The 519,073-nt window shown below is 41.3% G+C and overlaps 3 protein-coding genes across 9 annotated transcripts; all 3 read right to left on the bottom strand.

Moving 5' to 3' along the window:
- Nucleotides 1–9,007: 9,007 nt before the first annotated feature.
- LOC119660138 lies at nt 9,008–10,043 on the bottom strand. The gene is made up of 4 exons (XM_038068541.1): nt 9,883–10,043; nt 9,714–9,818; nt 9,577–9,659; nt 9,008–9,520 (listed from the first exon to the last, which is right to left on the bottom strand). Exons 1-4 carry the CDS (start codon nt 9,889–9,891, stop codon nt 9,433–9,435), a joined length of 285 nt encoding a protein of 94 aa, XP_037924469.1. The 5' UTR covers nt 9,892–10,043; the 3' UTR covers nt 9,008–9,432.
- A 9,517-nt stretch (nt 10,044–19,560) lies between these two features.
- LOC119660128 (protein lethal(2)essential for life) lies at nt 19,561–20,638 on the bottom strand. Its single transcript, XM_038068530.1, has 5 exons — nt 20,515–20,638; nt 20,341–20,441; nt 19,988–20,274; nt 19,777–19,928; nt 19,561–19,717 (listed from the first exon to the last, which is right to left on the bottom strand). The coding sequence occupies exons 2-5, from the start codon at nt 20,439–20,441 to the stop codon at nt 19,703–19,705; spliced, it is 555 nt and encodes a 184-aa protein (XP_037924458.1). The 5' UTR covers nt 20,515–20,638; the 3' UTR covers nt 19,561–19,702.
- Nucleotides 20,639–32,811: 12,173 nt separating this feature from the next.
- On the bottom strand, nt 32,812–518,451 carry LOC119652275 (high affinity cAMP-specific and IBMX-insensitive 3',5'-cyclic phosphodiesterase 8). Of its 7 annotated transcripts, XM_038056299.1 has the most exons (20): nt 517,696–518,451; nt 420,150–420,209; nt 328,488–329,013; nt 264,759–264,855; nt 120,355–120,449; nt 60,932–60,988; nt 60,654–60,853; nt 60,529–60,588; nt 43,811–43,868; nt 43,524–43,733; nt 43,231–43,388; nt 39,938–40,148; nt 39,709–39,876; nt 39,467–39,568; nt 39,162–39,410; nt 34,721–34,940; nt 34,339–34,496; nt 34,153–34,268; nt 33,797–33,951; nt 32,812–33,733 (listed from the first exon to the last, which is right to left on the bottom strand). In XM_038056299.1, the coding sequence occupies exons 3-20, from the start codon at nt 328,692–328,694 to the stop codon at nt 33,588–33,590; spliced, it is 2,667 nt and encodes an 888-aa protein (XP_037912227.1). In that variant the 5' UTR covers nt 328,695–329,013; nt 420,150–420,209; nt 517,696–518,451; the 3' UTR covers nt 32,812–33,587. The 7 variants fall into 7 exon arrangements, with proteins under 7 accessions (XP_037912227.1, XP_037912235.1, XP_037912246.1 ...); XM_038056307.1 differs by lacking the exons at nt 264,759–264,855; nt 328,488–329,013; nt 420,150–420,209; nt 517,696–518,451 and adding exons at nt 204,196–205,121; nt 245,695–246,081; XM_038056318.1 differs by lacking the exons at nt 264,759–264,855; nt 328,488–329,013; nt 420,150–420,209; nt 517,696–518,451 and adding an exon at nt 130,776–130,824.
- Nucleotides 518,452–519,073: the final 622 nt, after the last annotated feature.

Below are 519,073 nucleotides of genomic sequence, written 5' to 3'. Positions count from 1 at the left end.
TTTAGTTAAATATGGAGGCGACCAGTTACCCCAAGTGGTTCATTAGCTTGTGCTCAAGGAATGGAACAGCGAATCAATGCCTGACGATTGGCAAAGAGGCATTATCTGTCTCATACATAAAAAGGGAGATATCACACAGTGCAGCAATTATAGAGGTATCACGTTGCTGAGTACCATCTATAAGATATTCTCCACTATCTTGCTAGGCCGGATAGCCCCATATGCCCAGAACATCATTGGCCCATACCAAAGATGCTTCACTCCAGGCAAATCAGCAGCAGATCAGATTTTCTCTCTACGGCAAGCGATGGAAAAACTGTTGGAATATGGACAACAGTTGCATAGCTAGGATAAAACTGTACACGGCCATGAGAAAATTCGGTATCCCGACGAAATTAATAAGACTTACTAGGCTGACCCTGGCCAATGTGCGAGACCAGATAGAAATAGCAGGATCACTCTCAAGACCATTCGACATCAACAACGGTCTACGACAAGGGGATGCCCTATCATGCGTCCTCTTTAACCTGGCCCTCGAGAAAGTGATTCGTGATGCTGAGGTAAATGCAAGAGGTACGATCCTCTTCAAGTCCACCCAACTACTGGCCTATGCAGACGATATCGACATCATGGGAAGAACCACCCGAGACGTACAAACTGCCTTCATCTAGATCGAGCAGGCGGCACTATGGCGAGATCTTGGGCTGCACATCAATGAAGGCAAGATAAAATATATGGTGGCAACGTCAGCACCGAAGACGAATCAACCAACAACATCAAACCGCACTGGTCAAACACGAAGAAGAATAAGGATAGGAGAATACAACTTACAACAACGGTTGTTGATAGCCAACAGAGCCTATTTCAGCTTACAAAGACTGTTCCGCTCGAAACGTCCCACCATAGGGTCAAAGCTCTTACTGTACAAGACTATGATCTTGCCAGTCCTCATGTATTCCTCGGAAACTTGGGTTCTTAGCAAGAAAAATTGCGAACTCTTGGCCGCGTTCGAGAGAAGAATCCTCCGAAGAATTTTTGGCCCCCTACATGAGGATGGACGATTCTGTAGCCTACACAATGACGAAATCTATAAGCGATACCATCACCGTCCGGTTGTGGACAAAATCCGGCTCAATAGGTTACGGTGGGCGGGTCACTTAATCCGTATGGATGAGGATGATCCCACCCGGAAAGTCTATAAGGGCAATATCTATGGTAGAAAAAGAAGATGAGGCAGACCCTGCCTAAGATGGAGCGATGGCGTAGGTCAGGACGCCAGACAGCTTTTAGGGATATCGAATTGGTGGACCTCGGCGCAAAACCGGGATGTTTGGAGTTCAGGAGGGGGCAGGCCTAGACCAGATACCGGTTGTTGCGCCGTTGATGATGATGAGTACAATGGGTCTGACAAAAGCCTGAGTGCTCGGAGCTACGCCTTCCCTCACTAAACTAAACTAAATTTCTAAAAGAAACCAACTATTACTTTTCATCCATTTGTCTATGAAGATTTGGTGAAGCGAGTCAAGCTTTATGAGAACAAATTCGCTAATCAGTATTTATTACGTTTAGTGGTGAAAGAGAAGAGTGGGGTGGAAAATTTCATTTCATTGGACCCATCATCAAGTTGCAGGTTCCTTCCGAGCTCTATTGTGATGGTCCCTAATTTTCCTAGCGTCGTTGGCAGTTCACGTAGACCGGTCCAGAGGGGAGAAGAAACGGGGTGGATCTTATAAAACCCGTTTTTTTCTGGCAGCCCAAAATGGAGAGCTTTTAACACGCGAAATTTTTAAAGTGATGGTAGTGGACACCAGAGGTAAACTGTCATGAAGTTAATCGACGCCAATAGCAGGCTGTTTCTACGCTTTCTAAATTGGAAGATGCAGTCTCTAGACTGAAATACTTGGCGAAGATACATATTGCCGTGAAGTTGAGGCTTAGCATGCACTGCGTCGTTATCGTTTCACATTTGGACTTTCTGGATCTAAAAGTCGAAGCAGACTGTTTCGACCCGAACATCCAAAAGCCGCTCATTTCCCTCTACCCGCGGGATTTGTAAACTCAGCCTCCTCATTTCTTTTCAAAGTTTATCCTGGATTACTGCGATTATGGCAAGCTACCATTCTCCGGACAAAATTTTCCGGTGATAGCACTTCACCTAGAGTTTCCTCTAGGTTCCTCCTTCCACGAACTTAGGATATTAGAAGAATACGTGCGCTGGGTCTTCTGGGACCCCGTCGCCGTTTGGACAATTAGGCGAAGTGTCCAATTTAAGCCTTGACGGTATCCTCCATGGCCGGTGAGAAACTGAGTGAGATTATAATTGATCTCCCCATGCTTTCTCTCCAACGGCCCTTTTCTGACTGGTCCAACGCTGTTGTCATCTGCTTATGGATCTTTCCCTTTCGCCTTTTTCTTCTGAGATAAGGGAGAGATGTACCTGGTGCTATAAGTGCTCATCGTTTCGGTTGCCAGGATGTCAATCGGCATCATTCCCGAAATGACGAACGCTGCTGCATCACTGAGACGGTTCTGAAGGCAGAACACACCCTTAAGGTTGTTCTTCAGTACACCGTACTCAGTTTATGTGCATTACATACAGCATCGGACGTGTCGAGCATACGACGAAACCACCTCAAATTCCCTTTGACAATTAGGTGAGAGTGAACATTAAACTTATACACAATAAAGCCCTTCCTAGCACTTATAAGGGGAAATAAATGCCGTAATAATCGCAGCTATCAGATGTGTGAGATGAAGAACTGACTAGTGATCTTCACAACTAATTAAAGAACATTATCATTGATACGGCCATAAACATATTTGGCATCAGTCGCAAAAAACGTCAGAAGGGCCGTTTCGAAGATGATTCTAGGTTAGCAACAAAATCGCAAAGTGATTTTTGATATTCAGAGTCGTTCTGTAATTCCAGTGCTAAACAGGTACAATGTCACAAGGCAGGTTTATGTCGATCGCCTGAATAAAGCGCGTATTTATCGGCCCAAACGACATTGGAATGTCCACACGTTAAAATGCAGTTTGCATTTTTTCTTTAAAATGATCACCGCGTCATCTAGCGTGGCAGCAGTGGTTGTATAAGTTGCTCTGTATTTCAATAATGGATTGTGCTACCGGGGTGGAAAAATTACTACGGATGCCCAAGATATTAATAAATCTATGGTATTTGCACCTTTATCCGGTTCTTCACAAAAATTTTTTTAAAAAAGCGAAAAAATGGCCTTCGCACGGGATGACCTCCTTAAGCGGAGAATGGAGTTTATAGACAGAAAATGTAAATCTGGGAGAAGCAACAGTCTGTAAACTCGAGAAATAAGGGGTAAACATCACCGGGCGCGAAAGTTTTGGATGGAGTCGTATAGTATACATCTCGATTATCATCAGAACAATCTATGGTATTTACTTTTTAAAATCTAAATGACCAATCCTGATGGTCCAATTTTGAACTATGCATTTGGAATAGCACTCGATATATCACGAATACCGCGAGTCATGGTGACTTCCAAAGCGTCGATTGTAACTAGGTCACTCAAGACTAGAGGCTTCACTTAACCTGGAAAAATGGCCCAAAAGAGTAACGTCACACGATCTATATTGCCAATTTACCGATCCAAAACATTTTTTAAGAAATGTGGATCGATGATTCCAGTGGCCCGCGAACCGTGTCAAACTGTTGTTTTCTGTGTAGAAGCACTCTTCGCTACTTTGCACCATGCCCGCTTGGCTATTGCATTTCCCAGACATTTGGAGGTGGTGAAGTGTTTAATGAAGAATTTTCTGCCAGTGATGTAGGTGGTCAGTGTTTTATGAACAAAAGAAGACGGCATCTTATTGATTTTATAGATGAGGCCATGATACCACACCTTATCGAACGCTTGCGCAATATTTAGAAAAAGCGCAGAGCTTTGCCTTCGAAAGATTTCTGAGATTATCCGGTGCGCCTGTTCAATTATTCCATGCCTTCGTCTGAAACCAAACTGAGGGGGTGGTCTTATTCTGTTTGGGTGGGCCACAAAGTGGACAGCAGAAGCTTCTTAAGTAATTTTGAGATCACCGATTGATGCATAATTCTAATATGATTAAGCTGGACACGCTTAATAATAGACAATTCTTGCAACATTTACTATGTCGTTTTCTGGGTCTTTTTTCGTGTTGAGTTCATCTCGCGTTATCATTACGTGCCCAGGTGTCGTAGGACAATCGTATCGGAGATTCACGTTGTATCAAGTATTTCGTTTCTTCCCAAAGTGCTTGCTGAATTTGGTGTTATTTTACTGAGGTAGCGTTTAAGACCTTGAAGTTTTCGTGTTGAAGCGTCCTATATAGCTCTTTCTTCACTGCAGTCAGTAGCTTTTTTATATTCGGAGAGCGAGTTTCTTGATAGTTACGTCTCCGTCTCCTTTTCTTGCTCAGCAGATTATTGACTAATTTCGAAGATGAGGCTGCTGAAGTTATATACGCCTTTTGGGTAGGTGTTGCATAGTAAGCTTCCGCTTTGATGAAGTCGATAAATGTCCTGGCGGTATTATTTATGTGGCACACTGTTGTTTATAGGAGCACTTATATATAACGCCTGCTGAACCAACACCAACGGCTCTACTACCAAACCACCTCCATGTAGTGATCGCTGGGACCTCGTTCTTCATGAAAAACTGCAGATGGAGAAGGATGAAGGCGAGTCTCCTGCGCCTAAAAGCGGGACAAAATGTACCAACTGGTCCTCTAGGTTGGGGGTTGGGTACGGCTGACAACCATACACAGACCAAAGTAACCAAAGTTACAAAGCCAAGGAAGGAGTTTCGGACAGGATGGATTTCGAAACGACGAACCCGGTAACGACAACGGAGTAACGATTTGCGCATTTTCTTATGGAACGTGCGCTCCCTGTACATACCGAATGCTGCTGACCAGCTAGCCGATACCCCACCCCAATATGAGGCTGATGGAGCAGCGTTGCAAGAGATGCGCTGGACAGGGGCCGGTTTCCTGGAGAAGAGCCACTACACCATATATTATAGCGGCCATCCAGTAAACCATCTGCTCGGAGCAGGTTTCTTAGTCAGCCAAAAAATGAAACCTGCTGTTATCGGCTCTGGAAATATAAACGGAAGGCTATGCACTCTGCGTTTGAGAGGCAAATTTAGAAATATAAGCCCCATAAACTTTCACACCCCTACAGAGGAGACTGCAGGGTCGGAGAAGGATATCTTCAATGAGGCCGTTTTTTGGAACCTCGAAGCCTGTTCCAAGTATGATATCAAAATCTAGCTAGGTTTAGTGTCGATGGGGCAATGACTCGTTTAACAATGCTAGCAAACGTTTCTTTCTTGGGTAGCAGGGGGTGTTGCTGCGTATTCAGTATGCTGGAATGTAAATTGTTGCAATTAGTTACGGCCTAAGTGGCCCAAAGAGGTGCCGCCGGATATCTGTATAAACGGGACAACTCCTATAATGTTCTGTGTGGTTGTTTCCAGGGTTACTGCATTTCTTCACATTTTGGTCTTTTTTATTTGCTTGACATACTTTGGTCTAAATACCAAATACGTTTAAGTCTGATTAAATTTTTGGCAACTGTGACATAGTATCGGGCCTTTTCGTATATGCGGCTCTTCAGCGGTAGCTCTTCGATGTAGTAGAAGTTGCAGCTCGTACATTGTGTGGATTTCGTTCTGCCTTATTTTTTGAATGATGGTTCTAGCTTAACACGAAATATAGGTTGTGGTATTTTTTTCGGTTGATAATGTTAAGCACCGATTTGACTTTAAATCATAATTCCGACAAGGATTCCGCTATATCTTTGAAGTGTGTTAGAGCACTTCATTCAAGACCGAAACGGTACACTACAGTATACTTTAGGAGGCAATGTGGTCAGCATTACGCTCGCCCGAGATTATTACCTCATTCACAGCTGAGTCGACTGGTATCCGACATCAAATCACGATACAAATACCACTGCCACCAGTGAGATTTGAACCGCGACCTTCCGTACGATAGCCTTGTGCCCTAACTACTCAGCTCCTTTGATTACCTCAATCAATCCTTTGCTGCTTTTCAACTGGTAAGTGCAGTAGCGCTTTTTTCCATCATCAAGATGGTGGTTTTCAATCGACACGACGAAAAACTTATTTTTCCCTACTGCAGTGGTAAGCCATTTTATAACAGCGTTTCTGCTGCTCTCGGCAGGTAGATTGAGGCGGCTTTGTAATATTTTCAAATGGCGGTTGCACTACAGTTTCATTACCTTTCTTGGCGAGGATTTGGAGGAGATTCTCCGATGTACCATCGTTATTTGCTGTTTTGGTATATTTGGTGCCACTTTTTATGGAGGGTGAGCTTGGACAATATCTATGGTAGAAAAAGAAGACGTGGCAGACCGTGCCTCAGATGGAGCAGTGGAGTAGGCTACCATGCCAGGGAGCCTTTATGGATATCGAATTAGCGAGCCTTGGCACAAAACCGGGATGTCTGAAGTTCCTTACTAAGGCAGGCCTAGACCGGATACCGGTTGTTACGCCGTTGATGATGATCAAATAATCAAAAGGGATACTTTGTTTCAAAGATGATCTGTGAGTGCAGCTGTTAAGATTCTTTGAAGAAACTTAAATATATATGTTAGGTATATGCAAAACTGACAATCAGCATCGCGGAGGTTTACATAGGTGTTGATTTTTCAGTCCGTTATTTCAAAGCTGAGGATTCGAGATGAATTTTTCATCCAGGGTAGAAAATCTGAATGAGGTGAACGAATTAAATGCAATAATGATGATGATGAAATATGAAAGTAGTACTGACAATGAGGTGAATCATACTCGGTTACCAGTTAGTTGGTGAGGTGGGATAGAAAAGCTGTGCCAATTCACATACGGAGTAGTATATATATTTTTTTTTATTGGTGGAGGTGGAAATCTTAGAAAGACGCTGCTGCGCCAGGTTGTAGCAGTGTGTGGGATTCACACCCACTAACACCACCCCCACTCTTCTGCCCCTCCCCGCGGGACCACCGTGAAGTATTACTTCGCGGGGGAGGCTCTGGTTCGTTATACCAGCTCGTCCATGTCATGTCCGTCGCGCCGCCTTCCGAGCTCGATCCAACTCCAGGAGTTTTGTCTACACCACGGCTACTGCCTCATTTACCGCCATCCAGTTTTCCTCCGACTTCAACATCTCTTCCACCAGGTTGGAGGGCTCGATGTCCGCCCCTAAGATGCTGTTCAACCTCCTTTTCTACTGCAGAAATCTGGGACAATGGAACATAACGTGCTCCGGGTCCTCGAGTGTAGCACCGCATTCAGGACAGTTGGGAGACTCATCCAACTCGAAGCGATGCAAGTACTTCCTATAACCACCGTGTCCCGTAAGGAACTGTGTCAGGTGGTAATTCAATTCTCCGTGCTTTCGATTGACCCATTTCTCGATACACGGGATCAATGTATGGGTCCACCTGCCCTTGTCGGAGTTATCTCATCATTGTTGCCACTTGCCACACAACTCTCTCCTGATGGCTTTCCGGAAATCCGCATTCACGCGTATAGCAGGATCGACCTCACCACTCCCGCGATGAGTAGCCTGCGACTATACTTCGGCCCTCCCACGTTAGGCATCATCCTTGCAAGGGATGAGCTGGCATTTGCTGCCTTCTCTCGCGCATAATCCAAGTGTCCCTTGAAGCTCAGCTTGGCATCGATCCTCACGCCCAGGTATTTGACAACTGATTTTGAGATAATGAGGACCGCCTCCGTCTTTTCGTCCGCCAGGCCCAGCTTGGCCATTCGTCACCATGACTTGATGGTATGAATGGCTTCATTTGCATAAAGCTCCACGTCCTCGGGATGCTTTGCAATTGCAACTACCGCCAAGTCGTCCGCAAAACCAATCAGCGTTGTTTCCTCCGGTACGCGAAGGCCAAGCACTCCGTCGTACATTATGTTCCACAGCAGCGGTCCCAATACAGAACCTTGAGGCACACCTGCTGTCACAATGTACTCCTTCGGCCCGTCGTCCGTCTCGTACCAGAGAAGTCTGTCCGAAAAGTAACTCTCGATGAGCCGAGCCAAGTAGTTAGGAACACCCAGTTTGGCCAAAGCGCCCTTAATCCAGCCCCAGTTGGCTGAGTTAAAAGCATTTTTGACGTCCAGCGTCACCAGAGCACAGCATTTGCCCATGGCCATTGCATTTCGAGCCAATTCCACGACCTTTGCTACTGCATCGCCGAAACCCATATTGCCGCCGGAGCACCAGGAGCGTGAGGAGGAATACAGGGATCTGCGAAGCAACCTTAAGAAGACCATTCGGAGAAGCAAGCGGGAATGCTACCAGAAGCTCTGCATGGAGGCTAATACGAATCCGTGGGGTACAGTCTACCAAGTTGTAATGAAGAAGATTCGCGGGCGAAAATCACCTCAGGTGACATGCCTACGGCTCTTGTTCCAAATAATTACAACTCTTTTCCCGCAGCAGGAGCAGGACGAAAGAGAACCCCAACTCGCAGCTCAGCAGGACGTTTTCTCGATCCCTGATGTTACCGAAGAGGAACTTTGGGAAATCTGCAGACGTATTGGGGACAGCAAGGCTCCGGGATTGGACGGAATTCCGAACAGGGCTCTGAAGGTGGCGGTCGAGGCCAGACCAAGGTGGTTCGCAAGCACATTCGAATCGTGCATGGTGGAAGGAGTGTTTCCCGCCCAGTGGAAGAGGCAGAAGCTGGTCTTGCTACCGAAGCCCCGAAAACCACCAGGCGTGCCCTCTTCATATCGCCCTATTTGCCTCTTAGACACCATGGGGAAGATGTTGGAGAGGGTGATATACAACAGGCTGCTCCCATTCATCGAGCTTGCGGGTGGTCTTTCAGAACGGGGTAGTATATTTGAACCACAGTAAAATTCAGTGGATATATTGCTGTGGCGGTTGAAAGGTATCTTTAAAATTAATATATATATAATGCATTGTAAATCAATTCAAATATCGAGCATGAAGCATGAATAACTCCAAAATTAAGTCAAAAGTTGATGGAAAATATATTCAAATATATTTTTGACTATACTATCTAAGATACATTCTGTACTCCTACATTTACAATTCATTAAAACGCCAAGAACGTGTCCGCACTGCGCACATTTCAACATTATTGATTTTTCTCAAAATGGAAGTATCAACCAGACGTTGATTTGAAAATGTGAAGATAGAAGAATTCAACAATTTCCTATGCTAATTACCGCAAAGTCTGCCCTTCCACTGCACTAACATTTCTGTTAAAAGCTAATTTTTAAGTAGAAAAGGTTTAAAATGGAGTCTGTATTTATAGCGAGAGTAAAATTTCTTAAAACGGCATCATAGTGCCGGTTTCATGAGCGGGCCTTTCGGTAAGGACATCACGTACTTCTAAGGGTGCTTGTTGCTTTTGCCACCCACTTTTATTACTCAGGGTCCCCAGTCCCAAGTAGGTTGTGTCCAAATGTATCCGGTGTTTGTCATTGAACAGTAGGCGTTGTAATATCGACCAGGTGATCTGAAATTTCAGAATTTTGTGTAGAAAGTTTTAAATTTGTCAATTCGTGGACAAACCTGCAATATGACCATTGAGGACATTTGCAACGGAACATTTGCTGAAACTCTTCCTTGCACACTTCATTCCACCAACAAGTTCTCTAAGGACGAAACAACGTCAAAATAGACACAGTTTTGAGAAATTTTCAATCTACTTCTGTTAAGTAACCGCGAACACTTTGATCCGAATAGCTACGTTTCACAACTCTCGAATTGGAAGATTCCAGCATGAGGGTGCACATCATGAGGGTTGCAAGGAGCTGGAAAGGAAAGAACTGGATTTATCTGATTGCTTTCAATTGCATTTGAGTACCAACTACTTACTGATTTCATTCCTTCTGGCAGTTATGGGGGTATACTGAATAGTGCAATCGGAACGACTCGTTCAGGACGTGGTATTGTTTACAAGTGTCCTTCTTACGTGTTGATAGAGTACATATGACGTACTGAATTGACACTGTTAAAAACCTTCATCCCAGTTGGTAAAATGAGGATTCAATCGTCCTTGCAGGTAGAAATTAATAAATCATGGATATATGATATCAACAATTTTGTATTTTCTTTGGGAGTAAAATGGTATGCCCTATTCGCGCCTCTTTTACTTCAATATTGATGACTTATTATCTCACCTCTATTTCGTCTGATGTCCTTTGAAAAAGTAAAGCAGTATAAATTTCTAGGACAATCAAGTAATACGTGAACTTCACTGACGTATGTTCTGTAGCATACAACAAGTTATTAGAATCACGATTTGCCAAATATGACCTCTGATAATCTCATCTCATTTGTCAGGAACTTACCAATAGGGTAGTAATTCAGGTGAAAAGACGTTAATACATTCCTTTCCCTAAGAATCTGTTCCAATTCGTAAGCGTTCGTTGTGTAAAATGATTAAGTGATGCTTGAATTAATTGCTGGGATCAAGGAAGGAGATAAATAAGGCTTAAGTGGGTTAACTTTATAATGCTGAATCCTATTTGATTTTTTTATGATGACAGGTCCTATAATAGACTGAACAGTAATACGTATTTAAAGTTGGTAGATGGCGAGAATAATTCAAACAGATTTTAACTGAAGAATTTGCACATCCTCTACTTCCACAATCATTGCCGACATTTGGAGTAGTTCCACTGTTAGCGCAACTGAAGGAGGAGTCCAATAAGACCAATGAAATCAGGGAAAATCACGAGGCTTGACGACATTGCATCTGAACTCTGGAAAGCGAAGAGCTGGGACCCAACACTTTGGCTCAGTGAATTCTATATCGGTTTATTCAGGAAAGTAGAACACCATTCGACTGGTAAGAAAGTACCACAGTTTCAAGATGGGAAAAGAAAGGTAATCCAGCAGAATGTTCAAATTACCGTCCGATCCGGTTATTTTCCCACACCATGAAGATTTTTGAACGCATTCTTGACAATCGTATTTGCGAAATCGTTGAAATAACCGTGAATCAAGCCTGATTTGTCAAAAACTGCGGAGTATCAAAACCGCTTCGTGTCTCTGTTGGTATTCATCAAGGAAGCGTCCTCTCACTACTCATCATTGTTCTTGTTATGGACACCGTCACACGGGACATCCAACGTTCAGCGCTCTATACAATGTTTTATGCAGATGATGTTTTCCTAGCATCTAATAGCAAAAATGATCTCGAAAAACTTGTCCAAAAATCCAAAATCCATGAAACAGGCACACTGATGTCAGTGGGAGTGATCTGCTCAGAACTGAGCGATTTAAATACCTCGGGTCAACGCTATCGGCGAATGGAGAACTGCATTATGAAATTGCTTCACGCACTAACGCAACCTGGATGAAGTGGCGTTCCACAACTGGTGTTCTTTGTGATCGTATATCAATGAACGTTTCAAATCTAAAATTTATCGCTATGTCGTTCGTCCGGTCGCCCTCTATGGTCCTGAGTGTTGATTGGTCATAAAGGGAAATCGACGGCGTCTTGCGGTAATGGAGATGTTGTGACACATTTTGATCACATCCGAAATGAGGGTATCCGCGATCGATATGGGGTTACACCTATCGTAGAAAAATTGCGAGAGAGGTGTCTTCGATGGTATGATCACGCAATTCGTGCTAACGAGAATTCACTTTCCAAGATTGTTTGGAAACATCGAAACAGCGTCTGGAACATCGAAGTTAACAGTAAGCGACGAAAAGGCAGGCCGAAACCACGGTGGCTTGATACGTTGAATGGGGATTTAAAAGCCTCGATATTGCATCCAGATTAGGCATTTGATGGAGCCAAATCGCTTGTGAACGGGACAAAGGCTGAAGAAAAAGAAGAATCAATGGGAATAATCCAATTCAGCATGCTTCGGAACAACCTTTGGCATTCATATTGCCGGATGGGCTCAGTCTTTCCGAGATATGAGTGAAGGTTTTTGGCGTAACAAGGAAATTTGGGCGTAAGTAAAATAGTATAAACTATGATATGGTGGTCAATGCTTCTTAAATGGAGTATATGGTGTCCACTATTATTACATTTTGAGATTTTAGACGAAACAGTGAATGCGAAAGCCATCAGGCTTGTTGTCACCGTTAGTTGAAACAGCGCTGCCAAGAAAAACAACCAAAACAAAGTTATCGGCGGCCTCCATGTTCTGCCCATTAATGCAGATAGGAAGGATGCGATCAATAGTGAAATTGAGAACCTCGGGTTTGTTGGATTTTTAATCCAATCTTTTCAAATCTAGACCTATTTGGTCAAGGGTCATGACTCGGTGAGAGAGTAAACAGATAAAGCAAATATCACCAGCGTATTCAAAGTTTTGGGGAAAGATGTCATGGTGCATTGGAGTCCTGCGAGTCCGCCGGACAAGACAACATAGAGAAACTCACTGATGACAAGAAGGAACAGTATCGATAACAGAATGCAGTTCAAATGCAAAACCACTATATTCATCATCATCATCAACGGCGCAACAACCGGTATCCGGTCTAGGCCTGCCTTAATAAGGAACTCCAGACATCCCGGTTTTGCGCCGAGGTCCACCAATTCGATATCCCTAAAAGCTGTCTGGCGTCCTGGCCCACGCCATCGCTCCATCTTAGGCAGGGTCTGCCTCGTCTTCTTTTCCTACCATAGATATTGCCCTTATAGACTTTCCGGGTGGGATCATCTTCATCCATACGGATTAAGTGACCCGCCCACCGTAACCTATTGAGCCGGATTTTATCCACAACCGGACGGTCATGGTATCGCTCATAGATTTCGTCATTGTGTAGGCTACGGAATCGTCCATCCTCATGTAGGGGGCCAAAAATTCTTCGGAGGATTCTTCTCTCGAACGCGGCCAAGAGTTCGCAATTTTTCTTGCTAAGAACCCAAGTTTCCGAGGAATACATGAGGACTGGCAAGATCATAGTCTTGTACAGTAAGAGCTTTGACCCTATGGTGAGACGTTTCGAGCGGAACAGTCTTTGTAAGCTGAAGTAGGCTCTGTTGGCTGACAACAACCGTGCGCGGATTTCATCATCGTAGTTGTTATCGGTTGTGATTTTCGACCCTAGATAGGAGAAATTGTCAACGGTCTCAAAGTTGTATTCCCCTATCCTTATTCTTGTTCGTGTTTGTGTTTGACCAGCGCGGTTTGATGTTGTTGGTTGATTCGTCTTCGGTGCTGACGTTGCCACCATGTATTTTGTCTTGCCTTCATTGATGTGCAGCCCAAGATCTGGCGCCGCCTGCTCGATCTGGATGAAGGCAGTTTGAACGTCTCGGGTGGTTCTTCCCATGATGTCGATATCGTCAGCATAGGCCAGTAGTTGGGTGGACTTGAAGAGAATCGTACCTCTTGCATTCACCTCAGCATCACGGATCACTTTCTCGAGGGCCAGGTTAAAGAGGACGCATGATAGCGCATCCCCTTGTCGTTGCCGGGTCCGTCGTTTTAACATCCGTCCTATCCGAGGCTCCTGTTGTGGCTTCGTAACAGGTTGTTTTCCGTGTAGGGTTGTCAGCCCTACCCAACCCCCAACCTGGAGGACCAGTTGGTAAAACCACTATATTACCAAGTGTGAAATTCGGCAACTCTTTTCAGACACAGGTTGTAAACTTTTAGCGTCGATCGTAGATCCAACAACAATACTGGTTTGCGCGAAAACTCTCCATATCCCAGTAAATTTCGCTACTCAATAAACAAAAGATTTTCAAAATGGAACAAGAAATTGCACATGCAGACGATGCTTAGGCTAATATAATATATTTGAAATAATTAAGACTTGCTATTTCCTCTGCTAACAAGGACTTGTTAGCACTGATGAAGGGAACAAGTGGTTCCCGAAATATCCGTTTTTGCAACCATAATAAATATCACTAGCGTACGGAAAAAAGCAAGTTTTAATTATTTCAAATAATTTGATCGGTAGAAACACCGCGAAGTTACGATAAGATAATATAATATAACCCCTCAATGCAATAGTGAAAATCTTAATCGACACAGCCCCGAATAAAACTTACATTCAACCAATATTCATAAAAAAACCCAATCTTATTCCTCTTGGTATTCTTCAGTTTTTGTACCGTTCAGAAGTGATGGAGTCAAGAGGCTCCCAAATCACCATCACCATCACCAAATCATCTAATGCAACTTTTTCGTCTCCATTAGCGCGAAACTCAGTTCATTGTCTTATATAGTCGGTCACCACCCAGAACCAGAGGAGACGACCGGGCGAATGACACTACGGTAAGTTTTAAGCTTAAGCTTAATTCACGGTTATTTGAACGATGCCGCGAATACGGTTGTCAAGAATGCGTTAAAAAATCTTCTTAGTATGGTACAGTAACCGTATCGTATGGTAATTTGAACACTCTACTGGATTACCTTTTTTCTTCTATTTTGGAATGGTGGAAGATAGCGGAAAACTAAACGAACCGAGCCTCTTGAGGAGCAAGATATGATCAACGAAGTCGAAATTGATCTTCATTACTATATTCTAATAAAAATCAAATATAAACCAAAAACCAAATGATAAATTTTAACAAAAAAATAAGTATTAAAAAGAAAAAAATATGGAGAAGTTGAGTAAAACTAAAATATAAATAAAAATAAAACTCCGCTGTAGCCTGTCCTCTGGTTGTGAAAGGAGGAGGGATGAATAGCTTCAGTTTTCGGGGTAGGTGAGGAAAGTGCAGATTACTCACTGAAGATGCTATCACCACACCTGGCAGTTAGGTATACTCGTAAAATGCACAACCAAAAATGAGTAGAAGTGGGATACCGGACCTTGAAGGTCCGGTGGGAGTCGTCTGACTTGTTGATTGGGTCAGCCTCCCGTAATCGACAGCACAATGTTGAAACCGCTAATCGTGGGGCGGCTCGACATCTAGGCGCCACGAAGACCAGGAGCATGGCTCCGCTTGCTGCAGCTGTTTTGCCTCAATCTGTGGCGAGTATATGAATTTCTTTATCATCCGTTCTAAGGGATAACAACGGCGGGGCAGATACAAAACCTTACCATTCCCTGTTGCATCAGCGATTTGTCGAGTTTTCCCGCAATACGCATACGTGACTGGGCAGTGAGTCGCAGACCAGAACCGCTTCATTAATCGCAGCGATACAATTCTAGCTGTCGTTAGGGAGCGTGTTCATCTTGAGGTCATCGCGAAAACTGGACCAAAAGTCGATGAAGGCAGGTGCGCGGTATCAACAACACCACCACGCACTGCAGGCAACAGTTTCAGTACGCAACTTCCACAATTCTATCTTAAATCAATGATGCATCTCGCTGTGTGCTGATATATCGCTGCTGCAACTACAATTACTTGTGTATTGTAGTGGAGGTGCGGCTGTCAGATTGCACGGTCAGAAGAATCGCTTTCGCGTTATTGGTTTCAGTGACCGAAGATATCCACCATGAAAAATTCGTTTGGAACATCGGCGGACTCATTACGGCAAGGCTGATTCAAATTAGCACTGGCAATGGCAACAGACGGGTGAAAAATAAAGTGTTGAGGGTTTACCGGAACTATGGCATCCTCGATGAGACACCCGTAGTTGAAATTTTAGACACACTAAATCATAAACTTTCTTTCGTATGTAGTCGGTTGCGAGGGTATTGCAAAGTCAGTTCAGATCTGTTCACAATGCAACGTACGCGAGGAACCAGCGGAGTTTTTTCAAATTTCTCAACGAATTCCAACAGAGCGTCCAAACAGTATAGCTTTTGGTAACGGAAGCGAAAGAATATTGGGGTGGAATTTAGGGAGCTGTCCGTTCTGCATGCTGAGTGGATTACCGCCGAAGACGCCCGCCAAGCCACTATGCCTGGCATGAATTTTGTGGATGTTACCGAAGAGGAGTTTCGACGAGCTGTAAACAGCTCGAACAACTGGAAGGGTCTGGTTGGGATCGGGTGCAAAATTTGTGGTATAAAAAATTTATCAGTATACACAGTCGATTGGCACATAGCATAAATCAGGTCATTAGTTGGCCTGAGAGAATTTCTACCTTTCACCACTGCGGGACCTTGCCCTTAAAAAAAAATACGGTGCGGGACCATACAGACACAAAACTGATTACTTGCTTACCAACCCCATATCAATTCATAACGTCTGTTATTAGTGGAAGAGTCAATGCGCACCACGAGACAATAACATTCTGTTCGAGGAGTAGAAGCTTTGCCGAGTTGGATCAAGAAATTTGCAAAGAGCAACTCATTATCGACCCGGTAGTTGTAGCACAGACAACTAGAAGCCAATCTCTTTAGTTGCCATATCGATTAAGCCAAGGCTTTTGACAACGTCCCGCACACCTAGCTAATCGACGTCCTACGTCTGTATCGCATTGATTCGAAACTAATAAAGTTTTTGGTGACAGTCATGGAAGAATGGCATACCACCTTATCAGTGCCAACACCTCAGAGTCCATCCGTATATGGAGAAGCACCTTCCAGTGGAATTCGTTGAATCCCCTTTGATTTTGCATGGCACTAAACACCCTGTCATGGCTACTGAATAATGATAAAGGGCATGGTTTCGCGATAAAGTGTGGACTAGTTGCTAAGTAAGGGCTGACACACTTGATGCACTTATATGACATTAAGCTGTATGCTAGTGCTGATGACCACCTTAGAAGTTTGTTGCGATTAGTAGATATGTTTAGTCGTGATATTCGGACAAAGTTCATCACGAGCTGCATGCCAGACAAAGCATTGGTGACCTGCATATTGAAGCTATGACCGAGACAGTCTTCTACAAGTACCTATGAATTCTGCAAGAAACCCATGCTAGGTCAGGCCTGTTGTGATGGTGAAGCTGGTATTGAAATCGCATCTCTGGGGGAAGAAATAAAATAAGCGCGTTGAATATATTCGCTACCCCTTCACTGGTATATGCATTCGGAATATTGGCGGGGACGAAAACCGATCTGGAAAACGTACAGCGACGGATACTGACTACTATTTCCAAATTCGGAATGCATCATGTAAACTCTGTCGTGGAGCGGATGAACCTGCCTCGTGACATCGGAGGCTGAGCCGTGGTTGACGTGGAAATCTGGAAAATGCCGTGGTTGACGTGGTGGCACAATATCACCACCAAATAAACTCACTACGCGATTATTTTTACAGCAAAGAATAGGAGAGTCCCTTGAAGGATCGGTCTTTCAATTTTCTGAATGGGGTGAAGTAGACCTAGAGCGGATTGATGAATGGAAGTCGAAGGCAATGCACGGTAAGGCAGTCATTCGCCGATTTGCATTTGTCGAACAGAAAACCGTGTGCTAGGGAGCTCTTTGCTGCGATGGAGGGATTTATGTGTTCCATTCAGGACGGCGCGGTCTCTACCCGAAATTATAAAAAGCTCATAATGAAAGAGGGGATGGATAACGACCAGAATATGTGGCTCGGCGTTAGAGATGTTGGACCATCTCACTACCTCAAAATCTTGCGTACAAGCATGGGTTGATCACGGGAATATATCCGGTTTACCGATATGAACCGCAAGCAGTACTTTATAGTTCTGCTTACGGCTTGTCATGGGATTAGCAAGTTCTTACTGATCGCCACATACCGCGCAACGAGGTTGAGTCTGAGTCTGGAGAGGATGGCTGCAGTTCCCATAATGTTGTCAGTTATAGGTATTTCACCTAAATCCCTCACGCCTTCCCTTGATGTCCTGGGAAGTACACTATGCTGCATACGTGTTCAATGTTCCGGGGAGTTCTCGATGAATTCTCCCATCTCCCCGCCACCACCAGATCCCATTTATCTTTTAAGTAGGTAGGATCGTTCGTGCCTAAATGCTTGGCACTTAGTGATGTTCCTCCACGATCCCCACTGACCCAACCAAGAAACACCTTCTGTTTTTGTTAACTTTTGATTGTTTTCTATGCTTCCTTTTATTTACGCAGCTAGTTCACTTTTGTTTATGCATTTCGTCTAATTCCACTAATTATCCACTATTGAGGAATTACTTTTGATACCCAATTTATCCCACATTTGTTGGAATTTTTGCTCAATCTTCGCCTTCCCTTGCTGCTGCGTACTCCAGCTCTACAACCAAACAAAGACCAGCTTCTTTCCTTAGAACAACGAAAAAGCTGCAGCAGTGCTTTTCACGAGCAGGCCTTTGCGCCCACCCGCAACCATCCTCCACTCAACATCAGCTGCTCGCAGCAATACTTCCATGTATAGAGTCGCAAAGGCAAAAAAAACGTTAAAAAATGCATTTACTAATCCAAAACATGGCGGGCATACGACCGGGCCATACCATGCATAGAGAAACCAACAAGGAAAAAGGTTAATGATCATTTGTGGATATTCCAAAATTTCTGCATTATAATTGAAAAATATATGAGTTTTAGGATTTCAGGAAATTTAAAAGGTCTGCGGTTTTTGTGATTTTAATTTCAAAGGATAATTCAAGTGACCATTTATAAATTAATATCTTAAATATGCTAGTGTTTCCGTTCAATATGAAGGCGGAGAGGATGGTGGTGGTGTTAAAGGATGGAATGGGAAATACTGCTTACAGGCGAATAGATCTCTATTTAGTTAGTTGTACGGCAAACGAAATGATACGAATGCTATAATACCGCAGATAGTACCATATAGGACAGTTGGGTTTCCACGACCTATTCGAGGAAGGAAAGTTAAAGACCAAAATTGTTTGATTTTTGTTATCAATTATTCATCTTTTATAAATTCACTTTTAGAAGCAGACCTATATTATACTCATCCACTTCTGCATCCTTACCTACTCAACACACCTGATGACCGAATTGAAGACATATATATATATAGAAACAGAAATATAGGTGTAACTAAGTAAGAGGTGTTACTAGTTCGAAATGAAAGGGACAAAATAATTTTCTGAGGTAGTAAAGTTCTTTGGAGAATTAGGATTTCGTCGGCCACAAATCGAAAATTTCAAACGTCAAGGAAACGATCTGGACTTTTAGTTCCTTTGGTCAAGTGAATCAAAATTCAGATCACACATTCAAGATTGAATCGAAGCATTGTGAATATTTAGTATTCCTTCCCCAATATGGGTTTATAATGTAATTAATCTTTTTGAATAACAGTACAGGGCGCTCTCGACTGTGTACTGGTTTCAGATTATCTTTTGGGTGTGCATTTCCTGCATATTACAAATGAATACAACCATTGCATATCTTGTTAGTATAAGATTGGAATGCATCAAAATTGAATCGAATAAAAAAATAAAGGAAACAAAATGAATTTTCTAAATGTTTCCTCGATATAAATAAAAAGGAAGCCTCCCATCTAATTATTTATCTCTTTCCCGGTTGCAAAATGTTATTTCTCACGTTCTAAAAATAGCCTTTCATCGAGAAAAGATCAACATTATTACGAAGTCTTCCAGATTGCAAGCAGCACCAATAAATTAATTCTCGGCCAATTTACATGCATCACAAAGATCGGCGTGAAGATGCTGTGTTCAAACTTTCTCCATTAAAATTTCCATTAAATTGGCCGATGTCTTACTTCGCACTATCATGCGTCCCAAGGCAAGGATCGAAACACTTTTTTCTTAGCCGAACAGTATAAAAAGTACCATTTTATTATTGGTAGAATTATAAATAAAATAAATTAAAAAATATAGAGATACACATTACCGAATCACATACAAGGTATATGCGTTACAAACAGAATTTCGCGCGATTTCTCAAGGTAGCCCCATCTGTAACACAAAACCATTACAAACATTTTTCGAAACGATTTGATATTTTAATTTTCAACTTTTGGTGCAGATTCTTCTTTGGCCGATCCAGTTTGCGTGATTGGAACAATACGTTCAGTAGTTGGTGGTGGGAGGGGTTTCCTTGGGGCTGTGATAGTTAAAACTCCGTCGGAAGAAAGGGTGGATGTGACGTCATTTGGATTGATACCAACTAAGGAATGCACAAAATCAACTCTCATATAACAGATAGTTGGAAAAAGAGCTCATTACCTGGCAAGACGTAACGCCTTGTGAATTGGCGAGCTACAAAACCGTGCTCGTCCTGTTTCTCTTCGTGCTTTCCTTCAACTATGATGAACTTGTCGGTGGTCTTGACAGTGATTTCGTTCGGCGTAAATTGTTGAACATCGAGGATGACAGTGAATTTATCCTTATCGACATTCAAGGTGGAACCGGAGTCTTGTTTCTGCAAGGCGGTATTCCTCCAGGGGCGGATGTATCCACTGCGGAGGATGGATGGTGTCGAATTCCAGAAAGATGAGGCAAGATCATCTCGTCTGTAACGAAAATCACAAGTTTCACTAATTGCGTTCTTTTGAAACGTAAAAATTCACCGGTCTCACCTTAGTCCGGTACCGAAGTGCTGGTCCAGGAGTCTTGAAGTACGAATGGGCATGTCGAAATCATCCCACCAATCACGGAACAACAATGGAACAACAGACATCTGGAAATAAACGCGTTCAGCAATTTTTCAATGGAAAACTCCAAGATTTCACTTTGAATTTTTTTACACTCACTTTGGAATATTTTTTAACTTTTACTGGTTTTCACACAATCGCACGCCAAGCTTCAATCACGCTCTGAGTTGGGAGTTGTTGGGTCCATCAGTTTATATAATGCGAGATAGGTTTTCGTCTAAAAATATGAAAGATCCTTCTAAAATTAGAACCATGCATATGGGAATGTATGGACGACTCATCATCCCGTGTATCATCTTGGCCAGAGGTGCGAAAATTTGAGGAAAATTTGTTTACTTAAGTTTATGATGGGGGCCCAAGAATTTCTAAGCTTTTCGTAGCTTCGATCCAATAAATTTTATTCTCAAGTTAAGGCGAAGATATGCAACCAAAGGTCTATTATGCAGGTGGTATCTAAAGAGATGTTATACTTAAAAATGCATCTAAGATTTATGGAGAGTGTAGAGGATCCACGCCAAATGAAATAAACGGGGATGATTTGGCATTAGGGGGTGGGTGATTCTGGTAGATGTGCTTATAGCTCTGCGAACTTAAATTCCGGAGGATATTGCAAGCTAACTAAATGACCTCATTTATTGCAATAGTGGATCAAAAATATCTACACATTTTATTAACCGCCAATGCCATCAAGAATCAAATAATTCACATTTGGGCTCGAAAGCATTCCGTTTTGAATATCTGGTTATTCGTTGCTAGGCCAAATTGATTCAAAGTTAAATTATGTGTGTATATTGTTAAGAGGAAATTGCGAAAAAAAGATCGAAAGTCATTTAAGGACCGATTTGGAATTATGCACGGGCCCAGGTGACATACGTGGGATTAGATAGATCATCGAAAAAGAACGAGCGAATTTTCACTCGGCGCGTCTAGAATTGTCTGGACTAACGTGGATGACGTGTCAGCGTGAATGAAAATAGGAATCACCTCCCGAGATATGTTTGTTGTGATTGTTTACTAGCGGTTGATGCCATTTTATTATTTTAATTTGGAATTTAGCGTAATACTGTTTGGTATGCGTTTCTGAGTGTGGTAATTTTCCTTGTGAAAGGTGAGACCACCAAGTTCTAGAAGAAATGGCATTCCTTTAAAGAATGAGAGAGTAGATTCTGCAGAGATCAATGTTTTTAAATATCAAATTTATGCAGTAATTTGAGATTGAGACGATAAAAAGTTAAAATTAAAAATATCTTCATTCAACCTTTTATGGCTTGCATTGCATCACATGGCTCATGAATAAACAACGGACTTCCCAACTATGTAGAAGCTCTTCATAGACAGTCATAGAATATTAGAATGGAAATGATGGTTAATAGTCGAAGTAAAAATAGAAGTGATATATTTTTGTTCAGTAAGCTAGTACTATATGCATATCTTTAAATTTTTATAAGTCTTCAAGACCTGACCTTATTCACTAGTTGCGGATTTCTTCCGGCCATTATATTTTCGTCAGCAACCTAGACCGTGTACGTTTGTAGGTAGGTCGTTTAGGGGTTGAGGAGTCCTAAGTCCGTATCCACTTGATGCCGGGCTGGGCCAAATGGAGAGCAACTTACTCCCACTCTTGTCGGTCCACGAATTCCTCTTTTCGGGCTAAATACCCAAAGTTCATAACTGTCTAGCTCCGGCTAAGTTTTGGTCTGAAATGAGGTCGAATTTACGTTGGATATAATTCGCACTAATGTTGTATCTTGCGAATTATAAGAAGGAGCATATAACACCTACGAACCGCTTCGGTCACGCTGCATCCAAGGCAGAGGTGTGGCAGGGCGTGATGAGTTGCCTCTGCCCTGGTACGAAACCGCAAGCCGTCTTCGTCCCTCTTTTAATTTGTGGGCAATGAATGAAAATGTACTTTGGATTCTCCCCAAGAGGGGAGTGCTATCCCAAAACCTAAGAAAAGGATATTTGGAAATATTGACCATGTGGATAAGCACGCAAATAGTGAAGCTCCATTGAATCCTCCATGCTAGCGAGGCTCGGGAATGTGGGAGTTTTTTTGAACACTTTGATCCCTCACGTGTGATTTAAAAAAAAATTCGCGTGTTCTTAGCCGACGAGTGGGTTTGGAAGTTGTAAATCAAACAAACTCGAGAAATCGCGCTAACTCAGCGGAAGATCAACATGCGAGCTAAAACCAGAAAATGAAAAAAAAAGAAAAGGCTCGACCGCCCGTGTGGAGCCTTACAATTCCGGATCCGAGTGTCGTGATCGAGAAGGAAGATCCATGACGGATTCTCTACCAATACTTCTGCTGCCCCAGATGTGCATTGAGGCGCGGCCTCTGGGGTTCCTTCTCTACCTTGGCATCCATAAGCCGTTATATCGAAGGATGCTCCTTTATTAATATGAGTTTTGTGGGGTTAGAGAGGGGAAGAGGTAGAAGAGAAGAAAAGATTTGATCTGAAATTCACGACTTTATAATTCATTCTTAAAAAGAAAATAAACAAATCAAAACAAGTCGGGAAACCGGAAGCTGGACGCTTCAGGTATGAAAGGTTTTGCGTATTTCTTATATAAAGAGATTTAAGTGTGGATTTGTCCCATTAGTACTAGCACGTAATATATACCTATATTATGTGAGAGTATCCACTTTCGGGTAATATTGACATTCATAGTCTTGAATTTGCACAGAAGCGACAAATTTGAGCTATTATAACTTTGTTAGTAATAGTGAGATTTCCACGAAACTTGGTAGGATCATGCTCTATGTTATAGCCTACATTGCTGCAAAATTTATGGTTCTAGGATGCACTTAATGGGGGTTTTCCAGCCAATTACTAAAAGTTATGGTAATATACTATTATTATAATAACTTTATTTGGTATTTGATTTGGCTTTTTGAGCTGGTTAATTTTTCAATAGTGTTGTGCTTTTTGTGTTTTTTTCGGGAAATTAACCTAAGAATAGCTCTTTGCAAGGTTTGTAAGGTGTTGATTTTATTTGGCATATACATCTCAACCTGGCCCTGGAGAAAGTAATTTGCGATGCAGATGTGAATACGAGAGACACCAGGAGGACAGAGCTATTTTAGCTTACAAAAATTGTTCCACTCGAAACGTCTCATCATAGGGTCAAAGCTCTTACTGTACAAGATTATGATCTTGCCAGTCCTTATGTATTCCTCGGAGACCTGGGTTCTTAGCAAAAAAATTGCCAACTCTTGGCCACGTTCGAGAGAAGAGTCCTTCGAATAATTTTTGGACCCCAACATGAGAATGGACGATTCCGTAGCCTACATAACGGCGAAATCTATGAGCGATACCATGACCGTTTGGTTGCGATAAAATCCGGCTTAACAGGTTGCGGTGAGCGGGTTACTTAATCGGTATGGATGAGGATGATCCAGCCTGGAAAGTCTATAAGGGCAATATCTATGGTAGAAAAAGAAGACGAGGCAGACCCTGCCTGAGATGGAGTGATGGCGTAGGTCAGGACGCCAGACAGCTTTTGAGGATATCGAATTGGGGGACCTTGGCGCAAAACCTGGATGTCTGGAGTCCCTTATTAAGGCAGGCCTAGACGGAATACCGGTTGTTGCGCCGTTGACGATGATGATGATCTAATGTGGTTAAGGGGGGAAGTCAAAACTCATTCTTATGCTTAGTTTAGATTTGCACCGCCAAGGCGGGGTGCTAAAAGTGTCTGAATGAAGTGGCATGCCTAGACCGGATACCGGCTGTTGCGCCGTTGATGATGATGATGATGATATACATCTCAGTTTTCTAATAACAAAAAATTAACATGAGGCAGGTAAAAAGACGATATAAAGACTTTGAAAGAGGGAAGGCCAGGCTATGAAGCTTTTTAGAGTAATCGGCAAAACTGCAAAGGAAAACGGAAGGCTAATGGAAGACCGACTAATTTTGCGAAAGTCCCAAGGGTTTTGAACTGCAATCTCCCAGGATATTTGGATGACATGAGACACGCTGGAATTTAAATATCCAAATAAATAACGGTACGCAAAACGGGTTGAAATATAGGAGGCCGGCTAGAAGCCGGAATTTCACAGAAGCGATGCGGCGACGGTGATTGATATACGTTTGCTGGCATGAAGATTACAATTTGAGCTATTGGAGAAAGTTAAATTGGTTAAAATATTTTTTTTCGAATTTCAAATGTTGCCTCTTTTTAATTTTTTGTAGATGATTTTTAATGGCGAATATCGTCTAGAGGCGATGGCTGAGGTGGTAAATTATGTTCGGATAAGAAAGGGTGCACACTTGTCCTCTACCTGTATGGTTAAAAATATTAAATATCCTCCAGCAGTAATGATGTGTAGTTGCATTCCTGAAGAAGGACCTGATCCAATACAGTTTTTGAAGATTTAATGCGGTCTGGGCAGTACATTAACTTAATCCAAAGTGTCGATGTGCCATATATCGACAATCTGCAGGTTCTGCGTACAAAATATGCCTTCATGCAGGGTTGTGCACGATGCTATATATCCAGCATGAATTATGTAAATTCACTAGATCTTTATCTACCGTCTTGGCCGGGCAATTTTCCGGACTTAAATTCGTTAGAGAATTGTTGGTCTTATCAGAAATGCAAGGTATATCAACGCAGAAACACTATGCTTACAAATTTTAAAGAATACATTAAGGATATATGGTGTAATGACGCTAATTTAAAACCAATTATTAGAAATTGTATTTGTAGTATACATGATCGCATGAGAGATGCAATTAGAAATGGGGGCGGGGTTACAGAATTAAGTGTAAAGAGACGTTGGGCTTCAACAATGTTACAGGCATATGTCACTTGAATAATAAAGACACGTTTTCCTGGGTATGATGATGGCAAGATGATTGAATAAAAGGCAATTCCTTCTGACCAGGACGAAGCTTCGGAAACCACTCGAAACTTTCCTTTGTTTTCCCAGAGCGGTTCTAAATGGTCGTTTTATTTTCTTAATGTCATTGGAAGAGTCGAATATTTTTCGCAAACGAAGGACGCCATGGATTGCTTGGATCTTTATAAGAATAATTGCAAATACGAATAAAATTATCAGAATACCATTAAAATACCCGGTCGCTGATTAATTTCTTAAGAAGCAGAGAGGTAACACGTAATCAACACATCTGCTATCTTAATTTAATCCTTTAAGTCCAGAGACTCTTCGCCAAGTCAGCTGCATTACTATCGAGAATATGCATATTTTCGGCTCAATATCGATGTGTTTGAAGAAATTGTTTCACATAGTTTTAATCTCTGGGTAAACCAACATATTCATCCATGTTGAACGTTTTTACAAATTTAAAAGACACTTTCTTTTCTTTATGAAATTGGATTAAGTACCTGTTCGTGGACAATGGAGTACTCTAGTTGGTAAGTCCAAAATAAAGTAGCAGTGTGGGCCAGGATTGAAGTCAGCCACTTTATCACACATCGAGCAGATCACTTTACCCGATAATCAGCACAATCAAAGATAACTTAAAACACACAGCACTAAATTTGAGTTATCATAGGCAGAGAATATATCACAATATATGCCACTAACATCGGGAGCTACTCACCGGGAGGTGCAAAACCCTCATCAGCTGTTACCCTCAAACGGGTTTCCCTGGACAGCGGTCTGACTAGATCTTCCTTAAGCATACACAATATTTTGTTTTGCCAAACCGGCCCAGGTCCCGCAAATTTTTACTTTCCCTGACCTCGACTTTGATCTTTATATTGTCTTATTGTGAAAACAAATTTTTATTCGGCCTAGCTAGCAACAACAAACGTCAGGTTTACATGCAACAATATGCAGCCTTAGGTGTGAACAAAAAGGTCAGCGATCATGAAAATGCAATATTATGAAATTGCCATCGTAAAATTTGAATTATTTAATTGAAAATGGGTTTTCAAGTTTTGGGGAAAGGTATAAGGGGTTAGGGTTTTCTAAACAAAATTATAAATTTTCATATAAGGAGTGCATTAGCGCAGTTAAGGGGGTAATCCCGTGTGAGGCGCGTTTTTTTTTCGCTTTTTTAGAAATTTTTTGTGAAGAACTGGATAAAGGTACAAATACGAGTTTTTCACCATATATTTACTAATATGTTGTGCATGCGTAGTAATTTTTCTAGCCCGATAGTATAGTGAGGAGGTAAATGCAAGAGGTACGATCCTCTTTAAGTCCACCCAACTACTGACCTATGTTGATAATATCGACATCATGGGAAGAACCACCCTAGACGTACAAACTGCCTTCATCCAGATCGAGCAGGCGGCGCGAGATCTTGGGCTGCACATCAACAAAGGCAAGACAAAATATATGGTGGCAACGTCAGTACCGAAGACCAACCAACCAACAACATCAAACCGCACTACTCAAACAGGAAGAATAAGGATAGGAGAATACAACTTTGAGACCGTTGACAATTTCTCCTATCTAGGGTCGAAAATCACAACCGATAAGGGCTATGATGATGAAATCCGCACACGGTCGTTGTCAGCCAACAGAGCTTATTTCAGCTTACAAAACTGTTCCGCTCGAAACGTATCAACATAGGGTCAAAGCTCTTACTGTACAAGACTATGATCTTGCCAGTCCTCATGTATTCCTCGGAGACTTGGGTTCTTAGCAAGAAAAATTGGGGACTCTTGGCCGCGTTCGAGAGAAGAATTCTCCGATGAAATTTTTGGCCCCCTACATGGGGATGGATGATTCCGTAGTCTACATAACGATGAAATCTATGAGCGATACCATGACCGTTAAGCTGTAGATAAAATCCGGCTCGAAAGGTTACGGTGGGCGTGTCACTTAATCCGTATGGATGAGGATGATCCCACCCGGAAAGTCTATAAGAGCAATATCTATAGTAGAAACAGAAGACGAGGCAGACCCTGCCTAAGATGGAGCAATGGCGTAGGTCAGGACGCTAGACAGCTTTTAGGGATATCGAATTGGTGGACCTCGGCGCAAAACCGGGATATCTGGAGTTCCTTATTAAGGCAGGCCTAGACCGGATACCGGTTGTTGCGCCGTTGATGATGATGATAGTATAGTTCAACTTATACACGCTACACGCGCTGCCACGCTAGAAGGTGCTGTAATCATCTTAAAGAAAAAATGTAAACGGCATTTTAACGTGCGGACTTAACAACAGCCCGCAAATTAGGATTATTAAAAAATATTGAAAGCTAAATTTTTGGTTCCTTGTTAAACTTTTTTTTTGTAAATTTTGGTGTCTTTTCAAGAGTTTTTTAATGAATAAAAAAAAACTACTGAATGAATCGCAATTATCCTAGTTTGTGGACCGAAGAAATATATTCTGAATAAGTCCTGAAAATTTCAAAGAATTTTGTTGGACAGATTTTGGATTATGGTGTCAGCAGATTTTCAACATTTAGTTTCTTGAAAAACGCATTTAAAAAGTAGAATGCGGTTTTTAACCGTAAAATGTTAACTGATCATTAATGTGCTATACCCAGTCCATAAATCTTGGGTTTTTTGAAGAAACACATGTAAAGCCTTGGGTTCAATCCTTACGATTTTAACCAAGTCATCCGAACATCATTCGGACCGATAAATACGTGCTTTATTAAGGCGATCGGCGTAAACCTGACATGTGACATTTTACTTGTTTAACACTGGAATTTCCGAACGACTTCGAATATCCAAAAATCACTTTGCCCATATATCTACACTATATCTAAATACAATTGAAGTAAAAAGAATCGATTCCTCGGATCCGACACACGGGATGACCCCTTTAAGGGGTGCTGCATATTAGCAAGTGCACCCTCTGATCAGTTTGTCACCGGAAAAGACAAAATAAATGTTGTACATATGGCAAAGCGGTGTATACTACAATACCTCTGGATATCGATGTATATAAAAGCCTTTTGCACAAGGAGTACTGCGAAAGACGTAAATGGAAGCTGAATAAATTGATAAACTGAGAGAAACAATGAAGGTGCACTAATCCACCGATGTTGCTCGATCAAGAACTGCTTTATCTCAAATTTTCTTCCTATCCTTCCTATATAGTTGTCATAAATCGCCATGTGGAGCATAGCATGCCAATCACACTTACTGTTCATTTTTCTGCAACATATCTAAAAATTTGCAACCAAGATTTGCAGCAAATATTTGATTGTTATCTTGCTATTTAGTTTTTTCAGGTTCCTGAGTACTTACGTTATTAGGCGGCATTTTCGATTCACCCGATTAAAATCAGTCTTTGTATTCAGACTTAATATAATCATGTCATATTAAGCAAATCTACTCTGAACTGCGATTTTCATTTCGATTTTTCGGTTTGTGTACTGAAACATTGTATTTGTGCATAGCGTTGGACTATTGAGATGCATTCACATTTTGCAAGCAGTTTCCTCTGAAGCCGGTTCTAAGGTCATCAAAAAGGACCTTGCAGGTTCCGTATTAATTTGACATAAAAGTTGCATAAATCCCACGTTGATTTCGTATGTCGTACGAAAAATAGTGTTTCCCACAATCTTGGTTCGTCTAAACTCCTTGGAATTTGGGTAAATAAACATTTTGATTTTTTCTACCATAGATATCGCCTCCATAGACTTTTCCGGGCTGAATCATTTTCAGCTAGGGATTTTATTCACAACCAAATGTTCACGGTGTCGGTCATAGATTCAATTCAATACAGCGTGTCCCAGTTTTGATGGTAACAATTTTAATGGTAGATAGTATCACTTGTTTGGGGGAAATTGTTCCATGGAACGAACGGGCACTCTATATTTTACCGTTACAGAGTTATAGCGTTTTTCCTGAATAGTGTGAAAAAGTTTGTCTTTCTCTAAAAAAATACAATTTCCCTCCTCCTAAATCATTTAATCTCAGATTTGATACCGATTTGGTAAACTACATAAAATTTTTTATAAATGGATATTTTTTCAATTGCAAAGCTCGTCATCACTTCGCAGATATAACTGTCTTTTACAGTAGGACCTTCGAAGTTTCGAACGAAACAGTTTTGAAAGTTAAGTTTTCGACCTTAGTTAGCAGAAATTATCAACGGTTTCAAAGTTGCATTCACTTATCTTTATTGATAAGATAAGCAAATTTTCACATGGCGATCACTTCATCCGTTTATGAGCATTTCAACTCGAGCCGTACTATACACCTTAAGCCATGCAGTGACTGTTGAACAAAGTCATCCTTGTTCATGTCTGGGGAGAAGTTTTTCGTATATTGAAAGAAAAAGAAAGTGCTGTTTTATTAAGACAATGCACCGTGTCACAAATCAATGAGTACTATGGCAAAATTGCATGAATTGCTTTGAATTGCTTCCGCATCCAGCGTATTGGCCAGATCTGGCCCTCAGCGACTTTTTCCTGTTCTCAGACCACAAGAGAATGCTCCCTAGAAAGAAATTGAGCGCCGATAAAGAGGTGAACGCCGAAACTGAGGCCTATTTGTTATATGTGAAATCGTACTATAAAAATTGTATGATCTCTATAAACATTGTATCGCCTTCAATTCCGCCATGCTATTAACATAGTATGCTGGTCCCAAGACCAGGTAAAGGATGAGGGTTTGAGGCAAGGTATTTTGTACTACTCTTAGTAAAACAAAAACAAAGTGCTGAGATCAGGGAAAGAGATAAATAGAGTATAGTTGGGGTTATTCCACTATATCCTACCTGATTTCTCTTGGTGGGAGGTCCCGCGACAAGCCGACCAAGAAAATGCATACAATGTCGTTAGAAACAAGATGATCGGATTGAGTCACAAGCCTCGGAGAAATGCTAGGCCGTCCACCTCAGTCGATGCGGCAAGACGGGCTCCGGTCTTGTCGAGAAATGGGCAAGGGTTCTTGACGCATGGACGGCGTCAGGACGTAAGCAAGTTAGTCCGAACAAAACGAACAAAACAAATACGTATCTGCACGCAACATGTTGGTAACCTAACTGGAAAAGATGAAAAGACTTGTCACGTGCCTGTTGACGACTATATCATCAATGCCGGCGACCTTAATGGTCATGTGGGTGAAAAAGGCAGACGGTAACAGGTGCCATGGGACAAGGGGATCGGAGCGCACAATAAGGGTGGCGAGCGCATAATCGATTTTGCGGACACCCATGACCTTGTACTTATGAATACATGATTCGTCACACGATTGTCTCATCTTCCTATATTTTATAGTGGGAACAGTAAAACGTAAATCGACTATAGTCTCATAAGACGCCATCATTTTACCACCGTCACTGATCGGAAAGTCATTCCCTATGAGACCATCGCACCTCAACATTGGCCGTTGATTGCCGTCCTGCAAATTAAGCCACTGATAAAACAGCGTGAGAAACGCACTGACCCGTGGTCCATTAAATGGTGGCGATTTCATGAGAAGAAAGAAGAAATGATCTCACTTATCCGATTACCAACCATTACGAATGTGGAAGAATCGTGAAACCAAATGAAAGACACGATCGACAAAGCGGCCTTTGCAACCCCCGGCGTCACCAAGCCGGGTAAGCGGTACATAAACCGAGATACTTGGCTTTGGAATGATGATGTTGAAATGAAGGTCCGTGAAAAGAAACGCCTTTACCACAAATTTCTCGACGATAAAACGCCTGCTAATTGGCAAATTTATAAGAATGCCAACCGGGAAACAAAGATAGCGGTCGCTGTCACCCGGGCGAATCATTACAAAAATCTTTACGATAAACCGGATACTCGGGATGGCGAGAGAGATCTGTATCGACTTGCTAAAATCCGTAACGAACGTACATAGGATATCGAACACTTCCGTTGCGTTAATGACAAGGACCGTACTTTGCTAGGGATAGATGACGAGAATACTTCGAGCAGATTTCAACTGAAGAATTTGCTCATCCTCCACTTCCACAATCATTGCCGACATTTGGAGCAGTTCCATCTGTCAGTGCAACTGAAGTCGAGGAAGGAATAAAACGAATGAAATCGGGCAAACCCACAGGACTTGACGATATCGCATCTGAGCTCTGGAAAGCGAAGAGCTGGCACCCAACACTGTGGCTCAGTGAATTCTTTAATCGGGTTATTCAGGAAGGAAGAACACCATCTGACTGACAAGAAAGTACCACTGTTCCAATATGGAGAAAGAAAGGTAATCCAGCAGAATGTTCAAATTACTGTCCGATCCGGTTACTTTCCCATACCATGGCGATTTTTGAACGCATACTCGACAACCGTATTCGCGAAATCCTTGAAATAACCATGAATCAAGCCGGATTTGTCAAAAACTGCGAAACTATGGACGCAATACATGCTGCGCGGTTAATCATGGATACACCGTGATAAGTATCACCCTCTCTACATTGCATGCGTTTGGCCGTGTGCCACACGAACTCATGTGATATGCTTTACGACAACACTTAGTGCCAGAAGAACTCGTGCGCTGGGTTTAATTGCTCTACCACGATCCGAAAAGTAAAGTTCAAAATATGGCGGGTATATCGAAACCGTTTCGTGTCTCTGTTGGTCTTCATCAAGGAAGCGCCCTCTCACCACTCCTCTTTGTTCTTGTTATGGACACCGTCACACAGATATCCAACGTCCGGCGCCCTACACACTTCTTTATGCAGATGATGTTTTCCTAGCATCTAATAGCAAAAATGATCTCGAGCAACATGTCCCAAAATGGAATGATCGCCTCATGCGACACGGTTTCAGATTGAATCTTAACAAAACTGAACTTTTGACGACCGATCCTTATGAAACAGGCACAATCAATGCCAGCGGCAGTCATCTACCCAGAACTGACCGATTTAAATACCTCGGGTCAGCGCTATTAGCCGATGGAGAACTGCATTATGAAATTGCTTTACGCAACCTGGATGAAGTGGCGTTTCACAACTGGTATCCTTTGTGATCAACGAAACTACGAACGTTTCAAATCTGAAATTTACCGCAATGCCGTCCGTCCTGCCGCCCTCTATGGTTCTGAGTGCTGGCCGACTATAAAATACAATGAACGGCGCCTTGCGGTAATGGAGACGATGTTACGTTGGACCAGTGGCGTGACACGTTTTGATCACATCTGAAATGAGGATATCCGCGACCGTTATGGCTGATGAAAAAGAAGAAGAATTATTGTATCGCCCTCGAAATCAATTGAATAATAAAATCAAATTTTATCAAAAAAAAAAAAAATGTTAGCCTAAGTGCTTTTCAGCCCACCCATATTCACATCCATATTTCTCTCCATGAATACTACTCTACCCAAATGTATGCAGTTTGAAAACTAACATTCTGCAGTTTTATTTTATAGCTATAAAGAAAATCGGGATGTCTGGAGTTCCTTATTAAGGCAGGCTTAGACTGGATACCGGTTGTTGCGCCGTTGATGATAATGATGATGATAAAGAAAATTCAAAAATGTTCATATACATGAATGTGGCAAACAATCCATGTGCTTTCCACACAAAAGTTTATTAGAGGAGATTTTATAAGTATACATTTCATTCTCATTATCTGTATTATCCTTTTCACTTTTCTCATATAAACTATTACACTACATGATATGTGATAAATATATCGTATTTACATAACATCTATTAAATAATATACATATAATTAAGTTATTCCTTTTTTTATCATTTCTTAAATCGAATATAGTTGTAAATTGTTTCTAAATTTTCTTTTTCAAATGGTATGTCCAGCATAGCCATGTTTTTGTAACTATAAAGTTAAGTTAAATCAAGAAAATTACCTATGAACCAAAACAGTTTAAATTAGTTAAGATTAGTCCTAAATTTGTTTCAGTTTCAGCTTTCTATGTTATGTAGTTTGAAACCTCTTCACAATATCCAACAATTCATACACATTTGATTACTCTTTATTAGTACGGAGTCCTTGGCGAGCCTGTTCCACAATTCATTTAGCACTGCAGCAGATTTTAGCTTTGTTATCTCTATTACGTTGTTTCAGGAAGGAAACGAAGGTAGTTAGTTCAAGTGCACAATTACGTGGATATACATCAATTTTTTTTTATTTTTATTTTTTTATTTATTTCATTTTGCGGTTTTTGAGGATTCTCTCATTTGGGCTATAAAGGGTCTGGTCCTTGGCAAGCGCTTGTACATATAACCGTTCAATGGAGATGGTTTCCGGTAAGGTTTATGGCATCAAAAGATCCTGAGTAGTAGTTTTGTGAAGGCTATTTGTTATTTTGCTATGGATTTTTTGGCATTCAGAGTAGTTTGCTTATTCTTAATATCGGCCAGCGTGTGAATTCCCTGTTCTTCGTACTTTTTCCATTGCGAATAGTTGTACTGCATGTGGTGAATTAGTTGGGGCATGTCTATGAAACCTGGAAGAGAGAGAGAAGAGGGTCTGAGCGTTCCTAAAAGCATTTTGACTGTTCGGTACTCACTGTCCCAAGCATGCATCATGTCCTGGATTATATACTCAATGAATCCTATCTGACTCTTTGATATACTGCACGTGGCGCGGTCGAACATTGGCATCACAATTGGGAGACTTCTCGCCTTTTCCTCGTCAGTCTGAGTGAAATACTCCTCAGCGATCCTGTAAATTCAAGGTACAATAATATAAAAACGTAAAGTCATCATGATTCATCTTGGAAACTTTTTTCAGTTTTAGGTCTTAAATTGGGACAAAACAATTTGGTGATCCATGTTCCACTTCATTAGGCGTGCAGTCTTCAGAGACGTAGTCGTCTCTAATTTTCTTTAATTAGCACCGACTACTGTTGACATTTTCATTTACCTGCGAGCCCATTCGACACAGTATGGAAGCGGTCTGGCTGGATTGCTAACATCAGCACATTTGATGAGCATGCGTCTGATCAGAATTTGATTATCGTCCTCACTCTGAGCGAGCTGCTGCAATGGTACCATTGGAATTTTCATTAGCACATCAGCGCTAAGAAATGATCTGAACAACGTAACTTACATCTCTTGGTTCATCGGTGCCAAATACGCTAACGAATTTAGCTAAATGTTCGAAGTGTCGAGTCATTTCAGTTGCCAAAATCATATCGATTATAACACTTCTGGCCACTTTGTATGTTTCCCTATCTAAATTTTTAAATATGTTGATTTTGTCATCGCCTGAAAAATTGATGGAAAGTTTTTTTTTAGGTTTTTATTTATTTTAATTGGTGACATTTGTGTGCTTTGTTAATTCTTTGATTTTAGATAGATTCAAATTAATAAATTCAAACATTTTATGAGCTACGACAAGTTTTAATATTACTTGTTCACTTAGTTAGAAGTCAGTACTTTAGAAGCATAAAAGTGTTTTTGATTTATTTATTTTCGTATAAACAACTCACCTAAAGTTAATTTGAACGTTGTTGCTGCATGATGGGATTCAAGCACGCATAGATCATTATAAAGAATAGCCAACGGACTATCAGAATTGCATAGGAATGCCGAGGAGCGGCCAGGGTGGTCAATGTCATGGGTTGCTGCTGCTATTAAGGCCGTTGCTTCGTCCATTCGGTCCATCGCTAAATTCTTTTCAGCTAATTGATGTAGAAAAACTCCAGTTGCCTAGAATATGGGTAAATAAATGTTATACTTTTGAAGTGGATTCAAATGGAAACCGAATAATATGATATATTAAAATTGAAAGTGTTGACACAAAATAGCTCACATAAATAAGTATTAAACCGGAAAAGAGTGCGTCAGGTATGATATATCATATATGCAGGCAGAAATAAATTACATACTATTATTAGCTGGCCACATCATGCACTTTCAAGTGATATATTCATTTTTGAATGTATTACGGCGCAAGAAATTTTAATAATAGTTCCCTTTCTTGTCTTTATTTTCGATACTCAGGGGGATTAAGTCGGATTGCACCAATGTCAGTAGTTTTTTTGGAAAGACAAACAACGTATCTATCTATCTAGGTCCCAGGGCGAAACGAGTATTGGTACCCAAGATGGAGCATAAAATCTGGGAAACGCCTGCTGAACCAACACCAACAGTTCTACTACCAAAGCCTCTCTCCACGTGGTAATCGCTGGGAGTTCTTTCTTTATGAAAAACTGCAGACGGAGAAGGATGACGGCGAGTCTCCCGTGCCTAAAAACGGGACAAAATCTACCAACTGGTCCGTCAGGTTGGGGGTTGGGTAGGGTTGACAACCCTACACGGAAAACCGATGTGACGAAGCCACGAAAGGAGCCTCGAATAGGATGGATCCCACAACGACGAACCCGGCAACGACAACGGATTAACGATTTGCGCATTTCCTCATGGAACGTGCGCTCCCTGTAACCGAATGTTGCTGAGCAGCTAGTCGATACCCTGTCCCAATATAAGGCTGATGTAACAGCGTTGCAAAAGATGCGATGGACAGGGACCGGTTTCCTGGAGAAGAGTTGCTACACCATATATTATAGCGGCCATCCAGTAACTCATGTGCTCGGAGTAGGTTTCTTAGTCAGCCAAAAAATGAAACCTGCTATTATCGGCTTTGAAAATATAAGCAAAAGGCTACGCATTCTGCGTTTGCGAGGCAAATTTAGAAATATAAGCCTCATAAACGTTCACGCCCCTACAGAAGAGACTGCAGAGTCGGGGAAGAATACCTTCTACGAGGCAGTTGAGCGGACCTTCGAAGCCTGTCCCAAGTATGATATCAAAATCATACTTGGAGATCAAGTAGGGACGGAGCCAGTATTCAGGCGATACGTCGGCTTCCATAGCTTACATAGAGATACCAATGATAACGGATTGCGCATCATCCAGTTAGCAGTATCACACGAAATGGTTGTTGGAAGTACCTGGTTTGCGTGGAAAGCGGTTCACAAACATACGTGGGCTTCTCCAGACGGAACCACTTTCAATCAAATTGACCACGTGCTGATTGAACGCCGCCGCACCTCAGTCTTGATGAATGTCAGAACATATAGGGGGGATAATATAGACTCGGGCCACTATCTCGTTGGCATGGTGCTCCGAGATCGAATTACGACGCCACATACAATCCCCTCCGACAATCAGGTGAGAATGAATACTGAAGCCATCCACAACACAGCCCTCCACGACACCTATAGGAGGGAAATGGATGCCGCAATAACTGCAGTCAACAGAGACCTTGGAGATGAAGCATTAACAAATGATCTTCACAACCACCTGAAGAACGTTATCATTGATACGGCCACAAAGATACTTGGCCTCAGTCGCAGTCGGAACGGCTGGTTTGACGATGAATGTAAGCTAGCAACCGAACGGAAGAATGCTGCATACCGTTTTACCAACAAGTCAGGATGAAACCTTATACACCTCGATGCTCATCCTGCCGAGAAAAAGAAGGACATCTGATTTCCGTGAGAATGGGCATATTGGAGCGATGGGTTGAGTACTTTGATGAGCTACTGAACAACCAGAACATCGGCGAGTTGGAGGTCCCGCCAACTGAAGACGATGGACAAATACTGTCACGACCAAGTGTAGAAGAAACAGTCCGTGCAATTTATCGGCTAAAAAATCATAAGTCGCCAGGAGCCAATGGAATTACAGCCGATTTAGTTAAATATGGAGGCGACCAGTTACCCCAAGTGGTTCATCAGCTTGTGCTCAAGGAATGGAACAGCGAATCAATGCCTGACGATTGGCAACGAGGCATTATCTGCCTCATACATAAAAAGGGAGATATCACACAGTGCACCAATTATACAGGTATCACGTTGCTGAGTACCATCTATAAGATATTCTCCGCTATCTTGCTAGGCCGGATAGTCCCATACGCCCAGAACATCATTGGCCCATACCAAAGAGGCTTCACTCCAGGCAAATCAGCAACAGAACAGATTTTCTCTCTGCATTGTCTGCGGCAAGCGATGGAAAAACTGTTGGAATGTGGACAACAGTTGCACCATCTGTTCATCGACTTTAAAGCCGCCTATGATAGCATAGCCAGGGTAAAACTGTAGACGGCCATGAGAGAATTCGGTATCCCGACGAAATTAATAAGACTGATTACGCTGACCCTGACCAATGTGCGAGGCCAGATAAAAACAGCAGGATCACTCTCAAGACCATTCGACGTCAACAACAGTTTACGACAAGGGGATGCTCTATCATGCCTCCTCTTTAACCTGGCTCTCGAGAAAGTGATCCGTGATGCTGAGGTAAATGCAAGAGGTACGATCCTCTTTAAGTCCATCCAACTACTGCCCTATGCTGACGATATCGACATCATGGGAAGAACCACCCGAGACGTACAAATTGCCTTCATCCAGATCGAGCAGGCGGCTATCGGCGCGAGATCTTGGGCTGCATATCAATGAAGGCAAGACAAAGTATATGGCGGGAACGTCAGCATCGAAAACCAACCAACCAACAACATCAAACCGCACTGGTCAAACGGGAAGAATAAAGATAGGAGACTACATGTTTGAGACCGTTGATAATTTCTATTATCTAGGGTCGAAAATCACAAAAGCTACGATGATGAAATCCACGCATGTTTGTTGCCATCCAACAGACCCTATTTCAGCTTACAAAAATTGTTCCGCTCGAAACGTCTAACCATAGAGTCAAAGTTCTTATTGTACAAGACAATGATCTTGCCAGTCCTCATGTATTTCTCGGAAACTGGGGTTCTTAGCAAGAAAAATTGCGAATTCTTGGCCGCGTTCGAGAGAAGAATCCTCCGAAGATTTTTGGCCCCCTACATGGGGATGGCCGATTCCGTAGCTTACATAACGACGAAATCTATGAGCGATGCCATGACCGTCAAGGTGTGGATAAAATCTGGCTCACTAGGTTACGGTGGGCGGGTCACTTAATCCGTATGGATGAGGATGATCCAGCCCGAAAGTCTATAAGGGCAATATCTATGGTACGAAAAGAAGATGAGGCAGACCCTGCTTAAGATGGATTGATGGCGTAGGTCAGGACGCCAGACAGCTTTTAGGGATATCGAATTGGTGGACCTCGGCGCAAAACCGGGATGTCTGCAGTTCCTTATTAAGGCTGGTCTAGACCGGTTGTAGTGCCGTGGATGATGACGATGATACATTGCTGAATCGATTTTTCCCGAAGTTCAAGTGGCGAATTTCTCCTGGCGAAAAATTGACAACAATAAATACAGATCATCATAGATTGCCAGATAGGCCTCATATGCTATGCATTTGGCTTGGCTGCTTTGGTTGGATTGACGAGGGCTATGATTGAATACCGAAATAGGACTTGCGGTTTAGATAGGCTACGGTTATGACAGTCACGTTGCAGAATCCACATTCTTTATAGACTGTGATCTTAACCTTTGTTTTGGGATGCATTTAGCCTCCTACTGACATCCGTTGGATGTCTTCTGAAGGTTGACGTCACTTTTTAGGCGTAAAATCTAAAAGAATTGTATCCTTGGGAGCGAGAAAAGTTAAATGGGTCTTGACAATCATTACCATAATTGCCAACTTACTGCCATGCCATTGTGTATGACATCTCTCAAGTCTTCCTTACATGTTCACGTAGCTACAAATGTGAAATCGGAACAGACTGATACCGAATTGAAGGCCGTTGAAGCATGAGCCGTTTATGATTACTTTTTCTATCCTTTTGAAGCGTGTGCTTACGTTTGTTAGCTATTCGAAATTACGAAATTACGGTTACGTTAGTATCTCAACCCATTGAAGTGCGGCTTCTTGGTTTAGACACGGTAACCGTTACAAAGTGCTATTTCTTAACAGTTTTCTTTTATGAAGTTTATAATTGTATATTCACATTTAAAAATAATATCAAAAGTTAACTCACCTGCATTACATCGGCTGCATGGGTACTATTGTGATACGAATTTTGGGCAAAGTAGTGAGCTTCCATAACGGCCAACCAGGTTTTGAATGTATTCTCATCCGTGTTGAAGGTGGCAAAGACATCGAAACGTCGAAACATTTCCATGCCAAGATAGAGTAAGGGTCGTTTTTCAGTGATTTCTTCTAATTTTAATATGTCAAAGTCCCAGTCTAGAGATTCTTCAAGCATTGCCATAATTTGAGAATTGGCCTGCAATTTTCGCAACCATCTTAATTTTTTGAAGGACTTTGCCTATTGATACTTACCTTCATTTTAGCTGGTAATATTCCAGAAGCTCGGCTGGTTGATACTCGCATAATTGAATCATTTGAACTACGTCTAGAGGAGTATAAATTTGTCGGCCCCTGCTGTTGAGAATGGTTAAATACTCTTCAATGTTTTTTTTTGTTTATTTTAAGATAACTATTTGTTTTCTTAGGATGAAGAAGTTACTGGCCGAACATTTATTTTGCTTCTCTCTCATACATCGGTAAAGATCCAAACTCACCGTTAGTAAAGCACCAATCAAATCAGTCGCTATAGGATCCTCAGTTTTAATCTCCTTCATTTGCGGGCTATACAATCCTTCTCGTTTTAAGAATTCTAAAACTTTATCTATCAGTCTAGCCTCTTCCTGTGAGCAGTTCTCTTGTACTTGTGAGAGAAGATTGACTACCTACAATAAGATAAAACAAAATCAATAATCATTGGGAACTATTTAAATCTTTGATCTGTACTTTTGTTATCGGAGCTTCTAATGGTAAAGATGTTAGTTTGGCGAGACTTGTTCTCCGAAGTCCATCTGACGCTACTGATCGAACATCGAAGCTGCCTCTTCGTATTGAATGTAATGAACCTCGAGGAGCTTCTTTAGGTTGCGGGAGAGATGCAATGAAATCGGCCTGTCCACCAGGAACATCGAAATTCAGTACATAGTGTGTTGGTGCTCTGGAAAGAATAAGAAATAAATGAATAAAAGATATTAATTAAACTAAAAGGGAAGGCAATCTGAAAATGTTATTGATAAATATAATGGAGGGAGTATAGAACCAAAATAAAATTCAGTGAGGTTGGAATAGGGACACGATCGTTCTGGAGCTGTGTATCGCGATCACATTCGTCCGTAGCGATCAAGAGAGCTCTCAGCACTTTATGTTCATCAGTTAGCTAGGTCTTATGACGTCCTTTAGGAACGTGGCCGGCAATTTCATCCGGATCAGTCTGTTTTGTTTGCCCCCCGTGCTCATTAATATTCTTTCCTGGACGACAGCTGGATCGCGGAAACGGTTCGTAATGAATATGGAGGGGGGGGGGTCCTATTTACTTATGAGTAGATGACTGTCCCTTTCAAGGCCGATGTCAGGATCCTAAATCTACTAAATGCTGAATCTACTGCTGATCGATTTGGTTAGATATTCGTTGCTGGCCAGTCATAAAGCAACTGCTCTTGCGGCAGGTCTTGTGTTTGAACAGTTTGCTGACGAGTATGAGGGGGTGAAAGTTGTAGAAATCTAAAACCTTTCAAATGAAGAGTCTACCTTGACATTCCGATCACCATCACAATGTCATCTATCCTGCATTGCATATAGCTGCCTTTTTCTTCTCTGGGGGGAATATCCGTTAGTACGTAGCACTGCACAATATTCATGCTAATTAATTTGGACCGGTCAGAAACCGGCTCGTGAATTATGAGAGCATGTTTTGTGGTAGCGGTCTGAAAAAATCTGCTACTACTTTACAAGAGTGGGATGATTGGTTTCCAGAGTCCCATCTTTCCGCATATAAATCTTCGAGTCAAGATGACATAATTCCAGTCATACTATAGAAGCATCAAAAAAAGGGTTGTACTGTGCTTTGTCGGGATTTATCGGAACTGCATCTCTTTGGGATACGTACAACACTTTTGGACACACGAGCACGTGGTTTCCATACACAAAGGACTTTTGACCAATCAGCCTTATCTCTTTCGCAGAGTGCGTTCTGGACATCCACTTAAGGACGCTTATGGAGGGAACACCCTTCTCCAAGTCTCAGCACTCCACGAGATAATTAGTACGGTTGACGCTACCGTACAAGCATTATACCCTAGCTGCCATCCTGAATATTCTGTTAGGGGAAAGTCGAGCCGCGTCCTTAAAAAAATCTTGTGCCTGGATATAGAGGGAGCATTCAACAACTTTAATACCGATGCCTTCAAGGAAGCCTTAACCAGTATAGAAGTGGAGGGATAGCTTCCGCAATAAATAATATCCATGTTAAAAACTAAGGCACTCCACTCTGATCTAGGAGGAAGTCAATCAACCAGCGTTGTGAACACAGGTGTGCTCTACGATGGTGTGTGGTGGCGTATGGCGACTACTTGGTGATATTGGTGTCAGGGATATTTCACTCCGCTATGAGTGAAATCATTGAAAGAGCGTTGGGAAAGATGAACTGGTATCCGACATCCAGTCATGATACTAACTATTCTGGAACCAGTGAGATTTGAACTGCGACCTTCTGATAGCCTAGCGCTCTAACCACAAGGCCATTCGGACATTTAGAGACACTTAGTTTGATTTTATTCCAGGTCTGAATGTCAAGTGTGACCATTGATATACCCTTGTTTTCGTACATCTTCTTCTTCAGCTTTTGTTGCGTTCAGAAACTGTAACATCTGGATGAAACGTCGTGTTGATTTTCTATATAGAATAACCTTCTGAGGTAGCAGCAAAATCGTTAGCCTTTCAAGCTGAAGTGAGAATTGTTGCGTACAGTATGGTGACTGGGAGCCTCTTTCCTAACAACTTAAGGAGAAGTTCGTTATATAGCTAATCTTGTAGGAACGTCTGAATAATAACGCTACACCTGAGTATACTTGGATTAGACAAGTTTTGTTGGTTTTTATTACGGACTGAAGAACAAAAAAGCAAATCAGACTATGTGATATTGTTCAAAAGAAGTTGACGTCGGCCTCGGAAAAACCATCATTTGTTGGCTTCAGACTTTCACTTGCATCTTGTGTTGGGTGGCTCTGCGCCCCACATATTGATCAAGCAACAGTTACAAACATTTGCTCCCAGTCCATTGTTGAAAAAACGTTTTTATATAGAACGGATTTTCTTTTGATGCTACGCAATCCATGGAAATAGTGTGTGCAATTCGTATGAGCATGAAGAATGTGAAGATTGCGGTTACGGAGGTCTCGAAGTTTCGCGTAAAGGTGTCTTTGGATCGACATCCAAGTCCACATACGAGTACACGTAACAATTACGCAATGATTAGGCTTGACGAGAGGGGGTGGAAAGGAGGTGATTCCAACTGGGCCCGGGGTTTTCTTGGGGTGTGTGAAAGAAATTTCAATGAAAAAAAGAGATAATAGGGGGTCCGCATAATTTTCACTTCATCCTTGTATACTTTGTACTCCGGGCCCTCGTACGATAGGTGACAACGCTCGGATTTCGTAAGTTCCACAACTGGTGTTCTTTGTGATCCACGTATAAACGGATCTGTCAAATCAAAGATTAACTTCAGCGGCGTTCCCGTTTTTGTCCTCTATGGTTGGAGTGCTGGCCGACTAGTAAAGACAATGAGCACCACCTCGCAGTAATGAAAACAAAGATGTTGCGTTGGACCAGTGACGGTGCAAGGCATGATCACATCCGAAATGAGAACATCCGTAATCGATTGAGGTTGTATTGATTGTGGAAAAAATGCGAGACAGGCAAAACGATCAAAAGGCCGACCGAAACAACGATGGCTGGATAGGAAGGGAAGAAGCGGAAATAAGTAATAAAAAATGATACAGAGATCGTAAGAAAGAAATCCGAAATACAACAATATTTGATAAGCTCCGGAGTTGATCAAGCCTTTAAAATGTCAGAAAACTTCAGGAGAAATATGTGCTTTCTGGAAGTTTTGACAAGGGTCGAAGCGTATTCATTTTCTTATATTGAAATAGCTTCTACAATAGTAACGTTCTTGTACTGTATTGCAGTTTGAATTTAATTGATTTAAATATGTGTGAACTGTTAAAAAAGCAAAGACTTACCGACCAATACAGGCTACAGGTACACCTCGAACATGCATGGCAATGCCATCATGTCCTTTTCGTTTCACCGTCAAAATTCCATCAAAGTCTCTCCGGTTTTTGAGTGAAGATAAATCCGATAAAAATATATCTGATAGCGGTCGACTAATTACTTCGTCCTAGGAGAATAAAAGAGATTTATTAATGAGTAAGAGATATCAATCAATCAGTTTTCACATTCTTAATTTTATTAATAGCTTTAAGGATGTTGGTCTCATGTTTACGATATTTTAAAAAAGTCCTCTGAGTCTTACCAGTCTCATATTCAGCAGACGTTCCGCTGACTTATTTGCATACTGTATTCTTAACAAATCATCGGTAATTATCAGCACTTCCTTGAGACGATGCAGTGCGGTGTAAAGAGCCTGTTGTGTCGACATGACATGCTGAGGCCGTACAATTGAATGTAGAACTTGTTTCAGTTCCGTACTACATACTGAAATATTTTGCGTTTCGACTATACACTGAAAGGACAGACAATTTCTTATATTAATATATAAAATTGATAGCGAAAATTAGACGTTCATCTTAAATAACTTACTCGATTGACGCCAGCGTCAAGTAATGCATTGAGGGAAGCTTCATCTTTTTCGAAAAAACTGGAAAGTACAAATTGAAATATTTGTATATTTGTCTTTAATAATATGAAAAAATAGCGAATAATTCTACAATATCTAACAACTTAGTGCGAGGATTAAGAAGTAGTTCTATTCAGTTCTACTCATACAGTTTTTTTGCCTTTGCTGGTCGGAGGTGTTTGTGAATGTAAGGGCGTCTCCTGACTGCAAAACTGCAAATAACGTGCAAATTCTTTATTAATGAAAGCCCTGCCAAAGTTTTTTCATCTAAAATCTAAGGAAGCCGAAAAAAGCAACATCATGCCCCTTCTTCGTACTGTGATTTGATAGCCGAATTTACTACCCGGATTTTGTTATGGGATATCTGGAGTACTTTATTAAGGTAGGGCTAGACCGGGCGCTGGTTATTGCGCCGTTGATGATGATAATGATATTTTGAAGAGCAATGCCGCGGCGAAACCCAAAAAGGAGAGTTGGTGCATCTAAAAAGTGGGACGTTTCTCTCCAAAAGATCCGTAATTTTTTTTGGTCTTATGATTTTTTGTAAAGATTTGCACTTGATATCAGGAATTCAAGTAATTCCGTTAGTGAATTTTTGTAACCTTATCCTTCAAAAAAAGTCTCCACATTGCAAAACCAGAGCCTCGACTATTCGTTTAACTTTTCGGTAGAATCACTGACTGGTCCTTAGTGAGGGGTGGTTTATCATTACAAACTTAAAGGCTATCGAGTTTTACAAATTATATGGTGGAGATAGCTAGATAGGGATAACTAAGAACATCTCGGCGCTAGGACAACCAGATATCAAGGTTGCTCTCCGTGCTATTTTTATTGTGGCGTACCTATTTTGGCCTAATGTGGTTGTAATTAGTCCCTTCAGGTTTCAATGTTGGGTGCCAAGTTGCCCTAGTATTATTTTTTAAAAGGGTTGTCAGTTGTCAAAAGTTCAGCCGTCTGAATATTCAGTAAGCTTTGCCATTTCATGATGAATCGTTTCACGGTTGCCGCATATGTCGAAAACAAGTCGGGAACCGAAAACTCAGCGCTTCAGGTATGAACAGTTTTGTTGATTTTTTTGTACAAATATATTTGGCGACACGATGTTTCCATTTGGATATGGCTCGTAGTGTATGTCCGTTGAATATACCGGATATTCAATTCGATGTTGTACTAACATTTTATCTTTTAAAGAGTAAAACTTTGACAGAAAGGAGGCAGCTTTGTCCTATTTTAACTTTCTTAATAATAGTAGGATTTTCACCAAACATTCTAGTATACTGTTTCAGATTAAAGCCGGATGTTGCAAGTTTAATGGATTTGCAATGAATTTAAGGGGGCTTGCAGGAAATTTTCAAAATATATTAATATATTGGATGTATAACTTAATTCGTGCCGTTTTTTTTCAAAATTTGAACGTTCATTTAAAGAAGATATGTACCATAGTATTATTGAAGGTATTTTCCATCTGAATCTATGACTTTTTCCCATCTCTCTGGCAATTTGTGGATTCCATCCCAAAAGAACTGCACCCGCTTGGCGACCAAGAATGAATTAAGCCAATTTTTGATATCCTGTTCTGATGTGAACCGTATTCCAGTGAGGGCGTTCTGCATCGATCGAAATAAATGGTAATCGGACGGGACAAAGTCTGGGCTATAGGCTGCTCTTTTCCAAATAGTATTTGACCGGTGTTGCCACATGAGGCGGAGCGTTGTCATGACGGCAAATTATGGACTCATGTCTGGTCGCATATTTCGGGCGTTTTTCGGCTATTGCTCTTTTCAAACGGATTAATTGTGTCCGGTAGCGCTTTCCATTGATTGTTTCCCCCTGGTTTTAGGAGCTCATAATACGGCACACCCTTCAGATCCCACCAAATACAGAGCATTACCTTCGCACCATGGATATTCGGCTTGGTTGGTCGGCTGGTTGACTGAGTTTTACATATGGTTTTGTGCGTGAATCCATTTTTCATCACCAGTAACAATCCGTTTCAAAAATAACTTTCTTTTGTGGCGTTCCAGCACCATTTCGGACATGCAAGATCGCCTTTCAACGTCTCTCGGCTTCAGTTCATGTTGCACCCAATTTCCTTGCTTGTGAATGTATCCGGCTGCTTTTAAACATTTTGAAATGGCTGCTTGAGTAACTCCCAAAGATCCTACGACCTCTTTTTGTGTTTGGCAACAAACTTCATCGAGTAATGTTTCCAATTCTTCATCTTCAAACTTTTTTGGGTGCCCAGGACGTTCTTCGTCTTCCAAGCCAAAATCGCCACTTTTAAATCGGCACGTTCGCTCAGTTAGAGTATGCTCACCATAAACTTCCACCAAAATACGATGACTTTCGGCAGCAGTTTTTTTATATTTAAGGTAATGAAGAAGAACTCCGCGCAAAAACATTTTTCCAGGCACAAAGTTCGACATATTTGAGTAAAACTAAATGCTGTTTACACTTCACACACTTTGAGGCCTAGATACTATGTGCATGGACCACCATAATGAAACAAACAGGAAGACAATTGCACGCCCATACCTTGCATAAGTACGCTGCGGACATCGTACGTCTACAGTGCAACATCTGACGAAGCAGCATATGTGATAGCAGGCATGGTCTCGATCGTCACCTCGGCGAACGAGGGTCGACACATATATAATCCAACATACGCAATCGGCGAATCCTATACCTATCGTCGACACTTGGTCCGAACTGGAGCAATATTGGAGAAGAGATAGGACGATTCCCTTAAAGGACGTTGGACTTATTAATTATCCCAAATGTCGCAAAGTGGATTAAAAGGCTCCATGGAGAGGTTAACTAGGACCAAATCCGATTCTTAAGTGGACACGAAGGGTATCACTTAAATCTTTACCGCTAGACATGTGATATGATTCAGGATGTGGAACACGTTGTTTTTAACTGTCCAAGATTTTCCGCACAAAGCGCGAGGGTGGAAATTGTCGCCGAAGTGCAGTTGTCACACGAGGATATCGTCGACCACATGGCATTACTGTGCAGGCAATTCGTCGAACCTTGGAAAAGTCGAAACTTGAGTACATTATTTCGACCTTAAGCCACCATACCGATACGAAGGAAGGCAAGCACGGGTGCTTCAGCATGCACTATCGAAGCAAACCCAGAAATGTAGATTCAGAGCCAAACAGTTAAAATGGGTACTATTTCCTAGAAAATTATGCGGGCGCAAAATTGAAGCCGGACGACCATAGATAACGCCGTGAGTTCGCTAACTGGGAACTGGAAATGTTGGCTTGGCACAAAAAATCATCTTCTCGGACGAGGTTTATTTTGTCTCATTGCCGACATTTGGAGCAGTTCCACCTGTCAACGCAACTGAAGTCGAGGAAGTAATAAAACGAATATAGTCGGGGAAAGCAACAGTACCTGGCGACATCGTATCCGAACTCTGAAAAGCGAAAAGCAGAGAAAAATAATGTGGCTCAGTGAATTCTTTAATCTGGTTATTGAGGAAGGTAGAACACCATCTGACTGGCAAGAAAGTATCACAGTTGCAATAGCGGAAAAAGGGAATCCAGCAGAATGTTCAAATTAACGTCCGATCACGTATTCGCAAAATCGTTGAAATAACCGTGAATCAAGCCAGATTTGTCAAGTACTGCGGAACTACTGACGCTATACACGCTGCGCGATTACTCATGGAGAAACGCAGTGAAAAGTTCGCCCTCATTACATTGCATTTCTGTATCTAGAGAAAGCGTTTGATCGTGTGCCACACGGACTCATCTGGTATGTTCTACGACAACACTTAGTACCGGAAAAGCTCGCGCGCTGGGTTCAATTGGTTTATCACGATCCGAAAAGTATAGTTCGAAGTGTGGAGGGTGCATCAAAACCGCTTCGTGTTTCTTTTGGTGTTCATCAATGAAGCGTCCTCTTATCACTCCTCTTTGTTCTTGTTATGGACACTTTCACACGGGCGCTTTATGCAGATAATGTTTTCCTATCGACTAACATCAAAAATTATCCCGAGCAACTTGTCCAAAAATGGACTGATCGCCGCATGCAACACGGTCTAAAATTTAATCTAAATTAAACTGAATTGATTCCCATTAAAAAGGCCCAATCACTGGCAGCCAAATATCTCGGGTCAATGCTATCAGCCAATGCAGAACTGCGTTATTCGTGTTTAACGAAGCATCAATATATCTACAAAGATTGACAGTTTGGTACGGTTTAAGGTATGGCGGACCTTATTTCTTTCGAAATATTGAAGTGTTCGAGGCCAACATTCGAGACGCTTTGGTTCGAGTCATCAAAAAGCAAACTGTTCGCTTGATTCACTGACTGTGGTGGCCATTATTCCATAATTTCAATAAAAAGCAGAATTAATTTGATATCTGACACCGTTGTTGTTTTATTTAAAAAAAGTCGATCGTTCTTCTTTGATCACCATTTACATGCAAGTACTCTGATGAATTCGTCAATAATATTAGTTTTGAAGCATTGTGTACAATTGAATTAAGCATGTAAGAAAGTGACAAAACCTTTAATACCTGAAGCGAGGAGTTCTCCGTTTCTGATTTGTTTATATTCCAACTTCTTAACATTATTTCATCTGTGGCCTTTGCCGCAAAACCTCACTGCAAGTTATTTGAAACTATGAGAATCGGGATGGTCTTCCGGTATAAGCACACTGAAAATCGCCCTTAAAATTCCCATTGGAACCGAGGATAATCATAAAAAAAAAGTTTGTGTTTTTTAGCAAAATATGGTAGTAGATTAAAGAAAACTCCAATCGTTGTCACTTGTTAATAGTGGAGAAGTGGGATAGTACTACGGGGAAGGATAAAGGAGAGTGGCAGAATTGAGGTTGGTCGGGTATGGTAAGGAATACCTTGATCGTGGAATGCATTTTGAGTGGGAATTGCGGTCGGTGCAGACACGGTTATCACTACTGTAATTCGTAACTCTGTAATTCGAAATATACCGATAGTCACTGATCTTTTTGCTATTTTATTGTTGTGATGCTCATGTTAATTCTGTTTGAACGATTGGAAGCTTTTGTCCACGTCAGGACGGCTCAAACTAATGGAAAGTATGTATTAAATATTTTTGTGGACTGCGGAATTACAGTTGCACCTGGTACCTAAGCTGCCTTGTCTAAAATCTGGAAGTGTAGTTATCTCACTACCAAAGTCAAGTAAAGATTGTTCTGTGCTAGTGAAACAATAAAGCTTACAATTTTGAAGTCGTTGAAAATTTCTCCTATCTAGGGTCGAACATCACAACCGATAACACCTATTACGCACGGTTGTTGGCTGCCAACAGAGCCTATTTCAGCTTACAAAAACTGTTTCGCTCGAAGCGGCTCACCATAGGATCAAAGCTCTTACTGTACAAGACTATGATCTTGCCAGTCCTTACGTATTCTTCGGAAACCTGGGTTCTTAACAAAAAAAAATTGCGAACTCTTGACCGCGTTCGAGAGAAGAATCTTCCGAAGAATTTTTGCCCCCTACATGAGAATGGATGATTCCGTGGCCTACATAACGATGAAATCTATAAGCGATACCACGACCGTCTGGTTATGGATAAAATTCGGCTCAATAGGTTGCGGTGGGCGGGTCACTTAATCCGTATGAATGAGGATGTTCTAGTCCGGAAAGTCTATGAGGGCAATATCTATGGTAGAAAAAAAAAGACAAGGCAGACCCTGTCTGAGATGGAGCGATGGCGTAGGTCAGGACGCCAAACAGCTTTTGGGGATATCGAATTGATGGACGTCGGGGCAAAACCGGAGTATCTGGAGTTCCTTATTAAGGCAGGCCTAGATCGGATACCGGTTGTAGCAGCTCATGAAAAGTGACCACCACTGTCATTTGAAAGCTCGAAGCCTTCGTGAACACCTGTTTGCGTCGTATTATCGGAGTAAGCTCACCTGTTACTATTTCAAACAAAGAACTTGGTCGGCGCACAGGCTCACCCGTGGGTGATGTTATCGGCAGGCGGAAATGGCAGGGGATTGGTCATTCATTAAGGCGAGGCGATAATTGCATTGCTGGTTACACTATGCAGTGGAAACTACTCTCTCAAGATGGCCAACGAATGGGTCATGATACAGAACAGTAGAGGAGGAATGCATGCGTCTTGGGAAGTCCTGGGGAGAGTTGAAGCGCCTTTCAACGAACTGCGAACGATGGCGCGTAGGTATAGTTGACGCGCTATACCCCACAGGGGGTGAATAGCAATCATATATATTACCTCATGAGATGTTATGCTGCCTTTTCTTGACTTTGGCATAGGTACGACGCAGCAGGGGTCTAAAATCGAGCGGAGCAAAATTTCGTTATCAACGAGAAAGAGTTGTTAGCCATGTGTTGGGTCTTACATTCTCTAAAAAATTTCCTTTATGGCTTGCAAAATATCTTCACCGACTAAAAGTCCTTAACTTATTTTCTAAGTAATAAGGATAGCAACTTATTCCATATTGAAAGAGCATAACTTTGAATTAAAATACAAGCCTGGAAAAACTAATAGGCTAGGACACGCACTATCTAGACTGCCAGAAAAAGTGATGTTAACCGCTAGCACTACTAGTGATGACAGTTTCTCTTATACTCTTAACTAAGCGCGGAATTTTCTATAAATGCTTTCCAACAAATTCGGGACTAAACAAGATACCGATTACAAAACCATTTTCCAACTACATAGAGCACATGCTCATCGAGCCTGAGCATAACTCAGAAAAACTATTCTTAACTTAAAGATTGCTTAAACTCGCTGTCATAAATTGTATTAAAGCTACTGAACTAGTTATCGGTACTATCCAAGAATTGTGTAAGCAGTACTATAGAAATTACAAACATTCCAGAAATGAAGTTGCGGCTGGAGAAAAGGCTGTAACTGTTGGTGTTATTATTATACATACTATACGCCAAGCCATGAAGCGTATTTGGAGTTCAAACCGTTTTTAAGTGTGAGAGGTCGTGATTCTTCAGTTGAGTGATGTTGGTCCACGTCAAAGGATGGCATATGGTGGTGAACCCATTAGGAACTGCGACGGTAGATGAATATGCTATAAGCTGTGAGATATTCGGATGGGGTGCTGGTAGCTATGTCGGACTTAAGGTAGTTCAGCTGTGGGGAATTTGTTGGAATCATGTCTTGAAGTGCTTTTGGCGAGCCTTGTTACTGTTTGGGTCTGATGGCTTAGGATGATAAGGTTGGTTTCATATAAAAACACTATATGCAGATTGCGCTCATCTAGAAACAGTTCAAGTTCATATTTGCGAGTTAACTGTTCGACCCGTTGGCAGTTTTTGCTTGCTTATCTTTCCATTTGACAGGACGCCGTTATCGGTTTTGCCTGAAAAGGCATGACATTGGATGGCTACAGGAAATAATTAGATAATTTGAGTTTCACTACAGTGTTCCTGCGATACATAAAAGCTTATTTAGTTATTCTCTGTGACTATCCCATTGATTGCGAGCTATTTTGATATTCTCATCTTTGATTAGGACTTTGGAAGGTTTTTACAGAAAAGTTGAGATGACTCCTTTCTGGCAATGATGGAATGGCACCCAACCAAATTGGTGAGTAATATCCCACAAACCATATTTTAGTTGCGATGGATTTTGCATAATTCAAGTTGAATGATTAATTTCAATATTCCTCAACTCCTAGTGCTTGTGGAGTTTCAGTCAACCAACCACTATCTCTCTTCGTGGAATTGAATGATATTCATCATCATGTTCCAAAAATCGCTATTATCTCAGTTCATGTTTCATGCTAATGATTTCCTCGCATAAATTTGTATTAGATACACATCCTAATTAATGGAAATGGCTGTTATATTCTATTTCAAGATCTTGATAATAAATTACGGAAAATTGTTTAGTAAATTTACAGTAGAGCTTTGAAGGTCTTTAGGACCCTACTCAACAAAAAACGTCCCACTCTTTATCTCTGAATTCTCGTCCCTCTTTCTGAGGGTATTATTTCAAACCGAATTAATGTGAAGTTCTTTAAAATAAATTTCCATTATTTATTCTAGTCCATAAAGATGGTCTCGTATTCTTAGTCGCGTTTATGAAATCATTTTTGTTTTAGAAATAAGAATCTATGTGCGACCCGTGCAAATTTTTAAAGTGGGGATAAAATAGATGAAGCTCAGAGAGTGCTAACTCTAACAGTTTAGGGATTTCTTCAGAGATTAAAATTCTAAGGGTTTGTTTGTGCAAATCATTTCCGCTTTTATATTAGGTGTTAAGGTTAATTTCATGCTTTAAGGATTTTTTTTCGTAGCACGATGAGGAGTTATATTGAATTCATTTGGAATTAGGGCTGGGGATGGACATACATAATTGAAGAATGAAAATTGATCACAGAGATGAAAATAAACTACTATAAATAGGTATATTTATTATACCAGCTCCTTCCTATGTTAAAACTTTCTGCAAGATACAAATGCAGTTTTGATTATGCCTTTAAAAAAATAATAGCAACTTATTTTAGTTAATGAAAACTTTTCGAGACGTTTCACCATAGGGTCAAAGCTGCCAGTGTATATGACAATGATTTTGCCAGTCCTCATTTGTTCTTCAGACACTTGGGTTCTTAACAATAAAAATTGCCAATTATGATAAGCAGATTTGCCAAAACTAGGGACAGTAAAGGCAGTGCTAACTAGCCATAGTAGGGACCCTTGAATATACAGGGTGCGGCAGCATAACTTCCTTTTTTCAAAACTCAATAAAAACTATTGTATGCATCGGAAAATATTTATTTATTTTTTATAATGTAGGTACATGTCTAAAGTTTTTATTTACATTGTTTTGAAGATCAAATCTGTTAGGTGACGCCCCCATTCTCCATACATTGCGTAAACCGATTTCTGGCGTTTGTCATGACTCTTGTTAGCATAGCAGGTGTTATGTTGGCAATTTCTTCTTGGACGTTGGTCTTCAAATTTTGTAGGCTTCTTGGACGGTTCACATAAACACGGGATTTCAAAAAACCCCATAGAAAAAAATCACAAGGGGACAGATCGGGAGAGCGTGCCGGCCATTCCAAATCGCCTCTAATTGAGATAAGTCGCTCTGGAAAGTGAGTTGAGGGAACTCAAAACGGCCATCGATGCTCTTGAAGTGTGTGCTGTTGCACCGTCTTGTTGGAATCAAGTGTCTCCCAATCCAAATTTTCTAGCCGTGGGAAAAAAAATTCTGTAGCATGTTTACATACCGGTCCGAATTCACTGTCACTGTAACCTCATTTTCCTCAAAAAACCAGGGACCAATAATTCCAGCTGAGGAAATTGCACACCACACTGTGACTTTGGGTGAATGCAAAGGCTTTTGATGCAATTCTCGAGGGTTGGTTTCAGCCCAATAGCGCATGTTTTGTTTGTTAACCAACCCACACAAATGAAAATGGGCTTCATCGCTAAAAAAAACAATAGTACCCTCGGGAACGACATCAAGAAGAAGCTCACATGCGTTCATTCGAGAATTGAAATTGAAAGTTGCTGCACTATCGCCATCTTATAGGGATGAAAATGAAGATCATCATGAAGAATTCTTCTCACAGAACGATCGGATAGTCCAAGGGCAGATGCGTGTTAGCGCGCAGAACGCCGTGGCGATCGCAACATTGACGCTCTCACTGCTTCAATGTTCTCAGGTGATCTTACGGGCCGAGGGACTCCAGTTCTTCCTTTTGTCGCACTTGCAGTTTGTCTGAATGTAGCGACCCATGTAACAATTGATTTGCGGTCTGGGACGGGAGCCAACGGGGCTAAATTAAAGCGATTCCGAAATGCACGCTGTGTTGCAATATCCGAACATCCGCTTGAAAAGTAAACCTCAACGATAAAGGCACGCTCCACACTATTTCAACGCATGATGGCGACTGAACCATGCCGGGACAAAACTTTACCGTATCCCCTCTTGAACGAGACCACTAGCGCTCCGCTATGACATCAACTAACTGAGTGGCGCGCATTTTAAAAAAGGAAGTTATGCTGCCGCACCCTGTATATCGCCCATACTATTTATTCCATGCTTTCGTATTGGACCCGCTGGAGAGTGTGCAGGGCAGGCTAGGTCCAGGGTGGTTGTCGAGTATATTCTGGGCGGCAAAGGGAAACAGAGGGAATATATCCCTCGGTTTAGTTCCTCCCAGGTGATCCGCGTGTATCCTGTATTAGAATGTGAGCATCAGTTATCCAGGGACTTTCTTGGTGTGACGCTTGAGGCCGTGAAGGCCAAGATTGACCCATACACCGAGATGTATAGAAGATCGGTTGCTCGCACGTGGTTGCTGTCTTCATGGATGGGACAAGCTCGTCCAATCCACCTTCAAGAAACGAGAATGTCCGTGAGTGACTGGGTGGGGGTCGGAGAGGAGGAATCCCAGGCGAACAGTCAATTATTCCTACTGTACATACGTAAATGGAAGCAACCGGAAAGGAGACTACAAAGTACGCTTCGGAGTAAGAAAAGCAAAAGAGAAAGTGTTCCGTTCCGTGAAATCTGCCGTCGACAAGGACTGAGTCGACCCCACCAACGTGTTTTTGGAGGAAATGAAAACCGGTCTGAGAGGAACCGACGATTCCGCTATGTTAGCAGACTATGCTATTAGCCAACGGAGAACTGCATTATAAAATTGCTTCATATATCAGCGCAACTTGGATGAAGGGGCGTTTTAGAACTTTCGTTTTTTGTGAGCGATGTATATATGCGTCTCAAATCTAAAATTTCCTGCAATGCCGCCCACCCTGTGTCCCTCTGTGGCTCTGAATGTTGACCGACTATAAAAAGCAATGAACGGCGCTTCGCGGTATTGGATCGCGCCAAGATCACATACGATCGTGAAAAACTATGCTGGAAAGAAGTCACTTGCAAATATTGGCCTGAACATCGAAGTCGGTGGAAAATGACCAAAAGGTCGACCAAACCAATATTGGCTTGCCACGCTTAATGGTGATTAGGAAGCGTCGCGACTCCATCCAGGTCAGGCCTTTGACCGAGCAAAGTGGCGCAACTGATCAAGATGCAACAATCTATATTGGATCAGGGCCTTGAGTACACTCGCCCGAGATCATTACTCTGATTTGAGTCAGGTTTCAGACGTTTACCATAACAGCGAGGAACGCTAACCTGTTGATAAGCTGTGATGCGAATGCGAAGCACACACTTTGGGACAACTCAAGGAAAGTGGTGGGTCTCTTCGACTTTACTATTAGCATAAACCTATCAGTGTGCTACGGAGGTATTACACCAACCTATCGCTCCCGCAGCTCGAGGAATTTTGATACTGTGCACTGCTTGATATTTATCTCACTAATTGGTAAGGGAACTTTTAGGGTGGAGAATTATGCAGTGTCTTATCAAAAATCCTTCTTGGATATCGCTCGCTTATTTTTGCGGTCCTTTTGGCGAATAAATTGTTGTAAATAAAGTAAGGCGTGTAAATATGTAAATAATATTAATCACTGTAGAGGCTTCTTACACTTTCACCCCTTCAGATCCCGGAAAAATTAAATCGAAGTTTTCAAGACCAAACTCGCAAGTGCAGACAACGAGAAAATTGGCGTGGCAAACGACCTGGAGTTCAAGGTTGGGTCTCTGGAGAAGGCATTCATAATCGGCTTTAGAGTCTCATATCCTGCAAAATACAGCAAAAAGACATTGTTACTGTGGTCCAAAGAAGATCTTTTTAATCTCAGGAAGCTGACCAGGGTGGTCTCTAACATCTGCTACAGCTTTAAGTTCTGGAAGTCATACAAGGAGTGCCTGACGGTGCCGACTGAATTACTGCAATAACATCGAAAGCATCAGTGAGGGCTCTTTCCCGGTCGCGAAGGGAGTTGCGAGTACTCAATCGGTAATGGCCCAAGATAAAATGAACTGGGCAGCTTCTCTGTATATAAATCTTCGTACCAAGACGGCATACTGTCAGGCATGCCCCAAAAATAGCAGAAAAGGGTTATTCCGTTCCTTGTAGACACTAATAGGGGCTGTACTTTGCCCGCAACCTTTGGGACGTATGTATGGTTTTCATATCGAATGCGGGCATGAGTCAGCGAAGAAGTTCTGTTCAATCAGTCTCACTTGGCTCGCGTTGAACATTCGAGGCCGCGTCCTGCAAATCCACTCGGGTCTAGTGGATAAAATTTTATGGATATTAGACGGGAGCGAGTTGAAGGTAATGGGATATGCTGACAATTTAGTGATATTTATGATGGTTGTGTGTGGGTCAAATCTAACCAAAATGGAATTGATGCTTTTTATCATCGAGGCAAGGGTTCCCGAATTCCACCTTCCGCGAACGGGCAAAGATTGAAACTTTCCAGCAATGTAATTTACGTGTGATCCTAAATCACAGTTAAATAGGAGGCGGAACGTAATAGGATATTTGTAAAGAAATGGAGGTCTTCGGGCGAGGATGTACACAGCCATAGTTCGTCCCATCCTAATATACAGTTCTATTGGGCAGGTGCTAGTGGGGAAGATGCCTTCATTGTACTTCTGAACTTTGTCCCCTAGACCTTCACATTAAATACGCCCGTAGACCGTGACTTGGGATATTGGACAACGAAACTCTATGGTCACAGTAATATGCTAGGCGAACAGCCTTAGGGACTATAGCCAGAGTTCCTCAATGGATTACGCCACACGTAAGCCGAGCTTTAAGAGGAATTGTCTTGGCAAATGCGTACTGGAATGCTGCATACCCTACGTTGCGGAGAAGCGGGAAAAGCTCGCAGGCACTTCCTTTGCAATTGTCTAGGGCTACCTAGAGTTGGGCTGCGGAGACTAGGTAAACAATCCCTTGTGCTATCCTTGCCCTTCTCACAGAAGCCATAATCTTGGGCGTTTGCGGTATTAAAACGGGGCATCACTGCGTCAAAGGTAGTAGTAGGTGGTCAAAGAGTAGTATAGGTCGTAGGGCGGAACGTGGATTGGTACCCACGATGGAACATAAAACCTGGGAAATGCCTGCTGAACCAACAACAACAGCTCTACTACCAAACCCTATCTCCACCTCCACGTGGTGACCGCTGGGAGCTCTTTCTTAACGAAAAGCTGCAGACGGAGAAGGATGAAAGCGAGTCTTCCGCGCCTAAAAACGGGACAAACTGTACCAACTGGTCCGTCAGTTTAGGGGTTGGGTAGGGCTGACAACCCTACACGGAAAACCGATGTTACGGAGCCACGAAAGGAGCCTCGGACAGGATGGACTTTACAACGACGGACCCGGCAACGACAACGGATTAACGAATTGTGCATTTTCTCATGGAACGTGCGCTCACTGTACAGAGATAAACCTGATGAGCAGCTAGCCGACATCCTGTCCCAATATAGGGCTGATATAACAGCGTTACAAGAGATGCGATGGACAGGGACCGGTTTCCTGGAGAAGAGCCGCTACACCATATATTATAGAGGTCATCCAGTAAACCATGTGCTCGGAGTAGGTTTCTTAGTCAGCCAAAAAATGAAACTTGCTGTTATCGGGATTGAAAACATAAGCGAACGGATATGCACTCTGCGTTTGCGAGGCAAGTTTAGAAATATAAGCCTCATTAACGTTCACGCTCGATACGTTGGCTCCCATAGCTTACACGAAGAAACAAATGATAACGGACTGCGGATTATTCAATTAGGGTCACACGAAGTGGTTGTTGGAAGTACCTGGTTTGCGCGGAAAGCGGTCCACAAACATACGTGGGCCTCTCCAGATGGGACCACTTTCAACCAAATTGATCAAGTGTTGATCGAACGCCGCCACCTCTCAGCCTTGATGAATTTCTGAACATATGGGGGGGTCAATATAGACTCGGATCACTATCTCGTTGGCATGGTGCTCCGAGCTCGAATAACAATACCACCTAGAATCCCCTCTGACAATGAGGTGATAATGAACACTGAAGCCATCCACAACACAGTCCTCCGCGACACCTATAAGAGGGAAATGGATGCCGCAATAACCGCAGTCAACAGAGGACCTGGAGATGAAGCATCAACAAATGATCACCACAATCACCTGAAGAACGTTATCATGGATACGGCCACAAACATACTTGGCTCCAGCCCCAAAAGAAGTCGGAACGGCTGGTTTGACGATGAATGTAAGCTAGCAACGGAACGGAAGAATGCCGCATACCGAGTAATGTTGCATTCTCAAAGAACGCGGGCACGCGCAGAGACTTATCACAAACTCCGTCGAGCGGAGAAGCGACTTCACAGACGGAAAAAGGAAGCCTGGGAGTACCAACAAGTCTGTGAACTCGGAAAGTACAGGGAGCAACCGCACCAGGCGCGGAAGTTTTACCAACAAGTCAGCAGGATGAAACCTTATACACCTGGATGCTCATCCTGCAGAGACAAAGAGGGAAATCTGATTTCCGACAGAATGGACATATATGAGCGATGGGTTGAGTACTTTGATGAACTATTGAACAATCAGAACATCAGCGAGTTGGAGGTCCCGCCAACTGAAGACGGCGGACAAATACTGCCACCGCCAACTATAGGGTAAACAGTCCGTGCAATTCATCGGCTAAAAATCATAAGTCGGCAGGAGCCGATGGAGTTACAGCCGATTTGGATAAATATGGAGGCGATCAGTTACACGAAGTGGTTCAACAACTTGTGCTCAAGGTATGGGACAGCGAATCAATGCCTGACGATTGTCAACGAGGTATTATCTGTCTCATACATAGAAAGGGAGATATTACACAGTGCAGCAATTATAGGGGTATCACGTTGCTGAGTACCATCTATAAGATATTCTTCGCTATCTTGCTAGGCCGGATAGCCCCATACGCCCAGAACATCATTGGCCCATATCAAAGAGGCTTCACTCCAGACAAATCAGCAACAGATCAGATTTTCTCTCTGCGGCAAGCGATGGAAAAACTGTTGGAATATAGACAACAGTTGCACCATCTGTTCATCGACTTTAAAGCCGCCATGAGAGAATTCGGTATCCCGACGAATGTGCGAGGCCAGATAAAAGCAGCAGGATCACTCTCAAGACCATTCGACATCAACAACGGTCTACGACAAGGGGATGCCCTATCATGCGTCCTCTTTAACCTGACCCTCCAGAAAGTGATCCGTGATGCTCCTATCTAGGGTCGAAAATCACAACCGATAACAGCTACGATTATGAAATCCCCGCACGGTTGTTGGCAGCCCACAGAGCCTATTTCAGCTTACAAAAACTGTTCCGCTCGAAACGTATCACCATAGGGTCAAAGCTCTTACTGTACAAGACTATGATCTTGCCAGTCCTCATGTATTCCTCGGAAACTTGGGTTCTTAGCAAGAAAAATTGCGAACTCTTGGCAGCGTTCGAGAGAAGAATCCTCCGAAGAATTTTTGGCCCCCTACATGAGGATGGACGATTCTGTAGCCTACACAATGACGAAATCTATAAGCGATACCATGACCGTTCGCTTGTGGATAAAATCCGGCTCAATAGGTTACGGTGGGCGGGTCACTTAATCCGTTTGGATGAGGGTGATCCCACCCGGAAAGTTTAGAAGGGCAATATCTATGGTAGAAAAAGAAGACGGGGCAGACCCTGCCTAACATGGAGCGATGGCGTAGGTCAGGACACCAGACAACTTTTAGGGATATCGAATTGGAGGACCTCGGCGCAAAACCGGGATGTCTGGAGTTCCTTATTAAGGCAGGCCTAGACCGGATACCGGTTGTTGTGCCGTTGACGATGATGATCACCGCGCCAATTGGGCTCCTCGGAGCGGCCACTGGTACTTACTCTACCCCCATCATGAATCTTAAGAGTAAAAGTGAGAAAACTGTTGAGAAATTGGGGTCTGCTAATGAATATACTCGTCGTAATGGAGAGATAACGTAAAAACTTTGCCCCGTTAATAATTCTATAATCACCACCTAATGAGTAAATGTTATTGTCATATCGACCTATAGCTTAACAGTTAGAGAATAGATAACCATAAAAAAGGTAATAAAGGAGGGGCTGATTGTTCAAGAATAGTTTTTAATGGCCAGTAGAGAAAGTGTGTATTCCAAAATAGGTTAAGAATGACAAATTCTGTATAAGAAATTTCAAGTCCGGTTGATTTCACTGATTTGAATTGTGTATTTTGATATGGTATACCAAATATATTTTTCCGATGAAATGGCATCTCGTTTTGCTGAAAATTCTGCGCTTCAAATTAGTAACCAGTAATTTTCCGTGATGCTGAAGTTGAACCATACACAATATGATTTCTGATTGTTCATATTCGTATCTAATTAGGCTCGCCAAAAATAGCCATTCCATTTTCATTTTGACCATTGAGTTTGTTAAGGCGCTTGCTTGCCCATTAAATGCTACTACTATGAAAACTTCATAAGAAAAGAGGTTCATGGTGATTAAAGGTCCTTCGTGAGGTTACATCCGTATAAAAGCGAGGCTGAAAAGGTTTCTCCTCTTTTGTCCCCGTTCTTGTTAGAGAATTATCTTCACATTCATTTTTAATTAATGATAATGTGATAATAAAGAATGAAAGAAATATACCTTTCGGCCCCAAATTCTCAGGAAGAACCGAAGATAAAGGCGTTCATTATTTTAATAAGTGTTTGGTCATTTTGGTAATTTGTCCTTTTTCGTGTTGATATTCCTACCCGTGACATGGCACGCACAAGAGGTGGATGAACGTTTGCTTACCTTTTCTTAACGATTCCAATAATAGTTGTGAAATGGCACCCAGGCGTATGCCTCACCGATCTGGAAGATTGAGGTGATTAATGATAGCGGTTGAAACGGGCTTTTCCTAATCATCCAGTACTCACCTGGCAATATATTCAGCATCGAGATATTTCGGATATCTTGCATCAATAATTATCAAATGATGTGAACCGGCCGTGTTATTCTGAAATGCCTCCAAGGCGGTCTCCTTGGTTTTGACTAGTGTAACTTCCAACTGATGTCTATGGCACGCATTGTTAAATGTTTCACAAACACTATCCGCTTTATGGAAGATAAGTAAAGCCTGAAAATTAATCAAGCATACAATTTTGTATTCAACGAGGATTTATTTTAAACATAAACAATCTGAATTGATATTTACCTTAAGTTGAGGATTGGGTGGTAATACCGTTGGATGCTTTAAATCCATAAGAGGTTTCTGGAATAGAAAGAAAGGACACGAATAAATCAAAGTGGACTGAGAGAAAATCAGCGGAAGAATAAAATCTTGACTTGGTATCTTATTAAATTGCATCAATAGGGATCAAGGGATCTATCTATGTTCGCGAAATTCCTTGCCTTTGCCGGGGATACAAAACCTATTACAGTCTTTTGTTAAGGAATATCAGATGAATTTCGTCTTAAGCGGATTTGTAAGTTAACGTGGAGTTGAGAAGGGGTTGAAGCTAATATTAAAAGGGACAAATTGTTATGGGGACTCAAGGAAAGGATATTATGCGGAAAATCGAATTTACTAGACCAAGTTTATTGTGCAGGAGTTGTAAGTTGTTCATGAAAAAATAACGTGGTTGATGGGATTGTAGTATTCCCTTGAGAATAAAGAATCCAGAAGAACGTTAACTTTTCTTTGGTTGTATGAATAATAGATATTGCTGAATTAATCCACAATGATGCTTTCTTCTCAAAGGAACTTTAACGGTTCTTCCGTTTCTCCTAACTTTAAAGTTTTCTTATATAGTTTTCTTATGCAACCGATTACGGGATTACTTTGCTTCTTGTGCATTGTGGACTTGTGAAGTGGAGCTTCAGAGCTCTGCTAATTGAAAGAAACTTGGGAAAGTTAAGGATTCCATATTGAATTTCAAATTATTCCATTAGGATCGAAAGTAGTTTCGCTTTACGTAAACGATTTCGAAGTTGATTCCCATTTTTTCTACAATTTACTGTATTTGTGACATAATGCATCGATTGCGAAAATAGAATTTACAGCGTTTGTACAGGATGCAGTTTAGGGTAGTAAAAAACTATTTCAAATTAGGATGCACTCCAAACGGTGCCGTATACTTGCTCTTATGTTTTAAGGTTGCAAATTTGATCTTATGAGGGATTGCCAAAGGGGAGGTTGCAAGGACTGGCTACATTCTGGTGACGCACAGTATTTTTCCTAAACAAAATATTTTGCGTGATTTCATATTTAAAGCATGATGAGAGGAAGGCGTAACATTTTTTTTCGGGACTCAGAATATGGAAATTAGATAGCCATTTTGGTAATATACTCCTATTCTCCCTAGGCCCGGATTTTTTCTATAGTCTTGCTCAGGTATGATTACTTGAAAAGGCACGCAAAGGATATTGATCGCAATTTATGTGCAAAGGTTTACATAATTACTGCCAGCACTAAATGCATTAGGTGTTGAATGGAATGGAAATATATAAAAATTTTGACGTTAACTTTTGATTGCTGCTCAGAATATGCATTGACAGGACCCTGTCCAAGTGAACCCTAATTGTTTCAGTGACGTATTAATCAAGGATTCGACCCTTGAAATCACATGTATGTATGAGGAATGTGCAAGCAGTCCAAGGAAGCTTAGTTCGTTGTTGGGTTTTGCACTGTTTGACATAATACAAGCCAAAGAAAATGATACGAATAACTATGGAAAAAGTGGAAATTGTTAAGCTCTGGGACTGACTATTATTAGCTCTGCATAGGGACATAATATATCTTAGCAATTCGATAAGGATTACATTGAGTCCACTAAGCAATTTTGTTCCATCTAATGAGGGAGCCTGTAAGAAATTCAGACGGCTTAAAGTGGGTAAACCGTCATGCTGTTCAGCAAAATCAATGCGCCGGTAAACTTTTGTAGAGATGCAGTTAAATTAAGTACTCGCACAGAGAGAGAGTTTGCTACAGAATGAAATATGTTTCAGGGTTAAGATGATTCTACAAGAAGATCTAACTATTGGTGGAATAGTGGACCAACCGGGACAACGGCAAGTATGGTTGATGATTAACAAAAGAACAATCCTTAAAGGAACCATAACGAAACTTTTAGTTAGTTGTGTAGCGAAGAGAGAGACACTTGAAAGCAGTCTACCCAGGTACATAAGTATATGATCCCTCTGTAAAGGATTGTGCTTGGTTCATTCAAAAGCCGTATTCACTCAGGGGTTTTCCCTTATCATAGAAGTAATTGTAACTGGTAAAAGATGCTTAAGAAATAATAGTAGTAACGCAATAATTAGAAAAGGATGCCGGGACTTTCCAGCAGAATATGGGTAAACAAGCTTCGGTTCCAGTACGTAAACCTAATAAGGCCGCCAAACTCGCAATAACACATGATCGAACACGGTTGCTAAGTTGTGTGGAACATGCAGGGCCGAGAAGACCTTCCAGCTTTATGGCAGTGGTAGAAACTCGTGTTGCCACCTAAAGCTGGTAAGTCTTCAGGTGAGTCATCTTTTAAGTAAAAGGGGAGACGAATCCTGAAGTAGGTGTGTTCGTAGTCGTGGGGAAGCCTCTGAGAACTCAGACCGTGGTGGCCTATTGAACTCGACTCCCCCGACTAACGGAATATCCCGGATTCGTTTATGTATCGCAGGATTTCCGTTAGTGGATATGAAGCTATCCTTTGCAATTGATCTCTGATGAGTGCATAGGGGGAGGATTCACGTAGAAAATGCTCTACCCTTCGGCGATAGATATGGATTTGCATCGATCGTGGAAAAACTGCGAGAAAGGCGTCTTCGATGGTATGGTCATGTAATTCGAGCTAACGAGAATTCAATCGATAACACTGATCTGAACATCCAAGTCGATGATAAGCGAATAATAGGCTGGTTGAAACAACGATGCTTGATACCCTGGATGGAAATTTAAAAGCTTTGCGATTGCATCCCGATGAGGGTTTTGATAAAACAAAATGGCGGAACTGATCAAGACGAGTCGACCGCCCTTGTAAACGGGACAAGGGCTAAAGAGGAAGAAGAAGAATGGACGTTCCTTCGCCATGGGTTTTAACTAGACTGCTGTTTAAGAAAGGAAATACTTTTCTTCGCCCAACGATATAGAATGCCTTTGAAGACCTTCTTCCATTCTTTCCTCATGAATAGCTTTTGTAAATGCAAAACATGTAGATACTTTTATGCACGAAAAAATTAGATATCAATAAGTCGGAAACCTAAAGCTCGGCGGTTCAAGTATGAAAGACTTTGAGGAATCTATGTAATAATGCTTGCATACAAGATATTTCCAATTGTACATAGCTTCTAGATTAAATGCATTTCATAGAACAATGTCATTCACTGCATGTATCAGTATGTATAACTGTTTCTTAGAAAAATGCGTGTGATAGACAGACAGAGAATCGATTTTAATAAGTTAAGTTTAGCTTCCCACGAACCCTTGAAAATGAATGGGGTAGTGACTTAAAAACGGATTGGATTTCATATCGTTACTTTTTCAGAAATGATCAATCCCAGAGGGAATAGCAACTGAACTTGTCATAAGTCGCAATGGGTTTTGTACATCTCAACAAAGATTCATTATCTACACATTTATCTATGGCCGATTTAAAACCAACCCCTTCTATTTATACCTTATTAGCTGTATTTTAATAGATAGGTCCTCGAAAAGTTTCAAAGGTAATTAACATGGCTAAACCGCAGCCATCTTGTAGAATATAGCAGCCGCATTGACTAACTTTTCTCCTCTCGCCTAGATTGAGGAGAGACGCTTCGGATTTCATTACCTAGTAAAGGTAGTTTTTGCAAGTTGGCCTGATTTGCGTGATGCCCTGCTAGCCAGAGCCGTATTTATCCCTATTTTCGCCTGCTATGTTATTGAAATATCAGCAAATTGAATAAAATTCTAGCAAATTGAATAAAATTCAAACGAATTTGACGAAAACAAAATAAATAAATGAACCTTCCAAACAGGAGAACCAGTGATCATAATATCAACATAAAATTTTGTTGACTCGAATTTTGAATGCACCCTCGTTGCGGGTAGTGAAGTCAAAAACTGATGACATAAAGATAGCGTTGGACACGCGGTTTTCTTGGATGATTCGGAATTGGAACCGCCAGTAATCTGAAGAAATTTTAGGTTTTTGAAATGGGGTTCAGCCTTCAAGCACAACTATTTTTGTTGACAGTTTGGTATGTCGAATGACGGTTTCTGAGATGATTTTCGAACAAAGACTTACATGGAAAAGTTGCCGATAGTGAAGCAAAACTCAATCAACTAGCTTCCTCATTAGTTTATTCAGTTTATTGATGACTGAAAGACTAGAGTTTATGCATGACTTGATAACTCCATTAAATCTCACAAGAACCGCTTTCGGGAAACTATAGTTTGTAATTTTAATTTACACTTCCTTTAGAACGGTAAGCTGACACTCTTCAGATCGCTCTTAGGTGTTAACACAACTGGTTCTGTTCCAGATGACTCCCTAATTAACACACGAACATTGAACTAGCGCTGGGAACTATAACCTGACCCGTTTGTATGCTACAGATTCCAGATTGGGCACATTTAACTCAAGGCCAGACTGAAAGCAGGAGCAGATTAAAACAATTGTTATACAAATGGTAGAAGTTTTATTCAAAAAAATGTGGTGGACTTCTAGCCTACTTCAGTAAAGGATTAAATACTGACTGTTTTCGTGTTTTCTATAGGCAAGAAAAAAATAGAGTTAGGTGGTGGGGGTAAAATGGGTGGTCATAACCGTTGGTAATATCTGGTACTTATTAACCAAGAGTCGCAATCCTAAAGGGTTTTGTGTACGACCCCTCCGTGGTGCTAACAACCATTTGGAAAGCTTTCGGCAAACTCACTTGAAGTGAAAATAATACCAATCTCCAAAAAAAGGAGGATCTAGGTGGTTTCAATAACTTGCGTTCCATTTCTCATTTGAATGTCTTCACTAAGCTGATCAATGTCATGATGATAGTCCCACTTGACAGTTAGATCAATGGAGTACGAAAAGCTGTTCCTGGTCCGGTTCTTATCAACATATGCACAGAATCCTTATGCTCCAAAATTTTGGCCAAGGTTGATATCTTCTAGTGTGACGACGATTTTCTCAACGTGGTAACTGGTGATTCGAAGACAGAATATTTAATCTGTCAAGCAAGCCACCATCCATCTTTGGGGAGGGTAATGACAGAATACATATAATGAAAATTCGGCTAAAATAATGAACTTTGTCTCGGGGCTAGTTGGGCCTGCACTTTTGGGACGCTTTTGGATTCAGATCGATCCTTGATTAGATTTCGTTCTCCACGATAGACGCTCCCAAATACCTTGACAAGAAAATTGACAGTCGCATTTTTTAGATCTCTGGGAATCACTAGATCTACCTTTCTTCAAGTCGGTTTTCCTGTGGCAAATAACCGTCTTCCCCTTTCAGAAAAACATTCTCCCCAACAAGGGAAACCATCAGATATGGAGTCCGTTTCTTACTCATTAGTTGTAATCCTTACACGAACAATGGTCTTGCCGTTGCTTTCAGGAAGTTCGGCTTTATTTTCGAAAGAATGAGAGTGAATAAGGCTGCATACGTCTATACCACCAACTTCAATTTATTTAACTGCTACGGGAACTCAGACTTCAGTCTCAGATCTGCTCCAGCATAGGGGAGGTTCCAAGCCTGAGCAATGACGGCTACCTAGTTGTAGTCGCAGATGCTTCGGTATGCCATGTGTATGAAAAGAAAACAGGGAGAGGAGCCCATCAATAATTGAAAACCAATGCCGCCAGCATGTGTTTAGCGTTGGCATTATTTCGTTCGGAAGTCATTCTGAGCCATATAAGTGCTACACTATTAGCTTGCCGTGGCAAATAAATACATACTCACTCCAATTACACTTCATTTAAAACTATGGAAAGGTTTATCAAATACAAGTCGAAATGATTTTCTTCAAATTTCCTGATCGGTTTTATTGGGTGGGTTAGTTAGATACGATAGTAGTTTACTCACTAGTAGTAATGAAACCATAAGCGAGAAAGGAGTCGAATCAATTATAATTAATTTAATACCGTTCATGTTAAAAATAAATTTTTCGGCCAAAGAAAGTGCGTAAATAATTACGGTGTTATAGACACAGTTTGGGGATAATATCCTGTGGAGAACGTGTGCCACTGCAAGGCGTGGCGGCTTTTTTATTGGAGGTAATGGATTGTGAGTGAGGGTCACAATTTCCGACAAGGGTCTCAAATGGTTCGAAATCTCATGAAAATTGTTGACAAATTGAACATTGTGGCATTGCACTTGGGATAATACAATTCCTCGTTAGATAAATTTTACGCCAGTTGTCGGCCAGAATGAAGCGGCGGATTGAAGGTTTCTTTGTTGTGAGATTGTCACTTTTGAGGCAAAGGGAAGTGTCACTTTTAAAAACTATCAGTTTTCTGCATGCCAGCGCTAGACCTCATTCAGCGGACGTTACAAATTAGAATGTAGAAGAAGATAACTATTTTAAGAATGTAGAATGTTGTAATGGGCCCCCCGACCCATCACCTTGTTATCTTCATCTTTTTAGAGCTTACTAAGAGGCGTGGGGGCCAGTGGCTCGTTTAGGCTTTACTGCCAGTGTTTAGGAGCGTGCCAGAGTTTTTACAAGAAAGGGATTAAAACGCTCCCAATTCTCTAGAAAAAGCTCTAAGGTCTCCCGCCCATTATGTAGAAAAATAATACATTTCGGTAGCAAAAGTCAATAAATCTATAATAAAAAAAATTGAGTCCTATTTATCTTTGATACACTGTCTTATTTTGAAGTATGTAATCGACTGTCGATAGCTGGCTGCTGGTGTACTGAACAAGTTTTTAGTTGAATTAGACATTATTATCAAAAGTATGCGGTATAAGCTTGTCTGTTTCAAGTGGTTTGGGATTTAGGGTAGATTAGCATACGGTGTGGCACATTATCGAAAAGGTAAAATATGTACATATAAGGTTCAGAAAACGATATAGAAGTGGAAGCTTCTCTTTTAAATAACCACACGAGTAACTTCGGTGCATGTGTACCATATCGCACCTGGAGTCGGGGGTCTGGGATTCAATTTGATTCAAGTTAGTGCAGGTTTTTTGGGGTGTTTTGTGTTTACCACCTAAGAGTATAATGAATTAAGGTGGCGAAATGCAGTAAGAAACTTCTACACCTCTTATACGTTACCCTAACTTTTAGTTAGCATGTTCAATATATTTTTGCATTCTCTTGGAACTTGACTGGATATAAAAAGCCCAAGGTGTGTTGTAAGTCGAAAGAATAGTGAAGAGTGGGAGTAAAAAAAAATTAGGCAGAACTCTCAGAAGAGATTTTGTGTAACATAACTTGGCATATATCTGATTTCGAAGAAATTCGAATTGCTTTTTCATTTGAATTATAAAAGCGAGTACTTTCAATTATAAGGTCCTTCACCGAGTCTAAATGCGATGAATTTAATAAACTTTATCGTGAAAAACTCAAAATTAGTCATAATTCATCGGATAAAGAAATCGACGAACAGATTAATTGGATTACAGACGTCATCAACACTGCTGCCTGGAACCGTCGGGCATTGGATACCGGTTACAGAAACAGAGGTGTTGAGGAAACTCCGTGTTGTCCGCTGATTCATGTGCATCAAAACCATTTCCTTTTTTTGCCAAAGGGAGCCCGTCGAAATTGCAACAAGTCTAGCACCCATACATCCACCCCTAGTAAGTATAGTAAGTTATGTGCGGTAAAGAAATACTTCGTCGTATATTTACCGAAAATTTACCGCTAAATGTTTGATGGAACCGTTCCTCTTTGTTTTTAATTATCGGTCGTCTCTATTCCTTCAGGCGAAGATTCCCACCCGCAAGAACAACACTTTCGGGTTGTCTTTGTTGCTTGTTGCAAATTTATAAACAAGGTATGTCTATTGCCTACCCCGATCCGTTAGGAGAAGAATCCATTAATTCACATGCTGCAATGGGCATCTACATAGCTTTGTGGTGCTAACTATAAGAAAAAAGGGCTAACCATCATTTTTGGTTTGAATCTATATAATTATATGATTTTTGAGCAGAAAATTTCAAGGTTGGCAGATTATGGGTAACCTAATGTTTCAGGAAACACACTTGAGAAAAATAGAGACGTTCTCGAGGAAAGGCAACAGAAGACCAAAATATTGATTTCAGCTTTTAGTCTTTCGGCTTGGGTGACACCCATATTACGACCATCCGCATCCTTCATTTGCTTAATAAGTTTATTACTGCCGACATCTATGACGCGTATTGTAAAGATTGGTACGTCCTGAGCCTACCCCCCCAGGACGGAAAACTGTCAATGACAGCGTTGAACCTTCTCGCTAGTGTGTCTTCAACTGATGTTGGTTAACCTGCTCAATACTTTTGAAGGTACAAAAAAGTCCCGCCTGAGTTCGTATTTTTGCATAAAGACAGCATCAAAATACAAATTTTGAGTAAATGACGAAATAAGGAGCAACAAAATCGATTCCGTCCCTGACGAAAGCTGATTCTGTTGAGTGACCAGTCCCGTCGGATGTATTATGTTCGGTACGTAATCTCCCTCATTTGTAATGACAATTGTTAATTATCATATTTCTTCCCCAAACTCGAAAGTCAAACAACTTATAGTTGCTTGTATCAATCAGGTCACATATTCTCTCATCTAAGACTGTGACCCATAAGGTAGGATATCATAGCTGCGTCAGATAGTGAGAACAGCGGAGTAGTAGAGAGGACGATTGCGCAATATTCGCCGGCAATGTTGATGCAGATGAACAACGCTTCGATTTCCTCTTCGTCATTTGTGCTACCCGGCTAGTTGGTGTTGTTACAGTATCATGAGCAACGGTCTCAAAACCGTCAGTTTCCTTGTAGATATAGGTTTAGGGATCCAATGTGTATTTGTCACGGCTAGAGTGTTGAGCCTAACTTTCGGCGACACTGTACATTGTCGTAATGTCCTCCCAGTAAAGTGCGTCTGAAAAAGAAGAAACTTGACGACGATGAAGGGCTTTGGAATTCAATATTTTGGATATTGGGGCTTGTGCACGTTTGGTAGTCCGCAGCCTTAACAGAAGACTCGAGTTCACCCAAAAAGTCAAATGTCCAATCAGCCCGAATATCCAGCAGACCAAATCAACCCTAAACACTTGATTCTCAAACTTAAGATTTATTGAGATGCCTTGCATTCTCACAAGAAAAACTAAGCGATTGGTCAGAATGCCTACTAGAGTTTCAACTTGCATAGCTCTCGGAACGCCTTTGCTGGAAAGTAAAGAATTTGCCTCTGGGCGATGAGTCTCTGCTTATGGCATAGTAATTCGCCAACCAGTCTTTGGTTAAGGAGTTTTCCAGCCGATTGGCCAGTAAATTCAGCTTTATGGTAGCAACCGAAATTTTCGCAGTTAAAGGATATATTAATCTTCCAACTGATCGCTAAAATTCTAATTGAAGAGCCCCATGAAAAATGAGTGTCGGTCCATTCAATATTGACGGGAAGGAGAATATAAAAATAATAATTAATGTAAAGCTACGAAAACATAAAGAAAACGATGATATGGGCTGTCATTAAAAAAATGTATTAAAAGCAGAAATTGATGGAAAGATATAAAAATAAATCTTAAATAATTTAAGTAATCCAAATGATCATAAGAACGAAAAAATAAAGCAGCTATTCTCAGATGAAACTTCAGGACTTCGTTTTTTCTACTTAACACATCTTCTTGCACACAGGGCATTGTTAACGGAAGAAGTATTAGAAGAGTTACACCCAGCCATAGAGTATAAGATAAACAAATTAAACAACAGGTTAGGGCGAGAATCTAATCCTCTTCGTTGGGAATCACAGAGCAGGGTAAGGAGGGAAGAACAAAATATGAAACATAAGCCAACTGTCTATTTCCTTAAAACTGCTGCGGCAGGTTAACTTCTATACCATTCACTGGATCGCCATGAAAATCGGTAAATCTCAAATTTTCAGCCCTATCCTCGTAGTGGAGGGGAGAAAGGCGGCCCTTCTTCCACCCTGTTGAAAGTTCCTGACGGTCACCTCCCTAAAAAGTTAAAGCCTCCCAAAACGGGTTTTTGCTATGTCGTCATGGTAATATTTTAATTTCCAAACCTACTGCGTTAAGGAGGAAGGATGAAGGGGTATGTAAGAGGAAGGAAAAATGCCGTTGAAAAATTGCAACGGCCATTCTCGCTCATTCTCAGAAATATTGGCGCCTCCAATTGGGGTTATTTTATGTCAAAACGGCTTAACTTTGAACCCCATCCCCCCGGAAATAAGGAGAAGATGAATGAAGAAGTCGGGGGTATTTTGATATTATCATGGTAAAGTTTGATTTGTCGGCGCCACCTCGGAAAAGAAAGGGATAAAGAGGGTACGTGGTACGAAGAAGAAGGTCCCCCTTACTGACATCGGTGAGGAATTGTGGCGGCCATCGCCCATTGAAAAATTATGGTGCCCTGAAAAGGGGCTATTTTCGTAACCTCAATAAGCTAATTGATAAGGCAATCTTAGTCCCAATGTGCGAGGGAGGTTACAGAGGGATCCCCCTGTGCCTCGCCATCCCTTCCTCTTACTTGCGTGAGTGCGGAAGTGGATAGAGGAGGAAGAGGCAGCGCATCTATGATTGTCCTATCAATAAGATTATTAATGTTACGAAAATAACCTCATTTCATGGCGTCATAACTTTTTAAGAAGAAATGACTGTTATGGGTTTTCAGCACGGGATAGAAAAATTATGACATCAAAATATTCCCCACTTGCGGCGCCTTTCCAAAGGGGGTAATCGCTGCGATTTTTCATTGAGTTTGACCAGGAGAGCCTTTCCCTATAAAGTTTTCACTTCCTCCAGGAATGGGGCTGAATTTCCTAAACTTTTTGAAAATATCACCTAAAAAAATCGAACATTGGAAGATCAACTGGACCTGTATGGTAACGGTCCGCCACTATAGCTGCTGCAATTTCGGAAGAATAAAATTCGTGACTACAAACATAACGAATCAGAGCCTCTACTTTGCTAAAACACAAGAAAAATTAGATGCATGATTTAACAATCTGCAAGTTTGGGTTTCCACAACATGAGCTGCGTTTCGTATGACGTCCGCGAGCCCTGGGAAGTGCACGGCGACGAGCGTTGGTGAATTTTGAGGAGAGGAAATACTTTATGTAATTGTATGTAACATATTGTATGCATTGTGATTTACTCTTAATATTCTCTTTGTTCCTCGGCTGATTTGATATTTCGCCGCAATGTTTTTAAGTCACAATGCGAAGGCGATTGAAAATTCACAGAAGGATTTCGGTTAGACGCAAATTTCAAACGGAACACTTCGGGAGTTTCGCGAGCGTTGTGAACATCAAACGGACTGCAGCTATGGAATGGCGAAAGGCATTCAAAGTGAAAAGACAAGTGTATCATCAGATCAGTGAACCATACTTTTTCAAGTACCTGAAGAACATTCGCAGTTTTTGCAAATACACACAGGCAGAAGTCTGTCGGGTTCAGTTAGCATGTATATAAAAGTTTTCAAGTTATAGAACGAAAAGATTGTTATTTCATGTAAGGGTAAGGAAAGACCCTTCAGAATCTCGGATGAAAATACCATTGAGCTCAGAGCCGCAAAGCCCCGTAAATTCATTATGAGACTTCTGAAAGGTAATCACCGTCGACATAGGACGGGGGGATGGGAATGAGGCTTAGGATTTGGGAACATACGTGTAATCTAAATTTTAGAAGGCGCAGTTAAATGAACTTGAAGTCTAGCCTAAAACAAACTTGACATTTGAAGTTGGGAGCCTGAAAAGAGTATCTTCCTCAGTTAAATCAGTTGAACTCTAAAGAGTTTTTGGGCCCCACGTTGGGCGCCGTTCGCAATGTCGCTCTTATTTGTTTTCCATCAATTCAATTAGGCGAGATGCATATAATATTTGCTAAAATTGTGGAATTAATACTTAATCCATTCGTTAATTACTATAAGTGTAATATTCTACTTTTCATTGCTCTGGCGCTCTGGTATATATAAGTTGCGTATTTGTTTTATGGTTTAAATTTCCGTTGTTTCGTTTAAAAATTAGAATCTTCTTCTTTTTCTTCAGCCTTTGTTCCGTTCACAAGCCGGGTCCGCTCGTTGTGATCGGTTTCGCCATTTGGCTCTATCGAATGCCTGATCTGGGTGCAATCTCGAGGCTTTTAAATCCCCATCCAGCGTATCAAGCCCCCTTTGTTTAGGCCTGCCTTTTAGTCGTTTACCACCGACTTCGATGTTCAGACCAATCTTGGCAAGTGAATTCTGGTTAGCACGAATTGCGTGACCATACCATCGAAGACGTCTCTCTCGCAACTTTTCCACGATTGGTGCAACCCCATATCGATCGCGGATATCCCCATTTCGAATGTGATCAAAATGTGTCACGCCACTAGTCAAACGTAACATCTTCGTTTCCATCACCGCAAGACGCTGTTCATTGTCTTTTATAGTTGGCCAACACTCAGACCCATAGAGAGCGACAGAACGGACGACATTGCGGTAAATTTTAGATTTGAGACGCTCGTTGATACGTCGATCACAAAGAACACCAGTTGCGGAACGCCACTTCATCCAGCTTGCGTTAATGCGTGAAGCAATTTCATAACGTAGTTCTCCATTGGCTCATAGCGTTGACCCGAGGTATTTAAATCGCTCAGTTCTGGGCAGATCACTGCCGCTGACAGTGATTGTGCCTGTTTCATGGGGATCGGTCGTCAAAAATTCAGTTTTGTTAAGATTCAAATTGAAACCGTGTTGCATGAGGCGATCATTCCATTTTTGGACAAGTTACTCGAGATCATTTTTTAGAATCGAATCCCCATAAAAAATATTGTTGATATCGTATTTATTACAGAGTTTCTTAGATGTGATACTGCCGTTAAGAACACTTTCTTACTTAAAAGGCGATCACTGAACGGAAGCCTTGAATTAGTTGCACTAACTAAAATCGAACTAGATAGTGATATGTGTATAATTTTGCACCTTAAAATTATTTCCAAGTAAAATATAGATATGTAACTGTGATTTGAATCCAATATTCTGGGGCGAGCTTCTACTCCGGTTGCGTAAACTTGACTGCTTTCATTGAAAAATATGCACTATGTATTGATTCTCAATGGTTTTTCACAGATAACAGAAGAATGTAACGAACTAGGAGTATCTGAAATTCTTACGATTCATGAAAGTTTTCTAGTTGTTTTGCGTGTGCGTTTCTCGTAGGTAAGATTGCTCTATAGCAAATATGAAACATATGTTACATGTAATCTTGATAAAGCGATATCAATTATAAATGTGCGCGATCTTTGCTATCTCCAGGACTCAAGTAGGCACAGAAAGTAACACCAACCCCATTACGTTGAATTTTTAACGTATAATAAGATAACGATATAAAGGCAATACGTTCAGTTTTCTTTGATAACATCTCTGACTGTGATCGGTGAATATCACTCGGTGATGTGACGTTGTTTGTAAAACATGTGCTACAAAGTACATGTAATATATTAAGGAGCAGCGTTTGCTCGTTGCTGAGCAGTCTATTGTTAACTTACTTTAATTTTTAAAATTTTGAAATGATTACCCCAACCGGGAGTTTATGAGAAACTTTTCACATATCACATCTGATTATACCATCTTCGGAACTCGAAGGCGACGCGGCTAACAACGTATTCGTACTCGTATGTTCCACTTCACTTTTTCACACTATCGACAAACATAATCAGATTTTACACCGAAAAGAAAGAAAAACCCACACTTTCTCGGTACGCGCTTTGTATTCAAAACAGTTGAGCACCTGAAGCATTACTACCTTATTACACCTATGAGAATTCACTTCTGTAAATAGTTCCGACGTCAATTGAAACTGATAAGTAAATATACTCGTATGAAAACGTTGCTCTGTGGTGAAGTGATAAGGCAAAGCAGAAGGTGAGTATAATTTTGCGTCATAGTGTTGATAATCTCGTTACAATACGGAAACATTTAGATAAATACAATAAAAGGTTCATAGGCGAGTGGCACGGAGCCAAGGTGGTAAGTTGTCTACGGAGGAAGGGTTTGGTTTGCGGTGCTTTTGCAGGGGGATGCTGATGGTTCCTGTTAGGCGATAAGGTTTGGGAACCATAGTCAGTTGAAGAGAGAAAGTGTATAACTCTCGATAAGGTAGTTTCGGAACACTGTGGGGTACTTTAGTGTTGGAAGTTATAAACTTGTTATTAACGCCAATTTGAAATCTGGATGGGGTAATTCCTTTGGAATCCATTGAAACTTCAGTATTTTGAACGGGATGGGAGTATCGATTGAACTCGTTATAGATGCAAAGCTGGCTACATAAAACTTTACATTACCCGTTGCACAGAAAATTTTACCTGGAAGTAGTTGGATTGTTGCCGGTGAAGCAACGGCCGGACAGACAGAAGGCCTACTGGAAGACTAAGGCGTGGACGTTCTGCCAAACTTGTTAGATTTTTGTAAAAAAAACTGAATTCTTCCACGATTGATGTTCTACATAGGTATCCAGCAAAGACCCACAAATACCGAACAAATATTGTCAGACGGCTAGGTGGAAGATAAAGGGCTGTCAGAAGGCTTAAGGTTTCAAAAGAAACGTAGAATTTGCATAGAAGTGCTAGTGACAACTCATATTTATATCTCTAACGGATTGAACTATCTGCAATATGACAGACGGCAAATCTGAATAGCTCGATTTTCGGTAGTGGGAAGTGTCGAAAGCCAAAGTGAAAGTATTACGAAAATTCGAGGGTCCAGTGACCTGCTCAGAATCGAGCGATTTAAATGTCTCGGGTCAATGCTATCAGCTAATGGAGAACTGCATTATGAAATTGTTTGATCTAGTAGCGCAACGTGGATGAATTGGCGTTCCACAAATGGCGTTCTTCGACGTATTAACGAATGTCTAAAATCTAAAATTTATCGCAATATCGTCCGTACTGTCGTGCTTTATGGTTCTCAGTGTTAATAATAATAATCGTTGGCGCAACAATCCATGTTGGATCAGGGTCTTGAAGTGTGTTAGAGCACTTCATTCAAGACCGTAACGGTACACTAGGAGGCAATGTGGTCAGCATTGCGTTCGCCCGAGATTATTACCCTGATTTCACTCAGGTACTCATTCACAGCTGAGTCGACTGGTATCCGACGTCAAATCACGATACAAATTCCACTGTTACCAGTGAGTTTTGAACCGCGACCTTCCGTGCGACAGCCTTGCGTTCTAACCACTCAGCTATCCGGTTCTGAGTGTTGGTCGATTAAAAAGGATAATGAACAGCGTCTTGCGGCAACGAAGATGAAGATGTTGTGTTGGAATAGTCGCATGTAACGCCACGCCTTGACCACATCCGTGACGTGAAATCGTGAGATAATCCGTCCACGAAACGTGCATCGAGGAACTGCCATTGAATCATTAACGGTGTGGGATGTAGCGCTATCCTACTGGAAGCAAACATCTTTTAAACGGATTTTTCGTCTTCTCAGTTCTGGTTTCAAAAACATTTCAACCATATAGACTAACGACTGATTATAAGCTCACTAGCATGACTAGCTGACCGTCCTGGGCTGACTACTGCTTCTCTTACTCTTGCAACATTTTCTGAAGTAGTTACACTGTGCCTCGGGCCTGTATGCTTATGCATTATGTTACCTGTTGATCTGGTGTGTTTCACCCATTTGAGAATAGTGTTATGACTGGGAGCAACTTCCTGCCAACTGACATTGAGCTTTAAACGAAACAATCGCTGGGTAGTTATAATAGACAGTTTTAATGAAACTGTCATATACAAACAAACGACGTTGCAAGTTCCGCTGCTCCATTGCAACTGAATTGAAAGAAATGTCCCCACCAGGCTCATCTCTCACCATTACGCTCTCAGTACAATGCTGTCCAAAACCGTCCATCTCCCGTGTGTCACCCTGTATGTAATGCGATAAAAAAAGGCTCCTGAATTGAAAATTAACTTTCGTTCGTGGCTACAGTCAACTTTCAAATTGCAAAAATTGATAATTATGTCCAGTAATTTGAAATAATAATGTGTCTGGATAGCTGAGTGGTTAGAGCACAAGGCTGTCGTACGGAAGGTCGCGGTTCAAACCTCGCTGGTGGCAGTGGGATTTGTATCGTGATTTGACGTCGGATACCAGTTGACTCAGCTGTGAATGAGTACCTGAGTCAAATCAGGGTAATGATCTCGAGCGAGCGCAATGCTAACCACATTATCTCCTACAGTGTACGGTAGTGTACCGTTACGGTCTTGAATGAAGTGCTCTAACACACTTGAAGGCCCTGCTCCAATATGGATTGCTGTGTCAACGCTTATTATTATTATATTTGAAATAATTAAGAATTGCTTTTTCTTTTCGCTGGTAACATTTTTATTAACTTTGCAAATATAGATGGTTCGGGAGCCACTTTTTGCCTTCATCAGCGCTACAAGTCTTAGAAAGAAAAGGCAAGTGTCTATTATTTCAAATAATTTAATTACTAGAAACACCGCGAGATTACACTTAGATATGTCCAGTTGATATCCAGATACTTTGGACTTAAATTCAAATGTTATGTTATTTCCCAAATGGCAAAAAATTTATTATTTTTTTAATTTGTCCCATAAATTACTTCCTTAAATTTAAATGTCGCACTAGTATTATCCTTATAGCTCAGTGGTTAGAGCACTAGGCTTTCGCAGTTCATCCCACTGGTGGCAGTGAGGTTTGCATCGTGAGTCAACGTCGGAAACCAGGCGATCCAGTTTTGAGTGAGTACCTGAGTCAGATCAGGGTAATCTCGGGCGAGCGTATTGCTGAAAAAATTGCTTCCTACAAGGTACTGTAACCCTACAGTGTATCGTTTCGATCTTGAATGAAGTGCCCTAACAAACTTCAAGGCTCTGAACTGATTGGAATGTCGCACTAACGATTATTATTATTATTGTCATTAGGAAAGCGTCCAACTTTTGCTTTCCCCACTTGTTCAATAATATCACTGTTTACAATGACGGTTGATTCAGAGTGTTCTGCGCACGAAAGTAGTCTCATTGTCGTGGTTCCTTTCACCTGATCCGATTATGTGCAACTGTAGCTTTCTGTGTTCAAGGTAAACCACTGAGTTTTCCATAGGGGGAGACATCCTAGCCGGGAACCAGGCAGTCAATATCTCTTGTGCCTTTTCAAGAAATTGAGTCTCTAATTGGTATGAATCACGGTCTTGGGTCCGGTGCGCCGGTTAGTGAAGTTCTTATTTTGAAATCGTTGGAGAGCACATCATCAAACACCGAAGTAAATGGAAAAGAACCTAAAGGCCGATCGAAAGGGCGATAGTGTACTACGTTAGACAGCGATTTGAAAAATTCTCTCCTCCAGTGGATAAGCGCAGAGAGGTAGAAAAGCCGATTGAGGCGAGCCAACTTCACTACCAACGCTGAACGAGGGGAATTGTTAGTTCCAAAGGAATTACTCCACCGTTTTTTCATTTCCTGCTCAGTTAGATTTTTTGACCTTGAGCACTTCTTTTGACTTTATTTACTCATCCCTGCTTTGAATTTTGTTAATCGGTTCTAGCTACGGAAATCCACTGTTCATTACCACCTGATGTCTATTTTTCTTCCGGACTGCTGACTATCCTTAGGATCATTTGTTCGAAGGCATAGGGAAGGGTAAGTAAGCTTCTATGTCCAGTTGGAAATTAGCGAGTGTTTGGAATTGGAAATATAATAGATGAAGATGATACTCAGAAAACTTGGTTGTTCAGCCTCCTTCATGAGATAAGCTCTATATGGGTAATGTTAGCCTATTTAGATCCTCATTCATTTTTTTGCACCCTTTGTCGCCCAGGCTTACCATTGCTGATAATACCCAGATCTGTACCCTAGCTCCAACTACTAGTGTTCCTCAAGTTACTACTATTCCGAACTAGTGTTTTATCTATGTTTGAATAAAAAAGTCTTATGGTACGGGGATTATAGGTGAAATTGTCTGTTTTCTTAAGAAAGAGTAAGTCATCTTAATACACTCCACGAGGACCTCAAACGTGAATCATTGTTAAACAACATCGTTAAACGTAAGCAAAAAGCTAACCAAGTATGCTTTTTTTGTCTTCTATAATTCAGTTACATGCGCGACTTTTCACCTGGGTGCTTCCAAAGTTGTAAATATTATAGGTCTCCATTCCTATCGCCAACACCCTGCTACAGGATTTCACCGAAAAAGTTACATATATTTCGAGATACGAGTATCTTTAATGTAAGCTTAATTCGGGTCATACTTTTATTTGTCAAAATAACGGTTAAATTTTCTTTGCCTTTATGTTTAAGGATTTAAGTTATCTACTTATATCGGGGAAGTGATTTATATGATCTAACCTTTGAGAGTACATTTAGAGGAGCCAACCTTTGTTTATCATCCTATTGGAGTAATGGTTAGAGTTCGAACTTTTCACACTAAGAAGCTCGTGGTTGAAATCTCATTGGCGGCAGAAGGATTTTTACCATAGGCCGGATGTCGGGTATTAATCGACTCAGTTGTGAATGAGTGGCTTAGTCAAATTGAAGTAATAATCCTGGGCAAGTATAATACAGACCAAATTGCCTCCAAGAGTATTGCTGGCGGTGCTGAAACGGGGATTGCGGTGGAAAAGTGAAGTTAATGAAATTATTAAATTTAACTTATCTCTTGAATAGTCGCTCAGTATTTGCATTTATAGACCGCTTCCAAAGTAAACCGTATAGAAACCTTCTTAATAATTTTATGATAATCATAGATTGGATTGAGATGCGCAGCTGCGCTGACTAGAAACCGTAAATCATATAAGGCATTTAACCGGAAACAGAAGGATGTGGTTGCGGGCGTGGGATTCCTCCACCACCAAATGCGGCAATTTTCATGCTGCATGTTGGTCCTAAGCCTAGGTATAGGGGGAAAGTTTGAGGCAACGTACCTTGCACTATCCTCAGCAGAACAAAAATAAAGAGCTGAGATTACGGAAGGAGATAAACAAAGTATAATCGGAGTTATTCTAATATGCTAAATCCTACCTGACCTCTATTGGTGACGGGTCTCGCGACACGCCGATCAAGGAAATGCATTCGATATCGTTAAAAACAAAGTGATTTTGCTGAGTCATAACCCTTTTAGTTCGACGTGATACTAGCCAACGGAGATAATGTAAATATTTGTCAGACAATGGGTTTCGCTGAATTGTGTGTGTGGCTCCGCCTATAATGACTATAAGGCTCCAACCGAATCAGGTGTCTCCAAATACTTTGTGAGTATGGTTATATAATATCTTCAGGAAAGGTGGATGCCTTTTAGGGAGCCTTCGCCCTGGGGTTTTTCTTGAAGATTTTAGCAAATAACGGCGCTTTAGATTCCTAAAGGTGGGATTCTGTCGTACCACAAAGAAACGGGGGTGGTTAGCTTGGTTTGACTCTACGTAACCCATGTGACTTTGCTTTAGAAATAAATCTCAAGTCCATTACGGAATCATCAGATGTAGTAATATGTATGAAGGTAGGCACGGATATCACAGAGATGTCAACTAGGACCTGCTTTGGCCATGAGGGCTCACCATACTCATCGAAATGCAAAATTGTTTCTGAGCGAGGTGAACCATACTGCTCCTGAATGTTCAAATTTGTCGTGCATAGGGCGGGATTGGAAACTGTGTACAGAGTATAGTCATCGCCAACGAATACTATGGAACATACACGTACTTCAGAATTATCAAATGTAGTCCCTTAGGGAAGAGAAGGGCGATGACGATTTTATGGGTAGGGGTAGGTATCACCGATTTTATGGGTAAGAGTCTAAAATAAACTTTTCACCAAAGGAAGATGTAGATTTTGAACCTTTTCGCCCAACAAAAGAAACAAAAAAACAAGTCGGAATACCGGAAGCTCGTGCTTCGGGTATAAAGGTTTTGTGTTCATCTTATCTAAGAAATTTCAACGCACATTTTTCTACCCCTATACAGCTACAAAACTACGAGATATACGTACATATTACAGCCGTAGATGTTACGCTCACCCTAAACAAACAAACTGCCTATTTTCGAATACTGTGCACATATAGGCACGTATATAAATTGATCGTACCCATATTTCCGATTTACTTCTTATATCTATCTGAATTAGGCTCTACCCGCAAAGTTTATTAGCACGCATATACTATATACCTACATACACACATGTCTCGTTGGAATAATTGATATTTATATACAAATGATTAAAGAACTAAAACAAAATAATTTTTTTCCACCCAATTTATACGAACTTACTTCGTGTGGTATGGACGAATTGATATGTGATGATGACGTCATGCAGGTCGTAGAGTGCACGAAATTCACAAAAAATTGTAAAGTTTTACCCTCTATAACTTTGTTAATAATAGTAGGATTTTCTTCAAACTTCACCAAATTGTGCATTATGTTCTTCATTATATGCATGCCAAATTTTGTACTTCTGGGATGAACGTAAGGGGGGTGCCGGGTAAATTTCTAAAATGTGGAAATATACTATTATTAACTTTGTTTGTGCAGATATCGGAACCGGATATATTTTGAGGCCTAGATTTCGTAGAGATGCACTACTGGGATTTTTTTCAGATTTTTCGGTTGGATAGGTTCTGAGAACGAGACCTGTTACACTTTTTGGGGGTCATATTTTGAGCCCTCACTCCCCTATGTTTCACCCAATATCAAATATTGAACCAGTTTCGAAAAGTACTAATTGAGACCGTCCATTTGATACCCCACATGGCCACATTTTATGAAAAAAAATTTTGCACCCTCCTTTTACATGTATGGGGAGCCCCCCTGAAACTTAACGCAAAATGGCGTCAGTTGCTGCATGTAAAGGGAACGGCAGATCACATACTCCTACTAATTTTCGTGAGAATCGGTTCAGCCGTTTCCGAATAAATCGGGTGTGACAGACAGACAGACAGACAGACGGACAGACAGACATCGAATCGATTCTAATAAGGTTTAAACCTTAAAAATGAAAATAAAGGGAAAAGCAGACCATAAACCAAATTTAATAAGAATCTGTTTTACATAAAACTTTCAAGAAGCAAATGGCTATGACAAGTATAGGTCAAATTGTAAGAAAACCTCCCATTTTATGTTATCGATCATCTGACAAAGATCTTCAACTCCATGATTTGGCTACATGGTGAATGTGTGGAAAACGTCGCAGATAATTACGGTCACAAAAGCGGAAACAGATCTAATATAAGTAGCTTTATATCGCTTGATAAGTTTACTTCCTATCTTATCGAAAGTTTTTGAAGAATTGCTGGCGTCAAAGATTCTGTCACTCTCATTTAATTGCAAGATAATCCCGACCATTAATTTGATTTCCAGGAAAAGCGTGACGCACCAGGGCAAGGTCATCGTATCGTCCAATATTACTCAGCAACCTTATTCAATATTGTTCTACATTCAACAGTGTCGTATGACGAGTTATTGTTCATATGAGATTAGAAAATCTAAGCCGGTAGATCTGTAGAACAGCTTGCTTACAACAACTTACTTTAAAGATAGATCGTTACGAATAAAACATACAAGATAAACGTCGTAAGATAATCGTCCTACCCAGTAGGAACTTTGACCCTATGGTGACAAATAACCTGAAATAGACTCTGCTGGCTAACAAAAACCGTGACCGCACCTCGCTGTTATAGGTGCTATCGGTGTGATTTGGACCTTAGATAGGAGCGATTTCAAAATTGTAGTTTCAGATTAATCGGTATTACTAATGAAATGAATATCTGCATTATAATACTTATATTTAAAACTATCAACCATCTATTAATCATTTTTCTTCAGTTGCTTAGGCCCTTTTCCTTAATCTATTTATCCTCAGCCTACTATAAAATTCTGTTTGCACTTGGTACTTTTCTCTTGTTTCGCCATTGCTGGCATTGTGGTCAACTGGATGAACGGTTCAAGAATTAAGTGGACTCAACCTACGATTGTGATACTAGTAGTGATGTGTTCTTGATTAGAACGGTGAATCGAGTTTTATACATGATCACTCTGTGAAGCTGGCTGACAGCAGTTGATCGATGAGGAAAAAACTCTCTTGTGAGCTTAGATTATTGTTTATTTGGGTCTAGTACCGCATAAATATTTTTGGTATAGATAAATTACATTCATGTGTGCCGAACTAAGTTAGCAATTTATAGATGTATCGGATAATTTGGATAGGCGGATGAAGTGAGTTAAAACTGATGGTTCCCATGTTGACACCACAATGCGGGCCACATGAACCATCATTTAAATGGTCAGCCATCACGAAGTAATGACGATTTGTGATCTGGATTGCATTATACAGCACACGTGTCCCCAAAAAGATCTATTCACTTTAACACCATAGTAGAGTATAGATTCGGTGGCAATAAATAGCGACAGACTTTCGAGCAGCTATCGCACCTTTAGCCACTATGCGGCTTAAGTAGTCAGACAAGTTGGATCTTGGGTTACAGGTTTACAACAGGAGTACAACCCCACCCGCTTGTTCAAATGGAAAGCCTCGTTCCGAAATATAGTTGCCCTTCAAAGGAAATAAATGGCTTTCAAACACAAAATGTGGGTGCAATTGAAATTGGAACTTGCATTCAGACTAGCTTGCTCAATCATTTAAAAAAATTGCTTGCTCTTTAACAACGGCATCATTCCCAGAATGCTTGCTTTCTCCAATTGAAGCGAAAACTCCAACGTTATAAGGTTGATATTCTAGTGGGGGTTTCTTCTGACGACTACCGTAAGACGTGCTCACTTCACCTGGGAGCCGGAATTTCATAGAATTCTGACTGCAGGATCCCGGCCCAGGTTAAAGAGCATCATCATTGTACAGTGCTATGCACCAACGGAGATTTCCGATTTAGTGAAGAAGGATACTTTCTTCGAGCAATAATACGCAGTTCTTGAGAAGCTCCCTAAAGGTAACATTGTGATCGTGATGGGTGATCTGAATGCCAAAGTGGACTCTGACAACATTTTGCTCGGGCCTGTGATGGGGACATACGGTTTGGGCGACCGTAACGATTATGGTGGAAGGTTGGTCAATTGCTGCAGCTTGCACTGCTCGTTGACATTGATCTCGAAAGGGATCCCAATGCCTCCGCTTCGATCGCATGCTGCGTCTGTCACTTCTCATAGGTTTTGAGAGTTATGACCCTCCAATTTCAACATCGACCGTTCATATCATCCAGCTGTCGCTCGACAGTAGGACGGCTATATTACTGATCGGACGACAGATACACTGAATAATCCGGCTAAATATGGATGAGCATTGGATCGCCGTTAAAAATTGATGCTATGCAAATCGTCGCCACGTCCCTTACCGGCATCACAAGACTGCCGAATCATGGAAGCGGATCGAGAAACATAAGGGATTGAACGCTCTATTGATCACCATGAGTGATAGCGAGCGTAACGGGCTCGAACTCCTATATCGTGCGAAGTCTCGGGAAGTTCAACGCACGCCATGAGAGAGTGGAATTTGTTATTGCGATGATCAATGGAGTGGAATCTGTTGTTCTTTTCAGAATTGTATGTCGCATCACGAAAAAACTTGCATGTGGTCGCAGAAATTTCAATGGTCCTGTTACGTTAACGGTCGACTCCTCATTGATGATGGCGAGCAATTGAAAAGATGGAAGGAACACTTCACCACGGTTCCCAATCGTATCACATCCGGTGAAGTTCCTTTCTTTGTGGGTGAAATGGCTAGTCATCATAAAATGCGGATACGAACTTATCCCTCAAATAGAAGAGAAGTTATCTTGGTCATCAATACACTCAAACAGGGTAAAGTCGGTGCAGTTACTGCAGATTTGCTACTTTCATTCGTACGACAATGCTGAGAATCCGTAATGTTGCCCAGTGAGTGGAAAAAGGAAAAGATCATTGAGATGCCAAAAAAGGAATTCCCCGAGTGTAAAAATTGAAGGGGTGCGTGCTCCCTGCTGTCGTAGAGATAACAGCTAAAATAATCCTGTACCGCATCAAGAAACACCTCAAAAATTTCATCGGCAGAGAGTGCGCTGGTTTCCGCTCCAAATCCTCCTAAATTGAACACATTAACACTATACGGATCATTTTGGAACAGTATGCGGAGTTTAGATCTCCGATTCACCTGCAAGAAGCCTTTCGCTAGCGTGAACAGGGATGAATTTGGCGTACTCTACGCAGCAGGAGCATTCAGGAGAAATTAAGCAAATTGTCACGTGCTGCACGGCGTTGAAATCTCAGCTGAATTTATGGTTCAAAGTGTCATCTTGTCACCGATATTATTTCACCCCGTTATTGGTGACGTTCCTCATGCTGCCTTGTCTGGAGGACGTAGAGGAGTTTAATTTACCATAACATCTTTCCTCAAACATGCCGAATACGCTACATCTTGGTCAAACGGCTCTGCATCAGGAAAGAGAAGTAAGTAGAGTTAAACTGAAGATAAACACCAACAAAAGAGCACCTACGGCGTTGATAAATTTGTATATCCACGAAGCGTGGTGATGCATTAACAATGCTAGATCCGCCTTCGCTGCCTTGCCTAAAATCTGAAAACGCAATTATCTCAATACTAAGATCAAGTTGAAACTGTTCTGTGCTAACGTTCTTTTTGTGATGCTTTATGGGAGTAATACATAGAAAAGGGCATCCACTGTCACTCGAAAGCTCTAAGCCTTCATGGGCACCTGTCTGCGCCTTATTTTAGGGGTATGTTGTCCTGATTCTACTTAAAACGAAGAACCTGGTCTGCACACAGGCCTGTCACCCGTACTCGATGTGATTCGAAGGCGGTAGTGGCAATGGATAAGTGACACATTAGGAGGTGCGTCAATTCCATTGTCGGCAACGTTGTGCAGTGCCCTGCCTGAGCGCTATTCCCGACTAAGGAATGGGTGGTAACCATATATACACGAAAGTACATAACTGGGAAATCGGGTTCAAAATGACATTTTAGGGATTATATTGGGGGAAATTTAGATTTTGGTGATGATCGAGATAGTTGCGTGTCAGAATCTCGATCTCGTTGCCTTGGGATCGAATCCCGGTCGTCTTGCATAGTTATGTTCGTATTCGTGCTGTCCAGCTATTGTAGGCTTATCATCTGTACAGTATTAACTATGATGATAATGAAACTGTAGCGCAGTTATATACTCCACAAAAGGAGTCAACAGGAGGAATACAAATGACAATCAAGAGAAAATGAAACTACCAAGATAAGATTTTTAAAATTATAGTTCAGGGAATTATAGATATCAAAGTCGTATCTTTCATTTCTACCCAATGATATTTAACACATCTATATTTGTATATAAATCTATTGATATCAAATATAGTAATAAGACTGAGGCTTTTATGGATACCCATAAAATATTGTACATATCCTGGAATTCACATCTTAAGGGAGTCATTTTACTTAAGCAAATGAACAGAAAACAAGAGAGTCAGGAGTTGTGAGGACCATTATGTCCAATAATTTACGTTAGGGACCAGATTTATAGATTTCAACAAAGGAATGTAAGTAAATGTTAAACGCATGAAGACAGGTTGCTCAACATATTTGGGTATATCAAATTGAAATTTGAGAAAATGTATTATGTGAGTGAAAGCAGTGGGTCTTTTGCCGACCTTTACATTACACCCTCGGGGATATCCAATGTAATGTTAGGTTGCCTTGTAAAATCGACTTTGGCTCGCTGAGAATGTAGGATTAGATGTCCTTCTTTGAATATGTGTACTTTTCGTTTTAGCTTCTTTGAAGTGGAATTCAGCATATTTGAGAATGATTTACGTCTACGTAGTTGTCGAAAAGGAAAGAATCTGCGGTGGCTAGATCCCAGTGTCATCTTGTCTTCTTTGAAAATGAATTGGGTGTGGGAGGAAATTCATCCATGCACGACGGGTAGCTAATAAATATCAATTACAGGTCATTTTCAGAGCAGGATACGAATTCAGGTTTCCAATAATATCGAATTATCTAATTAAAGTGATCCTATTTCTAGTCTACAGATATAAAGGAGGTTAGCATAAAAGCCAAATTTATCTCATGCATGACCTGCTTTTTTTCTTAGGATAATATCATACATAATGCCAACTAGGAGTTTCTTATGAAAAACTGTGTTTATGTAATTAGGGTCTTATTTCTGCTCTCATGTCGAACAACAACGGTCTTTTCGAAGCAAAACAACTACTTAATTATGTAAAAATTGAGCTTGAAATAGAGATATTACCCGTTGTAAAACCGAAGACTTGATAAATGTTTTCAGTCCAGTCTTTCGAATTGGACAATCGATTTTCACAAAACTCATTACATGAAAACTACATTAATTTCCCATTTACAATTCTGTCTCAAAATTAATGATATTTATCAAATATCTGACAGATACTCTTGTACACGGTAAATTAAGGGGTCATTATTAAATGTAATTTGATCGGGTGGTCTTAATTGAAATAATGCTTTCTACGGTACTGAAACAAATTCCGCACATTTCTTGTAATGGATACTACAAAAAACATGATTTTATAAAATTGAGTCATGTTTTATTCATTAGAATTAAGAGAGATATTATCATTAATGCAATTTGACGTTTATTGCTCTGTTGAGGCTAATAAGGTTGTAATCAAAATGGACATAAATGTTTTATTGCCAGGAAAATAAAAGCTCTCACTTTGATACGTGCCCATAATGTTCAGAAATCTTTCAAGTAGCTGAATTTAAAAAAGTCCTAGGAGTGCCTTTGTTTGAATGGGCTAATGAGTCATTGTAACCATTTGCGTACATGTATGATACGTAAATGTAAACCAAAAAGGATTAAAGGTTAACTCCACTTGTTGCGCAAAAAATTGGTCTTTTTTACGAATTTTTTCTTTAAGAAAACTTCGAAAGTTTTTTGAACGTTCATTATATTATCTGTAATAATTTAATTTTTTTATTGAAAAAAAAAGAAATGCAAAAATGCAATTCAAATAAAAATCAATTATTTTTCAAAGTTGTAAGTGGGGTTAACTCCTTAACTTCTCAGACTAGAGATACAAAATTCTCATAAGAAGCTAATCTCTCTTGGTTACAGTAATTTTTCCCTTGACTTCCGTGTGAGGAAAGAAGGTGGTGTGGTTATGCATGCCATTTTTCTTTCGTCTGTTTCAGTATTTTGCCTATGTTGTTCTGAGATGAGGGTTTCCCGCTTTCGAAAAATCGCACTCTCTATCTTTTTCCCCCAACGAAAGGAAAGGAAAGGAAACGTACATTTTTGCCACCTTACTCACGGAGATACTTGTAGAAAAAGGTACTTTACACTATCTTGAATCAAACCAAATATGGTGCACGAGAAAGCTAGTTTTTTTACTTGCAAGGCTTCGGAAACCAAGTTTTTGAGAGTGGGCAAGCGGGTACCCGCCGTCGATATCCAGCGAACGCAGTACCTCATTAGTGGGAACTTGGCTACTTCCACATCTAAGAGATCTTAGTGGTGTGGAAATGAGATCTACACCGGATCCTTTTCGCAAAAGCTCAAAACTTGGGAGGTCACCACTGAGGACAACATTGCTCCTAGGAATGTTCACCAAAATATCCGGGCTCTGATACGTGATATTAATTTTTTCTATATTAGGGTGGTGGAGAAGAAAAGCGTCATATGGCAAAGTAACGCGGGACACGCAGGTGTCACCTCCTCAACGTAAGGTAGGTGGGAACGCGGGCAAACGGAGTAGCGATAGGATAAGTGAATCCCTTGGTGTCCAACAAGCGGCCAAGAAGAAAGAAGCCTCTTCGTCGAAGAAAGCTGAGTCAGCGAAAGTTCCAGGTAGTTCTTCGATTACGCCCCCAACTTTATTAAAAGGGGAAGAACCTATAGCTTGTAAACCCAAACAATGGACAAAGGTGGGCGGCAAAAAGCGGCAGAAGGAGAAAAAAACGATTCGTCCGGAAATAATCATTAAGTCCAAAATTCTACGCCGATATCCTTTGGAAAGCCAATGCAGATAGTAATCGAGTGCAAAGACCTAGACGAGGTCGCATCACGAGAGGATATCTGTGCTGCGCTAAGGGAACAATTCAACCTTAACGGAATAGAAGAAAGTGCGATCAAAAGGATGAAGAAGGCGTATGGAGGTACACAGACCCCTATTATTAACTTAACGGTGGAATCAGGGATTAAACAGATTATTGCGGGCAAGGCGAGAATAGGTTGTGTCGTGTGCCAACTTAGGGAGTAAGTATCTCTCGAGAGATGCTTCAGATGACTCGATTTCGGTCACTTTGCTGTACTAGTGAGCATGATAGGATGAGAAGGTACAGGAAGTGTGGAGAAGAGGGCCACATTATCAAAGACTGCAAGGGAGATCCACGATGTATGTTGTGCAAACCGAAAAAAGGAAGGGGACGACCGGCACGTTGCAGGTGGTGGCAGATGCCCGGCATATAGGAAGGAGCGGAATCGTAGGGCTACATGAGATTAATACAAATAAACGCAAATCATTCGAGAGTCGAATGTCAACCTGGCGGTGATATGTGAACCTTACCGAAATTATTTTAGTGCTACGTGGGAGAAAGATTTATCGCGACACGCGGTAATATCGTCATGTGGACGGTAAGCCATTCAAGAAACAATCGCATTTCCAGGAGCCGGCTTTGTAAGGCCAAAAGTCAATGACGTTCATATCTACAGGTGTTATGCTCCTCCTAGTGCAACATCAGCGCAATATGAGGAGATGCTTGATGGCTTGGTGTTGGACGCTAGAGACCATAGCCCCAAAATCATTGCCGGCGATTTTAATGCGTGGGCCTTAGACTGGGAAAGTCGAGTGACGAACACCAGGGTAAAATTCAGCTTGCTACCTTCGCGGAGCTGGACATCTTACTAGCCAATGTTGGATGCATGTCCACCTTCCGAGGGAGAGGGCTAGGCTAAATTGTCTATCAGACTTACCTCAGTACCTCGTTGGCGAGAGGGATACCACCAGGTCACTTTTCTCGACATCAGAAACGGGGGAGGCGGCAGTCCAGTGAGCAACAAAAGCGGAAAAACCAGGAAAGCTGGGTGGTACACTGCAGAGGAAGAGACATGCCTAGCGGCTTTAGAAGGACTTTACCACCCGAAGGGAATGGCGCTGGAAAAAGTTCGAAGTTATGTAGGGAATGAACGAGGGAGGTTAAACGACGCCCTCAATTTAGTTATCGGATCCCTTAATTTCATGGAATAGATGCTGAGGTACGCAACAAATTGGAGTGGATAAACGCAAGAGTTACTGCGATTTAGGAAAAGCTGCGTCTTTTCAAGATTTCTACCTCCACCCATGAGAAAAAAGAAAAAAAATCTATGTTAAGGAATCAAGTGAAAACAGGGGAATCTTCTCGAGGAACTGCATTCCGCGGAGGTTACGGCGAGAAGCAGGAGTCGTGCAGTGGGTGGTTCACGTGTTCGCTGTGCGACCACAGTGGTACACGTCTAATTCTTTCTACTTCTTGTCAATATTGCGTAGTGAACAGGTTTCTACATAGTATTTCGCATTGAGAGAACATGTGTGAGATAGGAGTATACGTAGTCGATTGCAAATAATAAACACATTATCACAAGAATATCAACAATATTATTTATGCTTTTTGTAGGTATGTACAAGGTATTACATTATCAAGGCTTTAACCAAAGGTGGAGCTGAATATGGCGCGTTACTCGTGGCGCACGCATAAAGGAACAACTAGCGTTTCTCGTAAAGTTATTAGTACATATATGGTTGTCATTCACCCTTTGGAGAGGTATAGTGTGTCAACCACACCAATGTGCGATTGCCTGAAAGGCCCTTCAGCACCCCCACGACTTCTCGAGATGTTCGCACTCCTTCTCTACCGTCCTGTGCCAAGTCTCCCACAGATGAGGAGAGCGCGACGACTCGTTAGAATGAGAACCTTGATTTTGTTGGTGGTTCAAATCCAGAGCCGTTTGGCCAAGGTTAGGGAGCAAACAGGTGTCATCAGCATAGTGGAGGTGTTTGAGGAAAAATTAAATTCACCCACGTCCTCCGAACAAGGCAGCTGGAAGAGTGTCACCGATAACAAAAAGAAATAATATCGGTGACAGGAGCAGCGTCCTTAGAGTCCTTCAGGATGAAATTTAGATGATCACTATTAACATGAGAGCAAGGTTCGAGAAAAGGTGCCCTCTGTGTTTTCGATTTGGCAAAGCGAGGGTGAAAACTAAGGATACTCTCAATCGAGCTTTGAGGAATAAGTCAACTCAGGACTAGATTCGTTACAAAGAGGCTCAGAAAACTCTTAGGAGGAGAAGAAAAGATGTCGATATTCTTCTGAAGAAAGGTAAACCCGATTGAGACTATACTGAAATTAAAACGAGAGGGAGGAGATACACTAAAAGTGGTTAGGAAACAGCAGTTTAAAGTGCATTCCGCGGGTCGTATCCTAAACTCGTAACTCGCAGCTTACAAAGCTTACAAAGACTGTTCCGCTCGAAACGTCTCACCATAGGGTCAAAGCTCTTACTGTACAAGACTATGATCTTGCCAGTCCTCATGTATTCCTCGGAAACTTGGGTTCTTAGCAAGAAAAATTGTTTGGCCGCGTTCGAGAGAAGAATCCTCCGAAGAATTTTTGGCCCCCTACATGAGGATGGACGATTCCGTAGCCTACACAATGACGAAATCTATGAGCGATACCATGACCGTCCGGTTGTGGATAAAATCCGGCTCAATAGGTTACGGTGGGCGGGTCACTTAATCCGTATGGATGAAGATGATCCCACCCGGAAAGTCTATAAAGGCAATATCTATGGTAGGAAAAGAAGACGAGGCAGACCCTGCCTAAGATGGAGCGATGGCGTGGGCCAGGACGCCAGACAGCTTTTAGGGATATCGAATTGGTGGACCTCGGCGCAAAACCGGGATGTCTGGAGTTCCTTATTAAGGCAGGCCTAGACCGGATACCGGTTGTTGCGCCGTTGATGATGATGATGATGATGAAGTGTCGTTTGACCAGGTTGAGGCATTTTGGTAGTACAATAAATGGTCTTCCCAGTCTCGCTATGGCGGAGGTGTTTGTGCAAATATTAGCGCTTAATTCAATTTTTGTAACTTTAAAACACAGTATGTGATCGCATGAATGTAATTCTGCAAGTGTTGGTGGTGCCAAGAGGACTGATGATGAATTCCAGGGAAATCGTGGTTGTTTAGAATGTTAGGTGATTCGCAACCCATTTAGTTCAAATAGTCAAATATCCAGGACTCTATTGCAAAAAAGATAAGTAAATACCACATTTAAAGGAGCGCACATGACAAATTACCTCTGGGAACGGCACGACATGATACGACAGATTGGCTAACGTCCACTGGGAACGACACGACCGGTTGTTATTATTATTAATTTATATCTGGCTTAGGCAAATGTCTCCGCCTGCCTCCTGGCAGCAGATACACAAATGTCTGCGCCTGTTTCGGACGTCAGACAGACAAACGCCTGTGCAGACAAATGTCTGTAATGGATAAATATCTGTTTTAGACAAAGCTCTGTGCCAGATAAATATCTGTGCTTGTGCTAGGCAAATGTCTGTGTCTATCCCGCACATCAGACAGCAATCAGGCAGACAAATGTCTGTGCTTGCTTCAGCCAAATGTATGCGGCAACTAAATGACAATGTCGATTTCTGTATTAGACAAATGCCTGTGTCTGCCTCACACATTAGACAGACAGCTCTAGAGAACAAATCTAAAATGGAGTGTTCACTGTGTATGATGATATTTCGAAGTGTATATCCAAAATGATGGAAAATGATGCTTTTTTAAGAATAATGTTTTGATTGATGAACCGGAATGATCAATGAACCTGACTATAGGCGGAAGGGGCAGGGTGGTTTAAAACCCTTGAAAACCAATGGGTGGATTCACATTGTCTCAATAGCTGAATTGACTGGGCTGGAATCCACAGAGAGAACCAAGGAAGTGGAAAGGTTTCCCTGCATGGACATGAGCTTCTGTCCGTGGTTGTGGTCGATTTTTGTTTCTAGGGCAACTTCTGCCTCCAATTTCGGAAAAGGCCCATGAGAGAAAGGACTAGACATGGGCTAACGCGACATATGCTGACTTTGCTGGGAGTTTGACTGAAGAAGAAAGATTTCATCTGAGCGAATATTAGCTCCATTGTCAGAGTTCTCATTAGTCTTTCCCCCATGGTCGAAGTTGCAGGCATTTTATCATATTTTTGATCATCCAATGATTCTGTAGATTCTAGTGGTCGATTAGGGGTCTGTTCCTATAGATCCAAAATACTCATAATCGATTCTAAAGTTGTTCTTTAAGAAAAGTTTTGAACTATACTTAGTTGTCCTCTTATACAGCTTTATGGTGCTTTCAATTCCATTCATTAGTGTTTTCAACTAGAGACTATCATGCGTCAAGTGGACCTTCCATGAGCCATATGGTATGGTGGAATGGTAACTTCTGAGCCATTACGTGAGGTCATTTTTCAGCAATATCTCCACTAAAAGATTTAATCTGTACATAATATGGGCTTTCACAAATGAAATGGCCGGAATATTGGGCGATGCATACCCAGATGCGGTTTCTGACACTTTTCTGTAAATGAGCCTCCATAACATACCGTCCGTGCTTGGGTAAAATCAGTCTTATGAAAACTCAGTTTCCCATCGTTGTCATGGGATATGCTCCTGTATTAGAGTATATTGTTGAATGAGAGTATTTCGTATAGTGGGCACGAAGGCAGTTTCAGTTTTCCGTCGCACTCGTTTCCGCTAAATGATCCTTTCTTCTTCATGCAATGTCAAGTGAACGAATATTTTTGAGTGAGCGAATATTGTGGATGGGGACTATGTTGCAGAATGAGGGAGAAAAATTAAATAATATAAGAATAATAGATAAAAATTAACAGAAATCAGAAAAGCTTCAAAGGTATTAGCTTATTCTATCTCAATTTTTTATTTGACTAGCAAGAATCGGCTCCTCTTCATCTCCAAGTGCAACTGTGTGAACAAGATAACCTTTAGAATGTCTCTGAATATCAGTAAGTAGGGGAGCTATATAACCCGCAAAACGATGGACAGACCAGGCAATATCCTAAATTTCGACAAAAAATTTGAGACACGAATGAACTATGCAATAGACTAAAAGTCCGGAAAAGACCTACTGGTTAAACCAGCAATCAATATTTTGGTGTTCTGATAGGTCTTTATGGCAGAGGAACCAGATGCAGAAGTGTTTGGTCCGAGGAAAAAATACTTTAAAAAATGGGTGGGCATAGCAGAATATTTTAGGCGGACCATTTTGAATAACCTGGCTTCGGGCCCATGTTGGGATAGAGAGCAATAATGTAATCGAAGAGTTAGCAAAGAATAGAAAAGAAACTCTCCTTTGGAATTCGGAATGATTTCGAGGTCATGACGATCGGGAAAGAGGAGAAAGAGTCATGGGAGCTATATACATTAGGTGAATAATGCGAGTGCAAAACCATTTATACATTGTTAATCACAATCACAACCAGGCTAGACTTCCATCAAGCGAAATTAGGCATATTATTTTAAGATTTTGTGAGGTAGGACGCAGTTTGGATGACGTGACGTTCCCAAATCCATAATCTATTGCCGGGCTCTTGGCCCTGTTGCCATCTATGGTTCTGAGTGTTGGTCTACTACCATTGGCAGTGAACGTCACTTTGCGAGATTCGAAATGAAGATGTTGCCTTGAATCAGCAGGGTAACGCGATATTACCACATCCGGAATGAGGACTTTTGTGGTGGATATGGGGAAATTGTCTTCAACAGAAAAGTCATAATTTGCGCTGTCGAAATCTCATTAGCCAAAATGAGGCTGAATAACGAAGTCGACGAAAGGAGACCAAAAGCTCGACCAGAAGAGCGATGGCGTTATAACATACGCTAGGTGCTGATTTGAGAGTCTATCGTATTCTTCCGAACCTGATTAAGACGGGCCGGAAACAGAACATCATTGCCGTGAGGGATAAATGATGAGGATATCAATTCTACTGATCCGGATAATTTGCTATGACGTTTGCTGGCAACAGTAACCCTTTTCACAAACTGCTTCATGAAGAAAATCTAAAATTGATTTCATTCACTTTATTGAGATGTTTTCTCATGTGTTTGCGAACGGGAGGGGGAGGCGGTTATAGGAAATTACTTTTGACAGAAAATAAATAAAGCCATTTAACATAGACTGACAACATCCCAAACGGTCATCATTCTATTCAAATGTTCTCCCAATTTAATTAGCTTGATTCAATACGGACTTGATGGACTGAATCACTCAGCAGGTTCAGGCAATTTTCAACTATCAGCCACTTTCAATCAACAATTATCGGTAAATTGTTTAAAAGTTTCGTTACACTCGATAAAACCAGGAATTGACACTAAGTTGATTAAAATCAGGACAAAACGCACAAACATATTGCCTGTCTGCCGATATGGGGAAACGCTTGAAAGTCATACGTTTCACGTTGAGAAAGGCAAAGGTTGTATTTAGTGAGTTGTGTGTGAAGCTTGGTTAAGTGAATGAAATGTATACATTGAAAGTAAACATAAATATCCCCTTTGAGCAGAATATTGCTTAATTTAATATCGTCCTCCATGTAGGATGCTATGGACAAGGACACATCGCTGTTAGTTGTTGTTTCTGAGTTGTATGGATTGGGAGTTCTTGCGATGCTTACAGTGATGACCGCACTGTGAGCGGGTCGAATTGATATCAGGCGACTTACCTCTTTCTTTTTTCGATGTCCGTTCCCGAGGTCTGTTTTCCCGCCTATATACAAGCTGAGCCTTTCACCAGTCGGCACCCGCCTTTCAAATAAGCTGGTCCCTGCTGGCCTTGATTTTGTGATGGGGTTGACACCGTCACTTGATTTATTGTTACAATGAATATCCAACCCCTGTACCGATATTCCTACCGTCTGTGTATCCCAACCTTCCACACCACCTCCAGTGTTTGCTTTATCATCCGATATCAGTTGGTTGATTCGCAGAGCGTCCGGATCTAAGGTTCGAATCAATTCGGCGATATCAGGCCGAATGGGGATAGGTGTACCGCTTGCACTTCCATATGTTCGCATTTGTCGAGGTCTACGCAGGGGCGGGACTGAATCGTTCATTTCGTCCGCAAAGTCCTTATCAGATCTCGAAATTGAGACGCGCTTCCTGAGCAAGACCTCCTCGCTGCTATCATAGTCATCGTCACGAATTTCAATATTTTTCTCCTTTTCACCTCCCACAGTTTTGGTATTGCAGACATTATAAATTATCGGAATATTTCCATAGGGTGTGGGTGGGATGATAGTCGTCCCTCTTGTGGCATTATTGATTGCTTTATCACTTCTACTTGCCTTATCGCCTGTATCACCTGTTGCTGTCACGCCTGATAAGAGCTTTGTATCGTCGCTATCAGCGCTGTCGTTGCGTCTGTTTGTCGATTGTGAGAAAACAATGTTATCGAGAATATCCGCTTTCGTATGAGGGCCCGTAGCCTCGGTCGCACTTCCCTCTATCATTCGCGCTTCGAGCTGTTTTTTTAGGTCGATCAGGGACGATTCACTTTTACTATTATTTTTCGAGATTGAATTCTTCCTATCAGTTATTATATTATTCGTGCCACGATTCCTCTTGTAGCCGCGCTTTTTAGTGCTCGGCGATGAGGCATCAACTGTGGATGTATTATTTATGGACACCTTTGAGGTGTGACGAAAGAACATTGCAAATTTTCCCATGCAACCAATTGACGCCGACTCGTCGCGATCGTCCTCCATTTTACGACGCACCCAAACGAGCGCACATAGATAGACTGTACCGGCACTTGTTGACTTGATCGAAATTCCTTTCCACTAATGCACTGTTAATTAATCTCTACCGGCACTTCGAAACTCGACTAATATTAGACCAACTCCATGGACCACTTTATCTATTCAATCTCGCACGATATCGGCTAGGACACCAATTTCGCTTTCACTCCCCTCTGGACATTAATCGGTTGTAACTGGAAAGGACTCGGATTATATTCGCTCCGACAACAGCATAAATTTGGGTGCCATTTGAAACCAAGACTTGGGTATCTTTCCTAATTTTTATAGATAATCGATTCTCATGCTTGAAAATATCTTGCGGAGGCGATTTATGGGGAAATCAGTCTCTGGGCCGTTGGGCTAACCAACCCCTTTTACGCAGTTTTTGGCTCTGGAATTAGACACCGAATAAAGCTGTTCGCTACCTTTTCACGACGGCACTCAGTCCACGGTCAGACACGAAAACTGAAGTTTCATATAAAATATATGTCCCCGGTCTTTTTAATACAATTTAAAAAAAGTGAAGCAATGATAAGAAAAGTGTTTGCTATCTAAAGACTTCCACTCAATAAAAATTGATTAGATGCCACTACCTACTTCTCACTGAACCGTGTGGCGGGAGGAGTGAGAAGTGCTAATAACGAACAGTAGGAGGTGAAAGAAATTGGTTGTCCTGTGGTGTAATGATTTCAACTAGAGGGAACGGACAACAAGATATTTGGGACAGTGCTTGTCAGATTGTTGTTAGCGAGCGCAATTTTGACTGAGGGGTAGTTTCGTCACAAAGATTTTACTTTATGGGTACTCGTAGTTTGCTCCAACTGAGTCAATATGTACCGCTTCTCAACAATGAGGGGATTTACTGAAAAGTGCTATGAAGATATAAATTTGATAAAATGTCTACGCTTTTATCTCACTGATTAATAGCGGTGCTATCTTATTTGGTAATTACTCAGGTCTAAAGATTATATGTAATCAGATGCTGCAGTTCCCAGACACTCGAAATTTTCAGTGCATAGCAGGGAGGATATAAAGAAGGAAAAGTAACTGAGGGGGGTATATCTTTCGCAAGTTCTAATCAGAGTGTTGGGTGTATGTAGTGGGTGGGTAGAGATATTCAGCTATACATATATCAAATCAACTTCATAGCTCATTTTCCTTGTTGCATCATAAATGCACCACTGAACTACTAGACTAGGATGACTGAAGAAAGAATTAATGCCTAAGCGCAACAGGCTACAAGAACGTCCGTTTTTCTGCCAATTTTTCATGTACAGCACCTACTGAGCTTCATTCCTCCACTTATCACGGTATAATTATGACCACATCTTGGAAATCGAAAACTTTGGAGATGTTAATTGAGTTCCCCCATCTTTCCCCTCGGCTTACCTTTAGTCAGTTTTCTTGAGTTCAGCCTTGAAGCACTCGTTTGAAGGTTTGATCTTCCTACAATAGCTCTACACAATCGCAAGAATTTCAACAAAGTAGATGATGAAAGTGACGTCATTATATCAAGTCAGTTTCTGGCAATATGCTTTAGCTAACCCTACGATTTTCCGAGAAGCTTAGACTCTTCTACGCCACGTAGTTCTAAGAGAACCCACTGGCCGACCATCTTGAGGATAGTGCGTTTCATTGCAAGGCATGGAGTTATCACACTATCTTAGAGTGTAACCTATCTATTGCCACTTCCTCTTTCCAATAAATCTAGCGATACCTGGGTTGAATGCTGGCGTAGTTCTCCGTTCGAGGCTATGGCGGACAGGAGTAAAGTACTCCTGTGATATGGTGTAGATAGGCGTTAAAGAAGGGAATGAGTTTTCAAGTAACAGCTGCTGTCATTTTTCTTGCGCCGCATCCATATAGCATCAAAGAGACCACAATCTTAATGTGATGCTATTGTTGAAAATCTAGCGTCATTAATGCGTCGAGTACCATTGAGTTCGGAACCACTATCCGCAAAAACAACGTTTCCAAGATACACAAACAACATTCCTCTGAGATATTACCTCGATGTAGCATATGATTTGGTGTACCATTATATGCCGCTCCGATAATAGCTATTACTTAATTTCTAATGCCGTACTGCCCCTCCTGCGTAGAGCGCTCTAGGTACACTTTCTGTTGGCGTTGTTGAAAGCTTTCTCAACATCGATGAAGCGATGATTTACAAGGCATTGATGTGGTCAGTGTGTGAAATCGGCCTACCACTACCGATCAAGCTTTCGAGATGATCTCTGATGCAAAAACATCTTTGCGTCGGCAGGGAGTTTGCAAATATCCCTCCAATTATGGTATTCAAGACGGAAGCATTTTTTTGGAATATGGCGAAGATATCAGATTCCCAGGATTTACGAATAGCAGCTCCACAGAAATCCCAGGGGTTGGACGGAGCAATTCCACGGCGAAGTCGTCCATTCCAACTGTTTTGTACCGCTAGTAGAGATGATATCACTTCTATCTGGAGGAGTAGTCCGTATCTGTATGTTACGATGACTAGCCACTTTATCCACGAACTCGTCAAGCTCTGTACGGTTGACAACCGTAGAGAAGTGCTCTTCTACCTATGAAGTTGTTGCTTGCCATCATAAGTGAGGAGCCGACGGTTAACGTCTTTTGCTGGATCATTGGAAGACTTGCAACCATATGGGCGTAGTCACTACGATCCGAAGAGCCGAGTAACGCCTAAGCTGTGGAAAATCTCAGCCGGGCTAATAAGATTTACTGTTCGGCCGGAAAGTTGATGCCCCGCTAAGGTAGTGGCTTCTTTGCTAGTTGGGGTTAAGAATTCAAGCAAAATACATATTTTCTGTTGTCGTAGATGGCGAATAAAGAGATGAAATTGGTGAGCTACACACCCCCTCCTCCTTCTTTATGCTTCGGGAAAAACCACGATGAATCGGAGGCGAACTTATTCTTCGATTACGGCATTTCCTTTTCGTCAAGGGGTTATAAATAGATTCTGGAATATGCGAATGTTTCTCAATAAAAATACTGAGGTCTTCAGAATGTTCACTTGCTCCAACTTTAGTGCAAATTCTTATCGGATAGGCCGCATATTCGACGGTTGAACAAAATGAGATGGTGGGATTTTGGGAAACACTCCTTTCCCTCTAGTGGCACTGTGATTGAATTGAATTCCGCAAAGTATGCGTGTATTCTGTTTCCGATTAGCGGTTACTGCCTCTTAAGTCCTAAAATACCTTTATGTCCGAGGAAGCTATATTGGACAGAATATCGAGTACGGGATTCCAGTTCAGAATGAGGAACATTTCAATAGTACAGTGTTAGATACCAACGGAAACTTCCGAAACAGAGGAGAAGGAGGCTTCCTATGTATGTGCAAACAAATTCAGTCAGTCTAGTTGTGAATACTAAGATGGACTTTGATAACACCGTGCTCGGACATAGGACAAGAGGTTTATGGCTTTCAGTAGTTTCCAACCTCTCGTCGATGGTGGTACATTCTTCCAGAAAGCCTGCTATAAAGTTAGTTGGATTTTATTTTCTAAATATTCCCTGTTCGCTTGTGGAGTATAGTTCATCCATACATCTCTTTGTTGTTATTGCCATTTCTTCCATTTTCAGTGAGAATCTACTTCAATTTCACTATCATCATAGTTAATGCTATATCCTCTCGCAGCAGTGAGACAAGCACAAAGATAAACACATCCATGATGACCGACGAGATTGAAAGGTTGGCACTCTACTCTCTCACTATCGGCCGTCAGTTCTAAGCGAAAAATAATGATTGGGTGAGTCGACTGTCAGGCGGCAAAGGGTTTGGAATATTTTTTGACTGGGGTGGTGTTTTGTACATTGACTTCTTGTATGAATTTTACAGAAAATATAATACAGTTTAGAATGAAATGAAGCTTGACTTTCATTCAACCATTTGAGACGCTCTTCCTTTCTACGCCAATGCTCGGGCTGATACTGCAAGTTTAACTTACACAAAATTAGTGGAAATTAGATGGGTTCGACTTGATCGTCCTCCCAATAGTTCCAATTTATCGCCTGTGATTTCTATTTTTGTGGGTTTCTTAAGTACTACGAAGAAAATGACTCCGAGCTGACGTGACGATGGAGGCCTTTGTGTGCCTTTGGCTCCCTTCCTTTTATGATTCCGGAATCATATATGTCTCAATTCGTGAAGGAAACGTATTTCTATGATCAAAACTGATATGGTCGTCCCTAGCTAGTAAAGCACCTACTTGCTCGAGATCATATTCGCTCAAACAAAATTTAGTTTTCGACTCCTTGATCGGAAGTCGTACTTCACTTACTGCTGATTCTGACTTTCGCAACAATATCATTTGCACTTGATTGGGCCATAGTATCCATCTATTGTAGATTTCATGGGAGAAAATTGGGCTAAAGAGCAGCAGTGCGGATCTAAGCTACCTTGCTTGGTAGCCCCTGATGAATATATTCCGGCTTTCTTTTAGCTAGGTTGCTCATAATTTTGCCATCCCCGCAGTTATTTAATGCTAGAATCGATTCAATGTTGGTCTGTCTGTCTGTGATACGGCATTTACTCCGAAACAGCAGAAGCTATTGATATGAAATTTGGTGGGAATATGTGATCTGCGATTTTCTCTACATCCAACGTCCAATCATCATGCATACATGTGAAAGGGTGGTGTCACTCTTTTTTCACAGAATATGATCAATGCAAAAAAAAAAATTGATTCATACTTTCCGAAACTGATTTTACTTTTGATCATCCTCATCATCAATCTGATCAGCCGAGGTCCACCAATTCGATATCCCTAAAAGCTGTCTAGAGTCCTGGCCTACGCCATCGCTCCATCTTAGGCAGGGTCTGCCTCGTCTTCTTTCTCTACCATAGATATTGCCCTTATAGACTTTCCGGGTGGGATCATCCTCATCCATACGGATTAAGTCACCCGCCCACCCTAAACTATTGAGCCGGATTTTATCCACAACCGGACGGTCATGGTATCGCTCATAGATTTCGTCATTGTGTAGGCTACGGAATCGTCCATCCTCATGTAGGGGGCCAAAAATTCTTTGGAGGATTCTTCTCTCGAACGCGAACGCGGCCAAGAGTTCGCAATTTTTCTTGCTAAGAACCCACGTTTCCGAGGAATACATGAGGACTGGCAAGATCATAGTCTTGTACAGTAAGAGCTTTGACCCTATGGTGAGACGTTTCGAGCGGGATAGGTTTTGTAAGCTGAAATAGACTCTGTTGGCTGACAACAACCGTCCGCGGATTTCATCATCGTAGCTGTTATCGGTTGTGATTTTCGACCCTATATGGGAGAAATTGTCAACGATCTCAAAGTTGTATTCTCCAATCCTTATTCTTCCTGTTTGACCAGTGCGGTTTGATGTTGCTGGTTAGTTCGTCTTCGGTGCTGACGTTGTCACTATATATTTTGTCTTGCCTTCATTGATGTGCAGCGCAAGATCTCGTCTCAATCGCCGCCTGCTCGATCTGGACGAAGACAGTTTGTACGTCTTGGGTCGTTCTTCCCATGATGTCGATATCGTTAGCATAGGCCAGTATTTGGGTGGATCTATAGAGGATCGTACCTCTAGCATTTACCTCAGCATCACGGATCACTTTCTCGAGGGCCAGATTAAAGAAGACGCATGATAGGGCATCCCCTTGTCGTTGACCGTGGTTGATGTCGAATGGTCTTGAGAGTGATCCTGCTGCTTTTATCTGGCTTTATCTCCCTTTTTATGTATGAGACAGATAATGCCTCGTTGCCAATCGTCAGGCATTGAGTCGCTGTTCCATACCTTGAGCACAAGTTGATGAACCACTTGGTGTAACTGGTCGCCTCCATATTTAACCAATTCGGCTGTAACTCCATCGGCTCCTGGCGACTTGTGATTTTTTAGCCGATGAATTGCACGGACTGTTTCTCTTAAACTTGGTGGTGGCAGTATTGGTCCGTCGTCTTCAGTTGGCGGGACCTCCAACTCGCCGACGTTCTGGTTGTTAAGTAGCTCAACAAAGCACTCAACCCATCGCTCCAATATGCCCGTTCTGTCTAAAATCAGATTCCCTCTTTGTCTCGGCATGATGAGCATCGAGGTGTATAAGGTTTCATCCTGCTGACTTGTTGGTAGAACTTCCGCGCCTGGTGCGGTTGCTCCCTGTACTTTTCTAGTTCACAGACTTGTTGGTGCTTCCAGGCTTCCTTTTTCAGTCTGTGAAGTCGCTTCTCCGCTCGACGGGGTTCATGATAAGTCTCTGCGCGTGCCCGCGTTCTTTGAGAATGCAACATTTTATTTCTGATACTGAATAAAATATGGGGGAGTGGGGGCTCAAAAGGTGTGCTTGTAACAGAAAAGTGGGGTGTATCCACTGAAAGGTCTCAATTATTACTTTACACCTCGGTAACAATTAGTTTTCAAAAAGGCAAAAAAGTTGACTGACGGTTTCGTTCAGGGCAGAGGCAACTCATCAGACGCTCTGGGAGCAGCGTGACCGAAGCGGCCCGCAGGTGTTGTACGTTCCCTTTTATAATTCGTAAAGCACAGCAAGATTATGAATTATATTCAGTGTAAATCCAGTAGCAATAACTTCTTTATCAGATTAGTTTCTCAAAAGAAGTTTCCACTGCAAGAACAATTCCACGACGAGCTTGTGAACGGTACAAATGCTGAAGAAAAAGAAGAACAACAACAATTCCGCAGCACCAGCGGTCCACAGCATGTGCAATTTTTCGCTTCGTGAAATAAATGCTAAAAATGCATTTCCAATATATAGCATAATCAAGCTTATGATCGGGCCATGTAATGCACTATGCACTATGAAGTAACAACAAAAATATGTTAATGATCATTTTGGGATAAGAGAATTTCTTTATTAAACATTTAAAATATTTAAATGGTGTTGAGGGTTTTGGCTGAAGTTAAAAGGTGAAAGTGATTTGTGCATAAAAAAGAAAATAAAAAAAAACATTCTGAAAATATTTTTTTTTAAATAAGTGAATGTCGGGATGGTAAATTGGAAATTGGAAGGAGTATATTAAAAAAGCTAAGGGGTGCTAAAACGTGAAAAGAAAAATGTTGCATATTGGTAAGTAAATTTTCTCGTTAGCTAGTCACCGGACAAACCGGACGAAATCTTCAACATATCACGAACCGCAAACTCTACAAAATCTTGGTCTTTCTAAAGAGGATAACAATAATCTTCCCTGGATTAAAAAGGTGCGATTTTGATGCGAGATGAAATAAGAGGCGAGCTTTTAACGTGAACCCCATTCAAAATATTTTGTCTAGGTCAAAGTAGAATCTCCTCAGAGACCCTAGTTCTAAAAATGAGATCGGATGCATACAAGATGAGTAGGGCGCAAAAGAGCCTAAGGCATATATATGAAACTTGGAGAAAATGAATCGCAGAATGTGTTTAATGTGTTCATGTTAATCACATATCTAATATGAGTTTTTGTTACGAAAATTACAATAAATAATTTCTCTTTACATTCACTAACTACACATCTTATTGGAATTGATTCGCTGTCCATTTGTCATACATATGTACACCGATCCAAACGAAATTTGCCGGACATATGGAAACTGTGAAATCCCCCCAATCACATAAATTTACATCAAATTTTTTTTCGCCGAATGTAGTCACGTGGGGTACTCGATCAGCGCTTTCCGAAACTGATATTAGTTTTGACGTAGATTGTAAAATGCGCGAAAATCTACTTCTCCCCAGCCCTTTTGAGGGGTTTGTGTAAAACAAAACTTTATTAAAATCGGGTTACTGTCTTCCCGTTTGTCTATCTGTCTATCACACGCATTTTTCTCGAAAACGGCTATAGTGATTGACAGCAAATTTGGTTGAAAAGTGGGAACTGTAAACGCTCACTCATACAGTGAGTAACATCATTCTACATCGAATTTAAGGGGAGGGGATATGCAAAAGGAGGGTGTAATTTTTTTATCAAATAAAGTCACGTGGGATATCAAAAGAAAGGTCTCGGCTAGTACGGTCAGAAGTCGTTCTTATATCGACATTTATTGATCATTTTTTTCACAGATCCATTCTCAAAAACTACCCAACCGAAGAATTTGAAAACAATTAAGAAATTGCGACTTATGGTGCCTATGCTCCGAAATACCCTCCATACCGATATGTTTTCAAATAAAGTTAATAATAGTATATTATTATATTTTTTGGTAATTGACTTGAGTTCATTCTAGAAACATACGACAATATAGGCAATAATATATAGCATGATCCTACCAAGTTTAGTGGAAATCGCAATATTATTATTATAATAGGTCAAAGTTGTCGCTTCTGTGCAAAATTAAGTCTTTGAAGTGGTATTCTCACATAATATATGCATACATATTATGTGCTATACATAATGGGACAAAGTTCTTATAAAAGAAATACAGAAAAGCTTCCGGTTTTCCGACTTGTTTGTATCTGTTGTAGGGTAACTTCTTCAGATTAAATAATGTTGAACTGCTAGTGTGAAGCATATGGAGGTGACTATTGTCAATAGAGTGATTTCCAAGTCAAATTATTTGTGTAAATCGCTTTTTAAAAAATTGAGTGCAGTTGAGTTTGCGGAACTGTCATGCACTCGCCTTACATAGCGAGATACAAAACCTACCTGAGGCGCCTAGCTTTCGGTTTCCAACTTGTTTTGCTGTTCATGGCAATTACCTAAGGCAATCGTTAGTCCTTAGAAATTCAAATTCAACTTGGACGACGTTTGCCCCATTTCGGCTTTGTTTTGTAGTTATCACATTTGTCATCAGTAATCTGTTGGAACACAAAAACCCCGCAATTGAAGCCAATGACAAGATGCTTAAAAAAGCTCCTACCCCCAAGCTAATTCGAGGAAATCATTAAGAAAATTTGGAATGACTTTTGATACCAGGAAAGGCAATGAAAGTTGAAACCGAAAATGAAATGAATTTTGTGAGTGGAGTTGCTATGAACGTCCTATGTGACATCAAATTGTCTTTGTAAGAGCTTCGTCAAGGCTGTAAGTGGTCAAAGAAAAGAAGTTCATGTGCGCTGAAATTTGAATAAATAAAGCAAGACATTGTTTAGAGCACGCTAGCCGCATAGATTGTTGTATACTTCCATTTTGGTACTTTTCTTGGACAGAACATAGGTGACGAGGGCAGCAAATTTAAAATATGAAAATAATAAAACAGAAAAGTTTGTGGATTTTTCCACCCCGTGCGAATGTTATGCAATAGAATCCATTATCTGTAAATGGCCATCTGTCGATTGATACGAAATTTGGTGGAAAGGCGGGAACTGTGAAACCCCTCCCATATGCAGTAAATTACATTGCTGCGCGTTGAATTTATGACATCTGAGTTCGGGACAGCGCCCGATTTCGGATTCAGGCCTAAGGTCCCGTGGTTTGGTGTGAAATTGATGTTTAGGAACAACGTTTTTCAACATCTATCTAGGATCTAAGATTGCTCACCTTCGACCATCAAAGAGCTGATAGAGACAGTTCTTTTTATGGCAGGACCTGACGATATCCTGTCAGGGTACACAAGCTGGTGTTTTACCATTAGCCAAACTTATCGCTCAACGCAGTTAATTCATGCGCGAAGAAGGATATTTTTCTTTGCCACTTAAGGTGGCAACGCTTTCGTTTATCAGCGAAGATAAAGGAGGGTTGAGATTCTGTTTACCTACCGACCACTGTGTCTGCTTAACACGTCCCGGAAGCCCATCAAGGGTAGACTTGCCCCAGCGATACTTGCTGCCGTAGATTTATCCCCAAGTTCGATTTTAGGGTAGAAAGATGCACAGTCGATACTCTCATGGAGGTCATGGATGCGGTTCACCAAGCTGAGACGCATAGCCGTCGATCACGATGGAGAGTGTTTCTTATATTGCTCGAAATTAGAAATGTTTTCAATGCAGTAAAATGGGCATATATGCTAAACACAATATATATTCCTATCCAAGTGTGGGACTACCTTTTCCGGATATTGAGTGATTATCTAACAAATCACCTCCGGTGGAGGTCGGTGGTATCACAGCGGTTCATCCTAGGAACGAATCTCTGGAATGTTTCCTATGATAGTCTGCTAAGGCTTGACATGCTAAAAGAGTCGCGAGATGATTTTGCGGTATTTTTTGACGGACGCACTGACCAATAGGAGGATATTATGTAGATACGATGGCTAAGCGGATAGATGACTGTCCATGTTTTCAGGGTTGCACTAGAAAAAACCGACGTAATGACTAAAAAGAGATCCCGAACCTGAATCCAGTCGCGATAGTCAAGACGATTATAGAATCAAAGCTAACGGTTAAGTACCTTGGATTGACATCGACACGGAGATAAGCTTTTTCGAAGAAATCAAAATAAGGTCGCGGTTCAAATCTCACTGGTAGCAGTAGGATTTGTATCGTGATTTGACGTCGGATACCAGTTGACTCAGCTGTGAATGAGTACCTGAGTCAAATCAAGGTAATAATCTCGGGCGAGCGCAATGCTGACCACATCGCCTCGCATAGGGTACTATAATCCTGTAGTGTATCGTTACGGCCTTGAATGAAGTGCTCTAACACACATCAAGGCGCTGAAATAATGTGGATTATTAATGGGCCAACGCGCCAACGATTATTAATGGGCTAAGTGGGAGACGGTGCTGGGTAAGCTAACTGAAATCAAAGCTCTAAAGCAGGAGGCAGCTGTGAAATGCAACGATCTAGAAAAGATCACCTTCCAAGAAGATAGCCCGTTGCATTGGAAGAGTATTTTGCTCTTATTAGTTTTGAGCAAAGCATCATATAGGGTGAGTAGATGAAGGAACACAGATAGCTGTTATCAACTTGCTGGCGGAATCTGCATTTAGACTCAATACAGCCAGAATGTGAAAGTAAGTTCGTTAGTGTCCAAGCTCAAAGAGTAATATCACTGTAGAAGTGTTCGAGATGGCTTGAATCCAGCTTTGTAGCAGTATAAATAGACCATTAAGGCAGATCGGCAGATGGGTGGATCACTTAATCCGTATGGATGAGGATGATCCCACCCGGAAAATCTACAAGGGCAATATCTATGGTAGCAAAAGAAGACGAGGCAGACCCTGCCTAAGATGGAGCAATGGCGTAGGCCAGGACGCCAGACAGATTTTAGGGATATATAATTGGTGGACCTCGGCGCAAAACCGGGATGGGTGGAGTTCCTTATTAAGGCAGGCCTAGACCGGATACCGATTGTTGCGCCGTTGATGATGATGATTAAGGCAGATCAAAAAGGTCCAAAAAATGTATGAAAGAGGACAGCTCATTAAGGACAGCATCCGATATCCATTGCGTATATTACGTAAAAGGCAAACAGGTTCGAATGATGTTACAGAAAAAGCTAAGCAGTCAGTATATAGAGTACTCTTCTATATATTGACGGTTTAGCTGTTATAAATCTGTTTCAAGCATTGCGAGTTCTAGTTCATCCTCGACCGAACCTACGTTCGCAACCGAAATATGACTGAATTGTTTGAGTGAGGCATACATGGGACAATGTGAGATGCAATCGCACGCATCCACAAAAAATACCTTCCAAGAAATTATAACTTTAGCGGGAGCTGGTTTTGTAAGAGAAAATATCAACGGAAGCTACCCAGCAAGGTAGACGGTTGAATAATATTATGCTTCTCGATGTTTTTTGAAGCTAGACAAAGTATTGGCCAACATCAGAAATGGGACCACTTTTCAAAAGAAGTTAGGACTGATTATTAATCCATGTATACCAATGCCTTCTATGATATATGATGAGGATGGTCTAGTGGGTGAGTGAATACTACAAACATAGTGGTCACCATGCTATCACTCTCGAATCGACGACGGAGGGGATTCCTGAAATAAGACAGCCGAAGTGCTTGCCTATTGCAGCGGGGCTTGTGAAGATGATATGTTTCTAGTGGCTTTGGAAGGGGGTGAAGGCCTGAAAGGAACGTCAATGGTCTAAGGTCAAATAGAGATATTGCGGTTACCTTCGCTCCAAGCAAGAGGATTCTTGCATAGATTAAGAACGAGTCCGGATCATTAGAAACTGGAGAAGAATATTGAGATTTTTGAAAAGCCTGAAGCGACCTATACGTAGGAGTGGGTGCAAACGTTACAGAAAACTATGCCTTCAGGATTCTACTGGTCATTATTTTTACTTTTTTGATTGGCTTGAGACCAAGACAAACTAGAGGCAAAGGATATTGTAGAAAAGGGAGAATTTGGTGAATTTGGGATAGAAGCAGAGAGTATTTTAGATATCAAGACTCCTGAGTCCAATTTCAACAAAACTTTAGTGCATGTGGAAGGCGCATTTCAGCATAATGGCAAAAATAGAAGTTGCTTTTACTAAAGAAAGTTGAAAAATAACCCAAATGTCTTCGTCACACCAATTGTTGGTATTTTAACCGTGAGTAGGGGGAAGATGCAAGGATGGTGGAGATGATTTCGGCGAAGATGTTCTATGGGACCTGGCTTATGCTCTGAAGAAGGCAGCCAGGGCTAGCTAGTGACGAGCAAGAATAATGGCTAACATCGGGTAGTTATAGGCTATGTCTATTAAGTACTCAATGCACCGTTACACTTGAGGACCCAGGGCAGGTAATGTTCCGATGAACGAATTCGCCAATCATGGAAGCATCTTAGACACCTGGCATACAATTGTTGCAATTTCAGAAACACTCAGATATCGACGACCTTCAAGAAGTTTGTGAATTTTATAATCAAATGAGCTCCCTTTGCCACGGCATTCTACAACCGACCGGCCGTCCTCTTCAAATTCTTATGATCAAAAACAAAATTATGTTTTATATTTAACCCTTTGTTATTATACATTAACTTCTACGCTGAAAAGGACCATTTAACTTGGTGTTTAGAAGATGGAATGCAATGATATCTCGTGAAATTCCAAGGATACAAATTTCGCCATTTTCAATTCCAAGATCCCATTGAAAATATTCGCAACCACTGCTCCAAAAATTTCGTGAGTCCATTCGAAAATGATGTCATGCTTCACTTAATTCTAATAAAGCTCCCGAAGACTGACTACAGCCACGTAGGGTGGAATTAATTACAACGATTTGATGGTTGAACGACGCACTGTCTTTTTTTAGCAGCAGAATGGTGGCAAAGGACTAGAGCCGCACTTTGTAAGCATTTTACACTAATTAGGCCACGAGTATGTATGTCGTACATTAGACGTGCGTATTTGCGAGCGTCAACAAAGGACTGCAGGGCATTGGGGTTGGGAGGTGCCACGACTTAATTCTCGGTAATGTGAATTAGTTGTGGATTCCCCTTCCGGTCATCTGGTCAATGAGGTGTGGAAATTTTCCTCAGGGATAATTTTTCAGGCTATCTCATTGATTTTCAGATTTATTTTAATTGGGAGTTGATTTGCTAATTGACTGCCCTTTTAATTTTGCATTTGTCCTAATTTGGGTGGATCGTTAAGATGCTTTGTGTAATTAACTTCTTTTTTTTTGCATGGACCGTGTTAGAAGCTGATTTATAGTGAGATTTGAAATAGAAAAGGAACTGTCCCAGCAGTTTTGCTGTATACTGTATCTGAAAAGGTTAATTGAACAATAAAAAGTATCTTGATCAAATTAAGGTATATTATTCTTAAGGTGATAAGATAAATAACTTTCAACTGCACATAAAATAAATTGATACGAAGAATTCTCGATCTAAGGTGAATGGCGTCAATTTAGAATTTTGAAGAAATCGTTCGTTCACCACCGTTACTTAATAAACGTGAATGAAAATATGAATTCTCTAATAAATTTCCATTGGACTGAGGTGTTTCTAATTTGTTATTTATCAATTACTGAAAAACAAGTACGGCTCGAACGTCACAGTTCTAAATTTGTCTGCTTAGCAGTCAAGAAACTGCCCCGAACAGGAGTGGATTTTGCTTCCTTATCTTATCGTGGCCAATTTGTTGAGAATGGACGTCATAAAAAGTAGCTTATCTGCTAGTCGAAATCATGGTTTCCTTCTTGATTATTCTCATGTCTTATTGTTGTTTATCCAGAACAATTGTAAGTCGGCAACCTAGGCTGTGACGTCACAATGATCAGATTCACGCATATCCAGTCATTGTGTCGCACGAAATCACCTTCCCGTGAAAATGGAAAATATGAACATAACTTTTCGCGTGAAGTGCTAATGCCAGTATTTTGGCTAAAATATGGCGGAATTAATACGTGTCAGCCGTGATGAATAATGTTGACTTTTCATAAGATTCTGGCGTAACCAAGACGGCAACAGTTTTGTCATATCGGAAGCAATTCGGCCATTCATATTAATTTTTGTAATTGATGTATCCGGTCCGTGAAGAATTAACGCGTGATTTGTCGATGGCGTGAGTAATATTAATGTATGCACTTTGAACGAGGGGAAATAGGGTCATAAACGAGAACCTTCCTTTCTTACGTATCTATGCACATCCGAATTTGTAATATACTTCCAAGAAGTTTTAGGAAATATTTTTGAAAACAAAATAAGCATGAATTCTACAAAAGGGGATCTGCCTTAGGTGACCAAATTACGATTTTGGCGTCTACATATTGAAGTATTGTCAGTAAACACGATGAGCTAATCTCTTGAAAATGAAGATTTTTTAAACATCTATTGACTTATATTTTCGTAACTATCTCCTGGCAAAAGATAATCCGGTGCGGATTCTTCCCTTTTAGCCAAAAACGTTGCACATGACATGAACACTAATTAGAACTGTCATGAAGCTACTACTGCAATTATTGCCCAATTTTCAGCTATTGGGCTGCAAAAGGAACTTTGTGGAGCTTTCAAATGTCATCTCGCTCGGAGGACAAGAACATGCAACCTGAAACTGACTGTAGAAAGGATACTCAGAAAACAAAACAAATATGGGGGGAAGAAAAAAAACCCAGTATCATTGGCTTTTAGAGTAGACAACCCGGACCCCCGACTGTCAATATCCGGCGACCGTAGTGCTTCAGTATTGGAAACTTGGCTACTATGCCATCTAATACGGTAAGAGTTAGATCCTTTTATTTTAGGAAAGCTCCAAACTTGAAAGATTACCACCACTGGCAACGATGCCCTTAGGCGGTCGAGATTCATCGGGGAACTCGGAAAGTCCCTGGATCGCAACAATTATGAGGGTAGAGGGGAAGAAATTAGAAACTGTAACAGCATTTTAAATCGATTCCATATCTGTCTGTCCGCCTGTCTGTTTGTCTGTCATACTCGTTTTATTCAGAAACGGCTGTGTCACAAAATTTGATGAGAGTGTGTGGTTTATGAATCCCTTTACACACAGCCAGTGGCGCTATTTAGTGTTAATTTAAAAGAGGGGCTCCCCATCCATGCGAAGGGGGTGTGTAATTTTTTATCAGAATATGCTCATGTGGGGTATCAAATGAAAGGGCTTGATTAGTTGGTTTCGATACTGATCTTATATTTGATATTGGTCCCGTTCCAGAGCCAATCCAATCGAAAAATTCGAAGGTGATAGTAAAACTGAAGGACAATCTGTGTGTGTGGATGACCTATACTCCATCAAGGACTGAACAGGAAATACTAAGGCATATACGACGTCTTCATCATATAAAGTGAACTCATATGAACAATGGAGTTGGATATATCAAGGGATATTTTGAATTTGTAGCTATGTATGAATGGAAAAGTGCATAGGAAATTTTCCACACAAACCTTTATACCCGAAGCGCCCAGCTTCCGGTGTTCCCAATTGGGGATATGTTCTACACAGATTTCGTTTGAAAAGGTAAAAGTGTACCGCCACAGGGAACCGCAGAAAGGGGTTCTGGTGCTGTAATTAAATAGCTTCGGGGAGAAGTCATCGGACAGCTTCTGCGGCAAGGTATTGCACCGGAGACCCACAATGCATATTGTGCAAGAAGAAAGGGGTGTAAAGAACTGGTACAGTTTTTTGCCGGACGCTAGAGATTGCAGCATTAAAATATTTACTGGTGCGTTTAAGGTGTTCGCCTTAGAATGGGTAAGAAGAGTGACGAATATCAAGGGTTAAACCCAATTCCTAAACCCTGGTGAGCTAGACATTGTACTAGCCGATGTTAGATGTGTGCTTTCCTTGTGTATGAAAGTTGCGGTTTGACAGCTGAGTAAGCACTACACCTACCACTACCAGACCATCTTTCATGATATGAAACCCGAGCAGGCAACAACCGCGAATAGATTCCGCAAGTGCGTCAAAAATTGTTATATTGCCTATCCACGAAAAGGTGAGAAGTTGGCATGCGGAAATTACAGAGGAATCTCCCCATTCGGTACGTCCTATAAAATTTTCACGAAAATGTTCATTATAAGCGAGCCATGGATGCGAGTCTGCGCTCAGTGGGTTGTGTTTTAGATTGAGTGCATTCTTTCTTCTTCATTCCTTTCTTGTTTGTCAGAAAAGGCGACTGAATGGAATAGAAATTTGTCAGTTGGTAACAACGGCTCGGATAGGGACTCATCTCACAGCCTTAACTAACTAGCTATCGAAATTTTGATTGTAAGATTCCGGTCCAGGATAAAGATCATCATAATTACACAATGCTGCGTATCAACGGAGGTTTACGATATAGTGAAAGGCGATGCTTTCTATGAGCAATTACGTGCATTTCATGAGAGGCTTTCTGAAGGGTCCCCTTCCTTGTGATCGAGATGGGTGATCTGAATGCCAAGGTGACCTCTGGCAATATCTTGCTTTGAAATGTGATGGGGAAACACTGTCTTGGCGACCATAACAATAATGGTGGTAGGTTTGTGCATTTCTGCAACTTCCACCGCCTCCTCATCAGTGGCACATTGTTCGAGCAGAGAGCTTGCCATAACATTAGTTGAGTATGAGGAATCACTTTGATCATTTTACTTTTCGGTGATTTCGGTGTTGTCTTCTGGATGTAACGTAACAACGAAGGCGTTGACACCGGCCTAGAAAGGAAACACGATCTGATGATCGCTTACCTTCGCTTTCATATTCCCTCCGCCGTTTTATGTAGGGGTAGAGAGTTGCGACCGCTAATATGATCCAGTTCCCGCTCGACAAATTGAAGGCTATCCTGCTGATCGGAGGGCAGGTACCCTGCGTTACCAGCTTATTAAATGCCATTAAAAATACTCTTTCTTCAAGCACTGCACACATCCCGAAGGGCGTTACAAGATCTGACTGATTGCAGAATCATTGAAGCGGATCAATGAACGGAAGGCGCTATTGACTAATACGATTAAAGGTGACCGTAGCGCGCTCGAATTCCGATATAGTGTAAAATCGCGGGAAGTTAAACGTAGTGTGCACCATGACAAAAAGGAATTTGTTGTTGCGTTGGTTGGGAAGCAGAATCTGCCACAGAACGTAATGATTTCAGAAGTATACACCGCATCAGGGGAATTTGAGATCCAAAGTGGAGTCTGACAGGTTTGAATAATGTCACTGATATCACCTCTTTTCGTTATGGGTGACGTTCACCGTGCTGCCTTGTCTGGAGGAGCAAAAGGAAGATTATTCTAAAGAGCTCAGGGTCAGTGTAACGTTCCGTTCCTCCTTAGACCTCATTGGCTGAACCCATACGAAGTCTATCTCATATATTTTGGAAAAAAATACACGAATGAATAGATTCAATCTTAATCTCATAATAGCCAGGACAGCTTGAAAGTTTTTTCATTCCGCCGCGATGCTCCATTCTGATTTTATTGGTATTTTATTGGTGGAAGGAGGCTGCGGGACCTTCTGCACCCATTACTGCTGTGGTGGTAAGAGTGCCATTGTTCTGGCGGCGAAACCCGGAGGCTTGAATGGATGAATGCCACGAATGCTATGCGTTTGGCATCAACCTCACGAAATGCACGGTCGGATAGTCGTGCGCCACGGTCCGCATCGATATCCGGTATGTGCTAGTATTATCGCATATTTGCAGAAAAAGCTACTAAATGTACCATTCCATGCACGCTTAACTCCCAATCAAAAAAGTAGGTTCGCTGGGACACGCTGCTTAACAGGCATAATTTTCTAGTGAATATCGGCGCAGAAGACTCCACCAAAAATAACACAACATTACTCCCAATATAATATTTCGCAGGGAGTTAAGCATGGTGCTCAGCACCACACCGATACTACGGGCTCCCCAATCTTCTCGAAGGTGCGCCCTTTACCGCCCCACAAGCTAGCTGTTGCATAGAAAGAGACAAATGGTGACTTTGTGGAGATTATAAACGCCTGAATACTCTGAAGATTCCGGATCGGTACCCCATGCCTCTCATCCAAGACTTCGGGCAATACTTAGCAAACTGTCATGTTTTTTCGACCTTGGATTTCGCCAATACATACCACTAAATCCCTATAGCTAAGGAGAAATTTGCGCACATTTCGGACTCTTCGATTTCACACGCCTGTGGAATGCGGCGGAAACCTTTCCGGTGGACTTCTGTTTCGTCTTCTTGGATGATGACCTGGTTTTTTCTTCTACCGAGTCCGTTCATTTTGCACATCTCGAGTGCATTTTTCAACGCTTCCTTGATCATAGTCTTTTTCCAAACATGGAAAAATGCAAATTCCTCCATCCGCAGGTGAAATTTCCAGGTCATTTCATTACTTCTGACGCATAACCTGACCCAAACAAGCGATCGCGAACTTTCCGCTTCCTAAGGCGGTAAAAGACCCGAGAAGGTTTTTGAGCATAGTAAACTGCTAATTTCATTTTTTGTTCAAAACCGCTCACCATCAGTCCCTCTTTAACGCCTTTCTGTTTGTGCATAAAACCAACTATTTGCGGGAGGTTGTATAGTCTCCAGAACCGTCTAAGGATTTGAAACCACCACACAGCAGCTGATAGAATCTGTACTTTCGGCTCAACAGGATGCACCCCTAGCCTTGTTTGTCGATGCCTCAGACAATGCAGTAGGTACTTAATCAGAAGATGAACTAAAGCTGGCAGCCGTTGGGTTTCTTCGTGAAGCAGTTGAATCACTCTCAACGGAACTATAGTACTAAACGATCATAAGCTAGTCGCGTGTCTGAGCATCAAATACTTCCGTTTTTCCCTTGAAGTTGGGCCGGCCGTTCACCTCGCTGACGGACTATAAGCCTCTAACATTTGATTTACGACAAAACCTACTTCGGCACCTAACCTACATACCCCATTTTACATCGCACATTTAACATGCGCCCTGTCAAAACATTTTAGTTGCCGACGCTATGTACCGGGTCTTACAGATCTACATCCTGGTCACAGTTGAATTTTCGGCAATCGTTACTGCTCAGAAGTATGGCGCAATTCTTCAGAGTCTGCAGTTGGGCTCCAAGTATACATACATTCAGGGAGTTCCCCATTTTCGGTGCACCGTTAACAAATATTTCCGGCCTTCCATGGAAAATGTTAATTCTTGGACCAGAGAATGAATCACACGACAGAAGAGTAAGGTGAGTAGGCATGTTAAGAAGAAAGCAGATGTATTTTCTAGGTCCAGAAAGCGCTTCCACAACACAGTCTGTCGGCATTGTAGGCCTTTTGCAAGACTTGTACGGCTACAAGTATTGCTTCACGATAATTGATCGGTTTATGCGGTGGCTGGACTCAACACTTCTAATGAACATTACATCTCAGTCATGTGCTGAGACTGTCTGTCGAGAGTGGATTCTGCACGTTGATGTTCCAACAAGAGACTGCTATGGGAGGTCGTCGCGAAACTGAATCCGAATCCGCCATCTCGTCACGCAAGCCAATGGTCAACACCCCTGGGCAGGTAGAAGTTTTCACCTTCGTCCTAATTAGGACTGATGTCATCCAGGGCCCACTGCAGCCAGTTGAAGGCCCCTATAAGACTCTCGAGCGTGGAGAACACTGGACGTTGAGGGCAAGCCTAAGACGGTCTCCTTAGACAGTTTTCTTTCACAAGGCAGAGGGCCCAGGGAGGAAGATTGAATGCCGCGTCCATTTTAACATTCATTAGTCAGCCTCCGCGGAAGAGTAACACATGGGTTTTCTTGCCCAAAGTCCGCGAGTCTAAGAAAAGCCTATGGCGGTACTCAAATGGTCACAATGTGACGATCAGTGGAGGCAGCGAATTCGATGGGGTGCTTGCAGTTTAAGAGGACATTAAAGAGAGCTTCAGATGCCTTATGTTTGGACATTAGGTCAAGGCATGCTCTACGCCCGATCGATGCCCAAGCTAAGGTGAGAAAGGACATATTGCCAAGGAGTGTAATAGGGACTCCAAGTGCACTTTATGCCGAGGAAAGAACGGACAGGATAACCGGCATATTGTCGGAAGTGGTAAATACCTGCAATTTAGTAAGGCGTTAACTAGAATGAAAAAAATGATATTTATTCAACAAAACCTCAAATAGTGCAAGGTCGTACAGGATTTCTTTGCTGCAGCTACTTACGGATCCGAGGGGGTCAAAATAACCGGTGTACAACTGCTACGCTGTAACAAGCCTCATATTATCTGAATTCGAAGACTTGTTAGACAGTTTTCTTTTTGACGTAAGGGGACGAAGTTCAAAGGTGATTGCTGGTACCTTTAATGGATGGGCCCTCTTGTAGGAAACCAAAAAGATTAATGCAAGGGGGCTAGTTGGATGTACTACTCGCCAATGAAGGGTATGTATACGCCGTTCGAAAAGCGGGGTCTGATTCAATTTTAGATCTGACTTTGGTCAGTCCTGTGTTGGCGGTTAATATGTCATAGCAAGTTAGCGAGGACTTCAGGTACAGCCACACGACAGGAGACTCGTACACCGAAAGCCGAAATCGAAGAGAACATCAGGATGGCCTCCAAAAGTGATGGATGGAGAACAGTCATGGAGTTGCGGATAGACGAGCCCAACAGAGCAAGTTTTTCCGCGGAAAGAGCTCTACATATAACGTAATGCATCGAGAAATCATGTGACGCACCGATGCTACGGAGAACGTCTATCTCCTTGTAGGCAACCCAACTGGTGGAGTAGTGAATTGATCAGCTTTGGGTTGAATTGCCACTGAGCCAGATGAACGGCTCAGAGAATCGTAGGTAGGATCGATCAGGGGCAAAAGGTGCATTCTTATATGGAAGTCCATAAGAACCGCATGCTAGCCATCTAGCGGAGGAAGTCGGACTGTTTTAAGTAATTTTGTCCGGCAAATTCGCTGAGTTGCAGGAAGCGTGCATGTCCGAGGGGGTCTTCTCTGCTGCATCATGGAGGCGGCAGAAGCTGGTACTGCTGCCTAAGGTCAGTAAACGCCGAGGTGAGCCATCTTCGTATAAACTCTTTTAGACACTATGGGGAAAGTGTTGGAGTAGATAATTTACAATAGATTACTACTGGTTGTTGAGAGCCAAGGAGGCCTTTCAGATCGGCTGGACTGACACTTGTTGAGGGAAAAACGGAAGTGGTCCTCATCGGCAAGCACTTCAAATTAAATATTTGGGAGTGATGATAGATGAGAAACTCAATTTCAAGCAGCACATACAGTATACTGCTCATAGCCAGGGGGTGAGTTCCATTTTGATGTATACAATCCTAGTTTGGGGAACAGCACTCCAAGTTTTTTGAAGATTTCCACTTGCTTCAAAAAGATTGAACTTTGTCTATACAGGTCTCAGAGGGTAACGCGGATATATATTGTTGTCTTTAGGCCAATGTTAGTCTATGTCTCCTTAGTGCGATGGTTAAAGTGAGACAAAAGCGTCTGTATTGGTTTCAGTTGGGGGTGGAGTCCTGTGGTAAAAGAAGAGATGAACATTTAACCTGTCATTGCAAAAGCAGTCATTTTTGTTTTAATATTTTGTCGAATTTTATAATCATCATCATAAATTTTATAAATCATATCTTATAGAATTTGGGTATGTAAAAAAGGTTTTAAATAAAATAATGAAAAGTAGTGCATAAACTCTAAACCTAGAAATATGTTATAAAATGAAAAGGATCAGGGAAAATATGTATATGTAGGTACATTCTTTCTTCTGGTAATTTAAAAACGGTAAAACGCGGATAAGATTTAATGGATAAATTTAACAGGTGGTTGATCCATTCCAATTGATATCATTGTAATAACTCATAAGGATAGTCATGCAGTGATAAGTCCTTTAAGTGCAATATATAATTTTTCATTATGTTGAAACACCAGCTATACTTGCAACAAGTTTTAATATAATAGAGCGCTATTGGGATACATTGGCGAGGAACGCGATTAAACAGATCGTGATGGAGTAATTGATATCGATAAAATCTTGATATCAACCTAATGAAAAATTTAAAGCTTGATTAGTAAGACATGCGCTTCTAGACGCGATTAAAATTTCCATTTCACATATTACTGACCACTTCAATGTGTGTGCAATTGCAATTGGAAAAACATGTCCCCTGGATACCTTTCTAAAAATATAAAATCAATTGAGATCGTACCAATTGATAACTCATGTTTAGATTTATCGAAATGTGTTAAGTGTTTTGCAATCAAAAAAATTCCAATCGATTCGATTAATGCGCTCAACATTTGGCATGAAATTCATGGTAGCAATTATTTGAAAGGCAGCCAGTTTGTACCATATTACAAATAAAAATGCAAATCATTCGTAAATATTGCGCAACAGTGCATATCCAGGTAATTCCAGCTACTCGTAAATTCCTTGCTCGAATAGTTCTATTCGCGACAATTCTAAAGATAAAAATGCAATCGGAATACCTTTCCAATCCAGATATGAACCGGAGAGTGATGCAAGGTGGAAAATGTAAGAAAAAGTCACACCACGAACATTTGGTTCCCTAATAGGTACAGCAAGTTGGAATTACATGCATTCTTGAAATTTTATGCCATTGAATTTATGGACTCGATATTTGAACTCGCCGACTGCACCAAGATACTACAGGCTAAGGGGATATTTATGGCGGATTGGGAACTTTCGAAGGATGATAATAAATGACGCTGGTTCAAAAGCATGGCAGTAATATGAAAGCTAGTTTCAAGCGCTGATTAATTGATGCACATATATCCCTTAATAGCTTATCGTACATATCTGGAATAGTTTGGGTCTCATAAATTTAATTGTTTGTGACATCTAATTTCTTACAAGGAGGGCTAAAAAGATAATATATGATTTTCTTCTCCAAAAAGGGGAAAATTCATTGTTTTCTTTACTATGGAAAGTCGTCACGAAGTAAGCATCCTTGTGATTTTCTTGAGTAAGTTTGAACATAAAGTGCAGTTTCGACGAATTCTACCTTTCCCAGTACGTTAAAGTCAACAGTTGTTTGAAAATTGCCAACTGCCCATAACCGTACCCTCCAAAAGGCCACATGTGTGCAAATATGATTTTCTTTTACAGAACCTGTCATAAATAAGATACACTTTTTACATTTAGATACCGAATCTAACAATTTAATACTCTTGTCGGACCTCAGTGGTCGCGAGTCTGATAGGAAATCAATACAAATTTAACGATAATATTTATTAATTAATTACAACGATGTGGTTTGGTTTGAAAATGGCAACTTGTACAAATGCATATCGAATTGCCTTTTCCAGTCGACACATGATGTCGTTAAAATTCCAAAAGAAGTCTGTTTCGATGTTGCGTAACATTTTACTTTGGTGGTGTTTTTTCTTACTAATTTTAGTTGGTTAAGTTGACACCACTTTTGCCTAGTCTATCTTCCCTTTATGGGCAAGTGGACTCCGCCTCTGACATGAGGCAATTAGTGATAATTGAGACTTACCAATATGTGCGAAGTATCAATAGATTCATCTTCGGGTGTAAGCGCCAAAGATGATTTCCTATGTCCCAATCGTCCTGATGAGCTCGAGGTGCCACCTGGAAGAAAACAAATAAGAAAAATCATTAGTTTTTGCTTGGATCTGGTTTACAAGGATTTTTAAAGTTGATATTGTTGTTAACCTGAATGAATAATGATTTAATCGAAAAAGCATTTCACAATGCTATTCTGAGTTTTCTACCCAAGATGGACATTCAGAAGATTTTAATAGCTTAATCAGAGCGGCCTATAGCAGTTCGAAGAGATAGAAAGGTAAAATTTGAATGTAACAACAGCGAATAGTCCTATTTCCCTATGGAAAAGCAGCTATCTCGGTATGCTAATGATCTCTCATAGAAATTGATCCTTACTCGAAAGCTGTACGAATTCGTTAGAATCTGCCTGCGGCACCTTATAGGCGTATCCTGGTGCGGGACAAATACCAGTGCATGTGCGTTTGAATAGGGCATACATTAGGAAGCAGTGATAGATTAATTACCAAATTCGTTGTGCAGCAGAATTCACTACCTCAGAATGGGCGACGAGTACCCTGCCACAGAGCTACTTTTAAAGATCAATATCCCATTAGTTTGCCATCAGTGGATCGATATGCGACCTTACAGCAACCTTAGAAAATGATCCTGAAGTCAGTCAAATTGATTACGTAAAAGATATGGCTGATGAACTTAGGGATCAGGTGGATGAAATTTATTTAAATTTTCAAATAAAATCTGTCTGGTGTAACGCGGTTGATTGAAGATGGATTGAGCCTGATGGGAGACTGATCATGTACGGCCGTAATTACAACATCAGTCCAGACTCACGTCAGTCATCATCCAGGACCTGACGCGAGTTATTACACGAGCGTTTCATACTTCACAGGAGCGGAGGAAAGCGAAATTGATTGTGTAAGGTTCCTCGTCGAAAAGCGTAGGGTGCAACTATGAAGAAGGCATGCAAGTTCTTTAGGAAGTTCCGGAGGGATCTGAAATACATTACGAGGAACTGATCACATACTACATATAGGAGTCCATGGAAACCACATAAATATTCATTTTTTCTTTTAAATGATTTTTCAGTATTCCTACGAGTCATGGTAGATTCGACGATGATATCGAGGCGAAACGGTCAAAGGAAAATGAAAATATAACAAAAAAATTTACGGAAAAAGTTGTCATGATCGGTTCTACTCGACTTTCTTGGGGTAATCAATCTTCCGTTATATCTCAATGCTTAACCAGGCTTGATGACTACCCATCGGGATAGTGATAACATTTAGGAACTTCTTTGGTTTTAAGGTTAACACAAAACCTGTTCTTGGGAGCGGCTGAACCTATGAAGGCCAAATTCAGTGGGCCTACATACACTTTAAGAGGGTCATCCCGTGTGAAGGCCGTTTTGTCAGCTTTTTTAAAAATTTTTTGTGAAGAACTGGATAAAGATACAAATACGAATTTTTCACCATAGATTCATTAATATCTTGAACGTTCATAGTAGTTAGTTCCAGCCCGATTGGGTAGTTCATTATTGAAATACAGAGCAATTTATGTACCCATCTCCAAAAAAAGGTGTTTTTTGCTGCCACGCGCTGTGATTATCTTAATGAAAAAAAGTGAGCGGCATTTTTGGTACCGTGTTAACCTTTTTTTGGGAATTTTGGTGTTTTTTCACGGCTTCTACAATGAATAAAAAAAAACTACTGAATGGATCGCAATTATCCTAGTTTGCGGACCGTTCTGAATAGGTCGTGAAAATTTCAAAGAATTTCGTTGGATAGATTTTGGGCTATGGTGGCAGCTGATTTTCAATATGCAGTTTTGAGAAAAATGCATTTAAAAAGTAGAATGCGATTTTTAGCCATAAAACCTAACTGACCATTAATCTGCTATGCCTAATCCATAAACCTTAGGTTTTTTGAAGAAACACATACATAGCCATGGCTTCAATTCTTGTCCTTTTAGCGTAGTCGTTCGAACGTCATTCGGACCGATAAATACGCGCTTTTTTACGCCGATCGACATAAATCCGGCATGTGACTTATCACGGATTTAACACTATAATTTCCGAACGACTTCGAATATCAAAAGATCGCTTTGCCAATATATTTATTCTACACTATATCTAGATACAGTTGATGCCAAAAAAAAAAATTCGATCGCTCGGATCCGACACACGGGATGACCCTCTTAAGATCTCACGCATACAATAAGTGAGATTATTTTGTGTAGAGTTTAGGGGAGGAGGGTCACCACACAACCGAAGAGGGTGTAACAAAATGTTGTTGCTTTCAACAAAGACATGTGAGGTATTAAATAAAAGATCTCAAGTAGTATTTTGAAATCTTATACTTACATTGGATGCAAAGTAGAATAGCAAGTGTTCAAAAATGCCTTGCCCTAGAAAAAAAAACCGAAGCAGCCATTTTGACCAGAAAAAGAATCTCGACCCTGCGTCTCATAACTATCGGCGAGTTGACTATACAGTCAAAATCAGCTGTTAAATACCTTGGCTTAATACTCAACTCGAAGATGAGCTTCTTCAAGCAAATCAGTGATGGATAGGGCTGCAGCTGGAGTCTCGTCCTTGAGTCGGCTAATGGCGAATGTTGGAGCCCTATATCTACTAGGAGACGTTTTCTTATGGGAGTTACGCAGTCAGTTCTGCTCTATGGCGCGGAAATATGGGCCCTTGATAAGGAGGTGCATCGTAAGCTCCTTGCTCAAATGCAGAGACCGGGAGTTTGCGAGTGACGTCTGCTTATCGCACTGTGTCAGAACCAACCATGATGGTGATCACGGGAGTGATCCCCGTTGCCCTTTTTGCTAAGGAGTATAACGCTATTAACAGCCGCAAGGCCGAAGATTTAGGAGAAGTAATTGGCAGTGAAGAATGTTAACGCACACTTGCCGAGTGGCAACTATCTTGGCAAAATGAGCCAGGAGGCAAATGGACTACGCGGCTCATTGATAATTTAGATCTATCGCAGAACTGAACGCATGGTGAGATTGATTATTTTCTTACTCAACTTACGAGTGGGCATGGAGGTTTCTAGTCTTATTTGCACAAGTTTGGGAAGGCACGGTCTACTGATTGGGTGCTTTGCAATGGAGTGGCGGACGGCTTTCTCTTGTGAAAGGTAGGGCGGCTTCCGCTTTATGCAGACACAGGAGAGCTTTTTCCAGGCAACATTGCCAGAGAGATGCTGAGGAGCGCCAGAATTGAGTCGTGTTGCGCATTATGTTCGAGCTTTTCTTCTTGCTTAGAAAATTGAGTTCGACCGGCGGAGGGATCGTATGGCACAGGGTTCTCTGAACTAACAACTCCCTTCCTCCCCCCTCTCATTGGTGAAAGGAATTGGAGGCTCCCAAACCTAGTAGATCGGGAGGGTTAGCCAAAAGAAATGTGTCAAACGGTTTCAGGCTAGTTCTTTAATGCCAGTCAGGCGTTTAGTTGGTAGTCCTACGGCGTATTGTTGCGGGAGTATAACGCACAGAGTAAACGCATTCACCTACCTTACTCCCCAAAAAAGGGTTCAAAAAGTGCAAACGGCCGTAGGACTCATTCTTACCAGTCTACCCAACTGAAAAAAGATATACATACACAAATAAAGCTCCGAAATTAATAATATATGTATAATATATCACTATAAAATACAGCAGATGGATGAGGGTGAGTTTTCCGCGCGTTAAAACGAAAAAAATCTATCTCGACCGGCCTTTCAGGTAGGGCGATTAATGAATGAATCTGCTGCATAACTGATTTCAAACGGATCAATGAACGAATCTGCTTAATCCGCTTCAAGATGGAGTTTCTCAATGTGTGGTATATCAATTGCCATGTACCAATGGAGGACAAAGATGATGTCATTAAAGACGAATTCTACACCCGACTGGACAGAATTTTTGACAGGTTGTCTTACAATGATATCAAAGTATAATTGGGAGACTTCAATATTCAAATTGACAACGAATTGTTGCATAGAGGCATAACAGGAGGGCAGAGCCAAGAAAGGAAAATGTCAAAGACTCCTCGATATCGCTAGCAGCAAAAATCTAGTCGTAAGCTCCGCTTACTTCCCTCATAAGAATAGTACATATTCATATACATTCAATCAAATCGACCACGTTCTCGTCGAAAAAAGAGCGGCCTCAGACATATGGGACGTGAGAACGCTACGAGGTGTTAACTGTAACTCGAACCATTTCCTGGTAAGAAGGAAATATCGCTGCTGAATAGCCAAAAACAGCCACGTGCACAGGAACTGGACTCCTGAAATCAATGTGGGAAGGTTGAAGGACGACACGGTCAAAGTGGCTTACATTTCCACAATCAAGGCATATTTCGACGCACTACCTCATGCTGATCCTGAGGAAAGTCGTGACGAAATGTGGTGAAAAATGAGGGATGGTATAAAGAGTGCAGCCAAAAACACCTTCGGTCATGTAGAACAGAGGAACCATAATGAATGGTTCAATGATGCCTGCCTGGACAAGCTTACCGACTACTAATCGAAAGACGAACCTGAGCCAGAGAAGACAAGTATCACGAACTAAGGCCAAACGCTAAGAAGATCTGCAGGCGACAACAATAACAGTTCAGTAGCAACAAAATTTTAACACTTGACGTCAGTTTGAAGAAGATCGAAGTACGAGTAGCACTTAGCATAGTGAAACAGAAGAGGATAGGTTTTGAACCGAGTACCACCCGCCGTAGAGATCAGAATGGCAATATCATCAGCGACGTGACTCAAATAAAAGCAAGATGGGTACAGTGTTTTTTAGACGACATTTCCATCCCTTTATCATTCCGGATGATCCAAACCAAGAACATGTGCCCACATTTCCAAGTTTGTACAAAGTAGAGGAGTTTTTTAAAAATTTAGATCACATAAAGCTCCCGGAATCAATAGCATTCCAGCGGGGCTCTTAAAAGAACGTACAAGTTAATCAGTAGGATAACCAACACATACCTGACAACTGGAGGAAAACTGTAATTTATTAGTGTACAAAAAGGGTGATCGTCTGCCTTGTGAAAACTACAGGGGGATTTAATGGCCTTGCACCTGTTACAAGGTGCTGACGAATAAAGTATAATCGATCGACGGCTGAGAGAGTATACAGTATCCAGTACAGTATCATCGGGGTAATATCAAATAGCTGGGTGTGATGATTGCAGTGGTGGTAAAATCCATACTGTTATCCGCGGGTTCTGTCAGGACAATGCTGTGAATTAAAATAGTGTGAGCTATAGTGATAGTGATAGTGGAATGCTTGGAAGCTCCATCTGGTGCAATTTGCCAGGATGCATCCTTCTTATACCCCATTTGCACCGACTGTTACTGCGGTTCCGGTATTATTCAGTTCTGAGATTTACTCGCCTAAGACTGTGGCATCCTCTTAAGGTCGGATATTATGACTAGGCCGGCTAGTGAAAATAGCGAATTAGTAGAGACGATGATTGGACATTATTCGAAGCGAATGTTGACTCAGGCGATTTATGCGTCATCACCTCTGCTATCCCGAAGATGCGTTCTTGTGCGGGATGAAGTCTTACGTAAAGTGATCTCAGAACCAAATGCTTTGAAATTATCGGTGGTTATGTTCGCGTAGGAGAGAAGCTGGTTAGAATGCGAGCATGAAAGATGCCTTTCTAAATCTTCGCCATGTTGCACTAACTTGCACAGCTTGTGAGCCATAATAGCCGGGAAGTAGAAAAGTTGACTATGTGCGTTAGTTCACAGCCCATAAAGTAACAGATAACTCTACCAATTTTACATCCGTTCAGTAAATTTTTGGCCGATCGTCCAGCATTAGCAGAGCGTTAAGGGGGCTGTTGGTGGGTAGGAATGTATACCAAAAATTAACTCATAGTACATACGAATTGCCCGATTCATCAAGTTCGTCAAAGTGAGAAACATTACGTCGCTCAATAAGTTGAACGACTCTGGCTGGAAGTTGTTTTGGTTTCTGATGGACCGAGTGTGTAGTCGAGCCTATAGCCTAAAGCGCAAATAATTTCGTTCCAATTAATTCCTCAACTGCAGAAGCAATGGGATCGTCTGTCACCCTTAAATCCTACGTGGAAGGGCCAACCCATCATACAGGATCTTCTCTTGGCCTCGTGCCACCGTCAATCAATACGGTGCACCGAAGAGTCAAATTTAGAAGAGCCTGCGTGACTCAGCCAGGAAACAGAAAGAAGGCAACATCGGTTGGATGACAAATGATTTCGTTGACACGATATTGGTCAGTTACGCAGAATGAAGTAATTAAAAATCACTAAAAACGCAAAGGCAAAATAATAAAAGACAAATCCAAAAAGGTGCAAAAAAGATATAATTTGGGTAAATGACCAGTGTTTAAAATGACTCCAATCTAAACAAGTGAGTGAAACATATGAACTGCTAAATTTCTAAAATTTCTCAAGGCTCCAACCAGTACTTTCTATTTTACCAAAACTCCATCTCCAACATTCGATCAAGAAGAAAGAATACAGAAGTCAGTGTCATCGAGAAATGAGATTGCCATTTCCCGTAAAGGCGGCATCATTTATTTGTTTACTTAAAGAAAATACACAGAAAAGTAAATTCCTAGTTAAATATTATCCTCAGAGGGAGAAGCAAGTAAATGGCTTAACTTACGCTTAAAGTTGAGGAAGGGCCGAACTTGTAGGGCGTTGTAAGATCGGGGAGTGAAAGTAAATATCGAGCTCCGCGAACCGTACTTTGAAAATGCCTGCTCTACGTATACTACGAAATGCGACGCAGAAAATAATGTCGGAGTTGACAGAGCAGTCCATCAGGCAATTACAGAGTTTGAAAAGGGTACACATATCAAGAAAGGCGGAGCAGCGGTGACGGATCGTCCAGCCGGGGAAGGCTCTTTTTGAAGAAGAAGGTCCGGCTGAATTTACGTTGTACAGCTTCAAGAGCGCGATAGCCACGGTTGTGGAAGGGCGAGCAGATTAAACAGCAATATTCAAGGATGTTTCATACGAAGGAAGTTGAAAAGTGTTAAGGAGGGCTGAATTGAGGTAAAGTCGCAGGAGGAACGCATGAACGATTGATGATGTTAATGAAAAGGGAACTGAAACGAAATGAGTTCAGTAATAAAAGGAGTTGTCCGCCAAAAGATTAGGGAAAGAATGTTGGGAGCGTTCTAGTGAATAGCATATTCAGTGGCTTTTGCTGACATTCAGATTCAGCTTGTTAACTGATCACTTATCAAGGTTGGACTTAGGTCCTTAAGGGTTTTACGTGAGCACCTGTCTGGAAGAGTTAATCCCACGGTCTTCTTAGGACACGGATTGATTTTGTCACCACAATCAAAGCCCCGCTGCGGCAAGCAACAACGGTACCAGTCTATACGAAATGCATGGCTTAACATTCATACTGGTGCATGCAAGACATACCTAAATCTCTACCGAACTAAGGAGCACGGCACCCGTGTTGAAACGCAACACCACGCCGAGGCCCGAAGGTCTATCCTCCCCTCTAAACTCCCACTAGGGGGCCAACCGCAAACAACCGAGCTGTACTCACATACAACGGGAGTTCACTCGAAGTATGAGAGTCCAGTGGCTATCCCGGTTCTCATGGTACCAGTATACCACTGGTAAGGTTTCGTGACCAAATTGCCACTTCAGATGAGTCCCCGTGCAGACTCGGGTCTGATCGCCCTGATTAGGCCTTTGGAGCATTCGCCTACTGCATCACGGCCGGCAAACCAGCGCCTCCCGTTGACACCACTATGGAGGTTCTCCTCGGCCACTTGGTTTTGGTTTGGCCGACAGAGTTGCCGCCCCGTCTTCCCCACCGCCACCTCTGAGCACCATCAAGGTTGGACTGCAAGAGAGCACAGTCTAGCGGAGACGAAACAGAGGCAAATAATTTAAGCTTAAGCAAACATGGATCGGCGAGAATGGAGGGGAGGCCATTTTCAAAAAACAGAAATAATAGGGGGCCAATTAAGGAACCTTGGGAAACAATAGAGGTGGGAGAGAAGGAACGGTATGAATGTCTATCACAGGAAACTCTGAAACGTTATGAAAGTCTTTGCTGAAATCAGTATAAATAGCGTGTACCACCTATAGTGAATTAAGGCATTTACTAACGAAGTTGGTAAATACCAAGAGGTTTGAAGCAGTAGGTTGGTATTTCAGGAAACCATGGAGCTGCGCAGTCAGTTGTAGGTGTATCTCCTGAGGACTTTGGAGCAAGACGAAAGACAGGAGAGGGCGGAAGTGAAGGACTTCCGCCTTGGAGGATAGGGACGATAATAGCCCCTTTCAAAGCTGAGAAAGGTTGCATTCTTCTAAACTTTTGTTGAAGATAATGCACAGAGGGAGAGAAATATGCTGTTTACTTAACAAGGACGAGGTTAGGTTGCCTATCGGGACCAGATCCGACATAGGTGCTGATACCAAGGAAGGGCATGAAGAGAAGAATGGCGAGAGATTCGTAGCAAACACGGAAGAGAAGTAAGAACAAAGAAGGTCGCAGGATTGTTGTGGGAATTTGGCAATGGAATCAGCAAAGGTGATGGAAGAAGGGAAAGATTTTGATTATAGTCGCAAAGTTCGGAAATTCAGAGACCACCTCCACCGAGACGATAAGCTCCAAGACGAACATAATGATGATGAATGATAAATTCTTAACGTATGTACCACAGGAGAAGATAGGAAGCTCTATTTTGCAGGGTGGGACAGGGATGAGGATTAGGGTCATCTGCTCTTCTTTAGAAGAGGTATCAGATGAGAATGTGATCCGTTATAGATCTTTATTTTCCTATTGCGAGCCTAACTAGCAAAGAAGTAAGCAAGCTCGCTATTGCTATTTTTCTTTGGTTTTCCAGAATAGTTTTGCCTTCATGATTGGCAATTACCAATCCGGATGGTCATTCTGGCCGTTTTCCAAATCGCGTGTCTTCACCCATTGGGATGGAGCTGTACCGGCGATGGCAGCATCGATGGGATGGTTTCGAAAGGGCTTGCTGACCCCATACCTGAACACTATTGATAAAATGATGGAGTGAATTGACACGGAGAATTTAATTACCAACTGACACAGTTCTTTAGGGGACACATTGGTTACAGAAAGTATTTGCATTACTTTGTATTTGACGAGTCGCCCGACTGTTTCGAATTCGCCGTAACATTCGAGGATTCAGAACATATCATGTTCGACGGTCCGAGATTCGTGGATGAAAGAGGGAGATTGAGCGACGTTCTCTACGTAAATATCGGACTCTATGACCTCGTAGAGGGAACGCCGAATTAGAGGCGAACTGAAATACAATAAACGATACAATAGTCATAATTAAAAAAAAGATCTGGGAGCGTGTTCTGCGCCTGGCAAGTTCGTTGCACCTTTTCCTGAACGTGCTGGACCGCAGCACTTCGCGCAAAGGAATACTTTAAGATGGTCCTTCAGGGATATAAACGGAGGTGGTTTTAGTGAGTGTGAATACGACATATTGATGCAACCTGGTAGGACAGCCTTTTTTGAGATCCATAAAAAAGTTAACCATGATATTGTGTATTTCAGATCGTTGGCAGTGGGAAGGAAGGTTGTTTATGAACATGGCTGAAGATTAACAATCAAAATTTCTATTAGTGTTATAACTGCCTGCACCATTGCACGGATCAAAACTGATTCGTTTATGCGCAGCGGCATCCTGGCAACAATCGGAGCTTAAGTTGAATAAAGATAAATAAACAAAGAGGAAGTACACTTTGATCGAACTATCGAGATGAACTTGAGGAAAAGCAGGAATTGCGTATGTGGAATAATTTCCTTGGATCCGGTATAAATGATTGGGTAATAAATAGCATTCTGGCTACAACCACCTTCACACATGCAAAAGCATCTTCGGGTTTGTTCTGAATCCTGATTGATTAACAAAACGAATTGTTATGTAATTATTCTTCATTTAACAACTTTTGTAATAAGCGTAAAAGTTCTGAATCCTGAAGGATTTGTTATAACGCACACGCATACATTTATATCACAAGCTAAGTCCAATTTCTAGGGCAACTCGTCATTATTCACCATTATATAACCAGCGTAATTATGTTTGTTAGTTCGAGCGTAGCCTTATTTACATAATGTTTATTTATTGATGTAAATCCGCTCTAATCCCATAAATACGCCGGTTAAGGCGACAATATCGTTGGTGATTTTGTTATATATGAAAAGAAGATAAACATTTTACTGAGACGCTGATCAGCTCCAGTTCATGGAGTTAAGTTGAACAAAATCTGGCCAAGAGACTTCAGTAAAATTAGTTTAATTTCGTTAAATTTCACTTCCGCTGCGTGGATGCATTGTTTTATTTCAATGCTATGATGGAAGCGGCTAAGGGATGATGACTCAAACTAAAATTTACCCCGAAAGGTCCACAAATCACTTTTTTTCACCATCTCAAGATCACAATTTTTCCGTTGATAAAATCACGACTGTCTACAAAGTTGTTCAAATGTTGACTACATTTAAGCGCCCGAACGCAACGCATTCCAGCCAATATTTGACACTCTTGTTAGAATGTTATTAATTTTTTGTGAAGAACATTGTCGCGATCATTATTTAACAGGAAATTCAACTTATTTTGAACAATTTGCAGTTCTTACAATGGCGCTTGCCGACTGGTGGAAATTGTCCCAATTGTTCATTTGGGTAGAAAGTGCTGCTTTGCTCCCACATTGATTCGAATCTCCTAATAATTGTGCTCATGAAGACAATTTCCCATAGTGCCCGGTCGAAGGAACGTTCCAAGCAGAATCTGGAAGACGTTGGGCTACCCCGAAGTTGCTGATGTTATCGATTATATTGGATTCCCTTTAATGAATCATTTTGCTCCTCGACTACAAATTACTGCGATAATTCGCCAACATCGCCGTGAATGTAAAATCATGATGCCATTCAATTATCATCCCGGTGGACCCGGCCAGGGCGTTGATTCATTCGCCCTCCCTCCGTTGGTGATATTAAATTTATTGGCGCCAAATCGCTTTAGGAGTTTAGATTAGAACATGCTGCAGAGTGGCTGCGAGATTATGGTGGCAGCCTAATTGTGTTTAAGCAAAGGCACATCATGGAAATGTTTAACGACTTAATTAACACCAGAATTGAGCCTCCAATTTAGCGGGGCTCTGATAATAGGAAAGGTAAAGCTCAAAGCTGCAAAAATAGAACCTGGGGTTATTATCTTTTGACGTCATCTACTGCAAACCATCCCTTTTGTGAAAAACTTTATTCCCATTCGATGGGCCATTATAGCAGTGGTGATGGTGATTAGACAGCCAGAGCTTTTGCGACGCAATTAAGGCTAATGTCGAAGATAACGCGGAACTAGACCAATGGAGTATTGAGGTGAGGACGAAATATTGATGGGTTTTGGGGTTTACGACCATTTGCATAATTCCATAGAATGTTGTGTTGTGATGATAATGGATAATTGAATATTTGGACACTCCTTTTGTTTGTTGAAATTTTTCAGCGATAATTAAAATATTCAAGAGTTGATTGAAATGTGCTCATGGGTATTCTCTCACCAAATACAAGGAACTTAAGCTAGTTTCATATTCGAAACCATACCCCATTAACCAGAGAAACGGGAAGATTCCCACAGTTAAGTATTTAATATTTCAGCGAATTGCAGAGAGTTGCGGACAAAAGCAATCAGTTTTTCATTTTTAAATTGAACCAAGTTGAAAACAGCAAGCGCGGTGCTTTAGATATGAAAAGTTTTGTGGATTTTCTATATAAGAAAATTTGGGTACATAATGGTTTCATTTGCATTGAATATGCCTAAATATTTACTTCAATATGATACTGACACTTTATATTCTTAATTCCACTTGACAACTTTGACCTTTTACACCTTTGTTAATGGTGTTCCAGTACGACCCATATGGCCAACAACCGGTCTAGCCCTGCCATAATAAGGAACTCCAGACATCCCGGTTTTGCGCCGAGGTCCACCAATTCGATATCCCTAAAAGCTGTCTGGCGTCCTGACCTACGCCATCGCTCCATCTCAGGCAGGGTCTGCCTCGTCTTCTTTTTCTACCACAGATATTGCCTTTATAGACTTTCCGGGCTGGATCATTCTCATCCATACGGATTAAGTGACCCGCCCACCGCTACCTATTGAGCCGGATTTTAACCACAACCTGACGGTTACCATGACCGCTTATAGATTTCGTAGTTATGTAGGCAACGGAATCGTCCACCCTCATGTAAGGGGCCAAAAATTCTTCGGAGGATTCTTCTCTCCAATGCGGACTAGAGTTCTCAATACTTCTTGCTAGGAACCCAAGTCTCCGAGGAATACATGAGATCATTGTCTTGTACAGTAAGAGCTTTGACCCTATGGTGAGACGTTTCGAGCCGAACAGTTTCTATAAATTGAAATAGGCTCTGTTGGCTTCTAACAACCGAGCGCGGATTTCATTATCGTAGCTGTTATCGGTTGTGATTTTCGACCCCAGATTGGAGAAATTGTCAACGGTCTCAAAGTTGTAGTCTCCTATCTTTATTCTCCCCGTTTGACCAGTGCGGTTTGATGTTGTTGGTTGGTTGGTTTTTGGTGCTGACGTTGTCACCCTATATTTTGTCTTACCTTCATTGATGTGCAGCCAAAGATCTCGCACCACCTCCTCGATCTGGATGAAGGCAGTTTGTACGTCTCGGGCAGTTCTTCCCATGATGTCGATATCGTCAGCATAGGCCAGAAGTTGGGTGGATTTAAAGAGGATCGCACGTTTTCCATTTACCTCAGCATCACGGATCACTCTCTCGACGGCCAGGTTAAAGAGGACGCATGATAGGGCATCCCCTTCTTGTAGACCGTCGTTGATGTCGAATGGTCTTGGGTGTGATCCTGCTACTTTTATCTGGCCTCGAACATTGGTCAGGGTCAGCCTAGTCAGTCTTATCTATTTCGTCGGGATACCGAAGTCTCTCATGGCCATGTACAGTTTTACCCTGGCTGTGCTATCATAGGTGGCTTTAAAGTCGATAAATAGATGGTGCAACTGGTGTCCATATTCCAACAGTTTTTCCATCGCTTGCCGCAGAGAGAAAATCTGATCTGTTGCTGATTTGCCTGGAATGAAGCCTCTTTGGTATGGGCCAATGATGTTCTGGGCGTATAACGTATCCGGCCTAGTAAGATAGTGGAGAATATCTTATAGATGGTACTCAGCAACATGATACCTCTATAATTGGTGCACTGTGTGATATCTCCCTTTTTATGTATGAGACAAATAATACTTCGTTTCCAATCGTCAGGCATTGATTTGCTGTCCCACACTTTGAGCACAAGTTGATGAACCACTTGGTGTAACTGGTCGCCTCCATATTTCACTAATTCGGTTGTAATTTAATCGGCTCCTGCAACTTATGATTTTTAAGCCGATGAATTGCACTGATTGTTTCTCCTATACTTGGTGGTGGCAGTATTTGTCCGTCGTCTTCAGTTGGCGGGACCTCCAACTCGCCGATGTTCTCGTTGTTCAGTTGTTCATCAAATCATTAACCCATTCTCTCGGAAATCAGATTTCCATCTTTGTCTCGGCAGGATGAGCATCGTGATGTATAAGGCTTCATCCTGCTGACTTGTTGGTAAAACTTCCGCGCCTGGTGCGGTTGCTCCCTGTAATTTTCTAGTTCACAAACTTGTTGGTTCTCCCAGGCTTCCTTTTTCCGTCTGTGAAGTCGCTTCTCCACTTGACGGAGTTTGTGATAAGTCTCTGCGCGTGCCCGCGTGCTTTGAGAATGCAACATTACTCGGTATGCGGCATTCTTCCGTTCCGTTGCTAGCTTACATTAATCGTCAAATCAGCCATTCCGACTTTTTTTGCGGCTGGGGCCAAGTATCTTTGTGGCCGTATCTATGATACCGTTCTTCAGGTGGTTGTGAAGATCATTTGTTCATGCTCCATCTCCAGGACCTCTGTTGAATGCAGTTTTGCGGCATCTATTTCGCACTTATAGGTGTTGCGCAGGGCTGTGTTGTGGATGGCTTCAGTATTCACTCTCACCTGATTGTCAGAGGGGATTGTAGGTGGTGTAGTAATTCGAGCTCGAAGCAGTATGCCAACGAAATAGTGGTCCGAGTCTATATGTTCTGACATTCATCAAGGCGGAGAGGTAGCGGCGTTCAATCAGCACGTGGTCAGTTTGGTTGAAAGTGGTCCCGTCTGGAGAGGCCCATGTATGTTTGTGAACCGTTTTCCGCGTAAACCAGGTACTTCCAACAATCACTTCGTGTGATACTGCTAACTGGATAATGCGCAATCCGTTATCATTGGTATCCCTATGTAAGCTATGGGAGCCGACGTATCGCCTGAATACGGGCTCCGTCCCTACTTGATTGTTGAAATCTCCAAGTATGATTTTGATATCATACTTGGAACAGGGTTCCAGGGTCCGCTCAAGTACCTCGTAGAAGGTATCCTTCTGCGACTCTGCAGTTTCCTCTGTAGGGGCGTGAACGTTTATGAGATTTATATTTCTAAACTTGCCTCGCAAACGCAGAGTGCATAGCTTTTCGCTTATATTTTCAAATCCGATAGCAGCAGGTTTCATTTTTTGGCTGACTAAGAAACCTACTTCGAGCACATGGTTTACTGGATGGCCACTATAATATATGGTGTAGCGGTTCTTCTCCAGGAAACCGGTCCCTGTCTATCGCATCTCTTGTAACGCTGTTACATCAGCCTTATATTGAGACAGGGTATCGGCTGGCTGCTTAGCAGCATTCGGTCTGTATAAAGAGCGCACGTTCCATGAAAAAATGCGCAAATCGTTGATCCGTTGTCGTTGCCGGCTTCGTCGTTGTAAGGTCCATCCTGTCCGAGGCTCTTTTCGTGGCTTCGTAACATCGCTTTTCCGTGTAGGGTTGTCAGCCCTACCCAACCCCCAACCTGGAGGACCAGTTGGTACATTTTGTCCCGTTTTTAGGCGTGAGAGACCCGCCTTCATCCTTCTCCATTCGCAGTTTTTCATAAAGAAAAAACTCCAGTCATCATGCAGCCAGATGAAAGAATGAAGGGAGTTTTGAATCTTTTGGCTGATGCACGTTGACCTCCAGGAGTACTGACACATTGCAATTTATCGAAAACTACTTGTGGTGGTCCGGATAGCTGAGTGGTTAGAGCACAAGGCTGTCATACGGAAGATCGTGGCTCAAATTTCATTGGTGGTAGTGGGATTTGTATCGTAATTTGACGTCGGATACCAGTCGACTCAGAGTTAAATCAGGGTAATAATCTCGGGCGAGCGCAATGCTGATCATATTGCCTCTTATAGGGTACTATAATCTTGTAGTGTACCGTTACGATCTTGAATGACGTTCTTAAACACACTTCAAGGCCCTGATCCAATATGGATTTTTGTGCCAACGATTATTATTATTACTATTTATGGTGGACGGGATCTGGTTGACTTTTAATGTCGCAAGACCGCTAACTAAAATGTCACCTGCTATTACTCCCTCCGCTACAGCTTACTTAGATAAAGCAGAGAAATTTTAGTTGAAGTTAACGCAAGCAGCGCATTTTATTCATGAACTTCCAACAGATACTTCCAAGAACTATCAATTTCTACTAAGCATCCTAAATGTATTCGCTATCCCTTCACTGGGGTGTGTATTCAAAGAATTAGCATAATAGAAAGCCATTCAGGGAACAGGGGCTACTATGTCTAAATTCCTAATGCATCATTTAAACTCTGCCTCGTGGCAGGAGTGCAGTTTGCATTTTGGCACAACGCCAAATCGACTGGCTACTCATTTTTTACAACAAAGAGCAGATGAGTCCGTGCGGCTGTTTGTAAAACAGTTTGAGGGCTGACTCCACTTAATTTGGAACATCGACCTTTAAATCCTTTGAGGAGTGGATCGGTGAATCGAAGTTGAAAGCTATGCGCGATAAACACGTGGGTTGTCTCTGGCAACGTTTTGTTGATCTCCCTTTGTGGAATAAATCGCTGTGTCCTGGGGAGCTCTTTAGTGAGGAGGAATTTATTTGTGCCAATCAGGATAGCGTGGTTTCCACCCGAGCTTATAAAGGTGACAATGAAAGAACGCGTGGACAACAGCCAGTGCAGAATGTCTGATTCAGCGTTAGAAACGTTGAACAATCTCATTGCGGGCAGCACTGTTTTGACGCCGGTGCAATACATGCACAGCCATAATGGTGTATGTAAGGTGATTCATGACAATTCTTGCATACAAGCATGGATTGATCACGGAAATCCGGTTTGTGTTGGGACCAGCAATTTTTAACTAATCGTCATATACCGCACACCAAGCCTGCCGTGCTGTTAATTGACAAGACGGATCGCTTCGCGTATATTTTGATTTTGCTGAGATATAACCAGTTTCTTCAGTAGTCACCTGTCACCTAACGCTAATCCTGGTTAGGTTTAAACTATCCTACGACCACTTGTGTTTTCACATGTTCGCCCGCGACGGGAGATGCGCGTGAAAATTCCGTGCGTAAGGGTGTTAGTGCCGTGCAAGTGAAGCGGTACATTGGTGTGTGCCCACGTGGTTCCGAGCACATTGCTACGAGTTACTGCGAGCATGTGGCAGTATCTGTCATAACAGCAGACATTGCATTGCTGTTTATGGCTTCGCACATCTCAGCGGGAACTAAAGGTAGAGTTTTCTTAAAGATTCATTTCGGATTAATGGTAATGGATTTTAATGGAATCACTAACCGAATGATGTTTCAATATTCCTCTATGGGAAGCTTGGTTGAAGCAAACAGACCCAATATTCTAGACAAAAGATCTATGTTTGCTCTCCTAGGAAGTGAGGAGCAAATAAATAGATGCATCCAAGATTAATCTTTTGGATGCATCCGTTTCTTGCTAGGATAAGATGTATGCGTTTCACAAGAAAATCATCTAGGCATCGACACACCGACACATCAATACACTTACCTTCCCCGTCCCTACCCGAAAGGTGCACGGTGGGATCCCGTGCCCCTTTGCCGTTGAAGTTGCCCAAGAAGACGTCTTCGGCGCGATTTACAGCTATTCGCATTGCTGATCGAATGAATAGACACTATCATAACACTATGCCAATAAAAATGTTATTGTCTTTCTTACGCTCTCATTCCAGAAATGAGGTCTGGTGACCAGCCTTTGCCCTAGGGTGAATTGCACCCCAAAGTGTTGACTAGGTATAAGATAAAGTAGTTTTTTGTATATGGTTGTCATTCACCCCTTAGTAGGGCATAGCGCGTCTACTACCCCTATACGCATTGTATACGGCCCGCTGAAATGCGCTTCGACTCCTCCCAGGACTATCTTAGCTTTCTGACCATTTCATCGTGTCGATAAAACAAGGGCAAAGTTAATTTCATGTCCGATTTGCCAAAGATTCGGTTGGGTAACATAAAAAAACAAATTAATTTGCCCGCGATTTCGCTCTTTCCCTCCTCTCCCTCCATTTGGGTGTTCTCTTCCGGGTGTGCGTAATTAGAACGGTGGTGGTATTTGACGTTGGCGCAATGTTCAATCAAGGAGCTTCCAGCTGCAAAACACACATTTGCGAAGAAAACTTTTCACTGCTCTTGTAAATAACACCCTGTTATTGCTTGATTGATTTTTACATTGTATCTATCTTATTAGAAAAGTTCTCCTTTTTGTTGGAAAATTACTAAATGAATTTTAATTAAAATACCGTGACAAAAGATTCAACAGCTCCGCTGGCTGATTAAGGGAAATTATACTAATTGATGGTTGTCAGACAATCACGTGTCGGTGACTATCGAAATACCAACTTTGAACCAGGGGCGCTTTTGATGAATTTTAATTAGCGTTCACTACTCTTATATGCTGTTCAATAAAATTCCCTGTAACGGACTTTCAATTATAATTTTTTCATTACCCTTTGGCAAGCATTGTCAATTTTAATTATTATGATGTGGGGTTGAGAATTATTTTGATTATCTCTCGATTTTTTACACGTTTATACTCCACAAGTCTGAATTTAATTGAAATGTCATTTTGAAAGCTTCTGCTCAACAGGATTAAGGACGTCGTGTGAATTGAATTCGAATTTAAACCAAATTGGTGACAGTCTTCAGTGGTTATTCAACTTAGGTAGTGTACATATGTACGGCTACGTCTAAGTAGAAGCGTTAACTGTACACAGAACAGACAAATATAATGCGGGACCTCCCACAGTGCCCAGTAAGGACTATTGCAAACAAATTGGAAAGTTGGAAAATTCGTTTCGCGGGGCCATCAGAGCATTCAACAACTCGGAAAGTTTTAGATTTTCGGATGGTTGCTATTGGTGCCAACTTATTTTCATGATTTTCTGAGCAGTTCCGAAATGGGATTAATTCATTGAATGGATATGTAGGGATATATGTATATTCGACTGGATACGAATCTACCAGTCTACTCAATTTTATTGGAGGTTGGAAAATACATTTTGTCACTTTTTTTTAATTTGAAAACGAACTGCTTCCAATTAGGTGTATATTCTGAATTGTTTAATCTTACTCTGAAGCACTTAATGACGATTAAGCTTCAAAACAAGCTCAAGAAGCAGGAGAACTGTCTGCTTTCTGGAAAGACATGCCATGATTGCCTTAAATAAGAGGGGGTTTAGTGATTCGCATGGAGATAACAATATTGGAAAATAGTTAGTAGTTCTTAGTATATTTCAAGATTCTTTAAATGCTATCCTGGAGTACAACGGACGAACAACAAATCTACAAGGAAGTCCAAAAAAATTAATACACGAATAAGTCAGAAATCTTCTCTTGAAGATTATGCAGGGTTTACACCCGTACGATGGCAGGAGTGGCGATTATTTCCAGACTCCGCGGTTGCAAAGGAAAATTTATAGGAAAATGTGTGACAACCTTATATGTACTAGCTTTTCAATCTAGGGGACATCCGTTGACTATTGTTGTTTGAATTAGGCTTATTGTTCTTGTATAAAAGGCGTTTGCTAGATGGGTAGCCTGTGACTGTCACAGGTTACTGTTGGTAGCTGAAACTAACAAACTAATCTCTAACAGATTCCTTCTCATTGTTGTTCACTTTGATCAATTGAAATTTATTAATGAGATTCTTTCTTTTTGTCTGTTGTCAGAAAGGTTGGTACTGGGAGCCTATTACATAGATATTACATATACACTAGGAGCTTTGTACAAATGGAACCAGTGGGCACCAAAATACTCTTATATGAAAAATCTGCAAAACCTTTCATACGCATGGTTTCAACTTGTTTAGCCTTTGTTATGTTAGCTAACTCTTGGCTTCTCTTGATTGAGTTCGTAACTTCCCTCGCCTCAGTTTAGGGTCGAGAGATTTGCAAATTTTTATCTGGCGTGCCAAGCAATCGCTCATTTTGGATCCTTTTTTAATGGATGTGGATATTCTGGTTGATATTGACTAATTTTGAATGCGGATGGTATGACCGTATATTGACAACGCTTTCTCTCAACTCATCCCTTATAGTTAGATAGAACGACTATCCTTGTTGAGAACATGATTCTAGTGAATTATGCCGCTGATGCAGAGCAACATCTTCACTTCCATAATCATGAGGGAGCGTTTTGAACTACAGATGGTGGAACCTCTCTGACAGAAAGGAGGAGTGTTTTCAATAATAATGTCCTTAATGTTGTTATATCGTCGAGGTAGCAATAATTCTGGTTGAAAAATATCTGGAAGATATTGATTTACATTCGTACTAAACAGCCATAAAAGATTTAGATTCTTGACTGTCTCCGGCGGATGATAAAACAAAAGTGACGTTACAAGCACCTCAAAAATGGACAGACTACACTTTAAGTAGCATCTTCAATATTCAGCAGGGGGATGCGCACCGATCTCTGCTCTATGCAGCGCCAGGAGCTGCTCCATATATCTCATAAGGTGGCCCAAAAATTAGATGTATTCTAAGACCGGGTTTTGTTTTCAGCATCGTTCAGTCAACTCGACACTCTGACCAAGACAAGAAGCCACCACGCAAAAATAATGGAAATAAGAAATCTCTAAGAAGGTGCTAATAGCAATGGGAACGATCGGAGGAAACTCGTTTTACCGACAGACTGTTTTTAAAAACTAAAGACTCGCTCAGTTCCATTGAGATGCTGCAGAAACTTCTAACTCAGGAAGCGTTTCTAGAAAGCCACTTTAAAGGTTTTGAAATAAAAAAGCCAGCCAGATGAAATGGATAAAACCGGGGTGGCTGATAATTGGCGCACTTGGTGGTAATTTTGAGTAATGTGAAAAGGGATTCCACTCATGTAACATTAGCAACAGCAAGTGACCATTATAGAGCCAGTCTTACGCCCGGCTAAGTCCATACGGCATAAAAGGGTATTAAAGTGTTTACCAACCAGGGAAAACCAGTGAAACAACTGATATCAACACAAAGGCAGCTATCATGGTCCTAATGGATATTGCTGAAGCTTCCGTAGTTAGCTCAAGCACATGAGATAAAAGGAAATCATGCATGCCATTATGCGCAAGTGATGTCCACGGAGAGGAAAGTTTTTCCACGACTGCTGTTGGAGCTCATATTAGGCAAATTAACGGTTTGACTTTCCGTACGACAGCTTTGTGCTCTAACCACTCAGCTATCCGGACACAAAGTTTAGTATGGTGGGGCCAAAAGTGTAAATTCGCAGAGGGCTCCAAAGGCTTGCATGCCTCTGTCTTATAGGTACACCTACCTTTGTCTTAGAAGTGTTGTTACAGCTGCCACCTTTGGAAGTTATAATGGAGAGGGCTGCAGCATACAGACATAAGCTAAGTGGCATGTGAGCACGGTAGATGGACACAGAAACCGTCTAGAGAAAAGTATAGTTCGGCTCTTTTTCAGTCAGCGGGTAAGTTTTTTTACATGGTGTGCAATATGCCTGAACCATCATCGACATCATCAACGGTGCAAAAACCGGTATCCGGTCTAGGCTTACTTTAGTAAGGAATTCCAGACGTTCCGGTTTTGTGCCGAGATCCACCAATTTGATATCTTTAAAAGTTGTCTAGCGTCCTGACCTACGACATTGCTTCATCTGAGGAAGGGTCTGCCCCGTCTTGTGGCCGAATTGTATCAGACTGTAAGCCACTTTTTCATATCGAAGCATGGATCAGAAGGAGTGGAGAGCAGGAGAGGAGAGGAGAAGAGGAAAAGAGGAGAAGAGAAGAAGAAGAGGACGATGTGTTTGACAGATGTGAGAAACATTCAAATCACCTGCATTAACTCCTAAATGCCTTTCGGTAGACTAGGCTGCACATTAAGGGGTAGAGGTTGGCCTTTAGAAAATTGCAACTTTCAAGTCACGGATCTGTTATATCGAAGGATGGTTTCCAATTCAGCCTGATTAAGAGAATCAAGAATTTTGCACTGCAACTACTATAAACTAATGAGCTACTCGTAAACGAAAAAAATCTTTGAGCTTTGGAAGAGGTTATCGCCAAAGAAGGATGGACCAACTACTAGACACCGCTCCAGAGGTGTTTTGAAGATAAGACTTGGGGCTTTTCTTTGAAAAGCCTGCACGATAGCAAACTGCTACTGCCGAATTGGTAGCTAATACCATATCCAGATGACGGCAGTAATTTCTCCAACTCCAATTGCATGCCAACTACAACGACGGCCTTCAACCCGACTAAACTGTTTGAGGCATTATGCACCTCGATGCTGATCATCTTAGAGGCATTCACCGCTATCTAAGTTGAAGCTGGCGACGAACATCCGCTGGAGCTTATAGATTCCTGACGTATGGAAAGATTTCGGTCTGGGTGCGTGTTTGCGATGTCCATTAAGACTAGAATATAGGTAGGAATAACATAGCATCCCTGGGAATATTCAGAAAACCAGGGAAGCCCTCCGTGTCCTTATCGACCTCACCAAAATGCCACTAATAGTCTGATCCTCATAGCCTTAGTCTGCTGAGCCAACACCAAATGACCGAAGGAGACGGAGAAGAAACAAATGGTGGCACCGGAAAACGTTGCATTCACATTGACTTTCTGGTCGTGCATGCAGTAGACGAATGCTCTGAGGCTTCATCTGAAGTGGTTCTTGTTACAAAGACTTACCTGAGGTTTAATGGTACCCTTTCATATCCCAGAAAAATGCCTGGCGAATGTGTTCTCCGCCCATTTATTTACGATTGGCTTCCTTTTGGGGGCTGGTTGTGTTTGCGCCCATATTACGGGAAGAGTTCCTTGTAGGCTCAAGCGTGGAGTTGCGTTGAACAGATCGAGCACTGTACTTCGTACCTGCAGTAGAAATGTTAGGTAGGCCTCGCATCGGCTAATAAGAATGCCGAGCCTGAACTCAATCTAAACCAGTACCACTGTATCAATCACGCCGGAGCTTTGATTGTGGTTTCCGATCCAATCCGACGAGAACTTATGGGGTTATGCTTGAAAAAGTACTCACGTTCATCAGAACTCAACTGATCCTCCTCGCCATTTTGTATTGACGGCTCGTGGCATTGCCTCTCATCAGCGATCAAACAGTCACAGTTGTCAAGGACACTGGGACCGCTACTTTGGCACCCCTATCTGCATCATATCGGATAGAAGGACGTAGTTTGACACAGAGCTTTTCATAATGTTCGACAAACTCATTGGCATACAAGACATGTTACCAGGTCAACAACTTGATGATATCAAAGAGCTTTTCCATTACACATCAAAGTTGCCCTTCACTATTACCATCAGTCGCGGATTGATTGTTTGCCCACTACACTGTTGGGTTTCTTTAAAACAAAGCCATGAACCTTCATTTGTAGAGATTCTCTACGGAACAATTCGCAGGCCTGGAGAATCAAATTTTGTCCGGAGGGACTCTTCGGAGTCATTAAGGCCATATCGGCATCTAGTGATACAATCTCAAAACCCGGTTCTCATATACCATTCATTTGCGACGCAACAGACATATTAAATTTCCAGCATAGCCCGCATTGGACACTACCGAGGGGTGAATGTCCTGGGTCCACCTTGCACTTCGAAGATTGGAAGACTAGCTGAAGACATGGTTGTTAGAATGAAGGTTTTGTTAATTGTTGCAAAACGAAGTGCGATTTCTTGTTGATTGGATAACGTAAATACAGACTTCGCCCGTTCGATTATTTTCATCAAAATTTTAATTTAGGTAGAAAAAAGAGAATTCAGGGAACGTTCCATTTGAAATAATTTTCAATTTCATATGACAGTCGAAAGTAGCAATTGTCGTCGCTGGAAGTGTGGGCAATTCGTATCGCGCTTACACCACTATTCTTAGAGGATCCCGGTCCCTCCTTTGGTTTAATCTTTTGTCATCTTGAAAGCACATTTAGTTGTTCTCATTTTCACCTTTTCTATTGTATTTTTGGATTCGCTTTATCTCAAATTCCTAGTTTTGACCGTTTTTTAACATTTATTAAAATTCAGTTTACTGCTCCTTTTATATAATCGATTAATCCTCAGTGCCCCATAAAATTATTTGTTAGCTTTCCATTTTTCTTCGTTATTGTTGCTGGACTATTGCCTCAGTTGTGGAGAATTATGAGCGTCTTTTAAAATGCCAGAACGCGGAAACCTGCAGGAAAATAACGAGTTATTTGGATCCTATAATATCAGTACCAAAGAAGCGCCCTTTATATATTATTTAAAAAGGACTGCTATAAAATATTATGAAGTTACGTACAGCGCTGTAATAAAAAGGCGAAAACACAGCGAACACAAATTGGGCTTTTTCGTTACCGATGTTCTTTATAGAACTTGGAACTAGTAAATCAGTTACGAGTAGCATACATAAAACAGATCGAAAAAAACAACTTTTCCCTGTTATAGTAAAGGAAGGTGAACAAGGATTCTAAAATACAATGAGGAACCTTGAAAATTGTCAATTTCTGGTGCTTGGGGAACAATTTACGCATATGGGATTTATTTCCTCTCATCCACTAAAATCACATACATAAGATTCTACAATCTATGGAATCGGGTGATGTGTGATCCAATTTAATCCGTTCGCGAGATATGCAACCAGAAACCTAATTTAAGACTTATCGGAATCAAAGAAAATATTATAAATAACGACATTACGTGTTCAAATGCTGGTGGTCATACACAGTGGAAAAACCCTACTTCGAATGCAGAATTGGCGGAGAGAACATACGAGATACAATTATCGGCGGTAAAATGGTGTTAAGAGCCTTTAAACAAATACGATTAATGAGAAAGCTGCATCGGTTGTGTAATTGAAGTTTGTAGGCTCGGGAAATGTAAGCAGTCGGGGTAATAAAAGGAGAGAACCGTTGCCAAGAGGAAAGCAAGGTCATATATGAATACATCAGGCTAACTTGCATTTGGACATTTTTAAACATTTACAGTGAATTGAGCTTACTTTCAAAGTTTTGGACATTTACAAGAAGCTAAAAGTTAAAAGAACAAGCGGTGTTGAGAGTGTAAGCTTTCTCCTAGACTTATCTTTTTGCATCTCCATCCATATTACCGCCATATATCTTTTCATGAGCGTGCAAGTACGTATCTATTCATTCAACTTACGAACGTGTACCTCTTATACACCACCATCATTCCCAGTACTTTATACAACAACCAACTTTCACAAAATTCCTAGAGACGTCTAAGCCAAAATAATCCCAAGTAAAATATCTTTTCGACATAGTTTTGAACTTAAAGAATAGTCCAGAAACCCACATCCGCAAAGCTGCGGTAGTACTATGCTTGTCATTCCCCTGCCGCTCTGTCTGTCTTCGGAAAACCAAGGGAAGAATTTGAAGTTGTGCGTTCTTGTGAATATATTAGCATGTGATATAACATTAGGGCGGCGTCTTGGATGTAACCATAATCCTCGGATAGGATTTCGCTCATCGCCAAGATACCGTCGGCTCCACACATAACATATGGTGGAAATTTGTAGAATGAATATATGCATGCATATTACGGTAACGTACTCAAAGTGGTTATGCAAAAGCGCTCACTTGAAAATAAACTTTTGGCTAATGAAATATCAGTTATCAGACCGAAAAATTGTCTTTTGAAGCAGATGCATATGTGCACAGTTTTAAGGAAGACTATCTATAGATAATTTGGATCCTTGAATGGATTTCGGTGTCAAGGTCACTATGATTATGTTACTCATTGCAAATATGCATTTTTTAAAGATGTGGTGGCTCCTTTGTTGTCTGGTCGACTCCAAAGAAGCAACTGTAATAAAGGTGTGTCTTCCACGGCATAAATGTCCAAGATTACAGTTTATTAGAAGAGGTCATCAAATCGGTGCATAGGAATAACTATTCATCGCCTGATTTCCAATCCTGATGACATCGGGTATTAACTCTTTGCTTCATTGCAGGCTTTACGGGAACAAAATTCCACGGGTTTATTGCTAAACTTTAGACTGCAATATCGGACAATAAATCGGCCCGAGTGCGTTTTTGGACATACTTTGCAGGGAGCTATGAAGCAATGAGCTTTCAATATACTAAAATAGAGGAGGACCGCTCAACATTAGCAAGGACGCTTCCAAATATAGGCGGCATGAAAAACAGGCGACGATTATTTTTATCGCGAGTGTCCAGGTCTGTTCTTTTGTCTCGGCACCAACATCAACAACAAAATCGCAGCAGAGGTGAGGTCATTGGTTGAGTAACAAAGAGCGGTTGACAAAACAGGCCCATCCCGAATATAATATAATATGGCCTATGCGAAACTGGTTCAATTTGAATGAATTGCTTGATTGCCCTCCGGCTAAGTATTACCGAAAGATGCAGAAAATACGTATATTTTTACCTGTCTAAGCAATGCGTGAAACACGATAGTTGCAATGATGTACCGGCAACTAAAGCAAGCGGAACCGTGGCATAGGCAGAAAGCTATCCCAATTAACACCGCCCAAAGCAGTGGCAGATAATTCATCTAGGATGACTGAAAAACCCCGCGAAGCGGTAGTAAAACGTTAGTTCCGCGGAGAGAGTGTGGCCTAGATATGCGAATTGATCGCGCCTTTTCATGTTCTGCCCGAAGCAGAAAGGGAGAGTGCGATCGCCCGTCAGACTGAGAACCTTGGTGTTTATTTTCAGACCAGCTCTACTTGACTCTCGTTCCGAATCCAAGCCCGTTTAGTTTTTGGCTAATGTGAAAGAAAGTAATCTGGATATGCCTATGTTACTGCATATCATGGTTCTAAGATAAATTTAAGGGTGGTTTGCAGTCAATTTCCCAAAAATATTGGAGTGTACTATTGTTAACCTAATTTAAACAGGTATCAGCCGCACCCCATCCATGGCCGCCGGTCATCTGCGGATTATTCAGTCATAGGGGGCGAACTGATCGTGGATGGCACCCTTTAAAGACGAGCAATCATTCCGCTAGGCAAAATGCATTTTATTGTACATCAGTATGGCCATGTAATATATTTCAATGGTAATTTTTATATTTCAAAGTTAAGGTAATTGAATAATGGTTAACTTGGTCTTTTGACACTAAACTCGTCGAAATACCACTTCCAGGGAAAATATCGCCACTTCCGCGACTGCGATATTTCTTAATAAAAGATTTTCTAGTTTTCAAATTTATCATTAAATGCTCATTTGTAAACCGTTTACTTGTTGAGGCTAAAGTTTTGTAATCGTAGGTAATGCGAGGAATGGATCTCGCTGAAACCCTGAAACAAATGAAAACCATATCCACATACTTCAAACGGCGATACACAAGTACGCCATTCTATTGATAGCAACAAAATAATCAATCTTATCTGTTCACTTACTATATAAGTAGTCCCATTTTTCAAAAAGTTGCCCATCTTTCAAAATCTAATCTAAAAAGTGAAATTGCTTCCAAATTTTCCCCGGCTATGCAAAAAAAAAGTCGGGAAACCGGAAGGTTAACGCTTCAGGTAAAAAAGGTTTTGTGTATTTCTTTTATAAAGCATATATTATGTGAGAATATCCACTTTCGCGAGATTACATTCAAAGTTTTAAATTTGCACAGAAACGACAATTTGGACCTGTTATAACTTTGTTAGTAATAGTGCGATTTCTACCAAACTTGTGGTCCATACTATAGCCTAGATTGCTGCAAAATTTCGTGATTTTAGGATCCACTTAAGGGAGTTTCGCAGCCAATTACTAAAAATTATAGTAATATACTATTATTAACTTTAGTTGAACAAGTATCGGTATGGAAGGTATTTCGGAGCCTAGATTCCATATAGTTGGACAGTTTCTGATCACTTTCGACCCCCCTCACTCCCCACTTTTGCAACAAATGTCATGTCAAATGCCCTTAAATTCGATGTAGAAGGATGTAACTTACTGTTTGCGCGTGCGTTCACAGTTTCCATCTTTCCACCAAATTTGGTGTTAATTGCTATAACCATCTCCGAGAAAAATGCGTGTGACGAACAGACATGAAGCAGCTTACCCAAAGAAGCAGCTTGCAGCTTGCGTGATAGCAGGAATGGTCCCGATTGATATTCTGGCGAAAGAAATACAACGACGTTACGATCGAACGTGTCTCACTGGAGAATCTGCTGCCCGTCGGCGACAGTTCGCACGAACTGAAACTGTCGCGAAATGGCAAGAGAAGTGGGGTCAAAAAAAGGCCGCTGGACTCACAAAATCATATGGGATATCCGGGAATGAATCGAGCGACTCCACGGCGAAGTAGGGTTCGACCTAACTCAATTCTTGAGCGGACACGGAGGCTATCGATCATATCTGTATCCATTTGGGAGTGATGATTCGCCATGTTGCCTGCGGTGACTTTTGAAGCTCTCCACCTTCCATCGGCAAAAAAAAGGCAGACAGACAGACAGTAAACCGATTTTAATAAAGACAGTAAACTGATTTTAAAAAGAAATTGGTGTGGAAGATTTTCGATTTGACAATGTTTGTAAGAAGATATTATTTCTATTAAATTTCTTTGTTCATCGATCATTTCGAGGTGCCTTGAGGTTTATGAACAGACAGGCGAAAGAAATATTCTACGTAATGTTCATATATGTTCCGTGATATAGGACGGAAACCATCCTATTTTTTGTCAATGAACTTTCAAGATGTTTTATGACTATAATATTTATGGTGGCTGAAAGAAAATGGATCCATTTGAAAAATTGATAGACCAGTAGCTTACTCCAAACTACAACACAAATTCCGGTAATTGCCCCTCAAAATTAATAAGACTCGCCGCGGTAATTAACAGATAATTAGGTTAATAATTTAATGTTGCTTTTTTTTTAAAGTAATTTAGGTAATTACTGTTTTTAGTGTAAATAGAACCGTATAATCGCAATTGCTACTGCTACTGGCTACTGGTCTATCAATTTTAGACTTAACTACAAATAGAAGACAACATCTAACCCATTTGAAAAAGTTCCGTATAATTTAAGGACGTATTTAGTAGAGAAGCTGAAAATTGAGGAGCTATACAAAATAATTTTAACAGACAGATGGTCAAACCAGCCCAAATGGTTTCATTTTCCTGAATATTTACATGTTCCATTGACCTCTTCCTTACATCTGGTTATCCTAGCCCCCTTCTTCAAAGACCCTCTTACCCAAAATTTTTAGTTCCGCCATAAATGCATTTGAATCGTTATTTAGTTAAGTTTACATTTATAGCTTTTTCTTTTTAGACACTCTCACTTGAAAACATATTTTTTGAATTTTAATTCTTTGGCGTTCCTGTCCAGTATTATTGCCAGTATTATTGTGAACTGGATGTCTGGCGAATGGTTTTGCAAGTCAAATTTTGCATTTTCTCAATTCAGAATTTTTCAATTCAATTGCAGAACTTAACAAGTTTACTCCAAAAATTATCCAACGAAGTTTCAGAATTTTTCATTTCCATTTCAAATTCAGAGTTTCTTCGGTTTAAGAATTTGTTCAAAATTTTATTGTAAAGGACGAACCTGAGATTCTTTGAAAAAGTTAGAGCAGCCCATTAAAAAAAGATAAAGGAAAAAACTTTGAGGCAACGTACTTTGTACTAGCTTCAGTAAGACAAAAATAAAATGCTGATATCAGGGAAACAGATAAGTAAAGTACAGTTGGAGTTAATTCACTATGCAATCCTACCTGATATCTCTTGGTGGCAGCTATCGTGAAAAGCAGAACTGATCGTGTTGAGATATCCAAAGCCTCGGAGAAATGCTAAGATGTTCACTTCAGTCGACGCGGCAGGACGGCTTCGGTCGGGGATAAATATAGCTATAAACTCCTTTATTTTGGTAGCCACACACTCAATGTGGTGTCGGCATTGTCATCTCACATCAAAAAAGTTGAACGATTTGATGACCGGCTGATGGAGCTCACTATTATATCAGCTGATGGCATTATTCACTTCTTCATCGGAAACGGATCACAGGCCAGGAAGATCCGATCCCGGGAAAGATGCATTCTGACAACTTCTCGCTATAAAGACCTGGCGAGCGACCTTAATGGTCATGTGGATGAAAAGGCAGACGGCAGCAGTTGCGTTGGAGAAAAAGAATTTCAAGGACGCAATGAGGGTGGGAGCATATAATGGAGTTTGCCGAGAGTCACGATCTTGTGCTTTACAGGACAGGGTTCATCAAGCGATTGTCTCATCTTCTTATATTTTACAATATAAACAGTAAAACACCAATCGACCATATCTTCATAAGATGCCGACATGTTATCACCCAGACTGACTGCAAAGCTGTTCCCTATGAGACCCTTGCACCTTAACATTGGCCATTGATTGCCGTCTTCCGAATTAAGCTACCGATAAAACGATCGACAAGATCCGCAAAGCAAAAGGAAGGTTCTTGAAAAGAAACATCTCTACCATAAGCTTCTCGACGATAAAACGGCCAATTGGCAAATTTATAAGAAGGCCAATTGAGAAGCAAAGAAAGCCATCGCTGTTATCCGATGGTACTTACCGATTGGCGAGCCGCGTTGGATAGATGACGAAAATTTTCGAGCAGATTTCAAAGGAAGAATTTGTTTGTTCTCCACTTCTGTGAGCACTGTCGCTATTTGAAGCAATTCCATCTATCGGCGTCACTGTATTCGAGGAAGCAATATAACGAATGAAATCGGGGAAAGTAATAGGACCTGACGACATCACATCTGAGCTCTGGAAAGCGATTAGTTGGGACTCAGTGGGTTCTTCAATCGGGTTATTGAGGAAGATAGAACACCATCAGACTGGCAAGAAAGTACCATAGTTTCAATATGGAAAAGAAATATAGTTCAACAGAATGCCCAAATTACCGTCCGATGCGGTTACTGGGCCATGCCTTGCACATTCTTGATAACCAAATTCGCGAAATCATTCAAATAACCGTGAATCAAGCGGGGTTTCCCGGGTCTACCACGATATGAGAAATAAATTTTGAAGTGTGGCAGGCACATCAAAACCGCTTCGTGTTTCTGCCGGTTCATCAAGAGAGCACCTTTCCACCACTCGTCTTTCTTGTTGTTGTTGTTGCACTGCCACACGGGACATCCAATGTCCAGTGCCCTATACACTGCTTTATGCAGATGATGTTCTCCCAGCGCCTCACAACGAGGCTGAGCTTGAGCAACTTGGCCAAAAATGGAATGATCGCCTCATGGAACACGGTCTCAGACTGAATCTGAATAAAACTGACCCTACCCACTATCACTGTCAGTGGTAGTGACCTCCCCAGAACTAAGCCATTTAAATATCTCGGAGCTATACTGAGACTGAGAGTCTACTACCACTTGTAAATCTTCAAGGATCAATTGTCCATGGAATGTGAGCTTGTAGGTTATTGTTGGATTGCAGGGTTGAGTTTTTCCTACTGTTGTTCTGTTTCGCATAAACAACAAGGAATGAAGAAGTGAAGAGTGAAACGTTGAAAAAATACGACAAGAAATCAACGAAGTTCTTGCAGTGAATTATTTGAAATAATTAGACGGTTTTTTTGCTTTTTCGCAAGTATTTTTATTCGCATATACCGATATTTCGGGAACCACTTGTTCCCTTCATCAGTGTTACATTTGTTAAAATTGAAATACTGGTGGAGAAGCAAAAACCGATGAAATTTCAGAAGAAGGGCTCAGTTAGAGCTTCTGCCAGTCGCTTTTGACTGACGATTTGCAAATGAGATGAGTTTCCGATAAAATTTGTTCCACACCTTCTCAATCAGGATAAAAAACAGGCGGTTTACTTTGAGCCAGGATTTGAAAGCAGACATTCAAGATGATTCAAACTTTTAATCCAAAGTCATTACAGGTGATGAAATTTGCTGTCAGGTTATGACCTGGAAATCAAGTGAGTGTCAAGACAGTGAAAGATTCTCAACTCTGCAGACCAAAAAGGCAAGACAACTGAGGTCAAATGTGAAGATGATGGTCGTTAGTATTTTTGATGTTCGTGCAATTGTGCATCAAGAATTTGTTTCTCCTGCCTGGACTGTTAAACAGTACCTTAATTTTAAAATTTAAGATGCCTGTGGAAGGATATGCGGAGAAAACGCCCGGAGTTTCGGTGAACAGGTGATCGGATGTACACATGGCGTCGCGAGTGACTGGCTACTCTTCATTGATCTGCTGCCCCAACCCATTGCATTCGGCTAGTTTTGTGCGTTTCTGAGAAGGAATAAAAGTCTAAAAGGGGTACATTTAAAGTTGTCCATTAAAAACCGCACTTTGAAGGTGAAATTTTGTAAAAAGGATAATAAATCAATTTTTTATAACAAAAATCCGATTGCTTTTTTGTTCCTCTCGTATTACTAGTGTGTTTCCCTTTCAGTTTATCATCACATTCATATCAAGAAGTGAAAATAGCAGGGTCACATAGCAAGAAATGTCTTTACTTTGAAATCGTAGCTCTTACACTTTCCAAGTCATGCTGGTAAGTAGATTACTTAACGTCTATTAACAGACAACAGTTTAAAGAAAAATATGATCCTGGCGAAACGTGTGCAGTGTTAGGAGCGGTGAAACGATTGTAGATAAATGCGGGCAAAATATATGTATGTACATAAATCAGATTGGTCAAAAGCTTGTAGAATCATTTCAATTCTGACAATTCGTGTATTATGATTGATCGTTTTAATTAATTTTTGTTTATATAACCCATTCCTACTTGATTAGAAGATATTACTAACTGAATATGGTAAAGATACTTCTAGTGTGAGTCGAATGAATATGTTGCATAGTAAATTCGTCTCACTGCACACAATGTAGCTTCTAATTTGAATATCTTGACTATGCAGTATCAAAAAGGAAAGCGCAAGTCAACCCTCTACCTTAGTGATGTCAATTAACAAATACCTGTTAATTGTTCAAAGATTTTGAAGTCACCTAGTTTTCAAGCTCCGCAGCCTCTATTTTAATCCAATTATGCAAATTTCCTAAGCCGCAATTAGAAATATGCTGAATTGAATTTGCATATTCATTCCGATAAATTATGTTCTATGCAAATTGATAGGGAAATGAAGGAATAGTTTTAAGTGCAGTTGATATACGTAGGTTGATACTGGCTCTTATGAAGGCAGTGTATACTTTGTATTCTTACACGTTTGACAGTCAATCTTTTTCATTACAGTTTTAGTGAATGCCAAAAATTTAAATTTCTACTTTTGGGCCAGGCATTTTGAAATGAATACCAAAATTATTTAGTTTAGTGTAATAACATTAGCTGGTTGGGGCTATTTCACAATATGGGGTTAAAATTAGATGAAAGTATAGAATAAAAGATTTCCAAATGAGCGATCGATTTCGCGCACCGGGTTCGATCCCCATTCGGCTTTAAGCCTGTCCTGCTGTTGTATCATTAATTAGCCGGTAGCGTGATGAAGATGAAATTGAAGGGTGTGAAGAAAAACAAGGATACGGAAGAATAGATAATGTTGTAGTGAGTTAAAGAGGAAGAAATGGTTTTTCAAAATAGGATGGTCCCTTATATTAGTCTTAGGTTAGCTGTGGGGAGCCGCGTGCCGTTCCGAGTACTTAAGCCATTGCGTTGCAATATCCGTTATATTGTTATGGGTGCCTTTCTTTTAAATCTTAACGATCATCCTCTTCCCCCATTCTCTGTGACACGTTTCGTATTCCCTGGTTACCTGTATAAGTAGAATTAGCAGATAACAGTAATTGTAGGTGCAGTGGTAAATAATTTTTCGGGAAAATCGTCGAGCCAAGCGGTTCCCTTCTTCAGTAACAACAAAAATGCTATTCTAGAAACTTCGAGCTTTTCACAAAGATTTCTGTCTGTCGGAGTAGCTTAACAGTGGATGGCCTAACGCCAAGCTGGTCGAGCTAGATCCTAGGCGGCCTAGCTTCTCATTAACGTGATGTTTGAACGGTGTAGTTCCCAAGTCAAGTACGTTTTTTTCATGCGGCAAGTTTCAGCAACATTAGTTTGAAGTCAAGATACGCTCGGAGATTTTTGTCTGTCTGTATTAGCTGCATTTCCATCAACAATGATGACTGTGCAGTTGCTGTTTTTAACATTTCATGTGAATGTAACTGATCCAGTCTGGGTTTGTGGGCCTATTAATGGAAATCATCTATAGATGAGATGCATCTCTTGCGGTTTGCAAATTTGCAAATAATAACTACGGGTGGAAAGCCCGGTCTTAAAAGATGATCATTTGTATTCGCTTGTAGTCGTTTGACAAACTTTAAAGTTGTGTTCAGTTGTCCGAAGATTTTAAATTGCCGATGTTTGGATAAATAATTGCTAGTTATGACGATTTGACTCAGGTACTCAGTCACAGCTGACTGAGTGGTATCCGACATTCATTCACCAGTGAGATTTATGATACTCACCTCCAACTTTCTATATATGCATATTAATGAAATGATAGCTCTACGAGAAATAACTGCAAAACAAGATTTAAAAAAGATGCAAGATTTTTTGATGACAATGTTTCGTGGAGGCCTCTTGATTGAACAAATCCAGTGGTCATAACGGTAGGGATCAGTCTAAAAAGGAGATTAAATATCCAATAATTGATACAGTGTTTGCCAAACAAAATAGACCGTAGATTACTGAAAAACAGAGGAATGTATAGAGAGGTGTAACTCAAATTCATATTTACCCCCCTTGAGTTCAAATTTCCCCCCCCCGAGCCTCGGCCTTCTGCAAATAGCTCAGTTAGAGGGTGACTTTCGAAATTTCCAGAGTGCAAGCAGTAGTAGTAGCCGCACCATAGCATCAAACTTCTGATCTGCACCTTAGGAACGTCAAAGCGGAGTAAAGGTCAAAAGCAGGCAGTGCAGATTGATATCCACGATGGCGCACAAAAACGTCTGGATAACAAATATCAAAAGCTTTGCTATCAAATTCTATTTCCATCTTCTTATGATGATCGTTGAAAGTTCTTTCTTAAGGAAAAACTGCAGACTACACCGCCTAAAAATGGGACAAATTGTATCTGTATCTGAAAAAGGCTACAACTTTGAAATCTTCGGGTCCAAATCGATAACAGTTATGATGGCGAAATCCGTCCACGGTTGTGGGTTGGTAGGTGGGCAGGAGATTTGTATTTGACTTGACTCAAGCAAAACTGCAAGAGGGAAACTTCCTTGGCACTGGAAGTTTGGGAGCTCTTAACGAAAAGCTGCAGACGGAGAAGGATGAAGGCGAGTTTCCAGCTAGCCAATACCCTGTCCCAATATCGGGCTGATGAAACAGCGTTACAGGAGATGCGCTGGACAGGGAACGGTTTCTTGGAGAAGTCCTTCCTAGTCAATCAAAAGATGAAAGCTGATCTTATTGTTTTTGAAAACATAAGCGAACAGCGATGGACTCTGCGCAAACGGGGAAAATTTTGAAACATAACCAACGTTAAAGTTCACGTCTCTATAGAGGAGACTGCAGAGGAGAAGGATACCTTCTACGAGGCGGTAGAACGAATCCTCGAAGCCTGTTTCTAATATGATATAGAAATGATACTTGGAGATTTTAACAGTCAAGTAGGGATGGACGCGATACGTTGGCTCCCATAGTTTACATAGGGATACCAATGATAAGGTACTGCGGATTATTCAATTAGCAGTGTCACACGAAATGGTTGTTGGAAGTACCTGGTTTGGGTGGAAAGCGGTTCACAAACAAACGCAGGCTTCTCCCGATGGGACCACTTTCAACCAAATTGATCAGGTGTTAATTGAACGCTGCCACTTTTCAGCCTTGATGAATCTTAGAACATAGAAGGGGGCTAATATATACTTGGATCCTTATCCCGTTGGCATGGTACTCCGGGATCGAATAACAACACCACTTGGAATCCATTCTGACAATCAGGTGAGAGTTAACACTGACGCCATCCACACCACAGCCTTCCATAACACCTGTAAGGGGGAAATGAATGCCGCAAAAACCGCAGACCGATGTCCTGGAGATGAAGCATCAACGATCTTTAGAATCACTTGAATGTTATCATTGATGCGGCCACAAATATACTCGATCCCAGTCACGAAAAAGTTGGAACGGCTGGTTCGACGATGAATGTAAGCTAGCAATCGGACCGAAAAATGCTGAATACTGAGTAATGTTGCATCCTCAAAGAACGCGGGCACGCGCGAAGACTTATCACGAACTCCGGCGAGCGAAGAAGCGACTTCACAAACGGAAAAAGAAAGCCTGCGAGAAAGAACAGCTCTGTGAACTCGAAAAGTACAGGGAGCAACCGCACCAGGCGCGGCAGTTTTATCAACAAGTTAGCAGCATGAAGTTTTGTACACCTCGATGCTCATCCTGTCGAGATAAAGAGGGAAATCTGATTTCCGACATAATGGGCATATTGGAGTGATGGGTTGAATATTTCGATGAACTGGTCAACAATCAGAACATCGACAAGTTGGAGGTCCCGCCAATTGAAGACGACGGACAAATATTCACAAAGTATAGAAGAAACCGTCCATGCAGTTCATAGGCTCAAAAATCATAAGTCGCCATAACCCGATGGAATTACAGCCGAAATGGTTAAATCCGGAGGTAACCAGTTACAGCAAGTGGTTCATCAACTTATGCCCAAGGTGACAAGGTGACAGCGAATCAATGCCTGACGGCTGGCAACGAGGCATTATCTGTTCTATAGATAAAAAGGGTCATATTACATTGTGCAGGAGTTATACTGCTGAGTGCGATGTATAAAATATTCTCTGCGAGGCCAGATAAAAGCAGCAGAAGCACTCTGGAGACAATTCAACATCATCAACGGTCTAAGACAAGAGGATGCCCCATCATTCGTCCTCTTTAACTTGGATAGAGTGAGAGGCTATGCAGATGTTAATGCAAGACGTACAATCCTCTTCAGGTCCGTTCAACGATTGGTCTTTGCTGACCATATTGATATTACGGGAAGATCAACGAGATGTACAGTCTACCTTCATCCAAATCGAGCAGGCGGCACACGATTGCGCGGAGATGGCGTAGGCCAGGACGCCAAACAGGATATCGAATTGATGGACCTCGGTGCAAACCCTTTATCTTTGCTCGCCGATATACTTCAGTAGTTCCAATTGTAGAAAAAATCGGTATAGTGACATAAGATTCGACGTTAGAACACCTCACCTAGGGGCTCCGTAACAAATAATGGCCCCTATGGGGGCTTTGTAAATAGTGAACTTTGTTCTGGTGCATGGACCTACTCTTTTGCGAAAAATAGAGTAGTGAACAAAGATGTGGATTAAATATTAGGAATTTATGGAATTTAATTCCTAAGGACTTCACTGCTCGTGAACTGCTCACTGTTGTGCCCTGGTGTTAAGTTTCGGGGGTTTAGCTTTTTTGTGAATAGATCTAGAGATAGATTGCCTCCGAAAAGTACAGATTTGTGTTTTGATTTCAATGAATTTTATATCCCGGTTATGATAGTATTTACCAAAAACTGTAGTTTTCAATCGCTTTGGCTGCTTTGTCGGGGCGAAAGTTTGAAGAGGAGAAAGTGTGTCATCAACAAATTGAACCTCTACATCTCTGTAGCTCTCGGGGTCGGAACGTCAGCCGTGAAAATATTGTGAAGTGGTGCTCCTGAAGTGGACCCCTGCGGTATTCCCGAAGTTATCGGTAAGAGGTGAGAATATTCATTTCCCATGCTGACATCAAAAAAGTCTATTTTCGGAGAAGTTCATAGCAAGTCTAATAATCGGGATGGGGAATTCATTGTCAATTAATTTATATACGAGTCCCTTTACCCATACGCTACGTTCAGTTCACAATTGTGATGATAGCCGGGTTGCTACGTGGCAAAGGAGTGTTGAGCTGTGGCTCGAAAGATTCCGTTAGTACTTGGACTTTTCTTGCGTTACTGCAGGTAGGTTGCCTGTTCTTTGTAATAACGAAATTGCATCGGGTAGAAGCAGCGGATGCTAGTAGTGGATTTATTTGAACAGGATTACCCCATTTAGATTATCAACCGTATCGTCCTAAGAGGTGTGCCTTGAGTTGAAGTCAACCGGAGATCGGCCACGAGGTTCAGGTCATGTCCCAGTTGTTCAGTTGGGGAGTTGTATTTCACCAGTAGGCAGAGACTATCAATGTCTGTCTATTATCGGTATTTTCAACTAGTACTGCTGCAGCGGAAGGGGTTCGGTGGTTTCGGTGACGACTTCCTCAAATTCATAGTCTTTTCTGACTAATAGGGCAGCACCGGTGTTGGTGTCATTCCGGATAATGTTACAGTCGGTGAAATTCCTATTATGCCTACTCTTTAGGTGTGTCTCCGAAACGTAACAGAAGTCTGCTTTCAAAGAAACGACCAACACTTGGGTTATAGCACGTTAAACATATGAGATCAGACATGACGAGTTGAATGTTCCGAAATTTAACTCCATAAATTCATGATAAGCCTAATGTCATAAAATTGCCGCTGCTTATTAGTTTTAGTTGAAGCAAGGGCTTGAACTACCTGTTTGAAAGGTGTAGGAGTAGGAGTTGGAATAAGGATAGGGTGGGTTGATCAAGCTTTGATAAGCTTAAGCTTGTGTAAACTATGCGACACTTTGCTTGATCCGAGAAAGTTCTTATGTTTTGCTGGTTTTAGCAACTTCCTTCACACGGTACGTCTGTAGTGAGCCTTCGGCATTCTCCACGTGCACTTTACACATCTATTGAGCAATTTTGGGTAATTTGCCTCAAGTTTTGTCAGTTTTAACACTGTACTTCTTCATAATTCCTGATTTATTGAAGGTTACTTTTTGGTTAAGAAAGTATATCACTTTCATAAATTAATTTCTGGGGAGAGTTTGATTGACTTGCTTGGAAGCGTAAGGTTGTCCCTGTGAAAAGCCTTATCCTTCCTGTTCACAAAGGTTGCAATCGAACGTAGTTTTAATTGCAGGTGCTTCTCGGTTAGTTAAGTCATGATATCTTCAAGGTTCATCCAAAATAAAATCATGAATATTTGGATAATAGTTTAAAAAAGATAAAGTAGAGATTGGCTGGGTCAATTTGATCAAGCCGCTACTGATTCACTCAATCATCATCAATCAATCATAAGGAATTCAGTTTTATTCTCCCTTCTGATCTACAAATGGCAGGTTAAGATGCAACTTTAATTGGCACAATGAGTGTGTTATATTCGAACCGATAAGTGCTTTTAGCACGAATCATGGGAATTCACAAGTGCAACGTGTCAGCTGCATGTGCGAAATGTAGATACCACTAATGGAATTTCATGATGTTATGGTAGGACTAACTTCCTTTTCTAGCACTGCCGGACAGTTCAAATAGTTTCTTGTCACTTAAATTCGTCGAAAATATATTCAAAGTATCAATGGCATCAATGAGACATGGAATCTCCCTAGAAACAATGTCGTTCTATGTTATAAAATTCAACTTCTATTCAGAATACACTACTCGACTGTGTTTGGCTGCATAGAGAATTCTAAGTGACTCCTAAAACGTATGAGCATTTAAATCGATTCACGTGTAATTGTCATAATGCAGGAATGAATAATGACCACATTAGATTAGATTGCGCACTCAAGATAGATGGGGAAATTCTAGAATTTGTCCGAGGCTCTTTAATCTCGCTCCGTCTGGTGCTGTTGACGAAGAGTCTGAGCTGCAAAACGTCATAAAAAAGCAGCATTAATTACATGATTTTCATCAAAACTTATCAGGCAATTATTGCTGTACTGACCGATCAGCCTTGGCCGCGATTGTTCGCCATTTGCCTAATGACTAATAATATATAAGAGTAATTCAACATTATGACATCAAAAGTATCAACAATTTACTTGAAATGAGCCTTTGGAGAGTGCATGGTCGCGGGTAAAAGCGCTCACTTGTGCTGCTTCATTAAGCATACTCGTATGTGGCCCCTAAATACACTTATGTATGTAATAACGCTTGTTTCCAACACACACGGCTATGACGTCAACAAGAGTTATGATGGCCTGATTAGAATGTGATATTAGACGGTGCGACGGGCGAAGGTACGTGCATTTATTTGATTTCTTCTGCAAACATTTATCTTGCCACCATATAGTATCCTCGTACTAATTGAACTTTATCAGTCCTGTTGCACGGTCGATAGTCGATAAAAAACATAAACCACAGAACGAGCATATCTCCAGATAAAAATGGGCACATCATCGATAAAAAATAATTACAATATGTTTATATATCGTGTATTTTGTGCTTTTTTCGTGTCGTAGTTGATATTCGCTGGGAATGTAAACCACTTAGGAGAACATAGTGGCGGTTAGAAGGAAAAAAGTTGTACTGACGACACTGCATATCTTGGCGATTGGAATCCATGATTAGAATTGCGAAGAAGCTTATGGTCTTTGCCTTACAGTAAGCGGTCGATTACAAATTAGTTGTGATCGATACTTTCAAGCCAAACTCGTGACAAGACAATATGAGAGGGTGGGGCTGTAACGTATCCTGTACGCGATTGATTATAGATGTAATGTGCGGTTGATATAAACTGGATTCAAAATGGTATTTACTTACACTCAGTAGTGTCAAGATTCCATATTTTACAATAAAAATGCCATTGTTACAACGAATTTAATCATTTCCATGAAAAAGGAATTCCTTAAATAAACATCCTGGGCCTTTGAAATGTTCAATTGAACACTCTCATTTATGTCAGCATTTAGATTAATAAATCTCAGGACAAAATCGACATATGGAACTCCCTATTTCCGCTAATATTTCAAAATTTGAAGCGAAATATTTGACAGTATGGATTTAAACTATTTGCCACATCGCTCATTCATTTTACTTCAAAATAGTTTTACCACCTAAAATAGTTGATAAGTCCAACGGAGAATGGAAATAATAGAAGTTAATAGGGGCGCTAATCAATGATTGAGGGTTTTTCATTCGATAGTCGAATAAGCTGCAGGACTAGGTTTTAAAGGAACCGAATCGTAGCTCATGTCAATTCTCTGAAGAAAGCCTCTTCATCATTTTGCTAAATGTTTAACTTATTTCCTACTACATATTACAAAAAAAAAAAATCTAAATCTTATCAGCAACAAGCTGATTGGAGAAGATTGGAACAAGGAACAAGGGAAACTAGAAGTTGGACGCATCAGATATGAAAGGTATTTTGTATTTCTTATATCAAACAATTTGAGTGGACATTCCCCACAATCCCATCAGTACCGAACACGTAATATAGATGCACATGTTATGTTAGAGTGTCCACTTTCGCGTGCTACTGACAGACAGGCTTGTAATTTGCACTGAAGTGGAAACTTTAACCAATTATAACTTTGTTAGTAATAGTGCGATTTCTATCATTTTTAGAATCATGCTTTACATATTATAGCCTCTACTACTGTAAAATTAACTGATTCAAGGATGAACTTAAAGGGGGTTCTGCTGTCAATTACTAAAAATTATGGTAATAATAGTATATTAACTGTATTCGAAAGGATATCAATATGGAGGGTATTTCGTAGCCTAGGTACTGTATAGTGGCAGATTCGTAACATTTTTCTGAGAATGGATCAGTGAAAGATATGAGCACTTTTCAGCCAACGCCCAGTCCCCCCTTGTGCTACTTGCCGCTTGACTAATTTCTGTGAAAACAATGTCGCACCTCCCTTTTGAATATATAGGAGCCCCTATTAAACTAAGTGCAAAATTATGTCACTCGTTATGTGTAAAGGGATTCACAAATCACACGTTCTCATCAAATTTTGTGATAATAGCTTCAACGATTTCCGTGTAAATCGGGTGTGGCAGATAGACAGATATATATAAAATCGATTCTAATATGATTTTGCTGATTTGATTTTTTACACAAAATCTTAAAAAGTAAAGTTACCTACGGTAACATTCTGCGTAAGGTAAAAACAGACACCTCGTTGGCAGAGCTGAGTGGAAGTGTGACCCGCATTAGGAGAACACAGATGGGCAATTTATTGCCAAAATTTAAACCGGCGAAAACCAAGTCATGGTGAACTGCTCAACAACGAAAATATCGACGAGTTAGAGGTTCCGCCAACTGAAGACCACGGACAAATGCTGCCACCACCAAGCATAGAAGAAACAGTCCGCGCAATCCACCGGTTTAAAAACTATAAGTCGCTAGGAGCCGATGGAATTATAGTCAAATTGGTTAAATATGGAGGTGACCAATTACACAAAGCGGTTCATCAACTGATGCTCAAAGTATTGGACAGCGAATCAACACCTGACGAATGACAACGTACCATTATCAGTCCCACACAAAAAAGGGGGATATTACGCAGTGTAGCAATTGTTGAGCAGCATCTATAAGATATTCTCCGTTATCTTGCTAGGCCGAATAGCCCCATACGCTCAGAACATCGATGGCATATGCCAAAGAGGCTTTACTCCAGGCAAATCAGCAACAGATCAGATTTCCTCCGGGCAGCAAGGCATGGAACAACTGTTGTTTTTTCATCGACTTTAAAGCCGCCTATGACAGCATAGCCAGGGTAAAAGTGTGCATGGCCATGAGAGAATTCGGTATTCAGACGAAATTGAGAGGACTGACTAGGCTGACCCTGGCCAATGCGCGAGGCGAAATAAAAGCAGCAGGATCACTCTCGAGACCATCCGACCTCAACAACGGTTTACGACAAGGGGATGCCCTATCATCCGTTCTCTTCCACCTGGCCCTGGAGAAAATGATTCGCCATGTAGACGTAAATGCGAGAGGCACCATGCTTTTCAAGTCTACCTAACCACTGGCCTACGCTGACGATACTGACATCATGGAAAGAATAACCCGAGATATACAGTCTACCTTCATCTAGATCGAACAGGCGAGATCTTGGGCTGCACATTAATGAAGGCAAGACAAAGTACAAGGTGGCAATGCGCCAAAAAAACGAAAGAACGAACAACATCGAAACGAACGAACGTCAAACGAAAACAATGGAGATAGGAGACTACAACTTTGACACCGTTGAAAATTTCTCCTATCTAGGGTCGAAAATCACAACCGATAATAGCTATGATGAACTTCGCGCACGGTTGTTGGCAGAGCCTATTTCAGCTTACAAAAACTGTTTCGCTCGAAACGTCTCACCATAGGGTCAAAGCCGTTATTGTACAAGACAATGATCATGTCAGTCCTTATGTATTCCTCAGAGACCTGGGTTCTTAGTAAAAAAAAACAGCGAGCTCATGGCCGCGTCCAAGAGAACAATCACCGAAGAATTTTTGACACCCTACATGAGGATGGAATTTTCCGTTGCCTACGTAACGACGAAATCTATGGGGGATGCCACGACTGTCTGGTTGTGGATAAAATACGGCTCAACAGGTTGCGGTGAGCGGGTTGCCTAATTGGTATGGATGAGAATGATGCAGCCCAGAAAATCTATGAAAGCAATATCTATGGTAGAAAAAGAAGACGAGGCAGACCCTGCCTGAGATGGAGCGATGGCGTAGGTCAGGATACCGGACCGCTTTTAGGGATATCGAATTGATGGACTTCGACGCAAAACCGGGGTGTCTGGAGTTCCGGCCTAGACCGAATACCGGTTATTGTGCCGTTGATGATGAAAAACAAGTCAAAAGACCTGTAGAAAAGAATGAGTCTTTGCTGGGAGAGGCAGCAGAAATAAAGCTAAGTGAAAATCGTGTAGTTATTGAGTGTAAGGACTTGGACGAGATTACTATGGAGGAGGAAATTTGCAAAGCCTTACGATCTCAGCTAGGAATACAGTCGGTGGCGGGATACAAACTGCGTCTATAAGCGGCTAAAAAGAGCTATCGCTGCCAGCAACGTCTGGATTGGTTGGGTCGCTTGCTTACTGTGAGAGCAGATAACTCTAAAAAGATGTTTCAAGTGCTTGGAATTTCGAGATATATTAAAAATTGTACTAGTGTACACGATAGGTCTGAAGTGTGCTAGAAATATGGAAAAAAGGCCATATTGCAAAAAAAGGCGGATAAATAGCCAATTGTCTATTCTGCAGGCAAACAAGTGAATACAAATGGAAAAGTGGCGGTATGGACATGCGGAAATCTGCCGTAGAGTTCCAATCTATAGTGGAGAGGCTAACTAATCTAAGGTAATACCCAGTGATTTCAACACATAGGCTGAAGAATGTGGCAAGAGGACGTATACTACACGAAGCCCTTTCTCGTCTGAATCTCGTATGCAAACAAGGAATGCATCAACTCTTTCGAAAGAGAAATCGTATTCGTGATGCCCCATTTGTTAGCGATATTTTAGCTGAGTGGTACATAAACGAACAATATACATACAGTGACCACCATCGCCATCATTTTTGAAACAATACAGCCCACAAAAATAAGTTGGCTGCGGAAGATAACTGAGAGATGGGTAGGCAATAAGTCTGACGAGAAGATCTTCAAAGAAGTTTTAGACACAGCGCTCGAAAGAAACGCAGACGATAAAGCCTTATAGAATAGTGAAAAGTTACAGTGAGCATTTGTCGTGTCCATGACGAGGTGTATTGTATTCTACATGCGAGGTCTGAACTGGGCACGGCCTGCCTTAGAGCCAGAAGGCGCAGTCAGCGAAACAGAGACCGGTCTGGATATGAGCAGCAACATCAAGAATATAAACAGGCTCGGAAGAAATTAGATGTAGCTATCATATCAAAAGAAAGAGTGAACACTTTAAGCGACAGTGTAAGCAAGCTGACACGGCGGGGGTGGCGCCTACAGAAAAATAATGTCGAAAGTCAAAGGCAAACGTAGCAGTCAAAGTAGCGCCAAATGTGTTTGCCGAGGCATTTACCACATGTCTTAAAGAAGGAGAATTTCCAAAACAATGAAGGACAAACTGTTTGGTGAAGCTTCATCCTACGGGCCGATATACCTTCTAGATAATACTTGCAAACTATTGGAAAGAATAATTTACAACAGATTACTTCCAATTGTTGTAAAGGAATGCGGTCTCACTGAGAATCAGCTCGGTTTTCGAAAGAGGAGACACAGATAAACCCGCACTTGACGAGGATAAATGCTGTGCAGTGATTACACTCGATGTGAAAAATGTTTTCAATTCCGCGAGATGGAGAAAAATATTTGATTTACTGATCAATTTAGGCGGGCCGAAGTACCTGGTGCATACCGTTGCCATATCAAATGACATGCGCAGTCCCACAAGGGTTCGTCCTAGGTACACCCTTCTGGCTTATTATGTAAGATGGAGTACTGAGGCTTCCGACTGTTGTGGCCTCCTTTGGTTTCGCGGAAAACATTGGACGGTTGTAAGCACGCCTCCTCGAGGAAGTCGAGCTTTATGTGAATGAAGCAGGATATGACATTAAGTCCTGGTTAGAGAATAATAACCAAAGAATCAATCTTGGAGGATGTGAGGAAGATTGTCGAAAATAAAGCAATAAATAAAAACTTGAGCCGCAGTTCGTAATTGATCCTGCCCCCGTAATAATGAAATGGCAGCCCCGTGGAGAAAGCGAATGAGAGCTTCGAAAAAAAAAACAGACTAAACAACTGAAGGGCGCATATGGCGCCACATTGCGTGATTTTTAGCTGAATACTGCGACTGCGAATACTCGCAGGTAGAACTCCGGATTTCCGGTAATATTTCAAAGTTTGAAGCGAAGTATACTTATGACAATATGGACTTGAACTATTTCTCATATCTTATTCACTTCTCTGAAGTGTATGTAGTAACAAATGGAAGGAAGAAATTACAATCCCATATAAAACGCTTGAGACACTGATTAGATTTATTCCATTTGACCGCCAAATTCGACTTAACTGAATCCAAGCTCTAATGTAGGCTTCGCCACTTACTTTCTACGCAATTCTATTGAAGGGGATGGAAGGGCGTGTAACCTACACAGCATATACGAAAAATCAGTTAAGAAAGGGATGTCTCCTCCACTCCCCAAACAAAAGACAAAATTTGGAGCAGGAACAAATTCTTGATAAGCGTAGTTAAAAGTTTCCCATTTGGGGATCCCACATTGGGCGCTACTTGTTATAAACTGGAGGTTGGGAATGCCAAGAGCTATCCGAAGTGAGAAAAAAAGTAGAGGTTGTTACGTCCTGGCTGGAGGTTCGGAGCGATGGATTTATAAGCCTCTGAAAGAAATCATGGTCCATGGTATCTAGGTCTCGAAATGCTCCTCATTACGATAATTGCTCAAAAAAAGTTAATAATAGAATATTATTATATTTTGAAAATTTCCTCTCAACCCCTCTTAACCTGATCCTAGATCCGTAAAATGCAGTAAAATAGATTTAGATAGGATGATAGGATAGATAGATAGATAGATAATAATAATAATAATAATCGTTGGCGCAACAATCCATATTGGATCAGGGCCTTGAAGTGTGTTAGAGCACTTCATTCAAGACCGTAACGGTACACTACAGAGCACTGTAGGAGGCAATGTGGCCAGCATTGCGCTCGCCCGAGATTATTACCCTGATTTGACTCAGGTACTCATTCACAGCTGAGTCGACTGGTATCCGATGTCAAGTCACGATGCAAATCCTACTGCCACCAGCGAGATTTGAACCGCGGCCTTCCGTATAACAACCCAGTGCTCTAACCACTGAGCTATCCGGACACTGGAAAGTTTGGTAAAAATCCTACTATTATTAACAAAGTTTTCAAAGGTCAAAGTTGCCCCTTTTGCATCAAATTAGTACTACTCACTACGAGTTATATATAAGTGAAACCATCGTGTAGCCAAATATTGTTACACAAAAAATCAACAAAACCTTTCACACTTGAAGCAAAGTTTTCCACTTTTATTCGTAAAGGGTGTAAATGGTGCAAGTGATTCATACGATCTACCCGAAATCCTAGGTTGATAACGACACTATCAATCAGTAATCAATTTTCAAGATACTTTTAAATTAATCAGGAAGTAAAGAAGCACTCAAAGGTTTCAAATCTCCACTAACTAACTCTCGTTAAATGGCGGGTATGCTACTACCACCAGAGTTGCCCAACGTTTTGGACTACAACTTGAGGAGAGCTTATTCATCCCTACTTGAAAAGAGCAACTTAGCTAGACCGTGTATGAATTCATATGGGCAATACTTGAGTCATAGGACATCAAAACATTTGCGGTGATACCCATAAGCAACTTGAACCGTTAAGAGAAATGTGAGGTAATCATTGAAACTACTAATTTAGGCGCCAGTTATATTTTGCCATTTATTCAAATTCATCCTTCATTTGTCAAATCTTATCGTAAACAAAATAATAAGTTAACCAAAATATTTTCTGTGCACCTCCGAGATTTTATTACATCCTTATACATCCTTATAAATCACAATCCTTAAGAACTCTTAAGGGAAAAGAGCTTTTATTCGATACCTGAAATTATTGTTGATCACCATCTTTTTTTATTTCTTGTCTCTTTTTATTAATATCGATTCTTTGTGGCATTTTTTAAAAAACGACTACACCGATTCAAACGAAATTTCGTTTATATATAGGAGAGTTTAAAGAGGGGCTTCCCATACATGGAAATGGGGATGTAAAAATGTTTTTACCTAATACAGAATTTCACGTAAATTATAAAATGAGTGAGTGAGGGGTAAAAATGTGCAAACTTAAATTGAGACAATACTCATTTTCGGAAACTACCTAACCCAAAAATCTGAAAAAATTCGTGACAATGCGGTTATATGAAATCTAGGGCTCAAAATATGTCCTAGGCCGATATCTGCTCATATAAACTTATTAATAGTATATTACCCACTCTTGGAAATTGAGCGGAAAACCCCCCTTAAATTCGTCTTAGGTTTACCAAATGTTGCAGCAGCCTAGAGGACAGTATCGCTCAAAAAACTGTTTCATGAGAATCTGACTATTAGTATCAAAGTTGTATCAGTTTAAAGTTATCAAATTCACAAAGAATTTAGTACATCTTAAGCCATGCAAATAAGGTGCAGACATCATAATTAACGAGAATAATTGACATTCGAGTGAAATATTAAAGTGCCATATAAGGAGCTGCTACTTCTCCCCAGCTTTCTTGCGCTTGGCACTATTAGGTGAGCCCTCTTTAAGGTTTTGTGTAAAACGCAAGAATAATACGTTATGTTTTTTTTCTACCTCGCGTTAGGTAAGTGCGATATCCCGACATTTGTTAATTTTTCAGGTTTCGGTGCGGACTCATTGGGGACATCCCCCTCTCTAACTTCCCAACCCTGGCTACCAAAGAAGCAAGCCTTCGGTGGAGCTTCAATATTTGCGGGTAGACTTTCACGGTCAATTTTGCCAAGTTTTTAGGTTTTTGGGATATCTCTCCCCTCTTGGACGTCTCCGGCCACTTTGAATTATCTTTTGATAATCGGCAATCGAATATGCCATCACAATGAAAGAAAGTACGGAAAATTATGTTTGAAGATATATGCATTTTTGCCAATTGACAAATGCGCAGATTAGAGGAAGGACGGGACCCCTCTATCTTCATAAATATTGTCTATTAAAAAAAAACTAGAAGAGAATTAATTTGTTTTTTTATTGGCTTTTAGTAAGGTACCTGTCATATTACATTTTTTGGGCTTTATTTCAATGGGTCAAATTTGGATTAAGGTCACATTGTGAAGGACCGACCTTTCTTTAGGTGTCCACTTATCTTTTCAGTTGGGACCTAAGACACCGCAACTGTACGCTTGAACCCACAATAAGCGCTGTCCGCATTATGGGCACAATCACCATGAAACTCGCACAAGGAGACTAACCTCAAATAACTGGGCCGAAAGCACATCCTCCATCCTTCCGTCCTTCTCTTGGAACATATGCCAGATAACCCTTGGTGAGAATTCGTGGCAAGGGTCATTTTAGATGAGTCCCTGGCAGACATGGGAACGGCATTCCTCAACTGGTAGGGGTCTGGTAGACTGGAGTCAGCCTGGGATAAGTATATATAGTATATAATTATATTAATAGACAGTATGCATTGTTTTCATTCCCAGGTCTATTCTAGCAAAATTCTGAATGACTTTTTGCAAATGCTCACTAAAATGAGTGCTCATTACTTTACAGTAGGTGCTGAGGAAGCCCATGTACTTCTGGACATATTTAATGACTTGGTAGTCAACAAAAAACTGCTTAAACCATACTAGTCATTTTCGAATGTATTCGTAGAGAAAGCCTTCTTAGAACCGTTTACCCTTCCATTTTCAGCTTTGCTTCTTCAATCCAGCTATGCCTTTATAATTCGTCCAATCTCATTGCTTTGTGCTAAGTTGGTAGTTGGCAGGTGAAAATGGATTATAATTAAATCCGCTTCACTCTTGACGAATAAATTATGTACGTATGCACCTACATTTATAGGTCATAGTAATGGATTGGGAATTTGCGCATTTACCGGTTGGGATCATAAATCGCTTCCTATTAATCTCAAGCTGCGAATGTTTGTTTGTTTTGTCAGTGTATGAATCTCCCAATGAATTTGTTTGTTTTGACAGTGTATGAGTTCTCATACAAATTTGGGATGCTTTCGTACATTTCCAATCAGCCAAGCGAGTGCACTCTATTAAAAGTTTACAAATATTTATGCCGGAACGGAAATGACCTATTTGAACGTAGCTAAACTAAGTGCAGACAATTAGGGGTGAATTGGTGCTTGATTCATGGATTTGACATTAAATTAGGGATGAATTCAGAGGAGCAGTTGTTCGAATTTTAGATTCCATGTGATTGGAAAAGCGTATTGTGTATTGTATGGATTACGTAGAGAATTTATTTAGAAATCTACATGAAATCAAGGATATATGGAAAACTTATCATGGAGGGTTTAATGCTTAGTTCATCGATTAGATCTCCGCGAGCATGCAGGATTGAACAAATTGCTTTCCCAAATATTTTCTCCTTCTTTCGTCACATTCCTCCAAATACTTCCGTGCCTTCTAGGTTTCTAGGTTGCATAACTTTTTTCCTTTTCTTCCTGTTTTACGATGTGGCGACATCACCAGTTGACGTGGTTTGCTGCCTCTATACTAGCGTGCTAAACGTCTATACCAATTTAGTTAAATTCGCGGAATAGCACCTTCCCTATAAGTTGAGGGTGAAGCTGGAGAAAAATAAGTGCGTCTGAGCTTCGTTGACACGATTGGATTACCATTTGATTGGATGTTGAGGTTCACGATTCACGAGAATTGGGAAATTTCAATAAAAATGATCTCAGTTATGCGTCATGTGGTACTTTAGGTACATGCTAATTTGAAGAATCCAATTCATTTGAAATATCGTTCAATTGATTCGGCTTCCCACAGTCGAATTCAATCCCACACGGATTCTCCAAATATCTTCAAAAGATTTAACTTTTCTGATTTGCAACGATGAGAAAGAATTTGAATCCACTTTGTAATATTTCGTGGAATTATTTCTTTTTTGTTAGCTTTATTATTTCCTGATAATTCCTTGAAGTCATTTTCTTCAAGTTAATATATCATATATTCTTGGGTGGGAGCTTCCATCAACATTTTACGAGGAGCTTCCATTCTTTTACTATATTCTGTTTTATGTAATTTTAGACCCATTCCTAACCCGGCAGTCAAAGGGTAGGATAGATCGCAGGACGAAACGTGGATTGGTGCCCATGATGGAGAATAATTCACACACAGAAAAAGGAAGGAAGCAAGCCTGGGAGAACAAACAAGTCTGTGAACTCAAAAATTATAGAGAGTAAGAGCATCAGGTGCGGAAGTTTTACCAACGAGTCAGTAGGATGAAGCCTTATACACCTCGATGCCCATCCTGTTAACACAAAGAAAGAAATCTGATTGCCGAAAGAATGGCTTCCCCATACTAGGCGCAGACTTCCTGTGTCACTATGGATTGCTGGTGGACTTGCAAAACAAGTCTCTTATAGATTCCACGACCAACCTTAATACGTCGGGACATATGGTATCTCACCCAGGCAATAATCTTTCCGTTCTTTTAGAAGACATTACCGACTCTCGTGTTCGGGCACTTCTCCAAAAGTTCAGCCAGATTACTACCAACTGTAGTCTCTCCAAACCAGTGAAGCACAATGTGCAGCACCACATTATCACTACTGGTTCCCCGATCTTCTCGAAGGTGCGTCCTCTACCATCTCAGAAACTGGCAATTGCACGGAAAGAGTTTGAACAACTCGTTCAACAGGGTATCTGCAGGCCCTCAAACAGCTGTTGGTCTTCCCCACTGCATATGGTCCCTAAGCCAAACGGCGAATGGCGCCCATGTGGGGATTACAGAAGGCTAAATGCACAGACTGTTCCTGACCGATATCCAATTCCACTCATCCACGACTTTGCGCATCACCTCGCGAATTGCCGCATCTTTTCGACCTTGGACTTAACCAAGGCTTATCACCAAATTCCAGTAGCTCCTGAAGACATTCCAAAGACGGCAATATGCACACCCTTTGGACTCTTCGAGTTCACCCGGATGACTTTCGGATTGTGCAACGCGGCGCAAACCTTTCAAAGGTTCATTCACTCAGTCCTGCGAAACCTCGAATTCTGTTTCGTATATTTGGATGATGTTTTGGTCGCTTCTTCCACTGAGTCTGAGCACTTAGCCCATCTCGAGTGCATTTTTCAACGTCTCCTTGAGGCCGGTTTAGTCCTAAACGTTGAGAAATGCAAATTCCTTCAACAACAGGTGAGATTCCTCGGCCATTTCATTTCCCCTGAAGGAATACAGCCCGACCCAGACAAGGTGCAAGCAATCACAAGCTTCCCGCGTCCAAAGACAGTGAGGGAGTTGAGGAGGTTCTTGGGCATGCTAAACTTCTACCGTCGTTTCCTGCCCAAGGCCGCCCATCTCCAGTCCATTTTGAACGCGTACTTGTCTGGCCCCAAAACTAAGGACACACGAGAAATCGTGTGGTCTGAAGAGGCTATCTGCGCGTTTGACAAATCTCGTCAACAACTGGCTGACGCTACACTCTTGGCATTCCCTCTGCAAGATGCACCCCTAGCCGTTTTTGTTGATGCCTCTGACATCGCAGTAGGTGCTGCCCTTCACCAAAAGGTGGACCAAGTTTGGCAGCCGTTGAGCTTCTTCTCGAAGCAGTTGAATCCCGCTCAACGGAACTACAGCACCTACGATCGCGAACTGCTCGCCGCATACCTGTCCATCAAATACTTCCGTTTCTCCCTAGAAGGCAGGCCGTTCACAGTGTTCACGGACCATAAGCCTCTCACGTTCGCTTTGAAACAGAAGCCCGACAAAGCGTCCCCTCGTCAGCTTCGACACCTGAGCTTCATAAGCCAGTTTACGTCGGACATTCAGCACGTGTCCGGGAAGGACAACATTGTTGCTGACGCTTTGTCTCGTGTCTCCGAAGTTAACATCCCCGCCTCACTCGATTTCTCGGCTATTGCCAAGGCGCAAGTGGATGACGCAGCACTTCAGAGCCTCAAGTCCAACCCCAAATACAAATTTCGGGAGTTGCCCATCTTCGGCTCAAACCTCTCGCTCTGCTGCGAAGACTCGGAAAAGGGACCTCGGCCATACATTCCGGCCACATTTCGCAAGGAAGTGTTCCACGCAGTTCACGACTTGGCGCACCCCGGCATCAGGACAACAAACCGGTTAGTCACCGGAAAATACTTCTGGCCCTCCATGAACAAGGATATTAATTCCTGGGCCAGAGAGTGCATCGCATGCCAAAAATGTAAGGTCTCCAGGCATGTTAGGAAAGAAGTGGGCTCATTCCCCCGCACTACCAAGCGTTTCCACACCATACACCTCGACATTATAGGACCTTTGCGAGACTCGCATGGTTATAAGTATTGCCTCACAATCATCGACAGGTTCACGCGGTGGCCTGAGGCAATACCTCTGAAAGACATCACGGCGCAATCATGTGCTGAAGCCCTCTGTCGAGAGTGGATACCTCGCTTTGGCGTCCCTGCAGTGGTCATCACTGACCAGGGAATGCAATTTGAGTCCACCCTTTTCTCCGAGTTAGGCAAACTCCTTGGTTTTAAACGCCAGCGGACTACGGCATACCACCCACAATCCAATGGGATGTTGGAACGTTGGCACCGGACGCTGAAAGCCGCCATTATGGCACGCGACGACCCGTCCTGGACGCAAGTATTGCCTCTCGTCCTACTCGGCCTTCGTACAACCCGCCGAGAGGAATTTGCTGCCAGCCCCGCGGAGCTGGTTTACGGGGAGAACCCAAGACTCCCAAGCGATCCGGTCTTCGACAAGAGATCGGGTCTCACGGAGTCGGGGTTGGTGCGTCTGCTGAGGGACAATCTCCGGCGCATCAAGGCGACACCACCCACTCGACACTCGTCCATACCTGCTTGTTCGCCCAAGGAACTGGACACATGCACGCATGTGCTGATCAGGACGGATGCCGTCCGGAAGCCGCTGCAGCCTCCATATGAGGGCCCGTACCGCGTTCTCGAGCGGGGAGAACATTTCTTCCAGCTCGAGATCGGTGGTCACAAAAAGGCGGTCTCTTTGTCCAGGCTGAAACCCGCGTGCGCCCCGAAGCAACGTCGTGTCCGCTTTGTGGATTAACGGCGAACGAAGTTCGGGGATCAGTCGCTGAAACCCCCTAGGTTTCATCTGGGGGCGGAGTGATGTGGCGCGGCAGGATTCGCAGCATTCGAAATTTATTTCGAATGTTGCGAGCGAATAGATGGCGCGGATCTATCCACTTTGCGTGGCACACCAAGGGAGTGGAAGATCGCAGTAATTATGTTTTTCAGACCTGTCACTGAATTTAATTATTAAGTTGAAAATTGCTAAAGAATATGGAAGTCCTTTTTGAAAATAGAATTTGAGTTGAGTTTACTGTATAGAATTCGCGTTGAGTTTGCTGTATAAAATTCGCATTGAGTTCGCTTAAATATTTCAATAAAAATAATAAGTAATCATAATTACTTAATGGGATTACTTAAATGGGTTGAGCATTTCGATGAACTACAGAACAACCAAAATATCGGTGAGTTGGAGGTCCCGCCAACTGAAGACGACAGACAAATATTGCCACCACCCATGCAAGAAACGGTCCATGCAATTCATTGGCTTAAAAACCATAAGTCGCCAGGAGCCGATGGAATTACAGCAGAATTGGTTAAATATGGAGGCGACCAACTGCACCAGGCTGTGGGAAATCCAATCAATGCCTGACGACTAGAAATGAGGCAGTATCTGTCGCATACATAAAAATGGGGATATCACGCAATGCAGCAATTGGTGAGTACTGTCTATAAAATATTCTCCGCTATCTTGCTAGACCAGATAGCCCCACATGCCTAGAACACCATCGGCCCCATACCACATTGGCTTCACTCCAGACAAATCAGCAACAGATCAGATTTTCTCGCTGCGGCAAGCAATGAAGAATTCGGTATCCGGACTAAATTAATAAGACTGACTAGGCTGATCTTGACCAATGTGTGAGGCCAGATAAAAGCATTCGACATCAACAACGGTCTAAGAAAAGGGGATGCCCTATCATACGTCCTCTTTAACCAAGCTCTTGAAAAAGTGATTCGCGATGCAGATGTGGGTGCAAGAGGCACCATCCTCTTTAAGTCCACCCAACTACTGGCCTATGTTGATGATATCGACATCATGGGAAGAACCACCCGAGACGTACAAACTGCCTTCATCAAGATCGAGCTGGCGGTGCGAGATCTTGGACTGCACGTCAATGACGACCGGACGAAATATATAGTGGCAACATGAGCACCAAAAGCGAAAGAACAAATAACATCACATAGCACTGGTCAAACGAGAATAATCCTTATTATTATATTAGGAGACTACTACTTTGAGGTCATTGAAAATTTCTTTTATCTAGGGCCGAAAATCACAATCGATTATAGTTATGACGATGAAATCCACACACGGTTGCTGGTTGCCAAAAGAGACTATTCCAGCTTACAAAAACTGTTTCCTCGAAACCTCTCACCATAGGGTCAAAACTCTTACTGTACAAGACTATGATCTTGCCCGCCCTCATGTATTCCTCGTGGACCTGGGTCTTTGGTACCTTACATGAGTATGGACGATTCCGCTCCTTCTATAACGATGAAATCGATGATACCACGACCGTCTGGTTGTGGATAAAATCTGGCTTAACAGATTGCCGTGGGCGGGTCACCTAATCCCGAACATCTTCAAGGGCAATATCTATGGTAGAAAAAGAAGACGAAGCAGACCCTGCCTGAGATGGAGCGATGGCGTAGGTCAGGACGCCAGACAACTTTTAGGGATATTGAACTGGTGGACTTCGGCGCAAAATCGCGATGTTTGGAGTTCCTTGCTAAAGCAAGGCTAGACCGGATATCGGCTTGCTGCGCCGTTGATGATTCCCAACCCATCTTGGGATAATGGATTCTATTGCGGGTCCCTGTCTCCTATCAATTGTCGATTTATCATCAACAAATTAACGTCTGACTCGCACAACAATAAAATTGTTTTTTTGATATTGGTTCAGGTCAGACTACCCCCATGATAGAAATCAAGTGATAAAAGTTTGGACCTTTCCATGTGGTTCCGTCACGCAGAAGTACTTGAAGAAAATTGACGGTGAACACTCTCGATTTGACCATGGTTAAAACAGTGAAGGCGGATCTAGTACTGCTAACGCACCCAGCGCTGCCGGTAGAAACAATGGTAGCTAGGTATGCAAACCGACTGATAGCCAAGATCTTCTGTCCATTATCATGTCCATTTTTTCCTGGGATTGAAAATTAGAATTCAATCGTATCAGGAAACTACAAAGCATCATTTTTAAGGTTTCGTGGAAAACAAAACCTTATTAGAATCGGTTCACTTGCCTGTCTGATACACGCATTTTTCTCAGAAACTGTTATACATTTTGACACGAAATTCGGTGGGAAGGCTAGAACTTTGGATCAACACACATATAATAAATAGCATCGTTTTAATTGAGCTTGAGGAGAAGTCCCCATATATACAAAAGGGAGCGTAATTGCTTTTCACCCAATATAGGCATGGATTCAATTTTTACTTTCCGGATCAGGTCTCAATTTTGAAAGTGGTTCCAAGTGTATCTTTTCTCGTAAATTTATTGCATTTTAATTCATTATATGTATAATATATAGAATGACCACATTAAAATGAATAGTCTGACATACCAACATACATATACATATATACAACGAACTTAGTATAAATATAAGCATTGAACATTCAAATATCCTACATGCCAAATTTACAAAATCGTTCACATCTGAAACGAAGCACTTCCGGTTTCCAACTTCTAAAGGAAAGGTAGGTCCGCCAACACTATGTGGGATCAGATCTTTGCTGACCTCTTGTAAATAATGATGTGGGCACTGCCGCCTGACCAGACGCGGTCATTTTCAGAGAAATCCATTGTAAGGAAACCGAGTCTTTAGCGGGAGGGTGTGAGAGATACTATCTTGATAATGCTGCAGGACTGGCGTTATAAAATGTGCCTAACAAAATTAGTGGTATTGGAGAAAGAGGTTAATCAAGGCTGATAGAAACAATTATAGTAAGACGGTTCTGTTCCCGGGACATATATGGTTGCCAATCACGCTTTGGTGGTGTCTAGCGCGTCAACCACACTTACGCGCCATACTCACGGCTATCTCACATGCGCTCCAGCTCTCCTCACGATTTCCTCAGATCCCTGCACTCCTTCTTTACTATTCTGCGCTAAGTACCCTTGGGACGGACCCACCCGTCGCCCATTTTGGGATGTGGACTCTACTACATGACGTAGCTAGCAGTGCAATTGTCCCCCTCCCTAATGTGTGACCTATTCACTGTCACTTTCGCCTTTCGATCATAGCGCGTACGAGTGGCAGGCCTATGCGCTGACCAAGTTCTTTGTTTGAGATTGTATCGGGCCAGCGTACTTCGAAGGTTTGGGTCTTTTGAGTAACAGTGTTGTTCACTTTTCATGTATTACTCCCATCTAGCAGCACAGAAAGAACACTAGCACAGAACAGCCTCAAATTGATCTTGATACTGAGATAACTGCATTCCCAGACTTTAGATAACTTTCAATCATATCCAACATCTATTGTTTAAAATAATTAATTTTACTTATTTTCTAAAAAAATCTAACAGTTGGTCGCTTTCCCCGAAACCTAGAAATCCATTTTAATTTTTGCAATTCAAATTTGTATTTATTAATAATTTTCAAATAGTGCAAGCGAAAATTGATCGGACAAATCGTTCGTTGAACTTTCTGCTTAGTGCTAGGTAAGGTGTTTTGATTGATTATTGATTATCTTATGTTTATGATTGAAAATATGTTTTAAAATACAGTCCAGCTAATTTCTTTGATTTGGGGACTCCTTTCTCCGTTCTCTTCTTTGGCTTCGCAAAACTCTCTTGTATAGGGGCATCCACCAAAAGAACTCATGCCAAGATGCGAGGGATCTGAGGCAGAAGAAGCATCGATTGAGGGTGCGTTTCGTCGTGGATCTTCCCTCTTGATCGTGGCACTCGGGTCTAAAGTTTTATGGCACCATATGCGTGGTCGAGCCAATAATTTTTTGCTATTCCATCTTTCCGTTTTAGCTCTCGTATTGATTGTCAGTGGGCTCACGCGAATACCCCTGTTTGTTGAATTTTCAGGATTCGGTGTGGACCCACGCATCGGTAAAGGACACGTGAATTTTTGTATGAATGTTCAATGGGCACCCCCACATTGACAAGCCTGGCTAGCACAGATGCATGTAAGCACATGTCGAGGGAATAATTCGGTAGAGCTTCAATATTTGCTGGCAGAACGTTACGGCCACTTTCACCATTTTCTTAGGTTTTTGGGATAGGTCTCCCATTTGGGCTTGTCTTGCAACTCGGGATGGTCTTTTGATGTGCATCAGGCACATCTTGAATGTCTTAAAAGGTTCCGAGACTGAAGCCAGTAATCAGAGAATTAGTGGCATTGACAAATGTTGCTATCAAAAACTAGGAACGGGTCTCCCATAAGAAGATGCAAAAGTTATGTGTTTGAAGGAGGAAAGAGGATATGCAGATGTGGGCATTCTCACGTGCCATAAATACAGAATAGAAGGATATGTTAAGATCGTCGGTTTGCTTCTAAAGCCGAAAGTACATTATCAATCAAAATGTGTTGATATTCGAGGAGGCTTCCCTGGATTAAACATGTCCGAGTCAAGGAATAAATGGAATAGATCCAATGAACGCAGGCTCAAAACGGAATGCCAACATTATTCACTGTAGACTGAAATGGAGGATTAAATCGAGCGAAGGGTGAGTCCGAACTTTGGTTTTATAAATATCTTACGATCGATATATGATTCTATTTCAGAGTTTGCCTACAGTTACGATTGTAGTGGTCTGTCTGCTGTTAAAGCAACCGCAACCAATCAATCCGCATTGGACCAGAGAATTTTCTTTTAGTAAAAGTTTAAAAACCATTCTCCTTCCTTGATATGTTAATGCTATTCGTTGGTATTGGTAATTTCTATCAAACTTTAAGTTTTACTGCATTTATCCCGTAAATGAGTTCATTGGTCTGATTTCAGTTCTAATCGATGGTATTATAATGATCCCCAATTTCATAATTTTGATTTCAGGTGCCTCCTGATTTTAAGCAGATCGAGAAATGATGGCTTTTATAAGTTGCTTCTTGGCGGACAGAAATTTGAGCGCACTCGATAATGTTTTCACGAGGTGAGTAAGTTTTAAAGGAAAAATTAGCAGATTCTGATCGATATTCTGAAAGATATAGTCTTTCCTATTCAACTTTCATATGAAGTAGGAGTTAGGGTATCTTAAATAGGCAAGTTTGTAGAGAGGTGGACTGCAACATAGTCATATTAACCATTGAAAACTAATAACTAAAGCGTTATTTTAGCACTTTCAAATCTATTTTTTAGCTGTCGATATTTTTCACCTGTGTGTAGTGTATGCAGATAATATATATTTCGAAAGTTAATATCACATAAGCCCATAAATTGTACTTTTAGATATCATAAGCCCCACGCTTGTTCCTCGACTCATTGATAATTTGGTGTTAGCAATCGCAATACTTAAGACAATGAGTTGCTTGAAGAATTAGTATAGAATCCACATTTTCGCTGATAACGCTTTGAAAGTCTATTCAGGGGATTACTCCTATTAAAGTATACTTTTGCACGAACTACGGCAATGAATCTATTTTTGGACGAATGTTTACATATCTAATTGTAAGATTAACAGCTCACCTCTCACTTGATTCAGTGATGAAAGTCGTTGAAGCATTTCCGCTGATTAGCAATCAGATCTTGATCATATGCGCTGGTAGTAAGTCTGTGATAAGATGGATAATTGTCTGTAGACGTTTCAGGTAGAGTAATGAGAATCTACACAAAATGTATGCTCTTAAGTATACTATTATATTTAGGCTGTACATATTTGTTGTTTCTTTTCTATTTTGTTTTGTAACCCAAATTTTTGTTTCGTGTTAGATAGAAAAATTCTCTTTATAAATGCCACAAGGACAGTGATCTGAAAAAGGCCAATTTGACCGGGAGAGGGAAAGTTTGATTTTAGCTTAATCAGAATAAACTCCAACTATTTCACTGCAACCATTCAAGTTATTAATATTTATCTAACTATTTTATTTAGTAAATATCTTGTTGGCAATTGGTCGAGACTGTTATGTTTCTTTCCAAGCTTGTTTACCAAAAAATTCTCCAATTTAGTGAGTGCCATGAAGCAATAAAACAATGTTGCAAATAGGAAAAACTCCTTCATATTAGGCTATAATTTATATCAGTTAAATGAAAATAATTAGAGGATTTTTCCGTTCCGTTTATTTTAATAACAAGCGCCGTCCATCGTACACTATCTTCTAATTGTTTTCATTTAAAAATTGGCTAAGAAACACACCCTCGACTCATGATTATATCAACTCTTTGAAAAAGTACAATAACAATAATAAATGAGCTCATAATAAATGGCGTTCTTAATTAGAGAAAAATGTTTATTGCATTCATCTTTTCATAGATAATTACAGCAAATTAAAAACAAGTCGGAAACCGGAAGCTTGGCGCTTCAGATATGAACGGTTTTGTTGGTTTTTTATGTAAATACATTTGAGTGCAGAACTATCCCCTTTGTATTCAGTCCGTAATGTATGTATATTACCATGTCAAACTACTCACTTTAGTGTCATATTGATATTTAGTCTTTAGCGTTACAGTAAATTTTCATGGAAAAGACAAATTGGAGATATTGTAACTTTATCAATAATGGCACGATTTTATCAAACTTAGGGATATCATGCTTCATACTATAGTCTATATTACTAAACATTTTTATAATTCTAGGATACATTTAAGGCGTGTTTCTAATCGCTTTCCCCAAAAAATGATATATAATTAACTTAATTTGAATAGATATCGACTTGGGGAGTATTTTGAGACCTGGACAACGTCTAGAGGCAGCTGCATGAGTTTTTCAGATTTTTCAGTAGGGTAGTCTTTGAGAATAATAATAATAATAGTTGGCGCAACAATCCATATTGGATTAGAGTCTTGAAGTCTGTTAGAGCACTATTGAAAACCGTAACGGTGCACTACAGTGTTACAGTACCCTGTAGGAGGCAATGTGGTCAGCATTGCGCTCGTCCGAGAATATTATCCTGATTTGACTAAGGTACTCATTCATAGATGTTTCCCAGTTTCTGAGAATAGGTCCGTTAAAGGAATCATCAATTTTGACCCTCACACTCCTTGCCTTTCCTGCAAATGTCAAAACTAGGACTGGCTTAGAAAAATACCTTTCATTTAATAGCCAACATGATATTCATGATATTCAGTAAATAAAAAAATTACACCTCCCTTTTGCATGTATGAAAACTTCCCTTAAACTCAACACAACACACACACTGCCTGTGTAGGCGTTCATATTTCCCACCTTGTCATCAAATTTCATGTCAATCGGCACAGCCGTTTCTGATAGAAGTGCGCGAGACAGATAGGCAGATGGACAGTTTGTTGCCGTTAACCGCCAAAATTTATTTAACCTCTACAATAGTGACTTCTACAAAACGCTTACATTCCATTTCCTCAGTTACAACCAAAAGCAAATGGATCATAATTCCTGCGCTAGTAATAAATGGAATGGATCGAGCTAGGCATGTTCACTAGGAACATAAGGTGGGGCAGATGCACACTCCCCATCTTATCATAGGTAGAAATCATGCTGGTACAAACAGTCAAGTATCTAAATAGTCCCCTAATCCTAAGGGTTCATCGCAACTGGAGGTTAAACTGGAAGCCTCCTAACCAGGAACAATATTAGAAATCCTGCAGATTGCTCTGGTGCTGTAAGATTGTGATAGGCAAGACTTCGGGATTTTCACCACAACCAATTTATTGGATGAATACACCCATAATAAAGACCATTTTGTAATATGCATACATAGTCTGGTGGACGAGGCTAAACTTTGCTCACAGCAGAAAGCTGCAGATTGCACCGACTGCGGCATTCGAACTTATCAGAAATCATTTAAACATGAAACGAAAGCATCTAACGACGCATAAAAGCTTGGTAGTGGCACGTGAGAAAAAGACATCATGTCAATGCATCCATCTGGAAATCACTTCACAGACATCAGATGGCTCTTATGCTTCTCGATCATACATAATAATTTCCAGACTAGACTTTGAGAAGACATACACTACTATGATTACCAAAAGAAAAAATGGTCGGGATCATAAAATTAATAACCCGTTTACTGTGGTATTATCACAAGTTGCCGCTGAAAGTTGGCTGACTGACCGAAACATTACTGATATGGATGCCAGGGCACTGGAACGTCCCTCGTAATGAGGAGACTTACAGATTGGCTCGCCAAGTGTCTGGCTTCACAATGGTGAGATCATCAGGCAATCTAGGGTTATGTCTCTTGTGCAGTTACGCAACAGTTTCAGCAGCCGAACGGAGAAGTTCGAATCTATGCCGGCAGGTGAAAATCTTTGTGAAATAATGGCATGTTTATGAAATGAAATTAAAATTCTGGTTGGATACGGCCCTGTACTTTATATGCAACTACCTGTCCGCTAGGTCTAAAAAACGACCGTTCTGCGCCAAGTATTCCTGGGGCAACCCACTCGTCGGTCACCATGCGAGAGTTAGTTCCACTGCATGGCGTAGCCAACAATGCAATTGTCGCTGCTCCTTAATGTGTGACCGTTCCACTGCCACTTACGCCTTTCAACCACAAGCGTATGGGTGACAGACCTTTGCGTCGACCGAGTTCTTCGTTTGTAATAATATCAGGCCAGCTTACTCCTACGATAGGAAGGCTTGGAGCTTTTGAGTGACAGTGGTGGTCACTTTTCAGGCGCTACTTGCACATGAAAACCAGAAAGAACACTAGAACTGAAAAGTCTCAATTTGATCTTCATCATCATTATCAACGGTGCAACAACCAGTATCCGGTGATGATGATTAATGTTGATAGGGAGAGTGCGATGACCCGTCAAATTTTGTTCGCTTGGTGTTTATCTTCGGTTCGACTCTGGTTGCTTCTCTTTTTAAATCCAGAGTTGTTTGTCCATTTGCACATTTGGGGAAAAATGTTGTAGGCCTTCAAACTCCTGCACGTCCTCCGGACAACGCAGCATGAAAAACGTCACCGATAACAAAACAAGACGGAACCTTGGCGGACTCCGCTTGAAACCCAAATTCCTCTGAGATTTTGTTAGTTTCTCCGGAATGCCTTTCCTGTGTGGAGCATACTTCACGAAAGATCTACAGATCTAAACTCTGTGCATTATTCTAAAATCATCTGTAGGGTTTTCATATGGTTAATGTAGAAGCATCCACAGTGGAAACCAGCTTTTGAAATGTCGTTTGATCCGTTCTAGGATTATTTTAGCTCCTATCTTTGTGGGAGAAAGTAGTATGCGGATACCCCTTCAATTATCGCACTCAATACATGTGCCCTTTTTAGCAATCTTAGCGGCCATCCCTTTCCTTCCCTCTCTGGGAAAGATTTCACATTCCAAGGATTACCGTACATAAAAAAGAAACCTACAGAAACCATCAACCCCAGCGACTTTACTCCGTTTGAGTGCATTGTTGGCTGAGATAATTTCTCTTCTGTTGGAAGGAATCATCCTCGCATGTTACGGTGACGCAGCACAAGAGCAGGGATTCCATCGCCATCACTATCCGTGATGAACAGAGCGTTTATATGGTTTCATTTGTCGTCCGATCTGCAAGATAGCTCCCCACTATCGAGCGACAGCTGGATCATATAATTGACGAGCTTGTGGAGACGCAGCATTTCAACTCTGTGAGAAGTGGCGGACACGTAAGCGAAGGTAAGCGATCATCAGATGGAGAAGAAGCTGTAGAAATCTATAAACTATACAGGACATCTTTTTCCATTATATCGGACATCTTCGTTGGTGCATAGCGTTGAAAAATTATGAAGGTCGTTAACCAAGACCGGAATCTTGTAGTCCTATCGGAAATCAGCTACCAGGCCAAGAGAGCGTGCTTTGGGCTAGTTGTCAGAAGCAACCTAACACCGGATTCACGTCTGCTACCACTTCACTCCTCAGAGTACAAAATCGCATTGCCGTAATAGAGAGGGAGAGGAGTATTATCCAGAATCCCATAATCTTACTTCGTTAATGTCGTTGGACTTCGACTCGAGGGAGAACACTCGCTTCTTTCAACTCGAGTTGGGCCCTCGACATCGTTTTCGCATTCCAGAGACCAATCATAATCGGTTTACGATTACCAAACGTCTTCATCGCGAGGTAGGTCTCTATCAGAGGCGTTGTCGATTTTTTGGTGGCAGCAATATAGTATTTCGAAATTTGCAGGTTGCTAGCCCAATGATTGCTATCCCTTTTAGTTGTCTTTTGTGACACGCAGCCAATTCTCGTGGACAAAATGGTATAGTAATTATTATGTTTCGAGAGCCACTTCTACCGTTCTATTAAAAGTTGAGATCTCTATGAGAATAGAATTCAACCTCTGCTTTCGTTCTTTTATCTAGAGAACCAAAATTAATCAGAAAAACGATTTAGGGAAAACTTTGTTGTGTATTATTTCACTTTCATCGACTTTTCCTTGTGTGCAAGCCATGCTGAATGCGGTGCTTGATGAGTTTTAGTGGCCACAACTCGGTGAGTATCGAGTCAAATTCACGATGGATGTTTTTGCTAGATAAGTAGCTTAAAACAGCTCAAAATGGTTGTTGTAGTTCGCATTTTCAGTATGGAAAAAGTCATGACCCTGGATAATAATAATGAAATTAATTGTAAGAAAAACGAGAAGGTATTTACCACAAGTGTTAGATCATTATCCCTTTCGGTGCTAGTGGAGCAAATCAAGTTGCTTCATGAAGTCGATTAATAGTAAAATGTTGAACCAGCTACAGTGGAAATGGATGGCATTTAGCTGGAACTGAAGTGCTTGCTTAGAGTCTTCCCGAGTCGAAACACGACACTGCTATATGGGGGATAAACACAGACTCATTTCCGTCTCTAAAAAGGTGACTATCTAGTAGTTCGTTAATTTTAAGGGTGAATGCCATTCAATGGATATTGGGGCAACTGCTAGGATTTTTCCTGTCCTTTTAATAATTAAATTTCGGGTAAATTGGAGCAAATACGAAGGAAAGATTTCCGATATTTATCCACACATTTGAAGAAAAATATGAACCAAAAAAAAATCGTCGAGGAATTATAACCAGAAAAACATTCGATTTGACAGCGTAAGGCATTCTTGATAAATAAATTGGTGAAGCCGCAACTAAAAATTTTCAAGAGTCCCTGAAGCTTAGTCTCTAGCTTTAGTCTCATTAACAGAGACGAGGTTCTGCATGCACATTTTTGGGGTGTGGCTATGCCAGTGTCTTTACCTCTCGAATGGGTCAGTGGATTTGGAACACTTAAGTTCTGTAGACTAATCAATCAACTGAAGGTCCATGAAGAGCAAATTACGTAAGAAAGTTTTCTTCAGTACATTATATTCTCAGATGTGAGAGAGCACGTGTGTATGCTTATATCAAATAGATGCCAGTTTAATATTCACTATGTCTCACAAATTTAATTAGGTTGGAAAAGTTACATCCGAAATTTGTGAATTGATTGTTTTTCCGAAGGTGACACACATATGAGTTAAGACTATTTACTTCTTTCTGATTTCTTGTTTTGTTTTTCCTTTTGGCATTTTGTAGACTATTCTCTAGTTTAAGGTCCGGCTAAACTGTCCAATCATGCACAAGAGCCTAACACTATATTGAGACTGAGAAATTAGTAAGCCACTCCTACACCATTAAGGATGAGAGAATCTTCCCTCACCACTTTAGCTTTAGCTGACGATGTAGCAACCGAAAGCAGAGATTCAGTCCAGGTTACGCTAATTCGAAGCTCGAGGCTCTCCATCTTGTGGTCACGGGCTAATGATTGAATGAACCTAAGCCTCTTTCGTATCTGCCTCGAAGATACCACCAAAGTCTCCATACTAAAAACGCTTCAGCATCAGCGGATTCGCTAGCAGAAATCCAGGAAAGAGGACGACATTCAGTGCTTCAACTGCTAAGAATTTGACTGCGTATCTGCGACTGCGGAGCCACACGATAGGGATTCGGCGATGCCCTTCAAATCTCTCTGTCTCATTCAGTCACACACCCTGGTACACCCTGCCTCCACTGACCCATACTTACGCTATAGATTTCAGAGAGCATCCTTTGGGCCCTAATCGACCCTCTGTACTGCCTAGGTAGCACAGTCCGCCGCTTCTCTTCCGTCCTCTCCGAATTTAGGGAAATAGCAGCAACGCTTCCATCCTTGGAGGGGACCTCAACGTCAGGCATATAACTAGAGCCGATTCAGTTAACAACAACAATGGAAAATTTCCCTCCGAGTGGTTTAATTTAGACCTATTGTTCAGCGCGGATATTATTAGTGCGGGGGTTCCAATCTATCCTCGGTGGTCATCCTTCCTAGACGGATTTATAAACCCGGCCAACCTCTTACTTTGTGTCACTAGCTTTTCCATAGTGGAAATTGGAAATAGTGGAATTCTCACCATCATGCCCTCAGTCCCTCAATTTATTTACAGCAAATCCTCCCATTTCCTGCGGACGTACAAATGCAAACCCTGTAAGCTAATAAGCTGCGATGCTTTCCCATGTGACACTATCCAGTGCGCGGGGGCTTCCCCTTAGCACTTATGTCAGTAAATTCATCTCAGCTTTGATGTCACAATCCGCAAACATACTTCCGAAAAAGATTAACGCTACTGCAAATCCTTTTCTGCTCAACCCTCCTTTTAGTCCACAATAGAAAGAGGGTTTTGCAATGAATAAAACGATTATTTCACCAATAACTCTCTCTTCTCTCATATCATTAAAAACCTGTCCCGCAAAATTAATAGCGCTATTAGATTTGAATTTAATGTCTTTTACAATAAATTTCCTATGTCCCTTGAACTGGACTCTCAACCTTTTCAATCTCTGGAAGAAAAAAATCTACTCTCAATTACTCGAAAAAATAGACAGAAAAAAATAACTGCCTGTTCAGCCTATCTCAGCGACTTATTCAGAGCCAGGTCATCGGTAGACCCCATTAGGTATTTAGAATTCGTCATGCTGTCAACGAAAAGGGGCATGCCCTTTTCCCTATTGTCCGCCGGTAGACCTTGTCAGAATCGTTCCGTTGGCTCCTTTCTTTACCTCCTAAGAAGAAGTTGCAATTGTCCAGTCTAACAATTGGAAGGCATTGGGCCCAGACTTCATCAGCGAACGTCTTCTCATTCTTTTCAACGACTGCCTGAATAACGGAACTTCTCTGTAACCTGGAAATCAGCTCTCCTTAAGCCTATTCAAGAGAAGGGTTGTTTCGGCGACCTCAAAGATATGAAGCCCATCTCTCTTCTATCCAATATTGGAAAAATCTTCTAAAGCATTTTAATAATCCACCTTGATAGGCACTACTCCTCGCCCATTCCACTTAAGATCCAACGAACGGGCAATACTTAATTTGTAAGATCGCATCTTCAATCATCTGAAGAGTAGACAATGCTCTGTGGCTTGCGCCTTAGAGTTCGAAAAGGCACTCGATTCAGCCTGGAAAGAGAGCCTGCTGATTATGCTAATCAGGATGAATTACCCTGCTACTTGTAGATTTCCTCTCCAATAGAATCTGTCACGTGCACTTCAACGAAATTCGTTTCTCTGACTTTCCTGCAGACTTAGGATTCCCCAGAGACCCCATTCTTGGTTCTAAATTTTTCAACATCTTCTTCCACGACATACCCTTGCCTTTCACAAATTTCTCCCCACGCTCACCCTTCAGTTCTACTCTCGATGACAATCGCGTTGTCGCATCCGGAGAGTTCATTTTCGCAGACAACACCATCCTATACGACCCAAGCCCTCCTTCGCTCTCTGACCAATAGGGTGATAGCCAATTCCAGATGGTGGGACCTCACCATAAATCCTCCACCGCCCATATTTCCCTCAGTATAGCACCCGTCATCATCAACGGCGCTGGTATTCGGTCTGGGACTGCTTAATTGAGGAACTCCAGACTCCTGGTTTTGCCGCACAGAGAAAATCTGATTTGTTGCCGTTTTGTCTGGAACGAAGTCTTTTTGGTAGGCGTATGGGGCTCTCCATCCTAGCAAGGTACCGGAAAGAATCTTGTAGATGGTACTCAGCAACGTGATACCTCTACCATTGCTGTACTAATGATATCTAACTTTCTATGTATGAGACAGATTATGACTCGTTGCAGTCATCAGGTATTCGCACTCATTGACCAGTTGAGGAACCGTGTAGTTGGTCGCCCCCATACTTGGCTAGTGCGGCTCTAATGCCATAAGCTGTTGGTGACACATGATTCTTAACCCAATGAATTGCACGGACAGTTTCTTCAATGCTAGACGGGTGGAAATATTTGCCCGTCATAGCATTGGGTAGCCATCAAAAGAGCTGTCTTTTCGGGTGCAACGCAAGTTTTCGACCACGTTCCGAAGGGGCGTCATAGGATCTAGCTGACACTAGGGTCGGATCGATGAATGGAAGGATTGAAGGCTCTATTGACCGCTGCGAGTGATGGCGAATGAGACACCCTGGCGCTGCAATAGCGTACGAATTCCCGGGGTTTCACAATGGTATAAGAGTTGGGGAGTTGAGGTTTGGGGAAACCGGCGAAAAGTCTCAAGTTTTGTGTTGAAATGAGTGCTTAACCTATTGAAAAATAGGCAGTGAAATGCGAAATTCATGCAGCAGGCTACAAATCGAAAGTTGTGTAAGAATTGAAAGACGTAATAGTTATTGAACAATTTTCGACGTACGATTTTTTGTCGGGTCAACATTTGCAGATATTCTATTTTTTATACTGGTCAAATTGAATTGAATTAACGACTCTTCTCAACTGCCATTCATCAACATATAGTTGTTTTTGGTAAATATGCGGTATTAAAGTTTGTCCTCTCCCATTGTACCTTGAAATTTATGATCAAGGCGTTGAACTTTCAGTTTAATCAAACCATTTTATCCATTCAAATCAATCCTCTTAATATTAATACATATTCGCTAGCTCAAAGAACTTACTCGTATTTTATATAATTACAAAGGATTCTTCAGAGCCTATAAGAAATGTTGTCGCATAAATATCAGTTTTAATATGGATGCAAATATGATAATTTCTCTTGTGTTGGCCACAATATATTCATCGAGAGCATAATAGCTTAAAAATGGAGACCGCAAATCCGATTAGACGTCTGCAAAATATTTTGTTTATTTTTGAATGAATATGGAATACGAAAGCAGACTTGGTCAGAATAATGGCAATTTTAATTAATTCACCTTTTTTTTCAGTTGTTGATGTTTTCGAGCTTTGATATCACATTTGCCTGCCCTAATTCATCTGATACGCATTTTCGCATTTACTGCTTAGTCTATTTATTACTGAATTGAAAAGGACCGCAAATGTTGATTGAAAGATAATTTAAAGTAGACGTGGGTATCCTAGCGTGGGCGGTATAAGTAGGTCAAAAGCTGATCTGGTCTGTCGGGCCATTAAAGAACAAGAAGAATAAGTTAAGAAACAAGTCGGCAAACCGGAAGCTGGACGCTTCAGGTATGAAAGGTTTTGTGTATTTCCTTTATAAAGAGATTTGGGTGTGCATTTGTCCCATTAGCATGTAGCACGTAAAATACGCATATATTATGTGAAAATAGCCACTTTCAAGTGATATTGACATTCATAGTCTCGAATTTGCAGAGAAGCGACAGCTTTGACCTAGTATTACTTTGTTAGTAATAGTGCGATTTTCAACAAATTTGGCAGGATCATGCTCTATGCTGTAGCCTATATTGTTGCAAAATTTTGTGATTCTAGGTGAACTTAAGGTGCGTTTTCCTGTCAATTACTTAAAATTATAGTAATGTACTATTATTAACTTTATTCGAACAGGTATCGGTATGAAGGGTATTTCGGAGCCTAGGCACCATATAGTGACAGCCCCTGATTTTTTTCAGATTTTTCGGTTAAGTAGTTTCTGAGAATGGGTTCGTTAAAAAAATGACCACTTTCAACCCTCCGCACCCCCCACCTCTTCAACAAATGTCAAAACTAGGACTGGCTTCGAAAAGTACTAATCGAGACCTTTAATTTGATACCCCACATGACTATATTTGATGAAAAAAAATTTACACCCTCCCTTTGCATGTATGGGGACCCCCCCTTAAATTCGTCGTAAAAGGATGTAACTCACTATATGCGTGAGCGTTCACAGTTCCCATCTTTCTACCAAATTTAGTGCCAATCGCTACAACCATCTCCGAGAAAAATGCGTGTGACGGACAGACAGACAGACAGACAGACAGACAGACAGACAGTAAACCGATTTTAATAAGGTTTTGTTTTACAAACAAAACCTTAAAAAGAGAGGGAGAATAACTTGAAACGAATTCCAAAATATGATCTTCACTTTTCTGCTTCACATAGTTGTGGGGAGGCCCGTTTGTGTGCCATTCAGGAAAGGTATATCCAAACCTGTAGGGGCATCGCATATACGGTAATTGAATCGTTGAATTGTCGCTGGCTGGCCTATCCACTTCCGTTTAATTTTCTAGTCAACACTTTCGCTGCCATTTGACTAGTATAATATATCTGCAAAGTAGTTCTTGGTCCTTCACCAATTCGAGGGATGAGGTCCATGTTTGAGTGAGAAGCTATTTGTAGAAAAATATCATATTATAGTCCATTAAATTTGGGGGCATTTTCCAACCTAGACAGCATGAAGAATAATTCCGACCAGTAGAAGTAATATTATTGATGCATGATGAAATGCAGCTTTAACAAACTTAGTTTTAAATACCAAGTTCTTTCCGGGTTTTACCTAAATGTACTTAACATTTTTGCTGTTGTATTTTGTTGAATGACTTCTCCATCCCATACCTCTCCCTCCAAGTTATCGCCCTGAAGGCAAGTGTCTTCCGTCCATTTCCACTCCCTACGGAGACTAGTAAATTGCAAGAGTTTTAAAATAAATGGAAGTTATACCCCTGCAGAAATTGCAGGAATTGCAGGGAACAATTTCACGAAAAGGTTATAAAGTCCTGGGGTTTTAGCATGCTTGGCAGCCTTTAGGTCAGAGTTGATTTCACTTGTATCATGATGTTAACAATTTCACCGACGAACTTAGATTTTTTATGAGTCGAGAAATGTTCTTTTCACCTCATACGCTCGTCGTCATTTTAGATGTGGAGTGTAGTGTCTGCAGCTTTGCCACATGTGTAGTACTTAATTCGCCTTTTCCAGAGACAATCTAAAAAGGGAATGCATGTAATAATATTTAACATTCCCCCCTTTTCTTCAGTTTTTAACACCCCAACTTTTCCCAATATACTCCTCCCAATTTTTTATTTCCCACCCCCTCCGACATCCACTTACATTAACCATATAATATTTTCAAATTTATAATTTCATCTCTATTTGCCCAAAGCTTACCAACTGGTGCTTTTTTTCCTAAAATTTCTAAAACCCATTTACATTTTAAATATTTGTCAGTTTGTACATAATAATAATTCTTGAATATTGCATGACCGATCAAAAGGCAACATTGACCTTGCACTTAAACTGGATCAGGTCCTATATTATGGAATCTAGGGCCAACGTTTGTTTCTGGTTGAGGCGACTGAAAATGTACTGTTGCATTGAGGATTAGCGGGACCGCAACCGACTGATCGACAGACCGCAGTATAGCTGGAGTGAAGAGTTGATGGTGTTGACATTTCCACTTTGGACGAGAAGATTAGTGGCGAGTGCTTCTGCGACGTAATTTATTGTGGAAAGTGTACATTTTAACGTGTCTTTAAAAATCATTTAGAGTATTGTATGCCTGTGATATAACACGGAAGCAAACATATAATTCAGTTTTCCCTTCGTAAACAGAGAAAGCGAGGAAAAAGGAAATTGCAATATAAGACAGAACACCCTTTCGAAAAAGGCGTGCGAAAATGTGATAAATTAGAGAGAAATATCCAGGCAGGGTACCAGTCATCGAAGGAAAGGTTCCGAAAGCGAGAATTGGTGAGTTAGATAAGAAAAGGTATTTGGTGCCCTCTGATTTGACTGTAGAACAGTTGTGTTTTCTTAATGCGTAACCTTCGTAAATGGTGTCATTCCTCCGAGATCAGCGATATTGGGATCATTTTACCAGGAACACCGAACCTGACGAAAACTTCAGTATTTGGAGTGGCACCAGATTGGAGAAGTCCAGAAAGTGTTGAACGGACAACGCAGTATAATCAATCGTAATCATTTTCTTCACAAATTGGAGTTTTAGGGGTGACCAACATTCTCGTCAAATCGAAAACTGTTTAGGAGATCGATGAAGTCATCCAAATTTGGTGTTTACTGCATCACTAATTTCCGAATCACCTCTCACTCAACATTTGCGTCGATCGGTAGGGCTCCAGCTGCCGACCGCCACTTTGTTTGGCCCAGGACATCTTAATAGTATTCTAACGTTCACGATGTTGTTCGGCTTTGCTGCCTGAACGACTAACTATATTTTGTTCCGAACACGTGAGTCAATCTCCAGAGTTTTGATTGTGCTTTGTTTGTATGTTTTACTGGCTAACCTAACTACAATGAATAGGTGGCATTTTTCGCGATCCCTACCCGATCGTATATTTACAAATGAACGTTGTGCAACTCAACTGTGGTCTTTTGCTCTTTTTAGTGGCAAAGGAGGACGTGCAAAACACGACAAACAGGAATTAAGCGCCATTCGTAATCACTCTAGTCAAGCCAGGATCATATTTTGCAAAGTCGAAATTTAGAACGCGTCCATCCTTCACTTGCTGTTAAATCGGTCGTGCACGACAGCACACCGGCAACCTGTCTCCATCTGTCCACTCCAGACAGACACCAAACAAATTAATTGGGTTAATTTGACCAACGGGGGGAGTCAGATCGTTTTCTCTGGGAGAGTAAAGACCAAATTAGATTTTGAGGAAGTTCGTTTGGTAACCTAGAAAGAGGAATTCCTTGTTGGCTGTTGCAGGGTGAAGATTTATAGAATTTAAGAAAACTGCGAAATCTCGATGTCGGTTGCAGCTTCGAGTATTCCAGAACTGCGAATCAACCGAATGTTCGATTCCAATTAGTGTTTTCAAAGCGGAGCGTTCATCAAGCCGTCGTCCTTGGTTTCCTGATCATCCGACTGACATGAAGGTATCGATGGAAATATGCCGAAACATTGTTGTTCGCGGGGTAAACTCCTACAAAGTGATAGACAGTTTTATTTTTGTTTCAAACCAGGCACAATGGCGTTTTATATAAATTGTCCTTGTATACCTGACCCCTAGCGCTCTAGAGGGATAGGGTCTTTTTATTTTCCATGCACATTCTATAACTGTGTGTTTTTTTTAATGTGTAATTTGAGGATTTTAATTTTATTTATTCTCACGTTTATCATCACTTTTTGTTTGCCATAAAGAACTATTGTGCCCATTAAAGTAGTTGCCTTTCATATTTTTTTAGCTTTTTTTATTACTATTTGTGCTTTTTGCTTCTTATCCTTTCATTTTTTTTATTATCCTTTTAAATTCATGGAATGAACTCCATGAAATTATAGTATAATATTTTATCAGAAATTTCAGTTAAATCTTCTTAATTTGCAGACTTTCCTTTCTCCGACTCCTCCTCGGTAACCATGCAAAACTCGTGTTCAGAAGGGGCATTCTCTAGTATGGTGGTCAAAAGGTAGTATAGGTACCAGGGCAAAACGTGGATTACGGTGGAGCATAAAACCTGGGAATCGCCTGCTGAACCAACATCAACTACTACCAAACCTCATTTCCACCTCCAAGTGGTGATTGTTGATAGCTCTTTCTTAACAAAAAGCTGCAGACGCAGAAGGATGAAAGCGAGTCTCCTGCGTCTAAGAACGGGACAAATTGTATCAACAGGTCCAGGTGGTGGTTTGGTAAGACTGACAACCGTACACGGAAAACCGAAGTTACGAAGCACAACAGAGGCCTCAGACTGGACTATCGGCGAATCCGGCAACAAAAACGGAATAACAATTTGCGCATTTTCTCATGGAGAAGAGACACTACACCATATATTATAGTGACCATCCAGTAAATCATGTGCTCGGAGTAGGTTTCTTAGTCAGCCAAAAATGAAACCTCTGTTATCGACTTTGAAAACATAAGCGGACGGCCATGCACCCAGTGTTTGCGAGGCAAATTTAGAAATGTAAGCCTCAAAATTCACGTTCCTACAGAGGAGACTGCAGGATCGGAGAACGATACCTTTTACGAGGCAGTAGAATGATCTCTTCAAGCCTCAAATCAAAATCATACTTCGGGATTTAAACAATCAAGTAGGAACGGAGCCTTGATGAATGTTAGAACATATAAGGGGGGGGGGTAGTATATACTCGAGACGGGTCACTTAATTCGTATACATGAGGATGATCCAACCCGAAAAGTATACAAGGGCAATATCTATGGCTAGACTAGGCAGACTCTGTCTGAAATGGAGCGATGGCGTAGGCCAGGACGCCAGACCGCATTTTGGGATACCGAATTGGACCTCGGCGCAAAATAGGGATGTCTGGACTTCCTTGTTAAGGCAGGCCTAGACCGGATGCCGGTTGTTGCGTGGCTAATAATAATGATTCTCCCATATAAAGGTCCGAGGATGCCAAGGCAGGGAGGGAACTTGGAAGGCCGTGCCTGATAATACATCTTACGCGGGGGACACGTCCATCGAGGATGTGATCCGTCTTGAATCCTCCCTTTCGATCACAATATTTGGGTCCGGCGTTTAACGGTGCCACGCGCGGTTGAGCGCTTGTTTTTTATTATTTTTAAATTTCCCGTTTAGCTCGCGTGATGACATTTCTATAGGTTGCGCGAATCCCCCCGTTTGTTTATTTTTTAGGATCTGGTGTGCACCTACGGATCGGAAAGGACACGTCAATTCGGATTGATCGAAGTGCTTAAAGGACGCCCTCATATTCCCGAACCCAGTCAGCATAGAGGCGTGCAAGCACGTTTCAACGGAGCATATCACGGTCAATTTCGCCACCTTTTTAGGTTTGAGGACAGCTCTCCTTTCTTGGACGCATTTGGCCACCCAGGATGGTCGTCGAACCACTACCAATCTCCTAAGTCATTACAGGAGCTTACCATTAACATCCTTGGCCAGCTGCATATTTTTTCTTGGTGTGATATACGGTACAGACTTCATTATTATGTGTTCTTTTGCCGCAGGACATTTATTTATTCATTTAATTTGTCCTCATTAAATAAATAAATTAAATTATAAATATCCTGCGGCACAAGAACAAACAGTAATGACGTCTGTAAATACAAAACAAATTCCTTATTATATATTGTCCTCAGAGGGAGTAGCAAGTGAATGGCTTACTTTACGCTTAAAACTAGAGATGGGAATAGAGTCAAAGGACGGAAGCTATAGAGCGTTGTAGGACCGGCATAGTCTCGGGATCAGAAAGTGGAAGTAAATCTCGAGCTCCGCGAAGAGTACATCAAAAATGTTCGCAGTACGAGGCAATACGGAAAGTAACATCCGAGTTGGCAGAGTAGTCCATCATGCAATTACAGAGTTTGAAAAGACTACACATATCAACGGAGTGTTGCTGCAAGGAGGGGGGATTGAGGGTACGGAGTCGTGAGGAATAGTTAACCCGTGGAAGGTTCTTTTTATAATAGAGGATCCGGGTGAATTTGCATTGTACAACTTCAAGAGCGCGGCCGTCACGAATGCGGAAGGGGGACCAGAATACACAGCAATATTCAAGGATATTTCTGATAAGGGAATTGAAGAGTGTTAAGGAGGGCTGAATTGAGGTAAAGCCGGAGGAGGAACGTAGGATAAAATCAGACATTTTGGAAGCTTTATCGATGACGACGAAGTGGAAATTGAAATGAAGTTTGTCATCGAATATTATACCCAGGTCTTAGAAGGAGGTCACTAGTGTAAGAGGTTGTCCACTAAGAGAATAGGAAAAGGATGGTGGGGAGGGTTTAAGCGATTGGCATATCCAGTGGCATTTGCTGACATTCAGTGTTAGCTTGTTGACCGAACAGGAACGGACTAAATTATCAAGGTTGGACTGTAAGAGAGCACAGTCCAGTGGATACGAAAGAGAGGCAAATATTATAATTTAAGGTCGTCTGCGTAAAGCAAATATGGACAGGTGAGGATGGAAGCGAGGTCATTGATAAAAAACTGGAAGAGTAGTGGGCCAAGCCTAGAGTCTTGACGAACACCAGAGGAAGGAGAGAAGAAACGAGATGTACGCAGGAACGGTATGAGAGATAGGAGGAAAGCCATCAGATGACTGAGGGAGGGAAGTCGAGTAATGAGAGTCTAGAGAGGAGAATATTAAGAATATTATATTATGCTTCGCTAAACTTACTAAGGTCTATCATGGGGTCGAAGCTCAAAATCGTCCTGTTCCCTCCTCCTCAGTTCCTTACCCTCGTAAATTCGCTTCCATCCATAGCATCATAGTGCTTACCAATTTTCAGTAGCACACTGCTTAAAATATGGTAGCATCATTTCTGAAGGACAACTCCACTACGAATTAGGCCAGTGTTGAACGTCGTTTCCTATCAAACCACAACTCTCGGGTTGTATCAAGGTTAATGGAACCCTTCTAGGTATCTGCGCCAAAGAGTATTTCAATGCACCTGCAGTTTTCTGATGAATTCAACTCATCAATCTCATTGGCAGCAATGAGGGTTAGGCTGGCGACACTGTGTAATCAAAGCTATTGAAGCCGATGCCAGGGATGATTTTATGGCGACAGCAATTTACTTGCTAATGATAGTGACCTGTGGAAAAGCCTAAGCAATTATTGCCGACGACAACATGACCGAAAAACCCAGGCAGTACTGCTTCTTCCTCAACGATATGTGGGAGGGTGTGGGCAATTAACTTTGGAAAAGTTAGTGACCTTCTAGCTACTGAACTGTAATCTTCCAGTAAGTGCATGTTTCGGTTTCTATATGAGAAGCGTGCTGCGGTTGGGATTCTGCAGGTGTAGGATGCTCCAATGATTTTCAATAGCTTTTATAGGGGTGGGTTCAACTATTAGCTGGTGATGAAGTTGAAGTTATTTGGATCAAGAGAGTTGCCTGGAAGAGGGCGGTTACTGTTTTCGTCGGTAATGAATCCGATGTGATTTTAGGGACAATTGGCAATTTAAAAGAAGTATTTGCTTCAAAGCATTTTAGCAAATTTACATTCAAGAATTAAATTTGGTCACATTACGAAGGGAGGAGGTAATGATAACTTCCTTTCCTTTGGAACTAATGTTAGGAGGAGGGCTCGCATTTCATATATAGTTGTTCAGTTTCTGCAGCCTTAAAACAAAATTACCTCCGAAATGTCTTCTACAACGAGGAACGCACACACGCACTCCCTCTTTAGGAGACGTTCTTAAATTTGAGAAAACCTTTTAGTAATGAAGCATGCTAGCGTCTGAATAGATACATTAAAAGATAGTCCAGTAGGCTTAGTGCTTAGACCTACAATTCTTCCCTACTTCTTCAACCTATACACCTAATTCAAAATGTACTCATTATGGACCGAAACTTCCAATTTAGGGGCCATAACCGTAGACGCATTTTTCCTTTTTATCTTTAGTACATTTGAATGAAGAATTCCAGTCATTATTTCCCCTTCTAAATGCCCTCCCTTGTGGATAATACGTGCCGTATTAAAATGAAAATTGTACATTCCTTATATGTATTGAGATAGTAGACATACCCATGAGCAAGGTGCAATAAAAGGTGTATAGAAATAATAGATTTAATTGTAACGGCGAAAATATTGCTCAATAATCTCGCGTTATCACATTTGCCAGGTTGAGTTTCGCTATCTGAAATTGGCATTTCTAATCCAAATAGGAGAGCATTCTTGCTAATATAACGCATAATAAAAAGTTTCATTTGATTCCTGCTCCTATTTTCGCAGAATCATTTTCTTCCCAATTCTCATTATTATACAATAATTAGCCCAGCTGTCTTACATTTATTCAATTACAGAAAGCTCCTGTGTGGTACTAAACTAACTGAGAAAGGAGATAAAAGCAGGCTTGAATGTGGTCTGACTAACGTGATAGTAAACCAGTTTAAAATATGTATGTAATTCCGACTGAAAGCCCCTGGAGGGGATGTAATGCAATCACTACATACATGCGCATTTTAGTATCCTTGCGGCAATATGAGGTAGAAGTTGAGAATATGCTTCCTCGTAACAGCAAGCCCTAATCAGGTTTTGAGCCTTATTTCTGTCAACGAAACAATTTACTTTCTTCTCGTGGAAAAGCAAATTACCCAGTATAAACGTGATCAAAGGAGAGTTCTATGAAACAGCGAAAGTTGTTTGGATAAATGAAAATATCAAGGAGCGGAAAGTTCCCGGGCGAGACACGAGTATATGTAGGCCTTGGATTCAGGAATATTTCTATACTCAAGGGTGATAGCATTGAGCATTCAATTTCAGACGGCAACAAATATGCTCATGGTAAGCAGCAGATTTTATTCCATAAAAACTCGATAATGGGCATTCTTTAGGATAGAATATACAAAGGCAGACAGAGCCCCAAGAATTTCTTAAGAGCAGCATTTAACATCCAGAAAAGCTCTGGTGAATATTAGGAACAATCTCAAGCAGACAGGGGAGGCAGTGTTTATGAAGTGTTTTGCTTGGGGATGGGGAGCATGGCATGTCACTTCTAAAATGAAACCCAGCCAGAAATGTCTTCAAACCATCTTCTCTTTAGGAGAGCAACTGACAAACTAACAAGTCGAGAAACCAGAAGCTGGACGCTTCAGGTATAAACGGTTTCGTGTATTCCTTATATCAATATATTTAAGGGAACATTTTTTGCATCAGTACCGAGTACTTAATGTATTATTTGCCAGTTACTCACATTCAAAGTATAAGAATTTGCACTGAAGCAACAAATTTTTCCTATTATAACTTTGTTAGACATATTGCGATTTCCACCAAACTTGATAAGATCATGCTTTATATTATAGCTTTATATAATTACATCATGATTCTAAGATGACCTTAAGGGGGGCAATTTCTAAAAATTATAGTAATAACGTATATACTATGATATTATTAACTTTATTTGAAAAGATATCGGTATGAAGAGGTATTTCGTAGCTTAGGCAGCTTCGTGAACATTTCCAGTCGTACCCACCCCCATTGTGTAATAAATATCAGGACTTTCAAAAATACTAACCGAATCCTTTCATTTAATACTCCACATGACTATATTCGGTGAAAAAATGTATGGAGACTCCCCGTGAATGATGTCGGCGTTCGCAGCTTTTTTCTAAAAAAAAGTACATGTGACAGACAGTCAAACAGATAGATAGACAGACAGACAGTAAATCGATTTTAGTAAGGTTTCGTTTTACATAAAATCTTAAAAAGGGTTGTGAATTTGCTTGCAAGTAAATTTGGGAATTAAAACTGGAGGACGTGGTCTTATGACAAGCATTGATTGCAGTCTGACAAAACACAATACTAGCTGTAGTGTCATGAAGAAAAGGAGGTTTCTGAATACCACACACCAAGTGCAGATTACCGCACATCGATGTTTTCTTTGAAGAACGGATCCCATGGAAAGCAACGGCCACTGTTACTCGAAAGCTTTTATCAACAGTTGAGTACGTTGCGTCATTGGACTACCGTAGCCTGACGCAATTTCAAATGGAGAACAGATCCAATATACATGAATGTGTTGATTAGAAGTAGATTAGAAGTAGCAGTATATGCATAAATATACTTATAAGAGATAACAAATTCTAATGTTGGGCGGGAGAATTACTTATTATAGGCCACCTTAGCAGCAAGGCTGACGAAAAAAATATAATCTCTAGCGAAATGTTGGCGTTTGACGCCTTCTCTCAGTCGTAATCCAGATGCACCTTGAAATTGAGCTTCACGACGATCATTACCCAGGTGCTCAAAATTTCACTCAAGACTTTATGGCGCTGATTTTTGTACGACTGTACCCAAAGTCCTCTACAAAATCAATTATTGCAGCCTCCTTTGGTACGGGAAAGATGTTCCAGGGTAGAGGGAATGCAAACGGAGGGTCTACTAACCTTCACCTCTCTCTGCGTCTGTTTAGCGAAAGTGCTCGTGAAAGACAAATGATGGACAGACAGGTAGATACCACATATCATTAGTCGGTCGCTTAGTGGGATTGCCTGAGTGAAAAGAAACGGGGCATCCAACCTGGCAAAAGAAAATATTTTAAGCAGCTTGCTTCGGAGGCTGACGTAAACCGGAGGGAGAGTGCCTATCGAATCGTTGTGGTGAGATTTGGTCATCTCTATTGATCACGTGCCTCATCCTCTTGTTGAAAGTCAATTCGGGGGTTATCTGCATCCATTTGGCTTTTGTGATAACTGCATTGGCGCTCAACATGTCCAGAGACATTAGTGAGGACTAGACCCTTCACTGACCACCAGGGCAGGAAACCCTCACATTCAACGCCAAAGTCGAAAAGGACATCAGATTGGTCTGCAAAAGCATTGGATGGGCAAATATACATAAAGGTTCAACTTCCCAGAGAGACTTCTCCATATAACCCAATGACCATCGCCATCAACGGTGCAACAGCTTGTATCGTGTATCTTAGTAAGGAATTCCAATCAACTCGTTTTGCACCGAAGCCCACCAATTCGATAGCTGCCTGTCGTCGTGGCCTACGCCATCGTTCCATTTCAGGCAGGATCTGTCACGTTTTCTTTTGTTTACCATAGATATTGCCCTTATAGACGTGTTGGATCATCCTCATCCATACTGATTAAGTGACCCGCCCGTCCGATCATCATCCTCCCACTGGTGTGGAATATCATGTGTATAGCGATTTCAGAGGAGGCGACGATGGTGGGTTACGTCTACCAGATAGCACTGATTGTAGTCGCAAAACATGTCAAGGATGCTGAGTAATATTCAAGCGAAGCAAAGCATGATGAATAGCGCGAAGTCTACCTATTTTTTGTCGTATACGATTTTAATGGGATAGCGGGGAGACCAATATAAAAGAACAGATATTATTGGAAACATTCTCACGCCTAAATGTAGTCCGTGCAGACGCTAGCGGAATAAACTTTTTTCGGTTGGGTTGCATGTGGTTGTAGACCTTCCCTTTGTCAGTGATTCGTTGGGCAAGGACCAACAGTGATATGGGCCCACACACAGTTTTGAAGAAAGAAACGCCTTGAAAGGAATTCTCTAGCCATATGGCATCCCGAATATCGCTCTGAAAGTGGTAGTCACCAGGTATGGATGCCCATGTTGTTACGGCGGGTTTTAAACAAGGAGAATTTCCCGAGCAATGGATGCTACAAAAACCGATACTCATTCTCAAATCAAGCAATTCATCTCTCGTGCAGACCGATTTATCTGGCCCCGCCCCTCTACCATTGGCAAACTATTCGGAGAGATAAATTGCAATAGACTGTATACTAAAGTGGAAGTAGAAGGGGGGCTGCTTTCTGATAAATAGTTCGGATTTGGTGACTGTTCTGGTCAAGACTGTATTAGAGGAACGTAAATGCTGCACATTAGTAAACCTAGATATAAAGAATGTCTTTAGTTTTGGAAAATAGAACCAAATCTCCGAAATGTTAGTCAAAACACAGACTCCAAAATACACTAGACGCACTGCTGACCAATTTATCCTGGAGAGATGACTGTATTACGATTCAGACAATGGGCTAAAAATATTTTCGATGACTTACAGTGTGCCACAAGCTTCTCTTCTAGGTCCTCCCCTGTAAATAATTATTTACGAAGAATTATGGACACTATATCTCCTTAACAACGTGTTAACCGTTGATTTCGCGGGTAATGTAGGGATAGCAATGATAACATTGAACGCTGAGCAGAAAACAAAAGGGATAGTGATCAGCAAGAGCAGAAAGGAGACAACAATAAAAATTAAAGTTGCCGTACAAACAATTCACTGGCAACCAAATTTATTTTACTGAATTTATTTCTTAAGATTAAGTTTTCTGTCTTCGGTTTTGGTAACTAAATGAAACTAAGAATGACGTATTAGGTAAGTGCAGTCCGGGGATGCAAAGTTTACTGGGTAATATTAAAAGAAGCCGCATACATGTTAGTAGGGCTAGTCCTCATAGACATACCGGTAATCGCAGGTTGGAGTCTTTCCGATAAAATGTAACAACCGCAGAGTCTGGTGCATTTTGATGTTAGCTGATCATATGGAAATTTATCGCAGAATGACAAAGGAAATGGGACGAACTATAAACTAGTCGCTGGACATACTCTCTCAATATGGATCATGTTGTATTTGATTGTCCAAGGTTTACTGCGTACCGATCAAGACGGCTGCTACAAAGAGACGTTTAGTATCTGAAAATATTATGCAGTTTGTGGGGATTGTTGGGGGGCGTCCATTAGTAGCTAAGGCATGAAGAGCTGAGAAAAAACAAACAAGTCGGGAAACCGGAAGCTGGAGGCTTCAGGTATAAAAGGTTTTGTGTTTCCCTGCGTGAGAAGCATTACGCAGTTCTCTATTGGCTGACAGCATTGACTCGAGATATTTAAATTGCTCTGTGCTGTCAGCTTCAACAACCTACCCAGCACTGAGCGAACTAAATTTCTCGGGTCAATGTTATCAGCCAATGGAGAATTGCGTTTTGAAATTGCTTCAAGCATTAATGCAACCTAGATGAAGTGGCGCTCTCTATAGTTCTGAGTGTTGGCCGACTATAAAAGACAATGAAAAGCGTCTTGCGGTAGAGGAGACGAACATGTTGCATTGCACTGGTGGCGTGGCACGTTTTGATTACATCTGGGAAGAGGATATCCGCGATCGATATGGAGTTGCACCGATCGTGGATCGTTTTCGATGGTATGGTCACGTAATTCGCGCTAACGAGAATTCACAGCCAATTTTGGTCTGAACATCGAAGTCAACGGTAACCGACCAAAAGGTCAGCCGAAAGATCCGTGGCTTGATATGCTGGATGAAGCCCCGCGATTACATCCAGATGAGGCGTTTGATAAAATAAAATGACCCCGCTTGTGAATGGGACAAAGGCTGAAGAAAAAAATATGAGGGGCAACGAATGCATTCCATTGCCCTCTAGTTTTTAGAAAGCGATTTAAATAAATCATTTAATGGAAAGCACAGTATTGATAATAGTCAACTCCATATGTTTCAGACCCTGACTTTAATATTATTAGCAAATGCGAAGAATTTTAACCTACAACAGATATAAAAAAAGGCTGGGGAGAAAAGTAGATTCTTCATGAATCAAATTTGAAAATTTCATTCGAATTTCAATTATTCCCATTAATTATGACGTCAGCATCTTATTTGCATGGCTTTGGAAGCAGTTATTTCGCGCGAAATTTGAACTGCTACAACTTTGGCGCTAATGGCCTGATTTTCATGATTCATGAGTCCATATTGCCCTCTATGTTGGTACGGAACTTGGAAGTCCTAGGATGAATTTATGGGGGTTTTTCAGTAAATTTCTAAAAGTTGGTAATAAACTATTAATAAGTTTATTTGACCAGATATCGAAATGGGACATATTTTGAGGTCTAGATTTCATCGAAGCGCACCATCCTGATTTTTAGGTTGGGTAGTTTCCAAAAATGAGCCCTGTCTCACTTGTGCGTACATTTTGACTCCTCACTCGCACACTTTGCAATTCACGATAAAACTAATATCAGTTGCTGAAATTACTAATCGAGACCTTTCATTTGATACTCTACATGACTATATCCGGTAAAAAATTTTTTTGAAATCCTCCTTTGCATGTATGGGGAGCCCCCTTTTAAACTATATCTAAATTTATACCACTCACTCTATGCGTGGGATTTCATCTGTTCACCAAATTTCGTTCGAATCGGTGTACCCGTTTTGGATAAAAGTGCGTGTGACAGACAGACAGACAGTGAATCGATTTTAATAAGGTTTTGTTTTACACAAAACCTTAACAGGACAGATGCTGAATCGATTTTGGTGGTAAGCGGTTTTACACAAAACTTTAGAAAACCAAGAGACAGTAAACCGATTTTAGTAAGGGTCCGTTTTTACATGAAACCTTAAAAAGGATTAAGGTCAAAACTACTCAGCAAATCAAATTCCGGAAACAGAATATGTTAATATCCAGAGTTTTACTTTCCTAAAATTTAAATAGCAAAAAGGACCCACGTTGGGCGCTAATTGTAATAAGACATGTTATGAGTCCATGTTGACAACTATGAGGGTAATTGAATGAACTGAATAAAGGAGGAATTTTGATCATTCAGTTTTGAAGTGTTCATCGACACAATGTCCCATTACACATACGTAAATTAAGTTTGCTCCACTTATTACTTGAGTGTGACGAGGATAGGTATGGTATTACTCCTCGCCAATTGAAAGGGAGATGCCTTTGTTGACTTCTTATGCGACATTCGAACAAAAAGTTTGCAGAAATTCCTTGTGGGTACCATAAAAGCATCGAACTCTAAAAACTGCAAATAAAATCAGATCATAACCATTTTGATAAGGCGTTTCGCTTATAGAGAAGGCCAGATATGAGTGGTAGATCCTGCAAATACCAAGTAGATTGGACCAAATGAGCATTTCCGAATTTATACGTAGACCTTTAGCAATTTAATATGTCCTTCATATAACACCGACTACACAATTGAATTGGAGTCACGGGCTGAAATGACTCCGTCAATTTGAAGGAGTTTAAGCTCAATATCAGAAGGAAAATGTTCCCATGTTATGTGGCCTTTTTCACGTCAAATCTGAAAGAGCGGTTGCAATATTCACTTGCACACTTGATAACACTATCACTAGTTTCTGTGGTAATTATTGGAAAAGAGATAAAGATTCAAAGATTAAAGAAATCAACAAATACCAGTTAAATCCTGCTCTGAAGTGGAGTTTATTTCCCGCGCAGATACCTGCTGATGTTGGATTTGATTGGCGGCATCGCTCGAAGTGGGGGCGGGTTCTCCCGATCCCGAGACAATAATCATTATTCCAATAGTGACGCAGTTCCAGCTTACAACTTTCGATCTCTATTGCCACCATGAAAGTAACACTCGCGAGTAGATTTTTCCGCGTACGTTGCGTTCCCGACAAACAACAAGTGCAAAGCGATACGAAAACACCAACAATAAATAACAACAATTTAATAATAACAACAACGCCGAAGACACAAATTTCAATCGACTTTGCGCTGGTACCGATAAAACCACGCTGGACACTTTTAGCACATAATTATAGCATAAGTGACGAATGCGACCGTGATCGCGGTTGGAATCGAAGATCACTCTTGACCCCGTCCCGGCGGAGCGGCACCAATTTGCAAAACGCTGCGTCTTTCGCACTATCTCGCATCGACTTTTCACTGCTTTTCTGATTTACAACTTGCTCGCACTAAGTGGACAGGTAAATTGAGGTGATGGCGACGCTATGGCCACATTGAGTGGTGACGGTGGCGGTAGCTACGACGACTATCTGGAAATGAACTGATTCGATTCAATCAGCAGCGACGACAACGGCGTCCAACGTTCTGCACAGCGCCGAGCTTCTCACCTGCCTCTTAAGTATGTCTTCATAACACTTGGCGGAAAGATGAAACCACCTGGAGACCCGCCAAGGCTCGTCGGGCACCAGTTGACGATGATGTGTGGAAATTGAGTGGCGCAGCCTGGCCACCTGTGAACCGCATTCACTCAAGTGAACGGATTACCCCCCGGAAGGTAGCGTCGGGGAAGCGAGCCCACCACCGTTCGGTTGCGTTCCTCGCCGCTGGTAAACTTTGATTAAGTTTCTCTCCTACGTAATATGCAAACAAATTGATTTTGTGATGAAAGGGAAAATAATTTTGCAGGACATGTAAAAAGGAAAATTCAGGATGTTCTCATACGTTCAGTGTCAGCACGTGTTAACCAGCTTTGATGGAAAAGGACACGAGGTAACTTATAACTCCACCTGGATTAAATGTGCTTAGCGGCGCTTAGCATTTAGACTTCATTTAATTTGTGGACTCGAGGACTCTTTCATCCCCTCTGCATCACATTCCAATTTAAGATTTAATCCATTTGGCTTGACTTTCAATTTCAGTAAAAACTTTTACATACCCTAAATGGAGCCTTGCCTGAATTACACACCCCACATGAGGGTATTTAAAAAGGATGAAAAATCATCACACGTATGCATGCCGAATAAGCCTACAGATAACATTCGGGGCTGTAATTGGTCGCCGCGGGAAATTCATTTGCAGAAAGCATTAAGGTATTCGTGGTCGGGAAACACTTAAAATGCCTCTCTGATTTGTGTCAGACAAAATCCATCTCCAGAACATGAGTCTGAATTATTACATTAAAATAAACTGCCATCCACCCTTTGCAAAAAGCTCCTGGATTAAATTGGTATTAAATGCGTATAGAAAGCAGATCCGATGGTTGCCTAGAATAATTCAACTCCTCATCGTTTCTCCATTTGCTAAGGGGCGGATAATGCTCCCGGAAGTAGCTATCCCGGCCAGGCTTGAGTCAGGCTCCCTTTTGTTTATGGTGACGCCGAAAATAGAGTGACAACATTGAAAATTTGAGCCATTTAACTTTATCCGGAGCAAATCAGGTCTGTAGGGAGCATGGCTCTATCCTTTTTATTTTGGGGATTTGATTTAGGGTAAGGAACGATGTCCATGCTTTCACGCAACAATGGGAGAATATTTTCGGGATGAATCGATAAAGTTGTAAAGGATTATTCAGTTTTTTTTCCAGGATTAATCAATAATGTTGTTTATGATGACGAGGGAAACGTGCTCCATGATTGTGAAGGGAAATCTTTTTAGAGAGAACTTCAATAAACTAAAATTAGACGCCTTGAATTTCTTTATTTCTACAGTTCACTCCTTTCAACCTTTTCTAATGCAATGGAAAGGTCTGAGCTGAACTAATTCCACATTCATCTAGCGGCTAGGATTTGCTATAATCACAGAGGGTGAACAAGTTTCATAAATTCAAAGAAAATTTAAGTGCAAGTAATAAAGAATCAGAAACATATTAAAAATGATTAACGTCGATTTCTTCGGTTTTATTGATAGATCGATGACCTAAAAGCCATCTGACAGTATAGGCATTATATATGTGAATATATGGTAAGCGCCAAATCGGGAAAACTTTAGGGCAGGAAGCCGACATAAGAGCTAGCAGGCCGGAGATCACTATAATCTGTAAAGATATAGATGAAATCACGACGAAGGAGGAGGTTCGCGAAGCGTTGGAGAAACAGTTCGATCTTGCCGGACTACAAGAGTCAGTGGTGAAAACGCTAAGGAAAGCCTATGGGGGAACACAAACCGCCATCATCAGCCTACCAGTGGAGAACGCACTCAAACTGTTAGCAGCAGGGGGAGTGAGAATAGGCTGGGTTATGTGTCGCCTTAGGGAACAGGTGGCGTTAAAACGGTGCTTTAGATGCCTTGGCTTTGGTCACATTGCGAAGTCATCCACTAACCCAAATGACAGGTCAAAGCAATGCAGGAGATGCGGAGTGGAAGGCCACATCAGTAAGGACTGTGGAGTTGACCAAATTGTCTACTGTGCAAAGGAAAGGAGGGTGTGGACCATCGGCACATTGCAGGCAGCAGCAGGTGCCCGGAATACAGGAGAGCCCTTAGCACAAATCGCAGATGAGGTTGATACAAATCAACCTCAACCACTGCGAGGCGGCGCAGGATCTACTCGCGCAAACCATCCGCGAGAAAAACATCGATGTGGCCATACTAAGTGAACCATACCGAAACCGCGGTGGTAGCGTTTGGGTCAAAGACCAAACGGGCTAAGCAGCGCTGTGGAGTTGTGGAGAACAGGCCTTCCAGGAAATAATGGAGCACCCGGAGGAGGGCTTTATCAGAGCGAAGGTGAAGGGCATCCACATCTACAGCTGCTATGCTCCACCCAGCGCTACACTCGTCGAGTATGAGCGGATGCTTGCCGCTCTTGTTTTGGATGCAAGAGGACGTTGGCCGATTATAATAGGAGGCGATTTCAATGCGTGGGCTCTTGAATGGAGCAGCCGGATAACTAATGTCAGGGGACGTGTTCTCCTCGAAGTATTCGCGGAGCTGGACGTGGTACTGGCGAATGTTGGGTCTTCGTACACTTTCCGGAGAAGGGGCCTGGGGTCTATAGTGGACCTGACATACGTGAGTGCCACTTTAGCCAGTAGAATCGCTTGGCATGTCAGTGAGGACTATACTCACAGCGACCACCAGGCAATCTGCATAGAGATCGAGGGCGGATCGAGCTCGAAAAAGAGTTTTCGCAAAATGTCGGGTGGTATGCTTGGCTGGACAGTGAAAGCGTTCGAGGGGGACACGTTTTCCGCGGTGCTCAAATCCGACATATCCCTGTATGGTACGGCTGGAGAGAAAGCCACCCAGATCACTCGATGGGTGACGGAAGCATGCGATGCTACTATGCCCAGAAGGCGATTGCTCCCCAGTAGGCAACCCAACTACTGGTGGAACAACGAAATCGCAAGTTTGCGAGCCGCATGTTTTCGGGCAAGGAGGTTTTTCCAGAGGCTCAGGGGAAAACCCGGTGGCGACGGTCGAGAGGGGGCACACAAGCAATTGCGTGGCCGCCTAAAAGAAGCCATTCGGAGGAGCAAAAAGAACTGCTTCAAACAGCTGTGCGGCCATGCTGACATAAACCCTTGGGGCGAGGCTTACAGAGTGGTGATGAAAAGGCTGCGGAAATCACCCCAGGTGACCTGTCCGCGCCTCCTGAAACAGATTGTTACCACTCTGTTCCCTCACCACGAAAATAGGGGAAGGCAAATTTTTGTCCAGCCAAATGTCGGCATAATACCGCCTGTAACTGTGGAGGAGCTGCGGGAAATATGTGGTAGGTTCGGTGACAACAAGGCCCCAGGTTTGGATGGCATCCCCAACCGAGCTTTGAAACTGGCAGTGAAGACTAGGCCCGACCTTTTCGTCAACACCTTCGAGGCGTGCCTAAAAGAAAGAATATTCCCTGCCCAGTGGAAAAAGCAAAAGTTGGTGTTGCTTCCGAAGCCTGGCAAGCAACCTGGAAACCCAACGTCGTATCGTCCTATCTGCCTGTTGGATACAATGGGGAAGATGATGGAGAGAGTCATCTACAACAGACTCCTGCCCATCGTCGAAGCCAGCAATGGTTTGTCGGAACGCCAGTTTGGTTTCCGACGCGCCCACTCTACGGTGGACGCAATTGGCATGGTGGTAAACCTGACAAAAGGTGCACTGATTTCTGGCGGCTGCTGTGCCGTGGTGGCGTTGGATGTCAAAAACGCATTCAACTCGGCCAACTGGAATAGAATTAAAGGGGCGTTGGCTGACATAGGTGCCTCCGGATAGTTAGCGAATTTGGTGGAAAACTACCTCTCAGAGAGGACTCTCTGGTACGGGACGGATGATGGCCCCAAAGAGTACATTGTCACAGCCGGGGTACCACAGGGATCGGTACTTGGTCCCCTGTTGTGGAATATCATGTATAATGGGGTGCTTGCTCTTCCCGTCCCAGAGGGGACTACGATTGTCGGCTTTGCTGATGACCTAGCTGTGGTTGTTGCAGCAAAACACCCAGAAGGTGTGGAGGTTTACGCAACAGAAACAGTGAGAGCGGTAAAGTCCTGGCTAGAAAAGGCCGGGCTGACCTTGGCGGACGCAAAAACGGAAGCGGTCTTAATAATGAAACGCAGGAAAAATAACACTGTAAAAGTGGAGGTCGGTGGACATACGGTCGTATCAAAGCCGGCTATCAAATACCTGGGGGTAATAATTGACACCAAATTGAGTTTTAGGGAGCACCTAGAGTATGCATGCCAAAAGGCAGCCAGTGCCACCACGGCACTTGCAAAAATGTTGTCAAATATTGGTGGACCGAAACATTGCCGGAGGTTGGTGCTAGCCGGAGTGGTGCGCTCCATCCTGCTCTACTCGTCGCCTGTGTGGGCAGAGGCGCTTGCAAACTCTCAGAGACGGAAGCAGGTGAACTCGGTTTACCGGCGGATGGCTTTGAGGGGTTGTAGTGCTTTTAGAACCACATCAGATGAGGCAGTATTGGTGGTGGCAGGCATGATCCCGGTTGACATTCTGGCCAAAGAAATGAGTGTCCTATACAATGCAAGACATATGGAGGGGCATGCACAGCGTAGAAATGCGGCAAGGTCAGAGTCGCTTGATCTCTGGCAACGCAGATGGGACGAGTCTGCGAAAGGTCGGTGGACGCACAGGCTCATTCCCAACATTAGGGTGTGGTTTGAGCGAAAATATGGGGATACCAACTACCACATTACCCAGTTCCTCACGGGACACGGTGGTTGCTACAGGCAGTATCTGCACCGCTTTGGGTTGGATGATTTCCCGAACTGTCCCAGATGCGATGGCATACCGGAGGATCCAGAGCATGTGATGTTTCACTGCCCACGATTTGCGATGTAAAGAAGGAGCTTAAACCATTTGCTGAGCAGGAGCGGGACTCCGGAAAGCTTGGTTACTGAGATGCTGGAGTCCGAGGAGAAGTGGCTTGCGGTTGGCTCCGCAATCATCCAAATGCAGGAGGGGTTGCAGAAGGAACAAAGAAGGAGGAAAGCTGCAAATAGGAGAAGGATGAGTGCCTAAGAGCAAACCTACCCCGCGAAGTAATACCTCAATGGTGGTCCCGCGGGGCTGGGGCTGGAGAGACCGGGGGTGGTTTTTAGTGGGTGTGAATCCCACACGCGCTGCTCCGTGTACGCACAAAAAAAAAAAATGGTAAGCGCAGTACTTTCCTTTTTGGGTATGGAGGTGAAAAAATCGTAGGAGGCTACTTACGCTAGCTCGATCACCTACGAATGTGTCCTGGCCGAGATAGCCGCAAATAGTATTCCAATTCCACTAAAAAATCCCGCCTGTCTGACCCTGTCCCTACCGGATCACTATTTGATTATAAGTTTATAGACTGAGCTTGTCTCTAGGTCCTTAAGATCGCTGTTCGTTTCTTTATTAGCTCGTTCGGGATTTTTTTAATTTGAAGATAACTGAAAATCAGTTTTGGTGCTTCAACTTTTCCACGACTTTCCGCGAAGCTTGTTCATTTCTTCCAGGGTGTCCGGCTAGTAGCCTATCCTGGTATAGTGGTTTCCACTGCGTGGCATAACGCGCAACTGCCATTTCTAGTCAATGTATAGTCTATTCACTGCCATTTCCGCCCCGATGACACGATGCAGACAAGAGTTGTTGAAAGCATCGAACTTTACGAGTAACGATAGTGGTCACTTTTTATGTGATACTGGATAAGAAGGAATGGCAGCTATAGAAAATATAATTATACAGGGAAAGAATTGTTATACCCTAATCGGTTTTTCATAAAAATGACGCAAATCTTATTTCTTAATTGAAACCACGATAGACGAAAGCGCAATTCGTCTTCTATTAGAGATTGGGTATCGGGTATTAGTCCTAGACAGAGTGATCTGTGTATAACAAACAGCAGGAGGAATTTGCCCGCCCTCACCCTCTCTACGTTCGACTCGCCATGAAGCAGATGGAGATCTCAGGACTCCCTGAATTTCGACTCATAAATTAAGTCTGCTAGGTCGGGCTGGGCCTAAACTTATTAGAAGCATTTTCGTTCAATATAATTAGGACCCATGGCGTGTTTGCGAATTTATTAAAAAGGAACGAATAACACTAAGTAACCATTGCGGTCCCTCTGCTTCCAGGGCAAAAGTGAGCGTCTGATAATTTTCCACTGCCCTGGGCAAAACGGCAAGTTGTCTATTTTTAAAAATTTGGAGCCAGCTCAAGATAAAGGGATCCGTGGACCACATACAGTGGCAGTAAGTTCCACCCCTATTGGCCCGGTACAAAGTGCTTCCCAAAAAAAAAACTGGAATCAACTCGGAATTGTTTCTTACACCATTTATATGTTAATCCTGAGAATGATAAACTTTTCCCAATGAGTGGTCGTTAAAATTCCAAAGAGGGATGCCCACGTTGGGTGAGAAAACCGTAAAAGTATTTGCGAGCATTCTGCCGTCGCGAAGATAATAGTCAAAATTATGCTGAAACGCATCAAAGAATAAGAAGTCAAAAGCGAAGTTCAACAGATCTAAATTTCACCACCGACACCTACCGTGCGCCACACAAACTCATCTCATGTACTTTCTCGTAATATTTAGTGCCAGAAGAATTCATACCCTAGGCTGAATTGCTCTACCGCTTGTTTTTATTATGGACACTGTCACACGGGACACCCAAAGTCCAATGCCATAAACACTGCTCTATGCAGATAAAGTGTGATGCGTCTCATAAAAAAGCTGATCTGGAGTAACTTGTGCAAAAGTAGAATGATTGTATCGATTGAATCCTTGTGATGAATGCATGAACGAGCATCTCAAACCAAAAATTTATTGTAGTGCCGGCCTGTCAAAACAATGAGTGGCGCCTCACAGTAAAAATGATAAAGATGTTGTGATGGGCGAGTGGCGCAGCACGTCATGATCACACCGACGAGGACATCTATGATCAATAGGGGCTCGCAGCGGTCGCGGGAAAATTGCGAGAGAGATGTCTTTTTAATATGGGCATGCAATTCACGTTGAGACGCATATGCTAAAATTGGTCTAAAAAGAGAAGTTAATGAGAAACGACAAAAAAAAAGAAATATCAGCGACGTCCTTCATGCTGCCTTGCCTGGAGGTCATGGAGAACTTCAATGGACCTTGACATCTGTCTTCAAATATCGCGACTATGCTGATGACACTGGCTTGCTTCAATGCAGAGTCATGGATTTTGACGAAATAGTTTTTCATTTGAAGAAGGAGGTAAGTAGGGTCGGGATCGCACTCCTCTAATTTGAATTAATGAGCACAATGTCGGTCAGTTTATCCATCTTGATAGAGTTGTTTCTGACGAAGATTTTGTTTGATGCGTTAACAGTGGTAGATTTTCCTTTATTGTTTTTTTTAACGTCTGGAAATGAAAATGCATCAACACAGTGGAAGCACCAGCCTTCTCCCTATACTTATCTCCGCTGTGACAATAAGGTATTCTGACGTCCGACGAAGAACTATATTAGCGTATGGATCACGCGCTGGTAGTTGTTAATTAGAACTAGAATTAGTAAGTCAAATTTTAGGAAAGGACGACAACTCTATTAATTGCTGTGACATGCAATGCAATCGACTGTTCCTGGATGCTCTAGGAGTGTACGAATGTACTTTACATTGCGCCTAACCTTAGGTCATATCGTCTTTTAATATTTTGCGTGGGTGTGTAGGCGTAAGGTTTTTTGGTTTCTATTTTTGAAACTTTAGAAAAATTGTTTTCCCAGCTTCAGTCGAATGCATCGTTTTTTTCGTGATCTATTTCATACTACCAATGGTCAGATGATAAAAAAATTCCCTTTTTATAAGATTCAGATTACTTGAATGAGAAGAAAGCAGTAAGTGTACATCAGTACAGCAGTAAGTGAACGTCTTTCCTAAAAAATCCTATCAAATGACTGTTCTAGGAGCGGAATAAGTAAAAATTTGAATGACAAGGGCACAAGAGTACGGGGTTGGACCAAATGCTGCCTACCAAACCTCGCATTTTTTCCTTGAGTAAGTTCAGCAGTGATCAAGAGTTATCATGGTAAAGTATGACGTTAACTATACTCATGAGGGATGGATGTTTTGTCAACTCTGATTGGCTCTAGTTGGGTATATTATGCTTCCGTTGTAAGGATTTGTTTGAGTGGTGACAATTCGCCAAGAATAATCACTCATATATCCCGCCAAATACAAAATATTTCAATTTCTGAAAAATGTAATAATAATCCGCCGTAGCCGGTCCCAAGTCCGATTGTGAAAGGAGGAGGGATGGATAGCTTCAGTCTGAATGGCTTTACGCCACCGCAGTGGAGTAGGTGAGGAAAGCTCAGGAACTTTGCAGTCTTGCCCATTACTCACTGAGGAAGCTATCCCCACACCTGGCAGTTAGCTATAAAATGCAAATCAGTCTATGAGAAGAAGAAAAAATTTAAGGTCCGGTACGGATAACCGGCGGGAGTCGTTTGACTTGGTGACTGGGTCGGGCTCCCGTAATGGACAGCACGGCTTCGAAATCGCTAGTCGTGGGGCGGTTCGACGTCTAGGCGCCACGACGACTAGGAGCATTGCTCCGCATGCTGCAGCTATTTCGCCACAATCTGTGGCGACCACTTCAGCAAGTTCGCGTAGGCAGCGGACGAAGTGGACTGAAGAAATGCACCTCTTCATCATCCGCTCCTACTACGAAATAACGGCGGGGCGGGTACACCTTCTTATCGCCCCTAGTTGCACCAGAGATTCGTCGAACGGTTCCCGCAATTCGCGCATGTGACTGTGCCACGAGTCGCAGACCAGTACCGCTTTATAACTCGCAGCGATACAATCCCGGTCATCATCAGGGAGCGTGTTCGTTTTGAAGTCACCGCGAAACTGGTGACCGAGAGTCGATGGGGGCAAAGGCGGCGGCATCAACAACACCACGTCGCACTGCAGGCAACAGTTTCAGTACTCGCCGAAGCACTCTTCCTCAACGTCCAGCTGAGGTTTCCGTTGAGGTTCGGGACGAGTTCCAAAGAGCGTATATAGAATTCCCGGATATGGATCCATTGCATAGATCAGATATTCCCAGGCTCTATGCATCTCCAGCAACTCCGGGAATTCTATCTCAAATCAATGATGAGATTGCATCTCGGCTGTGTGCTGATATGTCGCTGCTGCAACTACAATCACTTGTGTATTGTGGTGCAGTTGCGGCTATCAGATTGCACTGTCAGAAGATTCGCTTTCGTGTTATTGGTTTGAGTGACCAAAGAGATCCACCATGAAAAATTCTTCTCGAACGTCGGCGGGACTCACTAAGGCAGGACATTGCTAGACTGATTCAGATCAGCACTGGCAACGCCAGCAGACGGGTGAGAAATAAAGTGCAGAGGGTTTACCAGAACTATGCCATCCCCAGTGAGACACCCGTAGTTGAAGTTCTGGACACACTAAAGGAGAAACTTTCTGTCATGTGCAGTTACTCAAGAGGAAGTTTGACGAGCCATAAACAGCTCGAAGAACTGTAAGGGACCAGGTCTGGATCGGGTGCAGAATTTCTGGTATAAGAAATTTACCAGCGTATACTGTCGGTTGGCACACAGCCCTCACTACGGGGATTACCTACCTTATCCTTAAGAGGGAGACGGTGCAGGACCCCGCAGACACAAGACCAATTCCTTGCTTACCAATCCTCTACAAATTCATTACGTCCATTATTAGTGGAAGAGCGGCAGGGCTGCCGACTTGGGTCAAGGGGTTGCAAAGAGCAACTCACTATCGACTCGGTAATTGTAAGGCAAGGAACTAGAGGCCAGAGAAGTCTCCTTAGTTGCTATATCGATTATGCGAAGGCTTATCGATGTTCTATATCCGTATCGCATTGATCCGAAACTAATAAAGTTTTTGGCGACAGTCATGGATAGGTGGCATACCATCTTATCAGTGCGTACATCGGAGGGTGCAGATACCTCAGAGCCTATCCATATAAGAAGGGGCATCTTCCAGGGGGATTCGTTGCATCCCCTTTGGTTTTGCATGGCACTGAACCCCCTTTTCATGGCTACTGTATGATGCTAGGGGGCATGGTTTTGTAATAAAATTGCGAACTGACACACGTGATGTACTTAGATGACATCAAGTTGTATCCTGGTACTAACGATCACCATGATGCGAAGCATCGAGGACCGTTCCGCCATTGTGGATGCACTACGAGCTCCTTGGGGCTTATTCTTCCGAAAGTACAATCTGCTGTTTTTTTGAAACTTTTCTAGTGTAGTCAACAATTTGGCCCGCATCGGAGGCAGATCCACTTTTGATCACGAAGCGGTGCTCTCTAGGTTTTCTGCAACAAGAGAATCCCTTCAATGTTGAATGATAGAAAAGTCGAAAAATAAGTTACTAGCACACCAATGCAATATGAGTCTGATCGTTTTTTACCTTTCGATTTTTACATTTTGAGGCTACGCAGGGGTATTCCAACAGGAAAGGTCCAATTCTAAGGAGTTCAAAGTTAATCTTGGAAACCATTTGATGAATAAGGACGTATCTCCTCATCAATCTAACATCAAATTGGAATTCTCTACTCAACCAGAAGGAGTAAGCATCTTCGATGTGGAATGCCCATTCTATCTCGAAAATCTATTTAATTCAGTTGTCGGATTTTGCCATCAAACTCCTCTCCCACCTCGCGCAGAAGGTAGGGATTCATGGAAGCCTGTGGGTGCAAATTCGTCGCTTTGGTCTTATCATAGAGAAGTGATTACATGTCTGACTCAACACGAGAGATTTGATGAAGCTGTCCAATAATCTCATTCTCAAAGTAAGTATCAAATCCGTCAACCGTCTATCACGGCAACTTGAAGCTGCAAATTATCGTCTCCCTCGATTTCTCCCCAGGCAAATTGCATGGTACTTATCCATACAATCTTCCATAAAATAGCTGCAGCTAAATTATTAAGTAAAGACTGAAATTAACACACAAAGCGAAAACAGCAACGATAATGGTTGTCGATTACGTAATTTACAGGGAACAATGCACAGATTAGTTCCATTCCTTTTAATCTCCGGTAAACAGAGGCGGTAAATAGAGTACGACCAGCGTCGCGTTACGAATATGTGCTAGGCGCCCTCAAAGAGGTGATAATGGAAAAGGTGTTCAAGTACGAAGTCGAATACAATTTTCAATTAAAGTTGTCAATATTTGCCGGTGCGCGTCAGCAAGCCTTAATGAAATGCTTTGCTTTCGGGTGGCGCTCAACTAGTCAAGTGAGAGGAGCTAATTGCACCCCGTGTAATTATACAGAAGGTAAACGAGGACTCGGTCGGATGCTCAGCAACTCAGAAGAGTATAAAATCATCTCCAAGATTTCGAGATGGTTGAAAGGAATGTCACGGGGTCTTAAACAAGATAATTAGTTGCTGGAAAATGTATGGTACTCATTAGCTTGGGTTCACGACTATTACGTGATGGAGGGTTAACTAAAGGAAATTTGTCGGTAATCTGAGTTGTAAGTGTAAGCTCCAAGCAGTCGCTCAAGGGAACTAAATCCTGCAATCATAGACACCCACTGGAAAGTTGAAGTTTCCTCCGGGTGAGTAACCAAATATTTGATTCTTACAAACACTGCAGAGAGCCCTTTTTCACATTCTATAAAAATATATGATTATTATTTATTTACGATATCTACCCAAAATTTCGTTATATATTGTATTTTCCTGGTTATCGAGGGAATCGCCTGTAAAAAAGTCATCATTACATGTTTGTGTAGACCACGGGAAACCAAATATAAATATTTTTCTCCTGTACAAAATGCCAAAGGTAAATGATATTATCTTATCTAAATTGGTTCTCCTAGTTTCGGATAGTTATCGTGTACATAAAATACCTTCTCTTTTGGACTTTTCACATCGAAAAATCTTCGTTTGGTGGCTGATAAATGTTCCATTAGAGTTAGGTTGGAGAGGGTAAGTAGATAACACAGGTGCTGACTAGATTACTCTAATGGGGTTTATGGCTCTTGGCGAGGGGGTGAGAAGCTTTGGCCTTGGCTGCGAATAATTTCTCTGGGTTAGATATATGTATTGTGTAAAGGACAATGCGAATTTGTAGGAAGGAATGGATCTTTCGGAGTTTTTGTGGGAAATTTTGTTTATCTTTTCCATAGCATTTATGATATTTGTAGTCGGATTGTGAGTGCATTTGGAGAGAATTTTTTATTGACTTTCGCTAGCCCACATTTGCATGCTATGTAGATGGTGAGTAGAGAATAACCTCGCCTGTTTATCTGAAAAGGTTCTCTTGGGTAAATTGGGTGTCTGAATTGAAGGACCCAATCGTTTTTCAAGAAGGCGGAGTACCTCGTTCAGTATAGTTTATTATATTTGGTAGAATGAAGGATCTGGAAAGGAACTGTCAACTAAGGATACGTCATTTAGTGCTTCTTTTGGAATTCTTTAAATTTGAATTGATCGCTTCAAAAATCCCATTTGAAAGAGAATGGTGAAAATATTTAGTTGTTAAGGCTATATAGTTGACATACAATGACGGGTGCCTAAGAGTATATATAAGGAATGAGATATTTGAAAACATAACGTCTAAGTTATGCACTCACTCCTCTATGAGGAAAAGTGCTTCGATCACACGCGAGTGTGAGTTTTAACTATACAGGCGGCCGGTGATCGACTGAAAAACGATTCCGCCATCGGGCTGCTTGAAAAGGAGACTAGGCAAACCGGTACATCCACAAGTTAAGAAGTCAGATCAATCGTCACCGAACAGACCGTCTAGGTAATGCGTGTTCTGTTATCAATGCTAACATTTAAAAATATCCCAACTTTACGTTTGTATGCCTTTCACGGCTAGAATTTCCGTGCCGGTGCAGGTATGATGTTTTCAGTCCGGATGAACTGCAGACTGTCCAGGCAAAACTGATAGGCCTGCCAAATCGTGCATGCTAGGCTTTGCAATTGTCGCCCTTTCTTAAGGTTCGATCTACCCATTGCCACTTCCTAGCCTCTTTAAAGGTTTTGTTGCTTCGAGATTGTTTCGGGCCCGAAACTTCGACGGCGGCTCGCAAACGAGCCTTAATACGGGCTTAGAGATTTCAGCCTGAATTTGGGGTTATTTTGCAGTTCAAGAAAAATAGTGAAGGCAGATTTAGCGCTTTTTTTATATAAGTGGTATCGGGTGATATTGAGTTCTCATCTTACAATAGAAGCAAGCCGACTGGTCCTCTCGCTGGAGAGCCCGCTGTGCAATAGGCCACTAAATTGTCTTTAGACTAATCAACAAAAGAACTGGACCACTGCGAATGAAAACTAAATTTTTCAGTATTTGGGTAGTAAACAACTCCAAAGGCAGAGAAAGGAAACTCACTAAAAGAAGAATTATATAGTTGCCCTTAATTAGTATTCGCTACTCGGAAAATTCCTGGTCTCACAAGAACTAAACGAAGCAAGTAAGTAAAATTGAGAGGTACCATTGACTATATCGGGAGAAAGAATAAACGATACTAGTTTGCCGAAAAGAATGCACTCGGATTTTAGCTCAGGACTGTATATATTTTGCAGGGACGTAGCGATGGATTTAATTGGGGACATGGAATGGATAAAAAATTGATGACCGAATATTTCGAGGCCCCTTTCAATGACACAACCCAATTTCTACGCAAGGCCGCGCGGGCTCCTGTCCCACAATTTAGAGTCGAAGAAGACAAGGATACACTAAAAACGCTGGGAAGCAACAAAACACTGGATGTGGATGAAGTTCCTGCGGAGCTACTAAAGATAAGGTAAGTATGGGGTGGCAACCAACTTTCACGAGCTCATAAACGCTATTTTGCTTCACGAAATTATGGCGAAAAATTTGCACAAAAGACATATTTATAAAAAGGTGACAGACTTTGCTATATAATTATAGACGGGACCCTAGTATATTTGGTCGCGTATCTTATTTTTTTAGGAGCCAGTACTTACAATCTGTTTCTGTAAAACCGATTAGACTCATCAGAATGACAATGGGAAAGTGCTCAAGTGAAGATACAAACGCAGGTAACAAGACATATCGGTTTAGACTCCGGATAAAATCAAGACGATGAATGACAATATTGGTCTGGAGTATATATTCTGAAAGATGCCTGTGGATCTAAATGGCACGTTACTATACAAACTATCTCAGATAGTGGCCTATGCGAATGATATAAAAATCCTGAAACAGTCGAAGGAGAGCGCGAAGGAGACCTTGGTAGACCTTGATGAAATAGCAAAGGAAGTTGGCGTATTACTGGTTTGAAAAAGTCGACAGTTTTATGCATGTTTTACATAAAACTTTAAAAATGTATACAGGAAAACCAATTTATATATATTCGGTCGGTCCTGCATTATGGTAGTGATGGACGATGAATCAGGCCGGAAAACATAAAATCAATACCTCCTATAATAACTTCGAATTAGGAGAATCGTAGCTCCACTTAGGGTGGATGGTGGATGACAGATGAGTTGTACCTACTATACGGTGAACCAGAAGCTCCCTTCCATACTAAGATTCTAAAGTTACAATTGGCAAGTCATATAGAGCGCGTTTAAAACAAATGAATTCCCGGGTACCAAATCAAAGGCAAAGTGTCCGGATATTTGAGTGATTAGAGCACAAGGCTGTTTTACAGAAGGTCGTGGTACGTGACTGGATGTCAGATACCAGTCGACTCAGCTGAGTCAAGTCAGGCTAATAATCTCGGGTGAGCGCAATGCTGACCGAATTGCCTCCAACAGTATACTGTAGTGTACCGTTACGGTCTTGAATGAAGTGCTCTAACACACTTCAAGGCACTGATCCAATATGGATTGTTGCGCCAACGATTATTTGTATTATAAATCAAAGGCAAGGTGGAAGGTAAATGACCACCGCCAACCTAAGGAACAAATGAGAGGTCTCAGTTTACAACACAAAATACACGCTGTTGCTCGGTTTCTGAAATTGGAGGACGCGCTCGATCGAAAAGAGTGGGCTTGAAGACTTTGGGAGGCTGAGAAACGACATCGTTATTCCCGTCGGTATTTTTCCTTCTGTACAAAAATTGAATTTTCTAAGGCCGTTCTAACTGATCACAGGGTAGTCATTTATCTACAGTAATGTGCCTTCGATAACAAAGCGTTAAACTTTTCCGAAATCTAAAAAGCTTGCACCGTAGTTGGTATAGTCTCCAAACTTCTATTTCGCCATAAAATCAGAACTAAACCTTGAGATTTGAATCCGTTGCCGGAAAACCCTTCTTAGAAAACTCTCTTTTCCTGCATATCGGAAGCTACTTAGTTGGGACCCATACTATGTACATTGGTATATCATTGTGAAAACTACAGTTGAAACGACCCGAGCATATTGGGAAGTACGTTGAATTGCTTGAAGCTAGATAACCTCTTACATATTGTAAAAGACTCGTCTTTAAGTCTACCATCAAACGGGCACTGATAGGAACTAAATATTGATGCGCATAAAACCTTGTTCATTTCAATAATCGCCGTTCAAAGGTGCTAATAAATTACCTTCAGTCAAGGTCATGGTATTCATACCTTTTGAAGGTTTTTAAAAAAAGCTTCTTGTAGTGAACAACTCCAGTTTATTCATAAACCATAATTTTACAATCATAAATTGCGGTTTAAAACTTTTTTGTTTTCTACTAGAAGTTTTCAAGTATTTATTTGTAATCAATCAAAGCATCGTATAAGCTCACGAATCATCTACTATGATAAGCATATCTGGATTGCCTTATTGTCAAACATATGAATACACACATGCTGCATGTTATGGAAATTAATCTGGTCTCATTGTTTTTTCAACTTCATAATTTATTGCCCATTTGGATACATTGATAGCTCATAAAAGTCATTAGGAAAAGTGATAAGATCTAATCGGTATTCTCTATCTCGGGGGCATTTTGTATGGGATTAATTCATAGAAAATAGAAGCCCAAACTGATTTTCAAAATTAAACTTTAGATATTCATCTGATTTTAGTGATTTAGTTTTTTTTTTGTTTAAAGATATCTTCTTAAGGCAACCAAAATATTTCAATCAAGGTTTACTATTCATTTAAAACTTAAGTCTGATATGTCTACTATTTACACCCTTGTGTACATAAGGCGCGTAGTTGCTTGCTTCTCAATGTTATTAAGGTTTTGTTTAAAAGCGTCCGTCTTTTTTGTAAGGAGATAGAAATCTTCAAAAGACATGGCCTTGATATGCCAGATTGTGGAATTTTTATGCACTACAACCACCCCGACTTCCCCCCTGCCTGGCGGAACCAACGCATAAAGTATTCCCTCACGAGGCGGAGTTAGCTTACTCTAGCTATTTCTCCTATCTTCGTTGCGCGACGTTCGTAACCGCGCTTTCCGCACCTCTTTTGCTTTTCGTAGTTTGCCCTGAATTGATGCGATCATTGAGTTAATTGTATTCCAATCCGGACACTTTGTTAAACTTAATTTCGTATCTATCATCACTGCCATATTTGTTCAGGCGTAATATCCCTTCCGTCGCTTTGTAATGAGAGCACTGATTGCTTCGCAAGAGTTAGCTCAGCATCCTTTAGATGCTTTGCGACTACAACCAATGCTACATCATTGGCGTAACCCGTCACCGTGGCCTCCTCCGAACCCAGAAGATTAAGTACATCATTGTACATCATGTTCCACAGTAATGGGCCCAATATGGAGCCCTGTGGGCCACCTAGGGAGGCAGCGTACTCCTTCCTTCAATTGCATTTTCGGCCAAGCCAGTAACCATATTGATGGCACCTCGACGATCAGGAGTAATCTGTCTAGAAGATTGGATCTACAGGAGGATGTTTCCAGCTTCTGCTCCTTCCATGCTATATATAAATATAAATATATACCCTCGAACATGCAGGCTTCGAACAATTCGGCGAACATGTCCAGACTGGATTTTGAAGCGAGCTTAAGGCCAGGTGCCGAACCTTTGTTGTCACCTATTCTGCTACAACAGCTCGTCCGTGATTACTGCAGGAATTGCCGTCACATTCACAGGCCTCTGAAATATTCAGTGCTCCTCTCTTGCTGGGGAAGTAACCCCTGTATGATTTTCAACAAGAGCCTAGGGCACGTGATCTGTGGGAATCACCGGCCTCCCAACCGTCCGATCACCATTCTATAGGCACAGAGGTCTGTCCGTGGGACCGCCTGCTTTAGGAGGTTGGCCTAGCTTCTAAGAAGCTTTCCTCGTCCAATGTTTTTGAAGGTCAGCCCGATGCCCTTTTCGGATTTAAGTATCCTGTTTCCCTGGCCTATGGCTCCCTCTTTAGTTCGTGTAGTCCTCGCAAATGTACCAGGACATACCATGTGCTGGTGCTGCCAAGGGTGAGGTCTATGATTAAGGAAGACCCCCCCCCTCTCTCTGCGAAAGGTGATTGTATCACCCTCATTAGCTAGCACTAAATCCAACTGGGCAAAAGTCTCCAATAGACTCCGTCTCCTTGCGCTACTTTATTTGCTTCCCCTCGCGAGACTTCAAGCGTCCCCTTGCATCGAGAACGAGGCTATCTAACATGTCTGCAAATTCAGACAATGTGAGACTGGGTGGGACATGCAAACTATATACGTACATACACACCGCTTATTTTCCCAAACACGAAACCATTGGCTGACTGACTCATGGAGCATTGTATAGCTTAGTGACCGCACGTCCATTTCGTGGCTCCACCAGTCGAGTCTGTGATCCATACACTACCATCACAGTTGCTGTAGGGTTCACTAATAATCGCAATTTCCATCTGAGATTCACAAATGGTTTACTCAAGTAAATCCTGAGCGCAATGATTGAGGTTTATTTGGATAAACTTAATTTTTTCATTGAAGTCAACGCCTTCCTGAATTCTGGGTATTTAATACATCTGGGAAAATGCTGTTTATCCCTCCCTTTCTTTCGTTCGCATAATAGGCATTTGGGGTCCCTATGGGACTCCTTGGCAATATGCCCTTTCTTCCCACACTTTCTGTATCGGTCGGATCGATCAGTGCCACTGGTGCATACATACCTCGGCGAAGTGCCCAAAAATGAGGCACTTGAAAAACCTTTTTGATGAAACCTGCTCTCGCAAGCGGCAGACAACTCATCCAGTTCGAACCTTTTCGGCCGACAATCATTTTTACGCTGCCTAAACTGCTAGTCGCATTGTCGCGGTTTGAGTATTAACATAGGCTTTTTTTCCAATTCCTCCAACTTACAATATCCTTTCAACGCAGTGCATATTTCTTCTGTGGATGTTACTTCGTCAAGATCATCACACTGCATGTAGATCGCACGCTTTTGGCCCAGAACTACGACACTTCCCTCAAGTGAGTTCTTCACTAGTATGTGAAATCCTTCGGTTTTGCGCAAGCTGGATTTTTTCAGCTGAAAAATGAGATCGCCTTTCTGGGTCCTTCGGATCTTGCTGGCATTCACCCAGATCTTTTAGGTCAGGGTCACCTTTTTATAGAATCTTTGCATACGACAAATTGCCTTTTCTGGAGATAACAATTGCCTCTGGGTTTTGCTTTCTTCTTCGCCTTTTTATTAACGATCTTTGTCCATCCACCATTTTCATTACCCTTAGGTTTCTCTTCGATTGTTGACGCTTACAATTGGGGCATAGGCTTTTACCGTGCTTACCTTGCATGCTTCTTCGGAACTGCTACTACACTTTTTTCCCACGCCTGCTGATTACCTAGAAGATCACTGTCTTTCTCCCGCACTCTTTTCTTTGCTGGCAGGTCGCTAACACTACGGTCCGGTATCGCCTGTGAGACTGTTGGAATGACAGGTTTCGACTTTTCCTTTGGACCTCTTTCCTCCTTCTGCGACCTATTATAGAGGATCCTAATGGCTCTCCTCATGTTTTAATAGCTTGGGTTTGGGTGCGTTTCGTGAGATTACCTCCACCCTGCGATTGAAACTGACTAGCCATAGAATTTTTTTTTGCGGGTAGTGTTCCGACTAGATGGATATATAGTTACATACCAGCGGTATTCCACTTGGTGCTGCTACTTTGGTGCATGCAGTAAAGTGGAAATTTTCAGATGCGTCCTATCAATTTAGGTGTACACATCAGTATGCGGTGATAGACAAGGTTTGCTTAGGATGAGCATTATATTCATGTATTTTTTATGTACATATGTATATTTGAATGTTTGGAAATATATGAAGGAATATTTTGAATTTGTATCTGCGAAACGTCAAACATGTATAGAAAGTTCTTCACACAAGATGAACACAAATGCCTTATACGTGAAGCGAATACTTATTTTTAACGTAGTTCGGTTCCACAAGACTCGGCTTCAGTGTCAATACCATCATTAATAGACCATTAGCTTAATCCCAACTACAATTTTATTTTATTATGTATATATATATTTCGGGAGCTAAAGCTAACTTTGTACTGATGAAGGGAGTAAATTGCTCCCGAAATATATATATACATAATAAAATAAAATTGTAGTTGGGATTAAGCTAATGGTCTATTAATTTTAGACTTAACTACAAACAGAAGGCGATATCTAACATTTTATGTCACTACCATCGCTCTTGATGCTATATATGTTATAAGCCTGCAGTAACACAGAAGAACGATCTTTTCCTCATAAATCTTTTGTTGGTAATTTTGCTAAAGCATTGGAGGAATTCTGAATCCAAAATCCCCTTGATAACAAACTGGACTAATGGAAGAGAAACTTTGTCCCACTTATTTTTTTCTGTGGGATCCCCTTTTTGGGCTAACCACCTAATTTTGAAAAAGCAGACAACTTGTGGTATTATCCAGGCGAGAGGCAACTCATCAACATCGCCTTACCACCGCCCTGGAAGCAGCATGACACTAATATATAGAACCACTAACATGATGTGGGTATGAATCATATTGAAACGAAAAACCTCCTAGTTCAGGTCGGGCGAAGTAGATTTAATTTTATTTTCGGATTGAAGAAATACTGAGTCCACCATCCATTTGATAGCAGACCGGATCACGATCATGCTGCTCTCAGGGTAAAGGTGAGGCGGCGTCTGATGAGTTGCACCTCATCAGATGCACTTTTAATATAATGAGGTCATTACCTATTTGTATTTGTATAAGATGTTTGATTTTACTTTTTAAGGTTTTGTTATAGCAACCTTATTAAAATCGATTCAATGTCTGTCTGTCTGTCTGTATGTCTGTCTGTCTGTCACACGCACTTTTCTCCAAAACGGCTGAACCGATCCGAACGAAATTTGGTGGACAGATGGGAGCTATGAAATCCCACGCATACAGCGAGTGGCATAAATTTAAGTGGAGCCTAAAGGGGGGCTCCCCATACATGCAAAGGGGGGATTCAAAAATTTTTTTCACCGGATATGTACGTGTAGGGTATCAAATGAAAGGTCTCGATTTGTACTGTACGAAGCTGACATTAGTTTTCGCTTGAATTGCAAAGTACGTAAATAAGGAGTTAAAATGTACGCACTTGAAGTGAGACAGGACTCATTTTCGGGATCTGCCCAACCTAAAAATCCGAAAGAAATCAGGGTGGTGCGCCTAGATGGAATCTAGGCCTCAAAATATGTCCCATTCCGATATCTGCTCAAATAAACTTACTAATAGTATAATACCAACTTTTAGAAATTTATTGAAAAACCACCCTTAAATTCATCCTAGGACTTCCGAATTTCATACCCACATAGAGGACAATATTTCGTATATATGTTTAAATCGCTCAGTTCTGGCAGTGGCAGTAACCTGCCCAGAACTGAGCGATTTCAATATCTAGGGTCAATGCTATAAGCCAATGGAGAACTACGTTATGCTCCTCACATAGGGAAACGCAAAACCTTTTATACCAGCGTCAAGCTTCCGGTTTCCCTACTTGTTTATATCATAAAATAAATTCAGATGATTCTTTAGTGTAAATTTCGAACATGATTCCTTGTTTTGTTTTCCTCCCATACCCCATGTAGGAACTCAGTTCTAGTAATGGCATGAGTTAGGGCTCGAAATGCCAACGTACGGTAGGCGCCCCAAGGAGACCTTGCTTCAAAGTCATCTAAGATTAGATGGACGATTTGGAAGGTATTGATTCGTGCTGGATTTCCCATTGCTCGTTCACTGCCGGGGCCAGTCCTTCGCCCTGCCAGCGATCGAGCCGTTATTTTTTTTGTTTTCAATTTGATATTCCGTCTGCGATTTCTCCTCTCAGTGAGCGAAGTTTTTTTTGCAACTACACAAGAGGAGGTGAAATATGCAGAGGGCTATCCCACATTCCCGAGCTTGACTGCCTGCAACCGCATATTGATGGGCAATTTCAGTTGAGCTGCACTTAAGAACTGGTGAAACTGTATGTCAATTTCTGTGTTTGCCATCGCTCTGTCTTATGGCTACCTCTATCAGCCCAGATGGACTTAGAACCAAGATATCAAACTGTGCATTCACCAAAGTTCCTGAAAGTGAATTTTAATAAGGTTGTAAAGGTACTTTCACAGTTTTCTCTAAGGTAATCCTAAGTTTAGTTTGCTTCAATTTCCGTGAATTTTAAAACGTAAATATTAGCATATCGCTCCTCTGAAGTCCGCCACATTCATAATGGAATTTACTCCACAATCGGGGATCATTCTCATTCACCAAAATGCAAGTCAGTATATCACACTCTGAATTTTTCATTAACATCGTCGCCAACTAAATCCTCAGAAGATACACCAAATACGACACCCAACCGAGATTACAATTTTCTGTTAGCCTTTTCCATCTGAAACGATTTTCTCATGCAAATCAAATTTGCACATTTTGGAATTTATTAGCACTCGTACGAGTGATTCTTTCCTCAACTTATTGTCACCGTTGGGGTCGTATATCGATCAATTCTTCCCATCTTTCATCCTGAATGCTTAATAATTCAGCATTAAAGTGTTTCGTCTTTTGCCATAAACGTAACACAAACGACATAGAATTTACACAATAACATGTGGGGGCAACTATGTATGTAGACAAGAACTTCATGAGCATTGTACGGCGGAGAACGGCCCCGGACGTTTTACTCTTAATGGCGAGAACTCCGGGGAGTAATTTATGAAAATGATCTAATAGATTTCATTTGATTAATACGATATTAGTCTTTGTATAGCAACGTTGTAATTTTCTGTCTCGGGAGACGGAAAAGATTTAAATGTTCCCAGATTTGTACACGCGAAAACCAGTGGATATCCAACACAGCAAAATTTATGAGTGGCAAATGCGTTAGTTCTGCATTACGGCGAGGGAGATTGGGGGGATCAATAGCAAGGGAGGATTGTGGAAACTGTTTTATTGATATTTTCCGATTTCAGAGATTATACTATATTTATAGGCTAATGTTGATTTGCGATAGCAATTAATGTGGGGAGTATGGGACGAAGTATGAATGTAAATATAGATTCTGCGGAGGCTGGAAATATCTCCAACAAATTGAATAATTCTTGTTTTATTAATAAATTTACCTGAACAGCAATAAATATAATGGCAGAGCATACGTAATCATAAATATGCAAATTTCTATGAAGCTTTTTGTTATAAATAAATTTGAAATCACGAAAGATCAATAGAAGTTTCCTTTTTTGGCTTGAAAGTTTGGAAGACACCTCTATTATTTGGAAATTCCACCAGACATTATGTAATTTCAGAGACTGTCCAAAAATAACCCTCACGTGCAGACTCTTACATTTAATCGCTGCTTGTCTGATTGTCCATTTTGCCTACAGTTTTGGTGGTAGAATCATTCAACCTAAAAAGGAGAATTCTATTTTCATCTTCAGTCCTATAAGTTGAATAAATTTAGACAAGTTGAAACTCGGAAACTTGGCGTCTCAAGTACGAATGGTTTTCACTAAGAAACAGTAGAGAACGGAAGCCGCTTTTCTTTATCTAATTTATGATATTTTTATTTAGATGAGTGAAGTTCTAAAGTGGTTGTTCAGTACCTTAGAGTTTGATCTTGTAGTAAACATCGGACTTTAATATTTCACATTATTCAATTACCCTTCTCTTCCGCAACCAATATTAAAAGAAACTTAGCCGCTAATAAAGACTTTTGAATACATTCTCCTCACTATGGATGGGTATTTGTTGTGTGTAATATTACAGGACTGATATTACCTTGGAGTGTAATATCACATTACCATCAATGAGCGCGATCCAAACGTTACAACATCACCTAATATCACTGCATTACCGAATATCACAATATTACCAAACATTACTGCATTGCAAAAGTGATGTTTTAATATAATATCATATTTTCAAACAACACCTAACATTAGCGCACTTCGCAGTACAAGTCGCGATGGTGATGCCAATTCCGAGTATTGGGTTGGCTTGTTTGGGCTGGTTTCGGCCTGGACAGACTTTGGGTTAGAAAATGATTTTGGATGCATGCAAATATGGGCGTACAGATTCGTAGCTTTAAGTAATTGATTAGTAATGTTACGGATCGGAATGAATGTTGGGTCATTTTTGATGTATGTGACGTTGGTCTACGCAATATTTCCTCGTGCAACCGGCTGAGGCGACTATCGAATGCTGATGCCAACTAATGGTTGCAAATTTGTTCTCTCGGCTGGTAGTGATGTGAAAAGATGATTTCGATTTTGTATATGATAGACAAACTTTTAATTATGCCAAGTCAAGACTACTGTTCGTTCTTTGGATTTGAAAATATTGCACTATCTACTATCTTATATTCTTATGGGGATCTTTCGTTTTTTTCTTCCCTTGCATGAAAGATTCATTCATTCATCAATAATACGTATTTCATATACTTTGAATGTAATAAATGCAGGGTAAATCATTCTAGTAATAAAGAATTCGGCACCCCTCATTAATATGTATTGTATGGAAGCACTCCTCAGCTCAATACATCTACGAGCCAGCACGTAGGACTGGAAACTATGTTGCACATAAGTGCCGATTGACACTCTCTAGCAGGCACTGTACTAACTGAGTAAAAATCATCTTGTCTTTCGTAGCTAAACGATAAACGATGATCACATGAAACCATGCAGCCGAGTACAGTGAAATCGAAGATTGGACTAGATGACCGCCGATGACGACCGAGAAACACCATAGCTGTTATCAACTTACAGTTAAGAGGGAGGCGCTATTTATTTTATTCTACTGAAGTCCCTTTGTCTGCTTGCCATAAAAGGTAAGGTAAGCAGGGTAAATATTTTTTTCTCCCAGATGACTGCAAATTTGAACATTTGGTTATCATTAGTGAAGTTCAGAGTCTTGTGAGTCGCCCATAGGAGGATCTGTTCTGCCATTTGCCAAAACTTCTGAAAGCCAGAGCATGTATGATAAGAAGGACAAGTTCGCTTCCGCAATCTGCAAAATTTTGTCCAAATTGGAAAACTTTCCAATAGTACCGACATTTACATACATATGTACATGCAGCAATTGTTGAACCGAGATGGGTTATTGGTAATGTGGGCTGCATTTTCAGTATACGAATGTACATCTTGCAATGGTATTATCAGAAGAGAAGGCCCTCTAAAACTCATCAATGTTATGTCATTATGGTTTACAATAGGTTCCCACAACTATGAATATAACAGGAGAGAGCGCAAAATTAGGGTCTTTCCAATTACAGAGGATTCCCTGGCTGTCCATAATATACTATTTGTGATGCTTCATAATATAGTTAGGAGTTCTGAAAGCCAAGATGGACTGTGACAATACATTGCAAGAGCATGTAATAGGGAGGCATCGTCTTTTCGACCGTAACAAGAGCGGTAAAAAGTTTTTTGAAATTTCCACAATTTTCGCTGCCTTGCCATCGGCGGCACACTGTCGGAAGACAAGGCTTTGCAGGTGGGGATGTACATATCGGTCTCGAAAGGGACCGATTACCCAATGGTCGCTTGCAGGACAATAAAGTAGTGGGCACCGAAATGGGTTATAGGCCACCTTCTCGATTTCTTTGTCGTCCACCAGTGAGAAAGTGGAGCGTAAATGACGCAAATTCTAAATAACCCGTCTGAGAATATTGGTAAATATTGGGCTGGCATCAAAAGTGCTTTTATCTCTGCAGGTGAAGTCGTCGATGACGTCCCAAAGAGTTGCCCCAAGAACTAGTCGATTGGAAATGCGACGAAATGCGTAGATGTTGGAACGATGCGCTTTGTTACCGTGGGAAAATATGAGAAACCAGTGTCGAGAATTTGCACTATTAGGTCGGTCAGGGAAGCAGAAGCTGACACAAATGGAAACAATTTCCCACCCATATACTGCGCCACGAAAGGCTTTATAATGGCAGCGTTTGCGGTAAACTTCCCATCTGCTATCTAGATTGCGGGAGTTGGTTAAAGGAGTTGAAAATCTAGGAAGGGAGGAGCCCTCAAGGTCTTTTCTTTTTTTTTTTTGATTGACTATAGTTTTTCTCGGCCCTTCTGATTTTTGAGCCTCTAGTTTATTTCCTTTTTTTGAGCGCTACGATCCCTCACATTATACAAAATTCACGTGTCTTTACCAGTGCGTATACGCACAAACATGGGGAGTCGCGAAAGCCTAACAAGTTAAATTAAAACGTGAGCTGAAACCTGAAAATAAATATAAAAAAACGGCGGTTCGACCGCGTGCGTGGAGCCGCAAATCTCTGAACCCGAGTGCCGCGATCAAGAGGGAATATCCACGAGGTATTACAGTATCGATCTTTGTTTCTTCTACCTCAGATGGATACTGAGGCGCGACCCTTGAGGTTTCCTGCCTTCCTTGCCATTATTTAAAGGATGTCCCTAAATTGTAAATTCCTTTTCTCGAGTCTCATAAAACTCTCGAATGGCCAAAATGCCATCCCAACCTCAAAAAGTGTTTCACCTGTATGCAGAAAAACTTCCGCCCACGGTGCTTGTTAACGAGGAAACAACAATCGAGTTGTTCCCCGTCGCAGAGAACTAGATAATAAAATAAGCAAAATAAATGAGAATTCAATCTTCTTCGTTTGAAATCAGAGAGAAAAGTGAGAATGAATTATTGTGGACGGAACGGCACAGCTTGTAGCCGACTACCTCCGTAATCCAATAACGAAAGATAGGATGAGCAAACTACCATACCCTTACTTAGGTACATCCTCCAAATAATGACTTCAGCATGTCAAGGAAGGGAGGGAATCTCAGGGGCCGCGCCTTAATAACCATCTGAGTTAGGAGAAGCAAGGATCGAGATTGTGATCCGCTGTGGATCTTCTTCCTCGATCGCGGCACTCGGGTCCGGAGATTTACGGCTCCACGTCGTTTTTTTTATTTTCATTTCCAGGTTTAGCTCGCATTTTGGTTTATTCCTTAGGCTTCCACGAAATCTCAATGTTTGTGTAGATATTTTCAAGACCCAGTGCCGACCCACGCACGACTTAGAGCTACGGTTCCTCTAGCTCTTAGCGCACGCGGGCTACCTAACACCAGAGAGTAGAGTGTATTTTAGCGTTTCGAATCTGATGGGGTAGATAGACATCAGGCCCCTTCGAGAAGCCAATTAACGCTGTGGTGCGCCGCTTTGATTTCAGCATGACTGCTATGGTAAGAGCAGGCGGAGCAGGGTCCAGTCGGCTTGCTCTTCAAAGCCTCCCACCCAACAACTAGAGATCTCCTTGGGGTCCTCAAAGAATAATTTAACCAGTATTCGCAACCTAGCTCTAGCTAGAAGAAGGATATCTCAACTTCAACAATGCATATATAAAAAACTAAGTAACAGTGCCGGGAGTCGAGTAGCTACAAAGGAAATAGTTCCTGCGATGTTACTTCCATGAACGTGTAGAGAAACAATCCTTATTCACTGCTAAAAAAATACTATTGGAAGAGAACCATTCAAAGCTAGATATAAAATAAGCAAGTAGCTACGCATGTGCAATTAGAGAAATCTTCCCAATCAATTTTCAACTTCGCACACATTTTCTCCGTGGAATTCAATAATGATCAAAATGTCTTCTCAATCCCAAAATGGACTGTGAAGTGGAATATTTCCGCGCATATTGCTTTAATGAAGAAGGACCTTTGATAAGTTGTTTCCCATCCTCGAGTATAAGATAACCAAAATCAAACAAAGGGAATCACGAGAATCCTTGTTGACACTAATGGTTGAAGCATATTATGTGCCATTCTATTTGCTATGCTGATGATGCTAGGGTGAACTTAAGGGAGGTTTTTTGGTCAATTTAAAAAGGGTAATATACAGTGAAAACTCTCATGGGCGGTCACCGACCGTCGAGTAATTTTCGTCCGCTTAAGGGGGGTGTCCATAAGGAGGAATAATACAATTTTTTGAAAAAATTATGTCGATGGAGGTCACCTTTGTAAGCAAATGAATACACTTTCTAAAAATATGACAAAATCTTTACATCATTTTTTACCAAGCAAAGCTTAAACTAAAGATTTATTCAATTTTTATTTACTTTAAATTTTTCAAAAAGCTCGGAAATTGTGGACTGAAGTAAAATTTGCTGTTTTTCTTCCAAGAACAGTGTTTTAATACGTCCCTCTAAATTTGTGAAGTGCTCGAAAGCAATATAGTCGTCTTTACAAAAAAACTTTAAGGTTTAAATTGTTTTCAAAGCAGCCTGATTAACAGCACATGCTTTTATGAAAGGCACAGCCTCCAAGACATTAATTGGTTTCTTCGCCGAAGAAGTGTCTAACGGCTGATGTCGTGTAATTGTATTTTTTCCTTTTTTTGCCTAATTTTTCGGTCGGATTCCATTAGCCAATGAATCATTAACTCGCGTGTCATCCACGCCTTTGTATTAAAATGCCAAATTATTGGCAATCGCTTGATGTCCATGGAGGTAAATGCTCTGGAACGTGCAGCTTTCCCAATCACGAGTGTTTTTCATTTTCTCCTGCTAAATTAGCGCTCAGTAAAATTGTTAACCTTTCTTCGGACAATTTTCCACCGTGACACTTATCCGATTTGAGAGCAAGCATTTTGTTGGATTAGCACCAGAGGCTTCACCAGACACACATCGAAATGCTATGTTGTGTTTACTGCGAAATCTTTGCAGCCAACTGATAGATGCAGCGAAATCTTTAACTCCAAGGTTGTTTCCTTGGCTTTGGAAAACCAGTCATAAACCATAGCATCACTATTTTTTCCTTTTGAATTAATAAAGTTTCCTTTACTGTTGATATTTTCGCCTGCAAACCATCTGGCCCTTAATACCTCTTTGTTACGCACAATAGGAGAAGCCTGCTCCTTTCCTATGTAAAATCTGCTTGAGACAGACCAAATTAATTTATCAATATTGAAACTGTTTTAGATTATTTTTTACCCTTCGACTAGCACACGCATATTTTTATTTTCATATGGGTTGAGAATATCAATTTTCTCTTTCAAAGAAAGTACTTTCCTCTCTGACATTATTAATTATTTTACTTTTTAGACTTTCCACTTGAACTTGCTGCGATTAAATGAGACAATGTTGCGCTCATAAACGAAATTAGTATCAGGGGAATCCTCAAATTAATTTGTGGACTTTTACATTTGAATTCCTAGGGATAATTTTGTGCGGCCTGTACGCTTTTGAAAAATCATAATCAGAGAAAAATTGTCCGCCCAAGAGGGTTATTTTTTATGGCCTAGCTTGCATAGCGTATCACCTTGAATATTTTGTGATTTTTAGGTTGGGTAGTTTCCCAAAATGAGTCCTGTTTCACTTTAAGTGTGTACATTTTGACTCCTCACTCATCCATCTTTCAATTTACGCAAAAAACTAAAATCTGCTTGAGACTAATTGAGACATTTTATTTGATAATCCACATATAAAAACAATGTACAGCACCCCCGTTGCATGTATGGGGTGTCCCCCCTCTACGCAGACCAGAGAAAAGTGCATGTGGCAGACAGACACTAAACTGCCTTTAGTAAGCTTTTGTTTTACACGAAACGTCAAAAAGACTCGTGAAGCCTACCTGGGAATAAAATTGAACAAGTCGGGAAACCGGAAGCTGGACGCTTCAGGTACGAAAGGTTTTGTGTATTTCTTAGTACGTAGCACGTAATATATCCATATATTATGTGAGAGGATCCACTTTTGGGTGATATTGACATTCATAGTCTTCAATTTTCAAAGAAACAACAAATTTTCCACCAAACTATATCATGGTAATATCATGCTCTATATTATAGCCTATATCACTGCAAAATTTTATGGTACTAGGATGAACTTAAGGGGGGTTTCTAACCAATTACAAAAAATTGTAGTAATATACTATTATTAACTTTATTTAAACAGATATCGGCATGGAAGGTATTTCGGAGCCCAGGCACCATATAGTGGCAGCCTCCTGATTTTTTTCAGATTTTTAGGTTTTGTAGTTTCTGAGAATGGCCCCCTTAAAGAAGTGATCACTTTCAACCCCCCGCACTCCCCACCCTTCCAACGAACGTCAAAACTAAGATCGGCTTTGGAAAGTACTAACTGAGATCTTTAATTTGATACTCCACATGACTATATTTGATGAAAAAAAATTTTACACCCCCCTTAAATTCGACGTAAAAGGATGTAATTCCGTCACAGTTCCCACCTTTCTACCAAATTTGGTGTCAATCGCTATAACCGTCTCCGAGAAAAATGCGTGTGACGGACAGACAGACAGACAGTAAACCGATTTTAATAAGGTTTTGTGTTTACACAAAACCTTAAAAATCGTTCTTTCTTTAGTTGATACACTAAAACAAATTTGGGAGTGGGAATTGACTATCTTCCATGGGTTTAGTTCCTTGGAATCAAACAAATGTGGGGCCTTGAATCTAACGAATGTCTGGTCCCACGTTGGGCGCCATTTGTAATAACTGTGGGACCGTGAACGAGAAAACTCAGGTAGAATGTCTTCAGTCTTAGGATGTCAAGGAAAGGTGGGGACGCCTCCTAAAGATCTAAAATATTGATTAACGATGTAAATTGTCGTGGACCTTCCACGCGATCCAGTATTTTTTTTATTTCTCATTTCCATATCGCTGTTCATATTTCAGGTTTGAGTGCGGTCTCAACGCGCCGGATCAACACCACACAACATTTTATTAATGACTTAAAGGGGACCGAAGTGTCCAAAAAGAAGCTGCGAGAAAAGCAGTTGAGGTATTAACGCTTGAAATAATTGCGAGTGGGGAGGATCGCAAAAGTAGAGGAATAGCTAAAATTAGTGCTTTGCGTACCATTACTTCTTGATGTTTCTGATTTCTCACATCTTCTACCAGATTTGCAGATAATCTAATAGTCCTGGCAGTGCTGAAGTTGAAATTAAGAAAACGAGCGAAGGTAACATAAAGGGTTGGTAGGTTACATGGGCGGAAGTGGAGAACTCCAGCAAAGAGAAGATAAATAATTTTCTATATTTTTCTATGTGGTTGATTTTTAAGATTCCCCTGCATGGTACTTTTCCTCCAGTTTATTGCGCCTTTGAGCTGTGCAAATAAAAACATTTTAATTATCATTGTGTATCTAAGAGATACATTCTTTTGTCAGTTTTTCCATTTCACTATCTTAAATCGAATGAAACATTCGCGTACAATAACAATTAGTCCACAATATCCGGGCAATTCTACGTAATAAAATCTTTTAATTGCTTATTAAAGTCATGTTCATAGCTTGAAGTTATTTTCGTTTTACCACCCAATCCGGGCCTACATTTCGAAGCCACACATACCATGAGTACCTTTATCTTTGATACGAGACTTTGTTTTGATCTTGTTTTGATTTCGCTGACAATTACGTCGATAAATTAATTGGTAGTTCAAAGAAAAGGGTACTGGAACAAGAGGCAGCCGATCAGCTAAAGGCAGCTGGATGTACCGCAAGAGGCTGTGCAATCTTGATTAAAGGTTCGTTTAGTGAAGGTCGGAGTTTAGATGCAACGTATGCAAAGTGGGCGAGTGGGTAGTTGGCTGTCGTAATTATTGCTAGGTATTTGGATATTGTCTTGTCGTGCTATTATGTATTCCAACGGAGTCCACTGGTTAGCTGGTGCTAACAAAGTTAACATTGAGTTATGGTCAGTGTGCTGGTGGATTAATTTTGTAGCTACAGTCAAGCCAACATGCGGGTGAAAACACAATTAGTGCTGAATGTCGTTTTGTTGATTATATTGAAATGCATTTTGCATTTTAATATTAAATTCTAAAAGACAATCACTACCTTTTATATAAAGTTTATCTGATGTAGTTGGCAGTCCAAACTCGTATGTACATATATCTTCTAACTACCTAGACCAAGTCTTTGAATATTACAGCTTTCATTGATTTATTGCCAGAGACTTTGGATCAGTTTAACTCGCATTCAGCTTACCAAAAACCTGTTTATTTTGTTGGGTATCTTAAGATCCTCTTGCAACTGCTTCGTCGACGACCTCACGTGATTGGCTGCTTAAAAGGTTGTCAGTATGCATAATATTAGCTGTCTCTATAGTTGTCAGTAAAAATCTATTTATTCCACACCATGGTACTTATGCTATCGTTTTGATCGCGATTTAATGAAGTACGCCACTTTATATCGATCGACAACTGATCGAATATAAGACGAAAACTGCGATACTATCAGATTCGTAGCAAATGGGTGCCAAAACTTGACGTCTGTCACCACGGGTTAGCTTCAGCTTCGGCGCCCTTAATTTCTACTCAACCGAAATAAGATAATGCGTATCCACATCTTGTTTCGAATAATGTATACAAACTTATAGACGTATGTGTATATCTATAGTATATGCTCGTATAAAAAAGGTGTATTCATTTGAACTGTCCCGAGTATCAACTTAATTATTGGGCACTCATAAGTAATCGTAGTAGTCAAGCCTAAGGTCATTTGTTATAAGTAAAATATGAGTAGATTTAGATAGAAAGTAAAAAGTCATTACTTTGAAAGACAAGATAAAATATGCTTTGGGTGGCAGTAACATTATTGCGATAGAAGTTTGTACCGCCTTCTGTTTTAATTTACAACAACAAGAGTTTCAATTTTGATCGGATTTTCCATCATAACCTATCAAAGCTTATAATCCCTTTTAAATCAACCAGCACACGGGATGGATGTGTTTCGTCCTGAACTACTGCAATAGCCAAAAAGGATAGATTACAGCATATACTACCCAGATCAAGGATGCGATTAGAGGAATGGAAAAGGCGAACGTATTTTTATTTTGTCAACGCCTATGATGTTTCTCCTTTCAATAATTAATGAATGAATAGGCGGATCCAGCTGTCAGTGTTATACAGCAACAGCAACAAATTGTTGTGATATTACCAGACAATCACTATCATTGTCTTGGAAGCCCACCTGCGGACTTTTGTTATTGCCAACTGTATTCTTCTGAGTGATTTTGATCCTGGATTAGCGTATAGCGCGAAGACATTCAGCTTCTTTGTTTGACGATGCTGTTCTAACCTCCAGGGCAATTCCCCGAATTCTATGGCAACCACCTCGTCAAGTCGATAATTAGCTGTAATTCCTGGATGACGAGCGACACTTGATGACAGGAGGTATCCATGATGATTAGGTTAAGTTAAGAAGAAGAAGTTAAGGAGAACCGATGTTCACAGGCTTCCCCAAGGGCAGAGAGTACACAGAGTCCTCAATGTACTAAACTATTCCGAGGTGTCTCCGTCGGGAGTTTGAGAATGCCGGGTAGCTGTGTGTGAAAGGAAAGGAAAGGTTGCCGGAATAATCACTCCGATTTTCTTACTTGGCGGTTGAATGTCTTAAATGCTTAGGTTCTGCGGGATAGGGTGAATGCAACTTCAACTCCTTCCAGTGGATATACTAGTGTTAATTACATAACTTGCTCTCCTTGTCATGGTGGGAGAGCTCAGTAAGGAAGATCCTATAGAAAACGAGAGGTGATACCGCAGCATCGTGAACGGTGAACTCTGGGTACTAGGCGACCGCCAGTTTCGTCTAACCTTGTCTTGGTAAAAAGAGGCTCGATCGATTTACTTTTCTCGGTAAAATGAAGGCCATAACAGCCAATTATAAAAACAACAAGACAAAACTATAAAAAACAAAACCTAGAACTAAATCTCATTCGTAACGATCCAACCCTGAGCCAAGGGGCCACCCCAAGCTCATCGGTGGAGAGCCCGAGACTCAGATTCTCCTTTTATTTAAGTAATAACCAATCCAATTGACACCCAGTCCTTAATGGACGAGCTGAAGCAGCTTCTATTGCAATACTCCTGACGCCCGGGCTCGAACCGGCGGAGGCCAAAATCTTGCCCACAGGTAAGAATTTATCCTAAGACAGCCCCCAGCCTTCGGGCAAATCGCCCTAAGGCAAACCGCTTTGATCAAAGCGCTTTCGGGCAAACCGCCTCCGAGCAAACCACTTTCAGGCAAACCGCCTTCGGGAAAACCACCTCCTGGCAAATCTCAACCCATGGGCTGTGCGAAAGTTGAGGGGAAGGATCATCCGGATTACCTTTGGCTAAGGGTAAACCGAAGCAGCAGCGGTGCTCGGGCGATCCCAATTCTTCGACATAGGCCTTCATTTGTAGCCAAGGCTATCGAAGTCGATGGATGGGTCTTGTATGATGACACCTATCCGTCCGTTTATGACACTGAGCAATGCTTAGGGGGAAACTCCTCCAAGCTGTAAGGACTGCATCCTCGCATGGCAATAGGTTTCGCTTTGTATCGATAGGTGTATGCCTTAAAATGTTACGGTTAAACTTTGCCGACAAAGTACGAATGAGTGGCTAAGGTGGTAGTTCCTGTCCCTCAGCGATGTATTTGAGGGTGGGTGACTGTCCGTGAAAATGGTGGTCTAAGCTGTCATCATCCGAAAAGTTCTTTCTTTGGCTTTCAGAAGATGAGCGTAATGGTGCTGAGATTTTGGAATAACTTGGTGTCCAGAACAACCTCAACACCTCGACTTGGATGCCGCTAGGCAGCAAAGCAGGAGAGAAAGCCGATTGGCCGGAACTTCTTTTACTATCGACAACTAATCGTCGAATCAATAGCTGCAAGGCGCTTATAGACCTCATACAAAAACCATGGGTATTTGGCGTGGTAGTCAGGCGCATAAACTTCTGATATAATGTTGTATGCCAATGGAAGTTATAGAACTCGTTTCTGCGTGGTAGTCTCGAAAGACCTTCAGGTTAACTTGGTTACTGACCTTTGTGATCGTGATACTACATATACTACAGCCATAATAAAAAATCAATAGGGAGATAAAGAGATTCTGCATATTTCCCCTTTGACGCAGAAGATGGTCCCAGTGAAATATTCACCAGAGCTATCTAATATGTCAAAGGTAAAGGCACGGGAATAACAGCACGACATAATTTTAATACCCACCGCATATGCTGGGGAAGTTCTAACATCGGCACTAGAAGATCGAGACTAATAAAATCTTGCGATCAGCCAAGAGGTCATCGACATCACGGTGGCATTCCCAGACATTGCGGCTCTTGTTGAACAGTGGAGAACATCAGCAGAACAACAACAACAATAGGCATGAATGGAGTTGAGAGAACAACCCAGATGATCATAACTAGCAAGTTCTTTCAAGCTTTCAAAGAGATCTGTTTACTGAAGATGCTAAAGAAGAGTAAAACACCATGCTGGGATTTCGGATTTGCCGAAGCAGACGAGAACGCCAACCGTGCTCTGAGTCTGATTCGCCACTGGATTATTATGGAGACGCTTTTTCGAGGAGACTAACTCTCTTGAGGCAACCTTAAAGCTGAAGCGGATCCTTGCCAAAGAACGTAGCCAGAAGCTGGGGAAGGGTACACAGAAAGCGATGAAGAAAAGGCAAACCATTTGTTTGAAGTGCATTTCCTAGGCAGTATCTAAAATCTCGACTCGTGCCGAACAGATGCGTACAGCCCTGAACCGAGAGACAGGAATCTCACATGTAGAGTAGCATCACTGAAGCGACTAAAATGAGTATTTAACTAACTCCAAAGAAAGATAAGTCTGCAGGTGCGGATGGCATCATTCCTGTGCTAATAATAGAGGGGCCTATTCAAAATATACGTGAAGGTGATATTTATTCGTAAACCAGGGAAACATACCTACATGAACCCAAAAAGTTTTCGAACTGTCAGTCGAATGTCCTTTCCATTAATAGGACTGGAAACTCAAGTAGTAAGTGGCAACTTCAGTATAGGCAACACCCCTACCAGAAAGACAAATCTGCAGAGCCAGCATTCCATGGGCTCACAGTAAAATTTGGAAAGATGATATCCCAAAGAAATACGTATTATGTGCATTCATGGACATCGAATGTGCATTTGCATTGAATGTGCATTTGCATCGAATGTGCATCATTAACGGCGCAACAACCGGTATCCGGTCTAGGCCTGCCTTAATAAGGAACTCCAGACATCCCGGTTTTGCGCCGAGGTCCACCAATTCGATATCCCAAAAAGCTGGCTGGTGTCCTGGCCTACCCCATTGCTCCATCTGAGGCAGGGTTTGCCTCTTCTTTTTCTGCCATAGAGTCGTCCATCCTCATGTAGAGGGCCAAAAATTCATCTGAGGATTCTTCTCTCGAACGTGGCCAAGAGTTCGTAATTCTTCTTGCTAAGAAGCCAAGTTTCCGAGGAATACATGAGGACTGGCAAGATCATAGTCTTGCACAGTAAGAGCTTTGACCCTATGTGTGAGACGTTTCGGGCGGAACAGTTCTTGTAAGCTGAAATAGGCTCTGTTGGCTGACAACAACCGTGCGCGGATTTCCTCATCGTAGCTGCTATCGGTTGTGATTTTCGACCCTAGATAGGAGAAATGTGATTACAAACCGAAAATCTGACTTAGACAAATCACGGCGCGTAAGCAATTTTAGAGTTGGACTTTTGAGTATCCATGGAGATCGAAGTAGGGCGCATTGTCCAAGGATTCCATGGCTTTTTATCATCCTTGTTTTGACCAGAGAAGCTGAGACAGTGCCAAGCCCATCAATTCGGAAGAACGTTCGAATTGGGAAAACTAAAGCCGTCTTGTAACACTGAGCCGATGGAGGCGGACGTACGTGGTAAAAGTCGTCTCGTCAAGAGCCGGTTCAAGCTTCCTGAATAGCATCAACCAACGTGAAGCCGCACCCCGCTATTAGCGTGGGTGCCATTGGTTACAAGGACGGTATTGGATTGACAGCTATCTTATGCCTCCTTAAAAAGGCCAAACAAAGTATGATAATATGTAAACTTCGCTCATTTTTGGAAATGCTGGTTTACCACACCTTTTATATGTATGGTATGCAGTCCTAATTTAAGCCGATTGAAGGGAAAAAAAGGAAGAAAAGTAGGATATTCTGGTGAAAGAAGGGTATCTTCATGTTCGAGCGTTTGATTACTGAAAATCCTCTGCTCCTCCGTGACAGTAAGGACAGAGTAAAACTATCGCCGAATAGTAGGAGAGGTGACATGCATAAAAAAGTGCCACTAGATCGATTGCAATTTTTGCAAACTATCGGGTATGAAAGCTCACCATATTGCATACGTGCACGAAGAACCTTGCAGAGGGCGACTAGCTACGACTGGGGTGCACTGAACGTCGTAAAACGTGCAGGAGTATATAGTATAATGAAGTTGAAGGTATTAATAGTAAGCACGGAACGCTTTGGTAGGAAAGAATCAGTCAGTAAAAGGAAGAAGAGACGGACACAGACCTAAACACGAATACCTGATAAATGCTGATCAAGTCCGGGGGGTAATACTATATAACTGTTCCATGCTGATAATGGAAAAAGAAGGATGTGGTTTTAATAGGTAAGAGTCTCATATAGCTGCTTGGAAAGAAGCAGTGGTAGTTATTGAAATTTTCCAGGTCTTATGAAAGAAAACAGACAGACAAACAAATTGACTTTCTGAACCAACAGATGTACATATTTGCTCATTTATATTCACTTGAGCGATAGCCTCGGGAAATTTTGGGTATAATTAAACATGGAATTCTTGGGAGTACGCCTTTCCTCTTGCGGCATTTATACTCTGGAAATCCTACTTGCTAACAGTTACCATTAAGCGCGCCCTCAATGCTGGCCGTTTCTGATAGGACTTCGACTGGAAGATTCTGGACCAGATCAAGGAGCGACGGTACGCAGTTTAGGATCCGCCTCCTAAAAAAGAGATGGTGATTATGATGACTGGTCTGAACGCCAAGGTGAGCTATGACGAGACCTTGATCAGTCATCTGCTAATGCAGAGCCATGGTGACCATAGCAACTGATTCCCGCATCTCTCGTTATCTCGTTATTGGCGACACACTGTTCGAGCATGAGGCCTGGCATAAGATCATACATAAGCTATCGTAACATGTGGATATGAACTAGTCCTATAAACAGAAGTGAAATCATCTGTGCGTGTTCAACCGGAGTAAAGCTGGAGGACTTGAAGGTGTCTTCGTGTACCTGTCTTTTAGAACTTCTGCAGCCTCTGCGCAATTGCTAAATCCACTCATTCGTTAATCCCGGAAATATGTCGTTTTTCCCATTCGGAAAAGGCAAGAATAATAAAAACAAGTCAGGAAACCGGAAGCTGGACTCTTCAGGTACAAAAGGGATTATTTTTTATATAAAGACATTTTTCAATGTACAATTTGTCCCATTAGTACACACATAATACAATATATGCATATTTCCACTTTCAGATGATGTTGACACTCATAGTTTAGAATTTGCGCAGAAGCGACAATTTTGACATGTTATAACTTTGTTAGTAATAGTGCGATTTCTACCGGTAGGATCATACTTTATATTATAGCCTACATCTCTGCAAGATTTCGTGGTGCTAAGATGAACTTAAGGTGTGTTTTGCAGCTAATTACTAAAAATTATAGTGATATACTATTATTAACTTTATTTGAACAGATATTGACATGGAAGGTTTTTCGGAGCCTAGGAACCATATAGTGGTAATCTCTTGATTTTTTTTCAGATTTTTCGGTTGGGTAGTTTCTGAGAATGGGTCCGTTAAAGAAATGATCACTTTCAATTCCCCGCATTCCTCACCTTTCCAACAAATGTCAAAACTAAGACCGGTTACCTCACATGACTATATTTGGTGAAAAAAAAAATTCACCCCCGTTAAATTCAACCTGAATGGATGTAACTTGCTGTAGGCGTGAGCGTTCACAGTTCCCACCTTTTCATCAAATATGGTGTCAATCGCTACAACAGTCTCCGAGAAAAATGCGTGCGACGGACAGACAGTAAACCGATTTAAATAAGGTTTTGTTTTATGCAAATTAAGTGTGACGACTTAAGGTATTCGCGTGTTTCCTGCAATCGCGAAGGTAATAGCTAAAATAATCATGCAATGTATTAAAGAACGCCTCAAAAGCTTGATGGATAGGGAGTAGATTTGTTTTTGGTCTGGATTTATCTGTGTCGACCACATTAATACCCACACAGTTGCCTCAACACCAACAGCAAACTGACATTCTTTTGCACTAGTGCTCCCTCTGTGCTGTTATTTGCGAGTAGTTAGTAGAAAGTGGTCAGCACTGTTAATCGAAAGATCCTGGTTCTCATCAACTGGGTTGTGTTGTTGGAATACTCTAGCCAGGGAAAATAATTAACGAAGAACTTCGCTTGCGTGCGGTTCTGGTACCCATTGACTTATTGATGAGAAGGCGGAAGTTTGGTAAGTTGCGCATTAAAAAAGAACGACAGCTGTACTGTACTGTATATTACTATCCCAGCATAGCAGCACTCATCCTTCGTTGTTCTTAGGAAGAGCGAGAAAGCTGTAGCTGAAGTATATTACCAGGAACCAATAGAGTTGACAGGGGGTTCAGACCAACCATAAATATATCTCTGTCGATTAAAAACTCAGGTTCGAATTAATTAGTAGTCTAGCAGCGGATCCCATTATCAGTAATGCCACAAACTAGCTCATTCAGTTTGCGAGTAGAAGCAACATATTTCTGTCGACAATAATCGGCTTTATCGGCTGTAATTGCCATTAACTGCCCTTAATTCGCCCCCAAAGGAATGTCCAGGTTGTTTTTTTAGATATTTTTATCAACGACAAATGAAGGGATCTCCTTCCCCCATGTATTGGCAAAATCTACTAAACACTGCGATGTCATTGGTATCACTGTGGAGACTTCGCTTTCGATCAGCTTTGTTGTGAATTCCTTGATGGCCTTCGAAGTATTTTGATATCTTTTGGATATAATGTATCGAAGGCTCTCCGGGGGGAGTGATAGTGTTATTCCCCAAGAACTTCTACCTTCTAGTCTGGTTCAACGGTGTAAAGTTTACTTACTTTACACCGTTGTACCAGACGGGCAACACATTGATGTTGATACGATGACATCCTAGACCATGAATGCTTATACGTCAGAATAAGGTCTTTGGTAGCGAGTCTAAAGATAAACAACCAAAGCGGCAGGAGTATTTCACAAACGCGGACACCCGATTTATATTGTAACTGTTTCCAGGCCTGACGAGAGGGGGTGGAAAAGGGGGTTTCTTCAGGTTCGGAGTTTTCTGCGGGACCTCGAATAAATATTTCAGGGATAAAAGGCGCTCGTATAATTTTCACTCAAGATTCAGATTTTCACCCCTGGCCCGATTTTTCCGCGTAATTTTCACTCCGGACTTGGATTTTCTCTCTACGGCTCTGATTGTATCAATGGGGTTGTTTGAAGGATTCATTTAAGGTCGCTATACCCAAAGGACCAAGTCTAACTTTGAACACTTCCACAATTGATAAACATATGCTGCTTTGCGTTTTAGTTTACCTTGCTTTCTTCATCTGCCCAGCCGTGGTCACATTACTCGTTTTGTATGTAGATTTTAAGTAGACAAGAAAAATAACTTAATATATACCGTGGTGCCTTCCGAAACTGGTATTTGGTTTATTTTTATCTTAATTTATTGCAAGATTCTTGAACATGTTTAGATGGTCGAATTTATATATTTTGTGCACGTTTATGGAAACTACATAAAACTTAAATATGGCAAAATTGGAACGCAGTATCATAAACTTATCATTGGAGGAGTTTATCGTTCTCTGGAATTAATACGAGCTTACATCGATTATGTGGATGCAACAGTGCAGTAGTCAGTAGAATAATTGCACGTGTGAGTAGCGACATATCCAGGAAGTTATTACACAACTATTCTGTTAACAAGGATGCCACTGAGGTAGGAAGTAAAATGATAACAGTTACATTATATAGAAGTTAAAAGTGGCTCAGGGGGAGAAATCTGGTATTCCGAATCACAATTTTTTTCTGCATAGGCAGATTACCTTGTGGAATTCCATGCAAACATATACACACTCATCTATCTCTGGTTATGTAAATATGTTGTGTTTTTGATGAGCCGATTTTGCAACCGTATCCTGTTACGGGTCCTGCAGGCTCAACAGGTGTCTAAGACAAAATAATATAATACAAAACAACGGATCCGGTTCACCTGATGCCACTATGATGCTGCACCTATTGCGCACCCAACTGAGAAGCTAATACGCACTGAGATTTGATAATGGAGCAGCGTCATCAACGCTCGTTACAAATATGTGGTTTACAACATCGGATAGTGCTGTAAATCACATGTTCTATCGCTAAATAGCGCTGCTCTTCTGGAAGTTACAACCGAAGCTGTGTTCAACGTTATCATGTTTATAGAAGTTCCCATTTGCATTCAGATGTTGGCGCTAAGCATGTTACAAACTTCACTTACGACGACGTTGCTAACGAATCGTGCTGGGACACAACTTAGTGTTTCTAGGTCAATTGTGTGACACTGAACGATTGAGTGACCTCCCAGGGTAGTACCCATGTTTGGGGCTCAGATTATTTTGGGAGCATACCTTCCTGTTGCTGGCGGTCCATATGCTGGACAGTACTAGAGTCGAAGTATCACTTTGCGCTGCACATGTAACTGGTTCACGTTTGTGGCTAATTTAATTTTTACTAGATTCAGTCCAAGCCATTCTTGGCACCCACAATGAATCGGAATTAAATGCCACTAATCCACTGATAACGAACGAAACCTGTTTGCGGAGTTCGTAGAGATGATCACGATAAAGGTTAAGATGGAAAACACGTTCGAATTTCTCAGATGTTTCGCGCAGTAGTTAACGATAGTAATAGGACGCCGACGAGCGAAGGTAGCGTACAGGGGCCGTCCGTTCAATTTGAGCCGCGAAATAAAATTGAAAGTAAAAATAATCCGAGCGCTAAACGAGTGTTGCATTGGGTCGCTGCCGCCGTCGTTAGCACACGCGATTTTCTGGCTCCACAATTCACAATCAGAGTTTGCAGAGAGTACAGGGTGATCCAGTGCCCAGTGAGGCAGGCTGGAGGTTGGAGCTTAGATGAGACATGTAACCCAATACTAGACCTGGACGAAGATTAGATTATGGTTTCCAAGCCGGTACCAGACTTACCGGTTGATAGTAGTGAGAGCAATATGAATGGAGTTATTCGAGAGCTGGCTACAGATAAGGTGGTAAATAAGAATGTTCAGCGGGTCTTTCCTTAAAAGCGATATGAATGCTGGTAGATGGATATAGGAACTTTATTTATATCATCTCGACTTTCGCATCGGGAGATAGTGCTTGCAACTTTGTTGTTATGTGTTCATTCAACGCATGCCATTCGTGACGCATTTTGATATTCATATGAGCAACACACTTGGATGGAACGTATTCGATGGTGAGGGTTCAACATTGTTAGTTAAATAATTGCAACATAGGATCTAACCCGAGAAATGGTTTAAATAATGGGAGACTGTAAGGGTATATTCATATATATATAAGAATAGGTACAGACTCTATTCCTGGAATATTATACTGCATACAAGAAGGTTGTGGAGGTCGTAAGGTGAATCATTTTATCTGCAATTTAGAATGGTTTTACGAAAAAAAAAAACATTTTGAAATTCGATATTTTTCATTATTAAAATTTTTGGAGAACTTCCTGCACCGTGCTGTGTGGTTTGACCACGTGCAGAAATTAAATGGAATTCAAAAATCAGCTAACTAGTTCATATCGTTGCCTCATAAAACAAGTATGAATATCCTGCGAAATCGAATGCACCTTCCTAACAGTAATCTCGAATTTTAGGATTTTATTTCTGTCAAAGACGTTTTAACTAGATGTTAATTCCGGGTTACAATTTTCTCCGTGGAAAAGGGGCACTTTTTGGAATAGAAATAGACAAAATGACTCGAATAAAAACCTTAGAATTGCCGACTATCTCAATTCATGTGCACCTCCACTGAAGTCATCTACGCTACCGAGGCTCGCAAATGTGGAGGTTGGTACCGTGAACGCACTGCGAAAATTGGACTATTCGCTCTGAGTCGAATAGTTGGTAATCTGATTCGGAGGGAGAGTCCCCCATCCTCCACCGATATGACTCTTGCCTTAGGTGTCAATGAAGCGCAGCATATTGGGTCCCTTCCCTACCTTGGCATTTCCTGCCCATAAGACATGAAAATGCTGTTTTTACTATTTTTAGGTTTTGTGTGAAACACAATACTCAGCGGTAGCTAGTGTTCCCGTCCCAATTGCCATACTAGTCCAGGTTAAGGAGCACTATAATTGTACAATGCTGCCAATCAACAGTGACTTCTGATATAGCGGAAAGGAATGCTTTCTACGAGCAATTAAACGTAGTTGAGGGAAGGCTTTCTAAAGGTGATATTGGTGTCGTGAAGGGTGGTCTGACTGCAAAGTTAGAATCTGACAACATTTTGCCGAGACATGTGATGTGGAAACACGTCTTGACACCCGCAACGGCAATGGTGGGATGTTTGTGGATTTCTGCAATGTCTCCCGCCTCGCCATTGGTGGCACATTATTCAAACACAGAGCCTGCTATCAGGTCTGTTGGGATTAAACTGACCGACACCGTACGAACAATCAAACCGACCACTTCGCGATTAGCAGTAGGTTTAGGAGTTGTCTTCTGGATGCGTGCAACAAGAGAGGCGCGGCCATCGGCGTCGAAAGGGATAACTATCGGATGGTTGCTTACGTTCGCTTGTGTGTCGCGTCCACCACTTCTAGCAAGTTTGGGAAGCTGAGACTCCCCAAGTTCTACAACGATCGCTTATGCGTAGCAACAGTCGTTCAACAGTGGGGCTCTACCTTGCTGATCATACGACGGATACACTGAGTAGCCCGGCTGAGAATATCGATGAGCATTCAGCCGTCATCAAAAGTGCTCTTTTCTCGACTGCTACACAAGTCGTCGGCCACGCTACGCCATAAGATCTGGCTGACTACGGAATCTTGGAAGCGGATCGATGAACGGAAGGGGTTCAAGACTTTGCTGATCGCTTCCAGTGATAGCGGGTATTACGCGCTCGAATTCCGGTACCTAGCGAAATCGCGAGAAGTTCAGCGCAGTATACGCCATGACAAGGGAGAATTTGCTATTGTGCTGATCAGTAAAGCGGAAGATGCCGAAGATCGCAATGATTTCAGAACTGTATGCCACATACCGAATGAACTAAGATCTGGTCGATGGCCCTGTGAAGGACGACTTCTCATCAATGATGATGAATAACTGAAGAAGTGGAAAGGACATTTCCCCATGGGTCGTAACTGTCGTACATCCGGTGAAGTTCCTCCTCTTATGAATAACATGGTTAGTCACCGTAATATGCGGAGACGGACTCATCTTCCAAGTAGAATAGATTCACGTCGGCCATCAATGAACTCAAACAGAGTAAAACCACTAGGCTTGACGATCTCTCTGCAGAGTTGTTTATCGCTGCACCTGCAGTTATTGCAGATTTGCTGCTTCCTCTTCCTCGAAGAAGAATAGAAGTCACTTCGGCCATCAATGCATTCAAACGGAATAAAACTATTTAGTTTGACGGTCTCCCGCTGCACCTGCAGTTACTGCTTCCATTCATACGGAAATCTTGGGAATGAAAGACCTTTCCCAGAGAGTGGAAGAAGGAGATGATAGTTTAGGACCCGAAGAAGGGGACACGTTTTGAGTGTGCCAATTTAAGGGGTATATGCGTGCCCTCCGCCATCGCAAAGATAATAGCTAAAATAATCCTGCAACAATCAACAAACATCTCGAAAGCTTGATTGATAGAGAGCACATCAACAACCTACAGATCATTTTGTAACAGTTGGCGGAGTTTAGATTTTCGGTACACCTGCTCTTCATCGAATTCAAGAAAACTTTCGATAGCGTGAACAAGGAGTGTATTTGGAGTACTTTAAGTAGGGAGGATTCCGAAGAAACTAATTGCTATTATCGGGGTGATATACGATAGCGCAAAATGTCACATGCCGCAACGAGGTGAAATCTCGGTGGATTTTGAGGTCGAAAGCAGGGTCCGCCTGGATGTCATCCTGTCACCGATATTATTTCTTCTTGTTATCGGTGCCAGTCTTCATGGTACCTTGTCTCGAGGACGTGGAGGAATTCATAGATTACGGCATTTTTCCTCAAACTCTTCAACCACCCTGATGACATTTGTCTGCTCTCGCCATTCTCACCGGGTCATTGACCTTGGCCTGGTTGGATTTAGAATGAACATAAACAGAACTAAGGTCCTCAGTCTGATGGGTCATCGTACTTTCCCTATCTGATTTCTGGCGACGGTGGCATCGAACTGGATGTTACCCGACGCATTAACGCCACGCTCTCGCTGCTTTGTTTAAAATCTAAAAATGTAGTTGTCTCAACACCAAGATGAAGTTGGAACTAATCTGTGCTAGTATTCTTTCTGTGTTGCTCTATGAGAGTAGCACATAAAAACTGAACTTCACTGTTACCCAAAAGCTCCTAACGTTCGTCAATATCTATCTGCGTCGTATCATCGGATTAAGGAGTGGCCGTGGCAATAACAGCGACATTGGGTCATCTCAGTCTGTTGCAAACGCTCAAAGCGCACTGCGCACTGATAATTGGTAGATCTGATACTGTTCAGGTCACTGGCCCTTCTATCTGGACTAATTTTCACCAGGAAAGTACCCTTTTTTCAAACATTGATTTCTTCGTGGTGAATCTGATGATCTTCAGAAAATGCACCGTCATTCTCTTAGCATTTGCAGCACCACCCCCCGGTTCGCCGGGGGGCAAATCCTTCGAGCAGAAAATATTGCACTTTTTCTCCTTTTGGAATGTATCTGTAATAACTTCCCTCGACTCAATCCAGGACTACTCGTGCGCGATGATAATCATCGATATTCTCGCACTTCATTTGGGTCTTCTCTGCCCCAATCCTTTCTACTGCGAATGACGGCATTCGTAGCAAGCACTGTTACTCTGCGGCTCCTTCCGATGACGTTGCCAACGTTGATCCTATCGCCGCTGGTGATGAAATAGCCGTTTTGATTACTCCGGGCATGGCGGTGGCTGCTAAGGAGCCTGCCGTCAAATTACTTATTTGCTCCATTAGAGCCTGATTTTACTTCATCAGGTCGTCAAATTTCGATTTCAGAGAATCCTATTGCTCTTTCTAGCTTCGCTTTTAAGTGTGCGGTCAGAACCGGTTTCATTCTGCGTTACTCGAGGGTAGTCCTCCCGCTGCTTTTTAAGGTGTTTGTCTAAAACAAAACCGTATTCAAATCGTCTGTCTGTCTGTTTGTTCGTCCGTCTGTTTGTCTGCCTGTCTATCTTTCACACCTTATATCTCAGAAACGGTTACTCCTATTGATTCGAAATTTGGTAGAAAAGTACGATATGTGAATCCCATTGAGTGAATATCATAGTTCGACGTTGAGTTTAAAGGGGGTCCCCATGAATGCATAAGAAGGGTGTGCAATTTTTTTCCCCGGTTATAGTCGTGTGTGGTTTAAAATGAAAGTTTATGATTAGTACTATTCGAAACCGATATTAGTTTTGACATCGGCTGCAAAGGGGAAAAGTGCGGGGATCCGAAAACGGTCAGTTATTTCAAGGACCCGTTCCCGGAAACTACCTAGCCCAAATATCTGAAAAAAATGTAGTGGTCCATATGCATGGTATCTAATCTTTAAAATACTCTCCATACCGATACTTGTTTAAATAAGGTTAATTATAGTATATTACTATAATAATAATAATCGTTGGCGCAACAATCCATATTAGATCAGGGCCTTGAAGTGTATTAGGGAACTTCATTCAAAACCGAAACGGTACACTACAGTATTCTGTAGGAGGCAATGTGGTCAGCATTGCGCTCGCCCGAGATTATTACCCTGTTTTTGACTCAGGTACTCATTCACAGCTGAGTCGACTGGTACCCGACGTCAAATCATGATACAAATCCCACTGTCACTAGTGAGATTTGAACCGCGATTTTCCGTACGATAGCCTTGTGCTCTAACCACTCAGCTATCCGGACACATTACTATATTTATTATAAATATATCCTCTACAAATTGACTGGGAATCTCCCTTAAGTTTAGCCTAGAATCATGCAGTAATATCGGCTATACTATAGAGCAAGAAACCATCAAGTTAGAGAGAGTTAATAGAGTTGTAATAGTTCAAAGTTGTCACTTTTGTGCAAATTTCTTGTATTCTAAGACTTTGAATATCAGTGCTATACTAAAGTGGATGGTCTCACAAACTAAATCCATAAACATTACGAGCTAGGTATTAATGGGGCTAATGGCAACTCAAATATTCTTATATAAGAAATATACAAAACCTTTCACATCTGAGACGTTTAGCTGCCGGTTTTCCGACTTATTATACCTTCAATTTCGGGAAGCCTCGTCGCCGAAGGCAAAGAAACTTTACTTCTGGCACTTCCTTACTCACTTCTTTCGTATTTGTCACGGCACTTTTCAGATTAGTATCTCTAAATATGTTTCTTTGTGACAACCGCACTTGACAGACAGACCCTTTGATTCGTCGTAGGTGATGTTCACTCTACGAAAGTTATGAACCGAATATAACGACTTGATATTTTCAGTATACCATGTGTGGTGTCAATTCTCATCTTTCACCTATGATCCTTTTTGTAGCGAAAAGTATCGACTTGCCTTTATTAATTACACACTCAAGATATTCATTCTAATTAACTACGTATCCAGGATTACTTGCAGATATTTGGCCTTATTTGATAACTGAGGCTGTCCATCAATAAGGTATGGGACTTTGAGTTCATCCAGCTTTCTCAGCTTGGTGAGTGCAATGCTAGTAATCTCCTCAGGATCAGGTGAGTTTCTTCCGTTCGCACCACTCTCCTACCAGATTCAGAGCTTGTTGTATCCAGTCGGAGGTCTTGCAAGCTTCTAGTTTATAGTTGGAGTTTCCTCATTACTCCCCATTTAAGAGTCTGGCAAATTGTGGAAACTCCAATGAATGTAAAGAGCAATTCATTTGGTAAAACAAGTTACTTTCATGTGTAAATCAGGGTATTTTCAGCTGAAATGCTTTATTTCATTTTGACTGTAGTATTCCACAGATAACAGATGACGACTCGTAATTTGATTTCAGAAATGTGTGAATAATATTAAAACTTTTTGTGGAGAAACTGAGGCAGAGCGCATCGCGGCTGAAAATTCCAATTTGACTTTTTGATATTTCCATGGATGCTAGGTGTGCAAATGTGAATGAAAGACTTCATGCCGATATGTGCGCAATAAATCCCAACGGAGACAATCGTATAGAATGAATACGAAAGAGTTGAAATTTCCATGAAAACGCTATGCTTACGTCAATATATGGGGAATACGTGCATCAGATGTGATTTCTGATGGATATATATTTTTTCTCTTGAACAGGGAAGGGTCATTTTTGCAACAAAGGACGATACAATCCACTATTATTGCTTTTCCATCCTATCTGAATCCTTTGTTCAGATATCATTTTCATGATTGATATTTCATCTCACGGAAACCATTTCTGATTTACGTGGGCTGCGAGAGTTTTATTAGACTGACAAGCTTATCAGGAATGAAAACATACAAAGCATTGATAAAAAGGGAGCTTATGTTCACGACGGTGATGAAGGTTGGGTAGAATTTTCGAGAAATCCTTGTTAGTTCGACAGTTTTGAGGGATGATTGATTTTTTGTTTTAGAGAAAAATGGGCTCTCATCAAGTTGTGGATTTTTAATGAAAGGTTGATGAGTGAAGAGTTCCTTTGAGAGCATCCATTACGACGAACTTGTAAGGCTTTCTAGGAAAAAATTCCATACTCGTCGGTCTGCTTATCTGTGGCATTCAGTCTATTCCAAAATTAAACACATGGAACTTAATGTGTTACTGAAGACCTATACATATTAGGAAGCAAATGAATTTGGGCCTATTGTTCCATTCAACACCGCCGGGAAATTTCCCATATGCAACCATTGCAACTCCTAGATGAGCTTACAGCAGAAGACTAGTTTAATTTTATCAAAACATTTTATTTATTTTACAACTTATATTTACAATTAATATTTTAGTTTTAGATAAAATACAAATGAAGTCGACCAGTCCGGTCGATGGTTAACATCTTACCAAATCATATTCAATTATTTTTTACAATCTTTTGAATCAGATGTCAAGGCCTACTATGCCACGGTGAACATCTGTCAATCGAATTAACAACATTCGCAATAAATTTCGAATGTTGCCAACCCTGCTCCGCCACGTCACTCCGTCCCAAATGAAACCTAGGGGTTTCAGCGACTGAACCCGGACGTGCGTTGCCATTATTCGGCGAAGCGAACGCAACGTAGAAGACGAGGCAGACCCTGCCTAAGATGGAGCGATGGCGTACGCCAGGACGCCAGACAGCTTTTAGGGATATCGAATTGGTGGACCTCAGCGCAAAACCGGGATGTCAGGAGTTCCTTATTAAGGCAGGCTTAGACCGATGATGATGATGAACGCAACGTTGATTTGGGGCGCAAACGGGCTTCAGCCTGAACAAGGCGACAGCTTTCCTGTGTCCTCCGATCTCGAGCTGGAAGAAATGTTCTACCCGCTCGAGAACACGGTACGGGCCTTCGTATGGAGGCTGCAGCGGCGTCCGGACAGCATCTGTCATGATCAGGACGTGCGTCCAGTTCCTTGGGAACGCAAGCAGGTGCGGATGTGTGTCGGTTGAGTGGTGTAGGTTTAAGGCGGTGGAGGTTGTTTCTCAGCAGACGCAGCAATCCAGAGTCTGTGAAACCTGATCTCCTGTCGAAGACCGGGTCACTTGAGAGCCCTCGGTTCTCCTCGTATAGCAGCTCAGCGGGGCTGGCAGAAAATTTCTCTCGGCGGATTGTTCGGAGGCCAAGTAGAACGAGAGGCAAGACTTGAGTCCAGGACGGATCGCCGCCGACCATAATGGTGGATTTCAGCGTCCAGTGCCAACGCTCTAGCATCCCATTGGAATGCGGATGGTATGCAGTAGTCCACTGGCGTTTGGATCCCAAGAATTTGTCTAAAAATTGCATTCCTTGGTCAGTGATAATCACTGCAGAGCGAGGGATCTACTCTCGGCTTCGGCACAAGATTGCGCTGTAATGTCCTTCAGAGGTGCCTCAGGCCACCGGGTAAACCTGTCGATGATTGTGAGGCAATACTTGAAACCGTGCGAGTCTCGCAAAGTGCCTACGATATCGGGGTGTATTATGTGGAATCGCTTGGTAGTGCGTGGGAATGAGCCCACTTCTTTTCTTATATGCCTGGTGACCTTAAACTTCTGGCATGCGATACACTCTCTGGCCCAGGAATTGACGTCCTTATTCATGGAGGATCAGAAGTATTTTTCGGTGACTTGCTTATTTGTCGTGCTGCATCCAGGCATCACCTGGATGCGTTATGTCGTGAACAGCGTGGAACACTTCCTCGCGGAAGGTGCCCGGAATGTATGGCCGGGGTCCCTTTTCCGAGTATTCGCGGCAGAGAGAGAGATTTGAGCCGAAGATGGGCAACTCCATAAATTTGTATTTGGGGTTGGATTTGAGGCTCTGAAGTACTGCCTCATCCTCCTGCGCCTTGGCGATAGCCGAGAAGTCGAGTGAGGCGGGGATGTTTACCTTGGAAACATGTGATAAGGCGTCAAAGCAGATCTAGCGCTGTTAATGCGTCGGGCAACATTCAGTTTGCGTTCCTATCAGACTGAGATCCTTGGTTTTGTTTGTGTTCGTCATCTCAACCCATCTCCCTCTCTTTCTAAATCCAGACCCATTTGGCCAAGGTGAAAACAGAGGTCATCACCATAGTCGAGGCTTTGGAGGAAAGATGTCTTAATTCATTGAAGTTCTTCAGACAAAGAAAATCACCGATAACAAGAAGAAATAATATCGGTGATAGAATACAACTCTGGCGGACTCCGCTTTGGGCCTCGAAATTCCCTAAGGTTTGGCCTTGGAGCAGCATGTGACATTTCGCGCCATCACCCTGTTTCTAGCTATTAGTTTCTTCGGAATGTCCCTCCTGAGTAGAGCACTCTAGATACACTCCCCTTTCATCCTATCGAAACTTACTTAAAATTGATGAAGATCGGGTGCAGTCAAAATCTAAACTCTGCGCATTGTTTCGCAGGGAGTTGATGTAGTCAATGCAGGAAACCAGCCTGTTCTCTGTCGATCAAACCCCCCGAGATGTTTTTAAGTTCCAGGATTATTTTAACTAGCTAGTAATTGCCACATTCGAAACGGGTGCTCTTCTTTGGAATCTTAATAATCATCTACTCCTTCCACTCTTTGGGAAAGGTGGCGGAATCCCAAGATTTCCGTACGAATGGAAATAGCAGATCGGCAGTACCAGTAGCAATAACTAACTCTGCGAGGAGACCGTTAAGCCCAGTGGATTTACTCCGTGATCAGTGAGTTAATTGATGGCCGAAATGGGTTCTCTTTTGCTTGGTAGAATAGTTCGGATCCGCAAATTACGGTGACTAGCCATTTCATCTACAAGAGAACCTCGTCGGATGTGATACGATTCTATCCACCTTTTAGTTGTTTTTCATCGTGGATGAGAAGTCGACCATGCAAGCTCTTTAGTGAGGCGGTATACATTTCTGAAATCATTGCGTTCTGCAGTATCTTCCACATGCTTAACCACCGCAATGGAAAATTCTCTTTTATCACGGCGTACGCAGTCAGCCAGATTTTAAGATGTCCCTTCTGGACGTGGCCGAACGTAAGCGATCATCAGATAGTGATCCCTTTCGAAGCTTATGTCAGCGCCTCTCTTGTTACGCACATATAGAAGACAACTCTTAAATCTACTGCTGATCGGCAAGTGGTCGATCTGATTGCTCGTATGGCGTCAGTTAGTTTAAACCCAACTTGAATAATGTGCCACCAATGACGGGACGCGGAAGACACAGGAATCCACGAATCGCTCACTCTCACCATTGTGGTTGCAAAGACCGTGTTTCCTCATCACATATTCGAGCAAGGTGCTGTCAGATGCCACCTTCGCATTCAGATCATCCATTACAAACACAATGTTATTTTTAGAAAACCTCCCTTGAACTGCGTTTAATTGCTCGTATTCTTCTCTGCTATATCAGAAGTCTCCATTGGTGTGTAGCATTGTTCCATTGTAATGCTCTTTAACGTTGACTCGAATCTTATAGATAAAAGTCGGTCAGAAATCGGCTCCCACCTCAATAGAGCCCGCCTTGCGGTACCCGTCAGAAACAACCCGACACTGGATTCGCCTCCGTTACCGCATGGCTTTCCAGAGTACAAAAGCACATTGCCACTAGTGATGAAAGAAAAAGAGGAGTGCTCTCCAGAATCCCCCCATCTTACTTTGCTTAGGGGAATGCGGATATGGTAAACTGAAAGATCATGTGTTTATTTACAGTATATTTTCATCAATATCTACTCCACTTTCACCTCCTCTTACCACCTATAGTAGATGAATTTACCACTCCTTGTAACATGACTTCCTTATCAATTTCTAGCAACATCATGGGTTGCTATCAACCTGTAATGCTTCGGAAATATTGTCATGTCATTAGTGATTATGAAGTCACCATTCAGTCATCTAACTTGCGTATATATCTAACATATACGCACATTTATTAACCAATAATTAAATTGAAACCTCAGTCCGGGTCGCTCAGTGTTTAGACCGTTATACTGTCGGACTAGAAGGTCGCAGTTCAGATTTCACTGGTGGTAGAAGATTTTTACCGTGACTGGATGTCGGGGCACCGGTTGTTGCGTCGTTGATAACTGTCAGGAGAATTAAATGACACGCCCCGGTGAGTGCATTATGAGTCCGGTTTTGGATTTCACATTTGACATTTTTGCGAAATAAAGGAGTAATTCGTTAAAAAGTTCAAACTTACAGTAAGACAACTGAACAATTCGAAAAGCTTATGAAATCTAGGCTTTAAAATATGTTCCAATCGGACATCTGCTCAAATAACTTTCATACTTAAATTTATCACAAAATTTTGTGATGATTAAAAACCTAATATGGAACGCGATCCTGGAAAGTTTGGTGTAAACTCTGTTATTATTAATCAAGCAACAATGCATCAAAATTGTCTCTTCTAGTTTGCTGTACCTCAAGGCATCATGAATTGTCAGTGTCGAATTACGCATATATAAATACTAACTATATAACTATCATATATAAATTAAATTGATCCGCGGGCACCGCTTATTTCCTTATCTGAGATATTAATCTCTAATTTTATCAAAAAGGGAGATTGTAAAAGAAAAATTATTCAAATTACGTTTACCATATTTTGTCAATCAAATTCAAGTCGAGCACTTTAAGACTGTGAAAGTTGAAGAGCACCAACAAGAGTTTGTCGTTTGATATGTGGAGAACATTTTAACGCTCAATAAATGGTGGAAATTGAATTATTAATTTCTTGGGAACATGACAATTTGGAGTTCCATGCAGTGTTCACATATTACAAGCTTATTTATAACGACGTTTAAAAAGTTTTGAAGAACTTTTTAACTTCTCTTTATGAATGTAAATCATTTCGGGATTTATAACTTTATTCTCTTGGTAGGTTAAGAATTCACCTTTTGTGATAATAGTAACTTCGGGGTATTTTAAAGAAATAATGAATTTAGCTACCAGTGATACCGTGGTTATTAGAATAATAGTGGTCTATTGTGGAAGGTGTTTTTATACGGTATGTGATCGATAGACCTCGAAACTATTCCCCCGATCGACATGAAAATTGGGGTAATGATTGAGTATTCAACCCAAATCCCGTAGGGTGTGAGGATTTTATGCAGAAGGGGAGTGGCGGTTCTGTCTTCAATTCTGATGAAAGCTTATCGCCGCCACCCCCCTTAAAAAGTTATGGCCCTCCAAAGTGGATTTTTCTCATGTTGTCATAGCAAAGCTTTAATTTTCAACCCTACCGTGGTGTATGCAAGACGAAGAGGCACGTGCCCCTCTCAGAGCCCGTTAAAAATTACGACTTTTAAAAAGTTATGGTGGCCCAAATCGGGACTATTTGCACGTCAAACTGGTAGGGTTTAACTCTGAGCCCCATCTCCCGGGGGAAAACAGAGTATGATTCAGGAAGATTGCCTCTCTCAAAGCGCGTTGAAAAATCGTAGCGTTCACCTCTGTTACCTTCTAAACGCTTCAAATGGGGGGTATTATGATATCATTGTGGCGCGGCAGGATTCGCAGCATTCGAAATTTATTTCGAATGTTGCGAGTGCGAGCGAATAGATGGCGCGGATCTATCCACTTTGCGTAGCACGCCACGGGAGTGGAAGATCGGAGAAAAGTGTGCCATGAGTTCGAGAACGAATTCAATAATTCCTCATGCCAATTCAATTTTGTAATTAGAGAGTTTGAAAATAGAATGAATTCAATAATTCATTTGTTATTAATAAATAATAAGTATTCAATAAATATTTTAAATAAAGAATGTTAAATACTTAATTGGTGACCCCGAAGAGCACCGCAGCCCCAGACACCATCCAATTCCGACAGCGTCAGAGGTCGTCTTTTTGTAACCGGCACAACGGCCCGGGCGAAGAACAGCAGCAGCGCAAATAACACATATTGGTGACGCCGGAGCACGCACCATAATTGCGTGAACAACCGCAGCCGCAGTCGTTTCCAGGGGTCGAAGCCGCCCCCGTCACTGCAGCCCCGCTGTCCCCGTCGCCACAGACGCCGCAACCACCACCGCTGCCATCACAGACGCAGCAGCGGACACCGGTGCTGCCACAGACGCAGCAGCTGCCACCGCTGTCGCTACAGACGCCATCAACGCAGCCCCAGCCACCATCATTGCCGCAGCCACTTCCGCCGCCGGAATCGTCTCCACCATCGCCGCAGAGGTCGAAGCCGCCGCCGTCACTGCAGCCCTCGCCGTCAAGATCAGCGCAGCTGACCGACACCAGCATCACTGCCACAGCCACCGCTATCAGGCAGAAACCGAAGACTCCGCCACCATCGCTGCAGCAGAAGCCGCCGCCACCGCCGCCGCCTTCACATCGACGCCGTCTTCACCAAAGAGGCCGCAGCAGCGAATCATTATTGCAATTTATTTTAAGTGAAATTATTGTTCAATACATTAAAAGTTAAAAAAAAAATAGTAATAAAAGATTGAAATCGCTGCAAGAGACGGCGAGGAGGTGTTTAGCATCGCGAGTTCTCCATTTTCATTGGTGGTATTTTTGGTCTGCGCTGGAGAGCGTCCGCTTCGCTCGTCGTTTTTTTCTCGTTTCGTGCGTGCATTTGTGGGTGCGACCTGCCGTGTCGGTGTAAAGTTCACCGCGTTTCAGTATAAACTCACCGCGTTTACATCTCAATCTCGTACTTCTCTGTAAGAAAAATGTCTTTTGACAATAAAGACGCGGCAGGCCCATCGGACCCGCAAGTGACCGCCCTCGCCGTACGCGTTCCTCCGTTTTGGCGGCGGAACCTCGAGCTGTGGTTCGTGCATTTGGAAGCACAATTCCAAATGTCCGGCATCACATCGGACGCGACCCGCTTCAACTACGCGGTGGTCGGCCTGGACGAAGAGTCCATACTTCTGGTGTCCGACGTGGTGAAGTCGACATCGTACGTGCAGCTCAAGAGCGAGTTGATCAGGCGCCTGTCGGCAAGCGAGTCGGCAAAATTAGACCACTTGCTGGCGGGTTTAAGGTTGGGTGATCGAACTCCCAGCCAATTGCTTCGTGAAATGAGGCAATTGGGTGGGAGCAAGATCGGCGACGACCTCATCAAGTCGCTCTGGCTGCGTCGGCTCCCGGAGGGCACCCAGGCGATCCTCGCTTGCGTCTCCGGTTCCTTGGAGGAACTGGCAGCGACGGCCGACCAGGTCCAGGAGGTGTACGTACGCCCAACCTTGGCGGCCGTTCAACCACCGTCGGATGAGGTGGGTGAATTGAGGCGCGAGATTGCTGCTTTAACAGCCAGTATGGCCGAGATGCGGGCGACGTTGGACGCTCAGCGTTCGGGCGCCAGATCGCGAGCACGCTCGCGGTCTGCCACCCGAAAAGGGCGATCAGGTAGCAGGTCGTCAAGACAGTCCACGGACCAAGGGATTTGCTGGTACCACCGCAGATTCGGGGATAAAGCGACAAGATGTACGCTACCGTGTAGATTCTCTCCTACCGCAAAAAACTAGGTCCGCGGGGGGTCTTGGCGGCGGCCACCCAGAACGCAGCGCCACGTCGCCTAACTATTTTCGACCCCCTCAGCGGGCGCAGCTACCTCATAGATACTGGTGCGGAGGTTTCGGTTCTTCCCGTACCTCGGCAACATCAACTTTTCCCACAACCGCTCAAACTTGCGGCAGCAAATTCCTCCCGCATAAACACGTACGGGTATAGGCAAGTGGACGTGAGTCTTGTCTTGCGTAGGACGTTTTCGTGGCGTTTCATCCTGGCGGATGTCAGCTTCCCCATACTAGGCGCAGACTTCCTGTGTCACTATGGATTGCTGGTGGACTTGCAAAACAAGTCTCTTATAGATTCCACGACCAACCTTAATTCGTCGGGACATATGGTATCTCACCCAGGCAATAATCTTTCCGTTCTTTTAGAAGACATTACCGACTCTCGTGTTCGGGCACTTCTCCAAAAGTTCAGCCAGATTACTACCAACTGTAGTCTCTCCAAACCAGTGAAGCACAATGTGCAGCACCACATTATCACTACTGGTTCCCCGATCTTCTCGAAGGTGCGTCCTCTTCCATCTCAGAAACTGGCAATTGCACGGAAAGAGTTTGAACAACTCGTTCAACAGGGTATCTGCAGGCCCTCAAACAGCTGTTGGTCTTCCCCACTGCATATGGTCCCTAAGCCAAACGGCGAATGGCGCCCATGTGGGGATTACAGAAGGCTAAATGCACAGACTGTTCCTGACCGATATCCAATTCCACTCATCCACGACTTTGCGCATCACCTCGCGAATTGCCGCATCTTTTCAACCTTGGACTTAACCAAGGCTTATCACCAAATTCCAGTAGCTCCTGAAGACATTCCAAAGACGGCAATATCCACACCCTTTGGACTCTTCGAGTTCACCCGGATGACTTTCGGATTGTGCAATGCGGCGCAAACCTTTCAAAGGTTCATTCACTCAGTCCTGCGAAACCTCGATTTCTGTTTCGTCTATTTGGATGATGTTTTGGTCGCTTCTTCTACTGAGTCTGAGCACTTAGCCCATCTCGAGTGCATTTTTCAACGTCTCCTTGAGGCCGGTTTAGTCTTAAACGTTGAGAAGTGCAAGTTCCTTCAAAAACAGGTGAGATTCCTCGGCCACTTCATTTCCTCTGAAGGAATACAGCCCGACCCAGACAAGGTGCAAGCAATCACAAGCTTCCCGCGTCCAAAAACAGTGAGGGAGTTGAGGAGGTTCTTGGGCAGGCTAAACTTCTACCGTCGTTTCCTGCCCAAGGCCGCCCATCACCAGTCCGTTTTGAACGCGTACTTGTCTGGCCCCAAAACAAAAGACACACGAGAGATCGTGTGGTCTGAAGAGGCTGTCTGCTCGTTCAATAAATCCAGACAGCAACTGGCTGATGCTACACTTTTGGCATTTCCTCATCAAGATGCACCCCTAGCCGTTTTTGTTGATGCCTCTGACATCGCAGTAGGTGCTGCCCTTCACCAAAAGGTGGACCAAGTTTGGCAGCCGTTGAGCTTCTTCTCGAAGCAGTTGAATCCCGCTCAACGGAACTACAGCACCTACGATCGCGAACTGCTCGCCGCATACCTGTCCATCAAATACTTCCGTTTCTCCCTAGAAGGCAGGCCGTTCACAGTGTTCACGGACCATAAGCCTCTCACGTTCGCTTTGAAACAGAAGCCCGACAAAGCGTCCCCTCGTCAGCTTCGACACCTGAGCTTCATAAGCCAGTTCACGTCAGACATCCAGCACGTGTCCGGGAAGGACAACATTGTTGCTGACGCTTTGTCTCGTGTCTCCGAAGTTAACATCCCCGCCTCACTCGATTTCTCGGCTATTGCCAAGGCGCAAGTGGATGACGCAGCACTTCAGAGCCTCATGTCCAACCCCAAATACAAATTTCGGGAGTTGCCCATCTTCGGCTCAAACCTCTCGCTCTGCTGCGAAGACTCGGAAAAGGGACCTCGGCCATACATTCCGGCCACATTTCGCAAGGAAGTGTTCCACGCAGTTCACGACTTGGCGCACCCCGGCATCAGGACAACAAACCGGTTAGTCACCGGAAAATACTTCTGACCCTCCATGAACAAGAATATCAATTCCTGGGCCAGAGAGTGCATCGCATGCCAAAAGTGTAAAGTCTCCAGGCATGTAAGGAAAGAAGTGGGCTCATTCCCCCGCACTACCAAGCGTTTCCACACCATACACCTCGACATAATAGGGCCTTTGCGAGACTCGCACGGTTATAAGTATTGCCTCACAATCATCGACAGGTTCACGCGGTGGCCTGAGGCAATACCTCTGAAAGACATTACGGCGCATTCATGTGCTGAAGCCCTCTGTCGAGAGTGGATACCTCGCTTTGGCGTCCCTGCAGTGATCATCACTGACCAGGGAATGCAATTTGAGTCCACCCTTTTCTCCGAGTTAGGCAAACTCCTTGGTTTTAAACGCCAGCGGACTACTGCATACCACCCGCAATCCAATGGAATGCTAGAACGTTGGCACCGGACGCTGAAAGAAAGACATTTTTTTACCGAATATAGTCATTCGGGGTATTAAAGGAAGGGTCTCGATTAGTACTTTTCGAAGCAGGTTAGGTTTGATGTTGATTGCAAGAGGGACTAGGGTGAGGGTCCGAAAAGTGTCAATTGCTTCAAGGACCCATTCTCAGAGACTACCCAACCAAAAAACCTGAAAAAATTATTGTGATCCACAGAAAAGGTATCTAGACCTCAAAATACCCTTCGTTACGATGTTTGCTCAGGTAACAGGTACATTATAATATTTTGAAAATTAACTGCGAGCCTCCCTTCATTCGTTCTACATCCCCAAAATGTTTATTGCAAAATCCTACTATTACTAACGAAGTTATTGGAGATTAAAGTGACCTTTTTCGCCTCAAATGAAATACGTCAGTATCACATCGAATTGATTATCGGTTATATTCAACGTATATAGACTACGGACTATATAGAAATGGAGCCATCCTGTACCCAAATATCCTTACATAAAGAAACCACGAAACCTTTCATTCCTGAAGCGCCGAGCTTCCGGTGTCCGATTGTTGTTATTGTTTCCCCTATTTTCAATAAGATCCAGACTATCATCACAATGAATGTTGTGTAAGCGACAGACAGAGGGGCAGCATAAAGTTCAACATCCATGATGAACCGGGATATACAATTTTTTAGGTGACTATAGTTAATAGGTTTCTAGCTCTTTACTGGCTTTCAATACTGGATTTCGAATTCGTTTGCATAATTTATGATGTTTTTAAAAGGTATCGAAGGTCCACCGAATGCTTTCATTTTAAACCTGCTCCGAAGCAATGACTGGACCTTAAAGAACATCCCGTTGGAGCACTCTAATGCTTTATTCAATCAGATTTTTCACAAATGGATATGAATTTGATGTTGGGTTCACACTTACAATATCAATAAGGCATAAACAAGGAATTGGCTTCAGACTGGATTTTTGTTGCAAAATAGCGGTGAAGACTAAGAAGCACTGCTGTATCATAGCGCCACGCAGCCATGATAATTTGTGACACACAATAGGAGAAGGCTTTCAATGATATCCTGCTCGAGCATGTGATGGAGAAATTTGATTTTAGTGGCTACAACAAGGATTGGTAAACTTTGACAACTTTAATTGTTCCGTCGTTAGAAATCCTATCTACGAATGCAAGTGGGTCATGAGATCCGTTGCAACAGATGTCCATGATGACATAGTGAAAATCGCTTTATAAGCTCAGTCTAACTCTTTTTAGCGATCAGTCTGCCAACTGTGGGCAAATCATCTTTTTAAGGGGCAACACCAATCTTACAAAATATAATACAGCACATATCATCATTGGGCCTTGATGACCGTAACAACAACGGTTTAAGTTTTCTAGATAGTTAAAAGTAATATGAGCGAAATTTTTCACCCATTGAGCCTCTGGTGTGGGATGACTACAATGTAGCTGATTTATCAAATAACTTGAGGTCAAACTTGAAGGCTTTATCCAGCTCTTTTAAAGGCTAATTGGTTCTCATTGGTACTGTTATTTTAAAAGGATCTTAATAAATACTAACTGCCGCAAGTTTACACAAAAAAAAAAATATCAAATAAGATACATATAATTTCGAAAATAAGAAAAGGCGAAATTGGTTTTTCTCGGGAAAACATAACATTTTCATATTAACAGAATACTCGTTGGCTTTAAATTTTTTAACCCTGATGAAATATCTAATGAGTAACTTCACAAATAAGAGAATTTAGGTATATGTGAACCAAGATGCTTCTATGTATTTTATGTCTCATAATTTATGAAATCTTGTAATTCAATTTAACTCCCAGACAACATTTTTATCGTGATAAATACATGCAAAGAATTACTAAATTACTTACTTCCTGTTGCCCTGCGGACCACAGAATGTACCGCATTTAGTGTACCCGTATTTGTATATCCCGTAACTGTGACAATTGAATCCTTCTTCGTGAACCCCTGAAAAAAAACATGACTTCAATCAATATAAATCATGGTAAGAATGGTAAAAAATTGAAAAGGTTTAAATGCATTTAGTCAAACTTGTTTAGCGTGTAAATTGATAATTTCCCAACCTAAACAATTTCATGAATGAAAGTATTTATTAAGGGTTTATTAGCGTGGGGACATCCATACATCGAAATTTTCGGATCTTCTTCTTCTTTATCCTTTGTCCCGATCAGAAGCGGGATAGGCTCATTTCTATCGACTGCATCAATATATTTGTCCAGCGTGGAAGATCCACTAAAGCGCGGAAACCTGAAACTTTTCTGGTCCCACATTTGCAACTCTCGCTGCCCTGCCCAGTTATCCCCTCCGTCCATTAAATTCTTTGGCTCCTTAGCTAACTCCCGCCAACTATCTTGTGATTTACTGTGCCGCTACTTTTCGTCAGTCTATGTTCCCCCTCCTTCCTCCGAATCCCTCCCGATAGTGGATGTAGCCTGCCCTGCATCGCCTACCATTCCCCTTCTTACTCCTATCCTTGTCGAGTACCTCATTGGCAAATTTGGTGCTAATGTCGGGCCTGGCTACGATGGTCTTCCAAACCTCTTTTTGCTCGAAACTGGTAAGTCTATCTCCCTTCCCCTATCTCTTATTTTCAACAAAAGTCTTGAAGAGAATCATTTTCTCGGCTTGTGAAAAGAGGCTCTCATCATCCCCATTCACAAAAGTGGCGATCCTTCGCTTGCCGAGAATTACCGCCCCATTTCCCCCCTCTCCTCCGGTTCCAAAATCCTGAAAAGATTATGTTAGCGACTGGTTGTCCGCCCACTGGCCAAGAGATAGTGAAAGAGCAACACGGCTTCGTTAAACGTAGGTCCACTGCTCCAACCTGCTTGACTTTACCAACTTTGTCGCCAAATGTCTAAATTCACGGCAAGAAGTGCATACCATTTACACTAACTTCGCTAAAGCCATCGACACCGTAAATCACAAGATACTTCTATCCAAACTTTCGTCCCTAAACGTCCCCATACCACTTGTTTTATAGCTTGCCTTTTACCAACCGATCTTGCTGCGTCTCTTTTGATGGCTTTCCCGGCTCCTTCTCCCCCTCTTCTGGCATCCCACAGGGATCGATTCTGGGTCCTGTTAATTTTTTCTTTTATTAACCACCTTCCTCCCCTCCTTACTTGCCCCTGTTTGCTCTATGTAGACGACCTGAAGCTGTTTTCCGCTATATCGTCGCCTATGCACTGACTGTCCCTTCAATCTAACCTGGACACTCTGGTTCGTTGGAGTTCGACTAATGGTTTAGCGCTAAACGTCAGAAAGTGTCACTTTATGTGCTAGTCCCTAAAATCGTCACCCACTTCTTTCTCCTACTCTCTTAACGGACATTCCTTATCCTGCTTACATTCCCCTCAAGACCTCGGAGTCACTTTCGGCAATAAGCTCCGCTTTGACACTCATTGCCTCGATGTCATCAATCGAGGCTATACACTTCGCTCCTCCTCTGGTTTTGACTCCATCCAACCCTCCTTATCTCCCTTCAATTCCCTCATGAGGAATACCCTCGAGTATTGCTCCATGATCTGGTCACTCTCCCGCAACTGTGATTGTCTTGCCCTTGAAAATGTGCAACGTAAATTCACCCGTTCCTTCTTCTTTAAGAAAAGCTTCCTTTTGTGGACTACCCCTCTTGCCACCGCTTCCTGAACCTCCCCTTCCTACAACAGCGTAGATCCTATCTAGATTTATGCACATTTGTTAAACTTTTCTCGGGTCTGATGGACTGCTCCGCTGCTGACGAGATCACCTACCGCCCTGCGTCTGATAACACACGTAGCGCAGACATTTTCAACGTGCTCTTCGCAGAGCTCGAAGTCTACTTTCGTTCGCCGATTCCTAGGTTTTTCCGAAATTACAACGCAGAACAGCTTGGTCCTTTTAACTTCTCTACTTTAAGTAGATTTAAACGTAGGATAAGTTTTTTGCTTTCTCCTCCACCTGAGGACAATAATTAATTTGAATTTACCCTGTTTGTTGTCCGTTAAATTAAATAAATAAATCGGTCATAGGCCTGACCTGGATAAAGTGCAGAAACTCTTAAATGGTGTTTGCGGTTTTGTATTGCGAAATTACAGTGCTTTATATTTAAAATTGCCTCCTGCGTTACAGTAAATTTGGTTGTTCGTGTACGACTTTCAATTCTTTACATGCAGGAGTTTTGCCGACCTCAAAATACTCTTCACCCCGATATTTACTCTGAAGTTAGTAATAGTACGTGGTATGTTATTTATATAGCATGTTGGTCCCAAGCCCAGGTAAAGCAGGAGCGTACTTTGCACTATCTTCAGTAAAACAAAATATAGGTGGGGTTATTCGACTATGTTAAATCCTACCTGATCTCTCTTGGTGACAGGCCCCAGGACAGGCCAACCAAGAAAATGCATCCAAAAAAAAACAAACAAAATGATCGTGTTGAGTGTCATACGCTTCGGAAAGAAGTTAGGGTGTTCAGCTCAGTCGACGCAGCAGGACGAGCCCCGGTCCTCGAAAGACAGAGCAACTGGTAGAAGCCCTTCGGAAAAGGCGCACCTACAAAAAACCCAATGATCTGGTGCCAAAACTGCGACATCAGCTGATTGCGCTATTCACTTCTTCATCGCATACACAGCACAAACAGGCCTGATGCCGAGAAAGATTCCTTTTGGCAATTTCTGGATGCAACAGCTTGCCGACTATATCATCGTTGTAGGCAACCTTAATGGTCATGTAGGTGAAGAGACAGGCGGAAATAGGTACCATGGGGAGAAGGGCTTGAAGGACGATATGAGGGTGGCGAGCGTATAGTGGATTTTGCGGACACCCATGACCTTATAATTATGAATACATGGTTGATCAAACGATTGTCTCATCTTCCTACATTTTAAAGGGGGAACAGTAAACCGCAAATCGACTATAGTCTCATAAGTGCCGACATTCTGCCACCGTCACTGATTGCAAAGCCGTGCCCTATGAGACTATGGTACTTCAATATCGGCCGTAGATTGCCGTCTTGCGAATTGAGACACCGATAAAACAGCATGGGGAACGAACTGCGCACGGCCGCCGCGCATTAAATGTGGCGATTTCGTGAGAAGAAAGTAGAAACGGTCTCACTTACGCAATTACCAACTATTGCGCATGTGGAAGAACCATGGAACCGAGTTAACGACACGATGCACAAAGCGGCGTTCATCGATTCTTAGCCTTAAAATCATAATGTTGAAATGAAGGCCCGTGAAAAGAAATGCCGTAATCATAGGTTTTTCGACAATACAACGCTCGCAATTGGAAAATTTTATAAGAATACGAACCAGGCATCAAAGAAAGCGATCGCTGTTACTTGGTCAGTCGATTACAAAGATCTGTACGAAACTTTACCAGGGGTATACTGGCACCATGGAACCGGGGATAGCTCCCGAGTTCAAATACTTCGGGACAATTCCTGTTGTATGTGCGTTCAGCTCGGTTGTTGCGGTTCCCCTATTGGGAGTTTCATGGGGGTTCGACGTGGTGTTGCGTTTCAACACGGGTGCCGTACTCCTTAGTTCGGTAGATATTTAGGTACGTCTTGCATCCACCAATATGGATACTTAGCCATGCACTCAGTTTAGACTGATACCGTTGTTGCTTGTCTCAACGGGGCTCTAATTGTGGTCACAAAATCAGTCCGTGTCTTAAGAAGATCGTAGGATTACGTCCCTGAGGCTGGTACCCACGCTAAACCATAGAGACATAACTGTCAGCGCTGTTAAAGTCGAGGAAACAATGAACAAATGAAAAGCAACAGGACCTGACTATGTCGACTCTGGAAAGCGAAGAGCTGAGACCCAACACTGTGGTTCAGTGAATTCTTCAATTGGGTTATTGAGGAAGGTAGAACAGTTCTACCTGTGGCAAGAAAGTGCCACAGTTTCAATAGCAGAATGTTTAAATTACCGTCCGATACGGTTGCTATGCATTAAGATTTTTTTAATGAATTCATGACAACGGCATTTGTAAAATCATTCAAATAGCCTAGATTCAAGACGGATTGGTCAAGATTTGCGGAACTACTGACGCAATCCACGCTGCGCGGTGGTGAAATACCGTGAGAACATCGCCCTCTTTACATCGCATTTCTAAATTCGGAGAAAGCATTTGACTGTATGCCACCCGAAATCATCTGGTATGCTCAACGACAACGAGCTGGGTTGAACTCATCTACTATGATCTGAAAAGTAAAGTTCGAAGTCCGGCGGTTGTATCAAAACCGCTTCTTGTCTCTGACGGTGTTCATCAAGGAACGTCGCTCTCTCACCATTTCTATTTGTTCCCATCCAGCGCCCTATACCTTACTTTATGCAGATTATGTTTTCTAAGCGTCTACCAGCAACTTGTTCAAAAATGGAATGATCGTCTCATGCACCACGATCTCAGATTGAAACACAGAATTTTTGACGACCGATCTTCACGAAAGTAGTAGTACCATCACTGTCAGTGGCAGTGATCTGCCCATAACTGGGCGATTTAAATATTTCGGGTCAATGCTATTAGCCAATGGAGATCTGCGCACTGAAATTTCTTCACGCATTGGCGCAACCTGGATGAAGCGACGTTCCACAGCTGGTGTTCTTTGTGATCGAGTATTAATGAACTTGTCAAATCTAAAATTTACCGCAATGTCGTCAGCTCTGTAGAAGGCGACCGAGTGCTGAGTATTGGCCGACTATAAAAGATAATGAACGATGTCTTGCAATAATGGAGACGAAGATGTTGCGTTGGACTAGTGGCATGAAACCTTTTGATCACATCCGAAGTGAGAATATTTACGGTTGATATGGGGTTGCACCGATCGAGGAAAAATTACGGGAGAGGCATCTTCGATGGTATGCTCACGCAATTCGCGATAATGAGAATTCATTTGCCAAAATTTGTCTGAACGTTGAAGACGATGGGAAACGACCAAAAGGCCGGCAGAAACAACCATAGTCACTCATTCTGACTCATTACAAAATCTCAGATGAGTTGTTGCGCGTCTAGAGCCATTTTAAAGTTGACGAATTTTACCAAACAAAATCGTGCTGCAGGAGAATTACATGAACAATAGTGCGGCTGTCACTGACTTAGGTTGAGTGAGTTTCGCTTTCCACTATTTCCTTTTGTATGCAGCGCTCCGAAGCCCTAACGCAACTGACATCAATGTAGGACATTATAATCGTCTATTCGAAACCAACGACTGGAAAGTAATGACATCGAAAAACACAGGCAGGTAATTCTAAAGTGAAGGTGAGAGCGGTAAGCGTACAAAAATATGGTAGAGGATTACCACCAAGTATTAACATTACCAGTCTTTCAAATTCTTGTGGTAACAGTATATAATCGTTAATACCACATTAATACAGTAATTCAACCCGTCCAAGTATAATAATTTGGCTTGATGGTATTACTTAATTCCTGATGTTATTAATTCTGACAGTAATTACTTACCACCAAATGAAGTAATTAAATTTTGCGTTGGCGGCTTAACACAAAGCCACATTAAATATTCCTTTGACACCAAGGATACGCAAAAGCGTGTCAAACGCTTACAAAGAGAAACAACTTCAATTACTTTTGTGTATATCACGTTACCAGGTGTGAAAGGTATTAGCCTTGGCACACGTTTTCGTACAGCCAAAACCTTGATCCTCACATACAAATTCAACGCGAAAGTACATCAGATGGTTTACATACATTGGCCTTAGGTTGCAAGAGCCGAAAGGATGAAGATAAAACCTTTGAATACTGAGAGAATAACTGACAGATTTGATTGAAAGCCAATGGTAAAATTTTAAATTTTTCGTGTATCTTTGCATTAGAATTCAAACTGAGGACTTTAAGGATTTCGGTTCCAAAGCTCAGTCGAGGTCGATTCTTGCTTTCGGTTGTTTATTTTCATGTTATTTGGTATAAATTTCGAGTTTCTGCTTTGGAACATGCCATTGAGTTGTTTGAGACGAAGAAAGTCAATTGTGTTCACCTCACTTGCTGGCTTTGCTGAGCTGGAACGCGTTGCCGAGAGGCTTCCACTTTATCTTTCCCGGGAATAAGGATTGATGCTGCCAGTTACGTGTTTTTTCTTACGACGTGATCTGTATTGGAATTATTTGAATATGTTATTCACATTTACAAGGAGAACTTCGGGTCGTATTACGTTACTATTGATTTCTTAACTTTTTGGTTTCTACCTCGAAATACTCAATTTGACATTTTGCAAATAAATGTTTGTTTGTCAAACGGATAATAGGTGGTTCAATATTATTGGTGCAATTGCTAATAAATTAATTAGTAATCTTGAAAAATTTGACAGCCTTCGAGCTCTCACTAAAGACCGATCCCATCATTTGCGTTTAAGGGGGGAAACCAAACTAGGAGGTCTTCAGAATCGAATCGCATAGATCGTTAGCTGTGTGTCGCTCCAAATGTTATTTCATTTTTACAAACAAAACCTTATTAAAATCGGTTCAATGTCTGTCCGTCTGTCTGTCTGTCACAGGCACTTTTCTCAGAAAAGGCTATACCGATTGACACGAACTTTGGTGAGAAGATGGAAACTGTGGACCCCCAGACATGCAGTGCGTGACATCCTCCTACGTTGAGATTTAGGGGGGGTCCCCATACATGTAAAAGGGGAGTGTAAATTTTTTTTCACCAAATATAGTCATGTGGGAAAGGTCTCGATTAGTACTTTTCGAAGCCCGTCTTAATTTTGAGATTTGTTAAAAAGGCGGGGGGTGGGAGGGCTTTAAAGTGATGATTTATTTAACGGACCCATTCTCAGAAACTACCAAACTGAAAAATCTGAAAAAAATCATGAAGCTGCCTCTATATGGTGGCCAGGCCTCAAAATACTCTGCATAACGATATCTGTTCAAATTAAGTGAATAATAGTATATTATCATATTTTTGGGAAAATTGAATAAAACCCCCCTCAAGTTTATCTCAGAGTTATAAAAGTTGGTAGTAGTATAAAATATAATATGAACCATATTATCTCCAAGTTTGATCAAAATCATACCGTTAGTAACAAAGTTACAATAGCTCAAAGTTGTCTTTACCGTGTAAATTTACAACCCGAAGTACTAAATCTGACATGCTAAATCCATATTCATAATGGGCTACGTACAAATGGGATAGTTCTACACTCAAATATACTCAAACAAGAAGCAAACAAAACCTTTCATACCTGAAGCGCTCAGCTTCCGGTTTCCCGGCTTGTTTTTATCAAGAATTGTTTAGTTCATTGTTTTGAAATTTGAACATGCTCTCAATGGAATCTTAAACTATACAAAAAAAGAATTATTTTACTCAATTTTGCATTTATTTGTTTTTTACTCCCAAGACTTCTTAAAAAAAAAATGATGTCACTCGACACGCAGACTACTATGGGGTTTCAATTCAAAAGGATGAATTTTCTTCTATTCTGTAGATTTGTCTCCATAATTTATAAATATTTTTAATAGTAATTAAAAGACGAATTTGTATTTTTTTTCATCGTAGTTTTTTTGTGTTAAATAGTTAAAGGAAATATTTGTTACAATAAAATTTAATATTTTGCAGGTTGCGCCTATCGTCAAGAGTGTAAAGAATATTGGTTTCAAATTTGACAGTATGTATTTTTACATAATGCGCAGCCCTTGATCAGCTGACTATAACAATCGAGGATTTTATATAAAAGAGACGACTGTCGACTTATTTTGATTTTTACACTTATTACGGCGCGCCCCATTCTTTACGCTATAGCTTTAGAAATATTTTAAATTTAAAATTTATTAGAATCGATTCGATGACTATCTTGTATGTCGGTTACATACGATTTTCTCGGAAACGGCTTAACCCATTTAGCACGAAATTTGGTGAGAACGTGTGATCTGTGAATCGTTTTATATACAACGGGTGCCATCATTTTGCAACGGATTTAAAGGGGCTCCCCATACATGCGAAAGGGGAGTGCAATTTCTTTTTTTCACAGAATATATAGCTGATGATATTTTTGATGTCGGGTGAAACGTGTAAATAGGGGAGTGAGGGCTAATAATGTGTGCCCCAAAAAGTGTAACAGGTCTCGTTCTATGAATCTGTCCAACCAAAAAATCTGAACAAAATTACAATGGTGCATCCACACGAAATCTAGATCTCGAAACACTTTCCATTCCAATATTTGCTTCAATCGCGTTTATAATAGTATATTTTAGAAATTTACCCGAAAACCTCACTTAATTTCACCCTAGAAGTAAGTGCGGTTATAAGTAATAATATATCGCATAGTTTTGGAAAATTTGATAAAAATTTAACTATTATTAGCAAAGTTATAGAAAGTTAAAATTATGTATTTCACTTAAATTTATCACACTATAAGATATGTATGATGTCATCATCATATAAAGTGAACTTATAAGAACGGCGGAGTTGCAGTTTCGATATACATATCTAGGAATATTTTGAATTAGAGGTATACTCGAATGGGAAAATGTGAATGTGAATGAATGTCTCACACAAGAAGAGCACAAAACCTTTATACCCGAAGCTTCTAGCTTCCTGTATTCGACTTTTTAAGGTTTTGTGTGAAACAAAACCTTATTAGAATCGAGACGGTGTCTGTCTGTCCGTCTGTCTGTCTGTCTGTCTGTCTGTCTGTCTGTCACACCCGATTTATTCGGAAACGGCTAGACCGATTGTCATGAAAATGGTGAGAGTATGTAATCTGGTGTTCCCTTTACATGCAGCAAGTGGCGCCATTTTGTGTTCAGTTTAAGGGGGGCTCCCCATACATATGAATGGAGGGTGTACATTTTTTTTTCACAGAATGTAGCCATGTGGGGTATCAAATGAAAGGTCCCAATTAGTACTTTTCGAAGCTGGTTCAATATTTGATATTGGGTGTAACATAGGGAAATCAGGGCTCAAAATATGACCCACAAAAAGTGTAACAGGTCTCGTTCTCAGAACCTATCCAACCGAAAAATCTGAAAAAAAATCACGGTGGTGCATCTCTACAAAATCTAGGCCTCAAAATATACCGGTTCCGATATCTGCACAAATAAGGTTAATAATAGTATATTTCCACATTTTAGAAATTTACCTGGCACCTCCCTTATGTTCATCCTAGAAATACAAAATTGGCATGCGTGTAATGAAGACCATAATGCACAAGTTGGTCAAGTTTGAAGAAAATTCAATTATTATTAACAAAGTTAAAGGGGATAAAACTTTACCATTTTTTGTGAATTTCGTGCACTCTATAACCTGCATGACGTCATCATCACATGTCAATTCGTCAATATCACGACGAAATGAGTTTTTATGAATGGGGTCGGAAAGAATTACTTTGTTTTAGTTTTTTAGGCCATTTGTATATGAATATCAATTACTCCAACCAGACATGTGCGTATGTATTATAGATATATAGTATATGCGTGCTAATGAACTTTGCGGATAGTGCCTAATTCAGATAGATACTCGTATAAGAAATCGGAAATGTGGGTACGATCAATTGACATACGTCCATATATGTGTACAGTATTCGGAAATAGGCAGTTTGTTGTTTAGGGTGCGCGTAATATCTATGGCTGTAAAATATACGTATGTCTCGTTGTTTGGGAAAAATATGAAGGAATATGTTTGATTTGTAGCTATATACGGATAGAAAAATGTGCGTTGAAATTTCTTACATAAGATGAACACAAAACCTTTATAACCGAAGCGCGAGCTTCCGGTATTCCGACTTGTTTCAACTGTCAAACTGTAGTACATACTACCTTGTGGAGAACCACAATGAAAGACTCTTTGTCACATATGTTTTTCGGATTTTTTTAGTGGGAAAAATTAATTGGAGGTATTGACTTTATGTCCTTGTGTAATTTCGTAACGCTATGTAAAAAGCATATTTATAAATACTTGCCGTGAGTCCCTTTCACGAGTGCACTTATGTTTATTGTCTCTGAATTTGTTTGTAATTAAGAATGATAAATGTGTTCATACTCGAAAGCAAACTTTTCAAATAATTTTTTTCAAAGGCGGTTTCTCTAGTTGATTTTTCATAACTTTTGGCGGAATTCAAACTCAAAAAGTAATAAACCAATCAGTATGAAATATGGATTTTAATCTTTTACAAAAGTATGGCGAATATCAACCCACATTTGGAATATCATAGCTTTAATGGTATTTTGTTTAGTAATTAGTTAAAGTTAAAAACCATATTCGTTATATGTCTCACAGTTGGAGAACTCTAGTTACGACCACCAGCGGTCTAATGCCGCAAGACTGTGTTATTTGTTATTAATTATTTCCACTAAAAAGGACGTAAGAATAATATTTCTAATGTGGTTTCGCCCCATTAAAAGATATTCACACCAATGAAATAGTTTCAACTATTCCGTAATAACTTTAAATTTAGTTGAGTAGTATAATCTAGATATTGCTTTTTCCACTAATCATGCCATATCAGTAACCCTAGTCCAAGATGAGTTGTTTTCAACATAAGTGGTGGTAATGGTTTCATATCTCCTTGAGAATCCAGTGCACGTAGTTTCTTTCCCTTGGCAATAACTAAAATTTTTCAGACTTTCCGATCTTTGAACAATTATGCCACGCAAGAGTGCTTTTATTATGCGAAGATTTATCTTATTAGACGTTTACTTCTGTCATTACAGCAGCGTGACCGTAAGTCACTTTTTAGGTCACGCTTGATAAGTTGCCTCGGAACAAAATCGTAGTCTAGATTTTGAAAAATTAGGATATTTTCTTCAAAGGGGGGTACTTTCGTCCTAATTGAACTGGTCCATAATCAAGCGGAGGCCGACCCAAGGCTCAATCAAACAAGGATCAGATTCAAATTGCCAACATTCAGTCGAACCCAAACAGCAGAACGACTACCTAGTTAAGAAATTGTGAGACACCAAATCGTCCTAAAATATCTCCTCTCATTCCAGTCAGAACCACTTTCGATTTCTTTACCTACTTTCTCCTTACTGCCCTTATAAATATTTTGATCTAAACAACCTCTCCAAATGAGATCTTTTCGTGGGCAGCACTCGGGCCACATGATGGTATTTGATTTTAAAAAAGAATTAAATGCTAAACACCTTTCGTGGTTGGTCACCTAGAACAATAATAGCGGCTGTCAACTACATCTTACTACACATGGTATTTTTCATTCTATCCAGGTACTCACTACCTATAATGTAAAGACATTCATACCTGGCTCATTACTAATAAGCAGCAACGGGAATGTAAATCCGAAACACTAAGTTTGAGGACGCGGTGGTTCATAATTGAATCTCTCAAATCTAGATTGTTCCGACTTCTTTTCCATAAAACCAAAGAGTATGAACCAATACAATAGACCGCGCGGTCTGTCAATACCCTGAAGTAGTTCAGGAGGTTTGTGATCAATTCGTGCCGATACCCAGCTTCCGTAGAGCATGTCCTTCCCGGACGACACCTTTCAAGACAGTCATAATAAGAAACCACTATTTTGAAATAGATACTCACCGCAGTACTTCTTCGTAAAGAGAAATACGTCAATCGCTTCCGTAACCACCTTTCCAATATTCAGGTAAACTCAAACGCGTGCAGGAGCTCAGACAAATATTCTTAGTTTTGGTAAGGTTGCCGGTCGTGATGACCTTCTTCGACAAAATGTATCCCTCCCTCCACCTTGCCTTCAAACAACAAATTTCAACGGGGCTTGTTAACTTTCCGTCCGTAATACGAGTACTTAAGAAATGCTCTATGTCAATCAGTCCGTGCGCTTACCGTGCAATTGCTGCTTACTGAACGCCCACTTTTTCAGTTGCTAGAAATGTTTCTGCGTCATGCCGGACTGACTTTCCTTGAAAATTAACCCAAGGACTCCCAGCAACAGTCGATTCTAATCGCGAAATAAGATATAGGAGGAGTGCGTCAAATTTTGATCCTGTCCACATCCAACGATTCATGAAATTCCTTCGATTTGGCCCTGAAGAGTGGTGTGGTAGTTCTGCTACTCCGTGTATGCATTTTCTTTAAAAATGTTTGCGTAGCCAAGAATACCTCGATCTTTCATATTGATTGGATGCTAGTACGACTGGATTTGCTTAAATTTATACCACTTTGTATAGTTACAATGGCTGGAACAGATTCCTCAAGTGCTTGGCATGCTCTTGAAGCGACTGCTGTTAAGGAAAATTTGTAAAGACCGAATGGTGTTGTGCTTTCGTTTCCGCTATGTCTTCTTTACCTAGAGGGTCGGGTAAAGCGCTTCTATCAGGTTTATTGTTGAGAAGACAATTTTCTGTAGAGCGCTTCGCCAAATTATGTACTTAACGACTCAGATCGGACGGTTGAGTGTGCGATTATTTCTACCTGATCTCCCCTGCATATTATTTTCAGGGACCATATGCAACGGGGCAGCTCGAGGATTGTTTGATGGACGCACTAATTCCCACTGGATCATGGCACCAAAATCTTTTTTTCCCGACTTTAATTTTCTCCAGAGCTAACTGCCTGGGTTTTTAAGCAATTGGTGCCCCCGGAATTTTGGGTGTATGATGCTTAGCTCGGTAGCATCCTTCCAGCTTTATCCGGCCGAATTATTCTCGGAAACTCTAACAGAATGTCATGTTACCAGGTTCCTCAACAATTATTACATTCTGTTATCTCTCCTTGGTAGGTAGAAACGACGGCTGTTATAAATCTCCAAGTGATAGGCTGGGGTTAGTGATTTCGGTAATTGGTGCCCCGTAGCTTCTTAAATCTCAAACGGAGTTTTTACACGGTTCTTTGATTTGGAATACGGGTAAACGCATATGTCGCATGCCCAATGAGGAACTGGATCTTCCTGTTTTTGTTGGACAAAAGCAAGTGAAGACTTCGGACCTAGATTCTGAACGAGATCGAAACCGAAAATGCCGATTTTCACATCCAGAACATTGCACTAATTTAGCCTCGTGCTTGACCGTATACAGCTCCGTTTGTGGTTTTGTACGTTGGCCTGACAATGTTGAACTAGCTGCATTTAGGCTGTTTCTATATGTTGGTATGTTTGACGTTGTTGCCGCGATGTTTACACCGGAAAAAGTGAGGATTCGGATGCGGTCATTTAATTTGCTTCATTTTATAGTCACTGATCATATCCAATATAATGCTGGCATAATTGCCGAAGAGCAGAAGAGAGATCTTACCATAGATTTCGCACCCGCGATTTTGAATTGCGGTGCCCTATGATCCTTGAAAGTGTTCTCCATCCGCGGCTGTATGAGCTATAAGAGTCACTAAAGGCTGAAAATCGATGCGACCTCCGAATTCTTCAGTCAAGATCGATTGACATGAAATTTGGGTTGGGGTAGGTAGGTAGCATAATAAACACAAGTTATATAGGCCCGCATCCCAGAGGGGTGTGGCACCCACCCTCCGGGTGAAAATTTCTTTTTTTCGAAATAACCACAGAATCGATTAAATGGTGAATCTTAAGCACACATGTTTAGTAAAATTTTTCGAGCTATTCATGATTCAAACATGTCGCTTTTTTTCGAAAAAATGCATGTTTTCAACGGTTTTTTGCAAATAACTCGAAAACCAGGCATTTTATGTAGAAATTAATGAATAAATCTTTTTATTTTTGCAGTTGCAATATGGACTGAATTATAGTTCCTCAAACGTAAATTCTTAATGCCTATAAAACTTAATACTTTCAAGGTCAGATAACACAAAACCAATAACTTCTAGTGGGAAATTGATTTAAAACTCTTTAACATGCTTAAGAAGACCTTTAAAATGACGTTTGATAGAAGTCAATGGGGTGAATTATAAAGAAGATATATTACCTGGTAATTACTTGAATTTTCGATATAAAAAGCAATAAAAATAAAATCTGGTTTTCTCATATAAATACAAAGTAAACCTCTGGAGGATCTACTGCATTTAATCCTTCGCAATAAATTTTAGATACTTGGTGGATATGAAATGAAAAAAAATTATTTTCCCAAAAAAAAACCGTTATATCGAAAAATAAAAATGACAGTGAAAAACTGCTGACTGAAAGGGCCACATTTTTGTACTTTAATAGTTTATTTTTTGAGATATTCAAAAAGAAAGAGATTTTTTTCGTTGTGAATGCGTGGGTGAATGGGTTCAGTTACACAAGGTAAAGTTCCTGATCGCCTTTAACTCGACAAAGGTCTGTGATGATCCTTGTTCATGTCTGGATCAAGTTGACTCATACCTCCCAGTGGTAGTGCTAGATAACCATTAGACAACCGTCGTGTGATCAACAAACGTGACCAGCGTCCAAGAGCACACTCCAATACAGAGACCGCTGAACAAGGCAAGATGTATAAATTGCACCCACTAATATGCAATGGAACAAAACAATGGAGTATATACCCCAAGTGGCCGACCAGTTCTATCGGAAAATCCACTCGCCCAGGAGGTCGGTCCTACGAATTCTCGGGAGGACCTTTTATTGCATTTGATCGACCCTTTTAGTAGGAGTTCAAGGGTTACAAGATAACCACCATCAATCAAAAACGTAACTCAACTACCAAAAAAATTATCACTAACGGCAAAGAAAGGGAAACGTAAAACTATAGAACCAACTAATAATGTAGCGAAAACACCTCAGGAAATGGACAATGAAAAACTGCCCGAAAAGGTCAACAAACTAGAAAAGGCTACATTTCAGTTTGACTCCTCGTCCTCTGAACCAAAAAGATACCACACAGATGAAGAAGAGTTGGCCAGATAAACTAACTGCAAACAAGAAGAGCGTCTAAAAAAAGAAAGGCAGACTAGTCATCGGAATCATTAGACAGAGTCCCGTAGAATGCGATAAAGCGAAAAATCTAACGAAATTGAAAGTGAAACTTCCTCTGTCGATTAATATTAGCGGGATCGATAAACACCAAAAAGGAGGAGGCGTTTAACCTCCTATCTGCAGTCATGAATAAACTCCCACTGTTCACAATAGTAAATAGTAAACACGTAACAAAATTCACTACTTGAGAGCTATCCTTTATATGAAGGTCAAAATAGAAGCATTGAGAAAATTCAACAATCTAATACCCCAGTGCAAACAGTGCCAGGGTTTCAATCACACTCAAAGGTATTGTAATCGAAATCTAAGCTGTGTGAAATGTGCTGGTGACCACGATCTCAAAAATGTCCAAACAACAAAGCTTGCCCAGTAAAATGTGTAAATTCTAAGGGCCAACACCCATCCAATTACAGAGGCTGTCAACTAAATATAGGAGCTAAGGCATATAAAGCACCGCTCTTGTCAAAGTTGGCTGCTCCCGAAAAACGACAACTGAGCGACGCAAAACCAACCCAACGTTGTGGTTACATCCGAGAAAATAGAATACTCACAGGTGGTAAGGCAAGGTGCGCTAACCAAAAAAAAAATGACGATGGCTATCGAATACTGAAAACTACTTTAGATATAGATATAGATATAGAAATTTTTGACTAAATTAAGTAGTATAACGTAAAAAATATAATAGGAACACCAAATGACAATTGTCCTGAGAGTCATAATGTGGAATGTTAATGGATTGCAACAGCACCGACAAGAGCTAAAAATCTTTCTTAATACTGAAAAGATAGACATATGCCTTATCTCAGAAAGCCACCTCACGGGGCTTACGAATGTTAAAATCCGTGGCTTTTGCTCATATCATGCAATACTTCTCAGTCGACAAGCCAGAGGGCGAACTACATCTTTGTTAAAGAGTTTATCAGACACAACGAAGAACATTGGTGTACAACTATTTAACAAACTTGTGAAGATCTCCTCAATATACTGTCCGCTCCGTTCCGGTGTTAAAAAAGAAGATTTCGCTCGGCTCTTCTAGTTCATCGGAAGCTTCTTCATTTTAGGAGGTGATTTTAACACAACAAATATGATTCTGGGGATCTAAGTTAACAACACCCAAAGGTAGACCATTATTTGAAGCAGGAAGGGCACAAAAGTGCAATTTTCCATTCCAGCGGTAAGCCTAGATACTGGCGGAAAAACGTAACAAAAACACCCGATGTCATTGATTTCTTCGCAACTAAAGGGATTTCTGATGAATACGAGTCCTTCAGCAGATATGCCTCAAATCGTACTGCACAAAAAGACACAGGCTTTTCTCTGTGAAGGGCCGCGAAAGATCTAAAACGACCCATATAACCAATTCCACCTATTAAACAAGGAAACGGGCAATGGGTTCGTTCTGAACATTTAACACCGGGTTTTACCCGAAAAGCATTCCAGAATCCAACAAGTGCACAGGAGTACGAATCCGAAAGAAAATTGGAAAAAAGCAGGTGTGTTCAGCCATTTTTCTTGATGTCGTCCAGGCGTTTGATAAGGTCTGGCATCAAAGTCTGTTGCAGAAATTTCATAGGGACCTTTCAGAAGAATTTTCCGATATCTTAAAATCATATCTATTAGAACGCCGAGTGAAATACAAGGAAACTTACTCTGAACTGAAAAAAATTGCAGCTGGTGGACTACACGGCAGTGTCTTTGCCAATACTGTTTCTCCTCTATAACAATTATATACATTGCTCTGAAGAAGTCAAAATAGCGACATTTGCAGATGACACTGCCATCCTTGCCACGGGTAAAACTACGGAAGAGGCAAAAATAAAACAGCTTTTGACAACATTTTAGAATGGACCAAGAAATGGAAGATCAAATTAAACGAAAGTAAATCAACATTCATTAACTTCACAAAAAAGAAGATAATCCAGCTAAAGTCATCACAACGGGGAAAAAGTGGCACAGGCGAGTGAGGTCGAATATTTATATATGACACTCGATGCTAAGTTCAGCTGGAAAAGACACATCTTAGAAAGAAGAACGAGCTAAATGCCAGATATAGACAGATGTACTGACTATTGGAATGAAATTCCCAGCTGACCATCGACAACTAGCTAATTATAAGCAGATATTAAGCCTGTGCGGAGTTGCCAAATCTCCCATCAGGCGCGTCCCTTCGTGCGGATAAAGGCGAATGTGTCATGGGCATGCATATGCACGCATCCGGAGATGTGCGTGTATGGGCATGCTTATGCGCAGGCCGGGTAGGTGGGAAGTCAACGCCCACCCGTGGATAAAAATTGCTATGGAAGGACACCCAGAATTAAACCAAATAGGAAGAGGAGGAAAAGTAGTTTTTTACGGTGCAGGGCTTCGGAACCCAGTGCGGCGGTTTTTGGGAGTGATCAAGCGGGCTCCCGGCCGTCGATATCCAACGACCGCAGTGCCTCAGTAGTGGGAAACTTGGCTACTGTGGCATCTAATGCTACAAGAGATAACGGTGGATTGGAAATTAGGTCCACACCGGATCCCTTTAGGAGGAGTTTCGAAGCTTGGGAGATCACCACCGAGAACAATGGTTCTTTTGGTAGTCGAGATTCGTCGCGGGACTCTGAAAGAAATACGAATAGTCCCTTAATCGAGATCATTCCTTGTGGCGCAAGGCGCGAAAGCAAACGAGAACATACCGGAATGGCGTTCGTTACACTTGGGGAACGAATAAATGAAACTGTGTGAGTTCATCAAGGAGAGGCGGAATATCCATCAAAATATTCGAGCCTTGATAAGAGGCATTAAATTGTCTTATATCAGGGCACTCGAAGAAAAGAATTCCCAAACGTCAGTTGGCAAGGTCACAAGGAAACGCAGGTGACGCCTCCTCGTGATAAAGCAGGCGGGAAGACAGGAAAACGGGCTAGAGACGGTACCAGCGAGCCTCTTGGACCACAGCAAGCCCCGAAGAAGAAAAAAGCCTCTTCACCAAAGAAGGCGGAGTCGGCGAGAGTACCCGCGAAAGTCGGTTAATCTCACGATTGCAGCCACAACACCTACAAAAGTGGAAGAAACCAACGCCCGGAGGCCCGAACAATGGACTAAGGTGAGCAACAAGAGGAAAAAGGACAAAAAGAAGCTCCGCCCGGAAATAATAATTATTTCCAAGAAGGGAAATATGTCCTATGCCGACATCCTGCGAAAGGTGAAGTCAGACCCGGAATTGAAGGATTTGGGGGATAATGTGAGCCGTATTAGGCGAACACAGAAAGGGGATCTGATGCTGGAGTTAAGTAAATCCGCCGACAAGTCGGCCGATAACTTCCGCGGGAAGGTGGAAAAGTGTACTTGGAGAGGAAGCTGAGGTAAGAGCTCGGAAACAGGAGATAGTGGTTGAGTGCAAGGACCTAGATGAAGTCACCTCACGGGAGGACATCTGTGCTGCGCTAAAGCAGCAGTTCAACCTTGGCGATATAGACCAGAGTGCCATAAAAAGGATGAAGAAGGCATATGGTGGCACACACACCGCTATTATTAGTTTGCCGGCGGAATCAGCTATTAAGTTGATTACCGCGGGCAAGGTAAGAGTAGGTTGGGTCGTGTGCAGGCTCAGGGAACAAATCTCTCTAAAGAGATGCTTCAGATGCCTCGATTTCGGCCATTTTGCGGCGGCATGCACTAACCAGCATGATAGGTCGAGGAGTTGCAGGAAGTGTGGGGAAGAGGGCCACCCTCATCAAAGATTGCACCGGAGATCCACGGTGTATGTTATGCAGTGGGAAAGAGGGCGTGGACGGCCGGCATATTGCGGGAAGCAGCAGATGTCCGGTATATAGGAGGGAGCTGAACCGCACAGGAAAATGAGATTGATACAAATCAATCTCAATCACTGTGAGGCAGCTCAGGACCCTGCTCTCGCAAACCATTCGAGAGTCGAATGTCGATGTCGCGGTTATTTGCGAGCCATACAGAAACTACGGCGGTGCGACTTGGGCGGTGGATGCGTCTGGCAACGCCGCAATCTGGGCGTGCGGAAGACAGGCCATTCAGGAAGTCATGGCCCCCCCGGCAGCCGGTTTTATAAGGACGAAGGTCAACGGTGTCCATATTTACAGCTGCTACGCTCCTCCTAGTGCAACCTTAGCACAATATGAGGAGATGTTAGACAGTCTGGTGTTGGATGCTAGAGACCGCAGCCCTAAAATCATTGCGGGCGATTTCAACGCGTGGGCCCTGGACTGGGGAAGCCGATCGACGAACACCAGAGGTCAAATTCTGTTGGAGTCATTTGCGGAGCTGGACATCGTGCTGGCCAACGTTGGATGCGTGCCCACCTTTCGAGGAAGAGGGTCGGGTTCGATCGTTGACCTGACATTTGTTAGCACTTCACTGTGAGGGGGATGGCTTGGCAAGTGAGTGAGCCACTACACCCACAGTGACCACCAGGCCATCTTCCTCCACATTGGGAACCGGGGAAGCAGTCAACGACGCTCTGGAGGTGGAAAGGCTAAGGCGGTTGGCTGGTCTATCGGAGCTTTCGACGAGGAGATATTCCTGGCCGCATTGGAGGGAGCCCATGATCCGGATGGAACAGCGGCAAAGGGTAGCAGGACGAAAGAGAACCCCAACTGGCAGCTCAGCAGGACGTCTTCTCGATCCCTGATGTTACCGAAGAGGAACTTTGGGAAATCTGCAGACGTATTGGGGACAGCAAGGCTCCGGGATTGGACGGAATTCCGACCAGGGCTCTGAAGGTGGCGGTCAAGGCCAGACCAAGGTGGTTCGCAAGCACATTCGAATCGTGCATGGCGGAAGGAGTGTTTCCCGCCTAGTGGAAGAGGCAGAAACTGGTCTTGCTACCGAAGCCTCGAAAACCACCCGGCGTGCCCTCTTCATATCGCCCTATTTGTCTCTTAGACACCATGGGGAAGATGTTGGAGAGGGTGATATACAACAGGCTGCTCCCGTTCATCGAGCTTGCGGGTGGTCTTTCAGAGCGGCAATATGGGTTTCGGCGAGCCCGTTCTACGGTCGATGCAGTAGCAAAAGTCGTGGAATTGGCTCGAAATGCGATGGCCATGGGCAAATGCTGTGCTCTGGTGACGCTGGACGTCAAAAATGCTTTTAACTCAGCCAACTGGGGCTGGATTAGGGCGTTTTGGCCAAACTGGTGTTCCTAGCTACTTGGCTCGGCTCATCGAGAGTTACTTTTCGGATAGACTTCTCTGGTACGAGACGGACGACGGGCCGAAGGAGTACATTGTGACAGCAGGTGTGCCTCAAGGTTCTGTATTGGGACCGCGGCTGTTGAACATAATGTACGACGGAGTGCTTGGCCTTCGCGTGCCGGAGGAGACAACGCTGATTGGTTTTGCGGACGACTTGGCGGTAATTGCAATTGCAAAGCATCCCGAGGACGTGGAGCTTTATGCAAATGAAGCCATTCATACCATCAAGTCATGGCTACGAATGGCCAAGCTGGACCTGGCGGACGAAAAGACGGAGGCGGTCCTCATTACCAACCGTAGGAAGAACAACACGGTTACCATCCGGGTTGGTAATCGTGAGGTCGTCTCAAAATCGGTTGTCAAATACCTGGGGGTGATGATCGATGCCAAGCTGAGTTTCAAGGCACACTTGGATTATGCGCGAGAAAAGGCAGCAAATGCCAGCTCATCCCTTGCAAGGATGATTGCCTAACGTGGGAGGGCCCGAAGTATAGTCGCAGGCTACTCATCGCGGGAGAGTGTGTGTTATCGCATTAATGATCCCTATAGATCTTCTAGCGAGCGAGGCACACTGGCTCTACGAAAAACGGAAGGCAAATCCAGCCGAGGTGAATGCGGATTTCCGAAAAGCCATCAGGAGAGAGTTGTGTGGCAAGTGGCAACAACGATGGGATAACTCCGACAAGGGCAGGTGGACCCATACATTGATCCCGTGCATCGAGAAATGGGTCAACCGAAAGCACGGAGAATTGAATTACCACCTGACACAGTTCCTGACGGGACACGGTGGCTATAGGAAGTACTTGCATCGCTTCGAGTTGGACGAGTCTCCCAACTGTCCTGAATGCGGTGCTACACTCGAGGATCCGGAGCACGTTATGTTCTATTGTCCCAGATTTCTACAGCAGAAAAGGAGGTTGAACAACATCTTAGGGGCGGACATCGAGCCCTCCAACCTGGTGGAAGAGATGTTGAAGTCGGAGGAAAACTGGATGGCGGTAAATGAGGCAGTAGCCGTGGTGCAGGCAAAACTCCTGGAGTTGGATCGAGCTCGGAAGGCGGCGCGACGGAGACGTGACATGGACGAGCTGGTATAGCGAACCAGAGCCTCCCCCGCGAAGTAATACTTCACGGTGGTCCCGCGGGGAGGGGCGGAAGAGTGGGGGTGGTTTTAGTGGGTGTGAATCCCACACACTGCTGCAACCTGGCGCAGCAGCGTCTTTCTAAGATTTCCACCTCCATCCATAAAAAAAAAAAAAAAAAAAAAAAAAAAAGCAGATATTAAGGCCCATATGCACGTATAGTATTCAGCTCTGGGGCTGTGCCAAAGAATCAAACTCGGAGGTCATACAAACGTTCCAAAATAGAGTGCTTAGAAGCATAGTAGACGCTCCCTGGTTCACTCGTAATGAAGATCTGTATAGGGACCTAAAAGTACAGTTGCTTAGTGAAGTCATCAAAGAAGAAGCAATTAAGCTAGTCGCTGACTACGATCACATGATAATAACGAAGTTTAAAAATTAACTGATATCGCTGATACAGTGAGACGACTAAAAAGAGTAAAGCCAAACGACTTGCTGAAAGGATGTCTAAAGATATAAGTCACGGAGAAACAGCCAGTTCTATCTAGTGTACCACAAAAATAAAAATAATAATATAATAATCGTTGGTGCAACAATCCATATTGGATCAGGGCCTTGAAGTGTGTTAGAGCACTTCATTCAAGACCGTAACGGTACACTACAGAACACTGTAGGAGGCAATGTGGTCAGCATTGCGCTCGCCCGAGATTATTACCCTGATTTGACTCAGGTACTCATTCACAGCTGAGTCGACTGGTGTCCGACGTCAAATCACCGATGCAAATTCCACTGCCACCAGTGAGATTTGAACCGCGACCTTCCGTATGATAGCCTAGTGCTCTAACCACTGAGCTAAAAATAAAAATATCATCTTTAAAAATAAATAAATATGCTTCCATTTGACCATTTATCCGATTTCTGTGATTAATTCATGTCAACCGGTCTTGACTGAAAGAATTCGGAGGTCGCACCCGATTTTCAGCTTTTAATGACTCGACTAATATTGCGGCTTTCGTTGATATACCATATTCGCAGTACTGTGATGACTTCCCTACATTGCTGTTGTGGATATATTAGGTTATGCCCAGATTAAGAGGCTATGCCTGAAGAAAAAGCAACTGCTTTGCAATTGAACTCGCATATTTAGAATTGACAATGGTAGGAACCATATATATCCATGATCGAATTCGCCGTGAAATTATTTGAAAATTCTCGATCACACTCTAACCCTTTAGTTGTTGAGTGTGTGGTAAATTGTAATTAGCGAAAAAAACCCTACGCTAGAACTAATTCAAGTAAATCTATCACACTTTGCAATAGGGATAACTGTCTGGTTGACAAAACAGGCAGATTAGTCCTCTGTACCGATTGGCAACTCTGTCCATGTGAAATTACCCATGCTGTTCCTAACCCCAATTCCTTCAGGTGCTCTTCTAACTCCACTGACGCATACTCCAAAGCAACAACTGCGATTGGGGGTTGTTTAGCAATCCTTCAAATTCCTTCAAATGCCAGCTTGTATAAAATTCTTTTAGTTTAGGCTTAGGTCAAGTTAGCTCTTAAGGCTCTTGTTAGGGTAAGTTTCAAGCATTTATTTATAAATAAAATATTTTTTTTTGAAAAAGGCTAGCCGATAAAATAATGTCGACCTTTTGAAATGATACTAATATTCTATTACCCAGAAGATGTTTCTCCTTTGAAATCAATTCCACCGTCCATGTTATTGTACAAAGAAGTCCTTATTTTACCATCTGTCACTATATCTCGAGGCTCTTGTTTCACTCAACTACAATCCACCTTCTTGCCTTCCGACACTTCACTTTTAGATGCATGTTAATTCCCTGGGAGGACTGTACCATTATATGTTTTGAATGCACTACGTAAGTCTTATCCTTGTGTGCACTACTTTATCCAATAGAAGCAGATACCTCAGCTTATTACTTAGATGTTAAGCAAGAACTGGCAAGCTGCAATGGATAAGGACGTGACTCAAACTTTGTGGTGCAATAGTTCTGTCTTTCTTGCAAGGATACGGATCTGCATCAAAACACACGGAAGCGCTGGAATAATCACATCAACTAGGGAGTGAATTATCTGGTTCAATTTCAATCAGGAACTTGTATGCGTCTAGGCATGAAGGTCATGTATGTGCATATATCGGTCTGTTGATTTAGCTATTCTTGTTAGCTTGTGCCTAGAATCTGATTTGACATTTTAATTGTAATTGTTTCATTTTGCTCCAGAAAACCTTAAAAACTTCTTATAAACATAAAGAAATCGTTGGCGTTTAATTGTCCACAAAATGCGAAAAATATGTTCTTCCTTCCATACTTCCAGATATACTCGAACATAAATATGCCTCTAGAAAATACCTAGATTTCTTGTATTTTCATTTCCTTCATTCTCCCTTCATTTCAACGCTTGTTCTTGAAATATTTTTCTGAAACTACATTTCTTGCAGGTTTCATATTTCCCTAAGATTTTCCTCAAATATTTTTGTTTTTTGTTGTTCATAACGTCTATCAGGAATACAAGCACGCCCTTCGTCACAATTAAATGAACCGGGATGTCTTTAGTGGGGCAGTTTTTATGCTTCCAAGGATATTATTTCCTGCCTACTATATATGTACATTTCTCTCGTTTCTTCAGGAGCAGAAAGGGAAAATATGAAACCAAAACAATCAAATTTTAATTGAAAATTTACAAGAAAGTTGGCAAGGTATTGGCATGAGGCACCCTTTTCGTAGGGATTAATGAGAACAGTATAGTATGAAAACAAATATCTAAAAGTATAAAGGTATTACATTATTTTGTGTTGTTGGAATTACAATGAATAAAAATGTCCATCATATTTTTTTTTAAGTAACCGAAATGGAGGATTTTCCAGCAACTTCAAGATAATTGGATGGAGGGGAACTCTATTTATTTGGGCTTTCCATAGCTATTCGGTCCTCCAATTTATGTTTTCGAAGTTTCCGGAGAAATTTTAGTGAGAGCTGAAGGCGATGTTACATGAGTACTTATATTACCAACCACTAAAAAATTTAGACTTTCATCATATAGTCCATATCAAGGTCCGTAATATTTATTGTTGTTGTTGTTTCTGTTTGCTCCTGGGACCCGGCAAGCTAACAGTCCAAACAGGACCTGATACTACCCACGAAGTACACCAACCTGGGATCTGCCACACTTGCCTCCCGAATCATACGACAGAATAACCTTCATCTTATTAGAGGTTGCGGAAATAACATTGGGAATTACCGTGTTAAACAAACTGCGGAACGACTTATAGATCGAGGAGAGACCCTTTTCAGCATCCGGGTTGTGAACCACCAAATGATAGGGTCTGGAATTTCTTGCCTTTAATTTCAGAAGTTCTTTGGCTGCCAGAAGGGGCCTTCTGAAACGGAGAGGCCGCTCGTTGGCCAAACCAAAAATATGGTGTAATGGGGTGGTTCTGGTCAGCCCCAAGCATCTTCTCAGGATATAAGCAGATATTGATTTCAAAATATTTCCCTCGTTATCTCCCTACCCTAGGTAATGGATTAGACATAGGCAAGGGTGAGATTATTAATTTTAATGAGCATATTACCCTGCTTCTCTTGAAGGATATAGATTTTGATTTGATTATGTTGATTGGTAGGTTCAATCTTCACAGCTCATTAACAAACGCATTTACTTACTTTTGCAAACATTTGGAAGTCGACAACCAATCGTCTCCAGTGACCAAAATGAGGAAATCGTCCGTATATTGGAAGATTTCAATGTTTTTCAGAGCATTTATTATGCAGGGGTATTGTATTGGAATGTGCGCTCCCTGTACAGAGATGGAGTTCCCAAGCAGCTGGCCGATACCCTGTCTCAATACGGGGTTGATGCAACAGCTTTGCGGGAGATGCGTTGGACAGAGACCAGTTTCCTGGAGAAGAATCACTACACTAGTGGCCACCCAGTAAACCATGTGCTCGGAGTTGGTTTCGTAGTCAGCCAAAAAATAAAACCTGCTGTTATCGGCTTCGAAAGCATAAGCGAAACACTATGCACTCTGCGTTTGCGAGACAAATTTAGAAATATAAGCCTCTACGGAGGAGACTGCAGAGTCGCAGAAGGATTCTAGGGGGCAGTAGAATGAACCCCTGAAGCCCGTCTCAGGTATGACATCAAAATCACACTTGGGGAATCTCAAGCGATATGTTGGCTCCCATAGCTTACACAGAAATAGAAATGATAATGGACTGCGGATTATTCAATTGGCAGTGTCACACGAAATGGTTGTTGGAATTATCTGGTTTGCGCAGAAAGCGGTCCACAAACATACATGGGCCTCTCCAGACGGGACCACTTCTCAACCTTGATGAATATGAAAATATATAGGGTGGTCAATATAGACTCGGATGTCTATCTCGTTGGCATGGTGCTCCGAGCTCGAATAACAACACTGCTCAGAATAGCAGTCAATGGAGATCCTGGAGATTAACAAATGATCTTCACAATCATCTGAAGAACGTTATCATATACACGGCCACCAAGAAACTTGGCACTAGCGGCAAAAAAAATGGAGACGGTTGGTTTAACGATGAATGTAAGCTAGCTGCGGAAAGGAAGAATGCTGCACACCAACTAATGCTGCATTCTCAAAGGGCGCGAGCACGCGTGGCGGCGTATCACAAACTCCGTCGAGCGGAAAAAGCGACCTCATAGACGGAAAAAGGAAACCGGGGAGAACCAGCAAGTCTGTGAACTCGGAAAGTACAGTGAGCAACCGCACTAAGCACGGAAGTTTTACCAACAAGTCAGCAGGATGAAGCCTTATAAACCTCGATTTTCATCGTGCGAGACAAAGAGCGAATTCTGATTTCCGATAGAGTGGACATATTGAAGCGATGGGTTGAGTACTTTCATGAGCTGCTCAACAACCAGAACATCTGTGAGCTGGGGGTGGTGCCAACTGAATACGATGGACAAATACTGCCACCACCAAGTACAGAAGAAACAGTCCATGCAATTCATCGGCTTAAAATCATAAGTCGCCAGGAGGCAATGAAACTACAGTTGAATTGGTTAAATATGAAGACGGCCAATTACATGATGCGGCTCATCAACTTATGCTCAAGGTGTGGGACAGCGAATCAATGCCCGACGACCGACAACGAGGCATTGCTGTACCATACATTAAAAGGGAGATACCATGCAGTGCAGCAATTATAGAGGTATCACGTTGCTGAGTATCATCTATAAGATATTCTCCGTTATCTTGCTAGGTCGGATAGCCCGATACGCCCAGAACATCATTGGCCCATACCAAAAAGGCTTCACTCCAGGCAAATCAGAAACAGATCAAATTTTCTCTTTGCGGCAAGCGATGGAAAAATTGTGGGAATATGGACATCAGTTGCACCATTTTTTCATCGAATTTAAAACCATCTATGACGGCATAACTAGGGTAAAACTGTACACGGCCTTGAGAGAATTCGGTATCCCGACGAAATTAATAAGACTGACTAGGCTGACCCTGACCAATGTATGAGGCCAGATAAAAGCAATGGAATCACTCTCAACACCATTCGACATCAACAACGGTCTAAGACAAGGGCATTGGAAAAAGTGATCCACGATGCTAAGGTAAATTCGAAGAGTACGATCCCCTTTAAGTCCACACCACTACTGGTCTATGCTGACTATATCGATATCATGGGAAGAACAACCCGAGACGTACAAACTGCCTTCATCCAGATCGAGCAGGCGGCGTGAAATCTTGGGCTGCACATGAATGAAGGCAAAATATATGGTGACAACGTCAGCACCGAAAACCAACCAACAACATTAAACCGCACTGATCAAACCGGAAGAATAAAGAATAAAGATTTGAGACCGTTAATAATTTCTCCTAGAGTCGAAAATCACAACCGATAACAGCTTCGACGATGAAATCCGTGCACGGTCATTGACAACCAACAGGGCCTATTTCAACTTACAGTTCTTAGCAAGAAAAATTGCGAACTCTTAGTCGCGTTCGAGAGAAGAATCCTCCGAAGAATTTTGGCCCCCTACATGAGGATGGACGATTCCTCAGCTTATATAACGACGAAATCTATGAGCGATACCACCATCTGGTCGTAGATTAATACTGGCTCAACAGGCTGCGGTGGACGGGTCACTTAATCCGTATGGATGAGGACGATCCAGACCGAAAAGTCTATAAGGGCAATATCTATCGTAGAAAAAGAAGACGAGGCAGAGGTATGTCTGAGATGGAACGAAGGCGGAGGCCAGGATTCCAGACAGCTTTTAGGAATATCGAATTTTTGGACCCCGGCGCAAAACCGGGGTGTCTAGAGTTCCTTATTTTGGCAGGCCTAGAGCGGATACCAGTTGTTGCGCCGTTGATGATGATGATAGTATTGTGTAGATATTAAACAACATTGAACTTAAAACGCATCCTTGGGGAATTCCATTTCCAACTTTAAAGCTGTTCAGCCCCAGTTGCAGGCGACGATTGGACATTATCCATGACACCCATAAAACAATTTCAGCAGGAAAGTGGAAATATGACTTTACGTCGCTAAGGATAACCAAATCAACCTTCTCATAGGCGTTCATCACATTTAGCGCCACAGCCAACACCTGGTGACCTTTACCTTTTGCTATCGAAATATCTGAAATGATATCATTGATGCAAGCAGGAGTAGATTTGCTTGTCGAATATGCATGACAGCTAGCAGGAAGGACTTTGTTTTCATCAATGAAATTATTGATATGAACCTTGATCATAGAGTTAGGCAGTTCACCAAACACATTAATGAGAGCAATAGGGTGGTAGCTGGTCAAAAGTTCTAGGTTCGTAATGTGTTTGGGATGGGTAACATCCGAATAATAGATCAGTCAGGACCCAACTTGCATCAGATGAGGTTAAGCCTCTGTAGCAGCGCAAAGAATGTTTCCGATGCTAATCAGCGTTGATGCTGATAAGTGATATTATCGGTATCAAGGGCGGAGGCACGCTTGTGCCTTCGCAATGCAGCAGTCTGCTTGTCTAGAGAGAAGGACTAAGTAAAAGTGGAATTTCTAAGGATATCCGGAAAAGAGGGGGAAGGGGGGCTGCAATGCCCAGCCAAAAATTCAGCTAATTCAAGGTTTTCTTTAGGATCCTAGCATTGGGATGTTGTAGCTGAGGTAACCACGAAAACCCCTTATGCAATTCCAGAACGACGTGACAAAAGTCAGACCAAATTTCATGCCAACGCTGCCGCTTCCCGTCAGCAATAACCATTTTTCACAAACATTTTGCCTCCTCAAATAGGAGAGAATAAAGCTGGATCTAGCCCTGGACCACGATTTATTTCCTTTAGAGTACAAGCTAAGTTGCTGATCTGAGCCTTTAGCCTATTTGAATCAATCTTAAATTTGGAGGAAACATTTAGCACCTGCGTAGAGATGCAAATAGGAGTGGAGTGACTACTAGATATGTTATTCATACTTGAATTCCACTGCGTAGCAGACGCAACAGACCGGTAGCGTTGACTCCCGAGCTGATGTCGAGAACAGGGTTACGAGAGAGTCTCAGATGCTCCCCGTATACCAGCTTCACAGGACTTACAGCAAATTCTTCGCGATTGGCTGACCGGAAGCCAAATAGAACGAGTGGCAGGACCTGCGACCACGGAGGGTGGTCTTGGGCCATTACAGCGGCCTTCAGCATCCTTTGTTACCTTTCGAGAATCCCATTGGACTGCGGGTCGTAGATGGTGGGGTTTAAAGCCGAGGAGTTTGTCCAACTATGAGAAAAGGCAGGACCTAAATTGAATTCCCAGGTCGGTGAATTTAATTGTCAGCACACCAAAGCGTGAAATCCATTCTTGATAGAGAACCTCTGCACAAGATTGTGCAGTAATGTCTTTCAGAAGTATTGCCTCAGGCCACCGCATGAATCTATCGGTGATTGTGAAGCAATTCTTGAAACCATGCGAGTCTCGCGAAGGGCCAATGATGTCGAGATGGTGGACCGAGGAAACACTCCTACTTCCTTCCTCAAATGCTTTGTTATTTTGCACTTCTGGCATGTGATTCACTGTCTGGTCCAATAATTAATATCCTTCTTCATGGCCCAATAATTAATATCCTTCTTCGTATCCTTCTGCATTATCAAAATTTCTAATAACACAAAACAGCTGCCGTAGACACAAACTACACGCTGCAGAATAAATTAAAATATAATAGTTCAACGCACGATGAAGCCAGGCAAGACCAGCGCATTCGCACTGATATCGGGGAAACTTTCTTGACAAAATGTATGTCGAAGTAAAGTTGAACCGCACCCTGTTCACTGCAATCTGAGAAGCTGCAAGATTGCACAGAATGGGTTCGCTATTTATCAGTTGATGAATGAGGAATCATATTACTGATGGAAGGATGTCTATTGAAGCAGGGGCTATCCACAGGAATGGTTTTATTGCAGACTATTTGGAGTTATACCCTCTCCCCCATATAGTGTTCTTAACTAGCTAATCTATTGAAGATCGTTTAATTATCGAACCATTAGAAGAAACAGTCCTCAAAAATTTATTCAGATTAGCTCCTCTGCTAGAAAATTTGGTGAACCCACTGATAGCGATAAACGGCACTGTAGTCCACTTCGATTATGAATAATCAGATATTGCAGTCCAAAAACAGCCGGAGGGTCGGGCATAGCGTATCGAACTACTACTCTTAGTACTGCTGTGTCGAACCTGATGGCATACACGGGACAATCCCAAGTGCGAAAACTTTCATCTTTCTTCCTGGATCTACTCGATCCCATCCAATAGACCGCGTAGGGTTTCAACGCCCTCTTTTACTCGACAGTCTGGCAGCCCGAGGCCTCCGGCCCCACATGCACCCTCTATTGAAACCATACTACATAGATGTCCGACAGTTTGGATTTTAGAATCGCTAACTAGTGGCTTATAAACTAATCCCTAAAAGTCAGACTGTCCCAGCTCCATTGCATGTAATTGACCGTATGATCCGTCTTTATGCTGAAGCAATTCAGGAAATATGTGACGAATTCGTGGCAACACTTTTCCTCAGCTTCAGTAGCCTCATCTCTCTCCCGGCTAATATCCTACAAGATATCCGTTAAAGCTAAGACTACGACGGAGACTATTTCTTTTCAAAAGAACGAGGTCTGTGATTTCAATATTTCAGTTCGCGAAAGGAACTCCGCCATGCTATTAACATAATATGCTGGTCCCAAGCCCAACATTCCACCACTGTCACTGATTGCAAAGTCGTTCCTTATGAGACCATCGCATCTCAACATCGGCCGTTGATTGCCGTCCTGCTAATTAAGCCACCGATAAAAAAGCGTGAGGAATGCACTGGCCCGCGATGCATTAAATGGTGGCGATTTGGTGAGAAGAAAGAAGAAACGATCTCACTCATGCGATTGCCGACCATTACGAATGTGGAAGAATCATGGAACCAAATGAAAGACACAATCCACAAAGCGGTTTCTGCAACCCTCGGGGTCACCAAGCCGGGTAAGCGGTACATTAACTGAGATACTTGGCTTTGAGATGATGATTTGAAATGAAGGTCTGTGAAAAGAAACGTCTCTATCACAAATTTCTCGACGATAAAATGCCTGCTACTTGGCAAATTTATAAGAATGCCAACCGTGAAGCAAAGAAAGCGGTCGCTGTCACCCGAGCGAACCGTTACAAAAATTTTTACGATAAACTGAACACTCGGGATGGCGGGAGAGATCTGTACCGACTTGCCAAAAGCCGTAACGAACGCACACAGGATATCGAACACTTCTGTTGCGTTAATAACATGCGTCGAGCCGCAACTGATAGATGGTGAGAATACTTCGAGCAGATTTCAACTGAAGAATTTGCTCATCCTCCACTTCCACAATCATTGCCGACGTTTGGAGCAGTTCCACCTGTCAGCCCCTGGACTCACATACTTCGGGTGAACTCCTGTTGTATGTGAGGCCAGCTCGGTTATTTGCGGTTGGCCCCCCTAGTGGGAGTTTCATGGTGGTTGTGGTTGTGCTCAAGCGAGAAGACACCTTCGGGCCTCGACGTGGTGTTGCGTATCAAGACGGATGCCGTACTCCATAGTTCGGTAGAGATTTAGGTAATTCTTGCATCCACCAGTATGAATGCTAAGCCATGCACTTGGTATAGACTGGTACCGTTGTTGCTTGTCTCAGCGGGGCTCTAATTGTAGTCACAAAATCAATCCGTGTCTGGAGGGGACCGTAGGATTAAGTCTCACGACAGGTGCCTACGTAAAACACCATGGGCTTCACTGTCAGCGCGACTGAAGTCGAGGAGGCAATAAAACAAATGAAATCGGGGAAAGCTACAGGACCTGACTACATCGCATCTGAGCTCTGGAAAGCGAAGAGCTGGGACCCAACACTCTGGCTCAGTGAATTCTTTAATCGGGTTATTCAGGAAGGAAGAACACCATCTGACTGGCAAGAAAGTACCACTGTTCCAATATGGAAAAAGAAAGGTACTCCAGCAGAATGCTCAAATTACCGTCCGATCCGGTTACTTTCCCATACCATGAAGACTTTTGAACGTATTCTTGAAAACCGTATTCGCAAAATCGTTGAAATAACCATGAATCAAGCCGGATTTGTCAAGAACTGCGGAACTACTAACGCAATACACGCTGCGCGGTTACTCATGGAGAAACACCGTGAGAAGCATTGCCCTCTTAACATTGCCTTACTGGATCTAGAGAAAGCGCATGACCGTGTACCACACGAACTTATCTGGTATGCTTTACGACAACAAATCGTGCCAGAAGAACTCGTGCGCTGGGTTCAATTGCTATACTACGATCCGAAAAGTAAAGTACGAAGTATGGCGGGTGTATCAAAACTCGCGTCTCTGTTGGTGTACATCAAAGAAGCGCCCTCTCACCACTCCTCTTTGTTCTTGTTATGGACACCGTCACACGGGGCATCCAACGTCCAGCGCCCTACACACTGCTTTATGCAGATGATGTTTTGCTAGCATCTGATAGCAAAAATGATCTCGAGCAACTTGTCCAAAAATGGAATGATCGCTTCATACAACACGATCTCAGATTGAATTTAAACAAAACTGAATTTTTGACGACCGATCCCCATGAAACAGGCACAATCACTATCAGCGACAGTGATCTTTCCAGAACTGAGCGATTTAAATACCTCGGGTCAAGCTATCAGCCAATGGAGAACTGCGTTATGAAGTGGCGGTACACAACTGGTGTTCTTTGTGATCGACGTATCAATGACCGATTCAAATCTAAAATTTACCACAATGTTGTCTGTCCTATCGCTCTCTATGGTGCTGAGTGTTGGTCGACTATAAAAGACAATGAACGGCGTTTTGCGGGAATGAAGACGAAGATGTTACGTTTGACTAGTGGCGTGATACGTTGTGATCACATCCACCACGTTGTGATCACACCAAAAGGCAGACCTAAACAACGGTGGCTTGATACGCTGGATAGCGACTTGAAAGCCTCGAGATTGCAGCACCCAGATCACGCATTCGATAGAGCCAAATGACGAAACCGATTACGACGAGCCGACCCCGCTTGTGAACGGGACAAAGGCTGAAGAAAAAGAGGAAGAAGAGTCCGCGAAAGGATCTTGGTCCTGTATACTAATTTCCTTCATAACGGCTTCAATATTAAGCTAAACTCAAACATATGCCTGAAGCTCAGGTAAATATCCTGCGATTTGACAAAACTTCTAGCTGGAATGACATCCTTCTACAAAAGATAGCGCCTGCTGGAAAGGCAAAAGTCCTTGGGAACCATTTCATGAAAGGCCATCACTCCACCCTCCAAATACTTGACGAAAGCTTCGAAATCAAAGAATCAGGTAACTCTTTTCGATTTTTACTGTAATATGTTCAAACAATCAGCTAGAGTGGACTGTCCCAAACAGACACGCTGGTTCAATCCCGCCATTTAACTTTTTCGAGCCAAAGATGGTCGTAATGACCATCAAACAGAGCAAAAGCAAAAAGTTGAAATCGCTTCCACAATCCTTACAAAATGCCTCATATCCACCAGTCCTTTCCTGTCAATATTGTTCAAACAGTGCTTGCTGAACGCCCATTCCCCTTTGAGCTAGAAGTGTTTAAGTTGTTTCTCTAACTTTTCTTCAAAACTCTCAATTTAACCTGTATGTTACTTCTTCACAAACGAACTGTTCTGAAATCCAAGGAAGAGAGATTATCACTGATACATTTATTCAGCAGCGGTTTAAAATAATTAAATCGAAAAAGGATGAAACGCCCTTCAATACTGAGCCCATGGTGCGCTCGCCGATGGCTGGGGCAGAACCGTACAAACGTAGATGTTTGTCTAGAAGCGAATAAGCCAATATCCAATTCGGACGAAAATAAACACTTTAAACGTCTTTTTAAGGTTTTGTGTAAAACAAAAAAATCGATTCAATGTCTGTCTGTTTGTCTGTCTGTCACACGCATTTTTCTCCAAAACGGCTAAACCGATCCGAACGAAATTTGGTGGACAGATGGGAGCTATGAAATCCCACGCATACAGCGAGTGGCATAAATTTAGGTGGTGTTTAAAGGGGGCTCCCCATACATGCAAAGGGGGGATTCAAAAATTGTTTTCATCGGATATAGTTGTGTAAGGTATCAAATGAAAGGTCTCGATTTGTACTTTCCGAAACTAACATTAGTTTTGGCATAAATTGCAAAGCGCGTGAGTAAGGAGTCAAAATGTACGCACTTGAAGTGAGACAGGACTCATTTTCGGAAACTACCCAACCTAAAAATCCAAAAAAAATCAGGGTGGTGCGCCTACATGAAAGCTAGGCCTCAAAATATGTCCCATTCCTATATCTGTTCAAATAAACTTACTAACTTACTTTTTAGAAATTTACTAAAAAAAACCCCCCTTAAGTTCATCCTAGGACTTCCAAATTTTGTACCAGCATAGAAAATCTGGTAATTTACGCCAAAGTTATAGCAGTTCAAACTTAGCAATTTCGCGCGAATTTACTGCTTCCAAAGCCATGCAAATCAGATGCTCACGTCATAATTACCCGGAATAATTGACATTCGCGTGAAATATTTAAGTCGCATTTATGAAGAATCTATTTATCTGCAGCCCTTTTTAAGGTTTTGTGTAAAACACTTATGTGAAATCCAATCTTCGCGAGATGTCCCATTCCGGTATCTGCTCAAATAAATTTACTAATAGTATATTATCAACTTTTAGAAATTGATTAAAAAACTCCCCTTAAGTTACTCCTAAGTGTACTAAATTTTGCACCGACATAGAGGACAGCCTCGTGCATACATATGCCATGTTTCATGAAAATCCAACTATTAGTAGGAAAGTTATAGCAGTTCAAACTTATCAATTTCGTGCTAATTAACAGCATCCTAAGCCATACAAATAACATGCTGACGTCATAATTAACGAGAATAATTGAAATTCGAGTGAAATATTAAAATTCCATTCAAGAAGAATCTAATTGTCCCTAGCCCTTTTTAAGGTTTTGTGTGAAACAAAACCTTATTAGAATCGAGACGGTGTCTGTCTGTCCGTCTGTCTGTCTGTCACACCTGATTTATTCAGAAACGGCTGGACCGATTGTCACGAAAATTGATGGGAGTATGTAATCTGGTGTTCCCTTTACATGCGGCAAGTAGCGCCATCTTACGTTAAGTTTAAGGTGGGGCTCCCCATACATATAAATGGAGGGTGTAAATTTTTTTTTCACAGAATGTAGCCATGTGGGGCATCAAATGAAAGGTTTCAATTAGTACTTTTCGAAACTGGTTCAATATTTGATGTTGGGTGAAACATAGGGGAGTGAGGGCTCAAAATATGACCCACAAAAAGTGTAACAGGTCTCGTTCTCCGAACCTATCCAACCGAAAAATCTGAAAAAAATCACAGTGGTGCATCTCTACGAAATCTAGGCCTCAAAATATATCCGGTTCCGATATCTGCACAAATAAAGTTAATAATAGTATATTTCCACATTTTAGAAATTTACCCGGCACCCCCCTTATGTTCCTCCCAGAAGTACAAAATTTGCCATGCGTGTAATGACGAATATAATGCACAGTTTGGTCAAGTTTGAAGAAAATCCAACTGTTATTCACAAAGTTATAGGGGGTGAAACTTCACATTTTTTTGCGAATTTCCTGCACTCTACAACCTGCATGACGTCATCACCACATATCAATTCGTCAATACAACAACGAAATGAGTTCTTGTGAATTGGGTCGCAGAGAATTATTTTGTTTTAGTTTTTTAGTTATCTGTCAACCAGACATGTATGTATGTAGGTATATAATATATGCGTGCTAATGAACTTTGCGGGTAGTGCCTAATTCAAATAGATATAAGAAGTAAATCGGAAATTTGGGGGCGATCCATTTATATACGTGCATATATGTGTACAGTATTCGGAAATAGACAGTTTGTTTATTTAGGGTGAGCGGAATATCTATGGCTGTAATATGTACGTATGTCTCGTAGTTTGGAAAAATATGAAAGATTATGTTGAATTTGAATACATAAGATGAACACAAAACCCCGAAGCACGAGCTTCCGGTATTCCGACTTGTTTATATTTGATGTTGGTTAAATTGTTATCATTTGCTAATAATATTAAACTGAGAGTATGAAGCGTATGGGGTTGACCATTATCAACACAGGGCTTTCCATCATATGATTTATTTAAATCGCTTTGTACAAAATAGAGGGCAATGGAATTTTTAGCTATATTACACGGAGCTGTCGTGCACTCGTTGCTCCTCACATCTTTTTCTTTTTCTTCAGCCTTCAGTTCACAGGCGGGGTCGGCTCGTGGTGATCGGTTTCCTAGTTTTACTTTATCAAATGCCTGATCAGGATGTAATCTCGAGACCTTTAAATCCCCATCCAGCGTATCAAGCCACCATTGTTTTGGGCGGCTTTTTGGTTGCTTACCATTGCTTTCGATGTCCTGACCAATACTGGTTGTTGAATTCTCGTTAGCGTGAATTACGTGACCACAACATCAAAAACGCCTCTCTTGCAGTTTTTCCACGATCGGTGCAAACCCATATCGAACGCGGATATTCTCATTTCAGACGTAATCAAAACGTGTCACGCCACTATAGACAGCGGCAGATGGACGACATTGCAGTAAATTTTAGATTTGGGACGTGTGCTGATACGTCGATCACAAAGAACATCAGTTGGGGAATGCTACTTCATCCAGGTTGCATTAATGCGTGAAACAATTTCATTACACAGTTCTCCATTGGCTCATAGCATTGACTCGAGATATTTAAATCGCTGAGTTCTGGCAATGACAGTAACCTCCCTTCGAGATATTTAAATTGCTATTTCGGAGATAAAGTGAAGTGTGTCCCGTTGGATCGGTTTGAAAAGAACTACGTGCACGTCGCACGACGGTTGGAGCAAGAGAGGCCGGCGGCAGAAGAACGATTTCTCTCCATGTGGCTCTTTCTGCCCCCAACCAACGGCACATTCTCACCGCTAGCTGTACACTCCCGTGGCGAGTTCTAAAAGGTGGATAATTCCGCGCCATCTATTTGTTCGCATTCGCAACATACGAACATTTCGAATGTTGCGAATCCTGCCGCGCCACAGTGTCACCCACACCCATCCCAAGACGAAGTACGAAGTACATATCCAAGCAGATCCTTTACGAAACCTCCAAAACACCACATCGATCGCAGTGGAATTTTTCGAAAGGTATCTGCCGCAACCTAATTCACTTATTGCCGAGTGTCTGCAGATTGAAATCCGGGAGTAAAACCTCTTCCGCTCCAAAGGAATCCCACAAATTTTTCTTTCCCGTAAATTTGGAAATTGTCTTTCCGTCAGGGAAGATAGAGTACTCCTCTAAACCGGTCTCCACTCAAAGGTCCAATATGCTCTTCCTACCAACCAAAACGACTCACTCCCGATTCTCTTTTTTAGAACATCAACAATAACGATTGAACGTTTTTGTTAATTTTCCTCTATTTCCTCAACAATCAACAATTTTATGAAATATTATTAGATGAGTTTTCATAGTTTCATCCTTAAATCAAGTTAGCTGCGATGTCTATATTTATTTAAAAAAAAATGTTTTAAAAAAGAAAATTTGGTAAACATACAAACGAGGGCAAATAACCATTATCCTCCGTTCGCCTGAATCCGTACGTTTCGAACTTTTGCGGGAAACCGAGCAAATGAAAATCCTCAATGGGAATTTTAAAACACACGCGGTACAGCTTTTTGTCAATTTTGCCAGGACTCAATCTCAAAGCCACTCAAAAAATTACTCTAGCCAATTTCATAATCGTCCTGAAATCGTATTGTCTTAAAGTCACATTTAATTTCTCTTCTCGTTGGCAGCAGTGAAACTGAATTAGCGTCAGAACGTGCATTTCTAAAAAATCGCATTTTCATGCAATTACTTCTCAAATGGTTTTGCATTTTAATTAGTTGGATAATTAGTGCGTCTATGGAAGCAGGATAACCGTTTCACAGGTTTCCATGAGTCCCATCATAATTAAGTGTATAACTTAATGGCGGGAATAAAATGAGAAAGCACATCTGAACGCCGGCTGGCTCCGTATATTTTTTCCATTTTTACTGGAAGAAATGCAGGACTCAGTTCCGCGAAGGCTACTTTGATGATCGCATAGCGCCGTGCGAAGGAATAACCTTTAATTGGGTTGAAATTGGCTGGTATTATTCAGAGTATTCCGACACGCTTCATCCCATGGAATTTTCACAAGAAAGGAAATTTTCTTGTGTCATATATTGTGGGGTGGCATTTTTCATGAATATATGATTCAAGTTGTTCAATATCTAGAATGGTAGAGAATTTATTTGATGGGCACCTTTAGGCACTGCAAATCTGCGGAAAATAAATTAAATTTCATAGCTTTGTGAGGAAATTCCTAATTCGGGGTCTTTTAATCCAAACATTTTTCATGTCTAATTCCCCAAAAAGAGGATTTAATATAATTGAAGATTTGGTCGGAGCTCGATAAGTTGTCTATATTCCTGGAAGTCCCACAAATCCGAAATGCCCCATTTCAATCCGTAAAATTGACAGTAGCGGTATAATTACCATTATAAATTCATTTCATATTACGTTGACAAACTTATCCCCGATTTCAATTTCGTCGGCGTCACTGTCATTTGATCTTAAAGCTAAAAATTCAAAGCTTCTCAGGATGCTTGGATGATTACCAGTGTAAATATTATTGTCACACGTTTCGTTAATTGCGGGATCCTTAGAAAGAGCCCGCTTCACGGATGCTACAATCATTTGCAGAAAAATTCATCTAAAAGGAAGCAACAGCCTCATTACTCTTGAAAAGACGGCGAAGTGAAAATTCCCTGAAAAATATGTTGAGAATTCAACGCAAAACAGGAAAATAAAGATTTATGTCCCGGCATTAAGGAAGGTTGCGTTTGCTGTAATGAAAACGAATGGAATTTTTGAGGAAAACACTGAAAATTTAGGGAAGGAGCCCTGGCACGATGGTTCAAAAGGAACGCGAATGTTTATCTAGGACGGCATTCGGGGCAGTTATGACTTTGAAGAAAAATGAAAACTAAATTGCACAAGGTAGATGACCAGCTTGCGTTGTTAAGTGAGAAGTTGTATTATGCCACCCATTTTCGCGGAACACAACATTCACTGAGCACATAATAGTTTTCCGTTGCAAATGTGAACAAATCCTTCGATTTCAGTGAATTTTGCAAGTTCGTTTAAAGATTATTTGTTATGAACCACCTGCAAAAGTGGTATAAAACAGATATACTAAGAGAAGGTTTCTGCCGATGGTGCACCAAAGTTTATGCCACCCGAATGATTAGAATAATAATAATCGTTGGCGCAACAATCCATATTGGATCAGGGCCTTGAAGTGTGTTAGAGCACTTCATTTAAGACTGTCACGATACACTGTAGGATCGCAGTACCCCATAGGAGGCAATGTGGTCAGCATTGCGCTCGCCCGAGATTATTACCCTGATTTGACTCAGGTGCTCATTCGCAGCTGAGTCGATTGGCATCCGACGTTAAATGACGATACAAGTCCCACTGCCACCTGTAAGATTTGAACCGCGACCTTCCGTACGGCAGCCTTGTACTCTAATTACTCAGCTATCCGGCCCGAAGGATTAACAGCGGACAAAATAACGATTCAATCGTTATTTTGTCCAGAGTTTGGTAATACAACGATAGTACGTTTCATAACTATTGGTTTCCTCTAATTTCGTTACTGTAACGTCTGGCTGTAACTGGGGATAAATAATTTAATTTGTTCTTGAAGAAGGAAATTCTAAGATCTTTGTTGACAATGTAATATAAATTTTTATCTATAAAATAAGGAGAAAATGATATACATAAAAAAATCGACCACTCAGCCATTTTCTCTAATAATTGAAGGAACGAGAGAGGTGAGTAATTATTTGATTTTATTGTTAATCGGTTATTGTTGTCGGTCTGTAACAAGGGCAGTACGCCAAGCTTCTATTTCTCCACTTCAGGAGGTTCTTCATAGCATCCTACTAACCAACAAGGGCATCCTTAGGGCGGTGAATTGGAGAATGTATGACCAGAGATGCTTCTCAGATCATAGTTGATAGTTTTCAGTCTAGATATCGCTGAGAGGTCTCCAAACCCTTCAGAGACCCTAGGAGGATCAACTGGAGGAAGTTTGGTCAAGTTTTTAAGAACAAACTCTCCGGTGCCCAAATTGGCAAGATTGGCACGACAGACGAACTGGTGTCAAAGGTCAGGACTCTGGAAAAGACCACTTTTAAAGCCTCGTGCCCTGCTAAGTACAGGAAAAAGATATTGCCGCCGTGGTGGCTGGAGAGATCAGCCTCGGGAAGCTGACTAGAGAAATCTGCTACAGGCATAAATATTGGCAGTCATACAGAAACTGCCTGAAGCAGTATAAATCGGCCATCAAGACCGCCAAGAGGCGATCTTGGTTAGACTATTTTCAGAATATCGAAAGCACCAGCGAATCCGTAGGGCTCAGTAAGATTCCGTCCAAGTAACATAGGAGCCAATCCTTTCTTCAGAAATTCTGGTGAAAACTTGAGTTGATGATGAGCTTCTCCACATGTAAATCCCCGGGGCCAGATGGCATAATGCCAATCATCCTACAGAAGCAAAGGCTTGCGCCGTGACTTATTGAGATTTACTGGAGCTGTATCTCTTTAGGATACGTACCACAGCCTTGGAGAGGCGCACGAGTGATTTTTATACCGAAAGCGGGAGAAGGGCTTTCGACCAACCACTCTAACCTCTTTCGTGTTGAAGACACTAGAGCACGTCCTGGGCATCCACTTAAAGGCGATTATGGAGAGAATGGTGCTTCGAGCTCGAATAACACCACCCAGAATCTCCTCTGAAAATCAGGTGAGAGTTAACAAGTCATCCACAACATAGCCCTCCGCAACACCTATAAGAGGGAAATGGCGCAATAACCGCAGTCAACAGAGATCCTGGAGGTGAAGCATCAACAAATGATCTTCACAGATGAAGAACGTTATCATCGTTATCATCCGCAAAAAGAGTCGGAACGGCTGGTTTGACGATGAATGTAAGCTAGCAACGGAAGAGAAGAATACCACATACCGAGTAATGCTGCATTCTCAAAGGACGCCGGCAAGCGCGAAGACTAATCACGAACTCCATCGAGCGAAGGAGCGACTTGACAGACGGTAAAAGGAAGCCTGGGAGAACCAACAAGTTTATCACCTCGAAAAGTACAGTGAGCAACCGCACCAAGCGCCAACAAGTACGCAGGATGACGCCTTATAAACCTCGATGTACATCCTGACGAGACAAAGAGGGAAATCTGATTTCCGACAGAATGGGCATATTGGAGCGACGGGTTGAGTACTTTGATGAACTACTGAACAACCAAAACATCGGCGAGTTGAAGGTCCCGCCAACTCAAAATGACGAACAAATACTGCCACCACCAAGTATAGAAGAAACAGTCCCTGCAATTCGTCGGCTTAAAAATCATAAGTCGCCAGGAGCCGATGGAATTACAGCCGAATTGGTTAAATATGGAGGCGACCAACTACACCAAGTGGTACCTCAACTTGTGCTCAAGGTATGGGACAGCGAATCAATGCCTGACGACTTGCAAAGAGGCATTATCTGTCTCATACATAAAAAGGGAGATATCACACAGTGCAGCAATTATAGAGGTATCACGTTGCTGAGCACCATCTATAAGATATTCTCTGCTATGTTGCTGGGCCGGATAGCCCCATATGCCCAGAACATCATTGGCCCATACCAAAGAGGCTTCACTCCAGGCAAATCAGCAACAGATCAGATTTTGTCTTTACGACAAGCGATGGAAAAACTGTTAGAATATGGCCATCAGCATCTTTCCATCGGCTTTAAAGCCGCCTATGACAGCATAGCCAGGGTAAAACTGTATACGGCCATGAGAGAATTCGGTATCCTAACGAAATTGATGAAGACTGACTAGGTTGACCCTGACCAATGTGCGACCGATGATAATTTCTCCTATCTAGCGTCGGAAATCACAACCGATAACAGCTACGATGATGAAATCCGCGCACAGTTGCTGGCAGCCAACAGAGCCTATTTCAGCTTACAAAAACTGTTCCGCTCGAAACGTCTCACGATAGGGTCAAAGCTCTTACTGTATAAGACAATGATCTTGCCAGTTCTCATGCATTCCTGGGAGACTTTCGTTCTTAACAAGAAGAATTGCGAACTCTTGACCGCGTTTGAAAGAAGAATTCTCCGAAGAATTGTTGGCCTCCTACATGAGGACGGACAATTCCGTAGCCTACATTACGACGAAATTTATAAGCCGTACCATGACCGCCAGGTTGTGGATAAAATCCGGCTCAATAGGTTACGGTGGGTGGGTCACTTAATCGGTATAGCTGAGGATGATCCAGCCCGGGAGTCTATAAAGGCAATATCTATGGTAGAAAAAGAAGACGATGCAGACCCTGCCTGAGATGGAGCGATGGCGTAGGTCAAGACGCTAGACAGCTTTTACGGATATCGAATTGGTGGACCTCGGCGCAAAACTGGCATGTCTGGAGTTCCTTATTAATGCAGGTCTAGACCGGATACCGGTTGTTGCGCCGTTGATGATGATGATGATGATGATGATAGAGCAAGATCCCTTTTTGACAACATCGGAGATTGCAAATCGGAAGCTAGGATATAAATATTTCAGATGGGTACCTCATGAGTTAAGTGGTACAAAAATGAACTTTTCTTTGACCGAACTGGTGACGAAAAATGGATTACATACGAAAATATCATGAGGAAGAGAGGATATTGAAAGTCCAGAGAGCGTACCTCCTCTACTTCTAAGCCGAGCTTGACCCTGAAGAGGAGAAAGCTGTGTATATGGTGGGACATCCAAGGACCAATACATTATGAGCTTTTGAAACCTGGTGAAAAGCTAAATTTGGAGAGATACTGTAAGAAAATTGATGATTTAAGTGAAGCAATTAGAGAAAAGGGGCCGACGATGTTCAATAGCAAGCACGTTATACTGCATCATAGTAATGCCAGACCGCATACTGCTTTGGCTACCTGTCAGAAAATCGTAGAGCTAGGCTCGGAAATTCTGTCGTATTCACCATACTCCCCAGACCTACCACCTTCAGATTATCAATTGTTTCTCTCATTGCAAAACTTTTGACAGGAAAAATAGTATATTCTACAATAAATTTTATTAAATGTATGAAAATTATGTTATTTTCTTTCAATTCAAAAACGGACCGAACTTTCCGATGGACCTTATATTAGTCCAGTCATTGAAGCTTTCAACCTCCGAATTCTTTCAGTCAGGACGGATTTACATGAAATTTGGGGCGGGAGTAGCGGCTGGCATAAAAACCAAAAGTGCCGATGTGCGCTTCCCCCTGAAGGGGTGTGACACCCCCTCCCCAGGGTGGAATTTTTTTCGAAATAATTGCACTAGCTTTTTATTTTTTGAGATTTTTTAAAAAAGTGTTTTTGTTTAAAAATAATTAACTTAATTAATAATACTTTTTTCCGAAACAATGCACTCTATATCCCCAAATTTTCAGGATTCAGGGCTTATTTTCATTTTATGTGAGAAAAACCGGCTTTTAAGCTAATTAGCTAATCAGCTTTGTACTGATGAAGGGAGTAAGTTGCTCCCGAAATATATATATACATAATAAAATAAAATTGTAGGTTGGAGTAAGCTACTGGTCTATCAATTTCATATTTCATTGTAAAGACCTTCTTAAGGACTATGAAAGAGCTCCAGATCAATTTCTACTATAAATTAATGGTTTTGCGTTGTTTGACCTTGAATATATTATTTTTGTTTAGACGTTACAAATTTGCGTTTGACGAGCTATACTAAACCTACAACAAAATAAAAATATTCGTTCTTTTTACTGTTAAATATGCTTTGTTCCTGCAAATATCATTTCTACATAAAATGCATGGTTTTCGAGTTATTTGCGAAAAACTATTTAAAAACATGCATTTTTTCGATGAAAAAGCCACTTGTTTGAAGATGTACAACTCATAAACTACTACGAATAATTTTCATCAGACATTTTTAAGGTTTTGTGAAAACACAAAACGTTATTAAAATCGGTTTACTGTCTGTCTGTCTGTCTGTTTTTTTTTTTTTTGAGGAGGTGGACACTTTCAAAAGACACTGGCCTGAATACGCCAGCGTGTGGAATTCTTACGCTCTAAAACCATCCCCGACTCCCCCCCCAAACACCGTGGAACCACCGTACGGTATTACATCGCGGTGTAGGTAATCGTGCTTTTCTAGTCTCCTCTACCTTTAGCAGTTTGCTCTCGATAGATACGACCATGGAATTGATCGCATCCCAGCCTTCCTGACATGCTAACATTCTTCTTCACAAACCTTGGACAGTGGAAGAATACATGGTCTGGGAGTCCATCGCAGTTTGGACAATCGGGTGAGGTATCTAGTTTAAACCTGAACAGGTACCGGCGATATCCTCCATGCTCCGTGAGAAACTGAGTAACATTATAATTAATCTCACCATGCCGTCTCCCCAACCACTCCTTGATGGTAGGGATGAGCCTGTGTGTCCACCAAATCTTTCCCGAGCGTCCCCAACGCTCTTGCCATCTACTTAGAGATCTTTCCCTTTCAGCGTTCTTCGTCTGCGATAAAGGAGAGATATGTATATTCGTCATCTCATCTGCCAAGATGTCAATGGGCATCATTCCAGAGATGAAGAATGCTGCATCTTCTGAGACAGTCCTAAATGCCGAGCACACTCTTAGGGCTGTTCTTCTGTAGACTAAACTCAGCGTTAAATGAACCTGCAATGCCTTCCCCCAAACTGGAGCTGAATAGAGCAGGATCGAACTCACTACCCTAGCTATCAGCAACCTGGAAGCATGCCGTGGCCCTCCCACGTTCGGCATCATCCTCGCCAGGGCTACACTTGCAGTGGACGCTTTATCATATACATACTGCACGTGTTGCTTATAGTTAAGCTTCCCGTCTATCATCACTCCTAAGTATTTGATGGCAGGCTTAGAAGTGATGATATGATTCACAATTTGAATACGGGCAAAATTTCTTTTACGGCGCTTGGTGATGAGGACCGCTTCTATTTTTTCCTCCGCAAATGTCAGAACTCTCTAGCCAACCCTTAACAGCACTGATCGCTTCGCATGAGTATAACTCAGCATCTTCGAGGTGCTTTGCGACCACAGCCAGCGCTATATCGTCGGCCTAGCCCACCACCGTGGCTTCCTCCAGAAGAGGAAGATTAAGTACATCGTTGTACACGATGTCCCACAGCAGTGGGCCTACCTGTCTGTCTGTCTGTCCGTCACACACATTTTTCTCGGAGACGGTTATAGCGATTGACACCAAATTCGGTACAAAGGTGGGAACTGCTCACACATACAGTGAGTTACATCCTTTTACGTTGAATTTAAGGGGGGTGTAAAATTTTTTTTCATCAAATATAGTGTGGGGTATCAAATGAAAGGTCTCGATTAGTACTTTTCAAAGCCGGTCTTAGTTTTGACATTTGTTAGAAAGGTGGGAAGTGCGGGGTGTTGAAAGTGATCATTTCTTTAAGGGGTCACTATATGGTGCCTGGGGATACCTGTTCAAATAAAGTTAATAATAGTATTTTACTATAATTTTTTGTAATTAGCTTATGTTCATCCCAGCACCTCGAAATTTTACAGTGATATAGGCTATATCATGGAACATGATCCTGCCTTTAGTGAAAACCGCACTATTACCAACAAAGTTATAGTAGGTCTAATCTGTCGCTTCTGTAAAAATTCAAGACTTTGAATGTCAATATCACCGGAAAGTGGATATTTTCATATAATATATGAATATATTACGTGCTACATACTAACGGGACAAATGCACACTCAAATCTCTTTATAAAAGAAATACACAAAACCTTTCATACCTGAAGCGTGTAGCTTCCGATTTCCCGACTTGTTTGATTAGAATTGAGCATTTAATCAATTTCTACCGTTATCCACCCCGGAGAGAGGTACAACGCCTCCTGGGGGGAGACGCACAACTTTTGTTTCTTATGCCACCTTTTACTACCACCCAAAATGTCATTTCAATCGGTTTTGACTGAAAGAATTCAGAGGTCGCACCCGATTTTCAGCTTTAATGACTGGACTAGTATCACGATATTCACTTACCCAAAGGTACGACTTTTTCAATCACCATCAAAACATGAAGAAATCATGTCAACTAAGTCAGGATAATTATTTGGGTTAGTCATGGCAATAAAAAGTGGGTCACACAAACTGATTGGAAGGATAATTCCTAACTTTCAGTGTCAATTAGGGTAAATGAGGAAAGTGATAATCCTTTATTTTTGGAAGTTAATCAAATGGAATACAAAGTGATAGTTTTTTCTGTTTGATATAAGGTGTATAGATGGGTTGCAAACATCCGAATTCAAAACAAGGAACAGGGCTGAAGAAAAATATGATAGTAGCCTGGCTTCAGTTAGTGCGGGGTTGGGAATTCTTACTATCCCATCCGGGGTTGACGTTTTTGCTATCCACAAATGAACAATTTTGTTTCAATAAACATAGACAAATGTGGCATATTAAGTGCGGTATTTGCTAAATCGCTTTTTGAAAGTCCAAAGATTTTATAATCTGTTTTCAGAATTAAGTTATAGGACGAATACCATTGCTTAAAATATTCTGACAATGCACCTTCAAGGAGGATGTCTTGAAGCAATGATATGTAAAATACTCTTCCTGGGAGCACAAAATGTAATGGCTGCCATTTGAATCTTGTTGTCAAGTACAACAATCAAATCTCACTCGATCGTGATTCAAATGTGCTCTCGAAAAAGTGTCCATGACAAGACCAAGCTCAATGTTTATTTTAATCAACACTGCACCCGCTGTTAATGTTTCATTTACAAGTCCACTTTGTTCATTGTTATTCCGAAGGCAGAGTATCTGAATGGCAGTATCTTTGGACGAGCTGTTGTGACATGTATTCAATTATTTCGTTATTGTGCCAAAGACACGCCGTGTTAGTCCGCAATGCAATTATGCCAATGAATCTCATGTCGTTTCCATGCCACGTCGATAAGGCGTTTTCGTGGACCTCATTTTAAATTTCGATTGACTTGCGCGTGTACTTGAAATTTAGTAATTTCAAAATTTATGAAGACGCTCGCCGTTTCGGTTCAAAGGGGCACGAGCCTTCAGGCCAGCATTGAATCGATACGACCTTTATAAAATTTCAGCTCCAGAATATTGAATGATAGGGAATTGGAAATGGTGTCAAAAATTTAATACCCAAATGTAATATAAATTTTATAGGTGCTCAGTTTCGAAATGGGATGTGACAGCCGATCAGAATGTGGGCCTCGTTGATTCAAATGTCTCCTAGATGCGTCCGGTGGTTCCGCAGATTGCACTGAATGAAATGTATTTTGTAGAGTAGAACTCGGTTAGTAGCCCTGATTTTCAAACGTTTTTCAGCCATAAAACTTAAATTTATGACATTTGAATTCGCTTTATTAGCTTGGATTTTACGATTATTGAGTGGATGTACATTTTGCATAATACGACGCCATTAGTAGTGATTTACTGAGCAGTAACGCATTTATTACTTGGCAAGCTTCAAATAGCTTTTGCGTTCCGGTAAATGTTTATGCATGTGATGCTTTGATAAAAACATTTTCTGACACGCTTCTGGTGTAGAGGCTTTCTTCTCAACTATAATTTATGTAAACGTATTATCAAGAAACACGACCTAATTGGTTCTTTTATTAAGTCGGATGACTTCACTCTATCACGGCTTCTAAGCAACTATGTACATACTCTGTTATGAAGTGGAAGAACTAGAGAAGCGTCAACATGTTCGTTTTTGCACAGGAAAAATGAGGAAAAAGTAGGAATTTAAAAAAAAATTGCGACCCATCCAATTAATAACTTTAAATGGTGGATTTCAAGAAATGAACTAGCATAAATTGTTAACTGGCTCTACTAAAAGTTAAGGTACTGATGATTTTATCAAATACTAAGATTGAAATTTCAGCCTAACGAAACCCGTTAAAAATTGTAGTACTCCCTGTTTGTTGGTCCGAAGTTGTCTTTCCTCGAGTAGGTCTCGGAAACTTTGACAGCATGGATTTTTTTCTTTATTCATTCACTGGTGCCGCCCGGGCGAAGAAATTAATTTAATTTAAGGTGACATTCCTCTTTTTATTATAATCATCATTCTGTCCCTAATTTCCTACTCTATAATATTGAAAATTATGGTCTGTATTCCATACATTTCAAATGACCTCCTCCTCCTCCTTCAAATCTCTTGAACCCATGGATCCTATTAATCAATTATATAATTATTTTAAATAAGAAAGTATAATTTACCTCCCTTTGTTGTAGTTAGCATTACAGTGCAACTTGCCTAACGGATTGATACTAGAAAAGGAAAAATTTTTAGAAATGTAATATTATGATGATGGTGAGAAATGGTTTTCTTGTTTTTCATTTTTTTAGGTCAAACGACCTGTTTGTTGGAGGATGATCAGAAATCCGGGAGATTCGTTTGGGGGTCATTGTGGACGAAGGAGGAGCTGAAAATAACGCAGGGGGAAAGCGGACCTACAGAGAGAGGACCAAGTGCCCAGGGTGTGTGGCCCAATTTATGAAGAACAGTATTTAATATACTTGCTATGTTAACGAGATATTCAATTTGAGATTGCAAATCATTATTTCCTACTATTTCATTCCGTTTTTGCGAGTGAAGTGTGAGTGTTTGCTCTCCCACTCAGACTTCTCTGTGGCGGCTCGTGGGAAGGGACTATCTTCTTGCGTGATGTTGTTTGAGTGAGGAGGAAAATCGAGGTTGCGATATGGAAAACTGGATTCATTTCTGAGATGACACTGTTAAAATATGACACGGTATGTATTAAACTTTTATCCAAAAATGAAATTTTTAAATTACAACTTCTACTTGTCCATAATACTCTAGTTATAAAGAAAACCACTTCACTTTGGTTTATTATTATTAAGTATGAGCATGAATTAACTTAATTAATTCTTTAATTTAAGGAGCTCTATTCCTTTTTTGCCATATTCATTGTGAACCTACACGCAAGATAAGGGGCATCTTCAATTAGTATGGTTGGAAGATGCCGGGATAGGCAAGAGATTCTAAAGGCCGGACTCAATGACGGCTGAAACAGGATAAACATCGGTCGAAGATGTGATCCATTATGAATCTTCTCTCTCAATCAAGGCACTGGGGTTATGAACTTTTCGGAGGAAAGTCTGATACACCCTTTTTTGAATAACGAATAGCATCTTACTTTCGACATATCTTACACCCAGGACAAAATGGCAGAACTTCAATATTTGATTCTTCCCCATACTTATAGTTCGGGCACTCTCCTTCCACCTGTAAATCATGTACTGTCTGTATCTATAAAACTGGATATAATACGTTGTCTCACAAACACAAGTAGTGCAAAAGTGCGCCCGTATATTACCAGCTGCAGCTTGTAAGCTGTCATGCGAGCAGTTCGTGCAAGCAGCGACAAGAAGCAGATTTTTTAAAAAGCAGGCGTTCAAAGTGTAGTATAGGCCCCAGGGCGAAACGTGGATTGGTACAGACGATGGAGCATAAATCCTGGGAAACGCCGGCCGAACCAACACCAACAGCTCTACTACCTAATCCTATCACCACCTCCACGTGGTAATCACTAGGAGTTCTTTCTTAATGAAAATCTGCAGACGAAGAAGGATAAAAGCGAGTCTCCCGCGCCTAAAACGGTGAAGACTGTACCAACTGGTCCTCCAGGTTGGGGGTTGGCAAGGATTGAGAACCCTACACAGAAAACCGATGTTGCGAAGTCACAGAACGAGCCTCGGACAGGATGGACTTTAAAACGACGAACCCAGCAACGACAACAGAATAACGACTTGCGCATTTTCTCATGGAACGTGCGCTCTCTGTACAGACTGAATGCTGATCAGCAGCTAGCTTACACCCTGTCCACATATTAGGCTGATGTAACAGCGATGCAGGAAGCGGGACCACTTTTAACCAAATTGACTACCTGCTGATCCAACGCCGCCAGGCAATGTAGACTCGGATCACAATTGCGTTAGAATATTGCTCCGAGGTCGAATTACAACACCACCTACAATCTCCTCCGCCAATCAGGTCAGAGTGAATGCTGAAACCATTCCCAACACAGCCCTCCGTAATACCTATAACGGGAATAACAGCAGTTAACAGATGTCCTGGAGGTGAAGCATCGACAAATGATCTTCATAAACACCAGATGAACGTAATCATTGATACGACCACAAGCATACTTAGCCCCGTCGCAAGAAAAGTCGGAACGCTGGTTCGACGATGAATGTAAGCTAGCAACGGAACGGAAGAATGCTGCATACCGAGTAATGTTGGATTCTCAAAGAACGCAGGCACGCGTAGAGACTAATCACGAATTCCTTAAGCGGAGAAACGAATTCCCAGACGGAAAAAGGAAGTCTGGGAGAACCAACATGTCTGTGAACTCGAATAGTACAGGGAGGAACCGCACCAGGCGCGGAAGTTTTACCAACAAGTCAGCAGGATGAAGCCTTATACACCTCGATGCTCATATTGCCGAGACAAAGAGGGCAATCTGATTTCCGACAGAATGGGCGTATTGGAGCGATGGATTGAGTATTTTGATGAATTGCGCAACAACCAAAATATCGGCGAGTTGGAGGCCCCGCCAACTGAAACGATGCACAAATACCACCAAGGACCGGCTTAAAAACCATAAGTCACCAGGATTCGATGGAATTAAAGTCGAATTGGTTAAATATGCGGACGACCAATTACACCAAGCGCTTCATCAACTTATGCTCAAGGAGCGAATCACTGACTGACGACTGGCAACGAGTGCATTATCTGTCCCATACATAAAAAGGGAGATATCATGCAGACCAACAATTATAAAGGTATCACGTTGTTGAGTACCATTTATAAGATATTCTCCGTTATCTTGCTAGGCCGGATAGTCTTATACGCCCAGAACACCATTGGCCCATACCAAAGAGGCTTCACTCCAGGGAAATTAGCAACAGATCAGATTTTCTCTCTGCGGCAAGCCACGGAAAAACTGTTGGAATATGGCCGTCAGTTGCACCATTTTTTCGTCGACGTTAAAGCCGCCTATGGCTGGAGTAAAACTGTACACGGCCATTACAGAATTCGATATCTCGCTGAAATTGACAACACCGACTAGGGAGACCCAGACCAATGTGTGACACTAGATAAAAGCAGCAGGATCACCCTCGAGACCATTCAACATAAACAACTGTCTAACACGAGGGGATGCCATATCATGCGTCCTCTTTAACCTCGCTCTAGAGAACGATGCAGACGTAAATGCGAGAGGCACCATTCTCTTCAAGTCCACCAAACTACTGGTCTTCGGAGACCTGGATTTTTAGTGCGAAAAATTGCGAACTCTTGGCCGCGTTCGAGAAAAGAATCCTCCAAAGAATTGTTGGCCCTCTAAATGAGGATGGACGATTCCGTAGCCTACATAACGAGGAAATCTATCAGCGTCAGGTCATGATATGACCGTCTCATTGTGGATAAAATCCGGCTCAATGAGTAGCGGTGGGCGGGTAACTTAATCCGTATAGATGAGGATGATCTAGCTCGGAAAGTCTATAAGGGCAATATCAATGGTAGAAAAAACAGACGAGACAGACCCTGTCCAAAATGAGTCAGGATGCCAGACAGCTTTTAGGGATAACTGCATAATTCCTATCCTGACCTTCCTTTCGTACAATATTTACTGCTAACAATACGTAATTTGAATTACTTTTTTTAAAAAAAAAAACCTAACAACTAGTCGCTCTCCCTTAAATTAAAATTAAAAGTGCCAATTCATCTGAACAAATTTCAAATTGACTTAACTAACAATTCTTGATTGCAACGAATAATAACCGCACTACTTAAATTTATTTCCACTACCTATATATTCTTATTGCTTTTATCATCCTATTTTATTATTATTAGGGTGTTGCACATGAAATAGCCGATTTGGTGAAGTGGTAAGTGAAGTTAGTTGCGATTTTGCTGTATCAAACCACCGCCAGTTGGCGCTGTTGGTGTCGGATAATGAAGTACAAATACATTTAATCATTTGCATTTAATCAAGGAGTCATTTCAGTTTTGACCATCGTTGTGATAACAGTGAATAGGAAGGAAAAAAGATGGAAAGAACCAAGAACGTATACTTTCTCTTTATGAGTTCAAACTCGGTCATAAAGCGGTAAGCGAACGAACCACACGGTGGTGGTTCGAAAAATTCCGGTCAGGCGACGTAAACCTTCAAAGTGAGCCACGTAGACATCTAGGACCATCGATTGACAACGACGAGCTGCGTTTGCTAGTCGAATCCGACCCACGTCACTCTGTGAGAGACATTGCAGACAAACTGAGCGTACACTATTCGACAGTTTCCGGGCACTGGCAACAGCTTGGAATGGTGAAAAAGCTGGACAAATGGGTTCCGCGCCCTTACGGAGTAAAATATGGCGCTTCGAATGGAAATTTGCAGTTCCTTACTCACCCGCAACAGAAGCGATCCTTTTCTGCATAGAATAGTGACATGTGATGAAAAGTGGATATTATACGACAATCGTCACCCATCAGCACAATAGCTAGATGCTGATGAGCCACCGAAGCATGTGCCGAAATCGAGCCTCCGTCCGAAGAGGTAATGGTGATTGTTTTGTGGTCTACAGCTGGAGTTATCCACTATTCTTTTTTGACACCTGGAGAAACGATAAATGCACAGAAATACTGTACCGAACTCGAGGAAATGCACCAAAAGTTTAGTATTCAACGGCCGAGATTGGTTAACTGAGGTGGTGTAATACTCCTTCACGACAATGCGCGACCTCATCTATCCAGAACAACGGTTCAAAAGTTGAACGAATTGCAGTATGAGACTCTACCTCATCCATCATATTCACCGGACAATTCGCCAACCGACTACCACTTTTTTAAGCATTTGGATAATTTTTTGGCGGAGAAACATAATTTTTTTATATGAGTATTCTTTTTCCCTCCTTTCCCTCCGCAATCGGAGAATGCGCATATTCCAATAGAATTGGTTACGATGTCAAAGCAGAATAGAGCCTCGAAGGCCGCATCTTACCGTACATCTGCGGGAGGAGGAACATTGAGCGTGGATGCGATCCGTCGTAGATTATCCCTTTCAATCGCGGCACTCGGGACCGGAGTTTTACGGCTCTACGCGCGCGGTCTAGCCGTTATTTTTTTATTTGAATTTTCAAGTTTAGCTCGCGTATTGGTCATTGGATAGATTGGTGTGAAACCCGTGTGTTTTTGTTATTCAAGAACGTCCAGATTCCCCGGCGGACGTGGGGAGCTCGCACTGCAATATCGATCGAAATCACGAGATGTTAAACATAGTGTGCACCATGACAAAAGCGAATCTGTTAATGCTCTGGTCAGTGAACCGGAAAATGCTGCAGATAGCAATGATTTCAGAACTGTATACCGCATCACGAAAAAAATTATATGTGGTCGCAAATCCTTCGATGGTCCTGTGAAGGATTTTATGGTCGACTTCTCTTCGACGATGAAAAGTTGGAAAGCACATTCGGTGAACTTCCACCTTCGGTGGATCAAATCATTAGTCACCGTTACGTACAGATACGTACTGTTTCTCCAAACAGAAGGGAAATCATTTTGGTTATCTGTGTACTCAAATGGAGTAAAGCGGACTTGACACTAAATCTGCCTTTGCCCAGTACACAGAAAGTGACTGCCACTATCACTCAATGGTTCCAAGTCTTCGTGGACCCTTGTCTGCGACGTATTATCGGAGTACGGTGGTTTGATACTAACAAAGAACTTGGCCGGCGTACATGGATAGGTCACCCATTAAGGAAGAGCGACAATTGCACTGCTGCAGTAAAGGAAAAGTGCAAGCGTCTCGGGAAGTCCTGTGAGGAGTTGAGTTGAACAGGGAGTGATAGCGAGTAGTTGTGGATACAGCACTAGACGCAAACAGCAATCCTATATATTTATCGTTGTGATGCTCCAAAAGATCGTTATAAAACTCTTCTGGAGACGAAGACGTAGAGTGGGATGGATTAGGCAGGAAGGTACTTAAATGATGTATGATAAATCTAGTATCGCTGCATTGAGGTAATATGTGAGAGTAATTTGCAGTATATTCTGTAATATCTCTATATGGTGGAGATTGTTCATAATTCCTTATATTTTGTGTGTATATCACGGGGAAATTTGGTAGATATCTTCAAATACGTCGACTAGACGGATGACATGCACTGAATCATGCGTTTTGATCATGTGGACCTCAAACTGACCGGTCAAACATTAGAAAAGGGAAAACATTGGTCGGTTGACTGTGGCATGCTGTTAGAAGGCATATTTCTAGGGAAACCCGAATAGAGCAAATGACGGATCCAAAATTAAAAAATTGAATGTAAATCAGAATATTCTATCCACATTAAATAAAAGACAGTTGCCAAAGCAACATGGAAAGGTAAGTAGAGTTCGTAGCTTTAGGCTCCTATAAGGACTATAGACAATTATTTGAAAATACAAGTACAACAGGTTCGAAAAAATTCCTCTAAATTTGATAAACAGATGATTGCCCTTGCGATAAATAGCCTGCTTCTGGAATAAAGATGTAAGTATTCACAAATGTAGAAATTCAATTTCTACCTTAGCCCACATAGGTATGTATGGATGTATATAAATATTGTATGCAGTTGACATCTTCCCTCGTATATCCAATTTTCTTATGAAACACTCAATTCAATTGACTCTCGAAAAACTCTCTTAGGCCTGAAAGCTAATGAAACAGAAAATCTCTCTCTACTTGACATATCAAACACATTTCTTCAGAAAACAAATCCCAACAACTTTTATATCAAAACAACAAAATTAATTCTTTTCCCTTAATTCGTTTCAGTGAAAGCAACATTAAGTATGGGATTTTGTTCGACAGAAAGGAAGGATTTTCTTTGATATTAGGCTATGCTGACTGTCGATATAATGTTTGAACCATGTTTCTGAATCGAACATTCCACAAAAACTCCTTGGGATTAGCAATCAGTTAAAGGAAGTACAATCTTAGCCAACAAATACTCGTACAACGGGGAAAATATATATAAATGCGTGTATATCGTATGCTTGTACTATAATACTACGTTGAGAAGGAACAATGACGAATGATTAAGTTTCATCCCTTCTTGAAATTTGTATTTTGGGGTTCCATATGGTGTTTTCCAGTTGGATTGATGTTGATATGTAGGCTAGCATTAAAGTCTTACTTATTGTTTTTCGTGTGAGTAACATTGTCTTTAGGTTGCGGATGGGTTAAATTACGCGAAAAAAAGAGAATGAATTGGCAGCAAAGCAATTTCTTCACGCTTTCATTTTTTTTATTTGTTCCATCAAAATCTGCCGCGACCAAGTTGATGGTGCGAGCCCAATTAATACATTCTTTTGACATTGGCTAGTACCATTAAAAGTAATAATAATCGTTGGCGCAACAATCCATATTGGATCAGGGCTTTGAAGTGTGTTAGAGTACTTCATCCAAGATCGTAACGGTACACTACAGTAGTACACTGTAGGAGGCAATGTGGTCAGCATTGCGCTCGCCCGAGATTATTACCCTGATTTGACTCAGGTACTCATTCACAGCTGAGTCGACTGGTGTCCGACGTTAAATCACGATACAAATCCCACTACTACCAGTGAGATTTGAACCGTGACCTTCCGTACGAGAGCCTTGTGCTCTAACCACTTAGCTATCCGGACACGGGTAGTACCATTGCGGAGAATAAATGTTCATAACAACCTTTCTACTGGAAATTAGTCGGAAAATTCTACCCGTCCAGCATGGCCTGCTAAGAACCGAAATCTCTAAGGAATACATGAGGACTGGCAAGATCATTGTCTTGTACAGTAAGAGCTTTAATCCAATGGGGAGACGTTTTGAACGTAATAGTTGTTATAAGCTTGAAACAGGCTCTGTTAACTGCCAACAACAGTGCGCGAATTCGACCCTACATTTCAATTATCATCATTCTTAAAGTTGTAGTCTCTTATCTTTGTTGTTTTCTTTTGACCAGTTCTGTTGATGTTGTTGGTTCTTTCGTTTCTGATGCTGACGTTGCCTGCGGTCTAGGCCTGCCTTAATAAGGAACTCCAGACATCCCGGTTTAGTGCCAAGGTCCACCAATTCGATATCCCTAAAAGCTGGCCTACGCCGTCGTTCCATCTCAGGCAGGGTCTGCTTCGTCTTCTTTTTCTACCATAGATATTGCGCTTATAAACTTTTCGGGCTGGATAATTCTGATCCATCCGGATTAAGTAACCATCGCAACCTGTTGAGCCGAATCCACAACCAGACGGTCGTGGAATCGCTGATAGATTTCGTTGTTATGCATACGGAGGATTCTTCTCTCGAACGCGGCTAAGAGTTGGCAATTTTTTTTGTTAAGAACCTAGATTTGCGGGAAATACATGAGGACTGGCAAGATCATAGTCTTGTACATTAAGAGCTTTGACTCTATGGGGAGACGCTCCGAGAGAAACAGTTTTTGTAAGCTAAAATAAGCTCCCTTGGCAGCCAACAACCATTTGCAGATTTTATCGTCATAGTTGCTATCGGTTGTGATTTTCTCTTAGACAGAAAATTTGATCTGTTACTGATTTGCCTGGAGTGAAGCCTCTTGGGTATGGGCCAATGATGTTCAAGGCTTATGGACTATCCGGTAAGATAGCGGAGAATATCTTATAGATGGTACTCAGCAACGTGATATCTCTATAATTGCTGCACTGCGTGAATTCCCCCTTATATGTATAGGACAGATAATGCACCGTTGTCAGTCGTCAGGCAGTGATTCGCTGTCCCACACCTTACGCATAAGTTAATGAATCATTTGGTGTAATTGGTCGCCTCCATATTCAACCAATTTGGCTGTAATTCTATCGGCTCCTGGCGAGTTATCGTTTTTAAGTCGGTGGATTGCATGGACTGTTTCTTCAATGCTTGGTGGTGGCAGCATTTGTCCATCGTCTTCAATTAGCGGGACCTCCAACTAGCTGATATTTTGATTATTGAGAAGTTCATCAAAATACTCTACTCATCGCTCCAATATGCCAATTCTGTCGGAAATCGGATTTCCCTGGTTTGTCTCGGCAGGATGAGCATCGAGAAGTATGAGGCTTGATACTGCTGACTTGTTGTACTTCGTCTTGCTTTCATTAATGTACAGCCAAATATCTCGCGCCGATCATTGGCTATTCGATCCGGATGATGGTAGACTGCACATCTGGCGTTCTTCCTCCCATAATGTCAATATCGTCAGTATAGGGCAGTAGTTGGGTGGACCTGAAAGGATTGTGCTTCTCGCGTTTACATCACCATCGCTCACCACTTTTTCCAGGACCAAATTAAAGAGAATGCATGACAGGGCACCTTATTGTGTTAGACCGTTGTTGATGTTGAATAGTCCAGAGAGTCATCCTGCTGCGTTGATCTTGTGTCGCATATTGGTCAGCCTAGTCCGTCTAATCAATTTCATTGGGATACCGACCTTTTTCATAGTCGTGTAAAGTTTCACGGTAAATATGCTATCATAGGCGGCGTTGAGGTCGATGAAGAGATGGTACAGATGATGTCCAAATTCCAACGGTTTCCCCCATCGCCTGCTCCACAGAATACATCTGATCTATTGCGGATTTGGCTGGAGTGTTTCATTGATATGGGGGCTGACTGGTCTAGCAAGATAGCGGAAAACATCTTATAGATTGCGCTCTGCAACGTGATGTCTCTATAATTGCTACACTGCGTGATATACGACAAGTATCGAATCGCTGTCCGATACGTTGAGCATCAGTTGGAGAAAGAAGAAAATTGCGGTATAAAGTTTTGGAGACCTAGTACCGGCAATTTTTGGAAGTAAGAGAGCAGGCGTGAAGAGCGAAATCCGCGAAATATTTCCTATATGAGTACTCCGCTAGAAACGGATTAGATATACGATTTTTGGTGCTGATGTACTTCAGCTGCTGCTGATAGCACCACCTCTATTAAACAAAAATCTTGTTGCACATAAATGAATACGGGTTATTCCGTTAGGCATTAGCGTGGAGTACAATGGACCACTCGGCAGAGACACAGAGACTACGCTTCTCCTCCACCTCACACAGACATAAACAAGCGGGCCCCCTGCCATCGATATCCAACCCCCCTAGTAGCGGAAATTTTAGCTAAGCGTTAAATGTTACAAATACACCTAATTGCCGTAAGACGCAGTAACCAATCAGGAGCAGCTTTTACTGCGCTAAATAACATCCACTGGATTATAGCGGCCATGATAAGGAAAATTAGTTTAGCGCACATCAAGCAGAAAAAGGGATAAGAGCGTCGACCAGAAAAATGAGTCAGGCAACGTAAGGGACATCCACTTAAAATACAAAACAGGAGAAACCGACAAAGACGCAGCGTGAGCAAATCAATCAATCAGACTCAACACCTAGGGAGTGCAGCAGGTAAGGTGAGCGACAAAATTGTTGGTGGAAAGCACATATAATTGTCAGAAGAAAGCGGTGAACTTCAGGTAGCATCTAAACTAATTGGAGATACGGAGAGAAATGGCCGGGTGTAATTATCTTCCCCAAACGGGTTGAAGGATTATAGACCGATGTTCTCAGAAGAATCAAACAATTAGTGCAAAAAAAGAAAGACAAATTTAAAAGGCAGGAGAGAAGGCAGACCTTAGGGTTAGCGGTAGATCACTATAAGGAGGAAAGTCGTCTATAAAGTTACCACGAGATGAAAAATTCGTGAAGCCCTAGGACATTATCGACAACATTATCGAATGAGTGGTCAAAAGCTACAAAAAGCCTATCCTGTGACTCAAAAAACAATCATTACCCTAATAGTGAATGCAGCATTCAAACTGCTGGCAAAAGCTGGAATAAAAATAAACTGAATAATGTATCGGACAAGAAGACTATACACAGGAGATGAAACGCGAAAATAATAGCGAGAAATTATATGCATTGTGTAGCGCGTTGCTAGAAAAACCGACAATCTTTCTTTCTGAGTATCTATGGAACCAGCCTACAAATTATAAGCAGCTCTTGCATGAAAACTGCTTGCCTAGGCGGTTTCATCTTCTGTGTATAGTCTTCTAGGAGTCGGCTTATCGAGCAAATGACACTAAAGTGATACTGTCAATACCTTGCCTTCGAGCATATGGCGAGAGCTTAATGGCAAGGCACGGAAATACAGAAAATGCGGAATGTAGGGCTATGTGAGTAGGGATTGACCCACGGTACAGGAAAAGTTACGGAATCACATTGACAGTATTTGAGATAGAGACGCGAAGATCCTCTTAGGAAGTAATTGAGCACAAGCAAGACTCATGTGAATGGAAGTGAAAGTAGTCCACCTGCATGTTGTGCTCCACCTAGCGCTAATCTTCCCAAATATAAACAGATGTAGAGGGGGGCACCTTGTTGTTGAACGCAGAAAGACGTATGCCAAAAATCATAGCATTGAATTTTAACAAGGGAGTCTTAAGGAAGACGATGAAAAACGAATGTCAAAGGACGGGTTCCGCGCAAAAAATTCACAGAGTTAGATGTAGTATTCACGAACATTATGACCTCATACACTTTCCGAAAACAAAGCCCGGGATCTATAGTAGAGCTGACTCACATTACTGATTTACTGCCTAATGCTCTTGCAGAATATTCAACGAGTCTTTGAGATGGTTGGTGAAGGCTTTTGAGGGCACTCAAGACCGATATATTCCTGAACGCAACGACCAAAGGGAATGTCATTCAGATTACCTTGAGCTTCAGGAGGAAACTTGGTAGTGACGATCGAGAGGAAGTATATAGAATGATTGACAACCACGAAGAAATAAAAGAAACTGCTTCAAATAGCTATATGAGGATGCCGACATAGACTTTTCTGGTAGGGTTTACGGGATGGTAATGAAAATGCTGCCGCAGGTGACCTGCTCACGCCTGCTCAAATAGCTACGTTTGGGGCAGGAGAGGCATCGATTGAGGATATGAGCCGTTGTGACTTTCTCTCTGGAATGCTGCACTCGGGCCGGAAGTTTTACGGGTCCAGGTGTGTGGTTGAGCCGTATTTTTTTTCTTATTTTGTTTCCATGTTTAGTGGTATACACGCACGTATACATCCGATAGGTATGTGCAATGTCCCGTATTGGATTGATTTTCAGGTTCCTGTGCGGACTGACGCCTTGATTTAAGATCACGTGAAGTTTCGTAAACTGACACAAGGACTAAAGTGTTTAAACAGCCCTCAATATTGCCGAGCCGAGCTAGCAAGCGCGTGTCACTTCAGTAGAGCTTCATTATTTTCGAGCGGTCCTTAATGGTCCGATTCGCTAGCTTTTTATGTTTTTGGGATAGCTCTCTTGTTCGCTCCGCAAGAAGGATGATCTTTTGACGATCGCGATTGCCATTACTATTGCAACATGATTGTCCAATCCAACAAATGCACGACACCTTCAGATACTGAGGAAAATGAAAATGAATGAAAATCTTGTGGAAAATAGGGAAGTGGTGTTATTTCTCAAACCCGGCCGATGCACTATGCCTGGCACGGAACAGTAGAGGGGGAGTGCGAGCGTCTCGAAAAGTCGTGGGGGAGCTGAAGGACATTTCAGGTCGCCACAAACGATGGCGCGTAAGCGCCATACGCCACCAAAGGGTGAGTCGGAACCATATCTGAACCTCCATCGAAGCCTCATTGGTTGAAATAAGTGTTCTTGAATTCTTGGCGAATTTAGTGGGGAATCATCTCCCGGAGCGCACTTCCTGATACAAGGTGGTTGAGGGCCTTAGAGAATACATCGTCACTCCGGAGACACCACAAAGCTGGCTCTCACGGTGGAATGTGATGTATATTGAGATGCTCTTGCTTGCCGTCCTGGAAGAGGCTATGATTGTCGCCTATCCGGATGACTTGGCAGTAATTATTTAGCAAAATATATAAAGGATATGAAAGTCCACGTAACCCAAAGTGAGGGTAGTGAAGTCTTGGCTGGAAAGGACCTGACTAACTGTTCTTATTAATAAATTGATAACGGTAGCTAGGGTCTTTAGAATGCTCGCTTATTTCAATTTGAATAGGAATTCCAACGATGTAAGCTGGACATTCTGGGTCTGAGCAAAGTTAAATGGTAGGATTTTGGAGAGTACTCCTCTCCCTATTGCCAAATTTAGGGCCAAGTGGTTTTGTACTCTACAAAGCCAAGTGATAGTAGACATGGATCCGGTGTCGGGTTGTTTCTGACGGTTAGATGGGCTCTCATAATACCTTGCTGTGTGATGGGAGAAACACAGTCTTGGCGATCGTCACGATAATGGTGGGAGGCTCGTGGATTTTTACAACTTGCACCGCTTCGTTATTTGTGGCACATTATTCGCGCACATAGTTTGGCATAAGGTCAGTTGGGTTTCAACGGGGTGAATCGCATGATGTAGAACCTAGCTTTTCCAAAAAACCTGCAACCAATTCAACAAAAATATTTCTGTAGGTTTGGTTGGAATTTGACAACCTTTTGAACGTAGCATACCCCGTTTTTAAGGCTTTGTGAAAAATAAAATGTTATTAAAATCGATTCACTGTCTACTTGTCTGTCACATACATTTTCCTCCAAAACTACACCGATTGAAACGGAATTTCCCGGACATATGGGAACTATGAAATCCCACGGATATAGTGAGTGTGGAGTTTAAAGGGAGGTTTAAAAAGAGGCTCCTAGTATTTGGAAAGAGGAGACATAACATTTTTTTCACCGTATATAGTCATGTGTTATCAAATGAAAGGTCTCGATTAGTACTTTCCGAAAATGATATCAGTTTTGGCAAAAATTGCAGTGAGGCAGGACTCATTTTCGGAAACTACCCAACCCAAAAATTTGAAAATAGTCAGGTTGGTGCGCTTACATGAAATATAGGCCTCAAAATATATCCCATTCCGATATCTGCTCATATAATCTTACGAATAGTATATGATTAAGTTTATCTTACCAAAGACGTAGAGGATAGTATCACGCATAATACGTGGAAATCCGATCAAAGCTAAAGCAGTTCAAACTTATCAATTTAGCACAACTTAACTGTATTTTAAAGGGGTCATCCCCTGTGAAGGCCGTTTTTTGGCCTTTTTTAGAAATTTTTTGTGAAGAACTGGATAAAGATACAAATACAAATTTCTCACCATAGATTAACTAATATCTTGAGCGAGCACAGTAATTTTTCCAACGGGATCGCATAGTTGGTTATTGGACTACAGGGCAATTTATACACCCCTTTCCAAAAAAAGGTGTGCTCAGGTGTGCCACGCTAGAGGGCGCTGTGACCATCTTAAAGAAAAAAAGTGAACGGCATTTTAACCTACAGACTTAACTACAGTCCGCAAACTAGGATTATTAAAAAATATTAAAAGCTAAATTTTTGGTTTCGTGTTAAACTTTCCGTTGTGAATTTTGGTGTTTTTTCACGGCTTCTTCAACGAATTAAAAAAAAACGAACGAATCGCAATGTTCTGAATAAGTCCTGAAAATTTCAAAGAATTTCGTTGGATCGATTTTGGGGTATGGTGACAGCCGATTTTCAACATGCAGTTTCGAGAAAAATGCATTTAAAAAGTGGAATGCGATTTTTAGCCATAAAACCTTAACTGACCATTAATCTAGTATACGTAATCCATAAACCTTAGGTTTCTTGAAGAAACACATGTACAGCCTGGCTTCAATTTTTGTCCTTTTACGAGCTTTATTACGGTGATCGACATAAATCTGGCTTGTTACTTATCACGTGTTTAACACTATAATTTCCGAACGGCTCCAAAGATCAAACAATCATTTTGCCCATACATTCCACACTATATTTGGATATAATTGATGCCAAAAAAAAATTCGATTCCGACGCACGGGAGATCCCCTTAAGCCAGGGAAATAATATGCTTGAACCATAATTAACGAGAATAATCGACATTTAAGTAAAATTTTAAGGCTCCAGAATAGCTGAATGCGGGCGTCCAATTTTTAATGGAAAACTATGATAAAGGTATCTAGTACTCTTCTTTTCGCGTAGTTTCCCGTACAGTCGAGATTTAAGATTTTTCGTATATGAAGATTCTTTTTGTGTATTCAATGGTTTCCATAAAAGAGGTAGACTTATTTAAATAGATGTTCTATTCCCGAGACTTTGCAGGGAATTAAGAATTTGCTTGATTTATTGAATGTGGAATACTAGCCGAATTGAACGAGGCCAATCAACGCGAATTATTAAGGCATTTCGATTCACCATAGAAATACTAAATAGACTTTGTGATCCCAAGCCCGGACATTTTTCATGAATATTTTCCTTGTGCAGAATCAAAATCTCTCACGAAATCAAATAGCATTTATCTCAGCTTCCAAAATATTTCATTTGGCATTTCAATTTCGTTTTGGAATCATTTTGTGTGGATGAAGATTCCGTAATATGATTGGTATGTTTGACAGGGGACAAGAAAAGCTTTGGATGTTAGTTGTCGAGGTTTCACTGACTTTCACATCAAATCCACAAATCAATATTGACATTGACGAAGGAGCTTATTATAAAACATGAAATATTCCTGCAATTTGGACCGGATGATCACTTTGTTCTTATTTGTGTGAGGATTTAATACTGTCATGAGTGATTAGTCTCAATTCTTCCTTGCAAAATAATATCATAAAAATATTCGAATGTCGATGATAATGCTAAATTATTCAAAGATGCACACTTAACAAAAGTCAGGATATTTTATCTAAAATAAATTAGTCATCCTTAATTGAATACTGACCTTCTCCACGTCCACATCGTTTTTCACCTGCTGCTGTCCTGCTGAATTTATCAGGGCTTGACTGCATAATTGATTGTTTAAATCCTCATTAGGCAATTCTGTGCAATTATTGTTGTTAGGTCGGCTGAATCTCGAACGTCGCAGATTCATACAGAAGAAACTCGTCCTATCTTTGGTATTTGTTAGAAAACTTGGCGTACAACCCATGTCCACGGAAATTCGTTATAATGTAATTTATTGTCCTATCACTTGTCGTTTGATGAGAGTCAATGGCTTGATGACGGTTTTGACGAGATGATATACGTTCTGGTCATGGCACGTATGTGACACGAAATTATTACAACCGTTTTCTGCTCGAATGGATTTTCTCGTCGATTCCTTCGAATCGAAAGGTGAACATTTTCGATGGAAAGTCGTACAAATTACATAAATTTTCCAATTGAATTGTCAGGTACGCGTCGTTCATATTGATGATGTGAAATGACTGTTGAATGGTACTTGTCGGACTATTTTATGACTGTTGGGGCTGTAATTAAAGAGAAAATTTTATTGCAATAATTTATTATTAATGAGTATGTCAAGGGTCCTTGGAAAGTGCTAATCTAGTTATATTTGGAATGTAAACTGATAGTAATTACAGTGAAGAAATATGTTTGTTTTTTTTCTATACTCATTGTTGTCATTGTTGTTTTGACACCAAAAGTACCTTTTTACGATTTCTACAATATGTGATTCGGCCGAGTTAAAAGTACATTATATTTCATTTGTGAAATAAAATTCCTTGTGCAGAAACATTAAGATGTCGCAGATGTTCCTCAGTCAGCAAAATTTTTCGAAAAAACATCTTGACAAATTCATAGGAGGCCGACAATGACTAGAAGACGAAAAATGGCTCCCGATGAAAGTCACGTTACAGATTTCTTCTGTGGATACTACTATACTAATTTGGGAAGTATAGTGTATCTACCAGTTTTTATGCTGTTCATGCAGATTTTAGTAGGCCTGCTATAGGGCACAGTCAAAGCTATAGTTGGCGGTTCTCAAGAAGTGTGCTCCAAAACACTTCAAGGCCCTGATCCAATATGAATTGTTGCGCCAACGGTTATTATCATTATTATACTTAGATACGGGGCCATACTGCTATATGGTGGGAATCTCCTAATTTGATACTATTTCCCCGCTAGGGAGTCGGAACTAGGTACTGTTCATTACCCAGTAATGATTAATGAATTCCTTACAAACCCTATTCTCTTCGTCCAGAACTGTATCCCGAAAGGGTTCCAATCGCAGCTCCAGCTCATCCATCAATTCCTGAGTGGAAGTATATCGCGATATGCCCTGAAATCCTTTCATCCTATTCATTTTGCAATAAGAAACTGGGACAAGGGAGACATAAGCTGTTACGGGAACAGTCAATTTTTCCATCGTAAGAAACATTATGGCACGTAGCATGGCGGGAAGCTAACCTTTTCGAAAACAGGGTTTTTGTGTTTACATTTTCCAGCGCATCGTGACGCGATCCATCGCTGAACACAAATTCTGGTGACTTATAATCGTTTTCTTCTTTTGCTGACAAAAGCGTTGAACGTAGTCTTTGGTAATATAATTGCTTCAACTTCTCAAGTCAATTAGACAGTCAACTGAGATCCGCTAGTCATCTTTCACCACAAGCTTAATTTTCAGCGGTTACCCTGCTGCTCTTAGTTCAGTGTCTCGCACCTTCCAGGCTAGGATTTGCAAGAAGAGTTGTTTTCTCCATTGAAGGTATTTTCTTGAATTCCCAGAGTTGAAGGGTCCGCATCGTTGCTTGGTGGATTTCCTCTTCTGCTCCCCCAATCGAAGTATCTAGCTGATAGGACCTTGCTTTCACCCTGTCTAGGGATGCTCCGTCAATGCAGTTGTACCTTCGTGGGTTAACAACTGCACAAATTTGACAAATTCGTTGGCTTTTGAATAGAAGCCTTACATAAGTACTAATTTACCCTACTGGAAATATACCAAATCCCTATCTCTATAGATATTCTGGGACACTAGCCGGTTCATTCAGCGTAAATTAGCTACAAATTTTCCACACAATCTCGACTCGCTCAAAGTACGCTTCTCATGCATTAACTTGCGGAGATATTTCCTGATTTTCTCTACTTGGTACACCCTTTTCTATTGGATGTCAACTAAACATTGGAAATTCATCAGTGTGCGCTAATTGATAACTGGGAGGACGAGAGTAATCAATTCGAAATTATTAATAAAACTTCCGTGCAAAGCGTTTGAGGATAGTTGTATTCATATAAATAGAAAATTCAAAAATAGTTTCCTTTTTCTTTACTTAAAAATGATAATTGGCAAATATGCATTTTTCGGCAACTACTTGTCGCCTTTGTGGTGGCACAGTGGAGAAGTGAACCATCGACTGCATCGACGGCAGTGAAATGCCTCGAACAATGCACTGAACTACGACCGGCACATCTGGCGGCCTGACACGAGGTGGGCACATTATACTTCCTTCAACTAGTCGCCAAGTACGTCCTGTGTTAGTTAATTGTTAATATTAATTGAACTTGATTTTATATAACTGTGATAATGGTGGTCTAAACGGTAGCCATAGTTACTGCGGGTGGCTTCGCCTCTGGCCAACAAAATCCTGTCGCTGGCGAAATTGTTTCTGTTGCAACTTTCACATCCACGGGCGCAACGGCGACAGCTACAGCAACAACCTATATATGCAACTACCTCTTCCCAGCACCTCCGACCGTATCGACACCCGTCTCGTCTACAACCGGGTATCTGATGACACAACGAAAACAGCAACGCCTTTTTACGCAACTGCGATTTTTTTGGGATTCGCTCTATGATCATTTGGCTTCAAGCAGATGCTGAGCAGCACTCTGCAGGTTGCAAGGAGTAAAATAAAACATTAAGGACTTCTATTTTCATAATATTTTCCTTCGGGTAGTTCTTTAGAGAAGATTATTTATTTTATAGTTTTTGAAATCCAATTCTATTCTTAATGATTCCGGCAATTGGAAGCACAATTTCCGTTTGCAAGCATCATAACGGACACCACATGCTTTAATCACGCGCTTATCGATCTCGACCATCGGGCTAGTTGCGGACCTATTGAAGAGCTGCTCCTGCGACTTGTTAAAGGAGCAGCTCATACGCTGGCTGTCAGTAAGTTAATCATTTGCTGAACGAGCTGACGCTGGGTGCCCGTACCCCCAGCCAACTACTTCGAGAAGTGAGGCAGCCGACCATTGCATTCGCGCACTACTCGAAAATATCGGAACATAACTACTGAAAGTGTGCACCAAATCAACACTACCAGCACCCCAATCTTATCAAAGGTGCGTCCCCCCACCACAGAAGCTAGCTGTTGCAAGAAAAGAGTTCGATGATCTCATGAAGCAGACCTTCCAGTAGCTATTGGTCATCACCTCTCCATATTGTCCCCAAGCCAAAATGGCGGATGGGACCCTTGCGGAGATTACAGACGTCTTAATGCTCAGACAATACCCGACCGATAGCGTATTCCATTTATTCATGATTTTGCGCATTCATTGACAACCTGCGGTATTTTTACGACTTTCGATCTGGTGGCCAAGGCGTATCATCAAATCCCTGTAGCTTCCGAAAACATAAAGGAAACAGCTATTTCGGACTCTTCAAGTTCATCAGGATGAGATTTGGCTTGTGCAACGCTGCGCAGACATTCCAGAGATTCATCTACTCTGTAGTACATGTTCTTCTTCCGAATCTAGGCATTTGGACCAGTTCGAGCTTTTTCAACGTCTCCTTGAGGCCGCGTTCGTTCTAAATGTTGAAAAATGTAAATTACTACAAAAGCAGGTGAAATTTCTCGGCCACATGATCACCTCTGACAGTATTCAACCAGGCCCAGGCAAGGTTAGAGCGATCAAAACTTATCCCTTGCCAACCACGGTGAAGCGTCGGCGAAAGTTGTTGGGCATGTTAAACTTCTATCATCGTTTCCTGTCCAAGACCCTTATCACCAAGCAATCCTAAACGCTCACTTGTCTAAAGACTCCCGCGAGGTTGCGAGATCTATTGAGGCCGTTCAGGCATTTTAAACTGTCAAACAACAGCTTGTTGATGCTACAGTTCTGGTATAAGTGTTCCAACAGTACACGATCTTGCGAACCCAGGCATCAGGATGACCAATCGGTTACGTACCGAAAATTAATTCTTTCCATCCATAAGCAAGGACATAAACTCTTCTAACGTTCTATATTGTATGTCCGAAAGAAAATTGTATCTGTGCCAATGGCCACAAGTAGTGGTAACTTATTGAGCTCTTGGAAATTATCTTACTTTTTTGTCTATGATATTTTTATGTGCAACACGCGGCCACACAGGAAAGTTCTAGTATGTAGTGCGGAATGTCTTAAATCAATGAATTACGCGGAGTGCTTTCTTCAGTTGACGGGACGTTCTCGCCAGTATTCTAGCGAAAACCAGATTTCCTTCTTCAGCTCGGCAGGATAAGCGTCGATTTATATACGGCTGCTAGCTTATGCTAGTTAGTTTACGTCGGGTGCTTTCTTTTTCTGTGATTTTTTTAAAATGGGGTGGAACAATTTTCTTCACCAAATATAGTCATGTGAGGTATCAAATGAAAGGTCTCGATCAGTACTTTTCGAAGCCGGTCTTAGTTTTGAGATTTGTCAAGATAGCGGGGAGTGGGAGGGGTGCAAAGTGATGATTTCTTTAACGGACCCATTCTCAGAAATTACCCAACCGACAAATCTGAAAAAAATCATGAATAGGCCTCTATACGGTGCCCAGGCCTCAAAATACTCTCCATATCGATATCTGTTCAAATAAAGTTAATAATAGTATATTACCATATTTTTGGGGAAATTGAGTAAAACCCCCCTTAAGTTTACCTTAGAGTTATAGAAGTTGGTATTAGTATAAAATATAATAAGAAGCATATTATCTCCAAGTTTGATCAAAATCTTGACTTGTTTGACTGACTTGTTTTTTTTGTGGGTAGGAACACATTTATTCGTGACTGTATTCATAATAATGTCTTCAAAGGTGTGAAGATCATTTGTCACTGCCGGAGTGCCTAATAACTGGCCTTATTGTGGTAGCCATATCCCCTTAAAGGCCTTGCGTGATTCAGAGATTATTCCCGCCCAGGGCGCCTTGCTAAAAAATAGTGACTCCACTCTGTATGCCTCTTATCAAGGTTGGAAGATGTTCGACTAACACGTGGGCGATTAATTTATTTATATCAAACTTAGAACAGTGAGGTTGATTCCACTGCTCCGTTGAATATGTCCTTCTCGATAGAGGCAAGAGCGTTTATAAAGTTGGCGTTCCGAAATTTGTCTGGCAAACATAAAGTTCACAGTCGTTCGATTACACTTTCAAGGCTGATGACAGGAGGTTTCCTATTTCAGTTGACAAGGAAACCTAGAGGTCATGAATTACCGCAAAGCAGTTATAATATAAGTTATAGCCATTCTTCTTTTTTTGGCTTCCACTGAAGGCGCACAACCCATTAGGAAAAGCGCAACTCGTTTGTTCTATTTTTGTGCCTCATTCGCCGTTATATGTTCAATCCAGCTCGATGCTCCCTTCGTGACTTTATGGTAGTTAGTTTCTTCGGAGTGAGATCGTACATCAACTTCAAATGGGAAAGCCAACTTAGAAAAGTTTTTCCCGGTTTTATAAACTGGGGTTCGCATTCTATTTTTTTTTGTTATGAAAAAACACCTAGCAATCACTAGGTTCCGGTGGAGATACGGTTTGGCAACGAGACAGCTGGTGTTGTTTTAGCAGGCATACAACACCGTGAGTACCCACGAACTTTCGCGTTTTGCTCTATACTACACTTTGCCGCCACGAAATCTTGCATAAAAAGCAAAAACATCTCGGATTGAGATCAGTACAATTTGATTGAATAAGAACAAGTGCTCTTAAGAATTAAATAGAAAATTAATTCTCCTGAGCGTTTGGTGTGTACAATAAATGGGGTTTGAATAGCTCAGAGTATGTGTAATTAAACTACTACACCGTTTTGTCACTCTTGATTTCTAAAATTACTGAGGCAGCCTGATGATGGAATATTAATAAAATTGTTGAAGGGTACTGTTTCCCACTCGCGACGATTATTCATGTATTGCTGCTCAACCATTGAACGGTGCTCTGGAAAATCATCGCTTCCTAGTATAACATACAAATTATGTGAGACCTTTGGTACTTTATCTGTTAATGCAGATAGAACGATGCGATGACATTTCAGACTCAGAACCTTGGTATTTATCGTAGTCTGATTCTTCTCGGCTCTGCCTCTTGAAATCGTTGGTGCTGGTTTAAATTTCGGTTGGTTATGGACATTTGTGTGCATCTTTGTGCTATTCTGCTGCTATAGGCTTATCAATTGCCCAGCATTAAGTGTAAGAGTCTGTGTATGCCCTACACTCCACAGAGCAAAGCTAACAGATATCATCAGTTATTGTGTTTGAGGAAGGATCTAACCATCCATCGAAGCCACATACACTATCCGGCCAAGGTAACATACTGGACGTTACCGAGAGTAAAGTAAAATGTTGTCTGCAGGGAAATGCACTTTCAACCAACTTCGGTTTGTCGTCATATGTCTTCCTGTTAATGGAAGTAGGTTTTTCAATGATGACCCTACTGCGTACATTATTCGAGATATACTCTTTAATAACGCTGTGGAAAGCTTTCTGGAAATACAGTATTTGGTACATCGACAATTCATATTTCCGGCTAATTCGTACGTATTATCTTTCGGATGGCAGGGAGTATGTACCCAAGACTATTTATCAATCACTGTGCAAAAAACTAGAAGGGCTGGGTCGAATAATCTTAGCATGAACTACACACTTCACAAATATTCTTGTTGCCGGATATTATTTGCGATTATCTTGGGTATTCAAGCAGATAATGTTGGTCGTTAATTGCCTACCTACTTATTATTGCTAAAATTGGTATCCACTTACTCTTCCGTCGATAATCTTGAAATGAAAACATACCAGTTCCTTCCAAAGGAACAAATTTATTTTTACTTCACTGCAATTTTTCATAGCAATGGATATACTGTCAAAATATTCATTGATGACCCTTTTTCCCCATTCCGATTACATCAGGAAATAATAGCAATTCCATAAATTGATTCAAATGAATAAGGAGTAGTGGCAGCAACAACAGTAATTTCATTCACTTAGAATTCATCCTCATTTCTCAAGAACTCTTGTAGTAATCCAAATACTTCAGGATTTGTATTTACATTTCCAGGAACATCAATTCTTATTCAACATTACGGAATGACGATTCGGTTGTCATCATTCGACGGAAATAGGGAGCTTAACCCGTCGAAACTGTAATTACAACTAAAAGCATTCTATTGTGATTTCCTGGATAAAGTTCTTTGGATTTCGCTGTTTTGGGGTGAATTGAAATTGTTTGTGGCTCTTTTTCACGCTGCCTTGAATCGGTGGAAAGTAAACTTGGTAGCAGGAAAGTATTCTCAATTATATTTTGTTGGTTTTTTATTATTCATATTAACTTAGCTCCGATGTTGACACGGAATTTGACATTAAATCAAAATTTAATTGATCCAGAAACTATTGGTAAATGCACCTTGGATAGGCTCTAGCCTAAGAAAGCCGAGTTACCAAGAAAACTAGATAAACAGATCAAAATGTGCAGTATCGTTAAATTAGCGCTAGTGCACCTCATTTATTATTAGGTTGGCTTCGACCCTTTGCTGTCGAAAGTGGTTTCCATCAATTTCAGCGAGAATTTCGACAATGTCGAAGCGGTATCCTAACCTAAACTAAAGAGAAATGGTAGAATTCTGGACAACCTAACGGCAGTGCGATTTTGTATTCTGGGGAGGTTGAGAACATCATAACCACTTCCTATTTGGCAGCCCATCTATTCGGTCATATTTTTATTGCAGTGTAACTAGAATGGTGCGTATGGTGAACTCTTAATTTTTTACAGCAGTTTACCCTGTTCATTTGTTATAGTTTTCGGTTTATTCTTCAAAATTGTGTTGGCAGGATACTCGATTTAGCAATCTTGTCGTACGCAAAATTACCTCGTTTCCATAAGCGATCATCCAGTTTGAAAGACGCTGAAGGATTTTCCCACTTGTAATGTGCTAACATTAGGAGACAAAAAACCCTAGTAACTTCTGTTACTGAAGCTTTATTCACTTCAGTAGACACTTTAATGGAAATCCCACCTTAAAATGATTCACCAACATGCCAGGTTTTTACCGATGAAGTCACTTCACAAGACGATTAAAAAATCAGCATTTCCCATTTGAATCAATCAAAGGGTTCAACGTTCAGGGTATCAAGGATACTAAAAAGGCTGGCATTTCTAGAATTAAGATCAACTTTAATTTTGCAATTAACATTATTTTATCACCAGTAAGAAAATCAAAAGGAATATGGGAATCCTTTTATACCGCATGACTACTTGTTCCGATATGGCATTATCGAAAGAATCTTGATATCCTTCATGGATCAAATAATTGAGCAAGGAACGAAGCCTCCTATCAAGATCCACATCAAACCTGATCAATTTATCACTTCGGCACTAACACCAGACCTAATTCGTGGAATTTTTCTCACGCATTTACCGTAGAAGGTCAAATAATTTTTCCACATCATACAATTTTCAACAATGTGCTGGGATATGAAGCTCCTGTATTTAGTCTTTTTGTCTGAGTCATAAAAATCTCACAAAACTTCTATGAAATTATTATAATTGATTGAAGGTTACAATAGCAGTCACAAACCGGGAGCTAACCATTATTGGGGCATTGCCACAGTTTGCAGTAAGCGCATTCAATTTTTCAAGGGAACTTACCTTACCGACCAAGATGATCCCATAACAAGCTCAAAAAACCTTTCAGCAAATTTAACCTTTGTCTCTGCCTACTTTCAGCCATCTACTTCCAATCATACCTTCTCCCAAATGTGATTCAACAGAATAATTAGAACAATTCAATGGGGTGGTCTTAACCTCACTAAAGACTCTACTTCAAAAACAATCCAGAAAACGACAGATTATTTGGAAAATCTTTCAATCCAAAAATTAACGAGACCTACGGAAAACAAAAGTTTATATAGGTAACTAAAGCAGATGAAGCAAAAAGAGACCAATAAAAGACGACAAAATTCCGGTCATTTACGATTCGGAGGACTCGCATGACTTCTGGCACAGTTAAGAGCAAAATGCCTATTGACCAAATGGACCACATCGCGAATTCCTTAGATCTGAAATCGTCAGTGCTCCAAGGACCGCAGATCTCACAACTCCCCTAATTTCCAAACCTTTTACATGGAAGGGTACAGCCACGTATTATTGGAATTCAAGGCTCGGTCAGCTTCTGGTGCGCCCCCAATCTTCTACTGACATCCTAGCATAGTCCGCAAGCGAAACAAAGTCTGTTCACTGAAAAAGTCTTGTCACAAAGGATACTAATACACAAAACCTTTGTCACAATAGAGAATTATCCCGCAAGGTCGCCTCAGCCCTATCCTTTTTAACATATACCAAGTGTACACTCCATATCTTATAAAACTATGCAATTTCTTCAAATTACAGACGCTTCTTTTCTCTGCCAAGAGGCAAACCTATAGAATCCTATGCCATCATGTACTGACCTTTACCTAAGAATATGAAAATCTCGACCTATAGAAGTCAAACACGCTCATGACTTAAAATAAGCTCTGAAACGAAAAAGAAAGTCAAAATCTCTGTTTTTTAGTAGAATTATCACTGCCTATATGACACTGACAAATCACTAGCACTCCTCCATCTGATAAGCTTCTGCTGGAAGCGTCATTAGACTATCATCTGGCTGGAAATAGAGGATTCATACCCAACAAAGCCGTTACTCTACCGTATACTAGCCCAAATACGCAGCTATGAAAGTAATATCTTTCGCGGCTGCTCAGTTGTTCAAGTGGTTTGCTCTCATCAAATTGACAGCTACTGGCGTTAAGAGAGTTTCCTTTTTTCAAAGAATTTTGATCATTGAAAGAATACGTGCACTGGGTCCTGCAGAACTCCATCTCGATTTTGTCAATTAGGTAAATTAAATTAAATCTGTATAGGTATTGGTGGTATTCTTCATGGCCTGCGAGAAACTGGGTGAAATTAAAATTCATCTCCTCATGCTTTCTCTCCAGCCAGAGATGCACTTAACGTTACTTATGTTGATCATTTCATCTTCCGAGATATCCATTGGCATCATTTCCGCGGTCCTGGAAGCTTAGAGCTGTTCTTCTATAGAACGTAATTAGTCTTTAAGTGCATGCAGCGCTGATTTTCAAACTGGGATTACATATAGCACCTTTTCTTAGGCGCCGCGACACAAATAATTCACTATGTAAATAATATTTCAAGGACTATGCAACTTGCAGATAAGAGGACAAGCCATTCACAGCAAATTAATCAGAAACTCAAAGTTGGGTTAGCGATTTCATTGTTACAAAACTGGCATGTCAACAGGAATATTATATTATTAGAAATAAATATTTACCCATTTCCTCCCATATCGACCTTCTAAATCAATTTCCACTCACCTGAAGTGCAGAAAGTAATTTTCATTTATTAAAAGATTTACCAACCAAAGTGAAAAGACCTCATTCCGGGACCAAATGTTCATGACCGTAGAGCTTTAATCGAATCCGATCGGATACCTTGATGGGAAACACGGCAATAGAAGTTTATTATGCCCAACAAAGTGAGGTCGCAAATCAGTGATCCGAAAATTCAATTGCCGGCTCTCCTGTGGATTTTCCTCATTCCGGGATGTCTACATCTGTGGAAGGATGTATATTTGTCGCTGATAGAGCTGTGCTGTTGGATGATGGGCACATATACAAACGCAAAAACATTGTTCAGGCACACATTCCGTACTACTATCCCATAAAAGGAATATTGTGTCCTTCAGCTACCACAGATCCGTATCCACCATCCAAACATTCATATTCATACAATACGGAAAATACGGAGGTAAATTTTACATTGCCAACGGTTGACTGAATTCACTTCCACAGTAACGAACGAATGAATCTTCGAATAGCTTTTTCATGCAATTGAGGTTTCTACTGCATTTTGTGAGATAAAGGTTTAAACCAGGTTGGATTAGTATTCCGTATGAGGAAATATGCGTTCAAAAATTATTTTGTCCGCTCTTTAATTTAAAGAACCAATCTATCATTCCAAAAAGGTTGAACTGTAAATTCAAATCTTTAGTTTGATATCATCAACGATTTAATGAGCGCCAGGATTTGTGCGAATTGAATGAAGAAATGACCAGCTCATAGTTGATGCGATATGTGTCTGTAAAATCGTAAACCGTAAAATCGTACCACTAATAAGAGCAAGTCCTTTAAAAGCAATGATCTTCAGATTCAAGTTTCTTGCCACTTTTTACGAATCAACTCATCTAACGTAGGTCAGAAGAAGCCAAGAACGTATGATTGATATATAATATTTACGAAAGAAAATGGCAATTGATTGAAATCATTCATTTCTTTGCAAAAGAAATAGTCACCACTCACAGAAGGGAAAAGTATCTCGGACAATTTGGGCAGACTGGACCTACGACAACATTTCTCTGAGTAGGGGTATTGAAAACATGGGCGTCCAATGATGCATAAAATGCTGTGAAGGTGGAATAGGAGGGAGGAGATCGCGGATAGAATACGGAATAAAAACAGCGTTCTCGATTAAGCTTTGGATGCGTTTTTTCCATACATCCGACAATTATTTTGGAAAGAATCGCTGTTATTAGAAGGATCATTTATTCCTCGGAAACTTGGGTTCTTAGCAAGAAAAATTGCGAACTCTGGGCCGCGTTCGAGAGAAGAATCCTCCGAGGAATTTTTGGTCCCCTACATGAGGATCGAGGATTCCGTAGCCTACGAAATCTATGAGCGATACCATGACCGTCCGGTCGTGGATAAAATCCGGCTCAATACGTTACGGTGGACGGGTCACTTAATCCGTTTGGATGAGGACGATCCCACCCGGAAAGTCTATAAGGGCAATATCTATGGTAGTGTAGCGTCCACGCCGCAAAAGTATACAACAAATAAATTGTATCAAAACTACATTAAACATAAAATACGAACACTGTACACACCAAAAAATAAATCTAATTATCGCCATATTTATTCATAGACTGGTTTCTCAAAAGCAATCATTTTATTTTTATCGAGCTTCCTCATACAACATATGCATACGCTTTCTAATCTATTGTTTTACGGGAACTTGCTCGAGACATATTTAAACAATTTTATACACCGGGTTCTTATTTTACATTTTTCTCCAAACACATGCACCAGCATCCATGAATAACAGACACTTACAATACACATGAAATTGAACTGTATAAAGGGACTTAGAAATATTAAAATGAGTTCAGTTTTACTACTATACCGAGATCGAGCACATCAATTCGTCGAGCGCGCCAAGTTCCTAATTTGATATCTCGCTATTATTCTCACACTCTGTAAAATCCCGATCCTGTTATCATTTTTATAATAAAGTTAAACTCGTATGCTTATAGTCTTAATATAAGTTCCATTGAGTAGTTCTTATAGCATAAAAGTGTAGAATTTTACTTATTTACCGTACCATACCTCCCAAAGTAGAAAAAGAAGACGAGGCAGACCCTGCCTAAGATGGAGCGATGGCGTAGGGCAGGACGCCAGACAGCTTTTAGGGATATCGAGTTGGTGGACCTCGGCGCAAACCCGGGATGTCTGGAGTTCCTTATTAAGGCAGGCCTAGACCGGATACCGGTTGTTGCGCCGTTGATGATGATGATGATTAGAAGGAACACAAAGGGGTCTACAACTAATCTTTATTAGGATTTTATCTGCCGCGGTTACCACGCATTTCATATACACTGGCCAATGTGCCCACGACCAAATCCGGGCCGGTTATTTTAGCACACGAAAATAACGCCGCCATTGTAATGAACGTGGGGGAAATAGGATGATCAACCGAACATCCCGAATGACCGAAGACGGCCTAGAAGAAACAGGTATCCCAGAAATTTAAAAAGATCACGAAATTGATGGTGAAGGTCCGCCCGCAAATACCGAAGCTTATTATTGTTATTGCACGCCTCTGTGCTAGCCAGGCTCGGGAATGTGGGGGAGGGAGCCTTTGAGTGCTTTCATCCCTCACGTGTCATTTGTACAAAATTAACTTATCTATACCGATGGATGGGTCCGAGCCGGATCTAAAAATGAGACAAGAACAGACGAATTCCCGACGGCCTAATGGAACAAACCAGAACGTGCGCGAAGCCTGCAGAAATAAAAAAAAACGGCTCGACCGCGTGCGTGGAGCCGTAAGTCTCCGGATATGAGTGCCGTGATCGAAAGGGAAGATCTACGACGGATCATAGTCTCGATTTTTGCTTCTCCTGCCTCAGATGGTTATTGAGGCGCGGTCCCTGAGGTTCCCTTCTATACTAGGGGCATCCTCCAATTAATGGCCTGAGGATATCAAGTATGGGAGAGCTGCTAGCCTGGCTAGCACAGAGGCGCGCAATAACGTGTCAAAGGGGCACTTTGATGGAACTTCAGCTTTTGCGGGCCGACCTCCACGGTCAATTTTGCCAAATTTGGAGGTTTCTGGGATAGCTCTTCCCTCTAGGTCATCCTCGGCCACTCAGGATGATCGTTTGACCATCCTGTTTACCCCAGGTTCTTTACAAAGGTGTATTCAAGTATCAAGCAAAGAGGCTAGGAATTTGAGGAAAATGGAGTTGATGTCGGTGCGATGCTTTAGGGAGATAAGCAAATGAGAGCTCTGTTTAACACTTGGGTGAATCCACTTTTTGCATCAATATCTGTTGTAATTTAGGCAATTACAATTAACGAAATTCTATTTGCATTTTAGATGGATTCATAGAAATATAAAAAATATATATTTTTGTAGAAATCCGAGATTGAAGTGTTTGGTGCTCTTGCACCTCAAGGGAAACCCATACTCCTTCATTGATTTGTACTAGAGCAACAAAAAATTCCATCTAATTATCGCAATCTTGAATGACACTGTGATTTAAGACGCAAGAAGGCAGCATGGAATCAGTCCGCTGTTGAACGCTATTGACGGATTGGCCAGGCAAAGCTCTGCTCTTGGCAGTCCCTCGGCGAATACAGTCGGTGTTCCGCTGGTGGCTGTCGGGGGCCGAGTCTACTCGCACTACCTAGCAGCCACGGACCTGAGATGGCGAAGGCTTACAAGCTGTGCAAGTCAAGGAGAATTAGACCCGCTTATAACATAGCCCGATCACAAGAGCTCCTGTGCCATAAGCGCGCAAATGCATTCAAGATTACGGCGGTCTCATGCACTTTCTCTGCAATTGCTCAGCTTTGGCTAGAGTCAGGCTGCGGACACTGGGTAACCCATTCTTTGGGGATTTCAGAGAGATTTCTAGCTGCAGGGTGGGAGAGCTGCTTTCCTTCGTGAATGCTACGGGCTGGCTCTGAAGATCCGAGCCGGCTGGACTCTGCCTCCCTGCTCCCATAACGACAGTCACCTTTTTAGGAGTTTGTGGCATCAAAACGGCGCATCAAAGCGCTAATTGGGCTCCTCGGAGCGGCCACCGATACCTACCTACCTAGACGAGAAGCTTTTCTGGAATAAACATGTAAAGGTAGAGATGAAGCGAGCTCTCATAGTTTATGGGCTGTGGATGTGGCCCTTTGCCTCAACATAGGGACTTAGACCTCAGGTAGTGATGTGGATATATGTTGCTATCATTAGGGCGGTGTTCGCTCGTAGTGTGGTGGGTTAAGTTGAAACCAAAGGTTTTTCGCTGTATACTAGCCACACTGAAAAGAACTGTATGCCTGGATATCACCATCGGGCGCAGTTAGACTAATTCGTTAGATTTACAGGGAAACAATAGACTTGGCGGCACAGAGTTATTGGGAGAAATAAATCTAATTTTCGCAATGCGTTCTGAATCTCGGATCCCTATACATCTGTTGGGTGTGAGATATGAAGTTATCTTGAAACGAAGAGAAAACTGGGGCAAACCAGAACAATACGTGTCAGGATATGCTGACGTCTTCTACACCGATGGCTCAGAAACAGAAAAGGGTTCTGAAGCAGGAGTCTACCTTTGAGTAAAAACGAGAAGTGGCCTTTGGACAATATACAACGGTTTTTCAGGCTGACGTATAAACGATCCTAAGGGCGGCAACATGGATGATTGATGAGCTGTTGAGGGGCAAAAGCAACCTGTCATGAAAGTCAAGCTACATTGAGGGCGTTTATCCTGTCGAAAATCAGGAAGACTTGCAGAAGTATAGTAAGCATTCTGACTGGCAAAATTTACTAGGGTGTCCGGATAGCTGAGTGGTTAGAGCACAAGGCTGTCGTACGGAAGGTCGCGGTTCAAATCTCGCTGGCGGCAGTGGGATTTGTATCGTGATTTGACGTCGGATACCAGTCGACTCAGCTGTGAATGAGTACCTGAGTCAAATCAGGGTAATAATCTCTGGCGAGCGCAATGCTGACCACATTGCCTCATACAGTATACTACTGTGGTGTACCGTTACGGTCTTGAATGAAGTGCTCTAACACACTTCAAGGCCCTGATCCAATATGGATTGTTGCGCCAACGATTATTATTATTAAAATTTACTAGTTGGGCATATGTTCAGAATAGGAATTCCCCAAGGTGATAAGTGCCCATCCTGTAATGAGGAGGCGAGATTCCCGGAACATTTTCTACGTGAGCGCCCCGTCTATGGACGCATCCGACATCAGATTTTTGGTGCGGATAACATCACATCAACTAACGGAAATCCTGCGATACATACACAATTCCAGTATATTCCGTTTGACGGGAGAATCGAGTACGATGGACCACTAAGGTCTAAGTGCTCAAAGACTTTGCCTCTTCTCCACCTCAAACACACACACAAGCAACTTTAATTTTCAAATAATTTAGAGATTATGTTTATTCCGAATCCACTTTTAGGGTTGGAAGTCCAGTTGTGTCCTAATTTGTAGATATGCAACACTGGCATTCCGGATTATTTACCAAGTCCACAGAGTATCGAATGACCACAGTTTTAAGGAGAGTAATTAATCTATCCGATTAGGTAGCAAAGTGGTTCCCCTATTGGCTTGTAGATATAACGATGTGGAAATTAGGGCTAGCTTATAATTAGATTCCTGTTACAGACGAAATCAATGAAGCCATGGATGTTGGTGGTTGCATACTCATCCATTGTCACACAATGAATCCCTTCGATTCCAGCCTTTGATTTCATATCTATTATTAGCATTTCCTTCCAGAATTTGAATCAGGATGATTTGGAGCTATTGAGCTTCCCAATTGATTGAGGAATTTATCGCTTACCACCATCTGGTCTTACACTTTAGTTTAAAGCCCAATGTTAAGCACGGAGTTGATTTCGTTTCATGTTCTTACCTTTTCAATGCTTCCAAGTTCATATATGATTTAACATCCATTTCATCATTTTCAAGTAGTTTATATTCCCGAATTCGATCCTATTACCCGAGTCATATGACGATCTCTGCTTATTTCACTTATGTTCCAGCATTTCAGATGTAAGACGCCAGGGTTCATTCAAATGTCCTAAATTTAAAAGTCTGCAACTTGATCCATTTACACCTATATAGTTCTAACAGCCGCCTATAGTATTATACCATATTAACAATACTAATCATCTGTATAGAAAACTTTCAAAACACTGAGTAGATTATAAATACTAAGCGTATTTCATCCCATTCATCAGATGTAATTCCACCGTCTGTATTAGCAGTAGATTTCCTTTCGAAAATCAATAATGAATCACTATATTCTTTGTTGATTCTTATCATACGCAAATCCTTTTATCCGCTTCTCCTTTTATCCAAACTGCTAAGGTGTCAAATCATCTTTTATTGTATTCCCCCTTTCAAATAAATCACATGTGATATTACACATGAGATCCTTTCTGTAAAAGAAGGATTTCGGTCTTATAGCATTGACACGTTTGCGATTATTCCGTTTCATGGATTGGTTCCCTTTTATTGAATGGTGATTTTCGTGCTATATGGTAGTTGAAAGGGTTCGCATTTAACCTACATGTAGGTATGGTAACTGATATTTTGGTAGCAGTTAATATTAACACTTCTTCTTCTGGAGTTTCTTGAGCAACTTCCGTGACATTCTTGCTGGACTATCGATTTTCATAGGAAGCTTATTTTTCGTCGTCTGGCTTCACAAAGTCTAAGTTGTTGATTTGGGATGGTGACAAATTCGTAGAAAACATTTCTATACCAAAAAGGTAATCAGTTGAAAAGGGAGAATAATTTTGGTTGTATCTGAAACACCTCCGGAAGCACGACAAAAAGTCATTCTGTCAATTGGAAGTGAGTTGGGAATTAGTTACACGCAACTTCTGAAAGGACTATGTAATTGTGAAACCAATTTAGATGGCATGCTTGAGAAAGTTAGTTCTTTTCTATCAAGGAGAACTATGATGCCAACTACAGGATAACATATAAAAGTAATTTAAGTTGACAGTCTAGTAGTTAATTGAGAACAAGTTAACTAATTTTTTCCACAGTTCGCTGCTACGGCAGGACCTTGACGAGACTGCAAAATTCATAAAAAGTTCACAACATCATAGAGGAGGTAAATCAGGGCCGGTATACCGCTCCCCTTGCAATGATATTGTCACAGTTGCGTCAATGTTCACCCAGGCCAGCAATGGTCCTTCACAAGAAGGAAAATATGAAATTGACATCTATGCATCTATAACCCGGACACGTCCTTTCTTCGAACTTTTTAAAAAGTGTAAACTTTTGATTGAACCGAAACTCTCGATTAGAACCTCTTCGCTGCCATCCGCTAATTTGAACCATTTTTATATAAATTTTGCAAAATTGGATCGTTTCTGAAAATAATATACCAACTTTTACATATGTACTACATAGTAGTAAGTAAGAATGAGCTTGCAGGCAATGAAAATGGTATATATTCAACACTGTAAAATTTGTGTCCTATTTCAGTATCTTTTATGCTTGAAGGAAATTTCTCGATGGAAATTTCTCTGGGCACCAATAAATCAGCATCCCTCCTGCTTTATATTCATAGCTTAAGGGAAAAGGTGCACTGAATTGGAAGCACGAAAGTTAATTAATTTCTGAATATTTTTTCGACCTTTCAGGTGGGTAAGAAGCTGACGTCCATAAATCTTAATATACCGGTTTTGCGAATGGTATGTATTAAATCCTAAGCAAATTTTTTATAAAGTTCAATATAAAACACTTTCTTTTTCGTGTGCATATACCGTGAATGAATGTATGAAGTATACATATATACTGGGAGTCATATTTCTTTTGTTCCTGCAAAGGAGTGAATATTTAGATTGAATTGAAGCATCATGCTCCCAATTTGATTGCATTGTGACTAGTTCCAGATTTCAGTTTTATTCCATGTGAAAAAAAATTTCCGCGAAAATGCATAGGCAAAAGAATAAACTTTAAAAACGACCACACTTGAATATCAAACAGGTGTTTAGTGGTATAGACAGTGAGATTCACTGTCTATAGCTCATGGCAACAAAAAGTGTAAACCAAACTTTTCAACCGAAAAATGTTGAACCGCGCTAAAAACTTTAATCCTACATACCAGAAAATTCAACACCAATTGTTCATTGGTTGGGTGATTCTAGTCTAAAGTGTTGATGGCGGAGATCGGCAGCTCTAATTCATTGCAAACTAAAGGATCGCAGGACTAAAGGATGTTTCTGATAAGTGTTACGGAGGGCTGAATTGAAGTAAAGTCGCAGCAGGAACGTAAGATAAAACCAGACATTTTGGCAGCTCGATTGATGATGTCAATGAAGTGGAAAATGAAACGAAGTTTGTCATCGAAGATTACACCCAGATCTGGAAAGGAGGCCAGTAGTCGAAGGGGTTGTCTGCCGAGTGAGTAGGAAAAGCATATTGGGGAGGGGTTTAAACGAATAGCACATCCAGTGGCATTTATTGACATTCAGGGTCAACTTGTTAACAGAGTACCAACTGCCCAAAGTATCAAGGTTGGACTGCAAGAGAGCATAGTCTTCCGGAGACGAATCAGAGGCAAATAATTTAAGGTAGTCAGCGTCAATAAATTCGGGGAGGTGAGGATGGAAAGGAGCTCATTAACAATTAAGTGGGAATACCGGAAACTGGTGCTTCGAGTATAAAGGTTTTATGTTAATCTTATATGAGAAACTTTCTACGCACATTTTTCCATTTGTATATGGCTGAAACCCCAAAATAGTCCTCTATTTTTTTCAAACTACAACAAATACGTACATCTTACAGACCTAGATATTACGCTCCCCCTAAACAAACATTGCCTATTACCAAATACTTTACTTATATATGCACATATATAAATTGATCGTACGCGAACTTCCGCTTGTTCAATGCACAAATATGTTTATCTGAATTAGGCACTACCCCAAAGCATATACACATAAATACATACATATAGCTGTTTAGAGTAATTGATATTCAAATATAAATGATTAAAAACTAAAACTAAATGTTTCCCTTCGAACTCCCAATCACGTGAGCTCACTTTGTTGTGATATTGACCAATTGATATGTTATGATGACGCCATACACGTTTTAGAATACACGAAATTCACACAAAGTATAAAAATTTCACCTTCTATAACTTTGGTAATAATATTTGGATTTTCTTCAAATTTCCCAAAGTTATGCCTTATATTATCCATTATGTTAGCACCAAATTTTGTAGTTCTAGCATGAACTTAAGGAGGGTTTCAGGCAAACTTCCTAAAATGTAGAAATATACTATTATTAATTTTATTTGTGCAGATATCGGAGCGGGATGTATTTTGAGGCCTAGATTTCGTTTAGATATACCACTGTGATTTTTTCTCATATTTTTCGGTTGAATAGGTTCTGAGAACGAAACTTGTTACACTTTTTGAAGGTTTTATTTTGAGCTCTCACTCCCCTCTGTTGCGCCCGATATCAAATATGGGGCCAGTTTCAAAAAGTACTAATTGAGCCCTTTCATTTGATACCCCGCATGACCACATTTCGCGAAAAAAATTTGCACCCTCAATTCACATGTATGGAGAGTCCCCCCTCAATCAACACAAAATGGCACGACTTGCTTTATGTAAATGGAACAACAGACAACACGTTCTCATCACCTTTTGTGACAGCCGGTTCCGCCATCTCCGAACGAATCGGGTGTGACAGACAGACAGACGAACAGACAGAGTAGATGAGAGTCATCCAGCTGAATCTAAACCACTGCCAAGCCGCCCAGGACTTGCTAGCAAAGAAAGTGTATGAAGAGGATGTTCCTATTGTCTTCGAACCATACAAAAGCCTCCATCTCGGCGTTTGAGAAACAGACATAAGTGGAAAGGCTGCGGGGTGGTCTTGCGATAATAGACCCTTACAGCAAGCAATGAAGCACCGCGAATATATTTTTGTAAGGGTAAAGATCAATGATCTCTACATTTACAGCTGCTATGCCGTCCCAAGTATGACAATACCACAAAAATTGCAACATGCTAGATAAACTGGCGAGAGACGCCAAAGATCACAATCCCAAAGTTATTGCTGGCCACTTCAACGACAATTGAGTTGGGAAGCCGGAAAACCAATGGAAAGGGAGGTTTTCTTCTGATTAAACGTCACCCTGGAGAGCTAGGCTCCGTTGTAGATCTCACTTTCGTAAGTGATTCGCTACTCGAGCGTCTACACTGGCATGTTAGCGAAGAATACACGCATAGCGACCACCAGGCGATATATATTGCTATTGATGAAACCAGAAACAGGTTGATCATCAAGAGCACTTGATGAGGATACATTTCTGAAGGTATTACAGTGGACCACCAAGCTTACTGGAACCTCCATAGAAAAGCAGCTGTCCCAACAGATATACTGAGCATCTGACACTCTCTCGCAAGCGCAACCCTAACTACTGGTAGAATGCTCAAATAGCGCAGCGTCGTACGGAATACTTGAAGGCCAGAAGGCGGAGCCAACGCCGAAGAAACACGCCAGAGTATGGGCAAACGTACCTCGAGTATAAGACAGCACCCAAAAAGTTGCAGTGGACCATCACAAAAATTAAAAATTATTGGTTTAAGTAACTCTGTGATGAGCCACCGGCATTGATCAAATCCCCGCTGAAACTGAAATGAAAATCTCACCAAGCATGTTCGCACGGGTATTTACAGACTGCTTAAAAGAAGAGAGTGTAAATTACAAAAGCTTGTATTGATCCCGAAGATAGGTAAGCCGATAGTTGGACCAATATCCTGTAGACCGATCTGCTTCCTGAATACAATAGGCAAGATCCTCGAGCCGGTAATCTATAACCGGCTATATCCATTAATTGATAGTGGCGGTTATTTATCAGATAGGCCGTTTGGCTTCCGGAAGACTCGGTCAGCCGTTGATGCTACCAAACTGGCCTTTGAGCTAGCCTCCGACGAAGGGAAGTACTGCGCACTGGTGATTCTTGATATCAGGAACGCGTTCAATTCCGCCAGATGGAACCGCATCATCGAAGCGCTCATTGCGGCACAAACGCCAAAATATATATTAAATATAATCTTCGATTCCGACAATGGAAACTACTTTATGATTCGGACGAAGGATCGAAAATGTATGTAATAACGGCAGAAATTCCGCAGGGGCCTGTTTTGGGCGCTCTGCTATAGAACTTGGTGCATGATGGTGTTTTACGGCTTCCAGTCGCTAAACAAGCGGTTTGCAGATGACGTTGGAGCAGTCATAACATCCAACGACCCCGACGAAGTACAGATATATGCGAACGAGATTATACGGACGATCAACTCTTGGCTTAAAGACCACGGGCTGGAGATTGCCGAACACCGGACGGAGTTGGTGCGCGTTCTTAGTTCTTAGTCATCGCTGAAATACCTGGGAGTAACATTCGACTCCAAGGTGAGCTTTAAACCATAGTTCAAGCTTACTGCGTAGAAAGCGGCGACTATCAGCTCAACACCGGCAAGGATGCTTCCAAATGTATGCGGCCCGAAACACAGTCAACGATTACTCTTACCGCGAGTCGTCAGCTCTGTACTTTTATACGCGGTAGAATGATGGGGTAGCAGAGAAAGGAATGCAAGGGACGAATATTACTGGATATATTCTTACGTTTGAACGTGGTACTTGTCAACTCTAGGGGAGCCAACAAATTTCGGAGGGAAGAGTTTCAATCGATGGTTGACCTCATCTTCTTCAATAATATTCTAATCAGAGAACTGCAGTGGCGTGTCTCCGAGGAGTACACACACTGGCTATTGTCTTCCAAATCTGGCAAAGGAATATTATGAAGCCATTAAAAAGAATAACGATGAGCTGGGTAACCAAGAAATATGAAGCAGAAATGTTCAAGAAACTAGTTCTGCAGGATACATTGCTATCGGGAAGCGCACAAGGAAAAGTTTCACAGGTCGTGGATAAATTGCAGCGGGCATGGGCCCTCTATGCTTCGGCCTATCGATTTCCCAAGACGAAATCTTAATTTCTAGGGACACTCGCAGCGCAGAAGAAACCGACCTGAGTTCGAGGAGCTACACGTGCAATACAGAAATTCGAGGAAAAAAATGCAAATAGCTATCACGAAGAGCAAGTCCGAATATTTCAAGTGGATGTATACTGAAGCTGACTCTGATCCATGAGGTGGCGCAGGCAGGTCGATGATGTCATCAAGAAAAGGCAAGCGGTCGTCACCGATTACTTGTTACGAGTTGTTGCAGAATTAGTACATACCTTGTTCCCCGCAAATGTGAACTGAAAGAGTCTTTCTGCAGTACATATAAATCCCAACGAAGTTCCGGTAGTGGTAAATGCGGAGGTTCTAGGTGCAGCGAAAAAATTCACTAAAAAAAGACCCTAGGGTCGGATAAAATCCCTAATACTACCGCCACGGCAGCGCCAAGTATGTTAGCCCAAGTTTTCACGGCATGGCTTAGGGAAGGGGCATTTTCTGAGAAATGGAAGCTACAAAAACTCGTACTCATTCCAAAGGTGGGTAAACTACTGCGTGACCCCTCCTCATATAGACCGATATGTCTGCTCAGTACCATTGACAAACTATTTGAGCGAGTAATATACAACAACTACTCGCTGTTACGGAAAAAGAAGGAGGCAATTCCGACAAACAATTCGGGTTTCGTAAGGGGAAATCAACTGGCAACGTAACCAACATACTGACTGGTTTTGCTCAGGCTGCAATACAAGAAGGCAAGGCAGTAATAAGCATCGACGTTAAAAACGTCTTCAATACTGCAAAATGGAAAAAGATATTAAGACACTCGTCAGGCTACAGGCCCCGAAATACATTGTACGCATTATTGTTGAGTTGAGTTTCTCCTTGGGAGAAGACTTTACTGCAACTAGGACGATGAGCTTAAATTATTCCCGACAACTTGCGGAGTGCCGCAGGGTTATGTGCTTCGGCGATTATACCGGAATAACAGTAGTTGCAAAATATTAAGACGAGATCGAGATCTACGCAAAGGAAGCGATATGAGAGATCAATTCCTTGTTGAGAAAGTCCGCCCTATCACATGCTGAACAGTAGTTCTCATCAGCAAGAGAAAAAAAGTAACCGTGAAAATCAAAGTTATCGAACAAACAATTTACTCCCAACCATCGCTCAAATACTTGGCAGCAATGATTGACAGAAGGCTCAACTTCAAAAAACACATTGAGTGCCACGTAACCAAAGCGTCTTCCATCGCTACAACGATCTCGATACTACCGAACATTGGTGGATCAAGACAAAGTTGACGTCTTTTGCTTTCTAGGGTAATCAGCTCTGTGTTACTCTACGTAGCAACAGTTTGGGAAACTGTTATGGATAATAAAGTAAACTGCAGAGAATTGGGAATGGTGTATTGACTAAGTGCACGCCAAGTATGCAGTGCGTATTGGACGACATCAGGAGAAGCATCATATGTACTAGCAGGGATGCTCCCCATAGAGATCCTGGTGAATGAAAGCCAGCCACGGGGAACTAAGCTACGAGTTAACGCAATTCTTAAGTGGACAGATTGTAAAGGAACTGAAAGCTATTCACCAACAGCTTAAGCTGAAAGAAGTACCTCGAAAAAAATAAAGGGATGGAACCATAAATGGATGCCGCAATAACCGCAGTCAACAGAGATCCTGGAGATGAAGCATCAAAGAATGATCTTCACAATTGCCTGAAGAACGTTATGATGAATGTAAGCTAGCAATGGAACGGAAGAATGCCGCATACCTAGTAATGCTGCATTCTCAAAGAACGCGGGCACGCGCGGAGACTTATCACGAACTCCGGCGAGCAGAGAAGCGACTTCACAGACGGAAAAAGGAACCCTGGGAGAACCAACAGGTCTGTGAACTCGAAATGTACAGGGAGCAACCGCACCAGGCGCGGAAGTTTTACCAACAAGTCAACACACCTCGATGTTCATCCTGTCGAGACAAAGAGGGAAATCTGATTTCCGACAGAATGGGCATATTGGCACGATGCGTTGAGTATTTTGGTGAACTACTGAGCAACCAAAACATCGGCGAGTTGGAGGTCCCGCCAACTGAAGACGACGGATAAATACTGCCACCACCAAGTATAGAAGGAACAGTCCGTGCAATTCACGGTTTAAAAATCATAAGTCGCCCGTATCCCATGGAATTACAGTCGAGTTACATATGGAGGCGACCAATTACACCAAGTGGTTCATCAACTTGTGCTCAAGGTGTGGGACAGCGAATCAATGCCTGACGATTGGCAAAGAGGCATTATCTGTCTCATACATAAAAAGGGAGATATCATGCAGTGCAACAATTGTAAAGGTATCACGTTGCTGAGTACCATCTGTAAGATATTCTCCGCTGTACAACAGACAGACATCAAATCGATTCATACAAAACCTTAAAAGAGAAACAAGTAGTACTTACTGACATCCAACAGATAATTTGAATTACAAATCTCTTACTATTTTGATAACTGAGAAATAATACAAGTTAATCGTTTATTACGATTAACGATTAACTAAAGTTTATCAGTTATTTCCAAATAATGATTACCTTGGACTGATAATAATAATAATCGTTGGCGCAACAATCCATATTGGATCAGGGCCTTGAAGTGTGTTAGAGCACTTCATTCAAGACCGTAACGGTACACTAGGAGGCAATGTGGTCAGCATTGCGCTCGCCCGAGATTATTACCCTGATTTGACTCAGGTACTCATTCACAGCTGAGTCGACTGGTATCCGACGTCAAATCACGATGCAAATTCCACTGCCATCAGTGAGATTTGCACCGCGACCTTCCGTATGACAGCCTAGTGCTCTAACCACTGAGCTATCCGGACACCTTATAGTTTATCGTTAATAGATTAACATTAATTGAATGTTAATCATTAATCGCGATTAAATTTTGCTAGCATTGATTGAAGGAAGTTTTCGACAAATGGAAAGCATCTCCGGAGACAAGTTTTTCTCTCCAGTATCTTCCCTCCTAAAACAAGTTTTGTTCTCGTTTCCTGATCTTATTCTCCTTGAGCAAGTTCTCCTATATTGCTTAAGCCAATCTGAATAGGACGCAAGGGGTTCGGAGTCATATAAGCACCATTTCGACTCATCAAGGGCAAGCACTACAGCTGAACAGACACTGGATAAATTAACCTAATTCTATTGTGGTTTACTCCGTGTCGCAGCAGCGAATTTGAACGTTTCCGGACGTGAGCATATTCACATTTTACGGCCTGAAATTCAAATGAAAATTTTGTATGCTTTGTTCATCGTGTGTGATGAGTAGAGAGCACCCACATCGTCTTCCCCAATTCATTCAATTTTTTCCTGTTGGTAGGACCATCCTTTACTTTCGTTTCCGTTACAGTGGATGGAGTTGATAAGCATTCAACTTTGAGCTATATACATTGTCATACACAAACGTCCACTAGTTAACCCAGGATGAAAATTTCGCACATTACGGTAGAGAAGGATGTTGATTCTGTTCCCAAAAAATTCATGTTTCCATTGTTTGAAATAAATTCTCTGTTTCTGCGCGGGTGTGTCTCCAAACTAGTTGCAATCAGGAACTAAACCGTAAACAGGCTACCATCAGGCTTGGTGTAACAGGGGATGGTCCTCTGAAAATACACAGTCGATAAAAAGCCCTTACATGCCGATGCCTGACTCCGGCTCGAGGCAGGACATTCCAAAATGGATCAGCGTAAAGTCGTGAAAAGCTACAGCCAAGTGAGCTTAAATGGCCTAACTGCTGAAAACCTGCCTAGCTATGCATGTCCTATATTAACTTTAGTGTGTACTAAATTCACATAGAAGGCAAATACACATAATATGGAAATACTGTTTGCAGTATGAAACAAGTTATTTATTCAGAGACACCACATCCAAATTAATTCTCGCCGAATTGAACACAAACCATAGCAGATCAAGGGGTATCGTGATACCATCCTTCATTTAAAATAAGAACGCTTCGTAGGTATTATCTTCTCTTGTGTTTTGTGGTTGATAATAAAGCGTTTCTAATATTACGGGAATGCCCTTGAAGTATCATTCCACTCAGTATGATGAAACCACCCTTAGGCATATCATTATTGTGAACATTACTTTGGTACGAATTAGAGTAGATTCTGTATCAATGATAGCCTTTTTATGTACATCCCTCAAGCAACCAGAAAGACGGAATTTTCGTCTCTCCCTTTTTTCAGTATTCTTGGTTATTTGTGATCAGTATCAAAAAGACAATCACATTTCTGGTGGCATTTCACTGTTTAGAGGGTGTAATATAGGCAGCCTTTTGGTTTTCATAATTGGGCATTACCTAATAAAAAATAATACTTAACTTTACGCATATCTGGACCTCCGAATGGACATTCATTCCAAGAAGCAGTTTACCAGGCACAAAGCCATAAACTATATTTCTCCGCAGCATGACTGCAGCAATTTCTACTTCCGATACCTATTCTCTTGTAATTCTCTTGGAACGTCAGGAGTGGTGGTCCACTTAGCGCTACAATAATTTCCAGAGGAAATACGAATTTTGCGCAAGCACCTGTACAATATTTACTCGAGGAGGTAATTTGCCATTAATATGTTTCGCAATGTTCCAAGCAGGTGCCCGGTGCATGTTTGCCGAACCAACGTCTACACGGTTTATTAGTTGTGTATCCTGTATCGATCCATAGGTGGGTCTCAATGAGAGGTAGGTCAAAGTAACTCAACAGCGAAATACGACTACAAAAATGGATAGCACCTCGCCGCAGAATCACTTAGAAATTATGTGTGTCCTCGAGCCTTACGGCAACCGGTTGCGAAGGGAAGTGCCTATTCAAGTGAATTCATGAATAATGTGGGCGGTGGGGTGGTATTGGGCAGAAGATGTGTTGTACGGATAACCATGGACCATCAACAAATTCACCCTGTCGGCATCGATTTATGAGTATCGGCAGTAATGTTTTATTGTTCTTCATTAAAGGGCATGCGAATCGTTGATTCTCCTCTTCCGAGGATACGTAGCACGCTAGAGCGACTGCCAAGTCATAGCAGGATATAGACAACCTTAAAGCTGTGTAAGTAGAAAAGAAGTAATCCTAAAGCAGATATGTTCACTAATAGAAACTGAGAAATGCTGCTGTTGCGGAGTCTCATTAAACTTTAATGAGGCAAAGAAATAGTGCTATCGCATTTTCGTCGGGAAACTTTGAGAAAGTTGCCAAAGTTTGTATCAAATAATAGCCGACATGCCCCACGACTTAAGCCTGCAGCCATTATTCTCAAAGTCGATGGATTAAATTACGGAACAAACTAATTTGATTTGAAATCAGAAGCGATACTAATGAATAGCTGCTTTTTCCCCAAGTTTGATTCAATGCAGATTTTTCAAATAGGAAGATGCGTATATAAAATCTTTTCTTTTGGGGAGGATATAGAAATGTGATATCTTGTGCCGAAGGATTCACTGGAGGTGGCAATTATGCTTAAAATAGACAAGTAATTCTCCCAAAGTAATACTAATTTTAATAATCAGTAAGGTTCCTTTGGGAGGCGGTTTGACTCTTATCCTCGACAAAATCAAACCTGGACAGGATAACCTGGCTTTATTTCGTTTTCCCAGTGCAACTAGACAAAGTTGAAATTTTGATAAGTCGCCTTGTACTTCCTCAACATTTCCAGTAGATTAACACTTCAAAGTTCAATTAAATCTAGATCGCAATCTAGTAATTGAAGAGAATTCTCTTCATTCATCATCCTAATTAAGACTGGCCATTATTTCTTCAGTTTTTTTTACGAATATTATCCAGTAATTTGCTCGTCCTTCTACAGTTGTGACATCTGCACATTTGGGTACATTCAACGTAAAATCACACCTTTCTTTCCTGTATCTACATAGCTGACTCTTCTGAATGGCCTTTTAATCAACCTCGTTACTGCTAACATCTCATACCACTAATCACAAGAGATATGGAAGAATTGATAACGGAAGGCATTCCTACAAATAGGCAGCCAAGGCGATTGGTGGATTCAGTGTTACCTTTGAGACAGATACACCTCTAGTGGTTCTCGAAGAATCCGACAACTGGAAAGGAATTATCATGATATCAACACTCTACCAGGGCGTGGCACTTTACAATGCCGAGACGGTCCTTTGCCCCTAGCAATGAAATTGACTATTGGGAAAACTAGAGTATTGAATCTTTGACGTTGGCAAACTGGGGTCAGCAAGAATTTCGAACAAAACTTCCAAACTTATTGTTACGACCAACCCAATTGGTTCACTGATACTTTTGATTCGTATGTAGTTCGAGGACCTATAGGAAATGATAGGAGCATATTTGACTATAACAACTTCTAAAACCCCCGAGCGATGACTTGTCATATCCTATTCCCTTTTTAGGTACAATACGATGCTCCAGTTGATTGAAAAAGCCGATGTGAAAAGGATTTCGATGGTCCCGTCATGTAGTCTAATCTTCGGAGGATTCTTCTCTCGAACGCGACCAAGAGTTTGCAGTAGTCCTTGCTAAGAACCTTGGTCTCCGAGAAATACACCCCTATCTTGCAAAGTAAGAGCGTTGGTCCTATGGTAAGACGTTTACAGTTTTCGTAAACTGTAGTGGGTTCCGTTGACTGCCAACAAATTTGCGCGGAATTCGTCGTTTTACCTGTTATCGGTTCTGACTTTCGACTTTTAGTTTGTTTCTTTCGTTTTTGGTACTGCATTTCATCTTGCCTTTTAATATGCAGCCTAAGGATCACCGATTGTTGGTTCACTGAACAACCTTTTGAATTCACGGACAAGTAGACTTTCTCGGACTTTCGTTAAAGTCTTCAAGTATGATCTTGATACCGCACCCGGAGCAATTTATATCCGTTGTATTATATGTTCATCTTTAAGTACGCAACAGAAAGGAGTACATAGAACAAGAAAGAGTTCACGACCCTAGCGAAAAGCAACTTACAATTGTATCCCTGCCATCCTTAACAGGGAATGGGTTGGTTCTAGCTTTAGATTCTCCAACGCTGTCCACATCAAGGTCTTGCTTATCATTGTGAAATAGGGGGTTACGATTCCTGCTTCATTGACTTCGAAAAAGCTCCGACAGCTTCAACAAAAAGTACACCCGTAGCGTTCTCCGGGAAGGGCCTTTCGAAAAGCTGGAAACACACTAAGCGCTGCATCGTTAGGTACCTCGATAACAGCTTTGAATTTAGCGTGTTCCACGGCAATGTTCCTTCGGTGCTACTATATACAGTATTACATGAAAAGTCATCGCAACCCGTACTCACAAACTTCAAGGCTTCGTTAACACTTGTCTGCGTCATATTAATCGATGTTAACGAAGAACTTTGTTGCCGCAGGGATATCGGTAAACGCATTGATTAAAAACGAAATTATCAGTGTATAGGTGACGCATTAAGAAAGGGTATCAATTCCATTGATGGTTATGAGACACATTGGAAGTCACTATCCCACAGTTCTTGACGGGTGAGTCGCCCTACAAATACAGATTATTGGAGCAAGGGTGTAAACCTCTCTGAAAGAGCTGGCCGTAACTAAGACATACGTCTGGGACTATCGAAAAATTCGCGAATTACTGCAAGTGGTTTTGTGATGCGGCATATATTTCTGAAATCATTATTATTTGAACTATTGCCTCCTTGTGCAGCTCAATAATAAATTTTTTCAATTGAAAAACAATCTTTCATTTCCAAGGAGTTTCAGTTAATGTCACTTGTTTCAATATTTGCGTACCACACTTTCGAAACTTCCTTCTTCCTTATCCATTCATTACGAAGGTTGTCAAATCGTAATATAGGTCGTAACGTGGATTGGTACTGACAATGGAGCATAAAACATATGAAACGCCTGCTGAACCAACGCCAACCGCTCTACTGCCAAGCTCTATCTCCACCTCCACGTCATGACCGCTGGGAGTTTTTTTAACGAAAAGCTGGAGACGAAGAAAGATGAAGATGATTCTCCCGCGACTAACAACGGGAAACATGTGCCAACAGGCCCTCCGGGTTGGAGATTGGTTAGGGTTAACAATCCTACACGGAAAACCGACGTTTCGAAGCCACGAAAGGAGTCTCGGATAAGATGGATTTTAAAACGACGAAGCCGGTAACGACAACGGACCACGGATTTTGGCATTTTTTCACGAAACGTGCGCTCCCAGTACAGATACAATGCTGTCCAGCAGCTAGCCGATACAGTGTTCCAGTATAAAGCTGATGTTACAGCGGTACAAGAGCCGTGTCCGACAGGTACCGCTTTCCGGGAGAAAAGGCACTCCACCAAATATTATGGCAGTCAGCCAGTCAACCATGTGTCCAGAATAGGTTTCCCAGTCAGCCAAGCAAATAAACCTATGGTTATCTGTTTTGAAAATATAAGCAATATCCAAATTTCGACATATAAGCCGCATTAACAATCATGCTCCTTCTGAGAAGACTGCAGAGTCGAAGAAGGATACCTTCAATGAGGCAGTAGATCGGACCGTCGAAGCCTGTCCCAAGTATGATATCGAAATCATTCTTGGAGATCGGAAAGTCTGGTTCAACCATGAATATGAACTAGCAATGGAACGGGAGAATGCTGCACACTGCTAAAACCGGACATGCGTAGATGTGCCAAGTGGAGAAGCGACTTCACAAAGGGAAAAGGGAAGCCTGGGAGAACCAATAACTGAGAACTCGAGAAGTACAGGGAGCAACTGCACCAGGCGCGGAAGTTTTATCAACAAGTCAGCAGGATGAAGCCTTATACACCATCTGCTCACCCTGCCAATACAGAAAGGGAAATCTGATTTCCGAGTCTATGGAGTTATTTGAGAGATGGTTTGAGTATTTTGATGAACCGCTCAACGGCGATTTGGAGTCGCGCCAACTGAAGACGACGAACAAATGTTACCAGCATGAAATAAACAGTCCGTACAAGCCATCGGCTTAAAAACTACAAGTCGTCAAGAGCCGGTGGAATTACAGCCGAATTGTAGAATTGTAGAAGCGACCAACTACAAAACTACACCATCATCAACTGACGCTCAAGGTATGAGACAGCGAATCCATGTCTGACGACTGGCAAAGAGGGATTATCTGTCTCAAAGATAAAAGGGGAAATATCACGCAGTGCATCAATTATAGAGGTATCACGTTACTAAATACTTTCTGAAAGATCCTCTCCGCAATCTTGCTATTCCGGATAGCCCTACACACCCAGACCATAACCGGCCCATACGAAAGAGGCTTCACTGCAGGCAGATCGGGAACAAACCATTTTTTCGGTTTCAGCAAGCGATGGAAAAACTGTTGAAATATGGCCAACGGTTGTACTCTTCGCCGGCCAAGATATAACATATTTAGGGTGAAACTGAACACGGCTATTAGAAATTTCGTTATCTTGGCGAAATTGATAAGACTGACTAGGCAGACCTGACCAATGTGCAACGCCAGATAAAAGCAACAGGATCACATTTAACTCCATTCAACATCAACATCGGTCTAACACAATGAGATGCCCTATGCATTGTCTTTAATTTGGTCCTGAAAAAAATACTCCGCGATGCAGATGTTAACGCGAGAGGCATCATTCTCTCAGGTCCACTCTATTACTGGCCTAGACTGATGATATTAGCGTATCGAGCAGGCGGTGATCGGCGCGAGATCTTTGGCTGCACATTAATGATGGCAAGACGTTGCCACCGTGTCAACGTCAGCACTAAAGAACCAACAACATCAAATCGTAATGATCATACGAGAACAATGAAGATAGGAGACTACAACTTTGAAAGCGTTGATAATTTCTCCAATCTAGGATCGAAAATCACAACCTACAACAGCTATCAGAAATCCGCGCAAGGTTCTTGGAAACCAACAGAGCCTATTTCGGCTTATAAAAACGATTGCTCGAAATATGCAGAGATGTTCAAGGCTCTTACTGTACATGATAATGATCTTGCCAGTCATTATCTATTCCTCGGGCAAATTCGTATTGTATTGTTGACTACGTCATGCAGTGGAACACACTCTCCCCAGATGGCTGAAGAATGGGTCGCCCAAGAGCAGTTGGCGCAGGACAATAGTAGAGGGGGGGGATGCCCTATGGGGAATTGAAGCGTATTTCGGTGGGCCGTGTACGACCCGTGCTTAGATCTAGTTAGCGTGCTGTAGGCACCAAGGGATAAATAGTAACCAGTGAGCAGCTTGTCTAAAAATGGAATGATCGCCTCATGCAACGCGGTCTCAGATTGAATCTTAACAAAACTGAATTTTTGACGACCGATCCCCATGAAACAGGCGCAATCACTGTCAGCGGCAGTGATCTGCCCAGAACTGAGCTATTTAAATACCTCGGATCAACGCTATCAGCCAATGGAGAACTACGTTATGAAATTGCTTTACGCATTAACACAACCTAGATGAAGGGGCATTCCACAACTGGTGTTCTTTGTCGTCGACGTATCAACAAACGTCTCAGATCTAAAATGTACCGCAATGTGGTCCGTCCTGTCGCCCTCTATGGTTCTGAGTGTTGGCCAACTATAAAAGTCAATGAAGGGCGTCTTGCGGTAATGGAGGCGAAGATGTTACGTTGAACTAGTGGCGTGACACGTTTCGATCACATCGGAAATGAGGATATCCGCGATCGTCATGGGGTTGCACCGATCGTGGAAAAATTACGATAGAGGCGTCTTCGATGGTATGATCACGTAATTTGTGCTAACGAGAATTCACTTGCCAAGATTGGTCTGAACATCGAAGTCGATGGTAGTCGACCAAATGGCACGCGGAAACAACGGTGGCTTGACACATTGGACGGGGATTTAAAAACCTCGAGATTGCACCCAGATCAGGCATTCGATAGAGCCAAATGACGAAACCGATTACCACGAGCCGACCTCGCTTGTGAACGGGACAAAGGCTGAAGAAAAAGAAGAAGATGAGTATTCAGATTCATTAAAATTGTATAATTTAGCTTTGCATCAATTTGGTTACCGCCGACCGGAGAGTCAAAACTTGTTTTTGAAGTCATTCGGATGTTCATCGTATCTAAGTTAATACTGCTTATAAACGACGATTTTAGATGACACCCAGGCATATTTCCGATATATTTAACTTTATAGATTATTTCGGTAAGTGATCCTCCATTTCCTTTATCACTTTTCTACCAAGTGAGGCTTGATCCTACCCATTCTTCACTGCATTCTCCTTTAAAAATTTGAAGCAAAAGTGCCCAAAGTGTTCCTTCTCCTTGGTATATATTCTCCATTTCTCAAATAATTTCTAAATATCAAGTTTAGACTTAGAGTTAAGAGTTTATTCCACGCAATATCTTTTAGTTTAATTTATTCAATATCTCTGCTACATGTCAATCTGTCTTAATTTTCCAACTCATATTACAAAGTTATACCGCGATGAGAATATCAAAACCCAATGCCTCCATTATGTGGATACTTACCGAAATGAAGAATTTCACTTCCACATAAAAGACCCACATATTTGAAAGCTTTTCGAAAAAGGATAAGTCCGTTGCCATGAAAGAAAAATTACGCCTACTTTTTTGGAAGGAGTATTTCGGTAAACTTTAAAGGCTGCATTTTTTGTAAGGCTGGCTCCAGAAAAAATATCATAATTAAAATTTCAGGAATTTTATAACTCCATTCTGATAATAATGGATCCATCACCACTGGGGTATCTTTCAAGAAATTTTCCACAATATGAGCCTGCAAACATCTGTCGTAATGTTCCCCTTTCATTATTCTAAAAACGTTTTATCCTCGTAATAAAATTCTGTCCGGCCAACTAACCATAAATTGTTACTTCTCAGCACTTTAGACTTTATTTGTTATGCTTTTATGCCCGTCTCGGTTTTATATCTTTTTGAGCTCTGACTTCCACTCGAAAATCTTTTACGGCGTCTTAGCAGAAACTCACCGCTCATCCCTTGCATGAAAAGTTTTGATCTCAAGAGCAAAAGTGAAATGTTTATTAATTATGAGGAGGCTGGCGAGGAAGAAAATTAAATTGCATGTACCTTTCTTATATGAACTTGAGGAGGTATAACAATCATGTCCTTTCTTGAGTTGGAGTGTTTTCTTTCAATTACCTGACCGGTGTCATAACAATAGCGGACTAAGTAGAAAATTGTTTCATGAATTTGGTAAAGTCCTAGTTTACCCTCGCCATGACGCAGTACACACGGATAAAGTGATGAAATCCGCAATTACGCAATTCCGTCTCCTTTTAGAATATCAGTTTCGTTATTAAATTTATTCGGTCATGCAAAAAGTAAATCAAAACATAATACAATAATATCGTCCCGTAGGCGGTTCAGAAGCCTGGGGTATTGTCTCTTGGGAATTGATCTCACTTTCATTCAAAACGTACACACATGCATACATACATGGAGAAATGTGTTATCCTGGATTCCGTTCTTCCCACCTACACGCTTAATTTTTGATGTTCAGAACACATATGAGCTTTATTTTTTGTGTCCAATTACTTCCAAAGGAAATTCAATTTAAAAATATTTTCCCTTTGTCATTGCATTTAAATTTTCGTATAATGTCTGCTAAGATCTGAATTATTGAAATTGTTCGTGAATGGATATTTGGATGCTATTAAGAGTTTTATACAAGGGTCATCAAATATAAACAATCTTTTAACGCAACTAAATTTCAGATTTGAGCAGTCTTTAGTGGGCAAAAAGAAGAAATAACAGAAGTTAGTCCTACTTAGGTTAGATATGAGAGTGACTACTGTATTATGCCACTCTCGCGATTGAGTAGGATCCAGAATAACCCGATGAGCTAAAAGGATGCTTGTGCGTCAGCCAGTTTTTAACCTTTCTCTAGAAGCACATTTGCATTTCGAAATCCCTTCGAACACCATCTTAGCGTGCTCGGATAGTGTGCACTAGTTCACTACTACACCAAAGTGTCAAAAACATATGAATATGGAAGCTACGAATTGACACTCTCCTAGGAGTCACAGACTTGCATTCTATTCCCAATCTAGATCACTCGAGTTGCTTCTCAGGCGCAAATTCTGAAGGCCTCACCAAATTCATGTTTCCCCACGCAGAAAACTTCAGTCGCTAAGGAGGTGGACTACGGGCTAAATCCTGCCTGACAAAACCTTCTCTATCCCTCCATCAGGAAAAGCGAAAGAAAGGAGAGCTGGAGATGTGGACCCAATTAATCTTATACAGAGACGAGAAAACAGATTCATGGAGTCCGGGCAATGAGAACCTGGAAAGGTTCCCAGCCTACCGCAGCAAAAGACATTGCAAAGAAGGGTGGGACGTCCTGTAAATGAGGACATTGTCGTTACTCCATCCCTAGGCACGACAATATTCAGAGGAATTGGTCGAAAGGAAGCGCAATTTTCGACGGAAGTGGTAGACAAACTGGTAATCTCGGTGAGACAACACTGGATGCAACAGTCTGTTCAATTTATATATTTGGCTGGACTTTTGTTTTCAAATTTGAAGGTTAGTCAAATTAACTTGTAGCATGCCAAAGTCTCTTCCTGGTACAAAAGCCTTGGTTCGGTTTAAAAAAAGGGGGAGAGGAAAGACGACATAGATACTTAAAGCTATGCAAAATCCTTAGAAATGATAAGTCCGTCAACGTGGACTTTCTTAGGTTCGCTAGTGTTATTTATTGGTCTTGCACCGACACCGATATTTCGGGAACCACTTGTTCAATTCGTCAACAAGCCAGCTCATCAGCAGGTTTATTAACTATTTTTATACCAACCTAAATCTATAATGGCGGTCAAAGGGTAGTATTGGTCCCAGGGCGAAACGTGGATTGATAGCCACGATGGAGCATAAAACCTGGGAAACGCCTGCTGAACCAACACTAACAGATCTACTACCAAACCCTATCTCCACCTCCACGTGGCGATTGGCCTTCTAGAGGCAGTTGAGCGGACCCTCGAAGTCTGTCCGAAGTATGATATCATTATGATATTGGAGATTTCAACAGACAAGTAGGGATGGAGCCCGTATTCAGGCGATACGTCGGCTCCCATAGCTTACATAGGGATACCAATAATATCGGACTGCGGATTATTCAGTTAGCAGTATCACACGAAATGGTTGTTGGAAGTACCTGGTTACCTGGGCGGAAAGCGGCCCACAAGCATACGTGGGTCTTTTCACACGGGACAGCTTTCAACCAAATTGGCTCCGTACTGATCGAACGTCGCCACCTATCAGTCTTGATGAATGTCAGAACATATAGGGGGGTCAATACTGACTCGGGTCACTATCTGGTTGGCATAGTGCTCCGGGCTCGAATTACAAAACCACCCACAATCCCCTCTGACAATCAAGTGAGAATGAATACTGAAGCCATTCACAGCACAGCCCTCTGCAACTCCTTTAAGGGGGAAACGGATGCCGCAATAACCGTAGCTAACAGATGTCCTGGAGATGAAGCATTAACAAATGATCTTCACAACCATCTGAATGTTATCATTGGTACGGCCACAAACATACTTGGCCCCAGCCGAAGGAAAAGCCGGAATGGCTGATTCTAAGCTAGCAATGCAAAGGAGGAATGCCGCACACCGAGTAATGTTGCATTCTCAAAGAAGAGACTTATCACGAACTCCGTCGAGCGGAGAAGCGACTTGACAGACGGAAAGAAGAAGTCTGGTGGAATCGACAAAATCTGCGAACTCGAAAAATACAGGGAGCAACCGCGGAAGTTTTACCAACAAGTCAGCAATATACACTTCGATACTCATCCTGCCGAGGGAAATCCGCTTTCTGACAGAATGATGATGATGATGACTTGCAACGCAAGTAGTGTCTTCCGCATTTCTCAAAACGAATTTATTCAAATTAATTACCTTCAACAATAACTGTCGAAAACGTATCAAACCGCAAAAATTACTTAGTTTCACGGTTGTTTGATGATTTTTAATTATTGTTTGATGATTTTTAATTAGCGATCAAAGTCTTCATACCAAAGCCTGGGCAAGATGACTATTCAAATCTAAAAAAACTTCAAGCAAATCTGCTTAACATCATTTTCGCTGAAATGTCTGGAGAGACTGGTTGAGCATCATATTCGCGAGAAGGCGTTAACTAAATGAAAACCATGCTTACCACCGTGGAAAGTCCTGTGAGTCTGTTCTTCATTCTTTGGTTTCAAAGATAAAGGATATAACTCTGAAGGGTGAGTACGCGATGGGGGTGTTCGTGGACATTGAAGGATCTTTTGACTGTGTGCCCTTCCAAAAGTTCTATGATGCTGCCAGAGAGCATGGTGTTGGTGAAACTCTAATAAAGTGGATCTACGTTATGCTAACGTAGAGATTGCTATGTGCTGAACTGCAAAATCTGCCAATTTACGTTCAAGCTTATGCAGATGACGCGGCTGTTGGTCGGGATCTCGGAATGGTGTGTAGAAATACACAATGATTGACAATTGGTGTCTCAAGCATGGACTTTCAGCAAATCCAAATAAAACCGCAATGGTATTATTTACAAAAAGAAAGAAACTGAATGCTCTTTGCCTTCCAGAGATGAGGGATACAACCCTTCAACTCTCCGAAGAAGTGAAATATCAAGACGCTTCTTTGTTCCATTTAGAGATAAAGATGAAACGAGCTCTCATAGCTTATGGACTGTGTAGGCGGATCTTTGCCTCGACGTAGGGACTTAGGCCTCAGCTAGTCATGTGGGTATATGTTGCTATTGTTAGGCCGATGTTCGCTTATGCGTCTGTACTGTGGTAGGTTAAGTTGAGACAGAAGAGTTTTTGCTGTAAACTTGCCACACTGCAAAGAACTGTGTCTGGGTATCACATCCGGCGCAGTTTTGAATGCATTACTCAATTTGCAGCCCTTGAATTTGTTTCTTCAGAGCCCTGCAATGAGAGCAGCTCATAGACTAATTCGATTAGAACTATGGGAAAGCAATGGATGCGGGGGGGGGGGGGGGCACAGAGCATTGGAAGAGTCATTGGAAGAATTGAATGTAGTTTTCGCAGTGCCTTCCAATTCGCAGATCCCTATGCATCTGTTTGGTAGAAGATATGATGTTAACTTGAAACAAAGAGAAAACTGGGACGAACGAGAAGAATGCATGTCAGGATATACTGACGTCTTCTACACCGATGGCTCAAGAACAGACAATAATTCTGGAGCAAGAGCCTACCTCTCCAACGAAAATGAAACAAAATGAGAAGTGGGCTTTTCCTTTGGGACAATACACAACGGTCTTTCAGGCTGAAGTGTATGCGGTCCTAAGGGTGGCAACCTGGATAATTGGCTAGCGATTAAAGGGCAGGCACATCACAATCTGTAGCGATAAACAATCTGCATTGAGGGCATTGATTTGTATTTTTGATCACTTCAACAATCGTTCAGGAATGTAGAAACCGATTGAACTGTTTCTAGATTCAATACGGTGGATTGAGGGAAATGAAATCTCGGATGTCTTAGCAAAAGAGGCTTTAACTTTTCCATGCCCGGACCGGAACCAACAATTGGGGTGTCAGTAGCATTGGCTGATGCTGCTGCCAAAAACTTTCCATAGTGACAGGTGGAGAAGCCTTAATGCTGCTAGACACACCAAACAAACATACAAAGTTTGTCCTGTCCAAAAGTAGGAAGACTTTCAGAAGTATTGTGGGCATTCTGATTGGCCTTAATTCACTAGCTGGGCATATGTTCAGAATAGGAATTATCCAAGATGTTACGTGTCCGAGTAATGAGTAAGTGAAATCCACGGAGCATTTTCTATGTAAGTGTTACGCCTATGAACATCAGACATCAGATTTTTGTTGCTGATGTGCTCCAACTGCAGCGGGTAGCATCACATTCACTAACGGAAATCCTGCGATACATATACGATTCCCGGATATTCCGTTAGATCTGGAAAATCAAGTACAATGGACCACTAAAGTCTAAGTGCTCAGAGGCTTTGCCTCTCCCCCACCCCAAACATACACACACACACATGCTGTATGCAAATTCAGGTGCTCCCCACTAAGTGCTTTAGATGCTTAGATTATGAGCACATATCTGCAACTTGCCGAAATAAAAGCTGATCCAGCGTTCGTTAGTGAACAGCACCGGAGCAATGACCCAGCTTCATGGCACACAAACTTATCAGGCACTGCCGCTACCTGGGTTCGGGATGGCACCTCCCTTAAGGTTCTTGCCCAAGTCGGTCTTGGGAACGGTTTTGTTTGGATTTAGTGTTTAGCGGGTAGCATTTATTTAACACTGAATAAGGCATTGCCGAACTTTCGACGCAGGCTTGATATTTTGGAGGACGCTGCTCTGGACACGGAGGGGCGGATCCTGGTTGGCAGAAACTTCAATCACCCGGGCTCCAAAGCAAACCGGATCCTCGAAATAGCAGCGAGAACAGGGCTCATAGTTTTAGACACCGGATCTATCCCAAAATTTCGGCCCGGGCTACGGAAGAAAAGGTAATTCACTCTATGAAAAATAAGATGACGCCAGGATCCGGTGGTAACCCGGCAGAATTATTCAAACTGATTTTCCAGTATCGGCATTTAACGCTTGCTTGGAAGAGGAAAGTCTCCTTCCTTTTGGAAGATGGCGAGACGGGTGCTGCTCAGCAAAGAAAAAGGCAATTCTGACACAAGTGGGAAAGTGCTCGAAAAGCCCATCATGAGTAGACTTGCTGAAGCGATAGGTGCTGCCGGACAGCTCCACAGTACATCAGCATGCAAGTCGTGAATGCGGTTCATCAAACGCGGGTCGAGTTCGACGGGTACTCATAACGCTTGATGTCAAAAATGCTTTTAATTTCGTAAGATGGAAAACATTCTAGGCACAGAAAACAATACACCCCATATGCCAATCTAAGTATGGCACAAGTTAACATATTCCGTTTTAGGAATAAATTTAACTCTTATTATATATTTTGATTCTAGTCGAAATCATGGATGAAATCGGCATTTATTGAAAACTGGTGTCTCTTACGGGCTTATCTGAAAAATCGCTCCCTGCTCCATAAGACGTTAGGAGGTCAGAGGGAGATGGAGACAACTACGGCGATAGCACAGGGATCTACCCTAGGGTCGCACCTTAAGGACGCTTCTAGTGGTAGTTTGATAAAATTCGACATACCAGAAGAGTCGTGGCTGTCCGGTTATGTAGATTATGGTTTGGCGCTAATTACTAGGCGCACTGTAACGCAAAGCAGACTTCAAATATTGATGCGACGAATAAGCGAATGGATGATTCACGGTTTCAGCCTTGCACTGAAAAAAAATTGAAAAAAAATCGAAACCCTGCGTATCATATCGATCGGCGAGTTGTTAGTTGAGTCAAAATCACCGGTTAAGTACCTCAAATTGACGCTTGATTCGAGGGTGAACTTTTTCGAGCAAATCAAGGCTCCAAAGGACAAGACTACTAGAATTCAATAATTTTATTCAAACACAGTGGAGCTCCCCCCAGATAAAATTGTCGGGGAAATGCTAAGAAGTGCTGTTAGGTGGAATCGTGTTCAATATTACCATTGAGTTCTGCCTGCATCAAAGGATGTTAGGCTCGACCCATAGAGAAGCTGGATAGCAGGGGGTTCCTTGAACTAACAATTCCCTTCCACCTCTTCAGAACTGTTGCTGAAAGCAATTGCCTGACTTGACAGCTTCCTAACACCGATGTTGGCCATTGTATCAGTGATACTGTGTACTGTCGCAGAGGGACGTAATTTACAAAACGAGCACACCCATTTTATCGAACGCACCCATGTAACTTAAGTTTTCATTCAACATACCCCAAGTACTAGAAAAAAAGCACAAATACTCAAAGATTTATTCCCTTGATTAATGCCAAACCAGGATCCCCGCATCGTAACTAACTGCATGGAATTGATTTTCATTATTGTTGAGTAAAATTTAAGTTAAATATGTAACAAAGTATGTTTGAACAACAATATCAATAAAATAAGTTAAGAAATTTTATGGACTTTAGATAAATACATTTTAACAACCAAGGAAACTCCTTCCTGTTATTATCTAAAAGTCTATTATCCCTCGTAATCGCTTCTCAAAGTTTTTGCATAAATTCTCATGTTCATACATACATATACGGATATGTGCGTACAATCTCCTTTCTGCATGGATTTCACAGGCAATTGGAGATGATTTCAACAATTCACATTTCTCACAGCTAAAGCTTGAGTAAACACTCAATAGCCTACAAGTACAGGCTTTTTAAATGTTGGCAGATGGAGTGGTTCCAATCCTTGGAATGTTTGCGTAGATACCCGTAATGGGGTAAAATTTTACGATGATTTATATTTTGAATGAAAACATGTTTGTGAAGGAATGAGAGCTCCAAGGAGAATGCAAATGATGTCTTGTCTTCTGTTTATTGTTCTAATGCAAAATAGGACATGTGACATTAAGACATTTTGAGCTCCTCCGAGTTTGAGAGTTTTGTTCGCCAGTATTCAGTGTTCGAGAAAAAAGCCTAACGGGTTCGAGTTCCAGGACATTTGTTAAGTTCTAACTTATTATAATTTTAAATTGCTTTCAATGAATGAAAGTTAATAATTTAAACCAATTTCTAAGGGAGAGCTTTTGAGATTGAAGATATTTTCAAATTTGTAAAAGATGGTTTAATAGGTTTCCATTGAACTCCATTAGAATTGCAAATAGATGTTGGCTGCAAAGCTCCACCTATTACGAAAAATTTAGTATGTCAAGCGCCAAGGACTTTCTCTAAAGAAATGAAATATGCTTTTCGTGTATATAGACTTTAACAAAAAAAATTACTTTACCCGTAAGCAGCCTCAGGTTTGCAAAAAATACAATTTTACCTTCCCAAAGTCAGCAATAAATATTCTATTTGGATGGATACATTTGCCTCCAGAAGCTTATATTTTATTTTGGTGGATACATAAAAAAATTCTTTTGCTGTTCGATGTCAGAATGTTAGGAATGGGTACAAATTGAAAATAATTGGACCTGTGTTCTGAATTCTGCGATATCTGGAAGAACTAGAGGGAGAACCTGAAGTTTGAAGATACTCAACCGCAGAGGAAGGTGTGACTACCGTCCTGAGATGTGAATGATCGCAATTTCAATTAGCCTTGCCTCCGTAAAAACAGGCTATTTATAATGGTCAATCATGAAATAGCTCGGAAAAAGCAAAAATCTAAACAAGAATGAAACTTCGATCGTGATTCTGAAAGATGTATCGAACAGGCTATCTATGGCTAAGGGCAAGCATAAACGACAACTGTCCCCTGAAGATCCCATTTCGTCAATTCAAATGGCAGCCAAAAAGGCTCGGCCGGACATCGATAAGTTTCCATTTGCAATCAAGGTTGTCGAAGACAATGAATGGGTTTTGTATGACAACGTCAATTAAATAGATTATGACCACGAGCGGTCTGAACAGTTTAGAAAGAAACCCCCCTTAATTATAGGGACTATATCACTGCAAGATTTGCTTTGAGACATTAGTTTACACCGTCAAATGTTGCCACTAAACTTTACTACCACGCTATGCTATTAACATATCATGCTGGTCCCAAGCCCAGGTAAAGCAGGACGGTTTGAGGCAACGTACTTTGTACTATTCTCAGTAAAACAAAAATAAAATGCAGAGACCAGGTAAAGAGATAAAGGAAATATAGTTGCAATTATTCCACTATGCTAAATCCTACCTGATCGCTCTTGGTGACAGGTCCTACGACAGGCCGAAAATGCATCCAATGTCATTAAAAACAACATGATCGGATTAAGTAACAAGCCTCGGAAAAATGCTACACCGCCCACCTCAATCGACGCGGCAGCACGAATCCCGGTCTCATCTTCCTACATTTTTTAGTGGGAATAGTAGAACGCAAGTCGACTATATTCTCATAAGACGCCGACATTTTACTGCCGTCACTGACTGCAAAGCCGTTCCCTATGAGACCATCGCACCTCAACATCGGCCGTTAATTGTCGTCTTACAAATCAAGCCGCCGCGCATTAAATGGTAGTGGTTTCGTGAGAAGAAAGAAGAAATGAACTAACCTATGTGATCACCATATCATGATGGCCATTACCAATGTGGAAGCATTGTGGAACCAAATTAAAGACACGATTCACAAAGTGGCCTCTGCAAACCTTAGGGTCACCAAGTCAGGTAAGCGGTACATTAACCGAGATACTTGGAAACGCCTCTACCACAAGTTTATCGACGATAAAACACTGACCAATTGGCAAATTTATAAGAATGCCAACCGGTAAGCAAGGAAAGCGACCGCTGTTACCCCAACGATATTTAAAGCAGTTCCATCTGTCAGCGTAACAGGTGCTCAGAGGTGGCGGTGAGGAAGATGGGGCGGCAAACTTGTCGGCCGAACCAAAACCAAATGGCTGAGGAGAACCTCCATAATGGGGGCTATGATCTGTGGGGGGGAGGATTAAGTTCCCCGAGACAGGTACCTACGTAAAGCCATAGAGACATAACCGTCAGCACAACTGAAGTCGAGGAAGGAATAAAACGAATGAAATCGCGAAAAGTAACAGGATCTGATGACATCGCATCTGAGCTCTGAAAGCGAAGAGCGCCACTGTGGCTCAGTGAATTCTTCAATCGGGTTAGAAAGGGGGTCAGAAAGTAGAACACCATCTGACTGGTAAGAAAGTACCACAGTTCCAATATGGAAAAATAAAGGTAGTCCAGTAGAATGTTCAAATTTCCGTCCGATCCGGTTACTTCCCTATACCATGAAGATTTTTGAACGCATCCTTGACAACAGTATTCGTCAAATCGTTAAAATAACAGTGGATCAAGCCGGATTTGTCAAGAACTGTGGAATTACTAACGCAATACACGCTGCGCGATTACTCACGGAGTAACACCGAACTAATCTGGTACACTCTGCGACAATACTTAGTTCCAGAAGAACTCGTGCGCTGAGTTCAGTTGCTCTATTACGATCCGAAAAGTAAAGTTCGGAGTGTGGCGGTTGTTTCAATACCGCTTCGTGTCTCTGTTGGTGTTCATCAATAAAACACCCTCTCACCACTCCTTTTTCTTCTTGTTATGGACACTGTCACTCGGGACATTCAACGCCCCCTACCCTATACGCTACTTTATGCAGATGATGTTTTTTGGCGTCTAATAGCAAAAATGAACTCAACTCAAGAAATGGAATGATGGCCTCATGCAACACGGTCTCAGATTCAAACAGGCTCAATTACTATCAGCGGCAGTGCCCTGCCCAGAACTAGGCGATTTAAATATCTCGGGTCAATGCTCAGCCAATGGAGAACTGCCTTGTGGAATTACTTCACGCATTAGTGCAACCTGGACGAAGTGGCGTTCCACAACTGGTGTTCTTTGTGATCGACATATCAAAGAACTTCTCAAATCTAAAATTTACCAGTATACCGTCCGTCGCTCTCTACGGTTCTGAGTGTTGGCCGACTATCAATGACAATGAAAGGCGTCTTGTGGTGATGAAGACGAAGATGCTGCGTTGGACTAATGGCGTGACACGTTTTGACCACATCCGAAATGAGGATATCCGCGATTGATATGGGTTTACCCCGATTGTGAAAAACTCGACAGTATGGTCATGTAATTTACGCTAACGAGAATTCACTCGCCAAGATTGGTCGTTGGTAAGCGATCAAAAGGCCGGCCGATACAACGATGGCTTGATACGCTGGATGGCGGTTTGAAAGCCTCGCGACTGCCTCTAGATCAGGCATTTGATAGAACTAAATAGCGAAACCGATCACGGACCCCCCTTGTGAACGGAACAGAGCTAGAAAAAAAAGAAGAAGTTACCACTAAACTTTACCGAGGAAAGTACGAACAATTTGTTTAGACAATACTGCTCATTCTTCAGCGATATGTGTGCGACAACCCCTGAGCGGAGTCACTAAGCTGTCATCGTTCGATAAATGCTTTCGTGATGGGGTTGAAGCTTTAAAATAATATTATTTCGAGAACATGCTCCACCTGGACGCTCCAGAAAAGCAAGGGAAAGAGCTGGTAAATGGCCAGTTTGCCTGACCATCGGCATTCCTGAAACGGATGTTGAAAATATTCGGATACCCGCCGGCATAGGTTCATCACGCTACAATTAAGTGAATGGCCAGTTAAGTGAAGATGCAGCCCAACGCATTATCATCTAAAATATAGAAGAAGTAAAACATTCGTCAAATAAATTTGCAGCATTTTAAACCGGTCACTGTACTTATTTGTCTTGGGATGAATTGTTGCAGGACATTTATATCCTCATATAAGAACGAAGGGCTTGAATTTCTGACATACTGATATATTTTATGATGATGGGAGCACTAGACGTGAGTTATCTTGGTTAATGATCCACACGCACTATAACTCTGCCAAATTAACCATAAAAAGTCAACAGGGAGATGAGAAAATTTTTTGCTACTCTGTTTACTTCCCCCACGACAAGAACTGAGTTCTTGATGTGGCATTTTTAGGCAATTCTTTAAAAATTTTATTGCAAATGCGATATTTCGGGGTTCCTTTGCTCCTTTTTCAGTGTAAAATCTTCTGAACTTATATTACTATTGTATAGGATTATATCTTAATTGATTTTTAAATGGATTAATGACTTAATTAGGAATGAGTAGTTATTGGCAATGTTGGAATTCAAATCTTTTACGAGGAGTCTAAAGGGGGTTACTCCTCATACGTGTGATTTTTTTTCCACCAAATTAGTTTTGGCATGAATTGTAAACAACGCGAGAACGGATTCAAAATTAGCAAACTTAAAGTTAGACAGGACTCATTTTCGGAAACAACCCAACCCAAAAATCTCAAAAAAATCAAAGAGAAATCTAGGCCTCAAAATATTTCCCATTTCGTTATTTGCTCAAATAAACTTACTAATAGTATATTGTCAACTTTTAGAAATGGACCAAAAAGGCCTCCCTTAAGTGCATCCTAGGAGTTCTAAATTGAACCAGCATACAAGACAGTTTCGTGCATATGCATTCGAAGTTTCATGGAAATCTGGCTATTAGTGTCAAAGTTGTAGCAATTCAAACTTCTCAATTTCCCGCGAATTTACTGTATCTTGAGCCATGCAAATAATATGCTGACGTCATAATTAACGAGAATAATTGACAGTCGAGTGAAATATTAAAATTCTATTCGTGAAGAATTTACTTCTCCCAAGCCCTCCTTAAGGTTTTGTTCATAAAACAACAAACATATGAAATACAGACCTCAAAATATGTCCCAGTCCAATACTGCTCAAATAAACTTAATAATATTGTAGCATATTATCAACTTTTTGAAGGTTAGGTAGTTTTACCAAATTTTGCAGCCCCATAGAGGATGCGCACGATACTGCTTCGTGAAAATCTAGCTATTAGTCTTCTTCTTCTTCTTTTTCTTCAGCCTTCGTCCCGTTCACAAGCGGGGTCGGCTCGTCGTGATCGGCTTCGCCATTTGGCTCTATCAAATGCCTGATCTGGGTGCAATCTCGAGGCTTTCAAATCCCCATCCAGCGTATCAAGCCACCGTTGCTTAGGTCTGCCTTTTGGTCGTTTACCATCGACTTCGATGTTCAGACCAATCTTTGCAAGTGAATTCTCGTTTGCACGAATTGCGTGACCATACCATCGAAGACGTCTCTCTCGCAACTTTTCCACGATCGGTGCAACCCCATAACGATCGCGGATATCCTCGTTTCGGATGTGATCTAAACGTGTGACGCCACTAGTCCAACGTAGCATCTTCGTCTCCATTACCGCGAGACGCCGTTCATTGTCTTTTATGGTCGGCCAACACTCAGAACCATAGAGAGCGACTGGACGGACAACATTGCGGTAAATTTTAGATTTGAGACGTTCGTTGATACGTCGATCACAAAGGACACCAGTTGTGGAACGCCACTTCATCCAGGTTGCGTTAATGCGTGAAGCAATTTCATAACGCAGCTCTCCATTGGCTGATAGCGTTGACCCGAGGTATTTAAATCGCTCAGATCTGGGCAGATCACTGCCGCTGACAGTGATTGTGCCTGTTTCATGGGGATCGGTCGTCAAAAATTCAGTTTTGTTTAAATTCAATCTGAGACCGTGTTGCATGAGGCGATCATTCCATTTTTGAACAAGTTGCTGGAGATCATTTTTGCTATCAGATGCTAGGAAAACATCATCTGCATAGAGCAGTGTGTAGGGCGCTGGACGTTGGATATCCCGTGTGACGGTGTCCATAACAAGGACAAAGAGGAGTGGTGAGAGGGCACTTCCTTGATGAACTCCAACAGAGACACGAAGCTATTAGTATCGAAGCTATAGCAGATCAAAGTTATCAATTTCGCACGAATCTACTGTATCTTACGCCATGCATATTCTGTCAATGAAATTTACTTCGAAACGCAATCATCACGAAATTTGGTGAAAATATTCGCGGTCTGTGAAATGGGTGACATTATTTTGCGTTGGGTTTACGCGGGCCAATCAAATATGGGAAAGTGTGGAGCAACATTTTTTTCACACAATATGGTCATGTAGAGTGTCAAACCAAAGGATTTCCCGACTTGTCAAACCAAGGCTTCGAAAAGCACTTGATAGAATTGATTGTTCATCGATATTCTGAAGAAAAATGTCGACCTACCTTTCGCATATATGGGAAGCCCTCTTTTCAACTCACCGCCGCACATTGCATCCACAGAACTCCTCAGACTATATACTTCCACCAAATTTCATTCCAATAGCTTCAGCCGGTCTCAACAGAAAGACGGATGAACAGGCAGATATCACACCCATTTTAATAAGATTTTGTTTTGCACAAACTTGCACACTCGGGTCTCGAGTTTTACGGCTCCACACGCGCTGACGAGGCGGTATTTTTTCATTTAGCTTCACTGTTACAATTACCATCTGCTTAGGCTTTTGGGATAGCTCTCCTTCTAGATCGTTTCCGGCTTACTAAAATGGTCCTTGATCATCCCCCAACCACTGAGTCATTACAAATAGAATAAAAAGCCATAGATTAAACTAGTTGCTACCAAATTTGAGCTACCCTTCTATTTGACAGATATATTAGCGTCGATGATGCGAGTGTGAGTACTTGGGGAAAACTTTATATACTTAATATTAATCTGGTCTTTCTCGCCTTCCAACGAATAACTTGCCTTTCCTTATTCATCCTCGAATGCCATAATATCCAGACACATAATAACATTTGTATTTCTTTGTTTATTTTCCGCTGTCCTTGTCCTGTCTATCTTTCTAGATATCTATCTAGACATTTTTCTGAAATTCCAGAATCTTCTTCCCAAGTGCACTTATTGAATCATTTTACTGGCATTCTAGCTGCTACTGTTCCAATGTCGAACCCATCGCCAGAGGCTGTATGATAGAATTATAAATTCAAGAGTTTATCATTATAAACTCCTCCAACATTCGTCAGAAATTCTTCTCTGTCTAAGCGATTCCCTCCCACTAATATCGATGATTTACAAGATCCACGTCCTTGGCACTCCCATCTCATTCCCCCCATGGTTTTATACATTGGGAGGGGCCCGTATTATTGAATTTCAACACTTATTTTGCCGCTGAGTACTTTTTAAGAAGGAGTTTTATCATTTCCCGTCTTTTGTTTATTGAAACCTATGTCAAGAGTGTCATCAATTTCTTGAATTACCGGTCATTGGACGTGACTGTGTTGACTATTGACTATTATTCGCTTCCAAGTAGTGACAGCCAGACATTAAATCCTTCTTATCGAGACTTTATTTTTCCAAAACCCTAACAAAGAGGATTAATCAGAAAGTGAAACTGCAACGTGAAATTTAGGAAAATCGAAAACAGCTCCCCGACAAAAAATTGCCGGATAATTATTTGATGGCAGAAACTCTTCACATCTTCCAATAGACAGTATTTCATACGAAACCCGTCCCTTGAGATTATTCTGTCCGAAACTTAAGCGCTTTGAAAGTTATCTGTCATCTGGTATTATTAGAAAATGCTGTCCTAGTGATTATCGACATTAATCTTCTTCAAATATAGAAATCCTCATTGAAATAATTCCAGCTAATACAACATCTTCGTTTGGAAAGCACGTTAAAGTGTTTCCTCAAATAGAATAAAGCCCAAGGAACTTTTGATGTAATTATCAGGTGGTCTTTCTATCTAACTGGCATCGTCTTAGAAATGTCATTCCACTTTATCTGAATTTCATCGAACTTTTACTGAAGGTAGTTTGCAGGATTCTAGGAATGTAGGAATACGGCAGATGCCACTTCTCGTAACGTTAATCTGGAAACTTTGAAGTAATCGCAATGAAGTGGAACAGAATTCTCTTTTTGATATAATAGTTTTCAGATTAACCAGGGAAGAATATGACTTTCGCAAAAAATAACCGAGCGTCCATCCGGTGAATAGAATAAGAAAAATAATGTCACTGATTTTAACCTCTTTATCTTTCAATTGCAGTTTAAATTATGATCATTGCTCTAGGAAAGTGTCATTATTACCTTTGGCTGTTATTGGCCACAAAGAGGCGAACATTTGCTGGTCTGAAACACCTCGGCTTAGGAGACATTAACTACCTGTCTCCGTCAAGCTGTATTTATGTATTTTCAATAGGAGCTTAGAATTAATGGGGATTTTTTCTAACGTATATTTGGGAAAGATTTGAGACAATACGTTTGAAAAGTCCTGGATTTGATAGTTCCCAAATTCTGGGTTTAAGGGGGTCGTCCCGTGTGAAAGCCGTACGATCATCTTAAAGAAAAAAAGTAAACGACATTTTAACGTCAAAACTTAACTACAGTCTGCAAACTAGGATTATTAAAAAATATTAAAAGCTAAATTTTTGGTGCCGTGTTAAATTTTTTTTGGTGAATTTTGGTGTTTTTAAAGGCTTTTTTAATGAATAAAAAAAAAACTACTGCATGAATCGCAATTATCCTAGTTTGCGGACCGTAAAAATATGTTTTGAATAAGTCCTGAAAATTTCAAAGAATTTCGTTTGATGGATTTTGGGCTATGGTGGCAGCCGATTTTCAATATGCAGTTTCGAGAAAAACGCATTTAAAAAGTAGAATGCGATTTCTAGCCATAAAATCTTAACTGATCATTAATCTGCTACACGTAGTCCATAAACCTTAGGTTTCTTGAAGAAACACATTTACAGCCTTGGCTTCAATTGTTGTCTTTTTAGCGAAGTCATTCGAACGTCATTCGGACCGATAAATACGCGCTTCATTACGGCGATGGGCATAAATCTGGCATGTGACTTATTTCGTGTTTAGCACTCTAATTTCTGAATGACTTCGAATATCAAAAAAATCACTTTGCCCATATATTCTACACTATATCTAGATATTATTGATGCTAAAATGCTAATTCGATTCCTCGGATCCGGCACACGGGATGAACCTCTTAAAGGGGAAACTTTGCCCTTAGCCCTTCGGGAGTGAACCCCATCCCTAATCTCGCCAGATACTTCTTCAATTAGGAACAGTTAGACCATCTTTCATATACATATGTAGTCCTTGATAGATTTCTTTTCATATAGCAGCTGAACCCTCTCCGAAACCACTATTCAGAGAAAAAAGAAATCTTTCTATGAACTTCTACTTCAATGCTGTTGAAAAGATATATTATTATTGGGCAGGCAAAATCAAACCGTCACCTTTCGTCGTGGTTGACGGATAGCGCTGGCGAGGATAGTAGCGGGTATGAGATGACATATTATAGCCCACCAACGTAGACGCACCTCTGAACGAGCTTGATCAACAAAGGCGCCCACGATACTACTCTCTTGGATTGTATACGTATTCTCCGTTTCACATCGAAAAACGACTCCGACCACTATCTAGTGAAAAAACCTACAAGTGTCGGATACCGAGTTCGATGTGGTGACAACGGGCCTACAAGCAAGGAAAATGCTGCAAATCGATACTCGTGAAGCTTTTTAAAGGAAACAATGAGTGCATGATAAATGCACATATTTATTCAGAAAATATAGAAGGAGTAGGAAATCCCGGCGGAATGATGTAAAAGCATCATTTGTCCAATTTACAAAAAAAAAACAAGTTGGAAACCAAAAGCTTGGCGTGTCGAGTATGATGGTTGGTTGATCTTTTATCTAAAAATATTTGGGTACACGATGGTTTCATTTATGCATAGCTGGTAGTGAGTAGATTTCCACCTAACTTTCCAGTATGATGCTTCATATTAAAACCTACATTACTACATATTAAAGCACATATAACTTCATTTCAAGGATCTGGGATGGATTGAAGTAAATTTCCAAAATATAATGATATACTATTATTAACTTTACTTCAACAGATATCTTAAAGGAGAGTATTTTGAGGCCTAGACACTTTGTGCATGAACCACTATAATTTTTTCTTCAGATTTTTCGTTCTCAGAAGCTGAGAACGGCTCCTTTAAATAATTGACCATTTCGACCACCTGCACTTCCTCCTTTGCAAAAAATTTCAAAACTTTACTTTGAGAAGTACTAATGGAGGCCTTTCATTTGATACCCCACATAGCTACATTTGGTGAAAAAATGGGCATCCTTCTTTTACGTTTTTCGTGACCCTGCCCCCTTAAGTTCAGATTGGAACAATGTAACTCAGCGGATGCGTGGGGGTCACAGTTCCAACTTTTCTACAAAATTGCATGATAATAAGTGTAGCCAGAGCATAGACAAATGCGTGTGACAAAGAGACAGACAGTGAACCGATTTTAATTTAATTTGTTTTCAACAAAACGTTAAACAAGTCGGAAACCGGGAACTCGGCACTCTAGGTATGAAAGGTTTTGTTGATATTTTGTGTAAGGATATTTGTATATTGGTAAAGCCCGTATGTGGCACTGAAATTTTACCTCGTGGGGAGTAGTAATGTTTTGTTGAAGCGGCAACTTTGACCTACTATAACTTTGTTAATAATAGTAGTATTTCCACCAAATTTTCCAATATGATGGCCAGCTAATATCTATGCTACTTACTTACTTACCTAGGATGAATTTAAAGGGGATGTGCAATAACTTTTTAAAATATGATAATGTACTGTTATTAAATTCACTTGAGCAGATATCGTAACAGAAAGTATTTGGAGGTCTAGATTCCAAGTGCATAAACTATCATGATTTTTTCCAGATTTTTCAGTTAAGTTTCTTCTTAGAATGAGTTCTTCACTTAATTGACCGTTCCGGGTTATTAGCTTTGAAAATGTTTGCTAATCGAGACCTTCTATTTGATGCCCCATTCGCCATATTCGTTGAAAAAAAAATGCGCATCCATTTTTTAGAGACATGGGGACCTCCCTTAAGTTCAACGTGCAGTAATGCAGTTCACATGTGTGGGGGTTCACAGTTCCCACCTGCCCCCCAAATTTCGATACAACCCTTTCTGAGCAAAGTGCATGTGACAGACGAACAGACAAACAAATAAGCAGACAGACACGGAATCGTTTCTAATAAGGTTTTGCAGAAAAGCAAGCAACAAGCGGCCGGGACATATCATTGCATTGAACTTTCAACAAAATCTTAGAGAACAAGATGGAGGCTCTACGCATTGGGCATTATCAGGGTAGCTTCAAAGGCAGACGCTCAACGACAAATAAGCTCTTCACTATAAAACAATGGCTTGAGAAGTGTTTTTAATTCTGTATCGACGCCTACCAAATATTTATCAACTTCAAACAAGCACATAACAGTATCAACTGCAATGTTCTGAATGAACTCGTACTCCAATTTGGCATCCCAACAAAATGAAACAGAGGGGAACAGGCTGATACAAATTTTCTTCAACTTGGCCTTGAACATGCAATTAGGAAAATTCGTTTGGATAGCAAAACTACTCTGCTCCTTAGGTCAACGCCTTCCCTTTAGTGTTAGGTCCCTTGTTTTTAGCTTGATTTCACGTTTTTTCGACGGTCGTAATAAGCGGCAATTACGCAAGAGAGATCATTTTTAAACAAACAAAAACCTTATTCAAATCGGTTCGAGGCCTATCTGTCCGTCTGTCTGTCTATCACACGCACTTTTCTCAGAAACCGCTTTACCGATTGACACGAAATTGGGTGAAAAGGTGGGGACTGTGAACACCCAGACATGCAATTACATCTTTTTACGTTGATATTAGGAGAAGGAAGGGGTCCTCATACATGCAAAAGGGATGTGTAAACTTTTTTCACCTAATATAGTCATGTTGGATATCAAATGAAATGTCTCTATTGTTACTTTGCAATGCCGATCTTTGTTTTGACATTTCTTGGAAAAACGGGGAGCGCGGGAAGTCGAAAGTGATGATTTCTTTAACGGACGCATTCTCGGAAACTACCCAACCGACAAATTAGAAAAAAAATTATGAAGCTGCCTCTATACAGTCCCCAGGCTTCAAAATGCTGTCCATATCGACTCCGCTTAAATTTAGTTAATAATAGAATATTACATTTTTTGGGGGGGAAATCGACTTGAAACCCCCTTTACCTTTATGGTAGAGTTATACAAATTTGCAGTACTATAGATTATAGTATGAAGCATGTTATCCCCAATTTTGATCGAAATTGTACTATTACTAACAAAGTTACAGTCAGCTTGTCTTTATCGTGTAAATTTACTACAACCCAAAGTACTAAATATCAATATCAAACTAAAGTGAGTAGTCCGACATGCTAAATACATATACATTACGGGCCACGTACAAATGGGATAGTTCTCCTCTCAAATATGCTTACAGAAGAAGCAAACAAAACCTTTCATACCTGAAGCGCCGAGGTTCCAGTTTCCCGACTTGTTTCTTTTTTCTCATGAAATCGTTATCATTTCCCAATATTCGCGGCAGGCCAGTCCGTTCCTCAAATTGTGTCGGTCGGTCGATCAGTATCTGTCGGTCGAACAGCTGCTGTTAAGGTGCGATGGTCTCAAAGGGCTTTAGAGGTAATGGCGGGGATACAGTATCAGCGTCTCATGAGGATACAATCAATTTGCGTTGTACTGTTCTCACTATAAAATGTAGGAAGGTGAGACAATCATTTGATAAGGCAAGTACAGGCTCATGAGTGTTCGAAAAATTGACTATACGATCGCCACCCTCATTGCGTGCTATTTTCCTCCGACGCACAAGACTATTAAGATCGACGGCAATGACGATATATTCATCAGGAGGCACGTTACAAATCTTTGAGTCTAGTAGTTGCCAGAAGGCATCCTTGTCGGCATCAGGTCGACCTGTTGTGCGTATGCGTTGAAGAAATAACTCGTGCAATCAACTGATCATCGCATCATCGCTCGATTTCTTTAATGACACACGGAAACTCTCATGCGTTACCAAAATAGAGTAGTTTACAGCTATTTTTATTGCGTTTGCGTTCTATGCTCCAGCCCTTGGCACTAAACCATCTAATTTCTTGCAGAGGACAAATATTAATGCGCCTGCTCAAAAGGCTTTCCCTGTCTTTCCAGTTAAATTACCAATATTTAGCATACAGACACATATTTGTTCGGACTAATTTACTTACATCCTGACGCTTTCCATTCATCCTGAATCCTTGGTAATTTCCTCGACAGGACCAGGACCCGCCCTGCCGACTGTGGTAAACGGACGACCTCCCGTGGGACCTGTAACCAAGGATTTAGCATAACGGAGTAACTCCAACAATACTTTATTTACCAGCTTCCCTGATCTTAAAATTTTATTTTTGTTTATTTGAGGATTGTACCTGTCAAAGTGCTAGATTTAAAAGAAGCTGGAAATCAAAGATCTGATGCATATAGACTCTGCTCACCCAAAGAAATGGTTAATAGAAAGCCACTGTCCTAAAGGTGACATGTTGCTCACTTTTAATGACTTTTCTTCCAAACACTTTTTTAACCCTTTCTACATATTTGGCAGAAATAATGTTCACGGACTACTGGAATCTTGAAGTAATGAACGGAATTGTGAACTAGCAAATGGTGAGAAGGTTATCGCACAGGAAAGGGGACATGCAATGTTTGCCGCGAGAGAAAAGAAAATTCATTTATGAAACTGTGGGAGGAGAAGAGGCTACCCTTAGTAATTAAACTGAAAGGAGACAGGGCTCCACAGCCCAGGTTTGTTACGCAAGATTTTGATGTGTGTAGGATGGCATCCCTCAGAGAGTATTCAAGGACTGGCCGAAAGACAGCTCACCATTACCAGAGATAGGAGCTAACAAAGCACCCAGGCTAGACGCAGATAACAACAGGGCATAGTGGTTCATTTCCACTTCGAATACCTAGTTAAAAGAACATATATTCCCAAGTTCACGGAAAAAGCAGCTAACGGAGTTGCGGGCAAAGAGTAATAAAGCACCTGGTATATCTTCCTAGTACTGCCCCACTTCTTGCCTAGGAAGTATGGAAAAGTTCTTGGAGCGCATTATATGATAGCATAGTGAGAGAAGGCTTGTACAGATTTCGAGTTGTTCAATCAACAGGAGTCTGGCAGGGGAAGCAATTGCAAGCAAAAGGTGGCAGGGCACTGCCAAAAAAAAAACATGCTTTCAACTCTGAACAATGGCAGCAAATTGCAAGATCCTAAGCCAGCTGGTTGAGCCCTCATATATTGAGCAAATCATCAGGAACTATTTCGCAGATGGTAAGCTCCTCATTGACGTAGGGCTACTGATCCCATTATTTTGTGCTCCCCAGGTCAAGCTAAAATTAGTAGTAGACCAACATCTTGAGGATGCTGTTCGGGCATGCAAAACGCCGGTGAGGCTGATCAATAAATGGTTGGTATCACATGCGCTGGAGCTGGCGGAACACTATGCTGAGGCTATACTAATCAGTAGCCGTTAGTTGAAAGACGTTTTAAGGCTTCATGCGCGACAACATATGGTAAAGTTAAAGCCAACAATGTTAATTCTCAAGAAACACTTGGCCGATTGAGAAAACAGGGTAAATTGTAGCTGCGCTAACTGGTATATGTCCATGGTTGTTGCTAGTACGAGGCATTCAATCTATTCTGCTATAAGCCGGCTTGGACAAAGGCCATTGAAATTGCGGTATACAAGAGGATATTGTCAGCAGTAAACCGTCTGAGGGTAAAATTGCTAGCACCTTCCGAATTCCATCAGATGAACCAACGTTCATTGTTGCGGGGACAATATCCATTGATGTTTCGGCTGAGGAGATGCGACGATTGTGCGGGTGTGGAAGATACGCTATAATATCGTGAAGACAGGAGAAGGGAATGCACAGAACCGAGGTGTAGCACGACTGCTGGGATAATGCGCACACAACCTGATTACAAAAATCCAGCTTGATTATGCACAGTAATGGAAGGGTTTTAATTACATTTCATTGGAGGTGACAATTCTTTTTTTTTGCCCTGAATGTCTAATTTAATATGAAAACCCAGAGCACCAACCCGAAGGAAAGCTTGAAGTATTCTTGAGCAAAACACACAACATTCATCACAATCATTCTGTGAATCACAAGAAATGTAGAATCCATTAGTGGTACCATTGTACAGTGTTTGCGAAAGAGCGGCAAGTAGAAAATAATTATCCCCGTACGAGTAGGCCCGTAGGGAAGTAACCAGTCCTACAATCTAATGCCTAGAGATAGTTCCGTAGGGCACAATGGTTGAGAATAGGTGTGTTTAGGGGACTAAAGTTCAATGCTACGGATTTTGATGTTTCCCACATTTATAAATGAACAAGTTGGGCAATCGGAAACTGAATGCTTTAGGTATGAAAGGTTTTTTGTTTCCTCATGTCACTGTATAACAATTAAAAATAATTATTTACTAATTATTTACTCTTTGTTACCGGTAATATATAATTAATTTCATGTGCTTCACACAAGTTCCACATTATTAGCAAGTGCGGAGAAGTTCACCTAAAGCAAATACAAAAAAAAAGACTAAGGAAAAGTAGCTTCTTCATATATGGAACTTTAGAATTTCACTCGAATGCCAATTATTTTCGTTAATTATGACGTCAGCATCGATGGCTTAAGATGCAGTAAATTTTCGTAAACTTGGTAATCGGTGGAATTGCTATAACTTTGACACTAACAGCCAGATCTGCACGAAACTGTCCAATATTATCCGCACTACTATTCCGTATGTTGCTGTTGAAGGATGAAGTTAAGGGAGGTTTTCCGGTCAATTTCCCAAGGTTGATAATATGCTATTTTTAAGTTTATTTGAGCAAATATCGGAGTGGGACATACTTTGAGGCCTAGATTTCATATAAGCATTGTCTTAATTTCCGAAATTTTGAAAACGAGTTCTTTCTCACTTTAAGGATGTATATTTCGACCCCTTTCTAGCCCGTTTTTCAATTTACGTCTAAAAGATGCTTGTGAAAGTAACCCCTAAAACCTTTGACTTGATACCACACACGAATACATTCGGTGAAAAAATATTGTGATATTGCCATTAAACTCCACGTAAATTTATGTCATTTACTACTATATATGCGCAGGATTCACAGTTCCCATATGTCTGCCAAATTTCGTTTGAATCGGTGTAGTCATTTTGAAGGAAAGTGCATGTTAGGCACACAGATACACTCGAGTTGACATCAGAAAACGCAGAACTTCCAGCAACTGCGACAGCTTCTGAACTCCTGAGTGAAGTTCACTCGGATTCGGATTACAAGAGTCGATTTCCAGTCTCAATAACACAGCAATAATACTAGCAATTATATATGCAATTACACAAATGTCAATAGAAACTGGATTCAATCTAATAGCCTCTCTTTTTACATGAGGATGACGCCATCTTCAAGAAAATCGGCTGGGACTACAGAGCCATTATAGAGCGCTTGCATCGTGTTGTTCGAGTAGTGGGTGGCATTTGTTAATCCACAACACTCAATCACCATCTTTGAATCACAACTAATCCAATTATAACCGAAGTTCTTGTAGCGTCACTTCCGATGAATCGACAAATCCCGCGACTGAACAGCCTTCGAAAGAAATTACGAGAATGCTTTTGTAGAAATGTTTCTTGCGTTACAAGGGCATTAAGGGGGATGATTTGGTGAAATTGACATTTGGCGATATTTTCTTTGTATTAAACTACATATTATATTAGAAAAAGTAGCAGTGAAAGGGCTTTTTCTCATTTGATTGCTCCTACGTATAATGCTACGTATAATTCTGCAGTTTCGAAAATAGTAAATCTCCAAACAATTTACCCCTTTGACTCGATTTTATCAGATAGATTGATAACGATGATATGAAACAAATCAAACTTCACTCCTACATATTGTGGACTATGTTTCACTAATTTGAGAGACAACTGTGTATTTGTCAGAAGTACTATCATTGATGACCCTAGGGGAAAGTCAACTCGGATTAGTCTTCTGATTTCCGGATCACTTTATGTTTACTACAACTTTTCTTTGCGATCAATCCACGCAAATTTAAGTGAGCTTAGACCAGAAAAAGAAACGAATGTAAGAAGAAGATCTAAATCTTTATTTTTCGCACGGCTCGCTGAGTTGTGTCAGCATCATCAGGCAAATTGAAACCAGTCGGAATGCCGAAGCTGGCCGCGTTGAGTGTGAAGGTGTTGTGCTTATCTTGTATGAGAAATTTCCTATTCATGTTTTCCCCTTCGTATAGACCGAAAATTCAAAATATTCCTTGATGTATTTCAAAACTCCAACTTCGGCGGTCATATGAGTCCACTCTATGTAATGATGACGCCATACACGTCATCGTAACATGTGATCAATTCACGTAAAATACAAAATTTTAGCCTTCTATAACTTTGTTAGTAATAGTTGGATTTTAAACAATCTTTCCAAAAAATGTACTATGTTATAACTTGTAATCACATCAAATTTTGTACTTTTAGGTTGGAGGGTAGGTCTTCTGATAAATTTCTAAAATATGATAATATATTATTATTAACTTTATTTAAGCAGATATCGTAATGGGATGAGATTTTTCGATTAAATAAGTTCTGAGAATGAGACCTGTTTCACTTTTTTTGGGCACACATTAGTATCAAAAGAGCATCAGTCTCGAAAAATATTAATTGAGCGCATTAATTTGATACCCCACATGGCCATATTCAGTGAAAAAAAATGTACACCCCACTTTCACATGTATGGGTTGCCCCCCTTAAACCCAATGCAACATGATGGCACCCGTTGTATGTAAAGGGATTCACATACCACACGTCCTCACCAAACTGTGCTTTTGGCACGACTATTGGTAGTTAAACCATCCCCCTCCCTCCCCGTGGAAATTTCATGGTAGGATGCGGTGTGCCCATATTGCGGATAGAGCTCCTTTTGGGTAGAGTTGCGTTACACAACTCGGGTGCCGCACCCTTTAGTTGCGGCAGGGGTGTAAGATACCCAGGAGCAACCAGGGCTCCGATTGTGGTCGACAAATCAATCTGCTTTTGAAGAGGACCGCGGAATTATGCCTACATGGAAACGTTGCTTAGTAGGAGGAGGTCTATTCCTAGCCTTCCAATTCCTTCCAACAACCTCTCCCATTTTTCCCTCCCACTTTCTTCCTTTATGAATACTTGATCTGCCCTGAATTTCAATACCACCAAAAACTCCTTGGGCCGCACTATCGATCTCTCCCTTTCCAATCTCCCCGAGCGCCACCTCTCTTTATTTCCTTGCACATCCCCGTATGTCAAAACTGACGCTCACCACCCCGCGGTTGAATTTGAAGCGGGGGTCACTCGTTCAAAACCCAAAACCAAGCGTAAACCCACTAAGTTCAACTTCCGTAAAGCCAATTTTGACGGTCTTAACTCAGCTTTAGCGTCTTTCAACTGGGTACATATATTAAGCAACTCATCATGTGATCAAGCTCATAACACCTTTTACAATATCCTCTCTAACCTCCTCTCCTGTTATGTCCCTTCTTCCCCTCCCTGCCTACGTTCGTACCCAACTTGGTTCAAAACGGAAATTCTTGTTAACATTCACTTGAAACATACACTGCGGATAAAGTTTCGGGCTTCTAAGAATGACGCCGACCTTGCTCACTTTAAGGCTATACGCTCTACTGGTCAGAAGAGCGCGTAAAAGGTACTTATTGAGCGCCGAAGCCGCCCTTACCCGCGGTAATTTAAAACACTTTTGGTCTCACGCTCGCAATTCTCGTAATCCAACTCAACCTCACCCTTCTTCTATCAGCTTCGCTGATTCCACTGCCAACTCCCCACAACAATCCTGCGACCTTCTCTGCACCTACTTCTCTTCAGTGTTTTCTCCCTCGAGTCCTCCACCCTCCACACCGTTCATAACTGCAAACTCCTCCCAATCTCTAGCCATTCCTCTCCTTACGCCTTCCTTGGTTGAGTTCCTCATTGGTAATCTTGACCCCAACGTCGGACTTGGCCCCGATGGGCTTTCTATACTCTTTCTCCTTAACTGTAGAAAACACATTTCCCTCCCCCTGAGTATAATCTGCAACAAAAGTCTTTATGAATGCTACTTTCCCCGTCTCTGGAAAGAGGCCCTTATCATTCCTATCCTCAAGAGCGGAGGCCCTTCCCTTGCTGTGAACGACCGCCCTATTTCTCTTCTCTCCTCTTGCTCCAAAGTGCTCGAAAGATACGTCAACGACTGGTTGACCGCGCACTTCGTTCACCTCATTGTCAAAGAGTAGCATGGTTTCTTGAAACATAGATCAACGGCTTCAACGGCTTAAATTCACGACAGGAGGTACATGCTATTTATACCGATTTCTCCAAAGCTTTGACACCGTTGACCATAACATTCTCCTCTCTAAACTCTCATTACTAGACTTTCCTCCCTCAGTCATCTCCTGACTTTCCTCCTATCTCTCATACCGTTCCTGCAAAGTTTCTTTTCATGGTCACTTATCTGGTACCTTCTCTCCTTCCTCTGGTGTTCTCCAGGGCTCTATACTTGGCCCCCCACTCTTCCAGTTTTTTTATCAATGACTTCGCCTCCATCATCCTCACCTGCCCGTATTTGCTTTACGCAGACGACCTTAAATTGTTTGCCTCTGTTTCGTCTCCGTTGGACTGTGCTCTCTTACAGTCTGACCTTGATAATTTAGTCCGTTGGTGTTCGGTCAACAAGCTAATACTGAATGTCGACAAGTGCCACTAGATGCGTTATTCCCTTAAACTCTCCCCAACATCCTTTCCCTATTCTCTCAGTGGACAACTCCTTTCACTACTGACCTCTTTCAACGACCTGGGTGTAATATTCGACGATAAACTTCGTTTCAATTCTTACTTCGTTGACGTCATCAATAGAGCTTCCAAAATGTCTGGTTTCATCCTACATTCCTCCTCCGACTTTACCTCAATCCAGCCCTCTTTAACACTCTTCGATTCACTTGTCAGAAACATCATTGAATATTGCTGTGTAGTCCCCCTACTGCATCCGTGACTGCCGCGCTCTTGAAGCTGAACAACGTAAATTCACCCGGACCCTCTTTTACAAAAACAACCTTCCACGGGTTGATTACCCGGCACGACTCCGCACCCTCAATCTTTCCTCCCTACAGCAACGCCGTATCTTCCTTGATATGTGTACTCTATTCAAACACTGCAATTGTCTGATGGACTGCTCCACCAACTCGGATATTACTTTCCGTATCGGCTCGTCTCATAACACACGTAGTGCGGACATTTTTGATGTAACCTTCGCGGAGCTCGAGATTTACTTTCACTCTCCGATCCCGAGGCTTTGCCGGTCCTACAATGCCCTACAGCTTAGGTCCTTTGACCCTATTTTCCCTCTATAGCTTTAAGCGTGAAATAAGCCATTCACTTGCTCCTCCCTCTGACGACAATATGTAATAAGGAATTTGCTTTCTGTGTATTGTGCTCATTAAATATGATAAATAAATAAATAAAGAACTGCAACACTATTGACGCAATAACTCACAGAGAAGTATCGTCAGAAACATCCCCACTATACATTGCATTTCACGTACACACTGATTTAAGTATCTCGGATCAGTGCAATCAGGCGACTTGGATAAAATCTACGGCACTGTTGTTCGTACTGTCAGCCAATGGTTTCGTCGAGTCCTGACTAGCCACCAAAGAGAATGAAGGGCACCTTGCGATAATAGACGCTCTTAAACCCGTGGTGTAACAAGTTATAATCACATACAAAAAAAAACTGTCATGAGCAATATGGGAGGCAGCCATTGGGGATATCATGTAATTTGCGGCGTGGTGAACACACTAATCAAGTAAAACTATTAAAAGGAAAAGTTTCAAGTTTCCTGTATAACTATAACTATTTAACTATTTTTTTTAAGAATTACAGACACTTGTTTTTTACACTATAGAAAACAAAGGAACTACTTTTATAAAATTTATTTATTGGAGCACAAAAAAGATGACTTGATACGCTAGGTATTGATTTGAGAGCCTCTAGAGTTCATCGAACCAAGCTTATCAACGCGAAAAGTGACGAATCCGACCAGGGCGAGTTGATCCTGCTATCTCTACCGCCAAGGGTAGGTAGCTTACCTACTTTTCTGCAGTTTCGCAACTTCTCTATGTCCTCCTCAAGATTCTCAATTTCCACAGCACTCAACCCCCTCTACTACTGTTTTTATTAGGCTAGCTACATTGCTCTCGAACTCAGGAGATGGTATGTGCCTATCTCTTGAGCCGTTCCAATGGTGCTGGACCATCTGCTTCTCTGTCTTCACCAAATAGCGCAAAGTAACCTACAAAAGCATTCAAATTGACAATTCTTTTCCAGGATTTGCAAATATGAAATCTGCGACAAATTACATTCCCAATGAAAAGAAAACATTGAAGTTCATAACGAATTATTTTCCAATAATTTTTCAGATTTGTTGGATATTCATCTCAAGTTGTTCGTCACATGCGGGATTTTCCAGAAATTGGGTAGACATTTTGAATTCTTGGGAAAATACCACCAGACAATAATCACAAGCTTGAATAAACCTCAGAGAAATTCGAAATTGTCTAGGGAAAACTTTATCCTTAGAAAAAAAACCATTCCAGATGGAATCCCGTTACTTAATTTCACCAATTTTTGCTCCATTATTTGCTGCATGTTTACAGAAACCCCCAAGACTTTTTTGAACTTGTGTCCCCTGTAAGTTCGGATCAGACGCAGATTGGCTTCGGTACCTCCTCTTACTCGTTTTTCCAATTTTATTTGTTTTTGATGTTAAGGCATTTTGCATGTTGGCCCTAAGGCAGGGAGTAATGATGAGGTGAGGAGGACATTTCCCAAATTTTTCTTTTGCCCTTTTGTTTACTGATGTTAAGCATCAAGGATGGATATAATGGCGATGAGGACATAACGAGGCCATCAGCAAGGGCTCCGACTCAACTTTCTCATCGCCTTGACGTGAAATTGCAGGGAAATTGAGAGAGATCAATTTTCATAAAGGACACAAATCAAATATACCCAACCGTTATCGATTTTAAGACTGGAATTTGGGAATAGGCGGCTTCTGAAAGATTTAGATATTATTTAGTATTTTGACCGTAGCATGCCCGAAAATTTATCTTAAGGACAATCGCATGGAATTGTATAGTCGATACAAAAGCTTGATTGATTCATATGTAACTTCTGATCTCATATGAGAAGAATCTTTCAATGAAATCGAATGGCTTTGAAGACTAGCTTCAAATATTTGGATGAGATTTAAAAAAGGCATTTCTGGACATGTCAGTAACTTGCAAGTTTTCAACAAGGGACGTAACCTTTCCTGCTCTCCATGATTGGAAACGTAAATCAATATCGATGTTGTGTGAAGAAGTTAAAAGAAATCCGTGTGCGAATCTTCCTTCACGTTAGACAGTTTTGATTGTTCTCCCGTATGCATATGAACAAAATATTCTTGATCAATAACCACACTCAATTTTCCTTTATCACATTTAGTATTCACAAAATCCTCAATAGAAACCTTTACTTATCCCAGACCACATCGAAGGTTCATCGTCCAAGATATGAGTTCACTCAGACCATCACATCTCCAAGAAACTTCAAAATTATATCAACTTTTCTGCACCCTTCCACGACCTAACTTGTTTGCAATCAGATAATAATAGAAATAGGCTTTCCGCTTCATTTCCATGCTTCCAGGATTCCGTCGTCCTTTTTGTGCAAATTTTCCTGGAGTTCTCGGGTCACCTTTTATTTGTATTCAGCTAAACTGTATCGGGGGAGACAGAGAGAAGGAAAGGGTCCTATTGTAGTTTACTTGGTTTTCTGAATAATAGAAGGCGGAAATCTAAATCTGAATTGCATCTTCAATGGTATCCAACGATAAAAGCATTGTCTTTTCCAATCGAGTTTCATTCAGACGTTTGTAGCAGAACGAGAAGATAAGTACCAAGTTGCTTGTAAGTTTGGGAAATTTGATTTCCCTATTTTACGTTTTCGGCCTCTCAGGAGTGAAGGTAAAAGTTTGGGCAATATCTAATAATGTCATTAATTCATTGAGAATCACCAGCTCTTCTCGTTCCTTGTAATGAATATTTATTAATGATGATGTGCTAATTATCGTTTAACCATTACCACCACTACGACTTCTATAACGAGTTGCAAGTTATTTCGGTTTTCTAGACTACCACCGCGTTCAGATTTTTAACTCTCCAAAGATGGTTTCAAGTCCTGTTAAAAAAAAGATGAATTCACAAAGAATGAACGTCTACATGCAACAAGAAAACCTGAATAAGATTAATAACTAAGACTTTGCTAGAAACGCATGGATATTTACTCATATTTACTCTCGGAAACCCATAAAGAAGCGCGTATAAAGCTTTTGACTGAGAAGACGAAAATATCAGTTCATAAGCAAATCTACTATATAAGTGGCAGTTTCCCTGCAGAAAAACTAATCCAATTTATTTTTGTATGCATTCGAGAATAATTCGCTTTGACTTGGACAATTACATACTTTACCACGGTAAGGGAGCTCTGTAAAGTACTCTGGGTAACTAGAGCAGGAACCTGAAGTTTAATGGTAATGGAACCCCAAGCTGAGTGGTCACAGGGCCTCAAATGTGGCCATGGACGGAGAACGCTGGGCATAAAGCGATCTCAAAAATGGGCTTTGCCCGGATCAAATTACTTACCCTGATAAACAAAGGCCATGGCAGCCAATCATGGAACATATAAGAACAAGTCCCGGAAACCGGAAGCTGGGCGCTTCAGCTATGAAAGGTTTTGTATATTTATTATATAAAAACATTTGTGTGTGAAGTTGCCCCATTAGTACGTAGCATGTAATATATGCATATATTATGTGAGAGTATCCACTTTCGGGTGATATTGATATTCACAGTCCTGAATTTTCACAGAAGCGACAAATTTGACCTATTATAACTTTGTTAGTACTAATGCGGTTTCCACCAACTTAGTAGGATCATGTTCTATATTATACTCCATATTACTGTTGTTTCGAAGTGCTAGAATGAACTTAAGGCGAGTTTGCAGCCAATTACTAAAAATTATATTAGTATACTATTTTTTATTTTGTCTGAAAGGATATCGTTATGGAGGGTATTTCGGAGCCTAGGCACCATATAGTGACAGTCTCTTGATTTTTTGAAGATTTTTCAGTTGAGTGGTTTCTGAGAATTGGTCCATTAAAGAAATGATCATTTTCCACCTCGCCACCTTTCCAACAAATGTCAAAACTAAGACCGTCTTCAGAAAGTACTAACTTTCACCTTTAATTTGATATCCCACATGACTGTATTTGATGAAAAAAATTTACCTATACCCCCTTAAATTCGAAGTAAAAGGATGTAACTCGCTGGATGCGTGAGCGTTTACAGTTCCTACCTTTTCACCAAATTTGGTGCCAATCGCTGTAACCGCTTCAGAGGGAAATGCGTGTGACAGACAGAGAGCACAAAAATCAAAACAAGAGTTGAACTTCGATCATCAAATCTGAGTGCGAAGGTAGCCTAGATATCATCGATGCAAAACCTGATCCTAGGCCCAGATTCTTCACTTCAACTAATTCAGTTGGTTCCTAGTCCTTAACGAAGGAAGAGGCCATGGCCATGGGTTGGTCGACAACTGCTATTGGGCCGAAGGATGGGTCTTGTAGAAAGATACCAATACATCAGGTTACAATAGTTTCAAAGTTTACGAAGAAAATCGTTTAATTGTAAAGACAGTATTATCGTATGGCAGCAAACTTTTTTTAGAGTTGGAAGATGTATACATTTTACCGTAAACTTTACCGAAAAAGTATGAACGATTGGTTTACCTAGTGCTGCTTCTCTCTCAGCGATGTATGAGAGGGTGCGCGACCAATAATGACGATAATACTGTCAAGGGACGTTACATTGCGTCCTGAAAGAACTATTGTGTCCCTTTACTGGTTATAGTATACCTATAAAGTATAGTATTTCATTTAAATCGCTAAGCAACAGAAACTTTATATATTCCCTACTTCCAGACATTGACATCTAGTATTAGGTATTCTCTCTTTAGACTTACTTTGCAGTGCGGGCACTGTCGCAGAACATGTGTAGAGGTTTCATCACTCTCCTCCCAGAATTTACAGACAGTGTCCATAGGTATCCCTAGTTTCTCCAGGTGATAGTTTAGCTTACAGTGACCGATGACTATTGCCACTAAGACCTGCAGGCTCTTCTAGTCGAGGTTTAAAGAATCTTTCGAGTGCTTGGGTTCGTATCCCCCATGTAGACCCTGGACTATGTCATTCTTGATAAGTTCGCCTGGTATAAATCCCTCAGCCCCTATAGTTCCTTTAGAGGCTGAAGGAGTCACATCTATCTACGGCGTACATTTGGTATACTTACTCACGTACACGCACGTCTCTCTTTGGCCAGTAACCCTTCTGTCTGCTCCCTCTGCCGTAAAAGATCCCTAAGTGTACCCGTTAATCAGTTGCCGATTTAAGCATGCGACATTCTCCCTGTTTGCCCAGTTACTCCAACGTGTTTGAAACTTCTGTCGAAATGAAACCTCGTTATCATGTGATCGCTTTGTATCAGTGATGCGGGATGTCGCCTAGAAAGAACATCAATCTTCTTTCGATTAAGGCAGCTTCTCGCCTCTTGTATACTCCTGGACATTGTGAAGATTGCCCTTCCACCTGCAATTGTATGTGCTGGTGAAACGGAGTTAATCCCAGAAAGAGCTCCAGGAATGCCATAGGGCAAATTCTTATTTGCTTACTGTTACAAATGCAACAACTTCAAGCCAGTTTGCGAAGTTTGCGTAGTCTGCCCAAATTACCACCCCATAGGTAATCATTGCACATATCCTGCGCAACATTTTCCGAGTCCATCCGCTGGTATGGACCTGCAAGTTATCAGAGCCCTTCTAGCTTTCCGACATATGTTTTCAGCATGGAGAGCATTTTTTGGTCTTGTGTGATTCCCAAGTATTTCTAATAGCTCGCAGGTGATCAAACTTGCGCCTCTAAATGCATGGTATTTTAGTCACTGAAATTCTAAAATGGATTTCACTTAGTACTTGAAGAAATAAGCAACGACCCCAGAAAGCAGAATGCAAGTGTCCGGTTAAGTCGGCGGCTGTGGCTAGAAGAAATTGCGTTTCGCCAGTGCCCAGTGGCCCAGCAACCAGATGCGCTGGCTTCGGTTCCGTCTCACTACTATACAGGCCTTGCGAAGCCTTGCCTTCCTGCACCAGTTACTAATGACTTGCAGTGCAGGGTGCAACTAACGCTGAAGAGAGCTGTAATCCTTCTTTCGCTTACAATGATGGGAGTAGTGATGGCACTGCCGCTTTGGTACAACTGAGTGTCTAGAACAACCTTAACACCACCATTTCAAAGGATGGGAAAAACTTACAGGCCGAAAACTTACCTTATTATCGGCGTTCCTGAAACTAATGTTAAGAAGGTTCGAGAACAAACGGTTTGTCGACTCTACTATGTCTTTTCGACCGTCGCATTACATTAATCTGCTTCTAAAGCCTTTATCCGAAACAGAAGAACCCAAAAAACCCATATGAACTGAACTTATCAGACGTCGAATTAATTCTTCAAATTTGCCGCAGGTTGTCGATTGTATGCCAATAGAAGTGCTGGACTCAGCTCCTACATGATGGTTTCGAAAAACATTCAAGCTATCGCTGTTAACAGTCAACAGAGAGATAAGAAGGCTCTGTCGTGCCCTGTTTATTCACCTACGATGGCGACGAAGTTCCTAGTGGAACTCTCATAAGAACTATCCGATATGTGTTCACTAAGCACATCAAAGAAGAGTAAAGCAGCAGGATTTGCCAAATAGAGGAAACTGACAATGGCATTCCTCAACTGAGCTTTTTAAGTCTGATTCGGTTGTTGGCTGATTAACAACGAGGGCTAGGTAAAGATCTAAAATGCACTGACACAAAGCTTTCCTATTGGGTCAAAAATTGAGAAAGGGGATGGTCCCGCCCCCACCCTTTCTAACCTGGTGCTCGAATTCATCGTCAGGAAGGTGGTCTCAGTTGATACCAGAAGTAAGTTACTGGTAAAATCCGCGCAATTGGTGGCATATGCAAACAATGTGGATATTCTTGCCTCATCGATGCTTCGTGCGAAGGAATTTTTCGAGCAGTTCGAGGCAGCAGCGAGTGAAGGGGGCCCCAGGATTAATGAATCTAAAACGAAATAAATGGCCCAAGCTCGAGAGACGGTTAACGATTTACAGAACACTGCAGTGGGCGAGCATCATTTCGAACAGGTGGATCAATTCATCTACCTAGGAGCCCTACGTTTGAAAGACGGAACGAAAAACACGAAAGCCAAAGGCGAATTATTATGCCGTCCTTCCTATAATTAGATCGAGAGAAGTACACAGACGCAATAAACTACGCATATACAAGATATTAATTCGGCCCGTACTACTGTATGGATGCGAAGCGCGGATGTTGACGCATATATCAGAAAACCAAATCGCTATCTTGGAGAGAAATGTCCTCCAAAAGATTTTCGGAGCCGTAAAGAAAGGAGATGCCTGGCGAATCTAATACATTCGTGAATTGCATGAATTATTTGACGATCCACCACCATCGATGCTAGTCAAAAATCCGAAAATCGTAATGCGTTGTTCATATTGAACAAATGCACCACGAAAAGATTCCGAAACGAGTCCTGACAGGCAATGACGATGGAAGCCGATCAATGTAAAGGCCAGGGAAACGTTGGGAGGACTAAATAGACGCAGATTGCAGATCAATTCTAACATTTTCTAACTGAACGACGCGGTCTTTGGATCATGCAAAGATCGGCTGAAGCTGCCGGCAAAACTCACAGAGCCGCAATTTCGGAGAAAGGGAGCGGATCTCACAAGGAGGATATAGAAGCCTGGAAAAAGTTGGCTATCTCGGAAGGAGATTAATAACAATAACATATTGGATTAGAGTCTTGAAGTGTGTTAGAGCACTTCATTTAAGACAGTAACGACACACTACAGGACACTGTAGGAGGCAAGCATTGCGCTTGCCCGGTACCTCAGGTTTGCCTCAGGTACTCATTCATAGCTGAGCCGACTGGTATCCGACATCCAGTCAGGACAACAAATTCCACAGTCACCAGTGAGATTTGAACCGCGAGGAGAGATTGGAAGAAAATGAAACTGGAGTTTATCATCATCTCTAAACAAGGCGAAGGGTCATACGGTGACATTTTCTGTAGAGTAAAGACAGACCTCAAACTAAATAATTTGGGAAATATTGTAAGCTGCATTAGACGGTCTCAGAAAGGAGACCTCACGTTAGAGTTCAAGAAATACAATGATGTAACCGCCGACAAATGCATAAGCCAAATTGCAAACCGATATAGGGCTAGCAGTCCGGAGATCTCTACAGTATTTGAAACTGGAAGGAGAAGGTTCACGAAGCCTTAGAAATGTAATATAAGTTTATCGGACTATAAGAGTTAATGGGGAAAACACTAAGGAACACAAACCGCCATTATCAGCCTGTTAGTGGAGACAGCACCCAAACTGTTGTTACCACGGAGAGTAAGAATAGGTTGGGTTATATGTCGGCTGAGTGAACAAGTGGCACTAAAACGATGCCTTAGGTGCATTGGCTTCGATCATATTTTAACGGTATGCAACAGTTCGAAAGAAAGGTCGCAACAATGGAGGAGATGAACGGTGTGGACCATTGACACATTGCAGGCAAAAGGAATGCAAAAGAGCTCTCAACGTAAATCGCAAATGAAGTTGGTAGAAATCAACAGTCAACCACTACCAGGTGACATAGGACACTCTGTTTCCTTACTACAAAAACAGCAAAAGACAAATGGTTGTCCTGATCAGCGAGTGCGTAATAACTACGATAACTGAAGAGGACCTGCGAGAAATATGTGGTACGAATGGTACAGGACCACAGTTTGGATGAAATCCCTAACAAACCTTTGAAGTTAGCAGTAAAGACTTACACGATCCTTTTATTAGCACATTCGCTTCATGCTTAAAAAAATGAAAATTCCCTGCTTAGTGGAAAAAGCGAAAGTAGTTATCGGCAATGGCATGGTGATGAATTTGGCAAAAGACACGCCGGGTTCAGAAAGCTGCGGTGCAGTGCTGGCATTGGATTTCAAAAGTCAAATCAAATCAATCAAAAATCCAATCCAAATCTTTAGAATGAGACGTACAAGGGCCCCATAAAGAACATCGTCAGGGCGAGGGTACCACACGGCTCATTAATGGATTTCCCGCTGGTCGAATATTAGGTATAATGAGCTTCTTACTCTTCCTGTCTTAGAAGAGGCTACGATTATCAGTTTTTGGTGTAGAGTTAGGGACAAGCCTAACATATTTATTGCAGATTGGCCGAACTGTCCTGCGATAGCATAGCGGAGGCTCCAGAGCATATGATGTTTCATTTCTCAAGGTTCTGTATCATGAACGAAGGAATGTGAACGAAGCGCTGGGAAGGAACGTGAGCCCCCAGAGATGCTGAAATTGAGTAGTTCGTCTCACAGTTTCCTTTGAAAGCGTAAAATTGCAGAATGCGCTGTTTAACGAAATAAGAAGGAGGAAAACATCGGACGTGTTTTCCTAAGGTTTTCACACCTAGGAACATAAGAAACAAAGGCAAATGGGAGTCACTACCTCAGTGGTCTTAAGAGGCAAGAAATGCCCTCCCCTTCTTCCTGAGACGCTTAGATGTTATTGGGCAATTTAGGTTATAGTGACTCATCGCTCCTTTATTCTCCAAAGGACCTGGGACCGTCTTTGGCGGAAAATTAAATTCGATTTCATTACGAATTGAATTCAATTGAAAGAGATGCTTAACTGTTTTCATACTGCAGCGAGTTTTGAGGAGGAACAAACACCTAAGCAGATACTAATCTATCTTAAAAGTTTCCAGACATTGGAAGTTATTTCTAGCTGAACAAACGATGAGCTGGAATTGATATGAGAAACAAAGAAGCTATACTCCTATCTTACCAACGTAATCTACATTCCGCCAAAGGATCGTTTGATGATATAAACGACAACAGAAAGTTTAATAATAGAAAACGTAACTCCCTCGCGCTTACATGACAGAATTCGTGCCATATTTTCCTGGAAAACAAGGACTTTTGAGAATTTAATGGACGGTTTTGGTGAAAAAGACCGTTGCTGACATTGAGCTTCGTCATTTTTCCGTGCTGCGAGAAAACCGCGTTCACCCCAATATATACATATGTTTCACGACCAGTTACACGTCATTTGTTATCAAATGCTTATGAATTTACGTTTGCATGTGCCATGTTTCATGGTATCTCGTCAATTATTTTTCTTTCTTTGTTTTCAGTTTCAGTTCAGTATCATCATGCTCACTGACACCATTTTGAGTGTCATTTTTTGTAAGGGCTTTTCAGGGGTTTTCTTTTGCATCCCAGTGAATGTAACATTTCTCTCTTTTTTCTTTCGCCAATTTCCGGCTTTGAATATCATTTACATCATTCTTTCACGCAAATATTTCACCCCGTTTTCAGTAGAAAGCTATTTAAAATCAATCTGAAAATTGAGAATTTCAGGTTATCCGATTAAAGCCAATTTCCTTGGAAAATTCGGTCAATGCAATATTAATTGATCTCGTTGCGTTTCTTCTTTGCATACCAAAATTCACAGGTAAATGTCACAGTTCCCGAAGTGCCCCTCCCATCCCCGTTTCCAAATCACCTTAGCAGTCATCCTTTCGAAATTTCCCAGGAAATTTAATAGCTTCAGCATTTATTGGACTGAAACAATCAGGAAGTTGAAGTTAAAACACAAAGCGACTTAGATGGCGGAGGATACAAAAGATACAGAAAGCTTAATGTAGTCACGGCAGAAGATTCTTACCGAGTCCAAAAGTAAGGGGGCGGAAAGTTGGTAGAGTGACTTTCAATATAGCGTCCTTCAACAAGTGTCTGTCAAGTATCATCCAGTATGAATTATTTGTCATGTGAAAGATTTCCATTTGCTCTTTTTTTATCCAATTCCATTGTGTCTGTGTGCATTGTGGCTGGAAATAAGAAAGCGGACGAAATTTGATAAATGATTGAACCATGAAACTATGCACGAGCATGGCAGGAGTTTGGTTTCGAAGAGTAGACGAAAATAAATCAGCTAGAAAATTGTTTGCTAAATGAGCTTTCCATTTTCCTATGTTTCCCCTTTGTTTATACATTCTTGACAGAAAACCCTCAACATTTATGGAATTGACTTTTATTAGATAGTGCTGGATGGGAGAATATGAAATCTCTTTGCACTTTTTCGAATAGCTTCAGCTTTCGGTACCATTGTTGTTCTTGTGCACTGGTGGCAAGTGAAACCACTCGAGATGAGAGAACAGAATTGTTGAAGACGTGGTTCAACTGACTATCTAAGTATCTGGGGTCAAAGCTCTTGTAATTATTAGCTACCGAAATGACGCATCAGGATAAGTACTTGATCATTGGCTACCCAAATTTTAATTGAGTTACTCTGCCAGGTGTCACCGATGGATAAGGACTTATAATAGGAGTTCCAAGAAAACTGATTATATAATTTGATTTTAATTTATCTATAATTGTTAAGCGTATATCATTAAGGTCAATAACAAAGTCAGTGCACAACGTCAAAAAGTATATAATCCACTTCGATTACTTTCAATTCGTTTGCGATAGAAAACTAACAGAGCAGAACCAAGTAAACGAACCCACCTTCACCTGGGATCAAATTCAATTTCATCCCTTGGAATCTGTCGACTGCGGGAGGGGGAATTCCGCAATTATTTCGAAAGTGCGCTCATTGTTCCCTGTGAGAACTTTTTTTTCACTTTGTGAGAAGGGAATTCGATTCCGCAGTAGGTAGAAAAGTGAGTGACGTAATGAAATTTAATTTTCTAGATGCCGAAGCTGAAGGTGAATGCTTGCGTGGTCGTCTATTATTCTTCCGGTCTAATTCGAAGAGTCCTTGGAAAGTGCACCACAGGTTAGACGAGCGAAATTCCCCCAGAATTCCAATCAGAGTACAGAAGAGAAATATTTTTTCTAAGTACAAATAGAAATTTGGGGAAAAACTTTATTGCTTCAGTGAAAAAGCAATTGGGTGTTATTTACGAAAACAACGTCAAGGACTACATCTCAAAAATCGGCCCTTTATCTAAACAATCTTGAATAAAGGTAGAGGGATGCAAAATAATATGAGTTTAAAGTAAGAACAGTAAAATCAATCAATGTCCTTTCGAACTATGTTCATGTGGAATTTCGAATCGTATTCGAGAATTTCCCTAGTGGACATTTGCCTTCGGACATACTTTTAATGGCAGAGGATAGAAGTCAATAAACAAAAGAATACTCACATCATGTTTACATTGAAAAGATACTTGCTTGACAGTGTAGCTAAATGAAGTAATTATTTCTCAAAGAAAAGGACTTAAATACCTAGGCCTTCATATTGGCAACTAAGCAGACCAAGGTGATGACAAAAACCAAGAACTTTCACTTCAGCAATGAGAGATAAACGATGATGCATTAAAAACAAAAGTATCCGGCAAGGTAGCTTTGCCCAACCTGAAAATAAGATGGACAATTCGGAAAAACCGGAAGTTGGAATTTTTTGTTTGGGTATGAAGGATGCTAAGACCACATCTGCTTGATGTTGGACTGGATCAGACGGAGAGCAACTTACTCTCACTATTTTGGTCCACGGATATTTCGTTTTGGGCATAGAAGCTAAATATTCAAATAAGTCGGAATATCAAAAGCTGGACGGATCGGGTAAAAAGGTTTTGTGTTTATCTTGTGTGAGAAATTTCCCATGTACCCTTTTTCCATTCGTACCCAGCTAAAAATTTTGAACTTCTATATCTTTGTGGATAATAGTTGGATTCCCCACAAACTTTCCAAAATTGTGCATTATATTATAAATTTCTAAAATATGGTATTATGCTATTTTTATCTTTATTCGAGCATGCATCGAAATAAGATGTAAGATGAGAGGAGTAGATTCTGTACCCTTGATCGTATAGACGAACCGTTGTGAATTTTTTTTTCAGATTTTTCGGTTGGATAGGTTCTCAAAAAGAGACTTGTTACACTCTAAGGTTTTGTTTCATCCAAAACTTTAAAAAGCAAGAAAAACAACTAACGGTTTCGCCCAGGGCAGAAGCAACTCAACATCAAATAGATGTGGATCCTTCGAATTCCATATCAAAAATTTGGTTTGGTCTGGCTTGGGCTTAAACTATTAGCGGTTTTACCGTTGCCGTGTTTACGATTGCATAACAAAGAGCGATTTTCATCTGTTGCCACTATCAGTTACGATGCTCGCGTCTAATGAGTTGCCTCTGCCCTGGACGAAACCGTTAGTCGGAAGGCTTTGTGTATTTCTGGTGAACATTTGAGTATAAAACTGCTCCATTTGCACATAACTTAATGTATATGCATCTGCTAAGTCAGGCCACTCTCTTCAGTTTGATATCCATATTTCTATCCATTATGTAAAATATCGGTACGAAGGGAATTTTGAGGCTTAGACACCATATAAAGTGTAGCTGTCAGAATTGTAGCATCGGAAACTCGACATCTTTTAATTGATACTCAAGAATATATTCGGTACAAAAATTGTATAATGCCAATGCATGTCTATGTTACGCACTGCATGCGAGCACGTATCCGTTCGTTTTGGGAAGGGAAAAACCATATCAGCATCTAATAACTGGATGATCAAATACATTCAACGTAAACTCCAAAAGGTACAAAAGACCCGGAAAACGTGGTAACGAGCACCGTCAGTAAAAGAAAGGAGATTTAGCTTGTATAAGCTAACTTCACCTAGTGATATTATAGCTCCCATATGGTTTGTCATATGGCCAGTGACTTTTAAAAATGTTCATCTGCTTGAAAAAGGCACGCAGACAGACAGTGAACTGATTTAGTAAGGTGTTGTTTTCCACAGATAGAAGTGGGCCAATACCAGTCGCCGTCCTTTGAACAGATATGTGTAAAAAAGTGGTCAAAAGGTAATATAGGTCCCAGAGCGAAACGTGCATTGGTACACTAGGTGGAGAATAAAACCAGGGAAACGTCTGCTGAATCAACACCCACAGCTCTACTACCAAACTCTATCTACACCTCCATGTGGTGACCACTGGCAGTTCTTTCTTAGCGAATAGCTATAGGCGGAGAGGGATAAAGGCGAGTCTTCCACACCTAAAATCCAGGAAGATTTGTACCTGGTCCTCCAGGTTGGTAGTGGTGGAAAGGCTGACAACCTTACACGGAAGACAACTTGTTACGAAGCCACAAAAGGAGCCTCGGACTGGATTGACAACACAACCAGGAACCCAGTAGTGTAAACGAAATAACGATTTGCGCATTTTCCCTTAGAATGTGCGTATTCCTGTGCAGAGAAGAAGCTGCTGAGTAGCTAGGAGACACTCTGTCCCAATATATGGCTGATATAATAGTGTTGCAGGAGATGCGTTCGACAAGGATCAGTTTCCTGAAAATGAGCCACTACCATATGGTATATTACACTAGCCATCTAGTAAACCATGTTCTCGGAGTAGGTTTTTTATTCAGCCAAAAACTGAAACCAGCTGTTATCGGCAATATGCACTCTCAGTTCGCGAGGAAATTTAGAAATATAAGCCCCATAACCATTCACGCTCCTATAGCCGAGACTGGAGAGTCAAGAAGGATACCTTCTAAGAGGCAGTTGAACGGACCCTCGACGACTGTCTCAGATATGACATCAAAATCATACTTTGAAATTTCAAGAGTGAAGTAGGGAAGGAGCCGGTATTCAGGCGATACGTCGGCTCCCATAGCTCACATACGGATACCAATGATAACGGACTGCAGATTATTCAATTAGCAGTATCGCACGAAATGGTTATTGGAAGTACCTGGTTTGCGCGGAAACCAGTCCACAAACATACGTGGGCTTCTCCGGAAGGAGCCACTTTCCACCAAATGGACCATGAGCTGATTGAACGCCGCCACCTCCCAGCCTTGATGAATGTCATAACATATAGGGGAGTCGATATAGACTCGGATCACTATCTCATAGCGCTGCGGGTTCGAATTACAACACCACCTACAATCCTCTCTGACAATACAACTGCAAACATACTTGGCCCCAGCCGCAAGGAAAGCTGCAACGGTTCGGTCGGCGAGGAATGTAAGCTAGCAACGGAATGGAAGAATGCCGCATACCGAGTAATGTGCATTCTCAAAGATTGCGGGCACGCGCAGAGGCTTATCTTGAACTCTGTCGAGCGGAGAAGCGACTTCACAGACGGAAAAAGGAAGCCTGGGAGAACCAACAGGTTTGTGAAATCGAAAAGTACAGGGAGCAACCGCACCGGGCGCGCAAGTTTTAGCAACAAGTCAGAAGCCTTATATACCTCGATGCTCATCCTGTCGAGACAAAGAGGGAAATCTGATTTCCGACAGAATAAGAATATTGGAGCCATGGGTTGATTATTTTAATGAGCGGCTCAACAACCAGAACATCGGCGACACTGGAGGTCCCGCCAACTAAAAGCGGTGACAAATGCTGCCACCACCAAGTATGGAAGAAACAGTCCGTGCAATCTACCGGTCCAAAAACCATAAGTGGCCAGGAGCCGATGAAATTACAGCGAAATTAGTTAAATACGGAGGTGATCATCTATACCAAGCGGTTCATCAACCGATGTTCAAAGTGTGGGGCTGCGAATCAATGCCTAAGGACCAGCAACGAAGCATTATTTGCCCCATACATAAAAAGGGAGATATCACGCAATGCAGCAATTATAGAGGTACCACGTTGCTGAGTATCATCTATAAGATTTTATTCCCTATCTTGCTAGATCGAATAGCCCCATATGCCCAGAACTTCATTAGCCCATACTAAAGAAGCCTCACTCCAGACAAATAAGCAACACATCAGATTTTCTCTTTGCGGCAGGTAATGGGAAAGCTATTGAAATATGGACGTCAGCTGCACCATCTTCTCATCGACTTTAAAGACGCCTATAATAGCATAGCCAGGATAAAACTGTTCACGGCAATGAGAAAATTTGGTATCCCGACGAAATTGATAAGACTGATGAGAATGATCCCGACCAATGTGTGAGGTCAGATAGAAGCAGCAGGATCACTCTCGAGACCATTCAATATCAGCAACGGTCTAAAACAAGGGGTTGCTCTATCATGCGTCTTTATAGACCCGGCCCTGCAAAAAGTGATAAGTAATGATAAGGTAAATGCGAAAGGCACCATCTTCGTTAAGTCTACATAACTACTGTCCTATGCTGACGATATCGACATCATGGGAAGAACGACCGAAGATGTACAGGCTGCCTTCGTCCAGATCGTGCAGGGGTCGCGAGATGTTGGGCTGCACATCAATGAAGGCAAAATGAAACATATGGTAACAACGTCAGCACCAAAAGCCAATCAACCAACAAAATCAAATTACACTGGTCAAAAGAGAATAATAAAGATAGGAATCGAGAACTTTGGGACCGTTGATAACTTGTTCTATCTGGGATGGAAAATTGCAACCGATAAGAACTATGACGATGAAATCCACGAACGGTTGTTGGGAGCCAACAGAGCCTATTTTAGCTTACAAAAACTGTTTCGCTCGAAAAATCTCAGCATAGGATCAAAGCTCTTACTGTAGAAGACAATGATATTGCCAATCCTCATTTTTTTCTCGGAGACTAGGTTCTTAGCAAAAAAAATTGTGAACCCTTGCCAGCGTTCGAGAGTTTTGAGAATGAACGGTTCCACAGCCTACATAACCAGGTTGAGGATGAGGGGGATCCACCCCAGAAAGTCTATATGGGAAATATCTATGGTAGAAAAAGAAGATTCCTGAGATGGAGTGATGGCATGGGGTGGGATGTCAGATAGCTTTTAGGGATATTGAATTGGTGGGCCTCGACGCAAAACCGGGATGTCTTGAGATCCTTATTAAGACAGGCCTAGACCGGATACTGGTTGTTGCGCCGTTGGTGATGATTCGGCATACACTTTTCCCTTCTATGTATTTGGAGGGATAATACTGTATTTTCTCATTGTTTTGCTTCCCTGGAAATTGTCAAGTATCTTTCAAATGCAGACAGTTCATTCTCAACTTTTATATTACTCATACTTAGCGAGTTTCGGAGTCAACAACAAACTTTATTATTTCACCAACTTGAGTATCTGTAAGATAACCATTTATTTTTGAAATTCACAAAAGTGGTATATACTACACATATCCTTACATATGTTACAAAATGTGAAATTAACAGGGAGAGAGGTTTCAAAAGAAATATTTTTAACTTTCCTAACATGTTACCCTGCATTACTAAAATTGTTTCGTATGTTGGGGAGCTAAGACGGCGTCTTTTCCTTTGTAGAATACTAATATATGCTGATTTTTTTCTAGATATCTAACATTAAAAGCCGATGTAGAATGGCTTTAACTAATCTTTCTAATTGCAGAAACTGAAAAGTTATGAACTGACTATAAAATCGATACTAAAGTACCGAATTGTTCTCGTATCTCCTAGAATTGATACTACAGTTAACTGATAATCAGCTGACGCAAATAATCTCCCGGGGCTCTTCTTGTATAAAAATGTCGAGCAATTTTGGGAAAATGTAACACATAAACAAGCAAGCGAAAGGTAAACAGAACTTTCACAAGGACGTAAGTCAACGTTGAAGAAGTTTCAGAGAACAAGAAAACGAAAATCTGAAGTCTTGTAAATGTGATAAATAAATGTTTAGGAAGAAGCTCAAACTTTGCCGTGAATGTCAGCAAGATGTCTCACAATAGTAGCAGGATATTTTTTCCTTTTGCATCGTACCTGGCAAGAAAAAGCGAAACTTTTCGATGTGTCCTTCAGTTTGATTTATATACGAACTTGAAAGTGAGAGGGATATAAATTTGAAATAAGTTGGCACCAGGCTTCATTATTTTCCAAACTTACTCCAGGTGGCAACGAGGGATGTGGAAAAGTTTGAATACTACATGAATATCAACTAAAGCTGCTATTTTCGGCAAACAATTGTTTAGTGCGGGGTCAATACCATGTTTTAGGACGTCTGCTTTTTGGCGAACAATCGTTTAAAGGCGCGGTCAATATCAGGACGTCCTAGCAACATAGTCCAACCGTTAAATCATACGACTGTTGACAACGCTACTTTTTCCGCTTCCTTTCATACAATAATTGCTTTCGTCAAGTTTATTCTCCCGAAATGTGTTTTCTTAAACAAGGAGCGCTCGACGAAAACGCAAAAGCAGCCACGACATTCGCCTTATTCCCATTGATCTAAACGAGAATATAACAAGATTATTATTACCAGGAGTGTCATACATATTCAATAAGCAAGTTGACTGCCGACCAATTTCCCGACGAGCAGAAGCCCCATTGGAAATGAGGGCGTGAAGGGCGCGAAGCCAGCGGCAACCTTGACAAGGATGCTGATGTCGCAATATCATAAAATTTCATTTAGAAATGTTTTCCATATAAACCTATCCAAATGTTACTTTTCTCTTTCCAGAGGATTTTTCCTATTATAGGTGAAAGGGCGGATATTGGATTTGATATATGCGTGGTAGCTCGGGTGCCTACGTAGCCCCATTGAGAACACAACATGGAAATCGATAGCGGAGCGCTCTGTAAGGGCTTATCAAAATAAAATAGGTAATAAAGTTGATTTGTGTCATGTATGATCGCAAATAAACAAGTGACTTAGATGAGGTGCTGATAGCACACAAACGCGAATAACACATTTCAATTTGAAAACCATGTCATGTTTCTGTCACTAATTTGGAGTAAATGACATCGGCGTGAAAACTCATGAAAAAGTAGATTAAGTCGCGGCTCGGCAGAATTTTTGGTGGGGATTTCAGAAAGACACTTTGGGTTAGGTGCTAATTTGGGGAAATACTCAGTAGTCGAAGTTTGGCTTAGGATAATATACCATATGCATATTTCTCAAATCGATAGGTTTTCCGCTGGTTGGGATGCAGTTTGCTGATTGCAAACATTGTTGATGCGAAAAATTAAGTTATGATCCGGTCGAAAAAGTGCGCACCGCAGTTCAATTAGAACAAATATAGAGTTTTAGTGTAAATGGCGGAAAAATTACTTCGAGATGGATAGAGATACTAATTACAACATTGACTTGTCCCTTGTGAGATGGGCGTGTTGATTTAGTTACGGTACCCTCAATTTAAGAAGGAATAAAAATTGAGAATGGATCGCTTTGACAGAGCATGTCACACCCTAGACTGAAAGGCTAAAATTTTGACAGTTTACCTTCGAACAAGGATTGGTATAGGCCACTTGGAAAACTGATGTGATGACTGTTTGCACTGATGAAGGGAACAAGTGGTTCCCGAAATATCGGCATATGCAAGAATAAATACCCACACCAACGAAAAAGAAACAACAAGTTTTTATTACTTCAATTAATTAATCGTTGGAAACACCGCATCATTTCACTCTGGTATAGGCCTTTTCTCTGATAGAAATAATTCCGGGTACCAAGAATGTTCGCCTTCCCTTCTTTTCACGTAGAACTACTACATACGATTCATCCATCTAGTTCATCAATCCACCGATAATTGAACTTGCATGATCAATCTGCCGGCATTCTGCCTGATACAGAGCAGATGAAAGCCTGGTTGTCTGCAGAAGTTGAACATTGTGACCGAGGAACAACTGAACCCCTCTATACTCTTTATATAACTTCCTGGTTTCAAGTCTACATAAAAGAGGAGTGTTTGAAGTAACGTACTTAGTACTATCCGTTGAAAAATAAAAACAAAGTGGAGTTTGATGACTGACTGATGAAGTTCACTATCATCGCAGCGAACCACTAGATTCATTTCTTCATCGCAGATGCATCGGAGGTAAGATGGGAAAAACGTCTTCTGGTAACCACTCGATAGAAAGATGTGCCTACCCACAACTATGTCGCGACTGGTAGTCAGTCCTTTTTGGGACAATCCTACCTCAGCATCCGGCGAATCAATCCGCTATTGAGAAATGTGACGAACGCGCTGGAAAGCCGCAAATTAAGTGTTGACGACTTCGCGTGAAAAAAAGCATTTCATTTCTTTCACTTACACCACTACTGACCACAACGAAAGGGTGAATCAAACTAAAAACATGATCCACAAAGCGGCATATGCAACCCCCGGAGTCAACAAACGGAGTTCACCAACCAAGATATTTAACTTTGGAATGTCAACCCATAAATGAAGGTTCTTGAGGGAGGTCATAAGCTTCCCGTTGATAAAACAATGGCCAATTAGTAATTTTACAAAAATGACAACCGGGAATCAGAAAGCAATCCTTGTTACCCGAGCGGGTTCAAAAAGTGAACACTGAGGATGGCGAGAGAAGCTGTAAGACTTGTGAAAAGACGACCGCAGAACAGAATATTTAAATTTCTGTCCGATACAAATTTGTCAAGAACTTTGAAACTACTGATGTAATGCACGTTGGGTGGCTACTCATGGATAAACGCCGTAAAAATTATCGCTTTCTCTACATCGCGTTTCTGCATCTAGAAAAGGTGTTTGATCGTATATCACACAAATTAATCGGTATACCAAAGGAACCTGGGTTAAATTGCTCTTCTCGAAATGTGATGGGTATACAAATCTCGCGTCGTGTCGCTATCGGTGTTCGTAAGAGAAGGACCCCTCTCCACTCCTTTTTTTTCTTGTCAAGGATACTTCACACGGTACATTTAACTTCCAGCGCAATACAAACTACTGTATCCAAATGATGTTCTTCCAGTGTCTGATCTCGATCAACTTGTCGAAATGTAGAATAACCGCCCCATGTAGCATGGTATAAGACTGAATCATAACAAAATAGAATTTTTAAGCACCGGTTCAATTAGGCAGGCAGTATCATACTTAGTAGCAGTGTCGTACATACAATTAAATAGTTTATGGATGCCAGGTCACTACTATCAGCAGGCGCTGAACTGCGCTATGAAATTGCTTGACACATCAATTCGACTTTGATAATGGTGCTCCTTAACTGACGTTGTTTGCAGCAGACGCATCCGTGAACGTCCTAAATCCAAAATTCATCGCAGTGTCGTTTGCTCTATCGTATTGTACAGTTCTGAGTACCTGCCACTTACCAGAGACAATGAACGGCGCCTCGCGGCAATGGAGGCAAATATATTCCATTAGATGAGTAAAGTAACACACTATGACTGCGTCCGAATAGTTGCACCATTATAGAGAAGTTAAGGAAAAAAGCGTCTGTGATGGTATGGGCATGTAATTCGCACAGACGAAAACTGTCTCGTTAGGATTGGTCGGAACATCGAAGTTGATGGGAAATGAAAAACAGGCCAACCGAAGCAATGATAGTTTAATAAGCTACATTGTGATTTGACGGCCTCTTGACTCCACTCAAGTCAGGCCTATGAATAAGAAAAACGGCACAATCGGTTGCGCCGATCCGACCCCACTAATGAACGGGACAAAGTCTAAAAAGAAGAAGAGGAGCAACTGACCTAAAATTGCAGGGCACGGTGACTACTCAATGACACAAACAGTGGTACTATAACTTATTACCTATTTTAATATTGAATTTTATCCTAAGTAGATTAACACTTCTCTCCCACATGTGATGCTATATTATTGTTTATTGTTCCCTGGTTTGGTTGAGACTGATGAATTTAAAGAGTTTAGGGAATGAAACGATCAAACAATAAATGAAATAAATGGGACGATTGGTTGATGGAAACAGGTGAATGTTGACTTTCATTTCCCGCTTACCATTGGCAATGAAAAAGATCTGATAAATATCGTGGGAAAGGAGAGGATTCCCCCTGGCCCGTATTTTCCTCGGAACGCAGGAAAGTGAGATTTTAATGAAATGAATGGATATGGATGTTTCGATGTCGGCTCTTCATAAAGTCAAATTCCAGGTGCAACGTCCTTCTACGGTAAAGAAATACAATACATGAATGAATTTTATTAATAATAATAATCGTTGGCGCAGCAATTCAGTTGAATCAGGACCTTAAAGTTTAGAGCATCACTCAAGACTGTAATGGTGCACTATAGCAGACTAGAGGAGGCAATGAGGTCAGAATTGCACTCGTCGGAGATTATTACCCTGATTTGACTCAGGTACACATTCATAGCTGAGTCATCTGGTATCCAACATCCAGTCACGATGATAAATCCCTATGCCACCAGTGAGATTTGAACCGTCACCTTCCGGTCCTTCGGCCGAGCTGTTATTTTTTTCCACTTGGTGGTTTTTGGTGCTGCTGTTGCCAAAATATACTTCGGGTTGCCTTCATTAATGTACAGCCCTGCTCAATCTGGATTAAGGCAGTTTGTACCTCTCGGGTCGTTCTTCCCTTGATGTCGATATCGTCAGCATAGGCCAGTAGTAGTAGTAGTAGTAGAAGAAGTCATAAGAATAAAACAGGACGAGTAACAATACAAGGAAATTTAAGCCCATCCAGAAGATAGTTAATTGATTTCTAAGAAAGATACATTTTGGGTTCAAAAAATAAAAAGCATGAAATTGCATGAAATAAAGGGAGCAGATATGCATCAAATCAGTCCAGAGAACCCTGCTCAATTTAAGACCCTGTTCTTCAAATCAAAAAAAATTTCATGCGGACAGAATAGATAGCTAATATCCTTAGATAGGTGACGAATCTGATATCAATCGGAATTGCTATCAACTCGGCGGAGAATTATTCACTGCTTGGTCATACCTGCTGCCTAATAGAAAAATCATAATTCACCACCTAATTGCTTGAGTTAATAGCTAAAAAAATACCCAGTATTTCAGATAGATAACACTAGAATTTATATTCTCAAGTTTACTTGATTGAATGAAAATTTGAAAAATTATTGTCACACCTTGGCTTGGCCAGGCATGGATTCACTCGAAAACATCTAGAAATTAATCTCCAATATTGTTTGTCATGAGAAATATTTTTTTGGATACCGTGAAAAAAGTTGAAAGCCACTCAAAAAGCATCAGAAAGTTAATGACCGAAAATCATGAATACCAAAAAAATTGCATTATCGATGTCTAATTGAAACGAACAACAATTTGTCCCCTTTTTTTAAATTTTTTAATAAATTTCAATTTAAAATTGTTCGCCAAAAATGTTTGCACCGTCATAATTTGTTGAAAAAAAAATGCTGTGTGAAAGAAAACCTTATTAAAATGGGTTCAATGTCTATCTGTCCGTTTGTCTGCTTGTCTGTCACACCCAATTTAGTCGGAAACTGCTGAATCGTTTGTTACGAAATTTGGTGAGAATATGTGTTCTGTGTGTCCCTTAACATATAGCAACTGGGGTCATTTTGTGTTAAGTTTCAAGGGGACACCCCATATGAAAAGGGGGCATACAATTTTTTTCCACGAAATATAGTTATCAAATGAAAGGGTTCGATTAGTACTTTCGAAACTGATCTTATTTCTGACATTCGGTAAAACATAGAGGAGTGAGCGCTCAAAATGTGTACCCCAAAAAGTGAAACAGGTCCCGTTCTTAATACCTACCCAACTGAAAAATTTGAAAAAAATCACAGTGATGCACCCCTATAAAATCCTCGAAATACATCCCGTTTCGATATCTCCACAAATAAATAAAAAAAAATATATTACTATATTTTTGGAAATTTACTCGAAACCTTAAAGTTTATCCTAGAAATACAACATAGGCGATAATATAAGACATAACTCTGAGGAGTTTGAACGCAATCTAACTATTATTAACAAAGATATTAGAAGTCAAAGTACTGGATTCCACGTAAGTTTGCATTCTGGGACGTGTATGACGTCATCATCATGTGTGTGAAGTGAACTTATATGAACGGCGAGGTCCTTCGAGACACTTTCGCTTTTCTTTCTTAGCTTGTTTCAGTTATTTGAATATCATCACATCAGTGACTGGAGAGGAGCATGGGTGTGTATACGTATATCCAAATGAAATTCGCGGGTAGTTTCAATAAGATAGACGTGTATGTGCCTAGAATAAAGTGGAAATGCGTGAATATGCGTTAGGTCAGTTTTGTGCACAATATTTCTTTGATTTGTATGTACATACCCATATTTTGTTTGGCAATATATGACAGAATATTTTGCTTTGTTAGCTGTATACGAATGGCAAAACGTGCACAGAGAGTCGCTTACAAAATATGAACACAAAACGCTTACACCTGAAGCATCGAGCTGAGGGTATTTCGACTAAAAATCGAAATCGATTTTCGACTTAAAATTAAAATTACTATTCTACACTCATTACAGTAAGATCTGCATTCATCTGGCCAACTAAAATTAATACTGAATGAAATAATAATATTTCAGTAAAAAAAGTCGTGTGTTGGCGCGCAAAAGCTAATGTATCTGCAGTCGATGAAGCATGTGCCAGAACATCAAACAGACAGCACTTCACTTTTAGTGAAGGTGCCATTTTGACCAGTATTTTGGCGTTTTACTTTCGTGGAAGCACTGCGATGAACGTCTGCGATTAACTTACGTAACTATTTTTTGACGCAAGCAACAATTCGATTTAAAAATATTTTACTTTTGTTGATTGAGAAGAGAAAGGTAAGCTTCCAGTCGTGCCTGTTTTGTGCACCTGTTAATTAGTGTAGCAGCCATCTGTCCAGGCTTTTCACATTGTCAGTTTCCACCAGGTGACGAAACACCGAATACCACTTTCAGCTTGGCCTTCAACGCATCGTCATTCACTTGAGACTCGGGTCGGTCATGTGGCCAAGTCCGAACAAAATACTATTTACAAGTAAACATGGGTTTAGTATGAAAATATGTTCTATTAAATTTTGCGATTCAATCCTTAAGGAGGTCATCCCGTGTGAAGGCCGTTTTTTTTTGCCTTTTTTTGAAAAATTATTTTGAAGGGCTGGATAAAGATAGAAACGTGATTTTTTCACCATATGTTTATTGATATCTCTAGTATACGTGATAAATTTTTCAGCTTGATATCGTAGCTAATTTTTGGAACACGTGTTAATTTATGCACCCATCTCCAAAAAATGGTGTTTTTCTGCTGCCACGCTGGAGGGCGCTGTATACATTTGAGGAAGAAAAACTAAACGGTATTTTAATGTGGACAATATTCCACGGTCCGCAAACTAGGATAATTAGAAAATATTAAAAAGTTAATTTTTTTGGGGGGCTTTTAAACTTAATTTTTTGGATTTTGGTGTTTTTTACGGCTTTTTTTCTGGATAAAAAAAAAACTACCCGTCCGATTGCAATTATCCTAGTTTGCGGACCGTAGAAATCTGTACTAAAGAAGCCGTGAAAATTTCAAAGCATTTGGTTGGATAGATTTTGAGCTATGGTGGCAGCCGATTTTCAAGATGCAGTTTCGAGAAAAACGCATTTGAAAATTTAAATGTGATTATCAACAATAAAATTTTAGCTCACCATTAATCTTCTGTACCTGGTCCATAGGGAGCACCCTCCGTTTCTTCAAAAAAGGCCTGCAAGGCCGATTGTTGCTCTCTGGTTTCAATTCTGGCTCTTTTAGCGAGGTCAGTCGATCGTCGTTCGGACCGCCAAATTCGCACTTCATTATGGCGGTCGGCATAAACCTGATATATGTGACCAACTTGACATCCCATTGTCACTAGGATTTTGAGAATACCATTGAATCCATCATTGAAAATAATTACAGCCTGAAAAGTAGCTATTTCTACGGCCATGGCCCCAGAATGAAGGTGTTTAGGAGCGAAAGTCCAGATCAATGCATTTAACGACTCATTGTTATTCTGGGTCTCTGCTCCCAAATTTCTATTCACGAGATCATCTCGTGACAAATCTTCGTAGATTGGTTTGATGACTGTTTGAACTTCTTCAGTCAAAGGTGCCTTCTCGTGGTCAAAACTATCAAGTTCTCCTTTAGCTTCCGCTTTGCGCCATTTGCACCAACTGTCCTCGCCTGCTGGACAATTTTGATGCTGAGGATTTTCTTCTGTAGAACATTTATGGAAGAATGTTTCCCAAATTTCTTGCTTCATTCCTTCTATCGAATTTGCGTGTCGACGAATAGCGAGCCCAAAAAATGTAATGAGGTCCTTATCAGTAAGTTTTCCAGCCCCTTTTCAATCAATGCCTTTGTGATTCTTCTTTGCATTCCTATGCCACGTTCCCGTTCTTTTCTCGACATGTCCTACGCATTCAACTCCAGCAAAATCCAATATACAATATACAAAACTTGTCGCAATTGGAACATTCACGTTCATGTTTGCTAAAAGTTTCTTTGCTGATGTTGATGCGAAGTCCTTTTTCTTCTCTGATAACTATCGATTCCCATGAAATACTCGTTTTTTAGTGGGAGCATGACGTTGAACGTTAAAGCGATCTCCCTTCGTACGATCCATTTAAAAAAATCACTGAGCACACAAACAGCACAATACTTACAACAAAATATAACTGAGTATAACTTGAACGCCTTTCAGTGCTCACTCTAGACTGGATTATCCTTTTTATTGCAAGCAGCAAATATGTTTAGACAATTGATTGGTTTTTCATCTTTTTATATTTATACCTGTGTTCAAATTTATAAAGCTCAGGTAAAAAGCTAACAGGTAAAAAAAGATTCGATGCTCTTTCTCATCGAGTACTCTAGCCGCGGCTGCAAACTCCTTACCTGTTTAACCCTGTAATTTCTGAAGGACTCGGAATATCGGGAAATCCCTTTGCCCACATATTCTCCACTATATATAGATACAATTCATGCAAAAAAAATCGATTTCTCCAACCCGACACACGAGATGACCCCCTTAAGGGCCCCACAGATTATCAGTTCAGCCTTCAGTTTTAACTGATCAGTTCAAACTGAAAATATAAACGGATAGTGTGTGGCAAAATTATCGTTCAGTTCAGAGTGGTGTGGTGAACCGAACGGACATAAAATTATATCAATAATTATATCAATTAATTATGTCTCGTTGAATAATATATTTTTATAAATATTCAAATTTATCTTGCCATATTGTAAGTGAAGTTCACGGATTTCTATAATTAAATGTTCTTGGTTCCTTTGCCTTGATCGTTGAGGGTTGACATGTGAGAAATTTCGGAATCCTTCAATCCCTTCCTAGTTTCACGATTCTCTGAATCCAAACAGTCGGGAGAAGTATACGACCGAGGATAATTTCCTTAAACTTATGTAACGCACAGGAACCAAATACTACAAATTTAATTCTGGCAAGATCTATATTTATTGGCTTTTCCAGTACACCAAATCTGGCAACCAAAATTCCGAAAACATTGTCAATGACGATTCTTGCGCGGGATAATCTATAATTGAAAATTCCTCTCTATTTTGTTAGTTACTTTTGAGAAAAAGGTTTCAGTAAGGTTTTTGACATTCAGAAGGATTTAGCGCCCACGACGTAAGGTACTATCAATTTTAGTGTTCCACTTTTTACTTTCCTTGCAAAACCTGACTGTTCAAAAACACCGCCATCCGACACATGGCTATTTGTTCCATAATCAAAGTGTATGAATCCGCAGTTGACAATACCAAGAAATACTTGATTATGAAAGCCTATGTAATTATAAACAAGTCGAGAAACCTGGACGCTTCAGGTATGAAAGGTTCTGTCTATTTCTTTTATAAAGACATTTGAGTGTGCCTTTATCCTATTAGTATGTAGTACGTAAAATATGCATATATTATGTGAGAATATCTACTTTCGGGTGATATTGAGGTTCAGACTTGAATTTGCAAAGAAGTGACAACTTTGACCTATTATAATTTTGTTAGTAATAGTGTGATTTCCACTAAACTTATAAAGATCATGCTCTATGTTATGTTGCGTGGTGCTAGGATGAAGTTAAGGAGGGTTTCGCAGCGAATTATTAAAAATTACAGTAATATACTATTATTAACTTTATTTGAGCAGATAAAGGAAGGGGATTTAGTGGCAACCTCTTCATTCTTTTTTAGATTTTTCGGTTGAGTAGTTTCTGAGAATGGGTCCGTTAAAGAAATGATCGTTTTCGACCCTTCGCACTCCCCACCTTTCCAAAAAATGTCAAAATTAAGACCGGCTTCAAAGTACTAATCGAGACCTTTCATTTGATACCCCACATGACTATATTTGATGAAAAAAAAATTTACACCCCCCTTTGGCATGTATGAGAAACCCACACAAAAACCTTAAAAAGCGGTTGGGCTTACGGCTAGACGCTTCGACGATTAACAGCAAGTGCGCATGAGCCCGGAATCGTTAGCACATTGCCATGTATATATTCACTAGGGGAACGCGTTTCAACAGCCGAGAAGAGGTAATAGAAAAATCGAAAATGGCTCTTCTCTTCAAGAATTAAATCAAGCTCTTGTATTGCAGTTGTTGGGATTATTTTAAAGGGGACAATATCACTTTCGATATAAAATCTTTTATTTAATTTTTTTTGAGAAAAAACCAAGTAACTTTTTCATCAATACAATATACCAATTTAACACCAAGCAAATGAACTTACCACATTCTGTTTCTAGTGTACATGTTGCACTCTTCCCCAGAAGTTTAAAATAACCCGTTTAATAATGACCGCAAAGGAAGATAAACATCCAACACTACAGACTTCATATAAAGTCATAAGTCTATTCTTTTTTTCGAAAAGCTTCTACCGATAACGCTTAATTCAGCTTAATTTCGACATAAAAAAATCATTCCATATCTCCAAATTACATCTGGCTATCCTATTTTCTCAATTAGATGGAGTGGAGTTCCTGGGTTTTGGTTCGAATCCCCCTTTTCAGGGATGTTTTTATCAGCTTTGTGCTTCCTTCGTTGCCATAGGCTGATCACTTGCACAACGTGTTAAGTGGGATGATAATGAAAGTGAAACATTTTCATTGAAAATAAAGCGGAGAAAATAACAATAAGGAAGAAAAAATGGGGGAAGGGGTGTTCTGATAATCCACAAAGGAATAAACACGAGTCATATATGTCCTCAGATACATATTATATAAGTTTATTTTGTATTGCCAACGAAAAGAAGCAACTTGTCTTCATTGTTATCTATATTTATACGATTTATGTATCTAGATACAAAGACATGATTTCTGATTGCTTTCCCCATTGCTGCAATATATGAGACTCAGTAAAACTTTCGAAATGACATCTCATGATGAAATAACTTTTTCCTTTTCGTACGTGTTCCCACAAGTTTTTTGTAAGTTATTTCTAATGAATCATACATATATGTAGTATATTCCACAGAAGTCTGAACGGGGATACTAACTCCGCAATTAGTTCAAACATAGACTTACACAGATGTTCACATATGTATATTATAGTTTCATACACCTTCTGCATGGAAGGATTTTTGCCGGCTCCCTGCTGACCTACTTTACAATGTATATAATTCAAGTGAAAGATCCCGAAAATTAGTTTCAATTATGAACAAAAAAGTATCATGCAAACAAAAGTTCAAAAAGTGAAGACTACTTTTAATTTATCTATCACAGAGTCTGCACTATAACTATTATCGGTTACCATTTCATTATTCTGTATTTTTGTAACAAAACAAAAACATAAATTGGTTGCGAGAAGTTCTTAGAGTACTATCTTCCTCCCACATGATACACCCATCAAAAGGACAAGAACACTAATTACACCAGTACATCAACGGGACCTTACCTGATAAGCAAGCGTTGTACGTTGTTTGACATCAAAACACTTGAGCATGAATTCCTTTGGCTGCAAAATAAAAGGAAAACTGTTATAAGCTTCCCATCGCGTTGATGGTAAAGGAAATACCCTGAAAAAGTTAATTAGTAAGAGCAGAGGATTGGGAGTCTGTGATTTCTGGAATTTCTCATATATTGCTTGCCATTATGCACACGGATGAAGCCACGTAATTTTATCGAAAAATGTGTTATAACTGGAGTTGAACACCGAATGTAATTATTTACCTTAATGTAATTATTTAAATTAAAATATAGCAGCAGATTACTTTCACATCAGGTCAAGCAAGAGATTTTCAGCTAGGTCTCAAGGTTTTGTGTAAAACGAAACTGTAATGATCCGCGGCTTGAGTGGAATGCTTGAGACGTCGCGGGAGAGTTAGCTTGACAAATTTCCTTCCTTTGAGAGTTCTTCTCAGGTCGATCAATTTGTCAAATAATTTGGCCTGGTTTGCTTTCAAGCTATGGTCCCTTTTCCGAATATTTCTACAAACTGCTTTGTGCTTGAATCGTGCGAGCCGAGTGGCGCAAAGTGTCATTGCAAGTAAAAGAATTGGGTCTTTTTATTTTACCGCTGGGTGTTGCTTTCTTGTGGGAATTATGAAGACTTTATCAGATGAGTTGGATATCTTAATAATTTTAACGTCAAAATGTCTCATGTTCTGTAAATTTCTTATAGATCATTGTTCCCAATTCGGGCATTCTGTTTCTAGTCATCATCATCATCAACGGCGCAACATCCGGTATCCAGTCTAGACCTGCCTTAATAAGGAACTCCAGACATCCCGGTTTTGCGCCGAGGTCCACTAAGTCGATATCTCTAAAAGCTGACTGGCGTCCTGGCCTACGCCATCGCTCCATCTTAGGCAGGATCTGCCTCGTCTTCTTTTCCTACCATAGATATTGCCCTTATAGAATTTCGGGCTGGATCATCCTCATCCATACGGATTAAGTGACCAGTCCACCGCCAGCTTTTCTCCGCAACTTGACGGTCATGGTATCGCTCATAGATTTCGTCGTTACATATGCTACGGAATCGTCCATCCTCATGTGGGAGTCCAAAAATTCTTAGGCGATTCTTCTCTCGAACGCGGCCAAGAGTTCGTAGTTCTTCTTGCTAAGAACCCATGTCTCCGAGGAATACATGAGGACTGGCAAGATCATTGTCTTGTACAGTAAGAGCTTTGATCTTATGGTGAGACGTTTCGGCCGGAACAGTTTTTCTAAGCTGAAATAGGCTCTGTTGGCTGACAACAACCGTGCGCGGATTTTATCATCCTAGATGTCATTGGTTCTGATTTTCGACCCTAGATAGGAGAAATTATCAGCCGTCTCAAAGTTGTATTCTCCTATCCTTATTCTCCCTATTTGGCCAGTGCGGTTTGATGTTGCTGGTTGGTTGGTTTTCCGTGCTGCCGTTGCCACCATATACTTTATCTTGCCTTCATTGATGTGCAGCCGAAGATCTCGCGCCGCCTACTCGATCTGGATGAAAGCAGTCTGTACGTTTCGGGTCGTTCTTCCCATAATGCTGATATCGTCAGCTTAGGACAGTAGTTGGGTGGACTTAAAGACGATCGCACCTCTTGCATATACATCAACATCACGGATCACTTTCTCGAGGGCCAGGTTAAAGAGGACGCATGATACGGCATCCCTTCGTCGTAGACCGTTGTTGATGTCGAATGGTCTTGAGAGTGATCCTGCTGCTTTTATCTGGCCTCGCACATTGGTCAGGGTTAGCCTAGTCAGTTTTATCAATTCCGTCGTGATACCGAATTCTCTCATGGCCGTGTACAGTTTTACCCTGGCTATGCTATCATAGGCGATTTTAAAGTCGATGGATAGATGGTGCAACTGTTGTCCATATTCCAACAGTTTTTATATCGCTTGCCACACACAATGCAGCGAGAAAATCTAATCTGTTGCTGATTTGCCTGGAGTGAAGCCTCTTTGGTATGGGCCAATGATGTTCTGGGCGTATGGGGCTATCCGGCCTAGCAAGATAGAGGAGAATATCTTATAGATGGTACTCAGCAACGTGATACCTCTATAATTGCTGCACTGTGTGATATCTCCCTTTTTATGTATGAGACAGATAATGCCTCGTTGCCAGTCGTCAGGCATTGATTCGCTGTCCCACACCTTGAGCACAAGTTGATGAACAACTTGGTGTAACTGGTCGCCTCCATATTTAACTAATTCGGCTGTAATTCCATCGGCTCCTGGCGACTTATGGTTTTTTAGCCGATGAATTGCACGGACTGTTTCTCCTAAACTTGGTGGTGGCAGTATTTGTCCGTCGTCCTCAGTTGGCGAGACCTCCAACTCGCCGATGTTCTGGTTGTTCAGTAGCTCATCAAAGTACTGAACCCGTCGCTCTAATATGCCCATTCTGTCGGAAATCAGATTTCCCTCTTTGTCTCGGCAGGATAAGCATCGAGGTGTATAAGGCTCCACCCTGCTGACTTGTTGGTAAAATTTCCGCGCCTGGTGCGGTTGCTCCCTGTACTTCACTAGGTCACAGACTTGTTGGTTCTCCCAGGCTTCCTTTTTCCGTCTGTGAAGTCGCTTCTCCGCTCGATGGAGTTCGTGATAAGTCTCTGCGCGTGCCCGCGTTTTTTGAGAATGCAACATTACTCGGTATGCAGCATTCTTCCATTCCGTTGCTAGCTTACATTCATCGTCAAACCAGCAGTTCCGACTCCTTTTGCGGCTGGGGCCAAGTATCTTTGTGTCCATATCAATGATAACGTTCTTCAGGTGGTTGTGAAGATCATTTGTTGATACTTCATCTCCAGGATCTTTGTTGACTGCGGTTATTGCGGCATCCATTTCCGTCTTATAGGTGTCGCGGAGGGAGTGTTGTGGATGGCTTCAGTATTCACTCTCACCTGATTGTCAGAGGGGATTGTAGGTGGGGTCGTAATTCGAGCTCAGAGCACCATGTCAACGGGATAGTGGTCCGAGTCTATATTGGCCCCCAATATGTTCTGACATTCATCAAGGCTGAGAAGTAGCGGCGTTCAATCAGCACGTGGTCAATCTGGTTGAAAGGAGTCCCGTCTGGAGAGGCCCAGGTATGTTTGTGAACCGCTTTGCGCGCAAGCCAGGTACTTCCAACAACCATTTCGTGTGACACTGCTAACTAGATAATGCGCAATCCGTTATCATTGGTATTTCTATGTAAGCTATGGGAGCCGACGTATCGCCTGAATACGAGCTCCGTCCCTACTTGACGGTTGAAATCCCCAAGTATGATTTTGATATCATACTTAGGACAGGCTTCGAGGGTTCGTTCTACAGCCTCTTAGAAGGTATCCTTCTCCGACTCTGCAGTCTCCTCTGTAGGAGCGTGGACATTCATGAGGCTTATATTTCTAAACTTGCCTCGCAAACGCAAAGTGCGTAGCCTCTCGGATATATTTTCAAAGCCGATAACAGAAGGTTTCATTTTTTGGCTGACTAAGAAACCTATTCCGAGCACATGGTTTACTGGATGGCCACAATAATATATGGTGTAGCGGCTCCTCTTCAGGAAACCGGTCCCTATTCATTGTATCTCTTGTAACGCTGTCACATCAGCCTTATGTTGGGACAGGGTATCGACTAGCTGCTCACCAGAATACGGTCTGTACAGGGAGCGCACGTTCCATGAGAAAATGCGCAAATCGTTAATCCGTTGTCGTTGCCGGTTTCATCGTTGTAAAATCCATTCTGTCCGAGGCTCCTTTCGTGGCTTCGTAACATCGGTAGGGTTGTCAGCCCTACCCAACCCCCAACCTGGAGGACCAGTTGGTACACTTTGTCTCGTTTTTAGACGCGGGAGACTCGCCATCATCCTTCTTCGTCTGCAGTTTTTCATGAAGAAAGAACTCCCAGCGATCAGCACGTGGAGGTGTAGATAGGGTTTAGTAGTAGAGCTGTTGGTGTTGGTTTAGCAGGCGTTTCCCAGGTTTTATGCTCCATCGTGGGGACCAATCCACGTTTCGCCCTGAGACCTATACTACCCTTTAACCCACATCAGGTCAAGCAAGATATTTTCAGTTAGGTTTCAAGGTTTTGTGTCAAACGAAACTGTGCGATCTGCGGCTTAAGTAGAAGAGAGTAGAAGAGTTAGCTTGACAAATTTCCTTCTTTTGAAAGGTCTCCTTAGGCCGTTCCATTTATCAAATAATTTGGTATTGTTTGCTTTCAAATGTTGGTCCCTTTACCGATTTCAAATGGACAGTCAGTAACAGTCACCAAATAACTAGCACAAGCCCGTGCCGATGGTCATTGTACAGCACTTAAACACAGCCTGCTATGAGCAGTTACTAGTTGTCATTTATCTTTATCTGCTCTAATAAAGAAAGACGACTAACGGTTTCGTCCAGAGCAGAGGCAGTTTATCACACGCCGCCCCACCTCCGCCTTGGCAACACGCGATATGCCCCAAATGAGGGGTTCGTACACCATGAAACGTGAGAGAAAGTTGCTCTGCAGTTCGCCCGGTCCGGAAAACGGGTGCTCGAAGTATTATAATTGAACTTTCTTGGACTAATGCACTTCTTCCCTTTACAACCAATAATTAATGCTAGCTTCAGAAAGTACCACGTGCCTATCTTCGGTGAAAAACAAAATGTACACCTCCTCTTTGCGTGTATGGGAACCCCCCCCCCCCCCCCCCCCCTCCTCTATTACCACTAGGTAGAACGACTTCACATACTGAATGCGAGGGGATTCCCACCTTTCCACTAAATTTTGTATTAATGGAAGCAACCGTTTCTGAGGAAATGGGTTTGATAAACGAACGGACGAACGAACGGACAAGCAGCAAATAAACCGACTTTAAGGAGGTCACCCCGTGTGTCGGAGCCGCGGAATCGCTATTTTTTTTGGCATCAATTGTATGTAGAATATATGGGCAAAGTGATTTTTTGATATTCGGAGTCGTTCCGAAATTATAGTGTTAAACACGTGATAAGTCACATGCCAGATTTATGTCGATCGCCGTAATAAAGCGCGTATTTATCGGTCTGAATGATGTTCGAATAACTTCGCTAAAAGGACAAGAATTGAAGCCAAGGTTATACATGTGTTTCTTGAAGAAACCGAAGGCTAATGGACTAGGGATAATAGATTAATGGTCCGTTAAGGTTTTATGGCTGAAAATCGCATTCCACTTTTAAAATGCGTTTTTCTCGAAACTCCATGTTGAAAATCGGCTGCCACCGTAGCCCAAAATCTATCCAACGAAAAAGTTTAACACGACACCAAAAATTTAGTTTTTAATATTTTTCAATAATCTTAGTTTGCGGACTGTAGTTAAGTCTGTACGTTAAACTGCTGTTTATTTTTAAGGTTTTGTGTGAAACAAAACCTTATTAGAATGGTGACGGTGTCTGTCTGTCCGTCTGTCCGTCTGTCCGTCTGTCTGTCTGTCTGTCTGTCTGTCTGTCTGTCTGTCTGTCTGTCTGTCTGTCACACCCGATTTATTCGGAAACGGCTAGACCGATTGTCACGAAAATTGGTGAGAGTATGTAATCTGGTGATCCCTTTACATGCAGTAAGTGGCGCCATCTTGCGTTAAGTTTAAGGGGGGGCTCTCCGTACATGTGAATGGAGGGTGCAAATTTTTTTTTCACAGAATGTAGCCAAGTAGGGTATCAAATGAAAGGTCTCAACTAGTACTTTTCGAATCTGGTTCAATATTTGATATTAGATGAAACATAGGGGAGTAAGGGTTGAAAATATGACCCACAAAAAGTGTAACAGGTCTCGTTCTCAGAACCTATCCAACCGAAAAATCTGGAAAAAATCACAGTGGTGCACCTCTACGAAATCTAGGCCTCAAAATATATCCGGTTCCGATATCTGCACAAATAAAGTTAATAATAGTATATTTCCATATTTTAGAAATTTACCCGGCACCCCTCCTTATGTTCATCCCAGAAATACAAAATTTGGCATGAGTGTAACGAAGAATATAATGCACAGTTTGGTCAAGTTTGAAGAAAATCCAACTATTATTAACAAAGTTATTGGGGGTGAAACTTTACAATTTTTTGTGAATTTCGTGCACTCTACAACCCGCATGACGTCATCATCACATATCAATTCGTCAATACCACAACGAAATGAATTCTTCTGAATTGGGTCGCAGACAATTATTTTGTTTTAGTTTTTTAGTTATTTGTCAACCAGACATGTGTATATGTAGGTATATAATATATGCGTGCTAATGAACTTTGCGGCTAGTGCCTAATTCAGATAGATATAAGACGTAAATCGGAAATATGGGTACGATAAATTTAGATACGTGCATATATGTGTACAGCAGGTAATAGGCAGTTTGTTTGTTTAGGGTGAGCGTGATATCTATGGCTCTAATATGTACGTATGTCTCGTAGTTTGGAAAAATATGAAGGATTATGTTGGATTTGTAGCTATATACGGACAGGGAAATGTGCGTCTCTTACATAAGATGAACACAAAACCTTTATACCCGAAGCGCGAGCTTCCGGTATTCCGACTTGTTGTTCTTTAAGATGATCGCAGCGTGGCGGCAGAAAAACACCTTTTTGGAGATGGGTGTATAAATTACTCTGTATTTTAATAACGAATTATGCGATCGGGCTAGAAAAAATACTATGCATGCTCTAGATATTAATAAATCTCTGGGGAAAGATTCCTATTTGTATCTGTATTCAGTTCTTCATAAAACATTTCTAAGAAAAACCGAAAAAATACGGCCTTCATACTGGATGACCCCCTTAATAAGGTTTCTTTCACACAAAACGTTAACAAATAATTTAATTATAATTTTCAAATCAGCGCTGGGATAAAATTTCTTTGTGTGGCTTCTAAGAAACAGTAGGCCTTTTACAAGATAAATACTTCAAGTAGACGGTTTTCAAAGTGGTGTACATATACCAACAAATCGGAATACCGATAAAGGTTTTGTATTCATCTTATGTGGAAAACTTTCCACGCACATTTTTCTATTCGTATATGGCTAAAAACCCAAAATATTCCATCATATTTTTTTCAAACTTCAAACCTATTACCGAGAACTGTGTTCTATATGGAGGTATATAAATTGCACATACAACTATTTTCAACTTACTTCGTGCATAGAAGTATGCATATATAAAGTACGTATATGGAAGCTTAAATCCGCTTTTTTTTTAAGAAAAACACATTTTTTTCTATAGGAACCAAAAAAAACTTTATTCAAAATGCTGCCCCTTGCTATCTACACATTTTTTCCATCTCTCGGGTAATTTATGGATACGATCCCGATAAAATTGTTGATCTTTCGAGGCGAACCGCTTATTAAGCCATTTTCGGACGTCTGCGTAAGAATCGAAGTGCTCCTCAGCGAGCGAGTGGCCCATCGATGAAAACAGATGATAGTCGGAGGAGGCCAGTCCGGTGAATAAGCGGGGTGGGGTAGTATCTCCCAGTTGAACGTTTCTAAGCAGTTTTTTGACGTGTGCGACGGAGTATTATCATGGAGGAAAATCAGCTTTTCTTGTCAGTACTGAAATTTCGACCATTTTTCCTTCAGAGCACTATGCAATTTTATGAGTTGTTGGTGATAAGGGTGGGCATCGACAGTTTCACCAGGTTTCAACAGTTCATACCAGAGAATACCCCGCTGATCCCACCACACGCACAGCATCGTCCTCCGTCCCGTACCCGGTTGGCCGGCATCAACCCACGATTTTTCTCGTTTACGATTCTCGAAACAAATCTACTTTTCGTCGCCAGTCGCAATCCGATGCAAAAACATCTTTCCTTTGTGTCTGGCCTGCAAGATTTCACTGATTTTCTGATCTTTTGAACCTTACCCATTGCACGTAGATCCATGGAAATGGTTTGTTGAGAAACACTTAATTGCTTGGCGAGCATTTCCTGCGTTTGAGTATCGTCCTCGACCAAAGGCGCCTCCAGTTCATGGTCCTTAACTTTCCTGGGCCGATTTTCACGCTCCTTGTCCTCAGATTGGAATCGTCATCTTTGAACCGACGGAACTAGTCTCGGCACGTTTTTTTCCATAGGGCATTGTCGCATCGTAGGCCTTCATAAGCATTCTATGCGAATCAGCGGCTGATTCTTTCAAATTGAAACAAAACGTAGAGCCCCCCCCCAAATGCAATTTTCCGGGAACAAAGCTGGACATGATTATTGAAGAGAAAAAAAAGTATGTTTTTTTTTTGGCATGAAATTGCTGATGATATGGACTGACAATTGTTGACAAATGTCGTACTAAAAAAAAATATAGCGTGCTCATAGCCGCTTGATACGCTCACTGACGCGATCTGTGAGCAAAAAGGGGATTTAAGTTTGTACACCTGGTATATATCTGAATTAGACACTACCCGAAAGATTTATTTACATATACATATATATGCCCGTCTCTAGCAAACGATATTGATATATAAATGATTAAAAAAACTAAAACGAAATGTTTCGCTGCGACCCCCCATTCACGTGAGCTTACTTTGCTGTGATATTGACGAATTGATATGTTATGATGACGTCATACACGTTTTAGAATTCACAAAATTCACACAAAAAGAAAAAGTTTCACCTTCTATAACTTTGTTACAAATAGTTGGATTTGCTACTAATTGAGCCCTTTCATTTGATACCCCACATGCCCACACCCTGCTAAAAAAAATTACACTCTCATGTATGGGAAGCCCCGCCTCCCCTAAAACAAATTAGGGGCCACTTGCTGTATGTAAAGGGAGCAACAGACCACCGAATAAATCGGGTGTGACAGACGGACAGAAAGACATCGACTCGATTCTAATAAGGGTTTGTTTCACACAAAATCTTAAAAATATGTTTTCTAAATTTGATAGTTTTACATTGTGGAAACAATATCTGCGGATGCACTCTCCCAATGTTCATGTTATATACACTGTTTTATTGTGCGTAGAAAGTAACAAAATAACAAAACAACAATGGAAGCTAAGATCAACCTAGATATCACACCATTTTTCCAATTATTCCAAAACGAAAAAAATTGTTTATCTCTCATCCCCGTAAATCAGCAAAGAATTTTTGAAACATTAACTTCAATGTTTATATCAATTTTGAAAGTTTTCAGGAAACACAAGTTTCGGATGAATTAAGACAAATTTTCTCCTCGTGTTCTTCACTCGAATTTTATTTGATTCCTATTTTCGTTTTTTAGGTTAAACTCATCTTTTTCTAATTGGCAATGGTATAATAAAATGAATGATGAAACACAAAACGAAAGTTTGTTTAATTGAATTTGCCTAAATTCTGGCAAAGTATTGGAAAACGATCGTTAAATACATCTTTAATTTATAGTGTAATAAGTGTTCAAATTAAGTAATAAAATGCCATCTGCGGTTCAAGATTATTCCCCACTAAATTTGTGAATTTGAACTTCAAGTCAAAATGATTTAATTATGTTGCCACCAGCTTTATTTTTGTTTTAAAAACCTTGGGCACATACGTATGTCGCGACCGCTTCAAGCATTCCAATCAACATCAAAAACTGACGCGGATAACTGAGTCCTTCCCGAACAAGCAAGCAAGCAGGCTGCCAGCAATCATACAAAATGAATTATAAATACAACTAGGTATAAATGAATACTAAATTAAATAGAACTGAAATTTCAATTGAATCTTTTGTTTACATTTGACGTTGATGAATAATTTCCACTGAACGGCATCAAAGAAGTGTGAATAATTTGGTTTATTTAACATCCAGGCCTAAATGAAACCCGACAGAAAAGCACAATTTGGGGCGTTTAATATCAAAGGGAAAATGAAGCTATTATGGCAGCCTAAATTGACACAATCGGTGATAGATGAAGTTGAATTTTTCAGTAACTAAATACTATGGTAATATGGGCGTTGAAGGCAAAACTTATAAGTGATGCATATTGAATCAGAAATAAAACTTTTTTTTCAGAACCAACACTTCCATTTACTCATTGCAACTAGCATTGAACCCAAAGCTAACTTGGCGGCTACCTTAAAAGTTATACTAAATCGAAGATATAATAGTGATAGAGGGTTGAGATGTGTCTGATATTTGATTAGGAAGTTTGACAGAAGTCATATAAGATTTGGTTGGAAGTGAACGAGTTTTTGAAATTCGTTCTTTTAGATAGTAGAGCATTAGCGGAGGATCACCAGTCCTCTCAGGCGGAACCTTTCTATTTGCAACGGGGAGCTAAGATGAAGCCACATATAAGGAGAATTCTGACTAACTATTTGTAACAGAACCGCTTGATTTTTTGAGACGTGGGGGCGTTGAATTGTGGGAAGGTATACAGGGAAATATGAGATACGTGGGAAAGACGGGACATTGCCATTGCCACACCTAGATGGTGACTTCACAGAGGGAATGCGCGTATCATTTATTTTGGAAGAAAAGACGGAAATGTTTCTCCTTATTTTCGAGGTCAACAATGGCGAAATAAACAATTATTCTTTTATACTTCTGAACATTAAGGGTCCAAATACGAATTCAGGCGAGTTTCCTGGATGAAAACGTTTCTTGTGGACATATAGAAGCTCACGTCACCCGGATATTGTAGGATGGGATTAGGGTTATGATTCAATTTAGGAATGTCAGCGGTGAAGAGGAAAATCAGGGTGGCTGAAAGGACTAAACCTTGCGGAATGCCTTCTGGGCATGTGTATCGGGATGAAAGGTATTGTTAGATGTTAACTTGGGATTCCTCTATCTAGAAAGCTAAAGACCAGTTTATAGAGACGCGGATGGAGGTTGAGGATTTCAAAAAGTTTAAAACCGAGTCCGTATTACATATGGAGTATTTTCTTGTTTTTCTTAGGTCTAGGAGGCATGCTGTGGTTGAAAGAAGAATTTTCGCTTTAAGTACAAGTATCTCAATCGAATGATTAGATCGGTCAGCGAACTGGGTGTCGGGAAACATGCAATTAAAGTGACAGTGTTCGTCAATAAGGGATTCAATGGTCCGCTCGAAGATTTTGGCGAACGAATCACCTATTGAATCCTTTTTTGGATTATGGACTGTGTCCAAGAAATGTAAAAACGTTTTATGCCAATCGGCCATTAGAATATGACAATCTTTGTTATATCATACATATTTGAAGTTTGAAGATTATTCGTCAGCCAGTGGTTCACCAACAGCAACACATTCGAAGGCAAATTTCATTTATTGGCGAAAAACTATTTTACTACTACATTGTACTCCCCTTTCAAATTCTTTCTTATTTTCTGAATTTATACAAGATTTATATAATATACAAACCTGATGAAAGGGTCACGGAAAGGGAGGATTCCCTCCGGGCGCGGAGTTTTTCGAGTGCTCGAAATAAAAATTTCAACGTAAAGAGGTGATAAACACAGTTTTTCCCAAAAGCTTTTCACCCCGGGCTAATTGTTCTCTTAATGTCTAATTGTTTGCTAAAGTCTGTCTGTCTGCTTATCTGTCACATCCGCTTTATTCGGAAACAGCTAAACGAATTGCTACGAAATTTTGCACACTTTTGGAAAGTTTGCCAAAAATCCAACTATTATTAACAAATTTATCGCACTATAAAGCGTGTATATCACATCATATAAAGTGAACTCATATGAACGGCGAGTTGGATTGGATTTGGAAATACATATATATATCAAGGAATGTTTTGAATTTTTCGGTATATACGATAGGAAAACATGAATAGGAAATTTCTCACACAAGATGAACACGAAACCTTTATACCCGAAACGCCTAGGTTGCGGTATTCCGTCTTGCTTTCATATGTAGAGGATCCCCTATCAGTTCGACTTGTTAATGTTATTTTATTGATGATCTTTGCATTATCCCACGTGAGGTTCTCCCTTTATTCTTGGATGTTGTTCTTTTTCACGAATTCGGCCTCGCACATAGACCAATCCTTTGGTTTGCTATAGATAATGTACATCACGGTCTACGCAAAATTAAAGTCCATTGCATCTTTCTTTTAATTGCAAATGGCAAAAAAGGCCCGATTTTGCCATTCCAGTCCATTACCCTGTCATTAGCTCTCACCGGGTCAAGTAGAGTTGGACTGAAGGTAAACACCAACAAAAGCCAGGATTTCAGTCTGATGGGTCATCGCGCTCTCCCTATCTATATAAATGAACAAAGCATCGAAGTCGTCGATCAATTTGAATATCTAGAGAGCGTGGTTTCTGCCGGTGGTAGCACCGACTTGGATGTTGCTCGACCCATCAACAGCGCTCGATTCAACATCGCTGCCTTGTCTTAAAACTAGGAATGAAGTTGTTTTAATGTGCTAATCTTCTTTGCGTATCATTGGGATTGTATTCTGGGAAATGCAAAAAGAAGGGGACTTACTATAACTCACAAACTCCAATCCTTCATCAATACTCTCCTACGGCATACCATCGGGGTACGTTGGCCTGGTACTATTTCGAGCAAAGAACTTCATCGGAGTTGATTAGAACACGAAAGTAGCAATGAATAGGTGACACATTAAGAAGGAGGCATTAATTCCATTGCCAGCGACATCATGCAGGGAAATTAACTCCTCCGTAGAGGCGTAAACATTGATATGGCTGACATTAACGAATCTTCCTGGCCAGAGCAGAGGTCATAGTCTTCCATTTATCACTTTAAAACTGATAAATTCAGATTTTATTTTTACGCTAACTTGCAGTTTTAGACGGCAACTATAGATGATGAGATTGCTCTTCTCTACAATGGTAGTGCTTTTCTATATGTAGATAGAGTATCGCCTAGCTATTTTGTAACTGAATTATACATTCTATACTATTTCATAAGAAAATCATCACTATCTTTTCGTTGCCGTGCAGTCCGCTCTTTGAATCTAATTTGTATTTCCTTAAATGGTAAACCCCATTTGTTGCACAAAGAAAAAGTCATTTTCACAATTTTTTTTTAAAGGAAACTACAAAACTTAAAGTGCAGAATGACGTCTTCTACACCGATGGCTTAAAAACAAAACAGGGTTCTGGAGCAGGAATCTACCTCTCGAATAAAAACGAGAAGTGGGCTTTTCCCTTGGTACATTATGCAACCGTCTTTCAGGCTGAAGTGTATATGAACCTGAGGGCGGCAAGCTGGATGATTGACGAGCATTTGAAAGGCATCGGAATCTGTAGCATTAGCTAAGCTCCACTGAGGGCATTAGGCAGTCCTCTGATTGCTTCGAAAATCGTTCAAGAATGTAGAAACCGATTGAACTCTGTTTCTTGATTCAATACGGTGGAACTAGTCTGGGTCATTGTGGTGTAGAAGGCAAATGAAATTTCCGATACTTTATCAAAACAGAGTTTAATTTCCCTCATGCCCGGACCGGAACCAGCAACTGGGATGTCAGTATCATTAGCTAATGCTGCGTTCAAAAACTCCAAACAAGCTTAACGGTAGGTGGAAAAGCTTTAATGCTGATTTTCCCGTCAGAACCAAACAAAGATATTCCAAAGTTTATCCTACCAAAAAGCAGAAAAACTTGCAAGAATATTGTAGGCATTCTCACTGGCTATAATTCACTAACTAGGCTATATGCTCAGAATAGGAATTTTCCAAGATACGTGTCTGTCTTGTAATGAGGAAGCGGAATCCACGGAAATGTGTGTGAGTGCCGGGTGTATGGACGCAACAGGCCTCAGATTTTTGGTGCTGATGTGCTATAACTGCAGCGGGTAGCATCACATCCACTGCGACACATAAACAAATTCGCAATATTCCGTTTTTGACACACTAAACTCCCTTGCCTACCTGCTTTTATATGCTTGTAGAATAATCCTCGATTATCGGTACAATACTATCGATAACAAACTCTTCGTTGAAACGTATCTCAAGAAATACTATACATTGAATTTTTAGGTAAACACAACGGACTCGCCAAGATTGGTCTGAATATCGACCAAGCGACCAAAAGGCTCCCCGAAACAACGGTGGCTTGATACGCTGGCTGGGGATTTGAAAGCCTCGCAATTGTATGCATATCAGGCATTTGATAATACCAAATAATGACGAAACCGATCACGATGAGCTGACCCCGCTTGTGAACGGGAAAAAGTTGAAAAAAGAGAAGAAGTATAATTAGATCCAGAAATCACCAAAAGAGTTGAAATCGCATTGCCACCCGCATTAATACGACGTTGATAAACTACCAAATGAGGGTAGTTTTGCTGAATTTTCCCAACTTTTCGTTAATTTTATTCAAATCTCGCAGTAGTGCTTGGCATGACATGACATGTTTAGTATTTTTAGTAGTCCTCGGTTTTTAGATCTACCTCTATTGCAAACGACAGACAGACAAGTACATTTTTGTTGAAATGATGTGGATAGGTGGAGTTACCAAGGGAGGGAGAACGGGGATGACGTACCTACCCTCTGCCCTAGTAATGGATAAACTCGGGGTAATCCTTTAGCCTCCCACGCCTCCATTATTAATTTCATAATTTCTTTCTTTCTTATTATTACATTTGATAGGAAAGTAACTGCAATGAGATGGTGGATTTCGATTGACGATGCGGTTATGGCCTGAACCGAAACAAAATTTATGCAGAAAATGATTTTGTCCAAGAAGTAGGTAAAACGTTCTTAAGATGCGAGAAGGTAATTCCCTATTGGTTGGAACTGGCAACTTCCAGTCCTAATACAGCCATTTCAAAATCTCCGTTACAAAAATAATAATATATGCAATCACATATAAATCTTCAAAGATAGTTTCTTGAATTACTTTAGTAGTCCTTCAATGATGTTCCTGAGCAAAATAAATACTACATATCCTGTAAACTTCCGCAGTAACTGAAATCGTACATTGTTGCGATTAAAATCCACCAATATCTCGATTCTATACATGCCTATCACAACTACGTACTGAATATAGGCCATTAAATGTTCAACACGCCATAAACATCAACTAACATATCCTCCTCCATGAAGCCCATAGAAGTTAAATATTCTACACTACAACCGCTCTTAACAATACCATCGCTCAGGGACATTCATCCCCTTTGTTATATTGTCACAGACAACACGTTATCGAGTTGCTGACAGGTCTAACCCTTGGAAATAGATGCCAATTTAAATCTTTAACAATGTGTTAAATCTAAGTATGTCTATCAAACGACCGCCGGGCAATAAAGGAATAATGAATGTTCCGTGTTCACGTCGAACCTGCTAAATGTTAGCGTAACATGAAAGGATAAATTCTCATCGACACCGTCAACAGTGCCGCTGTTGTTAGCGTAGCATTAATATTGACGTAGAAAGCTAACATTGTACTTCAAGGACTAAAAATTTCTAATTTTATGCAGTCGCGTCATGATAAACAGTATCGACACGAAGCGAGTGGAGCTAGAAAAATACTTTTCCGATACATCAACTTTTCATTTGATTTGAATAGTTAGATACAATAACTGAGCTTCGCCGTAATGTTTTATATTGACAACTTGTCTTAACATTCAACTCAAAAGTTCTAATGAGGGATTACTCTCAAACCAAAAAAAAACTCTTTACAAAAAAAGACCCAAGAAAATAAGAAGGAGAGTGGCTTCCCACCAGGAACAATTCTCTTTTAGGTAAATGCCAAGGCGACCCACACAGTTTGGTGATGAACCATGAGGGACGATAATTATAACAATGTTCGGCACAAACAATTGATTTGTAAAGTTAGAATTGATTACACGTGAACCAACAGCAATGTTATTCCGCCATCGTGGCAAAACAGAATAATATTTTGCAAGAATTTTCCAGGGAAATATTACAGTTGCCTCCATCCCGGTAGTAAATTTAGAGGCAATGCAAAGACAAACTTTAAAGTATATGTATGTAACCAACGAGCTAGAGCTCTGGAATGAAGCGGCTTGTAATGTGTGAAATTGCTAGATAAAAACGAAAAATCCCAAAAAAGAACAAAAACAAAACGTAAATAAGTCCTTGAATGTGATAGGATACTGGTGAAGTTTCTGTAAGATTGTTGAAAAACTTCGAAAATAGATTTTACTACCCTGAATTATTCTACTCGCAGAAGAAAGGTACGGTGGTCTGAGTCTGCTACTGCGAGGAGCGATTTAAACGAGAAAAAATTGACTAATGCGTCCAAACTCCTCCCTCTTCTTTCAAGAGCGCTTTACCAAATCAAGAATAAAGAAAAACAAAAACAAGCCATAAGGATGTTTAGGGATTAAGGAGTCGGCATCCAATTGATGTCGGACCAGACCAAATGAGGAGCCACTTACTCCCATTCTTTTTGGTAAACGGGCTCCGCTTTTTGGGCTTAATACCTAACGTTCAAAAATTAGAAGAGGGACGAAGACGGCTTATGGTGTCGTACCAGAGCAGAGGGAACTCGCCTCCGAAACGCTTCGCAGGTATTACACGCTTCTTTTATAATTCGGAAAACACAATATGGGTGCGAATTATATCGAACGTAAATCCGCTCAAACTTCAGACTGAAGCTTGGCTGAGACTGAAATCTTTTTCGAATCGAATATAGCTCAAAACCTCTTCTTTTTCTTCAGCCTTTGTCCTGTTCACAAGCGGGGTCGGCTCGTCGTGATCGGCTTCGCCATTTGGCTCTATCGAATGCCTGATCTGGGTGCAATCTCGAGGCTTTCAAATCCCCATCCAGCGTATCAAGCCACCGTTGCTTAGGTCTGCCTTTTGGTCGTTTACCATCAACTTCGATGTTCAGACCAATCTTTGCAAGTGAATTCTCGTTTGCATGAATTGCGTGACCATATCATCGAAGACGCTTCTCTCGCAACTTTTCCACGATCGGTGCAACCCCATAACGATCGCGGATATCCTCATTTCGAATGTGATCTAAACGTGTGACGCCACTAGTCCAACGTAGCGTCTTCGTCTCCATTACCGCAAGACTCCGTTCATTGTCTTTTATGGTCGGCCAACACTCAGAACCATAGAGAGCGACTGGACGGACGACATTGCGGTAAATTTTAGATTTGAGACGTTCGTTGATACGTCGATCACAAAGGACACCAGTTGTGGAACGCCACTTCATCCAGGTTGCGTTAATGGGTGAAGCAATTTCATAACGCAGTTCTCCATTGGCTGATAGCGTTGACCCGAGGTATTTAAATCGCTCAGTTCTGGGCAGATCACTGCCGCTGACAGTGATTGTGCCTGTTTCATGGGGATCGGTCGTCAAAAATTCAGTTTTGTTTAAATTCAATCTGAGACCGTGTTGCATGAGGCGATCATTCCATTTTTGAACAAGTTGCTCGAGATCATTTTTGCTATCAGATGCTAGGAAAATATCATCTGCATAAAGCAATGTGTAGGGTGCTGGACGTTGGATATCCCGTGCGACGGTGTCCATAACAAGGACAAAGAGGAGTGGTGAGAGGGCACTTCCTTGATGAACTCCAACAGAGACACGAAGCGGTTTTGATACACCCGCCATACTTTCGAACTTTACTTTTCGGATCGTGGTGGAGCAATTGAACCCAGCGCACGAGTTCTTCTGGCACGAAGTGTTGTCGTAAAGCATACCAGATGAGTTCGTGTGGTACACGGTCAAACGCTTTCTCTAGATCCAGAAAGGCAATGTAAAGAGGGCGATGCTTCTCACGGTGTTTCTCCATGAGTAACCGCGCAGCGTGTATTGCGTCAGTAGTTCCGCAGTTCTTGACAAATCCGGCTTGATTCACGGTTATTTCAACGATTTCGCGAATACGGTTGTCAAGAATGCCTTCAAAAATCTTCATGGTATGGGAAAGTAACCGGATCGGACGGTAATTTGAACATTCTGCTTTCTTTTTCCATATTGGAACAGTGGTACTTTCTTGCCAATCAGATGGTGTTCTTCCTTCCTGAATAACCCGTTTAAAGAATTCACTCAGCCACAGTGTTGGGTCCCAGCTCTTCGCTTTCCAGAGCTCAGATGCGATGTCGTCAGGTCCTGTTGCTTTCCCCGATTTCATTTGTTTTATTGCCTCCGCGACTTCAGTTGCGCTGACTAGTGGAACTCCTCCAAATGTCGGCAATGATTGTGGAAGTGGAGGATGAGCAAATTCTTCAGTTGAAATCTGCTCGAAGTATTCTCGCCATCTATCCGTTGCGGCTCGACGGTTGGTAAGCAAAGTACCGTTCTTGTCATTAACACAACAGAAGTGTTCGATATCCTGTGTGCGTTCATCACGGGTTTTAGCAAGTCGATACAGATCTCTCTCGCCATCCCGAGTGTCCAGTTTATCGTAAGGATTTTTGAAATGGTTCGCTCGGGTGACAGCGACCGCTTTCTTTGCTTCCCGGTTGGCATTCTTATAAATTTGCCAATTAGCAGGCGTTTTATCGTCGAGAAATTTGTGGTAGAGACGTTTCTTTTCACGGACCTTCATTTCAACATCATCATTCCAAAGCCAAGTATCTCGGTTGATGTACCGATCGATCTTTGTCTCGTGTCTTTCATTTGGTTCCAAGATTCTTCCACATTCGTAATGGTTGGCAATCGTATGAGTGAGACCGTTTCTTCTTTCTTCTCACCAAATCGCCACCATTTAATGCGCGGCGGGCCAGTGCGTCCTCACGCTGTTTTATCGGTGGCTTAATTCGCAGGACAGCAATCCACGGCCGATGTTGAGGTGCGATGGTCTCATAGGGAACGACTTTGCAATCAGTGACAGTGGTAAAATGTTGGCGTCTTATGAGAATACAGTCGATTTGCGTTTTATTGTTCCCACTATAAAATGTGGGAAGATGAGACAATCGTTTGATGAACCATGTATTCGTAAGTACAAGGTCATGGGTGTCCGCAAAATCGATTATACGCTCGCCACCTTCATTGCACGCTCCGAACCCCTTTCCCCCATGGCACCTGTTACCGTCTGTTTTTTCACCCACATGACCATTAAGGTCGCCGGCAATGATTATGTAATCGTCAGCAGGCACGTGACAAGTCTTTTCATTGAGAAGTCGCCAGAAGGCATCTTTCTCGGCATTAGGTCGGCCTGTCTGTGGTGCATACGAGGTGAAGAAGTGAATAGTGCGATCAGCTGATATAATGGTGAACTTCACCAGCCGATTATCAAATCATTCGACTTCTTTAATGGCATCACGGAAACCCTCTGAGATGGCAATGCCAACACCATATTGAGTGTGTGGGTTACCAAAATAGAGAAGCCATTTTTACCGCGTTCACATTCAATGTCGCAGCTTTTCGAACCAGACCATCGGGTTTCTTGCAGAGCGCAGATGTCAATGCACCTTTTCCGAAGGGCTCTTGCGAGTTCCTCCGTCTTTCCAGTTAGGGTACCAACATGTAGCATGCAGACACGTATTTGTTTTGTTCGTTGTGTGCGGACTAACTTGCTTACGTCCTGACGCCGTCTATGCGTCAAGAACCCTTGCCCATTTCTCGACAGGACCGGGGCCCGTCCTGCCGCGTCGACTGAGGTGGACGCCCTAGCATTTCTCCGAGGCCTGTGACTTAATCCGATCATCATGTTTGTAACGATATTCTATGCATTTTCTTGGTCGACCTGTCGCGGGGCCTGTCACCAAGAGAGATCAGGTAAGATTTAGCATAGTAGAATAACTTCAACTATACTCTATTTATCTCTTTCCCTGATCTCAGCATTTTATTTTTGTTTTACTGAATCGAAATCTCCGGTATCTAGCCAATTTCGGACAATTCAGCAGCAACTCTTGTGGGCGAAAGTGCTTAAAGATGTGTTTGGTAAAACGAAGGTAAAGAGGGGCTCACCGTCAGGTATCCTGAGATATACCGTAGAAAGTGCCCCTGTGGAAGATAATAATTCTAACAGCCAAAAGAGAGAGACGCCATCGAGCTCAAGCTCGAAAAACAGCCGTGAGAAAAGATGGTAAGTTTCAAGCAGAGGGAAAAATATTGAAGAACTTCCCAGCTAAGTGGAAAATCATCTCACCAGAGACGATGGACTTCATCCAAAAGACAAAGGCAGAGGAGGAAACGCTACTTAAGAAGTGCAGGGAGGCTAACAGAAAATGAAGGCAACCATCATCGGCCAGCGAAACATCTCTACAGATGTCAAAAGTAACACAATGGAGATGGAGGAACTTGTGGACCCTATCACACACTAGCGAAACTACTGGAAAACTAAAGAAAGAATGAGAAAAAACACGGAGCAGGCGACCGTTGAAATAGACGAGTAGAAAACGACCTAGATCTGCCGCCAATGATGTAACAAGAATAATTCCGTGGAGTGATAATCAAGCAAACCTAGCAGCTGCGAAAAGGCAAAAATAAAACAACAGCAACATAAGTTGAATATCGGCGTCAGTGACTCCACTATAGCAAAGTTGATATCTACCACGACAACATCATTTTCCGCATCAACGCCAAACTAGAAGACGTTGAAGTAGACGTCAAGTCTATCCATTTACTCGTATCTGTCGAAATCTAACCGGCACTAAACTTGTCGGTCGTTGATCAAAGGTTAACAAGAATAATGCGTTCTGCGGGACAATCCAGGACATTCTAAACATAAAAGTAATAATTTCCAGCCTAGAACCCATTTTAACCTTCGAAATAAGAGATCTGGACAAAGAAGGGGTGGAGAGAGTCATAAAAAGGGGATCACCCAAATGGGGACGCCCTCGAGCTAGGAGTTATATCTGATAACTTTACAGAAGAAAAATGGGCTATCACAATCCTTGAGAAGACAGCGGGTCAACTTCTTCATTGCGGGAAAATGAAGATGAAGTTAATAATCTGCAGGGTAAGGCAGTGTGGCGGCACATCGGAGGCAAGAGCCACCGGCTGCATTGCGGGGGTGAGAACACCTCCGATGACAGACTGAACACAGCTGGCGGCCTGGCACGAGGTCGGTGTGTTGTACTTTCACTTCCTTCTTGTTCCGACCGCCAGCGAGTCCAAACTTAGTCTTAGTCGTCAAACCGTGAAGCAAGCTAGTCGACCAATGAACATAATTGTTTAGTTTTCTTCCTCCGTACGTGTGTTTGATTGTGATTTTAATCAATAAAATAAAGAGAAAATTAAATCAGAATCCCTTTATATTTTCGTTCGTGTTGCGGACGGTGCCAGATCTCCAAAGGAGAGTTGCAAAAAATTTTAACTACCATGATCCACATCCTGTGAGTGGAACTGCTCAATAGCTAACGGGGCAGATGGTGCAAGGAAGGAGGGCTAACTTGTTGCTTCTCAGTGAACAGTACCGAGATAGGACCTCACCATCGTAGTACGCAGATATATTTAGTACTAACGCTATCTGCCATGCCCAAGGAGACGACTTCGTTCGGGTTCGTTTTGCGGCAGTTTCTTCTGCTTTTGTCGCGAATTTGAAACATGGAAAGAAAAATTTTAGTCAGAGGAGACTCTACCGTTGAATGCTTCGAATGGGGCATGGCTTAACCACATTCTGAGGACTTGCAAATTGTGGAGATGGCCGCCAGGACGGCTTTGTAGTTCTAAATATCGGATAGAAGAACTGCGACTCAATCGCTAGTGAGCTCAAAAAGCCTTATCACCGCAGGTTCTTTTCTAAAAACGTATAAAAGGAAACTTCTAACTAATATGGTGTTAGAGCGGGGCGATCCGCAATTGATTCGACTGAGATCTAAGCGGTAATACTGGTTGAGGCACACAATCACCACTGTTGACGGGTAGGGCTCCCTGTGAAGCTAAGTATAAGAAACACTTTTAATTCTACGAGGCGGTGCGATTGCTCAAGACACTGGAAAATTGCTTTCACATTGCAAAGTACCTTTTGCGGTATTGAGAGACTACTTTGCCTGCTATATGAGATCGACACCAGGCAGCGTAAAATAAGGGCCACAACGAAGCCGTCGCAGGTTTCTGTCCTTGGTCCAGACTTTTGGAACACCTGATGCAAAAGTCTGCTATGACTTAAGGTGGCTGGTACTCGGACGGATACTCGGACGATCTTGTGGCACTGGGTATGGTACGGGTAATGGAACGAGCTCAGCTGATGGATGTGGTGGCCATACCTTTTTCTTCTGTAGATGGAGGCAGCACGTTGCCATCGCTTGTTGGCGGAATGATGCCAAGTACCTCCAGCAGCAGAAGAGTGTGACGTTACACTCAAAGCATTTTTCAAGGAAAAAGGGAAAGAATTTGAGACACGGCAGGATACCCGAGACTACATGCCCCTACATTGTAATGTAATAAACGGTTCCATATGAGTATCCTAAAAGGCAGAAGGGGAGTTTTAGACCAGATTACCGTTTGTGGTAGGAATCCAAGATTTTGTGCATTTTACCTCCCAACCGAACAAAAAAATTGTCATGCCTGTGGCTTACTGCCATGCCATTATACGGTTGACAATATCCACTAAATGGGGCACAGCGCGTCAAGTATTCCTACACGCAATCGTTTCGGATCCAGCAAGTATGCTTCAGCTCCATGTCGCTCTTCCCGTGAAGCCTGTACCGCTATATAATTCTCAGATGACCACTTGTCACCCAGGCTGGAATAGAGGATTCTTATTGCACTCCTACTTCCGTCTTGGGGGCAACTTCACAAGTGTTGCACTCATAAGTATAACGGTGCAGGGAGAGCATTACCAGCTTTTACGACGGGAAGGGGCCACGCAGGTACCCCTTCAGTTTTGGTAATGAAGGCGTGTACCCCTTTTCAGAATCTTCACGATCATCCCAGGATGTTCAGATGAGTGGAATTAGCAGCTCTGCATTATCCATAAGGGGTGGAACTTCGTCCGATATTATACGGTTGAAAACAATAGTAAAATGTTCTCCCCATCCCTTGAACTGCTCGTGATGATCTTGCTCAAGGCCAATATGAGCACCGCTCTTGTTTTTCAAATCCCGAAGATAATTCTACTACTGATGTTCGGTATCGGCCAGTTGAACCCCAATCGAGGCTCTGTTCTCGAAAAGTTTGCCACCAAATGACGAAACGGTGAAAATTGTAGAATAACACAAAACTTTTACAATTTTCATTAGGGCCCCCAAGATTCTGTTTCCCCATCACAGGTCCGGGCGAACTATTATCAGGAGAAGAAGATAACCCATCACAATTACAATGTCATCCTTCTCCTGAACTGCTTTCAATTGCTCATTGAAAGTCTTCTTCTCCTCTGAATCGGAAGTCTAGTCGGTGCCCAAAATTACACTTTTGAAATGTTCTTTATTCTGGACCGGATTCTTGCAGTTAACAGTCTGTCTCATACCAACCCCCAGGATACGATAGGGCGGATACCGATAGTATTAATCCTCCACATGATTTACGATTACTTCCTAGTCCAAGTAGAATTGTACAGAAGGAAGGGAGTACTCTCGGAGTCAAATCATCTTGCCTCGTTTGAACCCAGAATACCCTGCCTGCTCGTATAAATTGAAGCAAACGAACATGCGGAAGGGCCTTGGTATCTTCATCGAGAAGCGTCCACACATTCCATCCAATCATAAACCTTTGTCGAAAGTGAAAGTTCAGTCCGATTATGATGTACAGTAGCAATTTGCAAAGCGTGACGATATTCGAAAAATGCAGGTTGCTAGCCTAAAAATCGCTCCCACCTTTTACGAGAAGCAGGGGATATATTGAGTTTGTTCTAAACCCCCGAGGTTAACAACTGAGGAACACATTATTTGTTTCCAACTTTCCGGGAAGCAAAAATTGGGCACTTCAAATATTGGCGATTTTGTGGTTTTAGATATGAGGATCTTTTCTTCAAAATTTCAATTGTGCAGTTTTCACAATTTTCCAGATACAGATCCAAGAAAGGAGTTTGGGAAGGTCATATAGACAGGAGGAGACGAATGAAGGATAGAGTTGGAATTTGGGATAGGAAGGCGAGTTAGAAACACTGTAGGCGAATATGCTTTGAGGCGAAACGTACTCTCCTACTACTGTGTCTTTTCTGACGAAAAATTCAACCTATTGTGAAATAAACTATTCAGACGACGAAGGGTAAGACAGATAGGGATATTGGGGGATATTGTTATATACTTTCTCATTTTTGAAGATGTCCATACGGTCATGCAAGATCAGTCTTTCTCTGAGGCGTAATTTATCCATTTATTTTAGAGAAATTGTCAGTTTAGGAAATGAAATCTTAAATGATTAAATGATTAGTGGAGGTTTTCTACAACAGAAATAATCAAATGAAACGTGGAAATGTGACTTCAAGGCGCTGTTCGTACAGTTTAGTGACTTATCGGTGGGGGATGTTAGAAAGGTTCGGTCTGGTTATATTACGATTTGCAACATTCTCAAAACGTTTCAACACTCCCGTTTTATTGAAGACCATGTTCTAACTTTCCCATATGCCTGATACATTTTTAAGATTTTGTGTGGAACAAAACTTTATTAAAGTCGTTTTATTATCTGTCTGTTCGTTCGTCTGTCTGTCGCATCCATTATCTCAGGAACGACTACTGCTTTTGATTTGAAATTTAGAAGAATGTTTGGACCTTGGTGTCATCCACTTTCGCAATAATATAAGCGATTCAATGGAACAACTTTGATGGAAATGGTACTATTGCTAAGACAACTAATACTAAGTCAAATTTTTCGCTTTAGTTCAAATTTCATACATTCTAAGATTTTGAATGCCAGTCTCATACTAAAGTGAATGGTCTAATAAGCTAAATGCATAAACATTACGAGCTAGGTACAAATGACCATTAAAATATGCTTATATAAGCAATACATAAAACGTTTCATACCTGGAGCGTTTATTTTCCGGTTTCCCGACTTGTTTTAATTTTTGAGGTCCGTGAGGTAGTTGCCAACCATCACCTGGCTTGGATTTCGTCATAATACAAGAGATTCTCATATTCTGAAATAAATCCACTACCAATAAATAGGCTTTTAAAGTTTATTTAAGGTCCCGACAACGTTTAGAAAACCTTTTCTTCCGAAAACGTATGAAGTGTCCGCTTCGCATCATTTCAATTGCTTTGTCCGATGAAAAACGTACAAGAAAATTCATGCATCCTCATCAACATGCAACATGATCCTTTTGCCTCGTTTAGTGTCGCCACTACACCTTTTACAATTTCTTGTTTTTCATCATAAAATGATATATTTCATTCTCAGTTTATAAAACTTTCTCATTCCCACAAAATCCTAAAATTTATTTAAAAATTTTCAAGATTAATATATAAATTTTCTAACATTTCGAAAACGATCATCAATCTTTTTTGCTCTTCTTTGCACATAGGTTGAATCACGTTGTATATTACGAAATGCATTACCAATGCTTGTTTCTGACTAAGGCGAAATGTTGTGCATGCAATTGCGATTGACGAGAGATAGCAGGATTCCACTTGGGTAGATGCCCGTTGATGAAGGACCCTTGAGTCGTGCTTTAGAATTAAGTCGTAAATGACAGCGAGTGATCGGTAGATTGTTTTGACGAATAAGTCTATATTTTCTTGAAAATGTTCGTGAGAAACATGCTAAGAAACTTATTTAGACTGATATGAGTTATTCAATAATAGTGGCTGGAGGACCCACAAACGTGGTCTAATCTTGTGAGCCCATTGTTTTGAACATAGGGAGCAGCAGGTTTGAATTTCTTTAAGTGAAAATTGACTATTCGCAGTACCGCAAAATGGTATCGTAGTCATCAAAATCGTCATCTGTTTTGTTCAATTAAGGCTTATGATTCAGGAAGAGATTATACTTTCAGATTTAAAAAAATTAATTTGATGTTTCCTGTATATTTCTTGTAAAGCACCTCCATTGATTATCGGGAACCTCTTTATGTTTAAAAGTAGCTAGAACAATTGCTCCAGAGATTTTGTACCATCGGAAATTATATGGATTTTACATTTGGCTGTAATAAATTTCCCATTTCGAAGACAAAGTCTACCTTTCCTCGTTGTTAATGGAAAGCGTGGCATCAAATGGAAATCACAAAATAAGAAAAAGTATAAGAACAAGTTTTCTATACATGTAAGTCGACCCTTGGGCTCTAGGAGGAGGGTTTATCAACGTTTACTATAAATTTATATTTTTTCTATATTTTTTTATTGTCACATATTTCCATTTATTCTATTTTTATTTAATTTCACTTTTTTTATCTTCAATCTTCAAAAGTCCTTATCATTTTTAACTTTTCTAATGGCATTGTCTTATTAGAAAACTTGAAATTATTCTCAAAATTATCAAATTACCTTTTCTCTTCCGTCTAAATAGACTGTCATTAGAAATGCTGATACTGGGGTGGAAATCTATCAGTTTTTTTTGCCCTTTGTCAAGGCTATACTATATCACTGTTTACATTACATCATCAAACCACCTAAATTTTTCCATCTTCCATATGGCAATTCGGGCCTTTTATATCCGAGTCCATGACAACCTTTTTTTCATTCATTAATTTTCCGACAGTAAGGACATCTTGACAATGGCTGCTTCCTCGTATGTAATAGCAATTCCCTTCCAATGACTTTAATGCGGTAATTGGGTCGGATTTTAGGCACAAAAACGGACCTTCGTAAAATTGAATGCAAACGTAGAAAAACAAAATTTTACTTACTGCATCAAATTTGCCGTCTTTAATTAATAACGACAATTTTGAGTTTATCGAAGAAGTCTTCATTCCAATGCAATACATTTCTGCAGCAAAACCCTCTCCCTTTACGGGGTCTGGAAATACGAAATCTCAGTATATGTACAACAACACGTACAGACAAAACACCTTAAATCATTTGAATAATTCATTTCCTATATTTTCAGAAATATTCAGATTTTCGTATGTTTCAAACTTGAGATGAAACACCTCACGAAAGTGTCCACCCCACCATACCAACCACCCCACATAAACAAATACATAAAACATATATATTCTCCTTCGAGGAAAATATCATCAATAAATTTCGAAGTAAATTCCGAACTTTTCACCCTATACAATATTCATAAGGGCTTCGGTGTAACATCTTGAATCCCATGCCATGCAAAAAGGTTCGCCCCTACCAGGTGTATCCTCACCATTCTCTAGACGTGTCGTATCCATTTTTTTGTTACTCTGCTCCCAACCCCAATATTCGAATAGGGCCCTAATGTAAGTCCAACTGTCACCTGTCCAATGTTTTAAACTTTCACGTGATTAATTACAATAGAAGAGCTTTCCAATGTTACAAAAACCCGAACTTCTTGCATAAAGTAATTGAAATAGAGATGGATGACGTGAAAGTGATATTTCAATGCAGACATTTTTTCATCCCTCCTTGAGCCGTAGAAATACTGATGGCTGGAAAAGTTTGGGTAGTAGTCGATTCATTTCGTCAATAATTAGTGATTATTGGGAATGAGGTGTGGCTGTTATGTGTTAGTCCAATGTGTCCTTGAAATTAGATTAGATGGACAGTCGAAATGTCAGGACATTATTAAAGTTTCATTGCGGATTGTTTTGAATAAAAGCATAGGAAAGGTGCAAAAACAAGTTTCAATTGAAAACATTATGAGTCATTTTTTGACAGGTGCAGTCCTTGATAAAGTAAAATACTTTATTGAATTGCACATCACTATACAAACAAAGAATAATCTGAGATCATAGCTTACTGCTAAATCAAATTCAGACCTCCGAAATCTGTACAGACATCACCGAAAACTATAAATACATTTGAGCAGATATTAACGAAACCATATCTCTGTTGTCCTCATAAATTTGGAATAATAAATATATGTCATTGCCCCTTGGTGGGTATAGCGCGTCAACCACGACCACGCGACATCGCTCGCGGTTACCCGAAATGCGCTTCACGTCCCGTCTTTCCTAGACGCCTCCTCTACTGTTCTGCGCCAAGTGCCCTTGACGCAACTCGGGTGATCCACTCTTCGGCCATCCTAGGAGAATGGATTCCTCTGGTGACGCCCGCAATGCAATTGTCGCCACTCCTCAATGTATAACCTGTCCGCTGCCGCATTTGCCTTCCGATCACATCATCCCTGGGTGACAGGTCTGTGCGCCAACCAAGTTCTTTGTTCGAAATAGTATCAGGTAAGCTTACCCCGATGAAAGACAGGTGTTGACGAAGGCTTAGAGCTTTCCAGTGACCGTTCTGGTCCCTTTCCATGTGCTTCTCCCATACAGCAACACACTGAACATTAGCACGAAACAAAACCGTACACCGCGTGGCATTTTGTGCCTTTAGTAATAGCTATAAATTTCCTCGAAATGTCCCTCCTGTGTAAAGCACCCCAGACACTGTCAAAAGCTTTCTTGAAATAGATCAAAACCAGGTGATGCGAAGATTTAAACTCCGCGCTGCGTTCCGAAATGATCCGTAGGGTGTAACTGTGGTCAATACAAGAGGATGATGAGCGGAAACCAGCCTCTGTCGACAAGGTTTTCAAGATGTTCTTCGATGCGTTCCAGGGATTATTTTAGCTATAATCTTTGTACCTGCACAGAATTGTAACACACAAAACGGGTAACCTTCATTAGAATCTTAACGGTTTTCCCGTTATTCCACCCTCTAGGAAAGGTCTCAGATTCCTAATATTTTAGTACGAATGGAAATAGCAGATCTGCAGAAACTGCAGGTACAGCGATATATAATTTTACTGCCTTTGACTGAGTTGACATCCGAGATGATTTCTCTTCTGCTTGGAAGAGCAGCTCATATCCGCATGTTTCGATGACTAACCATTTCATTCACAAGAAATGCAGCTTCACCGGATGTGATACGATTAAGAACCGTGGTGAAGTATTCCTTCCACCTTCCCAGCTGCTCGTCACGGTGAATGGTGAGTCGGTCGTTAATGTCCTTTACAGCACCATCGAAGGATATGCAATCACATGCAAGCTCTTTTGTCATGCAGCATACACTTCTGAAATCATTGCATTCTGTGGCATCTTTCACTTCTCTGACCAGCGCATTCACAAATGCCCTTTTGTCATGGCGCACACAACGCTGAACTTCTCAGGATTTCACTCGGTATCGGAGTTCAAGTGTATCCCACCTGCCATCACTCGAAGCGGTCAATAGAGCTTTCAACCCTTTCCGTTCATCGATCCGCTTTCACGATTCCACAGTCAGCCAAACCTTATGACGCCCCTTATGACGTGTCCGACGACCTGTATAGCACCCGAGAAAAGAGCGTTTTTGATGACAGTCCAATGCTCATCGATATTCTCAGCCGAATTACTCAGTGTATCTGGCATCCAATCAGCAAGATAGATCTCCCACTGTCGAGCGACAAATGGATCATACATATAGTTGATGTTGAACTTTGGAGATCGCAAAGTGGCGGAAGCAACACGCAATGTGCTACAAGTGACGAGGCAGTGGAAGTTGCAGATATAAATAAACTCCCGCCATAATAGTTACATGCAATGAGGCCATGCTTCCCCATCTCATGTCCAAGCAAGGTGTTGTCAGAACCCACCTTAGGACACAGATTCCATCACGATCATAATGCCATCTCTAAGAAGCTTCTGCTAACCAGCATGCAATTGCTCGTTGAAAGCATCCTTCTCCACTATGTGGTGAAGCGCGGCTCACATTGTCACATTGCCAAAGGCGTCGTTAAAGGGAAAGAAATACTAGTCACAGTCCCACCATCTTGCTTCGCTTAGGCCCAGAATATCCAGCTGTCATCGTTGGAATTCTGTATTTCGGGGAGTTTCGATACCGTTGTCGAGGATCGTGCGCACATTCAAAAGACCAATCATTGTCAGTTTCCGATAGAAGATATTTGCAGTTTAGCAGGCCACAAATGTCGGTCCCTTTTTGTCACTTTTGATGACAAGCCGGGAAGGTTTTGAATGTATCCTCAAGCCTCAACTCACAATAATAATAAAAGTTGTGTTCTGTTATATTATGATGGGAAAAATCCTGAAGATCGTTTACCCTTGAAATAGATGTTAGATATCTAAAATATCATCATCATCAACGGCGCAACAACCGGTATCCAATCTAGGCCTGCCTTAATAAAAAAACTCCAGATATCCCGGTTTTGCGTCGAGATCCACCAATTCGATATCCCTAAAAGTTGGCGTCCTGACCTACGCCATTGCTCCATCGTAAGCAGGGTCTGCCTCGTCTACAATATACGTTTCATAAATAACTTGAGTTCTTCAGAAAGTTGCCATAGTTTTTAACTATACCTATATAATAGGTTTCCAGAACGTATTGAAATAAACATAACCACTGACGAAAAAGGGGATGAGCTTGATGTAATTCATCACCGGTTCTTACTTTCACTTATTGCCATTTCAGATAGGTCGAACAATTTCAGTCTAGGAAACACCATTTTCTATAACTGAGGGAATAATTACGGAGAAGCCAGTCAGGAGTGGAGGTCATTCAGAGTAGCAAATCAACGATATATTTTCTATTCAAATCTCGGGTACATGGGGATCGATGCGTCGTGCGGTACTTCCTACTTCATGCTTAAAAGGATACCTGTCACGAGCAACGAAGATAGTAATAGGGCAAATCACAAGATAAACCATTGAACACAGATTCTTCTTAGTGTAGAGGGAGGAAACAGAAGTGAATGGTTGTGTTGTGAATATGTAGATGAACAGATCTAAATAAACGAACTTCAGGTAGAGTTTACTCTGCATTTACCATCTTTCTATATGAAATGACCGTCAGCATCGCTCGAAGGATTCAACCCTTTATCAATTGCCATTTATCAGGATCTAAATTTACATAATTTCGAATAAGCACATTTCTTAGCACAAAGGTCAGACGGCAATAGCATATTCGACACGAAGTTGAAGTCGAAAAACCACATAAAGGCATGGTTATTATGCAGCACAAACAGATTCACTTTTTTAGAACTGAATGGCATACAAAGTTTGAAAAGCAGTTTGAATCTGCATGTAGAAAGGCTGAAATCAGCACTGATTTGTTCAGATTTATCGAGCCTGATAACGTCTATTTATAGGTAAAGTGTTGTCCTCTGAAAAGATTTCCTACAAACAGAGTTTTCTAAAACTCACCACATTTGGCATGTATCAATGTTAAGTACAATAAAATCGTATATGTTTATTACAAAGGAAATGGAATATAATATAATCCGTGGTTATGAATATAATATAATCCGTGGTTAGTTTCTGAGAGTGGTCCTTAAAGTAAATAACGTTCCGTCTCCCATACCCTAACGTTAAAACAAACGTCGATTTTGAAGAGCAATATTGGATAGTAGGATCTGAATGGAAGGAAACTTTACTTAAACAAGTCGGAATACCGGAAGCTCGCGCTTCGGGTATAAAGGTTTTGTGTTCATCTTATCTAAGAAATTTCAACGCACATTTTTCTATCCGTATACAGCTACAAAACTACGAGACATACGTACATATTACAGCCGTAGATGTTACGTTCACCCTGAACAAACAAACTGCCTATTTTCGAATACTGTACACATATATGCACGTATATAAATTGATCGTACCCATATTTCCGATTTACTTCTTATATCTATCTGAATTAGGCTCTACCCGCAAAGTTCATTAGCACGCATATACTATATACCTACATACACACATGTATCGTTGGAATAATTGATATTCATATACAAATGACTAAAAAACTAAAACAAAATAATCCTTTTCCACCCAATTCATACGAACTTACTTCGTTGTGGTATTGACAAATTAATATGTGATGATGACGTCATGCAGGTTGAAGAGGGCACGAAATTCACGAAAAATTGTAAAGTTTTACCCCCTATAACTTTGTTAATAATAGTTTGATTTTCTTCAAATTGTGCAACATATTCTTCATTAAACCTATGCTAAATTTTGTAGTTCTGCGATGAACATAAGGAGGGTGCCGGATAAATTTCTAAAATGTGGAAATATACTATTATTGACTTTATTTCTGCAGATATCGGAACCGGATATATTTTGAGGCCTAGATTTCGTAGAGATTCACTACTACGATTTTTTTCAGATTTTTCGGTTGAATAGGTTCTGAGAACGAGACCTGTTACACTTTTTGATGGTCATATTTTGAGCCCTCACTCCACTATGTTTCACCCAATATCAAATATTGAACCAGTTTCAAAAAGTACTAATTGAGACCTTTCATTTGATACCCCACATGGCCGCATTCTATGAAAAAAAATTTTCCACCCTCTTTTCACATGTATGGGGAGCCCCCCTTAAACTTAACACAAAATGGCGTCAGTTGCTGCATGTAAAGGGAACGGTAGATCACATACTCCTACCAATTTTCGTGATAATCGGTCCAGCCGTTTCCGAATAAATCGGCTGTGACAGACAGACAGACAGACAGACAGACGGACAGACAGACAGACAGATGTCCGGAATTTAGGAAGGCGCTCACTGCAATGAGAAAATGAGGTTTATTCAAATAAACCTCAATCATTGCAGGGTCGCTCAGGATTTACTTGAGCAGACCACGTTCGAATCTAAGATGGAGGTTGCCATCATAAGTGAACCGTACAGAAACCGCCACGGTGGCGTATGGGTCACAGATTCGACTGGTGGAGCGGCGATATGGGCTTGTGGTCGACAAGCCATACAATGTACTGCAAGTCAGGCAGCCAGTGGCTTTGTGTGGGCGAAAATAAGTGGTGTATATGTATACAGCTGCTACGCCCCACCAAGTTGAATTCGAGCAAATGCTTGATAATCTTGTTCTCGACGCAAGGGGACGAAGTCCAAAGGTGATTGCTGGTGATTTCAATGCTTGGGCCCTAGAGTGGGGTAGCAGAGAATCAAATGCTAAGGGGCGCAGTCTATTAGAGGCTTTTGCGCAGCTGGACATGGTTTTGGCTAACGAAGGTGCCGTAAACACCTTTCAGAAAGGGGGGTCAGGCTCGGTTGTAGACCTGACCTTTATCAGCCCTGCGCTGGCGCGTGGTATGTCCTGGTGCGTCAGCGAACGCTACACCCACAGCGATCACCAGGCAATCTTCTTTGAGACATGTGTCGAGCCACAGGGCAAAGAGCTATCATGCCCGAAACCGAAAAAGGTTTCAGGCTGGTCTGCAAAATCTTTGGATGAGCAGAGCTTCTTAGAGGTGTGGTTAGATCAACCTGACATAGCGGGCGCCTCTACGGAAAGAGCCGTTCATCTGGCTCAATGCATCGCCAAAGCATGTGACGCGTCTATGCCTAGGAGGTGTTCATTCCCCAGTAGAAGACCAAACTACTGGTGGAATGATGAACTGACCGGTCTTCGATCAGCCTGCCACCGAGCCAGAAGAGCGGCTCAGAGGGCGGTAGGTAGAGTCGATCAGGGGCAGAAAGAGTGCGCCTATAAGGCAGCCCGCAAAACCCTCAAACTCGCCATCCAACGAAGCAAGACAAAATGCTTTAAGGAGCTCTGTTCAGAAGCGGACATCAACCCGTGGGGGAGTGCTTATAGAATAGTGATGGGACGATTCAGAGGCCGCTCCTCTCCGCAGATCACGTGCCCCACCCTCTTGCTGAAAATCATCCAGGGGTTATTCCCCCAGCAAGAGGAGAGCACCGACACATTCCAACCACCTCTGAATGTGACGGCAATTCCTCCAGTCACCAGAGACGAGCTGCTGGAGATCTGCAGCAGAATAGGAGACAATAAAGCGCCGGGCCTGGACGGAGTGCCGAATAAGGCCCTTAAGCTTGCCGTGAAATCCAGGCCGGACATGTTCGCTGAGCTGTTTGAAGCGTGCATGTCCGAAGGAATATTTCCGGCGGCTTGGAAGCGACAGAAGTTGGTACTTCTGCCTAAGCCTGGTAAACCTCCAGGTGAACCATCGTCATACCGACCCATATGTCTTTTGGACACAGTAGGGAAAATGTTAGAGCGGGTTATCTATAATAGATTACTCCCGGTTGTTGAGGGCCAAGGCGGCCTTTCAGATCGGCAGTATGGGTTCCGAAAAGCCAGATCAACCATTGATGCCATCAAATTGGTTACTGGCTTGGCCGAAGATGCGATTCACGGAAAGGGTAGTACCAGCAAATATTGCGTGGTAGTAACCCTGGACGTGAAAAATGCATTCAATTCGGCCAATTGGAATCTAATACGCAAATCCCTAGCGAAGATTGGTATTCCCGCCTATCTCGCTGCTATCGTCGATAGTTACTTAACAGAAAGGAGGCTATGGTATGACACTGATGACGGACCGCAGGAGTACGTTGTTTCCGCCGGTGTCCCACAGGGCTCCGTATTGGGCCCACTACTGTGGAACATCATGTACAACGATGTACTTAATCTTCCCCTTCCGGAGGAAGCCACAGTGGTGGGTTACGCTGACGACATTGCACTGGTTGTCGTCGCAAAGCATCTTGAAGATGCTGAGTTATACTCAAGCGAGGCAATCAGTGCTGTCAAATGCTGGTTGGAGAACTCTGGTTTGACGCTTGCGGAGGAAAAAACGGAAGCGGTCCTCATCACGAAGCGCCGGAAGAGAAATTACGCCTGTGTTAGAATCGGGAATCATATCATCACTTCCAAGCCGACCATCAAATACTTGGGGGTGGTGATAGACAGGAAGCTCAGCTATAAGCAACACTTACAGTATATTTGTGATAAATCATCCACTGCTAGTATGGCCCTGGCGAGGATGATGCCGAATGTGGGAGGGCCACGGCATACCTCTAGGTTGCTTATAGCCAGGGTGGTGACCTCGATCATGCTCTATGCGACCCCAGTTTGGAGGGAGGCGTTGTGGATGTCAGGGAATGCTACCAAACTGAGTTCAGTCTACAGGAGGACAGCCTTGAGGGTATGCTCTGCCTTGAGGACTGTCTCAGATGATGCAGCATTCGTCATCTCTGGAATGATGCCGATTGACATCTTGGCAGATGAGATGGCGAATATATACAATGCAAAGCCAACCTCTTCCTCATCGCGGACAAAGAACGCTGAGAGGGAGAGATCCATAAATAGATGGCAAGAGCGATGGGAACGCTCGGGAAAGGGCCGGTGGACGCACAGGCTCATTCCTGCCATCAAGGAGTGGTTGGAGAGACGACACGGTGAGATTAATTATAATCTCACCCAGTTTCTCACGGGACACGGAGGATATCTCCAATACCTTCACAGGTTTAAATTGGAGACCTCACCCGATTGTCCAAATTGCAATGGAGTCCCAGAGGACCCAGAGCATGTATTCTTCCACTGTCCGAGATTTGTGGAAGAAAGGAGGAATCTAGAGGAGACTCTAGGAGAGGTGCTGGTACCAGAAAATCTGGTACCGAAAATGCTAGCACATCAAAAGAATTGGGATGCGGTCAACTCCATGATCGCATCTATTCAAGATAAATTGCGAAAGGCAGAGGAAAGGAGAAAAGCGCGGTCACGTGCGCCGCGTATAGAAGAAATGGGATTAAGCTAGAGTGAGCTGACTCCGCCCCGTGATGTAATACCTTATGGTGGTTCCGCGGGGCAGGGAGGGAGTCGGGGGTGGTTTTAGTGGGTAAAAATCCCACACGCTGGTGTGTCCAGACCAGTGTCTTTTGAAGATTTCTACCTCCTCAAAAAAAAAAAAAAAAAAAAAAAAAAAAAAAAAAGACAGACAGACAGGCAGACAGACAGACAGACAGACAGACAGATAGACAGACAGACAGTGAGGAGTGGCCAGATCTCCCATCAGGCGCGACCCCAGGTGGCGGATAGGGGCATACCTATTGATGTGTAAATATGTGTTCATGCACTTTTCTTTTCTGACTGTGCATGGGCTAGTGTTTGCTCATCTCTGGTGCGCGGACCAAAATGGCTATGGGAAGGATACCCAGAACATAAAACCACCATGGAAGACGAGAGAAGGAGTAAACTTACGGTGCAGGGGCTCGGAACCCCAGTACCGGCGGCTTTTGGGAGTGAGCAAGCGGGCTCCCGGTCGTCGATATCCCTCGACCGCAGTGCCTCGGTGGTGGACAACTTGGCCACCTTGGCATATAATGTTACAAGTAATTTGGATCTGGAGAAGGAAGTGTTCAAGCGAAGTACGACCTTACCGAGAACACCAGTAGCAAGAACAACCAAGGATGAACTGAAGATGGATCGTTGGACGACAAAAACTGTAACAACACCCACCGCATATGTTCAAGATGCGCGACAGCAAGAGGTGCTCCAGGAACAAGATAAGGATCCATTCAAAAGAAGCTCATCAACTTTGAGATCTCCACCAATGCCAAAGACGATGAAGGACAAAGTACAGGCAAGGTCAACAAACGCCAAAAGTGAAGGACCGTGTAAAAGGGGTAACCCTGCCGGGACTTATAGGGAACAGAGTCCTGATCTGGAGGAATTACCCTTCACCCAGCTTGGGGCAAAAATAGTTGAGCTGTCCGAGTTTATCAAGGACAAGCACAACGTGCACCAAGCCATAAAGAATATGGTGAGGGCTATTAGAGTGCTCTACAATAGATCACAGGAGGAAAAGAATAATAAGGACACGCCGAACCCCGCTGTGCCAACAGTATCACAAGCGACCCAAGTGACGCCTAACCGTACTACCATCCAATTCCAGCGAAATAAGCGGGTACGTGAAAAAGAGGGGGATCCTGTAAATAATCAGCAGGCGCCTAAGAGAAAAAAAGGAGGACAGGACATCCTGAAAACCAACACCAACAGGCCAGAAGGAGGAAACCGTACAGCGAATCTAGGAAACTCGACCAGCGTTGCGAAGCCCAAGACCAGCGAAAACGATGGATGGACTAAAGTTACCAACAAAAAAGCGGAACGAAAAGCAAAAGTGCGAACTCGTCCAGATGTAATTGTTATCTCCAGTAAGGGCAATCTGTCCTACGCGGAGATACTCAAAAAGGTCAAAGCGGATCCCGACCTGAAAGATCTGAGCGGAAATGTAAACCGAATCCGAAGAACCCAGAAAGGGGATCTCATGTTCGAGCTGAAAAGATCCAGCGTGGGCAAAACTGATGACTTTCGCACTCAAGTGAAAAACTCACTTGGGGAGAATGCCGCAGTGCGTGCCCAAAAACATGAGATCTATATTCAGTGCAAGGATCTCGATGAGGTAACATCGAAAGAAGAAATTTGTACTGCTCTGAAGGAGCAATTCAAGTTGAAAGAACTCACCGAGGAGTCAGTTGTGGGCTTGCGAAAAGCCTATGGTGGTACTCAAACGGCCACAATACGAGTACCAGCGGAGGCGGCACAGATGTTGTTGGCTGCCGGAAGGGTTCGGATTGGATGGGTTGTTTGCCGTTTAAGGGAACAAATTTCACTGAAGAGGTGCTTTAAATGCCTTATGTTTGGGCACTTCGCGAAGGCATGCACCAGCAGCATTGATCGATCCGATCGATGCAGAAGGTGTGGGGAGAAAGGTCATATTGCCAGAGAGTGCAATAGGGATCCCAAATGCCTATTGTGCGAGGTAAAAGAGGGACAAGATAACCGGCATATTGCCGGAAGTGGTAAATGTCCAGAATTTAGGAAGGCGCTCACTGCAATGAGAAAATGAGGTTTATCCAAATAAACCTCAATCATTGCAGGGTCGCTCAGGATTTACTTGAGCAGGCCACGTTCGAATCTGAGATGGAAATCGCCATCATAAGCGAACCGTATAGACACCGTCACGGTGGCATATGGGTCAAAGATTCGACTGGTGGAGCGGCGATATGGGCTTGCGGTCGACAGGCCATACAATGTACTGCAAGTCAAGCAGGCAGTGGCTTCGTGTGGGCGAAAATAAGTGGTGTATATGTATACAGCTGCTACGCCCCGCCAAGTTTGACACTGTCTGAATTCGAGCAAATGCTTGATAATCTTGTTCTCGACGCGAGGGGACGTAGTCCAAAGGTGATTGCTGGTGATTTCAATGCTTGGGCCCTAGAGTGGGGTAGTAGGGAATCAAATGCTAGGGGGCGCAGTTTATTAGAAGCTTTTGCGCAGATGGACATAGTTCTGGCCAACGAAGGTGCTGTAAACACCTTCCAGAAAGGGGAGTCAGGCTCGGTTGTAGACCTGACCTTTGTCAGCCCTTCGCTGGCGCGTGGTATGTCCTGGTGCGTCAGTGGACGCTACACCCACAGCGATCACCAGGCAATCTTCTTTGAGACATGTGTCGAGCCGCAGGCCAAAGAGCTATCATACCCGAAACCGAGAAAGATTTCAGGCTGGTCCGCAAAATCTTTGGATGAGGAGACCTTCATAGAGGTGTGGTTAGATCAGCCTGATAAAGCAGGCACCTCTACGGAAAGAGCCGTCCATCTGGCTCAATGCATTGCCAAAGCGTGTGACGCGTCCATGCCTAGAAGGTGTTCATTCCCCAGTAGAAGACCAAACTACTGGTGGAATGATGAACTGACCGGCCTTCGATCAGCCTGCCACCGAGCCAGAAGAGTGGCTCAGAGGGCGGTAGGTAGAGTCGAACAGGGACAAAAGGAGCGCGCCTATAAGGCAGCCCGCAAAATCCTCAAGCTCGCCATCCAGCGAAGCAAGAGGGAGTGCTTTAAGGAGCTCTGCTCAGAAGCGAACATAAACCCGTGGGGGAATGCCTACAGAATCGTGATGGGACGATTCAGAGGCCGTTCATCTCCGCAGATCACGTGCCCCACCCTCTTGCTAAAAATCATCCAGGGGTTATTCCCCCAGCAAGAGGAGAGCACCGACACATTCCAACCACCTCTGAATGTGGCGGCAATTCCGCCAGTCACCAGAGACGAGCTGTTGGATATCTGCGGTAGAATAGGAGACAACAAAGCGCCGGGCCTGGACGGAGTACCGAATAAGGCCCTTAAGCTTGCCGTGAAATCCAGACCGGACATGTTCGCTGAGTTGTTCGAAGCGTGCATGTCCGAGGGGATATTTCCAATGGCATGGAAGCGGCAGAAGTTAGTACTTCTGCCTAAACCAGGTAAACCTCCAGGTGAACCGTCGTCATATCGACCCATATGTCTCCTGGACACGGTGGGGAAAATGCTAGAGCGGGTAATCTATAATAGATTACTCCCGGTTGTTGAGAGCCAAGGCGGCCTTTCGGATCGGCATTATGGGTTCCGTAAAGCCAGATCAACCATTGATGCCATCAAATTGGTTACTGGCTTGGCCGAAGATGCAATTCACGGAAAGGGTAGTACCAGCAAATATTGCGTGGTAGTAACCCTGGATGTGAAAAATGCATTCAATTCGGCCAATTGGAATCTAATACGGAAATCTTTAGCGAAGATTGGTATTCCCGCCTATCTCGCTGCTATCGTCGATAGTTATTTAACTGAAAGGAGGCTCTGGTATGACACCGATGACGGACCCCAGGAGTACGTTGTTTCCGCGGGTGTCCCGCAGGGCTCCGTATTGGGCCCACTACTGTGGAACATCATGTACAACGATGTATTTAATCTTCCCCTTCCGGGGGAAGCCACAGTGGTGGGTTACGCTGACGACATAGCGCTGGTTGTTGTCGCAAAGCATCTTGAAGATGCTGAGTTATACTCAAGTGAGGCAATCGGTGCTGTTAAAAGTTGGCTAAAGAGCTCTGGTCTGATACTTGCGGAGGAAAAAACGGAAGCGGTCCTCATCACTAAGCGCCGGAAGAGAGATTACGCCTGTATTAGAATCGGGAATCATATCGTCACTTCCAAGCCGACCATCAAATACTTGGGGGTGGTGATAGACAGGAAGCTTAGCTATAAGCAACATGTGCGGTATGTTTGCGACAAATCATCCACTGCAAGTATGGCCCTGGCAAGGATGATGCCGAACATTGGAGGGCCACGGCATACCTCTAGGTTGCTTATAGCCAGGGTGGTGACCTCGATCATGCTCTATGCAACCCCAGTTTGGAGGGAGGCGTTGTGGATGTCAGGGAACGCTACCAAACTGAGTTCAGTCTACAGGAGGACAGCCCTGAGGGTATGCTCTGCCTTCAGGACTGTCTCAGATGATGCAGCATTCGTCATCTCTGGAATGACGCCGATTGACATCTTGGCAGATGAGATGGCGAACATATACAATGCAAAGCCAACCTCTTCCTCATCGCGGACGAGGAAGACTGAAAGGGAGAGATCCATAAATAGATGGCAAGAGCGGTGGGAACGCTCGGGAAAGGGCCGGTGGACGCACAGGCTCATTCCTGCCATCAAGGAGTGGTTGGAGAGACGACACGGTGAGATTAATTATAATCTCACCCAGTTTCTCACGGGACATGGAGGATATCTCCAATACCTTCACAGGTTTAAATTGGAGACCTCACCCGATTGTCCAAATTGCAATGGAGTCCCAGAGGACCCAGAGCATGTATTCTTCCACTGTCCGAGATTTGTGGAAGAAAGGAGGAATCTAGAGGAGACTCTAGGAGAGGTGCTGGTACCAGAAAATCTGGTGCCGAAAATGCTAGCACATCAAGAGAATTGGGATGCGGTAAACTCTATGATCACATCTATCCAAAATAAACTGCGAAAAGCAGAGGAGAGGAGAAAAACGCGGTCACGTGCGCCGCCTATAGAAGAAAGGTGACAAAGCTAGAGTGAGCTGACTCCGCCCCGTGATGTAATACCTTATGGTGGTTCCGCGGGGCAGGGAGGGAGTCGGGGGTGGTTTTAGTGGGTAAAAATCCCACACGCTGGTGTGTCCAGACCAGTGTCTTTTTGAAGATTTCCACCTCCTCAAAAAAAAAAAAAAAAAAAAAAAAAAAAAAAAAAAAAAAAAAAAAAGACAGACAGACAGACGGACAGACAGACATCGAATCGATTCTAATAAGGTTTTGTGTTTACACAAAACCTTAAAAATGCTTTATAATGGGGACACGGGAATACTGTATAGAAACAGAAATGCCTTCTCAGAAACAGTGAATGTGTGGTCGACGAGTGCGACGAAAAGGACGGGGCAAAGCGCCAGCCTGTGGTCAGTGAACACAACAACGAACGTCTGTAAGCCAATGGACACATGCCATTGATCACACTAACGAAATAATGATCGCAAGACTGCAAAAGCAAGACTGTCCGGCTGATAAAAGCAAGTCAAAACAGCCACTATGCCGGTGGAAGCTTGTTAGTGTCGAAGCGGGCATCTCCTACAGATAGAGCTAATCGATAAAAATTTCTGAGATGACCTTCGGCACACAGTTTTTCGGACTAGCGAGGAAATATCCCAGCGAAAAACTCAAGCGATTCCTAGTTCCTATCGAAGATCTACATTAATAAGGACAATTCCATTCAATGTCTCCATCTTCCCAACCCTGCGGTGCCTATGGACGAATGGATGGTATTAGAGGGAAAAGAACTTGAAAAAGATAGTCTGGCTTTCCTATTCTTCACTAATAAAGAGTAGTTGGACGCTCTGAAAAAAATTCTTCCAACTGGATGACGACCCCAATTCAACCTACACCACTAACAAAATAGTGAACGAAATTGAAAACGGCGTGTCACCGGAGACATCCACCGCTCTCTAAGCAAGCTATCATAACAATAGCATACATCAACCTGCATTACTGGAAATGCGGAAAGACGTACAGACGGACAGGCGAACAGACAGACGGACGGACAAACGGACCAACGAAGATACGGAACCTGAATCACCCTGAATCATTGCAGGGCGCTCAGGATTTACTTGAGCAGACCACGTCCAAATCTGAGATGGACATTACCATCATAAATGAACCGTATCGACACAGCCATGGTGGCAAATGGGTCACAGATTCGACTGATGGAGCGGCGATATGGGCTTGCAGTCGACAGGCCATACAATGTACTGCAAGGCAGGCAGCCAGTGGCTTTATGTGGGCGAAATTAAGGGGTGTATATGTATACAGGTGCTACACCCCACAAAGTTTGACACTATCTGAATTCGAGCAAATGCTTGACAATCTTGTTCTGAACGTAAGGGGACGAAGTCCAAAGGTGATTGCTGGTGATTTCAACGCTCGGGCCCTAGAGTGGGATACCAGAGCATCAAATGCTAGGGACCGCAGTTTATAAGAAGCATTTGCGCAGATGGAAATAGTTTTGGTTAACGAAGATGCTGTAAACGCCTTTCAGGAAAGGGCGTCAAGCTCGGCTGTAGATTTGACCTTCGTCGGCCCTGCGGTGATGCATAGTATGCCCTGTTGCCTCAACGCTAGGCCCATAGCGATCACCAGGCAATCTTCGCTGAGAGGGAGAGATCCATAAATATCCATAGATCCATAAGAGCGGTGGGCACGCTCGGGAAAGGATCGGTGGACTCACCGGATCATTCCTGCCATCAAGGAGTGGTTGGAGAATCGACACGGTGAGATTAATTATAATCTCATCCAGTTTCTCACGGGGCATGGAGGATATCAACAATACAGGTTTAAATTGCTGACCTCACCCGGCTGTCCAAATTGCGGTGGAGTCCCAGAGGACCCAGAGCATGTATTCTTCCACTGTCCTAAATTTGTGGAAGAAAGCAGGAAATTAGAAGAGACTCTAGGAGAGATGCTAGCACCAGAAAATCTGGTGTCGAAAATTGGGATGCAGTCAACTCCATGATCGCATCTATCCAAACCAAACTGCGAAAGGCAAAGGAGAGGAGAAAAGCACCGTCACGCACACCGCGTATAGAAGAAAGGTGACTAAGCTAGAATGAGCTGACTCCGCGGGGCAGCGACGGAGTCGAAAAAAAACCGATATACAGAAGATACATCGTCTAAAGATTTCCAGTGGTAGGTGAGCATGAAATATACGCACCGTAACCATCAGACTATCATCTTCCAGATAGAGCGTAGGGCAAAACGAATCAAGAAAACTGCAGTAGTGGGTTGGATATCCAAAAAACTTGACAAGCAAATGTTCGAAGAAATACTTCTGCAGGAAGCGATGCCGGTGGTTCTCTGAAACATTTACGACGTGCCTCAAAGACGGGATTTTCCCGGAAAGGAGGAGGAAACAGAAGCGTGTGCTAATCCCGAAGCCAAATAAATCTATGGGTGATCCTTCGTCTTATAGCCCTGCTAAACGGCATCGGCAAACTTTTCTTCAATGGGCTTGTACCCATCACATAAAAGGAGGAGGAAAAGGAGGACATTCAGTTCGGATTTGGATTCGAATGCGATCACCACGGTGACGGTAATTGCGGAAAAAGAAATGGAGACCAACAAATCTTGCACGGTAGTTAACCTCAATGTGAAGAATGCCTTCAATGCGGCAATAAATAAGCAAAGTAATTACGAATTTAGCCAAATTGGGTGCTCCTAAATACATGGTGTGCATAGTCATGAAATTTCTCCGGGAGAGGATATTGTGGTACGATTCGGACGATGGACCTAAGACGTATAGAACAACATGCGGGAAACTAACAAATATCGAGATGACGTAACTAATCCTACTCGGCAACGTAATACCGAAATGCCAGTCCCATGAGGTAAGCGAGGTAGTTTTAGTGAGTAAAAATGTCACATAACCGTATGGCAGGAGCCAGCGGTAGGTTTTAAACATTTCCACCTTCCAACGCATAAAAAAGAGACAGACAGAGAGACAGACGGACAGAAGGCCAGCCAGACATTGAATTGATTTTGATAAGCTTTTGTTTCACACAAATGGTGTGTGTGTGTGTGTGTGTATGGTGAGGGAGAAGCTACAACTTCAGAGCACTCAGGCCGTGTTGGCCCATTGTACTTGCCACCCCCGTCTAACGGAATATTCCGGATTCGTTAACGTATCGCAAGATTTCCGTTAGTAGATGTAATCCTACTCGTCACAATTGGAGAACATCGGCACCAAAGATCTGATGCCTGATGCGTCCATAGGCGGGGCATTCACATAGGAAATGCTCCGTGGAAATGGTGAATCTTCTGGTTGTATTTCACTTTCTGGTACAGACCTGGATTAAAGGACACGTAGAAGCTTTGAAATTGTCTCACCGCAGGGTGCTGAGGAGGTAGACAGGCAAAGTGAATTTTAGGATAGAAAACCTGTGAATCACGGATCTTACTCAGACACAGTTGGATACTCCTTAATCTAAACTTTATGTTATTCGGGGACCCTAATATTACTAACTGGAGGAAGATCGTTTGGAAATACGAGCAAAAGACAATTTTTTCAATTCAAGAGCGGACACAATAATTTTTTATTTTTTCTTGTTTGGCCTATTTAAAAGAAAGTGCAAATCATGTTACTATTAAAAAAATATACATTGAGTTGAAAAAAACATTTTCATTTGAAAATCGCTTGGCCTTAATATGATACATAGATACAAACATATAACCCAGAATAAAAATGTTACTAAGCAATAGAGGAATGAAAATACCCCAAACCGTGCACATGAAATTTATATAAGAAAATTCCTGAATTTTCCAAAGATTGAAGGTTGTTAAAAGCAATATGAAATTCTGGAAAAAGTTCAGATTAGTACGTGCACATTCGTACATAGACACACTCATGCGGGAAGAATAGCCTACATACATATAACTATTCTTTGCGGAATATCTCACTGAGATTCTGTTCAATTTTTCTCTGAGTCTATTTCAGGACCCCATTAATTAATGTTTACATCAAGAAGTAATTTCGCAATCGCGTCATAAAAATTCGCGGATCGTATGAATGTACCAATGGACTTCAATTGCAATCAAGTTTGCTTTCTGCGAAATGTTATTTTCGCATGAAATCGAAAATTCTGTAAACAAATTCGGCTTTTCGCTCAAGTAAGTAAGTAAGGAGAAGTAAGAAAAGTGAAGGCACATAAATTTCGGAAACCGATACAATCAGCTCGAGCTCTTAGTAAATATTTGGCCTATGTATTGTTGTTGTTGTGAAAGTGAGTTGATTAATTTTGAATGGAGAAAAATGTTAGAAAAGTTGATGACTTCGTACATATCATGCAGGCCACAAGGAGAGAGCTAGAGCCCATATATGTATGTAGGAGTCTGTTCATCTCGTGCCTGTGTAAATCACTATTTGTGCACATTCTGTTGCCCGAATGTGCGAAGTAAAATTATATATAAGATTAAAGTTAAGATACTATGTATGCCCTGTGCGCATACATACATCCATATGAATTTGATATCATTTCCCAGCCAGTCAAAGAATTTGCAATCCGCCTTAAGCTCCACAGAAAGAGCTGAGATCTAATTTGCCTAATTTTGTTTGATTATTGTTTAGGACTCTTCCATAGTTTTGTTGCTCCTAGAGATCTGAGAAAGTTCAAATTACCAAACATTTAAAGGACTGCTTTTGAAAGGTTCAAATGGAACTCTACGTGCAAGTTTTGAAATCCTTTCATCCTTCATGTTTGTCGTACATGCATATGCCAATGTGGAGTTTTACACTGCGCAACATTGGAACTTGCAAACGGTTTTGTTGGAAAAAGCCTGGATGAGCATCATTACTTGCGGTAGAATAACACTTAATGAGAAAACTTTCACTACCAAATCCAATACGATCTGCTTAAAACGATGCTGATGGCGGAAGTTAGTCTTTAAACGAAGAGAAGTGGCGCATATGGACAACCTCATCGTCGGAGATACAAGCTACTCCAACTTCTGGCGATATGAGTCCATATAATTGCATATGGCACACGTTTATATGCCCATTTGAGTAGCCTCAACATGTCTTCATGATTAAGTGATTTGTAGAAGTTGTTAATAGATACAAATTGAGAAAGTGTCTTAAGATAGTTATGGCAACAACGGTTGCTTCTTTGAATTTTGATGTACACCATTTTTTTCTTCGAAGAAATATTTTTAGAAAACGACCGAAATATGCGAAAATTTAGCCGAGCGACCTTAATCTAACTCAAATTGACTGAATTAGAAGCACCATTGACACTGTTTCCACTGTGCAGCACTTGCTGAAAAGTTACCGTATCTCCAGTCGAATTAACGAAAGTTGCTATCGCCTGCATCGTAGCACAATGTAACTCGTATTACCACTCTGACAGACCATGAATTTCCTCTATGAACGCCCTCTCCAACATCTTCGTCATCCCAAAAATTTTCCCCATGCGATCTCCAAAACAGATAAGGCATAATGAAAAAGTGTGACGTGTTTTATTAAAATCGGTTTACAGTCTCTCTGTGTGTCTGTCTGTCCGTCACACGCATTTTTCTCGGAGACGGTTATAGCGATTGACACCAAATTTTATAGAAAGGAGGGGACTGTGAACGCCCACACATATAGTTAGTTACATCCTTTTACGTTGAATTTAAGGGGGGTCCCCATACATGCAAAAGGGGGGTGTACATTTTTTTTTCATCAAATATAGTTATGTGGGGCATCAAATGAAAGGTCTCGACCAGTACTTTCCGAAGCCTGTCTTCGTTTTGACATTTATTGGAAAAGTAGGGAGTGCGGGGGTTGAAAATGATAATTTCTTTAAGGGAGCCATTGTCCGAAACTATCAAACAGAAAAATCTGAAAAAAATCAGGAGGCTGCCACTTTATGGTGCCTGGGCTCCAAAATACCTTCCATACTGATATCTGTTCAAATAAAGTTAATAATAGTATATTACTATATTTTTTTGTAATTGGCTTGAAACCCCCTCCCCCTTAAATTGATCCTAGCACCACGAAATTTTGCAGTGATGTAAGCTATAATATAGAGCATGATCTTACGAAGTTTGATGGAAATCGCACTATTACTAACAAAGTTATAATACGTCAAAGTTATTGCTTCTTTGAAAATTGAAGACTATGAGTGTCAATATCACCCGAAAGTGGATACTCTCAAATGCATATATTACATGCTACGTACCGAGAAAAACACAAAATAGCAAAATAGCGTCCACCTTACAGTTTCTCGACTTGTTTTTTATTTCACGTAGAAAAACTTAACATCTACCTTTCCGCTATGCCAGGAATATTACTTCTAGTCTGTATGATTCAAAAATATATATAGTGAATGTGGAAGCTACGAGTATGTTTAAAATTTCACTCGCCCACAAAGCGCCAGTAATTGTTCCCTTGTTGGTGCGGAAACGTTGAACTTAAGCCTAACTTCCATCGTTTTATGGCGCTGCTAATTAGTTCCAACCAGCACTCACAGAAGAAACAAACAAAACCGTTCATACCTGAATCACCGAGCTTTCGGTTTCCCGACTTATTATATTTTATTTAAAAAATTATTGTGTAAGCAACATAAATCTAGCTAGGATAGGATACATAAATTCGACTATTATGTACGCGAAAGTTAATTCAGTTGTTGATGACATTGATCCGTGGACCGAGAAAATAAAACGCTATGTCGTATTTCTCGGTTGTGCGAATCGATCGACTTCTGATTCGGAAGGAGATGATGGATGTTACCAACAAATGGGACAACACCGCCATCTGCGCTAGTTTTATTCTCATCATTGAAAGCTATAACAAGAATTTACCGAAGGATTTAAGATTTAATAAAACCGAAATCTAGAGGACGTTCAAACTCAAAATGATATCCCTCCTTGGATAGCGCATCGACGAATGAGACCGTCTTGAGGTAAGAAACAAGTCGGAAACCGGAAACTCCACACTTCAGGTAAGAAAGTTTTTGTGGATTTGATTTGTAGAAATATTTAGGTGCTTCATCTCTCCATTTCTACAAAGCACGCAGCGTATATATATTCAGAAGATCCGGTTATCGACTTAACTTTGACGTTGATATTTAATTTGTATATGTATGATGTTTTAGACTGCTGCAAATTTATATAAAACAGACCAATTTGTCCCATTATAACTAGTAATAATAGTAGAATTTCTACCAAACTTTCCAATATGGTACATACCACATTGTAATTTATTTTACCACTTGCCCTGTGCGGAGCGTAACCTAGAAGCTGTAAATGCGGAAGTCGTAGTTTTTTATCCTACCAAACCGTGACTTCCTGAATTGCCTATTCCCCCATATCTATATCGCGACGGTACCCAAATAGAGCTGCCGTGTTTTGATTAGGTTTACAAATTACGGCCAAGATTGCACTTTTGAATAGTCTGTGAAAATAAGTTCTGAGGCTCCTTCTAATTATTGAACTGATTTTGACTAATGTTATTTATTTTTTTATAACGTAACATATAAGTACATCACAACTGTTATTTTATGCCGGTCAACCACGTCGTCTTTCACACAACGTACACCGTAGCTCTTCTGTGTTGTTTTGATCCATTTCTCTGCACCTCCTGCACTTTCTCGACATTTCGGAGACGCGTAACGCAATCATATTTGAAAATGGATAAATTATAATTTCCCTTTTCTTTGTTCTTTCGAAATTTGAATCTCTCTCTTCAAGCGTTTTTCCAGAAAATGCGTAATACCTACCAATTACTTTGATCTGCATTCACGCAGCTGTTACCGAGCAACCTGTTGTTCACGTCATCTTCATCTGCATCATCATTTTCTGTGGCATCGCTACTGAAATGTTCTGTAAATGCCAAAAGGACGTGATTCTACCAGCGGCAGAAATGCTGAAACCTTTTTCTTCGGTTTCATTAATTCTTTCCTTGGCTTCATATTCGACAAAAACGTGCAATCCCCTTGGGGCCATTCTTTTGCCAAATTTCTGTCATCGAATTCCCATGGCAGCCGACCGTTGTTGCTTATTTGAGAAAAATCGTGCTTCACATCATATTGTTTCATACATATGCATTTCATGATGATTGAATATCCCTGATAACTTTTTATACCCAATAACTAATAATTGTCTTCAATTTTTCAAATTCAGACTTGGATGTATGCCTTCGCAGATTATATAAATCTACGCCATCCGTCTCAACCAGAATACGTGTAGTATATAAACTTGGTGGCAACTAACAAATAGGAAATGTTAATACACATATAATTCGTAGAATGATATCGTTTACTAATATCTTGGTTGACTTTATAAAAACCTTTAGAAAAGTTTGTACCTTGTGGACCTTGAAGTTGGCACACCAGAGACGTAGGAAGGAAAAATCAAACCAGGAGGCAAAATAACATAGTCAATTTAATTTTGTTAAATTTACTTTGTTCCAGGTCCCCGAGAAAACTTTCTCCTCCTTCCCTCATTTGTCTGAAAAGCAGTCATGTATGCAAACTTCTTGTTTTTCTTTAGTCTTTATCCCGCGTTAAGTATGAGGTCGACTCATATAATTCAAATTTTGTCAGTTGTAGACTTGGCCCGAATTGAGTCGAGTAGTTTTCAAATCACCGCCTAGCATATCAAGCAATGCGATTAACTATAATTTTTCTAAAGATTATCTCTGATGTTGTCGCTCCTTCCACTATAGGGTACGTAGGCCCTATTGGGAGATTGGATTCCACTGCATGGCTCTGTTAGCTACGCAATTGTCCGCTCTCTTTAATATGTGAACTATCCATTGCCATCTCCGCCTTCCGATAAACACGTTCATGGGTAACTGCGCCGCCCAAGACTTTCGTTCGAAATTATACCAGACCAGCGTACTCTGACGACACATCGCAAACAAATGGTCACGAAGGCTTGGAGCTTTTAAGTAACAGTGTTGGTAACTTTTTTTGTGCTATACCCATATAGTAACACAGAAAAAATATTACAATCGAACAGTCTCAACTTGATCTTAGCGTTGATATAACTGAGCTTCTAGAGTTTAGACAGGGCATCATAAGGAGATCTAGCATTGTCAATGTGTCGAGTAACATTCAGTTCGGTGTTATCGTCGGTAGAAACCACGCCCCCTAGATATACAAATTAATCAAAGTTTTCGCCACTCTGCCATTAATGCAGATAGGGAGAGTGTGGTCACCCGCCAGAGTGAGAACCTTGGTCTTGTTAGTGTTTATCGTCATTTCAAATCTACTTGCCTCCCTTTATCATCCATTGAACTGTTCCACGTCCTCCGAACAGCATGCAGTAGCATGACAAATGACACCGATAACAAGAAGAAAGAATATATCGATGTAAAAATGCAACTATGGTGGACTTCGCTTTGGATCTCAAATTCCTTTGAGATTTTACCCCGGTGCAGCACGTGATATTTCGTGCTATCATACATCGCTCTGATAATAACTATTAGTTTCTCTGGAATGCCACACCTGCGGAGCACTCGAGATACCCTCTCTGCTAACGCCGCCGAAAATTTGTTGGCGTTACACCCCAAGAGTGACTGATTCTGAAAACTGGAACAATTTTTCCCGATTGAATTATCTACCAAAGAATCTCTGAGATATTTTACCCTTGACCTCTTAGTAAACAGAAATTGTCCGAAAATATCCTTACGTTATATTTTGGAAGTCGAATCCAGTTAAGGAGAGGCAAAGCACAGATTTATAAACAATAGAAAATATGGTCATCAGAACGCAATATACGAGTGTATGTAAATTCGGAACACAAACGCGCTTGCCCGATGTTGACAATTGAAGTAGAAAGGATACATCAGGGAAAAAATGATAGATTTCGTGGGACCTTAACTTTAGAAATTTCAAGGCGAAAGCAACCCCAACATAACACGGCTGGACCGTACGCAAAAGGGCAAATATTTCATTTGCTCGATACTCCAATCGAAGAAGATAAAAATTATATACAGCGCAACCATTTTTGGGGCGAGGTCTACTAGGTTTCGAATTTACCCTGGTATCTCATATCTTACAAAAAATTGAGATGCCCTGAGTGGAGTGAATCGAAGTTCAGAATAAATTGAGAAGAAACCCATACTCAAAATGAAGAATAATTTAACGAAGTTAATTTCAATGTACCAATATCTTACAATTATTTAAGGTTTAGCATACGCAGCTGATTTAATTTCTAGAAGGACTAGATTGTAGGAGGAGAAACGGATAAAGAAAATACAATCTCCTAATTATAAATTATCAGCGTAATAAGCTTGGTCCAACTGAACCCATTTCCGAAAGATCTCTCTCTCTCTCTCTCTCTCTCTCACCTTCACGTGTGTAACCTGTGGGAAGTAAAAGTAATAGATGAGAAAAGGCGACATAAAATAAAAATGAGATGACTGGTCCTACAGATCGAAGGCTGAGCAAGAGGCTGGCAATCAGTTCACAGTATTATCCTGTAAAAAGGAACAACGCGCTTAGAACTTACAATAGCCGGTCTTAGTTAGAATTGATGCTCTTAGAGATCCCACCGACTAGGTCGAAAAGTACAAGATAGATAGGTTGTCGGTCCTGGAAGCGAAATCAAGCCATGAGGTATTTGACTTTGAACCACACACTATTCCCAATAGCAGCAAAAAGTCTAAAATTCAAGGATGCGTCAAATCTTGTCATCGAAACAAGAATTTTATCTGTAGCATCACAGACCTCAGACTAATGAGTACGCGTAAACTGGAATCTAGATATTTCAATGTTTGGGTAATGAATGTATACGTTCCATCGGAAGGGAAGGTCGACTCACTCCTTGAATAAGTATTGGATTCATTGCTCTTGAATGCCGTGAAGATAGTACTCGACGATTGTTACGATAAAATCGAAAAAGAACTGTTCCACCATAGAACTACAAGCGGCCCAAGTCAGAGCCAGATAACAAATATTAGTAGTAGCAGCCAGGTTCCAGCCATTGTCAAGCTGCAGAATGAAATAATGGCGTTGAAATTCATCGGAGCGTTAGAAGAACAAATCCAGCAGCTGATAGCATTGATGTGATATAAGCTGGAAAATATAACAAAAATCTGCAGAGAAAACGGCGAATGGCGAATGAATAGTTTGACGAAGAGTACCAGAGAGAAACTGGTGTCAAAAAAGGACCCACGAGAGCCCAATGAGAACTAACTATATCTACATAAAGAATAATCGCAACCATATAAATGATGAGATCGGATTTAAAGACAACTTTAAGCGGCGCTTATCACATTACTTGACGAATAGAAGTAGGATTCAAACACAGACTTTATAGAGATGCAGTGAGGAATCTTATTGAACATGAAGCAGACCGAAAATGGATGAGCCCTATATTTCGAGGAACTACTCTACGTAACAGCACGACCTCGCTCATCAAAGAACGGAAGCCAGACAAGGATTTGTCTTTCCATCTACACTTGAAGAGGTTAAGGATGCAATTAGAATGCAGCAACAAAATGCTGGGTGTAGATCGAATATCTGGGGAGCTGCTAAGGACTAAAAGTGCAGGAATGGTGACCAATAAACATGAGCTCTTAAACACTGCATAGTCTGATGGAACTATGCCGCAAGATTGGCGCAAAACAGTCATTTGACATTTTTATAAGAAAGGTGAATTCTTCTGTAAGGAATAAGGAGTAATTTCGTTGTTGTCTACATGTTACAAAGTCAAAAGTTTGTCAAAAATACGAAAGATTCCACCGTTTTTCAAAAAAATATTTTGAACACATACCAGACAGGATCATATGTTCTCAACGAAGAAGATACTACTAGAAAACTATTGGGAATATAACGACGATGTTCATTAAATTTTAAATAAGGAGATGACACTAGCAATCGCTCGCTACTCTAGAAAGTATTCCTTGAAATTGAAGTTTCAGCGAAACAAATTAGTCTCATCAGAATAACAATGAGTCAGTTTAGTGATCAGGTAAAAATACAAAACCAGCTAACAACGTGTTTCAGCATAGACTCCTTAAAGCAAGGCAATGGGCTGTCCGTAATATTATGCAGCATTTCTCTAGAGTACATAATACAAAAAATACGATGATTTTGGATGTTACGCTACCATAAAAAACCTCCCAGAAAAGAGTCCATGAGAATGAGTCCAACCATGAATATCCTGGTACTATCGGAGGAGAGCGCGTAGGAGGTCTTCATGAAGCTAAGGCATAAAACAATTCGGAAACCGGAAGGTTGACGCTTCAGGTATGAAACGATTTGTTGAACTTTTGTGTAAGAATATTTGGGTGCACGATGGTTCAATTTGTACATAGCTGGTAGTGTATATACGTTCAATATACCCTACATTCAATTCGATGTGGTATTGGCAGCGAAATAGGCAACTTTGATTCATTATAACTTTGTTTAAAATGCTAAGACTTTCACCAAACTTTTCAATATGTTTCATATAAGAGCCTATATTATTGCAAACTTTTACGGATGGATAGGAAGAACTTAAGGAGCCAATTACTAAAACTTATAGTAATATACTCTTATTAACTTTATTTGAATAGATATCAGTGTGGAGGGTATTGTAGAGCCCTATTACTTCTTTTAGATTTTCGGGTTCAGTAGTTGCGGCGAATAAGTCCGTTAAGGAAATGATCAATTTCTTCAAGGAATATGGCCAAGCAGTACTGCCTTCCAAAGTACAGCTTGTCTCGGAGGCTAACCGATGGACCATGTTTCCTCCTCAATCCGAACTGATGCGGAGAAATAATTTCTTGTTGTAGGAGTTTTTCATACAGCTGTGATAGTGAAGGAAGCAGGCATATCGGTCTATAGTACGTGACGGAATCTTTACATTCCTTTGGATCATCGTTATCTTAGACATTTTCCGACATTTCGGAAAGTAATCACCATTAAACATGTGCGTTAATTTAATGATTGGATATCTTGGCGGTTCTTGGATTATTTTTCCCGTAATAAAGGCGAATAGTGAGGCTCCTCTTAGGATCAAAGTAACCTTGCGAGAATCTTAGGACTTCAAAAACTTGGAAACGTATCTGTTGTTATGCATCTTTTATGAATCAAAAGTGACAATTCTTTCTCCGTTAGCTGTGGGTTTGGTTGGAAAACACCTTTTAAGTGTTTAGCAAAGACTGAACCTTTCTCGGCATCACTCATCGCGCAGCTGCAACCCGACAGTCAGATTGGTAACTGATGTAATATTGGCCTATTGAACTTCATTACTACTAAAGGAAATAACTCGTGGTCGAAAAAAGTGTTATATTTTCAAGAAAGATGTTTAGATTCTTATATTTCTCATTTTTCAATCCTTTTTATAGCTCTTGTCTCGCTGCTACCAGATTCTGCTTGGAATTTGGCAATCTAAACTGGTGCCATTCACGCCTTAGCTGTCGCTTTTTTTCTTATAATAAATGGTCTTATATAGTCTATTATTTTTGAACACTTTGGATGATCTGAAACTGCACATTCGGACTTCGGTGTTGCATGCAGGACAGCTGATCTTAATACTTCAGGGAAGTAATGTATATCCTGGTCGAATTCGAGGTTTGATTTCAAGGACACATTGACCCTTAAATTCGATACTGCCAACACTTAACCCCATCAGACTCGGGAGGCATTGGTTGGAGATTTGGAAAAGTTGTGAGAACCGGCGAATAATCGGAACGTTATATTCCTCGTTATGCCAAAATTGATAAAGTCTGGTATTTTACGGCGATCATTTAGTCAGTAGAACGGATGGTCGTTCGATAACAAATCTAATTCATAGCTCGTCGACATGGCAGCCCAAAGGGTTTTCCCTCTAAAACAGATTAGTTTTGAACCCCAATACGTGTGTTTGGTATTGAAGTCTTCAGCTACAATAAGTTTTCTGCTAAGCGTGGAGAAAAAGCTTACAAACTATTCTGAAGAGATAGTAAATCTCGGAGGAAGTCAGAATTCCACTACGCATATAGATGTTACTTGCATATAGTTCTTACCGAAATGTTCCATGACGTAATTCTTTATACGATTTTTATTGAGGATTCCAGAACTTTCATGTACTTTTCCGTCAGAGTGCTTACTATTGTAAAATCCGTAGCCGTATACATATTTTTCGCTGGAATGAATCTCCGATATAAGCAAGATGTCGATCACAGTGTCCACGAAGAATACTGGTTATTCCATTTTATCTTAGCTAACACAATTCGCATTCCAGTTGTAGATTGTAGCAGAGCTCATTTTTGCGAGAAAAGTTTGGAGAATTAGCGTATGGTTTCGCATCAGTTCTTCCATCATGTATTGTATTGACGTCGTAAATTGGCTTAAGCTATAAATGGACCATTGCATTATATTCAATTCACTGTATTGTTTCCAAGATTAGTTGCGAATTTGCTATGCTGTGTTAATTCGAGACGGTTGATTTTCACAGCATCAGCATTAGACCAGGTCGACTGGTTTCTAGCAAGCACAAGCCTATTTGGAGCGTTGAAAACAGTGATCGGGTTTAGATCGCCTTTAAGGGGTCTATTGGTTAGCGGAAGACATTTTCAACTGAATTCAACAGTGCACAGGACGTCAATGCAATTGGCAGTGTGGTTGTTACCGCAGTTACAGCATTTTTTGGCCGGGGATCTGCCTTGTCTAACGGACATTTAGCTGTGCGACGGAATATGACGAATATAACGCATGCACTTAAACGCGCACAGTATTTTGGGTGTCCAAACTCTTAACAATAAAAACATTGGATTCCTACACAATCGCCAGCCAAAAAGTATAGTGTAAACCATGTGCCATATTTCCATTCCATCGTCTAAGTCATCAATTTATTCGGTGTGGTTTTAAGCCCTTCGGACTATTTTTCACATGGCCACTAAATATCAATGGCCGACACAGATAAACTAGCTGCCATCCACCACACGAAACCTCAAATACGACACTCTATTGGCAAAATTAGGCCGACCATTTTGGTAGAAGTGCTACGAAATTGTAGTCACGATGACCATATGCCAGAAATCGTTTGTATGAAATTTCCGAGCAAATAAAGCCTAAACATTTACAGTTTTATGGATTTTTTGGGATTTGTTGTTATCCTTACAGGTCTACCTACGGAACAGAATTTGGGATGAATAGATTATTCATTCCAGTCCCACGTTGGGCGCCATTTAGTTAATGGTCAACACTTCTTTGAGGTGCTGCTACATTACTGGATTGAATATGTAGCTTTGTTTTTCCTCTAGCTTCTTATAGAGTAGCGTCTTCTAATGCGTTTCGTTGTTACATTACATACATTTATTTAAGTTTTAGCGGAATGCATAATTTTCGAGGACCAATTTAAAATATAGACTTCATATGGCTTCCAATATCCCCTATATGGATCATAGCGCGTCCACCTGGCTGCACGTCATCGTCGTTAGTTTAACGAAGGTCATTCGGATCCTCGGCGGCTACCCTAGGATATTGGATTCCATTCCATGCTGTAGCTAATAATTCAGTCATCGCCCAAATCAACATATCCACCAGTACCTGGCACGTATCCCATTGGAGCTCTTCATTTGACATTGTGCCAACAGGTTTCAATGAAGGCTTTGAGTAACTGTGGTTGCCACTTTCTATGTGCTACTCCTATATCACGTGACTGCACGGCGTGGAACAAGCTCAACTTAATATTAGTGTGGAAGCGTTTACATTTCCCAATTTTAGACAAAAGAGCGATGACGTTTCTAGCGCGGTTAATACGTCGGCCGACATCAAGGTCAGTACCACCATCGGCAGAAACAACAGTACTAAGATAGACAAACTGATTAACAGCCTCAATGTTCCGCGATTCAAATAGGAAAAGTGCGATGACCGGGCAGACCGAGAATCTTGGTTTTGCTGGTATTCAACTGCAGTCCTAATCCTTTCTTTCACCTAGCAACTACTTTTTAGACAATTACCTTAAAACCTTGCTGCGTGAAAAACGAGTTAGCGATTAAGAACTGACATTATTATTTAAACAACGTAATACAAGGGCTGCATTGTTATTCAAGAATGGTATACATTCGATGTGCATATTTAGTACGCATAAGTGCCTTTGCGCAGTAGATCAAAGATCAAAATATGTAAAGCAAGTAAAAAACAAAAATTGAGAGAATAAGACTCCGATTGAAAGTGGATATGCTAAGTTTTAATGCTTAACTTTGAAGGATGGGATACATAGTAAAATCACATTTTTTGCATAATTGAATAACATTTAGTTCTTGTTCTTTGCAGTTATATAAGTACGCAAATTAGGAATATCAGCAGCAGTAGCAATATCTCCATAAAGCAACCTTCATGGTTTGAGCGGGTCGCACAATGGAAGAGACTCTAGTGACAATCAATCATAATCAGCCCATACAGTCAAAGATGAGGTCATTTATCAAATTTTGCGTTTTGGGCTGATACTACTCACTCAGAAATATGTATGTGTAGTTCACCATATTAGCGCATCATATCCTCACCTGAAATAAAAAGGAAATTATTATTAATACGTAACCATATACATGCACAAATAAATGTTTGATAATAATTGAAAGTAACTTCCCATATGGTACCGTGCATGTCCTAATGTAAACTTTAATGAAGTTTATGAATCGAAATAGTATCATCTATATTCTAGTAACATATATGCAAATATGCTTACCACTTTATCATTTCACGGTACATGAGTTCAAAGTACACACAGAATTTCAGATTCAGATTGCCCAGAATTACATATACACAAGCCATGAGTACATATTTCGTATTTTGCATGAGAAAAAAAGTCTACCATCAGATTACAGGCAGAGCCATCATCAGCCATAAAAAGTACAACCTTTCGTCAAATAAATAAATCCAAATGTTTATTCTCATTTTTTCTCTGGCCGTATTTATTAAACCCCAAAAAAGGTTCTATTTCAAAATTTCAAAGATATCGCTCAGGGCTGACAGTTTTTATGTCATGCATGCGATGGTGGAGGGTAGTCAATCTACTCGTATATATTCGCCAATTTTGTGGATTCCAGGGAATATGTAAAAACAGATACGTGTCGCATGCAAAAATATCTGTTTGCAATATGGGGCACATGCTGATTGATGTACGTTCAATTGATAGATATGGTACAACTCGAGGTTATACTGTCTCTCAGGGTAGAATGTAACCTCGTCATACTAATATTTTGTTCGTTAATTTTGCTTCATGCACTAAGCAATTAATGGTAGAGTAGCATCTGTGCATATGAATCTCTACTATCTCTTCCCTAAAACTCATATCTAGTTTATTAGGTAGTATATTCGTATGTGCCCAGAAGTGCCCTTATATCTTGATGAAGTTGTCGACCATGTGTCATCCTCTCTCGGGGATGGACATTTTTTTCAAAATAATCACAGAAATTGATAAAATGGTCAATTCTGAGCAAGAAATGTTTTTCCAAAATTAGCGCACATCGGCACTACAAATTTCATGTCAGTTGGTCTTGTCTGCTTCAATGACTGGACTAATTCTTGGGATAGTTCTATGAGAGATGTTAAAAGTACTTCTCACGTTCAGATTAGCGTTTTTAAAGTTGCGATATCTCAGAAATAAAATAACATATTGATTCTCAATTTCTTTTAAAAATATATTCAGTTGTTGTTGTTATCATAATATACACAGGGTTGTATTTGATGTTGAAATTGCCCTCGGAAAATGGAACTTAATGTCAACGAATCTCGAAAATTCTAGTTCGGGCAGTAATGACGAGTGTTCCGATTATTTTGATAAAAGAATAATTAAAACCCCAATAATAGTTTTTGAGAAAAGTGGGGAGAAGTTTTCAAAAACGTGCTTTCGAGATAAACGCGTTCATAGTTTCAAAAGATATTTGCGACCATTCGGAATGTAAAAGCCTATTAAGTTTAAATGTAGTATTTTAGAAACAAGTCTAGAGAATAAAACAAAAACAGAAATCAAATAAATCGAATAATAAATGGCCGAGCAAACTCAAAAAGCATCCCGGAACACATGGTGTCACAAACACAATTCATATGAAAAATGTGCTATTTTGTGCTTTCTTCGTGGTGGCGACTTGCATGTCATTTCCTGACAAGCCGCCACGAAAACAAATTTCAAAAAAAATTTCAAGTTTCCACTTGAAATTTTGAAGGTTTATACTTGAGACTATTTTCTATCAAATTAGTAAATAAAAAATGCTGACTGTGAAGTCTCCTTAACAATAGACTTTTCATCTACAATGATGAACAGCTACAAAGGAGAAGGAAACGGTTCACCGAGATAAGATCCGGTGAAGTTCCTCTCTCGTGAATGATATGGCAACCAGGTACGCATGCTTCAATAAAAAAAACGAAATTATCGCCAGTATTGATACATTCAATCGGAACAAAGCTGGCGAACTTCATGTTATTCCTGCCCATCTTTCGATGTCAACAGTCGACTTCTCATCGACGATGATGAACAACTGAAGAGGTAGAAGGAACACTTCATCACGGTTCTTAACCCTATCACAAGCGGTGAAATTCCTCTCCTTGTGGATGAAATGGCCAGCCACTGCAACAACCAAATAGGGACTGTTCAACAGAAGAAGGAATAAAGCCGCTAGGCTTGACAGTCTCCCCACAAAGTTATTTATCGCTGTACCTGCAGTTACTGCAGATTTGCTACTTTCACTCGTACGGAATCCGAAACCTGTCCCAGGGAGTGAAAGAAGGGAATGATCGTCAAGATCTCAAAGAAGAAGAGCCATTTTGAGAGTGACAAATAGAGGGGTATTTACATGCTCTCTACTATCGGAAAGATAACAGTTACAATAATCCCGGAGCGCATCAAAGAACATTTCGAAAGCTTGATCGCCAAAGAGCGGACTCCCAGCTCGGGATCCTCTTATATTGACCGCATTAGCACCCTACGAATCATTTAAGAATAGTGCGCGGACACATGAAAGACATTCCAGAGAAACTAATCGCTATTATCAGAGTGACATATGATATCTTTCCTCAAATACCTCGACTACGCTAATGACATCTGTTTGCTCTCTCACCGGGTCATGGACCTTGGCCAAATGGTTCTAAATTTGGAAAGCGAAGGAAGTAGAATTTGACTGAAGATAAACACTAACAAAACCAAGGATCACAGTCTGGTGGGTCATCACACTCTTCCTATCTGCATTAATGGACAGAGCATCGAAAACATCGATCAATTTGTATATTTTAGAAGCGTAGTTTCTGCGGACATTAACACCGAACTGAATGTTGCCCGACACTTTCAGACCTTGTCTAAAATCTGAAAATGTGGATCTAGTTGGGACTGCTCTGTCTATTGTTCTTTTCGTGTTGCTATATGGGAGTAGCACATGAAAAGTGAATACGCTAGTAATACGCTAGCTTGACACTATCTCAAACTTAGATGCCTGCCACTCGCACGCGCTGTGCTCGAAAGAGGAAAGTGGCAATGAATAGGTCATACTTTAACAAGGGGCGCCAATTGCATTGCGGGCTACACCATACAGTGGAATCCACTCTCCCAAGATGACCGACGAATGGGTCGCCCCAATGGCACTTGGCGCAGAACAGTAGAAGAGAACTGCGATCGTGTCAGGAAGTTGTGGGGGAGCTGAAACACATTCCAGGTAACGCCATCACCCGCGAGAATCAAAGCCGCTAACCTCGATGTTGTCCCTCAACTTTTTTTTTGTATATCCATTCGTAAATTCTAGAAATCGTAGATTTTTCCCAACATGAAACCATTGTTAGCGACCGCATTCTACTGTGGAAGCAGGGAGTGTATCTAAATTGCTCTAGGCAGGAGAGGCATTTCGAAGAAAATAATTATATCACAGCGACATGTCATGAGTGTCATGAGTGAATTTGAAGCGCAAGTGCAGTCCCCCAGGACTGAATCTTATATCCGATATTTTTTCTACTAGCTTTTAGCGGCATCCTTCTTACGACTATGACGATGACACCTGCTTGCTCTTTAAACTAATCATGGAACTAGGCTAAATGGCTTTGAATTTGGAAAAGGCCGCAAGCAGAGTTGGACTAAAGGTTGAACTCAGCAAAATCAAAGTGACTGATCATTTCACTCCCCTATTTGCTTGTTCTATCGACTAGAACATCGAAGGCTTCGAACAATATGTATACCTAGAAAGCATTGCTCTGTCAAACGGCAGCACCTAACTTAATCCTGTTCAACGTATCAACAGCTTTCAATTCGCATAAACTGTTTGGACCAAAATCTGGAAATGTAGTTTAGTATCCGCGGCTTCGCGACATAGCAATTTCCTATCACTAATGTTGCATTCATTTGCCTTTTTCTCACAAATGGGCTTGAATTGAATTGAATTTAAAATTCAAAGTCCGGGTCAACCCAGCCATAATTAGCGAGGTCTAGACCGGTGATCAGCTGGAGCTATGGGATGTTGAAAAGCTGACTGGGTGCTGACGGCTGGAGGAGGAGGACGTTCCTGGTGATGAGGAAAGTTTGGGAAAATTCCAAACAGCTGCTCGAATAAATTAATTTATTTTGAATTTTATTTGGTCTTTTAAAATTTAGGAAACGGGGAAACTGAAGTGCATACAACTTGAAGACAAAGCGACTTTTCACCATTTTGTTTATTTTATCGCGATAAAATGTAAATAGACTTGCATGCATTGTTTTTAAGATTTTGTGTAAAACAAAGCTTATTCAAATCAGTTTTCTATTTGTCTCTCTGTCTGTCAGTCTGTCTATCTGTCACACACACTTTCCTCAGAAACTATTGTATCAATTAACACTAAATTTGTTTGGAAGATTCGAAGTATGAACACATTAAGGATTTAAATTGTAAAATTTTTTGATCGAATATAACCATGTGAGGCATCAAATGAAAGGTCTCGGTTAGTACTTTTCAAGGTTCAATTCGGAAATTTCATGCAAAAGGGGAAAGGGTTGGAAGGTGGTCATTTTTTTCACGAACTTTCACTCCTGAAGCGCCCGGCTTCCGGTTTCCCGATTTTTCTTGTTTGGTTTTTGTGCACTGTTTGATTATGGAATCTTGTGGATGAGGACGTTTCGCGGTAATCGGTAATCAATTCGATGACTTCTCGTCGCTTGAAGTTGAACGAAGCTGCGGATAGAAATTGCTTGTGAAAATTACCTATTTTCTTTTCATTGAAGAACTTCCTCTCTCCCGCCCTTCAACCGGGCAGAATTCACAATAATTAAGAGGCATCCTCCAATCTAGCGGCCTGAGGACGAAATGGCTGCTCCTAACTGTATATCTGAGGAGGTGAAGCATCGATTCGATCTCCCTCTCGGTCGTGGTACCCAGGTCCAATTTTATGCCTCAAAGCGCGCGGTGGAGCCTTCGTTTTTCTTCGGTTTTCACTTTTCAGGTTTCGCTTGCGTGATGGTCTGTCGATAGGTGCACGTGGAGTCCCAAGTTTGTTTGAATTTTTGGTTCCGATGTGCAACAACGCATCAGTTAAAGGACACGTGAAGTTTCGTATAAGAACACGTAACGCACATTCTTGTGCCTGTCTTGCATAGAAACGTAAGCCTCGGCCGGCTTAGGCCTACAATTTCACAAGGCGGTTTTGCATTCATTATAATTCATACACTTGCCTTGCTTATAAGGGAGCAAAGACCACCTTGTAACCAATTCGGTCGCGCTGCTCCCAAGGCAGAAGTGAGGCAGCGTCTGATGAGTTGTCTCTGTTGTGGACGAAACCGCAGTCATATCATTTGTTATATTTCCTCTTTTTTTATATAAAGTTAATTGATTGAATTGAATTTTCACTGCCAAAAATTGTTTTTTAATATCATGGCAGCCATGATTCACACACGCAAGTTGCTCGTTCCGCCGCAAGAGGACTCGGGGAATGGACCACCAGCACGTTGCAGGCGGCAGCAGGTGCTCGGCATCACATGGACGTGGCAATAATCAACATACCGTACAGAAACTACGGTAGCACCACGGCAAAGCCTCGACGTAGACATTTGAAAAGCAAACAATGCAGGAGACAACTGCATTCCTGCAAGCTGTTCTTGTAAGGGCGCCCACAACTATAACTGCAACGCTACTGCTAGTGTCACAATAGCATAATAAGGGGAAATGCTAGACAGTCTGATATTGGACTTTAAAGACCACAGCATTAAAATAAATTCCGAAGATTTCCACGCATTGACGTTGGAGTGGGGAATCCATGACAAGCACCAGTAGCCAAATCTTTCCTGAAACCAGCCCCGCAAAGCTAGACATTCTACTGATCAACGTTGGAAGCGCGTCTACTTTTCGAGATAGAAGGTTAGGTTCGATTGTCGATCTAACATACCCCAGTACCTTGTTGGCGGAAAAGATGGTCCGCTGGGTGAAAGAACACTGTACCCATGATAACCACCAGGCTTCTTTTTCGATATTGAAAACGAAAGAAACAACAACCGAATGCGTAATGGAAGTGGAAAACTAACAGACATTCCTGGTACCTCTGAAAGGAAGCCGTGACCCAAAGAGAACAACGATAGAAAAGATGAGTTAGTTGTATCAGCGTCTATTTGAGGCACGTAACTGCATAATGCCTCGACGGCATTTCCATCCCAGTAGAAAATCAAACCTGGTGGGTAAAGGCAAGGAGGATACCGAAAAATTAGCAGCTGGAGGAGCAACACCGAGATCTATGTAGTAGCCTGGAGAGAACCACACGCTGAAATGAACGCTATAGGCAGTTGTGCTTTCAGGCATACACGAGCTTATGAAGCACGACCTGCAAAATTGTAACGTGGGCGAAAATCACCACAACCGACGTGCCCTGTTCAAAATAACTACAAATTTTTCAATAGGTTCAACAGGATGTCTTTCGATCTCTAGGTTTAGCACGTTGGGAATAAAAAACTCCGGAACTCTTAAATCCGAATTTCTTAAACAGTTTACACAATTAAGAGTTATAACTGGAAAATTCTCCTCCTTTGCAAGATAATTTTCTTTTCTCTAAACAATATCTTCCACGTACAAAAGGGAATGCCATTTCGCATAAACTCGTTGGAATCGGCTTTTGCCATTAAACGAGGATTAGTTCGTCATATGTCCATTGAAATTGCCATATACAGATGTATGTATATAAATCACACAATCTACTATGATGTTGTCCAGAAGAAAACTTCAAAAGTGTGCAAATATTTCATTGTGAAAGAAAACCAGTCCTCATTATGTCGACATTATGTATTCCGCAGTATGGAAACAATATACGTTAAGGAAGAAAAATGATAACGTTCCATTGCACGAAGTGGAAAACTACGAACATTAAAATGCCGGAGCAAATGGAAAGGAAAATAGCTTCATGTTTGGGAAAATTTCTCTACTACGATGGAATGAATATGAATACTCCATACATTTGCCTTGAGGTCAGCAGAAATCTTCTAAAATATGCAAGAGTTGCCGCAGAAAATTTTTACCAGAAAAACTCCCTTACACACATGATACCAACATGTACATATGTATGTAGGGTACGCCAATATATAGGAAGTGAAATTCTGTTAAACATTCTCACTTCATTCCGGAAGTTCAGCAAAAAATGTACACGTCTGCCACGTGACGAAAAACAGAGTCATCGCGAATCTTGAAAACATTTCGCATCTTAACCTTAAGGAATGCTTTTTCTATAAATAAGTTAAACAACGTACAATAGTACGCTCGTTGTGCCAACCCTTTTGTTTGGTCAAGTTCACTCATTTCCTCTGAGGCTGTATATAAAACCATTGAGAAAGACATGGTGCTAAACTTGAATTTATATAAGCATTCCGAAAATGTTCGAATCGTCCCTGATACCTCTCCAACAAGAAGCTGTTCATTCGAAGACATTTGACCTTCTAGGACATGTGCCAACTCTTGTTTATCTCTTGTGGCCCCGTAACGATTAGCAAAGGAAACTTTGCACACTTCATACCCACGCCAGCTATTTAAAATAGACCTTTAGATAATCCTCCGATTTCTTAGGTAATTTCGCTTAAAGCAGGTTAAATTCCCAAAGTAATTATCAAACCCAAACTACATGAAAATAATACAGTGGCTTGATTCGGATACTGTGCTCAGCCTCTCATCATTAATTTTCTCCTTCACTGGCCAATTGAACTTGAAAGGGATTCACCCTTAATGATGACGGTAGGATCTCTTTAAGAGACGTGTGATACGTATGTAGGTCCATGTTAGATACAATTTCTACAAGGACGCGCGTGCCTTCATCTATCACCGTAGTAGACCACTTCAAAAGCTAGAATCAGCTTAAGTGAGCACAATGAAAAGACCTCCGGCGAGAGGCACCAAACCAAGAAGAAACAATTAAATTTCAAAATTGAATTCCATTCAATGTACCCTTGAAAGGTCCTTCCAACCAAATTCAGTTTAGTGGGTTCCAAATCGCAAACATGCCGGGCAATACACTGTGGGACACGGAATCGTGAATATTATGTTATGTGCAGTGCAGAGAGTTTCTGATTTTAGATGGCAGAAGCCACCTAGTCACAGGGGAATGTTTTGCTAGGATTGAATTACCGTTAGTGTCCTGATTAAATCAAAGGCAAACGAGACGAGGAGTGCTCGACATTCCGAAATAGCAATATGCCTTTCCATACCTCCAAATATCAACAGGCAGAATGCGAGTATATTCTCTTCATGCGATACAAATCCTGAATCCTGAAACTGTCATCCTCCCATTTTGCAAGCGTTCCATCCTTTACAAAAGGAACTACAAAAACATCGAACTTAAGTAATGTATTGCCTTCCCTAATATAGCCTCAACTTAAGAGTAATATAATAACTCGGAGTTTTGCTGACCCTCAAAGGGAAGGATCCCAATTCATCATTACAGCATTTGGGGTTTCATTTGATAGACCTCTGGGGCAGAATACAAAAGCCTTTTTTCTTGTCAATGTTCCTAGTTTCATCACTGAAACGTTAGCTTTAGATATTTTCGCAATTAAATTCGAACAAAATTTCCAAACGACTGGTTTTCCCGAAGGAAATCTTGTTAGAGCGGGGAGAAAAATTATTGTTTGATCTGGTTCAAGGTTATTTCTTATGGAGATAACATCGGGTGACGACTACAGTTGGTTGCTGTAATATTAGTTAGGAAAGGAGGTTCAAGACTATTTCCCTCCCAGATATACGGGATATATAATTGGATTTTACGAGCGATTTATTTTCGGACTAGAAGTCCATCGTGTTTCCATAATCAACTCTAAAAGGGTTTTACTTGTTGACACAGTGCAAGAACAATTTGATGAACTCGCGCTGTAATAGCGCTGGAGAAAAAATAAAGGTTCAGTGATTAAATTGAATGAATTAGAGGTATTTTGAGGAAGCAAGGATATGAAATTAGAGACGGATCTCATTTCACCCTTCAAACTTGAAACATTTAAGGCGAAACGCATTGACATATATACAAAAACAAAAAAGGTGGGCCGTCTACCACCGCAGCTGAAGCTATGATGACCTCAAAGTTCAGGGAATGGCCATATCATCATCGAAGATGACTACTATCTACCAAAAAGGAAGAGCTTTACCCTATTTTAAGAAACTAGAACTGATTTGCCTCGGATTTGCCTCGAGTATTGGTCTATGATGTGGCGTGTGGAGCTAAACGGTCTATATTATGATAGTTGGTCCACTAGGCGATATGTATTTCCCTATGTTTCTTTATCATTAATGGCGCAACATCCCGTGTTCTTGAGAAAATTCATCGGCGGGGAATCCTCAAGACCGTCGACAGCTCTTTACCTACATTAATTGGGGGATCTAAGTCCAAGGCTATCAGAGGTTGTAGTTGTGGCTTGTATCAGAAGCCAACTCTTCGAGGCCTCTGTTAAGTAGCAGGCATTGAATCGGTATTCGTATACCGCATCGCCCAGAATGAGCGCTGATCCTTTCGTGACCTTCGAGATGAACTACGAGTAGGTTAGGCCTCAGAGAACTGAGGTAGGGACTTTATCCCCGAAGGTACACCCATTCCTAACTATTGCAGCCCGCTCCCTTGTACAATTTCCATGAAGTATAAAAATGATGAAATCGAGGAGATTGTAGGACAGAAGGAAGAGTTGGCAGCGAGGGAGGCAGCAAAGGCTGAAAGACTCGACAAGACGCCAAGCGTTGCAACTTCCGGTGCGGGGACGGCTGTTCCAGTACTCAGTAGTTCTCTTGTCAGATGAATTTGGACATAAGCCGGGAGGAATCGCAGTCAACTTTTCATGCTAGAGCTGAAGAGAAAGGGTTATCAGGAAATGCGCAGCGGTTGTGGAGTGCATGCTAACAGCAAAGGCGTGAAAACCGGCCCGCTAGAACTGCAAAATACCCTTGACTGCATTTTCTCCTACAGGCGGACATGGACAGCAACAGAAACGCAAAAAGCAGAAACAACCGAAAAGAGTAAATTTCGCGAGAAGATCAAGGCGCGACTGGGAGATAAGGCGATGGTTTCTAATCTAGGCAACCTACGTGCTGTCTGGAAAGCTGTTGTGACAACTGCCGAGACCTTGGCTATCTTATAGAAAAGGTCGCCATCAAGCATAGATGTCCAAACGCCGGGGCATTGGACAGATATCACCTTTGAGAATTCTTGAGGCCGAAAACTTACTGTTTCGGAAAAACGTGAACTAAACTGTCCAAGCTAGAATTGAAGATGAAGGGTTATCAGGAAAGGCGCAGCAGTTGTGAAGCGCATACAGTCAGCAAAGGCATGAAAAATAGGCTGATGGAACTGCAAAAACTCCTGGACCGCATTTTCTTCTATATGTGCACATGGACAGCAACAGAAAAAGTCTCATTTTCCGGTGAAAATACCTCAACCGCAGGTAATCCGTTGCAGAGCAAACTGGGGAAAAGGCGGAAGGAGGAAACACACCTGTATTGGGCGATGGCCAAAAGGCCATCCTGAGTGGCTGGAGTCAAGTCTGTATTCAGACTTTCACGGCTAATTTCGCCAACTTATTAGGTCCTTGGGATAGCTTTCCCCTCCGGGAATTCTCAAGAGTAAGAACTTATTGTCGTGAAAGTTTCCGATCAGTATGCTAGCAAACCCTTTAACAAAAATTGATTAGCTGGATTCAAATGCAGGCCTATAAGGATTTGATAGATGGGCAGGGCCGCATCTCCGGACCGATAAGTCATAAAGCAGACTTGCAACGAAAGGGATAGTTACTTTCTCCCGAGAAATTTTAGCGCGTTTAATGAGAACGTTGCACAATGCGCAACTGGAAAAGACTTGGAAGCGATTTACATGATTCGCATCCTACAAATTAATATCCACCGGATGCAACCGCTCACGTGGAGTTAGCGCAATTCGGTGTGGAGGTAAAAGGGGATCTAGTGCTTATCAGCGACGAGTACCGGAGCAAGGACCCAACTTCATAGCACCTCAACTTTTCGGGTACCATTGTCATCTGCGTCTGCGGCTCGGGTCAACATTTAAACCCTCGAGAGGAAGTATGCACCACAATGAAACAGTACAGATCAGCTTAAACGTTACGTTAGGTGAATGAATAACTTGTCATTCAAAAAATTCTGGTTCTGGGGAAACAAGGCCGAACATATGAATCGCACGGGCATTATTCCCTAAGCATCCCATACGGTTGATAATGATAGCGTAAACGACGCTGATTATGTCCGCTTTACATCATGAAAGAACTTGAAAAGACATTTCTCACTGTGAGAAATAAGAAAGCAGCAGTTCCGAATCGTATCCTGGTATATAAGCTTGCTTCTACCATTGATCATACCAACTACTCGGCGCATTCAACGCTTGCCTGAAGGGTTGGATTTTGCCGCTGGTGGGTGGCGAGGTTTACGCTGTTCAACAAAGGATAAGGAAACGCTAAGATGCCGTCTGCATACCGACAACTCTTTATTCCTGACACGACTAGTAAAGTGTTCGAAAAGCTCATCAGGAGTAGACTCACATAGCAATATGTGCCGCCTGGGTCTCACTCCAAAGACACCACAGTTCCACAGCAGGGAGATCTATGATGGATGCTGCCATGAGGATTATAGTATTCCTCGTAACACTTAATGTTATAAATGCTTTCAGTTCCGTAAGATATTGAGGGATTACCTAAAAGGCTTCCCTCTGCTCTGCGCCATGCTAGAGAAGTAACAGACGATGGAGCTAACGTCGAGCAAAGCACAGGGACATTTTAGGGCTGGGCCTTTGGAACGCTTCATACGATAGACTGCTAAGGCTAAGTTGAACATTGACCCTGACCGGAGGAGGGACCAGATGGTAAGATTTTCCATGAACCAACAATTCCTTCTCCCCTTTCCCATTATTGAAAATGTTTCCCTAACTTGAAAGCTGCCTCCGGCTAAAAAAAAAAACAGGGTGCTGCCAAGTCTTCTTTTTCAACAATGAATGTTGCCCATATTGACATTCTGGGTTGGATAACTCTTATGAATTTGATTTCCACACCATCGAACCTTATTGAATCACATTTTGCCCAAAACAAACGGTCGCGATACCATAGATATCTTTGTTGTGTAGGTTGCAGAATCGTCCATCGTCTTGTGAGAAACAAAAAGATCTTTGAAGAATTCTCCTCTTGAATGCAACTAAGAACTCGAAATTTTTCTTGCTAAGAATCCAAAATTAAATGGGCCACATCCACATCTGAAGGAAAAGTTTGTACATCTAGGACAGCGGCAATGATGATGTTGCCCAATGCATTAGCAGCTTAAAGGTACATATCGCAGAACAGGAGAAGAGGGTGAATGGAGGAGCTGACAGGGATTGGGCTTAGATGCGATTGGCGTTATAGCCCATATAGTGACAAGAAAAACGATTTTTTATGACAACTAAGAAGAGACGCTCTTGCTTAAGGAGAAACCGAAAAAAAATACTTCCAAGGAGTCGTAAGCAGGAACACAGATCTACCAAAGATACATATGTGTTATGCTAGATACTGTGTGCTAATGACCAGCACTATGATATTCCATTAAACTTCCACCAACGCGTTTGCAATAATTGAAAGGGAAATCCCGTGTAAGATGCAGGTAATTTGGGGCATGCCTTACATAAAATCAAAATCGGATTAGGTTTTTGTTTGTAATTTACGAAATTTAGATTTGTTAAAATCAATAGATGATTTTATAGCAGGCTCTCCGCATGCGAAGTATTGAAGTTCGTTACTCGAAGTCTCCTCACAAGGCCTTCAACTGCATTAGTATCTTAAAGAGTAAATAGTCGTCACAAATAATATAGAAACATACATTCAATTTCAATTTTAGAACAACGAGACTTTCGGAATTTTGTAACCCATCTTTTCAATCAGAGCAGAGTTGACGGTTACAAGGATATCGAATAAATCCAGAAAACCCTGTACCCTTTTGTTCGCTTCTCTCGCGGATTTTCAATTTATCATCAACAACATCGGTTCAATAACCGGTATCCGGTTTAGGTTTGCCTTAGTAACGAACTCCAGTCATTTTTTGTTTGAGAATTTCGGGAATCCTGAGTCTGCATCGAACGACCGGACCACTTGAGACATCCCAGTTTTGCATCGAATTCCTTCAATTTGGTATCCTTAAAAGTTATCTGGCGTCCTGACCTACGCCACCAATCCATCAGAAGCAAGGTCTACTACTACGCTTTCTTCTTCCTCCATAGATATTCCCTGATAAACTTTCCGGGCTAGATCATCCTCACCCACACGGATTAAGTGAGCCGCCAGGCGGTCGTACCACCGCACATAGATTTCGTTATTATATAGACCGCGGAATCATCTATCCTCGAATGCGGCCAAATCTCCATGGAATGTTTGAGTGGAAGCAAGATCATTTCTTGTACAGTAAGAGTTTTGACCCTGTAGTCAGCAGTTTCAAGCGGAACAGTTTTTGTAAGCTGAAGTAGGTTCAGTAAACTGCCAACGACCGTGCGCGCATTTCAGCTATTATCAATTGTGATTTTCCACCTTAGATAGGAACAAGTCGGGAAACCAGAAGCTGAACCCAATAGACACAGCACTTTTCAAACTTCACCGAGCATACAAATGCGAGCAAGATCGAAAGAAGAAGATACTATACTATATCATGTATTTCGTCTTGCTATTTTTCATATACAGCCTAACATCTCCCGTCGATGGCCGCCTGCAAGCTCTGGATGAAGGTAAATGGTATATCTCTGCCCATGATGTCGTTGAATTCAGTAACGCGGATCACTTTTTTCTGGGCCAGGTGAAAAAGGATATAGGTCTTAGACCGCATTGATGTTGAATGGTCTCGAGAGTGATCCTTGTTGCTTTTATTCGTTACCCAACATTGGTCAGTCAGTCTTACGGGTCTTCTCCAGGATATCAAATTCTTCTCTGTATAGAGGGCTGGGTTGTCGTAGCGGAAGGTGACGGAACAAATGTCATTGGTAGAAGAGGGATTTGTTATGGTGACTGGATGCCGGATATCAATCGACTCAGCGGTGAATGTGTACCTAGTCAAATCAGAGTAATAATCATAAGCGAGCACAATGTTGATCACATTGCCTCCCACAGGGTACTATAATCCTCTAGTGTACCGTTACGGGCTTAAATGAAGTGCTCAAATATGGATTGTTGCGCCAAAGATTATTATTTTCGAATTCTTCCATGGACGTGTACAGTGTTACCTTTTCCATCACTTGCTCCAGAAAGAAAATCTCATCTGTGCTCAATTTGACTGCAATTTCATCGGCATCCTGGCGGCTTATTATTTTTAATCCAATGAATCGGACTGTTTCTTCGATGGCTGGTGGTGGCAGCATTTATCCGTCATCTTCAGTTGACGGGACCTACAAATCGTCGCTATTATAGATGTTGAATAGTTCATCAAAATACTCAACCCATCGGTCCGATTTGCCTTTACGGTCGGAAATCAGATTTCCCACCTCGTCTCGACAGGATGAGTATCAAAGTGGTAGAACTCACTCACAGACCTGTCCGTTCTCCCAAGCTGCCTTTTCCTATCTGTGACGTGGCTCCATTCGTCGGAGTTCATGCTTTGCTATGAATCAAAAGTATTTCACATGTTCCATGTGTTACTACAAGAAATTTTCCAAGCCCGATATGCAATATGACCTGCAAAACCAGTCTGCCAAGATTAAATAACGGTTTTTTCCTCGAAAGGCTAGTCGACCGTATGTATAGTGCAACAACAATGCAAGTTCGCGCACCGTTTCTTATACGCGAAAAGTTTAATGATTCTCTTACATCCTACAGTTCAATATTATCTGCACTGGCCCATGTAGCAAAATGCATCTAACTGTACACAAGCACAGAAGTATACATAGCATTGCAATGTTGGAAGAATCAAAGTGTCAATTTGATTAGGGTTGCCAAAGGCTTTGAGGTCAAATTACAGGTTACAAGTCAAAAGGGAAACTTGAATGATTGGCATGTCGGCAAATATTGCATTTTCGAAAATCTCTTTTCTACTACTTCGGCCATATCAAGCGACTTTCAATTTCAAGTTGTTATTGATGCTCGAAAATAACATAGCCAAGAATTATTGAAAATTAATTGTTGCAGAAACTTGGAGTATATTGCAATAAACTCTAACAACTTTTAAATGTAGGGAAAGTTTTAATCTACTTAATGGAAAATAATAAGTTATTAATTTGAGTTGACACCGCGCGGGGGTTAGAATCTTCTACATCTGAAACTATAAACTTCCATTTTATCTTGCTTGCTGGATATGTTTGATAGATTCTCGTCAACGTCGAAAATGATACGATAAGCATTGCACAATTTTATATCTTTTCGAAAAAAAAGGAAAATGGAAAGGAACCCTTTCAGGAATCAATTGAATGACAAAGGTAAAACCTAAAGATATTTTTAGGATTTATGTCTATTATATCGCATTTTTGTTCTGATAATATTTCTGATCCTATATATACCCGGCCAAAAATGCAAACATATACGCAGTGGCAAATCTTATTCCAGGATAATCGTGGTGAAAATTGCTTATGTTTGACCTTTACTTTGCCGGAAAATATTATAATAAAGTTTAGTAACATTATCCTTTTTAACTCAAAGAGGGAAAGCAATTCGGGCCAAATGTGGATAGAAAAAATTTTAGGAGAAAGCAAGCATTTAACGGCTAAACTTGTGAGAACTAGGTGAGTGCCATTAGGAGAAGTTGAACAAATGAAAAAATTTCATGGACTAATAATTGAATGAAAACAGAAACAAGTCGGGAAACCGGAAGCTGGACGCTTCAGGTATAAAAGGTTTTGTGTTTCCCTATGTGAGGAGCACAACGTAGTTCTCCATTGGCTTATAGCATTGACCCGAGATATTGAAATGGATCAGTTCTGGGCAGGTTACTGCCATTGCCAGAACTCAGCAAGTTAAATATCTCGAGTCAATGCTATCAGCCAATGGAGCTAGGTAATGAAATTGTTTCATGCATTAATGCAACCTGGATGAAGTGGCATTCCGCAACTGATGTTCTTTGTGATCGACGTATCAGCACGCGCAAATCTAAAATTTACTGCAATGTCGTCCGTCTGCCGCTCTCTATAGTGTGATAATTCACGTTAAAGAGAATTCAACAACCAGTATTGGTCAGAACATCGACGTCAATGGTAAGCAACCAAAAAGCCGGCCAAAACAATGGTCGCATGATACACAGGATGGGGATTTAAAGGTCTTGATATTCCATCCTGATCAGGCATTTGATAAAATAAAATGACGAAACCGATCATCACGAACCGACCCCACTTGTGACCTGAAGGCTGAAGAAAAAGAAAACGATGTGAGGAGCGACGAGTTCACGACAGCTCCGTGTAATATAGCCAAAAATTCCATTGCCCTCTATTTTCTAGAAAGCGATTTAAATAAATCATTTGATGGAAAGCCCTGTATTGATAATGGTCAACCTCATACGCCTCACACCGTGAGTTTAATATTATTAGCAAATGCCAACAATTTAACCAAAATATAAACAAGTCGGAATACCGGAAGCTCGCGCTTCGGGTATAAAGGTTTTGTGTTCATCTTATTTAAGAAATTTCAACGCACATTTCTGTATCCGTATATAGCTACAAATCCAACATAATCCTTTATATTTTTCCAAACTACGAGACATACGTACATATTACGCTCACCCTAAACAAACAAACTGCCTATTTCCGAATACTGTACACATATATGCACGTATATAAATTGATCGTACCCATATTTCCGATTTACTTCTTATATCTATCTGAATTAGGTACTACCCGCAAAGTTCATTAGCACGCATATACAATATACCTACATACACACATGTCTGGTTGGAGTAATTGATATTCACATACAAATGATTAAAAAACTAAAACAAAATAATTCTTTGCGACCCCATCCATAACAACTCATTTCGTTGCGGTATTGACGAAATTATATGTGACGATGACGTCATGCGGGTTGTAGAGTGCACGAAATTCACGAAAAATGGTAAAGTCTTACCCCCTATAACTTTGTTAATAATAGTTTGATTTTCTTCAAACTTGACCAAACTGTGCAAATTTTGTACTTCTGGGATGAACATAAGGGGGGTGCCGAGTAAATTTCTAAAATGTGGAAATATACTATTATTAACTTTATTTGTGCGGATATCGCAACCGGATATATTATATTTTGAGGCCTAGATTTCGTAGAGATGCACCATTGTGATTTTTTTCAGATTTTTCGGTTGGATAGGTTCTGAGAACGAGACCTGTTACAATTTTTGGGGGTCATATTTTAAACCCTCACTCCCCTATGTTTCACCCAATATCAAATATTGAACCAGTTTCGAAAAGTACTAATTGAGACCTTTCATTTGATATGCCACATGGCTACATTCTGTGCAAAAAAAAATTTGCACCCTCCATTCACATGTATGGGGAGCCCCCCCTTAGACTTAACACAAGATGGCGCCACTAACTGCATGTAAAGGGAACACCAGATTACATACTCTCACCAATTTTCGTGATAATCAGTTTAGCCGTTTCCGAATAAATCGGGTGTGACAGACAGACAGACAAACAGACAGACGGACAGACGGACAGACGGACAGACAGACACCGTCTCGATTCTAATAAGGTTTTGTTTCACACAAAACCTCAAAAAGGGCTAGGGAGAATTAGATTCTTCTTGAATGGAATTTTAATATTTCACTGGAATTTCAATTATTCTCGGTAATTATGACGTCAGCATCTTATTTGTATGGCTTAGAATGCTGTTAATTAGCACGAAGTTGATAAGTTTGAACTGCTATAACTTTCCCACTAATAGTTGGATTTTCATGAAACCTCGCATGTGTATGCACAAGGCTGTCCTCTATATCGGTGCAAAATTTAGTACACTTAGGATGACCTTAAGGGGAGTTTTTTAGTCTATTTCTAAAAGTTGATAATATACTATTAGTAAATTTTTTGAGCAGATACCGGAATGGGACATCTCTCGAAGATTAGATTTCACATAAGTGTTTTACACAAAACCTTAAAAAGGGCTGCAGATAAATAAATTCTTCATAAATGTGACTTTAATATTCCAGGCGAATGTCAATTATTCCGGGTAATTATGACGTCAGCATCTGATTTGTATGGCTTTGGAAGCAGTAAACTCGCGCGAAATTGCTAAGTTTGAACTGCTATAACTTTGGCGTTAATTGGCTGATTTCCATGAAATTTAGCACATATATACGAAATATTGTCCCCTATGCTGGTACAAAATTCGGAAGTCCTAGGATGAATTTAAGGGGGGTTTTTCAGTAAATTTCTAAAAAGTAGTAACATACTATTAGTAAGTTTATTTGAGCAGATATCGGAATGGGACATATTTTGAGGCCTAGATTTCATCTAGGCGCACCACCCTGCTTTTTTTCGGATTTTTAGGTTGGGTAGTTTCCGAAAATAAGTCCTATCTCACTTCAAGTGCGTACATTTTGACTCCTTACTCACGCACTTTGCAATTTATGTCAAAACTAATATCAGTTTCGGGAAGTACAAATCGAGGCCTTTCATTTGATACCCTATACAACTATATCCGGTGAAAAAAAATTTTGAATCCCCCCCTTTGCATGTATGGGGAGCCCCCCGTTAAACTCCACCTAAATTTATGCCACTCGCTGTATGCGTGGGATTTCATAGTTCCCATCTATCCACCAAATTTCGTTCGGATCGGTTTAGCCGTTTTGGAGAAAAATGCGTGTGACAGACAGACAGACAGACAAACAGACATTGAATCGATTTTAATAAGGTTTTGTTTTACACAAAACCTTAAAAATGTTAAATCCAAATGGCGCCAAATTCATTCAATCCACGCACACGAATTTATTTCTATTATAAAATAAGTTAGAAACTACTAAATACATTGAACGCTTCTTTTAATTTGTTCGACTTCTCGCAACTCCCTATACTCCATTATGTGACATACAAAGCACATGTCATCAATTTGTTTTATTACTTCCCTTCCATTGCCTAACACCTCAGGTGACTGAATTCAATTCTATTGAGCTGAGTCAATTAGAAGTCAATAGGAGTCGAGCTCTTTAATGGCCACAATAAAAACTATTTCCTCTTAACTATACAGCATTTCCGCAGATACTCTATCTATCGAAGTCCGGAGCAAATTGAAACCTTCGCAGCCATTGGGGTGAGAAGCTTTAAAGGCCAACGGCAACAGGAATCACAATAATGTTGATTGAGAAAAAATCGATTGATCCCCCCAGCTACAAAGTTGGGTAGTGTAACGAACAAAAATGAGGAAAAGTGAGCACAATTTAGGGACGAGTGGTTTTGAGGTCGACAGCTAACTCTTTCTAACCACATCCTTGTTGCTCAACCTTCCAGTCAAATACCTTTGATGGCTGTTAGGATCCTTAAGAGCAGACTGCCATTGACGTCTCGCAAATTACCCGCAAGAAAAATCTTTCAGTTCTGGAGCGTTAAAGCATTTAAAAGGGTGCACTTGTAGCCAAGAGGTCTTCCAGGCGGATGTTCGATAATGATTGGGGAAGGACTCTTGCGTAATTACCCACTAAATAGATGGTGATATGGAATTAATTAAGTCTTTCAATTCATATTACAACATGTTAAATAGCTGGTTGATTACTTTTTTGAAAAATGAGGGCTAGTCGATCGACTAGCAATTCTCTCCCTATTCAGGCTTATTTAGTTACGTAGAAGACTCCATAGCACCCAGCATGCAGATGTATACTAGTATGCTGGCTGAGTTGTCAGCAACAATGCTTTCAATATAGGTGGGGCAGGATGTGAAGAATGGATATCAGAGTGCTGATTTATCGGCATTTTTACCTTGCAGTGTCATTAGCTGATATTTGTAGATCGGATAGTGGACACCCACGTATCATCAAATGCAAGTCTGATTACGACATTCACAATATTCCTTTCCGATATCATTGTTACATATTCTACTACTCATTTTTAATGCTAACCGACCTGATAGGCAATGCAACTGATTACATAAACGATAACGGCATATGTAACTGTTCAAGCATAACAAACAAATAAATGGAACTAAATGCATTATAAATATCAGTTTACAAACTTGTCCGTTTTTTTTCAGAACTATTAATTAGATTGGTTTCCACTGTATGATAATTGCACATGGAATTTGCATATTACTTCTATCCATTTGCTTTATACATTTTTGAATTCGCAAACACAGTGAAACTTTTCCCATCTGCCAGCAAACGGCAGGAAACCAGGTCATTGCCTTTCGTCATCCATTACTTTATTCCCATGAAAATTAGCTACAAAATTGAAAACAAATTAAACCACCTACAGATTTGGGATAACTTCTCTTATTTCTAAAGAGGCATCGTTATTTAAACCTGGCCCATTCAGAATTCAATGACCAGCCAAATTTTAATCCGATAGTGATTGCGTTCTTGTCTCCAAGGTCCAAAACTGGGTCGGGGGACAAGTAAATATGATCAAAATAGCCGAGGAAAAATAACTTCATCCATGGAACCCTTCCAAATCCTCCAGCCTAGGCAACATGGAGGACATTATCAACAACCAGAAGTAGCAAAGTGAAACTCTGCCAGACTCCGCTTTCAACTGCAAATTCCTTCAAGATCTTGTACTGATGCAGTACCCGGCAACTTCACTTCTGACAACAGCTTGCGTGTGTATGACGTGGAGAAGAGCACTCAGACCCCAGTGATCCACTGCACTCGATTCCCCCGTCTAACGAAACTTCCTGGGTTCATTTATAGATTTTACAAGTCTGATTCAGAACTTTCTTTCAGTTTCAGATTTTTCCAAACCGACTCCAGACTTTTCCAAGTCAGCTTCAGAATGTTCCATTTCAAATTCAGATACTTCCATTCCAAAATCAGAACTTCTAATTCCAAATTCTGCTCTCATTTCAATCCTCTGAATAAATAAGTCCAAGGGCTGCAAATTGAGTAACGCAGTTAGAGCTGCGCGGGATGTCGTACTCGTAGCCCGGGAATATACAGATATACATTTGTTTGCAGTAAGGTCAGCTTACCGTGAAAACCCTTTTGTTTCACCATAACCCACCACAATGGTGGTCCCAGGGCGAAACTTGGATTGGTACCCATGATGGAGCAATACCATTGGAAACGCCTGCTGAATCAACACCAATAGCTCTACAACCAAACCCTATCTGCACCTAGTAAGGCTGGGTAGGGCTGACAACCCTTCACGGAAAACCGAAATGACGAAGCCACAACTGGAACCTCGGACTGGATGGATTTTGCAACTACGAACCCGGCAACCAAAACAGAATAACGATTTGCGCTTTTTCTCATGTAACGTGCGCTTCCTGTACAGAGATGGAGCTGCCAAGCAGCTAGCCGATACCCTGTCCCAATATAGGGTTGATGTAACAGCGATACAGGAGATGCGTTGGACAGGGACCGGTTTCCTGGAGAAGAGCCGCTACACCATATATTATAATTTCCACTCAGTAAACCATGTGCTCGGAGTAGGTTTCTCACTAACCCAGAAAATGGAATCTTCTGTTATCAGCTTTGGAAACATAAGCGAACGGCTATGCACTCTGGGCTTACGAGGCAAATTTAGAAATATAAGCCCCATTAACGTTTACGCCCCTACAGATGAGACTGCAGAGTTGGAGAAGGATACCTTCTACGAGACAGCAGGACGAACTATCATTCGCCTGAAGAACGTTATCATCAATACGGCCACAGACATACTTGGCCCCAGCCGCAAAAAGAGTCGGAACATCTGGTTTGAAGATGAAAGTAACCTAGCAAGGGAACGGAAAAATGCTGCATACCGAGTAAAGTTGCAATCTCAAAGAATGTGGGCATGCACGGAGACTTATCACGAACTCCGGCGAGCGAAGAAGCGACTTCACAGACGGAAGAATGAAGCATGCGAGAACCAACAGGTCTGTGAACTCGAAAACTACAGAGAGTAACCGCACGAGGCGCGCAAGTTTTACCAACAAGTCAAAAAGATGAAGCCTTACACACCTCGATGCTGATCCTACCGAGACAAATAGGGAAATCTGATTTTCGACAGAATGGGCATATTGGAGTGATGGGTTGAGTATTTTGATGAACTGCTCAACGACCAAAACATCAGCGAGTTTAGGGTCCCGCCAACTGAAGACGACGGACAAATACTGCCACCACCAAGTATAGAAGAAACAGTCCGTGTAATTCATCGACTTAAAAATCATAAGTCGCCAGATGTTGAAGGAATTACAGCCGAATTGGTTAAATGTGGAGGCGACCAATCACACCAAGTGGTTCATCAACTTATACTCAAGGTGTGGAACAGCGAATCAATGCCTCACGACTAGCAGCGAAGCATATCTGCCTCACACATAAAAAGGGAGATATCAGGCAGTGCAGCAATTATAGAAGTATCACTTTGCTGAGTACCATCTACAAGGAATTCTCCGCTATCTTACTATCTTCCTATCTCGGATAGCCCCATACGCCCAGGAAAGATTTTCATACTTTCTCTCTGCGGCAAGCAATGGGTAAACTGTGGGAATATGGACATCAGTTGCATCATCTATTCATCGTCATCATTGCCAGGGTAAAACTACTCATACACACTGCCATGAGAATTTGGTATCCCGGCGAAATTGATAAGACTAACTATGCTTACCTTGACCAATGTGCGAGGCCAGATAAAAGCAACAGGATCATTCGACAGTAACAACGGCTAAGACACAAGGGAATGTCCTATCAGGCGTCCTCTTTAACCTGGTCCTGGGAAAAGTGATCCATCATGATGAATTAAATGCGAGGATGCGATCCTCTTAAAGTCCACCCAACTACTGGCCTATGCTAACGATATCGACATCATGGGAAGAAGGACCCGAGACGTACAAACTGCTTTCATCTAGATCGAGCAGGCGGCGTGAGATCTCGGGCTGCACATCAATGAAGGCAAGACAAATATATAGTGGCCACGTCAGCACCAAAAACCAACCAACCAGCAACATCAAACCGCACTGGTCAAACGGGAAGAATAAAGATAGGAGACTATAACTTGGAGACCTAGCTACGGTCAAAAATCACAACCGCAGCTAACAGCTTACAAAAACTATTCCGCCCGAAGCGTCCTCCAGCCCTCATGTATTCCTCGGAGACGTGGGTTCTTAGCAAGAAAAATTGCGAGCTTTTGTCCGCGTTCGACAGAAAAATCCTAAGAAAGAATTTTTGGTCCCCCGCTTGAGGATGCACGATTCTATAGCATACATAACGACGAAATCTATGAGCGATACCGTGACCGCGAGGTGTGGGTAAAATCAGGCTAGGTTTCGATGGTCGGTTCACTTAATCCAGTCGGAAAAGTCTATAAGGGCATTATCTATGGTAGAAAAAGAAGACGAGGCAGACCCTGCCTAAGACGGAACGATGGTGTAGGTGAGGACGCCAGACAGTTCTTAGGGATGTCGAATTGGTGTACCTCGGCGCAAAACCGGGGTGGCATAACGATGACAACATAAGTAAACATTACTACATGAGGCCTAAGTCGCCATGTTAAGGCATAAGTCTTTTATATAGGCTGATATGTTTTGGAAAACGATCAATGACAACCTAGCAACGTGCAGTTCACCTTTTATGATATTTTTGAAATGCCGGAGCAGCTTTTGGATTAGCAAATCCCCGAAGCTTGTGTGTATCAGCCGTTAGTGCGTCATCATCATCTTTGTAAAGAAGGAGAGAAATTAGCGTACATGCAAAAATCGTATAATAAATTTTAGTGCCATACATCACATAATCGGAGCAGAGAAAAGTTAAACATCTTTACTATCATAATACTCGTACGTTTGGAGTTGCTGAGCATCAATACTGTGATCCATGCTGATGGCAGGCAAACCAGCCAAAAAACTAGAACCATTGCTGCTAAATTGGGCGGACAACCTCGAGCCATCAAGAGACCGCCTTCATATCTTTGACGCTGCCATAGGGTTCAATTTTTTTATCGACACTGACCAACCAACATTATTTCAGCTCTATCCTGCTAATCGTACTATCATTAAAACACACGGTCAGAAAGCTCTGACACTCAATTTAAGACGTCGTTGGATTTTCACTTAGCAGTTCTGTATCGCTGGCGTCTCTCATTCGAGCCGATCTACTTAAGGACTACGGTTAACGAGTAGATATAAGAAACCGTTGCTTACAATGCTTACTGGATCTTGAGACCAAACACATTTCAAAACGATTTTTAAACGCTGCCAACTACTCAAGAGTATTATCAGTCGGAGGAGTTTCCCGCTAGCTACTTCCAGAATTTCCGAGCGTTTGGAATCCGCTCTCTTTTGCTGGGAAAAATGAGGTTTGCCTTTTCATAGAAACGTCCATTCCCCCTATAGCTGAAAAGCCTAGACGCAGGCTCTTGCCAAGCCGGATGACTAAGAAATTCTGTAGCTCTTCAAATAGTCCTTTAGCGAGCCGGCTGCATCTAGTCCCAAAGAAAGGTGGGACTTGGAAGCTATGTGGCGATATTACGATATTCCGTCTCCAGAATGCCCCCCATCATTTCAACTTTTTATGAAAGAAGTATTCCGAGCGTTAGACTTTTATGTTTGTTATATTGACGACATTCCTGTAGGATCTGAAAACGCTAAGCAGCACATACAACACTTTCGTACGTCGTTGAAAGTTCAGCATAGTGGTCAATATAGCAAAATGCATCTTTTCTAGCAATTAAATCGAATATCTTGCCTACAATAATATGGAAGCGATTAGAAAACGTCCTACGACTATAATAATAATAATAATCGTTGGCACAACAATCCATATTGGATTAGGGCTTTGAAGTGTGTTAGAGCACTTCATTCAAAACCGTAACGGTACACTACAGAATAGCCTGTAGGAGGCAATATGGTCAGCATGGTGCTCGCCCGAGATTATTACCCTGATTTAACTCTGAATCGACTGGTATCCGACGTCAAATCACGATGCAAATTCCACTGCCACCAGTAAGATTTGAACCGTGACCTTTCGTATGACAGCCTAGTGCTCTAACCACTGAGCTATCCGGACACACCCTACGACTATAAAAAGTTGAAAAATACTCTTAGCGAGCTTGTATTATTACCCCCGATTAATTTCAAAGGCAGCCAAGGAATAGGCACCATTGAACAAATTGCTGTGCCGATCCAAAAACAAGGATATTGCATGGTCCAACGAAGCTGGCGAGGCATTCCAGTGATGTAGAAATTCGATCGCTGAAGTAACGTTTCTCGTTCGCAAAACCCTTGCTATTTACACCAGTATTCATTCATTTTCGGCATTTACTTAGAGTCGCTGATTTCCTGATGAAAACAGATTATTAATCATTGCTTTATACCTGCCACCAGAAAGCTGACAAGGCTTCTCACACGCAAAGTACGCAACTTTCGTTTATTTCACAATTTCCAACCAGAATTGAGCACGTTCCCGCGGAATCGAACATCATTTCCGATGCTTCGTCCAAAATAGAATCGATTTCCCTGCCCCCGGACATAGACGCCAAGCTCCTAGCGATTGAACTAGTTAAAGATTCCGAGCTGGGAAAACTTCTTTTGTCAGATTGAACATCGTTGCAGATGTCACAATGATGGTGGACAATCATTCGGTCTACTATGGCACATCTACAGCAGTAGTCATGTCGATTGTTGCCGAGACACTATGCATAATCTTTTTTGGCACGTACCATCGCTGTGCTCACCCCGGTGTGCAGTGTTGCATCTGTCAACACGTTTATTTGGACTTTATCGAACCACTTGTACTATCCCGGGATTTTGATGCTGTGTGACCATCCTGGACCGGGTCTCTTATTAGCCAGAAGCTATAATAAATCCGGATCCAGCAGCTAAGGCAGTTTTGTTAGCACTAATGAAGCGAACGAGTGGTTCCAGAAATATCGGTATTTGCAAGACCAATAAATAACAGTATCGAATAGAAAAAGTAAGTTTCAATTATTTGAAATAATTTAATCGATGGAAATACCACAAAATTACACTCAGGTTATTTTGTAACTCTAGAATGTCTTTTAGAATTAGGACTCTAAATAGAAATATGATAGAAAATAATATGAAAAATTGCCCTGGAAGATATTTTTCCTTTTTATTGGCTAAAAAGTGCCTAATCTATACAAATACGTATTTCGGTTTTCCCTTTTTCAGTGTTTTATTTTGTGAAAAATTATTTCACGTGATTATATTATTTTAATTAAGCTTCTATTCTTCTCTTAGTCCTTCCTAAAAGTTTCACCAAGGTGGAACAACTATAACCCATGTCCATATTTAGCCTTTTTTTTCGGGGAAATTTTCGATATGTGGAGATTCTCCTAGGAATCTAGTCTCATAACGTCCTAAGGCTAAACATGGACATGGGCAACAGTTGGGTTCGTAAACAGGCGCATTCCCAGAGACAAATGTAGCTCCACTGGACGATTCACCAATCAACCTACTTTAACGATTCAGCAACCGCCAGATGCATCGGAATCAATCTCTTGGCACCTTAGTTAACCTAGTCGCCTCAGGCATTGGTAACGCCATCCACTGTACGACTGTTAGCTGTTTCGTTATTACGGGGTGCACTGCTGGATGATGTGCCAATTAATCCACTTCCGGAACACATACAAAGAACTTATGGACAAAATCCGTCTAAACATTAACCGCGTGAGTGATCCTATGCTGTTTTACAGTCGAAATCAGCAATTTTCAGCGACAATACTATTCAGGAGGGAGTAATATACCAACTACTACTAGCACATCGCAACGCTATTGACATTCCTGTCAATTAACTTTCAAATCGCCATAATGACTCGTCCTGGTGCTAGCCTCGAGTTCTGATCCCTCGTGTCGATTAACTGATCGAGACACATAGTTTGAGATGATTCATAAAACTGCAATGCTTCAACGAAGGGTGAATTTCATAAAAACTTTTTATAGAATCCTTTCACTATATCCAACGACACAACTGGTGCTCGTTATTTTTATTAATCTAATCATGTCTTGTCTCTTTCCGTATTCACTTTTCTCTCAAAAAATATGACATTTTCCGTCACCTACTCCGCTCTTCACTCCTGTAGCGAACTGAGTGGAGAGCGCCAGTGACGTCATCTGTCCGCTGGTATTCGCAGCATTCAAAATAGATTTCGAATGCCGCGAATCCTGCCGCGTCACAAGTTTTTTTCAATTAAATGAATCATACAATCATACTTGTGCAATTCAAGCCATATCCCAGAAACATCCTGCACATTGAAGTATCAGTAGTATTTATCGTAAAGGATAATAAATAAAATATATATAACCCACACGCGTGAGTAACAACGTTGATATAATTTTCGCGAAACTGAGTCTTGTTATTAAACATTGTACTAAGGTCCCTTATCAGATAACTGCCTGATTAACAGACGGTCAACGACTAGCTTTCAGTGAATAGCAAATAGATAAATGTCAGCAACAACAAATAATGCAGTAAATCGATAGCAAGCAGCTACTCATTCGATTAGATGATAGAAGACATACATATTATACATAATATGAACAGTTGAATATGGGAGAGGAGGATAGTATCATCGAAAAACATCTTATTAACTAGATTGCACTCCTGAGCCCCAGATATCAAAAAACTTAACAACAAATAAACTCAATTCGTAAGCACACAGAAGTTCCCGCAGTTTATGAGAAAATAATTTTTATCTTTGAGAACTTACTATGAAGAAGAGAAAAACTGAGAGGATCACTTGAACCTATATATAGTTCAAAGCATTATTTTTCATTCCAAGATATCTTTCAATTAAAATCAAATATTTGATAATTGGTATTTATTTATTGTTTCTAAGAATATGCACCTAATGTCTTACATATCTGGCGTCGGGGCATTGAACCTTGAACCATACGTCAAAGTCTTGTTATACCTAAACGTGTGCTATTAACAATACGTTTAAAGGTATTTGGACTCCCGAACCCACCCTAATGCTTCTCCATTAATTATCGTTTTTATTGACAATTATCGCATATGTACTCATTAGCACCAATTCTCATGAAAGCTTAGAGGCACATTCCACTCATTTAATTGCTTTCCAAAATCGTCCTTTCGCAATAAAGCTCTTGAGTACTCGGCATAAATTGGATGTGAAATGTTTGGTTTAGCTCCGTATATTGCATGTTTTACTATACACTAATGTATTCCCTTCCATAGGTCCCGGTTCGTTGAATGTACTGAAACGCCTTATGGCTGCTGTCTAGGGAAGACGCAATTTATACTCGATCGTTCCATAATTATTTATATGTAATTACATAAACATTCTATTATGCGTACCTTTTGCGAAATTATGGGAAAGACGAAAATTTCACTACTTCACACAAAAGAGTAATAGTTGCCCGGAAAGGACCTGTAAATAACATACTAAATACCCAAAGGCTAGTTCACATACTGCGCTTAAAAGTTTAATTTGGTTTCTTCTTTTGCGTAATAGGAGACAAGCCTGACTTGTTGAATTATTACTTTCTGTTTAGAATAACTAGACAAGATACTTTCAAACCAGTAGTATCTGCTCATATATCTATAAAACAGATCTCTCGGACCCTACGTAACTCAAAAATTTGCTGAAATCATGATGTGATATTAACTGTTTATGACATTTGGATCTCAAAATACTCCCTAATATCTGCTCCCATGAAGTTAATAATAGGACATTACAATATTTTGGATTTTTTTAATGTCATTAAAGGTCGTAATATAAGACATCATAATGAAAAGTTTGGTTGAAATCTCAACCTAAAAATATCGTGAAATTGACCGTGAAGGTCCGACCGCAGTGTGTGTGTCTGGCCAGGATCTTGAAAAATGAACCAAATACGAGAGCTAAATCTGGAAAAAGGAAAAATGGAAAAAATTAAAAAACAAGTCGGCAAACTGGAAGCTGAACGCTTCAGATATGAAAAGTTTTGTGTATTGCTGACATAAGCACATTTGAATGGTCATTCGTCCCATTTGTACCTAATTCCTAACGTTTATGAATTTAGTTTGTCAGACCATTAACTTTAGAATGACACTGGGTATTTAGTTTCAAAGTCTTAGAACGCACGAAATTTGCACAAAAGTAACAACTTTGACCAATTATAAGTTTTTTAGTAATAGTGCGATTTCCACCAAGGTCCGCAGTATCATGCTCTGATTCTAGGTTAAACTTAAGGGGGATTGCCAATCAATTCTAAAAAATATACTTATAATAAATATGATAATCTACTATTATTAACTTCATTTAAACCGGTATTGGTATGGATAGTATTTTGAGGCCTAGATACCATTAAAGGGGAGTGAGAATCAGAATCTTAAGAAACCGACAATGGCAAATTTAGCGTTTAATTTCCTTGTTTTCAAGACATACGTATGTACATATTCATGCTTGTATATCTTTTTGAAATAACGTTAATTGCGCGCGATTCGGGTTGCTTGGTTTAAATCTAAGCACGGCACCCGTTAAAGACTGGAGCCGGCAATGCTCTCAAATAGACTACTCTAAATATTACATAGAAACACTTTTTAATTAATTATTTTTTTTAATTCTTCAACCTCAATAGTTTAACTTGGATCGGTAATGCTTCCTTATAGAATCCTTCCAAATGTAAATTCAGCACGAACCACGTTCAAAAAACCCCATTTTCGTTGTTTGGTTAGACCAAGGGAGTGACAAGGCAGCAAACCAGCAACTGATTACTTGATACACTAACGGATCTCTCGCAGCAGAGGGAGTGGGTGTGGGTGGGAAGGAAAATGTACTTTGAGCCAATGGGCAGGCACACTAGCATATTCCAGGCAAAAATATACGCAATAGACAAATGTACCTCCTTTAATCTGAAAAATAACCACAGGGGGCAGAACATAGCTATTCTCACCGCTAGCCAAGCAGCGATCAAGGCACTTAGGTCGAACCAGGTGAACTCTAAGCGGGTATGGGAATGCCTTGAGAGACTGAATACACTCGGCTCGTCCAACAAGGTCTGGATACTTTGGGTTCCAGGCCATGCTGGGTTGAAAGGCAACAAGCCTAGAAGGGAGCAGGGACGGTTTCGTAGCTATGAACCTAAGAAATGAAGCGGAATGGTTGAGGGAACTATACTGCGCGGGCCTACCAGGGATGGAACAGTCCAGGGTGCTTATTGGGGGATACGAACCCATACGCCTAAAAGATTGCTTAAACCTCCCCAAAAAGAACCTCTGAATCATAGTGGGAATTCTCACTGGTCATTGTCGGCTGAACTATCACCTAGAGAAGCTTGGGATATCTACGGATACTTCCAGCAGGTTTTGTGAGGAGTATGACGAAACCTCTATATAAGTCTTGGGCCAGTGTCCCGCACTTGTGCAAAGTAGGCCGAGGCATCTGAGAGAACACTTAATACCAGATGCAAAGCTGAAAGATCTCGAAGTAGGCAACATACTAAACTTCCTGACGGTTATAGGCCTGCTTGAGATAATATGATCAATAGGTACACTATCACCAGTAAAAGGGGCACAATAGTTCTTTAAGGACGCGGTGCGAGTTTCCCTCAACAGAATAATAATAATAGGATTCTATTTTCTATTTTCCCTGTGTATACAAGTAGTATGTCGGTCAAGGGTACCATGGTTATCAATGTTACTAAGAACACACACAACGATTAAAATTAAGCCATCCATGAAAAGAAGATTAAAATATAAAATGAAATGTGTTTCCACGAAGTCTCATGATTGACGAGAAGAAGGAAAAATTGTTTCAAATCCAATATATTTTCACAACTTCTTCATGACACATCTTAAGATTGGTGGTTGGTTGGTGGTTTTGATCCATTTATTTACGACAAAGAGCAGATGTATTCAATAGAAATTAATTGCAATAGAGGTAAATGTGTTTGACAGCGAGGAGACTTGGAGTGATATCTCTCTTCTCCGAAGAATAGCCATCATCATATGGTGCAACATGTGGTGTTGCAAAAGTCATATACTGCATCAGAGCAAAACCTGCGCCTATTTAACTGAGTCAGGGTCCTTGAGCAATCAGCTCTGGATTTGGAAAAGGTGGCAAGCGAAGTGGAACTAAAAATGAATACTGATAAAAAGAAGGTTACCAGTCTGACGGGCAATCGCACTCTTCCTATTACATTAATGGGTAAAGCATCGAGGTCGTCGAATAGTTTGCATAATCTGGTAGTGTTCTTTGTGCCGATGGTAGCATCGAATTGTATTGGATCAAAACATTAACAGTGCTAAATCCATTTTTAATACTTTGTCTAAAATCTGAACATGCAATTGCTCAAAGGCGAACATCTACACCGAAATAATTATATCCGACAGTAACAAATATTATTTACTACAAAATCATTTAATTCATTTTCTATTTGTTTATATTTATTTATCTAACGAGAATATGAAGATATTACATAACAACTATTTATTTCATTAAAATAATAATATACAACATCAAAAAATAATGATACCGGACAAAAAAAAAGCTTTTCTTTAAACCGATTGTCTTATTGCTTCGTTTTATGAAGCTTTCTATTACAAGTCTTTTCATTGAATTTTTTTTTTTCAATTTTCTTCCATTTTACTTCCTAAATAAATTCGCGAATAGACTTTCTATAGGGTTTAAATCAGGACTTACAGTCTGCCATTCAAACATTGCGATATTCTTCAACTCCAAAGAATGTGTAGTTTGGTTCGCAACATGGATCGCTGCGTTGTTCTGTTGGAATACTCTGTCTAAAGCCGATAGAGCATCACCGAAACTTAAAAGCGGGTTCTCCAACAAGCCGAATTAATATCTAGAACCCCACACGCCTCAAAAAGGAAAGTAGCGACCTTCCACGGTATCCAAAACCAGCCCATACAATGGTAAAGGTGCAGTTATTAATGGTCCTCCTGATCCTCCTTTAAAATTTCCAGAGTCCTCTTCATAAAACATTTTTAAACTATGAGTACCATCCAAAGGGGAATTTTCGTCTATCTTCTGCATACCTTTTTTACCCCCTGCTTCTCCTGGAGTGGGGGTGCAGTTCAAACTTCAACGATTTACCCTCCTTCGTTCTCCACAAACTTTCAACCCGCTCCGGAGATGGGGTAGAAAATCGAACTTTCACCACAAATTGAAGAGTTGAAGTTATTCTTGAAACAGCGTTAAAAATTAGTCGCGCTTAGCTTTCCGTCTGTATTTTTCCCTTAGATGCCCGAAGGTTTTTAACAATTCAAATTATGGTAAATATTCGTCCTTCATTTCGCTGAAACTGACCGAATAGCCTAGATAAGTCCCAGGAGCAGTAGCTCATACTTAAAACGGTTTACTTTTGGTTTCGTTTTCAAATTGAAACAATATCAATTTTGAACTGCACATAAAAGCCAGCACGCCATCACTCTCTGTGGGTACACCTATGGAAGCGTCTGTTGTTCCGGATACTGTTCAGACTGAAGTAGGTTGAACTGAATTCAATTCACTTAAGCACTTTTCTTCGTCAATATTTACACCGAAATATAGAAGCAAATAAAAAATCAAAAGTAGCACAATTTATGACACCCCCTGAGCTTTCAGACTACATTCTGTAAAGAAGCGAAATCTCTTTATGACTTCCAACGGGAAAAACCACTCCAAGTAATAAATTTGATATGTTTTTCGTAAAATACAGACTCCTTGCACATCCCACGTGGCTTATACTTTTCTCAGATAAGCCTCAATTCAAAAGTGAAATTCCTGGTTCTGCTAAATTTTCAATTTACATTTTCCATACATTCTTGCTGGAACTCATGAGCAATAATGCGAGTATTTCTATTTATTCAGAAACAATACACACAAAAGCTACATAAAATATTTCCTCGTGTAAACATCTCTGTGGGCAACAAACAAATCGCTAATTCGGGCAATTCTTCCAAAACTTCTCTTGTGTTTCGTGTATTCTTTTCGTATCTAACATCTCCCGTGGAAATAATGGAACGTGGGCTTTTTATCTTGATCCGATTAAATATAATGAACATGAAAATGTACATACAACGAAATCAAAACGATCGCATTGGCTACGAAAATGCGTCTTCCTCCCCCATCCGCTCTGCCGTGATTAATCATTTTGTTTGTTTGCAGAAATTTTGGAAAATCAAGATGATATATTCTATCTATTGAAATCGACCCGTTGGTAATTAGTTCGAGTAATTGCACTAAAAGAGAACAAGTAAATCGTTTCAAGTACAAAAATGCACTTAATTGATGATAAGTTAAAAAATAATATCGGCGCTGATAGATTCACCACTACTAACGTCGATTTCTGACTACGCAAGGTAATCGAAGAATGTCTACGATGAAAGTGAAACAAAAAAGAATGGACAACGGAGTCGACTATGACCCCAAATAGTAATAGGTTATCAGATAAAATCAAAACAATACCAAACAACCTTGAAAGTCTGTACTGATAAATGTTCTTCATACATTCATAAGTGGAAGTTGTACATTCGCGAAACTTACACTCAACAATTTAAATCCAAGCACCCAGTTGTTTTGATTTGTGTGTCACCTTTGGTAAGGTGACACAAATTGCGAAAGTGACAAGGAGCACGATCTAGATGATTTTGGGCCATCTACTAACGCTTTGTAGAGTAGATGAATAGAAAACGGGGACAAGATACTAATTGAATAAATCTTCCTCAAACAGTAATTTTCTACAGCAAAAAGGCAAGACGACCCTACCTCGGTTTCTTACTTTTTCCAAGACAGCAGTTAACTCCTACTCACACAGCAACCCTCTCCCGCAAAAGGCAAAACGAGTTTGCTCGGTACCTTGGTCAGTTCAAGACACAAATCAACTCCGCCACCGAGTCCAATTGATTAGCTCCATGGCATCGTCAGCTGGTCCGGATCCCGCTTATTCCTCTTTTGCTGATCCCGACCTTGAGCTTCCAAGTCGGCGACAGAAAATCAAAATTATATAAAATCTGTGCCTACCTACGTTCACTCGCACTCGCAATAGGCAGGGTGGACAAGCTCACATATGGGCAAGCAGAAAGGTCAATGCAGTTGTATTTCAACTGACCAGCAACGTACGAGAAATCAGGTTAACCACATTGCGATCACAAGTGGATTCAGAAGCATCTGTCAAGAACGGCCTCGATTTTGACGTTGAAAGGAGTGATCATCTAATGGTCGCTTGTTTTCATTTGCATGTTACATCCACTACTTCCTGCATAGTTAGACAGTTTCTATCTCCCAAGGCCAGCGCAGGGCGTTCAACAGTTTGAGGACTATTTCCAACTACCCTCCGGCTGACGCACATTGAGCCGCCATCAAAAATGCCTTCCACCACGTCCTGAAGGAGCATCACAAGAATGTAGAATTGTCGAAGCAAATCGGAAAACGTAAGAGATCATAAAGTTCGCAGCGAAAAAAAGCAATTTATCATTACGCTTTTAGGAAAGTAAAACCGCAACAATGATAACGATTTGAACAGTAATAAACAGTGCACCACCGAAGAAATTATAGGTAGCCGCGTATCTTTGGATCATATCATCAGGGACGCCAGACCTCATTCACGATAATAAGCAACTGAAGAGATGGAAGTGGCACTTCCCCAAGATTTTAAGATTCTAAGTTCCCCTCCTTAGGGATAAAAGATATGCAGATACGGACTACTCCTCCAACCCAAAGTGGAATTATCACAATCGCTGGATTTGCTCCGTGCAGTTGCTGCAGTCTCTGCAGAGCTATTACCTCCGCCAATCCATAAATCCTGGGAATCTCAGATCTTTCGAAATGAGCGAAGGTGGGGATTACCATCAAGATTTCGAGGAGTGGCACCCGTCTTGAGTGCGATAATTGGAAAGGTACCTATGTGTTCCCTACTGTCGTAAATATAATGGCTCAAAATAATCCTGACGTATCAGGAAACACCTCGAAAGCTGGATCGACAGAGAACAGATTAGTTTCCTTCTGTATTGGCCACATTAACAAGCTTCAATAAAGCACCGGGTGTGGAAGACGTACCTCTTCGGAAACATGTATTAGAGAAAATTAGATTAGATTTTAATTATAATATAAATACATCCCAAACAAAATAATTAGCTTTAACCTGGCTTAGGCTTAAAGAACGGGCGGTTTTAAGTTGTATATAATTCGCAACTTTTTCGTGTTTACGATAATTCAAGTCGGTAAACCGGAAGCTAGGCGCCTCAGGTATGAAAGGTTTTGTGAATATGTGTATTTACAAAGAGATTTGAATATGCATTTGTCCCATTAGTACGTAGCACGTAATACATATATGCATATGTTATGTGAGAATATCCACTTTCAAATGATATTGACATTCATTCAGTCTTGAATTTGCACAGAAGCGACTGCTTTGACCAATCATAACTCTGTTACTAACAGTGCAATTTTCTCGAAATTTGGTAGGATCATGCTCTATATTGTAGCCTATTGAAAAAATTCCTGATTCTAGGATGAACTTAAGGGGATTTTGCAGCCAATTACTAAAAATTATAGTAATGCACTATTATTAACTTTATTTAATACCCCACATGACTATATTTAATTTAAGCCCCGCTTTTGCATCTCTGGGGACTCCTCCCCTCTTAAATTCAATGTAGAATTATGTAACTTACTGTATGCGTGAACATTCATAATTTCCACCTTTCCCCCAAATTTGGTGGCAATCGCTATAGCCGTCTCCGAGAAAAATGCGTGTGACGGACAAACAGACAGTAAACCGATTTTAATAAGTTCTTGTTTTACACAAAACCTTAACGAAAAGAAGCGATTACCATCTGTTACCACTTTCAGTCAGCTGCTCCCAGAGGTGGGGCAGCGTTTGATGAGTTGCCTCTACCTTGGACGAAACTGTTAGTCATCTTTCTTTCTACTTTTTAAATTCTTGGGGGTTATGCCCAAAACGAGGGGTCCATGGAACAAAAAAGTGGAAATAAGTTGCTTTCTATCTGGTTCGGTCCAAAATCAATTAGATGTGAACTCAGTATCCCAAATATCCCAAACAAAATTATATTATTGCCTATTGTTATTCTAGAATAAAGATATTAATATACTAGCACTGACTTTATTTTAGTAGATATCAGAATAAACACTAAAATTACTTTTAGACCTAGAATATCACCATAATTTTTTTGCAGATTTTTCGAGTAGTTTCTGAGAATAGCCTCCGAATTTAAGTGATCCCTTTCTGACCCGTTCCCTTCTTCCCTTTCCAACTGATGTAAAAACTAAAACGTGATTCATACTGATCGGGACTTTTTATTTGATACCCCACATTCCTATATTCAGTGAAAGAAAAATTAACATTCCATTTGCATGGCATACGTGTGGGTTCACAGTTCCCACCTTTCCCAGCAAATCTCATATCAAATGAAGTAACGGTTTCTGGGAAACAACATTTTTGTTAAAAACCCACTACCCTTTCCGATTTACCAAATAGGACAGCACACCCTCTGATTTTTGTCTAATCGGGTGTGAGAGACCATTCTTCAAAGGCTCTTCCTCATTCCTGGGAGATAAATCGTGGAATCCAAGGATAATCCGGGGATAGGATTCTCCTTCCTATGAAGGCGCGGCGTACTTTGGACCACTCTGATACTTCTGGAAAAGTTAATTTATTTTCCTCTTCCAATGTCAATTCTTTCAAGGCCGAAGAAATAATATTAAAATACTCACTAGGTACAGTTATAGCCTGAGAGGGTATTCATCGGGATTTTTGGGAATGTCAATGTGCGAAATGTTGCTTAAGTCAGAGGAAGCTCGACATTCTTCCCGGGCCATATCAAGACATATTGATTCGAAGAGACATCATGACGACAAAGTTCCACTTGAACAAGAGATTTGACGCTCGAATAATAAAGCCGTACAACCTAGGCCAATAGATGACAGCCTAGTATAAAGATAGGCCTTTGCCGAGGAGGAAGTAGACTCAGAAGTTTTTTGGAAAAGATAATACTGCAGTCCGAAGTATACACCATAGACAGATGTGCTTACTCCAACCTTAAAACTAAAGAAAGCAGAATATTGCAATTCTAACCGACGGTAAAGCAGCCATAATGACACCTAGATTAAACAAGGAAAACTCCAGAAACTTTGGTTAAGGAAATATGCCCAACCTGTGCAATAAAGTCAAGATATCCTGAGTTCCGGGAATAAAAATATTATCCAATGCATAAGCCAATACTGATTCTTTGATGACGTTGTTAAATGCACTTCTATATTCAGGGTGGCAGCTAGAGTTTACTGCTTATAATGCAATAACCGCTCAACCAAGCCAATTGCCTCGTGGGTAGCGGCGATAACTGGCACTATGCCACCTGGGCCTGGAGGGCCTGCTTATAGCCCAGCCGATCTTATCCTCGGTAATTATGTTTTGTTTCTTAGACAAAATCTTGCTGAGCTTCACAGATTTGCTAATGGTTCCCGTGTTCTGATAATATCCAAACAGGACTGCCTCTTGGCAGCTTTTATGGTCGTCTTGTACTTCTTCAGGCAGTCCTTATGTAGTCCTGTAGATCTCCCTGATCAGCTTCCTGAGACTAGACAGATCTTCATTCTACCACGGTGACAATGTCTCTTCGAGACTTTAAAAGCGATTTCGAATACCCTTTCCAGAATCCAACTTTTGACTCCAGTTCATTTGTCATGCCAATCTTATCAATTTGCGCACTGGAAAGTTTGCTCATGATAGCTTGACCAAACTTTCTCTAGTCGACACTCCTAGGGTCCTTGAAAGGGTTGGAAACCTCTACGGCGAGATATAGATCGAAAAATACGCAACTCTGATTTGATCAGACACTCTTCAGTTCTTCACTCCAAAAATCCCGTTGTTAGTTGGTAAGGATAATATCAAGGATCTCCTCCTAATCGTCACAGTTCTCTGAGCTGAGGAAATGGAATGCTGGCGTACTGCCCCTGTTACACACCGCGTATGCCTTGCTTTGGCGTCGCAGCCTATCAACGGTTTGGCCTCCTCTGTCGTTATGCTGGACGTCAAATATTGCAACTCTTCTTGCGAGCTGATCGGTTGTGACTCATGTAAACCAAGGAAACATACACGTTTTCTGCACCCGCATTCTCCAATTTGACCGCGACTACGTCGCTAGAACTCAAGTTGGGACAAAGAAAGGTGTGCCGACTCTTCGTCGAGAGGACACATGCTTCAGATCTACCCCGATCAGCGATATCTTGTGCTGTGGAACACATTATAAAATTTGCTGTCGGGCCCTTTCATGGTCCGGTCACCTCTGGTCCAGGACTCTTGTATTAGTCCGACGTCGATGTCTTTCTCAAGGGTGGAGACAAGCAGATTATCTGAGGCATACTTCGAGTACTCCTCATCTCGGGGAACCCTTTGACCTTTGCGTTCCTGACTTTCAACCACACATCTAACTACCCTGGTCCTAGATCCATCTTAGAATGCAAGACGCTCAAAGTTGAAAGTCAGGAAGACCACAGTGAACAAATCAGAATTGATTGAGTACTTATCCAACTCAATGAATTTCTAAAGTTCGATCTTCACCTTAAGCTCGGTATCAGTAAGGCACATGGTGCAGTGAGTAGAATCTACTTTGCTCTTCGTAAGAAGGTAAGTCTAATCACCAAAACTGCACTGTCTTACAATAGAAAGTGCCGCTGGAACGCCGAAGTATATCGACGAACAAATGTCAGACCACTTAGAGAATTCGTTGTCAATCTCATGGAAAGATTCTTCGAAACAACGGAAAACTATCCCTAAGATTAGAAGACTGCATCAGCAGAGTAAAATTAATCTATTGGCCTGATTTCTTCGGCCCTGCTAAATAGTGAATTTCACCCTTTAATCCCAGTCTATCTCTCCCTTTTTGACACTCCTTACTTGGCTGAAGTAGATAGCTCAGGAAATGCAATCTGCTAATCGAAGAAAATAGTTTTTAAGTAATCATGGTTGGTTAAGTGAGATTAAGTTAGCGTAAGTAAATAGTTTTAGACTTTCTCGCGCCTTTAATGCGGGCGCAGTTTTTTCTAAGTAAATACAATTTTTTTAAACAAATATAAATCATGCCTGGATGTGTATAAGTCACTGTGAGAAACTGAAAACCTACTATAACCACTTACATTCAATCGATTCAACCCAAGAGGTGAGAATGAAAGAGGATAATAATTATGATCCCCAAGAAGGCACTCGTCTTGAGCGTAATGATGCGGAGCTTATTTATGTATTGCCTCCCGATGTTGACGCATAATGTTATATGTAGAAACAAAATACCTCGTATGTAGGATGTATAAAAGCACTCTGGCCTGATACCATCTTTGATATCCTTTCAAATGAATACTATTTCGCCGTACGGGTTCCAAACCTCTCAGCATGTTGATTAGATTGCAGAAGAGGTGACGATTCTTACCCATGTTTTGTAAATAAACATACCCTTACGAATGGTTTACCATCTACCTAAAAATTATTTGTAATTGTTTTTACTTCGAGCGTTTTCTCTTGCTTTCAACTGTGAAATTGGCAGGGTGTAGCTCTATAAACGGCCCAGCCCTTCACACAAGCTAATGGAGAATAATTAATGGAATCCAAATAGGTGTTGATTCCCACAGCATGGGCACATTCTTTTCTCAGGAGTTATAACGAGGTAAAAGCATACGTAGGGAAAATAAATTTTTCTGGAGCGTCAATAATACAATTTAAAGCCGACAAATACATACACATATCACTTAAAATATTCGTTGCTATTTTATGAAAAACCTTCCTTCCTTGATATCTTTATATTATCCCCAAATTAAAACGCCACTTATATGGAATATATGGAATATTCATTACTTGAGTCAAAGTTGAAATTTTACCAACGCAATATAGCAGTTAGAAAAATTTGAGTGAAAGCATTTTCCCCCAAAATGAAGTAAATGGTTGCCTTGGATTGCAGCTGGAATCTTCAAAAAATTAGAGTGACAGCGAGAAAAAGAAACTCCCGAAGGATTTTGTGAAAACTCGACAAAAGACTCAATTACACACTGTCATTGTGGAGTAAAAGCCAATATTCAAAAGCATTGAACGATAAAATTGTAAGCAGAATCCATTAACAGTTTACCGCCTGAGTACTAAATATTCCTTTTTTCCAACTACTTAGAAATTCCATTATTGGGTATTCAATCGAGAGACTCATTGGTCCAGTCTTCTTGTTATCTCATGGTAAGAGCAGTTCTCAGAATAAAGAAAATAAGATGATAATGATGCAAAGGAGAAAATCTTCTCACTGAAAAAGTTTGTGTTGAGAAAATTCAAGCAGTTTATCTACATTCAAAAAATGGCAAAAGGATATCGAGCATCTGAACAAATTCCAAACTGTAGGTTGAGCGTAACAAAATAGGACAAGGAACGGAATATTTGCGTTCTGAAACTTGACAGAGTTAGATTGTTTTATTAAAACTGGTAGGCCTATCTTTGAATCGTCTACCTTCATAACAGCACCCAAACGGTTTTGCCCGTTCTCCCACCACCTTCAGATCAAATCACGACTCCTTATCCGCCAAAAACATATATGTATAAGAGCGAATATTGCTTCAATAGAACCGGATAGTAGAAATAATAAGAAAATTAGTATCTTTATTATTTCTACTATTCGGTTCTATTTAATTTGCTCTATTATTTTTGTTTTCTAATAAAAGCGCTGCTGAGATAAAACATCGCCCACTTTGAGGCACAGAGCGCAAACTTTACATCGCATAAACTGAGCCACACAAGGTCGCATGTAGTTAGCTACGTTATCAGTATAAACAATTCCTTATCGAGCAACTCACCTGCCTTGCAGTAAACTTCCGTTTCGCAAAAGAGATTCCCACCGTAGCACTATCACCAATTCATTCACTTTCGAATTTCTTCTCGTAATACCGTCCAATCGGTCAATCCTCCGAAACAAACACTAAATCCCCGGATCCTTGCCGATAATTTCAAGGACTTACTTCCAAGCACTTTTTATCCAACCGTTAACACAACTTCTACCGATCGAAAATCATATTAATTTGAAAAATAACTGAAAGGACGCAATGGCAAACATCAAAGGTCACTCAGATTCGCATAGCATTTGTGCACTTTCCCAGCATATCATTGCCATTTATCTTAATTGTGCGGAGACGAGCTAGCGAAAACGTTCACCTTTATTAATAACAATTACTCTTCAGATAAACACTGCATACGAGGCGCGATAGTGCGATTATGGGGAAAGCTGCGCGGCCACTTATTAGTAAAGCCCCAAACCGCTCCAAGATCAGAGAACAGGTGAGTCCAAATATTTACTCAATTCGCCGAGATTTGATCTCGGGTACGACCTTCTTATCACTGGACTGGCACCGTGCCGCCGGGCACGAACAGGTGAACTTAGGTGAGTATGAGAATTGCAAATATTGGCTCTGGGGTGCAAGAGAGCCCATGGGCAGAAAACCGATTACTTCGCGAACTTTTCCCAACGATACGCGAATGCGGAGCTAACTGCAGAGACGCCGGCCAGAATCGGATTCGGTTCTAGCACCACAGATGACTGAGGCCAGGATGCGAGTGCGAATACACTTTAACTGTTGCTTCAGCGTGAAGCTTCGGTCCACAGCTTCACGCAGCGACCGCGACTAGATGGGATGGATGTACAGCATCACCTTTCCACCCACCAAGCAGCCCCTCATCCCTTGTAGTAATGAGAATTTCAGAATGCGAAAGATAAATTCCATTCCACATTGCTAGTGTTGCCGTTAGGTGAAAGTGAAAACTAAGAATACTTTTATGATATTAAATACTATGTGAGATTTCATATATAGATACAAATATGGCAAACATTTGCCGTAGAGGAAAGTAGGATTATGTGTTTCTATTATGTTATGCATATCAAGGTGCTTCCTTTTAGTCCCCTTCTGTACTAAAACTAACAAACCAATGAATTTGAGATAGGGAATGATTTTGAAAATATTTGATGTATCCGCTAACTCTCAACAAATAAATAAATCTGGGAGCTGTATTAAGGATTTATGCAAAAAAAAAACCCCTTATTAAAATCGATGTCTGTCTTTTGTCTTGTCTGGAGAAAATACATCTCCATATACATAATACATATGCCTCGAAATTGAGGAGACGTGTGCTGGACTCTTATCGACCTTCCATATTTTCCCAACACGCTACCCGCGGGCTCAT

The sequence above is a fragment of the Hermetia illucens genome, chromosome 1, assembly GCF_905115235.1.
Source record: "Hermetia illucens chromosome 1, iHerIll2.2.curated.20191125, whole genome shotgun sequence".
Classification (NCBI taxonomy): Eukaryota; Metazoa; Arthropoda; class Insecta; order Diptera; family Stratiomyidae; genus Hermetia; species Hermetia illucens.
The sequence above is the reverse complement of the archived record's forward strand: the minus strand, read 5'-3'. Positions and strand labels throughout refer to the sequence as shown.

Coding starts and splice junctions, on each gene's coding strand:
- LOC119660138 (XM_038068541.1), bottom strand. Junction 9,660..9,713: donor TTCGCGGTTACTTAACAGAA/GTAGATTGAAAA, acceptor TTTCGTCCTTAG/AGAACTTGTTGGTGGAATGA. Junction 9,521..9,576: donor CCTCAATGGTCATATTGCAG/GTTTGTCCACGA, acceptor CTGAAATTTCAG/ATCACCTGGTCGATATTACA.
- LOC119660128 (XM_038068530.1), bottom strand. CDS start 20,441: ATGTCTGTTGTTCCATTGTTGTTCCGTGATTGGTGGGATGATTTCGAC. Junction 20,275..20,340: donor CACTTCGGTACCGGACTAAG/GTGAGACCGGTG, acceptor TTTTCGTTACAG/ACGAGATGATCTTGCCTCAT. Junction 19,929..19,987: donor AAGGCGTTACGTCTTGCCAG/GTAATGAGCTCT, acceptor TGCATTCCTTAG/TTGGTATCAATCCAAATGAC.
- LOC119652275 (XM_038056269.1), bottom strand. CDS start 96,625: ATGGAGGACGATCGCGACGAGTCGGCGTCAATTGGTTGCATGGGAAAA. Junction 40,149..43,230: donor CCTGTAGCCTGTATTGGTCG/GTAAGTCTTTGC, acceptor TATTCTTTCCAG/AGCACCAACACACTATGTAC. Junction 39,569..39,708: donor TGATTGGTGCTTTACTAACG/GTGAGTTTGGAT, acceptor CATTCTCAACAG/CAGGGGCCGACAAATTTATA.